The following is a 503,400-nucleotide window of genomic DNA, read 5'->3' as shown; positions in this document are numbered from 1 at the left end:
CTCTAAAATTACTATTTTTCTCTTTGTAATTAATAAGTATCTTGTGAAGAGATACTTAGAGACTTTGCCAATATCCTGTTTCCCATCATGCTTTTGCCCATTAATGTTAGCATCCATCAGTAGTTCTTGCCTGCATTACTGATTACTGTGGTATTTGCTAAGTGGCAATTTTTATTGTTCTCATTACTCCTTCATTTATTAATTGGTATTCTGTAAGGAAAAACAGCTCCTTGTTTGTTTATTTAATATATTAATACATTCAATTGTTTATCTCAGTATGGACTCATGGATATTTATTTTATTCTATGGGTTATAATCTTTTACTTTCGTTACTTATTTTCTTGTTCAAATTGTGCCATATTTTGCCACTGGATGCCCCTTCTAGTTGGCTTCTGTGTCCTCTCAATATTTCCCCATCATTATTTGAGCACCTCCTTACTTTCCAAACACCCCACTTTGTCCATAACCCATTACGCCTTTCTGTTTTTACTTCTTTTCTTATCAAATAAGCTTGGGTTTCATGATCTATCATTAAAATCAAGCTCCAAGGCTTCTGGGAGGGTGGCTGAGTGGGTGAGGTGGAGCAGGCTTTTCCTCCATGAAGGAAACTGGAGAAGAGCCAGAGGACACCCAGGACCATGGTTTCAAGGTGTGAGTGGCCACAGAGGAACTCCTATAGTACTGGTGAGGACATGGATGGAAAGGTGGAGAGACTGTGCCTTGAGGGACAGGGTGAGTTTCTTTGGGAGAAACACCTCCTGAGGCTGGCAGCAGCAAGATGGCCACTGGGCAAGGGAGTGAGCAGCGGCTCTCCAGTCCTTGTGCACCCACCTTAACAATTAACTGGGGAAATAATCCTCCATAGCCTCACAGGTGGGAGCTCCCATGAGGGAATTGGGAGGCAGAGGATGAATATGGACCACATTTACTCTCCCCCCACAGAAGTCCAGGGGTGCAAAGGCAAGAAGTGAGGATAGAAGAGGGTGCCACCCAGAAGAACCAGGAGCCCCTCCCACACCCCCAGAGGCTCACAGATGCATGACAGGTAGAGAGGGTGCATGTTTGAGCTGGAGGCTGCCCTTGAGTGGATTCCCTGCCAAACTGCACAGGGCTCAGTTGCACCCCAGGGCAGGCAGTCCCCAAAGCACGTGGTACACCGATTGGAGCCCCACCTGGTTTGGACCCCACCCAGTGCACAGGAGAAGGTGGGGAAAAGCTGGCTTGAAAGTAAGAGGTGGCTGAAGAGCATCATCTGCTGGTAGGGCATGGAAAATGTACTCCACCAAGCTGCAGCTCTGCCAAATTATATATAAATGCTCAAATAATCCTGCATTCCCCAAAATAATCTTACCAAGATAAAAAAAAAAAGGCCCTGAAGACAACAGAAAATCATAAAGCACCTGAAGAAACAGGAAGATACGGACAAGCCAAAGGAGCAAATTAAAAAGCCAGAAGAGACATAAAATTTGAAGCAATTAATTAAAGAAGTACACAAAAATCTCCAAACAACTTCAACAAAATGGCTAAAGACATAAAGGACATCAGGAAGACTCTAGAATAGCATAAAGAAGAATTTGAAAGAGTAAATTTAAAAAATATATCTTACAGAAATAAAAGGTACTGTTGATCAAATGAAAAATATACTAGAGACACATAACAGCAGATTTGAAGAGGCAGAAGAAAGGATAACCGAACTAAAGGACAAGCCGACTGAATACAAACACAAAGGAATAAGTGGTAAAAAAAAAATGTTAAATGGATCTCAGGTAAATGATGGACAGCATGAAGCACACAAATATAAGCATCATTGGTGTCCCAGAAGATGAAGAGTAAAGGGCTAGGAAGAGTGTTTCAAAACATAGTTGGGGAAAACTTCCCAACCCTTCTAAACAACATAAATATGCAAATCAAAGATGCCCAACGAACTCCAAATACAATAAATCCAAATAAACCCACTCCAAGACATATACTGATCCAATTGTCAAATGCTAAAGGGAAGGAGAAAGTTCTGAAAGCAGCAAGGGAGAAGTGATTCACCACATACAAGGGAAACAACATAAGACTAAGTAGTGACTACTCAGCAGCCACCATGAAGGCGAGGAGGCAGTGGTATGATATATTTAAGTATCTGAAAGAGAAAAAATGCCACCCAAGAATTCTTTACCCAGCAAAGCTCTCCTTCAAAATTGAGGGAGAGTTTAAAATTTTCACAGAAAAATGATGAGAGAATTTGTTAACAAGAGACCTGCCCTGCAAGAAATACTAAGGGACCTCTACTGACTGAGAAAAAAAGAAAGGCAAGAGAGAGGTGGAGAAGGGCACAGAACTGAAGAATATTAGTAAGGCACCTTAAAGGAAAAAAGGCAGGGGAAAAATAGATCTGACAACTAAAAACCAAAGGATAAGATGGCTGTTCAAGAACTTCCTTCAGAGTAATAACTTTGAATGTGACTGGATTAAAATCTCTAATTAAAAGGTACAGACTGGTAGAATGTTTTAAAAAGTATGACCCATTGATATGCTGTTTACAAATGACTCATCTTAGACCCTGCAACACAAAGAGACTGAAATTGAAAGGATGGAAAAACATATTCTACGCAAGCTTCAAAGGAAAGCAGAGGTAGTTATACTAATATCAGACAAAATAGACTTTAAAGGCAAAGATGTCATAAAAGACAAAGAAGGACACTACACGTTAATAAAAGGGACAATTCACCAAGAAGAAATAACAATTATAAGTGATTCTGCACCCAATCAAGGAGGTCCAAAGAACAAGAGACAAATATTGGCTAAACTGAAGGGAGCAACAGACATTTCTATAATAATAGTGGGAGATTTCAATATATCACTCTCTTCTACAGATAGAACAACTAGACTGGGGACCAGTAAGGAAATTCAGAACATAAACAATATGATAAATGGATTGAAAGGATATATATAGATCATTACATCCCAAAGTATCAGGATACACATCTTCTCTAGCACTTATGGAATGTTCTCCAGGATAGATCATATGCTGGGGAACAAAACAAGTCTTAATAAATTTTAAAAGACTGAAATTATTCAAAGTACATTCTCTGATCATAATGGAATGCAACTAGAAATCAACAACCACCAAAGATCCAACTCTTCCACAAATGTATGGAGGTTAAACAACAAACTCCTAAGCAACCAGTGGGTGAAAGCAGAAACTGCAAGAAATATATGTAAATATCTAGAGACAAATGAAAATGAGAACACAACATATCAAAACCTATGGTAAGCAGTGAAGGTAGTGCTGAGAGGGAAATTTATATAGCTTTAAATACATACATCAAAAAGGAATAAAGAGCTAAAATCAAAGACCTAACTGAACAACTGAAGAGGCTAGAGAATAATCAGCAAACTAACCCTAAAGCAAGTAGAAGAAAAGAAATAACAAGGATTAAGGGATAAATCTGAAGAACAAAAAACAATAGAGTGAATAAATAAAACCAGAAGTTCTTAGAGAAGATCAACAAGATTGACAGATACTTAGCCAGACTAACAAAGTAAAAAAGAGAAGACCCAAATAAACAGGATCAGAAATGAAAGTGGGGTAATTACTATGGATCCCAAAGAAATAAAAAAAAAAAAAAAACATTAGAGGATGCTATGAACAACCATATGCCAACATGCTAGACCATTTAGAGGAAATGGACAATTTCCTGGAAATACGTGAACAACGTAGACTGACTCAAGAAGAAATAGAAGACCATAACAAACCTAATCACAAGCAAAGAGGTCAAATCAGTCATCAAAATCTACCTACAAATAAAAGCCCAAGGCCAGATTGACTTCACAGGGGAATTTTAGCAAATGATCCAAAAAGAATTGACACCATTCCTGCTCAAACTCTTTCAAAAAAATTGAAGAAAAAGGAACACTACCTAACTCATTTCATGAAACTAATATCACTATACTACCAAAAACAGATGAAGACACTATAAAAAGAAAACTATAGGCCTATCTCCCTAATGAGTATAGATGCAATAAATTTCAACAAAATACTTGCAAATTGAATCCAAAGGCACATTAAAAGAATTATACACCACGACCATGTAGGGTTTATTCCTGGCATTCAAGGGTGGTTCATCGTAAGAAAATCAATCAGTGTAACACAACACATTGACAAATTGAAAGGGAAGAATCAAATGATCATCTCTATAGATGCTGAAAAAGCATTTGACAAAATTCAGCATCCCTTTTTGATAAAAACACTTCAAAAGGTAGGAATTAAAGGAACCATCCTCATTATGATAAAGGTCATATATGAAAAACTCACAGCCAGCACAGTACTCAATGGTAAGTGACTGAAAACCTTCTCCCTAAGATTGGGAATGAGACAGAGATGCCCACTGTCACCACTATTATTCAACATTTTGCTAAAAGGTTAGCCAGAGCAATTCACCAAGACAAAGAAATAAAAAGCATCCAAATTGGAAAGGAAGAAGTAAAATTATCATTATTTGCAGATGATATGATCTTATATTTGGAAAATCCTGAGAAATCAACAACAAACTATTTGAACTAACAAATTCAGCAGAGTGGTGGGACACAAGATTAATGCACATAATAGTCCTACCCACCTGAAACAACCAAACAATGGACAATATGTAGGAAACAATAGTTTCCAAAACACTGAATCAGGCAAAGAAGGACAGTGGTCCCTGAAAGGAAATAAATCAGATGATCTTAACAATTGCCCCAGCCTTCTTCCTTGAGACAGCTTCCAGGCCCAGTGCAGAGAAGGAAGACCTGGGCAGAGCCCCAAACACTCTCTGGGTTGAGAAGATAGATCCATGGGTCCAAGTTCAGAAAGACCAATACAGCTAAAAATAAGACAAAGTATCTTAAGAGATTGCTACAAGTAGAGAGAACTCCTGATATCTGCAGAGGATCTGTCTTAATTATTCAGCAGAGTACTGATTAGTGTGTACATCTCAGGAAACTATGTGAATCCAGGAAAAGAACCAAAAAATATTAGAAGTGATAGTGTCTGGCATTCATACAAGGTTTGGAATAGTGCCTGTTCCCACCAGCCAGACTGGAAAACTGTGATTCGCAGGGCAGAGTACATGAAAGAGTCTTGCCTCAGTAATGGGAAGAGCACTCTTCCACTTATGTCTAACAAATCTTAAAACTAAGACCCAAAAGAATCCAACTGTTAACATGGAATTTGCCTGTGTCTCAGAAATAGAAGGCATCCAAATTGGATGAGAAAACCTTGAGAATATTTATCTGAATCCAATGAAGTAAAATTTACAATCTCTGGCACCCAATCAAGAATTAACAAGCATAGCTCCCTCGAGTGTTCCCTTCCAAGACGACAAAGAAAATAAGGAATAATGATCATGCCAAAAATCACACTGCACGAGCTGTGCCTGCTGCATGCCCAAGGATAAGGCCATTATGAAGTTTGTCATTCAAAACATAGTAGAGGCCACAGCCATCAAGGATATTTCCAAAGCAAGTGTCTTCAACACCTATGTGCTTCCTAAGTTGTATGTGAAACTCTATTACTGCATGAGTTGTGCTGTTCACTGCAAGGTAGTCAGACAGATCTTGTGAATCCTGAAGGACTGGACACTCACACCCTGATTTAGGCCTGTGGGTGCTGCTCAACAACTTCCACCAAGGCCTGTGTAGGGAGCTGAATTCATAAAGACTGAAGAAAAACCAGTCTGTGGGGGAAAAAAAAGTAAATTAAAATTAGCCTTTAGCTTGAGGGATAAAGAAAAAGAGAGGATACAAATAATGAAAATCAGAAATGAAAAGAGGGGCATTACTTATGGACCCCACTGATATAAAAAGGATTATAAGAGGACAGTAGATAACCTAGATGAAATGGACAAATTCTTAGAAGCAAACAAACTACCTACATCGACTTAAGAAATAGAGAGAGGGAGGGGCAAGATGGCAGCATAGAGAAGTATGGGATTTAGTTAGTCCCCTGAAGCAACTAATAAACAACCAGAAACAACTAGTAAATAATCTGTAACAACCGCTGGGGGACAACCATGACTGTTCACACATCATACACCAACCTGTATTGGGTGGAATCACTGAGATCGCAGGATAAAAACTGTAAGTAAAAACTGCAGAACTGTGCCAGGAGCCCCCTCCCCCCAAGGCAGGCTGAGCTGCAAGACGTCACTTGGGAGAAAGCAACATTCCTGGAGCAAGTGAATATAGCGCAACCTAGCTCCAACTGGGGTTTTAATTAACAAATGTGGACTGCTGAATATAAGCTACAAACAGACAAACCCCTAACAAGCAGCAAAGTACCCTGAGGTCATTCCCAGTGAAGAGGAGGTTGGGCTACCAAAAAACAAAAACAAAAAACAACAACAAAAAAAACAGCGGCTTTTAGAGACAACTGACCTTAGAGATCCAGAAAACACCTGTGCCCAGAAGAAGACTGGGTGCTCTCTCAAACTGATGGGTGAAACTGGGGGGCCATGGACTGGCTCTGAAAAGGGGCTTTCTTTCCCTTTTTCTCTCTCTCAACCTGAGTGGCTCAGTGGATAAAGCCACAGGAATTTTCAGTTCATAGCACTCTGATCAAGATAGGGATGGAGTTAACAGAGTCAGAGAGACAAAGGAGTAATTCAAATACAGAAGATCACTCCCTAGGGGGTGTATCCTCCCTAAGAGGAAGGAGGTGGGGCCCAGCTCTAGTGCCTGCCCTCCCTTCAGAACTCAGACCCCAGGACCTGGGGGAAAACAGTCAAAACAGAAACAACCTAAGCTGAGAATTAAAGGGACCGCATCTCTTTACACCAGTTGGGAGCGACAGGCTGACAGGCACCGCCTGCTGGGCAGATTAGGAAAAGCACAGTGGCTAGAGGCCCCATAGGAAAGTCTGTCAGTCTTCTAAGACACACCCTCAGGGAAACTTGACACTGAATATAGCCCCATTCTAAGACCTGAACCTGTTCTGGTCTGGGAAAATCTGACTGGGGTAACCAAGGAAATCAGATGCCTAGACAACAGAAAACTGTAAATTACACTAGGAAAAATGAAAATATGGCCCAAAGGAACAAACTTACACCTCAATTGAGATACAGTTGAGATATTGTTTCACTTTCAAGAAACAATTAAAGATTTTCAAATAAATATGCTTAATCAATTAAAAAACCAAGTCAACAAGTCCAGGCAACATATGATAAAAGAGATGAAAGATATAAAGAAAATACTGGGCCAACATAAGGTAGAAATCAAAAGTTTGAAAAAACTGGCAGACTCTATGGAAATGAAAGGCACAACACAAGAGATGCAAAACACAATGGAGACATACAAGAGCAGATTTCAAGAAGCAGAAAAAAACATTCAGGAACTGGAGAACAAGAAACCTGAAACCCTACACACAAAAGAACAGATAGGAAAAAGAGTGGAAAAATATGAGCAACGTCTCGGAGAACTGAATGACAACATGAAGTGTGTGAATGTACATGTCATGGTGTCCCAGAAGGAGAAGAAAAGGGAAAAGGGGCAGAAGCAATAATAGAGGAAATAATCAATGAAAATTTCCCATCTCTTATGAAAGACATAAAATTACAGATCCAAGACGCACAGCGTACCCCAAACAGAATAGATCTGAATAGATCTACACCAAGACACTTAATAATCAGATTATCAAACGTCAAAGACAGAGAGAATCTTGAAGGCAGCAAGAGAAAAATGATCCATCACATACAAAGGAAGCTTGATAAGACTATGTGTGGATTTCTCAGTAGAAACCATGGAGGCAAGAAGGAAGTGGTGAGATATATTTAAGATACTGAAAGAGAAAAACCACCAACCAAGAATCCAATATCTGGCAAAACTGTCCTTAAAATATGAGGGAAAGTTTAAAATATTCTGTGACAAACAATGAGAGAGTTTGTCAGGAAATACTGAAGGGAGCACTACAGAGATAGGAAAAGACAGGAGTGAGAGGTTTGGAACACAGTTTTGGGTGATGGTAGCACAGCAATGTAAGTACATTGAACAAAGATGACTGTGAGTATGGTTGAAAGAGGAAGGTTAGAAGCATGTGGGACACCAGAAGGAAAGAGGAAAGAAAGACTGGGACTGTATACCTCAGTGAAACCTGGAGTGCTCAACAATTGTGATAGAATGTACAAATATGTTTTTACATGAGGGAGAACAAATGAATGTCAACCTTGCAAGGTGTTAAAAATGGGATGGTATTGGGGAAAAAAATACAACCAATGCAAACTAGAGACTATAGTTAACAGAAACATTGTATTATGCTTCCTTTAATATAACAAAGGCAAAATACCAAAGCTAAATGCCTGTAAGAGGGGGACATAAGGGAGGGTATGGGACTCTTGGCATTGGTGATGTTGTCTGACTCTTTTATTGTACTTCAATTTAATTCTCTTTCCTTTTGTTGCTTTTTAGCTGTCATTTTTTTAATTTTTATTTTGTCTCTCTACCTTCATTGACTCTTCCTCCTTCTCTGTGGAGGAAATGGAGATGTCCTTACATAGATAGTGGTGATGGTGGTGAATGCATAAATATGTGATTACACAGGGAACCATCAATTGTTTACTTAGGATGGAATATATGGTGTATGAACAGAACTGTCTTAAAAAACCTTGAGGGCACTATATTGAGTGAAATAAGTTAGACACAAAAGGACAAATATTGTATGGTCTCACTGATATGAACTAATTATAATATGTAAACTTATAGGCATGAAATATAGGTTTATAGGATAGGACAAGGCTAAAGAATGGGGAGCAGTTGTTTATTATGAGCAGAACATTTAGGTTGAATTTAAGTGTTTGGAAATGGACAGAGGTGACAGTAGCATGTTATTGTGAGAATAACTAACAGTGCTGAATGGTGTGTGAATGTGGTGGAAAGAGGAAGCTTAGAGTCACGTATGTCACCAGAAGGAAAGTTGGAGGTTAAAATAAAACTGAATCTTGTGGTGGACAATGTCCGTTATTAACTGTCCAAATATTAGAAATCTCTTTCATGAACTAGAACAAATGTATGACACTATAACTAGAAGCTAATAATAGAGGAGTATATAGGAGAAATATATATGTATTACAAACTATGTACTACAGTTAGCAGTATTTTAACATTCTTTCATCAACAGTAACAACTGTACTATACCAATCTATGAGTCAATAATGGAGGGGGGCAGTTAGGGGTATGGGAGGATTTGAGTTTTCTTTTTTGTTTTTATTTCTCTTCTGGAGTAATGAAAATGTTCTAAAAATTGAAAAAAATTTAATTGTAATGATGGATGCACAACTGTGTGATGGTACCACAGGCAATTGATTGTGCACTTTGGATGATTTTATGGTATGAGAACAATCTCAATAATTTGAATTTTTTAAAAATAGAAGAAATAGAAGATGTTAACCAACCTGTTACTAGTAAAGCACTTGAATCAGTAATCAAAACCCTCCCAGCAAAGAAAAGCCCAGGACTAGATAGCTACACAGGGGAATTCTACCAAACATTCCAAGAAGATTTAACTCCAGTTCTGCTCAAACTCTTCCAAAAGGATTGAAGAGGAAAGAACACACCCTAACTTATTCCATGAGGCCAACATCACTCACATACTAAAAACAGATAAAGATACCAGAAGAACAGAAAACTACAGACCAATATCACTTATGAATATAGATGTGACAATCCTCAACAAAATGCTAGCAAACATAATCCAACAGCATATTAAAAGAATTATACACCATGATCAAGTGGGATTTATCCCTGATATGCAAGATTGTTTCAACATTTTGAAAAATCAATTAATATAAACACCATATTAACAGAGTGAAGGAGAAAAACCGCAGATAATTTCAATTGATTCAGAAAAGGCATTTGACAAATACAGCACCCTCTCTCCATAAAAGCACTTTGAACTAGGAACATGATCAAGAGTATATATAAAACACCCACAGCTAACATCCTCTTTAATGTGAAAGATTGAAAACTTTCACTCTGAGATCAGGAACAAGATAAAGATACTCACTGTCACCACTGTACTGGAAGTTATTGCCAGAGCAATTAGGCAAGAAAAAGAAACAAGGGACATCCAAATTGGAATGGAAGAAGTAAAACTTTCTCTATTTGCTGATGATATGGTCTTATATACAGAAAATCCTGAAAACTCCACAAGAAAGCTCCTAGAAGTAATAAATGAATTCAGCAAAGTGGTGGGGTATAAGATCAACACCCCAAAATCAGTAGTGTTTCTATATACAAGTCATGGACAATTGGAAGAAGAAATTAAGAAAAATATTCCATTCACAATAGCAACTAAAAGAATCAAGTATCTAGGAATAAATCTTAATGAAGGATGTGAAGGACTTGTACACAGAAAACTACAAAAATTGCTAAAAGAAATTAAAGACCTAAATAAATCTTCATGGATTGGAAGACTAATATAGTTAAGATGTTAATACTACCCAAAGCAGTTTATAGATTTAATGTCATCCCAATCAAAATTCCAACAACCTTCTTTGCAGAAATGGAAAAGGCAATCATCAAATTTATATGGAAGGGTAAGGGCCCCAAATAGCTAAAGCCATCTTGAAAAAAAACAATAAAGTTGGAGGACTCACAATTCCCTATCTTAAAACTTATTACAAAGCCATAGTAATCAAAACAGCCTGATATTGGCATGAGGACAGACATATAGACCAATGGAATAGAATTGAGAGCTCAGAAATCAACCCTCACATATATGGCCAACTGATTTTGAAAAGGTGGCAAAGAGCACTCAATTGGGAAAGAATAATCTCTTCAACAAATGGTGCTAGGAAAATATGGATCTCCATCTGGAAAAAATAGAAGGACCCCTATTTCACACCATACACAAAAATCAATTCAAAATGGATCAAAGACCTTAATATAAGAGCTGGAACTATCAAACAGAATTGCCTTATGACCTGACAATCCCACTTCTAAATATATACCCCAAGAATTTAAATCAGTGACACCAACAGATATTTGTACATCGATGTCCATAGCAGCATCATTCATAATAGCCAAAAGGTGGAAGCGACTCAGGTGTCCATCAACAGATGAATGAATAAACACAATATGATATGCACACACAATGAATGTTACTCATTTGTAAAAAGGAATGAAGTTCTGATACATACCACAAGATGAATGAACTCTGAAAACATCATGTTGAGTAAAATAAGCCAGACTCAAAAGGACAGAGATTGTATGATTCCTCTTATTTGAAGTAACCAGAATATTTGACTAATTTCCATAAATTCAAAGAGATAGAAAATAGAGCATAGGTTACCGGGGGTGGGGGAGCAAGAGGAACGGGGAGTTAATGCATAGTGGGAGCAGGGCTTCTGTTTGGGCTGATAGGAAAGTTCTGGTAATGGATGGGGTGAGAGTAGCAAAACACTGTGAATATGACTAATGCCCGAGTGTTTGAGAGTGGTTGAGATGGGAAATTTTATGTTGTGTATATGTGAACACAACTTTAAAATAGACTAAAGAGACAATAACAACTAAATACAATACATGATCCTGGACTGCACCTAATAATGGAGAAAATGCACAAAAGGAGATTATTGGCTCAACTGAAAAAAATGGAATATAGAATCTATGCAACATATAAATGTTAAATTTCTTGAAGTTGATAATTGTATTTAATGTGGTTAAATAAATGAATAACCTTGTTCTTAGGAAATATATCTGGAAACAGTAAATGGTAAAGGAGCATGATGTATGCAACCTGTTCTCAAAGGTTTAGAAAAAAGATAACTAGATAGATGTAGAATAATATAAGAAATGTGGCAAAATATTAGAAGTTGGTAAATCTGTATATCTGGGTAGAGGGTGTATTGGAGTTCTTTGTAATTTCTTTTAGACTTTTTTTGATAGAGAAATTGTAGGTTTACAGAAAATCACACAGAAAATTCCTCTATTATTTTTGTACTATATTTGCAACTTTCCTGTAAGTTTGAAACTATTTCAAAATAAAAAGTTAAAAGAAAAATAGGAATCAAAAAGTAGAAAAAAATTAGAAGAAAAAAAAATTGGAATGCTTTAGACCAAGCTCCTGCCATTTTGTGATAGTGCCAATAGGGAAAATAGAAGAATAATTGAAATAGCCCCCTCTTTGGGGTAGTTTGGTCAGTAGTTGTTCTGTTCAGGAGAGAATAAAACTGTCTTCTGTTCCTTGGATGTAAAAACAAGGAGGCGGTTTCCCTGTTTGGAGTGTCATGCTATGTGGGGCTAATGTCTGCAGTATTTAATGTAAAGTCTTTGTCCTGGCTCCCTCAAGCTATTTAATAAAGTTCTCTCCAGTTTTGTTTTTGAATTGACCAGGCTTTCAGCAGTATTATATATCCAGTCTTTCCACCAGATGGAAAACTCTATAATAGTTTTTCTGAGGTGAGGTGTAGACAGCTGTGAGATAGACACAGCAGCCTTTGAAGAGCAAATGTCTGATAGGAAGGCGAACTTGATGAGAATTCAGAAAACTGGACTGTGTTTGGTCTGTGTTGCCCATTTACCTGATGACAGTCATTTAATTGTTCCTTGCCTCAGTCTCTTCATTCTAAGATGTAGGTTTAAAATACTGATTATATGATTCATATGCATTTGCATTTAGCATTTGAAGCACTTTCAAATAAAGGCAATGTTGAAGAATAAAGCAGTCAAATAGATTTAATAGTCCAAGTCCAAACTCATCAAAATAGCACCTTTGACATCTTAGTGAAGCCTATGTTCTCTTCCCTTTTACTTTTATTGTGATGTAGCCTGTTTCTGTTGTTATGTGTGGTTAGTACACTGAACCTAATAGATTTACTTTCTACTTCGAAGAAAAGCTACTCTTTTTTGACATTCAGTACTTTTCAAACATTTTTCCCTTAAAGGCCAGCAGTCATAAAAGCTCACTCACCCTTTTCCTTCATCTCCTTCCCTTCTCCCTTCCCCCTCTCCTCTTGCTTGTTATTCTGGCATGCAATGGCATAAATTTAAAGGTACAGTATTCTAAAAAAATGGCTAGTTGTATAAGCTGTTTTATAGATTTAAACTCTTACAAAAATAGGTCAATACCTCATCTACCTATCATGTAAAGTTTTCATTTAATTATCAAATTCAACCTGTGTTTAAAATAAAGCTCTAATTACATTGTTGTCTTAAATAAATTCTTATACTGATTTTTTTTTTTTTTTTAATTTATAGATACATCCAAAGGTACAACTCAGTCGCTTTGGAAATTGAAAACAATATTCATGCTAAAAACTTTTAGCTGTTTTTTTTTTTCTCTACAGAATTTTAAAGTGAGAGGTATACTGGCCGTTACCTGACGCAGCCAATTTGTAACATCTGTAATACCAGATATTCAAATGGCTTTTACATGAGCATTCACAAGTTGATTTACTAAATTGTTGAGCACCTTTAATTATTAAAGATTCTTTAGGAAGTATCGAATCTGCCTCCTTTTAATTTTCACCATTTGGTCCCAATTCTGTGCTCAGGAACCACATGACTGCTTGTCATGTATTTGAAAATAAATGTCATGTTCGCATTGAGGTTTTTTTTTTTTCTTTTCCAGGATGAACTTTCCCAAGGTAGCATAGTAGAATGGTGAAGAACAAAGACTTTAAAGTCAGAACAGATCTGGATTCATATCCTCAGTCCACCGTTTACTAGTCCATGTGACTTTACAGAAGATTCCCAACTTCTCTAAGCCTCAGTATCTGTAAACTAGGCATAACAAAGCCCTCAAAGGGCCTACTACATAGTAAGCCCTGAAAACATAGTTGATTATATTCAGCTCTTTTTCATTTAGTTGACAGAACTTTCACTGAAATCACTTTCCTCTGGATACATTCAGGTTTATTGTTGCTGCTCTTAATAACTGGCTCCCAGAATTTAACGCAGTTCTTTACGTGTGGTCTACATAGTTCATAGTAAAAATCTCTCTTGTTGTAGACAGTAATCTTCTTTTAATGAAGACTAAACCTGAATTATTTTTTTGCAGCTGGGTCACTTTAGTTTTTTGTCATCTGAAAGCTTCAGGTCTTTTTTCACTTGAATTACAATTAAGCTAGGGCTTTCTTAGATTGTATTTGTTTATTTAGCTTTATATACCTATGTGAAGGATTTTATGCATATTTCTTCATACTTAGTTCTTCATAGGACTTCATGTATATATACATATGAATATAAAATATTCCTTAATTCAATTTGACCTATCATTGCACAATTTTAAATTATGATTCTGTCATCCAGTATATTAGCTTCTCTCCTAAGTATTATTTTCTGCACAAACATAATGATGACTCATACCTTACTTGTTGATAAAAATATTGGACAAAATAAGATCAAATACAAAGTCCTGTGGCATGCTGCTGGAGACTTCCTTTCAGGTGAACAACAACAACAAAAACAATCAGCCTTATTTTTGTACAAATATTCCAACAGCTGTGAATCTGCTTAACTTTTCTATCTGCCAATACTCATTTTTCCATTTCATTTTCAAAGATACTATACGAGGTTTCTGTCCATATTTTTCTGAAATCAGAGTTCCTGTATTTACTCTATGTGGTCAATAATTAGCATAATAATTCTATCAAAAACTGTAAAGAAAGTTACTTTGGCACAATATTTTCACCAAATCCATTCTGTCTTCTAGTGATCACTAATTCATTTTGTTTAGTTTTAATGATTTTTTAATCCTACTTTTTATTGTGGAATATAACATATATACATAGAAGTGATAACTTTCCAAGTACAACTTAACAAGTAGTTAGAGAACAAATTTCAAAGAATGTTATGGATTACACTTCCACAGTTTCAGTTATTTCCTTATTATGGAATATAACATATATGCAAAAAAAGGTAATAACTTTCAAAGTACGATTTAACAAGTAGTTATATAGGAAAATTTCCAAAAATGTTATGAGTTACAGTACCGTAGTTTCAGTTATTTCCATATTGTGAAATATAACATATATACAAAAAGGTGATAACTTTCAACTTACAATTAAACAAGTAGCTATAGAGCAAATTTCAAAGAATGTTAAGTGTTACAGTTCCACCATTTCAGGTCTTTCCTTCTAGCTATTCTAGTACCCTAGCAACTAAGAAAAAGAAAATTATATAGAGTTCAGGATTCATAATCCTTTGTTAAATTCCATCTTGTCTGTTGCGATCCCTTCCTCTAGATTAATCATTTTCCCAATCTTCAGGGATGTCTAGGCAGTGAATACCCTAACTTGTTCATGCTGAAAAGGGGTGTTGACAAGTTTTGATAATTTTTTTTTACCCAAATATCAATTCCTTATTAAAACTTTTAGCTAAATAATGCTGTCTATAACTATTAAAATTGTCCCTTTGTCCATCATAGTTTTTTCAATGCAATTCTATTGAGATATATTCACACACCATACAATCATCCAAAGTGTACTGTCATTTGCTCACAGTATCATATAGTTGTACATTCATCACCACAATTTTTGAACATTTTCATTACTCGAAAAAATAAAACTAAAAATAAGAATAAAAATAAAAATATAAGTACAAAAGAACACCTAAAACATCTCATACTCCTTTTTCCCCCATATTATTCATTTACTTTTGGTCCCCCTTTTTTTCTACTCATCTGTCCATACACTGAATAAAGGGAGTGTGAGCCACAAGGTTTTCACAATCACACATTCACACCATATGAGCTATACAGTTGTATGATCATCTCCAAGAATCAAGGATACTGGATTGCAGTTCAACAGTTTCAGGTATTTCCTTCTAGCTTTTCTAATACACTAAAAACTAAAAAGGGATATGTATATAATGCATAAGAATTACCTCCAAAATGACCTCTCGACTCCAAGTTCTCTCGGCCACTGAAACCTTATTTTGTTTCATTTCTCTTCCCCCATTTGGACAGGAAGGCTTTCTCAATCTCATGATGCTGGGTCCAGGCTCATCCCTGGGAGTCATATTTCATGTTGCCAGGGAGATTTACACCCCTGGGAGTCATGTCCCAAGTAGGGGGTGGGCAGTGAGTTTACCTGCTGAGTGGGCTTAGAGAGAGAGAGGCCACATCTGAGCAACAAAAGAGGTTCTCTGAGGGTGACTCTTAGGCATAAATTTATAAGTAGGTTTAGCCTCTCCTTTGCAGAGACAAGCTTCATAAGGGCAAGTCCCAAGATTGAGAACTTGTTTACTACAGTGGGAGTCCCCAATGCTTGTGAGAATATCAGGAATTCCCCAGGTGGGGAAGTTTAATGTTTCCACATTTTCCCCCAAGCCCTCAAGAGGGCTTTACAAATACTTTTTATTCTCCGCCCACATTACTCTGGGATATATCAGGATTTCGTGCTAACCTGTACAAACCAACCAGATCTCACCCCCTGTTCAAGTTTCCATGTAATTATGATGTTTGAATAAACTGACCATTCAAGTAAACTTACATAGTGTGCTACAGAAAATAAAGATTGTGCACCAAGTAAACATCTCTTCCTTTGGTCTCACAGAGAAGTTGAAGTTTTAAAACACAGTCAATATCATCCTTTTCCCTTTAGTCTGGTTTACCTCAGTTTTACTCAAGTTTGTTTCCTTCATATCTCTAATTGCAGCCTGATCTCTTTTTCAGCTTCTTTAACATTTGCTGTATGGGGTAATGTTGACATTCATAGCTGCTGAACTCTGGCTCTGGGTCTCAGATGTCACATAGATTCCCAAAGTTTCAGGTCCCAATCAGGTTATACACAAACAGCTCAGTCTCTCAGAATTTAGAGACAACCGTTACAACTCATGAATATATGTGACTGCTGTTAGAGCTTACAATCTAGGAATCTTTACCATAAGCCTTCCCCTGATAACCTAGGCTCTCAGATTCAATTCTCAGAGTTTGCACATTATATTTAGTCCATATTAGTGAGGTGTTATAATGTTTGCCTTTTCATTTCTGGCTTATTTCACTCAACCTACTGTCTTCAAGTTCCATTCACCCAGTTGCATACCTCACAACTTCATTTCTTCTTGCCACCACTCAGTAATCCATTGTATGTACACACCACAGTTCACCATTTGGTTTATCAGTCAATGTACCCTTAGGCCACCACCATGCATTGTGAATCGTGAATTCTGCTGCCATAAACACCAGTGTGCAATGTTCACTCATGTCCCTGCTGTCAGTTCTTTCAAGTATATACTCAATAACAGGGTTGAAGTACCATATGGCAACCCCATAGATAACTTCCTGTGGAACCACCACACTGCCCTCCAGCTGGGCTGTGACATTCTACCTCCCTACCAACAGGGAATAGGTACATTCCTCTCTCCACATTTTCTCCAGCACTTGTATCCCTCTGTTTATTTTTTAAACAGTTTTATTCACACAACATACAATCCACCCTAAGTAAACAATCAATGATTCCCAGTACACTCACATAATTATGCATTCACCACCACAATCTATATGAGGACATTTCCATTTCTTCTGCAAAGAAAGAGGAAAAGGAGAAAAAAAATGAAGCATAAAAATACAAAAGAGAGAAGAAAAATAGAAATAAAAAACAATGAAAAGGTCAGACACCACCACCACCACCACCACCAAGAATCCCATATCACTCCCTTATATTCCCCTCTTGTAGACAATTAGCTTTGGTATATTGCCTTTGTTACAATTAGTGGAAGCATCTTACAATGTTACCATTAACTATAGACTCTAGTTTGCATTGATTATATTTTTCCCCTATACCATCCAATTTTCAACACCTTTCAATGTTGACATTCATTTTTCTCCCTCACTTAAAAACATTCTTATATTTGTACATTTAATCACCATCTTGACCACTCTAGGTTTTGCTAAGTTATACAATTCCAGTCTTTATCTTCTATCTTTCCTTCTTGTGCCATACATGCCCTTAGCCTTCCTCTTTCAACCATCCTCACACTCATCTTTGATCAGAGTACTTACAATATTGTGTAACTATCACACACTATTATGCTATCCATTCCACTTCTGGATCTATACAATCAATCCTGTTAAACCTTCTGTACTCCTTCAGTATCAAATGCCTGATCTCTAACCTCTATCTCCTGATAACCTGTATTCTCAACTCTCAAATTTTGCTTATCAATGTTAGTCCATATTAATAAAACCATACAGTACCCTTATTGACAGTCTTCATTTCTACACTCTTCTCCAATCCTTTCTCTCCTGTCTTTTCCCATCTCCTTGTGCTCCCTTTAGTATTTCTTGTAGAGCAGGTATCGTCTTCACAAACTCAGTGTCTGTATGTCTGAAAATACTTTAAACTCTCCCTCATTTTTGAAGAACAGTTTTGCTGGATACAGAATTCTTGGTTGGTAGTTTTTCTCTTTCATAATCCTAAATATATCATACCATTGCCTTCTCACTTCCATGGTTTCTACTAAGAAATCCTCACATAGTCTTATTGAGTTTCCTTTGAATGTGATGATTGCTTTTCTCTTGCTGCTTTCAGAATTCTCTCTTTGTCTTTGGCATTGGACAGTCTGATCAGTAAATGTCTTGGAGTAGGTCTATTCAGATCTACTTTCCTACACATCTTGAATCTGTAATTTTATGTCTTTCATAAGAGTTGGGAAATTTTCAGTGACTATTTCTTCTGTTATTCTTTCTTCCCCTTTTCCCTTCTTTTCTCCTTCTGGGACACCCATAACATGTATATTCATGTGCTTCATGTTGTCATTCAGTTCCCTAAGACCCTGCTCATATTTTTCCATTCTTTTTCCTATCTTTTCCTTTATGTGTAGGCTTTCAGATGTTCTGTCCTCTAGTTCCTGAATCCTTCCTTCTGCCTCCTCAAGTCTGCTGTTGTATGTCTCCATTGTGTTTTTCATCTCTTCTACGGTGACTTTCATTCTCATAAGTTCTGCCAATTGTTTTTTCAAACTTTTGAGTTCTTATGTTTTCCCAATGTCTTCTTCATTATCCTTCATCTCTCTTGCCAATATCTTCCAACTCATTGATTTGATTTTTGAATTGATTTAGCATACTTGTTTGAAGATCTTTAATTAGTTGTTTCAACTCCTGTATCTCATTTGAAGTATAAGTTTGTTCTTTTGCCTGGGCCATATCTTAGTTTTTCCTAGTGTGAGTCATAATTTTTTGTTATCTAGGCATCTGGTTTCATTGATTACCCAAATCAGATTTTCCCAGACCAGATAGGTCCAGGTCTCAGGAGGAGGTTGTATTCAGTACCAGGTTTCCCTGAGGGTGAGACCCAGAAGATTGTCAGCCTTTCCTTTGAGGCCTCTAGACTCTGTGCTTTTCCTATACTGCCCAGCAGGTGGCACTTGTCAGTCTGTAGCTCTCCACCAGCGTAAAGAGGAGTGGTGCATTTAATTCTCAGTGGACCCTGTCCCAGCTAGGGACTGAGGGTATCAGAAGCCAAGCTTAAGCTGTTTCTGTACCCCCCACCCCAGGCCCAGGGGCCTGAGTTCTCTGAGGGAGGGCCACAACATGAGCAGGGCCCCACTCCCTGCCTTTTCTTAGGGAAGATAAGTCCTTTAGGGAATTATCTTCTACACTTGAGTTTTCCCTTTGACTCTCTCTCTTAACTCCACCCTTACCTGGGTCAGTGCTGACAACTGAAAATGCCTGAGGCTTTCCTAATGAGCTACCTAGAATGAGAGAAAAATTAAGGAAAATAGAAGTCCCTTTTTCAGAGCCAGTCCGCAGCCCTCCAGTTCACCAGGCAAGAACTGGACTTGGTATCCAGTTCTGTGTGCCCCTTTTCTTGGGACACAGCCCTTTTCCAGTATTCTGAGCTCAGCCAACTCCAAAAGCCTCTGTTTTTATTTATTTATTTATTTTTCTTTCCATCAGCCCTGCCTTCTCTCTGCCAGAAGAAAGCTCTTCCTTTCCTGCTTGCTCTGGGTTTCTCTGTGCTCATAGCATGTATTCAGTAGTCCAAATTTGTTAATTAAAACCACAATTGGAGCTTGGTTAAGCTACATTCCGTTGCTCCTGGCAGGGACTACTTCTCCCCTTTCCCTCCTCCCAACCCTCCCCCCCCCCCCCCGCACAGTGAAGTTTTGCAACTCAGCCTGCTGTGCTGGTTGGGGAGGGGCACCAGCCCTGCAGTTTGGGGAGCTTTACTTACAGTTCTATGTTGCAATCTCAGCCATTCCACCCATTCCGGATTGGTGTATGATGTGTGTTCACTCATGGATGTACGCCCATCAGTTGTTCCAGACTATTTTCTAGCTATTCCTGGCTATTTACTAGTTGCTCTAGGGGACTAATTAAAGTTCACACCTCCCTATGCTGTCATCTTACCCCACCTCCTTAATAATTTTTTAAACACTGAAACAATTTCAGACTTAGAGAAAATCTGCAAGTATAGTACACCAAAATTTCCTTTTTCCTGGTTGATTTGAGAGTTAAATTGCCAACCTGATACTGCAGAGTACTCTTGTTTATATTTCCTTCAAACAAGGACATTCTCTTTCATAGTCACAGTACAATCATTAAAATCAGGAAATTAACAATTACACTGCTACCATTTAATGCTCAGTCCCCGTTCAATTTTCACAAATTGTCCCAGTAATGTCCTTTACAGCAAAAGAATTCAGTTCAGAATCACATGTTGCATTTGGTTGTCAGGTCTCCTTAATTGCCTTCAGTCAGGAATAGTACCTCAGCTTTCCTTGACTTTGATGACTTTGACACTTTTGAAGATTATGTACCAGTTATTTAGTAAAATGTATCTCAATTTGTGTGTGTCCTCATAATATTCAAATTATGCATCTTTGGCTGGTATACCTCTCATGCATCCTATCAGGTGATGCCTCATATAGATTTGTCCCCTTACTGGTGATGTTCACTTTGATCACTTGATTAAGGTGTATCTGCCTTAAGTGTAAGGTTATTTTTTCCCTTTTGTAAATAATTTTTTTGTGGGGAGGTGCTTTACAACTATATGTATATGCTGTTCTTTATCAAATTTTCAATTTATTTCATTTATACCTTTATGGACTCATGGTTTCCTATTTTATTCAATGGGTAGTAACCCATTATTTTCAGTACATATTTTTTTTGACCAAATTGTCCCTAATTTGGCCAATTGGGAGCCTCTTCAAGCTGACTTTTGTGTCCTTTTGACATGTCCCATCATTCTTTCAGCACTTTTTTGTTTTCTGGCACAGAGAGATACTTTTTCTACTGCAACTCTGTGAATCAGGCATTCTTCAGGGAGTGCTTATTCCTTTTATAAGAGAAGCGTATTTAGATGTGAAGATCCTTGTGCTAGGTATGCGTATTGCTATTGTGATGCTGGTGTTCCTAGGTATTTCAGTGGACAGAGCTGGGAATGCACATGCATACACCCCCTCACAGATACATACATTTCCATCTGTAGTTATATCTATACCTATATAGATACCTATACCTATATTGAAAACCGTGAGTTCAACTGATTCTAGCAACAGCATAAAGTGCATTATAGTTTTCTCTCTCACTATATTTGTCCTCCCTTCTCTGACAGTAAGAAACCTGTCTCCCATTATCCTTAATAGATCAGTTTCCCTGTGCATAATCAATCTCCCATTGCTGCTGCCACCCCCTCCCTTGTTGGAATGCAGTCCTGACCCTGCTCAGGTTCTTTAACACCCAGCCCTGGACTACAGTGCCCACCATGGTGCCCTTATCCCCCTCTTCCCACCCTAGCACAGAACTTACCCTGCTCTGTCCCACCTATTGACTTTAGGATTGAATTGTTCTGGAAGGCGACTTCTTCATTTCAAAGTGTTAAAAAAAAGTCTCTTTTTAGTAAGATATTTCAGAAGTACAAAAGATTAGAGAAAGACATAACAAACATTTGTATATCTATCACTTATGTTAAGGAATAGAACCATACGATAAAATGGAAGCACCCGTGCCCCCTGACTCCCACATATCCTTCCCTAATTCTGTTCCTTTTCCTTCCTCTACAGAGGTAATTACTATCCTGACTTTGTTGTTGTCATTCTCAGGCATGTTTTTATGCTTTACTGTAATATCATTTTGCATGTTTTAAAACTTGATATAAGTGATACAGCATGTGTATTGACACTCAACTTCCTTTTTTTTGCTCGATGTTTTTAACATTTTACTAAGTTGATACATATATTTCTGATTTTCTCACTGTAACAGCTGAATAATAGTCCACTCTATGAATATTACACTATTCTGTATGTTAATATTTAGGATATTTCCCACTTTAGCTATTACAAAACAGTATTGTAATGAATATTCTTGTACATGTTTATTTGTGAACATATAGGGGAGTTTTTAAGGTCTGTACATATAAATATAATTTCTGGGTTTTAGGATGTGTACATCACCAACTTTACTATAAACTGTCAAATTATTTTCCAAAGCAGCTGTGCTAATTTACACCCCCAATGGCAATATATGAGAGTTCCCTTTTCATTACATTCTCAACAACACTTCCTATTGTCAGATTTATTTTTGCCAGTAAAATGGATACATGATATCTTATTATTTAAATTTATGTTTTCCAGATAAACTAATGAAGTTGATCATTTCTTGTGGGTTTCCATTGGAGTGACGTGCCCATTTTAATTATAGGTAGTTTATTTTCTTTCCTATTTACATGCAGCGATTTCTTATATATTCTGGATACTAAATCTTTCTTGGTTATGTGTTTTCCACATTTATTTTTCAGTATATTGCTTGTCTTTTCATCTTATTAAGTCTTTGATGTACAAATGTTTTTCACTATAAGGTAATTAATTATATCAACATTTTCTTTATGATTTATGATTTTTGTTTCTTATTTAAGAAATCCTTTCCTGGATTCTAAAAGCTGTGAGTAATAAAGTCCTTTGTCTCTGACCTAGGAGTCTTGTGTCTTCTGTCCATGTCCACAAAATTGTGGCATGCTAGTTTGCTAGCTTGCAAGTAGAGTAAAATCTCAGACCCTTCACAGTTCTTGATGGTTTTGGTGACAAGGATGAGATAATAACAAAAGCTGGAAGAGAAAGGCTAAGGGCCTTGTAGACTGGTTAATGAAGATTTCAGGGGTGTTCACGGGGATCATTGGGAAGTCCACAGGAACATGTTGACCAAATTTTATGATCAATCAGGCAATAAATGGTTCTCCTTTTTATTGTTGTTAATGAGGTAAGATGGCTGCAGTCCAACTACTGGGAAATAAGTTTGAAGACAGCTACCCAAATGGTGCTCTGGTTGTTGCTAACTCTCCTCTGGGTGGGGAGACTTTTTCATCAATCTGGCAGTCAGCCTCAGGTTCACTCCATTGTGACAACTAGTACTAAGATTTCTCCTGTGTGGGCAGAAAGTCTCCCTGTTTCAGGCAACAGTAACAGAAACATTTAACTACACTGAACATGAAAGGGAAATTCACAACACCTACATGCAGAAACCAGGCAAATTTTTCGAACTGGCTAGTTTGTTTGGGAGATGGGGGGAAGGGATGGGTAATACTCATTAAGAATGGCAACAGCTAGGCTGCCATAGCTAGCTAGGCTGTCCTATGGCTCAGCCTTTCCTTCCTTCACTCTATCATGCTAATTTTAGATCCATCCTGAGAGCACAGTAAAAGGTCTGAGTTTTTTGCAGTGGGTTCAGACTGCTGTAAGTAGTTTTGTCCTTCTTAGAGAGATTTTCCTGAAACTAACTCCTATGGCAAAACATAAATGAGGTGTTTAGTATTAAGGCTTGTATTGCCCCAGATTAGGCTTTCAATGCTGATGTGGTGGCCCCCCTGGAAAATGAGAAACCAACTCAAATCTAGATAAACTCTTGTAATCAGCCCTGTCAACATGAAAACTCCCCCTAGCACCTATGTTGAATTGACCAGATGTCATTTTGATAGTCGGGCAGCGATGTCCAGGACTGAGGTGCATTCCTCAGTGAAGGTCACTTATGAGCCACGCCCAAATCAGCCAAAGGGTACAAGCCCCATGTACCCAGCTGGAAAACATGTAGCTCTTGCTGCCAGTTTCTAAGGCAGAAGTTGTGTCAGTGGTGACTTTGCCACCTGCAATAGGGCTTTGGGTGGACTGAATACATTGGAAATTTGTTTAGTTAAGCTGTGCTCAAGCTGCTGCACTGCTTAAAACAAAGTAAATGTGCCTTGCATTCTGGCCTGCAGTCACTCCTTCTATGCCTCTTGGCCCATCCCCTCTACCCCAGTCTCAGCTGTTTTAAGAAAAAGATGATTGGGGAAGGAGCCAAGGTCTTCCTGCCACCAAAGGGAACCAAAGGCCATATGCACCTGTTAAGTGTGCTGGTGAATTTTGGGGAGAGGAGGGACTCAAACTTTTAGGGCTCTGATGGATACAGATGGCCAAGTCACCATTCTATGCAGTTCCAAGGGAGGAGTTGGCTCCTGGAGTCAGCTAATGGGATTTGGGCAGGATTCACTTGGGGAAGGGAAGCTAACATGATCTTGTGGGTTGGGCCCTATAGGCTAATTCAATGTATTGTCCTTGCTTCTACATTTGAAAGTATAGTAGGAACTGATGTGTTCTATACTTGCGTTTACTCATCCGGTAAGTGGGATTCTCCTGATAAGGAATTGTTGCATGTAGAGACATGTTAGTACCTTTGAGGGTCCACAATTCTAATGACTCCTTTGAGCTACAAATCTATGTGACGATTTTACTGACAGGGGTCTGACAAAAAGAGGCAGCCTCCATCTGGTGGTGCCCCTTAGGATTTTGGACTGTCACCACCCTGATATGGCTATCAGGTACATCCTTTTGAAAAATAGCTATTCGCTTGTATGCCAGTTTGTATAAATTATGCCCCCCAGAAAAAGCCATATTCTTTAATGCAATCTTGTGGGGGCAGATTTATTAATCTTTCTAATTAGGGTGTGACCTTTTGATTGTTTCCGTGGAGATGTGACTCAATCAACTATGGGCTAGACCTTTGATTAAATTATCTCCATGGAGATATGGACCTCGCCCATTCAGGCTGGGTCTTAATTAAATCACTGGAGTCCTGTAAGAGAGAGACATTTTGGAGAAGGCCATTGAAAGTTGATGCTTGGAGATGCAGACAGAAAGATGTTTGGAGATGCTAGGCTAAGAGATGCTAGCCAAGAGTTTCCTCCAGAGAAACTAAGAGAGGACCCCCAGAAGGTTAGATACACAGGAGCTGAAGAGGCTAAGAGACACAAGCCCAGAGACATTTTGGAGAATGCGATTTTGAAACACAACCGGGGAACAGCAGACACCAGCCACATGCCTTCCCAGCTGATCAAGGTGTTCTGTACACCATCCACCATTCTTCAGTGAAGGTATCTTCTTTTCGATGCCTTAGTTTGGACACTTTTATGGCCTTAGCACTGTAACTTTGTAACTAAATAAACCCCCTTTATAAAAGCCAATCCTTTTCTAGTATTTTGCACAATGGCAGCATTAGCAAATGGGAACATCTTGCTACTGGGTTCCTGTTGAAACTGAAAGCAAGGACATGTGACTCTCCAGGTTGATATTCCCATTTTGTGGTGGGTTGAGTTGGACTCACTGACTAAATAGGAAGGGCCCAATAAGCTTCTTTTGTCAAATGGTATATTGTATTCAAGAATGCCACTGTTCTGGCTCCAGTGGCATCTTGGCTTTACATGAAAAAATGGCAGCTATCCCTCTGGGAGTAATTTTATCCCCAATTTCCCTGCCACATCCCCTGGCTTTCCCCTAAATGCCTAGGCCTGATTCACTGAAGGTTTGGCTAGGCTGAAACCTGATGGAGTTCTCTGAGCTGCTGCAGCTATTCAACATTGGTGGTAATTATGTAGAGCCCAAAATGGACATGGTCACTGCACTCAGTGGACAGAATTCAAGGCCAATCTCCTATCTCTCACAAATACTGCTCTTGATGAACAACCTTGTTATATTTTTACTGACTCTTGGGCTGTTGCCAATGGCCTAGCTTTTTGGTCCACGACTTGGAAGATTATAGAATTACAGACTGGCAGACTAAAGAAACCTCTTTGGCGCTCTGAACTGTAAAAACAACTCATGGCAGCTAATCCAACCATTTGGGTCACTCATTATTTGGGATTGAATCACGTACCCCACAAAAGACATGTTCAAAGTCTTAATCCGCGTTCCTATGGGTGTGAACCCATTTGTAAATAGGACCTTTGAAGATGCTATTATTAGTTAAGTTGTGGCCAGACTGAGAGCAAGCCTTAATCCAGTATGGCTGAAGTCTTATAAAGGAAGTTGGACATGGAAATAGAAACCAGAATTCAGCAGAAATCAGAGGAGCAGATACAAGGAGAGAGAGATTGTCATGTGATGGAAGATCATGGGAAAGCTACAGATTCTGGGAGAAAGTAAGTCCTCCCTAAATGTAGATGTTGGAATTCTAGCCTCCAACCTTAAGACAGTAAATTCCTATTGTTTAAGATAACCTGTTTATGGTATTTGTCATAGCAGCCCTGGAAAACTAAGTTACTCATGTGGATGTCTATGAAAAGGGCCCATTCTCTGAGGAGACTGACAAGTCAAGCTGACTGAGCACGCACTGTCCTGACTGCCACCACTGCCGCATCAGTCCATCATTATACTGGGCATACTGACACATCCATCATCACAGACTGGGAACAACATAGAGGAATCTGTTTCTGATGCAAAAATTAATGCCAGATATGGGATTCCTGACAAAAGATGACCCATGTGTCTTACAATGAGGGATGCTACTACATGGGTGTGGCCCTTGCCTGTTCCTGGCATATTGATTACATTAGACTTTTGACAACCACCCCTCAGGGCTAATGGTGGTGCCTGAATGCTGTTGACACTCTTTCAGCTTATGGTTTTACTAGTCTGGTACAATCAGCTGACTCTAGCCACACTATCGTGGCCCGTGAACTTATCTGTGTCATATTTTTAGCTTTCTGGACCATTTTCAGTCTACAGTGGTACACCACTTACTGCAAAATTCACTTAACAATGAACTAATGGTCAAGGTAATGATGGATCTTCCCTGCTCCCTACTATCCACAGGCATCTGGTATTGTTGAGTGTTGGAACAGTCAGCTCAAAAAATCAACTCAAAAAGATTTCTGACTCTATCTCCCTCACCTACCTCACTTACCTCCTAGTAAGGCATTTTGGTCCATGAAATGTGTTTGTTCTCAGGAAGGGATCATCTTCTGGCCACTTTATAGGTAATGATAAGGTCAAAAGGGATACAGGACTTTTAAGCCTACTTTAAAATTTCAGAATCCTACCCTGGATATTCCTGGGCATGATGCTGCCTTCTTTCCCCTAATGGCAATCCCCTGGCCTGGTTGGCATACCCTCTAGGTGGCAGCCTAGCCAAAAGGGGGTCTAGGGGATTCAAACCTAATTCTGGTCCAGCCACTTGGATTCTCTTGTTGGACTGACATGGTCCTAGATCATAAGGGTGATGACTACCTGGTTGAGTACTTTGCTCTCTTGAGTCCTCCTACGGTGGCCCATGTGGGAAAAAATGGAGGACATAAAGGGTCTGTCAGTTTTAGAAAAAAAATGTTCTTACCCCTCTTGCACCTGACCCTTCTGGACAAAAGGTCTGGCTGTGACTAGGGGATAACTGGGGAAAACGTGAATCTATAGCTACTGGAATGGGACACATTGACTTTTTGGTGGTGGACCTAGATAAACCACCCTGGCACCTGGAAAAAGAACAGCGTAGGCTCCAGGAGGCATGGGGGAGGGAGAAACATTTATGATCTTCTGTCTTTCAAAGCCATCCCTGGATCCTTCTTCATGAAGGAAATGGTTAGTGTATCTCTGTCTTGCACTAGCCAACACTTTAAATTTAACTGACTGTTGGGCTCACCATGCCCTGCCAGACAGCTCTGATGACAATTGATTGCCATTCCCCTTAACCTTACTAAGTAGTTTACTGAAAAGAGCAGGAAATGGCCCAGCTCCTGCACCCCCCATGCAAAACATCTGTCGACACCTCTGGATATCTTTCTCACTCCTATTCCTGTAGCCTTAACTGGTCATTTGGTGGGGTAGATGAATGCTACCCAGGTGATGGCATGGACAGACAGGACAGTTTGGACTGACTGTGCTCAGGCAGTCCCTCCATAAAAAAGGACTAGACTCAATCATTCAAACAGAACTGGAAGCTCTATGGCCTACCAACACAGCTCAGAGGCTGCATTGGAGGCACTGTCAACCTGGGCCTCTAGACTAATACAGATCCCATCTGGGGGGCTCCAAAAATTATAAGTACCATTTTCTTTCCAGGTTTACATGTGCACTCCCAGGTCTGTACTTTTTATGTAGGAAGCCAGGCATTAACTTGTCTCCCTCTTGAAAACAGTGATTTGTACCTTAGCAGTGGTTTTAAGACACCTTTAGGTGTTTAAGGCAACACCACCAGTAGATCACATAGGTCTCAGATAACTGCAGAGAATATTCAAAATGAGGTTACTCTTGATTACTGGAAGGTGCTTCTTGGAAGGATAACTGACTTACTATTTGTCTGCATCCTGTGGGCAGTTAGCCCTACAAGGAGAATTACCCAATTACAAGGGGCAGAAAAAAATGTGTCCTGACTTGAGCCAACATGATCAGTGACATCATATTGGCCCTGGAAGTCATTCAAGTAAGCCTCAGCTCACTGCTCAGAATTGGTATACTTGATATAACTGCCCTAGATTTCCTGCTTGCAGGCCATGGCAAAGTTTGTGCAATCAATAATATGTCCTGCTGTGCCTGGATTAATGCTTTGGGCCAAGTGGAAAGGTCACAATGAAACAATACCTAGGAAGTGGCCAAAACAGATACTGATGGCTTATGGGATTTGATCAGCTGATCGGGTCCGAAACCCTAAAGAGCAGGGTTAAGATCCATTCTGGGGGTTCACCTCATCCTGCTACCAGAAGTCCTGTTGATAGAAGCCTTAACTCAGTCTAAGATAGTAGCTCATTTGTGTAATTTATAGATGTTGGCAAACTCTTCATGTAAGGTAACCTTCTAAGATTAGAAAACACATTCCAAATACATCTGTTTTAAATAAATTTATCCACTGAAAAGAAATCATTAGGCTTGGAGCTTTATGCAAAATAAGAGCAAGCCTGAATCAATGTATCAAAATGTTTATCTGCAGTCATATAATTGTAGGAGAACCAGTCTTACTGCTTCTGCAAGGTAGTCAATGCTTGTCCTAGTGACGGTATCAAAGATTATCAGCAGTACTCTGTTTGAAAGAGAGGTCAAAGAATAATAGTCTTAGACTATTTTTAGGCATTTTCGTAAGGCCCAAATAAATTCCACACTCCTGGTGAGAGATGAATGGGGGAAATGCCATAACTGAAATTAAATGCAAGCTTATAATGGAATCCTGGCAATACTATTGACTGGGAAAAACCCACAGTAAGGTTTATCTTAAGTATTGTAATAGGCTCTATTATAATAGACACTATAATAGTGTCAAGGTTGAGAAACCCTGCTGTACAGGAAAGTTAATAGTGGCACTGATGATGGAATAGCTTTGTATTTTGATTGTGGTGATGATAACATGAATCTATACATGGGATAAAACTGCACAGAACTACACACACACACACACACACACAAAAGCAGGTTAAAAAACATGGTGGAAATTGAGTAAGGTTTGTAGTCTAGATTCCATGTCAGTTTCCTGGTTTTGATATTGTTTAATAGCTATTTAAGATGTCACCATTAGGGGAAGCTGGGAGAGGGTACCTGGGACTCTCTACTATTTTTGCAACTTTCTGTGAATCTATAATTATTTCAAAATAAAAAGTAAAAAAAAATAAATATTGAGACTGGTCCAAAATGAGAACCACAGATGTGTTCCTCAGAGAAGCTTGCCGCATCTTATTTCCTTGTCCTTCTTTGCTTCTGTATGTTATGCAGTACCTGGTACACCACTTGTGGTGGCTGTAAATGCATTTGTAACTTCTACCCACCACTACCTGTCACCAAGCCCTAAGGTTCATAAACTTTTTTGAACATTCTACCCTTTTCCCTTTGATTTTTTAAAATTCGGTTTTATTGAGACGTATTCACATACCCTACCATCATCCACAGGGCACATCACAGTACCATCATATAGTGTGCATTCATCACCAAAATCAATTTTTGAACATTTTTATTACTCCAAAAAAATAAAAAAATTAAAAAAGACTAAAAATACAAGAACACCCAAAACATCTCATCCCCCATCCTCAATATTATTTGTTTACTTTTTATTCCCATTTTCTACTCCCATACACTGATAAAGGGAGTGTGAGCCACAAGTTTTTCACAATTACAGAGTCACATTGTGTAAGTTACATAGTTATGCAATCATCTTAAAAAATCAAGGCTACTGGGTTGCAGTTCAACAATTTCAGGTATTTCCTTCTAGCTATTCCAATACACTAAAAATTAAAAAGGGATATCTTTATAACACATAAGGATAACCTCCAGGATGACCTCTTGACTCTATTTGAACTCTCTCAGCCACTGAAACTTTATCTTGTTTCATTTCTTTTCCCCCTTTCGGTCAAGAATTATTTTTCAATCCCATGATAATGGGTCCAGGTTCATCCCAGGGAGTCATGTACCATGTTGCCAGGGAGATTTACACCCTTGGGAGTCATGTCCCATGTAGTGGGGAGGGCAGCAAGTTCACCTGCCAGTTGGCTTAGAGAAAGAGGCCACATCTGAGCAACAAAAGAGTTTCTCTGGGGGCGACTCTTAGGCACAATTATAAGTAGGCTTAGCCTCTCCTTTGCAGGAACAAGCTTCATAAGGCAAGTCCCAAGACTGAGGGCTCAGCCTCCTAAACTGTTAGTACTCAAAGCTTGTGAGAATATCGGTAATTCCCCAGGTGGGGAAGTTTAATATTTCCACATTTTCCACCAGTCCCTCAGAGGGGCTATGCAGATACATTTTTATTCTCAGCCCATACTTTGGGATATATGGAAGTTTCACACTAACGTGTATAAACCAAATAGATTTTACTCCCTATTCAAAGTACCATGTATTTATGGTGTTTAAGTAAACTAACCATAAAAGTTATCTGGTGTGCAACAGAAAATATGGATTTTGAACCAAATAAACATACCTTCCTTTGGTCTCACACAAAATTCAAAGTTTTAAAACACAGTCAATATCGTCCTTTACCCTTTAGTCTGACTTTCCTTAGTCCTAACCAGATCTGCTTCATTCGTATCTCTAATTGAATTCTGAACTCTTTTTCAGCTTTTTTAACAGCTGCTGCATGGGATAATACTGACATTCATAGCTGCCAAACTCTAACTTCCCTTTGATTTTTAAGTAGCATTAGAGACATCTGTGGACTGCTCATAGACTGTGGACCATAGTTTGAGACCACTGCCACTAGGAGAGTTTCTGTTTCTCACCACTATGTATTTCTCATGATGTTGCCCCAGTCAACACACCTAAAAATCTTATCCATTCCTTAAGGCCTGGTTGAAATAATTTCCTTCAAAAAACTTCTCTGATTTCCTGATCTCCGTGCCCACCCCCCCAAGCAAGGAGTGCAAATACATTCAAAGGTATGTATGTATGTGTATGCATGTGTAGGTATGTCTCTAGCTATATGCTACTACACTCTAAGCCTTAGGAGACAAACGAGTATAAAATACGAGCCACTCCTCTAAATGAGTTTCCTCTCTGGTGGAAGACATGACAGTTCAAAATTTCAGTGCAATAGTGAATGCTCTCATGCCAAGATATTAGGCTGGATACTGTGGGGGCATATATGATTAAGACATAATCCTTGTTTTCAAGGAGCTCATCTGAAAAAGGAGATAAACACCCAAGTAAGTACAGTATGAGACAGAATGTGATGACATAAAAAAGGTAATAAAGTTTTATGGGAATTCAAAGGAATTAGAGAATATTTCTGATCCAAAAAAAGGTTATCAGGGAAAAACTGTTAGGGAAAGGAACAATTCAGTTGAGACTTGATGGATAGTGTGATGGTTAGGTTTATGTGTCAACTTGGCCAGGTGATGGTGCCCAGGTATCTGGCCAAACAAGCACTGGCCTAAACCTTACTGCAAGGACATTTGTGGCTGCTTAATAAACCAGGAGACTGGTTTATTACATCCTCAGTCAAGTGATTGCATCTGTGGCTGATTACATCAATGAAGGGCGTGTCTTCCTCAACGAGACAATTCAATCCACTGGATTTAATCCAATAAGTTGAAGACTTTTAAGGGAGAAGAGAGAGAACCTTCACTTCTCTGGCTAGCCAGCGTCTCCTGAGGAGTTCATCGAACACCTTCAGCAGAGTTGCCGGTTCACTGCCTGCCCTATGGAATTTGGACTTGTGCATCCCCACAGTTGCGCGAGACACTTTTATAAAATTTTTATTTACAGTTATCTCTTGTTGGTTCTGTTTCCCTAGAGAACCCCAACTAATACAGACACATAAAACAATGGGACTGAAATGAGGAGGGAACATTTCTAGTTGCAATAAAAATGGCAAGGCTTTGAGGTAGGAAAGCCCAGAATATGCTTGGAGATCTTAGTTGACCAGTTTGGTTGAGGAGAAAATATGAGGAAGGAGCAAGGTCTTCTAGTTACAGAGGGCCTTGAATACCAAGCCACAAAGTTTAGACTTTATTCTAAACTTTGGTGACAGTTCTTGATAACTGTCTTGATAAAGGCTTAGTTCTAGAAAGAGAATATATCACCCCAGTAGAAAATAGCTTTGAGGATGGAGACTTTAGACTGAGACAGAGGAATGTGTAGGAGGTTACTGCCTAGTCTAGACAGAGTTAATGAGGGCCTCACCTAGACTGATAACTGGAGAAACAGTTTAAGAAAATAGAAGCAACGCTGCAAGTGATGAATTGCCAAGTGAACTGTAGGCTTGGGTGTTCGAGAAAAGATTTTAGAGAGGAGGAAGTAACAGAGGATAGGTACAAGGTAGGGGTGTAGAGACTTGAAGGCATGATCAGAGGTTAAAAAATAATTAAAAAATTATAATGTGCAAGTACTTCCAGCAATGATGATAAACATGTTTGGGACAAAGTGTATCTATAGAGAATAAAGGGAGTGAAACTTGTAGACAAGGAGTTAGATTGTGGCAGCCCTTGAATTCCTAGTTAAGGACCTTGGGCTATATTTTCCATTCAGTGGGGAGCTTATGATGGATTTTGAATAGGGTAAACATGATGAATGTGTGTCATCTATACCCCTTATTTGACATAAATACTGCCTTGTGTTGGAATTATGTAAATTTCTGGACACAGGTTAAGTGTATTAAAAGTTTGTCAGAGGAACTCAAATTCTTGTTGAATGACTGAATCATTTTGTCAAAGAATTCTTTTATCATGTGAAAAAAATAATATCAATATACTTGAAGTCTTAATATTTGAATAATGGATTTTTTTTTCACCTGGGACAGTGGTGTGTTGGGGCTGGCTCACACTGGCTTGGGGAGCTGATTGTCAAAACTTCAGGAATTTTGTGAGCCAGCTGAGCTCAAGTTGGTAGCATGACATTGGCCATATTGTAAATATTTACCACAAGGAAATTGGCAAACACTATAAATCAAGGCTTGTTTGTTTTCTGGAAAGTCAGTTGCTAAACATTTAGTACTAGACATTTAGTACCAGCATACTACTGTCTATCTCCCCAATGCCCCTAATCACACTTGAGGGCAGAGACCACATCTTTTTATTTGGGACTTTAATTGTGCTCAATTAATGTTTGTGGAATGAATAAAATATGTTCTTACAATTTTTCTCCATACTGACCATTTAATAAACAAAAACCATTTAGAAGAAAATGCCTTAACTAGACATGGAGACCAGGGGTGGGCAAATTATGCCTGTTTTTGTAAGTAAAGTTTCATTGGAATACAGCCACCCTAATTCATTTATGTATTGCCTTTGGCTGCTTTTGTGCTACAATGGCAGAGTTGAGTATTTAAGCCAGAATCCATATGGTCCTCAATGCCTGAGACATTTACTATTTGGCCCTTTACAGAAAAAGTTTACTATACCTGACTGATACCATGGGCCTCCCAACTCCACTAGTTCCTTGTAGGCTAGGGTTATTTCTCAAAAGGGCCATAGTAGTAAATAACTACATTGTATCTTCACACAGATAAAATAAGTTCATAAAATGTGCACATACATTAGAATTTTTAGAAATGTGACAACAAATATAATTACAAAGCAATTACTTAAGAGCAGGGTTAGAAATATATACAAGGTTATTTACTGGAGTACCAAGAGGGACACCTTATCTGTTAAGTGGTAGGGAGTGAAGTCTTCCTGGAGAATGTGATACAGGATGAGTGGAAGTTAGAAAGGTGAAGACCAGGGGAGTCATTCTAGGTAGAGGAGGCAGCCTAGACAAAGGATACAGGCAAGATACAGCACGGCAAGGGAAACCAGGCAATGAGGAGCTAATAAAATTGGGAAGATACTTTGTTTAAATATACAGAAAGTCCATATGATTGGCTGTCCAATCGTGGAACTTTCTACTTTGAGAAGTAGTGATTAACTCATATTTGGGCATAATCAAGTAGTTATCATGCATCTTCTTTGGCATGTCTTGTGTAATTTCTTCATGTTATTGAACAATGCTGCCAGAAATTTAGAGTACTTTGGATGTTAACATTGCAATTTGTACTTTCAGAACTTCTCTTCCAACCAGATTTCAAATGGGCTCTAGTATAAAAGCTATCGTTATGCAACGGTATTTATTCGCAGAATAAGACTGATGGCTTAGGAAAAGAAATGCAGAATTTGGGTCACAGATTGCTGTCAGGGTTTATGATTGCGCAGTACTGACGATTAAAGCGCATGCATGTAACGAGTGGTATATTCCTTGCAAATCATCTTTAAAGGCAAATGAAGACGTCACTTCAAGTTTAGTGCTTTCAGGAGAAAAAAAAATTTCCTGTTTCTTATCTGTATCTAAATTACATTGAAAATTATTTTTGAACAACTATCATTAAAGTCACCGAGAAGTATGAAATGGAGCAGTAACTTAACTTGCTAAAAAACTATAAAATGAATACCTCAGCTACATTAAACTGTCCCAGTGGGGTGAGTGTTCCTTGGAGATCCTGTTTTCTTTCTCCAAACATTTTCTGGGATAGCGTTCTTGAAGAATTTGGGGGCGCTCGTGTAGCACTGTCAGAGCTGGAGCAGAGGTCACTCTGTCAACTGAAATGGTGTGATCCTCTTACCAAACCTGGTTGACCAAAAGGCCTTGGGCGTGGAACTGTGACTTCGCGGGATTGCGCAGACCCTTACAGGCTTTATTCGGTTTCTCTTTCGTTGTGATGGGGACCTTTTTACTCCCCTGTACAAGGCAATAGGATCAAACATTTTAAGTCTTCCAACTAGACACAAATTAAGCAAATTAAAATAACTACAAAATATCGCCCAGCAGGGAAATCGGAACAGACAGAGAAACGAAGGGGACTCGGCGGGGCAAGAAAGTATAAAGCAAACGGGTGGGAAAGATACCTAGACTACCAGCGCGCAGGCGCACCGCGTCACACAGCGCCACTGGTCGAGTCCCCTTTCTAGTAATTTCGCAACCGTGACATCATTATCGTGCGCCATTACAAAGCAATCCAGAGCCCGCGTGTCTATTTTTTGGTGGAGGTAAACCAAATGAACTGAGCTACCACGTATCATTTTGCTTTTAGTCTTTCACTCCTGAAGCACTTATATTTTGGGCAATGGAATAGGAGAGGAAGAGGTAAGCAGCGGGCACTCGAAGCAGTCACCGCCAGGGATGACTCGGCACGGCCGCCAGCTGCGTTACCCGACATGCCCCGCGCGGCGCTGACGGAGGAAGGAGGAGGGACGTAGGAGGGGAAACGTAGGGGGAGGGGCGGGGAGGAGGAAGCGGCGGCGGCTGCGGATATCGCTGCGAACCAGCGGCGTCTAAACCCTCCGCGGCTGCTGAGCGTCCGGCTGGGGCGTGAGTCGAAGCCCACACCGAGGTCCGCGTCCCCTCGCCGGCTAGGGCGGCCTTACGCCCGCTGCCACTGAAGCGGTGTATCCCGCATTCTCCGCTGTCCGGGGCTGGTCGGCTGTGGCGTCTCCTGGTTCCCCGTTGCTCGCCCGCTCCCTCCCTGCTCGCCTGAGTCACCGCCGCCATGGCCGAGAGTGGTGAAAGCGGCGGCCCTCCGGGCTCGCAGGACAGCACCGCCGCGGCCGAGGACGCCGGGAGCACTCCCTCTGCCATTGCCTCCCCGGAGCCCAAGATCATGAAAGTCACCGTGAAGACCCCGAAGGAGAAGGAAGAATTCGCCGTGCCCGAGAACAGCTCCGTCCAGCAGGTGAGGGCCTCCTGGGGCTCGGGCCGGAGCAGGGGTGGGGGTGGCGGCAGGACCTCCGCCTTCCGCCGGAGGAGATGGTTTTGGAGAGGCCTGCGAGAGGGTCGTCCCCTGAGGTGCCCTCGGCCATTCTTCCGGGCCTCATCCCAATTCAGATCACACCCAAGTCCGTGAGTTTGCACCTTGGGACACCGCAGAGGTTTGTGGCGGGGTTGCGCGGCCTGTTTGTGGGACGCGGCGACGCCGCTTCCCGCGGCGCCTTCGTCCTGCGTCCACCGACCCACACCCTCCTCCCCTCCAGCTCCCCGCCCCCAGCCGCCTCCCCTCTAGCTCCTCACAAAGGAAAGGGACCCGCCGCCTGGTTTCGGGCGGGGTGGAGGCTGGGCGAGGGCGAGTCTTAGCTTTAGTCCTGGCTCTGGTTTTGTTTCATGAATTAAAAACAAACAATCAAACAAACAAAAACGGGCAGGTAAGGCTCTTTTTTGCTGCCTCCCGGGTTAAGGTAGGTTTTGGTTGGGTTAAGAAGCACGTGCACGTTTAGTTCTGTGATTAGGCTGCTGAGATCTTTCCCACCTTCCAACCCTTTTTTTTTTTTTTTTTAATTGCCTATGACGTAGAAATTGCTTCCAGCCGCATCTTAGTAGTACTGGTCTTGAGAAAAAAAGTGAATAGACTTTCATTCTTGATGACTTGCTGTTTTCTTTTTAGGGTATTTATCATCTCTTAGAGGCCGATCTGGAATGGGTTTTATTTGATAGCGGCGTTACTCAGATATTGGCAGTTGAGATTTAATAAAAGAAAACAAAATTGGAGTTAATGGAATCTTTACAGGAATGCAGATTTCCTGCGTTTTAAGAATCGATGAAATTCAACAAATTGTTTTAACTTATTCTCGAATACATCCCAGGGATATTTTTTATAATTATTGAATTTAACTCTATCTGAACGTCAGCAGTTGATGAAAGAAAACAATTAACTCTGGAAATTTGCCTATAAGAAGCTTCTCCGTGGATAGTAAATGATTGGAGTATTGGTTTATTTAGTTCCAAAAGGTGCTGTGTTTTGTGATGCGGAAGAGTTTAGGTAGTAACATCAACTGAGAGAACTTCTACCACCATCGGAATCACCACACTGTTTTTTAAAATCTTCCAATGCTTATATAAAAATTTTCCCCAACATTTTATATTTTCCAGCATACAGAAAAGTTGAAAGAATTGTACATTGAACACCCATATGTCCATCACCTACAATTAACATTTTGCAGCATTTGCTCTTTCACATATCTAAATCATTTTATCAGCTCTTATTTTTTGGATGCTTTTCCATGTAAGTTGCAAATATCAGTACATATCATCCTGCAAAAACATTTCAGTGCTGCACATATAATTAACCTTGAGTTCGGTATTTTTTAAATGTATTTTTTTTAAACTAAATTTGACATGCAGTTAATTGCACAAGGGTGTTAGGAATTTTGAGAGGTGCACACACCTGTGTAACCCAAACTCCTCTCAACGTGTTGAACATTATTGTTGACCAGAAAATTCTCCTGCCCTTTCCTCCTCTTTTCAGTCACTCTCCCCTTCCATTAACCACTGTTTTAAAATTTTTTTTTTTCATCAGTTGTTTTGCTTGTTCTAGAACTTCATACAAATGGGATTGTATAGTATGTACCTTTTGGAGTAAGGTTTTTTTTTTTTTTTTTTTTTGCTCAGTGTAATATTTTTGAGATTCATTTTTGTGTATTAGTAATTTCTATTGCTGTGTAGTTTTGTATTTTATGAATATACTATAATTTATTTATCTGTTTCTCTTTTGAGGGACATCTGGGCTGTTCCCGTTAGTTGCTATCAGCATTCTTGTACAAATTTTTTGTGGCTTTCATTTTTCATGGTGGAATGGCTGGGTCATAAGGCAGGTGTATGTTTAGTTTTATAAAAAACTGCCTTTTTTTTTTTTTTAACATGTGCTTGTACCAATTTAAAATCTCACCAATGATTTATGGGAGTTCCTGTTACACGGCATCCCTGCTAACCTTTGACATTTTCAAGGTTTTAACAAAGGCACACATTGCTGTTTTGCTGTCTGTGCCTTTGTTAAATTTTGAAGCCCTTAGGTCTTCTTTCCAGGATTCCCAGTTAAGGTCTCCATCATCCTGGCTGTTTTCAACATTTCACTGCAGAATATTAGAATGAAAGAGCTACTATTTTGTAAGTAGAAGAATTCTTTTAGGTCAATTTATGATGTTATATAAGTGAGGATATTTTACTTTTGTGATGAAGTTAGAATTGTAAATTCTCTCAAAATTTTTTTAAAGCCTCCTGTAACCAAAGCAAATTTTTCATAGATAAAATTGAAATCTTTCTGAAGTCACTTTTTTGATGGCAGTTAATTTTTTTTTTTTTTGTAATTACTTTCTGTTGAAGCAGAAAACATGGTAAAAATTGAAGTGTCACCACTGTATTTTCATTAAGAACATGAAGACAGGTTGAAATAAGTAAGGGCTCTGTTAAGGGAAGCATATATAAGAAAATGTGCAAGTATAAAAGAGCAGTTTTCAAATGTTCTATTATAAAAATTTACTTGAAGTACAAAAAAAGACCTGCCATTTGTAATTTAAAGTTTTTTTAAAAGCTGTTTTATAATTTAAACTAATTGTCACATTAAAGTCGTCATTTAAAAATACTTAATGACATTAAGATTCCATTACAATGTTCAGTAGAAAATTGGGAAGTATTTGGTCCTAAAAATTATCTAGTCTTGGAGGGGAGGTGGTTAAGCAATAGACTTTCAAAAGGTAATATCCAAGTGTTTTGCTTTCTGTTGGGCAAACCTTGTTTCTACAATTTAGAATCTGTTTCAGTGAAGGTTTATATATAATGTAAATCTTTAATATATAATACTAAGGTAGCATAAAACTCCTGGGTAAATTATAGGACAGAAGTTGTAAGATAGTAATTTATTTCTTATTTTTCTGTCAGTTTTTGTTTGCATACCCAACAGGTAGAGACAGGTTACTTTAATTTTATATAGCACCATGTACAGTTGGTATTTAAAAAGTGTTACTTGTTGGAGATGGATAATGAAGCTTATGCTTGTTTCCATATTAAATGAAAATTTATTTTTCCTGGAGCACTGCATCTGTTGATTAACTTTCAAGTTTCTGCTTAGAGATACCTTTTTAAAAATATAAACTGCACCATGCATGTATAAAGGTGGTTTCATTAATAGGGGTTTTCATAATACAAGTAAATAGATAAATGTAGTGTCACAAAGTCCCTATGTATGAGATTATTTTCTGTTAATCATTATTAGTTATCAGAAGCAGCTTTGAGGACTTCTAAGTATCAGCAAACAAGATGATGTCCAAAGTGGTGTGTGTGTGGATGTATGTGTGATTAAAGTTTGTGCAGAGAATGAAAGGGAGCTTCTATGTAACTTCTAATTAGTAAGTTTTGTGATTTTGTAGCCCTCTAGATTATAGGGTAAAGTTTTGATATACAGTTACCTGAATACATTCTAGCCTTAGAAAACTTCTTGTCACTTGAAACTTTTGAAAAAAAGAGTGCTATATTTAGATATAATATAAATGCTGTGTTAAATCTAACTGAACCTTTCTTTGATAAAGGAAGTTAAAGTGCCTCAGGGTCATCACCACAAACATCATTTAAAATTAAAATTTATTGTGTGGGTCTAGAAAGAACACTGCTTTGGTACCACCAGTAATTGTAGATAGTGGGCACTTAAAATGTGGCTAGACTGAATTGAATTGAGATATACTGTAAGTGTGAAGTACTCATCAGATTTTGAAAACTTGGTATGAATAAAACAATGTAAAATATCTTACTAATAAGTTTTAAATGTATTATATGTTAAAGTGATAATATGTGGACATATCGAGTTAAACATTGTGAAAATTAATTTGACCTATTTCTTTTTACTTTTTTAATATGGCTACTTGAAAGTTTAAAATTAAATATGTCACTATTATATTTCTGTTGGACAGCCCCTTATCTAGAAAGTTGGGTTGGATCAGTTATTGTAAAACAACCTAAGGAAAAAAAAGTGTCTGATATTAGTGTTTTCTTATTTGCTTTATTCTAATATTGGACTGCTGAAAAATTCTTATTTAACGATTCTAATTAACAGGTTGCTTGGCAATTTTTAAAAACAGCTTTATTGTGATATAGCTCACATATACAATTCACCCATTTAAAGTATACAATTCAGTGTTAATTTGTTCACAGAGTTGTGCAACCTTCATCACTGTCAATTTTAGAACATTTTCATCACCCTGAAAAGAAATGTGGTACCCGTTAGCAGTCATCCCCCATTTCTTCCCAAGCATCTTCAGGCTGCTGCAGTTCTAGGCAACTGCTAGTCATTTAATTTGTCTCTCTAGTTTTGCCTTTTCTGGACATTTTTTATGAATGGAATCATAGAATATATGGTCCTTTATGAAGGCTTCTTTCACTTAGCATAATGTTTTCAAGGTTCATCCATGTGGTAACATGTGTTAGTACTTTTTATTGCAGTATTAATATTCCATTGTATGGATATAATACTGCATTTTATTTTTATACTCATCAGTTGATATTTGGGTGGTTTCCACTTTTTGACTATTATGAATAAAGCTGCTGTGAACATGCATGTGCCAGTTTTTGTTTAGACATGTTTTCGTTTCTCTTGGGTTTATACCTAGGAGTGACATTGCTGGGTTGTGTGGTAACTCTGTTTAACTTTTTGAGGAACTGCCAAACTATTTTCCAAAGCAGCTGTACCAGTTTACATTCATATCAGCAGTGTATGAGGATTCCAATACTCCCACATCCTCTCTAACACTTATCATCTGTCTTTTTTATTCTAGCCATCCCAGTGGGTGTGAAGTGGTATTTCCTTGTGATTGCTTGGCTTTTTATCATTTGAGTTTCAAGTTGCAGTTCTCTATGTGCTCTTGGGGTCCCCAATACCCTTTTAGAGAGACCATGAGATCAAAACTATTTTCATAATAATTCTGAGGTGTTATTTGTACTTTTCACCCCCAGTTCTCTGAAAAGTGAACAGTGTACATTTCCAGGGGCTATCACTGATGTATGTGATATTGCAATAGATGGAATGCAGAAATAGAAATGAAAATACAGCTGTCTTGTTATGAGAGTAAAGCAGTTAGCAAAAATGTAAAACAATTGCTACTTTTCTTACTAGGAAAATAGTTTCTTTTTGTAAGAATGTTAATTATATTAACATCTAATTTTTTAAAACTTTTTGCCTTGAAATAATTTCAAACTTAATAGTTGCAAACTAATGAGAAAAAAAAGGACTCCCACCTCCCTGATGCCCAGATGCACCAATTTTAGCATTTTGCATCCTTTGCCATATTTATCTATTTTTTGAACATTGAGAGCAGGTTGCATACATAAAACTTCTGTGCAATTTCATATGAACAAGGGTATTTATTTATGTAATTACCTTAAATACAGTTATCAAATTCAAGAAACTTACAATTTTTGCTTATGCTGCACTAATGTCCTTTTGAGCCATTTATCCTCCATTCTTAGATCCCATCCAGTATCATGTATTACATTTAGTTGTCATTATCTCTTTAGTTTCTCTCTCTTTTTTTTTAATTGTGGAAACATGTATACAACATAAATCTTCACATCCCATCCCCTCCCAAGAATACCATTCAATGGGATTAATCACATTGGCAATGTTACAATACCCTCACCATCATCTGCTACTAGAACTTTCTCTTCACCTCAGTCAGAAACCCTGTGCTCATTTTGCATGAAATCCTATTGTCCCTGCTCCCTTCCCCTGGTAACCTGCACTCTACTTTCTGTCTTTATGAGTATGCATATTCTCTGATATTTTCTTTGTGGTAACCTTGGGCTTAAATTTAACATCCTAAGTCTATAACAATCTAGTTTGCTTTGATACCAACATAAATTCAATAGTAGACACAAACTGTATTCCTGTACTTTTCTTTTCCCCCACCTTTATGTAGTTCTTGTCACAGATTACATGTTTATATATAACCACTGATTTATCATTACATTTTGTATATTTGCCTTTTAGATCCAGTAGGAAGTACAAAGTGGAGCTACAAACCAAAATTACAGTAGTACTGGCATTTATATTTACTCAGTCCAGTATCTTTACAGGAGATCTTTGTTTCTTTGTGTGGCTTCAGTTAGTTGTCTAAGTGTCCTTTCCTTTCAACTTGGAAATTTCTGTTAAGCATTTCTTTTAGGACTGGTCTAGTGATGGCAGAATCCCTCAACTTTTGTTTATCTGGGAATGTCTTAATCTTGCATTTTTGAAAGACGTTTTGCTGGATATAGAATTCTTGGTTGGCAGGTTTTTTTGCTTTCAGCACTTAACTTTATCTTCCCACTACCTTCTTGCGTCTATTTCTCTGTGAGAAATTGGCACTTGATCTTACTGATGGACCCTTGTATATGATATGTTGCTTTTCTATTGTGGCTTTTAGAAATCTCTCTTTGCCATTCAACAGTGTGATCATAACATGATGCGGTATAAGTCTTTTTGGATTTATCCTGTTTGGAGTTCCTTAGACATCTTGGATGGTAGGGTTGCTATTTTTAAATGAATTAACAATTTTAAGGATAACTAAGTTTTAATTTCTAATATCATAAATACCAATGGATATAGCCCACGTAAACAAAAGCTCTTGGAAGTTCTGAGTTTGTAAAAGAGTGAAGATGTCCTGAGAACTGCTGTACTAGAGTCTTTAATAGATTAAGTGTGTAATTACAAGATTGAGCATTGACTCCTAAATGCCATTTCCTCTTGTCTAAAATCTGTAGTAGCTTACTGGTCAATCTTCACTTTTCTGTAATTCTCCCTGCCCTCAACCCCCATTACTTCTCAGAGTAATCTCTGAAAAATATTAGTCAAGCCATATCCCCTGCTACATAAAACTCTTAATGGCTTCCCCCATTGATGTTAGAATAATATTAACATGGGCTAAGAGGTCCTATACGATGATAAGGCTCCTGCTTACCTCTCCATTCCTTGCGGATGCATTGTTTCTTCTTGCTCACTTGGCTCTTGCCACATTGTCTTTTTAATTCCTTGACCTGTTACATTTTTTACAGTTTGTTCTTTCTACCTGGAATGCCTCCCAGTCTGCCCATTCCTACCCATCCTTCAAATCTCAGTGCAAGGGTCAATTTTTTAACGATATTGTTCCTGACTATTCAGAGTAGTTTGGGATACCCTGTTGTATTTTCTCAGAGCTCCCTGTTTTTTTTTTTTTGTCATAACATTCATCACAGTTTTAAATTTATATATTTATATGATTATTTGTTTAATGTTCTCTGCTAGAGGGACTGTGGCTGTTCACTATTGTGTTACCAGAGCCTAGTGCATGGTAATACTTGGTTACAAATGAATCTATGTAAGTTTGCATAATAATATGTATTTAATAGTAACTACTTATCGTTGAGTCTTTACTAGGTGCTATTAGGCTGTAGGTACATAATTTCATGGTTCTTGCCTTACTCTTTCAGTGTCATCTTCAGCTGTTCTCCTTTTTGCTCCCTCTCCAAGCACACATTTGACTGTCTCAGGATGTTCACTCTTACTTTTCTCTGCCTCTTGTTTCTCTACAACAGCCTTTCTTAACCAGTGATTCGGTGTGAAGCACAGAACACAGAAAATGATTTGAATGACTGTTAGCATTTTTTTCTCAAGGATGGTACACAACTAATATAATTTTAGATGTATAGGAAAAGTGAATTTTTTTACATACAGTCAGTGGTGTGCTGGTAAATGTTTATCAACTAGTTCTCCAGGAAGAACAGCCTTGATTTGTAGCATTTTTTTTATTTCCGTGGTGTAAATACTCTCATGATGGCAAATTGAAAGCTACCAACATTAAAATGCCTCACAAAATTCCTGAAAATTTAGCAGTCTGATTTGGTAGGAGCCATTACTTACAATGGCTGTCTTAGGGCAGGGGTCAGGCAAACTAGTAAGCCACCCATTCATTTATGTGTAACGGCTACTTTCAGGATAGATCAGTATGGCACACAGAGCTGAAAATATTTACCATCTATCCCCTGTAAAAGGGCGAAGTTTGCTGACCCTTGTCTTAATGGCATTAGGGCTTGATGTTGCAGAGCTTGTTAGGCTGTTCCTCAAATTCCTCATTGCAAAGTTTTAGCAAGACTTCTGAAACAGTGCTGTCCAATAGAAATATTGTGTAACATTTGTAATTTAAATTTTCTAGTAGTCACACTAAAAAATAAAAAGTGAAAATTTTAATAATATATATTTCATTTAATCCAGTATATACAGAAATATCATTTCAACATGAAATTGATATAAAAACTGAGATACTTGGCATTTCACAACAACTTTATGATGAAAGAACTATTATCCCTTTATAAAAATGAAGAAACTTAGACTTAATTAATGTGATAAAATTCATGCACCTGTGTTAAGTAGTCCAGATGAGATTCAAACCCAAGTGACTTCGGAGCCCAACCTATCCACTTCCCCAAGCTGGCTTAACTTTTCTTGACTGACTTTTTATCCTTTGTGTTTCTTTAAATGTTGGTTCCTCAGAGGATGATTGTGCAATGATTGGACACACCAATCTAAATTAGATCAATTGTTTATGATCTCATGTAATTTGGTGATTCTATGGACTGGCTACTCCATCATACTGTCAGAACTTCCAGAGTAGGGGCTGTTTTGCTTACCTCCTAATCCTGTGGTACCTAGCATTATGCCTAGTATGTATTAAATAGTGTAAATATTTATTGAGTGAATGAAAAATACTATCTAAAAGATTTATTTCCGGTATTTTATACTTACTTGGGAATGTTTAAACAGTGTAACTTACTTCAGAAAAAAAAAGTAATGTTTCTTTCTAGTCTAATTAAATGTCTAATGGCATTATTTCAGTTTTCAGTTTTTTGGAACCAGTAGCAGTGTCCACTATAAAAAAAAGGAAAATCCATTAAATTCAGATTGGGGGGGTTTTTTAGAGACTGAAGTTGATGTCATCTGTAAATGTACTGTTGGAGGCGAAAACTATTGGGATAGCTTCCCTAACAGGTTTAAGATAAACATGAATAAAAAGTATGTATATTGCTTACTTGAAGAAGTACTGGATTTACAGCTTTTGCGGAATATTTCGTTACCAAAAGATCTGAATTCTGGTTTTCCAGGTAAAATTATGCAAGTTTGTCTATAGATATGACGGTAATAGACTGCTTGGTTTACAGGTTAAGCAGCTGTTTTACAGATGTCTAGCCTTGAGTATAATGTTTGTTGTTAAAAAGATTTTTCTTGTTTACCTTTTAAAGCTGTCTCCAGTTTAAGGGTATAACTTTTATTCTTAAACACAAGTGAAAAGAAAAAAATCAACTACATTGTATACATGTAACTCTAAGCTGTTTAGAAAAGTATGAAATAAAAAGGGGGTTTACTCAAACCATGTTAGTGTTTTTTGTGTGATTCTGTCCATATATGTGTTTATCTATATACCAACATGTAATTTTCTCTTCATTCCTATTAATGGAGATGGAAATATTCACTACCCACATTTTTCTTTCTCTTCCTCTTTTTTACTTTCATTATTTTGGCAGTCTTTCCATATTGGCACATATAGAACTAATTCATTCCACTGTGCTGATACTTTATTATTTATTGATTATTTTTGTGTTTTGTTTTTGTTTAATATTTTGAGACAAGGGAAAAAGTGTGCTGGTATGTTAGTTACTAAATGTATTGAAATGTCTGCATTTGGGAAAGAGCATGAATCTTAGAATTGGAGAGACCTAACTTTGGGCAAGATGCTTTACTTTTCTGAGCCTTGATGGCTACATTTTTAGCATGTGGTGTAATACCTGCTTCACCAGTTGTTTTGGAGGATTTTGTGATATTAAATGTATAAAGTACCTAGCTCAGTTTATATATCCTCTATTTGTATTGGTTTCTTCTGTACCTTTCTGTTTGCCAGTGAATTGAGTTTTAAGTTTCAGGAGTAGAAGGAAGCATACAGAATATCCTAGCATGTGAATAGTGAGACATTTAGTTTGTTATTCTATGTCAGGTTTAGATCATAGAGACTCTTTTAAAAAATAGATTTTATACATAGTATACACTAACATTTTGTGTCTGAGTGTTCAGTTTTAGTGTATAAGAAGATGTCTTTCCCATATTCTCAAAGTAGTTGTTTCTTATACTTGACATCTTTTTTAAGGTCTATGTAATATTTTAAAAAGGTTACTCAGACATCAGGTATTTGAATACCTATTGCACATAGATGATTTATCAAGCATGGACATTTTTTTCACATGACATTAGCAATTTTGAATAAAGAACTGATTAAAAAATAGAGGAGATGCTTGAAGAAACTGAGTAAAAACACTGAAATAGCAAATGTTGAATGCAGTATGTTGTTTAGAGAGCTGTTCAGAAAATTCTTGCTGTTTGTATTTGTTTTTGCAGGAAATGAAATTAATGTGTATGTTTTATCTCCAGAGCTTAACTAAGTTTTACTCTTTTGATAGATTGCAGGATTTTTCTACTTTTCTTGAGGGTATTTAATAAAAGGGAGAGTTAGAGACTGTTTATAGGCAAGTTTGAATTGTGGAATACTTGTAAAGGATGACCATGTTCCTTTTAACTAACTTAAGATTAGATTAACTTTTAAAAAGTGTTTGTAATTCAGAGTTTGTTACCAGTATTTGAGTGATGGATGTGTGTGAATACTGTGCCTAAGCACTTTTCACACATTATCTCTTAATTCTCCCATTAGTTGTGGAGGGAAAATATTATATCCATTTCACAACTGAGGAAAACAGCTCAGCGGCAAGGTCACAACAGCTAAGTAAGTGGCAAAACCAACATTTGAAGGTCTGTGTCTCCAAAACATTCTTTCCTAATACAGTTACACCTTTATTCTCCGCATCTCCCATCATTTTTGTTTCTCATTTTCTTCTCCCAAACAACCAAAAACATTGAGTAAGCAAAGTGGACCCTGAAGAGTTGAGATTGGTATCATAAAATGTTGATACTGTATTAGATCTTATGCATTTCATTTCAGGACAGCAAATTCTTTCAGTATTCTATTTTATATCATTTTTAAACTCTTGATTATTTATTTGCCACTTCCTCCACAGTTTAAAGATAGCAAATTCTTAATTTAGTTTTAAGACAAGAACTGACAGTCTGGTAGAAAAGTAGATACAGAACACCTTGAGAGTTTGAAATATTACTAAATTGCCGGATAGCAGTTACTATTCATACCCAGTAACTTAATATTATCAGAAGTAAATTATATTCAGTAGAATGGAAAACAATTTTGGTGCTCACATGGGGTTAAACTTAAGTTAGCTGGAGAATCCACTAATGTGAAATACCTGATGTTTGGATGATGTTGAGTAAAGGATAGGTTCCTGAATATTGTTTTGTACATGCTGGGTTGATTTGAAATAGTCATATTCTTTGAGGTGCATGAGAATATTTGATTCTTGAGGTCAATGAGAAAGTATCTCATAATTCTCAGTTTTCATTTCCTGTAGCCTGTTGATTATTGTAGGTTGTCAGTGGAAGACCAGAATAGGAAGCATACATTTGTAGGAATTGTGGATCCTTAGAGGTCCATTGTGTCTTTTTTTTTTTCATTTTGAGTTGGTGGCGATGTGCACATAAAGGCAAAGATAAGTATTTATACTTACATACTTAAATATCTAGACAGTCTAGAAATAACTAATGGAAATTATGAAAGTCCTTCCTTTATGGTTTTCATTCATTTCTAGATATGAGATGAAAACATTTTGTGTAATTTGTTTCAGTAAATTTTGTGTTTCTGCAGAGAGATAATGTCTGGGCTGCCTTTGTTTAAAGCAGGTTTGAGATTTTCTAAGATTGTTAATTAAAAATTTTTTCTTTGTCAATACTTATGTTATTTTGTTCTTTTATAAAAGAGTAGATGAAAACCAGACACGAAAGTAAGGCTCAAATGTTAGAGAAAAAAACTTCTAGAAATTTTGAAGTCAGTGGAAACAATTTCCCACTTTCCTTCCTTTTTTGTGGCGCAAAATAGAAGTTTAAGGATGTCTGAAATAGATGGAGAATTTTTGGCCCTTTTACAGAAATCATTTAGATAAAAAAAAACGACACTTTTAATTTGATCATTTTTGGATTAAAAAATTTTTTTAAAAGTTTATTTGGAAAATTGCATCTTATCTGTTTGCTGTGGTCCAATTAAAGTTAAGATGTCTTCAATTCTGTTTCAGATAGAGCGACAGTTGAATTTATAGTTATTTAGCTCTTGGTTTTTACTCGTTCGGTCCAAGCTTTGGACACTTAACCCAGAACAGACCAGTATCACATTGGTCTTCCACTTGGGACTTAAAATCCCTTAATTGTTTGACATTGGTTGTTTAGGATTTTAAATTTATTTTTTGTAAGAACTGAATGTTTTATAAGTACTGATGGTCATTATTCAATTCACTTTTTTTAAAAATTCAGTTTTATTGAGATGTATTCATATACCATACAATCATCCGTGGTGTACAATCAGCTTTTCCCAGTACCATCATATAGTTGTGCATTCATCACCCCAATCTATTATTGAACATTTCCCTTACACCGGAAAGAATAAAAATTAAAAATAAAAGTAAAAATGAGCACCCAAATCACCACCACCCCCCATCCTAATCTCTATTTCATTTAGTTTTTGTCCCTGTGCTGGTTTTTATATATTATGTTCCCCAGAAAAAGCCATATTCGTTGATGCAGTCTTGTGTGAGCAGACGTATTACTGTTGATTACATTGGAATTCTTTAATTGAGTGTTTCCATGGAGGTGTTACCCCACCCATTCAGGGTGGGTGTTAATTGGATCACTGGAGCCATGTAAAACAACTGACGGAGCTCAGAGCAACTGAGTGACATTTTGAAGAGCAGCTGCAGCTAAGAGGACAAAATGCCCCAAGAGCAACACTTTGGCGAACACCATTTTGAAACGCAACCTGGGAGCAAGCAGATGCCAGCCACATGCCTTCCCAGCTAACAGAGGCTTTCCAGATGGCATTGGTCTTTCTCCAGTGAAGGTATCCTTTGTTGATGCCTTACCTTGGACACTTTATGGCCTTAAGACTGTAACTTTGTAACCAGATAAACCCTCTTTATAAAAGCCAATCCATTTCTGGTGTTTTGCAAAAAGGCAGCATTAGCAAACCGAAACAGTCCCCATTTTTCTGTTCATCCATCCATACACAGACTGGATAAAGGGATTGTGATCCATAAGGTTTTCCCAATCACACCATCACCCCATGTAAGCTACATAGTTATACAATTGTCTTCAAGAATCAAGGCTACTGGGTTGCAATTTGATAGTTTCCGGTATTTACTTCTAGCTTTTCCAATGTACTAAAACCTAAAAGGGGATATCTGTATAGTGCATAAGAATGCCTACCAGAATGACCTCTCAACTCCGTTTGAAATCTCTCAGCTACTGAAACTTTGTTTCATTTTGCTCCCCCTTTTGGTCAAGAAGATGTTCTCAATCCCATGATGCTGGGTCCAGGCTCATCCCTGGGAGTCATATCCTGTGTTGCCAGGGAGATTTACACCCCGGGGAGTCAGTTCCCACGTAGGGGGGAGGGCAGTGAGTTCACCTGCAGTGTTGGCTTAGAGAGAGAGGCCACGTCTGAGCAACAGAGGGGTACTCTGGGGGAGACTCTTAGGAACAATTATAAGTAGGCTTAGCCTCTCCTTGCAGTTCACTTTTGAACATACAGTACTAGATTTATAGTTGTACCTTATTACCATTTGTAACATAATGTTTTCCTGGGAGAATGTTTTCTGACTTTCAATATGAAGTACCATAAACTCATAACTTGAATTAATTTAGGTGCCATTCAGACCCAAGAGTTCCATGAGTTTGGAAGATCCTGGTATCAATGATGTTAATTGTCAGCAGCTCTGTAGGTCTGTAAAAGAAGATGATTTCTCAAGGTCTGTCAGGACTTTGGTCTGTTGAAGTTATGTTGTGAGGATTGAAGGAGATAATGTGTGCCTGGCGTGAGGTACAGTGTAGCTGCTTGATAAATAATGATTCATGTAAATGATTTTTTATTTGTGTGCCATAGGATCATACTGTTTGGCATCTAGGACATGTCAGAGAATTCTGTAGTCTGTCCAGAAAGCCTTGATTATCCTTGAGCTACTCACATAACTCATGGTTAGACATGAGGACTTTCCAGTCCTTAAATATTACAGAGGCTGAAGTGAATTATTGTTGCTGTCCTATAAGCTTTAGAGATTGCTCCTGTTTTATCTGGTAGGCCTTAACAGGCTCCACCAGGTAAGATGTTCTGGTCAGACCTACTTATAGATGATCATCTCTTGTTCTTGAGTGATTATTTCTGTTGCTGTTTTTCCTACTCAAAACTAGGTCCTCTTCATCCCAATTCAGATGACCTGCCAAGGCAAGGCTATTTTAACTTTCTAGCTAGAGAATCACTTGAAATTGAATACACAGGAAAATTGGCTACCTGTGTTTTAACTTCCTGTTGTTTCTTTTTTTTTTTTTTTTTGGAAAGGTATAAGTAAGAATGTCTTTATTTGAAGATGATATAAAATGCATGCCTAGAAAGTCCTAGAAATCTATAAAACCTTCTATTGGAACAGAAAAGTGAATTGTAAAATGTCACAGGATGTAAAGACAATATACAAAGATCAAATATATTTTTAAACACTAACAATGAACAACTGGGAAAAGAGGAAAGATATGCTACATCATGGAGGATTACTCAATATTTTTTTTTTACTTTTTTTATATATTCATTTTATTGAGATATATTCACATACCATGCAGTCATACAAAACAAATCGTAATTCAATTGTTCACAGTACCATTACATAGTTGTACATTCATCACCAAAATCAATCCCTGACACCTTCATTACCACACACACAAAAATAACAATAATAATTAAAGTGAAAAAGAGCAATTAAAGTAAAAAAGAACACTTGGGTGCCTTTGTCTGTCTGTCTGTCTGTTTCCTTCCCCCATTTTTCTACTCATCCATCCATAAACTAGACAAAGGTGAGTGTGGTCCACATGGCTTTCCCAATCCCATTGTCACCCCTCATAAGCTACATTGGTAAACAATCGTTTTTAAGATTCAGGGGTTCTGGTTTGATAGTTTCAGGTATTTACTGCTAGCTATTCCAGTTCATTAGAACCTAAAAAGGGTTCTTTTCATTTTAGTGAAATTCCTTTTTAGGTCTTTTGATCAGTTTTTTTCTATTGGATTGGGTCTTGTTGATTTGTAGGTGTTTGTTATAAAATCTGGGCTTGGGTTCTTTATCAGTTACTTGTGTTGCAGATATTTCTTCTCTAGCTTATCTTTTTGCTCCGTTAATGATAGGCCAGTTTATCATGCCTTTTTTAAACAATTTTTACTGTGAAATATAACATATATGCAGAAAAGTGATGCATTTCAAAGTACATTTTAACCAGTAGTTATACAGCAAATTACAAAGTATAGTATGGGTTCCAGTTCCACCATTTCAAGTATTTTCTTATAGCTGTTCTAATACACTAGAAACTAAAAAGTATCTATATAATGATTCAATAGTTATAATCATTTGTTAAATCCTATCCTCTCTGTTACAACTCCTCCCTCTCATTTGATCATTTTCTTGATCTTAAGGGATATTTGGGCAATTACCATTCCAATTTCTTCATGTTGAAAAGGGGTGTTGGTCCCAAGGGTGTAAATCCCCCTGGCAACATGGAATATTACTCCCAGGGAGGAATCTAGACCTGGCATCATGGGATGGAGAACCTCTTCTTGACAAAGGGGTATGTGAAATGAAATGAAATAAGTTTCAGTGGCTGAGAGATTTCCAAAGGGAGCCGAGAGGTCACTCTGGTAGGCATTCTTACACACAATATAGACAACCCTTTTTAGGTTCTAATGAGTAGCTAGCAGTACATATCTGAAACTATCAAATTACAGCCCAGGACTCTTGAATCTTGAGGACGATTGTATAACAGTGTAGCTTATGAGGGGTGACAGTGTAATTGGAAAGCCATGTGGCTCACACTTCCCTTTGTCTAGTGTGTGGATTGATGAGTAGAAAAACAGGGGCAAAAAAACAAAAAAACAGGCAAATCTAAACTTATTATATAGATAGGAAGTCATACTTAGGTGGTAAAATTTTAAAAAGTAAGGAAGTGGTTATCATGAAAGTAACTTTCTTGCAATCGTATAAAAATGTAGCTTATAAGGGGTAACAATGTGATTGGGAAAGCCGTATGGACCACACTCCCCTTTGTCCAGTGTATGGACGGAGGGGACAAAAAAAAAAAAAAAAGGCACCCAGTATTCTTTTTTACTTTAATTGTTCTTTTTCACTTTAGTTTTTATTCTTATTTTTTTGTGTGTGGGGTAATGGAAGTGTTCCAAAATTAATTTTGGTGATGAACACATAACTATATAATGGTACTGTGAACAATTGATTGTACACTTTGTATGACTGCAGGGTATGTGAATATATATCAATAAAATTGAATTAAAAGGGGTGTTGACATTATGGGGTAGGGGTATGCAACTGGTTGATGTTCTTGGAGATACTGGTACTTCTGGGTTTCAGGGCTTATCTGGCATAGGAACAGTCTGGAGATTTTAAGTTTTTGCAAAATAAACTTAGTGTGAAATCTTTTTATAGAATCTCAGAGCCCTGGATATTCCTTAGGGTTTTCAGGAATACTGTTGATTGGGGCTTGGCATACCATGGCAATTTGCGATATCTAGCTGAAACTTGCATAAGAGTGATCTCCAAAATAGCCTCTCGACTATATTTGAACTCTGTTAGCCACTGAGCCATTATTTTGCATATTTCTTTTCCTCCTTTTGGTCAAGAAGACATTGTCAGTCGCATGATGCCAGGGCCAGGTTCATCCCTGGGAGTCATGTCCCATGGTGCCAGAGAGACTCAGACCCATGGAAGTCATATCATGCCTTTTAAAAAATTGTTAGAGCTTTTTGTGTCCTGCTTAAGAAATCTTTTCTAGTTGAGCCAGCACCTTACTGATTTCTAGTTATCTTTTTGGAACTGTTTAATAGCATATGGTCAGAATACATACTCAGTAAGATTTTAGCTTTTTGAAATATGTTGACTTTATAGCCCAGCATGTGGTCTAATTTTGTAAGCGTACTTCAAAAGAATGCTTATTCTATTGTTGGGTACGGTATTCTTTATAGTCAATTGGGTCATTTAATTATGTTGTACAAATCTTTTATATCCTTTCTAATTATTTTGTGTTCCTATTTCTGTCAGTTACTGAGAGAAATGTGTTGAAATCTCCTACTGAATTTATGGATTTGACTATTTTTCTTTAATTCTAATTTTTTGATTTATATATTTTGAAGCTATATTATGTACATGTACAGTTAAAGTTTTATCTTCCTATGAATTGAACATTTTATAATGTTGAAATGCCCTGGTCTAGTACTGCTTCCACATTATAATCTGCTATGACTGCTAGAATAACCTCACTTATTTTCTTTGGCTTAGTTAGGTTTTGCATGGACTGTCTTGACCCATTCTTTTCACTTTCAACTTTTCCTTTATATTTTAAGCATGTTTCCTTCAAGCATCATGATGTTGAGTTTTTAAAATTTAGTCTGGCATTCTTTGTCTTTTAACATGGAGTCTGTTATATAATCGTTGATTCATTTATTTAAAATTTTCCATTGTGTATTTGATTTCTGTTTTTTCTGCTGTTTTGCTGCTTTTTCTCTTCTTTTGGTATGAGTATTTTGTATTGTTCCTTTTGCTCCCTTATTAATTAGTACCTGTATGCTGTTTTTACTTTTAGTAGTTATCCTAGAAATTAATTACCACATGCACCTTGACTTACAAAATGTCTAAGTTAGTAAGTACTTTTACTTCTTTCCAAATAATGCAGGGCCTTCAACAATTGAATTCCATCTACCCGCCTCTGGACTTGTATTATTATTGCGGCTAGCTAACTTAGGTTGCTTGCTTTCTTTCTCTCTTTCACCTGTCTACCCCAACTCTCCACCATATAACTATGCTATTATTGTAGACAACTATCTAGCTTTCTTTTTTCCTTCTCTCTTTCTGTCTTTCTATTAAATGGCATGATATTATTATTAATGCTTTGTTAAATACATTTCCATTTATACTTACCCTCATAAATACCCTCTTCATTGTTTTTTATTCCTTTGCCTTGGATCATTTTTTTTAATACCTGAAGAAGCATTTTTAATATTTCCTTTGGTATGTGCCTGCTGTGTTTGTATGTCTAAAAATGTCTGCTTCAGTTTAGTTTGAAGGACATTTTCACTGGACATAAAATTTGAGGTTGCCAGTTATTCCCCCCTCTTTAATTTTTTTCTTAATTTTTTATTATGTCTAATTTCACACATATACAAAGTAGAGATAATTAAGTTAAACCTCATGTATCCTTTACTCAGCTTTGGCAATTAATAAGCCAGTCTTGTTTCAGCTATACTTTTGCTATTGTCTAAAAAACATTTCTTTTTAAATTGGGATGAAAATAAGGATCTTGTTTCTTTTTCCTTATTTTCCAATATGTTTGTCTCTTTTCTTTTTACTGCCTTATTGCATTAGGTAGGGCTTTCAATATTATGTTGAATAGGAATGGTGAGTGCAGATATACTTTGTTTCTGATTTTAGAAGGAAACATTTAGTTGCTAAGTATGATGTTATCTGTAGATTTCTTATAGATGCTCTCTATCAAGTCTAAGAGTTCCCTTTTGTGTTCCTCATTTGCTGAGAGTTTTGTCATGAATTAATAACTGTCCAATGCTTTCATAGAATCTGTTAATAACAATTGGGTGGTTTTTCTTTGTCTATTAAAATGGTGAGTTTTGATAATTTGCATCTTTTGGGTAATTCATCCATTTCATCCAAGTTGTTGCATTTTTATTTGTGTGTGAGTATTCCTTTATTAACCTTTTAATGTCTCCGGGGTCTGTATTCAATCCCCTCTTGTATTCCTGATAGTGGTAATTTATTTCTTCTCTTTGTTTTTTTCTTGGTCAGTTGAGCTAGAGGTTTATAGATTTTATTGATATTTCAAAAGTTTCCTTGTTTTTTTGTTTTCAGTTTTGTTGATTTCTGCTCTCCTTTTTATTAATTCCTTGTTCCGGGTTTAGTTTGCTCTTTTTCCTAGTTTCTTAAGACCTTTCTTGAATAAAAGCCTTCAATGCTATAAATTCCCCCCTAAGCATTCCTTTAAGTGCATCCTGTAAATTTTGATAATATTCTCGTTTTTGTTCATTTCAGAAGGTTTTCTCATATCTCATTGAGTCTTCCTCTTTGACTTATGAATTGTTTAGGAGTATATTGTTTAATTTCTAAATATGTGGGGATTTCCCAGATACATTTCTGTTATTGATCTCTGGATGGTTTTAATTTAAAAAGTCTGTCAGGATTTGTCGTCCCATCCCCTCCCCGCCCCTGCTTTTTTTCCCTTAGCAATTTATTTGTTGAAGACACTTTTTTGCGTGTGTTTTGTTGATTTTAGTGTTTGCATCCTTTTTATGATGCTTAACATGGTCCTTTATCACCTATGTTTTTTGTAGCTCTGTAGTTATACCTGCATCAGGTTCCTGGAGAGGATTAATCTGTAATGCCCAGAAACAGGGTTTCTCAAACTTCAGTGCATCAGAATCATCTAGAAGACTTTTTAAACCATAGATTGCTGGGTCCCATCCCCAGAGTTTCTGATTCATTCCATGTGGGGTGAGTGAGAATTTGCATCTCTAACTCGTTTCCTGTTTATCTGTCCTGCTGTTGTTTATCTGGAGACCACACTTAGAGAAGTACAGCTCTAGAGCAGAGTTTCTCAACCTCTGAACTATTGACATTTTGAGTTGGCTAATTCTTTGTTTTGTGGGCTGTCCCATGCATTGTAGGATATTTAGCAGCATCCCTGGTCTACCCACCAAATACTAGTGGTCTCCTCACCCCCTGCCCTCAGTTGTGATAAGCTGAAATGTCTCGAGACATTGCCAAATATTTCTGGAGGAGAGAAGGGGTTCCCCCATTGAGAACTAGTGCTCTAGGGTGATCTAGTACAGTACAACTCTCATTTCCATATCTAGGTTCTTTTCGGTGAGGCTGGTTAGAGTCTCCTTGAAGACACTATATATTATAGTCTTACTGTTTGGAGGTGAAGTCCCAGCTGCCAGCATTGTTTGATAGAAAAGGTATTTGGTTGAGGGAAGGCCACAGCATCTAGTTTGTCTATGTAGTTTTCCTGATTTTTTGTGGTGTACTTCTGCTCTAATTGTGCTTAGTGGTGTTCTTTTAGTCCAGAGAGCGTGGGAGGATCCAGTCTTTTGTTGCGTTTGGGGAGGGGCAATTGACTGTTTTGAGTACAATGAGGATGTGTCCTCTTCTTAGACTTTAAAATAATCCTCTTTATTTTAGCTCTGAGCAGCCTTCTCCATCCTCCCATCCTCATCTACTTTCTAAGAAAAGGCTCTGGTGGTACCAATATTGAGCCTTCTGGGGATTCTGCAGAGTAAGTTGAGTTAACTTTTTAGCTTTCTGCACTGCCAGCTTAGGGTTCTTTTGTTTTAGATCTACTAAATTCATTGATTATGTATCCATTTGAGTTCCAGCTTTAAAATTTTGTTCCAGTTGATACCATTTCCATTCTTTCTTTTTGAGTTTCTGCCTTAAAAAAAATCCTTTTAAAATCAGGCACAAAGGGACTGATTTTGGATTATTCCACTTACGCGAAATAGCTAAAACATGCAAATTCATAGAGAGAGAAAGTAGAGTTTAGGTTACCATGCGGAGGAGGGAAGAGGGGAGACTGGAGAGTTAATGCATAATAGGTGTACTGTTTATGAATGTGGTGATGGGAAAGTTCTGGTAATTGATGGTGGTGAGGGTAGCACAACATTATGTGACAAATCCCTCTGAACTATATACTTGGGAGTAGTTGAGATGGGATTTTCATGTTGTATATATGTTTCCATGATTTAAAATGTGTGTGTGTGTGTATATATATGTATGTATATATAGAGAGAGTGTGTGTGAGTGTAAACAGATAACAACTAAAGGCAGTACATGATCCTGGACCATATCTATCTAATAACGGAGGAGAAAATGCCAAAATGACATTATTGGGACATATGAAAAAAATGGATTATAGGCTGTTAAGCTTTATCTCAAGGTTAAATTTCTTCACTTGATAACTGTACTTAAGGTAGATGGCTATATAAATGAATATCCTTGTTCTTAGGAAAAGTATTAAGTGTTCAAGATATATGATATATATGTTTTAGAAAACAGACAGATGGGTAGATAGAATGATATAGCAAATGTAGTGTCTTAGTTTCCTGACTGCTAAAACAAATACCATACAGTGGTTTGTCTTAAACAATGGGAATTTATCGGCTCACAGTTTCGAGGCTAGAAGTCCAAAATCAAGGCATCAGCAAGGCAGTGTTTTCTCCCCAAAGACTGTGGTGTTCTGAGGCTGGCTGCCAGTGATCCTTGGACCTTAGCTCTTCTGTCAACATGGACAATGTACATGGCAGTGTTTTCTTTCTCTTCTCTTCTGGGTTTATTTGACTTCAAGCTTCTTGCTCTTCCCATGGATTCCCTTTTCTCTGTTTGTAAGGACTTTGGTCATATTGGATTAGGTCCATTCCGTTTAGGAATATGTTAACTAATAACATCTTCAAAGGCCTTTTACAAAGGCCCTTTTTTATACCCACAGGATCAGGGGTTGGGACCTCAAAATGCTTTTTGTTGGGGACACGATTCAATCCCCAACATGTGGCAAAATGTTAAAAGTTGGTGGATCTGGGTATCTGTGTGTGGAAGTGTATTGGAGTTGTCTGATGGGGTCGGTATTATTTTTGCAGCTGTACTGTAGGTTTGAAATTATTTCAAAATAAACATTTTAAAAAATCCTTTCTGCAAATCATTTTACCAGGGATTTTTATCTAGAATATATAAATAACTTTTTACAACTCAATAATAAAAAGACCACCCATTTTAAAAATAGGCAAATGATCTGAATAGACAGTTCCCCAAAGAAGATATACAAATGACCATTAAGCACATGAAAGTATGTTCAAAATCATTAGTCATCAGGGAGGTACGAATCAAAACCACAGTGAGATGCCACTTCACACCTTTCAGGATAGTTATAATCAGTAAGTCAGATACAACTGTTGATGAAGATGTGGAGTAATTGGAACCCTCATTCATTGCTTATGGAAATATAAAGGATGCCACCACTTTGGAAACCACTCTGGCAGTTCCTTAAAAGGTTAAACATAGTTACCATATGATCTAGCGGTTCCACTCCTAGGACATGAAAACATGTCTGCAAAAATCTTTTACAACACATGTTCATAGCAGTATTGTTCGTAATAGCCAAAAGGTGAAACAACCCAAATATCTATCGACTGATGAATGAATAAGCAAAATATGCATATCCATACAATGGAATATTATTTGGCAATAAAAAGGAATGGATTATATGATTGTATGTTATGTGATAATATAAAAATAGCATTAAAGGAATGGAGAACTAATGCATGCTACAGTATGGATGAACGTTGAAAACATTATGCTGAGTAAAAAAAGTCAGTCACAGAAGACCAAATGTTATGTGATTCCATTTATATGACATCTCCAGAGCAGGGAAATCTGACAACCAGAAAGTGGCTGTTAGAGCTGGGGGAATGAAGAGATTGGGAGGGTGGGGGTGGTTATGATAGCTAAAGAGTATGGGGTTTCTTTTTGAGGTGTTGAAAATGTTCTAAAATTGGTGATGGGTATACATATCTGAGAGTATACTAAAAGCTTTTGAATTGTACCTTTTAAATGGGTGAATTTTATGGTTTGTGAATTATATCTCAAAGCTGTTTGAAAAAAGCCCTTTAATGTGTTAGTGAGGATTTGAAAGGATATCAGGGTAGATGTGTCTTCAATGTGGCATTTTACCTTCAAATCCTAAAATATAAAATACTATTAAATTACTTGTTAGATACTCACACCATTTATTTCAGAATGACACACGAGGGGATCTCAAGGACTCAGGGATTTCTGAGTTTTTTAAGGTTAAGAAACACAAATCTAGATTAACCCATTTGTTTTGCATATGAAAGACTATAGATGATCTGGGTAGATTGGTTTTTGAAGTCATATCTAGGTTTGAATCCTAACTCAGCAGTTCATTAGCTGTAACATAAAAGGGTATGCGAATATATTTAACCTCTCTCTGTTTCTGTATCTGAAATGGGATTAAAAGCCATCTGCCTCACAGAGTTGAGGATTAACAGTAGTAGTAGCTTCCAGTTAGTGACCACCTGTGTGCCTGGAGCACCTGATGCTTGCATTTTATATACAGTCTCCAGTAATCCTTACAAAACCATGTGTTCTGACATTTATTACCTTATTTCTAGTAGATACCAAAAGTAGAATGAGATGTCTAGTAATGGGAGGTTGGTTCAATTATGGTCCATCTCTTTGTGTAACTGAATATTAAGCAAATGTTTTACAAAGTTTTAAAATTACTTAGAAATTGTTCATCTTAGATAAAAGGATTGTATATCATATGTTCACAAATGGAAAGAAAACAAATGGAAATGCAGCAAAATATTTAGGGCAGTATAGTTATTTTTATTAATAATTTTATACCTTTTTACATTTCTCACAATCAGAACAACGTTCATGTGAGTTCATAAAGATAAAAACCTGTTGTTTATGTTGAGTGTTGTAACTTGATTATGGAAAATTGCAATCATATGCAAAAGTATAATGTAATGAACTTTCATGTACCTATCTCAATGATGGACATATGACCATTCTTGTTTTATTTGTATACTCCTTTATACCTCCCCTCCCCTGCCCTTGCTGGATTTTTAGAATCTCAAACATGTCATGTAATGTGTCTCTCTGGTTATTGTGACAACCAAAAATGTCCCCATATATTTCCAAAACAGCCCTTTGGAAAGAGTACCATCAACTATTGAGAACTAATGCTGTAGGGAAAGGGGTAAAAGTGGTTTGAAGAAGTACTGAATTTAGACTTAGGTTGCCCTGAGACCTCTTTAATGTTGGTTTCATGGCCTTACTTAAGATGGCTGATTCTAAGTCAAGTGAACCCTAAGCATAAAGGTGATGTTGATGAAGATACGAGAAATAACTATGCTTCTCTTTATGGTATGATGTTCTTTTCTCCTCTGTTTTTTTCCATGTTATTCTCCTCTCTGTAAAGCCTTTCTTCAGGTTTTCCAGATTACTTCCTAATCTTCCTTCAGTTTTCACTTCTGGAAAGACTTCTCTAAACTTCCCACTGTGCTTCCATTACACTTTGTGGTTTATATCATTGACTCATTCATTGGACTGTTCTCCTTCAGGAGTAGATTTTGCTTTTTATCTTTACATCTCTATAGTAGTGCTTGTTAATAAAGTTGGATGAAAGAAGGTGGGGGAATAGTCAGTATAATAGGCCAAGAATACGAGGTTGGCTGTACATATATTCACCTTGAAAGGAGCCGGGCTGGGGAGGAATAGGTTATTGTAAACTTGGTAAGAGCTAGTTGTGCCTTGACCTATATTTGACAACTTTGGCATAAAATGAATAGAATGATTGTGAAGAAATGAATGTTAGGCCTTAGTCTAACTAAGATCAAGATACTGGACCCAGAAAAGGTACATCTTTAAGTTGTTTGAATTGTAATATTTGTAATAGGGGCCTATTTGAGACACTTCTAGAAGCTAGATTGGATGGTGCTATGAAATTACCTATAATACATATTTATTTTATTTTTATCTTATTTAGTTCAAGGAAGAAATCTCTAAGCGTTTCAAGTCACATACTGATCAACTTGTGTTAATATTTGCTGGAAAAATTTTAAAAGATCAAGATACTTTGAGTCAGCATGGAATTCATGATGGACTTACTGTTCACCTTGTCATCAAAACACAAAACAGGTATGATTTTAGAAGACATACTGCTTTAAATGGTGAATTTGTGCTTATATTCCTCCTTTAATTAAATAAATTTTCTATCATTAATATTTGAATGGATTAAAATTCATTTCTTTGTTGCTGTTAATAACAAAATGTCTTGTAAAACAAATGTGATTAGATAGTGTTAATGCTTACATGTTTGTCAGACAACCAGTTAATATTTTAGAAGGTTCATTAGTATTTAGTCATCGTATCTAAGTTATTTAAATGACAGAAAAAGCAATTAAGGCATTTTAGCTTTGCTTTTTTTATTATAGCAGGAGTTTTGGACAAAGATTAGGAGAAACTCATCTTAGCAAAAATCAGTAACCATAGTTCATTAAATCTAAGGTACCATCAGTTTCTTTTTAACTTTTTGAAATAATTTCAAACTTGCAGTATATTTGCAAAAATAATACCAAATGCCTTAAAGAGAACTCTGGCATACCCCTACACCCTCAGATACTCAGATCCACCAATTTTAACATTTTGCCACCTTCGTGTATCTATATTTTTGAACATTTGAGAGCAGGTTACACTCATCATACTCCTTGAACACATAATACTTCTATGTTCATTTCCTACGAACAAGGATTTTTGCTTATGTAATCACCTTAAGTGCAGTTATCAAGTTCAAGAAACTTAATGGTGATATAAAGCTTACATTCCATATTTCTATTTTTGTTTATGTCCTAATGTCTTTTGAACCTTTTCTCCTCCATTCTTAGATCCCATCCAAGATCATGTATTGCGTTTAATTGTTAGTCTCTTTAGTTTCTTTTTTTATTCATGGAAACATGTATAAGACATAATTCTTCCCATCCCAACCCCTCCCACGCATACTATTGAATAGGATTAATCCACATTGAAAATGTTACAATATGCTCACCATCATATGCTACTAGAACTTTCTTTTGATCCCAATCAGAAACTCTATGCTAATTTTGCATGAACTTCCTATTGTCTCTGCCCCCTACCCCTAGTAACCTGCAGTCTACTTTGTTACTATGAGTTTGCGTATTCTCTGATATTTTCTTTATGTTTATCATGGGCTTAAATTTAACATCCTAAATGTATAATGATCTAGTTTGCTTTGATACCAACTTAAACTCAATAGTAGATACAAACTATGTTCCTGTATCCTTCTTTTCCCCCCGCTTTTAAATAATTCCTGTCACAAATTACATGTTGAAACATTGTAAGTCCAAACCACTGAATTATCATTACATATTATGCAATTGCCTTTTAGATCCTGTAGAAAATAAAAAGTAGAGTTACAAACTGTAAATACAATAGTAGTGGCATTTGTATTTACCCATGCCATTATCTTTTATTTGTGTGGCTTTACTCAGCTGTCTTAAGTGTCCTTTCCTTTCAACTTGCAGAACTTTCTTTAGCATTTCTTTTAGGGCTAGTCTAGTGGTGATAAAGTCCCTCAGCATTTGTTCATCTGGGAATGTCGTAATCCCTCTTGCATTTTTGAAAGACAGTTTTGCCAGACATAGCACTTAAAATATGTCTTGCCACTCCCTTCTTTTCTCCGTGGTTTCTGATGAGAAATTAATTAATCTCATTGAGGCTGCCTTGTATGTGATACATTGGTTACCTCTTTTGCAGCTTTCAGAATTCTCTGTCTTTGGCATTCACCATTTTCATTATTACATAATGTGGTGTTGGTCTCTGTGGGTTTCTCATGTTTGGAGTTTGTTGAGCACCTTGGATGTGTCTATTCAGCCATTGTTTCTTTGAATATTCTTTCTGCTCCTTTCTCTTCCCTCTCCCTCTGGGATTCCCGTAGTGTGGACACTTGCTGGTGTGTCTCAGGTTGTTCAGACGGTTCACTTTTGTTAAGTCTTTCCTCTGTTCCTCAGACTGGATAATTTCAGTTGTATTATTTTCAGAAGTTCACCAGTTCTTTCCTCTGCTTAGCTCCAATATGCTGTTGAACTCCTCTAGGAAATTTTTAATTTCTGTTACTGTTGTCCTAGTTCTTTTTCTTTTTTTTAAATTGAGATTGTTCACATACCATAAAATTATCCAAAAATCCAAGTGTACAATCATTTGCTCCCTTACCATCATACAACTGTGCATCCTTCACCACAATTCATTTTTTTTCAAGTTTTAAAACATTTTAATTACTCCAGAAAAGAAATAAAGGCACGCAAAAAAAGGAAACTCAAATCCTCCCATACCCCTAACCATCCCCCCTCCATCGTTGACTCATAGTATTGGTGTAGTACCTTTGTTACTGCTGATGAAAGAACATTAAAATACTACTAACTGTAGTATATAGTTTGAAATAGATATATTTTTTTCCCTATATGCCCCTCTATTATTAACTTCTAGTTATAGTGTCATACATTTTTTCTGGTTCATGAAAGAGATTTCTAATATTTGTACAGTTAATCACAGACATTGCCCACCACAAGGTTCACTGTTTTATGCATTCCCATCTTTTAACCTCCAGCTTTCCTTCTGGTGACATACATGACTCTAAGCTTCCCCTTTCCACCACATTCAGGCACCATTCAGCACTTAGTTATTCTCACAGCATGCTACCGTCACCTCTGTCCATTTCCAAGCATTTAAGTTACCCTAGTTGTACATTCTACTCATAAAAAGCAACCACTCCCCATTCTTTAGCCTCGTTTTCATGTCTATGAGTTTACACATTATAATTAGTTCATGTCAGTGAGACCATACAATATTTGTCCTTTTGTTTCTGACTTATTTCACTCAATATAGTGCCCTCAGGGGTTCTTCATCAACCCATTTTTTTTTAATTGAGATTGTTCACATACCATACGATTATCCAAAGATCCAAAGTGTATAATCTATTGCCCATGGTACCATCATACAGCTGTGCATCCATCACCACAATTAATTTTTTTTTCCGATTTTCAGAACATTTTCATTACTCCAGAAAACAAATAAAGGCACACCCAAAAAAGGAAATTCAAATCCTCCCATACCCCTAACCACCCCCTTTATTGATTCATAGTATTGGTATAGTACATTTCTTACTGTTGATGAAAGAATGTTAAAATACTACTAACTGTAGTATGTAGTTTGTGATAGGTATTTTTTTTTCCAATATGCCCCTCTATTATTAACTTCTAGTTATAGTTTGTGCCAGTTTGAATGTATTATGTCCCCCAAACGCCATTATCTTTGTTCAGTGTACTTACATTGCTGTGCTACCATCACCCAAAATTGTGTTCCAAACCTCTCACTCCTGTCTTTTCCTGTCTCTATAGTGCTCCCTTTAGTATTTCCTGTAGAGCAGTTACCTTGTTTACAAACTGTCATTGTCTCTTTGTCAGAGAATATTTTAAACTCTCCATCATATTTGAAGGACAGTTTTGCCAGATACTGGATTCTTGGTTGGCATTTTTTCTCTTTCAGTATCTTAGATATATCACCCCACTTCCTTCTTGCCTCCATGGTTTCTTCTGAGAAATCCACACATTGCCTTATCAAGCTTCCTTTGTATGTGATGGGTTGCCTTTCTCTTGCTGCTTTCAGGGTTCTCTCTGTTTTTGATGATTGATAATCTGATTATTACGTGTCTTGGCATAGGCCTATTCATATCTACTCTTTTTGGGGTACGCTGCACTTCTTGGATCTGTAGTTTTATGTCTTTCATAAGAGATGGGAAATTTTCATTGATTATTTTCTCTATTATTGCTTCTGCCCCTTGCCCTTATCTTCTCCTTCTGGGACACCCATGATACATACATTCATGCATTTTATGTTGTCATTCAATTCCCTGAGACGTTGCTCATATTTTCCCATTCTTTTCCCTATCTGTTCTTTTGTGTGTAGGATTTCAGGTGTCTTGTTCTCCAGTTCCTGGGTGTTTTCTTCTGCCTCTTGAGATCTGCTCTTGTATGTCTCCACTGTGTCTTTCATCTCTTGTGTTGTAGTTTTCATTTCCATAGATTCTGCCAGTTGGTTTTTCGAACTTTCAATTTCTACTTTATATTTGCCCAGTATTTTTATTAACCGCTTCATCTCTTTTGCCATATCTTCCCTAAACTTTTTGAATTGATCTAGCATTAATTGTTTCAATTCCTTTATTTCAGTTGAAGTGTAAGTTTGTTCCTTTGACTGGGCCATAACTTCGTTTTTCTTAGTGTAGGTTGTAGTTTCCTGTTGTCTAGGCATCTGGTTTCCTTGGTTACCCTAATCAGGTTTTCCCAGACCAGAATTGGCTCATGTCCCCGAAGGAGGAAATATTCAGCACCAGGCATCCCTGAGGGTGTGTCTTAGAAGATTGACACACCCTGTGATGCCTCAAGTTGCTGTGCATTTCCTAACCTGCCCAGCACGTGGCGCCTGTCAGCCTGTGGCTCCCAACTGATGTAAGGAGGTGTGGCCCCTTTATTTCTCAGCTTAAGTTGTTTCTGGTTTGATTGTTTCCCCCCAGGCCCTGGGGTCTGATTCTTGACTGGAAGGCTGGTAGTAGTCCTGGGCACCACCTCTTTCCTCTTAGGGAAGATACACCCCCCAGGGAGTTTACATTGCATTCAAATAGGTTCCTTGTCTCTCTGACTCTGCTATCTCCTTGTCTGGGTCTGTGTGCTGGGAACTGAAAATGGCTGAGGTTTTCTCCACTGAGCCGCTCAGGTTGAGAGAGAGCAAAAGGACAGAAAGCCCCCTTTCTGGGTCTGTCCACGGCCCCCAGTTTTACCTGTTGGCCAGAGATAGCACCCAGTCCTCTGGTCTCCCCTTTCCGGGAAAGAGAGTCCCCTGCCTCTTCAAGGTCAGTCGTCACTAAAAGCCTCTGTTTGCTTGTTGGGGATTTGCAGCTTGCGTTGAGCAGTCCATGTTTGCCAATTAAAACCCCGGTTGGAGCTGGACTGAGGTATATTCGCTTGTTCAGAGGGTGCTGCTCTATATCACAGCGATGCTTTGCAGTTCGGGCTGCTGTAGGGGAGAGGGCTCTTGGCTTGGATCCGCAGTCTACTCACAGATTCCACTCTGCGATCTCAGGCATTTCTCTCAGTCCAGGTTGCTGCACGATGTGTGGATAGTCACGGTTGTCCCCCAGCAGTTATTCCAGATCATTTACTAGTTGTTCCTGGTTGTTTATTAGTTGCTTCGGGTGGGGGGCTAACGAACTTCCACGCCTCTCTATACCACCATCTTCTTCCTCTCTCTCTCCATCTTCCTCGCTCCCTTGTTTCCTTTTTATAATTTTTATCTTTCTATTGATATTTTCTTTGTCCGTGTTTTCCTTTGGCTCTTGGAGCATATTTAGGACAATTTTTTTTTTTAAAGTCAGTTTTATTGAGATGTATTCACATATCATACAGTCATCCACCATGTACAATCATTTGTTCACAGTACCATTATGTAGTTGTGCATTCATCACCACAATTTTTTTTAATTTTTTGAAGTTAATCAAAAAATTAAAACAAGCAACAAAAGATATACATTTCAAACAAAACAAAGCAAAGGATTAAGAAAAACAGAAAACCTAAAATAACTACTTTGCTTCCAACCTGTTCCTACCATACCCCAAGAAAATTAATAAACCCTATCCAAACAAAGGAATAAGAAAAACACATAATCTGTTGAAGGACAATTTGCTTTTTTCCAAGTTTCTGCTGTTACAAATGATGGTACAGTGAACTTCCTGGGTTGAAAGTGGGTACATTGCAAATTTCAGTAAATTTTGTATACATGCCCTCTACTTCCCCAGAGGGTTCATAACCTTTTCCTCCACCTAATAAAAATGTAAGTCTTTTACACTTTTACCAAACTGATAGACCGAATGTTATTTTTTTTGAAATAAATCCAAAGCTATAGGAGCAGTTGCAAAAACAATACTAAGCCCATACACAGAATTCCATCATACCCTGACCCCCCTCCCCCGATAGCCCAATCCACCAACTTTAACATGCTGTCACATTGCTATTTCTTTCCCTCCCTCCCGCACTCCCTCCCTATCTATCATCCATCATCTATTGCTCTGTCCTCTGAACATATGAGAGCTAGCTGCACACATCCTTGAACATACACTATAATTCACATATACAGTTCCCATGAACAAGAACATTCTTTTATGCAATCCCATTAAGCACAACTAAGAAGTACAAGAGATTCAATAATGATGCAAAGCTTACATTCTGTATTTCCTTTACCTTATGTCTCAACTGTGTCCCTTTGAGCCACCTGTCCTCTATCCTCCAATCCCATCCAAGTTCATCCTTGGCATTCAATCGTCATCTATTTAGACTTTTTTTTTTTTTCCAGTTGTGGAAACATATATACAGCCTTAATCTTCCCATTCCACCCCCTCCCTAGCCTTCCATTAGTGGGATTAATCACAGTTAGAATGTTGTAATGCTCTTTCCCACCATCCATTACTAGAAATTTCCCTTCACCTCAAACAGCAACCCTACACTCATTTCTTAACTCCCCATTGCCCCTTCCCCCATTTCTCTTAACCCAAACTCTACATTTCATCTCTATGTTTATATTCTCTGATAATTTCTTTGTGTTTACTGTGGGGCTTTAAATTAACCTCTTAAATCCATATCAATCTTGTTTTTCTTTGATACTACCTTCACTTCAATAGGACACATAAACTATGTTCCTGTACTCCTCCATTCCCCCACCTTTATATAGTTGTCTAAAATTACATATTTTACATTGAGTTCAAAACCACCGATTTGTCATTAGAGTTTGTGTGTTTTATATCATGTAGGAAGTAAATAGTGGAGTTACAGTTCAAAAATTATTGACTTCTATTTGTATTCCATTGTGGTTGGAGAATGTGCTTTGAGTATATTCAAATTTTTTTTTTTTTTAATTAATTTCTTGAGACTTGTTTTATGTCCCAGCTTACGGTCCCTTCTGGAGAAAGATCCATGATCTCTAGAGAAAAATGAGTGTCCTGGTGCTTTGGGACGTAAGGTACTATATATGTCTGTTAAAATTCTCTGTATCTCTTTCTCCTTTCTTTGTTTCTCTGTTGGTAGGGCTCCCTTTAGAATCTGAAGTAGGGCAGGTCTCTTATTGGCAAAGTCTGTCAGCATTTTTTTGTCTGTGAAAAATTTAAGCTCTCCCTCAAATTTGAAGGAGAGTTTTGCTGGATAAAATATTCTTGGTTGGAAATTTTTTTCTCTCCGAATTTTAAATATGCCATGCCACTGCCTTCTCGCCTCCATGGTGGCCGCAGAATAGTCACAACTTAGTCTTACATTGTTTCCTTTGTATGTGGTGAATTGCTTTTCTCTTGCTGCTTTCAGAACTTGCTCCTTCTCTTCAGTTTTGGAGAGTCTGATCAGAATATGTCTCGGAGTGGGTTTATTTGGATTTATTCTATTTGGAGTTCGCTGGGCATTTATGCTTTGTGTATTTATATTGTGTAGAAGGTTGGGGAAGTTATTCCCAACAATTTCTTTGAATACTCTTTCTAGACCTTTACCCTTCTCTTCCCCTTCCGGGACACCAATGAGTCTTAAGTTTGGACGTTTTATTTCATCTATCATGTCCCTGAGATCCATTTCGATATTTTCGATTTTTTTCTCCATTCTTTCTTTTGTTCTTTCATTTTCTGTTCTGTGGACTTCTACGACACTGAGATATTGTTCAGCTTCCTCTAGTCTTGTATTGTGAATTTCCAGAGTCTTTTTAATTTGGCCAACAGTTTCTTGTATTTCCATAAGATCTTCTATTTTTTTTATTTACTCTTGCAGTGTGTTCTTTACGCTCTCTTCTAGGGTCTTCTTTATGTCGCTTATATCCTGGGCCATGGTCTTCTTGATGTCCTTTAAATCCTTTGCCATGTTTTTGTTCCTTGATTGTAGTTCTTTGATTAATTGTGCGAGGTGCCTTGTCTCTTCTGATAACTTGATTTGTGTGTTTGGAGTTGGATTTTCCATATTGTCTGGTTTTATCATATGCATTGAGATTTTCTGTTGTTTTTGGACTCCTGGCATTTGCTCTGCTCGACAGGGTTCTTTCAAGTTGTAAAAAAAAAAAGATACCAATCTAATTTTTCAGAAACACAGTTTGGTGGTGTATACTTTCTCTAACTAACCAGCAGATGGTGTCCGCGAGTCACCTGTACCCCTCAAGTCATTTCTTCCCAACTCTGTCTCTGTGGTGTATGGGGAAATGATTTTTGTGACATTCAGCTGGTGAACTCAGTTTGGGTTTGCTGTTGGAGTTGACTGCCCTGAATGTGGGGTGTGTGGCCCGGTGGCTAGGGAGGCAGGGCCATTTTAATATTCAAACCTCCCAAGTGTTCCCGGAGATTCAAGGCTGTTGCAAGAGTCTAAGCCTTCATTTCAGTTTTACCCCAGCTTTTCTCTATCTCTGACCCAAAACCACCGGCATTGACTTAGCATCCCTGGGTTTTCTGAGTGGGCCCCCCTTCTCAGCTGTGATCTTCCAGGACCTCTGCTGAGGGAAGGCTGTGCTACATCACTAGTGCAGGTTGTCCCTTAAGGGAAGCCCCGGGCCACTGGGCTGTGCAGGGGCACTCCCATCCTGATGCAAAGATTAGCCTATAATTCTTGCCTGGTGTAAGTTCTGAATGGAAGGCAGGTAGCAGAGCTGGGCCCCACCCCTTTCCTCTTAGAGTAGATAGATGTCCTAGGGGGAGTTCATTATCATTTCAGTGGTCTCTCTCTGCCTGTGCCACACCCTTGTCTGGGTCACAGAGCTGGGAACTGAAAATAGCTGAGGCTTTCTCCACTGAGTCGAAAAGGGGGAAAAGGGGACAGAGCTAGTCCGAGGTGACCCTCCGGCTCTCCAAGGTCAGTCATCACCCAAAGCCTCTGTCTACTTGTTAGGGCTTCATACCTCTTAGTGAGCAGTTCACACTCGCTAATTAAAACCCCAGCTGGAGCTCAGCTGAGCTGTATTTGCTTGCTGGTAGAAAGCTTCTCTCTCGCACCACGAGGCTATGTAACTCGGGCTGTGGTGGGGAGGGGTCTCCCGATTTGGATCCGCAGTTCTTACAGATTTTATGCTGTGATCTCAGGCATTCCTCCCAGTTCAGGTTGTTGTATGATGAGTGGACAGTCACGTCTGTCCCCCTGCAGTTATTCTGGATTATTTACTAGTTGTTTGTGGGTTTTTTTTAGTTGTTCCAGGGGGACTACTTAGCTTCCACTTCTCTCTATGCTGCTATCTTAGATCCACCCTTCCACAATCAAGTTTTGAACATTTTCATCACCACACACAAAAAAGAATAAGAATAAAAGTCAGAGTAAAAAAGAATACCCAAAACATCCCATACCCCTCCATCTCTCCTTATTATTCATTTACTTTTTGTCCTCATTTTTCTATTCATCTGTCCATACACTGTGTAAAGGGAGTGTGAGCCACAGTTTTCATAATCACATGGTCACACAGTGTAAGCTATATAGTTACACAATCGTCTTCAAGAATCAAGGCTACTGGGTTGTAGTTCAACAGTTTCAGGTATTTCCTTCTAGCTATTGCAATACACTAAAAACTAAAAAGCGATATCTATGTAATGCATAAGAATAACCTCCAGAATGACCTCTTTGACTCTATTTGAGATCTCTCAGCCTCTGAAACTTAATTTTGCTTCATTTCTCTTCCCCCTTTTGTTCCAAGAAGCCTTTCTTAATCCCATGATACCAGAGCCAAGATCATCCCCACAAGGCATGTCCCATGTTGCCAGGGAGATTTACAACCCTGGGAGTCATGTTTTAGGACCTTTTTAAAAAAGATTTCTGCCCGGAATGTCCCAGGTCTGATCCTCTTTATTCATAGTTTCTGATGCTTTAAACTTTTCCATTGCCTGGGCTGTCAAAAAACATACAACGAAACACTGTTTCGTTGTATGTTTTGTAATCTTTTGTTGAAACCTGGAGATTTTGATATTTTAACATGTTACCACTGGAATGTAGACTCTGAGGCATCTGTTCCTTAGGCTTGTATCCAGCTAGTGTTATCCATGAATGCCAGAAGCTAACAGAAAGAGAAAGAGAAAAGAAATCACCTTTTCCAGTCTTTGCAGATTGACCTGGGTGAGTGCCCCCTTTTGGGGCTTCTCTCTACAGTTAATTTAGAGAATAGGTCTAGGCCAAAGTGTAGGGGCCTCCCTAATCCTTTCTTTGCATGCATCTTGTCTTATGCATGTATGTGTGGCCCTAGAAATTTCCCTATTTACACAGATATAAATGTCCCTTCTCCCTTAGGAAACAGCTTTCCTCAGCGTGGGCACTGCACTGTATGTCCTACAGCCAGGATTCCCTTGCCGCACTTGATTGCTCTCCCATAGAATTTTGTGGGTGAGTTCTGTGAGTTGCCACATCTAAAGGCAGGGCAAGTTCTGAGGAACAGGGAGTGCCTCAGGCCACTGGTAGACTGAGTGGGCCAGACATACACAATCCCAGTATGTGCACAAGAGTTATTCTGTTCCCTGCAGACCCAGGACCAGGAATCAGCACCAGGAACATGGGCCATCTCTTCACTGACGTGTGGGTGAAGGGCCAGCCAGGGCACCAGGAAATCCTACTAATTTTAAGCAGCCTCTTTCTTGATTTGGTGCTTGTCTGTTACTGTAGTCCTTTAACTGTTTTCTGGGGCTTTGAGAAAGATGTTTCTGCCTGTTCTTGTTATTGTTCAAAATTTTGTTGGAACCCTGAACTTTTTCTTCTGCCATCTTGATGGAGGCACAGCTCCTATCTGGCACCACCGGTTTTTAAAAGGCATCTTATTTTGGGTATCACTATGGAATAATACTGCCAGTTAAACTGCCATGTTTCCTTAACACTAAAAAATTTTGTTTTATACTTAGAGTTCTTTTAGACTTATTTGGATATGGATTTTTATTATATCTTTCTATACAGGTGGAAAGGAAAAGAAAATATAAGTGAATTAAATTGGTTAAATCCTTCCTAAAACAACTTCATAGTCATAGTGATTGTTTTGAATCTTTTTTTGCTTAGTCATTAAAGTCTGTATTTTTCTTATCAAACTCTGTACAATTAAGAGTGTTTGGTGTTGAAGCATTTCTTAAGATTGTTACACTATTTTCTCCAGTATTTTCTTCTACACCATTGACTCCATTCTGCAAGTTTTTATGCTGGTGTTTCCCTAACAGCAAATCTTCGCTTCAGTGACATAAAATTTATTTCCCTTGTTCTTGTGTCTTTGGTTTTCTTTTTACACGACAATGTTCTTTCAGTGCCAATTAATGATTTGAAGACACTTTATGTGGTAATTAAGTTCAACATGTACGGTGCAGCAGTGTACTCAGACTGTCATAAAGCTAAGATCACATGTGTGCAGCCATCTCAAGTGCTTGTCTGTAATTGTAAGACATCCTGATTTCACAGATGTTAAAGTGAAAAAAAAATGTGAATCTTAGGATCAGTGAGAGAAGCAGTGAGTGAGATTCAGAACTCTTAACTGGGAGATAGGATTGTGCTAGTTCGATGTATTGTGTCCCCCAAAATGCCATTGTCTTTGATGCAATCTTGTGTGGGCAGACATATTGGTGTTGATTAGATTTTGGAATCCTTTTGGTCTTTCCATGGAGATGTGAGTCAATCAACTGTGGATGGGACCTTTGGTTGGATACTTTCCATGGAGGTGTTGCCCCACCCATTGGGTCTGAATTAAACTACTGGAGCACTATATAAGCTCAGACAGAGGGAGCAAGCTTGCCATAGCCAAGAGGGACACTTTGAAGAATGCGCAGAAGCTGGGAGAGTAGCTGCAGATGAGAGAGAGTTTGAGGATGGCTGTTGAAAGTAGACTTTTGCTCCAGAGAAGCTAAGAGAGGACAAACGCCCCATGAGCAACTGAGAGTGACATTTTTGAGGAACTGCAGCCTAGAGAGGAATGTCCTGGGAGAAAGCCATTTTGAAACCAGAACTTTGGAGCAGATGCCAGCCACGTGCCTTCCCAGCTAACAGAGGTTTTCTGGACACCATTGGCCATCCTCCAGTGAAGGTAACTAATTGCTGATGTGTTACCTTGGACACTTTTTGGCCTTAAGACTGTAACTGTGTAACCACATAAACCCCCTTTCATAAAAGCCAATCCATCTCTGGTGTTTTGCATTCCAGTAGCATTAGCAAACTATAAGAAAGATGGAAATGTTTTCTAATCTCTATTTTTTATTCAATTATTGTATTGATTTTTAGCTTTCTTTTGCTGAGTTCTCTCTCTCTCTTTTCTTTCTTTTTTTTTTTTTTTTTTTTTAATTTTAACAGTTCCAAAGGTCTTAGTAAAATTGACCCCTACCTCTCAAGAACTAGAAGAGGAGGATAAATAAAAAGTTCATATAGACAGGTGTTTTAGTTTGCTAGGCTGCTGAAAGCAGATACCATAAAATGGGTTGTCTTTAACAATGGTAATTTATTTGCTTACAAGCTTACAGTTTTGAGGCTGTGAGAATGTCCAAATTAAGGCATCACCAAAGCAATGCTTTCTTCCTGAAGAATGAACTGCTGGCGATCCTACTCCTCACACATGGCAAGGCACATGACAGCATCTGCTGGTCTCTCCCTTCTCTTCTAGATTTCATTGATTTCAGCTTCTTGGTTTAGTGGCTGTTCCGGTTTGCTAATGCTGCCTTTTTGCAAAATACCAGAAATGGATTGGCTTTCATAAAAGGGGTTTTATTTGGTCACACAGTTACAGTTTTAAGGCCATAAAGTGTCCAAGGTAACACATCAGCAATTTGGTACCTTCACTGGAGGATGGCCAGTGACATCCGGAAAACCTCTGTTAGCTGGGAAGGCACGTGGCTGGCGTCTGCTCCAAAGTTCTGGTTTCAAAATGCCTTTCTCCCAGGATGTTCCTCTCTAGGCTGCAGCTTCTTTCCAAAATATCACTCTCAGTTATTTTCAGGGCGTTTGTCCTCTCTTAGCTTCTCAGGAGCAAAAGTCTGCTTTCAAAGGCCGTCTCCAAAATGTTCCTGTAAACTACAGCTCCTCTCTCAGCTCCTGTGCGTTCTTCAAAGTGCCCCTCTTAGCTGTAGCAAGCTTGCTCCTTCTGTCTGAGCTTATATAGTGCTCTAGTAAACTAATCAAGGCCCATGCTAAATGGGCAGGGCCACTCCTCCATGGAAATCATCCAATCAGAGTTATCACCTACAGTTGGGTGGGTCACATCTCCATAGAAACATTCAAAGAATTACAATCTAATCAATCCTAATACATCTGCCCACACAAGATTGCATCAAAGATAACGGCATTTTGGTGGACACAATACATTCAAACTGGCACAGTGGCTTTTTCTGTCTGTCTGAATTCCATTCTCTTATATAGGACTCCAGTAATAGGATTAAGATTCTTGAATGAGGTGGGTTCTGCCTTAATGAAGTAGCCTCATCCACAAGATCCTACTCAAAATGGGTTCACACAGTGGATTAACTTTTTTTTTTTTTTTTTAATCATCATTTTATTGAGATATATTCACATACCACGCAGTCATACAAAACAAATTGTACTTTCGATTGTTTACAGTACCATTACATAGTTGTACATTCATCACCTAAATCAATCCCTGACACCTTCATTAGCACACACACAAAAATAACAAGAATAATAATTAGAGTGAAAAAGAGCAATTGAAGTAAAAAAGAACACTAGGTACCTTTGTCTGTTTGTTTGCTTCCCCTACTTTTCTACACATCCATCCATAAACTAGACAAAGTGGAGTTTGGTCCTTATGGCATTCCCAATCCCACTGTCACCCCTCATAAGCTACATTTTTATACAACTGTCTTCGAGATTCATGGGTTCTGGGTTGTAGTTTAATAGTTTCAGGTATCCACCACCAGCTACCCCAATTCTTTAGAACCTAAAAAAGGTTGTCTAAAGTGTGCGTAAGAGTGCCCACCAGAGTGATCTCTCGGCTCGTTTTGGAATCTCTCTGCCACTGAAGCTTATTTCATTTCCTTTCACATCCCCCTTTTGGTCAAGAAGATGTTCTCCATCCCACGATGCCGGGTCTACATTCCTCCCCGGGAGTCATATTCCACGTTGCCAGGGAGATTCACTTCCCTGGGTGTCTGATCCCACGTAGGGGGGAGGGCAGTGATTTCACCTTTCAAGTTGGCTTAGCCAGAGAGAGAGTGCCACATCTGAGCAACAAAGAGGCATTCAGGAGGAGACTCTTAGGCACAAATACAGGGAGGCCTAGCCTCTCCTTTGCAGCAACCGTCTTCCCAAGGGTAAAACTTATGGTAGAGGGCTCAACCCATCAAACCACCAGTCCCCTATGTCTGTGGTCATGTTAGCAACCATGGAGGTGGGGTAGGCGAATACCCCTGCATTCTCCACAGGCTCCTCAAGGGGGCACTACATCTTTTTTTTTTTTTTTTCCTTGTTTGTCTTTTATCTTTTTTTTTTTTTTTTTAACTTTCCCTTCTTTTTTCAAATCAACTGTATGAAAAAAAAAGTTAAAAAGAAAACAAACATACAATAAAAGAACATTTCAAAGAGACCATAGCAAGGGAGTAAGAAAAAGACAACTAACCTAAGATAACTGCTTAACTTCCAACATGTTCCTACTTTACCCCAAGAAAGTTACATAATATAGCAACATTTCAGTGAACTTGTTCCTACTACATCCATCAGAAATTAACAGACCATAGTCATTTCTGGGCATCCCCAGAACGTTAAATAGCTTATCTGTTCTTCTTGGATTATTGTTCCCCCTTCCTTAATTGCTCTCTACTGCTAGCTCCCCTACATTCTACATTATAAACCATTTGTTTTACATTTTTCAAAGTTCACATTAGTGGTAGCATATAATATTTCTCTTTTTGTGCCTGGCTTATTTCGCTCAGCATTATGTCTTCAAGGTTCATCCATGTTGTCATATGTTTCACCAGATCATTCCTTCTTACTGCCGCGTAGTATTCCATCGTGTGTATATACCACATTTTATTTATCCACTCATCTGTTGAAGGACATTTGGGTTGTTTCCATCTCTTGGCAATTGTGAATAATGCTGCTATGAACATTGGCGTGCAGATATCTGTTCGTGTCACTGCTTTCCGATCTTCCGGGTATATACCGAGAAGTGCAATCGCTGGATTGAATGGTAGCTCTATATCTAGTTTTCTAAGGAACTGCCAGACTGACTTCCAGAGTGGCTGAACCATTATACAGTCCCACCAACAATGAATAAGAGTTCCAATTTCTCCACATCCCCTCCAGCATTTGTAGTTTCCTGTTTGTTTAATGGCAGCCATTCTAACCGGTGTTAGATGGTATCTCATTGTGGTCTTAATTTGCATCTCTCTAATAGCTAGTGAAGCTGAACATTTTTTCATGTGTTTCTTGGCCATTTGTATTTCCTCTTCAGAGAACTGTCTTTTCATATCTTTTGCCCATTTTATAATTGGGCTGTCTGTACTATTGTCATTGAGTTGTAGGATTTCTTTGTATATGCAAGATATCAGTCTTTTGTCAGATACATGGTTTCCAAAAATTTTTTCCCATTGAGTTGGCTGCCTCTTTACCTTTTTGAGAAATTCCTTTGAGGTGCAGAAACTTCTAAGCTTGAGGAGTTCCCATTTATCTATTTTCTCTTTTGTTGCTTGTGCTTTGGGTGTAAAGTCTAGGAAGTGGCCGCCTAATACAAGGTCTTGAAGATGTTTTCCTACATTATCTTCTAGGAGTTTTATGGTACTTTCTTTTATATTGAGATCTTTGGTCCATTTTGAGTTAATTTTTGTGTAGGGGGTGAGGTAGGGGTCCTCTTTCATTCTTTTGGATATGGATATCCAACTCTCCCAGCCCCATTTGTTGAAAAGACCATTATGGCTCAGTTTGGTGACTTTGGGGGCCTTATCAAAGATCAGTCGGCCATAGATCTGAGGGTCTATCTCTGAATTCTCAATTCGATTCCATTGATCTATATGTCTATCTTTGTGCCAGTACCATGGTGTTTTGGCAACTGTGGCTTTATAATAAGCTTCAAAGTCCGGGAGTGTAAGTCCTCCCACTTCGTTTTTCTTTTTTAGAGTGTCTTTAGCAATTCGAGGCATCTTCCCTTTCCAAATAAATTTGATAACTAGCTTTTCCAAGTCTGCAAAGTAGGTTGTTGGAATTTTGATTGGGATTGCATTGAATCTGTAGATGAGTTTGGGTAGAATTGACATCTTAATGACATTTAGCCTTCCTATCCATGAACATGGAATATTTTTCCATCTTTTAAGGTCCCCTTCTATTTCTTTTAGTAGAGTTATGTAGTTTTCTTTGTATAGGTCTTTTACATCTTTGGTTAAGTTGATTCCTAGGTACTTGATTTTTTTAGTTGCTATTGAAAATGGTATCTTTTTCTTGAGTGTCTCTTCAGTTTGTTCATTTCTAGCATATAGAAACATTACTGACTTATGTGCATTAATCTTGTATCCCGCTACTTTGCTAAATTTGTTTATTAGCTCTAGTAGGTGTATCGTTGATTTCTCAGGGTTTTCTAGATATAAGATCATATCATCTGCAAACAATGACAGTTTTACTTCTTCTTTTCCAATTTGGATGCCTTTTATTTCTTTGTCTTGCCGGATTGCCCTGGCTAGCACTTCCAGCACAATGTTGAATAACAGTGGTGACAGCGGGCATCCTTGTCTTGTTCCTGATCTTAGAGGGAAGGCTTTCAGTCTCTCACCATTGAGTACTATGCTGGCTGCTGGCTGTGGGTTTTTCATATATGCTCTTTATCATGTTGAGGAAGTTTCCTTCAATTCCTACCTTTTGAAGTGTTTTTATCAAAAAGGGATGTTGGATTTTGTCAAATGCTTTTTCAGCATCTATTGAGATGATCAATTGATTTTTCCCTTTCGAGTTTTTAATGTGTTGTAATACATTGATTGTTTTTCTTATGTTGAACCATCCTTGCATGCCTGGAATGAACCCCACTTGGTCATGGTGTATGATTTTTTTAATGTGTCTTTGGATTCGATTTGCAAGTATTTTGTTGAGGATTTTTGCATCTATATTCATTAGGGAGATTGGCCGGTAGTTTTCCTTTTTTGTAGCATCTTTGCCTGGTTTTGGTATTAGATTGATGTTAGCTTCATAAAATGAGTTAGGTAGTGTTCCATTTTCTTCAATGTTTTGAAAGAGTTTGAGTAAGATTGGTGTCAGTTCTTTCTGGAAAGTTTGGTAGAATTCCCCTGTGAAGCCATCTGGCCCTGGGCATTTATTTGTGGGAAGATTTTTGATGACTGATTGGATCTCTTTGCTTGTGATGGGTTGGTTGAGGTCTTCTATTTCTTCTCTGGTCAGTCTAGGTTGTTCATATGTTTCCAGGAAATTGTCCATTTCTTCTACATTATCCAGTTTGTTGCCATACAGTTGTTCATAATATCCTCTTATAATGTTTTTAATTTCTTCAGGATCTGCAGTTATGTCACCTTTTTCATTCATTATTTTGTTTATATGGGTCTTCTCTCTTTTTGATTTTGTCAGTCTAGCTAGGGGCTTGTCAATCTTGTTGATCTTCTCAAAGAACCAACTTTTGGTGATATTTATCCTTTCTATTGTTTTTTTGTTCTCTATGTCATTTATTTCTGCTTTAATCCTTGTTATTTCTTTTCTTGTACTTGGTTTAGGATTGGTTTGCTGTTCATTTTCTAGCTTCTTCAGTTGATCCATTAGTTCTTTGATTTTGGCTCTTTCTTCCTTTTTAATATATGCGTTTAGTGCTATAAATTTCCCCCTTAGCACTGCTTTTGCTGCATCCCATAGGTTTTGGTATGTTGTGTTCTCATTTTCATTCGTCTCTATATATTTAGCAATTTCTCTTGCTATTTCTTCTTTAACCCACTGATTGTTTAGGAGTGTGTTGTTTAACCTCCAGGTATTTGTGAATTTTCTAAGTCTCTGATGGTTATTGACTTCTAATTGTATTCCATTGTGGTCAGAGAATGTGCTTTGAATAATTTCCATCTTTTTAAATTTATTGAGACTTGTTTTATGTCCCAGCATATGATCTATTCTGGAGAAAGTTCCGTGAGCACTAGAAAAGTATGTGTATCCTGGTGATTTGGGATGTAATGTCCTGTAGATGTCTGTTAAATCTAATTCATTTATCAGATTGTTTAGGTTTTCAATTTCCTTATTGGTCTTCTGTCTGGTTGATCTATCTATAGGAGAGAGTGATGTGTTGAAGTCTCCCACAATTATTGTGGAAACATCAATTGCTTCCTTTAGTTTTGCCAATGTTTCTCTCATGTATTTTGTGGCACCTTGATTGGGTGCATAGACATTTACGATTGTTATTTCTTCTTGCTGAATTGCCCCTTTTATTAGTATGTAGTGGCCTTCTTTGTCTCTCAAAACCTCCCTGCATTTGAAGTCTCTTTTATCTGAGATTAATATTGCTACACCTGCTTTCTTTTGGCTGTAGCTTGCATGAAATATTTTTTTCCATCCTTTCACTTTCAGTTTCTTTGTGTCCCTGTGTCTAAGATGAGTCTGTTGTATGCATCATATTGATGGTTCATTTTTTTTGATCCATTCTGCGAATCTATATCTTTTAATTGGGGAGTTTAATCCATTTACATTCAACGTTAAAACCGTGAAGGCATTTCTTAAATCGGCCATCTTATCCTTTGGATTATGTTTGCCATATTTTTCCCTCTCTCTATTAATAACCTTTATTGTACCCATACCGAATCTCTTTAGTACTGAACCTTTCTCCAAGTCTCTCTGTCCTTTCTTTGTTTCTCTGTCTGTTGGGCTCCCCTTAGTATCTCCAGTAGGGCAGGTCTCTTGTTAGCAAATTCTCTCAGCATTTGTTTGTCTGTGAAAAATTTAAGCTCTCCCTCAAATTTGAAGGAGAGCTTTGCTGGATAAAGTATTCTTGGCTGGAAATTCCTCTCACTCAGAATTTTAAATATATCGTGCCACTGCCTTCTCGCCTCCATGGTGGCTGCTGAGTAGTCACTACTTAGTCTTATGCTGTTTCCTTTGTATGTGGTGAATTGCTTTTCTCTTGCTGCTTTCAGAACTTGCTCCTTCTCTTCTATGTTTGACAGTGTGATCAGTATATGTCTCGGAGTGGGTTTTTTTGGATTTATTCTATTTGGAGTTCGCTGAGCATTTATGATTTGTGTATTTATGTTGTTTAGAATATTTGGGAAGTTTTCCCCAACAATTTCTTTGAATACTCTTCCTAGACCTTTACCCTTTTCTTCCCCTTCTGGGACACCAATGAGTCTTATATTCGGACGTTTCATATTATCTATCATATCCCTGAGGTCCATTTCGAGTTTTTCAATTTTTTCCCCCATTCTTTCTTTTATGCTTTCATTTTCCATTCTGTCATCTTCCAGGTCACTGATTCGTTGTTCAACTTCCTCTAGTCTTGTACTATGAGTGTCCAGAATCTTTTTAATTTGGTCAACAGTTTCTTTAATTTCCATAAGATCATCCATTTTTTTATTTAGTCTTGCAATGTCTTCTTTATGCTCTTCTAGGGTCTTCTTGATTTCCTTCATATCCCGTACTATGGTCTCATTGTTCATCTTTAGTTCTTTGAGTAGCTGCTCTAGGTGTGTCTCTTCTGGTCTTTTGATTTGGGTGCTTGGGCTTGGGTTATCCATATCGTCTGGTTTTTTCATATGCTTTATAATTTTCTGTTGTTTTTGGCCTCGTGGCATTTGCTGAACTTGATAGGGTTCTTTTAGGGTTTGTAGACCAGTTGAAGTCCTTATCTCTAATTTATCAGATCTACAGCTTCGTGGAGTACACTTTCTCTAACTAACCAGCAGGTGGCGTCCACGAGCCACCTGTTCTCCACAAGCCAGTTCTCCCCTGCTTAGCCTTTTTGGTGAGTGGGGGAGTGAGTCTTGTGGGGCCCAATTGGTGTACCAAGCTTGCGTGTGTAGTTGGTGTTGCCTGCCCTGTATGTGGGGCGTGTTTCTGGGCAGTCGGGGAGGGGGGGTGGCCCTAACAATCAAATCTCCCTGGTGATCCTAGAGTTTTAAAGCTGCTGCAATAGTCTAATCCTTCAGTTCAGTCCTGCCACAGTTTGTCTCTGCTACTGACCCACAAGTCTTTGGTATTGGCGTATGGCTCCTGAGACTTGCAAGTGGGCCCCTCTTCCAGGCTGTGCACCCCGGGTCCTCTGTTGAGGGATGACTGTGCTATGTCACAGGTGAGTGCTGTCCCCCCAGGGCAGTTCTGGGCTGCTGGGCTGTGTTGGGAGGCTCCCAGTCTGCTCAAATGATGGCTGAATGGGGCTCTGTTAATTCACACTGCTCCCCCTTCCCAGCTCTGGGACATTCAGCTGAGGTTGCAGGGAAGGCTAATGTCCACGCCCAGTTTTGTGGTGTGTGCCTGTTATTTGAAGCACTTCCGTCACACTGGGTTGTCTGGGGCAGCTATGGGCTATGGGGCTGGCGATGGGCAGGAGTGTTTCCTGTCCACCAGGATGGTGGCTGTGAGTGGACACCCCCCTTTTCTCGGGAAGTTGTGTTGTTTAGTGAATTTTCTCAGCCACTGGATTATTGCCTTTTGTCTCAGAGCTCTCTTAGTTCTGCTCTTGACTTGACGTGCCCAAATTTCAATTCTTTGAAGCTTTCTGTATTGAGCTTCTTAGAGTAATTGTTTTAGAAAAAGCAAAAAGGATTTTAAAAAAAAAAAAAAAATGGCCCTCCTCAGAGATCTAATGGGTTATTGAAATGCTAATAGACAAAGCAACCAGGGCCATTAAGGAAAGGTGCACAGGGCAGAGAGATCAGCCTTGCTTTGGGATTTGTATATGTGCCTCAAGGCCTGATCTCCGCCCTTCCCCTTTCTGTGTTCACCAGAACTCCAAAAATCCTCTGCTTTTATTTTGGAGTTTTTCGTGTTGTTTTTTTTCTATGCCTGTCTCCTCTCTGCTGGGCTGGCTGCTCTCAGAGTCTCTGGTGTCTGGTCTCAGTCTATCTATGGTTGGAGTTTGAATCAGTAGAATGAGTTTCCGATAAAAGCAGCCACTGCAATTCTCCCTTCTCCTTCCCGGAGCTGACAGCCCCTCCTCCCCCGGGACTGAGCCTGGCAGGGAGGGGCGCGGGTCCCCTGGCCGCAAAAACTTACAGATTTCGCTGATCTCAGCAGTTCCACGTTTTCATGAGTGTTGTATGAAGTATGCCCAAAGACAGATTGCTCTGTGGTGTCCAGTCCACGCAGTTCCTGGCTTTTTACCTACTTTCCTGGAGGAGTAACTAAAACATACAGCTCACCAGTCTGCCATCTTGCCCCGCCTCCGGATTAACTTTTAAGAACTTGCTTTTCTGGGGTATGTACAGTTTCAGACCACCACAGCAAGCTTTGTGGGTATAACTGGATCATTGGTTTTCTTTGAGGTGACATAGCTCCTTTTACAGTCAGTATGATTGATAGTAATGAAGTATTTATGTTCATTATAGTAAAGGAGTAGGAGTAATCACATATTGAGATTTTGTAAGGTTTTACTATGTTTCTTTATATGTATACTCCTAATGCTCAGTTATCTCAGGTTATTTACCTACTGGTAATTTGAATTAGTCTGAATTATTTGAATTATTTCTAGGTGTGGGAACTTCAGCAATTCTTTAAAAGTAATTAGCAGTGACTTAATAATTATACTGTGGCTTAATTTTTCCTAGGCCTCAGGATCATTCAGCTCAGCAAACAAATACCACTGGAAGCAACGTTACCACATCATCAGCTCCTGATAGTAACTCCACATCTGGTTCTGCCACTAGTAACCCTTTTGGTTTAGGTAAGTGTCGTCTTCGTGATTTTTGGGGGGGGATGAAAAAACTCTTTCCCACCTCTCAGGGTGGTTTTAGATAAAATGACAAGAATAGCTCTTCCCAGAAGCGCCTGAGTTGATTTCTGAAAATGGTTTGTTAATCACTTGAACCAGAAAATCCCAGAAAATCATGCAAGTCAAGAGGTTTAAATCTTTATGTTCACTTTAAGAACACCTTTGAAACTGCTCAGGCCATCAAGGGTATGCATATTTGAAAAATCGCCAAGTACCTGAAAGATGTCACTTTACAGAAGCAATGTGTGCCATTCCATCCTTACAACGGGGGTGTTTGTAGTTGTGCCCTAACCAAAAAGTGGGGCTGGATGCAGGGTGGATGATCAAAAAGAGTGCTGAATTTTTGTTGCACATGGTTAAAAATGCAGAAAGTAATCCTGAATTTAAGGGTTTAGATGTAGATTCTCTAGTCATTGAGCACATCTAGATCAATAAAGTCCCCAAGATGTGCTGCCATATTTAAACAGTGCTTGTGGTCAGATTAACCCATACATGAGCTCCCCCTGCCACATTGAGACGATCCTTACTGAGAAAGAACAAATTGTTCCTAAACTAGAAGAGGAGACTGCACAGAAGAAAAAGATATCCCAGAAGAAACCAAAGAAACAAAAACTTATGGCTCGGAAATAAATTCATCATAGATTAAATGCAAATTAAAGTTAAAGCAGAATGTTGGTTTTCTTATTATATTTGTTAAATAAAATAAAATGACAAGAATAAAATGTTAACTCACTTAAATTTTTTAAAAAAAGATATACCACAAAACCTATAATTAGTTCTGTAGTTTACTTCTGTAATTGTAGGGATTAAGGAAATAGTTGGAGATACAGATGTGCTGGGTTACCTTACATTTACATGAAATACATCAGTAAGTGACTTTAAAAAAAAAAAATAGATATATTGTACATATTCCTGATCTGACTTTTATAATTGAATCTGAGGAGTAGCTGTTTATCATAAAATAGCCCTCTGAATATAATTTTCTCATTTATAAAAAGAAAAAAGGATCAGACTGCAGTAGTTATTTTGTGACTGTCCTGAACAGATGTAGAACAGCTGGGACTTGGGACCAAGCCCAGTGATTAAGGATCTCCTTCTGCATCAGCCAGAATCACTTTTCCTGTATCAATTTTATATACTGAAGTTCTGTGGAAGATTTTGTTGAGGGTTAAAAAGTACTCTGAAGCTAACAAATCTGAACCAGATAGATAAACGGCTTAATGTTTCTTTCAGTTCTTAAGCTGTATGACTAGTATACTTCCTTGAAATAGCATTTTTTTTATATGTACAATTTTCACATATCAAGAATCACATCTTTTATCCTTTCCAGAAATAATTTTGTAGTAATTTAGTCCTACTGTGCCAAATACATGTTGGAAGTGTTGTAGGGCATGGCATGGATATATATTTGCCATTTTTGTTTGTTTCTTGCTCTTGTCTTGTAAAAAAATCTTAGTCTCAGTGGTCTCCTTTGTTTGATACAGCTGAGTTTTAGATGGCAAAATTATTAACATGAACAATCTAGAGAGATTAGGATTAAGGATTAGATTAGGATATTTAGTGATCAAGACCTTGGAAGGTGTCATAGAGGTAAATCATTTCCCTCCTCTCCCATTTTTTAGGCAAAGAGATTGAAGCATAGAGGCTTTAGTTAATGTGCCTGAAGCTGTACTTCTCCCTGGTAGTTTTTCTGGAATCCAGAAGATACGTTCTCAATTGCCCCATCCCTAATCCCTTTGTTTTAAATCTCATTCCCACTCCTTCTTATGTCAGTGGTTTTTCTCCATCAATTCCACTCACTGTATATGTTCAGCTTCCCTTTTTGCTGACTCTTTTCATTAAGTCTGTCCCTCTTGTAAAGGCTACAGTATCTCATTTCACCATTTGTGTGTGTGGTTTTGTTGTTGTTTTCTTCCTGTCTCATCCATCTTTAGAAAAAGCTATTTCCCTTTCACTAAGGAAGGAGGGAGGGCAACCAAGCTATACTTTCTGCTTTTGCCCACAGCACTTCATTATAAATTCCATTGATAATGACAAGGTCACTATTGAACTCTTTGCTTGGCAAATTTAGTGGACACTTCAGATTTTAAAACAAGCTCTCTTAATGCTTACCAATCTTTTTTTAAAATGTTCTTCCTTTAATACCCATGATATGTTTTTTCCCTGGTTAACTAATTTTCTGACCAGTTTTTTCCTATCACATTTTGGATTTCATTTCTTCCTGTTCCTTATGGTGGTATTGTTCCCCCAGAGGTCAGTCTTGTCTGTCTTCTCTTCTTTATATTCTCCCTGAGGAGGGATATCCTGAATATTACTGTATCTTGGTGACTCAAATCTGCACACCATTCTAAATTCCATGCCTTGTGTTCAAGTCTTAGGTGCCACTAAAGATGTTATCTTTAGTACTTAGCCTGTATATGGCTCCCTAGAAAACAAAAACAGAAAACTAAAAATTGCAAAACTCATTATCTTGCTCCTCAAACCACTACCTCTTACCCACTAACTCTCTTGAACCATAAATTTTTTTCTTTCCTTCCTCATGCAATTATTCCTCATTGCTGCTCCCTTGATGCAGGCCCTCAACATGTTTATCTGTAATGTTTGCTCTGGTTTATTTTCATAGTGCTAATAGAATAAGACTATTCTATTTTAAATCTTTCAAGGTTTTTGTGATTTAGCCTTTGCTACCTCTTCATCCTCATATCTTACCACATCTCAGTTACATTAGTCAGGATAGGATATCCTATGGTAATAGATACCCCCAAATTCTGACTTGTTAAAACAAAGCTTAATTTCTTGCTATAAAGCTTTCTTTGAGATTACATGGTTTTTGTTAGTCAGTAAGGCTCCCATCCTCATGGTTGGTTCCTTACAGTCTCAAGCTAATGGAATTCCACCACGTTATAGCTATACCACTTGGAATATGGCAGAAGAGAAAGCTAAAGGTCTCAAGCTGGACCTTCTGTTACTGTGGCCAGAAGTGACACACATCTTTTCTCACAGTCCTTTGGCTATAACTTGTTGTGTGGCCCTGTCCATCTGCAAAAGGCTGGGAAAATGAAGGCTTCACATGGAATCTTTGGTGAGCGCTGCTATCTGCTGTACCAGTCATACTAAATTTTTTGTGGTTTCAAGAATGCATTAGTACTTACATTGAAGGGGTGCTTTTTGTTCATGATGCTTCTCGTGCCTAGTGTTAAATCCCTTCCCAACCCTCCCATTTCTTCTCTTTGACAACTTATTTATTCTCCAAATGCATTGGGAAATTTCATCATGTCTTCTTGGTAAAGTAGCCCTCCCACTTGGGCACTACACTACCAATATTAGCCCTGTGAATAGCTCTATTGAAGTACTTTTTTACATCTGTGTAGGCTACTACTTTTCTTTTTCCTTGTCTTTTTCCCATTAGATTTCTTGCCATCTTATTCCCAACATGTAGCATAGCCACTGGCATATATAGAAAGTGCTCAGTAAGTGGGGAAAGAATGCATTTGGTTTATTATGTAATTTTAGAAAATAAACATTTTGTGATGAGCACTTAAATCATCCTTTTGTATCTATTAGGCTTCTCTGTGATTTAATTCCTCTAAGGAAAGATGTATTTCCAGTATATGTCTTGGCTCCCTTCTCTTTCCTTGAATGGCAGCATCTCTGTTCTAACCAGAGTTTGTAGGTGAATTCTCCTTTCTAAACTTAAACCAGTCTTGTAGAAAGAGATTATTAGAAATGTAGTCTAGGTGTATGTATCCTCCTTTTATTTACTTTTATTACTTAGACTTAAGTATCAAAGTGAGTAAATTTTTATTCTAATTTCAATTATAGGAATTAAACATGTATTTATGAAAGTAGTGGAAATTTTATCTCTGTTCTACAATGGATTTCCGTAATGGAATATAGATTTAATTAATATTTTTGTATCTTCATACGTTAGCACAGTGATGCTAATAGTACAGTGTTAGACTCATTTGTCTTTTCTCCCCTTTATCCTCTTAGGTGGCCTTGGAGGGCTTGCTGGTCTGAGTAGCTTGGGTTTGAATACATCCAACTTCTCTGAATTACAAAGCCAGATGCAGCGGCAGCTTATGTCCAACCCTGAAATGATGGTTCAGATCATGGAAAATCCCTTTGTTCAGAGCATGTTGTCAAATCCTGACCTGATGAGGCAGTTGATTATGGCCAATCCACAAATGCAGCAGTTGATACAGAGAAATCCAGAAATTAGTCATATGCTGAATAATCCAGATATAATGAGACAAGTACGTGGAAAGGTCTTTCAATTTATTTAGCTGAAAAATCTTACACAATTTCTTATGCTTTAATTTTCTATGATTAAAGAGCATGCCCTTATACATACGGCTGCTGAATTATAGAAATCCTAATCTTTGCTTAGGAAAATGCAGCAAAGTACTAGTTTGGACTATTTTTTGAACTTTCAGTTTTCTGCTGTATTTTAAGATCTTTGCAGTTTATTTTGCAGGTTTAAGAAATAAAGAGTGAATCAGATTCAGGTGAATCTGATTCAAGTGTAAGAAAGTGTTCCCTTCTTGATGTTGTTTGAATGTTAGCTTACTTTTTGAGATGAAATCCAATAGGAATTATTTAGAATAAGCTTCTGATTTAAATATTGAGGATTTTGCTAATTTGTGGGATTAGAAAATTTGTAAAATTAGCTGTGACGGTTAATGACTAAAGTAATTAATGTGTAGTTCCATGCTTCACCCCCCTCCCCCGAAATCTTTTTTGTAGACACTGGAACTTGCCAGGAATCCAGCAATGATGCAGGAAATGATGAGAAACCAGGACCGAGCTTTGAGTAACCTGGAAAGCATCCCAGGGGGATATAATGCTTTACGGCGTATGTACACTGATATTCAAGAACCGATGCTGAGTGCTGCACAAGAGCAGGTGAGACACTGGCCAAGGAGCAGCTCCTCTTTTAACAAATAAATGTGTGTGATTGAGAGGTACTTTTATATGGGGATGTGTTTTTTTCAATTTAAAAAAAAATCTCCATAACAGTTATTTAAAATCTGATTCTTCATGATTTTTCTCTCTTTCTTTACAGTTTGGTGGTAATCCATTTGCTTCCTTAGTGAGCAATACATCTTCAGGTGAAGGTAGTCAACCTTCTCGTACAGAAAATAGAGACCCATTACCCAATCCATGGGCGCCACCAACTTCCCAGAGTTCATCAGCTTCCAGTGGTACCACCAGCACTGTGGGTGGCAGTGGTGGCAGTGCTGCCAGTGGCACTGCTGGGCAGAGTACTACTGTACCAAATTTGGGGCCTGGAGTAGGAGGTATGTTCATAATTGTTTTTTTGTTGTTGTTCTTACGTATATGAATAACGGAAACATTTCTAAGTCGTTAAGTACCTTTTATGAACTATCTTTTCATGTTGCATGTGCTGTTGTTTTTTTTTTTTAAGGAAGCTTTAAATATGTAATGATTAATGTTAATCACTCGTTTGCATTATTGTGGAAAGGATCACTTTAGATTTCCAGAGGCAGTTTTGTGTTTGTACATTCTCTTAAGATGATATGGGAAGAAGGTGGTGTTCTTATCTTAACATCAGGGAAACTGAAGTGTACAGGGGCCAAACACACAGTCACTCAGTTATCACTAGAGCTTTAGTTACACTTTCTGACTCTAGTCTGGTTTTGTATGCTAAATCAGTGGGTTCTCAAACATTAATCCTGAAACCAAGGCCAAGCTAGCTGCCTCAGGTCACCTGTCAAGTTTGCTATAAATCAGATTCCCAGGTCTTAACCTCAGACCTCATGGATCAGAATCTTCCACGTTGGTGTTCAAGATCTGTGTTTAAGTAAAACTTCTGGAGATTCTGATGTGTGAACAGGAGAGGAATTTATTTTTGTCCATTTTTCTTGTGGACTAGACAAAATAAATGGTTGTCCTTTTTTCACCTATTCAGATACTTACATGCTGGTGTTCTATTTGTGAATTAGGTCCAATATCAGTAGCCAGAGTGACTATTTTAGTCCTACTATTTGGCCTATAAATGAGAAGTAATGAAAGCATGGGGGCACTTCCCTAAGATGAGAGGGCCTGGATATGGTTAAAACATGCTTGTGTCTTGGCAGAGGAAGTGGAAAGAAGAGTTGCTAGGTGAGGAATATTCATTCATTGCTGGGAGAAGAAATCAGAATGGGGAGAGTGATTGGACAAAGCAGTATATGTTTCTTCATAACGTACACTAGGTATTGTGAGGTTACTGGGTATAATACAAGTTTTTCAAAAAACTATCCTGTTCTGTATTCTACTTACCGTTTATTTGATTCTTACTAGCAATCTTTTGAGAGATGTTTTATTCCCATTTTAAAGGCCATAGAGTGGGCAGAGAAAGTTTAACTTTAGATTTCCTAACTGGTAGACTATTGCTTTACTGTAGCGTGGTTGTCTACAGTAAAGCTTTTTGATAAACAATCAATTGTGCATCATTTTGCTCAGATTTTTAATTTAATGGTTTCACACTTTAACATTTCATATTCATGTTGTCATCATAGGAAAACAGGAAGCAGCAAAAATAAAACATACTCTGTAGCTGGCCTATCAAATTGTCAGGATGTTTGTACACTTACGATTGTTACTCAACTTTTGAAGTTCAGCACACTCACCTGTATATATGTGTGCACACGTATACATACCAAGATGAAATTCTTGATGCTTCTTTTACCCTGTGAACGCCTACTCTAGATGATGAGGAAATCTTAGAGCAGGGGTTGGCAAACTTTTCCTTTTAGGCTTTGAAGGCCAAGAGGCAAAATCAAGAGTATGACTTACATTATGAGGGAAAATAAATTTCCACAATTTTTAAAGATGAAATTAAAACTATAATAATAATTGACTACAGTATTTTGTCGTACACGTCTATTAAGAGGGGTGGTATTCTTTTGGGGGGATAGCATTTTACTTAACTGGGGTTCACAGTATTCCCTGTTACCAAAATCAATTGCAAATGTAAATTTGTTAAAGCTGATGTATAATGAGAGTTTACTTCATCTTTGAAAATGTCTTTTCACACAGATATTCATGCTGCAAGCTTATGGTTTTAATTGATCATATTCATCATTTGGAAGGCATTTATAGAATTCTATTAGATTCTTTTGCTTTTTACTTTTGGCATGCCATTACATTGTGGATTAATCACTTCAATTGAAGGTTAGGTGGCAACTCTTCAATTGCAGTGTTATGGTTTGCTAATGCTGCTAGAATGCAAAATACCAGAAATGGATTGGCTTTTATAAGGGGTTTATTAGGTTACCAGTTTACAGTTCTGAGTCACAAAAGTGTCCAGACTAAGGCATCAAATAAGAGGGTGCCTTTACTGAAGAACGGTTGATGATGTCCGAACACCTCTGTCAGCTAGGAAGGCACGTGGCTTGCGTCTGCTGGTCCTTGGCTCCTGGTTTGTGTTTCAGCTCCTCTCAGCTCCTGTGTGTCCTTGTTTCTTTCTCCCAGGGCATTTCTCTCTCAGTGTCTGGGATCCTTTCTTAGCTTCTCTGGGGCAAACTCTGGGCTTCATCTCTTAGCTTAGCATCTCCAAACGTCCTTCTGTCCACATCTCCAAACATCTCTAAGCATCTTTGTTGGCTCCTGCTCCTGTCTCTCTTCCTGAGCCTCTTCAAGGACTCCAGTAATCTAATGAAGACACACCTTGAATGGGCAGGGCTACACATCCATGGAAATAATCTAATCAAAAGGTTTCACCTACAGTTGGGTGAATCACAGCTCCATGGAAACAACCTAATAAAGCCCCACCCTAATCAGAAGACTAATAAGTCTGACCCCACAAGATTGCATTAAAGAACATGGCTTTTCTGGGGGACATAATATATCCAAACCAGCACAGCTTTTTACTTTTGGCATGCCGTTACCTTCTGGATTAATCACTTCAGTTGATGGTTAGGTGGCAACTCCTCAATTGCACAGTTACATGAATTTTCAAATATGAATTTCCTTTACACTTGGATTAAGGTCAGAAAAATTGCTACTTGAACTGTAGTTTGACCTCTAAACATGTATCCACTGAAAATTTGGGAATGGGAGATTGTGCTTCTTGTTTTAGGTTTTGACTGCATAGGAAATACATAAAGCAGCTTGACATTGCTTGTGATTCAAACAGTGTTAGCTGCTGTTGAAAAGACTACTGCAGAATAAATTTCAAGTGTAAATGCTGTTTTGCCTTGTATCTTTAGGTTGAATTCATTAAGAAACAAAGTTTCTAGCAAAAGCTAATTTCCAATGATGGTGGATATTGCTCAGAAAAGATGGTTTTTGTTCAGAAAAATTTAAATCTTGGCTCACAAAATTGCAGTAACACTACCTCTGCTTAGCCATTGAAGCCACTGTGTGGTTGAGCAAGTCAGGATATTGAGCTTCTCTTTCTGACAAAAACTCATGGATCTGACAAGAGTGAATCATGTTCACTATTGATACTGCTACTGGATCAGTAACATTAAGATAGAGTCAAATATTTTCCTTAAAGTACCTGCTGATGAATATGACAGTGAACAGCCATAGTCTTTAACTATCTTATATTTTTACCAAGCTTTGTAAATTTATCCATCTAATCCTTTTCCTATTCAACACATATTTTTACCACCATCAGATGTAGTAGATTCTATTTCAGGTTGTACTGAATTACTGTTTTCTGAACTTCTTTGAAAATAGTCTTACCAAATAGTCTTAGCTATCATTGTTCCTCTATAAAAGGACAGTTTCTAGAAGCTGATTTTTCAGTCATTTCAAACTTGGTATTGAGTCCTCAAATAAGCAACTGAGCAGTATCAGTGTCTGTCACCCTATCAAAACCAAGGAAAATCACTCAAAATTATTTGTGTTGTTTTTTAAATTGAGTATTTATGTTGTACCCAGTATCCTTAATGCTTTGGTCTGTTGTTCTACCGTAAAGCTAACAGTCTTAACACAAGTTTATAAGTTTATTTTCTCTGGGCACATTTATTTGACTGCTACAATGAAACCAGATTTAATTAATTGCAACTGATACACAGCTTTCCTTGCTTGGATAACAAATAAGCCACTTGGACTTAACTTTGGTTACAGCCTTAGTTTCATTTTTTTATTTCAAGAAGAAATTCAGCTGTGCTGAGATACTGTTTTAAATTTTCTTGTTTTTCTGACCGTTGCTTTCCTGTGAGTTGGGAATGTTGTGATGAGTTGTTAGTCTGACTGTCAACATATATTCTTTTAGCACAGCTGTAGTGTCATTACATAATAAACACAATCCTTTGCCATCCCACTCTTAAAAATAATCCATACTCTACTGTTTTAAAAGTAATGTTTGTAGTCTTCGTCTCTTTTTTTCTTGTTCTGACATGATTGGCATACGCTGGTGGTAATGAAAAAGAAAATGATATAGCAGAGTGTGCGACATTCAAAATGATGCCGATTCAAAACTGGAGTGTGTGGTACTCTGAGCAGCACTGCTGAGCAGTGAGAGTGCCACATATGGTCTGGTGAAGTTACTCAGCTTTGCTTCTGTAGTGCAGAAACAGCCACTGATAAGACAAATGACAATGAAGTTTGAATTTCATAATTTTCTCATGTCACAAAATATTTTTCATTTGATTTTCTTTTTTCCTCAAACATTTAAAAATGTGAAAACCATTCTTAGTGCTGAGGCTGTATAAAAACAGGTGGTGGGCTGGATTTGTCCCTAGACTGTAGTTTCCCAACCCATATCTTAAAGTTTCTTAGACTCAAAATTGAAACTTAAACCTGAGAAAATAGGAAAACCAATAACACTTATAAAATAACAGCAAAATTGTAATAAACTTATAAATAGCAAATCAGAAAGGTAAGAAGGAAGAGTCAAACATTTTAAGCCTGATAGAACTACACTGGAAAATGAGTTGAGTTTATGTAATGAGTTTGAGAATAATGTTTGAGTTTAAGTGTATCTAGCCAGAAATAGAAAATCTGTGTGTAAGTTGAACAAATTAGTTCTGAAACAAAGTTTACCTGCATACATAGTGGAGTCATCACATACTGAATTCACATAAATTGGGCGGTAGCTCAGCAAAAACAACAAGAAAAACAAGAGAATGAGAGAATAATAGTAGCAAGCACTTCACACATCAACTAATTTAATCACCACAACCATCAGATGACATAGGTGCTATTTTCCCTATTTTACAGATGGGGATACTGAAGTACAAAAAGGTCAAATAACTTGCTCAGGGTTACATAAGTTAGATAAAATTTGACACTGCTATTAGTTGGCATGCTCTACAGTCTCTGAAATGTAAAATGTGCTTGCCATTTCACTATGTGAGTTCTAGTACTCGTAGTGCAAAGGGGATGGAGACCTGCATTTGTTTTTCCCTAGGCAAGAAGGCTTTCTTCCTTGTTGAGTGCTGAAAATGATTCTAAATAAGGGATCTTTTGTAATGCCAGAGGAAAAATTGACTTGGACTTCACACTTTATGGGACTTTGCAGTAGTAAATTAGATCATATCTAATATTTTGCCTTAAATTGGCTTTAGAATGTAGCCCTTCCGAAGGATATGATTTTACTGTGAATGGGACCAGAATGTTTAAAATCATGCTTGTATGTGTTGGGCATGTACTTTGGGAGATCTTGGATTTAAAAATTTTTCTTAATTCAGTTGATAGGTAATGTCTGTCATCTACGGTTGCTAAAATGACTCATAGTATATATTGTATTTTAAATATATTTTAATTGTATTTAATGTATTTTAAAGCTTTAACTTCTGTTTGTATATCTTTTCTTTAATATATTCTTTTTTTTTTTTTTTTAACAAATTTTCAGCCAGTATGTTCAACACCCCAGGAATGCAGAGCTTGTTGCAGCAAATAACTGAAAATCCACAGCTTATGCAGAATATGTTGTCTGCCCCATACATGAGAAGCATGATGCAGTCATTAAGCCAGAACCCCGACCTTGCTGCACAGGTGAGTTTGTAAGTGAATTAAAAAGAACTTTGTTTATGAGAATTGGAATATCCTAATCAATTAATTATAATTGTGGCACATATGTGTTGTATATACTGCCTTACACACAAGAAATGTAGGTAAACTGCATTTACAATTTTTTGGACAGTTTGTTTCTTTTCTGTAAATTATATGTAATTATGAATACAGTTAAAACAGCTTCTTTGCTGCAATTTCACTGCTAGAAAGTACATACCTAGTTTATATTGGATTAGGAGATAAGTATAAAAGTTTTGAATTGTTCTCCTTTTTGAAGATGTATTCTTCAGTAATATGTAAATATTGAAAGCTATTTAGAATAGTGTTAATATATTTGAAATACATTTGCTTATGAGATCACTCAGATTCCGAGATACAGTCATGCTCAAAAAGGGCATTTGTAAGAAGCAGAAACATGGCCTGAAATTGTTTATTGAAGTCAGAGGTGGATTTGTGGGAACAATGTTCTTATTCTTTACGTTGTAGATTTTTTTCCCCAGAAGTTAGTATGATGGTCTTTGTTAATTTATTCATATTCTAGTTTGTTTCTGAAGTGCCCATAACCAAGTACAACCCTGGCTGGCTAAACATTTAAGGAATCACTTGTGGAACTTTACAAATAATACTGGTGCCTGGGCCCTATCCTGAGAGATTTTGATATAATTGCATTAGATCTTTTTTCCCCAAGTTCCCTAGATGTTTCTGATACACAGCCTAGGTTCAGAACCTTTGGGCTTAAAGAACCCACAGAAAATGTGAAATAAGGCTTGATTATCTGCACTTTATATTTACTGTTTATTAAAAGTGGTTTCTATAGTGTTAGGAATTTGATATATTTTCCTTTACAATTTGTTGCCATCTGAAATTTTAAATTCTTAAAATTATTCACCTTTCTTCATTTCATAATATGAAATGGTTTTTATTCTAAACTCTGGTGCCATATTGATAGAAGTATATAGCAGGTGTTTGAAAAAAAATTCTCAGCACTAACTTGCCCTCTAAAAATTTGTGAATTTGGAAATAATTAAAAAGCAGGTTTTAGGAGAATTTTTGTACAGTCTTTTAATTTTGCATATTGTAGGTAGGTTTTATGAAAGATTGTTTTGTTCATATAAAAATTACCAGACTAAGTTATTAGCATTAAATTCCTCAAATCACCTTGATCACAGCCATTTTTGATGGTGAAATAAACTAAAATGCTCACATTTGTTTAGAATAAATACAGAAAAATATGTACATTGAGTGTATGTTTTCAAATGTATATTTGACTAATAATTAGTGTTGAATCTACATTTTGACTTTAAAATTTATCTTTAATAATTATATTTCCAGCCATTTATAATAATAAAACAACTTCTCATTTATAAAGTGATTTGAGCACTTTCACATACTGTTTTTTACTCTAAAGTAAAATATTGAAAGGAAGGCTAGAATGAATGTCTTTTATTACAGTATGCTCTGGCCATCAGCAGATTAAAGTTTGCTGTTTCTATATTTTCATTTTGGTTTTTAGGTATTAAACTTTGAATTTAAATAAGATACTAATTGTAATATAAAGTTATATAAGTTAGGAATATTACCCTAATTGAATGAGATTTGATTTCCTGAGAAAGAATAAGAAAAGATGCTTTCTCTGTATTATAGTTGAAATGACATATAAATCCATTAATATGTTCATAATAAAGAAGTATTTGGAGCCAGTAAAGAAGTAGGTATTGAACTTACCAGTTGCTTTGAAATAAATGTACATGTCCATAAAACATTGTGTGACTTCTTCACGGTTTGGTTATTGTGTTGAAATGAACTAAATGATCCATTTTTCAACAATGAGGAATTTGCTCTACTTCTGACCTTTATATATAATTACACTTAAATAAGGTTGAGTACTTGAGGGCAAGGATCAATTTTTTCCCAGGGTTCAGACAGGTAATTAGACTGCCAGTAAATCGTTGTTCATTGACTTTTCACTCTGTTTGGGGAAAATGATGTGAAGTTTGTCTTTTTTCGAAGTTATGAGAATTTACTAGTTTCTGGTTATGCTGATTGTGTATTGTAATCTTATTTTCAGGTATCCAACATGTTAATATTGACCCTGACTTTTTAATTCTTAAGACCTATTTGAAGGTTAGGAGACATGCACTTTTCTCATCTCTGGTGGTTAGTGAGGTGAAATCCAGATGCTAATCTTGGTGTTCTCAAATGAATTTACATCTTTCAGGTCTTAAAACATTTTAACCCTTTCCCCCAGAGATCTGTTGGTACTAGTCCTGGCTGTTCCTCACCTAGCAGCTCCATTTCTCTGGCAAGTTGGTTGCTGTTTGTGGTGTTATTTTCTGGACCTAAATTAGCTGTTCTGTAGTAGTCAGGTAGATAATAGTGGTTCCACATCTGGGTTTTCTCTGTGCTTGCCACTTGTATGTCGAGGTTTCTAAACAAGCTATGCATAGTTTCATGTATTGATACTTATGTTTATTCTGTTAGAGTAGCAGAAAATGTATCTTCATGAATGCCAGTTATTTCCATTTTTTTTAGGCCAACTATTCACTTTGGCTCAAGGAAAAGCCTAAGAAAATGAAAGCTTTTTTTTTTTTTCAGGATATTGCATGTCACTATCATAATCACCATTCTCATTGAGAGAAAAGACATTTTTACCCCGAGATCCCTTTTGTGAACAGCATCTTCCTTTCTCCATCTTTATTCATGTTCTAGCTTCCTCCTTTTTAAAGGCCAGCTTAGGCACTTGGGGGAAGATAGAATATTAAACAAGGTACCTTACTTATTTCAAATATTTCCAGTTAAAATTGTTTGAACACTTGCCCCATAGATGATGCTGAATAATCCCTTATTTGCTGGAAATCCTCAGCTTCAAGAACAAATGAGACAACAGCTCCCAACTTTCCTCCAACAAGTGAGTAAGAAAAGATGCTAGCTATTTTTGGTAATGATTTGCTTGAAAAAGTTTGATGGTAAACATTTTCCTTGCTCTTCTCTGGCTCATGGCAAAACAGAATAGAATCTCATAATGCTGTCAACTGGCAGAATTCAGTATGATCTTAACTGAGCCCCATTTCACTGCTGACCCTTTTGCTTATATTTCTTAAACATTAATTCTGAGGAAAGAACCATTTTGTTTTTGCATTTGAGGACTTAGGATTTTGAATGCTTTTTTAAAACCATAAACCATTTCCTTTCACTTTACTATCTTTGAAGTGCTTCATTGTGTCACATGTACGCTTTCTGGTTTAACTAATCTTGAGTAACAGGAAAGAGCTACACTATCCTATCTTACAGGTTTGGTTTCTTTGTAATGTTTTAATTTCCACCAAATCTAATATAATGCCTGTTTTCCACAGGGTAGGTCTCATTTCCTCAAATTTAGAATTCGCAAGAATAAAATTGTGAGTGTTGTCATATAAGGAAGGTTTTATTATAAAAATATACTTAAGGTTGCCATGGTACTTTATTACTTAAATCGTGAAAAGATAAAAAATCTTGGTGTTTTTGAAACTGGTAGTTCTAAGACTTACCTATACTACTGTTTCTTGGACTTGTAAACCATTATCCCAGGTTAGTGTCCTTGATCTATTGTAATCATATAAGCCTATCTTGGACAGTTAAGTAGTGAATATTTGGGAGTAGTGAAGCTAAACTGTGGGACACATGTATTACCTTCAGATTTGGAACTATTGTTTTAGAGTGTATCTTATTAGTAAAATTGTTAATGTCAGCAACAGGTACCACTTGGTCAGGAGGATTATGTGGCTTTCAATATATTATGTTAATTGCGCATTTGGAGGTTGTCTGTTAGAAATAATACTTTTTTCTTCTGTTGGAGAAGGAGAACAGTTTTGGTTTCCAGAGTAGATCCTGATTGTTTCTCATGAAAAATGGCTTTCATGGTGGACTTGGGAGGATGTCATCTCATGATTTGTATACTAGGATTGCTGTCAAAAAGGAAGTGTGTTTATTTTGGGAAAGAAATTATGGATTACCAGTGCCCAGGAGTAAGGTTTTTAGATTTTCTCCAGAAACATAGGAAGGATTTAAAATTTACCTCCACTGACTTTTTTCCCCTTGTAACCTTTGGTTTTCTTTCCTCTTAGATGCAGAATCCTGACACACTATCAGCAATGTCAAACCCTAGAGCAATGCAGGCCCTGTTACAGATTCAGCAGGGTTTACAGACATTAGCAACGGAAGCCCCTGGCCTCATCCCAGGGTAGGCTCCTTTGGGGACTATTGTAAAAGTGCATAATGTTTCTTTTATGCACCGAACACTACAAACTTGATATCATTATTTCCTTTTTGTTGTTGAGGTTACTTTTATGCGAGAGTTTTCAAAGTTAAAAGGCTTATTTTAAGAAAGTAGTTAACATTGTGTTACATTGAAATAAAACTGATCTACTACGTGGCCTGCTCTGGCCTCCTCTTGTTTTAAGAGTTTAGGCTTATTACCTATTCATTTTTCCACAGGTTTACTCCTGGCCTAGGTGCATTAGGAAGCACTGGAGGCCCTTCAGGAACCAGTGGGTCTAGCTCTGCACCTAGTGAAAACACAAGTCCTACAGCAGGAACCACTGAACCTGGAAACCAGCAGTTTATTCAACAAATGCTGCAGGCTCTTGCTGGTGTAAATCCTCAGGTAATGATTGTTTTCTGTTCAGGTTTCTAACAGAATGGTAGATATTTAGAAATTAAAAAAAAAAAAAAATGTGACACTCTTGTAATGAAAAGCACAGTCTTAAGGATATTGATCCTAAAACACAGCACTACAAGAATTGTAACTTTGGTCCTATATTAGACATGAAAAGAACCATTGCTGTAGTTGTAGAGAAAACATGTTACAACTTAATGCCTTCTACTTCAGAACATTTTTAGAAATGCATTATTTTTTGGAGTCACTGTTTGAAAATTATTTGAAGTTTGTTTTGTTTTATAAAAGTTTGTCAGGCGATTATATAACTATATAGTTTACGATGTGTAACCGTGTGATTGTGAAAACCTTGTGGCTCCCACTCCCTTTATCCAGTGTATGGGCAGATGAGTAGAAAATGAGGGCAAAAAGTAAATGCATAATAGGAAGGGATGGGGGGTTGGGATGTTTTGGGTGTTCTTTAATTTTTCTTATTTATTTTTTTGTGGTAATGGAAATGTTCAAAAATTAATTGAGGTGATGAATGCACAACTCTAATGGTACTGTGAACAATTGTACTTTGGATGATTTTATGGTATGTCTATCAATAAAATTGAATAAAAAGTTTGTCAAGGAAGAATAGAAACTTAATTATCACAAATACCTCCAGGACATTTTTTCCAGCATTAAACTAGATGAACTGTATTCCTTTATTCTAATCTTTGTATGTTAACTTTGAAAAAATCCTAACTCCTTCACTTGCCCCTACCCCCACCTCCTTTGTAATACACACCTCACAAATAACAGCTTAAAAATAAGAACTCCTAATAATGTTCCCCCATCTGCAAACATTTGTTGGCTTTACTAAGAATGTGCCTTTTATTGATGTATAAAAAAATGATGGCCAGTATAATAGTGAACTTAGTACAAATTCAAACCCATTATAGTGAGTTACCACCAAACCTCTGCATGGCAAAAATGTTTTAAAGATTATATTATCTGCGTTCTGATTTCAAATCTTATTAAATAAAATAAACAGGGCAGGGATCTATCTTATACCTGTTTGTATTCCCAATACCTAGCTTCTGACTGATAGTAGATATTCACTAAATGTTTATGGAATTAATAAGAAAAATAAAAGGATTTGGGTCTTGGACAGAATTAATTGTTCTATATTTTGAGCCATCCCAGGGTCGCCTCCCCATTATCAGGTTGGCCAAGATTGTTTGATAATGTATGTATTTTTGTCTTTCCTAATGTCTGAAGAAAGATTTAATACAGCTGAGTTTTCAGGATTACTGGAGTATAGTCTGTGGGCTGAAAGGAGAACTCTTCTCTGAAGAGTTGAATGGCCAATTCAGGAGTTGAACCCACATTCTAATCCTCCTTGGAGCATTAGGAATTTACAGATGAAGAAACTTGGTTTTATTATCACGTAATTGGTCAATAGCTACACAAAGTAGATCACCTGTTTCTAAACTGTGTGCAAATATACTTTGTTTTCTTGCATTTTCATGAGCCTCTTTTTTGTAGCTAAAATAATGGTTGCAGTTTGTTACACCCCTATACCCCCAACCCCTATTTTGGAGTATAGCAAGCAATGTGATCTTTATGGGTTAATTGTTAGGTATAAACTAGACAATTTAAAATAACAAAGTACTAATGGGCTTTTAAATATGTTGAATACGTTTTAAAAGAGAGGCGGTGTTTTTAAAGTTCATAGACTAACATATATTTTAAAAAGTGATTAAAATTTTAGAAAGTCATTTAAGCGTGACATGGAATGGTTTTCCTTAGAGTTTGGTTATATATATTTTTTCTTTAACAGCTACAGAATCCAGAAGTCAGATTTCAGCAACAACTGGAACAGCTCAGTGCAATGGGATTTTTGAACCGTGAAGCAAATTTACAAGCGCTAATAGCAACAGGAGGTGATATCAATGCGGCTATTGAAAGGTTACTGGGTTCCCAGCCATCATAGCAGCATTTCTGTATCTTGAAAAAATGTAATTTATTTTTGATAACGGCTCTTAAATCTTTAAAATACTGGCTTTATTTCACTTTGACTCTTAGAGTTCTGTGCTGTTATAAACAAACCCGATATGATGCATTTTAAGGTGGAGTGCAGTCAGATGTGTAGGTTTTTCTTTTTTTGGGGGGCGGGGGGGGGGGGGCTTTGTTCTTTGTTTTTTTGTTTTTTTTCCGAACAGTGGGAATCAATGCTCTTTTTCATTTAAGGCTACTGCATGCATCCAACACTTCTGCATTTATTGTAATTTTTTAAAAACAGATACCACCTTTTATAGTTGGGTGAACCGATTTTTGTCCTGCATCTGTCCAATTTATTTGCTTTTTAAACAGCCTATGGTAGTAATTTATGTAGAATAAAAGCATTAAAAAGAAGCAAATCATTTGCGCTCTATACTTCAAGGTACAGTATTGCTTATTGTGACTTTGGCATGTATTTTTGGCAAACAAAATGCTGTAAGATTTATACTACTGACAGTTTTTGCTCTATTTGTATATGGTATAGTATGCACATTTGGAACTGCATTTCTAGAAACTCATTGCAATAGGTTATCTGAGCTAAACACCTGTAACCAAAAAAGGAACTATAAGGAAATACTCTTAAAGCTGTGTATTTCCTAACTGTATAGAATCTTACAGCATCTTTGATAAACATCTCTCTGCAGAAGTGCCAGTTAGGTTTGTTGAAAATACAGTAGAAAAGCAGATTCTGGTGGTCTCTTTAAGGACATTTAATTGTACAGAAAACTTATAATGTAATGTTTCAACATTCACAGATTGACTGTAAATTACCTTCATCTTTGTGCAGAATGAAGGAGCACTATAGTATACCCCAAAGTACATTTGCCTAGGCCTTTTCAGCTTCTCCCATAGGTAGTTTAATAGGCATTACAATTTGTAATTGAAATGTTGCTTTCACTGAAAGTGCTGTGACGTTTCAGTTACTTTTAACCGCTATATAAAAATAGAACTATCTTTTGGGTTTATCCATTTTCTCATGCACACGCAATACATGGATTTAAAATGATTTGTGAGCCACTTGTTTCTGAAGTGTTTTTGTAGTTCTCTTTAAGAAATAGTTTAATACTGTGCTTTTCAGAGCTTCAGAGAAGGGAAATTTGGGGGAGGGGGGGGATATCCATCCTGGATTGGGCCAGCCTAAATAATACTGGCAACCAAGATTTTCTTAGAATTTCTGTGCATATAGTGTAGTAAAGAAGTATCATTCAGGGGTGGAAAACAAAGAGCCGTTTTAACAATGTTGAGAACATTTGGCTGTTCTACAACTTTTTTCTTCCCTCCCCAAAGAAGTTCTGTTTACCTGACTCTCAAACTATTGGGGTGGTACATTCCTTTAGGACCAATTTAAACATAATGTTGGCGTCAGTAATATATTTTGCCGACTCTGGTTCAGTATTCTCTTAGGTCGTTATAGTCTCTCATATACAGTTACAGGAAATTAAAATGTTAAAGTAACGTAAAATGAGTTCAGACCAATAAAATCGAGGGAAATACAAGTTGAATTCCATTACTTCTGTAGATGCTTGCTACGTGTTGCCCATCAGTCCATGCACTGTTCTGACACTTTCCCTGGGAGGAAGACATGTACAAAGGTCACTGTGGAGGCATGACTAGAGTAACTTGTTAAGGATGATATTCATGTATCTTTGCTCTTTCTGCCTTATGCTTTAGTCTGGTTTAAAACTTTTGTACTTTGCAAATGGTGGTATACAGTGTGGGACAGTGTCATAACCAATTTGATGATTTATTAATCACAAAATAACAATAAATCTCTAGCTTTTACACTTGGTTTGTCTTGCCTCTTTTGTAGAAAGAAAAAGATACTTCAATTTATTTTCTCCAACCATGTCTTTTGAAGGCTATTGCTGTTAATTTACCCCAAATTTTATCACGTGTTAGATTAATCTTAAAGTTTTCTTTTAAGTTTCCTCAATTAAACATGCAGCACTCTACTGTATTGAGGGGTGGGGGGTGTTGAAAAGATAGCCAGTGGGGAAGTTAAGGTGACCTGGGTTTGGTTTGCTTTCTGACCGGTTATTTGACTTTGATTTAGGCATTATGATTTCTTGATTGTCACGAAGGCAGTGAGGCTTATGGGCACACTGGACTGGATGATGTCTTAAGTACCTTCAGCTACTAGAGTGTTATGATTTTTTTTAGTTGTTTGTTTCTTTTATGTTTTTCTTAGACCTGAATATCTGTTAAGGGTTTCGAAATCCATAAAATTCTTAAAAGCATTAAAAAGACATACTTAAAATACTGTTAACCTTTCATTTGTTCTCATATATTAAGTTATTTATTACAAACCGAATAAAGAATGAAGTGGTGAAAATAACATTTCAGGATTTTGTTTCCTATGTAAGACATCCTAAACAAAATGTAGCAAATATCGAGCAATCAGATCAGTTACAACTGGCTACTTCGTGTGTTCAGAATCACGAATTTCAGACCTGGTTTACATATAATAATAGTAATAAAATGGGTCTTTTGTTTGAGACATTTTTATGTTACTTCATTAGGCAAAACATGACAAAATACAACAGGATGGATAAAAATTATTTATGTTTGTGACTTTTCCCTATTTCTCTAAAGCTAGGCCATGTTTTGTGGAACACACATATATAACAAAAACATGTGGTTAAGGCAAGGAACTGCTGTATATTTTACTTCCTCTCTGAGGACGTCTATTTAAAGTTGTTTGATCTAGCATTTTCAGTCTTATTAGACCAGCCTTTTTTTACCTGACTGTTCATTTTTCGAGGTAATGCTATATTCAGTGAACACACTTTAGGAATGCATATACTTAGCAAATGTCACTTCTCTTGTATTGCACATGATCTTCTCTCTCTGCCTTGAGTTTCATACATCTTCTTCAGTTTATATAAAGCCTACCCTTCTCTCTGGGCTCAGTTCTGAAGTCTTACTAAACTTTGCTAGTCCGTAGTAATTTACCCCAAAATACCTAGCCTTTAATGTCAGCTGCTTCATTCTGTCCTCCCCATTCACCTTCCAGGTTGCTTTTTTGTTTGTTTTTTAATATAATGTCTTCCACTCTGGAAATAATCATCTTGGCCTTTACTTAATAACATCAAGCATTCCTCCTCAACTTCTTTGTATCTTTTATCTAATCAGCCCTAGGTAGCCATTGCCTCTGAAAGTCGTTTATTGAGCACCTTTTGAATGCTAGGCTCTTTTATAGTTGCTGAAGGTATAGCAGTAAATAAAACAGATTTTGCCTGCATGGGCTTTACATATTAGAATGTTGGGAAACAATAAACAAAATGTATAATCTGTCAGATAGTAATAAGTGCTTTGGAGAACAATTAAGCATGGTGATGCTAGGTCAGGAAGAGGGTGTTCTTATTTAAATGGAGTAGTTAGAAGGCCTCATTGGTAATAAGGTGATATTTGAAGGGAGGCTTGAAGAATATGTTTTGGGGGGGATGGTGGAAGGACAACTGTTTGCAGAACACAAGGGATAGAGGTGGTTGGAGCAAGGTGAGCTTTAGGAGAAAAGCAGTAGGGAATAAGTTTGGAGAGGTTGGGGGTGGGGTTCAAGAGTTTGATGATGGAGGCTTGTTAATACATGAATTTCTGGGCCCTACCTCCAGAGTTTTTTGATGGTGTGAGAATATTCCAGGTGAGAAACATGGATAAGGATGGAATCAAGGAGACGGGGTGATAATCCAGGTGAGGGATGATAGGGGCTTGGGCAGGGTTGGTAGCAGTGGAGGTTGTAAGAAGTAGTCAGATTAGGGGTATGTTTTGAAGGTAGAGCCAGAAAGGTTAGCTGATGGATTAGAGGTGTGAGGTTAAAAGCAAGCGGGGAGTCAAGCAAAGTGAACAAGCAGCAAGTGGAAAGTCAGACAAAGCGAATATATAGAGAGGAGTATAAATCAGAAGTTCAGTTTTGACATATTAAACTGGGTATACTTAACTGAAATATATAAGTGGAGGTGTTGCATAGGCAGTTGGGAAGAGGATCAGGCTATAGACAGGTTTTACAGCTAGCTGCCAGTATGGATGGATGATGTTTCAAGTCAGGAGACTAGATCAGTGGTCCTCAGCTGGGAGTGATCTTGCCCTCCAGGGGTTTTGGCAATGTCTGAAGGCATGTTTGATTGTCACAACTGGGGGTTGCTGTGGTAGAGGCTAGGGATGCTGTAAACATCCTATATTGAACAGGACAGCCCCCCACAACAAAGATTTATCTAGTCCAGAATGTTAATAGTGCCCAGATTGAGGAATCTGGGACTAGATGAATTTTTAGGGAGGGAATGTTGATAGCCACACTTTGAGCCTTGGTATAATCCAGCTTCTAGGTCAGGGAGGTGAGGGGAAACCTGCAAAGGAAACAAAAATCAAGAGAGGTCCTGAAAGCAAGTGAAGAAACCTTTTCAAGGAGAATGTAACAAACTGTTAAATGCTGCTGCTTCAAGTACTCATTTTGGATTGACTATTAACTGTTGGATTTAGTAAAGGGGTAGGGGCCCTCATGACTGCAACTAGGGGTTTTATAGCATGATGAGGGTAAAATTCTGGTTGGAGTAGATAAAGGAACTATTAGGACAAACAGTGATGAAGTAAAGAGAATCAGAGAAATGGGGCAGTAGCTGCAGGGAAGAGGAAATGAAGGTGGTCTGGAGCATGGGGAAGTTTAGGTCTTTAATTTCTTTCAGGGGTGTTTTGTAGTTTTCAGTGTACAAGTCTTTCACTTCCTTGGTTAAATTCTTTCCTAGCTATTTTATTCTTTCAGATGCTATTATAAATGAAAGTGTTTTCTTTCTTTCTTTTTTTTTTTTTAAGTCTTAATTTCAGAGTTTTATTGTATTGCACTAAAGGAACAGCAAGATGGTTGTACAATGTTCTCTCTCATTCAGTTTTGAAAATCTAAGGTACTTGCAAATTCTTAAGAATACTTTTACCACCAGAGTAGAACAGTAAGTATAATAACCAATTTCTTAATAAATAATGTCTTACAAATAAAAACATATTTAAAGTAGCTTTAAATGCATTCTTCACGAGTAATTCAATATATATTTTTATATCATATTCACTTATGCTTAAGAATTAAAGCAAGTATATTAATCTGATGGAAATATGGGAAATCTCTCATTCATGCAGTATACAGGGATAATATTCAAGTCAAAGGGGGAAAAAAAAATCTCACTCTTATTTTTGTAAATGTATCCATATATAATAATCTGTACGATAGACGAGGAAACTCATGGCGTTTCCCACAGGTCAGATATACATTTTCAGTTCATCAAAAGCACCTGATTTCTACAGCTAATTTATAAGTAGGTGGCATCTCAATAAAACCAAAATGAGCCCTACAAGGTCCTATAAACAAAAGCTTCCAGTGGACTAAGGACAATCAGTAATTAATGTAGTCATCAGAGGATTATGGCTGTTCCTTAAGGAGTGCAAGTTCAAACCTGTCAACACCAGAGGTAATCATTTTGTATTACTTTACATGTAATTCCGTTTAAATTCTTTATCTGATATAACATATGAAAACAGTCTTTCCACAAGCAAAAAATGTGGAAACATTTAAAAAATGAGTCATTTTTTAAAGTAACTGATCAGATTCCATAGGCTACTCCTGGAACAAGGTCTTGCTGGATAGAATCCCTTCATTTGGTGGCTTTTTCATGCACTTAACTGGATCAGTTCTTCTGTGTGTTCTAAGAGCTCACCAAAACATAGATCATGCTGTACAGGTAGTAAAAAAATGCTAGGAGATAGAAAGCTAATTTGCACTATCCTTCTTTCTGACAATATGCTAGAAGTTGTAGGGTCATAGAGTCCTGGTCCAGTCATCACTGGTCTACTCATATACCTCCAAATATGATATGCCAAGAGGGGCATATTGAGACCCAGTGTGAGCCATTCTGCTGCAGAAAGAAACACAACACAAAAGGTGAGACAAGATGAGGTACTCTGGAAGTACAAGAGGGTTCAGGGTATTACACTGGTCTATAGGATTCTTGTAATCAGTCTTCAGTTCATCAAATGCTATAATGTGCCAGATGATGAAAAACATAAGCACAGCAGTGAGCAGCAGCGCCAGCACGTAGCAGAAGGCTGCTAACGTGAACGCCATGGCTGGGAAAGAGGACCAGCAAGCAGCGCCGGTGGCAGCGGAGAAAAAGTGAAATTGTTTTCTTAATTTCCATTTCAGATTGTTCATTGCTGATGTATAGAAATGAACCACTGATTTTTGTTTGTTAATCTTGTACCCTGTCAAAGAATTTGTGACCATCGTAATCTCTCATACACCATAATCCCAGAAGAGAAAAAATGTGAGGTGAGCATATCTTTCTTCTCCATTGCTCCACAAGGGAGAAGTTGTGACTTTTGAATATTGAATGTTGTACAATATTCAAAATTATTGAATACTGTAAAAAGAACTGGGTATGCTTCACTGAGCCCCTTTTATTTGGGAAACAGTATTCAAAGGGAAGCATACATTCTAGTTTACTCTTCTGCCATGTGGTAATAAGGTTAGTGAGATAGGCTCAGCTCCTATGGGAAAAGGCCTGTGGTTTTGTTTCTGGTTTTTTGTTGTTGTTGTTTTTGTTTTTTTAATTGTAAAATATACAACATAAAATTTCCCATTTTAGCCATCTTAAAGAATACACTTCAGTGGCATTTAGTACATTCACAGTACTGTGCAACCATCACCACTATCTGGTTCTAAAACTTTTTCATTATCCCAAAAAGAAACCCCATATCCTTTTAAATAGTCACTCTCCATTCCCTCTCCCCTCAGCCCCTGGCAACTGCTAATCTGCTCCTTGTCTGTATGGCTTTGTCTTTTCTGGACATTGGATACAAATGGAATCATACAATATGTAACCTTTTGTGTCTGGTCAGTTTCAGTTAATATGATGTTTTCAAAGTTCATCCATGTAACATGGATAACTATTCATTCCTTTTTATAGCTAAATAATATTCCATTGTATGAATACATCATATTTTGTTTATCCATTCATCTGTTGATAGACATTTGGGATTGTTTCCACCTTTTGGCTATTGTGAATAGAGCTGCTAAAACATATTTGTGTACAAGTTTTTGTTTGAACACTTCTTTTCAGTTCTTTGGAGTCTATACCTAGGAACGGACTTGCTGGGACATATGTTTTTTATATTCTTTGTATATTTAACTTATTAAGGGACTGACAGGTTTTCCACAGTGGCTGCACCAATGTCCATTCCCACCAGCAATGCATAAGGATTCCAATTTCTCCACATTCTTTGCCACCACTTTTTTTTTTTTTTTTAAATACCACACCTAGTGTGAAGTGGTATCTCATTTTGGTTTTGATACTCAAGATCTATGGTTTTGACAGGTAAATTTATTTCACAGAGGACATATTAGGGAGCCCATTTGTCAAGTCATGATTTCCAATTAAGCTTCATCAGCAATAGATACTCAGTTGTCTCACTTCTGGGTCTCAGTACTCAATTAGTTCTGTGGTTCTGAATTTGCAAAGGGAAGACAGGAGTGTTATATTACCTATTCCTACACTCCCATCTCCCCCCCCCCACCCCCAGCTACCACCATTCAAATAAAAAAGAAAGGAGAGAGCACGAACAAGGACGAATAGTGCCCCAAAGAGAAAACCAGATGTTAAAATCTTTCTGGTTGTAGACAGTGCTCTTGGCCAACCTGAGATGTTTGGTTTTCCCAGAATAGTCTGGAAATTCTCTTTTCCTCCTCCGATACTTATTCCCCCTACCCTATCTTCCCCTCCCATCCCCTAAATGCTGGCACTTAATATGACCTCCATCTTACAGGCTCTTGACCAAGGTGTGATTCACAGACACTAAACTTACAGTCATGTACTCTGCGCTGTGACTGCTGATCCCAGTGGCAGTGTTGGAAGTCCTTTGCTGATGGTATCATAGATTAACCAGACAGTAAGTGCAAACCCGACGGAAAGGATATGTGAGTAATGTTAAGGATTTCTATTCTACTAAGAAAGATATGAAAACACTGAATAAATGGTGAGGCAAGTGGATATGAATGTCTTTGTGGATATCCCTCATGGAATTGACAAATGAGGTGAAGGCACTGGAAACGTTAATCTCGAAGTGGTGGTTCTCAGCCCTGGCTTCACTGGAGAGATTAAAAAATAACCCCAACCCCAGAATAAATGGAATTCTTAATATCCAAAGTGAGGCTTGGACATAATTTTTAAAGCTTCCAAAGTGATTCTCATATACTGCCAGGGTTGAGAAACAGTGGTTTAAAGGAAATGGCGATTTATTCGTGATTTAAGCAGTGCTTTTCCTTTGTTGTGTGTATAGAACACCTGAGGTCTTGTTAAAATGCATATTCCGATACAAAAATGAACTCAAAATGGATCCGAGACCAAGAGCTACAACAGTAAAATTGTAAAACTCCTAGAAAAAAACATAGGTAAGTCTTTATGGCCTGGGATTAGGCAATGGTTTCTTAGATATGAAACCAAAAGCATAAGCAACCAAAGGAACAAAAAAAGATAAAACTGGACTTCATCAAACTTAAAAACTTTGTTCTTTAAATAACGTTATTAAGAAAGGGAAGTGACAGTACACAGAAAGGGAGAAAAATTTTTGCAAATGATGTATCTGATAAGGGTCCAGTATCCAAGACACATAAAAGAAATCTTAAAACTCAACAATAAAAGACAACCCAATAAAAGATGGGCAAAGGATCTGAATAGACTTTTCTCCAAAGATGAATAAATGATCAATGAGCACATGAAAAGATGCCAAATATTATTAGTCATCAGGGATTGCAAATCAAAACCACAATGAGAGACCACAGCCCCTAGGATGGCTGTAATCATGACAAGTCTGGTGAGGAAGTGGAGAAATGGGAATCCTCATATATTGCTGATAAGAGTGTAAAATTGTGCAGCTGCTTGGAAATCAGTCCGACAGTTTCTCGAAAGGCTAATTATTGGCCCCAGCAACTTTGATTGGTGTTAAGTCTTCTTGGAAAGTTTGTTAGAATTATTAGTGAAGCCATCTGGTCCTAGGTTTTTCTTTGTTGGGAGGTTTTTGATGACTGATTCAATCTTTTTACTTATAATTGGTCTGTTGAGAGCTTCTGTTTCTCCCTGAGTCAGTGTAGGTAGTTTGTGTCTCTAAGAATTTGTCCATACTTTCTAGATTATCTAATTTTTTTTTTGGCTCTAATCTTTATTTCCTTCCTCCTGCTTACTTTGGGTTTAGTTTTTCTTTTTCTTGTTCCTCCAGGTATGAGAATAGGTCTCTGATTTAAGAGCTCTCTCTTTTTTAATGTAAGCATTTATACCTCCAAATTTCCCTTTCACACTGCCTTTCCTGCATCCCACAAGTTTTGGTTTGTTGTGTGTTTTTGTTTTCATTCACCTGAAGATATTTCCTAATTTCCTTTGTGATTTCTTCTCTGACCCTTTATTTAAGAGTTCTTTCATTTCCACATTATTTGTGTGCTGTTACTTCCTCTGTTATTTATTTTTAGCCTCATTCTGTTGTTGTCAGAGAAGGTACTCTGTATGATTTCAATATTTTGAAATTTATTAAACTTGTTTTGTGACCTAACATATGGTATATCCTGGAGACCATGTGCACTAGAGTAGAATGTGTATTCTGCTATTGTTGGGTGAAACGTGCTCTCTCTATATGTCTGTTGCATCTAACTTGTTCTAGATGATCTATCCATTATCACAAGTGGTGTATTGAAGGGTTCCTACTATAAATGTAGAACCATCTGTTTTTCCCTTCAAATCTATCAATATTTGCTTCTTGTATTTTGGAGTTCCGCTTTTAGTTGCATATATATTTATAATTGTTATATCTTCCTATTAAAATGACCCCTTTATCAGTATATAGTGTCTTTCTTTGTCCCTTAGAAAGTTTTTTTACTTAAAATCTATTTTCTCTGATATTAGTGTAGCTACCCAGGTGTGCTCTTAATTACAATTTGCATGGAGTACTTTTTCCTATCCTTTCACTTTCAACCTTCTTGTGTCTTTGAATTTAAGATGTGTCTCTTGTAAACATTGCATAGCTGGGTCATGCTTTTTTTTTTTTAAATTCAGTTTTATTGAAATATATTCACATACCATACAGTCATCCATGGTGTACAATCAGCTGTTCACAGTACCATCATATAGTCATGCATTCATCACCCCAATCTATTTTTGAACATTTTCCTTACATCAGAAATAATCAGAATAAGAATAAAAAATAAAAGTAAAGAAGAACACCCAAATCATCCCCCCCATCCCACCCTATATTTCCTTCAGTTTTTGTTCCCATTTTTCTATTCATCCATCCATATACTAGATAAAAGGGAGTGCAATCCACAAGGTTTTCAGAAACACACTGTCACCCCTTGTAATCTACATTGTTATACAATTGTCTTCAAGAGTCCAGACTGCCGGATTGGAGTTTGGTAGTTTCAAGTATTTACTTCTAGCTATTCCAATACATTAAAACCTAAGAGGTGTTATCTATATAATGCATAAGAATGTCCACCAGAGTTACTTCTCGACCCCATTTGAAATCTCTCAGCCACTGAAGCTTTATTTTGTTTCATTTTGCATCCCCCTTTTAGTCAAGAAGATGTTTTCAATCCCATGATGCCAGGTCTAGATTCATCCCCGGGAGTCATATCCCACATTGCCAGGGAGATTTACACCCCTAGGAGTCAGGTCCCCCATGGGGGGGAGGGCAGTGAGTTCACCTGCTGAGGTGGCTTAGAGAGAGAGAGAGGGCCACATCTGAGCAACAAAGAGGTACTCGGGGAGACTCTTAGGCACGATTATATGCAAGTCTAGCCTCTCCCTTGCAGTAATGAGCTTCGTAAGGGCAAGTCCCATGATAAGAGGTCTCAGCACATCAAACTGCCAGTCCTCAACGTCTGTGACAACATCAGCATCAGTCCAGGTGAGGAAGTCCCAACTCTTCTGCATATTCCCGCTGGATCATGCTTTTTTATCCATTCTCCAATCTCTACTTTTGATGGGAGAGTTTAATCTGTTTACATTTAAAGTAACTACTGGTAGTGCAGACTTCCTTCTGCCATTTTGCTATTTGGTCTTTGCGTCATACAGTTCCTGTCCCTCAGTTCTTCTGCGAATGCCTACTTTCATATTTATTTGATTTTTTTTTTTTCAAATATTTTCTTTGTGGTGACCATGTGGCTTAAATTTAACATCCTAAGTCTAATCTTGTTTGCTTTCATACCAACTTAACTTCCCTGGTGTACATAAACTATGTTCCTGTAAACCTTCATTCCCCTACCTTTATGTAGTTCTTAATAGAGTCCCAAACCGTTGATTTATCATTGCATTACATTTGCCTTTTAGTTCCTCTAGGAAGTAAGAAGTGGAGTTATGAATCAAAAATATAATACAATAATATTGGCATTTTTAATTACCCATGTGGTTACCTTTACCAGAGATCTCTTATTTCTTTATGCCACTTTGATCAACTATCTAGTGTCCTGTTCTTTCAGTCTGAAGTACTCCCTTTAGGGCAGGTCTAGTGGTGATGAACTCCCTCAGCTTTTGTTTATCTGGAAATGCCTTAATCTCTCTCATTTTAAAAAGACAGTCTTGCCAGGTATAAAATTCTTGGTTGGCATTATTTTCTTTCAGGACTTGAAATACTTCATCTCACTATATTCTTGCCTCCACGGTTCCTGATGGGAAATCAGCACTTAATGTTATTGGGGCTCTCTTGTACATGACACGTTACTTTTGCAACTTTTGGTGAGGTCTCCTTGTTCTTGGCATTTGCGAGTTTGACTACAGTGTGTTTGGGAGTCATTTTCTTCAGGTTTATTCTGTTTGAGGTTCATTGGGCTTCCTGAATATGTATGTTAATGTTTTGTTGTTAAATATAGGAAATTTACTGCCATTATGTCTTTGAATAGTCCTTCTGTTGCCTCTGCTTTCTCCTTCTGAGACTCCCATAATGCATATTAGCTCACTTTATGGTTTCCCACAGGTTTTTTAGGCTCTGTTCTCTTTTCAACATTTTTTCTTTCTTTTTGCTCTTCAGCCTGAATCATTTCAATTGTCTTATCTTCAAGTTCACTAATTCTTTCTTCTGCCAGCTCTCATCTCTTGTTGAAACCCTCTAAGGAATTTTTTATTTCAGCTATTGTGGCCTTCAACTCCGGTATTTCTGTTTGGTTCCTATTTATAATTTATCTTTATTGAGAATCTCATTTTCATTTCTTGTTTTCCTGATATCCGTTAATTCTCCATGTTTTCCTTTAGTTCTTTGAAGCATATTGAAGATAATTTTTTTGTCATTGTCTGGTATGTGCTAAGTCTGAGCTACTTCATTTATGGTTTGTGACATTTTACCTAGTTCTTTTTGTGTGGGCCATTGTTTCCTGTTTCTTTGTCTTGTAATCTTTGATTGCATACGGTACGTTTTAATATTTTAATGTGTTAACTCCAGAATTCAGTCCCTGAGCTGTCTGATTCTTAAGTTTGTATCTACCTAGTGATATGACAGATTTCCTTGAGTGCCAGGAGCTAACAAAAACAAACAACCCCAAACAAAAAACACCTTTCACAGTCCTTGCAGATTGGCTCTTTGTTGGCTGGTGCTTACCTTCATAGTTGAGACCTCTCACCAAGAACATCAGGCAAGGTGAAAGCTTTCTGTCTTTTCTGAGCTTGTGTCTTGTCCTGGTCATGCACTCATGGCCTTATGAAGTCCCCCTTTTACAGGGATGCTAATGTCCTCTCTGCTCCCTTTGAAATAGGCTTTTCCTGCCTCCTGGTTGCTCTTGTATGTCTTGAAGCTAGTAATCCTTTGTTCCAGGCTGCTTCAATTTGATTGTTTCTTAACACTGCTTTTGCTGTCTGCAAGCTGTTCCTGTGTGCAGGGCAAGTTCTGGGAAGGTGAGCCAGAGATGAGTGTCCTGGTTCAGTCCTCCAGGCTCCCACCCCATAGATTGGCACCAATATACAAGCACCTCAGCATATGCATAGGTTTACTCTGCTTCCTCCAGAACAGTGCCAGGGACCCACAATAGCAATACAGGCTGGCTCCATAGCATGCAGGGGAGGGGATGAAGAAAGGGACAGCAAGAGTGCCAGGAACTTCTCCTACTGGTTTTAAGCTGCCTTTTCTTGACTCAATGTTTGTCATGTTACTGCAACCCTCTGATTGTTTTCTGGAGCCCTGAGAAAGATGGTTTACCCCAGCTTTTGCTGGCTGTTCAAACATTCTGTGTGGGGACAGAACCTGGAGCATCCTACACTGCCATCTTTGTTCATTCAACTAAATACATTTATTTTTAAAGAAAATGTTGTTTAAATGGAAGAGGGGACATTTAACCATAAATAGAACAAAACAAAAATACAAACAAAAACAAAGTGACTGAATTCTAGGGAAACTGTCCATTTGCCAGGGCTCTGAGCCTGAGGTCTGTTCTTCCTTCATTAATGACAGAGATCAGCAAGTGCTGGAGAAGGTTGAAGACATAATCGCAGAAAACAGACATTCTCTAGGCCACAGACAGGCAGATTGAAAGAGAAATGTAAAGGGGATGCTTTTCCACCATGAATGTCAGTGTTATTTAATGCTATATCTGAAATCTGAAATCACAAGCCTTGTGTATCATCAGTCACATTGCCACAAATTTTGGGGTGATTGCCAGGGCCTGTTTTCTCCAGCTATGATTCTCTGCAGATTCATAGACATTTTGGGAAGGAACTTATCCTCTTGAAAAAAATGACATTTCTCTCTAAAATAATTGTTCTCTCTCTTTATTCCCCCAGAAATGATCCTTCTTATTATCAAGAAAGGTTTTTTTGATCAAATTCTACCTGTTAAAGTAGCAGTTACTTAATTTTCTGTTTAAATTACACACATGGATTCCCACAACTGCTAATCAGAGAGCTGATCAGCATGTTACCACTTTCAGTTGACAGAAGTTTCAGCCAAAGGCTGCTGGTCAATATATTTGCAGTAGGCTTTTTGAATAACTTGCAATGTTTGATGGTTCTCAACACTACCTTTTTGGACTCCAGCTTAAGAGCCACTGACTGCTCTGAACCACGTCAAGGGAAGAAAGAATATAGGAGGTATTTGGTGTAAAATGATTTGCTGGTGGTGGGTAGATTTTGTGTTTCTGCTCCTGAGTCCAAATTCCAGGGGATGCCAAGGATGGTAGCCAAGTCTCATTTATTTGTACAAATATAGGCATGACCAAGAATGTCCTAAACATTTCCAGCACTGATGATAGCATTTCCTTTGGTTGGTTGGTTGAGTCACAGATGAACATAAACAATTTAAATTTTATGTTTAAAGCGCCCTCTCCTGTTTCCCTGCCTTGGGCTACAACATGCTGTCACAGGTATCATAAATTCCTAAAAATATAGCCGAACAAATACATCTCCACACATTATGGTTTGTTGATATTAAATTCATAAGAATTTAATATTAAATATATTTAATATTTAATATATAATTCTTCATAAGAATTTAATATCAATAAGGAAAAGTGTAAGAAGGTTTGGGATTTAAGCTTAATTCTGTTCTGGACCACTGATACAGTTGTTATTTCCTATTTAGAGTTTCAGTAATGGTAGCAATTATCTCTGAAAGATCTTTCTCCACACTGATTTGGATAAAGTTTTCTGGAACTGATGGAGGCTCCAGAGTATCAAACTGGGACTGCAATAACTCAGGGGGCATAAAATGTCCTTTTCTTCCAAGTAAGCGTCCAGAGATGACCTCAGAAGAGCCACTCAGATGGATCACAAAGAGCTTCACCTCTGGCAGCTTTTCTTCCTTTCTTGACTCATCATATTTCTGAGGTGCACCATCTTTTCCTTGTCTTAAGATGTCTCGGTACATTTTCTTCAGAGCTGAACAGGCTAGAACCACGTGCTGTCCTGAGCTTACATCTCTGAAATGAGTAAAGGAATGAGCGAATGAATGGATGGGGTTTTAAAGAATGAAGGCATTTAAAATGATCCTTGTCAATGCTAGGTCTGAGGACTCTAGTTTTACTTCTCTGCCAGAAGAAGGCATTACAGAATGACAGTAAGCATCAAGCAGTCCTGGGTTTCAGGAAAAAATGTTCCATGGATGAACTGAGCAACCTTGGGCAAGGTACTTAGCTCCCTGAGCATTATCTTATCATCTGCTAAATGGGGCTACTCAGACTACCTGCCTCCTAAAACTCCGGTTAAGGACAAGGTTTTTCAAGGTGTCTGGTACACAGGAAGTGCTCATGTAAGTGCTGGTTCTGTTGTTTCAGCTGTAGGATGTGGCTCAGCCCCTCAGCATGTGGACACAGGCAGCTGCAGATGTGCCCTGTGCCACATGAACACAACATATCTCATTCTGCTCCACAGAGAATGTCACAATTGACTTCCCCTCATTCCTAATCTCTATTGTGGTGCAAAAGTCAGCAGAAGTTACCAGAAAGTACAGAGCTGAAGAAAGCAGGAGGGAAGGGAGCCTCAGTCCCTTTTGTTCAAGTTGAGAAGGGCATGAGAAGTTTCCAGTGATGTGCTAAGAGAAAACCTGAACCAGAAATGGAAGTAGAGCAGCAAAGTGCCAATAAGAGAAAACAAGGGAGGTCAAAGACCACGCAAGAGAGTGAGCCACAGCTTCCACCAGCCACAGTGCACCCTCTGCCCCTGGGCATGAAGGTGGTCCTCGTTGGGCCCAGAAGAGGCTCTTGAGCTAAGAGGTGAAAAGAAAACACTGGATTGTGTATCTTGAGACTCAGAATGCTGAGGGGACTCCCTTTGGTCTTATGGCCAGTTTAGACTGGAGAACCAGAAGATGGAGTATATTATCAGAAACAAACTTTTTATGTACCAGAGCCTTATGGCTCTTCTCGAGTACCGCGAGTGAAAGGTTGTTTATTCTGGATCTGGAGGTCTAATCTGTGTTCTACTGACAATCTTCACTTCTGCTTGCATTCCAGGTCTGTATATTGGCTCTATGACATGTCTTTTTATGTTAGAGACCCAGATGGGCAGATGTTCTCAAACCTAAATCAGTTAAGCCCATGCAAAAATGGGGCTGCCAGCCATGTCAGTGGGGTGTGAAAAAAGCAAACAATTTTTAATCAAAAGTGTATTCTAATTTCATATAGCCCAGATTGTTTCACATTTACAAAACATGACTTCATGTTAGAAAGCAAGATTTTAACCCATTTCCTGTTTTTTTCTCATCCTTTCTCCATGTCCCACTAGGATTCCCAGTGGGGTTAGGCTCACAGTTGGTGGACACGGGCAACGGTGTCCCTGTTTTTCAGAAGCTACAGAGCTGGACAGTGCAGAACTCCAGTGCTGGTGGCCAATTACCTGTTGGCTTACACAGGTGACAAGCCTGGTTGTCACAACTTGAAATAGGAGAAAGAAAAAGTTGTGAATAAGATATGACTAAAATTTATATTAGTGGTGGCATCAACTAACATTTTGTGAACATTTACCAAGTATTAAACACTGCTCTAAGTGCATTGTCTCACTCCTCACAATAACCTGTGAGTAGGAGCTATATCCCCATGGTAGGGGTGGTCTAATCCCCACTAGTGAAGCTGGCCTTGTTCTTTCTCTTTCTCTATGTGAATAAACATGTTTCCATCTGTACTTACGTGAGTCATGCTTTACTGGTGACCATGATACCTACAAACCACGGAGTGAACAGGGACCCTAGCACCGTGTTCCTGGTGGCAAGCGTTGTTATGCTTTTGCCACCCTCCATGCTCTGGAGGCAGTAATAGGTGTCTCTCCTTCTGGCCAATAGTTTGGCATAGCAAGCTGGGTGCCACCAGTTTATCACAGTGAGCAAGGTGCCAGCAGGCCAACAGTCTCCATTTTACAGATGAAGAAATTGAGGCTTGCTGAGGTCAAGTGACTGACCAAGGTTCCCAGCTAGTTAACTGTGGCCCTTTCTAGAAGGTTTGTCTCCAGAGCCCAGCTAAACTATACACTGTCTGTGGCTGAGTGAAATCATTATCGGTTTCTTGATAGACTTCAGTGCATTCTATTTCTGGGGTCCTTTATCATCAGTCATTTGTGATTTCAAGAATATATTTTCTTTCCTATGCTTTCTTTACTCCTTGGCTTATCACACCAAGACCCAGTGCTCTCTTACCTTAGTAAAATGTCATGCAAGTTGCAGAGCCAGGGAATCCTGTCCTGAAATTAAAGCAGAAACAAAGTAACTTTTCTAGATACTGTCTTGTTTATATACACAGGTAATTATATAATGTTCACAAATGTTGATGTCCAGAGAGAAGAGAGATTTACTGGTTCAGGTGTCAGTGGCTCTTTTCATAATAATAAAAATCTCCGTAAAAGACCAGAATGTTTCTTTCCCACCTTAATCTCTCCATTGTAGACATGCTTTCCCTGGTTCTAATGTGTTTACAAATCTCCTTTTACTGTGTTTAGATGCCTCAGATTCTCAAATGCAGTGGTGTATTCATGTAAATTCTTATATGTCAGCTGGCCCCTGGTCCTATTTTTAAACCCCCCCCCCCAAAAAAAAAAAACAAAACACAAAATTCCCCTCAGATAGAAGCATTGTGAGGAATTTATATTTTTACCAAAGAGTTCAAAGGGAATACAGAGGTGGTTTACATAACACATGCTATAGTGTTTCACTAAGAAGTACTCTTGAGACATGTTCTCCCTTCCTGGGGTTGGGGATAGGGTGGAGAGGATAAATCCTGATTCGCCGTAATACATTAAAAAATTTTTTTTATTATGGAAACATTTAAACATATACAAAAGCAGACAAAATAGTACAGAATAGACCTCTGTGTGCCCATAACCCAGCTTCAACAATTTTCCTCTTGCGATTAACATTGTTATCCTCTCTGTGTGCCCCACCTTATATTATTTTGATGCATTTTCCAGAGACATCATGCACCTTTAAAATCCTTGCTTTTCAGCATTTGATTTACTGCCATTTTATTTAGTATTTTTGCATTTCTATAGTTGGGTAAGACTGACCAACATTTCTTCTTTTAAGTTTTGGTATCAAAGTTATACCAGCTTCCAGAAAATGAATAGGGTGGCTTTCTTTCTTTTTTTGTTCTTTGAAACAGTTTGTATACAAAATACTATGTTTGGTAAACTCAACTGAAAAACCATCTGGGCCTGGGCTTTTTTTTTTTCCAGAGAAGGTCTCTGATTACAGATTCAATTTCTTTAATGAACATTGTGTTGTGTTTAGTTTTTCTGTTTTTTCTTGAGTTAGCGTTGGTAACTGCAGCATTTGAGATTTCAGGAAGAGACTTCATGTGTTCATCTCCATGTACTCCCCACACCATACCACACATTAAATTCTGAACTTATTTAAGGATTCGGAAACTTGGAATAAGCCAAGTGGCCACATAGAGCAGGGCAGATTTCAGCCCATGTCAGCCGTTTCCCAAGGCCTTCACAGCCTCTAAACATAGCTCACAGCTACGGTTACATTGCTAGTAAAAGGTTGAGTCATTTTTTTGTTACTTATATCATCGCTTCAAAGGAAATAACACAGTTTGCAGACCTCTAGACCTTCCTGTTTCAGCAAGGTCCTGTCTACATTTGGAGGAAAATACAGCCTATGTCCCTGACCAGTGTGTCTGCCACCAGATATCTGGCATCCAAGCCCATTTCCACACAGTAACCTATATTTTTCTATACTTTTGTCTAATTTTGTCTAAGTCTTCAAATTTACTGGCAGCATGTTTTTCACAGCCCCCCCCCTTTTTTTAAATTCAGTTTTATTGAGATACATTCACACACCATACAGTCATCCATGGTGTACAGTGTTCACAGTATCATCTTACAGTTGTGCATTCATCACCCCAATCTATTTTTGAACATTTTCCATACACCAGAAAGAAACAGAATCAGAATAAAAATTTAAAAAATTAAAAATAAAAAAAAACACCCAAATCACACCCCCACATCCCACCCTATTTTTCATTTGGGTTTTGTCCCCATTTTTCTATCATCCATCCATACACTGGATAAAGGGAGTGTGATCTACAAGGTTTTCACAGTCACACTGTCACCCCTTGTAATCTACATTACTATACGATCATCTTCAAGAGTCAAGGCTACTGGGTTGGAGTTTGATAGACTCAGGTATTTACTTCTAGTTATTCCAATATATTAAAACCTTAAAAGTGTTATCTATATAGTGCATAAGAATGTCCACCTGAGTGACCTCTCGACTCCACTTGAAATCTGTCAGCCACTGAAGCGTTATTTTGTTTCATTTTGCACCCCCCTTTTGGTCACGAAGATGTTCTCAATCCCATGATGCCAGGTGCAGATTCATACCCAGGAGTCATATCCTGCGTTTCCAGGGAGATTTACACCCTTGGGAGTCAGGTCCCACGTAGGGGGGAGGGCAGCGAGATCACCCGCCAAGGTGGCTTAGTTAGAGAGAGCCACATCTGAGCAACAAAGAGGCACTCGGGGAGACTCTTAGGCACAATTATAAGCACGTTTAGCCTTTCCTTGCAGCAACAAGCTTCGCAGCGGCCAGCCCCAAGACAGGGCTCAGCACATCAAGCTGTTGGTCCCCAGTGTTTGTGAGAACATCAGCAACAATCCAGGTGAGGAAGCCCAACACCTCTGCATCCTCCCCCAGCTCTTCAGGGGGGGCCCTGAATATATATTTTTATTCTCAACCCAAATTGCTTTAGGATGTGTTCCTAATCTTAATTGTCCCTTTGTCCCCTCCTTTGATTAGTCTAACCAGAGATTTGCCTATTTTTATTATTTTTCAAACAATTACATTTGTTCATCATCTACATTAATTTTGATTTCTATTATTTTCTAACCTCTTCTTTTTGCTTTTATTTTTCTTCTCCTACTTGAACACTTAGCTCATCTTTTTCATTCTTGTTATTTTCCAAAAATGCATTCAGAGGTTAAAACCTACTGCATACCATAGGTTTTAATTGATAGTACTTTTGTTGTACATTTCTAAGTATTTTGTAATTTTCATTATGATTTTTAACTTAGACTTTACATAAATTTTAAATTTATATCTGATCATTTATTTTAAAATTTTACTTATTTTTATAGTTTCCAACCACATTGGTGATTTGTGAGGTTTTTATTATGTCTAATTCTATTGCATTATGCTAAAAAATGTGATTGGTATGATACTGATCTTTGGATTTGTGGCAACATCATCCTTTGTGGTCTTCTACATGATCAGTTTTTTAGTTATGTTTATTAGGGTCAAGTTTGATAATTTTCTTGTTTAAATCTTGTATATACTTGCTAATTTCTTTTGTCCATTTGATGTATCAGTTTTCAAGGGAAGTGTTTAAATTCCTCACTAGTTTGAGGGCTTGACAGTTCCCCTTTTGGTCTTTGTTCTTGAATTGCCCTTATTCTTGAGTAAGATTTCAGTTAGTAGAAAATTCTCATTTATAGTCCTTCAACAGTTTAAATAATTATTTCACTTTATTTGGCCTCTGTTTTGGCTGAGAAATGCTGTTGGTGTATTTCTCATTCCTTTAGATACATTTTTTTCTCTTTAGGTAGGAAAAAACACTCTTTGATGCTTTGCAGTTTTATTTATTTTGTTCAGAACTCACTGTACATGTTCAGTCGGAGGACTCATGCCTTGGAAAATTATTATCTCTTAGAATATTGCCTTTCCCCCATTTATTCTCTCTTCCTTGAATTCCTTTTAGCTGTGATGTTTATAATTTCATTATACAAATCTCTTAATTTTTCTTGAATATTTTCTAATTCTTTTTCTTTGGCTATCTTCTGCATTCTGTGCAGTTTCCTTCAGTCTGCCTTTGTATTCATCAATCCTCTCTTCAGCTGTGTCTAGTTTATTACTTAAACTACCCATTGACTATACGTGTCATTTCTAATGTTTGATTTGATAATTATATTTTCCTGTTTTTAACTTGCCTTTGATTCTATTTTCTCTAAGTCTTGGAGTGCAGCAGCTTCTTTTGTTTGTGCTTTTGCTGATTCTCCTAAATAGCAGTTCATTTCCTTGTATAGTTTGTAATTTCTGATTGTGGGCTCATTGTCAGCGGAAGATTTTTTTCCTGTGGGAGGTCTCATTGTGGAAACATTTCCATAGGTAGTTTTAACCAATTCCAGACCAGTTGTATGTTAATTTCTCAGCTTGGTGCTCCTCTGCCATACAGTGTGAACTTGGATGCAGGAGGAGTTCCAGTTCTCAAGGATGACTTCTTTCCACCTGTGACCCAGGGGAGACGCACAGCTTCCTTGTTGTTTTTTTTAGTCCAATGGGTAGAAATATTTTCATTTCTCACTTAAAGACTTTATGCAAGACACTCAGGTCCAGCTCCATGCTAAATACTGGCTTACAGCCTCATTTCTCCCTTCTCTGCAAGGGCAACAAAACCTCAGCCCCCAGCTCTCCTGGCATTTATAGGGGCAGGGGAGTTGTCAGGTTTATTCCAGGCATGCCACTTTGTTCTGGCACTTGGGGGGTTCCCATTTTGTTTTTCACTTCGGTAATGCTTTTTTTTTTTTTTTTTTTTTTTTTTATCTATGTTCTGTTATGTTTGTTACAGTTTAATTTTGGGGCTGTATTTTTAATCTTTACCTATATAGAGGAGAGGAATAGATCTTCCATGATAATTCTGTCTGTCACCCTTATCGAAATGTTTCCCAAGTCATTTTATATATATCTTTGGCCATTTTTTTTCTCTTGGTCTTTTCCAGTAGGAGCCTTTTAAGCTTTCTGGTTCTGGGGACCACTCATGTATCTTTCTCCCAGGCTCAGGCTCACCTCATTTCTTATTCAGAGTAATTCAGTCTTTAGTAAGTGAAATGTCATTTTACTGAGACCATCACTTAGTGTTCAGCAAACCAAAGACCTTCCGTAGTTACCAGGACCCACCCTCCTTAAAGGGTGGAGGAGGTTTATAAATAATACATTTTTTCATATCAAACTAATTTTTTTAAAAGCATTTTGTGTTAACGTTGGGTGAGGATACTGAAAGGTTTAATTAATCTTGGAACTCTATGACTACCTCTGTGCACACATTATTCAACCACAGACTACATCGGAATTCAAATGCAACAGCTACAAAATTCACAATAGGAGAGATGAGAAGACAATTTCCACACAGTTTACACAAATTAGATCCTAAACAGCTAGCTAATTCACAAATCATTGTTCAAATTACAATGGCTACTACCATGCATACTTTGTAGCTCAAATATATTCAGTGAGTGAAACATTTGTTTATGCTAGCACTTCTCCCGGTGCAGTCTGTGGAACAAGTGTGGTTATTTGTAAATGAAGCTAACAAAACGATGAGGCTTGCCAGCTCTGGATTTGCAGGACACAAGTGATTATTATTATTATTTTTTTTTTATTAAATTCAGTTTTACTGAAATACATTCACACAGTATACAATCATCCATGATATACAATCCACTGTCCACAGTATGATAACATAGTTATGCGTTCATCACCACAGTCTATCTCTGAACATTTTCCTTACATCAGAAAGAACCAGAACAAGAATAAAAAATAAGTGAAAAAAACACCCAAATCATCCCCCCATCCCACCCCATTTGTCCTTTAGTTTTTATCCCCATTCCTCCACTCATCCATACACTAGATAAAGGGGGTGTGATCCACAAGGTCTTCACAATCACACTGTCACCCCTTGTAATCTACATTATTATATAATTGTCTTCAGGAGTCCAGACTGCTGGGTTGGAGTTTGGTAGTTTCAGGTATTTACTTCTAGCTATTCCAATACATTAAAGCCTAAGAGGTGTTATCTACATAGTGCATAAGAATGTCCACCAGAGTGACCTCTCGACTCCATTTGGAATCTCTCAGCCACTGAAACTGTTTTGTCTCATTTTGCATCCCCCTTTTGGTCAAGAAGATACTCTCAGTCCCACGATGCCGGGTCCACATTCATCCCCGGGAGTCATACTCTGCGTTGCCAGGGAGATTTACAACCCTGGGAGTTGGGTCCCTCGTAGGGGGGAGGGCAGCGAGTTCACCTGTCGAGATGGCTCAGTTAGAGAGAGAGAGGGCCACATCTGAGCAACAAAGAGGTACTCAGGGGGAGACTCTTAGGCACCATTACATACAACTTTAGACTTTCCTTTGTGGTAATGAGCTTCCTAAGGGCAAGTCCCATGCTTGAGGGCTCAGCACATCAAACTGCCAGTCCCAATGTTTGTGACAACATACACTAGGGGATCAGCATCTTAAAGTTTAGAGATAGGCCTTACAATTCAGGGATAGAGTTAACTGCTGTAAGAGCTTACAATCTAGGGACTATTACAATTATTGTGTCCACGTTAGGCTATGTTCTAAGATTCAATTCAGAGTTTACACATTGTAGTTAGTCCATATTAGTGAGGCATCATCCCTCTCACCATGTTTTCTCCAACACTTTTACTCCTATATATATATTTTCCTACAATTTTATAGAGTTATATTCACATACCATACATTTATCCACAGTGTACAATCAGTTGTTCATGGTATCATCATAAAGTTATACATTTATCACCACAATCAGCATTTGAACATACTGATTACTACAAGAAAAATTGTTTTGTTTTGTTTTTTTTAGCAATAAGAAAAAATGATAAAAAGAAAAATAACATGTCATAAAATACAATATACTACTAAGGACAGCAAATAACACCAACAAGTGATTATTAATGAAGTTAGAATTTATGGGAATACTTTGTATGCTCTTGGAAAAAAGTATATATGGTTAATGTTTATTATTGGCAAGGTTTTCTGGGATTTGATGTTCAACGTAGATGTTCTGGAGAGGTTTGAGAGGAGAAAAAAAAGTTGGAGTGGACACATTTGTGCAATTTGAAACTACCTCTGCAATATAATATTTTCAGGGATGGGGAGTGGGAAGGGAAAGAAGGGTGTCAAGGCATAAGCAGCAGGGATGATTAGCTGAGTTTACTGTGCTGGGCAGTAGTTTTTGATGGAAAATTGCCCATGGGAAGAAACTGCTAGTTCAAGCATATCTTTGGATCTCCACTTTCCTTCCTTCATTTACAGTGTTTCTTGTGTGCTAGGGGGACCCAGACACAGTCTTGGGTGCTTTCTGTCCAATGCTTTCAACATGATCACTAAATTTGAGTTACTGCTAAGGTACCATTTGAACCCCTCATCTTTCTAAATTCCCTTCCTTCTTGTATTCCCCTTGTGACTAGCTTTTTGATTACATTCATGGACCAACAGAGATGAGAAGAACAGCATGTATTTATAAGCTGAGGTTTAAAATCACATTTTAAAAAAGCTGTTGGATATATTTTCTGCAATGGCTCCTGTAACAGAAGGTTGCAACAGAATATTCTGGGTGGCCAGGCCTTGAAACCTCACACAAATCAGCAAAAAGGGCCCTGTTTACTACCTCATGATTCAGTGCTATAAAGATATGGCACTCAGGGGCCTGCAGAGAGGAAGCACAGGCCATTCACTTGGTAAAGTGGCATACGAAGCATTGAAGGAACTAATTTATAAATTTAGAGTGTGTTTTACATGTAAATGGGGGCTTCTGGGTTCAAATCACAGAAATAATGTCAACTTCTCTACAGCTAACAATTCAAGGGATATATCTGTTTACAGCAAATGGAAGCCACAGTGAGATATCTTCTAAGGACTTGGAAAAGAAGGAAATGAGATTGTCTTCTAAGGGTTAAACTTAAAGACACTTAATGGGGAGGGAAGGAAATGTACAAAGTCATCTGAAGGATGTCAGGTTAGTAAGACATCCCTACGATACAGCAGAACATTTTTACTTATATAAAGGAAGCAGGCCTTAAGCTTCAGTGGCAGAGAGATTCCAAAAGGAGCCGAGAGGTCACTCTGGTGGGCACTCTTATGCACACTTTAGACAACCCTTTTTAGGTTCTAAAGAATTGGGGTAGCTGGTGGTGGATACCTGAAACTATCAAACTACAACCCAGAACCCATGAATCTCGAAGACAGTTGTATAAAAATGTAGCTTATGAGGGGTGACAATGGGATTGGGAAAGCCCTAAGGACCAAACACCACTTTGTCTAGTTTATGGATGGATGTGTAGAAAAGTAGGGGAAGGAAACAAACAGACAAAGGTACCCAGTGTTCTTTTTTACTTCAATTGCTCTTTTTCACTCTAATTATTATTCTTGTTATTTTTGTGTGTGTGCTAATGAAGGTGTCAGGGATTGATTTAGGTGATGAATGTACAACTATGTAATGGTACTGTAAACAATCGAAACTACAATTTGTTTTGTATGACTGCGTGGTATGTGAATATATCTCAATAAAATGATGATTAAAAAAAAAAAAAAAAAAAAAAAAAAAAAAAAAATAAAGGAAGCAGGCCTGTCCTAGGGAGGCTCAATGGGCATGGAATCCTGGAGCCAGGGGCACTGCGGATTTAAATCATAATACACCGTCCAGAGGAGTCCCGGCCATTGGACTCTGAACATCATGTTCTCATTAGCAAACTGTTTCCTATTATGGGGATAGATGGTCTCGACCATTAGAAACTTAGGTCCTAACACTCCGGTTTCTGGATTGCATGTTCATCAAGAAACCTGATTATATCTTGACTTCTAAAAATGTGTGTATTGGGTTGATGTGTTATGGGCCATGTGACAGTTAGATTTGTCTTTATAAATGAATTAGTTGGCATTGTGGCTCTATACATAAATCTTGTGACTCTGGTTAATGAGATCTCCTGTGAGAGAAGAACCTATGTTCAATGTGTTCACAATATCAGGGGCTTGAGCGTGCATGACAGAACCAGCCCTAGAGTCCTATCTTTTTCACAGTGCACCCCTTGTCATTGTACAAGTCTTTTCTGTAAAGCTTTACTTAAAATCCTGAGACTAGTGCTATGAATTTGCAATCTTCACTTAACAAGAATGCTTGGTTTAGAAGAGCAGGCAGTTGGGAGGTTCAGAGGGCTGAGTGCTAATTCACATATTCACATACCCACTTAGAGTTCAAGGAGCAATTCTCAAGATGAAATAGGATTAGTTCAGAGATAAATACAATACTAAAATTAATTTTTCTTCATAAGTAAATGTTCATAATGGGTTTTGGATGAGCCAAGGAAGGAGAGCCATTTGGGGCTTTTAAGATAGTAGGATCATTGTTTAAATACTAGTACTTTAGATGTTACTTCTTTCTTCCCATTAGCAGAGGAACAAACATGACTTGTTATTTTCCGGATTGCACATTTCCCCCATCCCTTCTCCACAAAGGTGCTTATTTCTTTGGAAACAGGCTTCAATCTCTCTATTATATTATGGCTTAGGAAACAAATATAGTATTTCATTAAGCAGGGTATTGACTATATTAGTCATTATACTTTCTACATGCCTGAAATATTTCATAATAAAAATGAAACAACCAACTAAAAATAACAGAATACATGCTTGGGTAATGAATGTTCTGTCCTTTGTATGAGGAAATAGACCTCTACTTTGAATTCATGCTTTTTTATTGTTACAATAGTGCCTTAATGTATGCTTTCATCAGTAATAAAGCACTTGCTTCATTTAGTCATAATAAAATTCCTCAGAGGCTCAATTATGAAAAGCATGATTAATAAATGGAGATATAAAACTCTTTAAACAAATATAGATGCTTTCAGGCGTTTGCCCTATCAGGATTTATGACAGACCAGTCTCATGACTGTGCATAAGTGAGAACTGGATCCGTCAGTTGCAAAAACAATGAGAGAAGGTTGGAGATAAAAAGAGAAGCACTTTGGACTTTATTCTTGATGCTGTCAAATACGGAGTCATGATTAAATGAGAAGATTGGGATCCTTCCTTGGAAGATCACTTGGGGCCAAAGGAGAAGGGTTTTTCCAAATCAGCTACCTAGACTCCAGGGTAGGTGGGAACCCTTTCACTTGAGGTCCCCTGCAGTGAATGTGCTTATTGATACTGGACCTCTCTCCTGCTCTCACCCTCACTTTCACTCTTTCCCCCTCCATTTAACCAACCCTCATTCACTTCTTGAGAATTACTTGTTTTGTGGCCTTTAACATATAAGATAGAGTATGACCACTGAGGTTAGAGAGCCTCCCCTCACTGTTTGGCTCTGCTCGGGTTACTTACCATCTCCGTGTCTCTCTTTGCTCATCTGTAAAATGGAAATCTTATGTAATTCATTGCACTGCTTTGGGATTGAAATAGATAAGGAGTAGACTCCATTTTAAACATTACTTTTTGGCCAAGTTAATAGTTAAAATAAGCAGTACTTATTTCCTACTTAGAGCTTTAAAAGATCTTTAACTCATGAGTTTTGTAGGCACTGGACTTTAATTCCACAAGCATTGAGTATTGATATGTGTAAACCATCCTGTAGGGCATGGGGAATGTAAATGAGTAGTACGCTCACTGTTCTCAAAGGAATCACAGCTTGATGGAAGAGACAGATGGGTAGATGATCAGCTATATTACCTGCAGGGCAGTGACGAGGGTTATACTTTATACCAAGAAAGACTATGATAACAAAATAGAGGGAGAAATCAATTTTTATCAGGCCTTGGAAGAGTATATTTTGAAAGATGAGTGGTAAAACTTTACTTGATTCATACCCAGCTTTTTTCAGTAATCATGAGGACGGGGGGCGGGAGGGGACTTGTTTGCCAGGGCTACCAGGAGAGGGGTTGGTGCCAGCCCAGTTTTTTGACTCGTACCTTCCCTCTTGGGCTCACTGTGTACCTGGCTCCCCTCAGTTAATGATGTCAAGAATGTAAACCATCTGTTATTCTACTTGCTTTTACTTGTTTCTCTCCCTGCTTTGCTTCTCTCCAAGGTCTGGCTAACTTGCACAGTCTCTCCTAAATCTATTTAGTAACTCAGGTTTCTTCAGTAACCTGAACTACCTTTTCTCCTGTAAGATCACTTCCTCTTCTGAATTCTATCCCCTCTCCCACCATTCATACTGCCCACTTAACAAGTATCACTTGTGAACAAGAGGAAGGATATTTAAATGCCATTTAAAAATCTATCCATTTGGGTTGCTGCACTTTGTTATTTAACTTACCATTTATTTGCACTCACCAAGGAGAAAAATAAAGCACCAGCATAATCACATTTTACACCATACATAAAAATGCTTTATGTTACACACACATGATATTAGTAATATTTGTCAAGTGCTTTGGACAGTTTTCCATGCACATTTTCTGAATTATCACATTTAGTCCTATCAAGAAACCAGTGAGATAGATATTGTTACTATCCCTATTTCACAGGAGGAAAGTGAAGTAGAAAATTAAAAAATTTGCCAAAGGTCACACAAACTTAGTGATGGCGTAACGTTGTCTATGTTATATTTATTATTCTAGTGTAGTATCCATATCAAGATTAATTTATTATTTTATATCTCTCATAATTCCTATCTTCTAAAACTAAATGTTGCAAACTTAATTTTGGTGGTTCAAGGCTTGAATCATTGCAAACTCAAAGCAGGACCCCCCAAACAAAGAGACGTGCCTGCTCAGAGTGCTCTGGAATTAGACCTGATTGATAATGGTTTAGTGACTCAGGTCCTGTAGAGCAGGACAAAGGGAAACGGTGGAAGTACAACTAGGGGGTGAGCCAAGGGCACTGAAAGTGAAGAAACAGTGCTGGTCTTTGGCCAGTTCAATTCCACTCCTGCCCTTTGGACTCATGTAGCACGTGGGCCTGACTGGGCTCCTGCGTCTCCATTGCTCCATGGACTCTGCCCTCGGCCCCGTCCTCACCATCTCATGAGTTACAGCTAGTCACGGAAAGGAATCCACAGTTCTAACTGTTTTGATAGAGACACTCTAGGAAATGGCCTCCTGACACTGCATACAGGAAAGTGCTATTCCCTCATTCATTCACTCATTCATTTGCAAGTATGAATATTTTTAAATACAAATATTTTCCAAGGTTTATTACATGTCAGCTCTGGGGATACAATGGTTAACAGAAAGAGCCACAGTCCCTGCCCCTTTAGAGATAAAGTCCAGATGTAGAGACAAGTATGAATCACATTCTCACACCATCCAATACAAAGCTGCATCTGGGACAAGGGCAATAATGTATGTTGTGCTATGCAAATTTCTCCTAGGAGGATTTACTGAAATAGGTCAGGGAGGGCTTCCTTGAAAATGTGACATGAAACCTGAGATCTGAGGGATAAGCAGGAGCAAACTCAGGAAAGAGGGGGAGGAAGAGCACTCCAGGCAGCAGGAACAGCAGGTGCAAAGGGCCTGTGACCAGAGAGTGCATGGAAAGTACTGAAGGGAGGCCCGGGTGGCTCTATGGAGATGGGGTGGGGAGGACTCCCAGAACCTAAAAAAGTTGCAGAGGGCTGTGGACACCAGACCATGCAAGGCCTTGTAACTCAAGTTTAGGAGATGAGGAGTTGGTCTCGATCCTAAGATCAGTGGGAAGCCGCAGTCATAGGCGGGGGGGGGGATAGGACCAGATTGAGTTTTGAAAAGATCAGTGGGTGGATGCCAGCACATCATGGTGGTGGTAGGCTACTGTCCATCTGGGAAGAGAAGGAGATGGGCTTATCCATGTGTGAGGCAAGGGGAGGGGAGTGCGGGGCTCTGTCCTCCCAGGAATTACATTCTTCAGATTAAAATCTGCCTAAGCAGGGGCAGCTGGTGGCATGACTCCTTATGCTACGTTCAGAAAGTTCAGGGCTGGAGCTGACATATAAGGTTGTCTCATGACTCAACAACTCTGCTACACCAGATGCTATAGAGACTTTGATCTGCATCACCCTCTGGAAGATGTTAGAGGCAGACAGTGACTTACCTGGTCATTCAGCGGTATCCCTTTTCCCATCTTTATTCGATTTTCCTCAGGGTGATAATCATCTGCGTCATAGAATTTCCATCCCAGCTTTAAGAACAAAGTGAAAGACTATGTGGCAGGCAGCATGACCCTCCTGGCAGCTAATGGACTAACTGGGCAGGTGCAGAAATGGGGTTCCTGCAAATACCACCACTCGTCTTCCCTCCCTGAGCCCCCATGCCAACCCCACACACAGGGCAGAAGTTTGAGATGCCATTTCACCACTCCCTGTCATCGGGCTGCTGCAGCAACTTTTCTCATTCATCACTATTTGTAATCACCAAGGAGAAAAATGAAATGGCTCCAATGGGTTTCACAAGCTGTGCAGAGCTATCTATGGCAGACTGGTAAGTTTCACAAACCACTAGAGGTCAGAAGAAATGGGGGTGGGGTGGGGGGAGAGAAGCCACGAGAGAAGAACAGAATGGGGCACAAATTAGGAGGTATTGGAATAGGTTACCTTGGATGCCAGCAGAGCGCCCACTGTTGACCTGTGGAGAGGACACAGATGCTCAGGTTACCATCCCCCTCCTAACTTGTGCGTCACTTCCTTGGATCCAAGGATGACCCAGGACACAGATGGTATTAAAATGCCAGTAACCTTATGATCCTAAAGCGATGATAATCTTGACCCTGGATCTGGAGAGTGGCTTTAGTTGTTCTCCAGGAATTTAAATGAAAAAAAAATCAGTTATGGTCACCCCCCCCCCACCTCATTAAACCACTCGTTTTTTCCCTTCAATTATCTGTCTTTTGGTCCCTGTTCTATTGATTTTTGTTTGTTTGTTTGTTTTTTAAGAAACTACTGAATTAATAGTGCAATGAAATTCTGTTGAAGATATTGGGGGAAGGGGTCTGATGGGGAATGTGATCCCCATGAAGTTCAGGGGGGCTCATAAAAGCATGAAAAAAACATTGGGATTTAAGAGATTCTTAAAGGACAAAGGAGAATGGCTTGGAAATAACCACCACTCATTAAGGTTGGGAGTGAAATGCTCTCTTCGCACAGCACCTGACAATAATGTTCATCGCCTAACAGGCAGCAGGCTCATTGAAAAGGGGGTGGCTCTCAGAACCAGAGAGCTGGTCAGTCTCTAGTCTGTGACAGAATGACTCTGTGCTCCTACGCAAAGTCCTTTAAACCCTGTAAAAAATGGGGACTGAGCTATATGATTTATTCATTCACCTACTCATTTTGTTCAGCCAGTTTTTACTGATTGCCAGGATACAATGGGGAGCAAACCAGACCTGGACTCAGCCCTCTTGAGGCCGGCAAGTCCTTCCTTGCTCTCAATTCCTGAAGTATCTAAACGTCAGCTGTTCAAGTCCTACCTTCAGAATTTTTACTGTGTCCTCATACCATTCCATCATGCCTTCCCTCTTAAGTTTTGCCTACCGCCTCTACAATTATTTACTTGACATTTTTACTTCACTACTTCACTTTTTGAGAAAAATGAGTGTGTTAAAGAGAGGGGACCCCGTTAGGCAACAGTATGCAGCTGCAATTTAATCATATCGTTTTGTTTTCATTGTATACTACTTTTTGGTTACCTTCTACTTAAAGCAGGTGGTAATAGTTTCCAGTACAGGCCAAGTGTGGCCAGACCAGACTGGGCAGAACCTGCTGCTACCCAGACTTTCCTCCAATCCTCCTGGGCCCTCGGGAACCACCCTCCATGATAACGCTGTCCCCTTCTAGTTCAGGCTGATAAATAGTGATTAAAAAAAAAAAAAAAAAAAAAAAAAAATGGACAAGAGACCAAAGGTCTAAGTTCAGTTTCCAAAATGTAATCAGAAAACTCCAGAGCCTCGCAGAAAGGGGCAGCAGCTCTGCCCGGCCTAACAAAAGTCTGTAAGAGCCTGGTAAGTGGTGTGGCTCGGAACCCTCCCAACCTGTTTTGATAAGAAGCCTCGAAACGCAGGCATTTGTCACCGTCCGAGCCACTCCAGGTAGCGAGTGGGGCGGTTGTTCCTCGTGGCGAGACCTTTGATTATGTGCGCCCCAGCAGGCGCCTCTTTACAAAGGGCTTTCCTGACCGTGGGTTGGCTACATCCTCTCTGGTTTAGAAAAGGAGAACCGAGCCTCAGATGTGGGGCAGAAGCCCAGGAGCCGAGGGGGTTAGAGGGATGGGAAGAGGGGAGCAGGTGCCTGGGGCCGGCGGACCAGCGCGGACAAGTGAAGGTGCCCCGGGCCTTAGTTTCCTCATCTGCGAAGGGAAGAGTGTGGGCTCCTCGGGACCCGGAACGGCGGCGGCCTGGTCATCCTTGCGCCCGCACCGCCTCCTCCCGGGAGCCCTAGGCGCGTGCTGCCTCCTCGGCCGGGCCCTGGTCCCCCGGTACCTACTTCCCGGAACCGCTGACGCCCATCACCAGCAGCGCGCCGGGAGCCCCCATGGCCCGCGCCCAGCTTCTCCGCGCGTTTTCCGGGCCCCGCCCGCCCCGGCCCTGCCCGCCCCAGGAGCATAAGGCGGAGCCGCCCCCGGCCCGAGAGGGGAGCGCGCGGCGGCCCTCGCGTCTCCAGCTGGCACAACCACGCAGGCACCGAGCCCCTTCGCTTCCCTCCCTCCTCCCCGCCCTTCTGCTGCTGGAGAAGATTCGCCCTCGCAGACCCGCCTCTTCCTCCTCCACGAATGAAATCGCCTTTATTTATTTATTTATTCGAAAATTTTGCATTGTAAAAGGAATAAGCAGAAAAGCAATTCATACCTTCCCAGACCATACGGCAGTAACTCAATCGGAAGCGCAGAGCTAAGGAGCCTGGGAGGCAGCCTGTGCACATCAAGCTCCTGGGCACAGCGGGGAAAAGAAGGGTGGAGAGTGTTTCTGGAGGGGTAAATGAAAGACAGCCAGCACTTCTGCTCGCAAGGGACAGCCAAACAGCCCGCCTGTGCTTGCTTCCTGGACAGCAGAACGCAGAGGAGCTGAAATCCACTTTCTTTGGTTTGCAGACAGCGCCACCTGCTGGTCCTGGTTCCTAACTTTAGGGCTTTCCTACGGTTGCTAATGGGGACCTCTAGGGGGAAGACGTCTAAACAGGGCTGAACATTCGTCAGGAATACTAGAACTTCCGAACTAGCCGCGGCATCTGGTGCCCTGGAAATCCGAAGAGTCCCTCGGTGAGTCACTGTTTGCTGCCTCACTGTAGCGACCCAAGTCCCGATCACCCCGAGATTCAGGACAACCTGCCGTGTCAGCGGCGCCCAGTGATGGCGGCTGTGGAAAGGCTCCAGTGCGCAGCTGCGGGTTCCACAGACACAGTCTATAGGTTGACAGAATGCTAGTGGATGGCTTACATTGTTTTTGTGATTTAGATTAGTTTGAGTACTTCTGACAGAAACTGGTAATAACAGTGGCTTTAAAAAGGCAGAGGTTTGCATCTTATACAGCAGAATCTGGAATAAGCCTGTGCCGGCTGCTGTGGAAGTTGCGACGGCCATCGAGAGCTGAAGCTCCATCATGCATATAAATATTGCATGTGATAATGCATGTAAAACTAAATGTTTTTGAGTACATGGTAAGTGCTCAATAAACTGTAAGGGACTTTGGTGATTATTACCAACTTCACCCTATGACAGCTTGACACTTGTCTCTAAATGTTCGGGCTCTTCAGCCCTCGGTGCTGGGTTATTTTCTCTTCTTTTTCTGTACCTTCTTCTTAGGGGCTCTCGTCCAATCTCATGTTTTTATGTACATATGGGAATACATATCTTTAATCTCTCCTCCGTGCCTCATCTCCATGCCTCCCCTCCTATCCGGGATGCCTGTTCTCTCTCTGAATTGCTGCAATAGCCTCTGATTACTCCTGCTTCTACTCCTGGTGAATCCCTAACCCAACAATCCACTTTACACCCAGCACCCAGAAGGCTTTTTTACAAAAAGACCAAAACTCTTGCTTTCAAGACCCTTCGGTGGAAATCATTGCACTTAGTAGATACTCTGCAAATAATTGCTAAGTGAGTGACTGACTCACCACTGTAATTGTTAAATGAATGATTCGCCACTGCAGTCACATGACTGCCTGCAGAGAATTCCTTTCTCCCCTTTGAGTTCTGCTCAGAAACTAAGGAAAAGAGGATTCTTGGAGCATAAAGAGGGCCGAGAGGGCACAGTCCATGATATAGTCAGGGAGAACAGCTGTTGGCTTGTGCGGGTACAGGTTAAGCCCAAATTGAATTCAGGGTCTGGTTGTGTCTGCTGAGCTGTTGGGATCGAGAGGCCTCTCTTTTGGCCACCATCGGCATGAGTTAATATAAATTGGAACGCAGAGGCATGCTGTAAATATGTGTCCGGAGACAGTTGAATGAATTCAATTTCTCTGTGTAAAATGCCCCCACAAAGTTTTTCCCATGAGGTATGTGAATAGAAGACAAAGCCAGATTTATTTGTAGCTTCCGGACGCATTTACTGGGTCACTCAGACTTCTGTTTGGGTCCTGTCTGGGGGTTTGCTTTCTAGGTCTGCCCAGTGAGGTTTAGATACATGGAGAGTTTCTCACCCTCTCCTCCGGTTTGCCAGCTTTCTACATGGGGCCTCTTCCACCTGGATAAGGCACTCTCCTGTCTGCCCCTGCCTAAGAAAACATCTCTAGAGATTCAAAGTGACTTGTTGTGACACCTATGTTTGGCTTAGTTCTAGCAGCACCATCCAGGGTGTGAGGCTGTCCTGCAGGGGGCGCCAAATCCCAACATGTTCCTCGTTCCTCCTGGTCCTCATCTACCCCCGTATTTGGAAGACCTGCTGCGGCAGCCCCTCCTCCAGAGCGGGGCTTCCCAGAAGGAGCAAGTTGGTAAAGTCTCTTGAGCCAATCTGGCTCCACCTCCATTGTCCAACGCCTCCCAGAAAAGCTGTAGCGTCTCTCTGACCAGAGTGCGATTACTGGAATCTATGTAACAATGTGCCTCTTCTCCCATATCACACATCAACATACACAAGGGTAAACGTTTCTTTCCAGAGTTGCAAGGCTTTCCCAGGCAGAGTATCACTATACAGTTATCTAAAGATCATTTGCTTCAATCCTGAATATTTTCTACTCGTAAACTTTTAAAAATTAAAATTTCTTTTTATTGAGGTATAAATTAAATCCAGTAAAGTAGACACATGTCAAGGGTACAACTCAGTGAAAATCAGTGTATAGATATATCCCTAAAATCACCACCCAGATCAGGATTCAGAACATTTCTGGAATTCTAGTAGGCTGCCTGTTCCCCTCCCCAAGTTCATACTTCCCCAAGTGTAATCACTATTCTGAACCTTGTCTCCGTAGACTAATTTTGTCTGCTTTGGGGAAATATGTAAATGAGCTCTTTAGCAACTAGCTTCTTTTGATGAACTTTATGGCTGTCAAAATCATCCTTGTGTGTTGCAGCAGTTTCTTTTGCACTGCTCTGTGGTATTATCCATTGAATGTTTAACAATCTACTTAATGGACATTTCAGTTGCTTCTTCAAACATTCTTGTCTATGTCTTGTACACATAATTGCAAAGAAGTCCAATTTATTGGTCGTTTATTTTATGGTTAGTGCTATAACTGTCCTTGTGGAATCAAAATAGTAAAGGGTCTGATTCTTGGCTTTGCAAGACAATAAAATTGATTTTTACCATTCTATCCAGGGTTAATTAGGTCTGGAGAAGTGTTCAGAAGCAAACTCACAATAGTAACAAATGTGAAGGTATTTTGCTATCTATAAATTCCTCTTACAAAGTGTTAGTTTCTTTTAATGTGAGCCTGATGTATAAGTCCCAGAGCTAATGTATGCATTCCTGATTTACACTCTACCTCATCCCATTTCAGGTTCCAAAAAAAACTGAGAAAGCAAATTATTAATCAGAAGATTGCTTGGTAGACATGGTTTCAGAATGAAAAAGAATCAGAAAAAGACTCACAAGAGATTTACAAGAAGCTGTGGCAGAGGATAATGAGCCACTGCCCTTAACTCTGTTGACTCATTCTATTTCCTGTCACTGGGATTTCTGGAGATTGCTGGATCTGCTGTCTGCTGTGTGATGCCTATGCACTTCCATTCTCCACTTTTCTATTGGTTCATTTCTCTTTTTCTAAGTAAGTTGTAAAAGCCACATTGTGTATTTGCTTGTAATATATTTTTTCCGATTTGTCTTTTATTTTTACTTTATTTATGGTATTTTCCTTTTGCCATGGAGAAGTCTAAAATTTTTATCTAGTCTTCATGTTCAATTACAACCATTTGCATATGGTGTAAAAATATGCCCAACAGTATGCCATTGCTTTCATTTTTGAGCAAATGAGGAAAACCATCAATTGTTGGGAAAGAGCCAAACTCCACAATCAAATTGTTTGCCCAAAGGTCCATTATTCTTAAGATATCCTGATACCCTGTTTTCCCACATTAAAACTTGAGAAATTTTGGCCCAATTCACTTGAGACAATTCACTTGAGAACCATTAAGCAGGCCAAACTAATAAAAACCACTTTTATCCTGCATTATTAGTATCATAAGGTAATACTTTTTTTTTTAAAGCAATAGTAATCTTCTTGTCTAAGATAATTCAGAAACAGTATAATGAAACACACACACAAAAATATTTTTTGATGGCAGTTTGAATGGAATCCTCAGTACAAAGGAATCTGAAACAAAAACAAAAACAAATTCCGTAAATCATTCTTTTTTGTAAAAAAGAATTATAGCTTCTCTGCTCTTTTTCACTATATTCCAGATTTTGATGGCACTTCTATTAATACATCTTTCTTGGACACACCACTTAAATTTTTGAAGTGTAGTTTCTTCTAAAAGATGGGAGAATACTTGCCTTATCTGCCTCATTAGCATAGTTGAGATAAAGCTGAAGCATCTGTAAACTGCAAAATGCTTTGGAAGTGCTGGTGGCATATATCAATTGATAACATTTTAGAAGATAATTGTTCAATTTTTAAGTTTATTCCTCTCCTACTATATTAGATATTACTATTTTACTATAGTACCTTAATGGTAACATGTTAATAAGGTAAAAATACTCCGGGATGAAGTAAACAACAAAGTCTTTGAAGTCTATGTACAACTTTTAAAATGTAATGACTATTTAAGATTTAATAGGATGTCTGTGAAAATTGTGATTTAATATTATATTCCAACTTTCTGAAATACAGCAAACAAAATTATTTTATCATACTTTCCTCTGAAATGGCCAAACTATCAAAGGACCCTTTTTGTAAAATGCAATTTTATTGAAATATATTCACATACCAGATAATCATCCAAAGTGTAAAATCAGTGGTTCGCAGTATCATCATATAGTCGTGCATTCATCACCACAATCAATTTTTGAACATTTTCATTACTTCAAAAAAAATTAAAATAAGAATAAAAATAAAAATAAAAAAGAACACCCAAAACATCCCAAACCCCTTACTCTCCCCCATTATTTATTTATTTTTTGCCTTTGTTTTCTTATTCATCTGTCCATACACTGGATGAAGGGAGTGCCTGTCACAAGGTTTTCCCAATCACACAGTCACACCACAAAAGCTATACAGTTATGTAATCGTCCTCAAGAATCAAGGCTACTGGGTTGCAGTTCAACAGTTTCAAGTATTTCCTTCTAGCTATTCTAATACACTAAAAACTGAAAAGGGATATCTATATAGTGCATAAGAATAACCTCCAGAGTGACCTCTTGACTCCATTTGAAATCTCTCAGCCTCTGAAGCTTTATTTTATTTCTCTTCCCCCTTTTGGTTCAAAGGACCCCTTTGATAGATCTTGGGAACTACCCAGGTACATGAATGCTATTTTGAGGAACTCAGCTTCACATTAATAAGATGGGCTCTCTCCCAACCATGTGTATAACCCTGGAAGTCCTCTCGACCAGTGTTTGTAAACTTTTTCCCAGCCTAACAGTCAATCACACAGCAACTTCAATCCTTCAATGAACCCCTGGCTCATCCTCTCTTCTTTAGACAACTTTAGATGCCTTGAATTGGAAATCTATAGTTTTAATGATCATTTTATGGATGGGTAAAATAAGATGAAAGTTGATGGCTTTCCCAAGATCACAGAGCAAGTGTGGTTACTATCTAATTTTAACTCAGTTCTTATTCTCGGGTATGGGGTGATGTGAGATTGGGTAGAGCACACGATGCTTTGCTTTATAAATTCTCAGAAAATTCACTTTATCTTAAACATTCTTCCTTGGCTTTATTTTTTGATTTAGCTCCAGATTTCATCATATGATGTTAAAACTAGACATCTGAACCAAACTTACTCAATTTTAACTTTATACAAAAGTTTAAAAAAAAAAAGGGTAGTATTGTTAACTGTGTAATGGGAACCTCCCATTAAATGGGCCCTTAAGTTGGGTGTGAAAGGAAGAATATTGCAACATGACTCAACAAGAGTGAATGAAACATGAGTCCTCTGATTCAACTGCATGACCTCAAAATGTACTAGAAAAGTGTTGACTCACTAACCTATATTCTTCTCCGCTTAAACTATTAGCCGACTTGAGTTACACAGTAAGTTAAATAACGTGGATCCTTAATATAAAACACTTGATTTAAAAACGATTCCTTCTTTGGTTGTGTGTGGGAGGTACATTGTAATAAGCAGATAAGAACAAGACAGGTAGGTGTTGAGAAAGAAGTAGAAAGAAAAATGAAAAAAATTATATATATCCTGTCTAATAAACACTGTTATGTATTCAAGAAAAACAATTAAATTTTTTTCTGGCAATCCTACTTAGCAAAAAGGAAACCTAGGAAGAATTAGCATCCAAGTGAAAGGATTCCTTATTCAAATTCTAAATATTTATTGCCATTCAAGCCTTGGGGACTGAATTTCTTCTTACCCCTCACTGGTCAGATATAAAAATACTCCTTTCTCTCTCCTGAATGACAAGGCTGGAGACATGACAGATTCCAAATGAAACCAACAGCGTTTTCAAACTTAAAGTCCAGAGATACATTGGGCAAAATTGTGGAAAGATTAGCTTGTCTTTCTTGACTCGATGTCCCTTCACCCTTTCTCTGTCTCAGGGATTACTTCCCTCTTCCATCTCCTTTTATTTATTTATGCTTCACCTAGATCCCAAAAGAGGAGTTGTGGAAGCTTTGAAGGGTATGTATGAGACAAAGTGAAACAGTTGATAAAGCAGACTAATGGAAAGAACAACTAGGAAAATAAGATGAAGCCAGGCATAGGATGCATGTCCAGCGTGCATTTCCAAGACCCTCTTGAGTTGCCGTGACTTCAAGCTCCTTAGCAGCCAGGACAACAGGGGGAATGCAATTATTTACTATAAGGTACAGCCAAACCAGCTTCTCAGAAGAGCACATCCTTTGCTATGCTGTGGCCCAATAGAGGTTTTCCTAATGGGTTTGTGTTGGGTAGACACTGTGAAATGTTGAGGACAACAACGTCCATTCTTTGTCACAAACAATTCAACAGCAATTTTCCTATAGCTTTTCTTTTTTTTAATGCAATTTTATTGAGATATATTCACATACCATACAGTCATCCACAGTGTACAATCAATTATTCACAATATCATCATATAGTTGTGCATTCATCACCACAATTTTTGAACATTTTTCATTACTTCAAAAAAATAAAAACAAAAATAAAAGCAAAAGTAAAAAAGAACACTCAAAATATCCCATACCCCCTGTGATGGTTAGGTTCATGCGTCAATTTGGCCCGGTGATGGTGTCCAGGTGTCTGGTCAAGCAAGCACTGGCCTAACCGTTACTGCAAGGACTTTTGAAAGCTGGTTAATAAACCAGAAGGCTGGTTTATTAAATCATCAGTAATTTGGCTGCAGCTGTGACTGATGACATCAATGAAGGGCGTGTCTTCCACAATGAGAGAATGCAGTCAGCTGGATTTAATCCAATCAGTTGAAGACTTTTAAATGAAACAGATAGAGGACCTTCTTCTGAGTTGGCTAACCAGCCAAGCATTTCCTGAGGAGTTCACTGAAGTTGCCAGTTGGTTCCTGAGGAGTTCATCGAATAGGTTCATCGAAGTTGCTAGTTCGCTGCCTGAGGAGTTCATCGAACATCTTTATTGGAGTTGTCAGTTTGCTGCCTGCCCTATGGAATTTGGGCTCGTGCATACCCACAGTTGCGTGAGACACTTTTATAAAATCTTACATTTATAGATATCTCTTGTTGATACTGTTTCCCTAGAGAGCCCTAACGAGTACACCTCCCTATTATTCATTTATTTTTGTTCTCATTTTTCTACTTGTGTGTCTATATACTGGGTAAAGGGAGTGTAAGTCATAAGGCTTTCACAATCACATGGTCACACCGTATAAGCCATATAGTTACACAATCGTCTTCAAAAATCAAGGCTACTGGGTTGCAGTTCAACAATTTCAGGTATTTCCTTCTATCTATTCTAATACACTAAAAACTAAAAAAGGGATATCTATATAATGCGGAAGAGTAATCTCCAGAATGACCACTTAACTCCATTTGAGCTCTCTCAGCCACTGACACTTTACTTTGTTTCATTTCTCTTCCCCCTTTTGGTCCAGAAGGCTTTCTCAATCCTACAATACCTATGGCTTTTCTTAAATCCCTCAGCAGCAGCCAGTGGCAGGAGGTCCAAGGGTAGCTCACTAAGGACAGTTGTACCAAGGGCTACAACCAACACAGCCGCTGTCCAGCGCCCTTGGTGGTCTGGCTGCTCCAGAGGTCAAGTTGTGTCTAGAGGAACAGACAGACTGTGGGACGTCCATGGACCCAACAGCTTACATCCGGGAGCTGATAAGTTTCCAGTCAGAGTTAGGTCCTGGAGCCAAGGCGGTGAGGCAAGAGTCAAGGAGACTGGTTCAGAGCAGACACAGAGGTGAGTGTAAGCCCAATAGCTTCCCAGGGAAAATAAGAAACAAGAAACCTTGGCAAGCTCCCATAAACGCAGAGCCTGAGGCCTTGGCTTGAGTCTGGGTGGTTGACGTGGGAGTGGGCTCCCCGGCGCAGGCGGGGACAGGGCAGGACCGAGGGCCGTGTAAGAACACATTCACCATGTCGGGCAGCACCGCTGACTGTGGCCAATGGAAGCTTCTCCGAACATCCCTGGGGAGGGAAGGGGGTGCACAGTGTGCGTTGACTGCCAACCCCACTAGTTGAGGGTTGCCCCAGGGTATCAACTCAAGGTTGCATGTGCCAACGAGCTCTGGTGGGGGGGTCCTGGGGGAGCCCCAACCTGCGGCATCAGCAGGGGAAGGCCAGGGCTGCCCTCAGGTGGGTACACTCTGTGAAGTTGGTCAGAGCCGGCCCCGAACCGGGGACCCCAGGAGCGTGGAGGAAGAGGTGAGCGTGGGAAGTGGTGCCCCACGCTCAATTACTCCGTTTGGGCTGGTGCCTTCCACACGGCCTCTCTCTGACTCTCCCCTCTTTCCATCCCAGCTACTGCCTCCCTCTCCTGGGACTCATCTCCCCTTCTCTGTGTTTCCAAAGACAACCTGGAGGGTCTCCCTCACCCCAGTCCCTCCCCATCCCACTTCCAGCCTTAGATCCCTGGCTCTGCTCAAGCAGAGTAACTGACTCCCTGTTACCTAAAGCAGGGTTCTCAAAACTTTTCAGTTCAAGGCACATGGGAAAAACAACATTTTATGGTACTGGAGGGTTACCTGGAGGGATTTTGGGGTGTCTGCATGGGGCTTGTTCATTCCTATTTCTTTATATAATTATAGCAAGAAAATAAATTACTAAATATTAGGGGAGATAATTTGCATAACACTTCCAATAACTCCTCTTCAATTTATTTCATTTGTTGAGATATAACTTAACAGTTGTGTTCAAATCTGAAATGCATAGATGACTGTGAAGAATTTTTACATATACATCCATCTGTGTAATCACCTCCCAGATCCAGATGTAAAACATTCCAGCCCCTCAAGAGGCCCCTTCTGCCCCCCCCTTTCAGTTCCTAACCCCCAAGGGTTAAACACTTATCTGACTTGTATCATCATAGATGAGTTTCGTCTGTTTATGAATGTCATGACTATGACTTCTTTATTCAATATTACATCATACACGTCAGGAACGAACTATATCAGCACTCCATTTTTCATTGCTGCATAGTATTTCATTGATGAACAGAACACGTTTTATTCATCCATTTGGCTGTTGATAGTCATATAAGTTATTTCCAGTTTTTGGCTAATACAAATAAAGCTTCTGTGAATATTATTGAACATGTCTTTTTGGTGGACATAAACTTTCATTTCTTTAGGATATATCCAGGAGAGAAGTGAATTGTTTAGCCTTTACATTATTATTGACTCTTTTTTGTTTGATTGCTGTTTCTGTCAGTTACTGAGAGGTTTGCTAAAATCTCAAACTTTGTGGTTTTCTCTCTCTCCTTTTAGCTCTGTCAGCTTTTACTTTATGTAATTTGAAGCTATGGTATTAAGTGTATACAAATTCAAGATTTAAAAAAGGCTTCCTGTTGTATTGATTCTTTTATCATTATGAAAATTCCATTTTTATCTATTTGCCATGCATAATTTCCATTCTTCCTTTCTACAGGAGCCAGCTTCAACTATCTAGTTTTCCTGATTTCATTGTGCACCCATAAACTCAAATAATCTTACTAGCTAACTTAGTTGTGTTGAATTTCTCTATCAGTTAGTATTATGTTTGCACACATCAGAAAAACCAAAGATAACAGTGGCTTAAATAAGTGGGAATTTTATTTCTCTCACACAAAAAAGAAATCTGGCAGTAGGCAGTTCAGGGCTGAGATGGCAGTTTCATGAAGTCTTTGGGGGCTCAGGCTCCTGTCTCTTTGCTTCCAGCCCCAAGGTCACCTCTTGGTCCAAGAGGGCTGCATGAAGCTCCAGCCATCATGTATGCATTCCAGGTAGCAGAGAGGAAGAAGAGAGAAGAATAGAAGCTCACTTCTGCTTATGCTTCATTGGTCAGAATTTAGACACAAGCAATGGATCCTGGGAAATGTAATCATTATTTATGGGTGGCAACGTGCCTGGCAAAAAAATTGGGATTTTGTGACTATTGAGGAAGACTGAATGCCACGGTAGGCAAACAGCAGCCTCCATCACTGTGTTAGATTTAATATTTCTTACAAGACTGCTACCTTTCCAGCTGTGTTCTTTGGCCTTCCGGCATTTGGTCTTAGTCGGCTTGCCTTGATGTAGTGAAGGAACCACCTCACTCCTCATGGCTGGGGGAGGGCGCCAGCTTGTACACAATGAGGCTCACCCGTGGCTGGGCTGCAGCAGCTTGGCTAGTGCTGTGGACTGTGCAGCTGCCCTCCAGGTTTCCTGAGTCACTCGTATCCCATCCTTACCTGCAGGCAATAGCCAACCGCTGTGAAGGAACCACCTGGCACTCCCCACAAAGTTTTCAACACAATTGTAGGTGGACAGGCAGTGTTTCCAGTCCCCCTGAGAGAATCCAAAAGGGAAAAGCAGACATCCACAGGGTTTTAATGTGGTTCTATTTTAAGAAGCCTCAGACATAAACAAAAGGTGAATTGAAATGCTTTATTCTTGTTTCCAGGCAGCCCCTGTCTGTCAGTGTCTTCCTATGAAGTCTTCTTTCATCTAATCTAATAACAGAACTCTTGATAGAATGGTAAGACTTACTATGTGCCAGGCATCTTATTTGCTCTATTATTAACCTATTGCCCAGGCCAGAAAACTGATGCACAGAGAGGTTGAGTAACTTCCCCAAGGTCACACAGCCACTCAATGGCAGAGTCTAGGCTAGAACCCAGGCATTCTGTCTTCTGGGCCAGTGCCCTTAACGCCTGAGAGAAGCACTGGCCCTCCCTAATGTAACCCCTTGAGGGAAATTAGAAGAGTTACAGAGCAATTTTAAAAGCAAACTGAAACTTGCTTGACATCTCTCAAGAAGAAGTGGCTAATTTTCTAGCCTCCTTTCTAGTCTTCATTATTTCATCCCCATAGGGGTTCAGTTAGGAAAAACCAAGAAGGGGGTGCCTTGGTCATAATGTCAGCTTTTACCTTCCCTGTTAACAAGCTCAGCCACCCCCTTTCACAGGGAACCTTGTTTTTGTTTCTCATATCTTTCATCTCCACTGAGGTGTGAGCTGACAATTACCTCACAGCTGCAACACCCAACGAGCAGAAACCTGACAGCAAGATTTCAGGCAGGGAAAAGGACTGTGGTGGTGGGTGTCCTTCCTCAGAAAGGAAAATCCCTTCTTAAACCATACCATGTCCAACTTTCCCACTCAACTTGCTCTTCTCCTATAGCTACAGTTTCTCTGATTAAAAAAAAAAAGTCTAAGTTTTCATCATTGCATATATTAAACTTAGAAGCTTCAAATCTCCGTGCAAGTTATAGAACAAACAAACAGTGAACAGCTTGAATAAACTCTTTCTCCCCAAGGTTTCAAGGAGGAAGCTCAGTTTCTCCCCTAGAGCAAATAGCTGGCTGCATCCCCAGCTCCTGTCTCCAAGTGGCCTCCTTAGGACATTGCAATGTCCTAAGGCAGAGATTCTCAAACTTCACGTACTGCAGAATCATCTGGAGGACTTGTTAAAACACAGGTCCTGAGGTACCCCAAGTTAGACTTGTTCTTAATCTGCATTCCTGTGGGTGTGAACCCATTGTAAACAGGATCTCTTGAAGATGTTATTTTTAGTTAAAGGTGGGCCATCTGGATTACTGGAGTCCTTTATAGGCAGAAGAAATTCAGACAGAGGGGGAGAGAGCCACGGAGCAGAGCCGGAAGCCAGAATTCAGCTGAACCGGAAGAGAAAGGAGAGGACATCCCCATGTAATGAGAAAGCCGAGGAACCGAAGGACTGCCAGCCAGCCAGAGCACTACCGACCCCGGCAGAAGCAGGACTTCCAGCCAACGTCTTGATTTGGACTTCCGGCCTCTGCAACTGTGAGCCACTAAATTCCTCTTGTTTAAGCTAATCCATTGTGGTATTTGTTAAAGCAGCCTGGAAAACGAAGACAGCTGGTGTGGGGCTGAGAGTGTGCATTTGTAGCAAGTTCCCAGGTGCTGCTGCTGCTACTGGCCTGGGGACAGTATCTGGGCCCACCACTCTGCGGGTAGCTGCCCAGACTGCAGATACTGGGGGCTTCCGGACATGGCCAGGGCCTGGGGCTGCATCTCAAACCCTGTTTTCGAGGCCAGCTGTAACTTCGGTTGTCTCCAGCCACGTGGCATTGCAGGGACGCCTAGGAATACCTCAAGCATTGTATGACCCTGGGAGTTTGACTTTACCTCTGTCCCCTCCTCCAGCAGAGTGGAAGAAGGCAATGGTGTCAGGATCAGAATTATCAAGCCTTTTTCAACAGGTCTTGCTACTTGGCTTAAGTTACAGGGATAGGATGCTCGCTTGGCTGGCATAAAACTTTCCTTCCTCTTGTTTGTTCATTCTTAATGCCATATCCTGGAACAAAAATAGTGTTGGTCTCATATTTTATAGAACAGTGTCAGGTTAGTAATTTACAGGGGTCTTGGAATGGTGTTCCAGCTCACCATCAGCAGCACGTTTGCCATTCTTGCTAAGTTTGGGGGAAAAAAAATTCCACAAAGTAGAATATTCTCATTGTAAAAAAAAAATCTAAGCGGTACAGACTTGTGAAAAGCACAAAATGAGTCTCCCCCTTTCTCCTCTCTGCAGGGCATCCAGTGCTAAAACTTGATCTTGTTTTTCGGCCCTATCTTTGAGCATATATTCAGGGCTAATGTCTAGTTGGTTCCCAACTCCAGGGCTGGGCAAGTTGTAAAATACTGACAGGCTTCAGTACTCCTTAGTAAACAGCCTCTGCCTGGGGCCCCTGAGTGCTCTGCCTTCTAGGTTTCACAGACTGCAGGGCACATGCTTAATTACTTTCTGATTCTTTGTGAACTCAAGAGGAAGGAAATCCGGCAGGGTGCCTGGAAGCCCTCAGCATCCAGAGGCAGCTGGAGAGCAGAATTGGAAATAGATGAGAACCAGGAGGCTCCAAGCAGGGTGTGGCCCAAAGACAGTGGGTCCCAGCCCTTGCCGGTGTGTTGTCCTCTGTTCTGAGGCGATTCCAAGAGGGGATGTCTGATTGACCTAGCTCCGGCCAAATGCCCTCCCTTTTGCTCAGGTTGGGTTAGGAACCCAAGGAAACCTCTCCCCCCACCCCTCCGCCCCAGCCCCCAGCCCCCAGCCAATAGGGGAGAGTCTAGACCCCAAAAGGAAATAGTGTGCTGTTACTTTAAGAAGGCAGACTGGATGTTAGGTAGATAAGCCAAACCACCCTAGCATATGACTATATATTACATTATATATATATTTAAATTTATACCTAAACATTAAAAAAAGTTTGAGATGGCTTACAATAAGGAATATATTTAAACAATAAGGTGGATAACACAGAAAAATCAAGGTCATGAAAATGAAGAATAATAAAACATACTCAGAAAGGGGTTAGTACATTTGATGTCATTGGACATCCCATTTTTCTGTGAACTTCCTGTTAGGAGGGCAGGAGATAAGTGTTTTTGCTATCAAAAAGGATGAATTACACCAACTACTGAAGCAAGTTCTAGAAAAATTTTATAGACATTTTTATTCACACAGGAAACATTCATTATGATAATGGACAGTATCCTCAACAGTTTAATGTATGGAGAAGAGATTTAACTGGAAATGATTCTGATGAAAGCTGAGCACAGAACATTAGCGTGTACTTTATTGAAAGCAATCGTGTAGGGTAGTATATCAAGTTTGCACTCATTCATTCATTTAATAAATATTTATTGCATACGTGCTATGCTCAGGCACTGCTAAATGCGGGGGTTACAAAAGTGAGCCGAGATGACTCAGTCTAGGGCTGGCCTGGCCAATGTGGTAGCTGCTCGCCATATGGAGCTATTTGAGCTCATAAATTTGTCTAATCTGAATTGTAATATGCTATAAGTATAAAATGCAGAAAAGATTTTAAAGAATTTGTACAAAAATTATAGAATATAAAAATTCCATTAATAATTGTTACATGGATTACAAGTTGAAATTATAATTTGGATATACTGAAATAAAAGATTTTATTAAAATTACTTTCACCCGAGGCTACTGGAAAATTTTAAATTACACATTTGGCTCACATTATGTTTTTACGGGACAATCCTGGGGTAGAGGAAGAGGCAATCACCAAATAAAGAAAAAGCACCCATATTAATAAATAATTATAGATTGGGATAAAAGAGGAGATCAAAGAAGATCTCCTTGAGAATGGAGGGGTAGAAGGCAGTCTCATACAGGGAGGGATTGTGGGCAGCTGCTCTGGGATGCTGATGGTTTTGACTAAGGTGGAAGTGGAGGTGGAGAGAAGTGAGTGGATTTAATGTGTATTAGGTGGTGTATTGATAGGACTTGGCAACTGGTTGGATATGGGGAGGGTAATGAATGGGAAGAAAGCAGTTCAGAGTGACTCCCAGGTTTCTGGCTTGAGAAACCATGTAGGTGGGGTGCTATCTGCTGAAGCATGGACCAGTAGAGGAGGATGTTCATGGGGGACAGTCAAGAGCTCCCTTTCCGTGGGGTCCCAACACTTAGAAGTCAGATGGAAGAGGAATCACCATCAAAGGAGACTGATGAGGCATGGCTGGAGAGATAGAAGAAAACCGAGGACTGCCTAGTTCAGGAAAGACAAGGGAAGAGAAGGCTTCAAAAAGGGAGTGGTCAGTGACATCTAATGACATCTAATGCCCCTGAGAGCAAGCAGTGGATTGAAGCATGCCCAATGGATGTGCTAACATACTTTAAATTATACTTTGAGGAGAATGGGAAAAATGTACATTCCATCTGGAAAAAATGTTATAGAAATACGCCCAGTACTATAGGAAAATTGGGGGTGGTGGGTAGCTTTTGCATTTAAAAGTTGCCGATGGTATTGCTGGAAAGAGTTCCCTAATCCTCCCTCTGGTGGCAGGAATGAGTCATGGCTGGTTGAGCAGGGAGATGATATACTGATGTCTTAATATCGAAGTTTTCCAAAACGAAATTTGGCTAGCATGACCATTTTTGGAGAAGAGTAATATGAGCAAATTAGATTTTTACAAAAACAAGTTTGATGCAAAAAAGCAACAAAATTAGGAAAGAATAGTTTCACTAAAGTGAAACTAAAAAAAATAGAAGAGATTATTTGGGATGGAAAATTATTACTCTTAGCTCTCTGGAAATGAGTCCTGCGTTGTGGTCAGTGAGGATTCTAAGTTAAAGTCACCTTTAAAAGACTGAATGTTTGGTGGAATAATTTTAGTTTTTCAAATACATTGCTTCATTATGGGTGAGATGTGTTCCAAGTTCAAAACTTTTGTGGGTAAAGAGGCTACAGGTTTATCTTTCTCAATGGCAATTTCTTTTACATCTTGAGATTGATTTTCTAGATCTGTTTGAGAAATTTCCTCAGCTGCTTCACTAGCTGTACCTGATCTCAAGTTTAGGTCAAGAAAAGGAACTTAAGTTGGAGAACTGACTCCCAGACACCATAAAATGTATGGAATCTCTTCAGATGCTCCAAATTCCGGGGACTTAAAATTAAAATGTAGCATCTTACCATATTTTATTCTACTGTTTAATTCACATTAAATTTATTATCAAGGACATATAATGTGATTAACTTTTGTTACGTTTTTTTGTTTGTTTGTTAAACGGATAACAGATTCCGCACTGGAGAGTTTTGTACCTTTTCCAAGATCTGTAATTAGAACACACTGTCATTATTTGAAAGTTAGTGATTTGGGGGCATTCCTGCTATATAGGGGAATTAACAACTTTCCATACCCTGATTAAAAAAAAAAAAAAAAGACAACTCTTTATTGAAATGTCCAAGCTTAAACAAATGCTAAGTTCATATTAAAACAGACTTAATAGAAAATACACTCTACAATATCATTTTAAGTAAATGAATTTAAGAATTGAAAGTTCTCTTGAATATCTGCTAAGTATCTTTTCACTAAATCTGGAATGATTCCAGTTTAAATCTTTTATGATCTGGGTCTTGTCTTGAGACTTGATTAAATACTTCTTTTTGTTTTTTATAACAGCTTTATTGAGATATAATTCACATACCATACAATTTAATCATTTAAGGTTTGCAATTCAGTGGTTTGAACGTATTGACAGAGTGGCGCAACCATTAACAAAATCAATTTTAGAACATTTTCATCATTTCAAAATGAGACCCCAATGGCAATTAACAGTTACTCCCCAATTTTCCCCAACCATCCTACTGTCCTTTCCACTGCTTCCCCTCCCCTGCCCCACCAGCTCTTGGCAACCACTAGTCTACTTTCTCCATAGGTTTGCCTATTCTGGATATTTCATATAAATGGAATCATATAATATATGTTCCTTTGTGATTGCTTTTTTCATTTAGCATAATATTTCAAGGTTCATCCTTGTTATATCATGTATCAATATTTCATTCATTTTGTGTGTGTGTGTGTGTGTTTGTGTGTGTGTGTGAGAGAGAGAGAGAGACAGAGAGAGAGAGATAATATTCCCTTGCATGGGTATACTACATTTAATTTATCCACTTATAAGTTGATGGGCATTTGGACTGTTCCACATTTTGGCTATTATGAATAATATTGCTATAAATATTTGTGTACAAGATTTGTGTGGATATATGGTTTCAATTCTTTTGGGTATATACCAAGGAGTGGAATTGCTGGATTGTATAATAACTCTATGTTTAAACTTTTGAAGAACTGTCAGACAATTTTCCAAAGTGGCTGCACCATTTTACATCACCACCCGCAGTATAAGAAACTTGCAATTTCTACACATTCATGCCAACACTTGTTATTATCTGCTTTTTTTTTAATTGTAGCCATCCTAGTGGAAATGAAGCAGTATATTATTATGGTTTGGATTTGCATTTCCCAGATGGCTAATGATTTTGAGCATCTTTATATATGTGCTTACTGGCAATTTATGTATCTTCTTTGGAGAAATATCTAATCAGATTCTTTTCCCATTTTCAAATTAGGTTGTCTTTTTGTTATTAAATTGCAAACATTCTTTATATATTTTAGACACTAGTCCCTAACCAATTATATGATTCGCAAATTTTTGTCCTGTTGCGTGGGTTGTCTTTTCACTTTCTTGATAGATTCCTTTGTAACACACAAGTATTTAATTTTGATGAAGTCCAATTTCTCTATTCTGTTCTTTTGTTGCTTGTACTTTGGGTGTCATATCTAAGAAACCATTGCCTAGGAGCTCTGGACAGCAGTGTGGTGGTTCATCAGGAAGCTGAGTATAGAGTTGCCATAAGATCCAGCAATCCTGTTACTAGGTGTATATTTGGAAGAACTGAAAGCAGGGACACAAATAGACATTTGCACACCAATGTTTATGGCAGCAATATTCACAATTGCCAATGGCTGGAGGCATCTCAAGAGTCCATCGACTGATGAGTGGAGAGGTGGACTGTTGTGTATACATACGATGGAATATTGTGCAGCTGCAGGAAGGGATGAAGTCGTGACGCATGCAATGACGTGAATGAACCTTGAGGACATTATACTGAGTGAAATAAGCCAGAAATGAAAGGACAAATACTGTATGGCCTCACTAATATGAACTAACTATAATGAGCAGACTCTGGGAGTTAAATTTGAGAGCATACATTATCAGAAAATAGAAAGAGGGCAGAGATTGGGCAATTGATGCTTAAGGAGTGTAGAATGTTTAATAAGGTTAATAAGGTAAAGGTTCGGAGGCAGGTAGCACAATACTGTGAGATGGTAACACAATATTCTAAGTGTAATTAACAATGGTGAGTGTGAGTAGGGCTGTAAGAGGAAGATTAGGGTCGTGTATGTCACCAGAAGTAAAACTAGAGGATAAAAACTGGAACCATATAACTTAGTGAATCCTAGAGTGGATGATGGCGGTGGTTAATTGTACAAATAAAAGAAAGTTTTTACGTGAACTAGAACAAATGTATGTCACTAATACAAGGTGTTAATAATGGGCTGGTATATGGGGAAATTACAATTAATGCAAACTAAGATCTATAGTTAACAGTAACATTGTGATATTCTTTCATTAATTGTAACAAAGGCTCTATACCAAAACTAAATATCAATAATAGAGGGATACAAGGGAGAGGTATGGGATTTTTTTTCTCCCTTTTCAGAAGAAATGGTAATGTTCTCAAACAGATTGTGGTGGTGAATGCATAACTATGTGATTATACCAGGTGCCATTGATTGCATACTTAGGATGGATTGTATGGTGTGTGAATAAAACTGTTAAAAAAAAGTAACGAAATAACACCGAGCTTTAAACTAATAAACACCTCATCTTGAGATCTGCCTTATCAGAATTAACAATAAAAATAAAAGAAACCATTGCCTAAACCAAGGTCATGAAGATATACACCTATGTTTTCTTCTAAGAGTTTTATAATTTTATGGGTCTTTGATCCATTTTGAGTTATTTTTTGTAGATGGTGTTCTAGTTTGCTAATGCTGCAGAATGCAAAACACCAGAGATAGATTGGCTTTTATAAAAAGGGGGTTTATTTCACTACACAGTTACAGTCTTAAGGCCATAAAGTGTCCAAGGTAACACATCAATAATCAGGTACCTTCACTGGAGGATGGCAGATGCCGTCCGGAAAACCTCTGTTAGCTGGGAAGGCACATGGCTGGCATCTGCTCCAAAGTTCTGGTTTCAAAACGGCTTTCTCCCAGGACGTTCCTCTCTAGCAAGCTTGCTCCTCTTCAAAACGTCACTCACAGCTGCACTGTGTTTTCTCTCCTTGAGCCAGTTCATTTATATGGCTCCACTGATCAAAACCCACCCTGAATGGGCAGGGACATGCCTCCATGGGAGTATCCCACCAGAGTCACCACCCACAGCTGGGTGGGGCACATTCCAAGCAAATCTAATCAGCACCAAAAGTCTGTCCCACAAGACTACATCAAAGATAATGGCGTTTGGGGGACAAAATGCATTCAAACCGGCACAGATGGTGTGAGGTAAGGGTTCAACTTCATTTACTGTGTGTGGATATCCAGTTGTCCCAGAACCAATTTTGAAAAGATTATCCTTCCCCCAATGAATTGTCTTGGTATCCTTATCAAAAATCAGTTGATCATAAATGTGAAGGTTTCTGTCTGGACTCTGAACATATTCTATTTATCTGTATTTCTATCCTTATGCCAATACTATGCTGTCTTGATTACTGTAGCTTTGTAGTAAGTTTTGAAAACAGGAAGTGTGATTCCTCTAACTTTCTTCTTATTTTTATTTTTTTCAAGTTTTTTTTGTTGTTCTGGGTCCCTTACAATTCCATATGAATTTTAGGATCGTCTTTTCAATTTCTAAAAAAAAAAAAATCAGCTGGGATTTTAATGGGGATTGCATTGCATCTGAAGACCAACTTGAGGAATATTTCCATATTAGCAACATTATTCCATCCATGAACATGGGATAGAATGTCTTTCCATTTATTTAGATCTTTAATTTCTTTCAACTACGTTTTGTAGTTTTCAGAGTTTGCACTTACTTTGTTAAATTTATTCCTAAGCATTTTCTTCTCTTTATGCCATTATGGAATTGTTTCCTTAATTTCATTTTTAGATTTTCATTGTGAATGTATAAAAATACAATTAATTTTTGTGTGTTGATCTCCTATCTGGAAACCTTGCTGGACTCATTCGTTATTTCTAATAGCTTTTTTTTTAGTGGACTCATTATGATTTTCTATATATAAGATCATGGCATATGCAAAATGAGATAGTTTTACTTTTTCCTTTCCAATCTGGATATGTTTTCTTTTTCTTATTTAATTACTCTGGCTATAACCTCCTATTCAATGTTGAATAAAAGTAGTGAGAATGGACATCCTTGTCTTGTTCCTGATTTTAAAGAGAGGGCTTTTACCATTGAGTATGATGTTAGTTGTGGGTAGATATCTTTTATCAGGTTGAGGGAATTCCCATTTATTCCTAGTTGATGGGTGATTTTTATCTGAAATGGTGTTAGATTTTTTCAAATGCTCTTTCTGCACCTATTGAGATGATCAGGCAGTTTGTCTTTTATTCTATTAATATGATCTATTACATTAATTAATTTTTGTATCATAAACAAAACTTGAATTTCTCCATTTGGATACCAACAGGCAGTTCAAATTTAATTTCACTCAAATTGAGCCCCTGCTCTCTCCCCCACAATCCTGATCTTCCCACCATTCCCATATGCCATGACTGGCCTTGCCACCCTTCAGGATGCTCGGGTCCAAACTTCTGGAGTCGTCTTTGAGTATTTTCTTTTCCTCTTACTCACATCCCATCCGTCAGAAAAGCTTCTCAGTTCTACTTTCAACATATATCCAGAATCCAATCACTTCTCACCACCCAGGTCCAAATCATCATCGTTTCTTGTGGAGAATCCAGAAACAGAACTCTAATTGGTCTCCCTGGGTCTGCCCTTGATTCTGTCTGTTGTCAACATATTTACAGGTGATCCTGTCAGTTTGTAAGTCAGGTCACCTCTCTGCTCAAATCCCTTTATTGACCTTCCAACTTTGTCAGCAAAAGTCAAAATCCTTTCAATTTCCTGTGCACACCTAGATGATCTCCCCTCCCTGCAGTTCTTCTGACTTGGGATCCCACTACTCACCTGTGCTCTCTCTCCAGTCCGACTACCTGCTCCTTATTGCTGTTTCTTAAACAATCCAGACTTACAGCTGCCTCAGGATCTTTGCCCTTGCTGTACTTTCTGCCAGGAATGCTAAGTTGGTGGTAATTTGTTATATAACAATAGAAAACCAGTGCGGGTTGAATCATATGAAATTGCCAATAATCTACCACAGATGAACTCCAAAATGACAGTTTCATGTGGTTCTAGCTAATTCATTGATTGCAATAGCCATCCCTACTCCCCAAACGCCTATTTTCTTTCCCTGCTTTTTTTCCCCCATAGAATGCATCCTCATCTAATCTTCTAACTTATTTATTTTGATTACAGGCTGTTTCCTCCCTGCTACATGGTCAACAGACATATTTGTTTTTTTCACTGCTGTATTCTCAGTGTCTAGAAGGACCTGGCAGGTAGTACATGTTTAGTAAATGTCAAATGTCATATGAGTGAATGGAGGCAAGTGGAGGACACAGGAATTAGCAGGAACCACTTTGTTGGGCAAAACTGGTACCTCAAGCTATTAAAAATCTGGTGGGAACTTGAAGAAAACCAAGAGCTCTTTACCCACCCTAAAATTTCAGAGTTTCTATAAACCAGAATTCTAGAGAATTTTAGCTTCTCTGCTGAAGTGGTTTTGGTTCAACCCACAACTGAAAAAAAAAAAAAAAAAAAAGAAAAGAAAAAACTTTCATGGGAAGTTCTCAAGTGATTTCACTTCCAGATGACCAGGTCAGAAAATCTGGCAGCAAAATTAAGAAAGCTGAGTATGGAAACAGGAGCAATCAAATGCTGACTTTCCTCACTTCCTCAACTTAAGGCCAAGAGCAGGACAAAGGAAGGAAATACTGCAGGCTTCTGACAACAGACTGGGCACAATAGCTTGCCACTGCTCTCAGCCAAACTCCCGGGACAGATGGACATCTGTGGATGGGTTGAGCTCTTTAGATCAGATTACAGAAGAACATATTTATCAAAAAGGAGATCCATCTCCAAGAAGAGAGATCTCCTCCAATGTTACTGAAGTTTCCAAGTCCACCTAAGATAAACATGCTTCATTAAAAAGACGGGGGCATCTTTTAAGTCTTTAAAAGTAGCATTAAACTCTGCAGGCAAACTCACGGCCCTCCCCACTACATGGGACATGACTTCCAGGTGTGTAAATCTCCCTGACAATAGACTCTTAGGGATGAACCTTAGAGGAATTGAGAAAGCCTTCTTGACCAAAAAGGGGAAAGAGAAATGAAACAGTTTCAGGGGCTGAGAGATCTCAAATGGAGTCAAGAGGATATTATGGAGGTTATTCTTATGCATTATATAGATATCCCTTTTTCATTTTTAGTGTTTTGGAATAGCTAGAAGGAAATACCTTAAACTGTTGAACTGCAACCCAGTACGCTTGATTCTTTTTTTTTTTTATCTTCATTTTATTGAGATATATTCACATACCACGCAGTCATACATAACAAATCGTACATTTGATTGTTCACAGTACCATTACATAGTTGTACATTCATCACCTAAATCAATCCCTGACACCTTCATTAGGACACACACAAAAATAACAAGAATAATAAATAAAGTGAAAAAGAGCAATTGAAGTAAAAAAGAACACTGGGTACCTTTGTCTGTTTGTCTGTTTCCTTCCCCTATTTTTCTACTCATCCATCCATAAACTAGACAAAGCGGAGTGTGGTCTTTATGGCTTTCCCAATCCCATTGTCACCCCTCATAAGCTACATTTTTATACAATTGTCTTCGAGATTCATGGGTTCTGGGTTGTAGTTTGATAGTTTCAGGTATCCACCACCAGCTACCCCAATGCTTTAGAACCTAAAAAGGGTTGTCTAAAGTGTGCGTAAGAGTGCCCACCAGAGTGACCTCTTGGCTCCTTTTGGAATCTCTCTGCCACTGAAGCTTATTTCATTTCCTTTCACATCCCCCTTTTGGTCAAGAAGATGTTCTCCGTCCCACGATGCCGGGTCTACATTCCTCCTCGGGAGTCATATTCCACGTTGCCAGGGAGATTCACTCCTCTGGGTGTCTGATCCCATGTAGGGGGGAGGGCAGTGATTTCACCTTTCAAGTTGGTTTAGCTAGAGAGAGAGAGGGCCACATCTGAGCAACAAAGAGGCATTCGGGAGGAGGCTCTTAGGCACAATTATAGGGAGGCCTAGCCTCTCCTTTACAGCAACTGTCTTCCCAAGGGTAAAACCTATGGTAGAGGGCTCAACTCACCAAACCACCAGTCCCCTATGTCTGTGGTCATGTTAGCAACCATCGAGGTGGGGTAGGCCAATACTCCTGCATTCTCCACAGGCTACTCAAGGGGGCTCTACATATTTTTTTCCTCATTTTTTTTTTTTTAACTTTTTTTTCCTTTTTAAATCAACTGTATGAAAAAAAAAATTAAAAAACAACAACATACAATAAAAGAACATTTCAAAGAGACCATAACAAGGGAGTAAGAAAAAGACAACTAACCTAAGATAACTGCTTTACTTCCAACCTGTTTCTAATTTACCCCAAGAAAGTTACCTAATACAGCAACATTTCTGTGAAGTTGTTCCTACTATATCCACCAGAAATTAACAGACCATAGTCATTCCTGGGCATCCCCAGAACGTTAAATAGCTTATCTGTTCTTCTTGGATTATTGTTCCCCCTTTCTTAATTGCTCTCTATTGCTAGTTCCCCTACATTCTACATTATAAACCATTTGTTTTACATTTTTTAAAGTTCACATTAGTGGTAGCATGTAATATTTCTCTTTTTGTGCCTGGCTTATTTCGCTCAGCATTATGTCTTCAAGGTTCATCCATGTTGTCATATGTTTCACGAGATCGTTCCTTCTTACTGCCGCGTAGTGTTCCATCGTGTGTATATACCACATTTTATTTATCCACTCATCTGTTGAAGGACATTTGGGTTGTTTCCATCTCTTGGCAATTGTGAATAATGCTGCTATGAACATTGGCGTGCAGATATCTGTTCGTGTCACTGCTTTCCGATCTTCCGGGTATATACCGAGAAGTGCAATCGCTGGATCGAATGGTAACTCTATATCTAGTTTTCTAAGGAACTGCCAGACTGACTTCCAGAGTGGCTGAACCATTATACAGTCCCACCAACAATGAATAAGAGTTCCAATTTCTCCACATCCCCTCCAGCATTTGTAGTTTCCTGTTTGTTTAATGGCAGCCATTCTAATTGGTGTGAGATGGTATCTCATTGTGGTCTTAATTTGCATCTCTCTAATAGCTAGTGAAGCTGAACATTTTTTTCATGTGTTTCTTGGCCATTTGTATTTCCTCTTCAGAGAACTGTCTTTTCATATCTTTTGCCCATTTTATAATTGGGCTGTCTGTACTATTGTCATTGAATTCTAGGATTTCTTTATATATGCACGATATCAGTCTTTTGTCAGATACATGGTTTCCAAAAATTTTTCCCATTGAGTTGGCTGCCTCTTTACCTTTTTGAGAAATTCCTTTGAGGTGCAGAAACTTCTAAGCTTGAGGAGTTCCCATTTATCTATTTTCTCTTTTGTTGCTTGTGCTTTGGGTGTAAAGTCTAGGAAGTGGCCGCCTAATACAAGGTCTTGAAGATGTTTTCCTACATTATCTTCTAGGAGTTTTATGGTACTTTCTTTTATATTGAGATCTTTCATCCATTTTGAGTTAATTTTTGTGTAGGGGGTGAGGTAAGGGTCCTCTTTCATTCTTTTGGATATGGATATCCAACTCTCCCAGCCTCATTTGTTGAAAAGACCATTATGACTCAGTTCAGTGACTTTGGGGGCCTTATCAAAGATCAGTCAGCCATGGATCTGAGGGTCTATCTCTGAATTCTCAATTCGATTCCATTGATCTATATGTCTATCTTTGTGCCAGTACCATGCTGTTCTGACAACTGTAGCTTTATAATAAGCTTCAAAGTCAGGGAGTGTAAATCCTCCCGCTTCATTTTTCTTTTTTAGAGTGTCTTTAGCAATTCGAGGCATCCTCCCTTTCCAAATAAATTTGATAACTAGCTTTTCCAAGTCTGCAAAGTAGGTTGTTGGAATTTTGATTGGGATTGCATTGAATCTGTAGATGAGTTTGGGTAGAATTGACATCTTAATTACATTTAGCCTTCCTATCCATAAACATGGAATATTTTTCCATCTTTTAAGGTCCCCTTCTATTTCTTTTGGTAGAGTTATGTAGTTTTCTTTGTATATGTCTTTTACATCTTTGGTTAAGTTGATTCCTAGGTACTTGATTTTTTTAGTTGCTATTGAAAATGGTATCTTTTTCTTGAGTGTCTCTTCAGTTTGTTCATTTCTAGCATATGGAAACATTACTGACTTATGTGCATTAATGTTGTATCCCGCTACTTTGCTAAATTTGTTTATTAGCTTTAGTAGCTGTATCGTCGATTTCTCAGGGTTTTCCAGATATAAGATCATATCATCTGCAAACAATGACAGTTTTACTTCTTCTTTTCCAATTTGGATGCCTTTTATTTCTTTGTCTTGCCAGATTGCCCTGGCTAGCACTTCCAGCACAATGTTGAATAACAGTGGTGACAGCGGGCATCCTTGTCTTGTTCCTGATCTTAGAGGGAAGCCTTTCAGTCTCTCACCATTGAGTACTGTGTTGGCTGTGGGTTTTTCATATATGCTGTTTATCATATTGAGGAAGTTTCCTTCAATTCCTACCTTTTGAAGTGTTTTTATCAAAAACGAATGTTGGATTTTGTCAAATGCTTTTTCAGCATCTATTGAGATGATCATTTGATTTTTCCCTTTCGAATTTTTAATGTGTTGTAATACATTGATTTTCTTATGTTGAACCATCCTTGCATGCCTGGAATAAACCCCACTTGGTCATGGTGTATGATTTTTTCATGTGTCTTTGGATTTGATTTGCAAGTATTTTGTTGAGGATTTTTGCATCTATATTCATTAGGGAGATTGGCTGGTAGTTTTCCTTTTTTGTAGCATCTTTGCCTAGTTTTGGTAATAGATTGATGTTAGCTTCAAAAAATGAGTTAGGTAGTGTTCCATTTTCTTCAGTGCTTTGAAAGAGTTTGAGTAAGACTGGTGTCAGTTCTTTCTGGAAAGTTTGGTAGAATTCCCCTGTGAAGCCATTTGGCCCTGGGCATTTATTTGTGGGAAGCTTTTTGATGACTGATTGGGTCTCTTTGCTTGTGATGGGTTGATTGAGGTCTTCTATTTCTTCTCTGGTCAGTCTAGGTTGTTCATATGTTTCCAGGAAATTGTCCATTTCCTCTACATTATCCAGTTTGTTGTCATACAGTTGTTCATAGTATCCTCTTATAATTTTTTTAATTTCTTCAGGATCTGCAGTTATGTCACCTTTTTCATTCATTATTTTGTTTATATGGGTCTTCTCTCTTTTTGATTTTGTCAGTCTAGCTAGGGGCTTGTCAATCTTGTTGATCTTCTCAAAGAACGAACTTTTGGTGATATTTATCCTCTCTATTGTTTTTTTGTTCTCTATGTCATTTATTTTGGCTTTAATCCTTGTTATTTCTTTTCTTCTACTTGGTTTAGGATTGGTTTGCTGTTCATTTTCTAGCTTCTTCAGTTGATCCATTAGTTCTTTGATTTTGGCTCTTTCTTCCTTTTTAATATATGCGTTTAGTGCTATAAATTTCCCCCTCAGCACTGCTTTTGCTGCATCCCATAGGTTTTGGTATGTTGTGTTCTCATTTTCATTCGTCTCTATATATTTAGCAATTTCTCTTGCTATTTCTTCTTTAACCCACTGATTGTTTAGAAGTGTGTTGTTTAACCTCCAGGTATTTGTGAATTTTCTAAGTCTCTGATGGTTATTGACTTCTAATTGTATTCCATTGTGGTCAGAGAATGTGCTTTGAATAATTTCAATCTTTTTAAATTTATTGAGGCTTGTTTTATGTCCCAGCATATGATCTATTCTGGAGAAAGTTCCATGAGCACTAGAGAAGTATGTGTATCCTGGTGATTTGGGATGTAATGTTCTGTATATGTCTGTTAAATCTAATTCATTTATCAGATTGTTTAGGTTTTCAATTTCCTTATTGGTCTTCTGTCTGGTTGATCTATCTATAGGAGAGAGTGATGTGTTGAAGTCTCCCACAATTATTGTGGAAACATCAATTGCTTCCTTTAGTTTTGCCAGTTTCTCTCATGTATTTTGTGGCACCTTGATTGAGTGCATAGACATTTATGATTGTTATTTCTTCTTGTTGAATTGCCCCTTTTATTAGTATGTAGTGGCCTTCTTTGTCTCTCAAAACATCCCTGCATTTAAAGTCTATTTTATCTGAGATTAATATTGCTACACCTGCTTTCTTTTGGCTGTAGCTTGCATGAAATATTTTTTTCCATCCTTTCACTTTCAATTTCTTTGTGTCCCTGTGTCTAAGATGAGTCTCTTGTATGCAACATATTGATGGTTCATTTTTTTTGATCCATTCTGCGAATCTATATCTTTTAATTGGGGAGTTTAATCCATTTACATTCAACGTTATAACCATGAAGGCATTTCTTGAATCAGCCATCTTATCCTTTGGTTTGTGTTTGTCATATATATATTTTCCCCTCTCTCTATTAATATCCTTTATTGTACCCATACCGAATCTCTTTAGTACTGAACCTTTCTCCAAGTCTCTCTGTTCTTCCTTTGTTTCTCTGTCTGTAGGGCTCCCTTTAGTATCTCCAGTAGGGCAGGTCTCTTGTTAGCAAATTCTCTCAGCATTTGTTTGTCTGTGAAAAATTTAAGCTCTCCCTCAAATTTGAAGGAGAGCTTTGCTGGATAAAGTATTGTTGGTTGGAAATTTTTCTCACTCAGAATTTTAAATATATCGTGCCACTGCCTTCTCGCCTCCATGGTGGCTGCTGAGTAGTCACTACTTAGGCTTATGCTGTTTCCTTTGCATGTGGTGAACTGCTTTTCTCCTGCTGCTTTCAGAACTTGCTCCTTCTCTTCCGTGTTTGACAGTGTGATCAGAATATGTCTCGGAGTGGGTTTATTTGGATTTATTCTATTTGGAGTTCGCTGAGCATTTATGATTTGTGTATTTATGTTGTTTAGAAGATTTGGGAAGTTTTCCCCAACAATTTCTTTGAATACTCTTCCTAGACCTTTACCCTTTTGTTCCCCTTCTGGAACATCAATTAGTCTTACATTCAGACATTTTATATTATCTATCATATCCCTGAGGTCCGTTTAGATTTTTTCAATTTTTCCCCCATTCTTTCTTTTATGCTTTCATTTTCCATTCTGTCATCTTCCAGGTCACTGATTCATTGTTCACCTTCCTCTAGTCTTGTACTATGAGTGTCCAGAATCTTTTTAATTTGGTCAACAGTTTCTTTAATTTCCATAAGATCATCTATTTTTTTATTTAGTCTTGCAGTGTCTTCTTTATGCTCTTCTTGGGTTTTCTTGATATCCTTTGTATCCCGTACTATGGTCTCATTGTTCATCTTTAGTTCTTTGAGTAGGTGCTCTAGGTGCTGTGTCTCTTCTGATCTTTTGATTTGGGTGCTTGGGCCTTGGATTATCCATATCGTCTGGTTTTTTCATATGCTTTATAATTTTCTGTTGTTTTTGGCCTCTTGGCATTTGCTGAACTTGATAGGGTTCTTTTAGGATTTGTAGACCAATTGAAGTCCTTATCTCTAATTTATCAGATCTACAGCCTCGTGGAGTACTCTTTCTCTAACTAACCAGCAGGTGGCGTCCACGAGCCACCTGTTCTCCACAAGCCAGTTCTCCCCTGCTTTGCCTTTGTGGTGAGTTGGGGAGTGAGTCTTGTGGGGTCCAGTTGGTGTACCAAGCTTGCGTGTGTAGTTGGTGTTTCCCTGCCTTGTATATGGGGCGTGTCTTCTGGGCAGTCATGGAGGCGCGTGGCTTTAACAATCAAATCTCCCTGGTGATCCTGGAGTTTTAAAGCTGCTGCAATAGTCGAATCCTTCAGTTCAGTCCTGCCACAGTTTGTCTCTGCCACTGACCCACAAGTCCTTGGTATTGGTGTATGGCTCCTGAGACTTGCAAGTGGGCCCCTCTTCCAGGCTGTGCACCCCGGGTCCTCTGTTGAGGGATGACTGTGCTATGTCACAGGTGAGTGCTGTCCCCCCAGGGCAGTTCTGGGATGCTGGGCTGTGTAGGGAGTTTCCCAGTCTGCTGAAATGATGGCTGAATGGGGCTTTGTTAATTCATACTGCTCCACCTTCCCAACTCTGGGACAGTCAGCTAAGGTTGCAGGGGAGGCTAATGTCCATGCCCAGTTTTGTGGTGTGTGCCTGTTATTTGAAGCACTTCCTTCACACTGGGTTGTCTGGGGCAGCTCTGGGCTATGGGGCTGGTGATGGGCAGGAGTGTTTCCTGTCCACCAGGATGATGGCTGTAGGCGGACACCCCCCTTTTCTTGGGAAGTTGTGGTGTTTAGTGAATTTTCTCAGCCACTGGATTATTGCCTTTTGTCTCAGGGCTCTCTTAGTTCTGCTCTTGTCTTGACCTGCCCAAATTGCAAGTCTTTGAAGCTTTCTGTATTGGGCTTCTTAGAGTAATTGTTTTAGAAGAAGAAAAAAGGATTAAAAAAAAAGGGCCCTCCTCAGAGATCTAATGGTTTATTGAAATGCTAAGAGACAAAGCAATTAGGGCCATTAAGGAAAGGTGCACAGGGCAGAGAGATCAGCTTTTCTTCGGGATTTGCATATCAGCCTCAGGGCCTGAGCTCTGCAGTTCCCCTTTCTATGTTCACCAGAACTCCAAAAATCCTCCCCTTTTATTTTGGAGTTTTTCATGTTGTTTTTTTCTATGCCTGTCTCCTCTCTGCTGGGCTGGCTGCTCTCAGATTCTCTGGTGTCTGGTCTCAGTCTATCTCTGGTTGGAGTTTGGATCAGTGGAATGAGTTTCCGATAAGGGCTGCCACTGCAGTTCTCCCTTCTCCTTCCTGGCGCCGACGGCCCATCCTCCCACGGGACCGAGCCTGGCAGGGAGGGGCGCGGGTCCCCTGGCCACAAAAACTTACAGACTTCGCTGATCTCAGCAGTTCCACGTTTTCATGAGTGTTGTATGAAGTATGCCCAAAGTCAGATTGCTCTGTGGTGTCCAGTCCACGCAGTTCCTGGCTTTCTACCTACTTTCCTGGAGGAGTAACTAAAACATACAGCTCACCAGTCCACCATCTTGCCCCGCCTCCAGTATCCTTGATTCTTGAAGACAACTGTATAACTATATAGCTTACACTGTGTGACTGTATGATTGTGAAATCCTTGTGGCTCACACTCCCTTTATCCAGTGTATGGACAGATGAGTAGAGAAATGGAGACAAAAAGTAAATGAATAATAGGGAGGGATGGGGGGATGCGATGTTTTGGGTGTTCTTCTTTACTTTAATTCTTATTCTTACTTTTTTTGTGTGGTATTGAAAATGTTCAAAAATTAATTGTGATGAATGCACAACTCTAGAATGGCACTGTGAACAACTGAATGTACACTTTGGATGACTGTATGGTATGTGGATATATGTCAATAAAATTGAATAATAAAAAAATGGCATTAAATATCTATATGTTTATTTAGCACAGGCCAGTACTTGAGCACAGGAATGTCCTTGTTCTATCTTCAGAGAGTCTCTGGAACATTCAGGCTAGAATTGAATATCTATCCTGTCTGTATCCTACCCTATCTTAGCCTATTATATTTGCCAAAAAAAAAAAAAAAAAAAAGTTTATCTGGGTAACCTGAAAAACAAAACAAAACAAAAACAAACCAAAACTGATTCTATAATCATAAATCATATTATTTACATTTTTTCAGTATTTATCCATATTTACAAGTGTTTAACAAATAATTATAGTACAGGTACTATTTTGATTTTTTCACTTAATAGGATTTGAAGTATAGTTTGGCTTATTTCTACACTACACATTCCCCATAAGGGTAATATTGCAAAATTCCATGGAATTAATACATGGCCATTTCCCTTTTTTATAAATATATAAAATAATGCTTTAACACCTCAAGTGGCCTCTTCTCTCATAGTACACAGGGCTGGCTCTCACTGTTAATAGAACAACTGATGGCATATTTGATGCGAAATGAGACTACTCCCCAATTTCTTTCCCCAAAATTCCCCATTAGCCTGCCATATTGCTTAAAATCCTCCCCATTAACAACATTCATGGTAAAGGCTTAAACTTCAGTTACGTGCATGTCATTTCTATTTGGAGTGACAATACCTAAGCCATTGTCACCTATCATTTCCCTATTACCAGTGACTGCACTAGATTGACCCACCATTTACCAGCCAGATGCTGCAGGATTGTGATGGGGACAGTCAAGTTTCGACACCGGGCCTTGGGCAGTATCTCTGCAGGGGCAAAGGTGTCTGAGGCTGGAGAGCCCTGGGCGACAGGGGCCTCCTGAGAACCCAAGATGCTTGGCCAACGAGGCTCCTAGAGGGACAAGAGGAGTCCTGATCTGTGGGTGGGCAGGTCCCACGCATGAAATCAGCTTCTTTGCACTTTACTTCGGAATAAACAACGTCCTCTAGCTCTCCCTCTACCTCACAGTCCTATTCTGAAACTATAGCATATGCTTTCAGTAAACTGCAGTGACATCTAAATCAATAGAAAATCTCTAACCTTAAGCTCTTTCACACCGGCTCAAAGGGCCTGGTACCCCCCATGAGAACTTGAAAGAACAAGACTGGGCTGCCTATGTGATCTGCTGGATGGACTCTGCCCCTTACTCCCATTTTTAAAAATAGCATCAGCGGTCTCTGGAATACTTCAGCAGCATAATAGAGTAAGGAAGGTGACTGGAACAATCATGTAGCAGATAAAATCTCATTATTTTTATTATTCCCGGGAAATGGGCTCTCTGGAGTAACTAGTCCAAACAGTGTTTACATGGAAAATAATTAAATTAAGCATCAGGGGCTGTCAACAACCTGACTGCCAGCCAGCTCCAGCTGGGCAGCCCAAAAGCCTCACATGGAGCGAGTTTCCAGTGTCTGTTGCTTCTGCCTTTTGAGGTGATTGGTTGCAAACTTTGGCTTGTTCAGAGCCACCAAGTTGACTAGGCGGTTCTACCTTATGGTCTCTTCATGTTGAAAAGCAAACCATTGGCTCTGCCTGTTTCCTGGGCTACACCATGTTCAGACTTTGTTTTTGTTTTTCCTTTGGCAACCTAAGCAGATGTTCTTTAAGAAATATGTGTATTTTGTTCCAGCAGTCAGAGACATCTGGTGACTTAAATGATGTCTCTTGAGCTTAGGGAATGGGTGTATTTCTCTATAAATGATCCAATATCTGTGCTTCAAAATGGACCATTTCCACTGTGAAATGAAATCGGGGTGATAATTTAGGCAGTAAGAGAAGATAGTTGGAGGTCTATATAGCAGTGAGGGATGATTTTTGAAATCGGATGTTGTGCTGGTCTGGATATATTATGTCCCCCAAAACACCATGTTCTTTGATGCAATCTTGTGGGGGCAGATTATTTAGTCTTGATTAGGTTGGAACCTTGGATTAGGTTGTTTCCATGGAGATGTGACCCACCCAACTGTAGGTGATAACTCTGATTGGACTATTTTCATGGAGGTGTGTACCTGCCCATTCAGCATGGGTCTTAATTAAATCACTGGAGCCCTATAAGAGCTCAGACAGAAGGAGCTCAGTGCTGTAGCCAAGAGAGACACTTTGAAGAATGCACAGGAGCCGAGAGTGGCACTGGAACACAACCTGGGGTCAGCAGATGCCAGCCACGTGCTTTCCCAGCTAACAGAGATTTTCTGGATGCCATTGGCCTTCCTTCAATGAAGGTATACTTGTGTTAATGCCTTCATTTGGACATTTTCATGGCCTTCAGACTGTAACTTTGTAACCAAATAAACCCCTTTATAAAAGCCAATCCATTTCTGGTATTTTGCATAATGGCAGCATTAGCAAACTGGAACAGATGGATTGCTAATATTGTCAGTAAGTCAGTTGTTAAATCTTTTATTCTGGTCTCCACTTTTGCTGCGGCCACTGTACCTATTGGATGCTTAAGGACCGACTGAGACAGAGACTCAGCCTCTGAGTCTACTGGAGGAGGGGTGGGACTGATCCATGGACATTCCTTTCCTAACAGCAATAGTCTTTAAATATCCTAACAATGGATTTCATGTTGGTAAAGACTAAGGAAGGGCACACACTGATGAAGTTCTGTCACAGACGGGTACATTGAATTGGCACTGGAAGCCAGGACTACCATCATGAGATGAATTTTAAATAAACCATGTCAGAATTTATACAAGCAAATATGTTATTGTTTGAAGTAGTCACCTTCTAAAGGTATAATCTTATTCCAGTAGAATAATGTAGGTGAAGGTGCTCTGAAAACTCTTGAGCACTTTGTAGCAGGAAAATGTATTGAGATATTGACTAGCTTCCCCTCCCCAGGTAGTTCATTATTTTTTCCTTCTTTAGCAGCAGGTGGAGAAAAGAAGGTTTCTTCCTGACTTTGTGTTTCACAAGCCTATGGAAATAAATGAAGACCAGTTACATGAGAACATGCAAAGGCTGTTTACTCAGAGCTTGCTGTAGCAAGGGAGTCAGCCACCATCACTTGTGTTTGTTGGAGACTCAAATGCAGGCAGCGAGGTGGGAAAACATGATAGTGAAAGAAAGGGAAGCCTTCAGAGGTACCTTGATTGGAGACTGTGGCATGGGAAGCTGGACACCCTAAATAGAAGCAGGGCACCTGATATGATTGGTTAGGGGAACATATTTGGCTTCCTCTGGTTGGTCTTAAGTTGGAAGTGCTGGCAAATTTCAGGAAGCCTAGTCAAAGCTTGTTGATTTTATTGATCTTTTCATAGAAACAATTTTTGGTTTTGTTAGCTCTCTCAATTGTTTCTCTATTCTGTATTTTTCTAATCTTTACAATTTCCTTCTTTCTGCTAACTTTAGGTTTAGTTTGCTTTCCTTTTCCAGCTGCTCAAGATAGGAAGTTTGATTATTGATTTGAAATCTTTCTTCTTTTTTAACGTTGGCATCCACAGCTATGAATTTCCCTCTGAGCACTGTCTTTGCTGCATCTCATAGTTTTGGTATGTTTTTTTGTTTGTTGGTTTGTTTCCATTCATCTCTAAAAATAATTTCCCAATTTCCCTTTAGATTTCTTTTTTTATCCTTGGGTTGTTTAAGACTGTATTATTTAATTGCCATGTATTTGTGAATTTTCCTGTTTTCCTTCTGTTATTGATTTCTAGCTTCAGTCCATTGTAGTCAGAGAATATGCTTTGTATGATTTCAATCTTTTAAAATTTGAGACTTACTTTATGACCTAACGTATGGTCTGCCCTGGAGAATGATCCATGTGTACTTGAGAAGAATGTGTTTTCTCTCTTGTTGTTTACATAACTTCTTTTAAATATCAAGCTTTTTACTCAAAATGGCTGTTTTCAAATCCTGTGGCAATTTCTGGTGATAATGGTAATAGATTTTAAATAATAAATTGCTCCATATAAAATTTCCAATATTAATCTTTTTTTTTTTTTTTTTCCATTTGGCTCTTTTATTTGGAAATAATCTCAAATTACAGAAAGTTGGACTTGGAGTAGGAAAAAAGAGAACATTTTGTGTAATGACTTCTAATACTTTACTGTGTATTTCCAATGAACAGGATATTCTTCTACATAACTACAACCATCAAAATCTGAAAATTAACATCAATACAATACTACATTCCAATCCTCAGTCCCTGTTCAAATTTCACCTATTGTCCCAAAAACATCCTTTGAGACAAAAAGATCCTATTCAGTATCATGTGTTACACTTAGCTATCATATCTCTTTGGTATCCTGAACAGTTTCTCTGTTTTCCTTTGACTTTCATGGCCTTTTGAAGATGACAGGCCAGTTATTTTGTAAAATGTCACTCAATTTTGATTTATGTGATGTTTGCTCAATATTAGATTCAGTTTATGTATCTGTGACATATCACCGAAGTGATGCTGTGTTCTCATTGAATCCTGTCAGGTAGCATGATTTTGGTTCTCCACATAACAGATTTTGTTTACTTTGTTGACTTGATTAAGGTGATGTCTGCTAGGTTTTTCCACCCTGAAGTACTCTTTTTGCCTTTATAATTAAGAAATATTTGGGGGAGTTACTTGGAAATTATATAAAGTTCCTTTTCTCATCAACCCTTTCATTTATTCATTTATCAATTTGTATCAGTATGGATCAATGGATTATTTTATTTGATGACATAATTTATCCCTATAATTATTTGTCTTCTGCTTAAATGTTCCTAGATTTGGCCTGTGACAGCCCTTTCATTCTATCTTCTCTGTCCTTTTGACATTCCCTTATCTTTCTTTGAATAGTTCTTTTCTTTTGTGGAATGACAAGATGTTTCAGGCTCAATTTGTACTTTCTAAGCCCCAATCCTGGAATGAGCCACCTGCCCTTTTTAAAGAATGGTATTTAGAATCCAAGATCTGGGTGCTGAGTGTGCTCATTGCTTTTGGGTTGTCTTCTTCCCATGTCTTCTCAGTAGACAAGTATTAGGCTATTTTTGACCTATAAGAATGGCAATTTAATATGGCTCAATCTAATATAATCATTTTAAAATATAAAGTTGAAGCTTTTCTTTCAGCACATACAAAGTTCAACATACTAATCTTAAAAATTCTCTAATAATATTGTCTAAGCATCACATGTGAGCCATTTTATCTTCACTTTTTCAAAGTTGATGTTTTGTTTTAGAGCCATAATATTTTTTAATATTTATATATATGTTTTACACATTTTTAAATTTAAAAAATTTCAATTTTCATTTTACAGGCACACTAAAATAAACAAGCTATTTTATTTAAGCTAAGAATGTCCTTCAACAAATCTGCCAGGTGAGAGTCACTCACAAAAATGCTCATTTTCTTGACAAATCTCGTCCTTTGCACGTCAACACATTCGGTATGAAAAAACTGAGCAGTGCTCTGATCCTGTTTCACAAAAAGCTGAAACCAAAAGGACACTTGGGGTTTGTATTTTATTATAGTTATCATTTGGTTTCATCATTCAATGTGCAGTTCAGTGCTATAGGCAAACATTTTTGTATGAGAACTTCTCTCAGAATAAAACTTGGATTACTTGAATCTCAGGGGTTCAGATCAAATTCATGGGGTATAGGGCCTTTACCTCTTCTTGACAGTGTAGCCAGATCATGAATATACAAACTCTTGCATTGTTATCATATTTTATTTTTTTTACAAAGTCGTCATTTGTTATGTAGAGTAATTCAGCCACAGTAGTTTGATTTGGCTGTTTGTGGAACTAATGTTCCTCCAAGCGTTTCTCATTGGGTCTTCTAATTAGTGCTGACAGAATGGCTCATATTTGCAGTTTATCAATCAGTCGATCACCTTGTCAATTAGTGTGGTCTCTTGTTATATGAAATGTCCTTGTGTCTGCTAACAGTGTCACTTGGCAGGGGTCTCTTTCCTGTGTTCTTTGTCTTCAGTGGTCCCAGCTAGGCAGCTGATCATTTCCATGCAGACAGATAAAATGAGCGATTCTGCATTTGTGTGAGGCATTTGGCTTTAGTTATTTATTTCATGATTTTGTAACTAGTATTCTGATATTATTGTTACCAATCTCATAAGAGAACTTTATTTCCTATTTTGTGTGTGCAGATGCTTACAAACGATTATATCCTTTTCTGTTTAATACACAGGTTTTGGGCTGACGTGGCTGTGTAATTTGCATGGGACCATTACTTCATTTGATAACTGCTAATGTGACATCTAAGCTGAGGAACAGAACAATTATCAGGGCAGGTGAGTCCAAATTGGAGATAATCCTTAAAAATTGCCTAATTAGTGACTCATACTCTCTCTCTCTCTCTTTTTTTACTGCTTATGAATCTGGTAACTGTCAAATAATAAATAAATAAATGCTTATTTATATTTATGTGAAAAATAAATATTTAAATACAAAGTACTGAATGAAACTGGAGGCCTTTATGACTTCTGAAAGCGTTTGGCTAATATATTCTAAGGTCCTCTTCATTCTTACAAATGTTTTTAAACAAATTTTGATTTTACATAAAGAATTCAAAGAAATAAAGTGTGCAGTAAAAATATCAAAGCTTTATTTATTACTTACTTCAGTAACTAAAATTTGGAAAAAAGTGCACGAAATGTAAATATTACTACCCTCTTCTATTAGAAAATATTAAAAAAAAGAAATCAACCTCCTTAAGTTGTAAAGGCCTGAAACCACCTTTATGAATCAATATAATTAAATTATGTTTCTTATTCTTTATTTTTAGAAATACAAAGAAATCCACCAAGAATCTGAATTTGATAATTTAAAAAGCAAATAAAAATGAAAATCAAGGGATAATAATTCAGAGAATTACAGAAAAGTAATCATTTAATTGCAAATAAAATCAACAACAAAAAACAAGTGTATCTTTTATGTTAGTAAAAAGCATTGTGAATAAGAGCAAATTAATTAAGGGACACAATATTTTATATTCATCTGCAAGACTAATTCATCTGAAGAATTTCATTGATAATAATGAAATTGCAGATGAGGTAACCATCAGACTAACTGGGGCATTTAATAGGCAAGTTAGGGTACAGGCAGTTCCTACGTGGTGTTATCACTGCAGAATGCTCACGGGCAGGCAAGTACAATGTATGGAGTTGTATGCTCCCCAAATAACAATCACTGAATCCAGGAAGTTCATAGAGAGGGTCATATAAGTAGTGTTCAAAATATTTCCAATTATCAATTTTTAATGACTGTTAAAATGCTCACATTTTAAAACATCAATATACAATGTTTACAAGAGTCAGTCTTTCGTGGCCACCTGTTATCCATTTGTGGCTCACCAAAGTACTGTGACCCATGGGTTGGGAAGTTGTTTGATAAGAAATAGCAGCTATTACCCCTGAGCAGGATGCACCAGAATTTGTCCCACTGCTACTTCTTTATTAAGAACTGGACCTTGCAACTGCTGCTATGGCCAATGTCCTCATTCTTCAGGTGGATCAACCCACTTTCCTTTCATTTAAATGTCTTTGGTTGTCTGTGGCCTAAGGTCTGGGAATTTTTATAGGGGGGTTTAGGTCAGGCTTTTGTTCACCAGAACTAGAGTTTTTGTTTATCCTGCAGATCAAATAGGACCTTACCTGGATTCTCATCTATCAGCTACCACCAGCATCACTTCAGGTCAGATCATTTGATGTCCACTTTGGCCCTACCACTGATGACTGTAATCATGCCTTCTTTGACACTGAAGGTTAATTACCACTATTTGCTCTCTGACAACCCAGGCTCCCATCATCCCCATTTAAATCAAGGGGGCGGGGAGCCTTCAAATGCAATGTCTTTCCCATCATCACTGGCCACAGAGAACAGCTACATAGTGCTTTTCAAAGATGGTGGTACTTCCTTTCCCAATGGCCTTCTGAAAACCTCAGTGGGGGTCCCCTGAGGGGACGTGGTTAGAAGAGAGATGAGCTGGTTAGGCATAAGAAATCTATTTGAATATTTCCTTCTCTTCTTGATTCTTTGGAGTCTTTCCTGTACACATTTCAGGGGATTTCCTCCTTCTAATCTTCTCTTAGCTGAGTCCAGCAGTCAGTCAATCAATTTAGAAAATGAATTGAAATGAGAGCCACTGGAAAGTGCATTCATACTGACAAATTCAAGTTCTTTCCCTTCCCCCACATATACTCTTCAGATTTGGACAATCTGAATTAGTAAAATTGTGTAATTCTTTCTCTTTCTGGGGTTGATTTTGTAATTGGCCTCCTGGGATGTGCTGGGATCTGATTCAAGCATAAGAGTGGAGCTAATCAGAGGTCATGGGAAAGGGCTGGGGAGGGGGATTGACTTCCCTTTCCCAGGTAACTGCCTCAGGTGAGGTCAGAAAAGGGTCTTCAGATCAAGCAAGAACAGTCTCATTATGTTATGAAAGAGGGCTTGTTTCCACTGCCAAGAGGGGTTTGGGGGTTTAACTAGGAATCATCCAAATTCTCCTTTATAGACCCACTCCAATTCCTAGATTCCCACTCTTTCCTGATAATAACTACCCTTCTCACGTGACATCTGGTGAGGCTGATTAGTCAACTGACTTTGTAAGGTGACAACTTTTAGACCAAATGCCGTTTGGTTTTCAGTTATTTTAGCCTTGTGATTCAATTGACGTAAAATTCGTTGAGCCCCGTCATAGAAATAATACAGTTTTTTTTAAACCCATTGAGTTGAGAATTTAGGACTCTGAACTCTGGGGAAGACAGAGACAGAAGCTCCCCACCCTGCAAGCCTCCAGAGGCAGGCAAGAAATACCAGGGTCCCCAGTACCCAGGGATGGGCACAGTTCCTTGGCCCTGTAAACTCCCAGATTCCTGGGCAATGGGAAGCACAAACAGGGCTTCTAAAGGAGTAGGGGCTGGATAGGGACCTCTTGTTGGGGTTTAAGATATTGCTATCAAAGATCATATTGAGATGCTGCGAAACGTAAATGGGAAATTCCTTAAGCAAGGCTCGAAATTTCTTAGAGAAGCGGATTGCCTCCCTGTTAATAACCAGAGATGGATACTGTTAGCCGTATTTCTAGTCTAGCTGTGCGAAGGGCTCATGCTACTCTTAGGGTCTCAACCTTCGCCTAACACGCCTCCCCCGGCGAAGGGATTCCCTGCCCTGCCCCGCGGTCCCTGGGGCGAGCAGAGAAGGGCGCTGTCGGGCGCGTGGGGGAGCGGGAGCAGCGACTAGCGCTACCAGGAGTCAGGGCGCTCTCGGCCGCCGGCTGCCGGGGAGGGAGGAGGCGGAGAGGCCGGAGGGAGGCGGCTGGGCCCAGCCTGACGCAGCGGCAGCGGCGACGGCGGAGCAGGCCACCACCCGGGCGCCCGAGCCACCCTCACCAGCCATTCCTCCGCCTCCTGCTCCCCGGACTCCGCGCGCGGGGGAGTGTGTGCTTGGAGTGCCAGCCTGGGGTCACGAGCCCTGGGCATCCCTCCGCGAGCGAGCCGGGGTGGAGGGAGGCGCACGAGCGCGCGCGAGGGCCGGGGGCGGGGAAAGCAGCGGGCGAGGCGGAGGCGGAGGCGAGGGAGGGGGAGGGAAGGACCCGCCTGTCGCACCCGGGCCGCCCGGCATGTGTGGCCGCAGGCGCCCGACGCCGCCGCTGTCCCCCGGCTGAGCCGCGCCCGGGACCGTGCGTGCGCCAGTGTGCGCGCGAGTGTGTGTGTGTCCGCGCGGGTGAGCGCAGCGCCGGCCCAGAGCCTCTCTTGCTCGCTTCTCCGGGCCGCGGTGCATGTTCGCCTCCTGTCACTGTGTGCCGAGAGGCAGGAGGACCATGAAAATGATCCACTTTCGGAGCTCCAGCATCAAATCACTCAGCCAGGAGATGAAATGCACCATACGGCTGCTGGACGACTCGGAGATCTCCTGCCACATCCAGGTGCGGGTGGCGCGGGGCGAGGGCGCGGGGCACGCGCGGGGCAGGTGAGGGGCCTCTGCGGGTGGGCGTACGCGGGCAGGAGCGAGGGATCAACTCGGAGGTCTGTGCTAGAAAGCCAGATTTTGCTTCCTTCACGCTCTGAGGCTGGGAGCCCTAGCCTTGGATGGGGGCACGGCCCGGGCAGGCGGGCAGGCTCCAGCGCTCGTTGTTCGCGCCCGGGTTGGTTCCCCTGGCATGCACACTGCGCTCACGTCTTGCTGCGTCCAGGCTAGGGGCGCAGGGCAGCTGCCTCCGGGGGCGCCCTGATCCCTCTGACCCCTACCCGGACAGGAAATGGGAGCTCCGAGAGCCGAGAGGGACACCTGCATGTCGCCCACACTCCTTTCGCCCTTCCTCCACGTGGAGAAAGCGTGTACCAGCCCGGGTTCACTCATTTCTCTCTCCCTCGTCCTGGCTCCAGAGGTGCCCACAGCCCGGGGACCCCGTTTCATCTCCTTGCCGCCCCCCTCCGCCAGTGGCCTTTACTTCTCACGGGGCGGCGGCGAAGTTTCCAGGGAGTGAGAGAGGCCAGGCAGCCTTGGGTTGTCTTGAGGGATGGGGCGCGCGCTACGCCGGACTGTAGTTACCTCTAAAGGAATCCTGTAAAGTCTTGAGTGTTTCAGAAGAAAAAAGGGCTTGTGAGGCCGGCAGAGAGGGAACCCTGCAGGACCTGGGTCCCCGAAAAAAGCGTCCTTTGGATTCTTAGTGGACATTAGTTCTCGCACAAGTAGGGAGAGAGGGCGGCATCTTGGCGGGGCAGCCCCATCCTCGGCTAGTAAGTGCCTTTGGGCTTGCAGGAGATGTAGCAAGAGCTGCAACGGCGTGTGTGTGTGTGTGTGTGTGTGTGTGTGTGTGTGTGTGTCCGTCCGTCCGTTCGCGCGTGCGTCCTTGTGCGTGTGTATGTAGACAGGTGTGCGCCCCTCTCCCACGACCCCAGATATGCCCGGCTAGGTGAGCACAGTCTGGAAAGGTAGCTTCTGACTTAAAGCTGTTTGATTATCTCTGGGATTTCTTCTCGTCTACCTGAATCTTGAGGCTCCAGGACTGAGCTGTTTTGTTTTGTTTTAAATACAGGGCACACCGGTGGGAGGTGAAGGGGGCAGCGTCTCCCAGTGGCAGGAATCCGCTCCTGAGCTGTGATCTCCACAAATGAATGAAAGGGCTTTCCTGGGTTTTCTTACTAGTGGGAGTTTGTGAAATGGGGATAGTCCCACTAATTTGTAAGCTGACAGCTGGGTGAGTTTGAAGGCAGGAACGTGGTGCCCCATGATCTCCCAAGAGAGTAGGCTCCCACTCAGTTTTCTGGAGGATCTTGAATTTCATTTTGAGCTAAGCATCACTGCCAAACTTAATAATAAAAGGATTAGCAGGATAGGCAGTTTTTCTGCTGCCTCAAGGGTTGCACAGAAAGGTTTGGCATGTACTGTCTTGTGAAACAGAGAGAGCCCTTTGTGCACTTAAAGTTATAAAGTGAATGTCCAGGTCATTTAACTCATAGTGAATATGGAGATGATGGTGGGGCCAGAGGCACCAGAGTGAGCCTTCTGAGTTCTCCTTTGCTCTCTGCCTGCCCCGACTCACTTGGAATGGACACTGTTGGGTTTTTTCCGCCCATCAGGAGTAAGTCTTCCTTAGCATAGATACACTTTCCCAAAAGGACAGGTATTTATTGTCTGGCGTTCTAGGAAACAATACACATAGCCAGTCTGATCAATAACAGTTTGGAAAGTTAGCATTTGTATGCCCCAACCGATGCCAAAGAAGTTAAAATGCTGTATCCAGCATTTTAAGGAAGATAAGTGAGATAAATTAAATGACTTTACTTTGATAATTATGGACCTCATCTCTCCCCAAAGTATTCCAAACCCAGGAACTGAAATTTCACTTCTGGGATATCAGGTCACACACACACAAAATTCCATTTGTTTTGAGTGAGAACAAAAAGGATTAAAAAAATTTTTTTGGAGTTACCAGTACATGCCTTGAGAGAATCCATCTGCCTTTTCTTCCTTCCTTTCTTGATTTATTTCCTTCTTCCCATAGAATCACAAAGTTAAAGGACACAGGGACTGTCCCACTCATCTTCCCTCCTTAACCTGCACTCATCTGTCTGCAATAGGAGCCAGAGTCCCGGTGCCTGCTTGATGCTGGAGGCTATGTAGGAGCAGCAGCAGCTCTCCAACATGTGTTAGTTTCCCTGATCACCAGGAGCGCTGCCAGTAGTTCTCAAACTAAGTGGGGAGACTGGAGCAGCCACACATCATCAGACTGGGTTCCTTGGTGAGTGTGCATCCCAGATTGAAAGAAAAGTGAACTGTGAAAACAGGTTCCTCTGGCAAGGTTCTGGTGGGTGGCCACAGGTGATGGATGCAGGGGATGTTAGAAAACTTCAGGGTTGTTGTTTGGGACCTTGGAATTAGGTGCAGCTGCTATTTGTTGAGCATCTCCCGTGTGCTGGCCCTTTATCCCCGTTACAGTTTATCTCTACCACGCAAGAGTGAGGTAGGGATTATTCCCATCCTACCTATCCACCTCTTACATGACTTGCACAAGCTCAGCCACAAGCTTAGGTGACTTGCCCAAGGCCATATCTCTATGAAGGGGTGGAGCAGCTGGATCTCCAATCCAGGATCGTCTGGATGCCCTTGATATATTACCCCATAATTATGATACCTGAACTTTCAGTGGAATGACAGACACTGGAGGAGATAAATCCAGGGTAAGGGGTTTAACCAGTGACTGAAGTTCATTTGGGATTCATGATCTTGGGTCTCATGATCTGAACAATCCAAAGTGACCCTCCCTGCCAGTTTGCAAACTTAATACATCCAACGTCTGGTGGCAAGGCTGGCATCCCAGAGCTGATGGGAATATCACAATTGGAAAATCACTGGAGCCATCTCTCTCCCCTATCCCAGCAAACTTGGTGTTTGCTTTGAAGGAAACTCTACTCTTAAATGGTCTGTTAGATTCTGTACACCGTGTTCCTGTATTTCAGACTGTAGTACCCCCCAATTATGCCTGTGCATCAAAAGGTAAAGTCTGAACTAAACCAGAAGCCAGGTGGAATTGCGTGGTTGTGCCTTGATTTATAGAGTCTGATGGTGAAGGGGCCTGTGTTTTCTTATATGTCAGTGTGGCTTCCATGAGGAGGGACAGAGTATTTCTCTTGGCACTCCTCCTCCCTCACCCCAGATGTTTGCATCTACCACCGTATTGATTATTTGAAATAGCTTTTACAAAATAATGGCCTTGAAATATTCCTTTTCCAAAATATATAGTTTTGATGGTGTTTTGGCAAAAAAAACTTTCAAACAAATAACCTAGTGGCCCAATCTTGGCAACCTGTTAGCTAGTTTCAGTGGGAGATGCCAGAAGTCACTGGCTCTGGCTCTTTTTGCGGGGTCTAGGGCACTGACTCGGCAACTGCATTGTATCATTTGCATGTGAATGTTTAGTCATTTGATGGTGTGAGTGTGAGCCCACAAATGTGTGCTGTTTACCTAAAGGAGAGTATGACCTGGAGGGCAAATGGCAGTAGGGTAGGCGAGGCATTCCAAATAGACAGGGAGTAAGAGGAGAGTAAGTGGTTGTTTTAGTTTGCTAAAGCCACCGAAATGCAGTATACCAGAAATGGAGTATACCAGAAATGGACTGGCTTTTAACAATGGGGATTTATTAGCTTACAAGCTTACAGTTCTGCAGCTGTGAAAATGTCCAAATCAAGGCATCATCAGATGATACCTGAACTCCTCTGTGTGATGGCAAGGCAGATGACAGTGTCTGCTAGACAGCATGTCATGTGCCTTGCCATCACACAGAGGAGTCCAGGTATCATCTTCAAAGTTTTGTTGCTTCCAGCTTTTGGCTTCAGTGGCTTCCTCTCTGTTTTGGTGTCTTTCTCTCTGTGTTTCCATGTCTTATTCTTTTAGCTTCTGTCTCTGAATTTCATCCTCTTATAAGGACTCCAGTAAGAGGATTAAGACCCACCTGGGGCATGCCTCAACTGAAATAACCGCATCGAAAGTTCCCACCCCTAATAGCGTTACATCCACAGGAATAGATTAGTTTTAAGAGCATGATATTCTGGGGTCCATAAAGCTTCCAAACTATCACAGTGGTTGAGAGCTTATGTTCTCAAGCTCTGCTTACTTGGGTCTGAACTCCGGTTCTGCCAGCAACTACTAGCCTGGTGACTTTGGGCTTCAGTTTCCTCATCTGTAAAGTGGGGGTAATAATGGCACAGATCTCATGGGCTTATTGGGAGGATTAAATGAGGACTAGATGTCAAGTGCTTAGCTCATAGAGAAATTGAAAAAATATTGGCTATCTTCATATTATGCGTAGGTATTTTGAGATAACCTAAGGAGAGGAAAGGCTTTGATTTAGAATCCAGTGACTTTAATCCCAAACTCCATCACTTTCTAATTGTGTGAGCCCTTACATAAGTTACTGAGCTTCTGGTTCTTTATGAACAAGTAGCTATGAAGTAGGTCCAATAATTCCTCAATTTCCAACCTCCATTGGGTTGTTAAGATTACATATGTAAAAGTATTTTGTAAATGTTAAACTGATCAGTCAAATGTAGCATACAATTTTAATTGATTTAGTTAGGAAAGAAAGGGATGGGGTAGTTTCCATGCTCCCTGAACTTCTTATCTGTCGTAAGGGGAACTGAATGATCACATACAAACATACCTATGAGCGAAACATCAGGCCCCATCCCTGTCCTGCTGGTGAAATTCAAGCGACGTCCAGCTGACAGCCCTTCCTTTTCTGCTAGTAAGGACAATCTAGTACTTTATCATACTCATCGAGAATGCCATTCAGAGTCCGTTGAAAATCAGACAGAAAAGGAATAGAAGGGGGAGGGATTTGTTAAATGCTCTGGCCCAGTTCTGACATGTTTGGCCTTAGATTACATGGGCCAGTACTTTATATTAAGAATATCCTGAGAAAAATAAAAGTAATGTTATCTTGATGGTTTGCTAAGATCTTATCTCTTGATGTCCTCAAAGCAAAGGCAAAGAGTATTGACTGCAGAGAGAATGCAATACTGTTAGCTCCAAACCATTTGGACAGCTTATCAGCTAAGATGCTTTTAACTGCATTGTAACAAATTCTGATTCAGACTGGCTTTAACATTTAGGAAACTTACTGGTTTATGTATCCAGAAGTCCCAAATTAAGGGCTTAATTCAGGGCCTGTAGTCCTGTTTCTCTGGGAAACAGAGAAATAGTCTTTGTGATGGCTTCATCCTCAGATTGGCACTGAGATGGTTGTAACGGGCTAATTCTCACATTTTCACAGGGCAACATTCAGAGGAAGTGGGAGGCCACTTCCAGCTCAGCATTCCAAGCAGAAGTCTTGCAGTCATTCTAATTGGACCACCTAGGTCACATGCCCAACCTTGAACCAATGACTGTGGAGGAGGGGAGGGAAGAGAATGTAGTCAGGGTGGGTTCAACTTCCTTTGTGTCATGTGATCTGTCTCAGGTGGAATGGGGTGAATTCCTAATAATCAGGGCTCTCTCCAGAAAGTGAAGGGGGAAATGGCTGCTCGGACGATGTCCCCCAGTTATCACTCTAGGTGATTTGTCCGGGTCAGTGGCTCTCAAAGTGTGGTTTTGGGATCCCTGAAGCGCTTGTAGAGGGTCTATAAGGTACTTACTATTTTCAGATAATAATAAGATGCTTGCCTTTTTTCAGTAACAGTTTTATTGAGATAGAATTCACGCATCATACAATTCACCCACTTTAAGTGTACAATTTTAGTATATTCCAGAGTTGTGTAAACCATCATCACAATCAATTTTAGAATATTTTCATCATCCCAAAAGAAGCCCTTCAGTCATTCCCCTCCCACCATTTCTCCCAAACCCTCCAGCCCTAGGCAACCACTAATCTACTTCCTGTCTCTATAGATTTGTCTATTCTGGACATTTGCTATAAATGGAATCATACAATATGTGGTCTTTTGTGATTTACTTCTTTCACTTAGGATAATGTTTTCAAAGTCCATCCATGTTGTAGCATGTATCAGTACTTCCTTCCCTTTTTATTGCCAAATAATATTCCATTGCATGGATGTACTGCATTTTCTTTATCCATTCATCAGTTGATCAACTTTTGGGTTGTTTACACTTTTTGGCTATCATGAATAATGTTGCTATGAACATTTGTTTACAAGGTTTTTTGTGAACATATGTTTTCTGTTCTCTTAGTTATATGCCTAGGAGGGATAAACTGGGTCATGTGGAAACTCTGTGTTTAACCTTTTAAGGAACTGCCAGGCAGTTTTCCAAAGTGGCTGCACATTTACATTACCACCAGCAGTGTATCAGGGTTTACATTTCTTCATATTCTCACCAACACTTGTTATTATCTGTCTTTTTGATTATAGCCTTGCTAGTGGGTGTGAAAAGATATCACATTGTGGCTTTCATTTGCATTTTCCTGTTGGCTGATGATGTCAAGCATTGTTTTCATGTGCTTACTGGCCATTTGTATATCGTTTCTGAAGAAAATGATTTTTGGAGAAAATTTTGGAGAAATCTATTCAGAACTTTTGCCCATTTTTAAACTTGAGTTATTTATCTTTTATTATTGATTTGTAAAAGTTCTTCATAAATTCTGGGAGCCCTTTATACAATATATGATTTGCAAGTATTTTCTCCTATTCTGTGGGTTGTTTTTTCACTTTCTTGATAGTGTCCTTTGTAACACAGAAATTTTAAATTTTGATGAAGCCCAATCTATTTCTTTTGTTGCTTGTGCTTTTTACATTATATTTAAGAAACCGTTGCCAAATCAAGATCATGAAGATCTATAACTATGTTTTCTTCTGAGAGTTGTAAAGTTTTTAGCTCTTACATTTAGATCTTTGCCCCATTTTTATTGATATACAATTCTTGTAAAATTTACCATTTTTAAGTGTACAATTCAGTGGTTTTAGTATATTCACAAAGCTGTGCCTTTATCACCACTATCACCACCATTTTCATCACCCCCAAAAGAAAGTTGTATCTGTTAGTTGTTACTCCCTATCTTTGGTCCATTTTGAGTTAATTTTTATATATGGTGTGAGGTAGGGTTCCAACTATATTCTTTTACTTGTGGATATCCAGTTGTTCCAGCACCATTTGTTGAAAAGATTATTCTCATCGGATTGCCTTGTCACCTTTGTGAAAATGTTTGCCTTTTTCACCCTCATTCTTTCATAAATGTACAATGGAGTTTTCCAGAGGCTTCATATGTGATATCACAAGACATTGAATGAAGAGGCAGATGTGAGAATCTAGCTGTCTTCTATTGAACCAGCTATTAAAGATACTTGCAAAAAATGTAAAACAATGTTACTTTTCTTGCTAAATTAATTTTTTTGTTTTGGAAAATATAGTTATTTTTCATAAAAGTATGCTATTTATGTTAACATACAGCGTGTTTGTTTTTGTTATTTTAAAACAAATCAGTAATTGAACATTCTAAAAATTTCTCAGTACATATTGATAGATGTAGCCCATATAAACAAAATCTCTGTGGAGTCCTCAATAATTTTTTAAAGTATTTCGGGGTTTTGAGACCAACAAACTTGAGACCTACGGTCATGGTAGGAAGCATTTCCTAATAACTCCTTGCTCTCCAGCCGAATCTTGCCTTTTTTCAAACATCATAATTAGATAAAGATTTATCTTATTTTGCAACCCCTCTTTTGATTATGGTGAAAATGTGCAATAACCATGCATAAAATGTTTAAAATGTGAACCCTTCGTCTCAGGTCCATTGGTCACCTGAATTCTTAAGGTGTTACTTCTTGTTCTGAGTGGGCATTTTGGGAAAACTTAAAAACATTGTAGGAATGGAAATATCAGAATTGATCACATGAATTTAATATGAAATGCACACACGTGAGTGACACTGGGTAGATAACACAGCTCTCTCAAGTGCCTCCTCCCATGAAGTAGCAGAGAGCCAGATTGGAGTCTAGAGAGGGAAAACATTAGGGTGATGATCAGGGACCATTGGGATAGGCTTTGCAGCTGAGGTTTTGAACTTGATTCGAGCTAAAACGAGCCCTCATTCAGCTTAGGGAGGGATGCATGAGTGCTTCTCAGTCTCTAATGTTTATGTAAATCTGCGCTCCTGTTAAAATGCAGGTTCTGGTTCACGAGGCCTTGGAGAAGGGCCTGAGACTTGGCATTTCTAGTAAGTTTCCAGATGCAGCTGCTGCTTGTCTGTGGACCACAGTTGGCACAGAAAGTCATTAGTGGAATGCATCTGTGCCATAATAATAAAATTCTTAATTTCCTTGAGTGTGGGGCTGTTCTTTTTTGGCCCTTCTTTCTCTCTGCAGTGCTTCACCTGGAGTATTTCCCTCAGTAAATGTTAATGAATGTTTGAGTGAGTGAATAAATGAATAAATAAATCCATCCAGGTATGTCTATCACAAGTAGACTGAATGTCTGATTAGACCCTGATGCTGGGGATGGAATGATCTTTCTTGACTTTCTGCCTTAACCAAATGAGGAAATTGTTTTTCCTATGATGGCAAATCTGAGGAAGTGTTCAGTGTCCGTGAGAGCACATGAGGGCTCAGGGTTAGCAAGGGCCTTCTCATCCCTCTGGGCCACCCTCCCCACTGTTGCTTTCCTGTATTCTGGACTCTTGGTGCATCACACAGATGAACTCTGGCAACATCTCGGCACAAACATGTCATTATGTATAAACCACAGTTGGCTGTAAACTCCAAGAGGCATGGGGGGCTCAGCTGTTCTCACTTGCAGAAGCTACCCCAAGGGACAGGGACTCTGGAGGATGACGCAAAATGCCTTCTAGGTGTGACATAAGCTCCAGAGCTGTTTGGTTTGGTGGCCTGCCCTGAGGCTGCAGGAAGTGAATGAGAGAACCACTTTAGGAAAAAATGAAACGCATTATAAAACTGAAGAGCATTTGTATAGATCACACAACTGTGTTTTTCAGAACTGAATTAGTAAACTTTTTTGAAGGCACATCAATAGTATTCAACAAGTATTTGTTAAATATATTCTGTGTGCCAAACACAGAGCTAGGAACTAGAGATACAAAAGAAAATAAAATCAGCCACCAAGAAGCTGATGAAGACAGATAAGTAAGATAGTGATGTGAAGGCAAAATGATAAAGTCTGTGTAGCTGGATAACCAAAGGAGGCTCTGTATCAGACTGGGGGCATCAATAAATATCTCTGGTATAAGTGACACTTGACAAAGAGTTGTAGGACAAGTGGAGGTCAACTTGCTGAAGAAGGGGCAAGGGGCATTCCAAGCCATGGATCAGCAGGTGTAAAACCCTGGGCATGAAAGAGCAGGACTTGACATGGGGGTTCAGTAAGGGAGAATCTAGGATGGTTCCCAGATGGTTGGTTGGGTGACAGGAATATTGATGATTTCGCTCACCAGGAGAGACAGGACTGGCCACGTAATTTATGGGGCCCAATGCAGAATGAAAACGGGGGACCACTTGTTTAAAAATTATTAAGAATTTCGAGATGGTGAGAGCAGACCATTCAGCCCAGCATGGGGCCCTTCTAAGCAGGAGTCCATGTGGAAATGCACATCCATGAATCTGGCCCCAAGGAAATAGAATAAAGGAGAAGCAGGTCGGGGGAGGGGATGATCGGTTCTGTCTTAGGCATGCTGACTTTGAGGTGCATCTGAATGGAGAATGAATACCCAGTAGACAGTTGGAGGTAAGGAATGAAAGTCATCAGAGAGGTCTGGCATGGGGATGCAGATGAGGGTGGGGGGCATTAATGTTCATGCAAGTAGTGGTAGAAACCAGGTGATTGGAATGAAACCATCATGATCGCTCTTACTTTGTTGTCTGTTTTTCTGCTTGGGACACCCATGGTAGATCGAACCAATGAATTGTGAGCCCTGAAATTCTTTCTAAGGGCACTTGATCGTTTATCCTTTGTTGGGCAGCTCTGAGTTGAGCAAGAGATGGTCTCCATTTTCTTTTGCAAATAGGGCATCCAAGTCAAGGTTATCAGTGGAAAAGCATTTTCCTGCCCTTCATCTTCATGTCCTAGCTTGGATTAGCAAATGGAAAAAGACTCCCCTCAGCTTTAAAATTTTGGGCTACAAAGCACAGGATTTTCAGTCTAGGTCAGTTATCCTAGAATATGAGCATTAAATAGATAATACATTGGTTTATCATATAACTGTGGTACAAAATGAAAGTAACCATGTTATATGAGGAACAGTTTTGCAAATTATGCTGCAATAATTTGTCCTTTCCTTATTTATGTCTCACTATCCCCTATGGTAAATTTTGTTTTCTACTTAGTTTCCAAGGGGTTATTGTGAATATTAATTAAAATGAATTCATGTTCGGAAAATCCCTTAGAGAAATAGTCTAATATTAGTAACTTAATGGCCTGGATCTTAAAACACAAAATAGAGTTCTGTCTGAATATATTTCTTTATTATGCTCAGGTTTGAAATATGATTATTCTGTGGCAAGGGAAAGCAATTAGCTTGTTAACCAATCCAGCTTTGGTTTATTATCTTTCATCTCAGAAGCCTTAAAGCTCTAGGCCTTGGTGATAAATGTTGGGCTGAAAAGGATTGACTGACCCAGTCTTCACATGCAAAATGTGAACATTCAAACACAATTGCTTTACTAATGGGTATGCCCACTGTTTTGAAAATAATGCTAGTTCTTGTAATCTATATCTATATGTTAGATGGTGTTGGCTGTTTACTGAGTTCTTTATTTAGTAGCAACCTTTCGCTTCACTTATATTCCTCTTAATATCATTGAGTAGCATAATAATAAATGTATATTAGCTAGTTGATTAAATTGAGATCCAAAGATGTTACATGATTTGCCTGAATTCTCATCTCTTCAGCAAAATTAGGATGGGGTAGGTGTGGTATTTTGAGTTTTAGGTTTGTTCCTAGTCCAGTAATTACTATTATTTTGTTTCTGAATTTTCCTTAGTAGTCTAAATGGTGTAATCCTTTTCCACTGACAGCTTTTTTAATGGCATAAGAGGAAAAGCACTGACCACATTTCCGAGTTAAAGAAGAGTGATGTCTTAGAGCTGTCATCCAAGGACACAGTGTTAGTTCTTCCCTATCTACTTCCTTCTGAATGTATAGCCACATGAAAATTGTAATCAAGCCATGAATTTCTGAATATTTTGCCATCTAACATAACTAGATAATTGAAAGATATCTCCCTTTTCCTTTTACTTGTTTGTCATGGGTGGATATTGCTTGTAGTTGGAAATTTCAAATTGTCGGCCAAGAAATTGCAAAGCAAAGAAGCATGGGTGATGTCAGTGGAATTCTCTGTCTCCTAAGGTGATTTACCTTGTAGTGTTGAGATTGACTCTGGGAGCTGAAATTTTCGCACTCCTAGACCATAGTATTTTGAGGAGCTCTAGAAAAATATAAAAACAAAATGTTTTTTTGATTAGGCACTAGCTACATCCATGTTAAAATCTCTGTTTTGAAGCCTTCAGCATACGAGTGATAAAATCTCTTGAGTCAGGGACAGAAAAACACTTCAGGCTCTTTCCTACTACCTGGACTCTTGTCAAGTATAACTTCACCTCCTGTGTTCCCAAACCTTGAGGGACATGCCTTTCTCCTGAGGGGTGTCATGGCACTGGGGAGCCACCTCGAATAACGTCTTCTGTTTCTCAGTTTAGAGGCGGAGTTTCTCCACCAGGTGTGGATGGAACCTTGTTGGTTCAGTGCTGATTAAAAGGAAAAAAAGGAGGAAAAGTTGTACAGTAATTCAAGGACAGCCGTGAAGTCTGAGTCTGCAGTGCCAGCAGCAGTGTAGTAATTTGAGAATAGCAAATTAGAAGAACAAAGCAGATTTTAATCATATGCGACAGAGAAGAAGGTGGTTTAGGTTTATCTCCAAATTGTACCTCCATTAGAGAAAGGGAAGCTTTTAATGCTATTATCCAATATGCATTGTTAAGGATCCCTTGCTTCCTTCCCCCTAACCTTTCTGAAGTACGCTCACTGGGTGGGGAATGCTAACTCTTTTCTCCCTCAATGTATGGAGCAGTTGCCAAATACAAAACACTTTCTGGGTGTTATTGGAAATGAAGTGAGGGAAGAGGCAGAGAAAGAGAGAGGGAGGGAGGAAGAGGGAGAGGAGATACATACTGAGAGCAAGGTCTTTACCCTCAGGTGATTTCAGTCTTTCTTGAAGACTTAAGAAAGTGTAGAAAGTGTCTCCTCCCACCTTTCCATTCATCCATCCATCCATCCATCCATCCACCTACCCACTCTTTTACCCATCTACTTACCACCTATAAATATATCCATCCACCCAAATACCTATCCATCTACCTCTCCTATCTATCCACCCATCCATCCACCCATCCACCCATTTGCCCACCCTTCCATCTTTCCATCTGTCTGTTCATCTGTCCACCCATACATTCATCCAGCAAACATTTATTGAGCAACTCTGGGACTGTTCTGGGTACCAAGGATACAAAGATAAATAAGAATATGGTGTCTGCCAGTCTGGTAGAGGAGAGAGACACATAACCACATTCAAGTGGTACTGCTATGATAGAAAAATACCAAGGTGTTGTTGCAACACACAGAGGGGCTGGTAGTAGAGCCAAAGAGTGGCTTTGGGGAAGGCCTAACCTCCCTTTAATCTCTAGCCACTTTCCTCCAAAGTTGTTACTTCTGAAAATGATATTCTTTGAAATGGATCATTGATATTTTCTTAATCACATGTAAAGTGTGAATAATAGCATCTTTAAGAACTTTGTTAATTTTACTGCAAATATCTCAACAAGAACTGTACGTTGCTACAAAATGTGGTTTCAAGAAAGTCATCTAACAACCCTCCCCCTCCACATCCCCACCCTACCATTCCTACCAGATTTTCACTCTTAAGGTCTGGAGCAGCCACTGGGAGCTCTGACTTCACCTTGGAAGGGCCAGGGAAGTCTTTCTGAAGTAGGCAGTGTCTGAGATGGGTTTTAAAGAATCAGAAGGCATCGCCTGGCCAATAAATTGAGGGTGTGTGTGAGGGAGAGGTGCAGTGCAGGAAAGGAGGGCATTCTTGCAGAAGGTAGAGAATCAGCCAAGGCATGTTGTTTGTGAGGGACTAAAAGAAATGCATTATAATTTTATGTATCAACAGAGAGGATATATAAAAATATCAAGCTGTGGGGAGTTAGTTGGAAATTACCTGCTCAGCCTGTGAAGACAATAGAGTGGACATTTGGTGTCTAGACAACAATTTTGGCTACCATTTATTAAGGAGTAATTAAGACAACTCCATTGAGGTTTGATTTGTATGGGCCAGAATGACCTGGAGAACTGTTCTGTAGGGCTAGCTAACACGTCTGCAGCTAGAGGTAAGATGTGTTGGGTTTGTTGTTCTAGGTTCTGAATGCCTTAGTGCTTTTTGATAAGTACCACCCTGAGGGACATTGGAGTTTGCAATTTCTTTGTTAAGGTTTTAAACTTTTGTGTGCCACTGATGAAGCAAGCCTTTCTTCATTAAAGATCAGGAAACTGGGGGAACTTTCCAAGGTAACAGCCTGCCCCCCAATCTGTTAGAGTCGTCCTGAGCTCAGCCCAAGAGGGCCTGATGTAAGTAGTTGTGCAGCCTCCAGAAATAAGTGTTGAATAAGGGTTGAAAGAGGGATTGAAAAAGGTCTAAGTACTTTAGACAGGGCTGTCCAACAGAACTTTTGCCATGATGGAAATGTTCTGTATCTGTGCTGTTCAAGTTGGCAATTCTAGTCTCATGTGGCTCTTGAGCACTTGAAATGTAACTAGTGTGATTGGGGATCTGAATTTTCAAAGCTATTTAATTTTAATTAATTTAAACTTGAATACCTACATATGCTACTGGCCACGTTATTGGACAGTTCAGCATTAGCCTCTTCACAGTGATTAACTCTGGAAGGAGAGTGGAATGCGTTGCTCCACTTCCTCCTTTGCTCTGTGTACTTTGGTCCTAGTTGAGCCTTTGGTAGGCATATATTACTTTTGTAAATTGAAATTTCAAGGTTTTTAGAAATACATACATGCCATTATTCTCAGAGAGGCTGTAGAGAGTTGGAAAGGATTTTAGATTTTTAGTCTTATACCTGCATTTCTTCTCAGGAAGCACCTGAAGTCCAGAAAAGGGGAGGGACTCAGCCCAGTGAGTTACAGAGGAGACTGCATTCCGGGCCTCAGGATTCCTCTTTTCATGTTTTTTTCACTTCCTGACAAGACGTTGTTTACATATGCTATGTTTTCTCTTTGTACCTAGAAATAAGTGACAAATAAAGATTTAGAAAAAGGATCTAACACCTAGAACTCCTAATTGTTGACAAAAAAGGTAGCACCTCTCAAACCAGCAATTTTTGTAACCATTTATTTTAGAGATAACATCTTTTCTCTTTAATAATTACCCTTAATTCCCATGGCAAAAAATCAAATGGTACAAAAGATTATCCAATGACAGACAAATCATACTTCCATACCCAACCCCCAGACATACTCCTCAGTCATCGCAGGTTATTTTTTCGGTGTATCCTCCCAGAATTTTTTCCTTCTAAAAATTTTGGAGCATGTTTTATGTCTGTGTTTCTCCAAGTTCCTCCATCCTTCTGGTGGGTTCGCATTTGTGCTGGGTGGTTGCTTGTCACATCCTGGTTCTTTAGGAGGCATCTTTAGTGCCTTTTCCACAGTGTCACTCTATTTCCCCTCCTTGGTAGCGTGACTGGAATAAATGAAGAGGCTCCTGTGCTTTCTCCCTTTCTCTGTTCACCTTCTTGTTTTGCAGACTTAGGATGTCTTCAAAGGGGACCTTTTCTCCCAGGGGCCCTGCTTAAAATTCTGCTCTCTCAGTGATGTGTGAAGAACAGTCAGGGATGCTGAAAGATATCTGGTGTGCGAGATTCCTTCCAAGGAATAGTGACTTGCTGAGATCCCACAGGGCTCCAGAGACTGAAGGGTGAGCAGAAAGGAGGCCTGGCACCTGCAGGAGAAGAATAAAAGGGAAGGTCAGGGATACTCAGGAAGGATGTGAGCGAGACACGCAATGGACAGTATTTGGGACACAGGTGATTACAGTAGTCCCTGAGTTTCACCCTTGTTCTCAGGAGGACTTGGGAAAGTCTCATATTTCCAACTAATCATGTGATCAGCCAGTAAACACATTTTACACTTATTATACCAACACAATTTTCATGCCCCATCCTGCATACTGTCTGATTTGTCCCTCTAAGGGGCACTCCCAGTCACCCTCCATCACATTACCCTGTGATACATTTTTTTAAAATCATTTTAAAAAAATGTTTTACGTCATAAGAATTAAAAGTGCTTGTCCAGCCATCTGTTTTGGGACATCAGTCTTTCTGTCTCTTGCGCAGATCACTCAAGTTAATGGGGAAAAAGAGTAGGGGGCCCATGTCTGAGGTTATAAATAGTAGAAAATGAAAGAGCTTCCATCTCCAGTGGGGCTGGGGGGTTGAGGAGAACATGGGAGGGCAAGGTGGGTGGGCGTGGCCCACTGGACACTGCCCCTGCTTCCTTTGAGGCATCTCCCAATTCAAGGGGCTTGGCAGGGACTCCGCAGCTCCCCTGGGGAAGAGGAGGATGGAGGGGGTGCTGGGGGTGGTCTGAGCTTCTGGGGGAAGAGACAGGGTCACGCTTCCTTCCACTCATGGAAGTCTCAGGTCCTGGCAAGGATGATCTTCAGTTCCCTGGGGTTGGCAGGGGAGCTGCTGAGAGGGCTGAGGTTGAACTTGGGGGTGTTTGTTGTAGGGATATGGTGAGAGTGTGGAAAGGGAGAGCGCAGGCTCCCTGCTCTGGGCCCTGAGCTTTGGGGGTCCCCATGGCTCTGAGGTGGGTGCAGCAGCATCAGCTGGGTGGGTGGGTGGGGGCTGCTGTGAGTCCGGTTTGGACATGGGCCTGGGTGAAGCCATGGACAGTGCTGGTGGGCAAGGATGGGATACTGTGCACTGATGGCTGTTTAGTACCTTCATTCATTGCCGTGGCTGTCTGTTGTCTGTCTTCCCCACTAGACTGGAAGCTTCATGAGGGCAGGGATCCTGCAGCATCCCAGTGTCTAGAACCGTGCCTGGGATGCTGTAGGGACTCAGTAAAAATGTTGGTAACTGAAAGCGTAAATAAGTGAACAACACCCTTCACCAAATCATAACAACAATACCATCAGTGATAACTGCCATTTATTGAGCTCTTTACTATGTGCCAGTGCTTGTCACTTCTCATCTCCTTTGACTCTCAAAAGCAGCCCTAGGAAAGGGAGTTAATATCCCTAGGTTACGGGTAAGGAAGATGAGCCACAGCGACCGCAGGTGTCCCACCCCAAGGCACACAGTCAGCAAGCGTTGGGTTGAATTTTTTTTTAAAGCCGTTTTATTCACATACCATACAATCCATCCAAAGTGTACAATCAGTGGTTTTCAGTACAATCACAGAGTTGTGCATTCATCACCACAATTTTGGAACATTTTCATTACTCCAAAAAGAAAAACCCCATACCCCTCAGCAGTCACCTCTCAATCCCTCTTTCCTTCTCTAGCCCTGATCTATTTCTGTCTCTATAAATTTATTTATATTTACATTTTATATGAAAGGAATCATACTATGTAATACTTTGTGTCTGGTTTCTTTCACATAGCATGTTTTTTTCCTTTTAATTATTATTGTTTTTGTATTACAGAAGTTGTAGGCTTACAGAAAAGTCCTGTAAGAAATACAGTGTTCCAAAAAAAAAAAACCGCAGTGTTCCCATGTCCCCCCTCATTGCCCCCTTATTGACATGATGCATTACAAAGTGTCACACTTTGTTATACAATTGGTGAAAGAATATTAAAATACTACTGTTAACTCTTGTCTATAGTTTGCATTAGGTGTATTATTCCCCACATACCACTCTATTATTAACACCTTATAATAGTGACATGCATTTGTTCTAGTTTGTGGAAGAACATTCTTTTTGGTGGGTTGAAATTTGAACCCAGGTCTGTCCAAGACCTTGTTTTTAATTTTTTTTTATTGTTAAATAAAGGTAGCTTCCGTTTATTGAGTCTGGTGTAGTTCTAAGCCTTTTTTTTTTTTTTTTTTTTTTATCATCATTTTATTGAGATATATTCACATACCACGCAGTCATACAAAACAAATTGTACTTTCGATTGTTTACAGTACCATTACATAGTTGTACATTCATCACCTAAATCAATCCCTGACACCTTCATTAGCACACACACAAAAATAACAAGAATAATAATTAGAGTGAAAAAGAGCAATTGAAGTAAAAAAGAACACTGGGTACCTTTGTCTGTTTGTTTCCTTCCCCTACTTTTCTACACATCCATCCATAAACTAGACAAAGTGGAGTTTGGTCCTTATGGCATTCCCAATCCCACTGTCACCCCTCATAAGCTACATTTTTATACAACTGTCTTCGAGATTCATGGGTTCTGGGTTGTAGTTTAATAGTTTCAGGTATCCACCACCAGCTACCCCAATTCTTTAGAACCTAAAAAAGGTTGTCTAAAGTGTGCGTAAGAGTGCCCACCAGAGTGATCTCTCGGCTCGTTTTGGAATCTCTCTGCCACTGAAGCTTATTTCATTTCCTTTCACATCCCCGTTTTGGTCAAGAAGATGTTCTCCATCCCACGATGCCGGGTCTACATTCCTCCCCGGGAGTCATATTCCACGTTGCCAGGGAGATTCACTTCCCTGGGTGTCTGATCCCACGTAGGGGGGAGGGCAGTGATTTCACCTTTCAAGTTGGCTTAGCCAGAGAGAGAGGGCCACATCTGAGCAACAAAGAGGCATTCAGGAGGAGACTCTTAGGCACAAATACAGGGAGGCCTAGCCTCTCCTTTGCAGCAACCGTCTTCCCAAGGGTAAAACTTATGGTAGAGGGCTCAACCCATCAAACCACCAGTCCCCTATGTCTGTGGTCATGTTAGCAACCATGGAGGTGGGGTAGGCGAGTACCCCTGCATTCTCCACAGGCTCCTCAAAGGGCACTACATCTTTTTTTTTTTTTCCTTGTTTGTCTTTTTTCTTTTTTTTCTTTTTTTTTTTTTTTAACTTTCCCTTCTTTTTTAAATCAACTGTATGAAAAAAAAAGTTAAAAAGAAAACAAACATACAATAAAAGAACATTTCAAAGAGACCATAACAAGGGAGTAAGAAAAAGACAACTAACCTAAGATAACTGCTTAACTTCCAACACGTTCCTACTTTACCCCAAGAAAGTTACATAATATAGCAACATTTCAGTGAACTTGTTCCTACTACATCCATCAGAAATTAACAGACCATAGTCATTTCTGGGCATCTCCAGAACGTTAAATAGCTTATCTGTTCTTCTTGGATTATTGTTCCCCCTTCCTTAATTGCTCTCTACTGCTAGTTCCCCTACATTCTACATTATAAACCATTTGTTTTACATTTTTCAAAGTTCACATTAGTGGTAGCATATAATATTCCTCTTTTTGTGCCTGGCTTATTTCGCTCAGCATTATGTCTTCAAGGTTCATCCATGTTGTCATATGTTTCACCAGATCGTTCCTTCTTACTGCCGCGTAGTATTCCATCGTGTGTATATACCACATTTTATTTATCCACTCATCTGTTGAAGGACATTTGGGTTGTTTCCATCTCTTGGCAATTGTGAATAATGCTGCTATGAACATTGGCGTGCAGATATCTGTTCGTGTCACTGCTTTCCGATCTTCCGGGTATATACCGAGAAGTGCAATCGCTGGATCGAATGGTAGCTCTATATCTAGTTTTCTAAGGAACTGCCAGACTGACTTCCAGAGTGGCTGAACCATTATACAGTCCCACCAACAATGAATAAGAGTTCCAGTTTCTCCACATCCCCTCCAGCATTTGTAGTTTCCTGTTTGTTTAATGGCAGCCATTCTAACCGGTGTTAGATGGTATCTCATTGTGGTCTTAATTTGCATCTCTCTAATAGCTAGTGAAGCTGAACATTTTTCATGTGTTTCTTGGCCATTTGTATTTCCTCTTCAGAGAACTGTCTTTTCATATCTTTTGCCCATTTTATAATTGGGCTGTCTGTACTATTGTCATTGAGTTGTAGGATTTCTTTGTATATGCAAGATATCAGTCTTTTGTCAGATACATGGTTTCCAAAAATTTTTCCCATTGAGTTGGCTGCCTCTTTACCTTTTTGAGAAATTCCTTTGAGGTGCAGAAACTTCTAAGCTTGAGGAGTTCCCATTTATCTATTTTCTCTTTTGTTGCTTGTGCTTTGGGTGTAAAGTCTAGGAAGTGGCCTCCTAATACAAGGTCTTGAAGATGTTTTCCTACATTATCTTCTAGGAGTTTAATGGTACTTTCTTTTATATTGAGATCTTTGGTCCATTTTGAGTTAATTTTTGTGTAGGGGATGAGGTAGGGGTCCTCTTTCATTCTTTTGGATATGGATATCCAACTCTCCCAGCCCCATTTGTTGAAAAGACCATTATGGCTCAGTTCGGTGACTTTGGGGGCCTTATCAAAGATCAGTCGGCCATAGATCTGAGGGTCTATCTCTGAATTCTCAATTCGATTCCATTGATCTATATGTCTATCTTTGTGCCAGTACCATGCTGTTTTGGCAACTGTGGCTTTATAATAAGCTTCAAAGTCAGGGAGTGTAAGTCCTCCCACTTCGTTTTTCTTTTTTAGAGTGTCTTTAGCAATTCGAGGCATCTTCCCTTTCCAAATAAATTTGATAACTAGCTTTTCCAAGTCTGCAAAGTAGGTTGTTGGAATTTTGATTGGGATTGCATTGAATCTGTAGATGAGTTTGGGTAGAATTGACATCTTAATGACATTTAGTCTTCCTATCCATGAACATGGAATATTTTTCCATCTTTTAAGGTCCCCTTCTATTTCTTTTAGTAGAGTTATGCAGTTTTCTTTGTATAGGTCTTTTACATCTTTGGTTAAGTTTATTCCTAGGTACTTGATTTTTTTAGTTGCTATTGAAAATGGTATCTTTTTCTTGAGTGTCTCTTCAGTTTGTTCATTTCTAGCATATAGAAACATTACTGACTTATGTGCATTAATCTTGTATCCCGCTACTTTGCTAAATTTGTTTATTAGCTCTAGTAGGTGTATCGTCGATTTCTCAGGGTTTTCTAGATATAAGATCATATCATCTGCAAACAATGACAGTTTTACTTCTTCTTTTCCAATTTGGATGCCTTTTATTTCTTTGTCTTGCCGGATTGCCCTGGCTAGCACTTCCAGCACAATGTTGAATAACAGTGGTGACAGCGGGCATCCTTGTCTTGTTCCTGATCTTAGAGGGAAGGCTTTCAGTCTCTCACCATTGAGTACTATGCTGGCTGTAGGTTTTTCATATATGCTCTTTATCATGTTGAGGAAGTTTCCTTCAATTCCTACCTTTTGAAGTGTTTTTATCAAAAAGGGATGTTGGATTTTGTCAAATGCTTTTTCAGCATCTATTGAGATGATCAATTGATTTTTCCCTTTCGAGTTTTTAATGTGTTGTAATACATTGATTGTTTTTCTTATGTTGAACCATCCTTGCATGCCTGGAATGAACCCCACTTGGTCATGGTGTATGATTTTTTTAATGTGTCTTTGGATTCGATTTGCAAGTATTTTGTTGAGGATTTTTGCATCTATATTCATTAGGGAGATTGGCCGGTAGTTTTCCTTTTTTGTAGCATCTTTGCCTGGTTTTGGTATTAGATTGATGTTAGCTTCATAAAATGAGTTAGGTAGTGTTCCATTTTTTTCAATGTTTTGAAAGAGTTTGAGTAAGATTGGTGTCAGTTCTTTCTGGAAAGTTTGGTAGAATTCCCCTGTGAAGCCATCTGGCCCTGGGCATTTATTTGTGGGAAGATTTTTGATGACTGATTGGATCTCTTTGCTTGTGATGGGTTGGTTGAGGTCTTCTATTTCTTCTCTGGTCAGTCTAGGTTGTTCATATGTTTCCAGGAAATTGTCCATTTCTTCTACATTGTCCAGTTTGTTGCCATACAGTTGTTCATAATATCCTCTTATAATTTTTTAATTTCTTCAGGATCTGCAGTTATGTCACCTTTTTCATTCATTATTTTGTTTATATGGGTCTTCTCTCTTTTTGATTTTGTCAGTCTAGCTAGGGGCTTGTCAATCTTGTTGATCTTCTCAAAGAACCAACTTTTGGTGATATTTATCCTCTCTATTGTTTTTTTGTTCTCTATGTCATTTATTTCTGCTTTAATCCTTGTTATTTCTTTTCTTGTACTTGGTTTAGGATTGGTTTGCTGTTCATTTTCTAGCTTCTTCAGTTGATCCATTAGTTCTTTGATTTTGGCTCTTTCTTCCTTTTTAATATATGCGTTTAGTGCTATAAATTTCCCCCTTAGCACTGCTTTTGCTGCATCCCATAGGTTTTGGTATGTTGTGTTCTCATTTTCATTCGTCTCTATATATTTAGCAATTTCTCTTGCTATTTCTTCTTTAACCCACTGATTGTTTAGGAGTGTGTTGTTTAACCTCCAGGTATTTGTGAATTTTCTAAGTCTCTGATGGTTATTGACTTCTAATTGTATTCCATTGTGGTCAGAGAATGTGCTTTGAATAATTTCAATCTTTTTAAATTTATTGAGGCTTGTTTTATGTCCCAGCATATGATCTATTCTGGAGAAAGTTCCGTGAGCACTAGAAAAGTATGTGTATCCTGGTGATTTGGGATGTAATGTCCTGTAGATGTCTGTTAAATCTAATTCATTTATCAGATTGTTTAGGTTTTCAATTTCCTTATTGGTCTTCTGTCTGGTTGATCTATCTATAGGAGAGAGTGATGTGTTGAAGTCTCCCACAATTATTGTGGAAACATCAATTGCTTCCTTTAGTTTTGCCAGTGTTTCTCTCATGTATTTTGTGGCACCTTGATTGGGTGCATAGACATTTACGATTGTTATTTCTTCTTGCTGAATTGCCCCTTTTATTAGTATGTAGTGGCCTTCTTTGTCTCTCAAAACCTCCCTGCATTTGAAGTCTATTTTATCTGAGATTAATATTGCTACACCTGCTTTCTTTTGGCTGTAGCTTGCATGAAATATTTTTTTCCATCCTTTCACTTTCAGTTTCTTTGTGTCCCTGTGTCTAAGATGAGTCTCTTGTATGCAACATATTGATGGTTCATTTTTTTTGATCCATTCTGCGAATCTATATCTTTTAATTGGGGAGTTTAATCCATTTACATTCAACGTTAAAACCGTGAAGGCATTTCTTGAATCGGCCATCTTATCCTTTGGATTATGTTTGCCATATTTTTCCCTCTCTCTATTAATATCCTTTATTGTACCCATACCGAATCTCTTTAGTACTGAACCTTTCTCCAAGTCTCTCTGTCCTGTCTTTGTTTCTCTGTCTGTAGGGCTCCCTTTAGTATCTCCAGTAGGGCAGGTCTCTTGTTAGCAAATTCTCTCAGCATTTGTTTGTCTGTGAAAAATTTAAGCTCTCCCTCAAATTTGAAGGAGAGCTTTGCTGGATAAAGTATTCTTGGCTGGAAATTCCTCTCACTCAGAATTTTAAATATATCGTGCCACTGCCTTCTTGCCTCCATGGTGGCTGCTGAGTAGTCACTACTTAGTCTTATGCTGTTTCCTTTGTATGTGGTGAATTCCTTTTCTCTTGCTGCTTTCAGAACTTGCTCCTTCTCTTCTATGTTTGACAGTGTGATCAGTATATGTCTCGGAGTGGGTTTTTTTGGATTTATTCTATTTGGAGTTCGCTGAGCATTTATGATTTGTGTATTTATGTTGTTTAGAAGATTTGGGAAGTTTTCCCCAACAATTTCTTTGAATACTCTTCCTAGACCTTTACCCTTTTCTTCCCCTTCTGGGACACCAATGAGTCTTATATTCGGACGTTTCATATTATCTATCATATCCCTGAGGTCCATTTCGAGTTTTTCAATTTTTTTCCCCATTCTTTCTTTTATGCTTTCATTTTCCATTCTGTCATCTTCCAGGTCACTGATTCGTTGTTCAACTTCCTCTAGTCTTGTACTATGAGTGTCCAGAATCTTTTTAATTTGGTCAACAGTTTCTTTAATTTCCATAAGATCATCCATTTTTTTATTTAGTCTTGCAATGTCTTCTTTATGCTCTTCTAGGGTCTTCTTGATTTCCTTCATATCCCGTACTATGGTCTCATTGTTCATCTTTAGTTCTTTGAGTAGCTGCTCCAGGTGCTGTGTCTCTTCTGGTCTTTTGATTTGGGTGCTTGGGCTTGGGTTATCCATATCGTCTGTTTTTTTCATATGCTTTATAATTTTCTGTTGTTTTTGGCCTCGTGGCATTTGCTGGACTTGATAGGGTTCTTTTAGGGTTTGTAGACCTATTGAAGTCCTTATCTCTAATTTATCAGATCTACAGCTTCGTGGAGTACACTTTCTCTAACTAACCAGCAGGTGGCGTCCACGAGCCACCTGTTCTCCACAAGCCAGATCTCCCCTGCTTAGCCTTTTTGGTGAGTGGGGGAGTGAGTCTTGTGGGGCCCAATTGGTGTACCAAGCTTGCGTGTGTAGTTGGTGTTGCCTGCCCTGTATGTGGGGCGTGTTTCTGGGCAGTCGGGGAGGGAGGGTGGCCCTAACAATCAAATCTCCCTGATGATCCTAGAGTTTTAAAGCTGCTGCAATAGTCTAATCCTTCAGTTCAGTCCTGCCACAGTTTGTCTCTGCCACTGACCCACAAGTCTTTGGTATTGGCGTATGGCTCCTGAGACTTGCAATTGGGCCCCTCTTCCAGGCTGTGCACCCCAGGTCCTCTGTTGAGGGATGACTGTGCTATGTCACAGGTGAGTGCCGTCCCCCCAGGGCAGTTCTGGGCTGCTGGGCTGTGTAGGGAGGCTCCCAGTCTGCTCAAATGATGGCTGAATGGGGCTTTGTTAATTCACACTGCTCCACCTTCCCAGCTCTGGGACATTCAGCTGAGGTTGCAGGGAAGGCTAATGTCCACGCCCAGTTTTGTGGTGTGTGCCTGTTATTTGGAGCACTTCCGTCACACTGGGTTGTCTGGGGCAGCTCTGGGCTATGGGGCTGGCGATGGGCAGGAGTGTTTCCTGTCCACCAGGATGGTGGCTGTGAGCAGACACCCCCCTTTTCCTGGGAAGTTGTGTTGTTTAGTGAATTTTCTCAGCCACTGGATTATTGCCTTTTGTCTCAGAGCTCTCTTAGTTCTGCTCTTGACTTGATGTGCCCAAATTGCAATTCTTTGAAGCTTTCTGTATTGAGCTTCTTAGAGTAATTGTTTTAGAAAAAGCAAAAAGGATTTAAAAAAAAAAAAACAAAAAAAAAAAACGGCCCTCCTCAGAGATCTAATGGGTTATTGAAATGCTAATAGACAAAGCAACCAGGGCCATTAAGGAAAGGTGCACAGGGCAGAGAGATCAGCTTTGCTTCGGGATTTGCATATGCGCCTCAAGGCCTGAGCTCCGCCTTTCCCCTTTCTGTGTTCACCAGAACTCCAAAAATCCTCTGCTTTTATTTTGGAGTTTTTCGTGTTGTTTTTTTTCTATGCCTGTCTCCTCTCTGCTGGGCTGGCTGCTCTCAGAGTCTGTGGTGTCTGGTCTCAGTCTATCTATCGTTGGAGTTTGAATCAGTAGAATGAGTTTTCAATAAGAGCAGCCACTGCAGTTCTCCCTTCTCCTTCCCGGAGCTGACAGCCCCTCCTCCCCCGGGACTGAGCCTGGCAGGGAGGGGCGCGGGTCCCCTGGCCGCAAAAACTTACAGATTTCGCTGATCTCAGCAGTTCCACGTTTTCATGAGTGTTGTATGAAGTATGCCCAAAGACAGATTGCTCTGTGGTGTCCAGTCCACGCAGTTCCTGGCTTTTTACCTACTTTCCTGGATGAGTAACTAAAACTTACAGCTCACCAGTCTGCCATCTTGCCCCAGTTCTAAGCCTTTTTAAAATTAACTTTATGAAAAAAATAAAAAAAAAAACATTTCAAGATAAAATAAAACAAAGAAACAGGAAAAACAAATATCCTGAAATAGCTTCATTGCTTCCACTATGCTCCTTGGAAGACCTTGACATTTAATGGACTCAGCTGTAATCCCTAGAGAGGTCAACCCCTGGGGCAGTGACTTCAGAAAGGAGCTCAGCAGAAGAAACAGTGTCTGCCTTCCAGGTGAGGGTTGGGGGTTGGTGGCAGACATGGCACCTGCCCTTTAGGAGTTTAGATGGCGCCTCCCACCCAGCTCTGTCAGGCAGCGGGTTTATCCCTGACTCGAATTTGTGGTAGATATTTTGAGCAGTTGTGAATTATTGAAGTGCTGAGGCAGAAACGCTTCCTCGCCTTGCATCCTAACTGAAAATGGTGCATGAAACTAAAGGCAAGAGGTTCAGCAGCTATTTGTTTATTTAGTCTGTTAACGGATGGGGTAGAAGACGCACACCCCTTCAGCAAGCAACTACTTGTTTTCCCTCTATGTTACTCTTTCCCAGGTCTCCAAATGGCACCTCAGTGCTCGCCAGCATTTTAATTGTTATTATCTCATATTTTGCAAAATACCCAAGAGCCCTTTTCACCATTCTGAGTGCCCAGGGAGTGCTTGGTTTCATCCATTTTTCTGCCAGGAGAGCGCCAGCCGAGAGAAATAAGAGGCACACTGTGTGCTCTCACCTCTCCCCATTCTCTCCCTCTGGTCCATCTTCCTGTCTCACAGCTGTGCCTCCTCCTTGGCTGTTAGGCAATTTGGGGATCGATTGTGAATTTACACAGCACATTATATTTTGTAAAATACCTCAGATGCCGTTTTCTGGGCCATTTCCTAAGTAAGTCACTAAGCAGGGAAGGAGGAGAACCTGGCAGGACCCAGGCCCTACACCTGGTCTTAATCCAGTGAGTGAGCCCCAGCCAGGGCGGGAACTTTTAAGAGGGACCAAGTGCATCTTTGTAGTGAGGGGCGATGCTGTTCAGTCTCTGAGAGGGCTCCTCCTGCATTTTTAAAAAATTAAATTGTTTTATTGAGATATAGTCACACACCATACAGTCATCCATGGTGTATAATCAACTGTTCAAAGTACCATCATATCATCCCCCTCTCCCATCCTATTTTTCATTTAGTTTTTGTCCCCGTTTTTCTACTCATCCATCCATATGCTGGATAAAGGGAGTGCAATCCACAAAGTTTTCACAATCACGCTGTCACCCCTTGTAAGCTACATTGTTATACAATCGTGTTCAAGAGTCAAGGCTACTAGATTGGAGTTTGGTAGTTTCAGGTATTTACTTCTAGCTATTCCAATACATTAAAACCTAAAAAGTGTTATCTATATAGTGGATAAGAATGTCCACCAGAGCGACCTCTTGACTCCATTTGAAATCTCTCAGCCACTGAAACTTTATTTCTTTTCATTTCGCATCCCCCTTTTGGTCAAGGTGTTCTCAATCCCAAGATGCCGGGTCCAAATTTATCCCCTGGAGTCACATCCTGCATTGCCAGGGAGATTTACACCCCTGGGTGTCAGATCCCACGTAGGGGGGTGGGCAGTGATTTCACCTGCCAAAGTTCCTTAGCTAGAGAGAGAGGGCCACATCTGAGCAACAAAGAGGCACTCGGGGGAGACTCTGAGGCACAATTATAAGCAGGTTTAGCCTCTCCTTTCTCTTGCATTTTTAAAAAACAGATTTATTGGGCTATAATTAATATATCATACAATTCACCCATTCAAAGTGTACAGTTCAATGGCTTTTAGTATATTCACAGAATTGTGCATCCATCACAATAGTCAATTTTAGAACATTTCCATCAGCCCAAAAAGAAACTCCATACTCCTTGGCCATCTCCTCCCAATTCCTCCATCATCCCCAGCCCAAGGCAGCCACTAATCTGCTTCCTGTCTTTATAGAATTCCCTATTCTGGAATTTTCATATAAATGGAATCATACAGTATGTGGCCTTTTGTGTCTAGCTTCTTTGAGTTAGCCTAATGCTTTTGAGATTCATCCATGTTGTAGCATTTATCAGAACTTCATTCCTTTTTATGCCATATAATCTTCCACTGTATGGGTGTACCACATTTTGTTTATCCATTCATCAGCTGATGGACATCTGGGTGGTTTCCTCCTTTTGGCAATTCTGAATAATGCTCCTATGAACATTCATGTACAAGTTGTTGTGTGCACATTTGCTTTCACTTACCTAGGAATGGAACTGCTGGCCCTATGGTAGCTCTATGTTTGACTTTTTGAGGAACTTCCAGACTGTTTGCCAAAGCATCTGCACCATTTTACATTCCTACAGCAGTGTGCGAGCAGGGTCCTCACCAGTAACACTATTACCTGGTTTTTGACTGTAGCCGTCCTAGTGGCCGTAGAGTTGTATCTCACTGTGGTTCAGATTTGCATTTGCCTGACGGTTCCCTCCCTCGTTGTGACTGTCACTTTTCTCCTCTGGGGTTGACAGTTGAACAAGTGAGGAGATCACGGCTTGTTGGAAGCCCTCTTCTCCTCAGGCAGTCTCACATTTGTGGGGTACCTGGCATGCTTGAGCGTTTTCAATCTGTCAGGCTGCCGGAACCATGACGAAACCACTGCCAAGACTTCACTCCTTAGCTACGTTCAGGGTGGGCCTTCTGCTTTACTCTTGCTATTTTGAATTATCACATGAGCCACAAGGAAAAGATAAAAAAGTTTTATAGCAACTTCCTTTAATTTTTTAAAAAACTTTTTATTTTAAAAATACTTTCAAACTTAGAGGACAGTTGCCAAAACAATACATACATACAGAGAACTCCAGCATACTCCCTAGATACCCAGAACTTTTAACATTTTATGACATTTGCCATATCATTCTCTCTCTCCGTCCATTGATCCATCCGTCCATCTGCCTGTCTTGTCTACTTATCTGTTTTCTAAACATTTGAGAGTAGGTTGTAGACATAATGCTCCTTGAACACTTAAGACTTCCAGTACATTTCCTAAGAATGAGGATATTCACTTATGTAACCACCTTAAGTACAATTATCAAGTTCAAGAACTTTAACATTGATACAAAGCAAAGCAACTTATTTTAAAAGCCAGTTACAGATGTTTTTCTTTCACATTCACAACCTGAATTATAATTTCTAAGGTCACACACGTTTTTATAAAGACACTATTTGTCAAGCCTCCGGCACAGAGGATGTGCATTTTTTTCCCAGCATTTTTGTATGCTAAAGAATGAATAGATAAGCAGAGCCAAATCCTTGGAACTGTTTTTGTAATTAAACTTCTTATTTTGAGATAATTGCAGATTCACATGCAGTTATAAAAAATAATACTGAGAGATCCCATCCTAGGAACTGTTTTGCTTTGGGAGAAACTAAGGGACTGGAAAATAACTCTGGATACGTGCCGTGAATCCAAACTATTTCTGCTTCCATCAGTTCCTTGCTTTTCCCAGGGTAAGAACCATGTGTCCAGTCAAATGAGCTGGTCCTGGGGGATGGTTGTTTATTGACAGCAGCTATTCAGCTTTGTGATTTATTTCAGCTTAAAGTGGACAAACCTACTGACGACTACCAATTCCCTTCCTTCCCACCCCCGTTCTTAAGGGTCAGTTGCTGGTACTGAATCTTTTTGGCTATGGCTGCTGCTGCAAATCTGTTGAACTTTTGTAAGAAATTAAGCCTGCCAAAGATCTCGTTTAACTTGAACATATTCACACAGAGAAAAAAATCCTCTAAATGAGGCAAACAATGGCAGTGAGCTAAAGATTGTAATATTGGTTGGCATAGAACCTGGCATGTAGTTTGAGCTTGGTGCACACGTTGATTCCACAAATATTTACAGAGTATCTAGTATGTGTTAGGCACTATTGGAAGTGCTAGGGATGCAATTTGAGAACAAAACACACAGAAATCTCTGTCCTCTTGGAGCTTGCATTCTCCTGGGGGGGAACAAAAAATATATATATATTTTTAAAATAAGTAAAATTTGGAGTCTGTCAATTGTTGTTAAATGATTTGGATAAAAAGTGGGGGGCATGGGTGGGGAGGGGGAGTGGAGGAAAGTGTTTGCAGGGGTGGGATAGCTTGCAGTTTTCGATGGGTGACCAGGGAAGACCTTCCTGGGATGGTAGAGTGTGGGTCAGCAAACTTTTTCTGTAAAGGGCTTGTGAAAGGCTTTGCTAGCCAACTACTCAGCAGCAAAAGCAGATACTGACATTGTTTAAAGGAATGAGCATGGTCGCTTACCCATATCATTTTATTTACAGAAACAGGCAGTGGGCTGCTTGGCCACAGGCTGCAGTTTGTTGATCTCTGCCTTAGAATAAAGATGTGAAGGAGGTGATAAACCAAGCCCTTGGCTACCTGGAGGAGAAGCAGATAGAGCAGAAGTTACAGCCAGCGCAAAGGCCCTGAGGCAGGAGCGTGGCTGGCTTGAGCGAGGAGCAGCAGGAGTTGAGCGAACAAGTGCAAGAGTGGTAGGAGATGAGGTCAGAGAGATGGGGGCCAGATGCTATGAGGGTTTTAGGCTTAGGTAAATGCAATCCGTGTGTGTTGGTTTGGATGTATTATGACCCCCAAAACTCCATGTTCTTCAATGCAATCTTGTGTGGGCAGACGTATTAATGTTGATTAGATTGGAGTTGTTTGAGTGTTTCCATGGAGATGTGACTCAGTCAACTGTGAGTGAAACTTTTGATTGGATAATTTCCATGGAGGTGTTACCCCGCCATTTTAGTGTGGGTGTTAATTGGGGTCATATAAAGGAGTTCATAGACAGAAGGAGCACAGAGCAACTGAGAGTGACATTTTGAAGAGGAGCTGCAGCCTAGAGAGGAACATCCTGGGAGAAAGCCATTTTGAAACCAGAACTCCAGAGCAGACACCAGCCACGTGCCTTCCTACCTAACAGAGGTTTCCCGGGCGCCATTGGCCATCCTCCAGTGAAGGTACTTGATTGTCGATGCACTACCTTGGACACTTTGTGGCCTTAAGACTGTAACTGTGTAACCAAATAAGCCCTTCTTTATAAAAGCCAATCCATTTCTGGTGTTTTGCATTCTGGCAGCATTAGCAAACCAGAACAACGTGTTTGCCAAGAATATGCAAAAGAAAATCCACGAACTGCTTTGTTAGCAATTCAAGTATGGCACGCAGACAGAAAAGTATATACATTTATGAGTGTACAGCTAAATTCATTTTCATAACGTTAACACTCTTGTGTAACCAGTACCCCGAACCAGAAACAAAACATGAGTAGCATCCAGGAGCCCCCCTTGTGCCCCCTCCCAGTCACTATCTTCAAGGATAACCACTCTCTTGGCTTCTAACACCATAGGGTAGGTTTACCTGTTTTTCAGCTTTATATAATTGTATATAAAAGGCATCATACATTAATTTACTCTTATGTCTTCTTGCATCTGGCTTCTCGTGCCAGATTTGTGAGATTTATCCTTGTTGCTTGTAATTTTAATTCTTTAATTATCATTGGTGTATGGGAGTCGATTCTATGAGTATTCCGTCATTTATTTATTTTTTTCTACTGTTGATAGACATTTTAAAGTTGTGTCCAGTTAGGCTTTTGCAAACTGCTTTGTTGAGTTTGACTTTAAACAAACAAAAATAAGAAACTGTTAAATACAGAGCCAGTGGAAAATTTAGGGGCTTTTGGGATTTTTGGAGAATGGCCCCAAATGTTTGAGAACAAAATAGAGACAGACCATTCACAGAATTGCCCAAGGGTTCTCGAGTCTTCCTGTGGCACCCCAAGGGTTCAGAGCTGTCCAGTGCTGAAGCTGCCCCCAGGCCTGTCTGTGCAATGGACGTTCATTGCTAGTTGGTGTGGTTCCCTCAAGTTGTCTTTGTGGGACTCCGTCTTCCCCTTTGACATTCCTCTGGAAATGTGTTTGTCTGTCTACTCCAGAATGTGGCTCCTAGGTTGAGGGGTCTCTGGGGCTCTCCCAGCCTCTCATAGCCATGATGTGTGGGATCATGGAGAACCTGCATGCTCTAAATCTGTAAACCCATGATGTGGGAAAACTAAACTTTTTTAGCTACAACATCTAGGAAGGAAGATGTAAATTGTAGGAAGAAACATCTAGGCGGCTCGAGGTAGAATGTGCCTAAAGAAGGGAAGACTGTACTTGGGGATGTTCTTTATGAAGTGCTAAAGCAGCACCATGAGCAGATAGTTTTTTTTTTTGGTGATTCTAAAGTGACCTTTTTGAAAAATAGGTTCATGTGCTGAAAAGGCAGAGCAGGTGCACTTTGCAGCTGTCGAGCCAGGAGGTGGAAATCTGACCACTTTATTAAGAGAACAGTGGGGTAGCTCACCTTTCTCCTGGCTCTCGCAGATCACCTGTCCTATTGCACCTCTGCTCAGCCAGCACAGGCCCCTTCAACCATCTGTAAGTCATCCTCTTAGTAAGCAAAATGGCCCCAAATGATCTGGTGGCTTCAGCACTTGGCTTATCTTAAATTCCTCCTGAGCCACTAACTGGGGCTTAGCAACCTTTGGTGTCCTTTGTGAGCACCTTCTGATTTGACTGGAAAGGAATGTTCCTCCTTGTGGACTCAGTCTAAATTGAGGAGCCCAAAGAACACAAACAAGCAGGTAAATTGAGAAAATTAGTAGACCGTAAAAAGCAAGAGAGAAGGCAGCCTTCCAAGTTAGCAATCCTTAAGCTTTCTCATCGGTTTATAGATTTAAGTTGAATTTTAACAGGCATTTCCAATAGAATGGATATTTCCAGACTATTTCGTTCTTTCCATGTAAATCATTGTTAAATACCCCTATCATGGTACATTGTTTTAGGAGGGGTGCTCTCGTTTTCAAGTGTGGAAGAAATTCCCTTGGCAGGAATAGACATCTAATATAACCCAGAACAGATGCATGGAAATTGTTTGCTTTAAGAATGAGTAATGCAAGTTTATTTGAACTTCTTGTAGCAACTCTGATATCCCACTCTTTCAGGGCCTCCCAAACCCAGGATCAATTTTTGTTCGGCTTGTGCTGACCCAAACCGACCAACCAATATCTCCCAGAAGATTTTTCTGCCATTCATTCATTCATTAACTCATTCATTCATTCACCTACTCATTCATTCATTCACTCATTTGCTCATTCATTCATTCATCAGATATTTACTGTGGAAGATACTATGGGAGCATCTTGGGATACAGTAGTGAACAAAACAATGTAAGCTCTCCTATAGTGAGAAGATATTGACAATAAGAAAGTACTCATACAAACTAAAATTATGTCAGGTGGTGATGAATTTTATGTAGAGAAATAAAGTTGGGGAAAGGAAATTAGAGAGTGAGGTAGAGTGGGGGAAGATGTCTTATTCTTTATAGGTTAGTCTGGGAAGGTCTCACTGATATTTGAGCAGAGGCCTGAAGGAAGTGAGGGAGAGAACCACATGCACATCTGGGAGAACATTCAGGAAAGAGAGCAGGAACAAAGATCCTGAGGCAGAAGGGTACCTGCTGCATTTGAGGAACATCAGAGAGTGGAGTTAGCAAGGGGGAGAGGGCTAGGAGTGATGCCCAGAGAGGAGGTTATGGGGCAACTCAGGGAAGGACCTTGGAAGCCATCAGAAGGTTAGACAGAGGATGGCATGGTTAGACCTGTGTTAAGTGATCGGTCAGTTGCTGCGTTGGGATAGGCAGGCTTAGGGGGCTGCAGCCAAAGCCAGGAGACCAGTTGGGAGGCTGTTGCACTAGTCCAGGTGAGAGGTGGGCCCTTGTGGGGTATGGATTTTTAGAACACCCGTGGCTGCCAGAACACCCAGTGGTTCAGAATGTGGTGCTCTTCTTTGTGTCACTTTCATACCAAGGAAATAAAGACTGGGCTGGCCTGGGAGAGGGAGCCGGTAAGGGCTCCTTGGGTCCAGCCCGTCCTTCTCCTGACGGGCCATCACCATGGCGGACTGGAGTGCACGAACTCTGAGGGAGCCATGTAGCGTCTGGGTGTTGGCAACTACAGGAGAAGGCTGAGGGTTTCCTCCTTCACCCCCATTGCCACCAGCTGTAGGGCAGCCCCCTTCCCCAGGAAGCAGGAGAGTTTCCTTTAGCAATGATAACCCAGGGCCTCAACAGGTGATAGATTATACCCCATTGCCCTTCTTGCCTGAATGAAGTTGGGACTTTACTACTGGAGATTTCAATTAAATCAACTGGGCTGCTGCTTTTCTCAGACTTCTCTGGTTCTAGACTCACCTGGTTCACTCATCTGGTGAAGAGCTGCAATTTGAGTATCAGCCATTCCAACTCTTAATGTCCAGTTTACAGTGGCCGTATTCACCATTTGGATTCTGTGTTTGTCTCCTACTGCTGTGTAATTACCACACACTTTGTAGCTTAAAAAAAAACACCCATTTCTTAGCTCTTAGCTCATAGGTCAGAAGCCTGGGCAGGTTTGCCGGTTTGGATGTATTATGTCCCCCAAAATGCCATGTTCTTTGATGCAATCTTGTGGGGCAGATCTATTAGTGTTGATTCGATTGGAATCCTTTGATTAAGTGTTTCCGTGGAGGTGTGACTCAATCAACTGTGAGTGAACGTTTGATTGGATAATTGTCATGGAGGTGTTACCCCACCCATTCAGGATGGGTGTTAATTGGATCACTGGAGTCCTATAAAAGAGTTCACAGACAGAAGGGCCTTGGAGCAACCTGTGAGTGACATTTTGGAGAGCAACTGAGAATGACATCTTGAAGAGGAGCTGCAGCTAAGAGAGGACAAAATGCCCCAAGGGCAATATTTTGGAGAATGCCATTTTGAAATGCAAGCTGACGCCAGCCACGTGCCTTTTGAGCTAACCGAGGTTTTCCAGATGCCAATGGCCATCCTTCAGTGAAGGTACCCTATTGTTGAGGCCTTACCTTGGACACTTTATGGCCTTAACACTGTAACTGTATTAACCAAATAAACCCCTTTTATAAAAGCCATTAGCAAACCAGAGCAGCAGGCATGCCTAGAGCATCACAAGACTGAGATCAAGGTGTTGTCAGGCTGGGATTTTACCCAGAAGCTCAGGGAAAGGATCTGCTTCTAAGCTCATTCAAGTTGTTGGCAGAATCCAGTTCTTTGTGGTTGTCAGCCAGGAGCCGCTCACAGCTGCTAGAGGTCATCCACGCTCCTCTCCTCATGGCCACCTCCATCTTTAAGCCAACAGGGGTGCACTGAATCCTCCTCATGCCTTGAATTCTCTGACGTCTCCTGCCACCAGCTGGAGAAAATGTTCTGCTTTCAAGGCTCATGCAATTACATTTGTATCTGCCAGGATAGTTCAGGATCATCTCTCTCTTTCAAGGTCAACTCTGCCATATAACATTTCATCATGGACGTATATTTCATCATATTCATAGATTCTGGGGGGTAGGGTGGGGCATCTTTAACACCATTTTAGAAATTCTGCCTCCCACAGATTCCTTAGCTGCCAATATCAGGAGTATTGGCAGACTTATCTTTGCCCTTTTGCTTGGTCTACTTGGGTAATGACTTTAGTGTGCTCTGCCTTCTAGGCCCTGACTTCCTCCGTTGTTGGAGAGGCAGTTGGCATTTTTAAGCCATTCAGTGTCCCAGAACCTAGCACAGTGATCAGAAATCAATCAGTGCTTAATGTTTCTCTCTGACTCTGAATGGCAGGGAACCAGGGAATTGTGGCCTATTATATCATTATATGAACATTAAAATTTCTCATTAAAGCTAAAATTATGAGGACTGAGATGTTCAAGGCATTTCTTTGGGTTTTATTTGAAGTCTCTTCAATCACAAAATTGGAAATAACCCCCAGTGTCCCTGTGCCTCTGCTGGTACACATCATAGCACGCTTCCTTGTAACACACAGGATGCGTCTCCCATACCCTTCTCCTGGAACACAAACCACGACTGAGAACTCATTGTCTTACAACAAACACAGTCAAGTCCACTTTTGGGCAAGCGTATTTATTAAAATAATTATTCTTTCTATTGGGCCCTCTTAGAGATTAAATTGCATTCCCCATAAAGACAAGTCTCAACTCCCAGACCTATGAATGTGAATCTGTTTGTTAATAGGATCTCTGAAAATGTCATTAGTTAAAATTAGGCCAAACTGGATTACAGTGGCTCCTAATCCAATATGACCAGTGTCCTTATTAGGACAGGAAATTTGGACACAGAGAGACAGAGAGCCCGTGAGAGACGGCCGTGTGATGGAGCAGAGATTGAGTGGTTGAGGAGTATTGTGGACTGCCAGCCACTCACCAGAAGCCAAGGAAGAGGCATGAGTGGGTTTTCCCCTTTTAGAGGACACATGGCCCTACTGGCTCCTTGACCTCAAATTTTAGCCTCAGAACCGTGAGAAAATAAATGCCTGTTGTTTAAGCCAACTGGTCTGCAGTGCTTTGTTACAACTGCCCTGGGAAACTTAGGTCCATACTGGTTAAGTTCTGACCTCCACCCAGTGTAACTATTTATGGCCTAGAGCCACACCAAATGCCCATCCCCTCTTATTACATATGGTTATTCAGATATTCAGAGGCAGATACCAAGTTCCAGAACGTCTCTTCTCCAACTTGGCTCCAGCTTTGTTGGGCATCCTGGTATGTTACCTTCACTTCTGGTCTTGGGAGCACACTTTAGAATGTAGCCTCCATGGAAGGAAGGGATTCTCTCTTATATTCAACACTGCATCCCTAGCTTCTAGCCCAAGGCATGGTACATAGTCATGCTCAGTCAATATTTACTGACTGGGAGGCCATCTCCCCTTGGAAGTGAAGCTTAGGTGTTTGCATGTTCTGCTAGATGGACATTTTCCAGTCTTGTGAGCTATCCCAGGACCCTACATAGAATAATTAATTTGTTCTGTCTTAAATCCTTTCCTGAGCAAGTCACATAAATGAATAAATAAAACAAGTTAATGATTCAGGCCTTTGAGAGAAGTTGCTTCCGTAAGTAACAAATTTAGGTGCTTGATTTAAATTGCACCTCATTTAGAGTTGCAGTGGGAAGGAGGAGGTAAATTCATTACAGAGAAAAAGGATAATATTAAACTTAAAATTGGGTTCCCCTCTCCTCTCTACTCAAGCGCATGGAATTATTTAATCAGATGCATCTCTCAATGCAGGCATTTGCTGTAGGAAGGTAAACAAGCCCCAGTAACAATAAGAAGAAATTCCTCCCAAGAGCAAACAGATGTGGCTGCCTTGCTGCTTGTTACATAGCAATCACCTTATTGTGTAGAGGCGGCAAATATGGGTTTGCATGGTAAGTCTTTGCTGCAATTTCCTAACATTATTGCTCGGTTTAAAATGGATGGTTTTGTATAATGTAATTATTGACACATCTATATCGTTTTTCTTCAGGAAAAATGTAGGTAATTATATCTGTAAGAAATTGCAATTTATATTCACTGGCTTGGTAGCTCAGCTCTATAACCTGAATGCATTATAATGCTCCCATGAAAGAACATTCCATATTTATAAAAATTTCAGGATATAGTTCCACTCTCTGAAAAATTAATTGCAGTACCTTATATGTATAATAAGGGGTCTCCATTCATCTTCACAGCATTCATCTTTTCTCCTTGTCTCCCATCTGACAGATATTTACTGATTCTTGTGATGTGTAGAGAAGAGTAGTTTCAGAGGAAACTCTAGTTGCATGGTATAAGATGTATAGAAAAACAGTTGCAGAAAAATAATTCTTTACTGTCTTTTGTTCTTCCATTTTTTTAGATCTTGTTCAATTTCTTTTAGCAGTTTCTTATAGTTTTCTATGTAAAGGTCTTTTGTGTCCTTGGTTAAGTTTATTCCTAAATACTTGATTCTTTTGGTTGCTATTGTAAATGGGATTTTTTTCTTGATTTCCTCCTCTTGTTGCACATTACTTGTGTATAGGAACATCTTTATTGTCTTTTAAGCAAGTTTGTAAGAACATCAGAATAAGCTGGAGTGGTGTGTTTTTAACAACTTTGATCTGGACATAATATATCCAGCACATTGTGCAAATGTATTTTTAAAATAGAGCTGTTGCTCTAGGTAAAGCATTTCAGTTATATAATTCTTTATTTGTTATCTCTAATAATTAAGTGCCATGATTATAAAGCATTAACTTTAAATTATAAAGTGCTAGAGAGAAGTTAATCCCTAGTCTCCACCCTTCTTCTATCCTCCACACTCATATTTTGCTGTCTTGAGATATTTGCTTTGTGTTAGAGTCCAAGAATGTAATAATTCTGGAACCTTCTTAGCCAACTGCATTGATTAATTGATTGAGTCTGTTTTAGCTTGCTAAAACTGCCAGAATGCAATATACCAGAAATGGGGTGGCTTTTACAATGGGGATTTATTAACTTACAAGCTTACAAGTTTAGGCCATGAAAATGTCCAACTCAAGCATCAAGAGGCCTTTTTCCCTGAAGACTGGTTACTGCTGAGTCTGTAGCTAGCAAGGCACATGCTGATGTCTGCTGGTCCTTCTCTCCCAGGTTTCATTTCTTTCAGCTTCTGGCTTCAGTGACTTTCCCTCTCAGCTTCTTGGGCTTTTTTTCTGTGTTTTATCCTTTTAAAAAGGACTCCAGTAAGAGGATTAAGACTGACCTTGAATGAGGTGGGTCATGTCTCAATTGAAATAACCGAATCAAAATATCCCACCTACTATAGGTCTGTACCCACAGAAATGGATTAAAAGAACATGACCTCTTCTGGGGTATGTACAGCTTCAAACCATCACACAGGCATTCAGCAAACTGCATTGGGACTCCCCTGTAGTTAGAGCATAGTGCTAGAGATAAAGATAGAGCTTTGTAAGAGATACAGGATTCTTGCTTTGAGGATGGAAGTGTGGACTCCTGGATCCACAGTGTCATCACCTGAGAACTTGTTAGAAATGCAGATTCTCAGGTCCCATCCTAGACCTCCTGAATTTACAACTCTGGGGGTAGAGCCCAGCAATCTGTTTTAACAAGTCTTCCAGTTGATTCTGATACATGTTCATCCACAGTTTTTCAGAACGTCTACCACCAACAGGAGAAAGAAACACAAATATAAGAAGCATGGAACAAACAACGAATGATAAGACTCTAAACTGGAGCAGATGCTAATTAACACATTTATTCTGCTTGGGTGTAGTATTCTAGGTTAAAAATTCCCCCTGCCCCCGGCTGCTACAGTATTTTAAGACATTGTTCCATTGTCTTCAAGCTTCCAGTGTTGTTGTTGGTAAGTCCAGTGTCATTCTGTTGTTTGATTTTTTGATGCAATGTATATTTTTTCTTTTTGAAAGCTTAAATGAATTTCTTTTTACTTAGTTCTGAAATTTCTTGACAACATACCATGGCATGGGTCTTTAAAAAAATTGATGAGCCTGTATGATCTAGTTTCAGTCTTGAAGTTCATTTCCTTGCTGGGAACTTGGTGGCTCCAATTTTGAGACATTGTGGAGTACTGCAGGGTGTATTGGCTCACCTTTCATTGATATCACTCTTGGAAAGCATATCGGTAGTTCTTTTCCTTTTTCTTGAAAAGTTAGCCACCATTTCTCAATCCACTTTTTAATCTACTATCTACCAAAAGTATGCTGAAACTCACATTTGCTGTGGTCTCCTTTACCTCTCCATTGGTTCTTTTGTATGTAGAACTTTATAATCCTTTATGGTCATTTAGTGAGGTTTTAAGAAGGAAGGAAGCCTCTTCAGTTCCTTCTTTTTTGGTTCTTCTCTGGAAATATCCTTGAACTACCTACTGCTGTGTAGGGGCTTAGACTTTCCCATATGTCTGAATTCATAGTCCATCATTCTGGTTAGGCTTGTTTAAGGAATCAGCTCAAGAGCTGATATGAAGCTGTGTCCTCTTGTCTTGACTTGGGACTGAAAGGTCACACCCCAAATTGACACTGAGTGTGCATATGTTCGTGTTGGAGTAGGAAATGGATGTTCAGGATGACTTTTAAACAAGGTAACCCATGCACTTGAGCATCATAAATGAACTGCACAGATTGGCAGGGGTGGAAAACTACAACATATTGATGCTTTCTATTTATGGATCCTGCATGTTTCAGAAAATAATTTTCTTCATCATTTTACCCCTAATTTATCTATTTTCAGTCAAGAGTCAGAAATGGTGAAAGTTCTTTGAGGCCCCGTCATCAGCTCTCCTGTTCAAACTGATTTTTGCAGGTTTTTTTTTCTCTCCTATAGCATATCCTTCACAGTTCCTCAGTTTTAAAAAACTGGCCCTGTTGGAGTTGTCATCTTATTATCAGTGTGGTGAGTTTGCAGCTGATTTGCCCTCAGGGGAAAAGCATCTTGCTGTGTGGCATATTCTGATGTCACTTTGGACAGTTCCTCACATGGAATTTGTGTTTACAGAGATAGTCCCATGGAATTTTCTCAGCTGACTTTGCTTTGGTGCCCTTTGGGGTCAGTGTCAGTAAGAGTTATGATCATCAACTTCACCACTTCCTTCTGTTTCAGGAAGATTTTTGCATCTTGCTGTAGAAACCAAAGACCCAGTAAAGTCTCAGAATATTGCCATGTTAGTGGTAACACACTCACTGTGCACATTGCACCCCATCTCAGGAGTCTCTTTGAGAAGTTAATATGGCAGGTCTTTTGGAAAAATTTTTCTTATTGCTCAAATATCGCCCCCAAGTTTTGCTTTCTTTGGTTTTATCCCTTTAATAATAACTATCATAGTAATTGGGAGAAGGGGCTAGGAGTCTTCTCTTGGAGCTATTTTTTTACAAAGCAAGTGTACTGTTTTTGCTTCAGTTTATATATATATTGATAAATTTACTTTGAGGGTGGGTATTGTCAGGATATTCTAGGCCAGTGCTGACCAATAAAACTTTCTTTGATGATGGAAATACTCTGAACTGTCCAATACAGCAGCCACTAACCATGTGGATCTGCTGAGCACTTGAAATGTGGCTAGTGTGACTGAGGAACAGTGTTTTAAATATAATTTAATTTAAATTAATTTAAATTGAAATTTAAATAGTCCCATGTGGCTAGTGGCTGAGCAATGTAGGGGAGCACATCCCCTATTTATTGAGTGTTTTCTTTTTTCTTTGGCAGAATGTCTGAGATTTTCTGGAAGTTGGAAAGAACCTAAACCCAAATAATTTTTGTCCTATTATCTTTTGTCATGGAATTTGAGATGATTACTTAGACTATTTCTTGACTGGATTTTCTGCATCAAGTTTGGCCCTATATGGTTCTCAGAAAGTTTGTAAATAATACACAGGAAGTTCAAGGACATGACATTTCACTCTTTCCATGGGTGGGCCATATTGCCCAGGACAAACAACTGATGATTCTTGAGAACCATGGGAGAGTAGAGTCAATAGATCTAGGTCCACTGTCGGCTGTGAGCTGGGCAGAGTCATTGAATGAATTCCCTCTGCTTTGGAGAATTCTGATTTACGAACCAGAGAAGTCAGGTGACTGCCAAGTGTATTAGTTAGGGTTGGCTAGGTTATGCTGTGGTAACAAATTCACCCTGCAACCTCAGGCCTTAACATCACAAAGCTTCATTTCTTGCTCCTTCAAAGTCTGATGCTTGATAGAAAGATAGATGGATAGATAGAACAATATAGCAAATGTGGCCAAATGTTAAAATTGGTAGAGCTGGGTATTTGGGGGGTGGGGTGGTGATGGGGATATTGGAGTTCTCTGTATGGGTTTTGCATTATTTTTGTAACTGCCCTGTATATTTGAAATTCTTTCAAAATAAAAAGAGTAAGAAAAAAAGATCAGATGTAAGTGGATGTCTGTTTAGGGGCACTCTCCTCCATGTGGTCATTCAGTGATCCTGGCTGCTTCCATCTTGTGCCTTCACCATCTCAACCCGAAGCCACCGAAGCCACCAAGATCTCAGCAGGAGAGAGGCAGAGAGAGCTGTGGATTTTCCCACCGCCTCGTAAATGTTTAGATCCAGAAATGACACAGTCTTTTCTGCTCACACTCTGCTGGCCAGAATTTGACCCATAACCTTGAGCACCTGCAAGGAAGCTGGAAAATGTGGAGGGCCCATGAATATTTGGTGAATAGTAAATATCTTTTTCATACCAAATCCTTAGTGCTGAAAGACATTCAAATAATTTAGAATGGTTTTGGAATTTTGAACTATTACCATTAAGTCACTTAAATTCCATTTGAGATGTTGTATAAAATGTTTTGTTTCTAGGCTTTAGTCCCACTTTGGGATTTATTCAGATACCCTATTTCTCAGTAGATGTGACTTCCATTTCATTTTAACATTTGCTTTACAATGCTAATTTACCTTGTCATCCTTTGGGCACAGGTGCTCATAAATAGAAAAGTTATGGTAATAATTTCATTATCCGGCTGAACAATTTTTAGTTCACATCTTTTGGGATGTTATGTGAAATACAAATGGAAAGAGTATTTATACATTATTCCCCAAAGCTTGCCCTGAGCTTGGGCAGTATCTTCACATTTTGTAAGCACACCGTGATTGGTTTTATTTTTAGTTTTGTAAAACTGTATGTACTACAGACCCTGCAGAGATGTGTGCTTCATTCACTCACAACCTTAAAGTGGAACACATGAAGAAAACTCCCGATTTTCCCCCTAAGTATCTTCTTTCCTCAACCAATCATTTTTCTGCCATCATATGAAACTTACGTAGAAATACCTAATGTTGTTATATCCTGTTCTGGTTTGCTAATGCTGCCATCATGCAAAATACCAGAAATAGATTGACTTTTATAAAGGGGGTTTATTTGGTTACAAAGTTACAGTCTTAAGGCCATAAAGTGTCCAAGGTAAAGCATGAACAATGGGGTACCTTCACTGGAGGATGGCTGATAACATCTGGAAAACCTCTGTTAGCTGGGAAGGCACGTGGCTGACGTCCTCTTCCTTTGCTCCCAGGTTGTGTTTCAAAATGGTGTTCTCCAAAATGTCTCTTTTAGCTGAAGCTCCTCTCTAAAATGTCACTCTCAGTTGCTCTGAGGTCCCTCTATTTGTGAGCTCTTTTTATAGGACTCCAATGAACTAATCAAGACCCACCCTGCATGGGCGGGGCCACATTTCCATGGAAACATTCAATCAAGAGGTCACACCCTAATCAAAGGTGTCACTCAGAGTTGGGTGGGTCACATCTCCATGGAAACACTCAATCAGAAGGTTCCAACCTAATCAACACTAACCTAATCAACAAGATTGCATTAAAGAACAGGGCTTTTTCTGGGGGACATAATATATCCAAACTGACACATATCCCAAATTTCTTTAATCACAGAAATCACCAGACATTTGTCAAAAATGTCAATTCCTTGTTTTCAGTAGATCTGAGATGGGGTCTAGGAATGTGTATTTTAACAGTGTTCTTAACACTGGAGTAGTTTGGGAGTCTCTGCTTTGTCTTATTTTAAGGGAACCTAATTGGTTTAGCAGGTTTGGAGTAGGATTCTTGTTCTGCTAAGTTAAGGGTAATGGCAAATTGTAGCCAATGTCCTTAGCAAAGAACAGTTGACCAGTGTGGTTACATTTCATCACTTTCTGAAACTTCATTCATTTCTCTACCATTTTCACAAGTTTTGCAAATTGTCTCTCACTCATTTGTACAGCAATTTACTTAATATTTTTCTTTCAAGTACATGAGCCAGTTTATTTAAATTGAAAATTTTCTGCTGTGAAATCCTAGTTTTTCCATTAAAAAAAGTTTGTGTACCATTTTTATTTCAGGGATTCATTGTGGAGCATGTACCATATTAGGGGAACACAGTTTAAAATAACTCATTGTGCCAGTGTAGGAAGGTCTCAGATTTATAAATACCAGTTTTTGAATTTGTTGATTGAAAAATGCCACGTAAGGGTGAGATAAGCAAGCATATTTGCCAAAATCCAAACCTTTACATTTCATTTCTAGCTGTCAGTGTCCTTAATCAAAGTAGAACTTTTTTGTTCCACACGTAAATACTCAGACCTGATAATCAGTGACCATCGCAACTGTCACTTGTGCATTTATTCATTGTCTGACCCTGTCTTTAGCTGACAGTGTAAAAAATACTGTCTTCAAATAGCCTGTCTTTTTAGTAGATACCTTTGTTACGTCCATTCACCATGATTTTTGTTTCAGAAAAGATGCTCATTGACTGAATCACTCAGTGGCTACATGCACATAAGTTCACACATGAGACATTTTCAATGTTTGTGGAAGGTTCTCTGAGGTAAATTTAAACATGTGCTTTGTTGATAATTTTGGCAATTTGAAATAATATCTAGTAATCCCAGCTTCCCTGACAGCTACATTCTTTCTCTTTTCTTTGCATTCACAGTTCAGACTAAAACGTTTTCTTGACCCTACTTGCCCCTCAGTTACTACCCATTGTAACAAAATCCCCTGATTGAAACTTTCTCTTCTTCTATTCTTTCTTAACCCACTCCAGTCAGACTTTTGTCCCCACTATTCCTCCAAATTGCTTTTATCAAAGGCACCACTGGCTTCCACTTTATTAAACTGAATGGTCAGTTCTCGGGTCTTATCTTGCTTGACTTAGGGGCAGTCACTTCCTCTTGGAGAGGCGTCCTGGTCCTGGCTGGGTTCCAGGAATCTGTCAGCCTCTTGTTTCCTCCTACTTCCCCCGGCTACCCCTTCCCAGTCCCCTTGGCTAACTCAGATAAACACGGAGAAATAAAGACAAAGATTGATGTCAAGCACCATAATTTAGATAAGAAAGCAGTTGTAAACAATAGGGAATGGTTAAATAAATCTCGTGATGTCCATGTAATGGAATACTGTGCAACTGGTAACAGTTGTTTTCATGGAATAATCTATGACATTGGAATTGTTTATAATCTTTTAACCAAAACAAAAGTAGGATATACAACTGTATTTATGGAATGATCCAATTTAAAAAAGTCACATACAGGCACATATATCACATATATGTATAGGAAAAAAAAAGACATTTATAAATATGTCACCATTTTAAACAGATGTTAATGACTTTTAAAAATTTCCAAAAGGAACATGTATTATGATTATAAAGAAAATAATTTTTATAAAAGGAAATGAGAAAAGAAGAAAGGAAAACTTGCAGAAATCTGAGAAAGATCTGCTCACATGGGGTGGATTTCCGGGGAAGAATGTGGCTGTGGCTGGGAGCCAGTTAGGGAAACATCTCAGATTTTCCTGAATCACAACTTTACGATGTTGCTTTCTAATTTTAAATTGGCATGTGTTCCAAGGACATCATGCACATTCTCATTCTAATGTTAAAAGAAAAGTGCGTACTGGAAAAACTTAAGATTTGCTGAATATCCACTGTTTTAGAATATTTTGCTTCACTTCATTAAGTAATTGAAAAGTACTGTACCACACCCCCACACACTCTGTCTAGAATTGAGAATGATTAAATATATTTATCTTGTTCATGCTTCCACTTGCACATTAATGTCAATAACTGTAATAATATTGAGATCATGTATAAGCATGTGCAAATCAGATGAGAGAGAATTTTTAAAAATATCAGTATTTCAATAAGGATACTCCCCAAATGCATAGAAATAAGAATCATTCTGTACTAATTACTAAATGGTTGGTATACAAAGAAATAAGTGGTGTAATTCTTGCTACCATGTAGCTGTAATTTTAGTTGTGGAATGTATCAGGAAGGAAATCAGCTCTAAATAACAGATGATTTATCTTCCAGTGCTTTAGACAAATTTGCACTTTATTTTCTCACATAATGAAGAATCTAGAGACAGATGGATGAGGCTTGTCCAGCAACTCAATCATGGCAGCATCGCTGTTTCTCTGAAATTTGCTTGGCCCCTCTCATGGTCACAACGTGGCTGCCGCAGAACTGGCATCTCATCAGTATTCAAGGCAGGAAGAAGGGGCTTGGAGGCGTCTGTCTCTTTTATTAGTAAAGTGCAACTTTCTGAGAACTGCTGCAGCAGAGCTTCCTCTCTGTTTCATTGTCAGCAATATTGTCACATGAATTCTTCTACAAGGGAGACCAGGAAAGTGGCTATTTAGTCATACAGGAGTATACGTGAGTTAACTAATGATGGCAGAAAGCAAGTGCAGCACAAAGGAGACCTTGACCAGTGCCCGGGGCAGGTGGAGGTGGGAAGGCTGGGCTGCGGGGCTTCCTGAAGACTCCGGCAGGAGGAGGGTCTTGAGCTGGGCATAAGCAGAGCGATAGGATTGGGTTAAATCTACATTTTCCAGTTTGTTTCTTGAGATGTTCATAGGTGTTCTGTGAATAAATAAGTTTGAGAACTGCATTGTATATCCTTGTCTTGTAAATTCACAGGTCACATTAGCATATTGAAGACTCTGAAAAGTCCTTAAGTTAAACAAAAACAACAAAAACTATATTTAACTCAGAATTGCCCAAACATATTTGGCCATGGAAACTTCTTGGTACATCTCAGCTATGAGTATCCCAGTATTTCATAGAACACATTTTGGGAAACAATAGTTATATGGAAAATAGAGATTGGCAGGACTGAGAAGGATTCTATAAACCATGTATTTCTGTGCATATGTTCAGTGGGTTTACCCTGTTTTCCTGGACTTAGGGCTAGGGCCCAAAGCTGAGCATTAAATATGTTAAACTCCTCACTGCCTGAGCTTGAGGAGGGGTTAGCAACTGGGGCCAGGCAGCTCTTACTGAAAAGTACCCGTTCAGCAAAGTGGCCCTGCTACCAACTCGTCACAGTGTCGTCTCCTCACTCCAGCTCCTGGGACTGTAAGACGATGACTGAAAGAAGGGGAGAGGTTGGCAGCATTTTGGGGAGGGCAGCGTTCATGGAGAGAGAGGCAATGGATGCTTCTCCTCTCCAAAGTCAAGGGATCCCAAAAACACAAAGTCTAGAAGGATCCCATAAACTTGGGGGCATCTGCAAGAAGGGAGACTGGTGTTCCATTTTCCTGTAGGCTGTCTCTTGACCTCAGAACCTGCCTTCCCACTTCTGTGCTCCCTGAACAGAGAAGGGAATCGGAGAGAATGAAGGGGGTTTGAGAGCTGAGAAGACAAGCTTGACAAATTTTCCATTAATCACCTGGGTGAGTGGTAAGCTATTGGAGCTTGAGCTGAGCTTCTGGTACCCCACTAACAGGCTGCCCATGAGATGAGGGGACCCCAGTGAATTGTGGCTGATGGGAGCTGAGGAGGTTGGTGGAAGAAGTGGACACACGGCTGGGCCTCTTACATCTTGCAACTGAGTCAGTCTAGCCAAGGGTTTGTCAATTTTATTGATCTAAAAGAACAAACTCTCAGTTTTGTTAATTCTGCCTATTGTTTTTTTACTTTCAATTTCATTTGCTTCTACTCTACTCTTTGTTATTTCTTTCCTTCTGCTTGCTTTGGGATTAGTTTGTTGTTCTTTTTCTAGTTCCTCCAGATGTTCAGTTATGTCTGATTTTAGCTTTTTCTTTTTTTCTAATGTAAGCATTGATGGCTATAAATTTCCCTCTCGGCACTGCCTTCACTGCATCCCATAGGTTTTGATATATTATTATATTCTCATTTTCATTCATCTCAAGATATTTACTGATTTCCCTTGCAATATCTTCTTTGACCCACTGATTGTGTAAGAGTGTGTTGTTTAACTTCCATATATTTTGAATTTTCCAGTTCTTTGCCTGTTGTTGATTTCCAGCTGCATTTCATTATGATCAGAGAAAGTGCTTGGTATGATTTCAATCTTGTAAAATTCATTGACACTTGTTTTGTGACCCAATGTATGGTCTATCCTGGAGAATGATCCTTGTGCATTTGAAAAGAATGTATATATATCCTGATATTTTGGGGTGCAATGTTCTTTATATGTCTGTTAGGTCTAGTTCATTTATCACATTACTTAAGGTCTGTGTTTTCTTACTGATCCTCCGTCTAGATGTTCCATCTTTTGATGAGAGTGGTATATTGAAGTCTCCAACTATTATTGTAGAGACGTTTATTTCTTCCTTCAGTTTTGCCAGTGTTTGCCTCATGTATTTTGGGGCACCATGGTTATGTGCGTAAATATTTTTGATTGTTGTATCTTCTTGGTGGATTGCCCCTTCTATTAATATATAGTATCATTCGTTGTCTCATAACAGTTTTGCATTTAAAGTCTATTTTGTCTGATATTAGTATAGGTGCTGCAGCTCTTATTTGGTTACTATTTGTACGGAAAAATCTTTCTCCACCCTTTCACTTTCAACCTATTTGTGTCTTTGAGTGCAAGTTGAGTCTTTTGTACATGGCATATAGTTGGATCATGCTTTTTTATCCAATCTGCCAGTCTGTGTCTTTTGATTGGGAATTTAATCCTTTAACATTCACTGTTATTATTGTAAAGACTGTACTTGAGCCATTTTATTCTTTGGTTCTTAAATGTTGTAACTTTTATTTTTAAAATCTCTCTTTTTACCCTTTTAACTACCCTTACTGATAATCTTCATTTTTGTACTCTTCTCCAGACCTCTCTCTTCTTTCTTTTTCTTTCAGTCTGCAGAGCTCCCTTTAGTATTTCTTGTACGGCAGGTTTCTTGTTAATGAACTCTATCAGTTTCTATTTATCTGCGAATATTTAAACTCTCCCTCATTTTGAAGGACAGTTTTGCTGGATAAAGAATTTTTGGCTGGCAGTTTTTCTTTTTCAGTATTTTAAATATATCATACTGCTGCCTTCTCGCCTCCCTGGTTTCTGGTGAGAAATTGGAACTTAGTCTTGTGGATATCCCTTGTATGTGATGAATCACTTTTCTTTTGCTGCTTTCAGAATTCTCTTTTTATCTTTGGCATTTGACATTCTGATTAGTATGTCTTGTAGTAGGTCTATTAGGATTCCGTTAGGAGTGCATTGTACTTCTTGTACATGTATGTTTTTATCTTTCATAAGAGTTGAGGAAATTTTCATCCATTATTTCCTCAGATATTCTTTCTGCCCCTTTTCCCTTCTCTTCTCCTTATAGGACACCCATGGCATATATGTTTATGCACTTCATACTGTCATTAAAATCCCTGAGACACTGCTCAATTTTTTTCCATTCTTTTCACTATCTGTTCTTCTGTCTATAAAATTTTGATTGTCCTGTCTTCTAGTTTGCTGATTCTTTCTTCTACCTGTTCATATGTGCTATTGTGTACCTCTAGTGTATTTTAAATCTCTTCTATTGTGCTTTTCATCCTCATAATTTCTGTTATGTTTCTTTTTATACTTCCAAATTCTTCTTTATGCTCACACATTGTCTTCTTAATATCCTTTATCCCTTTAGTCATATTTTCCTTCATCTCCTTGAATTGATTTAGGAGATTTGTTTGAACATCTTTGATTAGTTCCAAATTCTGTGTGCCCTCTGAAGTTTCATTTTTCCCCCTTGGCTGGGCCATAACTTCCCATTTCTTGGTATGGCTTGTAATTTTTTGCCGATGTCTGCATTTGCAGAACAGCAAATGTAGCCCGTCAGCTAACTATCCCCTGGAACCCTGAGGAAAAGCTGCATCTTTAAATCGCCACTGGCTTCACCCCTGTCCTGAGTGGGGTTAAACAGTGGCTGCCAATGCCTTTGTCCGCGGCAGGTTGAAACACTAGATCTGAGCTGGGACCCAGCAATCCAAATTCACTAATCAAAAGCCATGATCAGTGCTCTGCCTTGCCCACCTCTGTTCTTGCGGGACAGGATTTTTATGTCCCTTCCTATACCCAGCGAGCTAGCCAGGGACTGGACCCCAAGATGGCCCGCCATGAGGCAGGGGGATGAGTGCTGACAGCTGCCATGTGGAGAGAGCAACTCACTGTTCTTTACCGTAGCTTATCAGCCTCTTCCCCCTACTTTCCCCTGGATACTGTCCAGTGCTCTTCTGGCCTCCCAAGCCCCAGAACATTGTTTCCGATAGTTTCTGCCCATTTTATAGCTGTTTTGGTGGAAGGAGTGAGTCCTGCAGTGCCCTATTGCACCATCTTTCCTGGAAGTGCCCTCATGGTGTGGTTTTAACCCTTTTGCTTCACTGTCTTGATGCATTAGTTTTAGGATCTAGGAAGAAGAGGCTTTAGTCAAGTCCTCTTCTGTGTATGGCCTTAATTAATTTTGAGCTCAGTTGTCTTGGAGTGACCCAGAAGAATGACAGAAACTCTGACTTTCTCTTAGTGTATGTGGAACTTTCCTCTTTGGGGGCCCAAGATGTGATGCACATACATTTTTATATTAAAAAATTGAATTATGTATTTCACAAATACATGCAAGAATAGATAATAGTGACACCCATGAACCTCCATCCAGCTCGAGAGTGGGACATTGATGGATACCACTGGTGCCTGCCATGGAAGCCTATCCCGTCTCTTTCCTTCCTTTCTTTCCCTCTCCAGAGGTACTTGCTCTCCTAAATTTGGCGTTGCATATGCATGTTCGTTCTCTTTGAGCAGGATAACTTTTCCAGGCAACCTTATCCCCTTAAATAGACGAGAGCTCAAAATACCACTTCCTGACTGAGCGTAATGTAATCCCCTTCCTCCTGGGGGTCAGGTCAGGAGGGCTCCAAGGTGGTTTTCCTGGCTGACCTTCCTTTTTTCCACAAGGATTTGTGTGGAAGGACAAAGGTCGGCTAAAGGTTTTGGAATTGCTGGTGCAGCAGAATCTTCCAGACAGGTGATTCCCGACGGCTTGCTACAAGCTCCAAGCGCTGACTGATGCCTTATGCTGCGTGTGGCTTCGCTCTCCAGATGGACAGAGGGACGCCTGGCTGGCAGCACCTGCGGTCTCCAGAGGATTCATTACTCATGCCGAGCCCAGGTGTTTGCCGGGAAGAGGCTCTTCAGTGGGTTCTGTCCCCCCAGGCCCCTGACAGAGAATATGAAGAGGCCACAGAGTGAGGAAACCCAGCACACACCATTTTTATGTTGTCTTGAATCACATTTATGGCCTTTCCTTGATCAGGGTCCAATTTGTTATTGCAACCCTCCCCTCTTACCACTAGTGAAACAGCAAACTAGTTACTAAATTTCACCATTTGCCTTTTATCTCAGGTTCCTGTACAGAAATGTTGTCATCATTGTAACAAAGGGGAAGAAGATTGGGTGTGATAGTATTTCCCGAAGTGTCTAGGTTTTATTCTAAAAAAGAGATTTCATGGGAAGTTCAGGGATTAACTAAACTAAACTGCGTTTTTGTTTTTTAACAGCAGGACCTCACAGGGTTACTTATATGCTAATATTTATTGTGATTCTCCAGTTTACTAAGTGATTTTAAAAAATGAAGCATCTCATGACACAGTGGGCTCCAGACATACTTTGGGATCTGCTGGAATATAATATTTGAATTTTCATGCACTTTCACTTTGCCTTCTAAATGAGTGATACTAGTAACAAGGAATAGTGTATGAGAGAGAGAGAGAAGGAAGGAGGGAGGGAGGGAGGGAGAGACAGAGGGAAGGAGGAGAAGGAGAAAGCCTAAAAAAGTGGATCTTTCACAAATTGTTTAATCGGTCCGCATGTAATAAAAATTTATTAAAAGCATTTTTTTTGAAAAAGGATTTTGTTTTTTTCTAGTATCCTCGTCTTCTACATTCCCTGAACCTTTTGTGTGCCAGATGGAGGAAAACTTAATCCCATTCTAGAATGTAGGACTGCAAAGGAAGTTATAAAAATACCTGTTTGCTTTTCCATTGCAGTCTTTCCCAGGAGTGTTCTCCTCCAAGTGGTATCTGTCGCTAATGGCCAAGGGCTTTGGACAGATTTACAGTTTAGTTTCTGCTTCTGGGATGAACAGACAGCAGGGAAGTTCCTGTAATGACTGTGGGCAAAAGAACAATTAGTAGATAACAAACAAGGGGATTCATAGAAAATAAAAAGAGGTTGGGTGTTAATGTTTTTTGTTTTTTGAGCTGGGGAAATTGAAGAGAAGGAGGGCAGGAAAGACAAATCATATTTGTTACAATAGTGGCTGCCCCCTTGTCTTTGAAATCTCAGTGCCCTGGCTGCCTGCTGTGTGATCTGACCTGGGCAGGCTGCAGGTAAGCCAGAAGCCTCCTCGTTTCTCTGTATTTATCCTGCTTGATTGTTACATTTATTGAGATTTCTGTTAGCAAAATATCTACCCTGAAGATGACTGCAGGTAATGGCAGCTATTAAAAATCGTTTTCTACAGCAATTCAAGGTTGAGTTGGAAAAGAATAGTTTTAAAAGGGGCCCATTCAGTATGATTGTATATAGTCAAAGGATGTCTGAGACGAATGGCATCTCCGATCAGGGTGGGCAGCCAGGCCATCCAGGGGCTTTGCTGAGTTTCATGATGAGCTTATGTTCGTTGATTATTCTAAAGGTCCTTCCCTCAAGTGACCCCAAATTATGATGCCAGAGCCCCATCTTGCCAGCAGTTGGCCCGCTTTTCTTTCCTTCCACCTCTGCTTATCTACTGTGGGATCATGTGGGTTTCTGCCGTGGGTCACAGCAGAGCTGCTGGAGTGTGGTCGAGATGGCAGGAGATCTAAGCAGAATTCCCTCCTCTTCCTCCTGGCAGGGTGAAAACACACATCCATCCGTGGGGCTGAACTCCAGCTAAGGGGGAAGTGGGAGACATTCTGATGATTGACAATATAGTTTCTTCTCCCCATTTTCCTTGTAGTGTTTTCTTTATTATACAACATGCACCATGTTACTCCCCATCATCGTGCTCTCTCACTGAGTAATCAAACATTTAATGGGGATGGTTCCCACGGTCTAGTACTAGGTTTGGGGAGTGGGAAGGAGAGTGAACAATGAATGAGACAAAGGGACTGTTCTTAAGAAATGACACCATTGAGTAGGGAGACCTATATGTTAGCCAATAATTAGAATATTGTGTGCTAACCTTAAGGAGTTTAGAATGGACTGAGATTAGCCAGAGAGGCCTTCATGGAGACAGTGAATTTTGAGTGTGGAATGAAGTGAGAAAATTTGATTCAAATATCAAGAAAGCCCAGCCAAAGTATTGCGTCTTATTATTTTTTTTTTTTTTTCCTTTTTTAAAACAGGGTCCTTTTTCCTAAATTGTAGACATACTATTTAATGGCTTCATGGAGCATTTATCTTCATTTATAATCACATATCTCCTAATCCATAGTTTTAAGCTGTTCATTGTTTCCTTTCCCTGTTCATCAATTTCTAGTTGGGTTTCAGTGCCGCTGACGATTAAATTTGCATGTAAAGATGGTGAAGTCAATGGAGCTGTGTGAGATTAGCATGTTAGCTCAGGAGTAAATGCAGAGTGAAGTTTCAAAGGGGCTTCAAACAAAATACTTTTATTTTTGCCTTTCCTTTGTGTGCATTGTTAAGTTCACTCTGCCACTGAGTTGAAAGGGAGCCTATCCTTGAGATATTTGTGCTTCCCTTGATACCAATTATTTAGTTGTATGTAAATTATATAGCTGTAATAGAACTGTAGAAAATCCTCCCTGGTTAAGTGCATTTCTTTTAAAAAAAGAGGCTAAAGCAGTATATATTTCGGTACAGCCAGATGTGATAGTCGTGATGCAAATAGGAAAAATTGTAAGAGTTAATAGCTCAGGGTCTTTTTCTATTCTAGTTATAACCAAATGTTGATGAAATTTCAGTTACCTTGTTTTTCTTGATTGGAGCCTGGAAGTAAATTTATTTTGAATTAGTCTTACATTGCTGTATTCAGCAGTTAACCCATGGTAAGGGTCTGGGTGAAGACATTTTGGTGAAATTTTATCATTTTTGGGGTGCTGGCTCCTTGAGTCTTCTCTATCCCTGAACTCCAACACTATTCATCTCCCAAAGCCCCAGTAAATTATAGTCAGCCCTGGGAAATTTCTTCAGTCTCCCTTATGGTATCTAATCATTCCTTCCTCTGTACTAGTTCACATTAAAAAAAAGATCACTCCAACCCCATTTTAATTACAGAATTTGGCGGTTTATAGAAAAATCATGCAGAAAGTATAGAATTCCCATTTACCCCCCTTCACAGACACACTTTTCCCTATTAACACTTTGCATTAGTGTGGTACTTTTGTTACAGTGGATAAAACAATATTATTATAACTCTATTACTAACTATAGTCCATAGGTTACATTAGGATTCACTATTTCTGTTGTACAGTTCTAAGAAATTTTAAAATTTTTATTCTAGTAACAGATATACACACCTATATACACCTAAAATTTCCCATTTTAATCACTTTCAGATATACAACTCAGGGTGAATTACATTCACAATGTTGTGCTAGCATCACCACCATCCATGACCAAAACTTTTCCATTACTCCAAACAGAAACTCTGCACCAATTAAACATTAACTCCCCATTCGCTACCCCCCACCCCCCAGCCTCTGGTAATGTATATTCTAGTTTCTAACTATGAATTTACATATTCTAATTATTTCATATCAGTGAGATCATACAATGTTTGTCCTTTTGTGTCTGGCTTATTTTGCTCAGCATGATGTCTTCAAGTCTCATCTATGTTGTAGCACGTATTGGACTAATTCACATTTTTACTGTAGCACTTTTTGCAGGGTAATGTTTGGTTAAATCTCTTCTCCCACTAGCCAGACCAAGGGCTCTCCTGGTACATCTGCATTACTGGTGACTGACTCACAGCTGGCATGGAATAGGGGCTCAGTGAATATTTGCTGCTTTGAATCTCTGTGTTGAGAACTCATGAACTTTTGTGGAGTGTGAAGTTCACTGACCCCAGCAGTGCCCTGGAGATCTGAATTACATTCCATCTCTGTCTTCAGAATATAGATTTAGGAGATTTCTGAGATGAGAAAAAGGTGGTTCATATTCAAATTCAGTTTCCTCCAAGTGGAGAGAAACCTAAGTGGGGAGACAGATTTCAGCTCTCTTGTTCTACTGAGGCTTTTCTTGGGGCGGAGTGCAAGAAGAGGAAGATGATGAAGTCTTAGTTTCTAGGGATAAGAGGACAACTAGACGTGCCTTTACAAAATTCTCTTTGGAAGGGGCTTTTTCAGTGGTCATTTGTAATCCATTGCTAAATGGCATTTGACCCACACAGAACATCTTACCCCTGGCATAGATTTTATTTACTTCCTGATGATGATAACTTGTGTGGTCTCATTAATATTCGGTTCCTTGCTCTGCTGAAAACAAATAGCATGTTGAGTAAGACGAATGGTGGGGGTGAGATGGGAGATAATCTTATTTGCTGTGCAAGCAATGAATGATACAAGGATCCCTGCTAACCAAACACTTAGACAAAACATGTTTACAGCAGCAGGAGTAGTAGTTCAATAGTAGTCACAGTCAGGCTACAGCTTAATGTTGGTTCAAGATGTCATTTTTAATGCATGGGTTCACTTCAGTTTTTCGTAGTTTTAAACTCAGGCATACTGTTTGACATTGCTATCAAAGGACTTTGGGGTGTGTGTGTGTGTGGGTGTGGGTATGTGTGTGAATTGAAAAATTAACTAGTGATCCTTTATGAAAAGGCACAGAAAAAACACGTTTCCATGGCTTAGACTTAGAGGCAAGTGTCAGCGGAAGCAGATGTGCTCACCTGGAAGAATACATCAGCTGATGAGACGGGTGGGGGAAGGATTTGGTCACCTGAATGGCAGGCAGCCTGAAGTGCCATTTTGGGAATGTACATCCATCTCCTTTTTCTGCTGTCTGCTGGCCACCTACTGTAGCTTCCAGGGAATTCTGGATGCCCGAGTGGACTCCAGTCCTTTGACTATTTTAAAGTGGAGAGTTTGGAAGAGATGCTTGGTGAGCTCTCAGTATCACGAGTAGGCAAGGTAGGTTCGGATAGCTCCATTGGTTTCACCTTTCAAACGTGTGCCTCTGTGTGAAATTGAGTGAGTGTAGTCATAGGGTACTATATCCTATTGGTCAACATAGCTACTATATGCTTGTGCAAGGAGGTGTTAATTCTTTCCTGTGGGATTACGCATTTATAGATCAACATCCAGAGTCTAGTAAAAGAACTCTTTTTTTTTATTTCTTAAAATGTTTTGCAGGTGTTTAAAAAATCTGCTTTGAGAAGAGAATTTTGAGCTCATTTGGTTAAAATAACCTAAGTTTTGCAGATAAGTAGTCTTTGGAAGTGTGTGTATGCATGTGTGTGACTCACACAAAACGGTGGCCTGCATGAGAACTGGAATACAGATCTTCAAATGTCTAGCCTAATATCCTTTCTGCCACTTCACTTCACTTCTTTATTTGCCCTTCCATAGTTGACCTAAGTCACATCTGGGAAGTAGTGGGAACCCCCCAAGCAGACTCTTAATGATTCAAGATAGTATCTCCCATCTGTCCTGAAATGGCAGATCAGTGCACAACACTGACAAACCAAGAGCTTGATGGGAAAGCAAGCTTTAGATGTGAGAGGTGAAGTATTTCTTTATTCTGAATTTAATGACCTGAAGCATTTAAATACCTCTAAATTATTTTTTCTCAGTTTTAATGAAATTGCTTAATGTAATTAAGCACTATGCAGCAGTAAAGAACGATACACTGTTTACAGATCTCCCGTCTCCTAAGATCAAAAAGGAACTGGAAAATTAGTCAGGTGCTTGTTAAATTATTTACGAGTTACCCTGCAGTCTAGTGAGATGGATGTTAGTGTTGAAGCCAAACTAGCTGATTTTCCACAGCAGATTAGTGAATCGCATTTTAACATGAGAAACATAAAATAAAATAACATGTAATTTTACATATCAGGGAGTAAATAGAATAACTCACAATTGTGTCTATGCACAATCTTCCTCAGACCTTCTAGTGTAGAATTCCAATTTGAGTTCATCTTTCTGGTGCCATATCTAAGAGGATTTATTAGTGAAAGGCCCAGGCAGAAGTAGTCATTGATATTTTTTTCTGGCTGAAGGCCTCGAGACAGAACGTGTGGAAGCTGAATCATTGATGTGTTTATTTAATGTCTGCGGCAGTGGACTTTATTTTTCTGGTTTTCTTAGTTTTTCAGACTAAGTGTCTCTAGATGAATATGTCTGCAAGATACAGTGTGTTGCTATATTCTTTCTGTTTTGTTTTTTTTTTAACAATTGTTTTGATTTTACTAGGGTGCAAATGACATTTCCTAAGCTGACATCACTTCCCTCTCAGTAGTCTACTTATTGATATTGCAAACCCCTTTTAAAACCAGCAGCATATTTTTAAAGTATGAATGCCTACGTTGGACTCACAGTCTGTTTTCCCCTGTCCTTTGCCACAGGACAAATAATTGATTGGGGGGGATTTTATGACTTAGAAAAATTCCAATACACATGTTGTAGTCTGGAGTAGTGCTCTGGTTTGCTAAAGCCATTGGAATGCAAAATACCAGAATGGATTGGCTTTTATAAAGGGGATTTATTAGCTTACAAATTTTACAGTTCTAAGGCCATAAAAGTGTCCAAATTAAGGTATCAACAAGAGGATACCTTCACTGAAGGAAGGCTGATGTTGTCTGGAACACCTCTGTTAGCTGGGAAGGCACGTGGCTGGCATCTGCTGGTCCTTTGTTCCTGGGTTGCATTGCTTTCAGGTTCTGATTCCAGTGGCCTTGTCTTTAAGCATCGGTGGGTTCTCACTTAGCTTCTCAGGGGCAGACTTTGGGCTTCATCTCTTAGCTTAGTAACTCCAAATGTCTGGTTTCAATGGCTGCCTCCAAAATGTCTCCAGGCGTTTTCTCTCTAAGCATCTCTCTTAGCTTTTCTTGAGGACAAATGCTGGATTACATACCTTAGCTTCTCTTCAAACTGTCTTTCTCAGCTTCTCCAAATGTCTGTATCTCCAAGCATCTTGACCTGTGTTGGCTCCTGAGCTCTCTTAAGGACTCCCGTAAGCTAGTCAAGATCTACCTTCAATGGGCAGGGCCACACCTCCATGGAAATAAGCTAATCAAAAGGTCTCACCCACAGTTGAGTGGGTTACATCTCCATGGAAACAACCTAATCAAAAGATCCCACCCACAATAGGTCTGTACCTACAGGAATGGATTAAAAGAATATGGCTTTTTCTGGGGTACATAATAGATTCAAACCAGCACAAGTGGCGAGTAATATTATTTAGAAAAGTGCCCGTGTGTGCCCCTGACTTCCGTAAGCTCTCCTCCCATAGCTAGTGTGTAAACAGAAAATGGATACATGATGTAAGTGAACTCTTTAAAAAGACTGATAAAGGATTGTGACCAAAAGTTTTACACTGATTCTTTTTAATTGACTTCATTTTTTAGAGCAGTTTTAGGTTTACAGGGAACTTGTACAGGAATTACATAGGGTTACTCATTCCTCCTACACCTTGCCCACACGGTTTTTCTCTTATCATCCTCTTGCATTAATGTGGCACATTTGTTACATTGATGAACCAATATTAATGCATAATCATTAAATAAAATTCATAGTATATGTTCCGGTTTGCTAATGCTACCATTTTGCAAGACACCGGAAATGGATTGGCTTTTATAAAGGGGGTTTATTTGGTTTATTTGGTTAGAAAGTTATAGTTTTAAGGCCATAGTGTCCAAGCTAAGGCATCAGCAATAGGGTACCTTCACTGGAGAAAGGCCACTGGCATCCGGAAAATCTCTGTTAGCTGGGGAGGCACGTGGCTGGCGTCCACTTGCTCCCAGGTTGCGTTTCAAAATGGCGTTCTCCAAAATGTTGCTCTTGGGGCATTTTGTCCTCTCTTAGCTGCAGCTCCTTTTCAAAATGTCACTCTCAGTTTCTCTGCATCTGGGCCTGTGTGGCTCTTTTTAAAGTACTCCAGTGATCCAGTAAAGACCCACCCTGAATGGGTGGGGCAACACCTCCATAGAAATTATCCAATGAAAGGTCTTGCCCACAGTTGATTGAGTCACATCTCCATGGAAACACTCAATCAAAAGGTTCCTGCCCCCACAAGATTGCTTCAAAGGTAATGGTGTTTTCGGGGACATAATACATCCAAACTGACACATTGTATATTAGAGTTCACTCTTTGTGTTGTACAGTCTATGAATTTTGACAACTGTTGTAATGTCAGGTAGCCATGGTTACAGTATCATATAGAATAGTTTCAGTGCCCTAAAAATGCCCATGCTCCATCTATTCACCCCTCCCCCCATCTATGACCACTGTGGATCTTTCTACTGTCTCTATAGTTTTGCCTTTTCCAGAATGTCATATGGTTCTAATCATACAGTATGTAGCCTTGTCAGATGAGCTTCCTTCACTTAGCAATATGCACTTAAGTTTCCTCTATGTCCTTCTCTGGCTTGATAGCTCATTTCTTTTTATTATTAAATAATGTTCCATTGTATGGCTGTATCACAGATTCAAGGACACCTTGGTTGTTTCCAAATTTTGGCAATTATGAATAAAGCAGCTGTAGTATAAACATTTGTGTGCATGTTTTTGCATGGACATGTGTTTTCATCTCATTTGGATAAACCCCTAGGAGCATGATTGCTGGGTCTTATGGTAAGGTTGTGTTTCTTTGTGAAAAACTGCTAAACTGTCTTCTAGAGTGGCTGTACCATTTTGCATTTCTATGTAGTGACTTTTAAGAAGGACTTTATGCATATTCTCTTAAGGAATTAAGCACTTATCCTTAAGCTCTGGAATTTCCATCAGAAATTTTCTCTTCCAATGGGAAGGGTGGAGTAAATTCTGTCTAGTGAGTCTGAAGGCCTACTGTGTGCTCTTGGAATCAAATGCTTCCTGAAATCCATTTCCCAGGATGCAGAGGGGTGAGTGCAGGCTCAGTGAGTGCTTGGATTCTTTACATCCAACACATTTTTAACTCACATTGCCCCTCTTTACAGTGTGCTACCATTTGCATTTGTTACACACAAGATTTTAGTTGCAGGCATTGGACTCCACAATGTCTTGTTTCAACACTGTTCCAGTTTGCTAATGCTGCCGGGATGCAAAACACCAAAAATGGATTGGCATTTATAAAGGGGGTTTATTTGGTTACACAGTTACAGTCTTAAGGCCATAAAGTGTCCAAGGTAATGGCATCAACAATCAGGTACCTTCACTGGAGGATGGCCAATGGCATCTGGAAAACTTGTGTTAGCTGGGAAGGCACGTGGCTGGCATCTGCTCCAAGTTCTGGTTTCAAAATGGCTTTCTCCCAGGACATTCCTCTCTAGGCCACAGCTCCTCTTCAGAATGTCACGCTTAGTTGATCTTGGGGTGTTTGTCCTCTCTTAGCTTCTCCGGAGCAAGAATCTGCTTTCAACGGCTGTCTTCAAACTGTCTCTCATCTGCAGCTCCTCTCTCAGCTTCTCTGTTCATTCTTCAAAGTGTCCCTCTTGGCTGTGTCAAGCTCGCTCCTTCTGTCTGAGCTTTTATAGGGCTCCAGTGAACTAATCAAGGCCCACGCTGAATGGGCGGGGCCAAGCCTCCATGGAAATTATCTAATCCGAGTTATCACCTACAGTTGGGTGGGTCACATTTCCATGGAAATACTCAAAGAATTATAATCTAATCAACCCTAATATGTCTGCCCACACAAGTTTGCATCAATGATAATGGCATTTTGGGGGACATAATACATTCAAACTGGCACAGATATGAAAAGGATTTATTAAGTGGTGTAGATAGCTCACAGGGTTATTGGCAGGGATGGAGACACAGATTCCCAGGAATGACTGCACGGCCACACTGCAGAACCTGACCACTGAAGGTGCCGCTGCTTCTACCACAATCAGGAGCTGCCTGCTTGTCCAGAACCGTACCTTCTCTGGCATGGTCTAGACTTTTTAAAATACGTCTCACGTGGCTCTTGGGGAGCGTGTGGACTCAGTGCTCGTGCTCTGATACTTTGACATTCTTCTGGCCTTGGGTGTTCTAAAACTTCTCGCCGCACAAGTCAGATTGGTGCAGTAGTCTCCTTACTGGCCTCCCTGCCTTTGTTCCTGTCCTCCTAGGGCTTATTCTCAACACAGCGACTTGTTGTTGAGTGGTGCTTCTTCCTGCCTGTGCAGTTGTGCATGTACCTTTCTACCTAACTGGAATACCTCTGTTCTAGTTTGCTAATGCTGCTGGAATGCAAAACACCAGAAATGGATTGGCTTTTATAAAAGGGGTTTATTTGGTTACACAGTTAGAGTCTTAAGGCCATAAAGTGTCCAAGGTAACACATCAGCAATCGAGTACCTTCACTGGAGGATGGCCAATGGTGTCTGGAAAACCTCTGTTAGCTGTGAAGGCACGTGGCTGGCGTCTGCTCCAAAGTTCTGGTTTCAAAAGGGCTTTCTCACAGGACATTCCTCTCTAGGCTGCAGTTCCTCAAAAATATCACTCTTAGTTGCACTTGGTGTATTTGTCCTCTCTCAGCTTCTCCAGAGCAAGAGTCTGCTTTCAACAGCCGTCATCAAAGTGTCTCTAATCTGCAGCTCCTGTACTTTCTTCAAGGTGTCCCTCTTGACTGTAGCTCCTCTTCAAAATGTCGCTCACAGCTGCACTGAGTTCCTTCTGTCCGTCAGCGCATTTATATGGCTCCAGTGATCAAGGTCCACCCTGAATGGGTGGGGCCATGCCTCCATTGGAAATATCTCATCAGAGTTATCACCTACAGTTGGGTGGGGTGCATTTCCATGCAAACAACCTAATCCAGACGTTCCAACTTAATCCCCACTAATATGTCTGCCCCACAAGACTGCATCAAAGAATACGGCTTTTTCTGGGGGCCATAATACATTCAAACCAGCACAACCTCTATCTCTTCCCTTCTGATCGAATAACCACCATCCTTCCTTTGACATGCAGCTCAAGACGTCTTACCCCTCCAAAAGTCCACCCTCAACCGCTTCTGGCTTCAGGGTCTTTCCCAGTCCCTAATGTCCTATAGTATTTATTGTATATACCAGTCCTTTTCTGGTTGTAATTTTAAAAATATGTACACCTCATCTTCCTAACTAGCTTCTAACCACAGATTTTATACCTGTTTTCATCCCCTAAACCTAGTAGAACGTACTGTAAATGATCGATCCATCTATCTGCCTGTCTGTCTATCTGACTATTTATCTACCTATCTATGTTGTCTGTGATAAAGAAATACAATCGCTGAAAGCATGCAGTTTGCCTTTTCTTGGGTTGTCCTACCAGTTGTCTCTCGCATTCTTAATGGATGCCTGACCTACAGCCTGATTATAGCACCAGTCAGTGTCTTTAAAAGCCAGTTATTATGTTGTGAGTTACACAGTTGTAAAAGGCTTCACGGTTTTTGTTGAAATCGTCTGATAGGGAATCCAGCAAATAAATATTCTTTGAAGTTTTCAAACAGATGGGATGCTACTTCCAAAAACGTACTCAGTGGGAACTCCCTGCAAATGAGCGCCTTCCTCGTGGCGCACGAGTCTCCTCGGTGGTGGCTGGGGCCCAGTTGCAGTCACGCAGTCGGCGGAGGCCATCCACCACGATTGTCTGGCAAAGTGCAAGTGATCTGCTGTCTGCAATTCTGTGTTCTTTGTTTTATGTCAGATTTGCTGGGCTTCCTTTGATTGTTCTTGTGAACTTGCTTTTTATTTATTTTTAATTGAGCAGCGTTTCCCGTGTGAGTTCTGTAGGCAGGATGTTGGCTCTCAAGATGCTATCTGAAAAAAGGGTTCTGTGACCAAAACCTTGTAGGAAACATTGTATTCTCCTCTTGGTGATCACAGCGCACATTAGCATATTAAGAGCTTAGAGAAAACCCTGCCTGGAAGAAGAAACTGTTTTAGTTTTATTTAGCCTTTAGAGTTCCCTTTCCTTATTTAACTGGGACCCCTCTTTTTCAAATTACTTTGGAACCTCTCATAGAATTATTCTTAAATTGAATACCCTGGGAATTTGGGGGAAACTAAAGTTATATAGATTAAATTTGGGTTTAAAGAAACTATGGTACTCACCATTGGAAAAAATCTAGTATTGAACACCTTTCTAACGTGATTAGTCCCCCTTCCATATTTTTAATGTAAATTTGTATGACCGTATATTGGTTTTCCTTTAATGGTGTTATTGCAGTATTTGGTTTTTCTGTGTGTGGATAGCCTGCTAAGATCTTATCTATGATTATCTTCAAATGCTGGTAGCAAAATTTCTCTTAGGAAGAGAACCATTGTTTAGCAGTATACTTAGAAAAGCCATTTTTCCTCCTTTGAATTAATCATAATTCCTAGTTCATGACAGATTCTCATCATTGGAACATGCAAGGCCTTCCTTTTATTTATTTATCAGTTTGTTTATAATAATTTCAGAAGCATCCATAAACCTGCTATCCAACATGAATGCCAGGACCTTAGCAATGAGCGGCATCTAACTATATGTTCCCTCCCAATTCCATCTTCTGCGAGGGGTACCCTCTTCTTAGATTTGGAGTTCATTATCCTTCTCTCCCCTCCCCTCCCCTCCCCTCCCTTCCCTTCATTCCATTTTATTTTATCTGTATGTTTTCCTATCAAGTTTTTTTTTTTTAATTTAGTTGTTTTGCAGTTTATAAGATGGTTATATCCTGCTCTGCTTCATCTTTTGGAACTTAAATTTTTTTTTTACCTTATATTATATTGCTATGGTTTAGTCATATTGTTGTATGCTGTTTTAATTCATTTTTTTTGTCTGTTGAATAATATTCTATTGCATGAGTAGACCAATTTATTCATCTATTTTCCTATAGATGGGCATTTTGATTGTTTTCAGGTTTTCACTTTTGCGAAAAAGGGTGTTGTGAGCATTTTTGTACATGTCTTCTGTTGTACTTCAGTAATTTCTCATGATATATATCTAAGAGTGGAATTGGAGTGACTGTTCTGCTTTCACAGATATTATCACACTGTTTCCCCAAGCAGTTGCACTAATGTACATGCCTACTAGTGGAGAGTAAAATATCCCACGGTTTCACATTCCTCCAGCACTTAGCATTGCCACTGGAATCATTTAAAATGATATTGCTTTGGATCTTGACTTGCATTTCCCATATTTCTACAGATTTTGATTAGTTTTCCTTTGAATACTGGCCCTATTTGTTTCCTCTTCTGTGCAGTGTCTGTTCAGGTCTGCTGCCCACTTTTGTATTATTTGTGATTTTCTTGCTGATTTGTAAGAGTTCTTTATATAATTTTGATATTCATTTTTGGGCAGTTGTTCACATTGTGAATATCTCTATGGCTGGTAACATCTTCTAACTTACATAAAGATATCTTTTAATGAACAAAGCTTTGTAATTTTATTATAGTCAAATTTGTCCATCTCAACATTTTTTTGTGTGTGTTTTGCTTAATAAACCTTTTATTGCACCAAGGGCAGCAGACAAGAACAAACTACTTACATAAAAAAATTACCCACAAATAGGGTAAGAATTTTAAAATTGTAAAAATGTTTAAATTCCTAGTAGAAAATATAAGGCGGTCTGCCCTGGGAACCTCGGGACGCCCAGAGTATGAAGTGCCCCAGGCCTGGGGGCCATCGAGAAGGTTTCATGGAGCCAGCCTTGAACTACAGCTCACCAAACAGATGCGGCAGGCTGGGGAGGACGGAGTTCTTTAAGCCTTTCCAAGGCACTTGGCAGCTCCTTGAGTGAAGGTGAATGGGTCTGAGGCTCAGCCTTTCCTTCTGTTAGCATGATGAGTCATAAATATGCTCTTTTGAAGCTCTTGTGGAAATGATGGATTTTCAGAACAGAATGGTGCACAGCTCTTTACTGTTCACATTTTGCATAATAACCGACATCCTGAAGCCCACATGGGAGCCGCAGAAACGGGTTGAGAACCACGTTAACACTGTGGGTAGGTAGTTCGCTGTAAGCCATTGCTGCAAAGAGAGTGGACTGCATAGTGTTAATTTTTGTTATGATGCACGAGAAATTGACAGTTCTAAATTGAAATGCAAGTCTTTTGACACAGGAGCTTTCATTCTTCAGCATATAGTTTTGGGTATGAGCCAGAGGAGAAAGAAGGGAAATTGGTCCTGGGAAATGAGTAGGGCTGTTGGTTCAGGTAAAGAAAATTGGTCCAAACATTGGAGCAAGGCAAACATTTGGTATTTTAGAAATAAACTCTCAGGGGGTGAGAGTCTGATAGCTTTTCCCAATAGGAGAGCTCAAGCCCTAGTGGGAACAAGCAATATGTGAATTCTATCGAGGAAAGATCCAAAGAAGGTGCAAGATGCAGGATGTCTAAATTGCGTGGAGGAAGTGTGAGAAACTGGGGGCCCTGGTGGGTCACATCAAGGATGCCTGAGAGCAGAGACGGGAAGCCCAAGGAAGGGGTCTGAAGATTCAGGGCCAAGAAACTTATGATTGGGGAATAAGCAGGACCTGGAAGTACTAAGGCAGGGCAGAATACTTTTGACTCAATCAAATAGAGCTGGTGTGTGAGACATCAACTTTTTCTTCATCAGCAGTAGAACCTGGTCATGGGGAGGACTCCATGATTGGCTAGAAGAAGTGCAGTCATCGAGGAACTTGGCAGTGTATAGAACTGGGATCAAAATATGATCCAGGTTTGAGATCAGCTAAATAGCTGGTTTAATTTTGAGCTGATCACCCACTGCTCTAGTGCTCAGCATAACCCCTCACTGGAGAGAGGACTGGTCATAGTTTGGGTTATACCTGTTCAACAGACTCCAGATGCTGGAAGGGGGACGGGATTTTCTAGGCCGGTGGTTCTCAATCTTGGCTGCATGTTAGAGTCACCTGGGAAGCTTGCTTTGGCCTTGCTCCAGACTAATTAAAGCTTGCCTTGGCCATGCTCCAGGCTAATTAAATCAGAATCTCTGGGGGGTGGGACCCAGGCATCAGTAGTTTCTAAAATTCCCCAGGTGACTCTGATGTGCAGCCAAAGTAGAGAACCTCTCATCAAGGGGCAGGCAGCTAGCCAGCCATTATGCAATCCTAGTTCTCTTTAAAAAAAAAAAGTAGTTCTCAAATAATTTTGGTTGAAATCAGGCTGCTGAGTTAAAATTATTTCCCTGTCTCCTACTCATTCTCATTCTTGGGTTAGTTATCAAAAGTGCCTATACCAGGCCAGTGCTTTTCAAACCTTTATGTGCATACAAATCACCTGTGGGCCTTGCTGAATGGCTTATTGTGTTCAGTAGGTCTCGGATGGAGCCTGAGGATTTGCAGTTCTACTCACCTCACAGGTGAAATGATGCTGCCTGACCACACATTGAGTAGCAGGATTCTAGGCTTATAATTGTTTTATTCATTGTTTCATTTGCTGTTTAATGAAGGGTGTTTACAATCCACCGGATACTTTGCTAACGAGGCACCAGAATATGGTTGTGAACAAGGAGTCAGCCCCTGCCCTCAAGGATCATGAAATCTAGGAGAAAAGGCAAGAAACTCTACATCTCACAAATAATTACTTAGTACAATTATAAGTGCCACAGAGAGAAAAGCCCAGGCTGCTATGAAATCCCATCAGAATGAGCCTGGATCCAGTTAGTGGGATTGTAATTCATGAAGGAAAACAGGCTGCTAGAGACCCGTGTTTTGTACTGATGCTCGCTCTGGCTGTGGGAACCTGCTGACATCTTCCTGTGACTTCCAGAAGCACTGGCTGTATTTAGTATATTGACCCGTACATTTTCCCATCATGGCCGCAGATACTCCCTTGTCTTTCCTTCTCTTTCCTATCTCACCCTCCATTTCTCTTCTGAACTCCAGGTTCAGGTTTCTAACCACTGATGAACATCCAGCTGGAAGACATGTTAGCACCTAAAACCAACTCATTCTGGAACAAACTCTTTACCTTCTTCACCTAACCAGCATTTCTTCGATATTTCTCACAGTGTTACCACCGTTTTTTAAGTCCACCAAATAAAATGTAACATTTTCTTATAACTGACATGAACTTCACTATTTTGGGCTCAAGGGTGCAGTGCATTCTTGTCATAGGAACTGAAATGGGTGTATAAGTATATGTTATGTACACTTAATTTGTGAATGACCTAAGTTGAATAAATAGCTTAGTGTAGACAATCAATGAATGCTGATTAAATAAGTGAGGCTTGTGGTGGACGAAAACGAACTAATATCCAGTAAGTTCTATGTGTTTTTGCTAGAAGTTTTAGGTTCTTTAACTCATTCATTCCTCCCAGTAGCTTTCTAGGAAGGTATTGTTGCCTTTCATAGATGAGGAAAGGGAGTCTTGTAGAATGCCCAGCTTGTAAAGGAAGGCATCATTTGAACCCAGTTTTCTCCAACTTGAGAGACAGACCATCATGTTCTTTTACTAGGCTATATATATATATATACAGTTCATACATTGTAACATGCTTTCTAAATTGTTATTATTATGAATATAATTTAAAAATAATAGTTCCTTCAGATATCCTTTATAAATATTTTCCCTCACATTTGTAAAATACACTGGTAAAGTGTGTCTTATGAAATCAGGCTTAGTTACTTTAAGACAATTGTGTCTAGCCTTCAGCATGTGCTCAATAAATATTAGTTCCTTTCTATAGATTCAAATATTCTCTATGTTGGCATTCTTTGTATTTTTCCATTTTTTTCCTTTACATGCTCCTCCACTCTGGACATTTTCTACTGAACCATTTTCCAAATCACTAATTCTCTCTTCAACTGACCATATTCTGCTGTAAATTCATATATAGCATTCTTAATTTCTTCTGTACATTGCATTTTTAATTCTAGAATTTTCATCTGATATGTGTGTGTGTGTATGTGTATATATTCTATTTGGTGAAATTTTCCATATTGCCATTTATTTTCTTAACATAAACATGTGAATTACAACTAGATTAAGTCTGTGCCTAATAATCGTAATATCTGGATCACCCGTGAGTCTGTTTCTATTGTCTGGTTTCTTTTCCTCTTGGTCTTTTCTCTTGATATGCCTGGTCATTTTTTATTGAATGATGGACATTGTAAATGGAAAATTATGGAGTCTCTTAATGATATAGTCTTCATTAAGACTTTTTCTTTAGCTTCTACCAGGAATTAGAGCATTAGAGTAGAAGCAGATAATCTTAATTCAGTCTTCCTTTTCCAGAAGGGGTAGCCCCTCAGGGGTCCCAAGGGAAGCCTCGAGTGTATTCCAGGGCTCTTTTCCTTGGTGGGCTCTGAATTCCAATTATCTTCTTATCAGTGATGATAGCTCTGCTTAGATTATCTGCCCTTTAGAAGCCGTTTCATGCTCTGCTTCTCTCCTTTCTGCCTGTGAAATTTACAGATCAGCAAATGTCTAAGTGGTGGTGGAAAGAGTTGGGCCACTTTCGTGCTTCTTTACTCTGGGAACTTGACTTCTCAGATTTTGGTTGTCCTGGTAACTCTTCGATAACTTCAAAGAGATTTTTTAAATTTTTTTATTTTACCCAGCTTTTCTATATATGCATGTCCATCATTACTGAAGAATAATGTCTGTATTCTTTTTTTCCAAGTTTTTAAATTTAAGTAAATAGGGCTGGTTTTTGATTCATCGGATTAACCCAGAAACAGGGGCTGTTCAGATGTGCAGGTGAGATCTCTGCTTGTGTTGCAGCCTAGACTAGCCTGCTACCTGCTCGTTCCGCAAGAGCCTCTGGCCTTTCCCTTGCCTTGACTTTCTGTTTTGAATTCTGAGGAGGTAACCTGAAAGTGACTGAACTGAATGTTATGCACTTTATCAGATGTACGGTGGTAGCTTTATTTAGCAGGAACAAGGGTGACTCAGGAAGACTCAAAAAGGAAGGGAAGAGGATGGCAGACTGGTGAGCTGTATGTTTTAGTTACTCCTCCAGGAAAGTAGGTAAAAAGCCAGGAACTGCGTGGACTGGACACCACAGAGCAATCTGTCTTTGGGCATACTTCATACAACACTCATGAAAATGTGGAACTGCTGAGATCAGCGAAATCTGTAAGTTTTTGCGGCCAGGGGACCCGCGCCCCTCCCTGCCAGGCTCAGTCCCGGGGGAGGAGGGGCTGTCAGCTCCAGGAAGGAGAAGGGAGAATTGCAGTGGCTGCTCTCATCGGAAACTCATTCTACTGATTCAAACTCCAACCATAGATAGACTGAGGCCAGACACCAGAGACTCTGAGAGCAGCCAGCCCAGCAGAGAGGAGACGGGCATAGAAGGAAAACAACACGAGAAGCTCCAAAGTAAAAGCAGAGGATTTTTGGAGTTCTGGTGAACACAGAAAGGGGAAGGGCGGAGATCAGGCCTTGAGGCGCATATGCAAATCCCGAAGCAAGGCTGATCTCTCTGCCCAGGGCACCTTTCCTTAATGGCCCTGGTTGCTTTGTCTATTAGCATTTCAATAACCCATTAGATCTCTGAGGAGGGCCGTTTTGTTTTTTTTTTTTTTGTTTTTTTTAAATCCTTTTTGCTTTTTCTAAAACAATTACTCTAAGAAGCTCAATACAGAAAGCTTCAAAGAATTGAAATTTGGGCACGTCAAGTCAAGAGCAGAAATAAGAGAGCTCTGAGACAAAAGGCAATAATCCAGTGGCTGAGAAAATTCACTAAACAACACAACTTCCCAAGAAAAGGGGGGTGTCCGCTCACAGCCACCATCCTGGTGGACAGGAAACACTCCTGCCCATCGCCAGCCCCATAGCCCAGAGCTGCCCCAGACAACCCAGTGTGACGGAAGTGCTTCAAATAACAGGCACACACCACAAAACTGGGCGTGGACATTAGCCTTCCCTGCAACCTCAGCTGAATGTCCCAGAGCTGGGAAGGGGGAGCAGTGTGAATTAACAGAGCCCCATTCAGCCATCATTTGAGCAGACTGGGAGCCTCCCAACACAGCCCAGCAGCCCAGAACTGCCCTGGGGGGACGGCACTCACCTGTGACATAGCACAGTCATCCCTCAACAGAGGACCCGGGGTGCACAGCCTGGAAGAGGGGCCCACTTGCAAGTCTCAGGAGCCATACGCCAATACCAAAGACTTGTGGGTCAGTGGCAGAGACAAACTGTGGCAGGACTGAACTGAAGGATTAGACTATTGCAGTAGCTTTAAAACTCTAGGATCATCAGGGAGATTTGATTGTTAGGGCCACCCCCCCTCCCCGACTGCCCAGAAACACGCCCCACATACAGGGCAGGCAACACCAACTACACACGCAAGCTTGGGACACCAATTGGGCCCCACAAGACTCACTCCCCCACTCACCAAAAAGGCTAAGCAGGGGAGATCTGGCTTGTGGAGAACAGGTGGCTCGTGGACGCCACCTGCTGGTTAGTTAGAGAAAGTGTACTCCACGAAGCTGTAGATCTGATAAATTAGAGATAAGGACTTCAACTGGTCTACAAACCCTAAAAGAACCCTATCAAGGACAGCAAATGCCACGAGGCCAAAAACAACAGAAAATTATAAAGCATATGAAAAAACCAGACGATATGGATAACCCAAGCCCAAGCACCCAAATCAAAAGACCAGAAGAGACACACCTAGAGCAGCTACTCAAAGAACTAAAGATGAACAATGAGACCCTAGTACGGGATATGAAGGAAATCAAGAAGACCCTAGAAGAGCATAAAGAAGACATTGCAAGACTAAATAAAAAAATGGATGATCTTATGGAAATTAAAGAAACTGTTGACCAAATTAAAAAGATTCTGGACACTCATAGTACAAGACTAGAGGAAGTTGAACAACGAATCAGTGACCTGGAAGATGACAGAATGGAAAATGAAACCATCAATATGTTGCATACAAGAGACTCATCTTAGACACAGGGACACAAAGAAATTGAAAGTGAAAGGATGGAAAAAAATATTTCATGCAAGCTACAGCCAAAAGAAAGCAGGTGTAGCAATATTAATCTCAGATAAAATAGACTTCAAATGCAGGGATGTTTTGAGAGACAAAGAAGGCCACTACATACTAATAAAAGGGGCAATTCAGCAAGAAGAAATAACAATCGTAAATGTCTATGCACCCAATCAAGGTGCCACAAAATACATGAGAGAAACATTGGCAAAACTAAAGGAAGCAATTGATGTTTCCACAATAATTGTGGGAGACTTCAACACATCACTCTCTCCTATAGATAGATCAACCAGACAGAAGACCAATAAGGAAATTGAAAACCTAAACAATCTGATAAATGAATTAGATTTAACAGACATCTACAGGACATTACATCCCAAATCACCAGGATACACATACTTTTCTAGTGCTCACGGAACTTTCTCCAGAATAGATCATATGCTGGGACATAAAACAAGCCTCAATAAATTTAAAAAGATTGAAATTATTCAAAGCACATTCTCTGACCACAATGGAATACAATTAGAAGTCAATAACCATCAGAGACTTAGAAAATTCACAAATACCTGGAGGTTAAACAACACACTCCTAAACAATCAGTGGGTTAAAGAAGAAATAGCAAGAGAAATTGCTAAATATATAGAGACGAATGAAATGAGAACACAACATACCAAAACCTATGGGATGCAGCAAAAGCAGTGCTAAGGGGGAAATTTATAGCACTAAACGCATATATTAAAAAGGAAGAAAGAGCCAAAATCAAAGAACTAATGGATCAACTGAAGAAGCTAGAAAATGAACAGCAAACCAATCCTAAACCAAGTAGAAGAAAAGAAATAACAAGGATTAAAGCAGAAATAAATGACATAGAGAACAAAAAAACAATAGAAAGGATAAATATCACCAAAAGTTGGTTCTTTGAGAAGATCAACAAGATTGACAAGCCCCTAGCTAGACTGACAAAATCAAAAAGAGAGAAGACCCATATAAACAAAATAATGAATGAAAAAGGTGACATAACTGCAGATCCTGAAGAAATTAAAAAAATTATAAGAGGATATTATGAACAACTGTATGGCAACAAACTGGATAATGTAGAAGAAATGGACAATTTCCTGGAAACATATGAACAACCTAGACTGACCAGAGAAGAAATAGAAGACCTCAACCAACCCATCACAAGCAAAGAGATCCAATCAGTCATCAAAAATCTTCCCACAAATAAATGCCCAGGGCCAGATGGCTTCACAGGGGAATTCTACCAAACTTTCCAGAAAGAACTGACACCAATCTTACTCAAACTCTTTCAAAACATTGAAAAAAATGGAACACTACCTAACTCATTTTATGAAGCTAACATCAATCTAATACCAAAACCAGGCAAAGATGCTACAAAAAAGGAAAACTACCGGCCAATCTCCCTAATGAATATAGATGCAAAAATCCTCAACAAAATACTTGCAAATCGAATCCAAAGACACATTAAAAAAATCATACACCATGACCAAGTGGGGTTCATTCCAGGCATGCAAGGATGGTTCAACATCAGAAAAACAATCAATGTATTACAACACATTAAAAACTCGAAAGGGAAAAATCAATTGATCATCTCAATAGATGCTGAAAAAGCATTTGACAAAATCCAACATCCCTTTTTGATCAAAACACTTCAAAAGGTAGGAATTGAAGGAAACTTCCTCAACATGATAAAGAGCATATATGAAAAACCCACAGCCAGCATAGTACTCAATGGTGAGAGACTGAAAGCCTTCCCTCTAAGATCAGGAACAAGACAAGGATGCCCGCTGTCACCACTGTTATTCAACATTGTGCTGGAAGTGCTAGCCAGGGCAATCCGGCAAGACAAAGAAATAAAAGGCATCCAAATTGGAAAAGAAGAAGTAAAACTGTCATTGTTTGCAGATGATATGATCTTATATCTAGAAAACCCTGAGAAATCAACGATACACCTACTAGAGCTAATAAACAAATTTAGCAAAGTAGCGGGATACAAGATTAATGCACATAAGTCAGTAATGTTTCTATATGCTAGAAATGAACAAACTGAAGAGACACTCAAGAAAAAGATACCATTTTCAATAGCAACTAAAAAAATCAAGTACCTAGGAATCAACTTAACCAAAGATGTAAAAGACCTATACAAAGAAAACTACATAACTCTACTAAAAGAAATAGAAGGGGACCTTAAAAGATGGAAAAATATTCCATGTTCATGGATAGGAAGGCTAAATGTCATTAAGATGTCAATTCTACCCAAACTCATCTACAGATTCAATGCAATCCCAATCAAAATTCCAACAACCTACTTTGCAGACTTGGAAAAGCTAGTTATCAAATTTATTTGGAAAGGGAAGATGCCTCGAATTGCTAAAGACACTCTAAAAAAGAAAAACGAAGTGGGAGGACTTACACTCCCTGACTTTGAAGCTTATTATAAAGCCACAGTTGCCAAGACAGCATGGTACTGGCACAAAGATAGACATATAGATCAATGGAATCGAATTGAGAATTCAGAGATAGACCCTCAGATCTATGGCCGACTGATCTTTGATAAGGCCCCCAAAGTCACCGAACTGAGCCATAATGGTCTTTTCAACAAATGGGGCTGGGAGAGTTGGATATCCATATCCAAAAGAATGAAAGAGGACCCCTACCTCACCCCCTACACAAAAATTAACTCAAAATGGACCAAAGATCTCAATATAAAAGAAAGTACCATAAAACTCCTAGAAGATAATGTAGGAAAACATCTTCAAGACCTTGTATTAGGAGGCCACTTCCTAGACTTTACACCCAAAGCACAAGCAACAAAAGAGAAAATAGATAAATGGGAACTCCTCAAGCTTAGAAGTTTCTGCACCTCAAAGGAATTTCTCAAAAAGGTAAAGAGGCAGCCAACTCAATGGGAAAAAATTTTTGGAAACCATGTATCTGACAAAAGACTGATATCTTGCATATACAAAGAAATCCTACAACTCAATGACAGTAGTACAGACAGCCCAATTATAAAATGGGCAAAAGATATGAAAAGACAGTTCTCTGAAGAGGAAATACAAATGACCAAGAAACACATGAAAAAATGTTCAGCTTCACTAGCTATTAGAGAGATGCAAATTAAGACCACAATGAGATACCATCTAACACCGGTTAGAATGGCTGCCATTAAACAAACAGGAAACTACAAATGCTGGAGGGGATGTGGAGAAATTGGAACTCTTATTCATTGTTGGTGGGACTGTATAATGGTTCAGCCACTCTGGAAGTCAGTCTGGCAGTTCCTTAGAAAACTAGATATAGAGCTACCATTCGATCCAGCGATTGCACTCCTCGGTATATACCCGGAAGATCGGAAAGCAGTGACACGAACAGATATCTGCACGCCAATGTTCATAGCAGCATTATTCACAATTGCCAAGAGATGGAAACAACCCAAATGTCCTTCAACAGATGAGTGGATAAATAAAATGTGGTATATACACACGATGGAATACTACGCGGCAGTAAGAAGGAACGATCTGGTGAAACATATGACAACATGGATGAACCTTGAAGACATAATGCTGAGCGAAATAAGCCAGGCACAAAAAGAGAAATATTATATGCTACCACTAATGTGAACTTTGAAAAATGTAAAACAAATGGTTTATAATGTAGAATGTAGGGGAACTAGCAGTAGAGAGCAATTAAGGAAGGGGGAACAATAATCCAGGAAGAACAGATAAGCTATTTAACGTTCTGGGGATGCCCAGAAATGACTATGGTCTGTTAATTTCTGATGGTTGTAGTAGGAACAAGTTCACTGAAATGTTGCTATATCATGTAACTTTCTTGGGGTAAAGTAGGAACATGTTGGAAGTTAAGCAGTTATCTTAGGTTAGTTGTCTTTTTCTTACTCCCTTGCTATGGTCTCTTTGAAATGCTCTTTTATTGTATGTTTGTTTTCTTTTTAACTTTTTTTTTCATACAGGTGATTTGAAAAAAGAAGGGAAAGTTAAAAAAAAAAAAAAAAGAAAAAAGACAAACAAGGGGAAAAAAAAAAAAAAAAGATGTAGTGCCCCCTTGAGGAGCCTGTGGAGAATGCAGGGGTATTCGCCTACCCCACCTCCATGGTTGCTAACATGACCACAGACATAGGGGACTGGTGGTTTGATGGGTTGAGCCCTCTACCATAAGTTTTACCCTTGGGAAGACGGTTGCTGCAAAGGAGAGGCTAGGCCTCCCTGTATTTGTGCCTAAGAGTCTCCTCCTGAATGCCTCTTTGTTGCTCAGATGTGGCCCTCTCTCTCTGGCTAAGCCAACTTGAAAGGTGAAATCACTGCCCTCCCCCCTACGTGGGATCAGACACCCAGGGAAGTGAATCTCCCTGGCAACGTGGAATATGACTCCCAGGGAGGAATGTAGACCTGGCACCGTGGGACGGAGAACATCTTCTTGACCAAAAGGGGGATGTGAAAGGAAATGAAATAAGCTTCAGTGGCAGAGAGATTCCAAAAGGAGCCGAGAGGTCACTCTGGTGGGCACTCTTATGCACACTTTAGACAACCCTTTTTAGGTTCTAAAGAATTGGGGTAGCTGGTGGTGGATACCTGAAACTATCAAACTACAACCCAGAACCCATGAATCTCGAAGACAGTTGTATAAAAATGTAGCTTATGAGGGGTGACAATGGGATTGGGAAAGCCATAAGGACCAAACACCACTTTGTCTAGTTTATGGATGGATGTGTAGAAAAGTAGGGGAAGGAAACAAACAGACAAAGGTACCCAGTGTTCTTTTTTACTTCAATTGCTCTTTTTCACTCTAAGTATTATTCTTGTTATTTTTGTGTGTGTGCTAATGAAGGTGTCAGGGATTGATTTAGGTGATGAATGTACAACTATGTAATGGTACTGTAAACAATCGAAAGTACAATTTGTTTTGTATGACTGCGTGGTATGTGAATATATCTCAATAAAATGATGATTTAAAAAAAAAAAATAAAGTAAAAAAAAAAAAGGAAGGGAAGACCACGGTAATTTCTAGCGAATTTGTCACGCTAATATTTTTACTGTACTTGTACTTTCAGGAGTTTGCAATTTTGAAGGTATGTCATCTTTTGAAGTGTTTGTGCTGTTTCTCTGAATTTGGGTCTATGTATAGATCAGGTATGTGCATATAAACACGCACATAGCACACAGCCTCTTTTTTGTATCTCCTGTTCCCGGAGAGGCATTGAATGCAAAAACATAAGTTTTCCTCTATTTAAGCATCTAGGGAAGGAAGAAAATTGAGGCCAAGAGGTTGTTAACCTTGGTGGGAGTTTATGGTGGTCACATTTCATCACCTTACTGTCTTATCTGATACAGCGACATCTGCCCAGTTTATTTATTTTTCTGCTTCCTTCTTTCTGCCAGCATGAGTGTGGAATCTGAAGGAGGCCAAGCTGCATTTCTTGTGATGATTTTGAGGGAGGAGCCCCAGGTCTTTGGTGACCAGAAGTCGGCATGAAAGCTTTCCTTCAGTGGTGTGAATTTTAGCAGTCCAGCTCACTCACCAGCCTGTTCACTCCCACTCCCCCCTTCCCATTATTATTGTTAGTGTAATTACGAAGAAAGTGCATGATATACTTTCTTTTCCTAAGAAACTTGGAGTTTAGTTGGGGGAAAGTCAAAGACATCTAAAAAATTAGATAGCAATAGAAAAAAAATTAAATAGCAACACAAGTTAATAAAAGATGAGTGTACAGGCACGAAATTCGATGGAGGGAGGACTGGATTGGAGGTGGAAAGATGCTGTGGGCTTGAGTGTTTGGAGTTCCTGTGGATTAGATCTGGGAAGGAGTGGGGTGGACATCCTTGGCAGGGAGAATACAGGGCCCAAAGGCTTGGGGTTGGGAAGGAGCACGGTGGGCACAGGGCCCTAGAGGGTGTCAGTCTAAGGACATAGTGAAAGGGTGTGGGTAGGGAGGCTGAAGATACGTGGTGGAAGGCCTCAAATGCTGATTTGCTGGGTTGATTTGGATATGCCATAAGCAAAGGGGAGATACTGAATGGGGAAGTGCTTTGATGATTGTTTTAGGAAGGTTAGCTTTGCAGGGTGCAAGATTTGTTGGAAGGGTGGATAGTATAGACCGGAGGTTAGGAGACTCTCCTTGTGGTCCAGTGGGTGAGATGATGGCCACGACCTGGTTCTTGACCTGAAAAAGGAAATGAGGCAGTGACTGAAGAGTGCTTTTGCAGGAACAAATGATGACTGATGGGATATGGGTAGAGGCTATCGGCATTTTATGCAAATTTGAAATAGATGCATTTGAAGTAATGCAACATAAAAATAATAACAAAGATTATTTCCAGTGAAGAATTTTGAAATAATCTCAAAGTCTTCTCATCTCAAACAAATAGTCAGCTCCCTCATTGTACAGATTTCCACACTTCACAATAAGGATCCGTTCACACAAAGGTGAAGTGAATTTCCAGCGAGGAGAACCTGTTTTTTCTGTTGACATGCATTATAAATTTAGAGCGATGCTTTCATGAAGCACACACACACACTCACACACAACACCTAATGGATCTTGTGTTGGGCTTTTAATGAGGAAGAGCTGGTGATGGGACTGGTTTCCTGCAGATTGACGCTAGTGGCTTTATGTGGGCTAGTCATTTCTGGCCCCAGAATGTCTCCTCCTCTGTCTCCATGGCAATGGAAAAACGCCACTTAGGAAATGTCATATTGCATAAGGTGACGGGGTGAGCCACTCTCTCGCATGTATTGTTGACCTTTGTTCCCGATGAGCATTTCTTGAATGTGGGCCTGGGAACACTCTTCTGGAGGGATGTTAACATACATATCACAGAAAGGAGTTCCTTGCAGAATTAAGTTTGCGAAATGCTACATATTTTATTCCCCCATGCTGAGGTTTCTCTGAGGCTCACAGAGCACATTAACATATTAAAGGCTCTCAGAAGTTGTTCAAGTAAAGAAACTGGTTTAACATGAACCCAGCTTTTCCTGTACTTGTTTGACCACACAACACTATTTTTACATTACTCTTCTTAATATTTGGGTGTCAAGCTCTGAGGAAATCCACATTGAGAAATTTAGCCCTTGGTGGCTCTCTGGTAGCAGTACAGTCCCTTAAATGAATGAACAAAGGAAAGTTTATTAGGCCCCTGATCTGAGAAATCACTATGGAAGATTATCTGCATGTATTTTTGCTTTAAACCTTAAAACAACTCTCTGAAGTAGCTGTAAGGAAACCGAGTCTCAGATGGGTTTGGAAAGTTATGCAGGAAATGGCAGAGCCAGAATTGGAACATAGATTAACCCCAAGTCCAATGTAGGACCATCTTGTTGAGAGGTTTTGGGTTCTGTCAATAAAGCAGCAGCTGTTTCACCACCCCTGTTTCAGGCTTCACTTCATACAACGATACAGATATATCTGGTAGTAAAATTAAAATCCCAGATATTTTCAGAAAAAAAATCTATTTCATTGTGGTCAGAAAAGTTTTGGATATGTTGAATCTGTGATGATTTTGTTTTCAGCCCTTCCAAGGGGAGAGAATGCTTCATACGAATGTCCTCCTGCTGCTTTCCTTCTCTACCTTGGCTTTGCGTGGGTCTCTCTTGGATCTGTTCACTCAACCTGTACCCTCCATGCTTTCTGTTTCCTAGAGCTGGTACCCCGCCCATCCTCTCTGAACCTCCTCTCATGTCCTCAGACCCACCCTCCTGGCGCACGCAGGTTCAGAATGAAGCTAAAGAGGACCCCAGCTGTCTCCGCAATATCGCATCGATAAGGCTTTAATGAGAAAATGGAACAGGATATGCAGATCATTACCTGTTTTGCCAGTTGCTTCATGGGTTGCAGGACTCTCTGAAGGGTCTAGGAATTTCTGAATTGCCCAGAATGCTTCAGTTTCTTTCTTCTGCTTCAAATTTCCAACACTTATTCCTGTTGGCCAGTGAAGCCGAGGCCAGAGTAATTCTCTGCCCTGTCGAGTCTGTTCTGTGTGCGCCACTTTGTGGGAGAACCTGTTAGTCCATCCTTTCTTCTCAGTTTCCTGTCACTCGTCGAGGCAAAGGATGGTATCCTCTTTGGTAGGACATAAAGGGTCAGACATGAGCGGCTTTCCTGTAGTTTTTAGGCGGGACCATTAAGTTGCTCTCTACTGATGTTTGCTGTGGTGTTCTGTTAGTAACGATTAAGTAGTTTTAAAGACGTAGAAACGAAACAGATGGAGGAAAATGCTCCAGCTTGTTTAAGACTAATATCTTTCAGTCACTTTTAGTGAAAGTGAGGGAAAAGGAGAATTGATCTAAGATGAAATTCACCAGCTGTCTCCAAGCTGCTTTTGAGTAATTCTGTCCTCATTCATTTATTACTCATCTGCGATGTGAGGCACAATGCGAGATCCTGGACACAGGAAATCATCATACCAGATCCCACCAGATCAACCTGTGTGTTTTGTTCATGAATCCAGACCCCTGTCCACTGGGGACCCTCCTGGGTTGGAGGGCTCCAAAAGTTAGCAGAACCACCCCCCTCCACCTAACCCTGGGCAGGAGCAAACTGGGTGAGATGGGTTGTCACAAAGCAAGGGGATCTCTGAGGCTGAAAATCCACTCTCTGACAGCAGCACAGCCCCTTAAATGAGCGGACAGACAAGTGAACGTTTATTAGGCCCCTGCTCTGTGCAATCACTGTGCAAGGCAACATATATATATTCTTATCTGAGTCAGATTTAAGGAAACTGAGCCTCAAATGGATTAGGAAGTTGTCTCAAGTTATACAGGAATTGGCAGGGTCAGAATTGGAACCCAGGTCAACCTCAAGTCCTATGTGGAATCCCATTGCTCCCACTCTAATGAGAAGCTGGGGTGCAGTCACTACTATAGAGTCTAGAAACTTCCCTGGGCTTTGGTGGAGGGAGAACTAGAACTAGAAATCAAGCTTGGGAGCAGCTGGAACCAGGGACTGGGGAGTTATATCTCCCCTAAGTATCTCAGGCTGCCTCTGACCCCTAGGGGGTAGAACCTCTTTTTTTTTTTTTTTTTTTTTTTTAATCATTTAAATTTGTTGCGTCAGTTTCCTGGAAAATTGGAAGTGTTTATGAACCCAAAGATCCTTTCAGGTTCCAAAACCCTAGACTAGCTACATTTAAAAAAGGGCAGATGCCTAGGTCCTATTCCCAAAAGGCCTGGCCTAGGAATCTTATAAATCTCATAAAACCCCAGGCATTTGTTTGCACATCCAAGTTTGAGAACCAGTGGACCAGCAAGAACTGATTCTGTCCTTCTAACTCACCATTACTCCTGCATGGGCACCCTCCTCCTCCGACACCCTCTCCCTATCTTAGTTTTCTGAGATATCCAGCTGGTGAAGAGTGCCAGCCCTCAAGAGTTTTAATTATGTAGGACCTTGGAGTCTTTACCTTCCAATAGCTTTGAATTCAGTCCTCTCTTTTCTGATTTAATGCTGAGGTTTTTTTTTATTTTAATTTTTTTTTATTTAAGTCCATACTTTCAGTGAGGTAGTTTTTGCATTTTTATCCTTATCATTGGCTTTGAAAAGGTGCTTTGGTTTTACGTTTCCTCCCCCCAAGTGAGTGATAGCCTCATGAATAAGATATGGCTCCTTTCTCTCAGCAGGCACTTCCCAGTTGCACTTGTCTTCTCTAGTTTGCCTTTGATAGTGTGGCCTGTGGAAATTCAAACTCTCCACGTCAGGTGTCAAATCCTTAAATCCCTTGACCTATAGATATATCGTCTAATTATGTCCCAGGACACACTTTGACTTTCTTAGAATCGGCTTTACCTGGGGGAGGTTTTGAGTCAGTCTCGACTGGAATGATTTTTGGTAGAATTGAGTTCTTTTAGAGCAACCTGAATAGTAGTTAACCCTTAACAGCGAACCCTGCTTAGCAGCTGTGGAAGTGAGATGCCATCCCCCACTTAGTTGTAGGCAAACGGGGGTTTAACTGTTGCCTGTCTCTGCCCCTGGCTTAGGTGACTTTTATTCACTTGATGTTGGACTGTCTCCAAGCTGCATAATTGCTCATCCCTGCTGACACCCCTGTTCAGCCTCCTTTGAATGCTTTGCTATGTAGTTGGACATTTATATAACATGTTGGAGTGGCATGCCTGGGTTAGCTTTAGCAGTGGCCATCTCTGAGCCCTGGGCATTTCCAGGGCTGATGGAGCTGGAATGTTTGGATATGCTTATTTGGTCAACATGGCTTCAGGGTGGAGCCAGGATCGTTATCTGGCTGCTTGGCTGCTGTTGTGGGTCCCCAAGAGGAGCGTCAGATCCTGTGTTGCCAGGGGTGCCTTTTCCTCCGTTTGTCCCTTAGCTGGGGCAAAGGTCAGGAGACTCTGGTGAGCAGTTTCTATGTTTATCCTTTTGGTTTAAATTTCCCAGTTGTTGGGGAGGCTGGGAGCAATTTGTCAAACCTCAGATTTTCTCAGGAATCAGGGACAGAAGGAATTCATGGAGCCCTGAAGGAGCTGGGAACTAAATCCAGCAGGACTTGACTTGTCTGGGCCCTGAGCCTAAATAACTCCTGATGGTTAAGAAAGAGAAGAAACGACCCTTTTCAGAACCTGAAGTTTGGACCTACTGATTCACCTCTCTGTGTGGTTCTGTCCTTCTGGAATTCCCTGGTTTGGTTCCTTCTCTTCATATAGCAGGGATTCATTTCATGAAATCTGAGAATGTAGTGCCAGGTGGTTATTATGGTTTTTGTGGGTGTTATTCCTGAAAGGCCAAATAAATAGAAATGATTTAAGTCAAATCTCCTATCTTATAGAGATCCAATTTGCTAAATTTGCTAAGAGGTACTGGTTGCTGACCTTGAATCTGTCTTTCAGTTTCTTCTAGAAATAATTTCAAACGATTACAAACCCTTCAATTTCTTATAGAAACTACTGCAAAACTGTATTCAATCAAATGGGCTTAGCTCTATACTGTGCCATTGTAGCCTGGTGTTTAACAAGGTGTCTTACTGAGAATGAACTCAAAGGTAGAGTTTTTTGGCTGATTTTTTTAAATGCAATTTTATTGAGATATATTCACATACCACACAATCATCCAAAGTGTACAGTTGTTCACAGTATCATCATATAATTGTGCATTCATCGGCACAATCAATTTTTGAACATTTTCATTACTCTAAAAAATAAGAATAAGAATAAAAATAAAAATAAAAGTAAAAAAAAACACCCAAAACATCTCATACCCCTCCCTCTCCCCATTACTCATTTACTATTTGTCCCCCTTTTTTCTACTCGTCTGTCCATACACTGGATAAAGGGAGTGTGAGCTACAAGGTTTTCGCAATCACACAGTTGCACCATTTAAGCTATATAGTTTTACGATCATCTTCAAGAATCAAGGCTACTGGATTGCAGTTCAACAGTTTCAGGTATTTCCTTTTAGTTATTCCAATAGGCTAAAAACTGCAAAGGAATATCTATTTAATGCTTAAGAGTAACCTCCAGAATGACTTCTAAACTCCATTTGAATTCTCTCAGCCACTTAAACTTTATTTTGTTTAATTTCACTTCCCCCTTTCAGTTAGTAAGGCTTTCTCAGTCCCACGATGCCAGGTCCAGGCTCATCTCTGGGAGTCATGTCCCATGTAGGGGGGAGGGCAGTGAATTTACCTGCAGATTTGGCTTAGAGAGAGCGGCCACATCTGAGCAATGAAAGAGGTTCTCTGGGGTGACTCTTACGCACAATTATAAGTAGGCTTAGCTTCTCCTTTTTGGCTGATGTTTTTATTCCCACTGATATTTTCAGATTTACTTCTAATGGCAGCTGGAGCCAAGTCCCATGCATGACCCACACCCTTCTGACACTGTCTGACAGGGAAATAGTACAACTTTCTTCTGAATATCTAGTGGATCCTGGAATGATTAAAACTGTCTCATGTTTACTAATCCTTCGGAAAACCATCAAACTATTTGCTATGACAGAAGTCAGAAAACAGGATTGTGGTGGCAGAGAGGTCTCTACGAGAAAACAAAGCAAAATTCAAACGGAGGAAAGTGTGGGATGGAGCCCCAGACCGCACAGAAACAGAAGACAAGGTGGCGGTTCTCTGGAGTGCTGGCCATTCACAGCACGGCAGACCCATCCTGTCTTGGCAAGGCAAAAGGAGGTCTTCCCGAACAGCTTTCAAAACTTTGTATCAGTCAGTTAAAATGTTATCAATTCCAGCACACTTTTATTTAACAGGATGCATGTCATGGACTGCTCTGCAATGTTCTGTGCTAATTTTAGGGAAACAATTCAGAAGGAGGTGTGAAATCCAAGAGAGTCTCTTCTGCAGAGCTTCTGACAGGCATCTTGGAGGAACTGTTTAGTTCCGCTTAATGGTCTTTTAAGAAACCAAACCGGAGCTACCTGTTTTATTATCTTTTTTCCTTCAGAGTAAAATTTCCCAAATCCCTGTGGTAATCATGGTTCCAAAGACAGTTTGTTTCCTGACCAAGCACAGACAACAGGAACTCAACCAGTGGGCTTCCTATGGAGGTCCAGCTTGAGATGGAATTGTTTAAAATTGATGGGCAATTTATTTTGGTTTGGGTAACACTTGCCATTTTTGCCACAATTTGTGACAGAAATCTTTCTACCCCTAAGGCTTTATTTTCCGATCTCCTCCCTGCAAATAGTTTGATGGATTCCCTAAGAATCGATTAACAGATTTGAGATCCTTTGGATTAAAAACTTGCCAGATAGTAAGATGCATGATTTATCATTTCTCTATGAGACCCAAGCCTGGGTACCAGTTACTAGTTGGCAGTGAGGGAGAAGTAAGTAGAGATTTCCCTATCCACAACTGGAGTGTCATTTTCCCAGCTCCTCCTGTTCATCTCAGAAGCACCAGCATCTTTTCAAGTGGTCAAGAAATTTCCATTTTAAACATGCTCCCAAACATTCACCATCTCTGCCTTTCTCTGAACAACTGGGTGTTTTGTAGTTAACCTCCCATATATGCCTGTACACACGCACACCTGCACACGTACAATGATGTTGGAATTATCCTCAGTTGCTCACAGGGAATCACAGTCGAAGTTGAATGTGACTGGGGTCTGTTTTGAAATGATATGCCTCCAAGATACTGTTTGTAGCTCACATTATTTACCAGTATCAGCTGGTACCCATTTCATTCGCCATCTTTTCATGAACTGGGGAGACTGGAAAGGTTGGCTCTCAGAGAGTGGCCTGGTGGGATACAGCATGTGTTTAGGTCACCACTGAGCACATGGTGTTTAAACCTGCTATTTTCCCCAATGAACATACTGAGATCCCTTTCTCAGAAATGTGTAGCAAACAAATGCTCAGCCTAAACCCGGTACTTTTGGCCCAGCAGGATTGCAGAACTCAGCTTCACAGCCATTCTCTTTGGAGCAAAAATTTGAAATAAAATGACTTTTCTACCTTGATCGGCAGTCTTTGTTGCCAGAAGAAAAGCATTATTTCTTTTTGAGGTATTTGCCCCAAACCAAAACACAAATTCTTGAAGAAATAAAAGGCAGAAAAACCAAGCCCCTCTATTGGTAATGATCATTTCAGAGACAGTAGCCCTGCTTTCCCCAGAGACCCCTCAGAAATTACAGAGAAGGCCGCTAACAACTGGAGATGAAACACAAGATCTCGACAGCCCTTCTTGTCTCCTTTTCCTTTGCCCCTTGGACCTGGTGATCACCGTCCTCGTGTTGCCCGGGATAGGAGAGCCTGGGAGTTGCAGGAGTCAAAGCAGTTGGGTGAATATAAAGTGAGATGAGGGACTTCCAAGTGGGAGCTGTTTGCTCTAGAAAGTCCCAAAACGCTCTAAGCAGATGGGCCATTTCAGGCTTTTCATGATTTATCTAAAGAGCCTAATTGGAGATTTTGTTGTTGGTTGGTTTAAAGCCCATGATTAAGACTTTTTCAAATTAAAAAAAAAAAAAGATTAAAAAAATGAATTGAATGTGGCTCCAATTGATTACAAGAAAAATAGGCAATAGTTTCCCAGTACTTTCTTCCCTACCCTCCACTGACTTTAAAGCTACGAGATACAATTTCAGTTCGGCCGAGAGTAGCTGACAGTGTGCGGGTTGTGTGCAAGTCCCATTGTCAGGTGCACATAATCTCTTTATGTAACTTTTATTTCTGTGTCTTAGTGCAAATTTCTCCTTTCCAAGGAGTTCAGTCACATAAAGAGATATAAAATAAATGGAACACTAGAAAAATGAAAAGCAATAGAAAACCAAGCAAAGAGGCCTGGCAATTTTGTAGATTTTGGAGAAGGATTTTTTATGGCGTCTGAGCCAGAGTAGAAGGAAGCAAGGGAAGACAGGAGTTTTGGAAAGAGCACTGGAACAGGAGTCAGGATGCTTGAAGGTCATGGGCTTGCAGTGTTTTCCCAGGCACGTTCGTGACAGTTTCCTCATCTGTAAAATGGAATTAATCTCTATCTTGCTTTATCAACCTCTCAAAGTTGTTGGTGAGATTGAATGAATGATGTATGTAAAATGAAGAATGAAGTGTCAGTTCAGCTTAATAGGGTCCCCAGGAATCACTGCTTCTGTCTCTAAGGAACCTCATTAATCTTTGATCAGTTTTAATTGTCTGAGTGAGAGAGGCCTTCTCAAAGGGAATGAAGTCTCCAGGCCTCAGGAACTGGGGTCCCCGTTAGAAAGAGCTGTAGGTCTTTAAAATCCTCTCTGACACTGATCAGTCTCTTGCGAGTTCTGGTCAAGCCCTAGCGTGTTTGGGTAACTTTCTGAGCCAACTTTGTTAGTGTCTTCTCTCCCAAGGAAATGCTGACTGTTAAGATCCAGACCTCTTGGGAAAGTGAGAAGATTCCATCTCAGAATGAAGATGGGTGATGATGGGCGATTTATAAGGTCTTCTATCCTCTACCATCGAATGTGGCAGAGTGAGAGCCAGAACTGATCAGGAGATCGCTGCTTCCTGAACTTAGGATTCTGACCGAGGATTTGGGCTTCTATCTGTAGGCATTGACCTGGCCAGTTTAGAAAACAGAGGAGTCCTGCATGACCAAGATGCCGCAGCTTCTGATCAGAACATGCCATTCCTTGCCAGCCAGATAGAGAAGCTGTTGAATAATTCATGACAATTGCCTTCAGCAGTAATGATGGGAATCATCCGACCCTAAGTTCAAAGACGTGGCTTCTGCTGGCAAGTGTCACGATGGAGAAGTTTCGATGTTCTTTGTTGTCAGTAAATAACGATCGGCCTCATAGTAGAAGCTTACCCGGATATGATGAAGGTCAGAGAGGATGCTCATGAATCCTGGACCAAAGGAAGGAGGGCAGCAGGGCTGGGAGAAATAGGAGGAGTGGGCTGAATAAGGTAGCACGGGACCTGGTGACCAGGCAGACGACCCGTCCCCCCACCCCTTGCCCTACTTAGCAGAGGGCAAAAATTCAGGTGGCCCCTAGACCATCAAATGGTCAGGACCCTGTTTCTTTACGATGTGGGTGGCAGGTAGTTCTGCCAGATGTGAGTTGTTGTGTAAATAATGCCATGCTGATTCTGAAAGGGTGTAAGCTGGGAGTGGGGGGTAGGGTGGGGTGGTGGGGAGCATTTTCTTTCTAGGCTGGAATGAATTTCTTTGGTAAAAGCAAAATAACGAGCAGGTTATTTTATTGTATTTTTTTATTGAGGCAGTGAGAAGCTACCCTACCATTTATTATTAGCAATAAAGAATCCTGAATATTTCAGTGTGAAAGCTGCTAACTTCTTCTTGAGCAGACTAGAGAAATATCCCTAACAAGAGGCTTACTGATGAGCTTCTGAGTCTATGATGGTCTTCTAAATTGCTTTCATTTTCTTTGCTGTCTGAGAATCTCCCGAAAAATGTGCCATTTTTCATCCTTCTTACAAAATCTAATAGGTATGGAATATTTACATGGCCCTGCCAGCCCCGGAAACATGACCATATGTTTGGACTGTGTAATACTGACAGACTATTATTATTTGGGGGATAGTACTTGTTAATAAAGTCAATTTTATAGCCATAAATGCTCAAGTAGTTCCCCTCCCCCACACTGAGTTCTATATTAGCAAAAAAACCACGATCTCCTTTTCTGAACCGCAATTGGGCCAGTATACTTTATTGATATACTAATGAGCATGTTGTCTCCCTTGCTACCTGCTTTCCTCTCTGATCTAACCAGGGAGCCAGCCAGAGCTGCTGGGAGATTGCAGATCTTCCTTTCTGCTGTAAACAGTGAAGATCTAGGAAGAGAGGTCTCCAAAGGTTCCTGAAACGTAGAGGAGAGGGGTTGGGCCTTTGAGATCCAGAAGAAAGTGAGAGGAGGGAGATTCTTGGAGCCTGGAAAGTGGTTACCATGGGAACAGTGTTATAGGGAAGTAGGGGTGCCATGGAGGAGATGGCATTATTATGATCCCATTGAGAATGGCCTAGAAACATGGGCTCCCAGCCTCACCAAAGAATCCTTGTGTCCCAAGCATTGGGTCCACAGGGCCTGAGATGCTTCCTGGGCCAATGGACATCTCATCCATAACCGTTGAGGACCAGTGAAGTGACTGGTAAGGCCACAGGGGCCTCCTCCATGCTTAGATGCTACAGAGACTCCAGGACTGTGGCACAAGCCTGGCCAGAGTAGGGGACATGCATATGCACCGGTAATAACTGATCATGAATTTCCTTCTAGCCTGGTGGTAAATCAGAGCCAGAGTTATATGACAGAAGTAGAGAAATGTTATTTCTTGCACACCTGAGTTCATCTGCTAAATAGTCATGGGCAGGTTTATGGTTCACCTAATCTAACTTCTTCATTTTGCAAATGAAGACACTGAAACTGAATTGTGTGACTCTGTGAGGTCCTGCTGCCTCTTTAGGTCTTTTATCTGTCATCTGTAAAATGAAGGGAGTTGGTTGATAGAGTCCCAAAATAATTGGCTGAGAAATTACTGAAAAACTTGGGATTCTGGCTAACAAAATCTATGACGTACCATTTTAAACAACTTGAAAGTTCCTGAATGGATACCACAGGGCCTTTGCATATGCTATTTCCTTTCCTTGGAACTCCCACCCCCAACCCTTGTTTATCCTTTAGGTCTCAGCCAAATGTCATCTTCTCTGAAAGCCTTCCCCTGAGACTCCTTGTCCCCCAAGACTGGGTTCTATGTCTCTCCTTTGGGCCCCTGTGGCAGCCTAGGTTACCCTGGATGTTCACTTCCTATTGCTGCTGTTAACAGGTTACCACAAATGGAGAGACTTAAAATAAATTCATTGTCTTTCAGTGTCCTGGAGCTCAGGAGTCTGAACTGGGTTTCAGGGCTAAAAATCAAGGTGTCAGCAGGTCTGTACTCCTTCTGGAGGCTCGGGGGACAACCTGTTTCCTTGCCTTTTCCAGATCTAGTGGCTGCCTGCATTCCTTGGCCCCTCCTTCTTCGAAGTCGGCAGCAGAGCACCTTCAGATCTCTCTCTGACTCTGAACTCCTGCGTCTCCCCCTGTCACTTATAAAGACCCAGGCTGGGTCCACCTGGATAATCCAGGATACTCTCCCCATCACAGGGTCTGATGATAAGCAACTGTAATTCCACCTGCAGTCTTAATTAATCCCCTTTTGCCGTGTAACCCAATATACTCAGGGGGTTGGGGGATTAGGATGTGGACCGCTTTGGGGGGCACTGTTCTTGCTATCACATCCCATCAGCACTCTTGTCACCCTGTTCTGTAATTGCCACTGTCTCCTCCTCCTCTAGATTCCTAGAGCACAGGGTCTGCATTTGTTTTCTGCTGCCTCCTCAGCAATTTGTGCAGACGTTTCCAACGGGAAGCTTGAAGACAATGGTGTGGTCTGCGCAGTGTTAGAATAATTTAAATTAGTTGCTGGCATTTAAAAATGGGGAGACTATGCATTATAGCCACACGCAGTGAAAATTGGCAGTACTGGACCCAGTACACAATTGGTTGGACCTGAATCTATGAGGACCCTTGGAGAGGAGACCATGGCTTCCACTTGGCCTCATCACCCACTTACATCCCTGCCTTATACCCACCCGGGGTATGAGGCATTTTCCACCAGGCTGTTGACCTGCACTGGGAACTCAGTGAATTTATGTGTTGAATGAATGAATAGTTCATTGTGTGACTTAACGCCTCAGTGATGGGATGTGTTAAATTGGGAGGGGGCAGGAGACCAGGCTGGGGAGGGGGATTAGCTCTAGGATTGGCAGGGAAATCTGGCCAAGTGGATCAAAATGCAGTGACAGCTGACCTGCCGTTAGCTGGGGTCTTTGAAAGCAGAGGCTGAGCGAAGGATTTATGTGCAGATGACTTATTTGGAGGGTTATTCCAGGGGGTCAGAGTGAGGGAGTGGGGAGATTGAGACAGGGAAAGGGCACTACTAAAGTTAAGGAGGCATCGAGGTCATTGCTGTGGGCGGTGGGAGCTCATTTCTGCTGGGCTCTTCCAAGGAGCCTCCAGAGCTGTCAGCCCCGAGACAGGAGGCAGGAGAATTGACCATGAGCGTTAATGTCCTGCACCTGGGGGCTGTGCAGGTACACGGGCTTCAGCAGTGCTCAGAGGTCTCAGTGGTCCTGCAGGAGCCCCTGGGCAGAAAGGGAGGATGCTGTCAGCACGAGGTGAGCTGCAGTCTGCACAGGGCCATCCACCCAGTGTTGGTGAAATTAGGGGTGAGGCTAAGAGCATGTGAGTGGGGCCCCCAGATGCATCTGGTCGTGGACACCTGGAAGTGCCCCAGGCTGGGGTCAAAGTTCAGGATGCCCAGGGTTAGGAAATAGGGAGTGAACAGCTAGCAGGCTGAGCTCGTGGGTGGGATGTCAAAGGTCTGGGCTTAGTGCTACTTTCTGGAGTGTGTGTGTATAGTGTTGGTTAATGGCCATGGAGACTCTCAAACTTCCAATCAACGGAATATGTAGGTTCTCCCCAAGCCTCAATTTCAGTTCTACCTCTTCCTATCTTATGCATCATGCTCCACGACCTTTTTACTATTTCTACTTCCCTAAATAAGATAAACTGCCAAGAGTTTTAACTTTTCTCTCTGTTCACTGTTGGATGGGAGCCAGCTCATGAACAACAAAATAACTTGATGGCAGGAGGCAGATGTATAGCTGAGTATAACAAAATGTCTAGAATAATAAACATTTATAAAGTGAATGAATAATTAATTCATAAATGGAAACTAGTGCTTGGCCAACTGACTATATTCCTTCCTATTTTTAGGTCTCTTCAGCTTTGTTTTTTAGATTTTTTTCCCCACCAAGTCTCTTGTTTTGTTTAGCATCTATTTTTATGTAGCCCATGGACTTGCCATATTTGATAAAGATGGCCATTGTGATTAGATAACTTTTTGTAATTCTGCTCACTTTCCCATTTTGCTGGCTTTTAAGCTCATTAAATCTGGTCTTCTTGTTTTCTTAACTCCCTTGCGTTTCCTTTCCCTGGATAGCTGCCAGAAATCCTCGGGACAAATCATCCGTATCCAGGCTCTGTAACAGATGACTTGAAAGTCCTTTTAGTGGTGTCTGTCTCCAACTTTTTGGCAGGTGTGTGTGTAGTCATGAAATAACCAGTACCTTTGCAAGGGTCTTGAGCTGAGTGGGTTCCATGTCTCGTTGATTTTAATCTTCATTGAGCTTACAAATTTCAGGAAGTATTTGCTCCTCCCTCTCAGTCATGGTGTGTGATAGAACAGATACCCCCATTATTTAGCTCCTTAGACAGATCCTGGGGTTACAGAACCCTTACTTAATGCTTAATGCACATTGAAATCTCTGGTCTTTGACTTCAGTTGTTACTGACCACACTCAAGCTGTAGTCATGCATCCATCAAATGCATGCCATTGCTTGCAGAAGGCTAGAGTGAAGGTGAGTGAAGGTCTCTGTACACAGTCACTCTGGGAAAAGCCAGTCATCGCCCTTTGATCTGTAGTATCAGTAATATCTTTCAGCAAGGAGGGATGTTAAAGAAAAACCCACTTAATCCTTCATTTTGACAGATGAATAGCCAGAGGTCACAGGAGTCCAAGGACTTGACTGGTTCCCTCAATAAGCCGGTAGCTCAGCCCTGGATCAGACCCAGCTGCCCTAACTCCAAGTCCACCTATGATCTGAAGGACGGGACAATCAATGGGTCAGAGGATGTGTGTGCATTGGGAAGACCCACTTCCTTTTACCCTCAACTTGTCTTTCCTCTTTCTTCTACACCCAGTTAAATCCAGGAAAGCCATAAAGCATAAAAGCAACCCCCCAATATGGCACTGATATTTCTGAGTAGTTGAACTTTAGACAGCTGCTGGATGATTCTCTATTTATGAGACGGAACCCATACAGAGTTTTTATAAGGCTTGTATGCGTGTCAAATTCCCAATTAGTTTGCTGAAGAGGTTGGGCAATATTCTAATTATATGCCTGTCTTTATTGCCCGTATGAACCTAATAAACTCCTTTATAGAGTAGTGCCATGCCTTGAATTTTATACAGCACCTTCCTTTTAACAAACTCAGAGTGTTTCATTCATTCATTAGGCTTCTTATGTCCCTGGGCTTGTGTTATTTTAAGTTGTATTTATTCCTTTTAAATTCAGGACTTGTTAAGCATTTAAAACACATATGTAAATTAAAACCTCAATGAGATATGATTTTTCACTTAGACAAACACATAGTACTCTAAATTGGCAAGGGCGCAGGGAAAAAGATGCTCGTATTCATGTCTGATGAGGGTTAAATTGTATAATCTCTGTGGAGGGCACTTTTGTAACATCCATCAAAATATAGTATACGTATAAACTATACCCACTCTTTGACTCAGCAGTTCCACTTCTAGGAATTTGTGTTGGGGAAATTGCTGGAACATTGTGAAATTTCATATATACAGGAGTATTCACAGCAGCACTGTTTGTTTCAAAGGATTCGATTCTATTTCTAAACGTAGGCTAAATCAGACATGGTGTATCCATTACACGGATTCAAAAGAATGAGGCAACTCCATATGTATCTATATATAAAGAGCTCCAAGATATATTGTTACGTGGAAACAGCAAGATGCTACCATCTGAATATACACGTCATTGCTTGTTTATGTGTGGAATATTTCTGGACATACACATAAGAAATCATATTGGCCACCTATGGAGAGTGTTACTGGGTGACTTGGAATGACGGCAGGGAGAGGCTTGCTTTTTACTGTAAAACCTTTTTGTATATTTTGTACCATTCTAATTTAAAGTTTACTTTAGGAAAAGAATGTGCCACAATGGACCCTTCTTTTGGGGGGGGGGCGGGGGGGAAGGGGCTAAGCCAGTTTTGATAGCCTACGTAAAAAGGATTTAATATTTATAAAGCTTTTAAAACAATTCCTGGCACATAGAAAGAAATAAACAAATATACCTTTTCTTATTGTAAACTCTGCCTGTTGTGCATATGCACACATATAATCATATGTAATATTTAAATTTGTGTTCATCTCTATGTGACTTGGGTGGTGAATAAAAAGAAAAATTTAATTTTTGTGATCTGCAAACATGGTAAATTGTTGCGGTTTCTAGTATAGTCAAAGATAGTTGCTTATCTTGACTTGGCGTGAGTTTTTAAAAACACCTGTTTAAAACATTTATTTACATACAATTTTAAGACATGTCAAAGCACCTATTGCTTAGGGATATATGAATAGGTAGTAAAAGTATAAAGAAATGCACAGAAATAATAAACATTAATTCAGTGAAGTCAATGGTTAGAGGCATATAAAGGATGGAATTCAGGAGGGATGTACATAACTGTTCATTGTACTTTTCTTTATACCTTCTTGTATATTTCAAACATTGCATAATAATTGAAAAAGTTCATATTTGTCACTAACTTATTGCCAGGGCACCACAGAGTTTTGTAAAATCATAAAAAGATGCAGAAATGGTATGGTCCCTGACACCTTTGTTTTCCTTGCTCTGTTTTGTATCTCACCAGTGCCTAGAAGTGAGCCTAGCAGAGGGCTTGATTAATTGTTAAGTGAGTAAACAGGCATAGAAGCCCTGCAAGTGACCGAAACAATGGTTGGTGTAGCCTGTGATCTGGTGCGCCATGTTTTGGAACAGGACCCTGGAAAAGAAGGGGCTGTAACTGATGATGTCTTCAAGCTTTCAGATGAGCAGGGGAAAAAAAGAACCTTGAGAATTTTCTCGAAAACTGTGAATAGAGATAAAATATAGAGAGGTGGTGAGGTCACCTTCAGTGGCTCTCTTTACAAACACTGTGTATGTGGTTAATATGGCTAATGTGGGTGTGACTCTTGCGTGCCCATTAGCAGTCATGTATCTCTGCCCAGCCCAGGAGCCAGGTTGTATGGGAGTGGTCGAAATGACTGGCATTTTCTTCTGCCCACGTACAGTGGTGGAATGACCTTTGTTTCTTAAGGCAGCAGCCAACCTTTTGATCCCCTCGTTTTTGTTTAGTGTTTAGAGATAGGGTGAAAGGAGTGTGGGAAAATAATAAACGGTGTTCTCCCATAACAACTACAAAAGATGTATTGCTATATGGAGACAATAAATAATATGCTATTGTTGCGAGTTACCCTACCATCTATAGCGTGCTGGAGCAGTGCTGTCCATAAAAATATATGAGTCATATGCAATTTTTAGTTTTACATTTACATTTAAATTTTATTTAAATCAAGTAGCCACATTAAGAAAAGAAACAGATGAAAGCAATTTTAACAATATATCTTATTTAATCCAATATAAAATACTTTTATTTCAACACACAAGCAATGTTTAAAAGTTATTAGTGAGATTTTACATTCTTTTTCTTCATACTAAGTCTTCGAAATCCTGTATGTATTTTACATGTCCCTTTGGATGCTACATGTCCATCAGAAATACTTGGTCTGTATTTAAATTTTATGAAGTGTAGAGTTGGAAAAGTAGATTCACATACCTAAATTGTTCAATACATGCTTAAACAATTTTCCAATTACTGAACTGAATATCAGGTTTTAAATTTAAATTAATTAATTAACTTAAAGTTAAATATTTAGTTCCTCAGTCTTAGTAGCCACCTTTCAAGTGCTCAATAGCCCCAGCTATTAAATGCAGAAATTAGAACTTATTCAGAAATTTCTACCTTAGACTTTTCCCCCTGATTCCAAGAATCTGTTTGTCAGTATGTTTTTGAGGGTATGTAAACATTTTAGACATATTCTTACTCTGAAGTAGCTTATAAACTAATAAAACAGACATTTTGGGTTAAATTAGTGACTGCTGCAGCTGTTTTGATGAAACTAATTCCAAGAACTCAGATTTAAGATCTGAGATCAAAGTTGAATAAAATTCTGAATGATCATTCTTTCACAAATATACTTAAACTTAGGTCTGAGGATCCAGGTAGCTCTTATCCTAAGAAGTGATATCTAGCTTTCCAGCTTCTTGAGAAAAAATAAATAAATTTGGAAAGAAAAGAAAGGGTCCCCCCGGAAATAATCAAATTGAACTTCAAAAAATACGGAAAACATTAATTCATGATTTAAATGAGTCTCAGGAATTAGTTAGCAAGGGGATGGGTAATTTAGCTACTGAACATACGCTACTAGAATTTGAAATTGGGCAAACCATTTTAGAGCATAGATTTCATTCCAGATTTTTGACACTTGCCTTGTCACGGATAAGGTCTGGATAAAGAAGCTCTAGCATATCAACGAGCGTGCTAACTACAAGAGGACTGCTGGAGGAAAGCTACAGCTATTTGTTCCCCTGCAGAATGACTGCTGGAAACTTCTAAGACCCCAGAGAAGAGGGGTGAGGTTTGCTAATTCTCCAGGCCCCCTGTGTCTTCCTGTTGATACCTTAAGAGGAGTCAAGCCCTGGAATTTGGAGTTTCCACAGAAGATGGAATTAGTCCTTCCCTGTAACTCACATGCTACCAAGAATTCACCGGGATCCCTGAAGTAGTTATTAATAATTCCCAGACGCCCTAACAGATGGTTTTATCTGTCAAAGTGCAGTAGAGGTGGGGAAGACACCAGTGATTCTGAGTTGAGGGCTATTTGGTGGGATTTTGAGGTGGACACATTTTCAGGATGGAATGGCTATCTATTCACATCTCATCCCTGTCAGCACCCACTTCACTTTCTTGCTTGGTTATACCTTTATTTTTATTTTTATTTTTTTTTGGTTATACCTTTAACTTGATGTCACAGAATGTTCTAGAAGGAGCTGGCCATTGGGTGTTCCCGTGGAAAGCTGATGTTAGCATCCTGTCCGACACTCCCTCCAGGCTATGTGGTGACCCTGCCTAGTGTTTCACAATCACCCATATAGGTTGTCTCCTCCCCTCCCTTCCATTAAAATAGATACGGAATGGGAGTAATTAGTATAAACATGTGTGTGATGTGTATATTTCTGTGTGTATTGGTGTGCATTGGGGCAGTTGAACACCTCCTGCCTTTTGAAAGAAGTTACAAAATTTACTTTTTCTGATCAATAACATGCATATTTTGTGTGTGTGTGTGTGTGTGTGTGTGTGTGTGTGTGTGCAGGCATGTCTGCCTGCCTGGGAGTGGGGCAGGCATTTCAGGCTTTGCCGTGTAATTTACTTGCTTAAGCTTTAAAAAAAATTGTCAGTTGGGTTGCAGCATGCTTGGTTATTTTTCTTTATGGGTGCTTCTGTGAGTGTCTTTACATTTCAGCTCAGGCTTTTTACAGGGGCATTCACTGTGATGAATAAACATATTATGGCTATGTTTTTCTTCAATTGAGGCACAAAATGCATTCAGTAAAGTGCATTGTGGGCACTAACTTAAGTGCGTAGCCCGGATCAAGATGTAGAGTATTTCCATATTCTAGATGTTACAGGGCCTTGATTAGGAATCGCTGACTTCCTAGTTTTGGCATAACACCACTGCCTTTTCTTATCTCCTGTTCTGGTTTGCTAATGCTGCTGTTATGCAAAATACCAGAAATGGATTGGCTTTTATAAAGGGAGTTTATTTGGTTACAAAGTTACAGTCTTATGGACATACGAATGTCCAAACAAAGGCATCAACAGTAGCTACGGTCCTTCACTGAAGAACACCAGTGGTGTCTGGAAAGCCTGTTAGCTGGGAAGGCATGTGGCTGGTGTCTGCTTGCTTCCAGGTTGCGTTTCAAAATAGTGTTCTCCGAAATGTCAGTGTCACCTTCCAATGGCTGTCTTCGAAATGTGTCTCTCAGCTCTAGTATCTCCAAGCTCCTTCTGTCTTGAGCTCTTATAGTGCTCAGGTAAACTAATCAAGACCCAGGCTAAATGGGCAGGGCCAAACTTCCATGGAAACATTCATTCAAGAGGTCACACCGTAATCAAAAGTGTCACTCACAGTTCAGTGGGTCACATCTCCATGGAAACAATCTAATCCCAGTATCCCAGGAGATGGGATTAAAAGATCCTGGCTTTTTCTTGGAGGACAGTATTTCCAAACTGGCACATTCCCCGAACCCAGTTCCCAATACCTGAATCTTCTTCTAAAGCATCCGAGATCAAGGGTAACCCTTGGTTATAATTTCTAAACAGCAAAACAGAGTCTAGGGCTGAGATATATCTGAACCTCCTTTGACCTCAGACGGAAGCTGAGGTTGGCAAACTGTGGGACGCTGTGGAGGTCAGAAGGGTGCAACTGGCCACGGACTTTTGCCTGCAGAGACCCAATGTGGGGACCAGAGGGCTGGGTTCTGCACCCAGCTCTGCCCAGATAGGGACCCTCACTGTGCTTGGGCTTGCTTTCTGAATTCCTTTCCTACCATTTGATGGCTTTGTGATTCCAGTGGGAATATGGGCCTTCCTGTTACTGCACTCATCCCCATGACCCCAGGGTTCAACCAGGAAACTTCCACCATCCAGCAACCAGCTCAGATGACTCTCTTCTAAAAGACATTCTCTAGCTATTGGCCGGCCTCATTCTGTCTTTCTGCAACCCATGGCCAGGGCTCTCAGCAGGCTGGAGAGACGCTTACAGAGCCGAGCCATTCCTTGCTCTGTGCTAGGTTTTCAAAACTGAAAAATGTGGATAGTAATAGTACTCCAAGGGGCTGTTGGTTGGGCATACCGGCCTCCTGCCTGCTGGGGCGGTCCATCTGATTTGGCAGTGCCCCCTTGCCTTCCCTGTTGCTGAAATATCTTGAATATCAACCCTGGCACCTGACAGCATCCATTGAGACCCCTCATACATCCCCTCAATAAATGCTGTTTTCCTCTCGGATCTCCCAATGCCACAACAGCTCAGCAAGCCTTGCCCTGGCGATCATGGTTATGCTTCATGTGGATAAGAACCCATGGCCCGTTCTGCAGGATTGAAGTGAGCAGAGCAAGGCCACAAGCACCAGGAGATCCAGGAATCCATAACGAAGGCTGCATTTGCTGTCTGCGTGGGCTCTGGTTTTGTTTCCTCCAGATGCACAGAGCTGCAAGAAATTCGAAGAGGAAACTGTTAATCACTGCTCACCCCGCTGCTGCCAAGAGAATTGGGATTTCTTGGAGACTAGGTGCTTTCGAGGTTTGGATAGCTTAAGTCATCTTAGTCAAAGCAGAGGGAAAGCTTGAAAATCTCTGGAAATTTCATGCATTTTTTTTTTCCCTCTGTGGTTTTAGGGAGGGGATTGGAAAGTGGCTCATATACCTTAATTTACTTGGGTAATTGTTTCTATTCTGAGCTACAGTTTAGCTCTAGAAACTGAGCTGCTGCAGACTTGCTACTTGTAATTGCCACCCTAAGAGGTTGTTGATGCACCTCCTTCCTCCCTCCCCACCTTACCATGGCTACCAGTTGCCTGGTGCCACCCAAAGACTTAGAGCTACCTGCTTGGTTTGGCTTTGCTGCCAAGAACAGTAACCATCCTCAGTGGTAGGGGTGGTCCTTGTAGAATCCCAGCTGCCTATGATAGGTTGGAAGTAGGCTTTATAGGCTGTTGCTTGTCACTTTTTATATATCTTCCTGTGACTTGCTTTGATTTTTTTTTTTTTTTTAATTCGAGAAGTTGTGGGTTTCTAAACAATGCATAAAATACAGAATTCCCATATACCACCTTATTCTTAACACCTTGCATTGGTGTGGTACATTTGTTATGATTGATGAAAGCAGATTTTTCTAATTAAATGTGTAAATTGGGCCAACTGCAATACAATAAGGAATGGTGGGGACTGTGGCAGAAGTGAGTATGCCCACCTCTGATGAAGTTGTTTATTTTTAGGTATATGATATATTGTCTCTTAGAGAAGCTGTATATACTATAGGATCCCTCTGCTGGGGATCTTGTGGAAGTAACACTGAAATCAGACTCTCATATACACTGAAGAGCCATCCTTTGGGTGTTCAAATTTATATCAATTGTAAAAAAGGAACAACCTACACCTGCAGGGGGCATTTGTTTGGGCACAATATGCAACTTCCAGTAGAATGTTAAGGGAAAAAGGATCATTTATTGAGCACCTACTAAGTGGCAGAAAATGCACTGGCATTTTAATAAATATCATCTCATTTATCTGTGAAACAGATCTCTGACCCCCATTTTTTAGATGAAGAAATTGGGCATGGTGAGAACAAGTCACTTGTTTGGGTGGCATTAGGATTTGTCACCTGATACCCGTTATCTAGTTCAGAAATTCCTGCCCAGCCCCACAGTATTGCCGATTTAGGGACCTCTGCCTGCCCTGGTCTCCTCTGTTGTCCATTGGGTGGCCTCTGCCAAGGGTAACATGTGCCCTCCTTTGGGACTCTGCCTGCTGTGGTCGACCCTTTGACATCTGCCAGTACTGCCTGTGGATCCGCTGCTCCCATGGACAACCTCCACGGAGCCCTCACACAGCCTCGTCCTGCCTGGCCCGGTCTGAAGATCCAGATGCCCACCTGGCCTTCTCCATCTGGATCCCTGGCTGGCTGCATTAGGGTTTTCTAGGCCTGCACTTGGCCAGAAGGACCAAGCCCTGATTTCAGGGCTTTGGAGACCCACCCTACAGGGCTGGCAGAGGGAGGGCTGGCTGCAGCCCTGAGCCTGTTTCTGGGGCTCCTCAAACAGGGTGAGTCAGAATCCCTGATCTCCCTTCTGGGAGGGTGGCTTGGAAGTTTGGCAGTGTGTGTCGGGGGAGGAAGGTGCAATTTGCTGTTTAGGGTTGTATTTTCCTCCCATTTCACATATACTCAAGTATAAATAAGTCAGAACATTTGGAATTCAGTAAATTTAGCATCCCATCCTCAGGCGCCCCAGATATGCTCTCATATAACAGGGTAAATGAAGAACAATTGGCTTAAAGTACAAGACAATGACTTCCATCTGTAGCAGATTTCTTGGGTGTGGAAGTGGGGTTGCAGCAGACAGAGGCTTTCGCTTTTAGGTATGGGCTATGCTTTCTCTCAGGGGTTTGTATTTAGGGTTCTCTAAAGGCAGAGTATACAGAGTAAAAGATACTGACTGGTCTCTTGTGCAGGAACAGAAATCAGACTCTGACAATCCTGGGAATCCATGTTGAGTTCAAGGCTGAGTGTTGCTTGGTGAGTTCTGGCTGGTCTGTTTGGCAGGCACATGTGGTTATGGCTTGGGTTGGCCTGACAGAGTGATTTCTGGTTGGAGGGACTTGTGTGCTTATCTACCCTCTGCCAGGGAATAGCTGTGTGTCCTTATACAAGTTATGGACCTCTCTGAGCCACAGTTCTCATATTTATTTATATGGCAACAGGAGTACTGGAAGCCTCGAGGGTTGTTTTGAAGATTGAATGAGGTGATGTCTGTGAAGAGTTCCTGAGATAACTGAATTGATGCCCAGGGTTTTTACTTTAAGTATCAAGCCCTTCACCACAGATTGTTTTGCTTGGATTTGGGTGTCTCTACCAAATTGTACCAAATACATGAAATTAGTCTTAGACTCTTCTACTCTCTCACTATGTCAGATAGTCTTGTACAAACTTGCTTGTCCCAAAAAGCAGTTCCCCAGTATGCAAATATTCCTGATCTCCAAACATTCCTTGAATTTTTCATCAAACTCTGTTGTTCTTTCTCTTACATTTTCTATTTTCCTAAACCCATACCTGATACATATGACAACATGGATGAACCCTGGGTGAAAAAAGCCAGACACAAAAGGTCAAATATTGTATGATTCCACTTATTTGAAATAAGTAGAATATGGAAATTCATAGAGACAGAAATTAAATTACATGTTACCAGTGACAGGGGTGGGGAGGGAAATGGATTGTCAATGCATAATGAGTAGAGAGTTTCTGTTTGGGGTGATTAAGAGGTTTTGGTAATGGATGGTGGTGATGGCAGCACAACTTAGTAAAAATTAATCCCACTGAATTGTACATTTGAACGTGGTTAAAATGGGAATGTTTATGTTGTAAGTATGGTACCAAGTTAAAAATAAATTAAAAAATATATATGATTAGAAAGGACCACAATAAACTTTGCAAGGATAAATAATGGGACATCCTTCCCAGGTATATTTGTTTATATCTCCCAAGAATAGAAGTTATGCTAAATGAATGGCTTTTGAAACATCATGCATCTGAGACTAGATTGTGGTGGGGAAAGGAGGGGCCCCTTCTGATGCCCTTCAGATCATATCCTCTGGTTGGTACATGTCCGACATGGCTGGGCCAGCTAGCATTGTTTGTTAATTTATATTTAACATATTTCATATAGGATTTCAGTTGGCTAACAGGTGGTATTAGAATAAAATACTAAAATATTCAGAAATAATACAAAGTAAGAATAAGGGTAAAGGCAAACTAAATGAAATGCCAAAACCGTGGGGAAAAACTGAATGCAAGTTTCCATGCAGGCTGTGTGCTCTCATGCAAGTTGCTACAGATGGGCTGTGTGTTTGGCTGCGAGCTTCCTGGAAGGCAACTTGAAAAAGAAAATGTAATCAGTTATGCTAGAGATGAGAGAAAAAATTCATTGTTTCCCTACAGAAGGCAACATTTTTTCCCAACCTGGGGCTGCACGGACAATAGGAGATGGAGTCAGTAGCATCCTAAACCATGTTGTACAGCAAAAGCCGAAGCAGGCTTGTAGCAGGTGCTTCTTGTTGGTTCTTGGTGAAAGCGGACGACAGAGGACTTCTAGGACTTGATCTGGAAGTGGCAGCCTGGTAGGGACCACTCTGAATCAATGTGGTCCAAATACACAGCTTTCTAGGGCTGTGTTTGCTTTGGTTGGGACAGGGAGAACTGCCCTCACTTATGCAGAACCCAAGGACACGTGGTTTTTAAAGCAAACTCCAAAGACAGCACGAAATACTTTCTATCATGCCAGCAGAGATTTGAAGATGAGGAGCCTTATCTTATTCCTGACTTGAATTTCCCAGGGTAATGCAGGCAACCCTGGGCTGTCCTGGAGAATCATGGCACTGCATTAGTGACAAGGAAGCTGGGTTTTATGTGCTAAAGTGGTAATTTTGGGCAAGGGCAAGGAGGGGAGGTCCTTGGCTTGTCTGGAGGAGTTGGAAGAAGGTGGCTGTCTGCTGTGGCCCCAGCCTGAGGTCCAGCCTCTCCTGCCTGGAGTAAATGCTTGTGGTCTCAGGCCAACCATGGCCACAGCAAATGTTGAAGGAACATCAAACTAATCAGCTCTAAGTACTGACTAGATGGTTTTTCTGGACGTCAGTTGTAGCATCTGAACATTTTAGTGGCTGAAGTATCCTAGTTTATTTTGGAAACAATGAATGCAAATGTTAAAAAATCAAAAAGAGCCCAGTGATCTCCTTCCACTTCTCTAAAAAAAAAGTTTTTTCCTGCTTGTCAAAGAAATACACTCTTGTTCTGGTTTGCTAATGCTGCTGTTATGCAAAATACCAGAAATGGATTGGCTTTTATAAAGGGGATTTATTAGGTTGCAAATTTACAGTTCTAAGTCCAAAGAAGTGTCCAAACTAAGGCATCAATGAAAGGATACCTTCATTGAAGAACAGCCAATGACGTTTGGAACACATCTGTCAGCTGGGAAGGCATGTGATTGGCATCTGTTGGTCCTTTGCTCCCATGTTGTATTTCAAAATGGCTTTCTCCAAAATGTCTCTGGGTTTCTGTCTTCACTCCTCTCTCTCAGCTCCTGTGCATCCTTGCTTCTTTCTCCTGGGCATTTCTCTCTAAGCATCTGGGGGTCCTCTCTTAGCTTTTCCGGGGCAAACTCTGGATTACATATCTTAACTTCACTCCAAAATGTCTCTCTCAGATTCTCTGAGCTCCTTTTCTCTGTGAGCTGTCTTAAAGGACTCTGGTGAACTAATCACTAGATGGGTGGGTCACATTTCCATGGAAACAATCTAATCAAAAGAGTCTACCCTAATCAAAAAAGTAATAAGTTTGCCCCCACAAGATTACATTAAAGAACATGGCTTTTGTGGGGGACATAATAGATTCAAACCAACAGAACTCTCATTAGATACAATACACACACAAAAAACAACAATAAATAAACTAAAGAAGATAATAAAAATCATTCATAAGTCCACCGCCAGAGATAATCACTTAACATTTCCTTCTACTTTTTTCTGTATTTATATCTATATATACACACATCTGAAGCCACATATGTGTGTGTGTATTTATGTTAATATGCATCTTTCTAGATTAATGGGAAGAGAGCATGAACATCAGGATATGTCCCAGAAAGACTAATGAAGTTTCCAGGTTCAGAAGGAATATTCCAGATGCACTCTTGGGGAAAAGGTGGAAAGACATAGAGGAGCTGGAGGATAAAATCAGATGGACAGAAGAGGGGATTATGGGAGAAAGGAAACCAACACTGGTTGAGTGCCAAGTTTGTGTCAGGTGTGTGCCCTGGTTTTTCCTTACAAGCTGTGATTTCTGTTACCCTCAGAGGTAGGCTTATGGAGTCAAGGTTGTAAGGAATAAGAGCTCAGGGTTAGGAGTCAGACAGACTCAAATTTACATCTTGGTTTTACCTCCTACTAGTTTTGAGCCTCACTTTCTTTTATAAGTCCATGTAAATACCTGGTTATTGTAAGGATTCAAAGATGCAACATATGTGAAGCACTTATGCCTGGCATATAGCAGGGCCTCACTGAGATTGTTAGTACAATTTTAAATATGAGTAAAATGAGTCTCAGAGAGGGTCCTGTGCCTGAGATCACACTGCTAGTGAGTGGTAAAGTCAGGATTTGAATTCAGGTCTCTCAGGCTTTGAAGCTCATTTTCTTTATATTGCACTAGGTCAGTGGCTAAGAAAAAATGATTAGGTTTTTCAATAGTTCAACATGTTTTATTTCTTGTATAACAGATGTCCTTCAGGAGTGGATGCCAGTGCTTTGGAGTTCATCCTGGTCCTTTCTGGCAACTCAAGGATAGTGAAGTGTTCTGCTCTCTGTTTGGATGTAAAACTGGGGACAACATATGCCTCCCCTTCTGTGGTGACATCTGCAGCTGGTGGCATCTGCAGATGAACCATTGAGGAAGGGTTAATATGTATGTTTGTTTTTGCTGAGAAAGGGTTAATGTGTGTGCTTGTTATTGCCCAGGAAAATGGCAATGAATTTCATGCTTAGGGTGCTGACTGCTATTTAGCAATGGGGCTTTTTTTCCCACTAGATTAGGAAACAGATGTTTTCTGGTCCATTAAGGAATTTTAAAGGCAGAAATACTTAAGAGTTATTTTCCAGGGTTGTTGACCTCGATTCTTGGATTATGGCCGCTCTGGCTGGGATCTAGTGCTCCAGAGTTTTTAATCTGCAGAGACCTTTTTGTATATTTATCCTACTTTGCTCCATGTGACCTTTTAAATCCTTAATTCACAGAGACATAGTTTAGATTCATGAACTGTGATTATTTGTGGTTGTTTTTTTGTTTTTTTCTCCTTTTAAGTCTAAATAACTAATATATCTGGGTCCTTGCCTGAGGAGCTGCCTTGGGCTCAGTCTTGACTCAGTTCAGTGGAATCTTCGACTTCTCCAGCATTCCCGCCTTCTTTTCAAAGGTGGAATTGTGAAATAATAAAATAGAATCCACATTAGCTAGAATTCATTGAGTATTTGTTTTATCAGTTAGGATGGGCTAGGTCATGCTGCAGTAACAAAAACACCCCCATCTCAGTGGCTTCACACATTTCTTGTCTTGCTCATACTGTCATGTCCCATGTGGCTCACTGGGGGTTTCTGCTCCTTGTGGTCACATTGACCCAGGGTGACAGAGACTTCATCTCACATGCTTCCGTGACCACTGTAAATGCAGGAAAGCCACCTGATAAAGCCCTCACTGGATCTTAAAGCTTCATTGGCCAAAACAAGCCATTTGAGGCAGAAGGTAGAATTCTACCAGACTGGAGGGAAAAGAGAACCAGAGCACATGGCGGCAGCCCTGGAGACTGCCACACCTTCTGTGTACCAGACTCTGTGTTCTGTTTCTTATATACCATCAGTAATCTTCACCCTGATCCTGCAAGGTACACATTTTAATTCCCATTTTATAGATGAGAAAACAGGCTCAGACAGATAAGGTGAGTTGCCCATGGGCACACAGAATTAGGATCAAAATCCAGTCTCTCTGACACTGACATGTATGCACTTCCCTCCGTGTCCTACTCCTTTTGACAGCTTAGGCTTTCACCGTCTTCCCCAACTGGACATTTCCCATGTATAGTAATGTTGCCTGTTAATCCTACTCCTGTGATCAGTTTTTATAGACACTGTGATTGTTGAACATTGCCCTGGGAGGCTGGAAGTGACAGTTGCTGGTGGCCCCACAAGAGTGACCCAACTGGGAACTGGTACATTGCATCATGTCTCTAGGGAATTGGGGAATCCAGAGGTGATCAGAAAAGAAAGAGGGGGGCCCTTCAGGGGAATCATAAAGTGGAAAAATATTCTCTTGATCATTGGGATCTAGGAACCATCATATGACTGTTATTCTGAGAGCTGACACACTGATCAAGTTTACATTTCTAAGGGGCGGGGCTTTGTGTTCTATTTACCTAAATGAAAATTTGATCAAATAATTTTCTTGGGCATGACTTGGATTGTGGGATTAGAGTACAAGTGAAGTGCTGTCCTTACTTTGGAAATGACCCAGGCCTAAGGGCAATGGCAATAAAGCTGTCTGGGGCTGGTCTCATCTGCTGATGGAGACAAGAAAATTCTCTTGGGCTGCTGGTCTGTGCCAGCAAACTTACTGGTGCCCAAGACTGCTTCTGCTGTTTTTTAAAATGGCTATTGCCAGGGAAATTGTGTGAGTTTCGGGAACTTGAGATGGATCTTGAAAAGCAAATTCCTGCTGTAAAAAAATTCTGAATTATAATGAAATAAATTTGAAATAGTAGATGAGTGTCTCCTAGCTGGTCTCCCTCCTAGCTTCTCCTTATTTTAGACACACTACTGCTAGTGTTACCTCTGTTAACATATTGATAACTTACTGGCACTTGCCCGCTGAACAACTTCTGATGGCTTTTCATTGCCTACGGGATAAAGTTCAAACATCTTAACAAGGCACATGATGCTCTTTGTGATCTTGTCTTCACCAACTAATTATATTTTCAAAATATGTATGCAGTGACGTTGTTCAAGAAGTTTCTGCACAGCAAAGGACCCATTTTCAACTACCTGCCAAATAGAGAGTGAGAATTCCTGCTAAGAGGGTGTTCCTGTTTGCTAATGCTGCTATTATGCAAAATGCCAGAAATGGATTGGCTTTTATAAAGGGGGTTTATTTGGTTACAAAGTTACAGTTTTAAGGCCACAAAAGTGTCCAAGCTAAGGCATCAACAATGGGTTACCTTCACAGAAGAGTTGTCATTGGCATCTAGAACACCTCTGTTGTCCTGGAAGGCATGTGGCTCGTGTCTTCTTCCTTTGCTCCCAGGTTGTTTTTCAAAGTGGCTTTCTCCCAGGATGTTTCTCTCTAGGCATCTGGGGGTATTCTCTTAGTTTCTCCCAGGCAAAAGTCTACTTTCAGTGGCCGTCTTCAAAATGTCTCTCTTGGCTGCAGCAGAACTGAGCTCCTTCTGTCTGAGCTTTTATAGGGCTCCCGTAAACTAATCAAACCCACCCTAAATAGTCTGGGTCAGACCTCCATGGAAATAAACTAATCAAAGGTATTACCCACAGGTGGGTGGGTCACATCTCCATGGAAACCACCCAGTTTAAAGGTTCCAACCTAATCAACACTAATACCTCTGCCCCCACAAGATTACATCAAAGAACATGGTATTTTGGGGGACATAATACATCCAGACTGGCACAGAGGGGTTTCATCTTTCCTTCCCACCCAGCAATGTGTTGATCTTGCAGAGAAAAGTTAACTACCAGAAAGATGGTGGACATGGAGTGTTCATACTAGAGAGCAGGGTGCTGCCACATTATATGAACATTCTCTGCTGTCACCAACAAGGACTGAGCGCTCTTTCAGGTTCATGATAAGCTTGAAGTAGGCACCTTAGAGTAGAACAGACCTGAAGAATAAATGATTCCTATGGTTAGCAAGAGAAGAGGATTTGGACACAGGCATTATAAGGACGTATCCTTTGTTACTGGTTGTGGGTTGTTACCACTTCCTTAATGAAGAGGAATGTGAAACTAATATCAGATTAGTTTTAGTTTCATATGACTGCCATAACGAAATACCACAAATTAGGTGGCTTTAAAAACAGAAATTTATTGTCTCACAGTTTTGGAGGCCAGAAGTCCAAAATCAAGGTGTTGCAGGGCCGTGCTCTCTCTGAAACTTATAGGGGAGACTCCGTCTTTGCTTCTTCCTGGCTTCTGGTGGTTTGCCAGTGACCCTTGGCTTTCCTTGGGTTGCAGCTGCAGTACTTTATTGTCTACCTCCTGCCTCCATTGTCACATGGCCTTCTTCTCTCATCTGTCTCAAATACACATTTCTCCCTTCTTGTAAGGACACTAGCCATATTTGGTTAGTGCCCACACTCATCTAGTTTGATCTCATCTTCACTAAACTAATTCCATCTACCATGACCCTATTTCCAAATAAGGTCACATTCTCAGGTGTTGGGGGTTAAGGCTTCAACATATCTTTTTGGGATACACAGTTCAACCCATAACACCAACATATTATAGAATCTCTGTGGACACTGTCCATCGTGAACATTAAATAGTTTGTGGCTCTCATGGTCTAAATCATATTTTACTGTATTCACTGAGTCTTAAGTCAAAGTTAAATTATTATTTATAGTCTCCCAGGCTGGGTGCGGCCCCCATTGGGTGATGAGCTTCAAGATGCTGGGGCTCAGAATGACCAGGTGCTGGTGAGCAGTGTCCCGTCTCAGATGCCTTTAAAGAAGACATTCATCCATCTAAGTGCTAATCAGGGCTGACCCTGCTTAGCTTCTGAGATTGAGCAAGCCAGAATAAAAAATTTTAAAAACCACAAACTGTGCAATACAGAGTGATTCCTAATGTAAACTTTGGGCTAGAGTTGATAGTGTAATTATAATGATACTGTTTCATCTGTTGCAACAGAGGTACCACAGTGTGCTGGTTTGGATGTATTATGTCCCCCCAAAACACCATGTTCTTTAATGAAATCTTGTGGGGGCAGACGTGTTAGTGTTGATTAGGTTGGAATCTTTGGATTAGGTTGTTTCCATGGAGATGTGACCCACCCAGCTGTGGGTAATACCTTTGATTAGATTATTTCCTTGGAGGTGTGGCCCCTCCCATTTGGTGCGGGTCTTGATTAGTTAACTGAAGCCCTGTAAAAGCTTAAATGGAAGGAGCTTGGTGCTGCAGCTGAGAGACACATTTTGAAGATGGCCGTTGAAAGCTGACGCCAACATTTTGGAGAACGCCAGTTTGAAACGCAACCTGGGAGCAAGCAGACACCAGCTGTGTGCCTGCCCAGCTAACAGGTTTTTTGGACACCAATGGCCTTTCTCCAATGGAGGTACTCTATTGTTGATGCCATAGCTTGGACACTTTTATGGCCTTAAGACTGTAACTTTGTCATCAGGTAAACCCCCTTTATAAAAACCAATCCATTTCTGGTATTTTGCATAATGGCATCATTGACAAACCAGAACACGCAGTAATGCAAAGTGTTGGTAGTAGGGAAAACTCTGTGTGTGTGTGTGTGTGTGTGTGTGTGTTGGTATGTGGAGACTATGTATGATTTTTCTGTAAACCAACAACTGCTCTAATTAAAAAAAATTTTTAAAAAAGGATGTTCACCTGTGTCTGGAGGTGCAGCTCACACACAGGGGTTAGGTTTTCCGGTGTGTCTGGCCTAATTCAGGTGATGTGCCGTAGGTCACGCCTGATCATGCAAGTTCACGTTTATTTGGAGGAAACACTCTCTTCTGAGATACATAGACTGGATGGGGAGTCTACTTCTGCGACTCTCCCTATGTAGCTACAATCCATACCCATTTAGGACACCACCTGCAAGTAACAATCAGGATCTTCCCTAACTAGTAGGTATTATTTTAGCAGTTTTAAAAATAGAATTCATAGGGTTTATTCCTTTGGGAAGATGTTATATGCACTCAGTCACTCCATGCACTGTGGCTTGTTTTGGAAAAGACATTTTCTATTTTGGGGAAACTCCAAAAAGGTGTTTCCTTGTGTGTGACCTTTTCTTGGTGTGCTTAATAGTAATTTAGCAGAAATTTTTAGCCTTGCCCCGTCACTTCCAGCCCCACAGGGCTTCTGCCTATTGGAGAGGAACAGCCTGTGTGTGGGAGGTGAGGCTGAGTGGAGGCTCGGGGATAGGAGGCTGCTGGGGATCAAATCACATCCCCTGCAGGCTCAAGTCCTAACACCCAGTCCTGGGGGTGTGAAGAGGTTGTTGTTGGTTAGGATGTGGGCTCATTTGTGATTAGGATCTTCGAAGGTCCTATTTAGATGAGGCCACATTGAATCAGGGTTGGGCCTTAATCCATATGCCTGAGGTTTCTGGAAACAGAGGGAATTCAGACGTAGTCAGAGAAAGCCACAAGAGAAGACCAAGGAGACAGGTCAGCATGTGAAGGAGGCGGGGGTGCAGCTGAGGAAGCAAAGGATTGCCAGGAAGCCATCCCCAGAACTTTACAGAATCTGGGAGGAAGTGAGCCCTGCCGATACCTTGGTGTTGGACTTCCAGACTCAAAACCGTGAGGCAGTAAATTCCTGTTGTGAGCTCAGTGCCTTGTGTGGCGTTTGTCATAGCAGCCCCGGCAAATCAAGACGGAGGTCGATTCTGCAAAACTGACTCTGTGTCCTGCACATGCCCTCATGCCCTTACTCACTCTCCCTTCCCTGTCTCCTTTTATTTACATTCCCTTTTGTACTCTGGAGAACACCCCTGCTTCATTCATTTAGCCTTGCACTGTCACTTCCGATGACATACGTGTTCTTCTAAAATGAAAGGTCTGATACAAACTTCATGTCCTGGAGCAAAAAACGAAATAAGGTACTAGACTTAAAAAGACTTAAAAAGTATGTCCTTCCTCCTTTTTCTTTGCATTTTCCTCTTACTTTCATGGAAAACTCAGATCTGTGTATTGTTTAAATGCTGAGTCTTTGCCAGGTTGAGGACTGTGGGGTCTGTGGAAGAAGCTCTTTGGTGTTGGTTTGAGGAGAAACCGCTGTAATATTGGTTGGTGGTGATGGACCATTGACAACCGTCTGAGCCAAATGGAAACTTCCCAGACTTCAAAATGTTTTGGAAATAATTTTCAATGCTCAGACTTCAGTGAGTAAGAACCAGAGCAGACATTTGTTACCAGAACATGGAGACGGGTGGACCAAATGGCAAAGAAAGTCTCAATGCATAATTTTCAATAAATTAAAAATATATAACTCTTGTACAAATATACAGTGATCACATGTCAAAGATTCAACTTACTGAAGGAGCTAGCAGGATGGCAAAGCTGATTCAAAGGAGAATATGGTGACTTAAATATGTATAGTAAATGAAACAATACCAGAATAAGATTTTCTGGGACACACTTGAAATATATAATGTTATTTTTCCGGTTTGCTAATGCTGCCATTATGCAAAATACCAGAAATGGATTGGGTTTTATAAAGGGAGTTTATTTGGTTACAAATTTACAGTCTGAAGGCCATTAAAATGTCCAAGTTAAGGCATCAACACTGAAGGAAGGCCAATGACTCCCTGAAAACCTCTGTTAGCTGGGAAGGCACTTGGCTGGTGTCTGCTGATCCCGGGTTGTGTTCCAGCTTCTCTCTCAGCTCCTGTACATTCTTCAAAATGTTTTGTTCTCTCTTAGCTTCTCCAAAGCATCAGCAAAAGTCTGCTTTCAACAGCTGTCTCCAAAATGTGTCTCTCAGCTGCTCTGAGGTCCTTCTTGTGATCTCTTTTATAGGACTCCTGTGATTAAATCAAGACTCCTGTGATTAAATCAAGACCCACCCTGAATGGGTGGGGCCCACACCTCCATGGAAATAATTCAATCAAATGTTTCACTCACAGTTGATTGAGTCACATCTCCATGGAAACACTCATCAAAGGATTCCAACCTAATCAACACTAATATGTCTGCCCCCACAAGGTTGCATTAAAGAACTTGGCTTTTGGTGGGACATAATATATCCAAGCTAGCACAGTTATATTAGGCAATAAACACAAACTTTGTGATTATTTATTCTATGGGACAGAAATCATTTGTGGATTATCAATATTCTACCTTTACATTAACATCTAAGTTTACAATCTGAATCCTCAAATGTAGTAAACGTGAAGTCAAGTCACGTTATCATCCCTAACACATCAGGTGCCCCTTATGTGGCTTTGTTGGAGAAGACTCTGGTGTGACCTTGAAAGGATGCCTAGTCACCTTTTTGCTTTATGTCCAAATTTTTGATAATTTTTCTTGACAATACATGTTGGAACCATTGCAGAAAAGGTTCCTGTGGCTGATGCCTGAGCAGTCTTCTGATTTCTTGGCTGATATTTATTCTAAATGGTCAGCTGTTTCAGGAGCACTGAAAGCTTGAACACACTGTCTCAAGTTTGCTCTTTCTTTCCAGGTGTGGTTATGTTGTGGTTGTTTTCAGGGATGAGAGTTGTTTAGTAAATCTGGATCGATACTCTTTTCCTGTCAGGCTCTTGTATTGTTCCTCCTTGATCTAGTTTGGAAAACTTGTCATGGAGCAGAAATTTGTATCTTTAAACAGCATGATTATTTAAAAGAGCATGTAATTTAGAAAGTAACTGGTATATTTATCTAGCTCCAGAACAGCTTTAAACTAATCTTGCAAAGTAACTGCTTTCAATGTAGGAAATGATTATTTTATCTTTAGGTTTATAAGCAACGTTTAAAAAAATTTTCCAAATTGAAAAATTTCAAATTATCTTTTTATTGCATCCCAAAGAAAGTTTTTTTTGCTAATGTGTTGATTTTTTTGCATACGCATACGCACACACACACATATACCCAAAAATCTTATTAATTTAGACTTTACAAAAGAAAAGAGTGTTTAATTCAAGCACACTACATTCTGATTTAGTAAAGGGCTAAATATAGTGAAGCCCTTTGAATCCTTTGTAATGCCTGCTGTGCAGACTGTTTTATATGTCAATTTCTTTATTTAATTATGTTCTAGGAGCTATGATTTGATCCCCACTGTGACAGAACAACAAACTGTGTTAATGGATTTCAACGGTCATTTCTTTCTTTTGGAACTGTCTAACCTCAAGGCAGATGCTGCAAAGTCAGGGTCCAACGTCAGCCCCTCAGGAGCGGGACTGCGGGATTGGGGCCAGGGCAGCTGGAGTCAGAAAGAAGCTGGGACCAGGGGCAGGATTGGATTCTTGCAAGGCTGCCAGGGAGGTCCTGCCTCTGATTCCAGAACATGAACACATCCAGGAGGCTCTCTTCCTAATTACTAGTTGATGGGGATTTAAGTTTTGTTTTGGAACAAGATCTAAGATATTAGGGTTTTATAGGGTGGCACAGCCTGGTCCAGTTTCCCCAAATTATGGCTTGAGGACCATAGTAGGGCCACTTGGGGGGGGGGTGTTAAAAAAATGTAGATTCCCTGTTTCCAACTTAGATTTACTGAATCAGAATCTGGGGGCGGGCTGAGGAATGTCCGTTTTAAACAAGCCCTCCAGGTGCAGAATCACTGTTAGGGATGTTCTGTTCTTCCTGCCATCCCCTCCACCCATAGACCCCACGTCCCAATAAAAACAAAACAAAACATTCATTGCAGTCATCTTGACTTGTTAAGACAAACCTATCTGGTTAAAAGAATTCATACAACAGAGACAGGTTTTTTGGGGGTATTTGTTGTTTAGGACAGAGATTGGGTTATCCTAGAGGACTGACCCGTGAGGCCTGGTGTTCAGTGGGGGCATTTTGCTGTGTAGTCCTGATCATTTCCCACTGGCTCCCTGGTTTGCAGTGGCTTTACATCCCAATTTTGAGAGGCGCAAGCTTTCTCTTAATGACATTTGATTTCATTAGAACCTTCCTTTTCTAAACCAGGTTGGACAAGAGAATTTCCTGGGTTGCTCTGCATATTTGGGTGCAGAAGGTCCCTGGGGCATACTACATGTTGACTAGAAGGAAATAAAATGGAAGTTCTTGCATGTAGCAATGATACTTTGATTTTGACATGGGTGACGGCAGGACTGGAGAAGCCCTAAACAGGAACACAAAATAAGGGATTCAGATGTTAGCATCTTACATGAATCATAACTTCCTTTTCAAAGGAAAGGCCATAAATTACTGATCATGTTAAAAACACAAGTTTTTCCCTTACTCTATTTTGGAAACTGTAAAAAGTTTAGGTGGTAAGTTTAAGAAATTGGGAGAACACTGTTCATAAATATGGCCTGTGTCTTCTGTGGTAGTAGCTAGTTTGCTTTTAAAAGCTTGTTAAATGACTTAATGATACAGCAACCCCACCATTAACTCCAGGGGCGGTTGAGTTGACTGTTTACTGGGCCCTGTAAGTGCGTTATGTGCATCATCTCATTTAATGATGGACATTTGCCCCAACTCACATCTGGGGACACCGAGGCTCAGAGAGGCAGTGCCGTGTCCTGGGTGACGCAGACAAGAGGAGGCAGAGTCAGGATGTGTTCTGAGGTCCCTAACACCGCGGCCAAACTCTTCCTTCTGACCTGTCCAGCCCAGGGTACAGCATCTCAGGCATGACCTCAGACCCCCACCTGAGGCTCGGATGGCCGAGACCCCGCAGGTCATGGCACAGGGAACCCAGCCAGGTGTAGCTTTTGTTTTGGGGTTTGGGGAGACTTGGTACATGCTAAAGCCTGTGGCCTGGAGGAGAGAAGCTTACAAATAAGTGTTTATGAAGTGTTAGGAAGTTTATAAAGCCGCCTGGCTCCCTGCAGAAGGCTTCAGCCTAGGAGATCCCTGCTGCTCCACAGAGGAGGTATAAAGGGGGATTTGTAGAGCAAGATGGTGGCTTTCCATGCATGCCCTGCCTGTAAGGAAGACAAGGCATAGTTCCAGGGGAAGAACCTTCTCCCTTCTCCCCTTATCCTACAGCCTACCAACTGCTCGCTTCCACCGTTATTGCTGAGTGTGCAGAATTTATAATGTGGCTAACAGCCAATTCCACCCGTGTTATTTATTAATGTGGTGCACCAAGCAAGTTCTAATTGGCCTTCTTACACCCCTCACCCCAGTATTTATTATAAATAAACATTTTAAGAATGAAGATGATTCCTTTTATATTGAATTCTTATTCATTTTCTACTGAGCTTGCAACAAGGTATTTCAGCAGGCTTTGCATGAGTGATCTTTGTTTTGAAATTTTAGCCTGTTAGGGCTGACAGCCTGGAAAGTCCCAGAGGGCTTGGGGCAGTGGGTGGCATTTTGTATGATGTGGTGGGCAGTTGGGGAGCATGGGCCAGCCACGCTTGGGGAGGGAGCCCCACAAAGTGCACAGGGTCACATTCCTCCCAGGCCGTGCAGCAGGTGTGGGGCTGCTTGCCATCTGGCAGTGCTCTCTGGCATTCCCCAGGGGGCAGATCCCTGGATTCCTCAGTGCTAGGGAAGCACAGTGACCTGAGCTGACACAGCTCTTGGCTTCATGGCATGGCCAGAGCTGTGGAAGCAGCAGTTTGTGGAGGAGGTTGCATGTAAAATGCAGCCAGCTCATTGTATAAAATTGTCGTGTAATTTAACCATCATCCTGGGAAGGTCTAAGCATTCAGAGGGTGGGAGTGTGGGGAAGACTCTTGAAATGCAGAATTTTGATTCTGACCCTGACAGGTTTGTGGCACTGTCCCCTCCATCTGTCAAATGTGAGCAGGGAATGGGGTGAAGCATTCAGTTAGCAAATGGGCTGTCTGGTGACTTGTGAAGTACTTTCTGTACCTACAGCTGCCAGGGGTTGCCTCAGAAGAGTCCCAGGATTCCTCTGCATATGGCACAGCCCATCATTTTTTTTTTTTTTTAATTGAAATTGTTCACGTTCCATACAATTATCCAAAGATCCAAAGTGTACAATCAATTGCCCACGGTACCATCATACAGCTCTGCCTCCATCACCACAATTACTTTATTTTTTTGAATTTTAAAACATTTTCATTACTCCAGAAAAGAAATAAAGACAAAAAAAAAAGAAAAGGAAACTCAAATCCTCCCATACCCCTAACCAACCCCACTCCATTATTGATTCATAGTATTGGTTTAGTACATTTGTTACTGTTGATGAAAGAATGTTAAAATACTACTAACTGTAGTATATGGTTTGCAATAGGTGTACTTTTCTCCCTATATGCCTCTCTATTAACTTCTAGTTATAGTGTCATACATTTGTTCTAGTTCATGGAAGAGATTTCTAATATTTGTAGTTAATCACAGAGAAGGGAAATGCCTTTCATTTCCGTAGATTCTGCCAGTTGTTTTTCTAATATTTGTAGGTAATCACAGACATTGCCTGGATTCACTGTTTTATACATTCCCATCTTTTCACCTCCAGCTTTCCTTCTGGTGACATACATGACTCTGAGCTTCCCCTTTCCACCACATTCACACACTATTCAGCACTGTTAGTTATTTTCACATCATGTTACCATCACCTCTGTCCATTTCCAAACACTTAAGTTCAACCTAGTTGAACATTCTGCTCATAATAAGCAACCGCTCCCCATTCTTTAGCCTCGTTCTATATCCTGGTAACTTATATTTGATGTCTATGAGTTTGCATATTATAATTAGTTTGTATCAGTGAGAACCTGCAATATTTATCCTTATACATCTGACTCAATATTGTGTCCTCAAGGTTTCTTCATCAACCCATTTTTTTAAGACAGTTTTGTTCACGTCCCATGCATTCCATCCTAAGTAAACAATCTATGGTTCCCTGTATATATTTATATATACATGTATAAATATGTATATATTTATGTATTCACAACCCTCACCTTATCCACATAAGGATATCTCCTTTCTTACACAAAGAAGGAGGAAGAGTCAAAGCAGTTACAGAGACAAAAGAAAAAGTAAAAAGAAAGAGAGAGAGAAAAAAACATGACAGCTAGAAAGCAACAAAAGGAAAGATAGCATTAAACTAAAGTAGAATAATGAGTCAGACGACATCACCAATGCCAAGAGTCCCATACCCCTGCCTTATGTCCCCCTGTTATATGCATTTAGCATTGGTATATTGCCTTTGTTGTATTAAAGGAAGCATAATACAATGTTTCTGTTAATTATAGTCTCTAGTTTGCATTGATTGTATTTTCCCTCCAGTCCCACCCTATTTTTAACACCTTGCAAGGTTGACATTGATTTGTTCTCCCTCCTGTAAAAACATATTTGTACCTTTTGTCACATTGTTGAGCACTGTAGGTTTCACTGAGTTACACAGTCCCAGTCTTTATCTTTCCTCTTTCCTTCTGGTGTCCCACATGCTCCTAACCTTCCTGTTTCAACCATACTCACAGTCATCTTTGTTCAGTGTACTTACATTTCTGTGCTACCATCACCCAAGATTGTGTTCCAAACCTCTCTCCTGTCTTTTCCTTTCTGTTTGCAGTGCTTCCTTTATTATTTCCTGTAGAGCAGGTATCTTGTTCACAAACTCTTTCATTGTCTGTCAGAGAATATTTTAAACTCTCCCTCATGTTTGAAGGAGTTTTGCTGGATATAGTATTCTAGGTTGGGGGTTTTTCTCTTTCAGTATCTTAAATATATCACCCCACTTCCTTCTTGCCTCCATGGTTTCTACTGAGAAAGCTGCACATAGTCTTATCAAGCTTCCTTTGTATGTGATGGATCGCTTTTCTCTCGCTGCTTTCAGGATTCTCTCTTTGTCTTTGACATTTGATAATCTGATTATTAAGTGTCTTGGCATAGGCCTATTCAGATCTATTCTGTTTGGGGTATGCTGTGCTTCTTGGATCTGTAATTTTATATCTTTCATAAGAGATGGGAAATTTTCATTGATTATTTCCTCCATTATTGCTTCTGCCCCTTTACCCTTCTTTTCTCCTTCTGGGACAGCCGTGACATGTACATTCATTTGTTTTGTGTTGTCATTCAGTTCCCTGAGACATTGCTCATATTTTTCCATTCTTTTCCCTATCTGTTCTTTTGTGTGTAGGATTTCAGCTGTCTTGTTCTCTAGTTCCTGAGTGTTTTCTTCTGCCTCTTGAGATCTGCTCTTGTATGTCTCCACTGTGTCTTTCATCTCTTGTGTTGTACCTTTCATTTCCATAGATTCTGCCAGTTGGTTTTTCGAACTTTCAATTTCTACCTTATATTCGCCCAGTATTTTCATTAACCGCTTCATCTCTTTTACCATATCTTCCCTGAACTTTTTGAATTGATTTAGCATTAGTTGTTTCAATCCCTGTATCTCAGTTGAAGTAGAAGTTTGTTGTTTTGACTGTGCCATAACTTTGTTTTTCTGAGCGTAGATTGTAGTTTTCTGTTGTCTAGGCATTTGGTTTCCTTGGTATTCTAGTTTGCTAATGCTGCCAGAATGCAAAACACCAGAGATGGATTGGCTTTTATAAAGGGGGTTTATTTGTTTACACAGTTACAGTCTTAAGGCCATAAAGTGTCCAAGGTAATGCATCGATAGAGTACCATCACTGAAGGATGGCCAATGGCATTTGGAAAACCTCTGTTAGCTGGGAAGGCATGTGGCTGGCATCTGCCCCCAGTTCTGGTTTCAAAATGGCTTTCTCCCAGGATGTTTCTCTCTAGGCTGCAGCTCCTCTTCGAAATGTCACTCTCAGTTGCTCTTGGGGCATTTTTCCTCTCTTAGCTTCTCTGGAGCAAGAGTCTGCTTTCAGTGGCCATCTTCAAACTGTCTCTCATCTGCAGCTCCTCTCTGAGTTCCTGTGCTTCCTTCAAAGTGTCCCTCTTGGCTGTAGCAACTTGCTCCTTCTGTCTGAGCTCTTATAAGTCTCCAGTGAACTAATCAAGGCCCATGCTGAATGGGTGGGGCTACGCTTCCATGGAAGTGATCTAATCAGAGTTATCACCTACAGTTGGGTGGGTCACATCTCCATGGAAACACTCAATCAAAGAATTACAATCTAATCAACACTAATAGGTCTGCCCATACAAGATTACATCAAAGATAATGGCATTTTGGGGGACATAATACATTCAGACTGGCACACTTGGTTACTCCAATCAGGTATTCCCCAACCAGAACGGGCTTAGACATCAGAAGGGGGAAATATTCAGTATTAGGTCTCCCTGAGGGTGTCTTAGAAGATTGACACACCCTGTGAGACCTCAAGCCACTGTGCTTTTCCTAACTTGCCCAGCAGGTGGTGCCTGTCAGCCAGTAGCTCCTGACAGGTTGTGCCAGTTTGAATGCATTATGTCCCCCAAAATGCCATTATCTTTGATTTAATCTTGTGTAGGCAGACATATTAGTGTTGATTAGATTGTAATTCTTTGTGTTTCTATGGAGATGCGACCCACCGAACTGTGAGTGATGACTCTGATTGGATAGTTTCCATGGAGGTATGGCCCTGCCCATTCAGCATGGGCCTTGATTAGTTTACTAGAGCACTATATAAACTCAGACAGAAGAAGCGAGTTTGCTACAGCCAAGAAGGACACTTTGAAGAACACACAGGAGTGTTCACCTGCCAGCCAAAGATTACACCCAGTCCTCTGGGCTTCCCCTCCCGGCACAGAGAACTCCTCTGGTTCTTTAAGGTCAGTTGTCACTAAAAGCCTCTGTCTGCTTGTTGGGGATTTGTAGCTTGTATTGAGCAGTCCACATTTGTTAATCAGAACCCCAGTTGGAGCTGGTCTGAGGTATATTTGGTTATTCAGAGAGTGCTACTCTCTATCACAGTGAGGCTTTGCAGTTTGGACTGTGGAGGGAGGGGGCTCCTGGTTTGAGTCCACAGTCTTTACTTACAGATTTTATGCTGCGATCTCAGGCATTCCTCCCAATCCAGGTTGGTGTATGATGTGTGGACAGTCATGGTTGTCCCACAGCAGTTATTCCAGATTATTTACTAGTTGTTCCTGGTCATTTATTAGTTTTTCCAGGGGGAGTGACTAACTTCCACTCCTCTCTATGCCACCATCTCCACAGCCCCATGTTTAGCTAAGGGTCCTCTCTGTACAGAATGCTGTGCTAGCAGCTGGCAAGCAAACACATTTATGGCCTGGTGATCTTTTGATAAGAGCTAATTCCTGAAAGGTAAATGGAAACTTCCAACTAGACCTCAGGCCAGGTTGTGAGTGAGCGTATAGAAAATAACACCAAACAGCAGGCACAAAACTGGGAAACCAAAATAATGAGGGAGCTGTAAGATTGCTGAGGTTAAAATGGGCATTAGAGTCAACAAATCAGAGAACAGGGAATGCCAGGGCAAGTGAGACTTTTGACACATTTATAGGTTCAGTATAAGCTGTTACTCCCGGGAACTAAAATAGCAGAGATGTCAAAAGGTTTAATCTTAGTGTTTTTCTTTTTTTTTCTTTTTTTTAAATCACCAAAACTAAACCACAAAGTTGTTCATCATTATAACCTGCAAAATACAGACCAAGAATTTAAAATAAAATATCAAAATAGAATAGGGAGTAAAAGGCTTGAAATAAATTAAGGTAAATTCAAATTTTGGAATTTAATTTTAAATATGTTCTAAAGGTTTTAAAAAAATCAATAGTGTCTTGGAGAGCAGGACAAGTCACCTTAACTCGTATTCCTGGAAATGTACTGGAATAAATTATTCACAAGAGAATTATGAACATTTGGAAGCACATGTGGTGCTAGTTTCATTTTGCAAAAACAAAATAAATTACACCAATGTCATCCTCATTCGTGTCTGGAAATCTTGTAAGAAGAGGGAAATAGTACATGAAGTGGCAGATGTTCTGAAACATTCATGCTACTGGCCAGTCCTAACAAGCAAGAAATGTGCAAACTATAACAAACACGTTCCTGAAATAGGGTCACCAAGGGCCAATGGACTCTTCCAAAAAGGAAAGGGATGTTTGGTGTGAACTTGGGGACATGCTGTATGTGTCAAACAGCCCCACTTCCATTTTACATAAATGACAATAAGGCCTCAATTTTGCCTCAGTGTTTAAAGTAGGGATCAGAGCATCACATCCCTAGTGGGGTCAGATATGTGACCTTCATTAACCAAGGGGTACAGACGTGATGTGGCCAAAGAGCCGAGTGGGTGTCTTGGTTGAAGGAGCAGCCGTTCATTATTCTCCTCTCCACCTCTCCACCATGGGCTTGCCAACCCAGTGTTACCAATCAGGTGAGTTTTCAAGGAAGGCCAACTCTTCAGATTTCAGGTGAAACTGTCTAATTTTTAAATATTAGCGTTTCAATTTCAAAGATATAGCTGTTGGGCCACCAGTGTGCTAGCTCTGGCTTTAAATCTTAGAGTAAAGGAGATCACAGGGAATGTTGGCTGGCTCCTTGGTGTGAAATGAAAGACATTTTAAAATCTCAAGCAGGTTTGTAGAAATAGAATGGGCTTTTCTTTTATAATGGTCATGATTGTGTAATTTTTAATAACTTGAGGAAAAGATATGCGAAGGGACTTATGGGCCTCTCAGCTTACTGATTTACTCTTTTATGCTCTGAGCACTAGTCAGAGTTGGGTGTTTGTGGTCTGTGTTTGTCTAAACACATAGGACATATTTATATATATATGTATCCACATATACGTAGATGGACAATTCCTTGACTTGACTCCTGGTATAGATTACGCAGTTTCTATCAAGTTGAGCTGACCCTTGGTTTCATCTGGCAGCTACAGGGGACTGCAGAAGGATGGGGGTGTGGGGGCTGGCAGGAATAAGCCTGTACCTTAGAAGGACCATTCTGCATTGGTGTGTGGGATGAGACAGAGGAGTGGGGGATGAGTTAGGTAGGAGACTCTTGAAGTTGCCTCTACTAGAGATGTTGAGGCCAAGAGAAGGGATGAAGTAACAGGGAAGAGCCTCATTAAAGCATTATGAAGGATATGCAGTGGAGTTAAACAGGATTTAGTAAGTGATTAGTGAAGGGGTAGCAAAGTCTCAAGTCTAAGAAACTGGCCAATGGTGGTGAGAAGCAATTTGGTGAGGAGTGGGTTTCCATGTGATCAGACATGACGAGTTGGGCTTGCAACCTGTTCACTTTCAGGTGAGAGGTCGTATCTGGATGTAGAGCGTGAGAGTTACCCACTTCTCTGCCTAGTGACACACTCTGCATGGACGTCATAGATGAAACCCTGGGACCAAATGAGATCGCTGAGCAAATGACAAATGGAGATAAAAGACAAAGATCCAGGTCTAGGAAAAAGAATAAGGAGCTAAATGGAATCCAAGAGAGAGAAAATTTTCAAGAAGAAAGCTGAGTATAAATGAGCTCCCACTCTACCTGGGATCCTGCACTTCTTCTCACTGATGCTGCATGAATGCCTATGAGTGTCCCAATCTTAGAGATGTGCAGACAGGCTCAGAGAGGGTCATCCAGCATGAAGCTGGAAAGCAAGTGGGATCGCGGGACAGAGTGGCTCTTTCAGGAAGGTGGGTGGCGAAGGGAGCGGGAGACAGAGCTCGGTGCATGAGGGCTTATTGGGATGAGGATCTGAGGATGTCATGGGAGCCTATTTGTACGTTGAGGAGAAGAATCAAGGGCGGAGGGAGATGTAGAAGATGAATGCTGGAAATGGGATAATTGATGGGGGTGAGCTGCAAAACAGGGGCCATGAGATGGGGTCAAGAGGCAGCCCCAGAGAAACAGGAACCTGAACATAAGCTCTCAGCGGGCAAGGTACCTGAGCCCCAGTAAATGGTGAAACATCGAAGTAGGAGAGCTGCAGATTTGAAAGGAGTGACCAATTCTGGGAGCTGTTTTTCCTTTTCATCTGAACATTTTCTGTGGATCATTCATGTTAATGCTCATGAATATAATATAAATTCAGCCCAGATTAAGTAGAGATGATCTTAATTAGCTTCCCTCCCTCCCCCAAAGGAGACCATGCCATAATTAGCCATGGCCATACATGAGTTGTTTTCTTTGAGTTTCAGTGGAGACTAGGGCAGCATTAGGAGGGATTAATCTGTGATTGTGCTTGCAACATTAACAAGATAATGTTTTAACATACACTGTTGTGATTGAGATTTTTTCCCTGGGAAAAAATTTCCTGGTGATATGGTAGGAGGAACTGAAGCCCTGGAGTTAGTAGGTAGCATTTCCCAGTGGTGTCATCTGAGGCTAAAAGCATCACTCATCTTTGTTTTCTCCAACTGTAAGGTAATAATTATACCCTACAAAGTTTTAATGTTAATTAGAGATATGTGAAAAAAAAACTTAGCACATGCCTAAATAAATAGAAGCTATAGAAATTATTCATATTATTGATATTATCCATATTATTATGGATCACTATTTTATTTATAAAATATATCAAACATAAGAGTATTTTATATAAATATATATATACAGAACACATCTATATAACACTTATTTTTCATTCTCGATGCATTTTTCACTTGTTTCCAATTTATTCTATTATAAACTGTGCTACTACAAACATTTTCATACATATCTCTGGATACGCACATGCTAGACTTTCTTTAGGCTTTCTGCCTGGCAGTAGAAGTCCTCTCTGTGTCCGTCTTCACCTCTGCCACATCATGCCAAGTTGTTTTCTAAAGCAGTGTACTCTTCTACTGTCTCACCAGCAGTGTATGAGAGTTTCCAGTTTCTCTGAATCCCACTAACCCTTGGACTTGTCGAACTCTGAAATGTTTGCCAATCTGGTGGGTATGAAATGGCATCTGTGTTTTAATTAGCATTCCCCTGATTACTGATCAGCTGAGCATCTTTTCACATGCTCGCTGGCCTTTTGAGCTTTCTCTTCTGTGAAATGCTTATTAATGGTTTTTGCCCATTTTGATTTTGACTCATCTTTTTAAATGGTATAAAGGCACAGAGCCAGGTTTATTTAGATATATATTTGCACAGTTCAAGGGTCAATGAATGCTAACAGTTTTATCTGGCAGGAAAACTGAATTTAGTGCCTGTACATAATTGGTGCATGTACTTCACAGGTGCCAAATGATACATAGTGAATGGATCAAATATGGGGAGCAAAATAAGTCTACCATTAAAGTTGTACAGTTAGCACATCAAATATGATACACTTTTTAAACCAGGTATCTAGTAGAGCCTATTTTTCATGTTTTTGGGGAACATGAAAAATATTTCACCTGTTTCATCTGTTCTGCCCTCTATGAGATGCGTGACCTGGACAAACTCCCTAAATGGCTCATTCAGTGAAGTCAGCACCTTCTGATCCCCTGCGTTCTTGTAAGGAGGAGGGAGGGAAACTAAGATGTAGCTAAGATCTGCCCAGAGCGAGAGGAGCCAGATGTTCTCCACACCCAAGCCTAGAGAGCCTCAGGCCACGTCTAGGAGATTCTGATTTCACAGGTTGTCGCTGGGACCCGCGACTCTGAATTTTGAACAAATGCCCCAGATGATTCCAATTCCTAGGCAGGTTTCAGAAACCCTGCCTCGTCCCCGTGCCTGGACTCAGATCCAGTGGGAAAGATACTTTGAGTGCTTTCTTTTTCACTACTCCGGCCTGGAAAGCGATATAATTAAGGGATAAAGAAGTGACTCTAGAAAGAAGTCTTCTTGGTTTCCCAAAACCTGCTAGGCTGTCTTCTCCAAATGCCCTGCTGGGGCCAGACGACCACTGGCTTCCTCCAACCTGGCTAACCCCAGGCCCTCTGAGCTTTTTTGTCTCCCCATTGCCATATGCGTAGCTCAGATTCCTTCTGTGGTCACCTAATCTGCCCATTCTTCAGTCCCTGCCTTACCACTGCCAAGGCAGTCATTCTAAATGCAATCTGATCCCATTGCTCTCCTGTTTAACATCTTTCAGCAGCTTCCCATGGTTTTAGGAAAAGATGGCACTCTGTCCTGGGCTTCACCAGGCCCTACTTGGTTTGCGTGCACCCCTCCTATGAAGCTTTTTCTTTTACCACTTCTTCACCGTTATTCTGTGCTTCAGGTATGTTGATCTCTGCAGTTTGGAAATGTCTTCTTCACACCAGTTATTTTGCTTCTGCTGTTTAGCCTGTGTCTTAAATTTCCCCTCCCACATATCTCCCCTTGGCTAACTCCTACTTACTCTCTGTGACAGTATTTCTCAGACTTTACTGTGCACACGAATAGCCTGGGGAGCTTGTTAAACACAGATTCTGACTCTGTGGTCTGGGGTGGGGCCTTAGATTCTGCATTTCTAGCCAGCTCCCAGGTGCCTCCAGGGTGTTGCTAAGTCTGGGACTACACTGAGTTGCCAGGCTGTAAGACTCAGTTTAGGCGTCACCTGCCTGGGGCTTTCTGACTCTGGCTCCTCTCTTCTGGAGTTGTAAGCGCCCCTCCTCAGTCCTCTTAGCACCCCAGGGACCTGGGCCACACTTGTAACCCTGTATTCCTTGTCTATGTCTAAGTTTCCTGTAGGCAGGAACCGTGCCTTGTTTACACTTGCCGTGCATCACAGGGTGCCAGGCATGTAGGAGATACTCAGCAAGTATTTGCCAAACAAACAAATGATTCCAACCATCCAGGCTGATATTTGTCTGGCTGCAGTTTTGCTGTTTGTGGCTGTTTCCCTATTAGGGCCAATGACGTGCGCGTTTCCAGATGGTGCCCTCTGGCCGGGAGGTTTGGCTCGGCTTTCCCTACGCAGCAGACCTTGCCAGGGTGGAGTGAGCGAGTGGATGGTTAGCTTTGGCACTGGGAGAATTCAGCTTTTTGTGGCTTGTTTAGGTCAAGATTACTGGGTTTAAAATTAGCCCTGGATTCAGTATTTTCTTTGGATGGGTTGCTCATACTTACAAACTCGTGTGTACACATCTCTTAACGGAGTTAAGTCTCTGAGGTTTAATCTCTTCCTTATCGAGCCCACTCTGCATACAGGTGGTTTTTCTAACAGGTAAATGTGGATTATGCCACTGTTTTGGTGGCTCCTCCAGCTTTTGGGGGAAAGTCCAAATCTCCTCACCTTCCCCCATGGCTTACAAATAGGATGCCCGATGGCCAGGTTTGCCAGACAGTTGACACTTACTCTTGCTGTCCCTGGGTTCTCCCCTTCATTCTCAAAAGAGCCCCAGGTACCAGGGGTGTAAATCTCCCTGACAACGCAGGATGTGACTCCCGGGGATGAATCTGGACCCGGCATCGTGGGATTGAGAACATCGTCTTGACCAAAAGGGGGATGCGAAATGAAACAAAATAAAGCTTCATTGGCTGAGAGATTTCAAATGAAGTTGAGAGGTCACTCTGGTGGACATTCTTATGCACTATATAGATAACACTTTTTAGGTTTTAATGCATTGGAATAGCTAGAAGTAAATACCTGAAACTACCAAACTCCAACCCAGTAACCTTGACTCTTGAAGACAATTATATGGCAATGTAGATTACAAGGGTGACAGTGTAGTTGTGAAAACCTTGTGGATCACACTCCCTTTATCCAGTGTATGGATGGATGAGTAGAAAAATGGGGACAAAAACAAAATGAAAAATAGGGTGGGATGGGGGGGATGATTTGGGTGTTCTTTTTTACTTTTATTTTTTTATTATTTTCACTTTTTTCTGGTATAAGGAAAATGTTCAAAAAATAGATTGGGGTGATGAATGCACAACTATATGATTGTACTGTGAACAGTTGATTGTACACTTTGGCTAATTATATGGTATGTGAATATATCTCAATAAAACTGAATTTTTTAAAAAAAGAGCCCCAGGTAGGACACTGAGTGACAGGATGGCCATCCTCCCAGCCCTTCAACCTCGCTTTTCAACAGAGTTGCTTGGTTGTAAGGATATGCTCCTGGGGTTATCAGGTTACAGATGCCCAGCTCTGGCTGCTGGTTCTCACCAAGGGGACCTTGTTACCAGCTCACTCTTGCATTTACCCTGGACAGTTATTCTGTAAACAAGAGTATATGTCCACATTAACCTGTAATTACCATAAATCCTATAAATACCAGCAAAATTACATAATGAACACATTGGCTTATGTTTTTGCCCTCAGCATTTTTAGCAGAAATCTTCTATTGATTGGATTAATCCTTTAATGGACTGATAGATGAGACATCGGATTTTTTTTAAATTCAGCTTTATTGAGATATATTCACATATCATACAGTCATCCATGGTGTACAATCAGCTGTTCACAATACCATCATATAGTTGTGGATTCATCACCCCAATCTATTTTTGAGCATTTTCCTTACACCAGAATGAATAAAAATAAGAATAAAAAATAAAAGAAAAAAAGAACACCCAAATCATTCCCCCTCCCCCATCCCACCCTAGTTTTCATTTAGTTTTTGTCCCCATTTTTCTATTCATCCCTCCATCCACTGGATAAAGGGAGTGTGATTTTGGAGGGGTGAAGAGGTTGTCAGTCCATTGGAGCTATTTTGATTATCGAGTTTAATCTACCTCCTCTCATCTATTCATAAACTTATTTTTCAGTGCTGGTTTGGAGTGATAGCCTAGGATAAGGGAAAGAGTATTAGTTGCAAAGCCAGATAGACTTGGGTGAACCCTAGGCAGTTTGATATTTCCTCAGAGAGTTAATATTCACATCAGTAAAAATGAAAATAGTAAGACATATTTTGCGTGTGTAGTTATGACAATTAACTGTGGAAATGTGGGGCTATGTACATCATAGGTGAGACTCTCCCCTTGTTTTCAAAGACTAAACTGAGTTATTTCTGGTTGGAAACCATGGCAGTGCTACAGATATATGGTTTTCTTTTTTTTTTTTTTTTACGGCATTATGTTTTTCTGTTGTGACGCAGTGTTCTATTGAGCACTATGCTTATTTTAAAGCTGGAGAGCTTCTTTCTTCCTCTTCATTATTCTAAATGTATTTTACAAATGCTGCCACATTGAATTCCTGCACACGACTGTTTCTTTTTGTGATATCACTGTTTCCTGGTTGTAAAAGGACTGCACTTACCTTCTGGAAAATCAGGTACTTAAGTTATGTTGGGCCAGACTCCCTGTTCAGGAAACCTCCATTGCCGATTGTGGAAATATAAGCAAAGGTAGAGATTTAGTGGTCTGCCCACTTGTGCTGCGAATCCTGGAATTTTTGAAAACGAGAGCATGCAAAGGTAGAGAACTAGGGAAAGGAACAGGGTTTAATAAGTTCTATATTATCTAACTGCAATTTGAACATACAACGTGCTCTTTGTGTTAGAGCAAGAGAAATATTTACCGTTCCACTCCAGGCCAGCATTTAACAGGGTGGCTGTGAGTGGGCTTTGGCCCCTTGCTTCTTAGCGTGGCACACGGATCAGCGCCATCAAATGGCATCACTGGGAGCCTGTTGGAAATGCAGCCTCAGGCCCCTCCCAGGCATACTCCACCAGAAGCTTCATTTTAACAAGATCTCCAGGTGAGTCGAATGCACCAGTGCTGTCTGATAGAAGTTTCTGTGCTGATGCAGATGTTCTGTATCTGCACCATCTAATGCAGTAGACACCAGTCGTATGTGGCTATTGAGAAATTGAAATTGGGCTAGTGCAACGAATGGATGGAAGTTTAAATTTTATTTAATTTGAAATTTAAATTTAAATAGCCACATGTGGTTCATGGTTACCAAATTGGACTCTACCAGGTTCTGATGACAGGGTTTCTCCGGAGGGTAATTCTGGTTGCTCATCAACTGCCAGAAGGTAGTCAGCTCTCCTGGTGTGGGCCAGATGTCCCACACTCATGCTGGGTCCTTTTCCATGATGGTGGCTCTGTGCACAGCTACTAGGATGAATCAAAGAGCCTCAGCATTCCTGAGCCTTTTGCTTTCCTCTCAGGAGACTCTGGACGGTTAGCTGGTCAACTTCAAAATTGGAAAGGGAGGAAAAACACTTGACAAGCAAACAGTTGCATTAAGCAAACACAAAATGATCCTTTTCTAATTGCATTGTGTCTGTTCAAAAATCCCTGAAGATCAGAGGATTATCTTTCCCTATGTTGCTTCATCTACAATGGATCTGTCTTGCAAAACATAAACCGATGCCTTTTTATTTGGCCTTATTGTTCCTTTAATATTACTCTCCTTCCCCAAGGAAATCAAGTTGAAAATATTCTAGTCCCTATCCCTTGAAGAGGCCTTGAGGATCTTTCTCTTTGACACCTTGATATGCGTTCCTTCTCTGTCGTCTTGGCCTAAACAACGCTCAGTTGGGGGCATCTGTTATATAAACATCACCTATGTTATTGTGATGATTCAAGCAGGTTCTGTAACTTTAGACCCCTTTTGCTTCTCAGGCTTCTCTATGCTGATCATCTGTAACAATTGTTCCAAACTCAAATTCTTTTTTTTTTTTATTATCATATTTGGCAACACAAAACACTTCCCAGCTGTTAACTAGTGATACACAGCTAAGTGGTGATGCAAACATCTGTTCAGGCTGGAGGAGCGCTCATATTTTACCAAATGGAATTTTGTGGCCATCTGTGCCCCTTTCCCACATGTGACTCTGGAGTTCTGTTTAGGTGGATCCAACAGTCATTTGGAGAATGGAAATGAAGCTTGGTGTGATGCAAAATAGCTTTTATTTTAAAGTGCAATTATTTGTTGACAAATGTTATACCTTAGAAATCAGGTATAGGGGAGCTTGTCGTCTCCTTATATTCATTTTTTTTCCATATTTTTTATTGTAGAATATAACATATATACAAAAAAATTACAGCTTTCCAAATGCAATTTAACAAGTAGTAAGAGAGCAAATTTCAAAGAATATTATAGGTTACAATTCTGCAGTTTCAGTTATTTCCTTATAAAATATATATACAAAAAGGTAATATCTTTCAGAGTATGATTTAACATGTAGATATATAGGAAATTTCCAAATTTATTATGTTATAGTACCATAGTTTCAGTTATTTCCTTATTGTGAAATATATCAAATATACAAAAAGGTATGGCTTTCAAATTACAATTTAACAAGTAGCTATAGAACAAATTTCAAAGGAAGTCATGGGTTACAGTTCCAACATTTCAGTTCTTTCCTTCTATCTATTCTAATACCCTAGCAACTAAGAAAAACAAATTATATAAAGATTCAGTATTCATACTGAATGTGAATTTAATGAATCTATATAGTCATTAAATTCTGTCTTGTCTGTTGCTACCCCTTCCCCTAGTTTAATCATTTTCCTGATCTTCAAGGATGTCTAGGCAGTGACCACCCCAACCTGTTCATGTTGAAAGTGAGTGTCAACTTTATGAGCAAAGGGTACATATCTAGTTGATGTTCTTGAAGAGGCTATTGCCTCTGGGTTTGGGGACTTAGCTGGCACCAGAGCTCCTTTTATTCAGTTTTGTTGTTGAATATTGCCTGACTCCTTCCATTAGGAGGTGTCTCTAAGTGTAGGAAGGGGCAGGGATAATCATCTCATTGTATGGAGTTGTTGAGTGCCTTCCACAGGGCTTCCCTGGGAATTGGTGGAAGACCCAGTTTAGGAACTTGGTTTTCTTGACCTGTGCATCAATAGATGGGCTTCGGGGGGTCCATGAACCCTGAAAAATGTAGCAAAGTTTTGTGTGGCGCTGCAGTGTTGGGGCAGAGAGACCATAGCATTCACTAGAAGCTGAAAGGGGTATGTGCCCTGCATAATGCTGTCTGTCCTTTTGAATTCTCCTTTCCTTAGTAGCTAGTTTGACCACTCTCCAATGCCTCAGATTTAGGCTAAGTCATGTAGAACATTTGCCAGGCAATTATTATATGCAGAAAAGTTAGCCTCAGTGGAGAATGTAGATCTAACAGAATATAGTTACAAACCATTCTGCTGTTGAGGACTGCTGGCTCCAAGGAGGAGAAAGTTTAGCCTCCTCAGGGGAAACCCATCACTGCAATAAGGAAAAATAACTTTCAGGTGCCATCATATTGATCAGGGGATGGTGGGGCCATCGTCTTATTTGAAGTCTAGCTCATTGCATGGTTTATTCAGGCTTTGGAGTCTGATGACCTGTGCTTGGAGCCCTGCTCTACTGCCTGGCTGTATGACTTTGAGCAAATGATTGATCTTTTCTGCATCCCAGATTCCTCATATGAAAAATATAGTGACAGTAATACCTGCCTTGCAGGGCTATAAGGAGGATTCAGTGTAAAAATGTGTAGAGTGACAGGTACACTGTAGAGCTTCTACCACCGACAACTATTTTCATTATTCCCTGCTGATCCTTTCAGGGCTGGTTAAGACCCGTGTCTTTCTAGATCAAAAGGCATATTTTTGGTTTACTGTTGAGCCTCTGTGGGATCGGGATCCCTAAGAAAGCCTACCATCAGGCTGCGCTGATTTGGGAATGACCGTGGAACAGGGACATTTAACGTGGATAATACAAGAGGATACATATAACTGTTTTTGCTTATAAAGTCTGCTTTCTTAAAATGTAAATATGCCAATACTCACATCTGTGACGCCAACTGGTCCACTTTTTGCTGTTCAGCCTTTTGGGGGAGTTCACTAAGATTTGGTGGATTATTGTTTTCTTCAGCAACTTTTCCATTCTGTCACCATCCATGACGTCCATGAGGCATTCCCATCGGCTTACTGGAATTCCATTTGCTGCAGTAGGGGATTACAGAACACATGATCTTACAGGAAGCTTGGTACAGGCTAGACATATCATTTTGGGAATAGAGCCATTAAAAAACTGTTTTTGGCAGACATTGATCTGCATTAAAAGAAGAAATGTGGAAAGGATATAAATATCTACCTTAGGCCACTGATCAATCTTTGCTTGAAACGGGGTTTCTAGTCCATGTTCTACCTTAGGTGGTTTTGTGTTATAGTTCAACTCCCTTTCCCTCATCTCTAAAATAGAAGCACCTCCAAGAGCTGGTGTAAAAGGTGAACATTTGTTTTAAAAGGATAATAATAATTAAAAAACCAAATTCAGGTGAGAGGGTGAGGGTGGCTGATGTTGATGCTTCTTAGAATAAGGTGAATGTAGAATCTGAGCCATGCATGTCTCCTGATCTTTCCTGTCCCGTTACCCACCATATCCATAGAGCACACATCTCTCTCTCTCTCTCTCTCTCTCTCTCTCTCTCTCTCTGTCTCTCACACACACATACACACACACACAGCAACCCACCCTAAGCATGAAACCTTGACGGCATCTCTCCCATGTAACATGTTTATGAGAAGCCTGATACAACTGCTCATAGCAAATATTTTCTTTCAAGGCTTCTTCTTTCCCAAATTAAAAAAACGTTAAAACAAAAACAAACGCAGCTTTAGACTCTTTTTAAAAGCAACTCATGTTTCAAAAGTCAAGTTCTCTAGGAATGGAAAACTCAAAATTCAGAATAAAAATTATCCCTGGCTTATGCATCTTGCCCATCCATCAGAAATCTAACTATACCCCAAATATATGTAATCAATGAATCCCATTGAAAGTATGTATATTTTTAGTCAATATATATTTTTATGTGCTGTTAGTCAATGTTAAGTGAATTTCCTTGATAGAGCAGCACTGCCAAAGAAACAGTTTTGACAGGAAGTATTTCATTCTCATCTGAGAAGTTTTTTATTTCCTAATCTCCCCCCTCACTCCCATAGGCTCACTCTTTCCTCTCTCTGTGTGAGCTCTGGGAGACTCACTCTTCTGAATGATTGAATTTGGTGGCTTTTCTTGAGCTCCTGGTTTCGTCTCTGTCTTGGGTTCCCCCTGCAGCTCACCCCACTCCCCCATTGCTTGGCCTCGCCATCTCGTCCTTCCCTGTCCTTTCTGGAGGCATGAACTTGTACTTCTGTCGTTATCCACCATCTCACTATACCAGCGGTTTTCAAAGGATGGTCCTGGACTAGCAGCCTCAGCATCACCAGGTATAATAGGCAGAATAACGGCCTCCCAAAGATGTCCAGATCCTAATCCCCAGAACTGGTGACTGTGTTATATCACATGGCAATGGGGAATCAAGGTAGCAGATGGAATTGAGGTTGCTGATCAGTTGACATCAAGATAGGGAAATAATTCTGGATTATCTGAGTGTGTTCAATGTAATCACAAGGGTCCTTAAATGCAGAAGAGAAAGGCAGAAGAAGAATTAGTGACAGAGTGATACAGGGGGACAAAGACGTTACCTGCCATTGCTGGTTTTGAAGATGGAGGAAGAGGCCATGAGCCAAGGAATGTGGACAGCCTCTAGGAGCTGGAAAAGGCAAGGAAACAGATTCTCCCCTAGAGGCCTGGAAAGGAATGCAGCACTGCCAATGTATTGATTTTATCCCAGTGAGATCCATTTTGGATTTCTGACCTCTAGAACTGTAAGATAATATATTTGTGTTGTTTTAAGCCACTAAATTTGTGATGATTTGTCATAGCAGCAATAGGAAGTGAATAGTTAGAGATGCAAATTTTAGAACTCCCACCCCAGATTTACTAAATCAAAACTCTTGAGTGTGGGGCCCAGCAATCTGTATTTTATCAAGCCCGCCAGGCAATTCTTAGGCACCCTAAAGTTTGAGAACCACTACTCTACACTCTTGAGCTTCTTTTTCTAGCCAGACCTCTCTGCCTGCCCACTCTCAACCCTGATTTAACTCAGTCACCATCTGCTTCCCAAGTTCAGGCTGCGGGAGGCAACACACCATGTGAGTCAGTGCCCTCCACAGCCGAGGTTGCCAATCTGCTTATCAATCCTTTTCTATGCCTGCCTCTTCTGCCCATCTGCTTTTGACCTTGATATATCCCTCAGCCCTTTCCACTGTCTGATCATTTGTAAGGCTGTGCCTGGAGGTAATCACTTCAGAGAGAAATAGTTATTCAGGTGTGGAGCCTCTGAACTGCTTGACTTCCACCTACCAAAATTCAAGCTCTCCCTCTTTTCCACCTAATTCAGTGGAAGAGGTTTCTCTCCTCCTGTCCAAGGTTGGACCCTCTCCCTGTGATCTTGTAACACGCTGTCTAATGTCCCATTGCTCAGGGTTCTTTAACCACTAGCCTCTCCATCTTGGTGGGATTTTATCCCTCATCCTTGTGTGTCCTTGTATTTCTATCTTAAATATCCTTCACCACACCAATCATTCCTCCTTCTCCAGTTATTGTGCTATGGCTCACTCCTTCCTTTTCCTGTCAGGCTTTTGAAAAGCCCAGTCTTCACTTAACTGTCTGCTCTTCATTTCTCAGTTGACTTCAGCCTAGCTTCTGCCCACCAGAGATCCTCAATCCCCAAATCTAATGCATGCTCAGTCTCATCTTACTTTTCCTCTCTGCAGCGTGGACACCAAAGACTCTTCTTAGAACTTCCATCATGGTTTCCATCTTGGACACCATCTTGGTTTTCTGATTGACTTGGTCTTCTTCCTCTGTACTCCCCTTAATTGTAAGTATTCCTCAGTGAATCCTACAGCACACTCTTTAAAAAGAAGAAAGAAGTTATACACTTTCTTTGCCGCATCTTATTCATTTCCATGGCTTTAGTCATGGAATTTATGAAGCAAGATGGCAGACTCTGCTCCAGCAACTTTTCAGAGATGGAGAGGTTTTAGGGACACCCTTTCGTCTCCACTTATCACAGGTGGACGTCTTTGATACAGGTGGCTGAGTTAGAGAGGGAAGGAGATGTAAGGCCAGGTGCTGCCAAAGGAGACGTCAAAGTAGGGACGTCATATCCAGGTACTGGTTTAATTATTTAGCATAGATTTAACCTACTAGGTGCCAGGTGCTGTGCTAGGTTCTGAGGATGCACACTGAACAAGACAGACACATCTGCTCACATGAACCTTCACAGTTTTGGAGGAGACAATAGAGATGTAAATTAACATGCAAACAAGATTTGCACCCACAAAGCAAAGAGATTTAGAACAGGGAGCAACTGAATAAGCAGTGTCCTGGATCACCTTACAGACTGAGGCTTGTGAAATGGAAGAAGAGATGTGTGCTTCTGGCTGATGCTTTTAAATCCTTTTAAAAAAATCAATGTAGACAATGTCTTGTATCTCGCACTAATGGAAATTGTAGTTGAGAACTGAGTAAGGACAATGATGAAGAGAAGAGGGTGGGGTCATGGAAGAGGGCCAGGGCAGTCGGGGAAGTGTGCTGGGATGGAGGGAAAACCAGAGCAGACGCTGGAGGGCCGTTTGCAGGCTGTTGAAACTAAGAAGTACCTGTTGAAGATGAGATTCAGTTTGCATTTTCTGTGGGCTAATAACCTTCCCAAAGTGCCCTCCAAGAGGTTGTAGCATTTACTCCTGAGGATGTCTAATTCATTGTTGGACAGGAATCAGGTCTGTGCCTGATCAATAGAGAATAAATTAGGGCATTATCTCAGTTGAATCGATAATAACGAACTGCCCTAAAAAGCTAATATAATGTCTCCAAAGAATCCCTTTTCCCTGTCCCAGGAGCATTTGCTGGTTGTGGTATTTGCTCATTATTTATTCCCCACAGCTTACAACATAGTGCCAGATGGTTCCATTTGCCCTTCTAGGTCCACTCTCCCTCCTATTCTGCTCTGCTCTCTGCCCAGAAGGCTGACCCGAAGGCTGACATTGATAAGGGCTGCCTTGTCTACTCTTCCAGATGGTCATGACAAAATCACATCACCAGCATTGAGAAGAATGCTTGGTTTCTGTTTATCTTAAAAGTAGTGGGAAAAGCGTCCACTTTATGTAAAAGCTATGTTAATTAAAAAGAACAACTATCATGCACTAACAGTGGGAGTGTAAACTGGTACAACCACTTTAGAAACCCTCTGTTACTGTCTACAATAGGTGGACATACACATTCTATGTGACTTAGCATTTCCATTCTTGGTGCACACCCAGTAGAAACACTTACATATGTTCATCAAAGATATGTACAAGTATGTTCATAGCAGCTTTGTTTGTAATAACCCCAAACTATAAACCACCCAAATGTCCATCAACAGTAGAATGGATAGATGGGTTTCATTAGAAATACCATAGAGCAATAAAGAGAATGAATGATGGGTATACACATACCACAACATGTATGAATATCAGAAATTATGTTGAGCTAAAGAAGCTAGACACAAAGAGCTCAGTGTTGTGGGATTCTATTTGTTTAAAGTTCAAAAACAGGCAAAACTATTTGACGATGAATAGAGTAGTGGATACCTTTTGGGGAGGTAATGATGAGGGGAAATGAAGGAGGATTTGAAGAGTTATTAATGTTTTAATGCTTGATCTGGGTGGTGGTTACATAGATTTGTTCACTTTGTAGAAACTCATTGCATAGTACATTTATAGTTTGTATACTTTACTGAATATATATGTTATTTCATAAAAATATTTACTTTTATAAAAGGACAGCTAGAACAGTCCTGCCTTGTGTATTGAGATGTATGCTGATTCCATAAATTTGAAGATTTTGAAGAATTATGAATTAGATATATAATGCATAATATATATATAATTAATGGTTAACTTGGCCCATGTGGGGTTTTTGACTATAGACTTAAAGTTTGACATGCATTTATGAATGAAATGAAAAATCACAGATTTAAAAAATGTCTATTCCCCTTTGATTGGATGAAATAATTGTATAACAGTGAGCTGTGGTGAAATAGTTAAATCTGTTTACTTCTCTTCTAAGATATTAAGAGACTCAGGTTTGTAGTTCCAACATCCTCCACTGCCACTCACCCAGACAGAAAGGAAACCTGGTTTTACAAAGAGATAGCCAGCAGCATAATAAATGGGGGTCCAATGAATGGGGTGAAATGCCAGTAGGAGAGACACAAATTTCATGCAGCAAGAATGGGGCAGCTGATCTCATTCTCAAACCAATTACTTGCAAATGCGAGCATTCCATCCCATGTGTCCCGTGTTTGGTATTGTGTGCCTCTAAAGCACTCACTGCCGTGGCCATCTCTGCTCAGCATCCACCTCTAGTGGGGCAGAAGGTACATTTAACTCCATTTCTGCCTACCCACAACCCTTGAACTCCTCTGTGTGCTGCTGACCTGGACAGATTATTTGGGGGCGATGGAGTGGAGTACATACTTGCTTGCGGCCTTCTCTGAGCTGCCTAGGGAGGCCTTCAGGACAATGGCTTGGGCATTATATTGGTTTTGGCTGAGTCAATGCCCTGGTCCTTATCTTCTCTTTCCCATCAGGGTTGGAAAAACCGTCTCCGAATTGAACTCTGTGTTCCTCTCTCCGCCCTCTTGTCTGTACTTTGAATGGTTGACCTTTCAGTTCATGGGCTGCTGTGTGGGCTATCTCTGAGGGTGCCCATGGCAGGAGCATAACTCAGCTCTGGTAATTATTGATGAAAAGAGATAACCAGAGGTCTCCGCTTTGAGAGGCAGAAAGGCCCTTTTTGCTAAAGGGTCAAGTTGGAAGTAATAAAATTGAGGGCCAGACACCAAGTGTCATGACAAAAACTGTCAGTCCTCAAACCCAGCCTTTTAGAGATATTGCAATTCTATTTTCCATATATCAACATAATTTTGACACTAAGCCTCCATTCTACTGTGGTTGGAAACACTTTGTCTTTCCCAAACTTCTCCCCACTTGGGGGCTGAGACAAGGTTATGGGGTCTCAGTGAGTGTCAGGATGGTGAGGAAGACTGGAAGACAAGAGAGAGAGGGAGAGAGAGAGAGGGAGAGAGGGAGGGAGGGAGAGAGAGAGGGGAGGTGGGAGGTGTGGGGTGGAGGGACGGAGAGGGGAGCAGGGAGAGTTGGTACTTGATGGCTGGTGGCAGAAGAAGCACAGAAGGGCTCTTCCTGTGTTCTAGGAAGTCTAAATATGCATAAAGTTCCTAAGCAATGCTGTTGATCTATGTTCGGATTCCTAACCCAGGCTGCCTTGCCTAAGTGTTGTGTCACAGAGAGGGTTTCTCCCCTCCCCGTCAACTTCTCATTGTGTACATGTGTGTATGTGTGTGTGTGGTGGGGTAGGGGGAATGAGGTGGGGGAATGTGCTAGAACTGCTGAAAAAGATAAGAAACTGGCTGTGAAATGAAACATGAGTTACTGTTTGTTTTACTCTGTGGCTGAGTAAAATTGGCAAAACTTTCATCAGGACAGATAGTAAGAATCAGTTGTGCAGCCCAGCCCTATCCCCCAACAAACTTGTCAAGCTAGGTAGGTGTCAGCTTGGAGGAGAAGGATGGAGACTTTCACCACCATCTCTCCCTATCTCATAATTGCCTCTTCCTCCCATCCATGCAACTAATCGGGCTTAGATGCAGGTGACTCGATGTGAGCCCCAGGACAAACCTGGAGCAGCCCTCTGCTAAGGAGGCAGGCTGCAAATTCCGTAACTGCCTGAGCTCAAGTGTGCGACAGACCTTCTCGACCATCCGGTCCAGCCCAGTGTTGTACACCTGGGTACGCAGAGGCCCAGAAATGTAACCTGGTAACCTGCTCAGGGCCATCCATCGGTTAGCAGAGGTAGGAACTCTAAGCCACTTTGGAACTTCAAGAACAGAAATATTTTCATGACACCCAGCCTCTCATCCCTTGCTTGTCTTTCTTTCTAGATATGAAGGAGGTGGTACTTCCAGATAATATGATCACCAGAATTCTGGTTTGTGAGTTCTTGGGATACTTCTAGTCCAGTGGTCCGTGGGAGTTCTGGTCTGTATTTTAACCTTCAGAGAGTAAACCAGTGCTGTGCATGACTTAAAATACAACATACATTATTTTTATACTGAAAACCAGCCTAATTATTGTTGCTTGTAGAAAAGCTAGAAAATGCAAATGGCACAAAGATAAAACTAGCCTAACTCTTGTCTCCCACCAAAATCATCATCAACATTTAGCTTTTAGCCTTCAAGTCTTTTTTCTTTGTGCCTAGCTGAGTATGTATATGTGTGTGTATAAGTATGCACACATACAAATAGAAGAATTTTACCAAAAAAGTTTATTCTGTTTTATAATATATATATTTTTAAATTTCCATTTTATGCCATATCTTGCATATTTTTGCATGCCTTCTTAAGATTGAGTCACTGGAGGGCGTTCTCACTTTTATGCTAGTTTGAGTGTTTCTGTGCATTCTTATACATTTATACAGTGCCATCAGACTGCATCTGTGCATTGCTAAACAATGTTCTTCAGGTATAGAATTTGTGGACTGGATCTGATATTTTCCTTCAGATATTTTGCTGTCTGCTGCAAAGGATAAGAAAAAGCAGAAGAGGCTTTAAGAAGAAAGCTGGTTGGTAATAGCTGATAATGGCTATAAAACGTCACATCAATCATTCTCTGTATTTTTACTTTTAAGAAAACAAAACACCCTTTGGCTTGGGTTGCAGCGTAATTGGAGAGAAGTAAAGATAACCAGGACGTTTTTCCTCGTTGGTGACTAATCGCTTGAAGAAAGGAGGGGTGTGATGGTTGGAGGACCCAGCCTACGTTGTTCAGTCTTTAAATATTTGGGACAAATATTCTCTTATGTGTGCCTGCAGGGATCCCCCCCAGCAGATGCATTGTTTCAGGAGTCCCAGGGGCTGTGTGGGCTGCAGGCTGCTAATCCCGACTACTGAGAGGCTCTGTACACAGGATTCTCTGGAATGAGATGACTGAAGTGAGCCATCAGGCCTTTGGAAAGTGGAATCGTGGGCCAGGCTGGGGTGGTCTTTTGCCAGAATAAGGAGTAAAATTTGAGAGCAAAAACAAATGTAGCTTGGAAAAATTAGGAATGGAGGGGGTGGAAAGCATACATTTCTAGAAGGTCATCCACCCAAATAAGGCTGGTGATAGGGTTGTTGGAAAGAGTAGATGACATAATCTCTGTGCAGCACTCAGAACAGGCCTCCTTTATAGTGAGACTCGGTAATGCGAGGCTGTTATTCCTAATCAGGATTGTCACACTGGATTGTAATTTCCTGTGAGGTGGCCATGTCTAGCCATATGAAAGCCAAAGTCCTGGAAGACATGATGGGGGTTAACCGTGTTACCGTGTTGAATCTCCTGATTCCCCTCCCAGTCGATTCTATTCCCAGTTTTCTCAACTTTCTCAAAATGCTTCTTGGGCAAGCTGCACCAAATATGACAGAGATATGCTTTGGGCCTTTGCAGAGTCTCCTTGCAAACCACGTCACCTGTGTAATTTTAAGCACACAGAGGTGTTCAAGCTCTTATCTGCTTTAGCCTCCTCTGCTTCTCCCTCCTCTTCTCCTTCCTGGAAGGGAACGATTGTTTCTTGCTGCAAAAGAGGCCATCAGCCTATGTACTAATAAGGGAGAGGTGGGGATGGGGAGATAAAAGATAAAATTATGCCTCTTAGGCTTGGCCTCTGGGAGGGAATTTTGGAGTTTTGGCAAGTAAGAGTCCCTCCAGCACCTGGAGAGGCTAACGGCTTCTGAGAAATGTTATTGTGGGTTAAACCTTGAGTTACTTTTAGTGTTCTTTGAAAACCAGTACCAAAGAATGGAATTTCTTTTCAAGTACTTGTGCTATTGCCCTGCTCCTCTTTCCATGTGCCTCCAGACAGATACTGAGCCACGTGGACTCCCATGGGTATTTTAGGAGTACGTTTATGAAGTCTCCTTCTCTTCAATTCATCCCTCTGTCCTTGGGTAGTTTTCCTTTTTTATCAGCTACATTGAGCAGATTTTTCTTTCCCTAGCTGAGCTAATTGTGTAAGTTATTTTGAATTTCTCTGTAGACCATGCAACAACTCTTGCTGGCTGCTTTGAGGGCAGCCCCGTCAAATTATCCTCAGAGCCCAAGGCTCTTGTCAGATAGACAGGACTTTGAAGGGATTCTATGCTTAATTGGACCCCAGGTCTTTTTGTTTTGTTCAGTTTTTTGACTGCTGAGCTGACTGTATGCAATTTCAGGAGGAAAATTCTGTCTTCCTTGTTAAGCTCCTGCATGTGTTAAGAATACATAAGCAGAAAACACTTCTTTGCTCTCTTTCTGTGTGAATGGCAACTCCTAAGAGCCTCTTGGTATATTTTTCTTGGAGCCCTATATTCTAAAATCATTTAAAAACATATGACCAGCAGGTGATTCCAGCTGTACAGTGGACCCCAAACTCATTGAATTTCTTAAAATGCAAATAATGGCTTAGGGTCATAATGGACAGGCTCAAAGTAAATAAATGAGAATTCTAACATGAGTGGCAATGCAACAACAGTTTTAGGTGAGTATTTTATTTTTTATTTTTTATTTTTTTTAGGTGAGTATTTTAAAAATATTTTTGTCGTGGACAATTCTGGCGTGCTAGGTTAATTAAACCAAGTGTTGGCTCAAGTCCTGGTATGATAGGTATTAGGATTGTTTACAAGCAGGTTTCTTCTCCTTGAGGGTTTGAGGCGCAATGTCACTTCCCTACCCTCTTTGAAGTTAGACAAGACAGGTAACTTTTTTTTTGGCCAACGAGCAGAAATGATGTATGTCACTTCCAGGCAGAAGCTTTAAAAGCCATTGTGGGATTCACCACATTCATTTCCTACTGATGTGGTGATCCTTAAAGCAGCTGTCAAGAGGTAGCTTAATGGTTCTGAATCTTTACACAATGATGAGCGGAGCCCTCCATAATGAGCAGATATTGTAAGTGAGGAAGCAACCTTTAAGGTGTTAATGCACTGACATTTTGGGATTCTTTCTTACTGCATCTTAACCTAGACTATCCTGACAGATACATCTTGGCTCCAACTCTTGATTTTAAATCTCAGTTTCAATGCTAATTTGTCTTATTTCATTTTAACCCCTTTGGGCCTCAGTTTCCCCATTTCTAAAATGAGGGGTTTAGATCAGATTCTCTCTACAGTTCTTTCCAACTCCAGTATTCTGTGATTTCTTTTAATATGGGAGTTAGTACTGCTCTCTAACATTAATAATTCCAGTCTTTTCTCGTTGGCTGCTGGGAGGCCTGAGTTGAAACCTGGATCCTGCCCTTTGTTTGTTGTGTAACTTCTGGCAAGTTACTCAACCTCCCTAAATTTCATCATCCTGTCCTAGAAAATGGAAAAGCAATTAGCTCCTGGGACTTACGTGGATTCACTCAGATGAGTAGTTGCGGTAATGTAGATGTGTTGTTGAGGTTCATGTGTCAACTTGGCCAGGTGATGGTACCCAGGTGTCTGGTTAAGCAAGCACTGGCCTAACCATTACTGCAAGGACATTTGTGGCTGGTTAATAAACCAGAAGGCTGGGTTATTAAATCATCAGTCAATTGGCTGCAGCTGTGACAGATGACATCAACGAAGGACATGTCTTCCACAATGAGAGAATGCAGTCAGCTGGATGTAATCCAATCAGTTGAAGACTTTTAAGCAAGACAGATAGGGTACCTTCACTTCTTTGGCTGACCAGCAAAGTGTTTCATGAGGAGTTCATTGATGTTGCCAGTTTGTTGCCTGAGGAGTTCATCGAACATCTTCATTGGAGTTGCCAGTCTGCTGCCTGCCATATGGATCTGGACTCGTGCACACCTACAGTTGCGTGAGACACTTTTATTAATCTTATATTTATAGATATCTCTTGTTGGTTCTGTTTCCCTAGAGAACCCTAACTAATACAGTAGATAAAAGGCATACACAGCATAGAGTGGCAGGCACTGAAGAAGTTCTAGGCAGATACTTGAGAAGCGGAGGTGAGTTAGCATCTCACCTGCAGCTCTGCAAGGCTGGGAGGCCAGAGGTCGGAACTTTCTATGTAAAAATGCTTTCTAGAGAAATGTTGCAAATCATAGATTAGACTAGACATTAAATTAGATCAGAAAAAAAGGCAGACATTAAATGAAGGTGTATTCAAATTTGGGAAGCAAAGATTAGTCTTGACAGCTTGCCTCTGAAAGCACTTTAACCTAAAATCTTGTCTCAGCTACTGGAGGGAGGAGATCACTTAAAAATGTATTTTCCCCTTCAGAACTTTAAGTAATAAAGAAAAATATGTTTATGTTCACTTTTGATAGTCACACGTTTATTTCTTAATTTTTTCCTTTTGAAAAAAATTGTAACTTCTATATTTATGTCATCAAGATGCTCTGCTGGCTTATTTATTTCTGTTTTTTTTTTTAATGTAATTTTGTTGAAATATATTCATATACCATACAGTCATCCAAAGTGTATAATAATTGTTCACAGTATCATCATATAGTTGTGCATTCAACACCACAATTTTTGAACATTTTCATTACTCCAAAAAATAAAAATGAAAATAAGAATAAAAATAAAAGTAAAAGGGAACACTCAAAACATCCCATACTTATTTCTGTTTTAACCACTTAAAAATTTAGATGTAATTACCAAGGCAAGCAGACCTGGGCTTGAATATTGACTCTGCCACTTTGCAGCTGTGTTGACCTTGGGCAGGTTAACAGGCCTCTCTGAGCCTTGGCTTCCTCAGCATGAGATAAAAAGCACATTGGTGAAATTGTGAAAAGGCTTAGACTTGGAAAACTTTTAAATTATTGAGAGGCTAGTGCCCTGAGGAATTGGGAAATGGAAATAAACCCAGAAACAACAACCAGAAGAAAAAGTCAAGGAAGGAAAAACTTTCTGAGCCATGGCAGAAATTGCTAAGAAGAAATCAAATGTGATTCCCCAAGGCATTGGGATGATCTATGTGCCAGTTGGAAGAGAAATGACCCCAGGCTTGGGCAAAGACGCACAAGGCTTCTTTTAGAATGAAAGTCAAGAAACACAGGGGATGTATCAGAAGGTGGAAAAACCCAGAAGAAACAGAGAAGGCAAACAGTACAGACACCAAGCCACTCTGCCTTCCTATTCACCTATGACACACCCTCAGATGATGCCATTTAGGACTCAGGTAATGGAGCAGCCAACTCGTGGCTGTTTCATCCTCTCATGAATTCACTACTTCTTAGCCTTTCTTCCTTAGGGCCCTTTGCCTTCCCCAGCTTTGACATTACCAAGTCTCTCTGTGATCATGGTAGTGTGTTTCTGCTTCTCAGACTGTGTAGGGGCTGTGCATGCTTTAGATCTGCAGTTGGTTTTTGATGGTCTACCAGAAGGCCAGGCTGGGTTAGGTGGCCAGTTGCATCTAGACTTTGTCTTGTACCGGGGTCTCACTTTCAGGCAACTATTATTTTTTCTTTTATGAATGGCAGTCTTTGGCAGTTGTTTTTGTTATTTTCTGTTTTTTTTAGGTCACTGCTAGAATCATCACCCTGTCTTTCCCTCCCCCAACTTAATATTTTTTATAACCAAAAATGCCTTTAATTAATCCAGTCTATATTTTCAATGATCCTATTAATGTGGTAATATAATATAGTAATATATAGTAGTAGAGTAATACTGAGTTTTACTGTGCAATAGATGTGTATTCAGCATTAGGTACTTCAGCTTCCCCAAATCTCAGAAACAACAAATACATCATTGCTCTATCTTAAAGGTAAAACTTTCAGTTATCTAGAAATTTCTCTTATCTGAAATATTATATCTCCTGACAATATGAGGTTTACCTTCCAAGCATCTGAAAGTATTTGAATAACCCAAATCAAAGCAACTTTTAATTTCTGCCTGAGAACCACAGATTCAACCACAAAAAGTCCCTCTGTTTTTCCTTCTTGTTTTTCTTTACATTTTCTTTACATTTTCTCACCTATTTCTTTCCTTGCTGGCTTGGCATGGTACAATTTTCTGAATATATGTCACAGCCAAATGTCAACTACAAGTTACTGTCTGCAATGGGAAGGAATAATTAACAAAGCAATGTATCACTTGCTGTTTAAAATCCCATTATAAAGGCTAATTTCCCTCTAAAGAGATTCTCTGTTTTGGTTAAAGCTATGGTGCCTACCAGCACCAAAAGGTGTGAATTTACACAAATATGCTTGAGATTTTTTAGCAGAGATACAAACAGAGAAAGCTTTTGATGTTGTTCAATCATACTCTTTCTTAAATTAGCAAATGCTTGTTCTTCACAATAGAACTTAGACGACTGATTTCCCATTGCTGTTCTTTGTTCATCTGCCTACTAAATTAAACAGATTGAGTCCCTCAATTCACAAAAGAAATGCAACCGTCTCTTCTTAGGAGGCATACTCCCAGCTGCAAACCTGACATTTGTTTTCTGTTCAGAGTCTTGCAATTGGCTAGAAGCTCCCCAGAAGTTTCTAGGCATCCAGATGGGAAATGGATTCTTCTTCCCAAGGCAAAAGACTCATCAGAGACTGACAATTCTACCCTTCCCTAGATATGCATCCATGCCAGGGGAGGCTGCGCCTTTCCTCAGAAGAGGCTCCTGCCAGCAGGGGTGCGGAGCCACGGGGCCCTTTGAACACTAGCTCACACCTTTCTCAACCAGAAAATGAGGTCTCAGCAGCTCCCACTTCTGTTTGTCAGAAGGAGCTCCTGGGGGCTCAGTGCCAGCCCCAGACTAAACCAGTCCTGGCTGTGTGCTTCTGACTTGTCTGGACATTGCCTGCCCTCCTCATCCCTCCCTCCACCCATCTCTTAGTTCTGTGCTGGACTTTTCTTCCTCCAGAGGGTCCTAGGATTTCAGTGGCTGGACAGCCTTAGAGGGCAGCTCAAGGCTGTGTCCACTGGGGCCTTTTCCTGGCTGGGAAGTTGTTCCAGAGGACTTCCAAGGAAAACAGTTTCAAGGAACTCTTTTGGAGGCCTCTAGATTGCTTCAGAGTAGGAGTTTGGGGGCGGGGAGGGGTGTCAGGGAAACACGGGAAGTGGAAGAAGGGGGCTGGGTGTGACAACAGCAGTGGTGGAAAGGTGGGCTGCAGAACCATGCCCCTGGAAAGGGGCAGCCAATACCAAACTCTAGAGCACTTTCGTGGGAGTGTCGCCCACAGCTTCCAGACCCTCCAACTTTTCCAGAGAAGCCACCTCCATAGATTATGTTTAAGCTCCCCATTTAAAACACAAAATGACCATGCTGGCCAAATGCAATATGCCTGTAAATGGACCATGGACTCGGCTCTTTGGCTCACTGGTTGGCAACCTCCAAGATTGTGTTTAATGCCTGCGCTATTGTCTTCTGGGCCTTGGGGCACTGACTCTTCAGAATGTAAGTTTTGGCTGCAAGGAGCAGAGAAACCAACATGTTCTTGCTGAATGAGGCAAGGAAATGTGTTGGCATCCCTGGAAGTTCACACTTGGGATGGGCTTCAAGATTGACGATCTGGAGGCACAGGCTCCATTTCTCTGTGAATATTTTGGCTCTGCCCTGGGTTGGCTTCATCCTCAGGCTGGGTTGAAGATGGCTGCAGCAGTCCCAGGCCTCTTGGTTCTGTATTATGACTTCCAGAGGGAAGAGGAGGTCTTTTGCTGGAGCTCTTTCAGAAGAGTGGATAGGAACCATTCCAGAAACACCAGTAAATTGCTCCACAGGTCTCATTGACCTAAACTGGTCATGTTCCTTTGAGTCAGTGAAATAAAAGGGGGGTGGGGCTACCCTTATATCAACCAAGAATAGGACCTGAAGATAGGGTGGGTCAAAGTTCACTGAGGCTCATGGACTTTGCCTCTGTGTGTGTGTGTGTGTGTGTGTGTGTGTGTGTGTGTGTGTACATGTGCATACCTGAGCAAAATCTGGGTTGTCTGAGGAAAGACAAAGGGATGTATGGATACTGGGCTGTCAACCAGTGGCATCTACTATAATGTGCTTTTGTATTTTTAAAAACCACCCCTCCCCAGTCATAGTGGTGTGGTCGGATAACCCAGGGCTCCTACCTGCCAATGTCCAAATTCTAGTAACTTAAGGACTTGATATTGCCCCCAAATCCTTGTATTCTTGCTTTCCTCTATCTCCACAAAGAGAATGGGGGCTCACAGGCAAACTGACTTCCTAGAACATATTGGATCTGAACTTGACAGACCTATAAACAAACTTTACATTCCTGAGTTCATTTTCCTAATCTACAAATTGAGGAGAATGTTAGCTACCTCAATGGGTTGTTGGGAGAGTAAATGCAAAGTGTGTAACGCAGTTCTTGGCCTACAGTAAGTGTTCAATAAATGGTAATTATCATTATTATGTTCATACCTTTATTTATGGAGGTAGCATTCAAACTTTAAATCTTGGTTTATAGCAACACATTAGCTTTTTTTAAGTTGGTACTGTTTTTCCCACTTAACCGACATCTAAAAGGTAGCAACATTTCTTGTCATTGGAGACAAACAATTGCTGACTTAGGCAGTTGATTTTTCTTGCTCTTTTTCTTTAAACACAAATTTACTGTTGTCTTAACTTTGTCACTGAACCAGGGAGTTGAAGTAAATGCATCATCAGCAATTGGCTGCCAGAGGAACCAGTCAAGAGAATGGAGGTCTTTCTCTCTGCTCATTTTCTTCCTCACAGAGGCAAATTCTGGGAGATGGATACTCTTCTTTTCAACTTCCTTGCATCTAAAAGGATCTGTGAAATTGTTGATAAAAGATTATTCTTAATATTATTAATAATGACGCCTTACATTGGTACATACAGAACTTCACAGTTTGCAAAAGGCTTTCACAGTTTATGAAACACAGGGCTTTAAGATCTGTGGGATTATACATTGTATTTCTCTTGCTCTTTGTTTATCTCTAATCCTTATCCCAATGCTTGGTGCATAATATGTGTTTAATAAATATATGAATGAACCTCAAAATAACTCCTTGGTGGGTAGATATGGAAGTTATTATCATTAGTCCCCTTTAAAGAAGAAGAAACTAAGTATCTGCACCAGTTCATGACTTATTTAAGGCTGACTAGTTGGTAAGTGGTGGAGACAGGTGGCTCATTCTGTTTTCTAATATATATTTTGGGATTAGGGGGAGAGGTGGAAAATTCAGAAAAGTGGGCATTCTAGTTTGCAAATGCTGCCAGAGTGCAAATACCAGAGATGGACTGGCTTTTATAAAGGGGTTTTATTTGGTTACAAAGTTACAGTCTTAAGGCCATAAAGTGTCCAAGGTAAGGCATCAACAAAGGGTACCTTCACTGGAGCAAGGCCATTGGCATCCAGAAAACCTCTGTTAGCTGGGAAGGCACATGGCTGGTGTCCACTTGCTCCCAGGTTGCATTTCAAAATGATATTCTCCAAAGTGTTGCTCTTGGGGCATTTTGTCCTCTCTTGGTTTCTGCTCTTCTTCAAAATGTCACTCTCAATTGCTCTTGGGGCATTTTTTCCTCTCTTGGCTTCTCCAGAGCAAAAGTCTGCTCTCTACAGCTGTCTTCAAACTGTCTCTCATCTGCAGCTCCTCTCTTAGCTCTTGTGCATTCTTCAAAGTGTCCCTCTTGGCTGTGGCAAGCTCACTCCTTCTGTCTGAGCTTATATAGTGCTCCAGTGAACTAATCAAGGCCCATGTTGAATGGGTGGGGCCACGCCTCCATGGAAATTAACTAATCAGAGTTATCACCTACAGTTGGGTGGGTCGCATCTCCATAGAAACACTCAATCAAAAATTACAATCTAATCAACACTAATACATCTGCCCACACAAGATTGCATCATAGATAATGGCGTTTTGGGGGACATAATACATTCAAACCGGCACAGTGGGCTAGTTTGTTATTTTAAAAAAATAGGATCTTTTGATCTTAAGGAAGAGAATCAAAGCCCACCTATGAGGGAAAGACAAGATATCCATTCATCTATGTATATTGGGATTTGCTCCTGACCCCAGTCCACTCAGCAGCCTCCAGAGAGCAGAAGGAGCCACAGAAATCAGGAGAAAAAAAATCATGATATTATTCACAACAGTAATATAGCTTTTGTTCCCTGAGCAACTACTATGTGTCAAATGAGATCTCTCACCTTGTGTTTGATGCACACAGTACTCCCTGAAGAAGGTACAATTCAGTTCATAAATGAGGCAATGAAGATCCAGAGCAACTCAGTGTTCCTTTCATTTTATCAACATGAATCCCAAAGTACTGCCTTGTGATCAGAATTTTTTAGAAAAGCTAATTGGTTAGTTGGCAGCAGTTCCAGGGTGAGCCAGGGCTCCCCACACCTGGAACTTCAGCCACAAATATGCCAGAAACCAACAGACCATGGACCTCACCTTGACTGGCGCTGGTTTAGATATTTATACGCAACACATCAATGGTTTTGAACCTACTAGGAAATTGCAATTCTACTCATGTTATTTTACTACACGAATCGTAAAAGATATGAATTTTCAGTGCACCACACATTGTGAGGATCAATACTGGGACACTAATTTAAATGTGTGTAATTAAAAGATTCTTCCGTCAACCCTGGCAGTGCTTTTCTGAGACTCAGTAACCTCATTTAGAAATGGCATCAAAAGTCTTTACTTAAGGTACTTTCTTGGGGCACAGACCGTAAAAACCTACTGACCCCATGTAAGGTCTTGCTCAGGCATTTGTATCTTATCTTTTTCCCATGTATAGAACTCTGTTGTGATTAATAAAACACAGTTTATTTAAAAGCTTGAATTTATTTTGTTTGATTTCTTCCCCCACTCAGTGGGTACTGAAAGTACAACTATTTGTGGGAGAATCAACAAAATTTCAACATTAAAAAGGAGTCCTTAAACTTGAAATATTTGATAACTCCTTGTCCACATGGACCTTGAAGGGTGTAAGTTGGCTAAATCCACGGTGTTTGAGGAATTATCGATACAAGGATCCTACTGCCTTGCCCAAGGCTCTCTGTGCGTGTTCTTCAGTCCAGATGGTTTGTGGGAAACTCTTCCCTTTGTTCCCAGACCCCAGGTTTTCTATGAGAGAAAAGCAATTACTCATTTATTCATTCATGAACACCCAGTGTGCCAGGCACTGGGATAGGCTGCAGCAGAGGAGGGGGGTGGAAGGTTCTGGTAAATTCACCAGAGTTCTAGGAGTAAGGGGAGGACAGAACCTGTTCATGTTCAGATGCCCTCCCCTGAAGTGAGGGGTCTGTCCTCATGCGCAGACCCCTGAGTGAACTTTTCTAACACTTGCTACTGGGCTCGTGTGGCCTTGCTTTTTGGGGTCAGAATTGGGCTTAGTCCACATAAATGGTACTGATAGGAAATTAACATGGCCCAAGAACATCACCCAAATTTCCAGTCAGGGGTGGAGCAGAGTGGAATGTGGGGGCCATAAGCTGTCTTCCTTGGCCTGAAGCAGTGAGACATGGAATATCTTGGGATGCAGAGGCCGGCTGGGCAGTCTGCACAGGAGAGGGACAGAGCTGCCAGAGTGACAGCCTTTAACAAAGGCAGTGAATGGCAGATGTGTACTTGAGGTTGAAAAGGACTCTGATTTTTCCATCTGAGTTGAGGGCTAGACACTTCTCAAGGAAAAATGGGCCTTTTCTCTAGTGACCTGTGGAATCTGGTGAGAAATTTTGCACTTTCCAATGTTGGTAAAATTCCCCTGGACCGGTACTTCTCAAACTTTAATGTGCATATGAATTACCTGAGAAGGGATCTTGCTAAAATGCAGATTTGGTTCAGTGGGTCTGGGGAGGTGCCTGAGATATCGTGTTTCTAACAAGCTCCCTCTCAGGGGTTGCTGGGGCTGCTGGGATGTTGCTCCTCGATACTGCTGGTCTGAGGGGCATACTTGGAGTAGCAAAGACCTGTGACCTGTCCTACTTTTTAGAAGGCACGCTTGCATACTCCAGAAACCACTTGGTCTGCAGTGTCATTTTCTTCTAAGGGTTTTAGATAGATTCCTTAGACTTAAGGAGATGTTGCCAGAGAGTACATGTTGGTTGTTGTGTTTAATCATTTAAAAATCTTTGTTATGCTTTTGATAAAAACTTCAATGCAAAATGATAGCAGTAGCTGTCCTGTGCAATCAACATCTGCTCAATCCCACATCATTCTAACGTTTTGCCTTGACCCCCATACCTCGTGTACATTGTACATAGTAGTGGTAGTTTGCCATAGTAAATCTAACGCAGAGAGCTTTGCAGTCCAACCATAATATGAGGAACTCATGTGTTAAATTTGGTGATTTGATCATGCAGCAGCCTTTTAAAGATGAGTGGATTATAAAGAAAATCTGTAAAAGGAACTAAATCCATTGATTTTATTCTGAGCTGTGGGTTCTGCTGTCATCAGGAGTAGCTTGTCATTTGAACCTCCTGCTTAAAAACAATTACAGGATTTAAAAACAAATTCCATTTTGATAGTTTGTCCCTTTTGAGCTCGATCAGGTGGTTTCTTTTAGAAAGGAAGTAAAGACTCAAAGTTCATTCACTGTTAAACTTGGAAGTGATTTCTGGAAAATTGGAACTTCATATCACAACATGTGCTTACAAATGCAGTCCTTGTTCAATGCAATGCATCTCAGGCCAGCAAGCGACTTTCCTTTCAGCTTCCTGAGCTGACAGCAGTGGTTTTTAATGAAAAAGTAATCAAATGGGCCTTCCAAAATTATTTTTAATGGATGGGAAGAGAGGGTCACTTAATGCATCCAATTTCTTCATTTATTTTATAGGTCACATTTCATCCCTAAAATATTCCATGGGTCTGTCAGCAACTTTGATTGAATCAGTTATTAATCTTATCAAATATCCTGATGAGGGCTTGGAAGTGTCTTCGTGATTAAAGAGGGTTTTGTAGTAATGGTATTTATCTTAATCAGATTTGGTTTATACATTGCTCACTCAGAACTTTAGAAGCAGAAGTAATCAAACCATCTGACAAATATTCTGGTCTAACCATCTCATTTTACTGATGGGCAAACAGTCAGGGAGTTTGCCCGAGATCACATAGGCCTGTCTTTGAATCCCAGTCCTGGGATCTTCCAGTCTTCCCCAGATTCCCTCCTGCGTGGATTCTCCTACAATGTTTTTCTGCATTAACTTGTGGATGTGATTTGGTGGCTTTGAAATCTGAGGAAGCAGATTTTCCACCATTCCTAATGGGGGTTTGGGGTGTTTAGATACCATTCATTGCCTTGCCACACCAACTAGACTTTGCCTCCTGTTAGAGTAGCCACGGATGGCAACGTGTAGTGTTAGGAGCCCAGATTCTAGAGTCAGACGGCCTGGCTCAAATCCTGTCTTCATCTTTATAAGTTGTGTGATTTTGGGAAAGTTACTTAACCTACGTGTGTTTCAAATTCCTCACATATAAAATGGGAACCTTCCCCATAGGATGACTGTGAGTTCTGAATGAGTTAATACCTACAAAACGATTAGAACAAGCAACCTGGCACATTATACATGTTGTATGAGTGTTTGCTTTTATTTTTAGGGCATTGTTTTGCAAACTGTGGGTTTTGACCAGTTAATGAGTTGTGAGATTGGTGTTCTGAGTTATGAATAGCATTTTGAAAAACCAAATGGCAGGCATGTAATAGAAGAAAGTGGAACATATCCGAGTGCATTGCATCTATATATTACTGTTTTATGTTTCTTTGGTTCCTTTTCTGGTATTCCTTTGGCTTTTCGTGTGTGTACGTTAGTATGTGTGTGAGTGTGTGTGTGTGATGGAGCACAATGTATAATGTGCTTCTCACTGTTGAAAGAGTTTGGAAGCTGCTGCTCCAGGGACTGGAGTGAGCAAATCCGTTTTTCTAAGCACTGACCCATCGGGGCAAATGAGGCATGTTTTAGTCATGAATGCATAAGGTGAGCTCTGGCTGAGACCTAAATATGCTTCCTTTGCAGAGGGAAACCAAAGGGCAGTTTCTCATTGACCACATCTGCAACTACTATAGCTTGCTGGAGAAGGACTACTTTGGCATTCGCTACGTGGACCCAGAGAAGCAGCGGGTAAGATTTGACCTCTGTTTTGGGGGTAGAGGTACTGGCTGTGGGGCACCCTCTGAGTTCCTCTCAGAGCCCCCACCATGCATTCACGTTTGCATTGATTGCTGAACTTCCCTTCTCTATTTGAAACCAACTGGCCCAGTGGGTGTGTGAGTGGACTGGGTGGGGAGGAGAAGGGAGAATTTATCATTGGGCCTTTTCCAGAAAGCCACTCCCAACTGGTTGGAAGACAGAGAATGTTCCTGCACCTTTTGATCCCAGTGTTTGCCAAAGCTACTCAAACAGTGCTCATATAAAATCTCATTATGGGAGAAAATTGCCCTTCTCTCCCATATTAAAAAAGCTTGATAGGTGAAGGGTCAAGTCACTTTGGAAGCTGCTGACTAAATTTGATGGCCTCCATTGGAATCCTATTCCTGGACTCACCTACCCTTTCTGCTGTCCGTTCTCATGTAAGAGTGAGCTGGAGTGTCCTGCCGTTTGAGCTGGTAGACCAGCCCTAGTGTGTTCACACATATGGTGCTTTGACAATGATGTCCATCTGTCCCTCACATCCAGAAGGCCCCTGGGACTCTCCATTCCTATTCCTGCAACCCTGGGTACCAACTTTGAGTACCAGCTCTGGGCCAGGGAGCCCTGGATCTTTTTTGGTCTCTGCTTCTCACCCGGTCGCGCTGTCAAGTAGGGCATTGTATGAAGGCGTCTGCTGAGGTGACCAAGGACAGGAGGGCAGCTCCTTTCTGCCTTCTTTAATCTGCTCTCATCCTCGCTAGCGTCCCTGGTCCTCTTGCTGCTCCCTGTCCTCTCCCCATAACCTATCTGGTTCTTCATTTAGTATTTGTTGTCTCCATGCCATGAGGAGTTGCACACACTGGGGATTTTTGTAAAGGAGAACGGTGTTTAAGGAATAGACCGGATTTTCTTTTTTTTTTTAATTCAATTTTATTGTGATATATTCACATACCATACGGTCATCCGAAGTGTACAATCAGTTGTTCACAATACCATCATATAGTTGTGCACTCATCACCCCAATCTATTTTTTGAACATTTTCCTTGTACCAGAAAAAGTAAAAATAAGAATAAAAAATAAAAGTAAAAAAGAACACCAAAATCATCCCCTCCTCCCACCCTATTTTTCATTTAGTTTTTGTCCCCATTTTTCTACTCATCCATCCATACACTGGATAAAGGGAGTGTGATCCACAGGGTTTTCACAATCACACTGTCACCCCTTGTAAGCTACATTGTTATACAATCGTCTTTAAGAGTCAAGGCTACTGGGTTGCAGTTTGATAGTTTCAGGTGTTTACTTTTAGCTATTCCAACACACTAGAACCTAAAAAAGTGTTCTCTATATAGTGCATAAGAATGTCCACGAGAGTGACCTCTCGACTCCATTTGAAATCTCTCTGCCACCGAAACTTTGTTTTGTTTCATTTTGCTTTCCCCTTTTGGTCAAGAAGATGTTCTCAATCCCATGATGTCAGGTCCAGATTCTTCCCCGGGAGTCATATCCCATGTTGCCAGGGAGATATACACCCCTGGGAGTCAGGTCCCATGTAGGGAGGATGAATTTTCTTTTGAAACAAAGAGAATCTTACTTAGCTCTTGGAGTTCTATATAGGACCCAAGCTCCTATAAGGGGTAAAATGAAGTGTCTTAGAGGAGGGAGCATTTTTTTTTTTTCTAGTAGCATTTGAAGAAACTCTTTAAGCCTTTCCCTCAGTGAGAGGAAGGCAGCAGGGCAGTGGTGAGGATTTAGGCTGACGTGATGACAGGGAGGGGATTGGTTTGATATTTACTGCTGTGCAACAGTGGTTTGTTACACCTTGCCCTGCATCCAAATCACCTTAGGTTCTTGCTAAAAATGCTTGGTGTGGCCCTCTTCCAGGCCTCCTAACTCAGAATCCCCAAGGCTAGAGCCCATGAACATGTATTTTTAAGACATTTCTTTTCTAATTTTGATGCAGCCCTTCCAGCTTTGGTCTTGAGACTGGTTTGGGGGATCATGGCTTAAAGACATTCATAGACATAACTTCTTAGGTCCTATGAAGATATTGTCTGAAGAGAGAGAATGGCTCAGAGAGGTTTTTGCTGCCCAAGTTCCCACAATTAATAAGTGATGGAGTGAGCTCTGGAGTTCAGGATCATGGTTCAGAGTCACCATGGGCCAAACAGAGCCTGTGCTACATTAGTCACCTACCCACCCCTGAGCACATGTTATTTATGTGCAAAAGTCTACTCTGAAGTCCGAACAGCCAACCTGCAGAAATAATACCACCTATCATTAGTTGAACATCTACCAAGTTTCACTTGATTTCTGGTCTTCATAAAATCCCTGCAGGGAAAGAGGGAACTAGGGGAGGAGAGGGTCAGTGACTTATTAAGGCCACATGGCTGGGAATTGTTTGAGGTGAGACTTGAACCCACACTCTTTCCACAGTACCTTTCTGTCTCCCCAGTGAAAACTGAAACATAGTCGATATGAGGGGTCTGCAAAATTTTTCTGCAAAGGAGAAAATTTCATATTTAAGATATGAAATATTTTCAGCTTTGCAGAGCATATAGTCTGTAACAATTACTCAACTCTTTTGTTCTGGTTGAAGGCAGCTGTAGACAATATGTAAATTAGCAGGTGCAATGTTTTACCGTAAAACTTTGTTTACAAAAAATAGGTCATGGGTCAGATTTGGCCTATGAATCCCGGCCAAGACAATAGTTGGAAACTGTTCTGTTTAAATGCATAAGCCTTTTTCATTCGTCTTAATCCTCACATTGGGGAGATATTGGAGGAAATGTTAAGAGAGGTTTTTAGAATTGGAATCAGGGGTATCTGTATGAAACTGATGTTTTATTATCTGCCTACAGATAGATAGACAGAGAAATAGGTATAGATGTGTGTGCATGCATGGGTTAGTATGCATGGCATATTTCCATTTTCTGTCCACTGAGAGGGCCTAGGAGCAGTGATACTGTAGTAGCAATGAGTATATCTGGTACCCAGCTTTGGTGTCTAAATACCTTCCTCCAATAAAAGGAAAAAGGGGTCTTTGCAGAAATAGTTGATTCTAGGGCCAGGATAGGGAAATCATAAGGTAAGCCTGGAGCATCTTGTGGTCACAGAAAGTAAGGAAATGCCCCCAAATCAGAAGGATGGGGACACTAGAAAAGATGCAGTGCCAACCTGAAAGAGCCATCAATGGCCAGAGCCGTAACAACTGGAGCAACAAAAATAAATGACGGTAGTATTGGATTATAATCCATAGAATAATATAACTACTCATGAGTCCATACTGATATACAAAAATAATTTAATAAATAAATAAAAGGGGGAGGAGCAGCAGCTCTTCCTTCAGAATTCTAATTAGTAAATGTAGAGGGATAACGGAAATAGAAAACTACCCTTAAAACACGACAGTAATGATTGTTGCAGGCAATTGGACTTAGCATCCATCAGTGAATGCTAAAATCAGTGGGCAGAAGTTTGAGGAGAAATAGTATATTTGCATTGTCTCAAAGTATTCCTTCTCCTATGATAGTTCTTAATTACAGAGGTGTCTCAGTTTGCCAGGGCTGCTATGACAAATATCACAAACTGGTTGACTTAATAAGGGGAATTTATTGTCTCACAGTTTTGGAGGCTTGAAGTCCAGCATCAGGGTCTTGACAGGCCGGGCTTTCTCCCAGGGTCTGTAGTGTTCTGGTGCTGGCTTGCCACCACCCTTGGGGTTCCTCCAACACATGGCAATCTGCCTCATTCTGTGGTCTCCTACTTCTGGCTTCTGCTAACTGTGTCTGAATTTCCTCTGCTTGTACGGACTCCAGCCATATGGATTAAGGCCCATGCTGATTCAATTTGGCCTCATCTAAATAGTACCTACAAAGATCCTGTTCGCAATTGGGTCCACACCTTAACTAATACTAACATCCTCAAAGGTCCTATTTACAAACAGTTTGCACCCATGGAAACACGGATTAACACTTGTGGAGTACATGATTCAATCCCAAACAAAAGGAAAACATATCTTTACAGTGGAGAAACCTGGAAGACACCACTTTAATCAAGAGGTCAAGGTTAACATCACCGGTGAAAAGGCATCAGCATTATGTATACCCCCTGATATGGTGCAATGGGAAGGGCATATTGCCTCTTGCCGGAAATGTGTAACCTCAGAAAAATCTTGAGAAAATTTCAGACAAACCTAAAGTGTGGGACAGTCTACAAAATAACTTACCAGTACCCTTCAAAAGTGTGAAGGTCAGGGAAGACGAGAAAAGAACAAGGAACTTTCTCAGATTGGAGAGACATGTCAACTAAATGCAATGTGGGCTCCCAGACTGGATTCTGGAATAGAAAAAAGGACATTAGTAGGAAAACTGGTGAAATCCAAATAAAGCCTGTAGTTTAGTTAATAGTATTATGCTGATATTGGTTTCTTAATTATGGTAATTGCACTATGGTTATACAAGATGTTAACATTACGGGAAGCTGGGTGATAGGTGTACTGTATTATTTTTGCAACTTTTCTATAGGGCTAAAGTTTTATTTTTAAAAAGTTGAAAGAAAAGTCTTTAGTTGAATGTATTTCCCTGTTTTATAAATTCGACTTGGTTTAGCTTAATTTTTCATGTCCAGAGTTGAGAGGTAGTTTACAGGAAAAAGTGGAGGTCACCCAGAGAATAAAACCATCTCATCTGATTGAATACTGTAATTTTTTTTCTTCTGCATCATGAAGATGTTACAGCCTTTTAATTTTGAGGATACATTGTGGGTTAAGCTTCCATAGGGGCTGCAAAGTAGTTGCTGCACAAAAACTGCCCAGACTTTAGACTGAGAAAGGTATGAATTAAAAAAACCACTTCTGCTTATTAGTCACCTGTATGATCTTGGTCAAGTTATTTGGCCTCTTTGACTCTCTTTCCTGATTGCTAAAATAGATGAAAATACTTACCTGTAGATAAGGCATGTAAATACTTAGCACATGGAATATATTGAATACATAGTATGTGTTATTTTTTTAATTTATTATTATGATGATTATCATGCATTTTCTAGGTGAGGGAGTTACCTGAGGAAATATAGCTTCTAAAACCTATAAATGTTTATAAGAACTTCTTTTAAAGGCAGGTTGACCACTATTGTGATCTTTGGGGTGAGAAGGTAGAAAGTGAGCCATGGAAGATTTGAAAAATAGGCTCAATGGCACAAATGGTATGCGATTTTAAGACAGAGTTTAATTGACCAACATTTGTTCTTTTTTACCAGCTCTTGTACTTTCCCTCAATGGAAAATAAAACTGATGAATTACTTGGATAGAAAGCAAGGGAGAAAATTAAGTTAGTTATAGAAGCTAAAGTAGAATTTACCTCTGCTGTGGGGGCTGGTGGTTTGCCTACAGCCCTCCACAACTTGATTTGCGGCAAACCATTGTGGAATATTAAATATTTAGCACTATTACATTTGGAACACCATATGTCTGACAAGATGTTTCATGCCCAATATGCTCAGAAAGTGGTGAGGAATGAGTCAGTAAATGGTGACTGTTTTTTGCTATTTTAATGGCATTGGTCCAAAATTTCCATTATTTTTTTATTTGACATAGAGAGGGACAAATTGAATATTGGTCAATTAAAAATCCCCTTGAGTTTCCACACATCCATCCTCTGAGGAACTCATATAACCTTAATTGCCTCCCTAAGGTAGAGAAAAGGTGAGTGGTATCCTCTTCATTTTTCTAATAAAGAAAAGCCAAGACTATAAGTTCAGAGTCTTATAAGAAATAATGTCCAGTATTTTTTCTTAAATCCAGCATATTTGTTTTTTTAATTCATTTTAGTGAGATATATTCACATACCATGCAGTCATACAAAACAAAGCGTACATTCAGTTGTTTACAGTACCATTATATAGTTGTGTATTCATCACCAAAATTAATTTTTGGCATTTTCATGACCACACACACAAAAATAATAAGAATGAAAATTAAAGTGAAAAAGAACAATTAAAGTAAAAAAGAACACTAGGTGCCTTTTTTTTTTTTTCTTTTTTTTCCCCCATTTTTCTACTTATCCATCCACAAACTGGACAAAGGGGAGTATGGTCCATATGGCTTTCCCAATCCCATTGTCACCCATCATAAGCTACATTTTTATACAATCGTTTACAAGATTCATGGGTTCTGGGTTGTAGTTTGATAGTTTCAGGTATTTATTGCTAGCTCTTCCAATTCATTAGAACCTAAAAAGGGTTGTCTGAAGTGTGCGTAAGAGTGCCCACCAGAGTGTCCTCTCGGCTCCTTTTGGAATCTCTCTGCCACTGAAGCTTATTTCATTTCCTTTCACATCCCCCTTTTGGTCAAGAAGATGTTCTCCATCCCACGATGCCAGGTCTACATTCCTCCCTGGGAGTCGTATTCCACGTTGCCAGGGAGATTTACACTCCTGGGTGTCAGATACCATGTAGGGGGGAGGGCAGTGATTTCACCTTTCAAGTTGGCTTAGCTAGAGAGAGAGGGCCACATCTGAGCAACAAAGAGGCATTCGGGAGGAGGCTCTTAGGCACAACCATAGGGAGGCCTAGCCTCTCCTTTGCAGCAACCGTCTTCCCAAGGGTAAAACCTATGGTAGAGGGCTCAGCCCATCAAACCACCAGTCCCCTACAGCATATTTGTTTTGCCACTTCTTCCCAGGTATTTGGGCAACTTCCCTTTGGAAAGATGAATTTTTAAAACAGTTAGATGGATTTCGTTAGTTTCTTTGGTTATGATTTGAGATGCCCATGTCCCCTATCCTGGATTTTCCATTGGTTGTCCAGTTCCTTCTTTCCCCACCCAGCTTGGGAAGTCACCACCAGTGTCTTAGAACTGAGAAAATCCCTACCCCAGCCCATCCAGAGGAGGAAACTATACCAGGACTTGGTTCTAGATGGTTGGTTTACGCTCTGGAGGGAGGTTGAACCCAGTGCTTTGCGTTCTAACTTCCCTAGTTCCAAGCATCTGTTTAACCCATTTACATCAGTATCGCCAACTTTTCTTACTTAAGAATTGTTCTGACTCCCATACACAGAGACAGTGAAAGCACTTTGGAAATCCATACCTCTGGGGTAGCCTGTAGATAGCCTCGTGATAAGACATTGTGTCTGTGGCCACCAGAAAACAGAGGGATTAATATCATTTCTGATAGGAGGCTGAGCCGGAAAATCCTGTCCACAAGGGCCCACAGAACCCAGATGTCTCCCAAAATATAATCATTGCCCTGAGGCTTTAAGGTAGGTAGTCATAAAGAATCAGTGATGCTATCAGTAAGTTTTATTAAAAATGGGGAAAGACCTTTTCTGTGTTAGAGCAATTTGCTTTCTCTAGAGTTACCTCTGGGGAGGACCTGGGATAGAATAAAAACAGGCCCTGTGATTTGAGGTTTCTCTCTGGGATGGCTCTAGGGGTGGTGGCAGGAAGCCGAGTAGCGTTATATCTGACCAGCTGCTCTTGACATTGAAATGCTACTTCCTGCTCCTGGGGAAAATTGCTCACAGATGCTTACAACTAGGAACGAGACTTGTACCTAAGATTTAGGGCAGCCCTGTGCAGAAGAGAAGCATTGACCTGCTGCCACAGTTCACTGCTCGTGAATTTGTCTGCTTAATGATTCCTGCTTTATGTATCAGGAGGTTTTAAAATTCAGGACTGCTTGGGGGTGTGTGTCCATGTGTGGTGTGTACATGTGTGGGATGTACAAGTGGCTTGGCTTCATGGGAAAGGTTTTTGGATGCATGGATATCGAGGAAGGCAGCGCTATAATAACAGCTTAAAAAGTGGATTTATTGCCCAGTGGTTCAATCATGGTCTGAGGTATTAACACTGACATATTTGAGGAAGTTGTCAGGTTCCTTCAGCAGGAAGCAGAACTTGGAGTTTAACTAAAAAGATGGTCTCATAATTAACTCTGTCTACACCCGATGTCTTCTCCTAGGAAGGGAGAGGGATGCCTGATAAAAGAAAGGTTGCAATCTGGAAGTTACTTAGTAAACTGGGATTTCATCATTCCAGGGAGAAACAAACACATGAATTAGTTATCTTGTTTGGGCCAACAGGCAAACCTAAGAATAAGTGGGGCTGGGGAAATGACCCATATCCAAGACAGGACGCTCTTACTCTCTCGGTGGAGAGCCTGGGCTGGGTTCACATGGGGACAGGAATTAATTAGGGAGCTATGGTTTAAGGGCGATCGTTAGAGAGAGACACCCTTTCTGGAGGCTTCCACAGGCCAGAACATCAGAGCTGACTGAAGACCAGCAGGTTTGGAACTTACAGAAGAACTTTAAAGACAACTTTTTTGTTGAGCTGGGAGGAAGACTAGAATGTAACTATAGTGTGTAACTGAAGTAGACTTTTATTTCTTTCTCATTCATATTCCAGCAGATTTCTTTTAAGGTTCAATTGTAATTGTGTGTTATGTGTATGGATGGCAGTCATGAGGAGTGAGTGTTCTAATTATCTGTTGCTTTGTAGCAAACCTCCCTGAAGCTTAGACACTTAAAACAACAACTGTTTTATTATATCTCAGGAACTTGGGCAGGGCTTAGCTGGGTGATTCTTCTGCACCACGTGGAGTTCCTGGGATGGCTCAGTGTATCTAGCTGGTGGCTGCGCTGGTCTGAAGGCTGCAAGACATCATCACTGAAATGCCTGATGCCTCGGTGGGACTGGAGGGAATGCAGGGCTGGAAGTCTGCTCTCCCTCTGCACATAGTTTCAGGGTCTTCCCTGATGGCCTCTCTAGCAGGGTATTTGGACTTCAGGGGTCCATGTCACAGTGGAGTCATATACTAAAAGAGTTTACAGGCAGCAGAGCAGGTTTTGAGGGAGAGGTGGTAAGTTTTGGACATGGTGAGTATGGGATGCCTGTGAGATGTCGAGGTGGAGATGTTTAGTGTACTGTTGAAAATAAGAGTCTGAATCCAAGTAAAGAGGGTTTAGGTCAGAGATGGAGGTTTGGAGGCAATGAGACCTTTACTACTAAAAAGCCCTGGAAATAGAGTACAGAATGAAAGAAGAATTTGAAAGCTAAGGAGCATCCAGAAGGAGAAATCCACAGAGGAGACTGACAAGGAACAGAGGAGAAAGGAAAGAATGACAGAGAACCATTCTGGAAGCAAGGGAAGATGTAGATTTGATAAGAGGGAATGGGCTGCAGTTTTAAACATCAAGGAGGGAAGATTGGGGGACATTATTGATCAGGAGCTAAGACCTTTGACACTAGGAATATGGTGTCAAATCTTGTCCCAACTCCTTACTGGTTGTTCAACTTCACAGCTTCCTTAACCCCTCTGTACCTCAATTTCTTCATCTGTGAAATAGGAATACTGAAAGTAGCCATGCCTTAGGGTTGCTGTTTAAATGAGTTAATCCACATGATCGTATAGGTAACAGATCTTTTTTAGTATTGCATGCTTTAAAAACTTTTGCAAAGGTCCCTGGGTCTGGCAACTAGGAGATTTTTGACCTTAGAATGGTTTAATGACAGTATTGTTATAAATTTCTATGGCGTGAAAGCAAATGCTACACAATGATAAATCCCATTGTAAGAAGCTTGAAGGGATCCCATAATTTCCCTTATAATTGCTATTTAGTACCTTAGTGTGCTTTAAAATAATCAATCATAAATATTTGTATGACCTATTCTATTTTCTGGCGACAACTGTTTTTTGCTTTAAGTATACATGAAGGATTTCTAGAGTGTAGAGCAGGGGCTGGCATGCAGGGGTCTGGGCAGCCTGCCACCTCTTTTTGTAAATCAAGTTTTATGGGAACACAGCCCCTCCTCTCTATTTGCATATTGTCTGTGGCTGCTTTCCTGCTCCAGTGGCAGAGCTGAGTTGTGACTGAGCCTAAAATATTCACTCCCTGGTTCTTTACAGATAGAACTTACCAACCCTTGGTTAGAGAATATTGAAATCCCAGGGAAGGGGATGGATGTTACTGAATGGATGCTTATGCCTTTTTAGACTTTCTGCCCCCTCTTCTAATTCATACAGTGTTTCTTGTCCTGATTCATACTTCTATTTTTCCCATCCCTGAAACCTTAAAACGCAAAGCAGTTATGGCTAAAGGAGATACACACACACGCGCGCGCACACACACACACCCCCCCACATTGAAGCAGTGCAGATTTTTACATAGACCTGCTTCCAAATAGACCATAACTTTTGAGCGCACTTGATCTGCAGACTGTTGGTGTTGCGGTTGTGTTGTAGATTTTGTTGAAACTCGAGTGGAAACCATTGTTTCTGGTAGCTAAGTGACCATGGTCTAGCGTAACTTTGCTTTCCAGAACACGGTTAAGGTCGCATTCACCCAGATGGCATTCTCCCCCCTCCCCACAAAAAGGCCCAAAGTTCTGAAAATAGTATACATTGGCCATATAAGGCAGGGTCTGAGCAACCCTGGGGCTTTGTCCAGTTAGGATGTGAGAATCAGGCCATGTTTTCAGGTCTGTGACGAAAAGTGGTCAGGTTTTGGATTCAGTTACTATTGAGAGGAGAAATGATCTCCTTCAATGAGGTGCTTGCATTCTTTTTAAAAGCCCCATTGGTTATTTAACCCATTTTTCTGGGTTACGAATGTCTGTGGTTCAGGGCACCAGGAAAAAAATGAAAAAAATGACAGGGAGTTGAGTAATTTATTCTGTAATCAGGGGCTGAATCAATTTCAATGGAAGCCAAACATTTGAAGATAACTAAGTGTTGTATTGTTTACTTTGGGAAGCATTTTTTTTTTCTTTTTTGTCTCAGCAGCTACCAAATTAAAAATCAATTTACTTAGTCACAAATCACCACTCTACACACCCACATTTTTTCCCCCAATACAAGCCAAAATTAGAATGTGGGGAAGAAATGCACCATTTCTATGATGGAGAAGAGAAAAACGATCTTGTTTGACTCATTAAGGTTGGGCCTAGCAAAGTTAAGAAAGAAATGTTTGCTGGACATGTCCTCATCCTTCGGGTTCATAGTGTGTTGAATGATAGAATGCAAGAATTCTTGGAGGTCCTCTAATTTGCCCTCCCCCCCACCCCCTCCAAGTATATGAATAAGCAAATCAGAGCCTAGAGGGTTTAGGAGGCTCTCCGCTTTTCACTCACTTTGTATGACTTCTTCCTACTCATTCTCTTTTCCTTCAAGCTGCTCTCAATCAAAATAAATTTGCTCTAAGGGAGAGCTTGAAGTGTGGTCAGGCTAGATTGCACAACACTGAAAATCCTCTAAAACTGGGATCTCTCATTGGGGTTTTGCCGGCTACCAGGGTCCAAGCTTTGGGCAAAAGGAATAACCTCCAAGGGAAGAACTGTAAGCATCATGGAGGGCAGGTTTTGGTGGAGAATAGGGAGGCTGTCTTAGGTCCATTTCTTTGAAGCAGACCCTGAAATTAAAACTGCAACATAAGCAATTGATTAGGAAGTGTTCCCAGGAAATGGCTTGTAATGCACTGGGGGATTGAGACAGGGAAAAGAGTTAGGCCAAGCAAGTGTGTGGTATCAGGCAGAGTTTCACAGAGATTAACGTGGAATCAGTCCCATGGCAGTGGTGGTGGTGGTGGTGGGGGCTCTGGAATCAGTGTGGGTCATGCCTCAGAGTTTTCCCAGTGGAAGGGTGAGGGAGCAGAGATATTTATATTCCCATCCACATCTGTCAATCATTAGTCAAGAGATGCCCTGGCAGAAGGGGTGGTATGGGGGGAGGGGAGGGCTAAGTTTTTTAAGAATCAGTGACTGAGTCTTTGCTTCCTTGGCATTTTGAATTTTTTTCTCAGCAAAAGTGGAGGAAATGAAAGTTTCTGCTATGATAAACCAGCCACAAATTCACATATTTTGTTGGCAGTCTTACCTTTCTGCCTCTCTTAGGGAACATCAGTTTCCAGTAAGAAAACAGGCTTCAAAAAAAAATCAAAATAACTTATACTACGTGTAGCAATTGAAAAGAAAATAACAATGCAATAAATATTCTAAGCTTTGTATCTAATTACCAAGCACACCATATTATGGCTATTATTTTTTCACACAGGTGTGATCTGTTTTTACATCCAGGAATAGCAAGAGTTGTTGGCATGGCCAGACTCATCTTCATTGGCCCATTTGTTTCTTCTGTAACAACTCTAAAAGAAACAATGGGAAAAAAAAAAGAAGTTAAAAAGAAGGAGGAGATAGAAGAAGAGGAGGAAGTGAGAGGGGAAGGGCTAACAGCTGATACTACATCTATCCAGATAAATAATCTCTTCATGGAGAGCAGAAGGGAAAGTGCAGTGGGACTTGGGGCAGGAAGAGATTGACCGAGATGGGCTCACATTGCACCAAATGGAGTCGGTCTTGGTGAGTGTAAGACGATGGTGGCAGCTGGTGTTTACTGAGCTTTCTGTATGCACCAAGCTTTGTCCTATGGGCTTCTTAATGAATTAACGCATTTGAACCTCTTGATGATGAAATTGAGGACCTTGCTCGAGGTCACAAGCTAGTGTCAGGTGAGGCTTCAAATCCAGGCAGGGTGGCTCCTGGATGGGATACGGAGTTAAGTCTGGCACTCCATTGGATTTCTTATCTGCCTGTAATGTGTAAAATTCTTCCTCTTGGGTCTAAATTACATGTAATCAACATGCATTCTCTGAATGGAGCTTGACTTTGTTTCTTTTAGTTAACTTGATTTTTAACTGTTTATGTAATGCACAAATATATGTAAAAAAAAAAGTTAAAGTTAAAATATCGCAGATAAAACTGAAATTTCTTTGCCCACTCCCTGATATCAGTTTAGTGTGTACAGATTTAAAATTTTTTTTAGATGCTTATATGTGTTCTTTAAAAATATATGGTAGTGTTTTGAGCTTTAATTATCATTTTTTTAAAGAAAACATATTAATTATATCATAGCATAATTCAAGGTTCTAAAACTTTCTGGGTTTATGGCTCCTTTATTATCTTAATTTTTTCATGATGCCCCTAGGCTAAAAGAAATACCTTATTCCATATAATAATAGTTAGATCCTAACAACTTAATAAGTATTTATTTCCTAACTTAGTAGCCATTTAAAAACCAATACACATAAATTGCAAGAAAATATTATTTTAATTTCATTCTTAGGTAAGCATAGTCTCTTGCTAATGGGATATGAGTGCCTGTTGGACAGCACACATTTCTCAAACCTGGGAATCAGCTCGGACTGCACCACACTCATTAGTGTGGTACTTGTTTTTCAGCACAGCAACCACTGGAAATCAAGCTTCACAAATATGACACTGAAAGGAAGATAGCACAATCTCATGTTGGAACTGTGAACTACTTTGAGCTTGAGCTTTGCACAGGAGCTGACAGATGCCTTTCCCCAGCCCTTCAGAGCACAACTTGGAAACTAACTGCAGCCAGAGATACACATTTTGCTGTTCGCTTTTTTTTAATCCCACGATGTGTCTTAGTGATTTAATCATGTCACACATGAAGTGCTATCTCATTTAAAACACTGTTGCCCAATCATCTAAAATGTGAAGAGACCACAGTTCATTTAACCATTTTCCTGATGATGGCCACTGAAGTTTTTTGCAGTTTGCCAAACTTGCTGAAATGTGATATACCAGAAATGGATTGGCTTTTACAATGGGGATTTATTAGTTCACAAATTTACAGTTGTAAGGCCATGAAAATGTCCCAGTTAAGGTATCAATAGGATGATACCTTCACTGAAGAAAGGCTGATGGCATCTGAGGTTCCCTGTCATAGAGGAAGGCACATGCCTGGAATCTGCTGGTCCTCTCCAAGGTTTAGCTTCTGGTTTTAATGGCTTTCTCCAAAATGTCTCTGGGCTTCTGTCTTAGCTTCTCTCTTAGCTTCTCCTGGGGGCAAACTCTGGATTACATATCTTAGCTTCTCTGACCTTTCTTTCCATGAGCTCCCTTAAAGGATTCCAGTAAAGGATTAAGACCCACCTTGAATGGGCAGGGTCACATCTCCATGGAAACAACATAATAAAAAGGTCCCACCCACAATAGGTCTGTCCCCACAAGATTGGATTGAAAGAACATGGCTTTTCTGGGGTACAAATGGATTCAAACCAACACAATGTTATTTCTGATATTTTGTAGTTTATATAATATTGTGAGGAAAATCCTTATGATGTGCCTCCTTGTTTGTATGGTGAATTAGAGAATAAAGGAATTGCTGGGCCATAGGCCAGTCAGGTTTTTAAAATTTTGATAAATACTAACAAATTGAGAATGATCCTCTTTGAAGAATCGATTTCCTATAATTCCTTGGAGCGGCTGGCTTATTTTTCTTAGACAACTATTCTTTCCACATGGTCCTATCTTGACTGTCCCACCAGGAAAGAATAGTTGTCCAGGAAAAGGATGTAGTGATATCACTGTAGATGTAGGTAACCAAGATACGCAGTGCCTGCAGGGCAGCGATAGGTTGTGGGTACACAGAGAGGAGGAGGGTGGGAGGCCCTGATCAGAAACTGCAAGGTGTATTTCATAGGACAACAAGGAGGCCAGTTCATCTGGAGAGAGTAATTTATTTAGGACACAGATGGCAAATCCCTTGCAGGCATGCTTCAGTGTTCTCTACCTCTGCATGGCAAACATAGCCATTCCATCACGGCACTCATTTTTGAAGAGCCTTCTTGCAGCCTTGGACCCCTCGTCAGCCCTTTGGGTGATCACCATTAGTTAACTGGTGTGGCTTACAAAATGAAACTTACTTGTCATCTCTGGAGTCAGAGAGAAGTTGGAGAGGCAGGGGGGATTAGTCAGAGAAGGGCTAAGGAGTTCAAAGCATGCCAAGCAAGGAGAATTCAGATTTTATTTGCATTTCAGATTTTATATTTAATGTTTCAGATTTTATTGGCAAAATGACCAGTGATCCTTCTCCATGAAACAATAGCAATGGGTATATCTTTGGCTGCCGTTATTTGTTTTCTATCCCTCACTCTAAATTAGGCTTTTTACTTAACTCTAGAAAAGGGATTTAATTGGCAGGGGACCCTTTATTATTCTCCTCCATGGATTCCAGATATTGAAAGCTGGTTCTGCCAATGAACAATGACAGCACCTAATGAGCGTTTAGTATTTGACACATGCCAAGCACTGTTTAAATGTCTTACATTTATTAACTTCTAAATTCCTCATGACAGCCTCATAAGGGAGATAATATTACTGTTCCCATTTTATAATTGTGGAGACTGAGGCACAGGGAGGTTAAATCTTGTACAAGTTTTTATAGCTAGTAAGTGGTATAAGCGATTAATCTTCCATGGTTCAGTTATAACTGCATAAAGGCCCATCACAACTTCTGGTTAGAAGGAGATAACCAGGGTTGCCAAAATGAGTTGATGTAATTTTGTCCAGAAGCAAAGAAACTTGCTATTTAATGTTGTCTATGCAGCGCGATCGGGAGTCGGTGCACGGTTTTGTTGGACTTTGCATAATGCTGAAAAGAATTACAGCATCCCCATTATTGTCTGTGAAGATGGCAGAGATCTGACACCCTGGATTGGAAACTACTGGTCTGGTCCCCTCAATTTTGTAGTTGCTAGGAAAATAGGGATTGTCTGTGAAGAGAATGTGCGTTTTAGCGTGAACTGCTTAGTTGGGAAGCCACAAGGTGGAAGGGTCTGGAATCAGCTGCTCACTGGCCTCACCGTTGTAGCTGGGAACCTTAGACAAGTAGTTTAACATCTAAGCCCCAGGCTCCTCATCTGTAGATGGGGTTGTAGAGAGGACCAAATAAGATAATGCTCAGAAACTCTTAGAATAGCATTTCACCCATAGTGATCTCTCAGCAAATGCTGGCACTTATTAAACTATATGATTATGCATGTATATCAAACAGTAGGGGTAATACAGAACCTCAGAGCTTACTGGATGACCCAAATGAGATAAAACTTCAAGGTGTAAGAGCTCAAGTGATGGAACATGTCCTCCTCTCCTTTCCTTTCCAGGACAAATCAAGCAGGATGGTGCCCCATAAGTGAGGTCTCCCAACCTCACGTCTGATACCCAGTAGCACCCTCTTATTGTCTTTGTGGAGTTCAGGTGTATAAAGTGGTTCTTCCTGCTGTTGTGTTCCCTCAGTGGCCAGTGGGTCATGGTTCCTAATATCAAAAGCTTCCCAGCTCTATTTACACGTGGTGCGGAGAGGGTTGGCTCCGCGGACCAGAATGGTGTCTGCAACAAATTCCTGCCAGTAACATGACTTTGAGCTAACCAGGCCTTTTGGCTTCTTTGTTTTGTGATGAAGCTGATTTTTCTTCTTGATGACCTCAGGCCTCTGAAAATAAGATGTCTAGGATCATCTGTTCTCCCCACCACGAAGGAAGAATTACCTCTGTGTGCAGAGAGGCTAGGGCTGGCTTGGCCCATCAGTGATCCAAAAGGAGGCTGGCCTGGAAGGGGACCTGGGAGCTGATGCTGTTTTTGAACTGTGTCTCTCTGAGCTCATGGATGTCAAATGCTAAAAATCTTTAGCCATCTGTGGCTTGCCTAGAGCAATGGAGCTCAAAGAATCACCTCGGACTCAGCTGGAGTTACTAGAATATGCCATTTAATTGCATATTATCTGTCTTATCCTTCTCTCCTAGTGACTGTGTGACTCAACTATTACTCAGAGAGTATGAACGCTCTGTAAATTATACGCTTGCCTGTGTTATTATTATTGCCCAATTGCCCATGCTGATCTCCTTGAGTGTGGAACACTGAGGAATAGCTATCAGAAGCAAGGCTGTACTGTGGGAAAACAATATCTTTTAAAAATACCTTTTGGTTATTCAGTATGCATTGCATGGTCCAGCAATTTGACCCACAGTCTCTGCTTTTTTTTTTCTCCCCAGCACTGGCTTGAACCTAACAAGGCCATCTCCAAGCAAATGAAATGTAAGTGTCTATCTGGGGCTTCACGTTTGCTGTGAAATAAATGTCCAAGGATGGATTCTGTTTCTTGAAGGAATTTCTTCTGCCAGGGGGAAAGTGGATGGAGTGGGAAATGTCTAGGTGGTGAGGGCTTGGCTCTCTGTGTGAGGACTCTGAGATACTCCTCACTTTGTCTCTGGCCTTGAGCTTCCCTGTGGTCACTCTGGCTCCTTGCCCGCTCTGTCTCTCCCCATCCCCACCGTCTGCCCTCATATTTCAGCGGGAACGGGGGCATTGGAATTGGATGGTTAAATGTCCAGTAGACATAACCACCAGTGCCTGATTCCTTTTGATTGTGGAGGTTGCTAGGAAATGATTCAGTGTAGATGAGGGAGTCTAGAGAGGGTATGGTTGGGAGAAAAGCAGGGGTGTTTGGGAAACTCAAATCTGACTGGTAACTTCACTGAATATGGTATTATTCTTTTCCACCCGTCAAGCCAACTAAAAATGAAGTTTAAAAAAATATATTTGGGGTATTTTTTTTCCTGGGTAATTGCTTTAAAGCTCTGGTGGTCTGAACTGCTTTTGTACTAATGAGCTCCAAGCAGTCGGCTTGGGTAATGACATTTCCCCAGGACCCCTGGTCACCACCTGGTCCTTTGGGAGGTGAGTGTTGACCGGTGGTCCTGGGGGGCATGACTTTTTGACCTGGTGACCCATGCCTAGTCAGCCTGCTCTCATTTATGGTTTGGAGGGGAGCTTCTGAAAGGCACCTCAGAAATTCTTTGCCTGTCCTGAACTGTAGGCAGTAAATCAGTTTCTCTTCACAGATCAGGTTAGCACATATTATGTCACTTGTCATCACTCAAGGAATCCTTTTCTTTCTCATATCTCAAGAAATTATTCTGGGCCGGATTTTCCAGTGGGAGAAGGAAGAAACTGAACATGGATGGGTTCTCCCTCCCTCCCCAATTATCACCCCATTATCACCCTGGCTGGTCAGTACAGGAAGGACAGAGAGGTTGTTCCAGGACAAGCTGACACCATGGCAGCTGTGGGCCTTGAGTGGTACAGAAAGAGGACAGGGGGTTGCATTGGGGTGAATACAGCGGCAGCAGTGGGCTCGGGAAGTCTAAAGAGGTCACGTGTTGGAGTGAGGCTGGAATGAAGTTGGAGCACCCAAGGGGAAGTAGTAGGACAGAGGTCTCGGGAGGCTCCATATAGCATGATGTGCTGGGTAAGGAGGATGAACTAACATGCCTCAGAAAGAATAGCTCGTGCCTAAGTTTTCTCTTTTAATTGCTAAATTTTGATAGTTTTGTTTAACTATTTAAAAAGACTTTCTGGTACTTTTATACTAATTGATTCCTTGACTTTGGTTCTTAAATGATATGAAATATTTTCCTTTTTCCCTCAGGTCAGGCACATTTTTGAAATAATGAATAGATCTTTTTTTTTTTTTTTTAATTAAATTCAGTTTTATTGAAATACATTCACACACCATACAATCATCCATGATATACAATCCACTGTCCACAGTATGATAACATAGTTATGCGTTCATCACCACAATCTATCTCTGAACATTTTCCTTACATCAGAAAGAACCAGAACAAGAATAAAAAATAAAAGTGAAAAAAAACACCCAAATCATCCCCCCATCCCACCCCATTTGTCCTTTAGTTTTTATCCCCATTCCTCCACTCATCCATACACTAGCTAAAGGGGGTGTGATCCACAAGGTCTTCACAATCACACTGTCACCCCTTGTAATCTACATTATTATATAATTGTCTTCAGGAGTCCAGACTGCTGGGTTGGAGTTTGGTAGTTTCAGGTATTTACTTCTAGCTATTCCAATACATTAAAGCCTAAGAGGTGTTATCTATATAGTGCATAAGAAGGTCCACCAGAGTGACCTCTCGACTCCATTTGGAATCTCTCAGCCACTGAAACTATTTCGTCTCATTTTGCATCCCCCTTTTGGTCAAGAAGATACTCTCAGTCCCGCGATGCCGGGTCCACATTCATCCCTGGAAGTCATACTCTGCGTTGCCAGGGAGATTTACACCCCTGGGAGTTGGGTCCCATGTAGGGGGAATGAATAGATCTTTAATATAAGGTATATTTCAACATTTAATAGAAGAAAACTTTAAAATTTGTGAAGAATTCACTGCTTGAGCTTTGACTCTGCAGTAAGCAAAGCTGAGCAACCAGCTGAAAATTTATAATGTTTTGTAAAAGTGGTTTCCAGACTGACATTTGACTACAGGCCAATTTTAATCTAAGGCCCAATGAACTCTGAATCTAAAAAAAAAAAGAATTGCCTAGAATTCAATTTATAAAGCAGACAGGGTGACTCACTGATTCTAGGAACTGGTGAGGGTCTTGCCCATCGCCTGGTCCCCTGTTGTCTAGTTAAGGACATTACTGCACAAAAAGATTACATGATTTTCTTAAGATCACAAACCCAGTGTTGTTGTTGATGATGATGTCTTTTAATATCAGGAATGTCTGTGTTCTCATACATATATCCTGGAAATACTAACTTCACTGTAATTTTAAGAACTAGGGCTTGTATTAATCCCAAGAAATTGAGTCCAACCCCTGGGATTCATCCATGAATTTATCAAAAGGACCTGATTACAGAACCCCAGTGAGCTTCCTCCTCCAATGTGCCTTTCGTACTCCATCTGCCCTTTGTGAGCAGTGATGACATAATTCCTTGGAGAACCTGCTTCTCCCACAGCACATGGCAGATATTCAGGTCCTTTGCTCTAACCCCGTAAAGATCTGTTAGTGTTCCTAGGATTGGTTGAAGGTCAGCTATCCTGATTAACAAATTCTGTATGAACATTTTATTATTGCTTACTAGTTTTTAAAAAATAGATTTATAATATTTGCATTTCAGAAAGGTTTAAAATGAAGACCCACACTATTTTCATTCTCCTCCCCCTTTCACCTCCAAGCCCACCCCAAAGAGGAAACTATTGTTAATCATACTTTATGTATCTTTCCAGGATACTTTCTATTTTTTCTTAGTAATTAATTATAGTGATCTTTAAATACCAAAAATTGATGATTGACCACATTTTTAAAATGGCATTCTGTTAGTTAATTTATACATGTATATAATTTATTTATTAATGGACATCAAGGCTGTTCCTAGTATTTTGCCATTATAAATTGTGCTGCAACAAATATGCTTGCATGTACATTCTTGCATCTTGTGCAGGTATGTCTGTACTAGAAGTTCCTAGAAGTAGAATGTTGGGTCAAAAAGTATCTACATTTTACATTTCCTTTGTGATAAATATCTATCCAAAGAACCTGTGGCAATTTATTCCCACTAACAGCATGTGAGAGTGCCTGTTTCCCTAAAACTGTATTGAATATAGGTATACTCAAACTTATTTTTAGGGTGAATTCAATTTTATGAAGGAAGAGAAATATTTGTTCAATTAAAAACTAATAATTGCACAGTTACTTAATTGGATACAAATTTTAAAATTGGAAAGCCTCTTAAACATTCTCCTCTTCTGTTGAACTTAAGAGAGTCACTTTAAACTTTAATTTTAATTAACATACAGTAAAATTGACTTATTGTGGTGTTCAGTTCTATAAACTTTAACACATATAGATTCATGTACTCACTATGACAGTCAGAATACTGGACCATTCCATCAACCCAGAACCTCTCTCGTGTTGCTCTTTTGTAGTCACACCTCCTCTACCCTAATCACTAGCAAGTATTGATCTGTTCTCTGTCAGTACAGTTTTGCCTTTTGAGAATGTCATATAAATGGAATTATACACTAGGTAATCTTTTGTAACTGACTTCTTGCACTCAGCGTAATGACTCTGAGATTCCTCCAAGTTGATATATTCACATACCACGCAGTCATACAAAACAAATCGTACTTTCGATTGTTTACAGTACCATTACATAGTTGTACATTCATCATCTAAATCAATCCCTGACACCTTCATTAGCACACACACAAAAATAACAAGAATAATAATTAGAGTGAAAAAGAGCAATTGAAGTAAAAAAGAACACTGGGTACCTTTGTCTGTTTGTTTCCTTCCCCTATTTTTCTACTCATCCATCCATAAACTAGACAAAGTGGAATGTGGTCCTTATGACTCTCCCAATCCCATTGTCACCCCTCATAAGCTACATTTTTATACAACTGTCTTCGAGATTCATGGGTTCTGGGTTGTAGTTTGATAGTTTCAGGTATCCACCACCAGCTACCCCAATTCTTTAGAACCTAAAAAGGGTTGTCTAAAGTGCGCATAAGAGTGCCCACCAGAGTGACCTCTCGGCTCCTTATGGAATCTCTCTGCCACTGAAGCTTATTTCATTTCCTTTCACATCCCCCTTTTGGTCAAGAAGATGTTCTTCGTCCCACGATGCCAGGTCTACATTCTTCCCCGGGAGTCATATTCCACGTTGCCAGGGAGATTCACTCCCCTGGGTGTCTGATCCCACGTAGGGGGGAGGGCAGTGATTTCACCTTTCAAGTTGGCTTAGCTAGAGAGAGAGGGCCACATCTGAGCAACAAAGAGGCATTCGGGAGGAGGCTCTTAGGCACAACCATAGGGAGGCCTAGACTCTACTTTGCAGCAACCGTCTTCCCAAGGGTAAAACCTGTGGTAGAGGGCTCAACCCATCAAACCGCCAGTCCCCTATGTCTGTGGTCATGTTAGCAACCATGGAGGTGGGGTAGGCGAATACCCCTGCATTCTCCACAGGCTCCTCAAGGGGGCACTACATCTTTTTTTTTCATTCTTTTTCTTTTTTCTTTTTTTTTTTTAACTTTCCATTCCTTTTTAAATCAACTGTATGAAAAAAAAGTTAAAAAGAAAACAGACATACAATAAAAGAACATTTCAAAGAGACCATAACAAGAGAGTAAGAAAAAGACAACTAACCTAAGATAACTGCTTAACTTCCAACATGTTCCGACTTTACCCCAAGAAAGTTACCTAATATAGCAACATTTCTGTGAACTTGCTCCTACTATATCCATCAGAAATTAACAGACCATAGTCATTCCTGGGCATCCCCAGAACGTTAAATAGCTTATCTGTTCTTCTTGGATTATTGTTCCCCCTTCCTTAATTGCTCTCTATTGCTAGTTCCCCCTACATTCTACATTATAAACCATTTGTTTTACATTTTTCAGAGTTCACATTAGTGGTAGCATATAATATTTCTCTTTTTGTGCCTGGCTTATTTTGCTCAGCATTATGTCTTCAAGGTTCATCCATGTTGTCATATGTTTCACGAGATCGTTCCTTCTTACTGCCGCGTAGTATTCCATTGTGTGTATATACCACATTTTATTTATCTACTCATCTGTTGAAGGACATTTGGGTTGTTTCCATCTCTTGGCAATTGTGAATAATGCTGCTATGAACACTGGCGTGCAGATATCTGTTCGTGTCACTGCTTTCCGATCTTCCGGGTATATACCGAGAAGTGCAATCGCTGGATCGAATGGTAACTCTATATCTAGTTTTCTAAGGAACTGCCAGACTGACTTCCAGAGTGGCTGAACCATTATACAGTCCCACCAACAATGAATAAGAGTTCCAATTTCTCCACATCCCCTCCAGCATTTGTAGTTTCCTGTTTGTTTAATGGCAGCCATTCTAACCGGTGTTAGATGGTATCTCATTGTGGTCTTAATTTGCATCTCTCTAATAGCTAGTGAAGCTGAACATTTTTTCATGTGTTTCTTGGCCATTTGTATTTCCTCTTCAGAGAACTGTCTTTTCATATCTTTTGCCCATTTTATAATTGGGCCGACTGTACTATTGTCATTGAGTTGTAGGATTTCTTTGTATATGCAAGATATCAGTCTTTTGTCAGATACATGGTTTCCAAACATTTTTTCCCATTGAGTTGGCTGCCTCTTTACCTTTTTGAGAAATCCCTTTGAGGTGCAGAAACTTCTAAGCTTGAGGAGTTCCCATTTATCTATTTTCTCTTTTGTTGCTTATGCTTTGGGTGTAAAGTCTAGGAAGTGGCCGCCTAATACAAGGTCTTGAAGATGTTTTCCTACATTATCTTCTAGGAGTTTTATGGTACTTTCTTTTATATTGAGATCTTTGGTCCATTTTGAGTTAATTTTTGTGTAGGGGGTGAGGTAGGGGTCCTCTTTCATTCTTTTGGATATGGATATCCAACTCTCCCAGCCCCATTTGTTGAAAAGACCATTATGACTCATTTCAGTGACTTTGGGGGCCTTATCAAAGATCAGTCGGCCATAGATCTGAGGGTCTATCTCCGAATTCTCAATTCGATTCCATTGATCTATATGTCTATCTTTGTGCCAGTACCATGCTGTTTTGGCAACTGTGGCTTTATAATAAGCTTCAAAGTCAGGGAGTGTAAGTCCTCCCACTTCGTTTTTCTTTTTTAGAGTGTCTTTAGCAATTCGAGGCATCTTCCCTTTCCAAATAAATTTGATAACTAGCTTTTCCAAGTCTGCAAAGTAGGTTGTTGGAATTTTGATTGGGATTGCATTGAATCTGTAGATGAGTTTGGGTAGAATTGACATCTTAATGACATTTAGTCTTCCTATCCATGAACATGGAATATTTTTCCATCTTTTAAGGTCCCCTTCTATTTCCTTTAGTAGAGTTATGTAGTTTTCTTTGTATAGGTCTTTTACATCTTTGGTTAAGTTGATTCCTAGGTACTTGATTTTTTTAGTTGCTATTGAAAATGGTATCTTTTTCTTGAGTGTCTCTTCAGTTTGTTCATTTCTAGTATATAGAAACATTACTGACTTATGTGCATTAACCTTGTATCCCGCTACTTTGCTAAATTTGTTTATTAGCTCTAGGAGCTGGATCGTCGATTTCTCAGGGTTTTCTAGATATAAGATCATATCATCTGCAAACAATGATAGTTTTACTTCTTCTTTTCCAATTTGGATGCCTTTTATTTCTTTGTCTTGCCAGATTGCCCTGGCTAGCACTTCCAGCACAATGTTGAATAACAGTGGTGACAGCAGGCATCCTTGTCTTGTTCCTGATCTTAGAGGGAAGGCTTTCAGTCTCTCACCATTGAGTACTATGCTGGCTGTGGGTTTTTCATATATGCTCTTTATCATATTGAGGAAGTTTCCTTCAATTCCTACCTTTTGAAGTGTTTTTATCAAAAAGGGATGTTGGATTTTGTCAAATGCTTTTTCAGCATCTATTGAGATGATCAATTGATTTTTCCCTTTTGACTTGTTAATGTGTTGTAATACATTGATTGATTTTCTTAAGTTGAACCATCCTTGCATGCCTGGAATAAACCCCACTTGGTCATGGTGTATGATTTTTTTAATGTGTCTTTGGATTCGATTTGCAAGTATTTTGTTGAGGATTTTTGCATCTATATTCATTAGGGAGATTGGCCGGTAGTTTTCCTTTTTGGTAGCATCTTTGCCTGGTTTTGGTATTAGATTGATGTTAGCTTCATAAAATGAGTTAGGTAGTGTTCCATTTTCTTCAATGTTTTGAAAGAGTTTGAGTAAGATTGGTGTCAGTTCTTTCTGGAAAGTTTGGTAGAATTCCGCTGTGAAGCCATCTGGCCGTGGGCATTTATTTGTGGGAAGATTTTTGATGACTGATTGGATCTCTTTGCTTGTGATGGGTTGGTTGAGGTCTTCTATTTCTTCTCTGGTCAGTCTAGGTTGTTCATATGTTTCCAGGAAATTGTCCATTTCCTCTACATTATCCAGTTTGTTGCCATACAGTTGTTCATAGTATCCTCTTACAATTTTTTTAATTTCTTCAGGATCTGCAGTTATGTCACCTTTTTCATTCATTATTTTGTTTATATGGGTCTTCTCTCTTTTTGATTTTGTCAGTCTAGCTAGGGGCTTGTCAATCTTGTTGATCTTCTCAAAGAACCAACTTTTGGTGATATTTATCCTCTCTATTGTTTTTTTGTTCTCTATGTCGTTTATTTCTGCTTTAATCCTTGTTATTTCTTTTCTTCTACTTGGTTTAGGATTGGTTTGCTGTTCATTTTCTAGCTTCTTCAGTTGATCCATTAGTTCTTTGATTTTGGCTCTTTCTTCCTTTTTAATATATGCGTTTAGTGCTATAAATTTCCCCCTTAGCACTGCTTTTGCTGCATCCCATAGGTTTTGGTATGTTGTGTTCTCATTTTCATTCGTCTCTATATATTTAGCAATTTCTCTTGCTATTTCTTCTTTAACCCACTGATTGTTTAGGAGTGTGTTGTTTAACCTCCAGGTATTTGTGAATTTTCTAAGTCTCTGATGGTTATTGACTTCTAATTGTATTCCATTGTGGTCAGAGAATGTGCTTTGAATAATTTCAATCTTTTTAAATTTATTGAGGCTTGTTTTATGTCCCAGCATATGATCTATTCTGGAGAAAGTTCCATGAGCACTAGAAAAGTATGTGTATCCTGGTGATTTGGGATGTAATGTCCTGTATATGTCTGTTAAATCTAATTCATTTATCAGATTGTTTAGGTTGTCAATTTCCTTATTGGTCTTCTGTCTGGTTGATCTATCTATAGGAGAGAGTGATGTGTTGAAGTCTCCCACAATTATTGTGGAAACATCAATTGCTTCCTTTAGTTTTGCCAGTGTTTCTCTCATGTATTTTGTGGCACCTTGATTGGGTGCATAGACATTTACGATTGTTATTTCTTCTTGCTGAATTGCCCCTTTTATTAGTATGTAGTGGCCTTCTTTGTCTCTCAAAACATCCCTGCATTTGAAGTCTATTTTATCTGAGATTAATATTGCTACACCTGCTTTCTTTTGGCTGTAGCTTGCATGAAATATTTTTTTCCATCCTTTCACTTTCAGTTTCTTTGTGTCCCTGTGTCTAAGATGAGTCTCTTGTATGCAACATATTGATGGTTCATTTTTTTTGATCCATTCTGCGAATCTATATCTTTTAATTGGGGAGTTTAATCCATTTACATTCAACGTTATAACCGTGAAGGCATTTCTTGAATCAGCCATCTTATCCTTTGGTTTATGTTTGTCATATTTTTCCCCTCTGTCTATTAATATCCTTTATTGTACCCATACCGAATCTCTTTAGTACTGAACCTTTCTCCAAGTCTCTCTGTCCTTTCTTTGTTTCTCTGTCTGTAGGGCTCCCTTTAGTATCTCCAGTAGGGCAGATCTCTTGTTAGCAAATTCTCTCAGCATTTGTTTGTCTGTGAAAAATTTAAGCTCTCCCTCAAATTTGAAGGAGAGCTTTGCTGGATAAAGTATTCTTGGCTGGAAATTTTTCTCACTCAGAATTTTAAATATATCGTGCCACTGCCTTCTCGCCTCCATGGTGGCTGCTGAGTAGTCACTACTTAGTCTTATGCTGTTTCCTTTGTATGTGGTGAATTGCTTTTCTCTTGCTGCTTTCAGAACTTGCTCCTTCTCTTCTGTGTTTGACAGTGTGATCAGTATATGTCTCGGAGTGGGTTTATTTGGATTTATTCTATTTGGGGTTCGCTGAGATTTTATGATTTGTGTATTTATGTTGTTTAGAAGATTTGGGAAGTTTTCCCCAACAATTTCTTTGAATACTCTTCCTAGACCTTTACCCTTTTCTTCCCCTTCTGGGACACCAATGAGTCTTATATTTGGACGTTTCATATTATCTATCATATCCCTGAGGTCCATTTCGATTTTTTCAATTTTTTTCCCCATTCTTTCTTTTATGCTTTCATTTTCCATTCTGTCGTCTTCGAGGTCACTGATTCGTTGTTCAACTTCCTCTAGTCTTGTACTATGAGTGTCCAGAATCTTTTTAATTTGGTCAACAGTTTCTTTAATTTCCATAAGATCATCCATTTTTTTATTTAGTCTTGCAATGTCTTCTTTATGCTCTTCTAGGGTCTTCTTGATTTCCTTTGTCTCCCATACTATGGTCTCATTGTTCATCTTTAGTTCTTTGAGTAGCTGCTCTAGGTGCTGTGTCTCTTCCGGTCTTTTGATTTGGGTGCTTGGGCTTGGGTTATCCATATCGTCTGGTTTTTTCATATGCTTTATAATTTTCTGTTGTTTTTGGCCTCGTGGCATTTGCTGAACTTGATAGGGTTCTTTTAGGATGTGTAGACCAATTGAAGTCCTTATCTCTAATTTATCAGATCTACAGCTTCGTGGAGTACACTTTCTCTAACTAACCAGCAGGTGGCGTCCACGAGCCACCTGTTCTCCACAAGCCAGTTCTCCCCTGCTTAGCCTTTGTGGTGAGTGGGGGAGTGAGTCTTGTGGGGTCCAATTGGTGTACCAAGCTTGCGTGTGTAGTTGGTGTTGCCTGCCCTGTATATGGGGCGTGTTTCTGGGCAGTCAGGGAGGGGGGGGTGGGTCTAACAATCAAATCTCCCTGGTGATCCTAGAGTTTTAAAGCTGCTGCAATAGTCTAATCCTTCAGTTCAGTACTGCCACAGTTTGTCTCTGCCACTGATCCACAAGTCCTTGGTATTGGCGTATGGCTCCTGAGACTTGCAAGTGGGCCCCTCTTCCAGGCCGTGCACCCCGGGTCCTGTGTTGAGGGATGACTGTGCTATGTCACAGGTGAGTGCCGTCCCCCCAGGGCAGTTCTGGGCTGCTGGGCTGTGTAGGGAGGCTCCCAGTCTGCTGAAATGATGGCTGAATGGGGCTTTGTTAATTCACACTGCTCTACCTTCCCAACTCTGGGACAATCAGCTGAGGTTGAAGGGAAGGCTAATGTCCACGCCCAGTTTTGTGGTGTGTGCCTGTTATTTGAAGCACTTCCATCACACTGGGTTGTCTGGGGCAGTTCTGGGCTATGGGGCTGGCGATGGGCAGGAGTGTTTCCTGTCCACCAGGATGATGGCTGTGAGCGGACACCCCCCTTTTCTTGGGAAGTTGTGGTGTTTAGTGAATTTTCTCAGCTGCTGGATTATTGCGTTTTGTCTCAGAGCTCTCCTAGTTCTGCTCTTGACTTGACCTGCCCAAACTGCAAGTCTTTGAAGCTTTCTGTATTGGGCTTCTTAGAGTAATTGTTTTAGAAAAAGAAAAAAGGATTAAAAAAAAAAAAAAAAAAAAAAAAGGGCCCTCCTCAGAGATCTAATGGGTTATTGAAATGCTAAGAGACAAAGCAACCAGGGCCATTAAGGAAAGGTCCACAGGGCAGAGAGATCAGCTTTTCTTCGGGATTTGCATATGCGCCTCAGGGTCTGAGCTCAGGCCTGGGCTCTGCCCTTCCCCTTTCTATGTTCACCAGAACTCCAAAAATCCTCCGCTTTTATTTTGGAGTTTTTCGTGTTGTTTTTTTTTCTATGCCTGTCTCCTCTCTGCTGGGCTGGCTGCTCTCAGATTCTCTGGTGTCTGGTCTCAGTCTATCTATGGTTGGAGTTTGGATCAGCAGAATGAGTTTCCGATAACGGCTGCCACTGCAGTTCTCCCTTCTCCTTCCCGGAGCTGACAGCCCCTCCTCCCACGGGACTGAGCCTGTCAGGGAGGGGCGCGGGTCCCCTGGCCGCAAAAACTTACAGATTTCGCTGATCTCAGCAGTTCCACGTTTTCATGAGTGTTGTATGAAGTATGCCCAAAGTCAGATTGCTCTATGGTGTCCAGTCCACGCAGTTCCTGGCTTTCTACCTACTTTCCTGGAGGAGTAACTAAAACATACAGCTCACCAGTCTGCCATCTTGCCCCGCCTCCCGCTGTACTTTCAATACACAATACTGAAAATCAATAAAAATAAATTCTGGTCTTTACAAGATTGAGAGAATTGATGAACCTCTAGAAAGACGGATGAAGAAAACAGAAGACACAAATTACCATTATCAGGAACAAAAGAGGGGATATCACTACAGACCCCACAGAACAACTCGACACACATATGTATTTGATGGCTTAGATAAATGGACCAATTTCTTAAAACCCACGAATTACCCAAACTCACTCGCCCAACATGAAATTCATAGCTGGAATAGTCATATAACTATTAAAGAAATTGAATTTGTGGTTATAAAGCCTTCCAGAAGATAAATCTCCAGCCTCACCCCTCACTCCCCCTACTGCTACTGCCCCTGCCAGAACCCCCTTTCCTGCTTCTCCGGCCTGAACTGGGAGCTTCTCCGGGAGCTGCCTCGCTCCTCACTGATATCCACTTCCATGTGTCTTCCGAGTTCTGACCAGGAGATACCAGAGTGGAGAAAGGCGGTGAACTCACAGCCAGTTCACTGGTCCTTTGAATTCTCCTCTTCTTTCCCAATCTGCCTGCTTCTGTTTACTTAGCAGGTTCCTTAAATAGCTACCCCATATATTCTGTTCAGGTTTTGTAGTCACATTCAGTAAGAGAGACAGAGTGGAGTGTGATGAGTCCATCTTACCCAAAACTGGAACCTTAAAATTAAAGGTTTTCTTTGTCTACTGCCTAAAGTTGGCTATATCATTTGGGCAAATTTAGAGGGAATGTCTTTCTTATTTCCCTTTTCCATTGTATGTCCATTGGTACAAATGTGAACTGAGCTGTTTGATCCTTTTTTAAGAGTACTCAGATAGCAGGTTGCCTATAAACAAAGAAAGCATTAAATTAAGTGGCATCATATTTCATATGTGAGCAGAAAGATAGATTATTCAAGGCATGATTTTTCAATAGTGCATTTCCACTTGAGGAAAAAAGCTAAATTCATACCCCACACCATATAGGGATTAATTCCAGATGAATTAAAAACTCAATGTATATAACAATTCATGGAGGTTTTGGGTAAAAAATTAGAAACTTAGTTTTGTAATTCCGGCAGGATGTCTTAAGGTGAATGTAAAACCCAGAAGCAACAAAGCAAAACGCTGACAAATTTTTGCAAAAATTGAACTTTTTGTGAACTTCACATTAGTAGATTCTCAATAAACATTTGGTGAAGGAATGACTATAAAACAAACTATAAAGACATCAAGTAGAAGCAAAATAATGAGAAGAACATTTGCAAGATATGTAATACTGTGGTAATCTGCAGAATATATGAAGTATGATGCTACAACCCAAAAGATAAACAACTCAATAGAAGAATGTGCAAAAGAAACAGAAGGAGTAAAAACCAATGACCAATAAACACATAAAAAGATGCTCAACATCATTAGTAATGAGGGAAATGAATATTAAAATAAGATATTCTTGTTTATTGTACTGAGAAAATTAAAAATATTGATAATATCCAGGGGTTGATGATGAGGATAAGGTAAACATTTTTGGTGGGAGTGTATGAACTGGTAATGCTCTTTGGGAGGGAAATTTAACTGTCTTTCAAGATTAAAAATGCCTATGCCTGTTGATCCAACAAGTACATTTCTTTGAATCTATTTAAAGCAAAATTTGTTCGAGCCCTGTATTAATTATGCATGGATGTCCATTGCAGCATTGCTAATAACAATGAAAATTGGAAGCAATGGAAATTATGTGGAACACGTGGAGGCATTAAAAAGAATGAGGTAGATAAATATTATTGTCACGAAAAGATTTATTAGATGTATTGAGTTGAAAAAGCAAATAAGAATACCATGCATAGAATGATCCATTTATATGAAAATAAAAAGATGTTTTTTATATGAATATGTAAGTGCATAGAGAAAGTACTGGAAAGATATACACTAAGCTGTGGTTTCCTCCAGGGAAGAGAGTGGGATAGAGGGAAATGAGGCCTTCACATTTATAAAATATACAGTTATATTTTACTCAGACTTTTTACAATGAGAATATATGCAAATATCATTTGATAATAAAAAGAGGAAATAAACAAAAGGGGGCGAAGCTTTGTGCAACAATCAAGACGGAATGAGAAAAAGAAAGAAACCAAAATGTATTTTGCATTAAGCATATATTGTAAAAATAGAGACCTAGATGAGAGAAAGCACACTTTTATTCGTCTAAACAAGCTCTCCTCTTAATCCTGGCTGGTGCCTGTCTGAGGCCTGATTAGCCCAGCAGGGTGGCAAAGAACTTATTCTTGCTCTATTTACTAGGCACTGCGCTGCTGCCAAGCACCCTGAAGGGGCAGGGTGTTTGGAAATGGCTTCTGCATGCAAATCAGGGTGGGGAGGTCTCCTCCCAACCTCGGCTTAATACTTGGCTCAGACTTAATAGCAATATTGAGTTAGGTGTGGGCTGGTGTCTCTACTGCTCCTTCCCAGAAGTTGCGATGGAGCTGGAAGCCTGAGATGACCATGCAGTTTCTGACTGATGGTGATATCCTGATGGTACTTCATGTTCATTGTGGGGCCCCTCAGCTTTCCAGTGTCCCCCTCAGGGCTAATCTAACCAGTAGCTCCTTTACTGCTGGATGACTTCATCGATAGGGAACAGAGCTTGTTCTGCAGGGGACAGAGTATCAGTAACGTAGATTTTGCTCTCTTGTAAGGAACAGAATAAGAAAAGCCATATGTCCCATTGGCATTCATGAGGCCACTTTATCTGCTTGACTCCGAACCCCATTTGTCCTTCCAGTTGCTTCCCTCGTTGAACAGCCCCCTCTTACACCTCCCACAGCCCTCAGTACTTGTGTTTACTTTTTGGGTGACCACCATGCCTTTGTTTTGTGGCTCCATTTTCCCCCCCTTTATGGATGTATTCTTTTTTGCTGAACTTGATTATATGCTTCTTGAAAGGAAAGCATCACACATTTTACTTTTCTAACCCCTCCAGTGTCAAAACCACAAACTGAACAAAACTCATGACATAAATCAAATAATACTCAGTCCCCAGTTGGTATGTTTTAGCTTCAGTTGTTTTTGCTCTTTCCAGTTTTCATCTTCTGAATGTTCCTTTTTGGGAAGAGCAGTTGGGATTTTTGTTTAATCCCCAGAGGTTCTCAGAAATCTTCCATCTTTGGAACTAATACCGATTTCTGTTGTTCTAGTGATAGCTCAGGTTTGTCCAGGTACCTCCTTTTCTCTCAGGTTCAAGTGTTACATCAAAAATTTCCCTGGCTGGGCTTTCTCAGAAAGTCAATGCAATTTGGGCCTGTAAGTGGTTTCCATGTTGTGCTCTTTATTTACCAATATGGGAAAAAATAATGGCAACAATATTAATGACAAAAATAAGTTAATTTCATCATGTGCAATTCTAAACAATATGCACATTGACAAGCCACACAATTCTAAATTTTAACCTGATCCTTATGGTGTAGTTGGTGGCAATGGTGATGTTATTTTTATTGAATACAATGGTAGATACTTGAGCTTCATGGAAGTACCCAGCTCTCCTCTTTCTTGGAAAGAGAAGGAAGAATTACAGAGATAGTAGAGAAAGTGTAAAGAAAAAGAACTTCTCTTGAAGGAATCCCTTATATAACTGGGGTGATACTTCCCAGGGCTTTCTTATTCCTGTAGGAGAGCCCATGCTGTTTCATAATGGGCCACGTGATTCAAAACTTTACGTGTGTTGACAACATAACTGTCTGGAAGATAGCCATGATGGCCCAAGAGGCTCCATGCATGGTATATGAGCACTGGAAGTAATTCAGATGCGAATCAGGTAGGTAGGAAAGCCTTATTCACATCTGTTTCTCTTTGGTTTGAAATCCTTTACAATACCTTATTTTTTGGATGTAATTTTATGGTGAAAAATCTGATCAGGACAAAGTTATATAAGTAATTGCATTTGGCCATTATTATTACTAACTGATTTACATCTACCAGCAGGATTTCTGCAGGTGCCTGAATCTCTTGATGCAGGCTCATGTACCTTGCTAACTAATTTTTGCTAAAATTCTCAGGTCACTACACCCCAGGCTCAGCAAGCAAAGCTACTCTTTAGATGCCCAGACTGCCAAATATATGATATATACCTATTTCATTGCCTGTTGAAAGAGATCTGTCTTTCCTTTCCACTCCTTCTTGAGAAATGACAGTCTCCCCTCTTACTTCTTGAACCAAGACAAGTCATATCCAGTTGACAGGCTCCACCACAACCACATTGGTTTCTCCTTTGCACGTTAGACTAATGATAGCTTCTCTGGGCTGAGTACCTCTGTCTCAGGAAGTCTGCTAAGTGCTTTAGAGTTACTGACTCATATAATCCTCACCATGCCCTCTATATTGGGGTCAGCAAACTACGGCTTATGGGCTGTACCTGGCCCACGGTCTGTTTTGGTATGACCCATGGGCCAAGAATATGTTTCACATTTTTAAATGGTTGGAAAAAAAAAGAAAAATAAAAGATGAATAATATTTTGTGACATAAAAATTATATGAAATTAAAATCTCAGTGTTTTATGGGAACACAACCACGCACCCTTCTTTACATATTGCATGTGGTTGCATTTGTATTACAGCAGCTTGGTGGAGTAGCTGAGACAAGATCATGTGACCGGCAAAGCTGAAAACATTGACTCTCTGGCCCTTCACAGAGAAAGTTTGCTGATCTCCTAATCTATATGGCTGGTTCCATTATTATTGCCGTTTTATAGAAGAGGAAGTGGAGGCTGAGAGTTTAAGTGTGGCCACAGCAATTTGTCCAAATGTTTAACTTGAGACTCAAAATGTTGGCCACCGAAGTCCCTGTTAAAACTTCTGAACAAACATAGACAGAGAATCCAGGGAACAAGTATTTGTAAGGAACTGCTCAGCATCCCAATATCCCCAAAGAGAGTTCTTACGGTGTGGCTTCATTCTGTGTGTGTGACAAAAGCATACGAGAGAACAATAGGAGGAGAATGGGTTAGACACAATTAAAAAAAAAAAAAAAAATCTCTGCACTGGAAGTAGAGGGTATACAGGGCTAGTAGTGACATGGTGGCTCCTGGTTATTTCAATAAAAGAGTGATGGTGGAACTAGCACCGCTATAGTTGATGATGATACTAACAGTTGTTGATTGATGATGATCATTTCAAATTAGAAACAAGCAGTCGTTTGTGTAGTCTAAGTTTCCTGTGGCTGGCTCATTTAAAATATCTCAAGGGTTATGGTTTCTTAAATGAGTATAACTCTGCCTTCTTTGTGCTCAAGTGTCATTTTGCACTTAAAAATATTTTGCAGAAATATTTTGTGCTCCTGTTTGTTTCATTATAGAATGCAGCATGGATGAATAATTAGTGTCACTATGCATACCGTAAGTGCATACTGTATACACAGCAGGGATTGGGGATGTGCTCCTCAGTTCTCTTTCTATAAAGCCACCCCAGAAAGACATAGGAGGGAGAAAGTTCATTTGGTCAAGAAGAAAAAGGCGTCAGTTGTACTGAAAAGGCTGGAAGCCGCTAAAACCTGTGTCTTCGGAAAGCAAGCCTCAGGATTTGCAGGTGTTGGAAGTCCTGTCTGCAACCCCAAACCTTTTGCAGTATTTCTCCACTGTCTGAACATCTGGTAAATTGATCACTTTTTTTCCTCCAGTCGAGTCTCAGAGGAGGGTGGCATGAGAGAAACATATACCAGGTATAGGAATAACCCTACAATCTGCCAGAGCCATGGGCTGTGTTCTTGGACTGCTGTTTTTAAGGGACTTGGGGGGAGTTTTTCACAGCCATGAGCCAGAATGTCTATGAGAAAAATCGTGAGTTTATATACATATTCCTGAAGTATATTTTATTTTCCTGTAGTTCTTTCTGATGCTTGGAGAGTGACTTCTTTTGTTGTAGGAAAAGCTAACTAATGCCTCTCTCTCAAAAAATCCTATTTTTTCCCAAAAATAATCTGAGAAAAGTTGTTGGTTAAAAGTAGAAAGTATTGTTTTGATTTTTGTTCTTTTTTATTTCACCCAAGAGCCTGCTCGACTAATGCTTTCCTATCCCCAGACTAATTTCTGGGCAAGGTCTCAAAGTGGAGGTGAGAAAGTCTGTTTCTGCTTTATAAATGGCTGTGACTCTCCCTGTGTTCTCAGTATTAACAAATTACCAAAATGGTAACTACCCCAGGGGTCTGCTGACATCAAAAAGGGCCACCTGAACCGCCACGTGGAATTGCTTGGCCTCCCCAACCTTGCCTGGCAGGCAATAGACAGCTGCAAGCAAGCAGTCCTGCTGTTGTCAGTGCAATTATGAGCTCCTGGTATTTTAAAAGTGGATTTGTGCAGCTTTTTTCTCTGCTACTCAGTAGTCTTCTCTGTTTTTAGCACATATATGACTGAGTAAATGTATTTCAGTTGTTGAGTTATTAAGTTCCCTTCAGTCTTCTCCACTACTCCCTTCTGTCTTCTCCTCCCCCTTTCCTTCTATTCTTCTGGTAGGATTGTTTATCCCAAAAAACCAAAATGTGCATGTAGAGAATGCCCACGGTGTATGTGCTAAGACCTCATGGTATCCATTAAAACGCTTATGTGAGGTAGGCTTGGTGGCTGATACTGTCCCCTCTTGCAGAGCAAGGAGCAGAGAAGTTAGATGGCTTGCACAAGGTCACTGTTGGAAGTCCCCTCAAAACCCTGGTGAGTTTGGAGTTCCTGCCACCCCATGTGTCCTCGTCACGGATGCCGAAGCCTCAACATCAGCAGTAGAGATGGCTCACACAGTCTCCTCATGTAGGGTAATTCGATGCCCTGTCTAGTAAAGCCACACGGTGGCCATTCATGATGACATAGTTGGGGTAGAGCCCCAGTCCACTGTTGGGAAGCCCATGTGTTATTACCTCCATGCCAGGTGCTTCTTGCTCTGTAAATAGCTCCTTCATCAACTACTGATTCTGTGCCACACATTTGGCACAGGTAAGAGTCATCCTTTACTCTATTCCCCTTTCCCTGTGGCTTCAGAAGAAGGAAACATTGAAGCTGGAATAGGCAACAACATTTAGCAGGTTGGAATACATAGACATCTTTATAAGGAGATTTCCAACCTTAGCTTTACCCCAAAGCAGTAAATGCCAGCTTCCAGGTCAGACCTGGGAAGGCTCTTTTCTCAGCGTTAAACAGCTGGTGTGGGTGCACGCCAGCATCCCAGTCTGGGAATTCTGACCCCAAGCCCACTGTCACCACATTTGGGATTAAGGATCATGTTGGTTTTCCCCATCTTCTTGTTCAGTGACTTAACATTTTATATGGTTGTATTTCTCCCCTTATTTGGTTTTCTAGAAGGTAATAAAGAGAATGACACTTACCTTTGTGGATTTATTTGGGGTTGGGGTGAGAAGAGGGAATAGAGATGGGTGTGGTCTTCTCTCACCCTTTAAGTCTTTTCTGCTTTATTCTTCTCCATAATATTTATGACCTTCTAATAGTCGAGCTATTTCACTTATTATTTTTATCCTGATTATTCCACTAGAATATGTGCTCCATGAGGGCTGGATTTTTGTCTTTTCACAGCTGCTATTAGTTGTTCAACATCTACAATAGTACCTGGCACTGAGTAGGGGCTTGGTAAATATTTGTTGATCGGATGGATTAATTCTCCCTCTGGAAGTAGCTATTCTGACCAACTCCAGCATCCCCAAATTTGTTCTAGATGTTGATGGACAGGACTAGAATTTATAATATAGGACTAATATATTTTATAAAAATATAATACAAAAATATAAAATAAGATATATTTTATATATTTATATAAAAATATAAATCCTAGGAATTGCCATAGTGACAGAGATCATGAACCTTCTAGACCAGCATGTTGACTCCCAAGCGATGAATGTGAATGTGATGGTAGAACTTGGCTATTCTCCTTGACATCTGCCTCAGAGTTTAGGGTTCATTGTTCATTTGTGCATTCATTCATTCATTCATTCATTCAACTAGACAGGCAGAGAATCAATCTTTCATAAGTATTAGCTCTGGGGATAAAATGCTAACCAAGGTATGTAGGTGTATACCCTCATGAATCTTGTCATCCATAACTAGATCAACATTAAAAAAAAAATATATTTCTCTCTTCAGCCTGTTTCAACCCTGTGAAGAAGCATTCCTTAGCTTGACTACTTGGTTTTTAATCTAATTTTGTATCCAGACCTTGGGAGTGAATTCTTCAAGGGGAAGCTCTCTGCAGCAGCAGCCCCTCTGGGCTGGGTGAGGAGGTTGAGCTTCTTGTCAGAGCAGCTACTCATGGTTCATTTTGCCAAAACCCTGTGCTCCCTTTAATTTTACAGGGAAACTCTCTTCTTTTTCTTTTATTTGTGAAATGGGGTGAAAGATGATGGATCTGTGTTCCGGTTTGCTAATGCTACCAGAATGCAAAACACCAGAGATGGATTGGCTTTTATAAAAGGGGGTTTATTTGGTTACACAGTTACACTCTTAAGGCCATAAAGTGTCCAAGGTAACACATCAGCAATCGGGTACCTTCACTGGAGGATGGCCAATGGTGTCCGGAAAACCTCTGTTAGCTGGGAAGGCACATGGCTGGCGTCTGCTCCAGAGTTCTGGTTTCAAAATGGCTTTCTCCCAGGACACTCCTCTTTAGGCTGCAGTTCCTCAAAAATGTCACTCTCAGTTGCTCTTGGGGTGTTTGTTCTCTCTTAGCTTCTCCGGAACAAGAGTCTGCTTTCAACAGCCGTCTTCAGATTGTCTCTCATCTGCAGCTACTCTCTCAGCTTCTGTGCATTCTTCAGAGTGTCCCTCTTGGCTGTAGCTCCTCTTCAAAACATCACTCGCAGCTGCAGCTGCACTGAGTTCCTTCTGTTTGTCTGCCCATTTATATGGCTCCACTGATCAAGGCCCACCCTGAATGGGTGGGGCCACACCTCATTGGAAATTATCTCATCAGAGTTATCACCCACAGTTGGGTGATGGGTCTGCCCACACAAGATTACATCAAAGATAATGATATTTGGGGGATATAATACATCCAAACTGGCACAATCTGTATGAGAGAAAGACACACTAAGGAGCTTATTAAAGGGTAGATGGTGGTAGAGGAAAATGGATAGAAAATTTCCAACTTGAAAAAGGCCTCTTTCTGTGTTTCCACTTCCTGTTCTCATCCCTTCTCTGATAATCGGTCTAGTAGTGAGTGTCTCACTAGTACTTTTTTATGCATTTTATTGAGATATATTCACATGCCGTATAAGCCATCCAACATATACAATCAATGTGCATTAGTACTTTTTATCAATTTCTTGCATGACCACATCCCAGAAAATGGAGGAGATATCAGGAACTTTGTGACTTTTTCTACATGGCTTAGCAACAGCATTTATGAAAAGAGTTAAGAGTTTTGGTCTATTGTCAACTTAGAGCCGATCAAACATTGAGATGAAGCTGTTGAGGGGAAGCAATAATTATATCCAGAATGATACCAGAGATGTTCCTTCTGCCTATACTCATGTGGCCGCTGCTCCTAGGCCCCACTGTGAGGAAACCCAGAGCAGACAAGAATGTCAGAGTGGAGGGGCCAGGAGGTGAGGATGTTCAACCCAGTTTCATTTGAGGAGCAGTTGAAAGGATTGGGGATGTTTATTTTAGAGAAGATTCAGAAGACCATGAGTGTGATCTTTGAATGATGGAAGGGCTCTCTGTGTGGGAGAAGCATTAGACCTTTCTGGAGCCTCAGGTCTTGGTAGGAGGATGATTGGTTGAAGGACTTCCTCAGGTCAGAGATATTCAAAGATGGCTGCTTATAGTCAGAGATATTCAAAGATGGCCACCTAGGGAATTGCCTCTAAAACTCACTGCCTGATTCCTCAGGAAAAAATCAAGTCTTGATTTGTACTTGATGCACTGAGATATTTATTGAAGCCAGCCTAGGACATGGTAAGTAGAAATGCTGACAAAGTAGAAGAGAAAATGGCACCTCTAATGTAGGACCATCTTGTGTAATACTCCTTTCCGCATGCAGTAATCTGTCTTTATTCTGCTCCTTTAAAATATTTTCCAATGTCTATTGACCCAACAACTCAAATTTTAGTAGTTTGTGTTGTAGAAATAAAAAATACAAGTAATTAGTGATCCCTATGAACAAGGATGTGTGTATATTATGGAACTGTTTGAATTGCAAAAATGTGGAAATAACCTGAATGGCGGTCAGAGAGGAATAGTTGAGTAAATTCTGGTGTATCTAGGAGCTTAGAAGAGGACCCGAGCTCCAGAAATGAAAGCAGCCTGGCTGACACCTTAATTAGAGCCTTGTGAGACACTGAGCAGATGACCCTGCTATACCAGGTGCAGATTCCTGACCCACAGAAATAGCGAGATGATACATGTGTGTTGGTTTAAGCCACTAAAAAAAAATTCTGGTATATCCATTATATGAACTAGTATGCAGTTATTATAAGAATGAGTTAAATCTGTATTACTATCCTAGAGGGATGGCCAGGATATACAATTAAGTGAGAAAAGCAAGAGAAACGTATATAATATGATCTGTATTTTGTGAGAATAAATTATTTTTTAAAAAAGTCACTCCACGTAGGTAATCATGTTTGCATATATTTGTGTGAGGAATGCAGAAAGCGTGGAAGAATAGAGATGAAGTTGTTAACAGAGGTTGGAGAATTTGGGAGTGAGGTGGGGTGAGGACCTGAAGCACAGAAGGATCAGGAATAGAGACAAAGTGAAGGCAAGTGAAGGGGATGACATCTGTCTGTCCATCCATCCATCCATCCATCCACCCTCCTAGCTGTCTTCACTGGTTGTGTTTGAATGTGTGTTGATTTTGAAGACATTAATGAGACAGAGAGGGTCGGGGGAGGGAAGAAAGGGAGAAAGAGAAGAGAAAATCTCTTGTCTTTTTTCATGCCATTCCCGTATTTTGCTTTCTTGTTCTCTCATAAGAACTATCTCAACCTTTCTAAAGACAACCAGGTGTTTTATAATGAAAGACACCCCAGGGATTTTATAATAAAAACATCAGTATTAATCCTTCAAAAATCTGGGAGTGTGTACAGATACAAATATTTTGAATTAAAATTGGATTTCTAGACTTTATGAATGACGAATAGCTTGAGAATCGTTTGTATTTTTCTACATTGTTTCATTGCTGTATAGGAGGTGCCCATTATCTCTTTGTGTTCCAGAAATGTGTCCATTTTCTTAAATCTAGGGAACACTCAGTCAGGCTAGGAGCAACCAACTCAATTGAGAAATATGCTCCTGGTGGGCAAGTAAGGGTGTTGAATGGGAAAAAGTTCAGATTTCTCATCTGCGTGTGTGTGTGTGTTTAATTGTTTTTTCTCTGCTAAGATGGCTGGCAAGATGCTGCTATGTTTTCCTGTGATTTGGATGCTTTCTATCAGCAGATTTGTTTTCCATATCAAATTATTCTCATTATACATTCATATTTGATGCTGTTAGATCTTTCTACATGAAGAATTAGTCTATTCAGAGTAGCCCAGACATTGTAAATTTGGCTGGCAATTTAACCCCTGCTTATCATGAAGCAGAAGCTTGGACAGAATAGGATGCTGATCCCAAGTAGCTATACTGATATAAAGATTAAAAAAATGACTGGGTATGTCAGATCCAGAGAAGTAATCATACTAACAGCCATATTTCCTTGAGTTTAAGATGCTTAGTTTATATGTTAACTGAAATATTAATGCATTTTGCTACACTGGAGTGCATTTATTAGAGTAATATTGCAAGTCAGTAGTGGTCTTATAATTGTTGGTGTCTTGGAATGAAGGAAATCCTGTAGAGTCCTATTAGCTGGTCATTGAGTTCTGCATGCTTGATGCAATTAGAACATTCGAGAATCATGAACCTCAACCCAAATTTCAGTCTGTGTAGTGCTGTCTTGATTCAGATGAACCAGGAAGGTATAAAAGTATTAATTTCCACACAGGCAACTCAGTGCCTCATAGGTAGATACTTTCAAAGTCTGCAAAGAAGGATGAGTACTTTTTTTTGGCTGACTTGGTTTTTAAAATCTTGATTCTAATTCAAAGGCATTTTGGGAAAACCAGGTATGTGCAGTGATATTTTTTCCACCTCACAGGCTAAAAACCTGAGTGGTGCTTGTGGGCAATTTGGGGTGGGAATAATAGGAAGAGAAAATATTATTTGGACCTGTAGGACCTTGGCCTTGGGAGAAATGAAGGATTGAAAGGGAGCTGTGATGAGGAAAAATGCTACCCGAGTAGGTTGTCTGTATTCTGCATCTGCTTGAGTGTCCTGTCAAGCATTCTCTCTGAGTTTTGTTGTCACTGTTGCATTGTTTTCTGGGACATAATTTCTGCTTCTTACAGAAAAATCACCCTTTCCCCTGCCCCTTGCCCCCACCCCAAGCTAATCAGTTAAGGCTTCATGGCTGACTCCTATGTGTGTTTGAGTTCATGGTCTTTTGCTGCTTTTCTCATGCTTTTTCTTTATAATGTTTCAGCTCATCCACCATACACCATGTGCTTTAGAGTGAAATTCTACCCACATGAACCCTTGAAGATTAAAGAAGAGCTCACAAGGTATTTTTCGTTTGTTTGTATGTGTAATGTGCACCCTTAACCAGCCAGGGTCTCCAAGACTTACAGGTGAGACCTGCCTCCTGCCTGGAGGGGAGGACTCAGTCAAGCAGGTGCTGAACTCAGCATTTCAGCTTGGAATGTTTCCCTAATACTTAATTGTCTTGGAATTTTTCAAACAGTTGTCACTGGGAGTGTAATTAACTGCACAAAAAGCAGTGGTTATGAAGGGGAGGTGCGCTCTGAAAACATCTGACAGCAGAGTTCTAAAAATAAATAGAAGATGGCTGTCTTTAGGATATGGGCAAATTCCCAGCTAGTACAGCCCGTAGGGCCTATCTTTTGCATCTAAGCTTCTCCGGAGGGGAAAAGATCACTTGATAGAGTGGACTGCTTAGGTCATCCTGCATTTTGCTTATGAAATGACTACCCTGTGGGGCAGGCTACCCTCTATTTGTAGGCTCTTAGCCCAACTCTCCTTCCCAAATTTTCCAGTCTTCTGGCCTCCTCTTTTCTCATCTCCTTCTGCTGGGTCCACATCCAGTCCAACTTCTGGGGTCTTTGCTTCCTTGAACAACCTTGGCAAAGGTTGCTAAGCAAGATCCTGGGTGGACCAATTTGTTGGGGAGTGGAGAGCTGTTGTGTGGCTTAGTTCTTGATGCAGCTTTGATTTGATGGTCACAAAAATCTCTCAAAAGAATCTGCATAGGTGCAAATGCAGCAGAAAAGCAAATGCAATTTACTGTGATGATTATTTGCAGGGGGAAGGTCTGGGTTCTTGGAATTTTTGCTTTCTTGTTGTTCACGGGTCTCTGGTACAGTTTGACCATAGTGGTACAGAGGTGACTGTGGCGGTGAGCAGATGGTTCTGTTCTCTATTATTAACTTACCCACATCCATTTAGTGAGGTTTGTGCTGGAGGGTGTGTGGGAGAGTGTGAAAAGGAGGGTTACATAGATAATGGACGTTATAAGTGGTGGTTAGTGTTTTGCAAATGGCCTGCAAATTTTTTTTTAGGTAAAATTCACATAACTATAAAATTCACCGTTTCAGCCATTTTAAAGTATAGAATTCATTTCCTTTAAGTGTATCCACAATGTTGTGCAACCATCACCACTGTCTAGTTCTATATTTTCATCACCCCAAAAGGAAATCCATGCACATTAAGCAGTCATTCCCTATTTGCCCTTTCCCCAGCCCCTGCAACCACTAATCTACTTTCTGTCTCTATTTTGGACATTTCATATAAATGTAATGCAATCATACAATATGTGGCCTGGCTTAATTTTTGTTTGAATAATTTATTCATTTATTTGATCTGTTCCTGTTGTCTGCATAGCCCAGGGCCTGGATGAGCTACAAAAAAAAAAGTTTTTTTTAATTAAAAAATATAAAAGGGGGGGGGGGGGATTTGTCCTGCAGTCTGGATGCTGACTGTGCAATTAGGAAGATAAAATAAAATACTAATGCCAGGTATTATTTGATCAGATGCCATGTTTCACTTTTGTCATTTGTTTTCTTTTTTTGATTTTCTCTGAAGGATAAAAAATTGAATCCTTTTTTGTTGTTGTTGAGAAAAGTACCGTTTGGAAGTAAAAGAATGCAAACTTTTAGTTAATAACCCTAGTTAGGCCCCTCTTAATTAAGTCTGTTAGCATTTCACTGCCCCTGACTGAATCGCCAAGGTATGAATAGTGGAATATTGTGAACAGTCTGCTGTTTCCAAAGGAAAATGAGACAGTCTCCTGCTCTTGCATAGGTGTAAATGTTTTTATTTTTATTCTTTTTTAATTCAACAGAGTCCTTAGAAGGCAAAACTAATTTCAAAATTGTGGAATGCCCCCAGATACTTGAAAACCCTTAATTTGAAAGCATTTAGTTTTTCTTGTTTGATTACATTGTTATTTTACTGAAGATGAATCTAAAAATTGAGAAGAATTTAAAATACAGGAAGTTAAGATACTTATGACCCTGCTTAAGAATTTAAAAACTTTGAGGAAAAGACAGGTTTAAAAGAGCAAAACAACAAAAATTCACAAAAACTGGATATTTGAAATTGGTTTTCGTCCTTCCTTTCTCTTTCCATTTAAGCCGTCATCTTACAATCATTTAGATTTCTGGAGCTTTTGTAAATGTTTTATACAATTGAATGTAATCAGAGGAAGGCTGGTTTTTATTTTTGCAGTAAGAACCATCTTTATATTCATGCTAGGTGGAGAAGCAATATCATTAATGATGGTAGAAAAATTTATGCCCTAGAGCCTCTTGTGTTTCTGTTGCTTAATCCTCACATGCAGGAGTGATACGAAAGGAAGATGTATTATTATGGTTTTATTTTTTTGGTGGTGGCAGCTATTGTATTAAAAAAAAAACAAGTACCCTGAACCTGAAGCCATTTATAAGGCTCAGTGGATCCACAATAACCCATGATTATCTCTGGAAATCATTGATACAAGCAAGGAACAAAGCTGGGATGTTATGAAAGCTGATTTTCTTTTCCCAGGAAGCGTTCATCGAACTTGATTTCTGAATTATGGGATTAGAAACCAAACCTCTTATTCATAAGTAAATAGTTATATGAAACTATTTTTCACTATTAAACTCATCAAAAAGGGGAGACTAATGCTTTCGTGTTCAGTGCATACATCCCAGCAAGTAGAAACCTTGTGACATTTGGCTTGGTAGTTTACAGTCCTTATGAAAGGAAAGATTTGATCATTTCAAGTTTTTGTGTGACCTTGTCATTGTGGATTGTCTAGGGCTGTGGTCCTCTAAGTGTGGTCCCCAGATCAGCAGTATCAACTTTATCTTAGAACTTGTTATAAATGTAAATTCTTGGTCCCTGCCCCAGATTTACTGAATCAGAAACTCCAGGGTTGGGGTCCCACAATCTGTATTTTTTTTAAGACTTCCAGATGATTCTAAAGCATGCTAAAATTAGAGAACTGCTACTCTAAGGCAATTTGGATTTTCAAAAGTATTGGCTTCTTTGGGCAGATATGGTAGCCAGCAATAGTTAAAGGTAGGGGAAGGCTATGGGTTTGCTTCCCCGTCACTTCACTGATGGGGGCAGTGTTGCAATGAAAGCAAGTCTCAGACCAGTTTCTGCCACATACATAAGTTTATTAGCAGTGGACTCAAAGCAGTTACACAGCCTATTCTGAGGTGAGTGCAATGAAGCAGCAGGATCCGGTGCACACCCAGGCGATTCGGTCCACAGAATCCTCCCTCAGAGACCAAACACGGGAGCTGACCCAACTGTGGCTGAAAGGGCACAGGCTGCTCGGAAGACCAGACTTCTGCCTAGTTCAGGCGAGAGTGACGGTGCCTGTGCGTTGTTCTCAAACATTCCACATACTGTGAACGTCACTTGTGTCACCAATGGAAAAATCGCTTCTCACTTCTCTTGTGCCCGTGAACACAACCTCCAACATTTCTGGGAATTCCATCCCTTATGGGAGCCAAGAGTGTGGGCTTCTGTTTAGGGTACAGCAAATATTGAATAACTGCCTCTAGTGGATGGATTGGAACCAGCCTGCATGCACACAAAAGCCACATTGCTTGAACTGAACTACTTTTTTCTGGTACAATTTTTTTTATTGAGATGTAATTCAGATACTGTAAAAGTCACTCTTTTAAAGTGTACACTTCAGTGGTTGTTAGTATGTTCACAGAGATCTTCCCTGCTCACCACCGTCTAATTCCAGAACATTTTCATCATTCCAAAAAGAAACTCCATACCCGATAGTGGCGATGGTAGCACATTATTGTGAGTGTAATTAACGGCACTGAATTATGTATGTGAATGTGTTTGAAGGGGGAAGTTTAGGGCTGTGTGTATTACAAGAAGGAAAGTTAGAAGATAAAACATGGGGCTGTATGACACAGTAAACCCTGTTGTGGACAACAAACTGGGGTTAATAGTACAAGCATAAGAATGTTCTTTCATGAATTATAATGAATGTATGACACTATTATAAGGTGTTAATTATAGGGTGGTCTATGGGAAAAAATACAACTTACATAAACTATGGACTATAGTTAACAGTAATATTTTAATATTCTTTCATCAGTTGTAACAAAGGTATCACACCCATGCTAAGTGTCAACAATAGGGGGGTATATGAGAATGTTGTATTTTTTACAAGACTTTCCTGCAAACCAACAACTTCTTTAATTATAAGAAAATGCTAATGCTAAAAAAAGAAACCTCATACTCATTAGCAGTCACTCCCCATTCCCTCTTGTCCCCAGCTCAAGGCTACCACTAATCCACTTTCTGTCCCTATGGATTTACCTATTCTGCATATTTCATATAAATGGAGTCAGTATGTGCCTTTTGTGTCTGGCTTCTTTCACTTAGCATAATGTTTTTGAGGTTCATCCACATTGTAGTTGATCCTGTATCAGTACATTATTTTTTTATTGCCAAATAATATTCCATCATATGGATACACCACATTTTATGTATCCATTCATCAGCTGATGGATATTTGGGTTGTTACCACTCTTTAGCTATTATGAATAAAACTGCTGTGAACATTTGGATATTTGGATTGTTACCACTTTTTAGCTATTATGAATAAAACTGCTGTGAACATTTGTGTACAAGCTTTTGTGTGGACACAGTTCTGATTTAACTGGGTCTGGGGGAGGCCCACTCATGGTATTCTTGTAAAGCTCCCGCAGGTCAGGGTTGAGAGCCGCTGGTTCAGAACCTTATTACTCAGAGTGTGGTCCTTGGACCTGCAGCACCAGCAGCCCCTGGGAGCTTATTAGAAACAGGGGCTCTCATGCCCCAAACCAGACTTCCTGAATTAGAATCCACATTTTAACACGATCTCTGGGTGTTCCATGTGCCCCCTGAAGTCTGAGAGGAACCAGTTTAGGAACTAGTCTGGGCTCTGATCTACCAAGCGTAATAGCGTCCTCTGACAAAATGCACACAGAACTCCATTTATTTATTTATCAGGGACTGCGTTTCTCCCTGCCTGAAATTCCACATGAAATGTAGGGCAGAGAGGGTGTCACCTGGGTCCCCTGGGATGCCCAGGGCCTGGCACAGTGCACAACCCAGGTGAGAGAGAAAGACGTGTTGAATCAAACCTCGGTGAGCCCCTGGCTCCCTCCGGGCTCACAGTGAGCTTTCAGGGAGTTCCCCAGAAATGGGGACCGCTTGCCCTGCGGGACAGCAGCACCTCCATGACCTCAGAAAGTTAATCACCCTCTGATTCTCCATTTCTTTGCCTCTAAAATGGGGCGTCCCTGTGTTGCTCGTCACAAGGTTGAGTGACAATCTAATGTATTTGAGCAACGGAAATGGCGACTGGGACCAATTGTGAGGTGCCAAGAACATGGAAAGAAAAATCTCAGCTTCATCTCTGAGAGCTACACTATAAAATAAACCCAGAAAGACTAGTGCACATATCTGCAAAATTACTTTAGTTGGAAATGATAGATCCCAGTCCTGAAGACTTGAACAAAAGAACTAACATGGCTAAGAAAGAAATTTGAAGAGGGCTTGACCAGTGTGGAGGACCAGGGAGGAGAGTGTCAAAGATGAGCCTGAACTGGACATTGCAAACTGGTGGGCCCTTGGCCGATTGAGCCCACATGGACTTGGTGTTTGGGGCCACAGTGCTTTTAAAAAGTAGGATACATTGCAACATTTAAAGTTCAAGGGATTTCACTTTTAAATCCAATGTCCCTTATTTTCTGGATAAGCTGGACATGCTTGGCCTATTCTGTCACCTGTTGGCACTGGGCTGTAGCCACATAGTAGCTGACCCCTTTAGAAGGAGTGGCTGCTTTCCATTCTTTTCCCCCACCCCTGCCCCTTACACCAGCTCATTTCACTCATCGACGAGCTTGCCTGGCCTCTGGAGGCATTTGAGTTTGCCATCCCTTGCACAGAGGGAGAAGACACCAAGCAGATGACACTCTAGTTGTGAATAAGTTGGTTTTTTGGCCTCATAACCACGTCTCTCTGAGACGGGTTAATATGAGCCTGCCTGCCCCATGAGAAATGGTATGGGCTTTTCTTGGTATATTGATTCAACCCATTTTCTGGCTCTTCCGTTTCAAACAGACTTTTTAAAGAACTTGGGCAGCAAGTATCTGGGATGCTAGTGGTGGTGATGGCAGCTGTGGTTGTCATTGCATGGGATGACCTACTCAGGTGGCATTTCCCAGCCCTCATCTCATGCCTCTGTGGTAAGTCTGAGCCCATCCAGCCTTGGAAGCACCTGAGATCTGCTCAGTCACAGATGCCCCCGATTTTCTGAATTCAGAAGGCCCCTCTCAGTTTTCCTCTGCTTGCTCTACCAGGGGCTTGGCCTGTCTGAGCCACTCCTCGGAGCTGGGCAGGGCCCTGGTGACACAGGTGACTAAAGCATGAACAATCCCCTACTGCTGCCATACTTCAGCCAAAACTTAGGGCGACTATTTCTCCTTTTGTATTGCAGGTATCTTTTGTATCTGCAAATTAAACGAGATATTTTCCATGGTCGACTGCTGTGCTCCTTTTCAGATGCTGCCTACCTGGGTGCTTGCATCGTTCAAGGTAAGTACAGCCACGGCTCACCCATGCCATGTTCGGCTGGGCTGCAGGAAGGCGTCTGCAGAGCATTGGAGAGCCAGAGCCCTCCCTCCTCCCCTACATGTGCGCACCCTGCCCGTATCTGTGGTAGCTCAGTAAAAGAGCCCCCTGTCATGCTCCTTCCTAAACCAGGGGCGCCTGGTGGAGGGCTGGGCTGCGCTGTTCATGGGGGGCTCTGCCAAAACAAAGGGCCCTGCAAGGACCGTGGAACTCAGAATGTCTCTTTCAAAGGGGCTGGATGATGTGGATTTACAGGAAGCTCTCAAGCAGTGTGGCGTAGTCTCTGATTTGGCCTCAGATTGCCAGGTGGGGGCCCAGTGGGCTATTGAAGGGGGTGGGAAACTGTGAGCAGGAAGATAGGGTCAAACAGGGAGGTCATCCTTGGGAATATTTTCTATATATATTCATATGTATGTGTGCGTAAATATATATATATATATCTTAGGTTGCCAGGGCTGCTATTACAAACAACAGATGACTGGCTTAAAAAGGAACTTATTGACTCAGCTTTGGAGGTTAGAAGTTCAAAATCAAGGCATCAGCAGGATCGTGCTTTTTCTGAAGTCTGTAGCATTCTGGTGGTGACTTACTGGTGATCCATTACTTAATTTCTGTCCCTGTCACACGGCCATCTGTCTCCTACCCCGTGTTCAATTTTCCTCACTTATAAGGACCCCAGTGATACTGGATTAAGACCCACCCTGTTTCATTTTGACCTTTGGCCTCCCCTTAACTAGTAACATCCTCAGAGATTTTATTCACAAATGGGTTCCTGTCCACAGGACAGGGGTTAGGACTTGAGCATGTTTCTATGGTGGGACATGATTCAGTCCATAGTGATATGTACACACTGTCTCTAGTTCCTCAGCTTTTTTAGCCATGTGACATGGTAAGGAGAACACCGCATTCACAGTCTCGTGTACCTCAGTTTGAATCATCCTTCCTTCATTTCCTAGTTGTGTTACCACAGGCAGGTTACTTAAGCTCTTTAAGCTTCCTTTTCTCCATCCATGACATGGGGATGGTGATAACTCCTTTGTTAGCTGTGCAAGGATTGTATGGGCTAAGGGGCACCCAGCCAAGGGCAGTTAATTTTAGGGTTAACCTTAGGGGGTGGAGAGACCAGCAAGTGCGTTGGACCCAGGGTTGCCCTCTGGATGTTTTCCACCTTTAAGGACCCCAGTGTGAGTGATGGGGCCTCCAGGGCTGAGGTGGCATGTCGTCATGGTGAGCAGCACCCAGGTGAAGACTGGCTCAAGCAATCTTGTTCTACTGGGGCCAGTGGAGAGGCAGCTTTTGGAGGCCCCCAAGTGATGCAGGCATTTGTAGCATGAATGTTAATGATGTGCTTATGAGTTAGGAGGCAGGGGAAAGGGAAGGAGATGGGGAGGGAGAGGGGAAGGGGGAGATGACCCAGTAGACATGTTGATCTTAAGACTGGAATAATGAAGGAGTTTACAGTGGGGTCATAAGTGGTCATAGGCGACAGTCATCTGGCTGTCATGATCCCAAGTAATAAGACTTCATTCAGTGACAGAGAAACCCATCCTCCTCGGGGGATTTCACTGTTACCTGCCCCTGTCCATTGGGATCCTCTGTGCTGTTCTTTGGAGCCTTCTCCCAGGTGGTGGTCTCTGAGAATTCTGAAGTGGGGGTGTGTGTTCTCTTTTTTACCTCTTTCCTGGAAGCATCCTAGTTCTTGGTATCAGATTTATCAGAAGTGTCACCCTTGGGGATATCCAAATTTAAAGTATTCAGAACTACAGGGATAGTGTGATGGTAAATAGGGGAGTGTCTTCCATCTGCCCCGACATGGGGTGTGTGCTCCTGCATCACAGGGATGTTAAAACCCCATGGTTCCCTTCCCTCACCATGAAGGTTGACAAGTCCTAGCAGTGTCCACTGTCTGAGTAAGGGAACGGGGACTCAGTACGAGTTCAAGCAACCAATTGGCATCTGAGGATCTCAGAATGCATTTAGGCATTGTGAATTATTGTCAGTTCTCTAAGGACAAACTCAGTGTGGCTCTCTAATGGAAAGTTCTCCATCCTGTTTTATGTTTGAAATAAAGCCACAAAGACTCTATTCAGAAGAGAAGGCCCTGTCTCACCCTTCACTGCTATTATCCCTTACCACACAGACTGTATTATGTGCTGTGGAGAAAGTAGAATTGGAAATGGACTGGCGGACCTCGAAAGGACTTTTCATCTCTAAAATGCAGTAATGTCTGTGGTTTATTTGTGGTGACTCCAGTAAAAGCCTCATACTCCAGAGATTATTTAGAATTGCAGATGACAATCTACTTTGTCAGAGCCACTTATTCTTACAGAGAGAAACAGGGAATATGGAATAAAGGATTAGAAAATGTGAGGCAATGTGACTTTTCACTGGCTTCGTGTTTGCTAAAGCTGTTTTAAGGAGCATTTTTTAAGCGTCAGTATATTATGATTATATAAAATACTGTCAGTCACCCAGAGTTTTGCTGCCTGTACATACTGAATAATTTGAGTATAGTAAATATATGACCTGCATTTTCCTTCAAAACTACAAACACATGAAATCCTAAGGCTGTCTATGTATCCTGTCTTGGGTAAAAAATCTCTTTCCTGTTCCTTTTACGAAACAAATGTTTTGGCTCCTTCTAAACGGTCAGAATTCGGTTCAAATGTCATTTCCTCTGAGAAGTCTCCCTGGACTTCTGTACCTAATGCAACCCCCCTGCTGTACCTCATTCTTATCACAGTCCCCGGTTTTGCTGTTTTCAGTACTATATCTGAAATTATTTTGTTGTGCTTTTGAATTTGCTTTGCATTTTCCCCTATGTAGAAACTAAGCTCATGGGAGTAGGATTTTCATTGCCTTTTTTCACTGTTGTATCCCTGTGTGGAGCACACAGTGACTTCTCCAATAAATATGTTAAATCAGGGCACTTGCCTAAATTGCACCAATGTAGGCTTTTTCTATCTATTCTAAGGAAAGAGTGGTTTGGTCGCCTGCTGGGAAGGTATTCACCACCTCATTCATTTATTAGCCAGTGTATTCTCCAAACATTCATTGAGCAGCTGCTATGTGAAATATAAATACCTGTGGGAGAAAGGTAAACAGGCAAGTGTGTGATGTGTTAATGGCTAAATAGAAGGGAACATGGGGTGTTAGAAGAGCCCTTGGAGGGGTTCCCAAGCCAATAAGGGTGGGTTGGGGAAGGATCCCGAAGTTGGCACTGGAACTGTAACACCGTGTTGCATCCTCTCTAAACCAGGGGAAATGCCATTGCCTAGATTCCCCTTTATGTTACATCACCAGACCCCACCCCACTCTTGTGCTTCAAACTCTCCAGATTTTTCTGACAGTTGAATTCCCTTAGAAAAGTGCTAGGTTCTGTTTCAAACCATAAGCCACCCATTGTGTAATGCCATTTGTCACAGTTTTTCCCCCAGGTCTTGTGTAGAAGGGAGAATCACAGGCTGCACTCCCAACTCCTCTTGGTATGAAAAACAAGTTTTGAATGGTTAGAAATCCGTATTCATTAAAAAAAACTGTCTTCTGCCTAAGCTGAAGTCAGAGTTAAAGACAAACTTTCATGGTCAAGAGAGCAGGGCACATGATGGGGAAGGCATTGACAATGGGTTGTCCCCATGACAATTTTTTCTCTGACTTTTCTGGTATTTGCCAAGCTACTTATTAGCAGCTTTTGGTAGTGCAAGTCCTTTGCATCTCACAGGATCTCCTGGAAAGAGAAATGTCCCCCACAAACAAGCCCTTCCCTTACCAACTACTCTGCAAACTGACATTTGCATTGAAGATGACCCAGTTTCATATCAGTGGGTTCATTACCTCTAAAAAATGGGAGCATTAGGTTATGTCATCTCCTAAATTTTTATATCCAAAATCAGCTCACAGGTACATGTGTGTGTGCATGTTTGCATGTATGTGTGTGTTTCTTTTGGAACTTAGGTACAGAGGGTAGAATTAATTGTCAGTTCGTGGCCCACTTGCGTCATTGGTCTCTTGAGGCCCAACTATTGATTGATTGATTAAGTTCCCTTTTCTCCATTATTTTCTACTTCCATTCCCAAAGGCAACAGCTGGGTTGATACATATCTTTGACTTTGTACTTGTCTTCATAAAATGATTAGTATTGTTTTGTGGGTGGATGTACTTTGAAATTTCATAAATTATATGGCGCTATGGAACCCACTTTATTCCTTCCTTTTTATGCTAAGAACACTGTTTTTAAGATCTATCCACGTTGTTGGGTATACATCCATTTTGTTGCTTTTAGGTGCTACAGAGTATCCTGTAGTGGGCATCTCCTATGTTTTCCTTATCCATCCCATCAACAGTGAACATCCAAAATGCCTTCAACTCCCAGCTGAGCATATCCTTTAATGGACCCAGAGGTTTTCTAGAATAGATACCAGAAGGAGGATTGCCCAATTATAATATTTGATTAAATACTCTCCCCTTGCTCTCTAGAAGAGCTACACCCCACTAGAATCCCTCTAGCCGTGCACAAATATTTTCATTTCCTCACCTCATTGCAGTCTCAAAGTATTATCCAACTTTCTAAATTTTTGCTGACTTACAGATGTAAAAAGGCATCATGTTGTTTTAGTTTGTGTGCCGCTGATTACTAATGACTTTGAGCATCTCGTCATATACTAGCTCTTTGATTTCCCTCTTCTGCCTATTGTTTTTGACCATTTTCATATCCTTTAACCATTTTTCTTTTGGTTTACTTGCCCATTTTCTTATTGATTTATGGGAGATTCTTCTTCATAATAGACCTTAGCCCTTTGCAGCTTTAGATGTTGCAAACATTTTCTCCCAACTAGTCATCCCACTCCGTTGCTTTGTCTATGATATCCTTTAATGAACCAAAACCTTTTAATTTTCATATGATCAAATTAATCAATTTTAACCCCATGGTTGATGTTTTCTTGTATCTTATTTTGAAAGTCCTTCCTCATGTGGTGTACATTATAGGTTCTTCTAAGAACTTCGTGATTTGAACACTATTAAGAAGCTACCAATAGCTTTCCTTTCCTCTGAGTATTGCCCTTTTGCAGTCATTCGATAATTCAACAAGGAAGGGACAGTTGATACAAATTACAGAGCTGGATGTGATTTTGCAGATGTGTTCAAGACATACTGGTTTCGATGTACGTTAAAGTCATGTTGGTGATGATGTTCTTCTAATCCAGTTTTCCAACCACCTTTAGTCTACTCCCCTCTGCCATATTCCCCATTTCTACTTGAGACGCTTGCTCCTTCTGGCTCATTTCCTTAGAAAGTTTGTAGAATCAGAAAGTGTTTCTACTGCCAGAACATCACATTAGCTGCCCCAGACTGTGGTCCGGGGACCTCAGGGTGCTCAGAGATGTGCAAGCACTTCTTTCTTTTTGCCCCACGAGACTTTCTGGAGGTGCTTTCTATTAAAATCCAGCAGCATCCTTAATCTGGTGTTCACATCCATACTTAGATACACTCTTTCTTATTTGAAGAACAACCCATTTATTAAGGGCAATCCCCTTGGGCTCCTTTGTGTTGTGATTTTTCAATGAATGAGTCTACATCTACACAAAGCTCAGAGCAGCTCCAGCCAGGGAATTCTTAGAGAATATTAGCCTTGAAAGGAATGTTGAGGAACATCCAGTAGTTTCCATCTAGAGGAGACACCACCTCTTATCCAGAGGAGCATTTGGAAGTATTGGGGAAGGGGAGTTGTTTTGTTTTTTGTTTTTTGTTTTTTTTTGTCATGATGACGGAGTGTACTATCAGCATTTAGTGCTTGAGGGGTAGGGATGCCCAATGTCCTATGGTGCTTTGGAAAGTCTGACACAGTAAAGAACTATTCAGCCCCCCAAATGCCAATAAATCCCTTTATTATACAGATGAGGGAAATGCAACCCAGAGTGCCTCAGACAAGTGCCCAAGCACACACGTCTAGCCCTGAACTAGAAAAGAAGCTTCTAGACACTCAGGCCATGTCTCTCCATAGACACGAGTCTACTTTGTTGTTTGTGATCTTATTCCAAGCTCTTCTTCTGCGGGGTGGGAGACATGTTACGTGCAGCCCGCTCTTACTGTTTTAAATCTTTCTCTTTCTCTCTACCTTTTCCTGGTTACAGCTGAGCTCGGTGATTACGATCCTGATGAACATCCTGAGAATTATATCAGCGAGTTTGAGATTTTCCCCAAGCAGTCACAGAAACTGGAGAGAAAAATAATGGAAATTCATAAAAATGAACTCAGGTAGTATGAGTCGACATCTGTGAAAATGATAAAATGAGAAAACATTCTTACTGCAGGGAATGTGGGAGTCATGTTATGAAAAAAGAATGTTTGTAATGTATGGGTAGACTGTTTCAGATGGCAGAGCAATATTTCTGGGCACTGTCAAGGAAAAGGGATGCTGATACCACGGTGTCCTCCCTAAAGAATTATCTCAGTAGTGGGGATTTCCCTGGGTGGCTGTTTATGTACCATCGGCAGTTATTGGAGCAATATATTTTCTTTTGCGTAAGAGTTTCCGAGAGCCCTAAGTTTTTAAAAGTGAAATCTATGGTAAACAACTATTCCCTTTTATTTTGAATTTTATATTGCCTCTTCCTCTCTTGTGGCCATTGCTTGAAGCACTGACTCTAAAGAGAACTCATTAACGACATTTCCTTTGCTGCGCTGTTTTCAAGATGAAAGATTTAGTGCTGCTCCCCCTCCTTGTCTCAGTGCTGCAAGATGACTGCTACCTGCAGAGGAGAAGTGGGAGAGTGGCAAAATCACATACAATTATTTTCCGTGTAGCAGACATCTTCCAAACCCATACACATACTGATTTATCAACTCAGGAGGTAGGTTCTATGGTTATCCCCATTTTACAGATGAGGGAACTGAGGCACAGAGAGGTTAAGTAACTCACCCAAGGTCACACAGTGAGTGGCAGAGCCAGGATTTGAATTCTGGCAGGCTGGTTCCAGAGTTTGTGCTTTTAAATACTATATGATGCGGCCACTCTACTAGGCTACCAGGAAGGAAATGAATCATGCATAGGAATAAGCACTGATTTAGAATCCAGATAATTTAGGTATTCTTGTCTGTAGTAACTAGGATTAGATTCTGGGCAAATCACAGAAAAGTTGTTTTTAATAACCACAGCAAGCCTGGGTGGTATTACAGCAAGTATTGATGAAGAATTGAGAGCTGAGATGCTTCCATCTTCTGGGCCTCTAGTAATTATAAATGAGTGTCACTGGATTGTGAATTCTGGAACAAAGAACAGTCCCCCAGTGGGGGTGGGATGGGGTGTATGTGTGTGCCTGATCTCCCTGTGTTATGCATGCACGCCCCCTGCTGGGGAGCCTGAGAAGAGCGCCCAGGTGGGAACTGAAGGTGCAGCGTATTATAGCTTGGAGATGATCTTTCTTCTTAGAGCTAAAGATGATTAGACCTCAAAAAATTTTACCAATTGTAGAAAGAAAAATACTGTATATATAGGTAATTTTAGAGTATTATCTCTTAATGAAGAGCTTTGTTGAAAATGTATGAAATTCTGACTACTCTTTTTACATTTTGGGAAACAAGCATGCTAGAGCTATGTTCCAATATTCCAGATGAGGGGTTTGTGGCACACCAGCATCCTTGTGCGCACAGCATGAGACACTTTGGAAGGAGTCGCATCCACTGTGTGGACTGGTAGGCGATGAGAGCTAACGTATCATCTGTGACCAGGATTTGCAGGGCCTCAAATGCTCAGAACATATGATAGTAAACATTTATTGAGCACTTACTGTGCCAGTGCTGTATTTGCATCATCCCAAACTAGATGAGGTAGGCACCATGATTGTTCTCAGTCTGTAGAGGAGGAACATGCAACCTGGAGTGGTTGTAGGACTTGCTGGGTTTGTCAGTAGCAGAGTCAGGGCATGAACCTGGTTAGCCTGGCGCTAACACTCATACTCTTATCCACCATGCTGAGCAGTCGAAGGGAATCAGGTAGTCAGATTTCTGTTTCATACAGATCACCATGGCACTGGTGCCACAGGGGGAGGCTCGGGTAAGGAGGGCCAGCTAGTGAGCTCTGTCATCCAGACAGGAGATGACAAAGACTAGACAAAGAACAGTAGTAGAGGAAATTGAAAGAAGAGATTCTTGAGAGATATTGCAGCAAGCTTTGGTGACCCACTGAATTTCTGTATGAGAAAATGGGTGAATCAAAGAAGATTCCAGATTGTTTCTTTTAATTAGAAAGGTTTGCATTGGGTCTTTTGTCAGCACCTAGAATTATTGATGTCCCTTAAAGTTGTCATCATGTCCCCAGGGGATATAGAGGGCAACAGTCAGCCACAGTGTGCAAATCTCAGAAATAAATTTCATGATTTGATCAAAGCTCCTGTTCTGTGGTGTATGTAGGGCTACACATTTGTAACATCTAGGAAGCCCTTGTGAAGAAGTCAGCATTTAGTGTCTGAAGGATGGAACAGCTAGAGACCATGTGGCATTGCGAGGGCAGTGTTATGGGTTGAATTATGTCCCCAAAAAGATATGTTAGATTGCTATCCTCCAGTACCTCATAATGGGACCTTATTGGAAATAGGGTCATCGCAGATGGAGGAGGTCCCACGGGACTGGGGTGGGCCCTTTATCCAATATGTCCCTATAAGAGGGGGAAAGATGGCCAAGTGACAATGGAGGCAAAAATTGAAGGGCTGTGGCTGCAAGCTAAGAAAACCAAGGATGGCTAGCAAACCACCAGAAGGTAAGAGGCAAGGAAGGATTCTTTCCAGTAGCCTTCAGAGAGAGGTTGGCCCTTGACACCTTCATTTCAGACTTCTAGCCTCTAGAACTGTGAGAATAGATTCCTGTGGTTTGAAGCCACGATGTTTGTGGTCATTAGTTCCAACAGCTCTAGGAAACTAATACTGACAGCTTTGGGGGAACATTCTCCTGTACATTTTTGCTCATCCTCCCCAAGTAGTTGCATATTTCCCTGTGCATCAGGGCACTAGAGAGAGATTTCAGATAGGGAGGGGAAGACAAGAAGAGTAGATGAAGCTGACAGTGTGCAGGGAAAGGAGCTTTCTAGAGTTGGATGGGAAACTAGCCATAGAGACTGAGGCTGCTCTGGGTGCACAGAACCCTTCTCATGGGGCGTGAAAGTGCTGGCCTTCTTGTGTGGGGAATGGCCTTTGGTTGGATTGCTCTGCAAGCATGGTTGTGCCAGGAAGGGATCATGCACAGAGGAGACCATGCAAAGCTGCACCAGGGTGTGACTGTCTCACTCTCCAAAGTTATCAGGGCGCCCAGGACCCTCCCAAGCAGTTAAGGAGTGATGTGTGACTATTGAACTGTGGCTACAGATGCCTCCTGAGAGGATTCCAGCTGGCCTTTGCTGGGGTTTCAGGGGCTCAATAATTGGCCTCCTTCTTCTTACTTGCATTATGAACCAGTTGAGAAAAATGAAAAAAGCCAAAAACAAAAGAGATGGCCGTAGAGACAGTCAAATAGCAGACATGATGATGATGATGATGGTGGTGGTGGTGGTAGTGGTTATTTACAAGGGGATAAACATTTTTTTTATATGCAGGGGTTCACAGCCTTCTCCCAGCCCTTTTACCTGATCAGAATTATTGTTCTCTTGTTCCCTCTGAAGAAGGGACTAAAACTGTGATTCTTGGGAGAAAATAAATCAGGGAGAAAGAAGAGCTTCCCTCTCCAGGAGATTCCACACTGCCTAAAAGTGGAACCAAGATGGTTTGATGGGCAGACATGGATAAGAGAATTCTTTACGGGGAGGAAAATGAGAAAGAGACTCCATGGAGCTTTACAGTGCTTGAAAATAGCAAGACAAAGACTTTAGTAGGCGTTTCCATGGACTAAATGCTTAGACTTCTTTAGATGTTTAAGAGATTTGTGAGTGAAGCCTGAAATCCATGCTTGGGTCAACTTTTCTTCCTTAAATCTGCTGTACTGGAGGGTAAGTTTTTGCAAACCTTACATATTGTAGTTACTGATCATCTCCATCTAAGTCAAGGTAGGCTAGACTTTGCTGAGGAAACAAACAACCCCAAAAGCTCAGTGGTTTAAAATAAGACTTTTTTTTTTGCTCTGTTTTAAGTCCACAAGAGGTCAGCTGTGGGGCTCTGTTCATTGTTGTCACTGAGGGCAACCATGACCTTGAATTTGCTGATTGTTGAGCAAAAGGGAAAATAGAGCTCTGGAAGGTGTGCTTCAGCTTGGAGGTGATACATGTCACTTCCACTGATAACTCACTGGCCAGAACTAGTCACATGGTCCTACCCAGGCACAAGGAAGTACAGTCCCATCCAGTGTCCAGAACGGGGTCCAAACTGAAAACATATGGTAAGCATCTCTAAATGGCCTTCTCAATCTCACTTACTAATAGATTTTTATTTAGAAAGATCTTATAGAGACTTCTTTGGGTCTCTTAATATCCTGTGAATTAGAGGGTGTGGAGATGTGCCATTCACATTATTGAACAGACATCAGTATTAAACCCACTGAGGCTGAACAGTGCTTCTAAATTAGAGATAAATATTTCTAGACTATATGGTCTCTGTTGCAGCTACTCAACTCTGCCTTAGTAGGGCAAATGCAGACATAGGCAATAAACAAATGAATGGGTGTGGTTATGTTTCAGTAAAACTTTCCTATCCCTTGTACATTGCTGGTGAAATCATTGCCCTCCCATCTTCATGGGATCTGACACCCTGGGGTGTAAATACCCCTGGCGATGTGGAATATGACTCCTGGGGAGGAATATGGACCTGGCATCGTGGGATGGAGAACGTCTTCTTGACCAAAAGGAGGATGTGAAATGAAATGAAATAAGTTTCAATGGCAGAGAGATTCCAAAAGGAGCCGAGAGGTCACTCTGGTGGGCACTCTTACGCACAATATAGATAATCCTTTTTGGCTCTAATGAATTGGAATAGCTAGCAGTAAATACCTGAAACTATCAAACTACAACCCAGAACCTTTGAATCTTGAAGACGATTGTATAAAAATGTAGCTTATGAGGGGTGACAATGGGATTGGGAAAGTCATGTGGACCACACTCCCCTTTGTCCAGTGTATGTATGGATGAGTAGGAAAACGGGGGCAAAAAAAACACCCAGTGTTCTTTTTTTACTTTAATTGTTCTTTTTCACTTTAATTTTTATTCTTATTACTTTTGTGTGTGTGGTAATGAAAATGTTCAAAAATTAATTTTGGTGGTGGACGCACAACTATATGGTGGTACCGTGAACAATTGATTGTGTGCTTTATATGACTGCATGCTGTACGAATATATCTCAATAAAATTGAATTATTAAAAAAAAAAAAAAAAAACAGAAAACAAAAAACATCATGTTGAGCAAAATAAGCCAGACATAAAAGAACAAATTTTGTGTGATTCCACTTACATGAGATACTTAGAATATGCAATTTCACAGAGAGAAAAAATAGATCAGAGGTTACTTAGGGAGTTGGGGGAGGGGAGTTATTCTTAATGGCTACAGAATTTCTCTTTGGGATGATGAAAAAGTTTTGGTAATGGATAGCACAACATTGTAAAAGTAATTAGTGCCACTGACTTGTACATTTAAAAATGGCTAAAATGGAAAATTTTATGTTGCATATGTGTTACCATGATAAAGAGTAAATAAGTAAAAAGAAAACTTTATTGACAAAATGGATGGCAGGCTGGATTCGGCTCGCAGGCTGTAGTTGGCTTGCTCCTTTTCTAAACACCTGGCACAACGGTCTGGAAACAATTTCTTCTTCACTTTCCTGCTTCTATAGATGATTCTAAGACAATGTGATCCATATTTATTTTCAAAACTATATGTAAGCAAAAGAATCTTCTTTGACTACAGATTTCATTTGAGTTTGGTTTGCAGAGCTGACGTCCTACCTAGCACTGGGGCTGCTGTAGAGCCCCCTAGTGGCTGGAGGAAGCTAATGCCACATCCTTGGGGGCTTGACAATTCTCCATATTCTTTTTGGTTCTCTTGGTTTCTGTGTTCCACAGCTTTTATCATGGCCATCTGGGTTAAGAGGAAATACCCATTCCATTGGTCCCAAGGTTGTTCAGAGAGTGGTGAAAATCGGCAATAATATTGGTTTCACTGTCAGGAAGCCTGATAGGCTTCTCTGCAGGTATTTCTTTGAGTTTCTACTCAGTCTTATTATCTTCTCATCACCAGTTCATCAGATTTGTCATTAGAGGCGAAGACATTTGGAATTGCTTTAGTCACAGGTCATCAGCTTTTGAATATTCAAAAGCTCAATTGGCAGTGAAGTGCTTTCTGATGAAGCATATTCCTTATCCTCAAAGAGCAGAAAAAATGACTCAGCCACCAGAGTAATGATCTAATGCAGTGAGGTTTGTGCTGGAGGCAGTAATGGCACTGAGTGTATTTTAAACCAAGCTATTATCTCTTTCTTTCTATTTCTCAAAACTCACATTCACTGCAAATTGTGTGCCATGGCTTCCTGAAGAGGATATTTAGTTTAAAAAATGTCTAGCTTTCTAGAAATAAGTGCCCTGCTCTGTGCTTCTGATGAATTGATCCCAAGGGCTCTTTTAGGACATGTTTCTGTGCATTTTTGAGAAGTGTTTATTGTATAAAAGGAAGAGGAGACACTTCGGATTATTTTACGACCTCAATCTTTCTTAAGATATGCTTTTCCTCTGTCATCTCTCCTTTTCCCTCCCTGTATCCTTTCCCTTCCCAAGTGCCTCATTCCAAAACCCTAGAGTCTTTCTCCCTCATAGGTTATCAAATCTATTTCCATTTCTGCTGTTATTTGCTATAACATCCTTCTTACGAATGGTGAGATGGAATGATTTGTCATCAAATTGCTCCTCCTATAAAAACTAAATCCTTGAATTATGTGGCCCAGATGCAGGTGCATTTCTAGGGAGGGTAAGGCCAGGGGTAAATGGTGTGTGTGCCCAAGCCATCAACATTTTTATACAAGTGAAAACTAGCTAAAGTGACTTGAAGTGGGGAATGAGCAATGGCATGGAGGTGTAACATGGCTGTGAAGAAAGAGAGAGGAGGAAGTGATTCTAACTTAAGCATAAAATCAAAAGTTCTTTGAACTTTTCACTGAGACTTTAACAGTGTATTCATCCATCTATCTATCCACCCACCCAGCCACCCATAATTCATCTGTACATTCATGCATCTATCCATTCATCTACTCATGCAACAAATGTTTACTGAAGAGCAGCTCTGGGTTGGGAGCTGTAGTAGTGTTGGATGGCTTAGTTTAGTGATCTTGAACCACTTCACCATGAAGCTGTAATTCCCTTCATCATTCACACTCCCCTATGACCTCATGTCTTGAAAGATTTTATCTAAAAAGCAATATTTGTGATGCAACAATTGATTTGCTTCTCAATTTTTACTACTCAGTGACCACTACAACTTCCATTCATAGTCTTTGACTATCAAAGGTCACCAACCAAAAGCAAAGAAACTTGACCCTCCGTTGCTACCCTTGAGGGACCCTTGGGGTCCAACACAGTGGTTATAAAGAGATAGCCCTTGCACTACACTCTGCTCCAGATGTGCATTCTTTGGCGCAAATAATAGTTTTAAAAAAATGGAATCCTGCGGTCGCAGTTGATTTATCTGGGGGGGGGGCGGCCGGTTGCTGAACCCTCGGCTCTCGGCGTTGCTCGGAGGGTACCGGCGGCGGGGGCTCTTTCCCGGAGGCGAGGGCGAGGCGGGGGACTGGGCCCGGTCCCCGGCGGAGGCGTGCAAGGTGTGGAGGGCGGCGAGAAGGAACAGGCAGGACACGGTTCTTTGAGGGTGAAGAAGCCAAGAGAGATTATTAGGGGTGAGCACAGGTTATATAGGCTGGCATAGAGGGCGGGGGTTGTTACAAGTCAATGCTGAGGGGATAAAGGCTAGGATTGGTTCTGAGAGGGTGCGGAGGTTAGGATTGGTTCTAAGAGAGCACGGAGGTTGTTTGAAAAGGGGCGGGAGTTGCTCTGGCAATGGTGTCTGGCAACAATGTATGCACACTGGTGGTGATGGGAGTTGCACTTGCAACGGGGAGTGTCCGGGCAAGATAAGGGGGTGGGGAAAAGGCGGTTCCCTCCGGCAAGCCTCCCCTAACAGTGGTATTTTGGGTGAGGAAATGGGGCCTGCCTCCGGCCTCACTTTCCCAGGCCCGGGGGGCTGTGAAGGGCGCTGTTCACCCGTACCCACTACCCTCCCCAGGGGTGGCCGATCCCCTGGCCCAGGCCCGCCAAGTCGAAGCACGTAATCAGTGTCCCGCATTTCCCCCTTTTTTTCTAATTAAAGGAAGAAGCTTACCGGAGAGGTCCGCTAAAGGGTGAGGGAAGGGGAAGGTTGGGGAGGGGAAAAAGGGTTGACGGTGGCTCAGCAAGGCTGGAGCTCAGCGTTGGTGTGGCGCCCGGGCGCTCGACAAGGGCCTTGCTGCTAGCGGGATGGGCGAAGGTGGGAGGTTTAACTGGAGCTCGAGGTTGGTACGAGGTTCAGGCGATTGAGAAGGGCCTCGCGGTCGGCGGGTTGACCGGTGGCGGTGAGGTTGCGGAGGGTTGGTTGTCATCTTGGAGTAGGGAGCGTCAGAGGTGGCGAGTCGCTGGTACTGGATTTGCACGAACGAGGAAAAAATAGCATCTGTTTGTTTCCTTACAAGTTGGACAATTCTGCGGATAATGCAGGGTCCTAAAGTGAGAGCTAGAATGATCATTAGTAGGGGGCCGAGGAGAGGGAGGAGGTAAGGGAGGAGGGGGGTAAAGATGTGGGACCAATAGCTGGTGGCTTCACGGTCTCTCCTACGTTGTTCTAGTTCTTCTCGGACCTTTTTTAGGCTGTCCTCGGCGAGACCTGTGGAATTGGCATATACACAGCACTCTTCTCCTAGGGCGGCGCAGAGGCCTCCTTCTTTGAGGAGGAGAAGGTCGAGACCTCGGCGGTTTTGGAGCACTACCTCAGAGAGGGAGTTAACAGAATTTTTAAGATGGGAAATAGCGTTTTGTAGGTGACGAATGTCCTCGTCAACAGCCGCCCGGAGGTGAGTTAGGGCGGAACCTTGACTGGCTAACGCAGCGATTCCGGTGCCAGCGCCTGCAAGACCTAGGAGGGAGGCAATTGTGAGGGCGGTGATGGGCTCTCGCTTTTGCAGAAGGGCGGGATCTGCAGTTCTTTCTAGGCGGAGGAAGAAGTCTTCCTCACTGTGGTATAAGACCCTAGGGATAAGGACAATTAGGAGGCAAGTTTCATTAGTTGTATTGAGGGTTTGCACATTAAGGCAGGGGGTAAGTCCTGTAGAGGAGCACAGCCATTGGGAGGAGTTGTGGGGAATAAGAAACTTGGCAGAGCTGCTGGGAGAGGAGTAGTTGGCACAAGCTGTGAGGCTGGGAGAGTTACTTGAGCGAGGACGGATGCACTTTCCTGTAAAGGAGACTGAATGAAAAGTTAGAGGGACGGCAGAGGTATTCCAATTGCATTCCGAAGGGCTGTTCTCTGTGTTTTCTGAAAAGGAGAGGTTGGAGGCAATTGGTTCATACAGGGGGGAAGAAGTGGAGAGGCAAAGCCAACAAGAGGAGGGAAGATTGGGGTTGGAGGAATTCACTGAGGTGAAGGCCGCTTGGATAAGGTCGAGGAGGGGAGAGGAGTAACGAGAGGGGGGCAGAAAAGGTTGGGGTGGTGGGGTTGGCGATGCGTTGTTTGCAGCTGAGGTGCCGCTGGTTGGAGCTGAGGTGCGGCTGGAGGGCTGTGGAAAAAGGGGGTTCACTCGGACTGGGGTCCAGGCCCAGGTGTACTGTTGTCATCTGGTGCACTAGGTTGCGGAGACGACGGCATTCTCGTCTCGTTAGACGCGTGGTCGCTGGTGGCAGGCCAGATTGCCCTTCCTGGGATCCAGATTGGTTGTGCTGCATCATCTGGGAAAACACAAGCAAACCCACGCCCCTGGGCGAGGAGTGGGGAGGGACCCTTCCAGGCATTATTCTCTGGGTCCTTCCAGTAAACCATCGGGGCCTGGGTGGGCCTATACGAGGGCTCCCAATGTTTATGTAGGGGCGAAAGCCCTTCTTTATTGAATGTGAGTAGATTAAGGTGAATAAGGGCTGCTATGATAAGGTCCCCTGGAGTTGCCTGGGGGAGCATTGCCCTTTCTTTTTCAATTTGTGTTTTTAAGCGGCGATGGACTGCTTCCACAATGGCTTGCCCCTGTGGATTATAGGGGATGCCGAAATGATGGGTGATGTTATATAACTGAAGAAAGGCCGCAAAGGAGGCACTGCGATAGGCAGGCCCATTGTCCGTTTTTAGGTCCCAGGGGACTCCCATGAAGAGAATTCCCTGTCTCAGGGCCTTGATACAGTGTTTGGCCGTTTCCCCGGCAAGGGGGACTGCATAACACATGGCCGAGAAGGTGTCAATTATTACATGCACATATTTGAGGCGTCCAAAGGACGGAACGTGAGTTACGTCCATTTGCCATCTAGAATTGGGTTTTAGGCCTCGTGGGTTGACTCCCTGAGGTTGCAGGGGGCCAAGCGGCGCAAAGGGCGCACAAGTTGCACAATTGCGGACAAGATGTTTACAGGTATCTAGGGGGAGGCCACATAGATGATGTAACGACGTAGCCGAAAAGTGAAACCTGGAATGCAATAACTTGGCCTGGTTAACAGCGTCCCCCGGAGGGGCTGCCGTGTGGGTTAGCATAGCTTGGGTATTCTGAGCTGAGACCGCTTGGTCTACTATACTATTGCCATTAGCCAGGGGCCCCGGAAGGCCTGAGTGACTACGAATGTGGCTAATGATCCAAGGATCCTGTCGATGCTCCAGGATGCTTCTGAGGTTAGAAAGTGCTTTATCAATGGCCGAGTCTCCCGGGAAAAAGGTGGAAAACGCGAGGACTCGGCAGACCTGATACGTGTAGAGGCTATCTGTGAAAAGGTTTACTGGGTGGTTGCAGTGGGCTTTTATCGCATATGATACCGCCAGAATTTCCCCCACTTGGACTGAATGAAGGTTAACATAACTGAATAAACGGGGTTCCGGGTGGTCTTGGGAATAAGAGAGGAAGGCGAAACGGGTTTTGGAGGCGTCAGCAAAGACGGTGGTGGCACCCGGGATGGGTGCAGAGGAGGGGAAAGGATGGAAGGGGCTGCGGAAGGGAAGTTTGGCGAGTCCCTGTAACAGCCGATGGCTAGGATAGTGGCAGCTGAATTCTCCATGAAATCCTTCCAAGAGGATTTGCATGTCCGGGTTATCACGTATAAGCAGGCGGGTTTGGCCTGCGTCCAGGGGCCAAACAATTTCTTCCGGCGGCTCTCCGAATACATGAACAGCCAGGGTGACTAGATCTGAAGCTAGACTGATCCAGAGCCGCACTGCGGGGCAAATTTTCCTAAGCCGGCTTTTAGCAGGGTGCACTCAAAGTAGAGGGCCTGGCACGGGAGTGGAGGTAGGGGCAGCGCTGTCCTAAGGGTTGCCTTGAGGTGTAGAAGGCAGCCAGGGGTTGTTAGTCGGCAGGGTGGGAGGAGTAGCGGCAACTGCCGGTAGCGGCTCCGAGGGGGAGCTTGTCAAAGGGGGAGGCGGAAGTGGGAGGCCCCAAGCGTCGCAAGATGGCGGTGTGGTGGGCGTGGCTAAGACACAAGATGGCGGACTAGCTCCGCCCTGTGAAAGGGCGGGGTCTAAGGCATAAGATGGCGGACTAGCTCCACCCTGTGAAAGGGCGGGGCCTAAGGCATAAGATGGCGGACTAACTCCGCCCTGTGAAAGGGCGGGGCCTAAGGCATAAGATGGCGGACTAGCTCCGCCCTGTGAAAGGGCGGGGCCTAAGGCATAAGATGGCGGACTAGCTCCGCCCTGTGAAAGGGCGGGGTAAAGCGCATGCGGTTTCCGGCCCGGCTTAGGGCTGACGTCATCACTAGAGCACTTCCTCCCCTCAGTAGAAGAAGAAGGAGGAAGTTCGCCATTTTGGAGCAGTCTGGGGGGGCGGGTGCAAAGAGGCACACGGCGCCAAACAAAGAAACAAAGACACAAAGGACTACAGCAAAGTAATGGAGGGGAAGAGGGAGAGTGTCTGGAGGAAGAGTGTCAGGAGGAATGAGGGACATAGGAAGAGAGGACGAAAGGTAGTCGGGGGCAAAGCCGGGTTAATACGGGAAAGGAGGAGTGGCCCGGGCGCGGAGCGGCGAGGGAGAGGCGGCTCCGGACGTGGAGCGGCGAGGGAGAGGCGGCTCCGCGGGGCGGCGAGGGAGAGGCGGCCCTTACCTTGCAGGCGAGGAGAAGGGGAGCTGGAGAGGCGTCCGGGCGAGCGGGTGGCGTCACTGGACCGCTGCGTGGAGAGGACGTCCAATTGCAGGTGCCCCACGTTGGGCGCCAGTTGCGGTCGCAGTTGATTTATCTGGGGGGGGGGCGGCCGGTTGCTGAACCCTCGGCTCTCGGCGTTGCTCGGCGGGTACCGGCGGCGGGGGCTCTTTCCCGGAGGCGAGGGCGAGGCGGGGGACTGGGCCCGGTCCCCGGCGGAGGCGTGCAAGGTGTGGAGGGCGGCGAGAAGGAACAGGCAGGACACGGTTCTTTGAGGGTGAAGAAGCCAAGAGAGATTATTAGGGGTGAGCACAGGTTATATAGGCTGGCATAGAGGGCGGGGGTTGTTACAAGTCAATGCTGAGGGGATAAAGGCTAGGATTGGTTCTGAGAGGGTGCGGAGGTTAGGATTGGTTCTAAGAGAGCACGGAGGTTGTTTGAAAAGGGGCGGGAGTTGCTCTGGCAATGGTGTCTGGCAACAATGTATGCACACTGGTGGTGATGGGAGTTGCACTTGCAACGGGGAGTGTCCGGGCAAGATAAGGGGGTGGGGAAAAGGCGGTTCCCTCCGGCAAGCCTCCCCTAACAGTGGTATTTTGGGTGAGGAAATGGGGCCTGCCTCCGGCCTCACTTTCCCAGGCCCGGGGGGCTGTGAAGGGCGCTGTTCACCCGTACCCACTACCCTCCCCAGGGGTGGCCGATCCCCTGGCCCAGGCCCGCCAAGTCGAAGCACGTAATCAGTGTCCCGCAGAATCCATTCCCTTATATACCTGTACTTTCAACCAGGAGATTTGGTGACACTGGGCTCTGACCCCTATGTGGCAACACCCAGTTGGAGCTAAAGCAACAGAACCCCTTTCAAGAAGCACTTGCTCTCTGAATCGCCACCATCCCTGCTCAGTCATTTCACCATCTGCCTTCATTAGTTCTGAGTTTGAGACTACTCTGTTTCACAGATAAAGAAGCAGAGCCTGAAAAATTAACTTACCCAAGGCTACACAACTATGAAGTGACTGAACTTGACCTGAACCCTGAGTTTTCTTGTGCGGTGCACCAGTATCTTTCCAAGCCGCTGCTATCCTAAAAGTCTTGTCCCTGCCTGGCCCCAGGATATCACCACTATCTTCCTCATAGCATGGCAGTTGCCCAGATTTTCAGTGTTTATGTAATGCTCTGCATAGAGATGGTCTCAGCTGGTCTCCCAAGGGTTTGGTAGAGACAATATCCCTCTGTAAGTAAAGCATTAGAAAGGACAGACTAGGGACTCTCACAGTTAGGTTATAGAAAGGCCTGAGTCACCCCCAGACACCAAGAACAATCTGGATAAACTACAAAAATCACATTCTTTAACCCATCTGAGAGTTGAGGATGCAAAGAAACCTAAATATACTAAAATCCTGAATGTCTTCCCTAGAAGAGTAGAGACCTGCAGTTGCTTTCACCCATGATGGAATGGTGGAGGACTAGACCATAGGTGAGGCAAGGAGAAGTAGTTAAACCCTTAACAAGCTTGCAGAGACCATAAGGGGGCTGGATCAACTGATTGGAATCCCAAAGACCACAGAGTGAGTTGCCCTTTCCCATCACCATTTTGTCCCAGGCCTTTCTGGAGTAAAGAGGGGATGTATGTGAGGTTAGGCAGGGCAGGAAACTTTCAGCCAGGGCAGGGCAGCCCTTGCTGGCATTAGGGGTCAGGACAACTGGGAGGAGAAAGATCTCAAGTGTAGAGAGCCAGGATGGAACAGAAAAGCAAAGGAGAATCCCTGAAGCCCCAAAAGTTGCTGGCCAGTTTCATGGATACTTGTATACCAAATCCAGCTGGAGGGCAAGTCCTGATAGCACTCTCAAAACACTTGGCATGAAGCTAGTGGTGAATAGAACCTAACTAATGTGGCAGCAAATCCTAATCCAACTAAGTGGCAAAGTTGCAAGAAAACCAAGTCTATGTTCAAACAAATATTTGCACATGAATGTTCATAGCAGTGCTATCCACAATAGCTCCCAAGTGGAAACAACCTAAATGTCCATCAGTGCATGAGTGGATAAACAAATTGTGATATATGTGTACAATGGCACTTGATTCAACCATAAAAAAGGAATGGAAGTACTGAAGCATGCCACAACATGGATGAACGTCGAAAATATGCTAAGTGAAAGAAGTTAGACACAAAAGGCCACAAATTGGATGATTCCGTTTATATGAAATGCCCAGAAGAGGAGAATCCATAGGACAGATATCAGATTACTGGTTGTCAGGGGCTGGGAAGAAGAGAGAATGGGTGGTGATTGCTTATTAGATACAGGGTTTTCTTTTGGAGGTGATGAAAACATTTCAGAACTAGATGGAAGTGATGGTTGCACAACATTGTGAATGTACTGTCACGCAATTATTCACTTTAAAATGGTTAATTTTGCTTTATGAATTTTGCCTCAATAAAATACAAAGACAAAAAAAATCTGAATACAACTCAAATTGAGAGCTGTACATCTTAGCAGTAGAGGACCATTAGATTGGTGTTCTATGTCCCAATAAGTTTAATTGTAGAACACATGAGCTTCCCTGGGTTATGCAGCGCCAAACCCACTCCCTTCCTGCCAACTGTCCTCCAAGCAGCCCAGGTCATCACTGTCAAGACTCACACCTTACCCCACAGTTAATGTTCACTAATCATTTGCATTCATTCTTGGGTTTCTGTCCATTTGTGTATGTACACTATGCAGTGGTATGCTAAAGGAGGATTGATAAGAGATTGTTCCTCTTTGGCTAAAGCTCTTCAAGACATAAAGATACATATGTCAAGAGATACATAGCTAAATACATAGTTACTTGACCTTACCCCATTTATTTGAAAAGTACATCTTTGGAGAATTGTCAGCCCTTATAAAAGTATTGAACTAATCACTGGTCTTTACCCCTAAATGTCTCATTAGAGACACTGTTAATCTTAGCAGAACATTTCCTGATGCAAGATTTAAAGGATAGAAAAATCACTATTTCCTACTACCAAACAGAGTTTTTTTGCCAGAAACAAACAAATTGTCCAGTGGGTGATTTAAGAGGAAAATAAGAAAACATTTCTATTTAACTGATCTTAGTGTCTTCCTGAAAAACTGAACATTAAATGGTTTCTTTCTTGGCAAGTCAGGGGCCCAGGGGCTTCTACTGCTTTCAGAGTTTCCACCTCTTATTGGTTCTGAACCCTTTCCCTTCTCTCTTTGAACATTTGCAGTTTGCCTTTTTCTGTGCATGTCTTTTTAGATTATGCCTAGCCATGGAGGTCTGCAGTCAAATCCAAAGCAAAAGATATCAACTTGAGGATTTTTATTTTAAAGATGGGTTTTGCTTTGCTTTAAATATCTTAACATGCTTGCTTGCATTTCCCCACAGCATGGTATTTCTGATTTGTCACAGTCAGGGCTAGCAAGGGAGCAAATGGTATTCTGAGGGCAAGAAGACAATAAGCATACTGTGTGCCAAGCATAGTCAAAGTGCTTGATGTCAATTAACTTCTTAATCTGTACAACAAATCTTGGAGGGATCGACTACTATTCATTTTGCAGAATCAAAGAGAAATGGTTTCAGATGTTTCCTATTCCTGTTTTTTTGTACCTAGATCAGGGGTCAGCAAACTTCTTCTGTAAAGGGCTGGAGAGTTAAGAGTTTTGGTTTTGCACGCTGTATGTTCTCTGTTGCAACTGCTCAACTCTGCTGTTGTGTGAAAACAGCCACAGCCATGCATAAATGCATGTTGTTTTCCTTTTGATTGTTTTCAACCATTTAAAAATGTTTTTATTTTGATTTTCTTTTGTTTTTCTTTTGATTGTTTTTCTTTTGATTGTTTTCAACCATTTAAAAATGTAACAACCTGTCTTAGCTCAAGAACCATTCAAAACCAGGTGGGGGTCCAGATTTGTCCCACAGGCTGTTGTTTATGGATCCCTGACCTAGATAAAAATTGAGACATTTCTGCTTTCTTGATTAGAGAGCAGTCTAAATGTAAGTCATGTGGCATGAATTTCCCTATCCTTAACAAGATACAATGTTTACAGTTTTAAAAAGATGTTCTATCAGAACTGATAGAAACCAGGTCATTTGAAATGCTTTGAACGTGTCCTCCAGGAGAGCCGGCATGTGGCTCTTGGCCATAGCATCTTGGTAGCGGTTGATGCACATGCTGAAAACCACATGTGGGACTGGACAGAATTGGATTTGCCTGTGTAACATTGAGCAAGTTACTTTTTCTCTTTGAGTGTCAGAATCCTCCTCCATAAAATGAGGGTAAGAATTCTTGCTTTATGAATATTAAAATGATACAGATGTATATAGCTTGCCACAGTATGGTTTAGTGCAAGATAGCTCTGCTTTTGTATCTATTATATTCCTGACAGATACTGTTTATTAGCTCAAGAGAGCTTTAGGTTGCATATTTCCAATAATTCTTTTATTAAAAAGGCAAGAATTGTTTCCTTTTTAATCATTGCAAAATATACATAAAAAGAGAATATGAAAGCATGTGTAGATGCAGACTTTAAAGAATAACTGAACCAAACACTCCTGATGTCTTAAGCCTGCTTATGAACAAGATCATCATCAAGATCTCTGAAGTCTTCTGTGTGGTCCTTCTGTGAGAAACAAGCACTATTCCTAAAAAGGATTAAATGCTTACCTGATTGTGGAGAAGAAAAGAATTTATTCACGATCTTGCAAGAAGGAGCGCCCAACCAAAATGTGGGGGTTGGCACGCAGAACAATAGACCCAGCAGTATTTATTTCCTACACCTAATTGCAGGTCCCTCCCCTGTTTCTCCATTGGCTGGATACTTCAGAAGTTACATTCTATTTGACAATCCTAACTAGCCGGGGCAAATTTGAAACATGCAGCCTCCCCAAATTGGAAACATTTGAAAAAAAAGTCTCTTGTGCAAACTTGGAGCATTTGAAATGAGTCTCCATCCCTCTTTCTTTGTTCTTGAGCTGCAGAGCCAGTCTGAGCTAGTTTGGTAACAACTTATGAAGCTGTTTAAGGAAACTCTACCCCCCCACCCCAGTCTCCACCTTGCAAGGACAGTGGGCAGATAAACAGGAGTACCGGCCACCAATTATAGCTTGGCTTCTTGACCCTCTGCCATTCCCCTGAGCTGCCCCCACCCTGTGTGGAAGCTAAATTTAATCTAATTCTCACACTCCCAGATCACCTCCCTTCCTCCTTCCATAGATAACCCCTGTCCTGAATTTCGGGTTATTCATTCTTCTGTTTTGCTTTTATTATTTTACTTCATACAGATCACTAAACAGTACATTGCTTTGTTTTTGCTTATTTTTTACTTTCTTATGAATTAAATCTTATTCTAATCTTGAAATAATTCTCCTAGGGCACATGTACCAGTATCCCAAATCTAGCTACAAATCTAGATGTGGAATTTCCTGAGCCGTAGGGTAGGCGCAACTTTTTTATAGGAAACAGCTAGTTGTTTGCTGAAAGGGTTGCTCCAGTTTACATTCCCACCAAGGATATATGAGGGTTCCCAGGGCTCACATCCTTTCTACTTCCTTTTTCTTTTTTTTCTTAAACTTTTAAAAGTTGAAGTATAACACATTTAGAAAAGCGCACAAAATGCAAAAGTAAAGCTCAATGAACTGTCACAAAGCAGGCATGTGTATAACCACGTCCCAGTCAACTAGAGAATTGATAACACCCCAGAAGCTTTCTTAATAAACGCCTCTCACCAATCTTTACCTTTTCCCCATCCACAAAAATAATCACATCTCTGACTTCTGCACTTTAGTTTTGCTCATTTTGAAAGCCATATACATAGAATCCACAAAGTGTTCATTTCTGCCTGGCTTCTTTTGCTCATTGCTTTTTTGTGTAGGTCATCCATGTTCTTCAGTTCATTTATTTCTATGGCAGTATAGTATTCCACTGTATGAATGTATAACAATTGATTTATCCCTTCTGCTGTTGAAGGACATGCGAATTGTTTCTTTTTTAGCTCTTACGAATAGCACTGCTGTGAAAATTCTGCATCTCTTGATGCAGTGTGCACTCATTTCTGTTGCATGTATAACAAGTAGTGGAATTGCTCCATTATAAACATGTTCAACTTTAGCACATAATGCCAAAGAGTTTTCCAGATTATTTCTACCAAATTGTTCTACCTACAGTACATAAGTGTTGCTTTTGCTATACATCCTCACTAGAACTTGTTATTGTCACTTTTTATTATTTTTTGTTTTTTATTAGAGAAGTTGTAGGTTTACAAAAACATCATGCATAAAATACAGAGTTCCCACGTACCACCTTTTTATTAATACTGTGCATTAGTGTTCTACATTTGTTACAATTCATGAAAGAACATTTTAATAATAGTACTGTTAACTATAGTCCATTGTTTACAATTGGGCTTACAGTTTGTTTTTAAATTTTGATTCTAGTAACATACATGCAACCTAAAATTTCCCCTATTAAGCACATTCACATATATAATTCAGTGCTGTAATTACACGCACAATGTTGTGCTATAATCATGACCATTCATTACCAAAATGTGTATATGGTTTCTTATTGAGGTTTTATTTTGCGTTTTCCTGATCATAAAGAAGTTAAGCACTTTTCTGTGTGGCTATTTCCTCTTTGGACATCCTATTTTGGAAAGTGCCTGTTCATGTTTTTTGTGCATTTTTCTTCTGTGCTATCTGGGTTTCTGTTGTTATTTTTGTTTGTTTGCTTACTGATTTATAGAAGTTCTTTTTATATTCTATACATGAGCTCTTTTTATTTGATTATGTTGCAGAGTCTTCCTATACCATGCCTTGTCTCTTCATATTCCTGAGGGTGAAATGAAGTTCTCTGAGTTTAATAAAGTTGTGCAACACGGGAAGCCCTGCTGCTTATGGGAACTGAGTATTTGCAATTAGAAATAAAGTCAAAGCCATCAGCTTTAGGAAGGACAGGGGAGTGATCAGAAAGAGACCTCTCAGGCAAGCAGAATTTACTTCCTTTCCAACATGAACTTTCAAATTATAAACTCTTCACAATTCCCTCATTTCCAGATGAAATAGAAAAGAACAGTGCACTTTAAAGCCAACCTGTAATTTTAAAATAGAAACAGTGTGTGGCTTATAGAACGGCACTTGCAGTTTAAGTAGTAACAAGAATGGCAGAGGACACCTGTCAGTGCAGGGAGGGTGGGCAGGTGTGTGAGAAACAAGCGTTATTCCTAAAAAGGAATAAATGCTCACCTGATTGTGGAGAAGAAACGAATTTATTCACAATCTTGCAAGAACGGGCACCCAACCAAAATGTGGGACATGGGGGGGTTGGTGCGCGGAACAATAGACCCAGCAGTATTTGTTCTCTACACCTAACGGCAGGTCCCTCCCCTGTTTCTCCAGTGGCTGGATGCTCCAGAGGTTACATTCTATTTGACAAGCCTAACTAGCCTGTGCAAATTGGAAACATTTGAAATAAGTTTCCTGTGTGAATTTGCAACATTTGGAAGGGTTGGAACAGATCTCCACCCCTGACTATAGTGGTTATGCCCAGGCCTCTTTAGAGACAGTCTGGGCTAGTTTGGTAACAAGTTATGAGGCTACTTTGGGAACCTCTACCCTGAGTCTCCGCCTTGCAAGGATAGTAGATAGTGGGCAGATAAACAGGGGGACTCACTGTGGATAGTGGGTGGATAAACAGGGGGACTGACTGTGGATTACAGTTTGTCTTTTTAACCTTCTGCCAATTCCTTGACTGCCCCACCCTGCAAGGCACACCTAACCTGTGTGAAAGCTGGGACCCCCTGTGAAGTGGGAGAATCACCCAGGAGCACGGTGCAGCACATGACTGGGGCAGGGCCTGGGCTGTTTGACCTGGGTCCTGCCTCCCTGTCCTCAGTCTTGATCATTAGGCTGAAGTTCTGCATGAAGGGTCCCTCAAGCACACATGTTTCTAGAGCTGCTTCTGGTAAAATGCTGGACAGCACAGTTTTGACTGCTGTGTGCCTGATTCAGGGGGATGAAGTGAGTGTATTTTTATGTGCATGTGTGTGTGCATGTGTGTGTGTATGCACAAGACAGAGAGACAGGCAGACTAATATTTGGATTCCAGAATTATCTTTATGTATTGGTGAAAGGGGAGCTATTACTTCAAAAACTTGTGAAAGAGATATGGAGAGAGAAATACCTGTACATATTGAGAAAACTTTCTAATAATCCCTTCCCCTATCCCCATCAATATCATTGGTGACTTTTTTGGATCTATTGTTACTTCATTAAAAAGCAAATAATTTATAATGACTATGTCTTTTTTTTTTTTTCCCCTTTTCTGGCTTTTGTTTTTTTTTTTTTTTATATTCATTTTATTGAGATATATTCACATACCATGCAGTCATACAAAACAAAGCATACATTCGATTGTTCACAATACCATTACACAGTTGTACATTCATCACCAAAATCAATCCCCGACACCCTCATTACCACACACACAAAAATAACCAGAATAATAATTAAAGTGAAAAAGAACAACTAAAGTAAAAAAGAACACTAGGCACCCTTGTCTGTCTGTTTCTTTCTTTCTTTCCTTCCCCCACCTTTCCACTCATCCATCCACAAACTAGACAAAGGGGCCCCCAAAATCCCTGTGTCCCCCCTCATAAGCCACATTTTTATACAATTGTCTTCAAGATTCATGGGTTCTGGGTTGTAGTTTGATAGTTTCAGGTATCTACCACCAGCTACCCCAATTCATTAGAACCTAAAAAGGGTTCTCTATATTGTGCGTAAGAGTGCCCACCAGAGTGACCTCTCGTCTCCTTTTGGAATCTCTCTGCCACTGAAGCTTATTTCATTTCCTTTCACATCTCCCTTTTGGTCAAGAAGATGTTCTCCGTCCCACGACGCCAGGTCTACATTCCTCCCCGGGAGTCATATTCCACGTTGCCAGGGAGATTCACTCCCCTGGGTGTCTGATCCCACGTAGGGGGGAGGGCAGTGATTTCACCTTTCAAGTTGGCTTAGCCAGAGAGAGAGGGCCACATCTGAGCAACAAAGAGGCATTCAGGAGGAGACTCTTAGGCACAAATATAGGGAGGCCTAGCCTCTCCTTTGCAGCAACCGTCTTCCCAAGGGTAAAACTTATGGTAGAGGGCTCAACCCATCAAACCACCAGTCCCCTATGTCTGTGGTCATGTTAGCAACCATGGAGGTGGGGTAGGCGAACACCCCTGCACTCTCCACAGGCTCCTCAAGGGGGCACCACATCATTTTTTTTTCCTTGTTTTTCTTTCTTTCTTTTTTTTTTTTTTAACTTTCCCTTCTTTTTTAAATCAACTGTATGAAAAAAAAAAAGTTAAAAAGAAAACAAACATACAATAAAAGAACATTTCAAAGAGACCATAACAAGGGAGTAAGAAAAAGACAACTAACCTAAGATAACTGCTTAACTTCCAACATGTTCCTACTTTACCCCAAGAAAGTTACATAATATAGCAACCTTTCTGTGAACTTGTTCCTACTATATCCATCAGAAATTAACAGACCATAGTCATTTCTGGGAATCCCCAGAACGTTAAAAACCTTATCTGAAGCCACAGTTGCCAAAACAGCATGGTACTGGCACAAAGATAGACATATAGATCAATGGAATCGAATTGAGAATTCAGAGATAGACCCTCAGATCTATGGCCGACTGATCTTTGATAAGGCCCCCAAAGTCACTGAACTGAGCCATAATGGTCTTTTCAACAAATGGGGCTGGGAGAGTTGGATATCCATATCCAAAAGAATGAAAGAGGACCCCTACCTCACCCCGTACACAAAAATTAACTCAAAATGGACCAAAGATCTCAATATAAAAGAAAGTACCATAAAACTCCTAGAAGATAATGTAGGAATGGTCTTTTCAACAAATGGGGCTGGGAGAGTTGGATATCCATATCCAAAAGAATGAAAGAGGACCCCTACCTCACCCCGTACACAAAAATTAACTCAAAATGGACCAAAGATCTCAATATAAAAGAAAGTACCATAAAACTCCTAGAAGATAATGTAGGAAAACATCTTCAAGACCTTGTATTAGGCGGCCACTTCCTAGACTTTACACCCAAAGCACAAGCAACAAAAGAGAAAATAGATAAATGGGAACTCCTCAAGCTTAGAAGTTTCTGCACCTCAAAGGAATTTCTCAAAAAGGTAAAGAGGCAGCCAACTCAATGGGAAAAAATTTTTGGAAACCATGTATCTGACAAAAGACTGATATCTTGCATATACAAAGAAATCCTACAACTCAATGACAGTAGTACAGACAGCCCAATTATAAAATGGGCAAAAGATATGAAAAGACAGTTCTCTGAAGAGGAAATACAAATGGCCAAGAAACACATGAAAAAATGTTCAGCTTCACTAGCTATTAGAGAGATGCAAATTAAGACCACAATGAGATACCATCTAACACCGGTTAGAATGGCTGCCATTAAACAAACAGGAAACTACAAATGCTGGAGGGGAGGTGGAGAAATTGGAACTCTTATTCATTGTTGGTGGGACTGTATAATGGTTCAGCCACTCTGGAAGTCAGTCTGGCAGTTCCTTAGAAAACTAGATATAGAGCTACCATTCGATCCAGCGATTGCACTTCTCGGTATATACCCGGAAGATCGGAAAGCAGTGACACGAACAGATATCTGCACGCCAATGTTCATAGCAGCATTATTCACAATTGCCAAGAGATGGAAACAACCCAAATGTCCTTCAACAGATGAGTGGATAAATAAAATGTGGTATATACACACGATGGAATACTACGCGGCAGTAAGAAGGAACGATCTCGTGAAACATATGACAACATGGATGAACCTTGAAGACATAATGCTGAGCGAAATAAGCCAGGCACAAAAAGAGAAATATTATATGCTACCACTAATGTGAACTTTGAAAAATGTAAAACAAATGGTTTTTAATGTAGAATGTAGGGGAACTAGCAGTAGAGAGCAATTAAGGAAGGAGGAACAATAATCCAAGAAGAACAGATAAGCTAACGTTCTGGGGATGCCCAGAAATGACTATGGTCTGTTAATTTCTGATGAGTATAGTAGGAACAAGTTCACAGAAATGTTGCTATATTATGTAACTTTCTTGGGGTAAAGTAGGAACATGTTGGAAGTTAAGCAGTTATCTTAGGTTAGTTGTCTTTTTCTTACCCCCTTGTTATGGTCTCTTTGAAATGTTCTTTTATTGTATGTTTGTTCTCTTTTTAACTTTTTTTTCCATACAGTTGATTTAAAAAAGAAGGGAAAGTTAAAAAAAAAAAAAAAAAAAAAGGAAAACAAGGAAAAAAAAAAAAAGATGTAGTGCCCCCTTGAGGAGCCTGTGGAGAATGCAGGGGTATTCGCCTACCCCACCTCCATGGTTGCTAACATGACCACAGACATACGGGACTGGTGGTTTGATGGGTTGAGCCCTCTACCATAAGTTTTACCCTTGGGAAGACGGTTGCTGCAAAGGAGAGGCTAGGCCTCTCTATATTTGTGCCTAAGAGTCTCCTCCTGAATGCCTCTTTGTTGCTCAGATGTGGCCCTCTCTCTCTGGCTAAGCCAACTTGAAAGGTGAAATCACTGCCCTCCCCACTACGTGGGATCAGACACCCAGGGGAGTGATTCTCCCTGGCAACGTGGAATATGACTCCCGGGGAGGAATGTAGACCCGGCATCGTGGGACGGAGAACATCTTCTTGACCAAAAGGGGGATGTGAAAGGAAATGAAATAAGCTTCAGTGGCAGAGAGATTCCTAAACGAGCCGAGAGATCACTCTGGTGGGCACTCTTACGCACACTTTAGACAACCCTTTTTAGGTTCTAAAGAATTGGGGTAGCTGGTGGTGGATACCTGAAACTATCAAACTACAACCCAGAACCCATGAATCTCGAAGACAGTTGTATAAAAATGTAGCTTATGAGGGGTGACAATGGGATTGGGAAAGCCATAAGGACCAACCTCCACTTTGTCTAGTTTATGGATGGATGTGTAGAAAAATAGGGGAAGGAAACAAACAGACAAAGGTACCCAGTGTTCTTTTTTACTTCATTTGCTCTTTTTCACTCTAATTATTATTCTTGTTATTTTTGTGTGTGTGCTAATGAAGGTGTCAGGGATTGATTTAGGTGATGAATGTACAACTATGTAATGGTACTGTAAACAATCGAAAGTACAATTTGTTTTGTATGACTGCGTGGTATGTGAATATATCTCAATAAAATGATGATTAAAAAAATAATAATAATAATAAAAAAAAAAAGATTATCTGTTCTTCTTGGATTATTGTTCCCCGTTCCTTAATCACTCTCTACTGCTAGTTCCCCTACATTCTATATTATAAACCATTTGTTTTACATTTTTGAAAGTTCACATTAGTGGTAGCATATAATATTTCTCTTTTTGTGCCTGGCTTATTTCACTCAGCATTATGTCTTCAAGGTTCATCCATGTTGTCATATGTTTCACGAGATCGTTCCTTCTTACTGCCACGTAGTATTCCATCGTGTGTATATACCACATTTTATTTATCCGCTCATCTGTTGAAGGACATTTGGGTTGTTTCCATCTCTTGGCAATTGTGAATAATGCTGCTATGAACATTGGCGTGCAGATATCTGTTCGTGTCACTGCTTTCCGATCTTCCGGGTATATACTGAGAAGTGCAATCACCGGATCGAATGGTAGCTCTATATCTAGTTTTCTAAGGAACTGCCAGACTGACTTCCAGAGTGGCTGAACCATTATACAGTCCCACCAACAGTGAATAAGAGTTCCAATTTCTCCACATCCCCTCCAGCATTTGTAGTTTCCTGTTTGTTTAATGGCAGCCATTCTAACCGGTGTTAGATGGTATCTCATTGTGGTTTTAATTTGCATCTCTCTAATAGCTAGTGAAGCTGAACATTTTTTCATGTGTTTCTTGGCCATTTGTATTTCCTCTTCAGAGAACTGTCTTTTCATATCTTTTGCCCTTTTTATAATTGGGCTGTCTGTACTACTGTCACTGAGTTGTAGGATTTCTTTGTATATGCAAGATATCAGTCTTTTGTCAGATACATGGTTTCCAAAAATTTTTTCCCATTGAGTTGGCTGCCTCTTTACCTTTTTGAGAAATTCCTTTGAGGTGCAGAAACTTCTAAGCTTGAGGAGTTCCCATTTATCTATTTTCTCTTTTGTTGCTTGTGCTTTGGGTGTAAAGTCTAGGAAGTGGCCGCCTAATACAAGGTCTTGAAGATGTTTTCCTACATTATCTTCTAGGAGTTTTATGGTACTTTTTTTTATATTGAGATCTTTGGTCCATTTTGAGTTAATTTTTGTGTACGGGGTGAGGTAGGGGTCCTCTTTCATTCTTTTGGATATGGATATCCAACTCTCCCAGCCCCATTTGTTGAAAAGACCATTATGGCTCAGTTCAGTGACTTTGGGGGCCTTATCAAAGATCAGTCGGCCATAGATCTGAGGGTCTATCTCTGAATTCTCAATTCGATTCCATTGATCTATATGTCTATCTTTGTGCCAGTACCATGCTGTTTTGGCAACTGTGGCTTTATAATAAGCTTCAAAGTCAGGGAGTGTAAGTCCTCCCACTTGGTTTTTCTTTTTTAGAGTGTCTTTAGCAATTCGAGGCATCTTCCCTTTCCAAATAAATTTGATAACTAGCTTTTCCAAGTCTGCAAAGTAGGTTGTTGGAATTTTGATTGGGATTGCATTGAATCTGTAGATGAGTTTGGGTAGAATTGACATCTTAATGACATTTAGCCTTCCTATCCATGAACATGGAATATTTTTCCATCTTTTAAGGTCCCCTTCTATTTCTTTTAGTAGAGTTATGTAGTTTTCTTTGTATAGGTCTTTTACATCTTTGGTTAAGTTTATTCCTAGGTACTTGATTTTTTTAGTTGCTATTGAAAATGGTATCTTTTTCTTGAGTGTCTCTTCAGTTTGTTCATTTCTAGCATATAGAAACATTACTGACTTATGTGCATTAACCTTGTATCCCGCTACTTTGCTAAATTTGTTTATTAGCTCTAGTAGCTGTATCGTTGATTTCTCAGGGTTTTCTAGATATAAGATCATATCATCTGCAAACAATGACAGTTTTACTTCTTCTTTCCAATTTGGATGCCTTTTATTTCTTTGTCTTGCCGGATTGCCCTGGCTAGCACTTCCAGCACAATGTTGAATAACAGTGGTGACAGCGGGCATCCTTGTCTTGTTCCTGATCTTAGAGGGAAGGCTTTCAGTCTCTCACCATTGAGTACTGTGCTGGCTGTGGGTTTTTCATATATGCTCTTTATCATGTTGAGGAAGTTTCCTTCAGTTCCTACCTTTTGAAGTGTTTTTATCAAAAAGGGATGTTGGATTTTGTCGAATGCTTTTTCAGCATCTATTGAGTTGATCATTTGATTTTTCCCTTTTGATTTGTTAATGTGTTGTAATACATTGATTGATTTTCTTATGTTGAACCATCCTTGCATGCCTGGAATGAACCCCACTTGGTCATGGTGTATGATTTTTTTAATGTGTCTTTGGATTCAGTTTGCAAGTATTTTGTTGAGGATTTTTGCATCTGTATTCATTAGGGAGATTGGCCGGTAGTTTTCCTTTTTTGTAGCATTTTTGCCTGGTTTTGGTATTAAATTGATGTTAGCTTCATAAAATGAGTTAGGTAGTGTTCCATTTTCTTCCATGTTTTGAAAGAGTTGAAGTAAGATTGGTGTCAGTTCTTTTTGGAAAGTTTGGTAGATTTCCCCTGTGAAGACATCTGGCCCTGGGCATTTATTTGTGGGAAGCTTTTTGATGACTGATTGGATCTCTTTGCTTGTGATGGGTTGGTTGAGGTCTTCTGTTTCTTCTCTGGTCAGTCTAGGTTGTTCATATGTTTCCAGGAAATTGTCCATTTCCTCTACATTATCCAGTTTGTTGCCATACAATTGTTCATAGTATCCTCTTATAATTTTTTTAATCTCCTCAGGATCTATGACTATGTCTTGAAATCAATTCAAACCTTGTTTCAAATGTTCTGCTTTGCCTCAGGGACAAAGACTATTTCAGAAATGAGTTTATTTTCCAAGAGCACGTGTTTGAGTTAACTTCTCGGGAATGTTCTCTAAAGGATGCACTGAAAAATTATTTCTTCTTTTTTTTTAAAGGTCAATAGGCCTGTTTTAACACTAAAGTACACAGCCATTATTCCAGATGCTCCCTCATCACTGGCTCATGTTTTCCTGAAAACTTTGCCAGTTTATGGAAAGGATATGGTGGCATACTGGATCAAGGAAACATATGTGGGTTTATCCTTCCTTCCTTCCTTCCTTCCTTCCTTCCTTCCTTCCTTCCTTCCTTTCTTCCTTCCTTCCCTCCCTCCCCAAGGCCCAATGGATAGTAGAAAAAGTTTTAGAAAGAGGTACTAAAAAGGATGCTACCTCTGGGTCAGAGGTCCCAGGGTCTCCGTGCACAGGTAGGAGTGGTGTGGGAAGTGTCAGGTTGCAGATACACCAAGGGGCCTTTAGAGCAACCCTCCCAGTGAATGGGGATGGCAGAATGAGTTATGGACCTCAGAAAAAATCACATTTTTAATAGTAATCTCATTCCTGTGGGTGCAAGCCTATTGCAAATGATGCCCTTTGACAATGTTCCTTTTAGTTATGATATGGCCAGCCGAATCAGGAAGGGTCTTGACCTTATTACCGGAGGATTTGTAGAAGAGAAATTCCATGGGTTGGAGCTGGAAGCTGCAAGTCAGCAGAACTGGAAGAGTAAGGAGAGGACATCGCTGTGTGGTGGGAAAGCCAAGGAACCCAAGGCTTGCCAGCCAGCCAGAATGCTGCCAACCTTGGGAGGAAAGAAGCCCTCTAGCCTCTAAAACCCTGAGACAATAAATTCCTGTTGTTTAAGCCAGAACTAGTTTGTGCTATTTGTCATAGCAGCTGAGAAGCTAAGACATGGGCAGTGGCACATGTTGCAGCTGGGCAGCGCAGGCCCTTCTTCCTGTTTCCCTTGTGCTAAGTGACGGCAGCAGCAGTGTTTGCTCCCAGAGAGGAGCATGAAGTGTGGGTGCTTGGGCTGGAGGAACCCTGGGTGTGGGCAATAGCCAGAGGAACTAGAGCCTTCAGCCCAGAAATCAAGCTACTGACATGTACCCTTCCTGCATGGCACAGCCCACCCTCCCCTCCAACCTCCAGAAGCTGCTGCATTAAACAGATACATCAAATACAAAGAAAAGTGCACAACCAAGAATCATCAAAAACCTAAGAAAACATCAACTCAAAGAAAGAGAGACTCTGACTCAGCAAACAAAAGGACCTTCACCACAGAAGCAGTGTTAATGGAGCAAAGAGGATTGAACTTGAAAAGAGACGTAGTGGACATCTTCAGAGGGATAAGAGGAATTCATGTCCATAAAATAAGAATAGGCTGCTGTTTCAGACAGCCAAAGAGATATGTTGGAAATGAAATATTTAATTGATATTTAAAAAAATAAGTGAGATGAAAAGCAGAACGTGCACGCAGCTGAAGAATAAATTAACACACTGGAAGTTTGAATTAAGAAATAGTTCAGAATGTAATATTGAAAACAGATCCAAAGTTTTGAAACCAACATTTAAAAGACATGGAGGCTAGACCTGGGAATTTCAAAAAAATCCATTAATAGGGTGTCTCAAAGGAGGGAATTGAGGGGATGGCTGGGGGTGGTGAAAGAGATGGGAAAGGGAAGAAAAAATCAAAGAAATGATCAAAGAAAGATAGGAGTTGTTGGATTGAAAGGGCCCACAGAGTACTTGTGCCGGGTTGGATGTATTATGTCCCCCAAAATGCCATTTTCTTTGATGCAGTATTTTGGGGGCAGAGGTATTAGTGTTGATTAGGTTGGAGTCTTTGGATTAGGTTGTTTCCATGGAGATGTGACCCACCCAACTGGGGGCGATACCTTTGATTGGGTTCTTTCTATGGAGGTGTGGCCCCGCCCATTCAGCATGGGTTTTGATTAGTTAACTGGAGCCCTATGAAATCTCAGACAGAAGAAGCTCACTGCTGTAGCTTAGAGAGACATTTTGAAGACAACTTGTGAAAGCTGACACTGATATTTTGGAGAACGCCATTTTGAAACTCAACCTGGGAGCTAGCAGACACCAGCCACGTGCCTTCCTAGCTAACAGAGATTTTCCAGACGCCATTGGCCATCCTCCAGTGAAGGTACCCTATTGCTGATGCCTTACCTTAGACACCTTACAAGCCTTAAGACTGTAACTGTGTAACCAAATAAACCCCCTTTATAAAAGCCAATCCATTTCTGGTGTTTTGCATGATGGCAGCATTAGCAAACCGGAACAGTACTGGTCAGGATGCATAAATAAGAAGGCTCCCTGGACATATCAGAGTGAAATTTCAGGACATTAAGGGTAAATTTAGAGCAGTTCCTGAAAGGCTTTAGGGTGAACATAGATGGTATACTTTACTGTGATTTATAGGCGTGCGGACTCTAGCTGGCTTCAGGAGCAATCCATCTATGGGGAGGAACTGGGGCAGAGATAGATTTATATTGTAATACAATATTACATTTTGAAAATAAAAGTGAATTCCTGTTGATTTTCGTGGCAAACTCTTCTTGGTGGTCAGGGGAGATACAGGTGTTGTATAATTATCCTTGGGGATTGGTTCAGATTTCCTAAGATACATGTAGGATACTAATGTTAAGTCAAAGTGGGGTCTTTGAAATGTTGGGCAATCCTGGTTTAGAACCTAGCCCTGAAAAGGCTTCGCATGGCCATCTATATTTGTAGCCTTTTTTGTTTTTCCTCTCCCAAAAGAGAGACCATTTCACCACCTTGAAGGACAGGTGACTTGAGATTTCCTTTAAAAATCCAGGGCTCTACGTTGGAATGGTTGACAGCTCTTACCGATGGCCCCATTTAGGCTTGATGATGGGGGGATGTTCTGCCCTGAGCAGGTAGGAATGCCTGGATAATGTTCTAAAATAAGCAGGAGAGAACAGATGCTGAGTATCAGTTCATATTAAAATTGAATTTGCAAGGGTCTACTTATTGGTAACTTGATAACCTTGATTAACTGCGTGGTCATTGGAGTACTGAGTTATGGTTGGGTTTATTATGGAACCATTTGCTGGGGAGCATGAGCTCAGACTCTTTGGTAAAGGGCTCCTCTTGGTGAGAAGTAGTGATCTTTATTTGGTTTAGAATATTGTACTTTATTGAATGAAGAGACTCCATGTTTCTAGTGTTTTCCTTCTGAACCCCCTAAACTTTTCTTGTGTGATTTTAGAGGCCAGAGCCCACCGGTTGCTGAATTTAATTTACTCCTGAAAGCTCACGTGTTGGAAACGTATGGGGTGGATCCCCACCCATGTAAGGTAACTGCCCCTCACAGCAGATCACCAGAAAATGATTGTTTTGCTCAAAAGAGAATTAGTGTGCAGCCTGGTAGGCCCCTCTAGCATATTTCCACAGCCTGACCCACAGCCCCTGATTGGCAGGACAACGATGGGCTGTGGTAGCATGTTTTGGCAGTTCATTCCCCCCATTGGAGTCTTCTAATTGTTTGCTAATTGCTATGTAGAAGCCACATTTTCCTAAATTAATGGACATGGGTTCATTCATCAAGTGGATGGTTTCATCCCTGGGAAGTCACAGGATCCAAACAGATTTACTTTCAAGGCCATTGCTATCAGGAAGGCAGTCTAAAAAAAATGGGAGAGTGGAAGAAAAAAAGATTTAAAATATTTTGGCATCAGAGTTATTTTTCTTTTATTCCTTTGCTCATTATTTAACAGTTGATATTCCTCAAGTGTGAAACACAGACCATCTGCATCACATTCACCTGCTCCAACCCCCAGGCCCGCATCTACTGACTCAGAATCGCTGGGGTTGCAGTTGGGGAATCTGCCTTTTTAACAAGTGCCTGAGGTGAAGCATATGTTTTCCAGAAAGATTTTATGCAAACAGTTTTCTCCTTTCCATATCCTAAACCGACCAAGTGTCAATCAGACACTGACCCTAATTCTGAACTAAGCATTTCTATCGGCAAGACTCTTAAAAAGAAGTTTTGGCTTATACTGTACTATTTCTTTACCCAGATGGGACCAGCTAATAGTATTTGGGAAACTGCTGGTTCTATAATTCTCAACTTAGACTGCTTATGAATTACCTGGGGAGATTCATAAAATCCCAATGCCCAGGGCATACCTCACACAAATTATAGCAGACTCTTTGGGGGTGGGGACCAGGCATCGCTATTTTTTAAAGCTTCCCAGTTGATTCCAACTTGCAGCCAAGACAGAAAACTGGTGCTGCTTGTCCATATGGGCACTTTCTTCCACTTTTTCTGCCCACACAATTATTTTGGAATATTTGCCAGCTGCCCATTCCTAGTAATAGTATAAATCAGATAATTCCATTTGGTGAATTTGATTTTATCCACAAATGTGACCCTCTCCAGTTATTTTATTTATTATTTAGAGACCGATCTTATTAATTAATTATTTATTTTTTGGTTCCTTTTCCTTCATTTAACTTATCTGTGAGATGCTGAGTTGTCTTGTTTTATGCTGGAAGCAAAGTAGGCTTTTCTGGACATATCTTTATTCGGAAATTGCCAGAAATCTTGTGTGAGGTTAAATCAAGTTAGATTAGGCACTCAGGGTCTGGTTCCATTGCATTAGAGAGCTATTGGCAACTAAGAAGAGTTTGCCCACACTGCATGGCAGATCTGAGAACTCAGCACCAAAAAGACACTCAGAAGTTGACAGAGTAGTTTGGGATTAATCTGTATTTTCCCAAGAGCCTCCTGGACAGGTGGAAGGTCCATTACTCAAAAACCACGTATTCTCAGACTTCCACCCAGATTTTGAAAGTTCTGCCCTTAGATCTCAGAAACTTAGTTTATTGCTAAAATCATTGGAATTCACCTGAAACTAACCCAGCATGAGGATGAATAAGCATACCATTTATCAACCCCCCCCCCAATCCAAATAGGTCTTTATTTGTACTTTTTCAGGATTCAACAGGTACAACAACATTTTTAGGATTCACCGCTGCAGGCTTTGTGGTATTCCAGGGAAATAAGAGAATCCATTTGATAAAATGGTGAGTACTTCTTTGAAAAACTAGCTTACTGTTTTTCTTAATCTTGCTTTGCTTCCTTTTGGCTTGTTTTGGAAATGTCACATAGAATGCCTCGTATCCATTTCTTTGCCTCAGAACTTCATCATAAAGGGATTTATCATCTATGAGTGAAACCCAATCTAGATTGCCCTTTTTGTTGTGGAGAAGTGGATTTGTCAAGCTGAGGAGTCAACTCAGGAGATCTGGAATGTGTCCTGGGCTCAGAGCTCTGCTTCGAGAGAGAAGGTCTCTAGGGTTTCCTCCTGGTAGCTTCTGCTGCTCTGACCAAAAGGGATGCCTGCTGTGTGGGGGAAGGCGCAAGTTTCCTCATCTCCTCAGAACCCACTCTTTGTCCCTCACTCACTTCGCTCTTCTCTTCTGTGGAATCCTTGGCAGCTCAGATTTTGGTGTCCTGTGTTTCAGGGATGATACTTTTGTCTAAAAGTAACAGGAATGTCTACTCACAATGTCTTATAAATAAGAGGAGTGACTATCTCACCTCGCAGAAGTTCCAGAAGTAGGGCTGTCCCAGGGACAGTTGGCTTCACTGCCTGACAGCACCATTTTCTTCTCTGCCATCCCAGTGCCTTGGCTTCTGCCCCCAGGCCTGTGGTCAGAAGATGGTGATGTAGCGCTGGCCATCACATCTTCACACAGCAATACCCAGGGCCTGCAGGAGAGCAGCCCCCTCCATTGTCTTCTTTATAAAACAAGGATGACTTTTTCCAAAGCTCTGTAGGAATTTCCTACATATCTAATTGGCCAGGATTGGGCCACATGCCCCTTCTTAAACCATTCCCTGCTGAGAAGAATGGTAGTCACTGGGTCGATGGAATCAAGATTCATCCTTCTGGGGCTGGAAAGGGGATAATCTGCATGAACATGTAACCTGAGGAAGCAGGAAGTCTAGGTTGTGTCAGTAAATAAAGAAGAGGGGGATGGATTGGGGTAGGTGAGCAGCAGTGTCCTTTATGTACAGTCAAAGGGCAAAATGGTTTTGGTGAAACATGAGAAAAGCTGAATACCACCTATAGGTTGGAATTTTGAAAAAGCGTAGTCTTGTTCATACCTACAGATTGACTCAGTGCCCTCTCTGAACAGTCCCTGAGCATTTGTCCTTGTGTATCTCATGGGTGGTGGGCTCACTCCTGTAGCTTGAGCCCTTGCGTCTGAAGTTCTTCCTCAATAGGACAATGACTGCCCTCAGCCCTGTGTGGGGAACACTGTCTTGTACCTACAGGAACCTCAGTTTCATGGTTCTGTTATCTTCAGATTTCTTCCAGCACCTCTTTATCAAGTCCCTCCTCCCCCAGGCACTATCCTTTAAGCACACGCTTTTTAGCAACTGCCTTTCATTCAAACCTTCTCTGCTAGATTTGCAGTCTTCAGCTAAGCTACACTCCACTCCTAGACCTGCCTCTACCTTTCTAAGATCCCTGATCTCTCTAAATAGATTCCTTGTCCTCCCTACTTACCCCTTACTCAATGCATACTTTTGAGCCCTCTCTGTGCCTATTTGTTCTATTCTTCCACAATTAGCATTCTCAAATTCTTATTTGCCTTTAATAAATCATTGGACTTCTTTGGGTTTCAGTTCACTTGTCCATAAAATGGGGATCAGTAATATCTGGCTGCCTTATATGGAAGGAAGTAGATGGAGGAGAAAGAAATGAAATAATGTGTGTGAGCGGGCTTTGCGAGCTGCTGTGATTTGTAAACTATAAAGTGGTGGTGTTACCCAGTTTTCTCTGTGTTTTCAGCACCTTGCAGAGAAGATCCAGTGTTAACCTTCAGCCCATTTCAGAACAGGTTCCCTAAAAGGTTCCTACTGATGTTGGAGAGCATGGATAATTTGGAGATTTCCCCCATCCTACTCCAGGGCTACAAAAATCTTCAGAGTCCTGAAGGGGCTAGATTCTCAGGATTCTGAATTGCTTGAGCCATGGAGTAGTTAGGATAGAACATGACAAGTCTCAAGGGCAGAATAATTGCCAGTCTCTCCCCTCTATGGGCCTCAGTTTCTTCCTGGGAACACTGAAGAGTTGAGACGGACAATCTCTGGACCATTTGCTTCTGAGTTCTACCACTTGTCTACATCTTATTAGTGGTTCCAGTTTGGTGATGATGTTGACTCCATCCCTCCCAGCCTCTGCTTAGGCATGTGTGTTTATAACAACCATGTACATGATAGTAAAACAAATTTCCACACTACTCCTACTTGGGTTTTCTTTTTAAAACTTCCATTGAGCTTTGTTCCTTGCACCAACCATCTCCCTAAGTTAAAACAGCTTAATGTGATCTCACTATTCTTTTTCTTCCAGGAAAGCACATGGGGGAACACATCACTGACCTTGGAATTAGACCAAAGGAACAAAAATAGAATTCTTTCTCCCCTATTTACATACATCTTCCCATCAAGGAGGTGACCTGGGGTCTACATTTCAGTTAGGTTTTAATCAAGCAGCTCCTTAAGATGAAGCCTAAAGTCACTCTTTTGCCCACAATTTGTCATTCTTCTCATTGTTCTCACAATTTTGTGTATCTAAATATATAATAAATGATTTCTTTTTATAAACGATTTTTTTTTTTTCTAAACAGGGAGGGTAAGAATGAAAATTTTGCAATGTGGTGTGTGTGCTTCTTGGAGATGGATTTGAAATGAGAGAGCCAGATACTGTGAATCCATATCATTTTATTACCCAAAATGAAAATAACCACATTCTTCCTACCTCGTCAGTGGGCTGGCCAATTAATGTTGTTTTGATCATTAATGTTCATGAAATCCCTAGAGCTTCTCAGAAGAAAGGTGCAGCCTGAACGTAAAAAATGCAAAAAGTAATTCTGAGCTGCCTCTGGATTCTCTCTTGGGGAGAAAATTGCTGTATAATTCATTTGGGGCTCTTTGCTGCTCATTAGGCCTTCACTGATGATAAGATAATATCTTGTTTCATTGCAGTCTGCTTGGCATTTGTGAGTCAGCCCGATTCCTAAGGGAAAGCCAGGTACCTTGGTTAACTGCCATTTGTTTTTCTTCTCACCCAAAGAGATTTTCTTTCTTAGGCCGGATGTCTGCAAATTGAAGTTTGAAGGGAAGACATTTTATGTGATTGGCACCCAGAAGGAGGTCAGATGCTTCTTTTCTAACTACCTGTTGTGTGCACAGATGAGGGTGTGTGCATAGGAGATTCAAGAATAAAATATGCCCTTAGTATTGTAGGCCAAAAAGCTGTGACATTGAAATTTGTGGTAATAATTGAAGCTATATGCTGAAAACGTTTTAGAGGTAAATAAATATAATTTACCCAGATACAGGTTTATGAAACAAGTCACGAATACTTACAAAGCTAGATACTAATGAGTTTGGTTAGAGTGTTATAAACAGAGTGTATAAGTCCCAAGAGACTCTAAGGTAGCCAGATATAGGTTAGATTCACCAGGGAAGGCTTTTGGAAGGAGGCCGTTAATGAGACTAGGTGTGTAAGTTTGCAGATTTTCTTGACCCCAGTTTCCAGCCCACTATTTGTTCAAAGAAGGCAAATAAGTTTTAGGTGAATCCAACTCTGATAAATGGGTAGTCAATGCCTGGAGTGTTGAGAAGGATTGTGAGGCTGATTTTTATCAGAAACAGGGCCTAGGTAGATTAGTGATGTCTGCGAAGGGTGAGGGAGGGGGGTACCATTTGCACCATGTGTAAGTTGAAATTTGTTTGGTCAGAGGTAGGTTATACATAGGTAAATACCTGCAGGAAACACATGAAAACATAAACTGTACTTAATATGCCCTTTCTTGTTTTGTTCTTTTTTTATTAGAAAAAAGCCATGTTGGCATTTCATACTTCAACACCAGCTGCCTGCAAACATCTTTGGAAGTGTGGGGTGGAGAACCAGGCCTTTTATAAGTAAGTAGCTTTTACTCATTTATTTCATAAGGTTTTAAAAGCAATCACAGAGCCCTTTTTGTTTTGTAAATGGCTGCATATTCATTTTTTTTAATTTAGTCCTTTTAATTACATTTAAGTGAATTATAAATTTTATCCTTGTTCAGGGATACTGCCAATCCCTGTTGCCCAAGCAAGTCCTGAGCTCTGCGTTGGATGTGTCTCGTAGAATGGCTGTGATTCATTCCTTCCTTCCTTCCTTCCTTCCTTCCTTCCTTCCTTCCTTCCTCCCTCCTTCCCTCCCTCCCTCCTTTCTTGCCTGCCTGCCTGTATTTCTATGTCCATTTCCATGTCACAGGATCTACCTTTTGTTGGGTGCCCCCAGAAGCAGACCCTGAGACAAAGAGTTCAGTGCATGTATTTTATTTGGGATGTAATCACTTGATATACCACTAGGGGAATGAGGAAGTGAGATCCAGAAGCAAGCCACAATCAGGCTCAACCCTGTGGAGAACTCTGGGAGACTTTAGAACATGCCTCAAATTTCTCCCAGCAGATGGGCAGAGAGGCTGGGCTGTCTGTCTACCAATTCCACATTCAGTTTGGTTGAGGGCTAATGTAGATGGCAGAGTTAATACTTTTTGGCCCTCCTGGTTTACCCTGAGTGTGATTCGAATGTGCTTCTGGAGATGAGAGGCAAAGGTTTATGGATGGGTCACCATCAGAGTCTAGGATCATAGAAAGTCGAAGCAGAACAGAGTCTTAGAAACCATCCATAAAGCTCTCCAGTTTCAAAAGAGGTCAATTTAGGATCTTTCCATTCAGTTCCAACTTCTCTTCTTTGAGACCCACTTGCTGATTGGAAAAGCAGTGGTGATGGATGCACTCAAGAACCTGGCCCTGCCCAACCCAGGGTGTCAGCATCGTCCACCCCTGGAGCTCACCCAGGTGGCCTTTGTTCATTCTCCTTCCACACTGAGGATCTGTCTGAACCAATTTAGGCGCTCCTCCCCGAAAATGCTGAGTCTATGAAACTCCTGGGCTTTGGCTGATGAGAACCTTCAGGAGAATGATGGCTTGGACACTGATTTTTCAAACTCTTTTTCAGCCTCAAACAGAAGTATAGGCAAAAACCCATATGTAAAAGAGATACAGTAGAGAAGCTGTGGTTGTAGGTAGGTAGGAACCACAGTTGGAGACCTTTTACCCATTGCTTGCTGGGGTGACCAGTTGTCTCAGTTTGCCCAAGGCTTTCCAGGTTGAACACTGAGAGTCTAATGTCCCAGAAAACTCCTTAAGCTTGTGCAGACTCTATCAAGAACATATTTTGAAAACACCTGGACAAGATGAGCCATAAAATACTGTGATGCTCAGAATGACAGGAAGAGGTGATGCCTTATCTGATAGACTTTCCCACAACCATCACTTTCCCAAGAGTGTCTGTAAGAATCTTTACTCCATCAAATAACCCCCTATGGTTTTGGGGGACTAGTAAAAATTGATACATGTGGGGCTCTGAAAAATCAGCATGTCCAGACCTCTGCATATATTTGAAAGCTGAGGGAGGGAAAAATATAGGGTTTGGTGTTCTCAATCTTTAGCTGGAGCCGGAAAGTGTTTTTTTTTTTTTTTAAATTATTAAAAAATTAAGATATAATTCACATATGGTAGAATTTACCCTTTTAAAATATATGCTTCACTGCTGTTTAGTATATTCAAAAAATTTTGCAGCCATCTCCACTATCTGATTCAGAACATTTTCATCACCCACAAAGGAGATCCCATTCCCATTATTAGTCACTCCACATCTCCCCACGGAAACTCAAGCTGGCCCCTGGCAGCCAATAGTCAACTTTCTGTGTCTATGGATTTGCCTGTTCTGGACATTTCATAGAGATGGAATCATACAATATGTGTCCTTTTGTGACTGTCTTCTTTCTCTTAGCATAGTGCTTTCAAGGTTTATTCATGTGGCACCATGTAACAGCACTACATTCCTTTTTAGGGCTGAATAATATGCCATTGTATGGATATATACCATACATCCATCAGTTGATGAACATTGGGTTGTTTCTGCCTTTTGACTATTATGTACATTGTTCCTATGAACATTTGTGTACAAGATTTTGTGTGGGCAATTCTTTTGAGCATATACCTAGGAGTGGGATTGCAGGTTCATAGGGTAACTATATTTAAATTTTTAGGAACTTCAAACTGTTTTTGGAGCCTAAGCTTTTGGAACTCCTCTGCTTCTCCTTTAGTGAAATTATCTGATCCCTGTTGAAGACTAACTTAGACATATTTAGTTAGTTAATCTGAGTGATTATTTTCTCACAGATGAGGGCATTGGTAGATGGCATTGGTAGATGGAGTCATGAAACAAAGCAAAAAGCAAGACCTATCACAACATAATTTTATTGTAAATTTTTATGTATGTATCTGTCTCCCCAACTAGATCTGATCTCTCTGAGGGCAAGAACTAGTTTCTGTTTATCTTTGTGTTCCTTAAAGTTCTAGCACAGAACAGACATTCAAAAAATAGCTACTGAGTCAAATTCATAAGGTATGTTTCCAGTCTTCAGGATATTTTTATGTCATTATGGAGACCAAAAGGGAGGTGAAAATAAATAAATGCTAGAGGGGACCCCAGAGGAGGGGGTGATCTTGCTGCTGAGGGAACTAGGAGGTAGAAGGCCTTTTCAGGTAGAGGAAGGCCATCGTGGCCTGAGTAAGAGACGAGATAGGGAAGTGGAAACACTTCGGGAGGAGGAGCAGGCCATACTGGGGTGGAGGATCAGCAGGGTAGAGAGGGGAGAGACGAGGCTGGACACAGACCTTGGGGCTCAGAAGCCCACAGCCAGGGTGAGTGGGCAGCCCTGGGAGAGAGGTCTTGTAGGCTGATGTTGATGGATGGGGCTGGCACTACTAAAGAACACCAACACCATCTCACTGAGTCTTGTTTGGAGGGAATCTAATTCAGTCTTGAAGATCCTTAAGTGAAATGACATGGCCCCTACCAAAGAATAACTTACAAACATTAGTTAGCTGTCTTGCACATGCTGTTTTATCGCAAGTGAGGAAGTCAGTTGGTAGAAGGAGTCAAGGACCAAGGCAAAACCAAGACTGAAGAGAGGGAAGAGAGGCAGAAAATAACACAATCTGGGGAATCTGTTTTGCACATTTTGGCTAAACTGATGAGCTGGCAGCTAGCAAAGAGGTCAGCTTAATCATTGGATCATTGACTAGGCCAACTAGGTATATCAAAGAAAACACTTTCTGTTGCTTACGGATGCTCCTGGAGACCTAGTTGTGAGCACAAGTGACAGGTGGTATAGGGTCAACCCAAGTCTTCACTCAGCACCACCATCTCAGTGAGCCCAGGGCTACCGCTTACAATTTTCATCACTAAGATGTTCCAGAATCTTTTGTTCCTCCATTATCCCACAAACATCCCTGTTCCTTACGTAGAAGGAAAGATTTAGCTTGTCTGACCCAGCTGTGAGCTCATGGTCAAAGTCTGAGGGGCTCCCCGGCCTCAGCCTTCTCATCGATAGAATGGAGGCTCTGGAATGCAAACACAGAGCTTCCCGGATCACTGTGGCATAGTGGAAAGAGTGTGGGCTTTGGAAGTAGATGGACGTGGGTTTGAATCTCGACTCTGTCACTTGCTAGCCATATGGCCTAGAACAAAGCACTTAAACTCTTTGAGCTTCTGTTGTATTTTTCATCCATGAACTAGGCGAGTGATATGTGCCTTTTAGGGTTTATTTCTGTCAGGCATATGAACCATGGATAAATGAATGGTAGCTGCTGGTGCTACTTATTACTACACCTCTATTAGTGATGAAAGTTTTCTGAACGTCGGCTGGATGCAAAGCTCAGCAACCCCTTTGATTCCAGAGGACTCTGATCTTGTTAACTTAAGGGGCGTGTGCCCATTTCCTCCACTGCTCCCACCCCTTTCCCGTGAGGTCCTGGCTCTGCCTCCAGCTCTGTCAGCCTGGCACTGCATTTTCCTGGTTTTGGCTGGCATGGCAAGGCCCCGATCTTGTTTCCTGGCTTGGAGGTGGTTTGTTCCCTCCTCTTTTTCACTTCACCTGCCATGGGAACAGGGAGGACTCTGAATTCCCCTGTGTGCTTTTAAGGGATGACTGTGTGCTGGCTGACTCCTAGTCTGGGCTACCCATCTGGGTTGAAACGCTGGTTCTGAGATCTGCTGCCTGGGAAAGGAGCACAGACACAGGAACTCTGATAGTCCCTCCCGCTTCAGAACCTCAGGGGATCCCTGAGACAGACTTAGACAGTCACCACGTCGGAGCTCCCTTTACGCCATGTGTTTCCAGGTGCTGCCACCCCCACAGGGTGAGTTTTCCCCATTTCTGGGCAACTCCCTGAAAGCTCACTGAACACCTGGAGGGAGCCAGGGGCTCACCGAGGTTTGAGTCAACACGTCTTTCTCTCTCACCTGGGTTGTGCACCGTGCCAGGCCCTGGGCATCCCAGGGGACCCAGGTGACACCCTCTCTGCCCTACATTTCATGTGGAATTTCAGGCAGGGAGAAAGGCAGTCCCTGATAAATAAATAAACGGAGTTCTGTGTGCATTTTGTCAGAGGACGCTATTACGCTTGGTAGATCAGAGCCCAGACTAGCTCCTAAACTGGTTCCTCTCAGACTTCAGAGGGCACATGGAACCCCTGGAGATCATGTTGAAATGTGGATTCTAATTCAGGAAGTCTGGGTTGGGGCATGAGAGCCCCTGTTTCTAATAAGCTCCCAGGGGCTGCTGGTGCTGCAGGTCCAAGGACCACACTCTGAGTAATAAGGTTCTGAACCAGCGGCTCTCAACCCTCACCTGCGGGAGCTTTACAAGAATACCATGAGTGGGCCTCTCCCAGACCCAGTTAAATCAGAACTGTGTCCACACAGAAGCTTGTACACAAATGTTCACAGCAGTTTTATTCATAATAGCTAAAGAGTGGTAACAACCCAAATATCCATCAACTGATGAATGGATACATAAAATGTGGTGTATCCATATGATGGAATATTTTTGGCTACAAAAAGAGTGAATTTTTGATAGAAGTCAGACACAAATGCCACATATTGTATGACTCCATTTATATGAAATGTCCAGAATAGGCAAAGCCATAGAGACAGAAAGTAAATTAGCAGTTGCCAGGGACTGGGGGAAGGAGGGAATGCTAGGTGACTGCTTTATAGGTATGGGGTTTCTCTTTGGGATGATAAAAATGTTTTGGAATCAGAGAGTCCTGACCGATGTACAACTTTGTGAACATACTAAAAGCCACTTATGGTAAGTGAATTGAACTATAACTCAATAAAACTGTTATTTAAAAAATCCATATTTCAGATGAAAATTCTAGGTATCGGTAATAATAAGGATTTCCCCAGTGAAGCTAATGCACAGCCTGGGGTAGAGAACATTGCTCTAATCCGGTGATTCTCTAAGTGTGGGCCCTGGAACAGCATCGGCACCACCTGGGAACTTGTTAGAATGCAGATTCTTGACCCCCACCTCAGACTTCACTGAATCAGAAATGTGTGTTTAAAAAAACCTCCAGACGATTCTGAAGCTCACTAAAGTCTGAGAACCTGTCTGTCTAAAGCATCATCATTATGCACAGACATCAGCAGTCCCAGGTTTGTAGCCTGGTTCCTCCAGCTTCTATCATGTGACCACGGTTTTAAGTGACTTAAGCCCCCTATGCCTCAGTTTCTTTGCCTAAAAGTGTGGATTGCTTCCTCCTGGGTGTGGGTGTGGTGAGGATCAAGTGGATTCATGTACTTAAAGTGGTTGCGACAGTGCACGGCTCGTAGTCAGGGCTCAGTAATGGCAGCTGTTATTGTTACACTTGCTCTAGAAGCTGTGAACCATGATTTCAATGAGAAATTGTATTATTAATTCTAGTGGTGGTCTCTTGGGTACTGTCCAGTGTCCCCCCAGCACCTTGCCTGATCCCCATCCCCAGCCTCCATAGTAACAGGTACCTGTGTAGAAGCTGGAGGCTGGGGCGTGCGGAGATGTGCTACTGCACCATCTTGCAATACTGACATGCAGTGGACACTTTGCATGTTCCATGCACTGCTCCGAGGGCTCTCATACGTTACCTTGTGAACACACAGCTCCAATGCCAGGACTGTCGTGAGAATGGGGCTCTGGGCACAGTGGCAGCTCTGTGTGTGTTTGCAGGGAGAGAGGGGGTATATAGAGGACATGGAGATCATCAGCAGCAGAAGGTGACAATTGAACAGGTCACTGTTTGCATACACAGATGTTCCCAAGTCAGGTGTGTGTCAATTTGGAACTGTCTGGATTTCTCTATGAGGTCAGATGTTTGAGAAGAGTCAAAGCTTCTGTGTTGGGATTTTGATGGAGAGTTGGAGGTAGAAGTGGGTAGAAGGCAGGCAGGGAGGGATGAAGAGAAAAGGCAGGAGGAGAGAGAATTGCTATGTTAACTAGGGTGTGAATTCATCACTTCCCATGGGAAGACGACTTTTCCTCTGGGTGTGTTGATGTGAGACCCTGGTAAACAGCATGCCGGGGGCATTTCTGCTGGAAGTAGAGCATCAAGTTCTTTTATTTGCTTTCAGAGTGTTTAACACCATTCCCTGGAATCGCTGTGATTTAGAGGATTTGCTTTGGTAACTTGGTAGTGAAAAGGAAATGAATTGGTTTGAGAATGATGTTGGGGAGGAAAGAAGGAGGAATGAAAGCAGGTAAGAAGGAAGGGAGGGAGGGAGAATGTTATATAATGAGCAGGTACCAGACCAGGTGTTTTCAAATCATTTAATCTCACTTAACCTTCCTCAGAACCCTATGAATTAGGTATTTCTACACCCTCCCCCTTTTAAAAATACATGGAGAAAAAGAGGCTTGGAAAAGCTAGGTCACATGACCAAGTTCATCCAGCCAGAAGCACCTCTTGGGTGATCCAAGGAGAATTTGGGGAGACAGACGTTCTCAAATGCAAGTGGATGATGGGCTCTTCAGAATCATATAGGGGTGCTTAATAAAAATGCAAATTCCTGGGCCCCTCACCAGACCTACTGAATTTGAACCTCTAGTGATCAAGCCTGAGAACAGGTGTTTTTAGCATCTCCTCCAGGTGCTGCAGCTGCATGGCCAGGTGTGGGAACTCCTGGCTTCTGGTACTTTAACTCAGCCACCTTTCTCTTCCTCCTGTCCACTTCCCTCCCTCCTACACTCTTTTTTGCAATTCCCAGAGGGTTTAGCTTCATCAAACCCTCGAAATAAACTCCTCTGTTAAAATTCCATTAACTATCTCTGAAACATTCTCAGAGTCCACCTGGACGCTTGGGAGGGGCAGGGAACTGGCAGCAGTGCTCCGGGAAGAGCCTCTCTGAGCAAATCAGGTGACATAAATAATCCTCAGGCGCTGTCAGCTGCCAGCTCTTATCGTAAACAGTCAGCTCTTCACTCTCCCCGTAGAATGTGTGTTCTGACCTGTTTTTCTTGAGGTACTTGGGGGTTTTCTATGGATACAGTACAGCTCAGAGGCCTCCCACCAAGAGGCAGGTCTGTGTCTAAGGAGAAGGAAGAGGTCTCCTAAAGGCCTGGAAGGGAGGGAGATGAGTCTGAACCAGTGGAAAAAGAGCTGCCCATCTCCCCCTGGTAAGAATCCCCGTGACCCGGTGGAGGCCGACTGTGTAACTGCTGGGCTTGTGCCACATCCCTTTTAGGATCAGGTAGCTCTTGAGTTTCAAAATCCCCTATTAAGGCTCTCCTTCATTTCCTTTTTAACCGATGGTGTTTCCCCATGATCTTTGGGAACCTAGAGCCAAAAGAAAATAAATAACAGCAAAGCAGAAACTTCTTTGCAGGGTTTCACCTCTGTTGTCTCAGAAACAACCACCACCATGCAGATGGGGAAGGAAGCTGGCTGTCCTTTTCCCAGTTTCAGTAGATAATGGGACGAGCCCCACAGCTCTCTAGTGCTCGGGGGCAGACGGGCATAGAGCAGGCGTGTCTGCACAGAAGGAGGCTCAGTGTGGTTTGCCGGCGATTTTGATCCTCTTGACTGGGTGTGGTCTGCAAAGAAGCTCAGGCCTACAGCCTGGCTTTCCTGTCCCAGGTGCTGGGACCCCAGGCTGTGGACCTTAGATGCTCCCAGCTTCCTGGGAACTCTAGCGCCATCCTCTCTGGGCCCCTGCTTTGAAGTAATGGTGCTCCCCGGGCCTGCTTTCCAACCCTGCCCTTCCAGCTGTGCTTACCATTTGTAGTTAGTGCCTTTCTCCTCATTTATGCTGTTTACAGAGGTGATGGGGCATGGTTCTTTGCAATGAGTGCTGCAATGGCTTTCCATTGTTTGTTGGCAGAGACCACCATTCTTATCAAGGGCAACTTACGGCCAGCTTCTGCAAAATTTGACTCTAGCTATCTCTCCACGTTCGCCTTATTCCACTCTGTTTTTCTTTCTTCATTTAAAAAAATCCTCTTTTCTCCCTCCCCACTCCCTTCCCCCATATACTCACAGGGTAACAACAACAATAGCCTGGGGGAAATGCACTTCTGGTGTTATTTTTAATTCCTTGAATGCTCTGTTATGCCAAAGGACCAGCTGGGTCTCCGCCAGGAACACCCACCACTGCCCTCCCTGTAATCACCTTCCCACCCCGGACCCCTTCCTCAGGGCACCTTCCCTGTTCTCCTGCACTAGATCAGCAGCCTCCCCTCCCCACCAAGCTCTCATTGCATCTTTTCTTTCATAGCAGCACCAGGGCTGGTAATTTACATTCCTTTGCATGGTGTTAGATGAATCTCCATCCCCCCTAGACCTCACACTCTGTGAATGCAGAGATCATGCATGTTCCTGTGTTTAGCTGGGGGCACAGAACATGGTAGCAAATGCTCAGTAATTGCAGCCTGGATGGATGATGGCTTCTTGAGGCTGGCGATCACTGCCCGTGCGGAAATACTAGCTGGGGCCCTGGCTGTGTGCATGTCTTGGCTCAGAATTTTGTATAGCCGGTTATGTGGTGTTTTTTTTTGTCTTTTTTTCCCCTTTAAAGATTTCGTGGCTATCATTTAAAATGATCTTGGAGTCTGGAAGATCTGCTCTTTCTAACTTGTTGGCTTTAGCTGCATAAGACTTTGAACATGGCTGGCATGGAGGCAGCCTCGGCTGTAACACTAATTTAGTGCCCTGTGGGCAGCCTCCTGTGGCTTGTGTTCTGGATTGTTTTTCCGAGTGTTGTTGTTTTGCTCTGATTTACGGGTATGCCTTCGTGGTGCTGAATCAGTGGTTGGCTGGCTTCTCGTTCCTCATGCATCTTAGTCATCCACCAGTGCTGGCTCTTTCAAAAGGGCACCAGGTCATGGTGACTGAAGCAGAGAACACACAGAGGCCGGCGACCCGTTTCCATGGCGACATGGCCCCTTGCTCGCTCCCCTGGGCACTGTGTCTTTGTGACACAGTGACCTATATTGCTGGGAAGCTGTTTTCTGCAGCAGTGTTACAAGCAAGAAAGTGCTCTCAGCACTGATGAACTAGATGCCCTGTCAAAAATGCCATGAAATAGCTTTCAAATAGAAATTGTGAAGGAATACCTTCTAATCAATACCCTGGCTTTTTCTGCAGACCACCTCCCAGTAAAGTGATATGAAATCCAACGTGTGGGACATGATTCTTAAAAATATGGCAGGACATAGCATAAGAAATGTCAGATTGCAACACAGATAGCAAAAGTAACCATTTTTTTAAATGAAACTTTTCTTTCAGTTTTTTGTGTGTGCCGAGTCACAATATAAGATGTATTTCCTTCTTGCAGTTAAAATGATCGGATGACCACAGCTGTGTAATATGTCCTACTTGTACTTTTCAATGTCATTACCACCTCTATCTTGCTTTTTTCTTAAAGGTATGCAAAATCCAGTCAAATCAAGACCATGTCAAGCAGCAAGATATTTTTTAAAGGAAGTAGATTTCGATATAGGTGGGTACTATTGCTTCCATTCTGAGGGTGGGGTTGGGGTAGGGACAGTCAATTACGTTTGAATATTTTGCTTTTGAGTAGTGCATTTTGGCTTGTGCCACTGTTTTAGTCTTTTTCTTTTCACCCCACTTACCTTTTCTGCTCATGGGGCTCCTTAGACTCCACAGTAACCTCCCCACATGGAACACTAGAAACAGTGGCTTCCTAGAGCTGGGTTAAACCACTGTGAAGTATAAAAAAAAATTGACATGTTCATACACTCTGCCCCCTCTGCTCTTTGAGTTTGTGCACAGATGTTGTGTTTCTACCTTTTGCAGTGGTAAAGTTGCCAAAGAGGTGGTGGAGGCAAGCTCCAAAATCCAGAGGGAGCCCCCTGAGGTGCACAGGTGAGTGGGTGGGCCCGAGGGCTCGGGTAGTTTCTGGGGTGGGCAGAGGAGTTGAAAGCCTGGCTTTTCCAAATCCTCTGTAACCTTCCTGCATGTAGTGACATCCGGCACGTAAATAATATTGGGGTGTCTTAGTTTTCCTGACTGCTGTCACAAATCCCACACCATGGATTGGCTTGAACAACAGGGATTTACTGATGCATGGTTTCAGAGTCTAGAGACCCCTGGGGTTCGTAGTGTTCTGGCAGGCTGGCTGCCAACAATCCTTGGGGTTCCTTTGCTTGCATATCTGCCTCCTGTCACACGGCGATGTCCTCTCCTTTACGGCCTCTGTGACTCTTGGGATCTGGTCACAAAGGCCTCTAGGAATCTGGATTAAGAGCCACCCTCATCCAGTTAATTAAAAATAGCTTCGTCAAGAGGTCCTGTTTACAGTGGGTTCACACCCACAGGAATGGGATTGAGATTAAGGGTGTGTGTTTGCTGGGGTACATAACTCAACCTACCATGTGGGTATACGAAACAGAAAAGGAAGGAATGGCACTTGCTGCCCAGCCCTACATCGTCTTTTGGCTCTGGTCCAGGCACAGTACTCTCATTGTCCCAGAATTCTCCTTGAGATGGATTTGGCTGACCCCTGGCCTGGGAGCTGCTGGATTCCCAACGTATTTGCTTGTTCTGTGGAGAGTCATAGGCTTGGTTTGGCCTCAGAGCATCATGTGGACAAGCAGGGTGCGTGTGAGGCCATGCCGTCTCCCAGCCTGTCTTCTCGGAATTCTTTTCCATTCCTGCCGGTTCCAATTGGCTCGGCTCCCTCCTGGCTACTTCACTTGAGAGGGAGTGCACCTCTGAATGACCCACTTACTCCCAAGGGCCACTCAGAGGAATGAGGAACTTAATCATTATTGGTTCAAGGGTACACATCTTAATTAAGGTGACAATATTTGGTAATGCTTAGGATTAAATATTCTCTTGTCTGTGTTGGACTTTACGTCACACAGTGAACACAAGTCATTATACATCCTTAACCTCAAACATGCTAAGTACCTAAAGCTGAGCAAACTTACCATGATTCTCCCCCTTTTTAAGTCAAGATAACCATAAATGATCCTCTTTAGGAAGTTCCCCCACACTGGTTAGCACCTGCCCTTTCTTACCCATCTTTGGAACTTAGAGAAGTCAACTTTATGCCTAGATTTGTCAAGAATCCTCAATGTCCAGGGTGACCTGGTGAACTGGGGGCCTCTTCCCCTGGTTACTTGGGGTTGTTGGGCAGGAAGAAGTACTGCTCAGCCAGCCTGGTGGGCCTCCAGGCCATACCTCACCCCGACCCAAGGGAGCACAGCTGCTGCAGGCCGGAAATCCCGCACAGATGTGTACAGAGAGAATAATTCAAATTCATTCCTGCTTCTGCATGACCTGATAGGAAGCCATCATGTGTGAGTCTGCAAAAGCAGTCTCTTCTGAGAAGCAGGAGAAAACTGTGAGGGAGGGAAGCTGGAGACCCTTAGCTAGGGGCACCTGTTGCAATACTTGTGAGTCTTACAGTCTAAGAATCAATGAGAATAGTCTATATAGACCTCCTTCTCCCCTGCCTCAAATTCTGCAGGAAGAAATGATAAAACATTATATTTGAACTTTCCAGAGCCTTTGAGTTGGAAATGACCTCAGAGTTTGCCTAATTCAATGATTCTATTTTTATAGACAAGGAAACTGGAGTCTTGGAAAAGCTGAGTGATTTATCCAAGGTCATAAATCTTGGGTGGCAGAGCCAAGACTGGAACTCGGCTGTCCTGCTTCTGAGGGCTGAGCTCTGTTCTTTGAGGCACCTGAAACCCTGGAATCCTTTGGCATTCTCTAAGAAGCTGGGAGGCAGAGCTGTACCCATGTGCTTCAGCTTCGATTTTATTCTTCCAGCTTGAAGCTTGAGTGTTTGATCTTTAAAAAACAAAAATACTACTACTCAATGCTGGGGGAGTTCTCTTGATGGTACAAACACAAAGCAGGAGACTGATTTTAACAATATTCTTTTAGGGAGACATATTCCAAAAAAAATAAGAGTTTCCCAGAGTCCCATAGTTACTATCTCTTGGGTGGTTAATGATATCAGAAAGGAATTTCAAAAAATACTTCTTTTTTCAATTGAGGTTTGCATTTATAAATTTATGGGAACTCAGGCTTCCTAGATCAGGGTTTCTCAAACGTTAACTTGCACAGAGATCCTGTTAAAATCAGATTCTGGCTCATGAGGTTTGGGGTGAGACTAGAGATTCTGTGTTTCTAAGGAGCTCACAGACAATGGCCGTATCAGTGGACACTTGGACCACACTTTGAAGAGCCAAGCTCAAGATAATTGGTGGTAGAAAAGAGAAAAGAGGGGCAGCAGTGAAAAGCTGCAGAAGGATGGGAAGTAGACACATTCTAAGGTAGCAATCAATGTATGGTTACCTTTTTTATGGACTCCTCTAAAAGCCCACAAGATATTACAGTCAACAATAATAGGAACTCAATAAATATTTGTTGAATGAATGCATGAAACAGAAGTATGGGAAGGCAGCAGCACCTCTGCAATTTTCTTAGCTTGGAGATCTGTCCAAGGTTCTGCCCCGGGTCCCGACCTCTCCCAAAAGGCAGCATTATAGTCATGGCCACGGCAACTGGCAACTTCATGCTAGCAACTTCTTGTTACTTCCCACTAGCCAGTTGCATGGTAGGAAATTATATCTCTTGAACAATTATTTTATTTTCAAATTGTTTTGCCTTCTTTGCTGTGACTTGTCAAAAGTGAGTGTATTAGTGAGTTGTCTTCCTCTGGGGTTGTTCTAGTTTGCTAATGCTGCCAGGATGCAAAACACCAGAGATGGATTGGCCTTTATAAAGGGGGTTTATTTGGTCACAAAGTTACAATATTAAGACCATAAAGCGTCCAAGATACCACATCAGCAATCGAGTACCTTCACTGGAGGATGGCCAATGTTGTCCGGAAAACCTCTGTTAGCTGGGAAGGCACATGGCTGGTGTCTGCTTGCTCCTAGGTTGTGTTTCAAAATGGCTTTCTCCCAGGACGTCCCTCTCTAGGCTGCAGTTCCTCAAAAATGTCACTCTTAGTTGTGCTTGTGGTGTTTGTCCTCTCTTAGCTTCTCTGAAGCAAGGGTCTGCTTCCAACGGCTGTCTTCAAACTGTCTCTCATCTGTAGCTTAGCTTCTGTGCATTCTTCAGTGTCCCTCTTGGCTGTAGCAAGCTCTCTCCTTCTGTCTGAGCTTATATAGGGCTCCAGTGAACTAATTCAGACCCACCCTGAATGGATGGGGTCACACCTCCATGGAAATTATCCAGAGTCATTGCCCACAGTTGGGTATGTCGCATCTCTATGGAAACACTCAAAGAATTACAGTCTAATTAATACTGATACGTCTGCCTACACAAGATTACATCAAAGCTAATGGCATTTTGGGGGACATAATACATTCAAACCAGCACAGGGTTGTTCAGAGATGTCCACTAATCTGGAATGGTGAAGATAAGGCCAAGATGAAATGACCTCAGCTAACTTTCCACACAGTTGGGATTCTACTCTTCAGAGCATGGCAAGTTTGTAGACTCCCACTTAAGCTGTGATGTATGTGTATATAGAGAGAGACAGACTGAGAAAAACGTTTTGGATATTTTTATTTATTTTTTTCAACAAGAGGGATGGAAGCTAACTCTGATGTTAGCCCACTGATCTTTGTTGAGGACAAGATCCTCAAGCAAAGCCTCACCCAGTTGGCTACTGTATGAGATTCACCCACCCATCCCAGAGGCCCCGTGAGGCAGAGGGGATATAGCTCAATGAACCCAGGACTGGTTGCACAAGATGCCTGGGCATAGCAGCCACCACTGAGGGACACCTAGAGGCAGCACTTTTTACTGGAATTGAGCACCTGTCTGGGAGTGATGAAGGAGATTCTAGTGTTGGCTGTGTTGCTCTTTAGCTGTGTGGCCTTGGATACGTCACGTAACTTCTCAGATTCTCAGTTCACTCATCTATAAAATGAGATTCATAAAATTGCTTGGCCTGACTTCTAGGTTTTGTTATGGGGATTAAAATAAAGTCCTTTGAAAATTATAAATTGCTATACAGATGTGAGAAGGTGATATTATTGTTCTCTCTCATCCAAAAATGGAAAGCTAAAATCTGATATGTCCATTATTATTTTAATAAGCCCTTATGATGGAGTTTTTGGAGGTTTGGTAACAGGCCAGGACCACTTCCTTTTCCCTCAAGAAGCAGTGAAGGAATACCATGAACCTCTTTTATGCTTCCATTTTTTAAAGCCAGTATTAGAATGTATTCACAGTTCCCCAAGGAAAGCTTTCTACCTCAGTAGAGGTCTTAGCAACTGTCTCATTTGGAACCTGCTCTCTGCCCAGAGAGCTCACATGAATGGGCTGCAAAGTGAGTCAGCTGATGGATGGGTCCTGAGGGTGGAGAAACCTGGTGTGTTTCGCAGCCTGTCCCGAGGAGACCCAGCCATGGAAGCAGTTACATTGGGAACTCAGGTGAAAGGGCAGGTGTCTGCAACACCCATTACAAAACTGCCTGATACGGTGGGACCACATACAGCCACCCATAGCAGGACTTCCGGGGTCGTGACCAGAGTCCTCCCGGGTATGGCAGGATGAAGTCATAAAGAAAGGCAGTGCCGTGTGTGGAAAAAGGCATCGAGGTGGGAACCAGGTGACCTGGGTTGAGTCCTGGATCTGCCTGTCTAAGCATCTCTAGTGAAGTTATATCGCCTCACTGAGTCTCAGCTCCCCATATGTAAATATAATATTTTTCTTGCCTGTCTCACAGTTCCATTGAGAAAATCAAATGAGGTAAAGTGTATATACCAAAGCACTTTGTAAACTAAAAAAGGGCCTTTCCAATTCTGGTATTATATTAATCATTAAAGTAACCTGCACGGTCAGCTTCTGATTTTTTTTTTTTTTTTTTTTTTTTTTTTTTTTGGCTTTTATAAAAGGGGGTTTATTTGGTTACATAGCTACAGTCTTAAGGCCATAAAGTGTCCAAGGTAATGCATCAACAATCGGGTACCTTCACTGGAGCATGGTCATTGGCATCCGGTAAACCTCTGTTAGCTGGGAAGGCACGTGGCTGGTGTCCGCTCCAAAGTTCTGGTTTCAAAATGGTTTTCTCCCAGTATGTTCCTCTCTAGGCTTCAGCTTCTCTCCAAAATGTCACTTTCAGTTGCTCTTGGGGAGTTTGTCCTCTCCAGCTTCTGATTTGAATAAATAATTGAGGAAACTTGGATTAGTTAGTACCTTTAAAAAGATTGTGAGGAGAGAATTAGGTTTAAAAAAAAAGTCTAAAGTTTGTTGGAAAAGGTGGGAGATGTGAATTTTGATTCTAAGTTTGCTTAATCTTTCCCACAAGTCTTCATAGTGGCTGACACCAAAGCTTGGAGCCCTGGATTCTTTGTGCCCCAGGGAAACCCCTAGTTGTAGGCACCTTTGGATTTATCTCTGAGATTTGTATTTATCAGAGACATAATGTTCATCTCTGAATCACAGAAAGACTCTCCAAGTCTTTGAATCAAGAATCAGTCAAGATTTTACATCCTGGGGTTGAGACCTATGTTTGGGGTTATCTGGTCTACCCTAGATGTTTTCCCACTCCCTCACCCCCATGATGGCGTGACACTGACCATTGGCCTCTGCTACAACACAGCAGCAGCATGTGAGAGGAGGGGACAGGTCAATATCCTCCTGACCATCTAATGCCAAGGCAGGCTCACACCTGTGAGGTGACCTCTGGTTGTCTGGACATTGTGTCGTGGGGCAGTGAGTGGGGCAATAGGATGCTTGATATCTCTAGCTGAAGAGTGTTGGGCTGAAGAGTGCTGTTGGACAGCAAAAGACCTTCCATAAAGGCTCACTAAAGGCTCATCCTTGTAGCATAAGCAATGATTTCTGAGGGATAGGAACAGCTTCCAGCTCACCTGGCTAGATGGCCAGAGATGGGGTAGATTGACTCAGGTTGGGTAGATTGACTGTTGCAGTTTGTGCGAGAATGGATAGTTTGGCTTTTTAGAGGTCAGAATGTCACATGGTCCATGCAACCATGGCTGTACATTGGGCTCTGCAAAGCTAGAGTCACATTGTGAACAGCCACTGGACCAGAGGAAACCTGTGGATGCTCCAGAAATAAAAACCCCTCACAATAAAAAAGCAACCGCTCATGGTACCTTTTAATCTCCTCCTTGTTCCTTTTTCCTTCCTTCTCTCTGCAAGGAATCCCCGTCCCCACTTCTTTCCCTGACACACTCCACCACGCTCTCCAGGACTCCCATGGGAGGGCTTCCCTGACCACCCCTCCCCTCACTCAAGGCAAGGTCAGGTGTCCCTCCCTAGTGCTCCCAAGGGACAGTCTGCTGCAGTGCATGCCTTGACCATCAGTCTTCCCCCATGAGATGAGGGCTTTTCCAACTGATTGCAGTGTATTAGTGGGTCATGAATTAAAAATAGTGGTCAAGACCAGCACTTTAAGCAAAATGAAACAATTAGAAGAAAAAGAAAGCACAGGGAATCTCACGTAGCAAGGGTTACTGTTGATGCATAAAACATTTGTTTCAGTTGTGTGTCTTCATGTGCATGTATGTGCATGTGTGTGTGTGTGTGTGTACTTGGTCATGAAATATAATGTATTTCTTAATGTGTGTCTCAAATGAAAAAGTTTGAAAGTCAGGGTTCAAGAAAGTGAGCTCCTTAAGGCAAGGACCCCGGGTCCCCAGAACCTGCTAGACTGTCTGGTACATATCAGGTGCAAAATGAATGGTTGTGGAATGAAATAATGGAGAAAAGGACTACATGGTTAAGTAGTCCTCATACTTCCTTCCCAGCTGGTGCTAACTGTGTGGGGTGAGGGGCTTTCTAATTCATGGGTGCTAATGGCATCCTGCTCTTCTGCCCCCATGCCCAACAGAAATGTCTGTGCTATATGGCAGTCCTGTCAACTGGCCAGGGGGACACCCTGTGCCAGCCCAACATGGCAGTTTGTGTCAAGCCAGAACTGCATTGGGTTTACTTCCATCTCAGAGCTGAATGCCCCTTAACAAGGTGCCAATTGGGTACTATAAAGCACCCACAAAGGTGTTTCCTACCTAGCCAGGGTGGGGCCTGATTAGTGCACCAATAATTACAGAAAGACAGAGGGGACAGATGTGGAGAGTCGTGAAATAAGGGGGGGAGAGAGAGAGAGAGAGAGAGGGAGAGAGAGTTGTAAGGTACAATCCAGAAAGGCTTCAATGGGAAGGACGCCTTTCACATGGTCTTTGAAGGATGAGTTGGTTTTGACAGGAAACATGGGTAGAGGAATAGTGCTCAAAATCACCCTGCAGGCACCCTGCTTCCCCATCTGTCAGGGAGAACAGCTGTTCTCCCACAGCAGGCAGTGCAGATGGCGGCCAGCCAATAGTCTTCATAAGACACCTGCACAGCTTCCTTGCCGTCCACTGCCCATCACAGCCACTGACACACATATGTGCTCTCTTCCAAAGGAAAGAAAACTGAGCTGGGTTCCTGGCTGCTTGGTGAGAAGGGCATGAATTTGAGTTGGAATATTAAACTTTGATATTAAACATTGAATGTCTTGCAACACAAAGGTAGCTTGAAACTAGAATATCTGTGCCATCTGTCTGGTGGGGTTTTTGTTGTTGTTGTTTATTTAAATTAGTTTGAGCCATGCCCTTCATTCACATTTCTGCATATCTAGTTCATCGATACCTGCCTCCCAAGACTTTTTTTAACCATTCCTTTCTTCAGTACTCGTGGTGTCACCTAGCACACCAAAGTCTGATGACATACGGGGAAATACACTTTCTTTCACCTTATTGCATTCTTTGAACATATGGACATTTTGCCAGGACCTTAAGAATAAAATGTGCAGTGTGCCTTGAGTGTTAAGTTGTCTTTACCACTGGCCTAGTCCACTGTGTGTGTCTAAGGCAGTTTCCAGCTTGGGTGAGATGGAGCGGTCAGCATTTGCAATGGATCTTGGAAACCAACACCATCTGGCTTGTGTCTGTTTGCAGAACCAACATTACTCAGAGCCGCAGTTCCCACTCCTTGAACAAACAGCTCATCATTAACATGGAGCCCCTGCAGCCCCTGCTGCCTTCCCCCTGTGAGCAGGAAGAGGAGCTTCCTCTGGATGAGGGTGAGTCAGTCATTTATTCCAGAGGCCGGCTTTGCAGGCTGGAGAAACAAGTGCCACCAATCTTGGGTACTTTGGGTGGTGGGTTAGAGTGGGCGCTGGAGTGAGTTATAAATTGTGTTTTTAGTAAATAAACTGTTTGCAGCTGGAGAGCCCTATTGTATTAGGAGCACCATCAGTTTTTCCTGGAGAGAGTTTAGTGGTACAAAGTACTCTTGAAATTACATAATAAAGCAATGATAGTGTTAGACTTGCACTGTCCAATAGGATAACCACTAGCCATGCTTGGGTATCTAAAATTACATTTAAATTAATACAATTTAATAAAATTTAAAATTCCCTTCCTCAGTCTCACTAGCCAGATTTCCAAGGTTCAATAGCCACAAATGGCTAATGGCTACCATATTGGATAATATAGATCAGAGCATTTCCATCGTGGCAGAAAGTTCTATTGGATGGCAATGCTTTAGCTTATAATCACAGCTAAATTGGCAGTTGTAAAAAAATTCTTCATAAGTACATCTACACTGGTCATTTCCTTTCTGCCTCAGTTATTCCCCAGCCTCTTGTCCCCTTTTCCAAAGGTTCTTTGTTTGACAGTTCAGACATAAGCTAAAATGCATAAGGTCCACTTCAACCCAAAAGTTGTTCCTTTTCTTTAAAAAAAAAAAAAAAAACATAATGTATGTGTTTCTAGGCTTGCTTGTTTGCTTTTGAGGGTTTTACTTACTTCAGGGAAGATTCTCACCACACTGCTTGCTTCCAACACCTAGTGAGGCAAATATTAATACACAGTCTCTGAATTTCAAAGCAAATTAACTTCAAAGCAAATTAAAAATTAAAACATGCACACAAAATAAACTAATTGAAACCCTGGACACAAATGTAACATCCATTTTCTTAATTCTATATGAGTTTGGTTCATCATTTAAAATCTGGATTCTGGACAGTTTCAAAAGGGCCGGTCACCCTGCCCCCAAAAGATCACCCTCATCTGCAGTTTCAAGTCAAGAAGTCCTTCATGAGGAGAAAACTTTTCAGTCCATAATAAGAATATGGCTTATGGCCCAGAATGCAAATACCTTTGAAAGAATCAGCAGCAGCTGATTCACATTAAAGTGAAAAATGTGAAGAATTTTTGAAAAGCTTTTCTGGGAAGGAATCTTTGATGGTTAGGAGGGGAACTTGGCAACTGGATACCAAAACTACCATGAGATGAAGGGAAAGGGACAAAATATGGAGGATGGGCTCTCAGAAGATACCTTTTACCCCCAGGTGGGCTGCAAGATAATGAAAATGAGAAAGTTCTTATATAATGGCCTTTACCATCTGACTTAATAACCAAGATAACTGTAAGCTCCATGCTAAATTGTCTTACGCCTGGGGTCACTTTGGGTCCATGATATGTATCTACATTTTTCAGCCTGTTATCTGTTTTTGTATGTTTTGCAAGTGAAAGAAAAGCAGCTTTCATTTTTGGTTTTCAATGACTTTCTGAGCTTCATCTCCCATACCTGGAATATTTATTTGGGTGAAAACCACTTTTTTTTTTTTTTTCTGGAGGTCATGATTATCCCAGGATTGAATGAAGAAGGATGTGGCTAATGGAGAAGAGGAGAGGAGAAAGGCTAGGTCAAGCCTGAAATTGTTACTGTGTCTGGTCTGTAAAGATGGCAGCCTAGGCAAGACAACTATATTGTAATTAATGTCAGTAAAAATAAGATTTCTCCTAATGTATTATAGGAATCCATAAACCACCATTTCAATTTTCCCAGTTATTTTGAAGATGCATCTTAAATTCATTCAACAGCTGTAAAGTCAAATCAATAGATCTCTTCCTTAAAAAGTCCAAAATAGCTCTATAAAGGTCTAATAAAATTATTTTCCCTGGGAAATCCATCTCCTTATAGGACAGCTTTGTGGGTTAGAGGCTCAGGCAAATCACAACATCCTCCAGTATATGGGATCAATTTAAAAAGAAGAGTAGTAGAAAGACAATATTGTTAAGAGTCCAGAAAATAGAATGAACCTCCCAATCTAGAGAAAGAATCATCTTAGATAGCAGGAAATTCAAGATTATGATTCCCACAGTGGATATAACTTTGTGCGCTTGGTACTGTTATAACTCAGTTAATATTTTAGAGTTGAATACTGCTCTATGTCTCTTGTTTTTGAGTGTCAGGAGGATTTGGAGTTTCCATAGGAATAAATGCTCATTTTATAGACTTATATTTCTCTGATATATAATGAAAAGAGAGGTAGTGAATATAGCTCTAAACAAAGATGATGGTTCTGCCTTTATGGGTGGCCCCTGTGTCTGAGCTTTTCTGCAATACAGTATGATGAATTTTGTTTTATCCTTATTTTTATACTGTATTACTTTTATATTGTTTACTTTTTATGTCTGTGCAAGAGCCAGATTCAAAGAGGCTAAGCATAATTCATTCCTTAATACAACAAATATAATGTGTACAGCTTATAGACCATATTACAGTGTGCATTTTGCTGTAGCTTATAAAGATGAAGACACTCTCTTCTTGGGATGCTCACTGCGTGTTGGGGAGATGGCAGTGGGATCACAGAGGTGATCAGTAAGTTCTGCCTCTAACGATGGAATCGTGTATTCAATTTTTTTGCGTCTTGTTCCTTTAGTCGTATTGCAGTGTTTTTCATAAAATTGGTGGGCAAAAAAATGAATAGACAAGACTGACAGGCAGAGGGAATTGCACGTGGTCTCTCCAGGCTGTTCAGCTGCATCTGTTGTGTGGGTGATGGAGGGGGGATGGGTTGGGGGAATAGGGACGGAAAGAGCAAGATCATGACAGGTTCTGATATGACTTGCTGGAGAGTTTAGGCTTATCCTGAGGCCATCTGGGAGGCAGTTGAAGGATTTCAAGCATGGAAGTGATCCCACTGGAATTGTATTTTAGAATGTTCTGGTGGTCATGTGTAGAGGACAGATTAAAGGCAGGTATTGCCAAAGCAGAATTTCTCAACTTCACTATTGATATTTTGGACAGGATGATTTTTTATGGTGGGCTTCCTGTGCATTGTAGGATGTTTACCAGCATTCCTGGCCTCTACCCACTAGATGCCAGTAGTGCCTCCCCAGTTGTGACAATCAAAACTGTCTCCAGACATTGCCAAATGTACCTGGGGGGCACAATTGTCCCTGGTTGAGAATCCCCGGGCTGGTGGGCCAGAGACCACACAGGAACCACTGCACTGGCTCTGAGAATACATAAACAAGGCTGAACTAAGGCAGGGAGCGTGGAACTAGGGAGAAGGTGGTAGATTTGAGACGTGCTAAGAGCAGAGCTGTCAAATCACAGTCACCAACTACAAGGCAGGTAAGTAGCCTGTGCGTGCCCAATGTCCAGATCCTTCCCTGGCTCAGAGACTTTTGAGTGTGAAAAAGCTTCTCCCTCTTTACTTTAAAAAGGGGACTATTGAGACACGGGGAAGGTCTAGTGACATAGCAGCATCATGCTGGGAGTTGACGGCAGATCCCATCTCACTTGGATATTGGAGCCATTGGGAAGGGTAGGTGCTGTGCATTGCTTTGCAGAGCTTCAAACACGGAGTAGGGGGAGCTTAGACATCCTGCTCACCTCTGATGCCCCATTCCTCATCCCTGCTTGATGGCTCAGCTGCTTGTTTGCAGGAGTTTCAAATCATACTCTTTGGAACTGGATCCATGATCAGATCAAGGTCCGCAGCCCAGCTACCGCTAAAAGAGTTGTTGCCTGAATAGGAAATTTTTTAAAAATAAGGTTGGAAGAAGAAAGAAGGTCTGAGTCCCATCTCTTGGGAGCTCTGAGTCTGTGAGTTCGTAGGAAGATCACACGGCACCTCGTCTCAGATGAACGCCAAGGAGACGGCACCTCAGCTGCCACTGTGACTCTGCAGTCACGACCATCCATTTTTTGGACGAGCTCTTTTCATTCTTCCCAGAACTCTGAGTTTCTCAAAGACAGCTGGGCAGGGAATTTTTGCCCAGAGCAGCCCAGTGGAGTTCTGGGAGACCGTGTGACCCCGTTCACCCATGTGACAGCTGGAGGATTAGCTCCAAGTTGGCTGTGTCTGGGTGGAGAAAAAAACAAAATCAGTTCCTAGGCACCACTAGGCAATGGGAAAGTTTTCCTGTCACCCCAGAGTTGCCTGGACACAGGATCTGAGCAGATTAATGCTGTGGAAAACTTCAGATAAGCATGGCAAACCATTTGAAAAGTGCCGCTTAGAGTATAGGAGAATTTGGGGAGAAGAAAACATTGAGAATGGGAGTTGTTTTGGGTGAAATGACATTTTAAGGAGTCATTAATCTGAATAAATTTATATACAGAAAGGAGCAGTGTCTCCATAGTGTAGCTACCAAAATGATTGTGTGTTTTATTAGTGGAATGTATTTTGCATTATGGAAAAATGCTGGATTATGGTAGAGAAGGGAAGTGAAATTGATCACAAGAGCCTTGATAGTTGGCAATTACTGGCACACAATGAAGATAATTCTTGTCTGCCTTAGCAATGGTGCAGGCTGGCATAATTAGTAGAAAGGCATGCTTTTATCCCCTGGGTAAACAAAGCTAAATAAAAGTTGAAAATGTTTGACACCCTCCTACTGGCAAAACAAAAGCACAGTGGAGACCCCAGAATTTCTATAAGGGAGGGTCTTGGGGTGGCCATGTAGTTGAACAGAGGGGTGGCTTGAAGCTGAATTTGAATATAATTGAGAAAATGTCTGAAGAATAGCTAGAGATTAAGGAGGGTGGTAAAACTAACTCCCCAAGCCACCCTGTAAATACACGTGTGTGTGTGTGTGTGCACACACATATGACTGTCGAGCTGAGTGTTTAAAGAGTGTTTAGCCCCTAACCATAGACTACTTACGGTGGTTTCATTGAAATTCTAGAAAGTCTGTATATGAACATACGAAGGCATTTTGAGCATTTAAAAAGAACAGTGCCCTCATCCGTCAGGCATGCCACTCTCTTGCTCTCCACCCTCTCCAGCTCACATAGCAGGTGACCCATGGGGCCAACTGCATTTTCCTTGTGCAGGTCCTTCAACATCATACCAGACAGAGCCTTTTGTCCACTATGCAGTTGTTCCAGTTCCATTACTGGTGAAGGCTCTGACAGCCTCGGCTTGTGTGGTTACACTGATTTTCAATTGTTTTCCCATTCACCACGAGTCTGGTTTCCTCTCTACTTATCTGATATGAAAATTCTTTCCCCTCTTTTCTCTTTCCCTTTATGGGGTTTCATGGCCAAGCCTCAAACCAAATTTGCTCTTCTCCTTAGGACTTCAGTGTCTCTCCTCCCAGCTGTTTTTCCCTTGTGCCAAGCCACTTCTTCCATTTGGCTCAAGTACGGTAGGACGCATGCTTTAGGAATGATGCTATGGTCTTTTCAGAATTTTGCTGTGGTAATATATACATGTAAAACTTAAAATTTGCCATTTTTAAGTGTACAATTCGGTGGCCTTAATCAAATTTACGGTGTTGTGTTACATGAATTACATTTACATTGCCACTCTCCATTATCAACATGTTTTCATCACCCCAAATAGAAACTCTGCACCTAGTAAGCAATTCCCCACTTTCCACAGCCCCTGGTAACCTCTATAGATCCTGTCTCTGAATTTACTTACTCTAGATATTTCATATAAATGGAATCATACAGTACTTGTCCTTTTGTGCCTGGCTTATTTCGCTTAGCATGTTTTCAAGTTTCTTTCATGTATCAAAATTTCATTTATTTTTATGGCTGAATAATATTACATCATATATAATACATTATTTCATTCATGTGTTATTGGACACTGAGGTTGTTTCCACCTTTTGGCAATTGTGAATAATGCTGCTATGAACATTTGTGTGCAAGTATTTGTTTGATTCCCTGCTTTCAGTTCTTTTGGGTATATACTTAGATGTGGAATTACTGGGTCATACGGAAATCATGTGTTTCAGCTTTTGAGGAACTGCCAAACTGTTTTCCACTGTGGCTGCACCATTTTATATTCCCACTGTAAAGTATAAGGGTTCTGCTCTGGGATTTTTAAAATTTCCATTATGTTATGCTTCATACAACAGTAGGACTGGTTTATCAGTCCTGTGGAACCATTTTGCCCCTTGTGGTTACTGCTACCTGGTGACAGCAGACAATCAAAACCAATTCTAATTGCACTTATCCCTATCACAGGGTGTTCCAGTTGGCTAGAGCTGCCATTATGCAAAATACCAGAAATGGATTGGCTTTTATAAAGGGGATTTATTACGTTACAAATTTACAGTTCTAAGGCCATGAAAATGTCCAAACTAAGGCATCAACAAGAGAATACCTTCACTGAAGAAAGGCCACTGGTGTCCGGAACCCCTCTGTCAGCTGGGAGGGCACGTGGCTGGCATCTGCTGGTCCTTTGTTCCCGGGTTCTGGTTTCAAAATGGCTTTCTCCAAAATGTCTCTGGGCTCTATCTCTCTTAGCTTCTTTCTCTCAGCTCCTGTGCATCCTTGCTTGTTCTCCAAGGGTGTTTCTCTCTAAGCTTCTGGGGCTCCTCTCGTAGCTTCTCTGGGGCAAACACTGAGCTTAATCTATTAGCATCTTCAAATGTTTCTGTCTGAATCTCCAAGAGTCTCCCAAGTGTCTGGGTCTGTGTGGGCTCTCAACTCTTTTAAGGACTCCAGTGATCTAACTAAGATGCAGCCTGGATAGGTAGTGTCACATTTTCATGGAAAAACTTAATCAAAAGGTCCTACCCCACAAGATTCGGTTAAACAATCATGCCTCTTCTTGGGTCCATAACAGCTTCAAACTGGCACACAGCGTTTTTATTTTATGATTACAGAATCTTCTAGAAATTTTGGAAAATACGATAAAGCATAAATAAGCAGAAAAAAAATCACCTCCCCACATTATCTCACCTCCCGGAGGCAATCAATGTTAATATGTTAGCACTTTCCTTCCTTAGCATTTTAACACCATTGTGATCATCCTGTGTGTACAATTTTTAAAAAATTCCTGCTCACTTAATGTTGAAATCATTAGTGCATGAAAACTTGTAAGTTGAACTGCAGGTTAAACAATGAATTGGGAACATATTTAACACAAATGCAGACAAGTGAGTTAATATCTTGAATTAGAAGGAACTCATTCAAAGCTCTGTATTAAGCATCATTTTAGCATTGCTTAAATGTTGAGGGTATCCTCAGTTTTCTCATTTAATGGCACCCACAGCCTCCCACCGTGGAAGGCATACACACAATAGCAGCCAAGTCTGCTTCTGCAGTAGCTAGGAGGCCTCCACGGAGGAGAGGGCAGCTTCTAGTTTTGTTTATAACTGCAGTATTGGATTGGCAAAGTCAAAATTCAGAATTCATCATCACTCCTATTGAATTCTGGAAGAAAGCCCCACAGTTTGGAATCAGCAGCACTTCTGGATTGGAAAATGCCAAGAGCAGCTCAGGGGATGTGATAAGGGCTTGCATGAGCTCTGCAAATCCATGTTTCACAGGCTCCTCAAAAGCTTTTCTCCTTTCCTTTTTTGTGCTTTTCTTTAAAATTTGTGTTATCTTCAGAACTTTGATTTCTGGAATCTGATGACACTAAAGCACTCACAAGAAGTTTGTATTACACAAAAGAGACGGTTGAAATTTTCAGTCTTTACTGTGCTATAAGGAAGCTAAATGCCTTGTTGCTGATGCAATTTAAATGCATTTTATCTTGCAGAGATTTGTATTTCACATCATAAGATTCCAACAATGTGCATCATTTCAGTTCTTTAGTTGGCTAATTCCCCATAAATTGTTCCTGTTATTAAATATAGTGTTCCTCAGTGTAAACATGGAAGATGTTCCGGGGGCTGTAATATTTCTGCAGTAATGCCTTGGACAAAGTGGGGAAATATAAATTCTTGTCTCAGCTCTTCTGCCCGGCAGCTAGGTGTTGTGTCCATAGACAAGGCTCTCCACCTCTCCAAGCCTCATTTTTCTCATCTGTAAAGTAAGAAGATTGGACATGGGCAACTCTGAAATGCTTTCTAGGTCTAATCTCTTTGGTGGTTTTACTTAATATCAGAGTCATATGTCCAGGTCTTTGGCTTGAAGTCTTCTACAGTGAGAGTGGGAACTTGGGGACAGGGAAAGTTTTTCATAGCCTTTCAGGGTTAATAGAAATGTTGATGTAAAACCACAGGAGATGGCAAACTACAGCCCATGGGCCAAATCTGCCCACTGCCTGTTTGGTTTTTCTTCCCCTCAAGCTAAGAACGATTTTTCCATTTACAAATGAATACATTTTAAATGATTGTGTAAGTACCTACGTAACATCTTGCCTCTTGGTCCATAAAGTCTAAATTGTACTATCTATCTGCTCCTTTATAGAAAAAGTTCACCGATCCCTGACCTAGCACAGCCCTTGGGGTTCTTTTATAAATGAGAATGCCCAGAGAGGTGAGCAGCTTGCTCAAAGTCACATGGCTGGGTCCTTGCTAAGACGGGGGATCAAGTCCTGGTTCTCAGATTCCTAACCCGAGGAGCTGAGACCAGGATTTATATTTCCCCACTTTGCATTATTGCATTATTGCAGAAATATTATAGCCACCTGAGCCTTTTCCATGTTTACACTAAGGAACACTATATTTAATAGCAGGAATGATTTATGGGGAATTAACCAACTACAGAACTGAAATGATGCACACTGTTGGAATCTCATGATGTGAAATACAAATCTCTGCAAGATAAAATGCATTTAAATTGCATCAGCAACAAGGTATTTAGCTTCCTTATAATAAGCACAGTCATCTGAGATGACGTCAACCACATCTAAAATGACTCGGTGCCTTTCTGCTGAAACCAAACCAGTAACAAAGGAACTACATTAATTTTTCAATTATATCACGTGAATTCTCAAAAGAGCCAGTTAATTTTATATAAATACAGGGAATTTCTGTGATTTGATGAGACGTGGTTCTGTGTATTCGGGGCAGGTGCTTGGGCCTTTGGCATCCAGTCCTAGGCTGCTGGGACCAAGTGGACACCCGTGGACGTCCACCAGGTTGGCAAGTGGCACCCCCACCCACACTCCCAGACCCCGAAAATACCTGGCGAGAAGCTTTGGACAGAGCCAGCCTCACCACACGGGATTCTCAGCAGAGCCAGGCTGCAGCAGGAACAGACATCCCATGGGAAGGCTGGCTCCCTCTGGGAATCAACGTTCTGATTTTTAACATTTAATTCATTAAATAAAGGAATGGTTCATTTCGGGCTGAGTTCTAATTACTCATTTGCTCAGAGTCTGAGTTAAGGATCTTTATCTTATTAGAGGGAGCAGTTCAGTGGCAGAACTTCCCAAATCATTGTTCCTGGTCGGGGGTTGGCATTTTGGACCTGGGTATTAATAATTAATTGCTTTAAAGGATGTCCTGGGACTGGATTCGGCTGGGGTGGAAAATACGCCAATCACGTGTCACATGAAGCAATCCAGTCACGGTCCTTAAGGGTTGGAATTTGAGCCAGAAGACAGCTTTTGTGAGGCCAGCTGTGACAGAACATGGACTGCAAAGGGAAAGAAATGTGCCTCCCACCACTTCCCTAAGGAACCGCAGAGAGGATAAGTTGAAAATATTACTAAACCCGTTGTCACTAGAAAGCAAAGCTACGGTTTCTGAGTTTTACATGCATTTCACAGTCAGCCTGGGGTTTGCTTTTCTAGCATTTCTGTGAGTGGGTTGGTAGTAATTGTGTTTTGGGTGATATCCAGGCTTGCACTGGGGCAGGATTTCACAGAATGTCTCTTCTCTTAAGACCCAGGACCAGTTATGTGGGAGACAGTGTAGGGCAGTGTGTGGTGGGACCACTCTTTTGGGTAGGTCTGTAATGATAGCTCCATGGCCGTGTGGGGAGTGATCAGAAAAGAGGCTCTGGGCATTCAGTATAGATGGGTTATCAGGATGCCCACTGGGGTGCATGCACAATACCAAGTGCAGAGGGGTTGCAGCGTCCTGGTGGTTTGGTTGATGGTGAATTGGAGGCCCTAGAGCACGGCTTCCAGAGCCTGGTGCATGTGCTGTGGGTGTGTAAAATGATTCATTGGGGTGGCAGAAGAAACTATTAAGACAGCTGTTTCTCTTTTCCTTTCATTACCTCCCTTTAAAATTTCTGTTCAGTAGGTTTTATGATGTACGTCGTATATGAAGACAGTTGTTCATGTATCTGATCTATAAATAAATATACATTTATTATTAAGTATGTGAACACCTTTTTTCCCCTTCAGAAGGTTTGGCTACAACTGCTCTAGATCTTACAAATGAGTCTACAAAAAAAAGCCAGGGGCATGTTCTTGAAACTATGAAATCCCTGTTCATGCCAAAGCTCCAGATTCCTGAAATAGATGTGAGATGTGTCTGCTCCAGTTACACTGGTGACATGCCGTTTTACATGCTCTTGGTCTTTCACGCTCGTAAACCAGGGCACGTCACCCAGCACAGTCCAGGCCTTGGCCAAGTTATCCCATAGGTGCTGGGTCACTCTCTTTAAATGTCCTGTGATGGCCCCTGAAAAACCAATTTACACGGGTGTTGAATTCTGCTTTCTAAAGGGGGTGGAAAGAGTGTTGGATAGAGAGTGAGAGGACCTGGGCCCGCCCTTCCTTCCTTCCTTCCTTCCTACCTACTTACCCTTCCTTCCTTCCTTCCTTCTTACCTATCTACAAACATTTACTTATTTTCTGGTGTATGCTGGACACAAGCAACACCTGGATCTTATTTCCTCTTCTGTAAAACAAGGTGAAGTGATTTTTAAGGTTCTTTCCCACCCTGACTATTCTTTAACATTTGTAATTCTTTCCCCAAATTACTACTGTTCTTAAATATGTGCTGTTGGATTATTCGTCTGTAGCTTGGAAAGCAAAATGTACAGATGTTTTACATGGGTTAATGAAGCATGTAAAACAATGATATATAAAAAGGGGGTTAACTTTTTTCCTTTCTTTTTGTGAGGTCCAAACTTCAGTATAAAATTGAAAATTAATAGCAGCTCACTTAAAAAGGAATATAAAATGCAAGTTTCTCACTCGAAAGAGACCTTACTTCCTTTAACGTCTCCTCTCAGAATGGAAGCCCCATGGGAACTTCTATTCTTTTGACCCCAAATCTCTCCTTCAATATTAGGAATGCAAGAATGGGCAGATGCTTTGGCAAAAAGAAAAATAAATAAGGTTTTCAGGATGATGCACTTAATAATCTGAACAGAGATTGGAAATCTTGCCATTAAAGAAAGGAGTGTCTCGTTTCAGAAATTAGAACATCCCTGGTGGTTTATGGTCTTGTCAGTCCCTGCTTGGCTTCCTGGCTCCACAGAACCCTGGCCACAGCCAAACAATTTGGCTGCTAAATATAGATTTGGCCACCCCACACCTTCCCCAACTCACAGACCAGTCTTACCTTTAGGTGGGAGGGAACTAAGAAGCACAAGTCAGTCCTTTGGATTGTGTTCTTAGTCTTGCACTGTCTTTAGCTTTGTCCCATCTACCTCTGGACTTACACCAGCCTTGTCATTAAATATTCTTCCATAATTTTATTTTTAATGGGCATAAATTGTACACAAAAATGCAAAAATATATCTCACTTCCCACTTCTTAGGAAATTATATGTAAGAATGTCTCTCCTTATAGCTTTGCAAAAACTGGGTATGACAATTTTTTTAAATCTTTTATAAATTGAAAGGAAACACTTAGAATGGTTGGACATTTTTCTAGCATTTAATGGCCGTTTGTTTTCCTCTTTGCAAGAGAGAAATCCCAGTGGCTTGTATGTTGGGCAGAAGGAGTGGGCCCTGCTACCTTTAGCTTCTTAATTACATTACAGCAATGCAAGGAGTTCACAATTCCAGAAGAATCTGGCTTTTTCCACAGGGTGACACAGATACCCTGTTTCTTAATTTAATACCATATGCAAAATTGTTGGGAAATATGGAAAAAAAAAAGTGAGAACTCCATCTACTTATGCAGTCCAATTTAATTTATTTTACTCAAAGAAGAATGATTTATCTCTAATGATGGCTTGTGCCTAGAGGGAGGAAAATAATAAAGCAGAAGTGATGGGAAAACAAATTCATTCTGTATAGGGAAAAAAGAAATTGATTCTTGCTTGAGAATATTACATAATAGCTGAAAGAGACTGTTCTAACTGGGGCCTACTGTAAAGACAGTGTTATAACAGTTTCTTCTTCTGGGATAACCTTTGGAAACTGCCCTGACATATGACAAAATTCCACTATCAATAGGTTGCCTATCTTTTTTTTTTTTTAATTGAGATTGTTCACATTTTATACAATTATCCAAAGATCCAAAGTGTACAATCAATTGCCCATGGTACCATCATACAGCTGTGCATCCTTCACCAAAATTAATTTTTTTTGAATTTTTAGAACATTTTCATTGCTCCAGAAAAGAAATAAAGGCAAAGAAAAAAAAAAGGAAACTCAAATTCTCCCATGCCCCTAACCAACCCCCCTCCATTATTGACTCATAGTATTGGTTTAGTACATTTGTTACTGTTGATGAAAGAAAGTTAAAATACTACTAACTGTAGTATATAGTTTGCAATAGGTATACTTTTCTACCTATATGCCCGTCTATCATTAACTTCTAGTTATAGTATCATACATTTGTTCTACTTCATGAAAGAGATTTCTAATATTTGTACAGTTAGTCACGGACATTGCCCACCACAAGATTCACTGTTTTATACATTCCCATCTTTTAACCTCCAGCTCTCCTTCTGGTGACATACGTGACTCTGAGCTTCCCTTTTCCACCACATTCACACACCATTCAGCACTGTCAGTTATTCTCACAAAGTGCTACCATCACCTTTGTCCATTTTCAAACACTTAAGTTCAACCTAGTTGAACATTCTGCTCGTAAAAAGCAACTGCTCCCCTTTCTTTAGCCTCATTCTATATCCTGGTAACTTATATTTCATGTCTATGAGTTTGCATATTATAATTAGTTCTTATCAGTGAGACCGTGCAATATTTCTCCTTATGTGTCTGACTTATTTCACTCAATATAGTGTCCTCAAGCTTTCTTCATCAACCCGTTTTTTTAAAGATGGTTTTGTTCACACCCCATATATGCCATCCTAGGTAAACAATTGGTGGTTCCCTGTATAGTCACATATTTAGGTATTCACCACCCTCACCAATATCTATATAAGGACATCTCCATTTCTTCCACAAAGAAGGAGGAAGAGTCAAAGAAGGTAGAGAGACAAAAGAAAAAAAGAAAGAGGAAAAAAAAAACAAAAACCACGCCGGCTAGGAAGCAACAAAAGGAAAGATAGCATTAAACTAAAGTAGAATAAAGAGTCAGGCAGCATCACCAATGCCAAGAGTCCCATACCCCTCCCTTATGTCCCCTTCTTATATGCACTTAGCTTTGGTATATTGCCTTTGTTACATTAAAGGAAACATAGTACAATGTTTCTGTTAATTATAGTCTCTAGTTTGTATTGATTGTATTTTTCCCCCAATACCACCCTATTTTTAACACCTTGCAAGGTTGACATTCATTTGTTCTCCCTCATGTAAAAACGTATTTGTACATTTTATCACAATTGTTGAGCACCCTAGTTTTCACTGAGTTATACAGTCCCAGTCTTTATCTTTCCTTTTTCCTTCTGGTGTCCCCCATGCTCCTAACCTTCCTCTTTCAGCCATACTCACAGTCATCTTTGTTCATGTACTTACATTGCTGTGCTACCATCACACATGATTGTATTCCACCCCTCTCATTCCTGTCATTTCCTTTCTGTCTGTAGTGCTCCTTTTAGTGTTGCCTGTAATGCAGGTATCTTGTTCACAAGCTCTGTCATTGTCTGTTTGTCAGAAAATATTTTAAACTCTCCCTCATATTTGAAGGACAGTTTTGCCAGATATAGGATCCTTGGTTGGTGGTTTTCTCTTTCAGTATCTTAAATATATCACCCCACTTTCTTCTTGCCTCCATGGTTTCTATTGAGAAATTCGCACATAGTCTTATCAAGCTTCCTTTGTATGTGATGGATCGCTTTTCTCTTGCTGCTTTCAGGATTCTCTTTGTCTTTGACATTTGATAATCTGATTATTAACTGTCTTGGTGAAGGCCTGTTCAGATCTATTCTGTTCAAGGTACACTGCACTTCTTGGATCTGTAATTTTATGTCTTTCATAAGAGATGGGAAATTTTGGTTGATTATTTCCTCTATGATTGCTTCTGCCTCTTTTCCCTTCTCTTCTCCTTCTGGGACACCCATGACACATACATTCATGTATTTCGTGTTGTCATTCAATTCCCTGAGACATTGCTCATATTTTTCCATTCTTTTCCCTGTGTGTTCTTTTGTGTTTAGGATGTCAGGTGCCTTGTTCTCCAGTTCCTGATTGTTCTCTTCTGCCTCTTGAGATCTGCTCTTGTATGTCTCCACTGTGTCTTTCATCTCTTGTGTTGTCCCTTTCATTTCCGTAGATTCTGCCAGCTGTTTTTTTGAACTTTCAATTTCTACCTTATATTTGCCCAGTGTTTTCATTATGCCCTTTCATCTCTTTTGCCATATCTTCCCTAAACTTTTTTAATTGATTCAGCATTAGTTGTTTAAATTCCTGTATCTCAGTTGAAGTGTAAGTTTGTTCCTTTGACTGGGCCATAACTTTGTTTTTCTTAGTGTAGGCTGTAGTTTTCTGTTGTCTAGGCATCTGGTTTCCTTGGTTACCCCAATCAGGTTCCCAATCAGGTTTTCCCAGACCAGATCAGGCTCAGATCTCAGAAGGGGGCAATATTCAGTATCAGGTCTCCCTGATGGTGTGTCTTAGAAGATTGACACACCCTGTGAGGCCTCAAGCCGCTGTGCTTTTCCTAACCTGCCCAGCAGGTGGTGCCTGTCAGCCTGTAGCTCCTGACTGGTGTGAGGAGGTGTAGCCCCCTTAGTCCTTAGTTTCTGTTTTGGCTGTTTTTCCCCAGGCTCTAGGGTCTGATTCTGAATGGGAGGCCAGGAATAGAGCTGGGCACCATCCCCTTCCTCTTAGGGAAGATACACCACCCAGGGAGTTTTCGGTTGCATTTAAATAGACTCTTTGTCTTTCTGACTCTGCTGTCTCAACCCTTGTCTGGGTCAGAGAGCTGCAAACTGAAAATAGCTGTGGCTTTCTCCACTGAGCCACCCAGGTTGAGAGAGAGAAAAAGAGACAGAAAGCTCCCCTTCAGGGCCAGTCCATGGTCCACCAGCTTCACCCACCAGCCAGAGATAGAACCCGGTCCTCTGGGCTCCCCCTCCTGGCACAGAGAAGTCTTCCGGCTCTTTAAGGTCAATTGTCACTAAAAGCCTCTGTCTGCTTTTTGAGGATTTGTAGCTTGTATTGAGCAGTCCACATTTGTTAATCAAAGCCCCTTTGGAACTGGACTGAGGTATATTCACTTGTTCAGAGAGTGCTGCTCTCTAACACGGCAAGGTTTTGCAGTTCGGGCTGCCATGGGGGAGGGGCTCTTGGCACGGGTCTGCAGTCTTTACTTACAGATTTTATGCTGTGATCTCAGGCATTCCTCCCATCCAGGTTGGTGTATGATGTGTGGACAGTTATGTTGTCCCCCAGCAGTTATTCCAAATTATTTACTAGTTGTTCCTGGTTGTTTATTAGTTGTTCCAGGGGGACTAACTTCTATGCCGCCATCTTCTTCTGTCAATCGATTGCCTATCTTTTTTGAAGTAATGGAATATCAAGTTCAAAGTGGATAATGGAAAAACACTTTGTTTATGTTGAAGGAAGAATCTGAATTATGAGTTGACTTGGTCAGCAAGGTGGTTTAAATTCCATTCCAAGGGAATTCTTTGTCAATGTTTGTGAATAATACATTATAATGGTGAAATTCCTCCTTCCTGCCCCAGCCTTGTGGGGGATTTTGAGCAGGTTTCATCAATCTCACCTTGGACAATTATGGATGCTTTCCCTCCATGTTATTCCTTCCCCTGTAGAGGGGCTAACTATAGGTATTCAGGTCTTACCCTTTATTCTTGGGGTCTTTAGAGTGCCTTGGGCCATTGAGTAAGGGTGTTACTTATTGTGGAAACATCAGAGAGGTGATGGGCATTTATTTTGCTTCACAGTCAGGGAGTTGTGTATTAGTTTGCCAGGGCTGCTATGACAAATAACACACAATGAGTTGGCTTAAACAACAGCAATTTATTATCTTATGGTTTTGAGGCTAAGAGAAGTTCAAAATCTAAGCATCAGCAAGGCAATGCTTTCTCCCCAAAGTCTGAAACATTCTGGTGCTGCCTGCCGGTGATCCTTGGGGTTCTTTGTCTTGTATCCCTGCTTCACATCACTTCGTGATTTCCTCTCCTCTTTCTTCTGGGTTCTGTTGAATTCTGGTTTCTGGCTCCACCCCTTGGCTTTCTCTCTCCCTGTCTGAATTTCTTCTGTTTATGAAGGACTCCAGGACTTATGTCTGTCTAGGGCCCACCTTAATTTAGTTGGACACACCTTAATTTAAAATAACATCATCAAGAGATCCTACTTACAATGGTTTCACACCCACAGGAATGCTTATCTCACCCTCTCCTCTACTTGTAGCACCCTCTCCTCTACTTGTAGCTCCTTCACCTCTCCCTTTTTCTCATCATATGGATTTTTTTTTATCCAATTTGTACATGGAGATCTTTCAGTTCTTAACTTGGAGTAACAGCTTGTGAAATTAATGGCCAAGTATTTGTGGTCATTTTTTACTTTTAGATGAAACAATTTGCTATCTGAGCTAGGATTGTGAAAAGGTCTTCAAGAATTTTGTGAGCCTTAGTAGAGAAAGAAGCCAATAGATTACTATTTCAAAATATTATCTTCGCATGAAAGGACATAAAGCTTGTTCTTTAGTGGTGTTTGGAGTGAGACAAGGCAGGGAAGTGGAGAGACCACTGAACTTGGAATACGGAAATCAGGATTCTACACACAGTGTTTTCACTGACGAGGTGATCCTGACTTCCTCTCCATTTCACTTCTATCCACCCCTGTATGGAGTGTGTAGTCCTATACACTTTCAGAAGCTTATTGGTCACCACCACCTGGATGCCACACAGCATCTCACACTTCACACATCAAACGTAATGTGTTTACAACTAGACTCATATTCCATTCCTTCCCCAACCCCTAATGCCAAACCTGCTCATGCTCCCACATCCCAGCTTGGCTAGTGACAGCACCATCTATGCATTTGTCTCAGCCGGTTACCTGGAATCCATCCTTGCCTTGTTACTCTTCTTCAGACCTCACATTTACTCAGTCACCAGAGTCATCAGTTCCATCTCAGAAGCAACTCTTTCATCTGTCCCCAGCTCTTCAGCCTGCTGCTACTGCTTCATTTCATGCCCCCTCTTTTCTGCCTCAGAACATTAAAGCATCTTCCTTATTGATTTCCCTGTAACCCAACCTCTAAGCTCCCACTAGTGTGATCACCATTACTCAAAGAAGTTTCTTAACTCTGGAGGAGAGTCCAACCCGCAGGGTGTTCTTGGCACTTCACAATCTCGCACTAGCTCACCTTCCTTCCTTTCACCTTTCCACAACCCTCTCCTGGTTCTCCAGTCACAGCTCCCCCTTCAGAACTGCATGTTCATGATGATTCCTTTCCACATGCTGGTTCCTTTGCTTGGACTGCCCCTTTTCCTTCCTCTTCCTCCACCAGCTATATCCATACTGGCTTCTCAAATCCATGTTGATTTCCTCTATGACACATTCCCTGGCCCTTGAGGCAGCAGAAATAGCTCTCTTCTTTCATTCGTTCACTGTGGTGGTTAAAACACCTCTTTCCAACCACCAGTTTACATGTCTTGTCTTACTGGGTACCCCTGCTCAGCCACTAGTGAAGTGAACATATTTGTGGGTTTAAAAACTCACTGTTTTTAGGATCTTGATGTTCTGAGATGACTGTGTAAGAGGGCAACAGGAGACAGAAGAATAGCTGCTGTAGAAGTTCAGACAGAAGTAGGTGAGGAAGAATTTAGGAGGTGGGATTGACAGGTCAAGTGATTGACAAGATAAAAGTGAGGGAGAGCGAGCTGTCACAGATGCTGAGTATGGGGGGAGGGCATGGTTTCTCTGGTCAGGGTGCACCTCTGTTTAAATAGAAAGTGGCTTTAAATCTTGAGGTCTCCGTTTTCTCATCCATAACATTTAGATATGATAACCCTGGTTAATAGAGTTGTCATGAATATTAATTGACACTTAGAAATATTAGATAAACTAATGTTTAATATTTAAAAAGGCCAAGGCACTCTCAAAAATAAGCAATTTCTGAGATAATGCACATGAAATGCTTAGAACAACACTTGGTGCATATTAAGCATTCAGTGAGAGCAATCTCTTCTTACTGTAAAGCTAAAATAATGAAAACTCTGATTCAGGTGCCAGAATAGCCCCTGGGATAGAAAGAAACTGCATGCAAGCATCTGGTATTTGATAAAAGTATCTTTGTATAATTGGACCCTTCTGTCTCCTCTTTTGGATCTAGGGTAATATATAACCTTCTGAGAGTCCTCCCCTGACAGACAGACCCATCTAATGCAGCACGCCCTAGACCCCACCCCTGCCAGGCTATCCATTATCATAACACTGTTTTAGTTCCTTCATCAGCATTACAGTATTATCTTGTTTATTCATTAGTTTACTTGTTTCGTATCTGTGTCTCCCTCCAGGATGAAATCTCTTGCAGGGTTGGGACCTTAACTGTTTTGTACTTGGCTGTCATCCCAGCCCCTGAGCCAGTGCTCAACCTGTGAAGGCACTCAGGGAGTGTTTATGAGGTGAATTGATGGCAGACTTGCTATCTGGTTTGTAAATTCACTCACCAGGACCCAGGCTAGTCTGTCCTCATGAAGCATCTTCTGAGGCAGTTGTTTGTGGACACTGTTTCAGAGAAGGAAGCAGACGAAAAGTATGGGGAAACTGAGGCTTGTTCGTATCTTGGTAAAGCCTCCTCAAAATGTCAGACTCTAAAGAAGAAACCCAGTTTTACAATTTTTAGTTCAGGATATCATACTGAAATCTATAGGGGCACCCTGGTAGTTTAGGCTGCAAAGTTAAAATTTCGTACAGAACTTAACTCTTGGCTTCAACTTGTAAACATTTGAAATACACTTGTTCCCCATCTGAACTTAAAGCTTCCACAGGTCTGTTGGAAATAGGATAAAAGTCCACAGCAACTTTCTCTGGGCTGTTGGATTATGAAGAACTGTTAGGATTTCCTTTGTGCATTTCCTAACTTTCGGCATTTCTCAACTTTCCTACACTGTGCAGATTTTTTTTTTTTAATTAAAAAAACTAAAATTTATTTTAAAAAATAATGATGCTGAAAGTTTGGGGCAAAAGTTAGGAAGTGGGAGACAGCAGTGTCTGATGAGGCTCTTCTCTGACACACACTGTCTCATTTGTTCTGCCTATTTAGAAATAATTACAAGCAGCCCTCATGGGCAGAGAACGGGCCCTGCTAGACTCTGCATCTCTCTCTCTCTCTCTCTCTCTCTCCCTCTCTCTCTCTCTGGCATGACTTGCTCACTCTGTCTCTTTAAGAACACCACACTGATTAGTGTATGGGGTGGTCCAGAATACAAATGGATGAATATTTATGCAAAATACTCAGCAGCAATTGAGTCTCTGCAGTCTGTCCTTCTCTTTCCCAACAATGGTGTGAAGAGATCCCAGCTGTGCTATTTGAATTGTATTCTGTCTGCAACTATAATTCTCCAGAGGACTCTGACTGGCTTCTCTCCCACCACCACATGGTAATTCCTGGCCCCATAGAAAAGTGCTCTCAACATATGGGCAGGAAACACTCAGTGAACATTTAATCTGATAAGGGAAATAAGAATAGTATCTGATATGCCAAACTATCATGCCTTTTCAGGTTTTTGTTTTCATGTAATTTATCATAATTTGATCCTCGTTAACATTTCCTTGAAATTGATGGGGCAGATCTTGTTTTACTTTTTGAATGGGGAAATTGAATTGTACAGATGATATATTACCTGGCTGTATGGTCCTGTCACTTAGTGGCATTGCCAACAGCATCTGTTTTTCCTTACTATGTCCATCTTATCATAAATATATTATTAAAATATTTTATATCATTACTATAGTTTATTATAATATGAATATTAGAAAAGTCTTTTGATAGCCCCAAGGAATCTTAAAATGGATATGCAGAGACTAAATGTATTATAAAGAATATTTAACATATGTAATAATTTTTAATTATCTTTTCAATTGAGAATAGCAGTAGTATGAATAATTGAAAATTTCAGTGTATCTCCATAACCATTTTAACTAGTGGCCAAATCCATAGGTCTTTGAAAACTGTTACCCAAACAGCTAATAAGGTACATGACATTGACAATAGTATAACAGAATAGCCAGATTTATTAAGCACCTACTGCATATCAGACATCCAGCCATGTAGGCACCAGTATCACAATTTTACAGATAGAAAATGGCTTTTCGATAAGTTTCTGTTAACTTTCCCAAGCTTTATGCAACTCATTAAGTTAAACTCTTAACAACTAGCAATACTGCTTACCTTCCATTTGGGGAAACGAAGATGATTGACAGAAGGAAGAGAATCCAGACTGCTTAAAATCTTTGCTATCTTTCTCTTGTGTAGTCAACAGAGAGAAAGGAATGAACACATAATAAAAAAAAATCACTGATATTTATTGAATAATTGCTGAGCCAGGCACTGATCTGAGCATGCCACATGTATCAACTCTTAATCCTCATAACAACCTTGGGAGGCATGGACTGTCTTCATTCTGCCTGTTTTGCAGATGTGGAAACTGAGGCCCAGAGAGGCTAAAGAACTTTCTCGTGAGCATAGCGCTAATCAACTAGACAGCCAACTGTAGAACCTATGGAGCTTGGCTGCAGAGCCTGGGTTTTAAACCTTGCTCCCTGCAACCACTTAATAAGCTCTGGTTCATCAGTGAGGACCCAGCACTACATTAGATACTTCATGTGCGTTATCTCAGTTAATTGTCACCACAACCATAAGAGGAATTATTATCTCCATTTTACAGTTTAGGCACCAGGGCCCCAAGTTGTCCATAATTCCGGTCTTGAGCAAAATAAAGGCTCACTGGTTGCCTTGCTCCAGATTCTGCATCAGGAAGTTTGTCACAGAATTAGAAATGGAATTCGGGCCCTGCACACCTCTTGTTATTGAACTAGGTTCCTTCTGCCTGACTTTTCAGTGTTTCTTTTATCTCGTGATAGAAAATCAATTCCCCTCTTCACACATCCTCTGCTTTCTTTAGCGTCTTGTCACAGCCCAGTTGTGCATTCCAGATTCTTCAAACAAATCAATGGCTCTAAAGAGGAAAAGTATTCAAGGGCATCCAAATCTTGAGCTGTTGATACTGTTCTTTGAGCAGAGCGCCCCCAAACAAGAACAGCACTTCCTGTGACTATTGTGCAGAATCTTTGGGCTGATTCCACATCCATGCCTGCCTTTCATTTGTCCTCTTGAAAGGTAGTTACACCTTTAGGCAGAAAAGTGCAAGGCAGAGAGAAACATCTGGAATGATATGAAATGCTGGTCCTGCCAGGTTTTCTTTTTCTAAATAAAATCAGAAAATTCACGAAAAGAAGGAGGGAAAGAGAATCTACTTAGGGCCTCTGAAAAGTAGCAGAGAGAGCAAGAACAAAGTTCAAGAGAAGGAAAAACTAAAAATGTACGAAACACTAAATATCATGACTGGCTGTAGTTATACAAAATGATAAAAGGAAGAAAGGAGACATTTTCAAACTATGGTGAGATTTTAAGCTTGAGAATTAATGGAGAGTAACTGTCCGGGTGGAAAAGAATAGAAATAAAGTATGGTGGTTGTTTTATTTTTAGTTTTTAGTTTTTTGATTTGGGTTTTTTACTTGCTTTCTGTTTTGTGTTGGGATAGTTTGTTTGTTTAGAGTGAGCTCTAAAGTCATATGTTGTTTTAACATTATTATAAGTGTTAAGATATATCTGTATTCCCTCCAAAATTCCCTCCATATTCCTGTGTCTGAACCCTGACCTACTGCCATGCGAATGAACCCTCATTGGTGGTTGAAATCCTTCATCTCTGTCCCTGCAAAGCAAGCAATGCATCTAGAACTGTGATTTTCAGATTTGTTCATTGGCATCCTAAAGATTTTCAGTAGTTTTTCCAAAACCACCTTGGTGACTAATGAGGGAAGGCCTAGAATGTACCGTTCCAGAACCCACCTCTGTTTCAGTGTATCTGTTTTATATATTGAGATTCTGCTGTATATCATGAGGGGACTTGCAAAGGGTTGAAAATTTTGTGAATGTTAGGGGATACTTTCCTTTCAAGGTTCAGATTTGAAAACTGACTCAGCCTTGTGAGAGTAGGACCTGCTGTGGCTGGGCTGATAATCTTGTGTTACATGACTGAAGTCATGTTGCTTATATAAGCATTTTTTTTTTCATTTAGCAGTACATTGCAAGAATTTTCCCACATCGTTAAACTCCTCATAAATATAAATTATTCCATCGTATGTATTTAACCATTCTTTCCCTAGAAATTTAGATAATTTTTTGCTATAATAAATGATACTCTGATGACCATCTTTGTCAAAAATTTTTTGCCAACATTACTAGTTGTTTCCTCAGGATAAATTCCTAAAAGTGGAATTTATGGATTAAAGAATACCACATCTGTAAAACTCTTAATATATTTTGTGAAACTTCTTTCCAGAAACACTAAATCAATTTATACTCCCACACTGGAGTATAACAGTGTAGAATTTCAGCCAACTGCTGCTAAATGTAACCCTCTGTTTCAGCAGGAAAAGAAAATAATATTTCATTAGAAAATCATCTTTTGGGTCACAGTTGCTATTTACAGCAGAAAATTGCATGTGTGCTTGATGAAATTGTGTGAGGGGATTTTTTTCCTTCTGAAAATGAGGATGAGAAAAAAATGTACCAACCAAGAAATATAAATGAAACATAGTATTGGGACACAGTTGTTAAAAGCCAGTTGAAATTTTTTCAAAAATAGTATGTCATAAAAATAAGGAAAACAGCTTACTCCCTGAGCACTTATCCTGGAGTGCAAGCACATTTTCTGCCCAGTTGTACAAGCGTAGAACTTTCAACATGCTAGGAGGACTTAGAAGTCTGCATTTGGATCCTGCATCTAAGACACATTTGCAGGGGACCCAACAGCTGTCATTCTGGAGGATTGCTTGTTTAATCAACTGATGTTAATTGGATGCTTCGGTCCAAATCACAGCTTTGCTGCCTCCTAACTATGATGTCGGTTAGGCCAATTAATCTCTCCAATATATAAATTGTAGAAAATATCTCTGTCCCCAGCTGTACTGTGCAATGAGGCAGCTGCATGTGGCTACTGAGCACTTAAAATGTGGCTGGTGAGAAACAAAATGTGCTGTAAGTGTACAGCACACACCAATTCCCAAGACTTAGTACAAAAACAGAAAGTAAAATATTTTATTAATAATTTTATATTGTTTGCAAGTTGAAATGATATGTTGATGTCTTGGCTTCACTGAAACATTATCAAATTACTTTTAATATATTTTTTTTTACTTAAATTTTTTTTTTTTGTCCTTTCTAATGGGGCTGGCAATATATTTTTATTGGACAGTGTTGCTCTAGAACATAATAAAGTCTCCATAAATATTTTTTAGAAGCTGTTAAGGTGGGGTGTTTCTCCATTGTGGGGTGACCCAGTTGTTTTATCTGATGGGGCCCTTGGTACTTAGGTCACTGCAAGGCATTTGGGCTGGATCCTCTGCTCTGGATGGTTTAGAAAAGGCTGGGCAGGGACGATGATTACGATTTCATTGTATACTAGAGGAGTGTGTGAAGTGTTTAAAAATAGTATTGCCCTCCCTCTACCCTGCCCCGTCCTGATCCCTCATGAGTTATTTCTGTTGGCCACATTAGGAGCCTGACATTTGATTCAGTCGATGGGACCTGCCCCGGTCCTTTAAAACAGAATGGACAGTTAGCAAAAGGTCAAAGCCACTATGACTCGTGGTAGCTGCCCTGGGCCGTGACGGGCAGGGGAGACCCAGGGAAATTGGAATAGTCAGCATGGCAAAATGCTTGGTCAAGATCCAGACCCGAAGAAGCCTTCACTTGCACATGGTCAACCACTGCGGCAGTAATGTGTTTGTCCGTCTGCTGAGACATGGCTCCAAGATCACAGCTAGAAACACCGGTACGTGCCAGCCCTTTGCTGCGTGTGGGCTCCCAGCTTCCTGCTCCGGGAGAGGTGCCAGGGGAGAATGTAGCGTCAGAATGTTTTTGATAAGGATGGGAAAGAGAGGGAGGGAGGGAGAAAAGCAGAGAGACAGACAGAAAGGAGAGTGAGCAAGTGGGTAGGAAGAGCCACTGGGAGGGCCTGAAAAAAGGGTCCCCGCTCCCTTGTTAAACAAAAGAGGTGTGGACCATTTCATAAAGGCTCATTGTGCTCTGCTGGGTTAGGAAGGAGGCAGTGGTGATATGTTCACTCTGATTGCTCAGTGATGACAGAAGATTGTGGAGAAAGCAGATCAGGTGACCAAAACGTGCTTCTCCTCTGTTCTCTTCCATTGTTTAAAGGGTAAAATTCAGATGTGCTTGCCTGGGTGAGGCAAAGCTCCCCTTTATTTCAAAGTGAAGCTTTGCTAAAATATCAGGTAAAGAATTGGGAGCAAACTGACGTTCCACCAATATTCTTTTCATTCAAAATATCCTATTTTATGTGTTGTTTTATGCTTCCTTGGGAGAAATTGAAATAGGAATTTTTAAAAATCAGAGCTTACATTGGGAAAGAAGCTACTATTGTATGTGTTGTATACGTTTAAGTGGTTTTCACCAGTTGATTAGGATAAAACAAATCCTGGAAAATATCTGGAATTGGCCATTTCTCATGCACATGTGTGGAAGTGTTCTAGTGAATTGACATGAAATTATTTGTATTCATGTAATGACATAAGTAATAGCTGATGTGTCTTGTAAAAGATTTAAAATGAAAACATATAGAATGTTTTCCTTGACCCTAATACTTAAAATAGTCACTCTATATGCATATTGACAGATAGGATGTAGGATACTTTTTACATGAATGGAATTCCTCTCTATTATAATTCATTTTTTCACTTCATCATATGACTTCAAGATCTTTCCTTGGCTATACATATTGATCTACATCCCTTTTTAAAAATGGCGGAATAATATTATGTAGTATGGAGAGAGCATAATTTAATCAAGTTGTTGGAAATTTATATTTCCTAATTTTTGGCTGTAACAGTGCTGCAAAGAATGTATGTACATAGGCATTTCTCTGATGAAGTCTTGAAAGTATAATTCTTAGGTTGAAGGATATGCCAATTTTGATGGAAATGGGCAAATTATCCCCCAAAATACCAACATTCACTAACATGGTGATAATGTCACCTTTCCCACATAGTGATAATGTCATCTTTCCCGCATAATCACCAATCCTGAATATGACCAATTTCTTAAATTTTTGCAAAAAGATTGAATGAAAAATGAGATTTCATTGTTTTTATTTGCATGTCTCCTTTTACCAGTGAGGTTGAGCATCTTTATGTTTCTTCTTCTGGGAATTGCCTGTTTGTTTACTTTGCAAATTTTTGCTGTGTCCTTGTTCTTGCTTTACCGATTTGTAGTTCTTTAACCATCTGCATATTTAGCCTTTGCCTTTTTAATATATTGTTTTTTTCCTCCTAATTTGTTCTTGGCTTTCAACCTTTTTTATGTTGACTTTGTGACACAGACACTTTTCATATGTAAAGACAACTTCTACATGTGCAGACTATGTAATTTTTGTACACTTTAAGCGTTAGTTCTTTTTTATGTCATTTTCCTTACTTCAAGATTATGAAAGTGTTTAGTTTTGTTTCCTAATTCATAATTAATGATTTAGCTTGAACAGTATTTAATTGCTGATATTAAACTGCTTTTGACTTATAAAAATGGCAGTTTCATGTGATCCAGTCTTACATTTGTTTTTGTTTAAACTTTTAACTTCTTTAGGATTCTTTCATGTATGTGACATGAAATAGGGATCTACCTCTCTTTTTTCTAATTGATTAGTAATTTTTCTCAGAATTGTTTATCATAAACAAATTTCCATTGTATTCAAGGGTGTGTTTCTGAATTGTGTGTTTTTGTATTTCATTACCATACTTTCTCCTGTAGTTTTAATATAGTAGGTCAAGTTCCCCCTCATTGCTCTTCTTTTAACTTCCAAAGTCTCTTGATTATTGTACTTTTTCCATTTGCCATTTTTGAAAACACATTGAGGTTTGCATTGGAATTACATTGAATTTTGGATTAATTAGAGGAGAACTGACTCTCCAAATTATTGGGTCCCTTATTCACTAACAGTGTGTGTTCCTTCATTTATTCATATTTTTTATGTAACCCTGCTATGTTTTAACATTGTCTTATGCAAGTTTTGCATATTTCTTGTTATTACTATTCCCAGATATTATGTGATTATTTTAATTTATGCATTTAGCTATTTTGAATTATTATTTATTTTTTATTTTGTCTTTGCTGGTATGTAGTAAGCCATCTGCTTTTATTTGTTGATCTTGCATTTGAATACCTTACTGAACTCTTATTAATCCCCCTAATTTCATATTTGAATCTCTTCCCTTTTCTATGTAGATGGTCCTATCGTCTGAAAATAGTGAGAGTTTCATGCCTTCCTTTCCAGTCTTTACACTTCTTATTTTCTGTTTTTATCATTTTACAGTATCTTGGGCCACCAGAATAATACTGAAGCAGAGTGGAGATAGTGGTTTTTTTTGTTTTTTGTTTTTTGTTTTTTTTTTTTTTGGTCATGTTCCTGGCTTTGGTGGGAATTCTTCTAATGTTTGCTCTTACATATGTTTGCCACTACCCGTGGGGATTTCAGTAGTTCTTCCATAGACATCTTAAGTCCCTGACTTTAAGGAGATAAGAGTGTGGTGGAAAAACCCATAACAAGTCCCCATTTCAGAGCACAGTATGCTGACTGGTTGTAATGAGAGAGAGAAATCCACGAGATGGTGGGATAGCTGCATGAGTTAGGATGCCACCAGCAAGCAGCAAGTAACAGAGAATCTTCACTAACAGTGGTTCAGATCATAAGGTCATTTATTATCTAAGACAACAGGGAGGCTCGAGTCAGGGAGGACCCCAAGGATGAGAACCCAGGTTCACTTTATGTCTTACACTGCTCTTCTCAGTTGGCCAGGATTACCCTCAGGCCAGTTCCTGCAGATATCAGAGGATGGCTCCCGGAGTTCCTGTTGACTCCTTCAGATGCATCAATGTCCAGAGTAGGCATCTGAGTCTTTCCAGGATGCTCTCCTTAGAAGTATGGAAACTTTATCAGAAATCTCTCCACCAGAGCTCCCAAACACATACGCTCATCCCTTTAGTTTTTAATTTCAAAATTGGCTCATATTCCCATTTCCAACATAAATGCCACCAAGAGACTGAAAATTACCATGCCTGGCTTAGACTAATCATTTGGGAGGAGAAATGGATGATTAGGAGACCATTTCTGTCATTAGCCAGTTGAGAAGTAGTAGGAATGGAGGAATGGAGAGACCAGAAAGCTTCAAAAGTGAGTAAGGTGGCAGAGTTTGTAGGAGTTGGTGATAGATTAGATGTGGGCAGTGAGTGAGAAGAAGTCAGGCCACCCCTCAGGTTGTGCTTTGGGAGATTAGGTAGAAGGTGGTGCCATTTACCATATAATAAGTGGTAGAGAATGAGAGACTTGTGTGGGAGATAATGTGTTTGGCTTCAGACATGTTGAGTTTGATGTGCTTATACACAGTTGCATGATAAGTCTGTAGGGTTTTGAGTCACGATGGATAAGGAATTCAATAATATGTATTATAATGTACTTCCCAAATACCTTTGGGAAATATCGGGTTAAATAAAACAAAACTGATCTCTTATCTTCAGAAATCCTCATACATTTTAATATGCTAATAATAAGATTATCAAGTATTTACCTTGTACCAGGCACTTTACATGTGTACTCATGTATTATTCTCCACACAAAATCCTTATGTGGTTTGTCCTGGAATTTTCCCCTTTTTACAGATGAGGAAATTGGAAGACAGAGATTGCATAACTTGTCCAAAGTCGCATGACAATTAGTACAAAGTCAGGATTCAAACCCAGGGAGATGACTTCAGCGCCTGTACTCCTAACCTTGGTGATAAGATCCAAAAGGGCGTTAGAGTGTACAGAGTTTCCCACCTTCTCTGACCATTGTTCCTTTTGAAGGAACAGTGGCAGCACCTTAAGGGATACTAGTGACCTGCAGAATTTTGCTGAGCAATGCTGAAGTAATATATTGGATCCAGGTGTATGGTGGGACTCCAAGAGAGGGGTACAGAGTCAGAAGAACAGAGAGGTGAGGAGACTGTGGAGAAGTCAGAGGTAGCTAGAATCATTGGATGAAAACCACAACAGTGCGGAGTTGCAGAGATCAAATGGGCAGTTGGAGAAGATAGAAAAATTACCCATTGGCTTTGGCAATATGGTGGTCATTGGAAACCTTGTTTAGAGCATATTCAGTGGACTGGTAGGGGCAGCAGATCACTGAGATTTAAGGACAAGGACTGTGTGATTCATTATCATGAATTCTAGATATTGAAGTCACCAAGATGGTGGTAAGACTATGGGTGTCAAAATGGTCAGTGAGAGTATAGGCACTACCAGGATTGGTAGACGATGGCCACAAGAGAGAGTTTAGTCAACAAGGATGAAGGTCCAAGGATGGGGTGAGGAAAGCAAGAAGAATGACAACCTATTCTTCTAGCCCAGGGTTTTGGAAGAAGACTACATAAGAAGCAGTGTCCAGGTTTCAGATGGGGTGCACCGCTGGGAAGAACATTAGGATTTGGTGTTGTGTATGTATGTGTTTCCACTTGTGTATACTTTCCTGAGTCACTGCGATGACTCTTCATAGGTTTTAAATAGAATGAAGGAGCAACCTCCCAGGCATGTTAAGAGGCATCAGGTGCATTTCTAGTATGAAGATATTTTGCAATGTCCATGCCTGAAAGTGAAAGCCCTCATCTGTAGAAGTAAATTTCATTCCTAGGGACATGACTTTCACTTGCAGGATTAAACCTTATCTCCAGCAAAGGGAAGATAAAGGACTTGTGGGCCAGGTGAAAGGCATACCATCTTAAGTGAAATTTTGGAAGTCTGTGTGCTGTTTAATATGGATGGAAAACATCTTAGGGACTGATAGCACATGCAGAACATAGTAAATTTTAAAGTTTACTTCATTTTATTTTGGACCTAGACCATTAATCTCGACAGCAGCAAGTGATTTGTTTTTGCTACATTCCTGAAAAATTCAAAATGTGTTAAAGTCATACCAAAAAGTGCTTTAGGTTTGAATGTAAAACAGAGGTAAATTCTAGGTTTAGATCATTATAAATAGGTTTTTCATCTATATGGACATCTGACAGGACATGCCAAAGCTTTGTGTAATGTAAAATAATTCTATAATCCTTCATTTTGTCTGACCATCCTAAACAGTTCCGGATGTCTGTTATCCCTGGTGCCCATGCACTGTATGACACTAGCACCTCCAGTTATTGTGACTTTCCAAAGAGCCTCTATGATTGATAGAGAGACAGATAGATGGATTGATAGAAAGACAGATGGATAGATAGAACTATATGACAAATGTGGCAAAATGTTAAAAGTTGATGAAGCTGGATATCTGGGTGGGGGTATTTTGGAATTCTCTTTATGGGGGTTGTATTATTTTTGCAAATGTCCTGTAAGTTTGAACATATTTCAAAATAAAAAGTTCAGGAATGCAAAAAAGCCACTATGATTTTCTAAAGTAGCCCCCTCCCTACTGGGTGTTGGTGGTCCTTCTTGCGTTGCACCACTGCTCTGGAGGTGTAGTGGGTAATCCAACAGTTAGATGTCAGCACAGAGTGGCTCAGGGACCCAGAGGGAACCAGAAATGTGCTTTTCCCTGATCCTATTTGCCAAAGCCTCCCAGCCTGGAGAAGGGCCTGATGCTCTCCAAACAAGTGCCAGGTGGCCACGGCAGGGGGGCCCAAAAAGCACAGCCGAAGGAGTGTCTCCTGCAAAGTGGGGTAATTTTGCTTCAGCCAGATGACAGCAATGGCAATGACAGTCTCCAAGCAGGAAAGACATTACCAAGCGGGTTTAAAGGTACCCTAAGGAACCCAAACTCCAAAGCGTTTGCAAAGCAGGCTAGTGTAAATAAATGCAGACCACATAGGATCCCCTGCATTCTGATATTACCGTATTGTGCAAAAAGTACTTTCTTACTTTTCACAATAGTGTTTTCTTTTCTATACAATTTTGATCCCTTTCTGCAGCCTTGTGAAACAGTTAGGGGATTACTGTTACCCTCACTTTAAGTTGTTTTTTTGGTGACACCCAGTGTCACATTGCTTCTTTCATAAAGATCTTTGCACACAGGCAATCTAGATGAGGGTCGTTAAGGAGTCCCATCAGCCGTTTTATACATACGCAAGCTGCTGGAAGCCTCAGGGTGGGGTTTGGATTTTGCCATAAATGTGCACAGTTAACAGAAAAGCTGGTCTCCGAATGTAAATGTGGGCAGTGCTTATTCCATCTTTTACCTGCCACTAAGTTTGCTGTACAGTACAAAAAGTCTATATTTTACCTTCAGCAATAAGATGAAGAACAATTTTAGCATCTGGCAGCAGCTTGCCGAGCAGGGTTGGGTTGTGGTGCCTGGAGTAACTTCAGGGGGTGCCACCGTGTTGTGATCAGCGTGAGTGCTGACTGGAATGGGCAGTGCACCGTGTGCTTGGCTGTGCATAGCAGGCAATTTGCATCCCATCATCAACGGCCAGTCTCTTCCATCAGCACCTTTTTTTAAAATTTTAAATTCAGTTTTATTGAGATATATTCACATACCATACAGTCATCCATGGTGTACAATCAACTGTTCACAGTACTATATTATAGTTGTGCATTTATCACCCCAATCTATTTTTGAACATTCTCCTTATACCAGAAAGAATCAGAATCAGAATAAAAACTAAAAATAAAAAAGAACACCCAAATCACCCCTCCATCCCACCCTATTTTTCATTTAGGTTTTGTCCCCATTTTTCTACTCATCCTTCTGTGCACAGGATAAAGGAAGTGTGATCCACAAGGTTTTCACAATCACACTGTCACCCCTCATAAGCTACATTGTTATACAGTTGTCTTCAACAGTCAAGTCTACGGGGTTGGAGTTTGATAGTTTCAGGTATTTACTTCTAGCTATTCCAGTATATTAAAACCTAAAATTGTTATCTATATAGTGCATAAGAATGTCCACCAGAGTGACCTCTCGACTCCATTTGGAATCTCTCAGCCACTGAAGCTTTATTTCGTTTCATTTCACATTCCCCTTTTGGTCATGAAGATGCCCTCGATCCCACGACAGCATCTTTTTTAAAGAAATTATTGTTGTAAAATACATGTAACATAAAATTCACCATTTTAACCGTTTGTAAAGATACAATTCAGTGGCATTAATTACATTCATGATGTTATACAACCATAATCCTAGAACATTTCCACCATTCCCCAAAGAAACCCTCTACCCATTAGCAGTCAGTCCACATTCTCCCTGCCCCAAGCCTCTGGCAACCACTAATTGACTTTCTGTTTCTGTTTACTGGACATTTTATGTAAATGGAACCATACAGTAAATGGTGTTAATTACATTCGTTATGTTGTGCTTCCATATCCACTATCCATTACCAACACTTCTCCATTATCCCGAACAGAAATTCTGTACCAGTTAAGCAACCAGCCCATCCCCGTTCACATTACTTGCTTGCCTGGCTTGTGGAGACACTGGCCGTGGTGATTCCTGTATTAGATGCTATGATAATGTCTTCCCCAGAAGCCACCGGCTTCACCCTTTGCTAGTGCTCTATTTCTCCCCCTTGTATCCTGGACTGATTTTCATTCTGGCAGCTCAGATTTGGGGGCACTTTAATTTGCTTACCAAAGACACATTTTAAATTATAAAGAATTCCTAGAGCAAATTGCAAATTCTAAAGTGTAAATTTCTTGTGAGTCTATACCTTGCTTTTAAAGCTGTCAAATTTACAGAGTTTGACCACGATCCATCTGAGAAGCAGGAGAGGTTTTTCCTCATTGCCCCTCTGTCCTCCAGACCAGAGTTCGGGTACTGTTGGAAGCATGCTGTTGACAGGTTATAGGCATGCTCAGATGTTGTTCTCCTCAACCTTCAGGGGACTGAATGGAGGGGGCCAGCTCCTCTCCCCTCCACAATGTGCTGTATAGATACAACTGATCCCACTATCCATGGATTCCATGTTTGCAAAATTGCCTACTTGCTAAAATTTATTTGTAACCTCCAAATCAGTACTTGCAGTGCTTTACAGTCATTTGTGGAGATAGACAGGGAGGCAAAAGATTTGAGTCACCTGATATGCATGTTCCCAGCTGAGGTGGAACAAGGTGAGGCTCTGCCTTTTTGATTCAACTCTTGTATTGTGAACACGGGTCCTTTTTTTGGTATGTTTGTACCACACTTTGCTCTTTTATGCTTTTAGTTGGTGATTTTGCTGTTTCAGATGGCCTCTAGTGTAGTGCTGCAGTGCTGTCCAGTGTTCCTAAGCGTGAGATGGCTGTAATAGGCCTTATAGAGAAAAGACCTGTTAGACAAGCTTCATCCAAACATGAGTTGTTGGCCGAGAGTCCAATGCTAATGAATCAACAATATATGTTAAATATAGTGTCTTTAAACAGAAATGCATTAAACAGTGTTATGTATTGATCAACTGATAAAAGTGTTGTGACCAGATGCTGTCAAGAGTCTAACTCCTTGGAGAAATGTTCAGTATTTGCTAATTCATAGTGTTTGTGGTGACTTCATAGAACTAGCTACTGTAAATAATGGGAATCAACTGTGTTGTCATTTTCCAGGGTGCCGTGATATAAAAGAGTTGGGACCCTCTGTGGTAGACCAATGGTTTCTGAAGTGGGGTTCATGTACTTCATTAGGTAGGAAAGAAAATATTGGAACTTCTTTGTTTTCTATTTTTTTATTTGTTTTGCTCTTTATTTTCACCTCATCCTTTCTATTTTTAAAAAAGATTTTGTTGTATGGTTTATACCACACATAAACTCTGAATATAGTAATTATGTATATAGTACGCTCAAAATTTTTGCCGATAGGGACATGAGATCAAAAGTGTTCGGCAATCTCTGATGTAGTACAGAATGTTCCAGAAAACATATCAACACGCTCTGTGGGAAAAAAGAAGTTCCCTGATTTAGAAAAGTATAAGCAGCCTGGGAAGTGCTTCTCTCTAGAGATTCACAGTGTTCATTCGCATACTAATGGCACTGGGAAGTCCAGCAGTAAAGAAACCTGTTTAGCTTAGTTTAATAGGGTGCTTTCCACATCTATTTGAGTATACAGCCTATTTTGTTTAGTTTTGTTTTGTTTTGAGAATAGTTGTTAGTATTGGATGGCACAGGAGTATTGGGTACCAGTCATTTGGGGAACCCTGTCTGGGGCCCTTAGTCATCCCCCTTTCCCTGGTCCAGGGCATGTTCTGGTTCTCAATGGCACCCTCTATTTCAAGTTATTTGCAAGCTTCACACACCAAGAATGGACCCCTACCACTGCCCCATTCTGGCCTGGCCTTGTAATTTAGGCCCACTAATCTGATGAACTAATTCATTCAATATCCAACATATTTTCCTGGTGTACCTCTCATGTGCCGGGGGCAGGGGACACAGTGTGTGTGTGTCACGTCTACCAGGGAGGCTGACATGCCAGCTGGTGCCACACATAGTAGTCACAACAGAGGTGAGGGCAGTGGGGACGGTGGAAATTCAGAATGTGGCGGGTTTCAATGTAATGGAGGCCTTCAGTGCCCTGACACCAAGGAATGACTGCCAGAGTATTGCCCCCAGGAGAAGTACATTTGATCAGGCTTTTGGGGATTCCTCAAATCCTACTTCACTGGATGCCCTTTCCTTTCTCCTGTTAAATCCTTCTCTGTGGTCCCTTGGTGTTTTCATCAGTAGTTCAGCTTACTATCTGTTTAACACATGGTGACCCATTCATGGAAAGAGCAAAAATTCTAAGTGATGCTGTGTCCATATGTAGTGTGGAAAAATAGTTTTCCACTGTGAAATTGATTTAATTATGTTGTATAGCACTATTAAGATGACTACTTCTTTTTAAATCCATGCTTACTGAGGTATAATTTACATGTGGTAAAGTTCGTGCTTTTTTATGGCTCTGTAAATTTTGGTAAACAAATACGATTGTGTAACCATCACCACAGTCAAGATATAGGACATTTCTATTACCTCCAAAAGTTCCTTAGACCTTGCAGACCATTGTCATCCTCTCTGTTCTCCTCCTTTTGACATTCTGCTTTTCTGCAGTATGTATTGCTAAAACACTCTGGTCCCTGAGGCGCTCATTCATCCTCCAAGGCCATGATGAAATTCACTCATTCTTTCTTTCATTCGCTCCATGAATATTTATTGAGCACCTGTTAAGTGCCAAACAGTGTTGTAGGCGTTAGGGATACAATAGTGAACAAGGCAACAGAAATAACTGTCCTCATGAAGCTTGCATTGTAGGGATGGGGGGAAGGGAGATGTATAATAAATGAAAGAAAACAAATAAAATATATAATTTATAAGATGGTAATAAGTGCTCAGAAGAAAAATAAATGAGGGAATGTGATAGAGAATGTTGGGGGAGGGCATTGCGATTTTAAATTGGAAGGCTAGGGAAAGCCTTGCTGGGAAGGTGACCTTGGATTAAAGAGAGAGAGAGAGAGAGCCATGCACAAGTCTGAGGGAAGAGCCTTTGCGGCAGAAGGAACAGAAAGTGCAAAGGCCCTGTGGTGGGAGCCTGACTGGTATGTTTGGGGGAGGTCTGTGCTTGAGTGGAGTGAGCAAAGTACAGAATAGTAGTAAGAGATCAAGGTCAGAGCGGTTAGGAGGAGGGAGGAAGGCACCTTGAGAAGGTCCCTCACATCCCTGCAAGGACTTAGAGAATTTGAGCAGGTGAGTGGCATAATCTGCCTTATGTTTTCAAAGGGTCACTCCAGCTGCTCTGTGGACAGCAGCAGGGACCAAAAACAGGGAGACCCAATAACACACTGTTGCAATAATCTAGGCGAGAAATGATGGTTGGCTCAGACTAGGCTGGTAGCCATGGTGGTAAGAAGTCGTTTGATTCTGGATACATTTTGAAGGTGGAGACAGAGAAGTTGCTGACAGGTTTGCTGTGGAGTGTGAATACAGATGAGTCAAGGATTTCAGCAACTGGAAGAACAGTTGCTGTCAACAAATACCACTGTCTGGAGACTCAAGATTTCTCTTACTCTCCTGTAATAAAGGAGGGATACGGGAAGCAGAAGATAGGGAGAGAATGGGCTGCATATTAGGAAAAGAAGAGTTTAGGGGGAAAAGCCGTATCTACAAGAGTGTTGTTAGGCAATAAGAAAGACTGGAATTGCTGTGAGACCACAGGGACAAAGAAAAGAGCAAAAAGGAAATGGGAGTGGTGTCCTAGAGAAGTGATTCCACTTATATATGGCGTTCTCACTGCCTTTTCTAGAGAGGAGAGTACAATGACTCTCCTTCTGGGGATATGGAAAATCTAGATATGTAAAGTTCTTAAGCACCCCAAAATGTCATAATTCTCTTCACCCTTTTCTATATTGTGTTTTCTCCCTTTGGGTTTCATTTGTTATTATACAATAGGGGAGAATGTACGGCTTGCATTCTTTATGTTATTTTTCATCTAGGCTGCTCAGTGATATCAGACTAGAGGTATCAGGAAATGTCTGTTGGTTTTTGAAAAATACAACCACTAATTCACCCCCATACATCTTGAGGAGAGAGAAATTCTGAAGTGTGTTCATTAAAAGCTGGTTTACAGTTACCAAATACTCCTTGCTGCCAATTTGTTGGTGTATTGTGGATCCAACTGCAAAGCAAACTAAGTTTTGCCAATAGGCAAATGATTTATTGTATTAACTAAACAGAAAAATTTGCAGCCAGTAAAAATCATACTAAAAAGGGGAGTTTATTTCAACTTAGGAAATGTTTAAGGTAAAATGTTCAATGGAAGGAGCCAGGTGGAAGTTTGTGTATACAATATGATCACAACTATATAAACCCAATAACCACAAAGTTGTGCCTACACTGAAGACTAGAAAGCAGTTGTCAAAATAATAAACTGACTATTATTGGATGGCAGTTTGTACTATAATAAATTAACTATAATGCCTTTTGGGTGATAGTGTGACACCACTCATAATTAAAACATAACAGTGATTTATTGCAGTCTTATTCTTGGAAACATAATCAACTTTGAAGGCTTGCAGAGTATGACTGCACACCTACTGTAAATATACTGTAAATTTTGCCAACCAGTTGAGAAGGGTTGGCTATTTTGCATTTAGCATGTTAACCTTCAAACTTATGATACGGGATCTGTTACCAAAAGGACTTTGCAAAGAGTCAGAATTCTGCAAAACAATTTCACAAATTCCCTACATTCCATTCTTTTTATGGTTGTTACTTCCACCTACAAATTTTGGTGGAAAAAGAAAACCTGAACTTTAAAATTAAGAAAAGAAATGTCTCTTTACAGGTGTCCCATTGCCTAAAGAGGATGACATTTCTGCCCCCTTGATCTCCAGCTCACCAGTGAAGGAAGCCCAGGAGTTCGAAGATCCCCCAAGTGAAGAGGAAGATAAAATAAAAGAAGAGCCCTTAACCATCTCTGAACTGGCGTACAACCCAAGCGCCAGCCTGCTTCCCACCCCGGTTGACGACGATGAGATCGACATGCTCTTTGACTGTCCATCTAGGCTTGAGTTAGACAGAGGAGAAATGGATTCGTTTGAGGATCTGGAAGCAGATGAGAACGCCTTTTTGATCGCAGAGGAAGAGGAGCTGAAGGAGGCTCGCCGAGCTTTGTCGTGGAGCTATGACATGCTGACTGGCCATTTCCGGGTGAACCCACTGGTCAAGAGTTTCTCCAGGCTCCTTGTGGTGGGCCTGGGACTGCTGCTCTTTGTTTTCCCCCTGCTCCTCCTCCTTCTGGAGTCAGGTATCGATCTCTCCTTCTTATGCGAAATTCGCCAGACACCAGAGTTTGAGCAGTTTCACTATGAATATTACTGTCCTCTCAAGGAGTGGGTAGCCGGGAAAGTAAACCTCATTCTCTACATGCTGGGCTGCTCGTAATGTCAGTATCTCCTGCGACTAAGGGCTATATTCAATACTAGTGATTTTTTTTTTCCAGTAAATGCCTGGTTCTCAAAATGGTCATGGGCCATGGACAGGTATTCCTTATTCATAACTGATTATTCCAACCCTTAGGTTAGCTTTCCATAATTCACTGCACTTAAATAAGTTTAAATCAAATACAATTATTTTAGTTATGGGTCAGGAAGATGGCCTTTAAATAACCAAAAATACATTTATTTTTTATTATAGTGTAGACCAATGGTTTATCTGTTATATCATAACATATAACATACTGGGCTGGATTGGATTTTCCTTCCTTTTAATAGTTGGAACCATCACAAGCTATGAGGTCCAGATTTGGAATTTTGGTAAAAACCCAAGGGAGAGTTTTTGAATATAATCCTTAGTGGAAACAATGTCCTCTAACCAATGCCTATACAACTAAATTTACGCTGGGTTTTTGTTTTTGTTTTTTTTAAAAATATTTTTATGTGTTCAAAATATTTTGGTAAATTTTTAACAAAAAAGAAGCCTCCTGGAGTTATTTAAGTGTAAAGATTGTAAGACTAATGCAAAAATGGCATGTTGGGAATTTTTTACTGTTTTGGCACTGTTTGTTTTAAAAAAATGTTTTCAGCAGAACAACCCCATAGTTTGTTATACCTGCAAATGAGATAGAAAACAGATAAAAAGACACTGCAGTAAGTAAGCTCCTAAAACATGACGGAAATGGAGGATGTAGAAACTGAGAGTGTCCAGTGGATACAGGTGGTTCATTTTGTAAAGTATTTGGGCAGGATGACTTGTCGCTTTAATTTGCATTCCGTCCATATATTTTGGCTGAGGAAGCAGAAAGCTTTTAAAGGAAAGTGAAACTTAAAAGGAAAATGGTAAAATATGTGCCAGTTGATTGCATATTATTGTACATTAATCCAAGAGTGGAAGCAAATTGGAATTGAACAAATGGAAAGTAGCAAAAAAATTTTCTAGTAAGGATAGTAGGGAAATGAAGAGACAGAGAGAGACAGAATGGCTTTTTTGGTAAAAGTTGATAATCTTCCTATGTTGTGGTCTTTTACCAGTTTTTTTAAGATCTTGACTCATTCCTAATTGGTATTTCCATTGAAAAGGTGGAGAGGAATCATCGAATGATAGACCATTTCAGTTTGGGTGAAAGAGTGAAAGACTCCCTAACCACAGTGGAGAGGACAAATGCTCTGGTACCTTCTTTCATGCCATTAAATCTGTGGAAGAAGGGTGTGATACTGTCCCATGCACAGTTCTTACCAGCGAGAAAGAAAAGAGTATGTAGCTTAGGGAATGGAGCACAGGGATTTTCCCAAAATTTGAAAATGTTCTATTGCCTTTCTTTACAGAGAGGTTGGGTTACCTGTAATCTCTCCCTCACTCTAATGACACTCCAATCTATCATCAGTATTATTTCCAAATGGGGCATTCCAATCCTACTTGTCCAGTGGAGTGCTGAATGCTTTATTAGAGATTTAATTTTGAAAATAAGCTTTGAACGTCAGCCCATGAAGCCTTCAGTTGAGCAAACTAATACAAATTTGCTGTTAAGTTTGCAGAGTGTTATTTCTCATATACTTTCAGTGATTTATTTTGCACTATTGAATAAAGAATGTCTAAGACCTGACATTTGATACCAATATAAAAATACATTTTCTGTGGTTGGAACCTGCAACAATTTGTTTATTTTTGAAAGTTTGCAAATGGCCAGCTTTGAAACTGAAGGTTCTATTTTTCCCTTCTTTTAAAATAAGGCTTCTAAGTCATACTTTCTTACATAAGGGTACTTCAGCATAGTCTACACAACAGTAGCCCCGTTTAATATACTTTGTATTATTTTCTTTGACGTTCTAACCATGACAAATCATCTAGCCTTCACACTTTAAAAATGATATTAAGTAATGTTTTATTAATTTTGGAAGTAATATATTGCCTATTGTAAAATTTTTGGAAAATATCAACAGGATAAATATCACATGTAATTCAACCATGCAGATTTATATTAAGGCATAATAAATATATTATTTTAACATTTCCAGTGAACATCTCTTTTCTCATAGGCAGAAACTTCATAGTTGAATAGAAATGTTTTGAAATGAAGGAGTCGAACAGAGTAGGGTCTACTGAATTTAAGCCACCTAAAGTGAAAGTAGGATTCTGAAATGACGTTTGGTCAGAATAGAGTCAGAGCCTTTTAGAAACATGCATTTAAATTTCCTTAGAAGAAGTCACCAGTTGCCTGAATCAAATGAAGAAAAGACTGTTTCCAAAGATGGACAGTATATAATACAGTGAGACTGAGAGATCAAAGCAAGTGTGTGAGTGTATGTATATTCCCTACTATTGCTATATGTGTGTTTATATATGAATCTATGTATATGTGTGCATTTGTGTGCACATAACTGATACGTCTTTCACAAACATAGTGCTGTTTATTTTGTCCTAATAGAGGAATTTGTGACATGCTATTTCTCCTTTTTCTCTCTCAGTTATCCTGGTGTGTGAAACCTGCAGCCTCAAAGGTTTAAATTTTCCATGAAAACCACTGTATGTACATTTGTGGTTATATATACACACATATATGGCAAATACATATGCACACACAGTCTTGTCTTTAGTGCTAATGCAAATTGGATCATGAAAAAAAGTAGGTAAAGTATCGTGTGTTTCTGTTTGTACTTGGAAAATATTGTAAAATGTTATGTATTTGGAATATATTTTGTGGTCTGTCTAATATTTATAAATAGAACTCTGGGAAAGATTCAAAATGAGTTGATTTCATTGAAATACTAAAGATATGGGGCCATGTTACCTGTGATTGGAGCCTTATCTTTGTATAGTGAAATTTGCATTTCTGTGTCAACATCCAGATTGTTTTATATGTTAATATGGTGGCAGGAATCCCTAATAAAAGTACTCTGGGGAAAAACGTTTCTGCAATCATTTAGTTTCATTTAAAGCAAAGTTGCATAAATAGCCTGGGGGAAAGGTACAGAAAGTTGCCCACTAGGAACGTGTGAAATCAGGTCACCCTTTAAAGGCACTAGTGTGCAACAAATCGCAGGTAGTGGATGAGATTAACCCTCAACAGAAGCCAAAAAGCAGTATAAGCACTGGAAATGCACTCAAACATAACATGTCTAATGACTGGCATGAAGATAACCAGAGAGAAAAATATAGAAAAAATAGAAGGAAGATGTTCTGCAGGACAGGGAGGAAGAAGGATTTCAGAGCACTAGAAATTTGTATGTTATTGCGACTGCTCAGAGAAGGGTGCCTTCCTGTGCCAGAGAGAGATACACCAGACTCTTCACCCTGGGGCACTTGCCGTTAAATTTCTGCATCTCTCTGATTATGGGCCCTGAAAGAGTCTCCCTGCTCCCACCCAGCGGGTCTACCAAGTCCTCAGCGTAGGTTTGGCACAACCAAAGCAAACACCTGACCGTTAAATCCAAAGGCATTGCTTTATTGCTTTGAAAGAAACCAAAGGAGTACTTGTTCCAACTGGAATATCGATTAAGTGCCAAGCAGAGTTGGACCCTGGCTGCGGTGGGCTCTTAAGTCGGTCAGGTTCTTACTCAGCAGTTCACAGAGATCTGGTCTCCAGAGTACAGGAGAGAAAAGGAATTCAAGGGTTAATGCTCAGGGCAATGAGGAGATTCTTGGGTCCAGGGTTCTGGCTTGAGGCAGTGCCATTGTTTGGGTGGGTGTCTATAGACCCAAGAAGGCTCTCACACGAAATTGCCCTTGGCCATTTATTCATTGAGCAGCTCAGGTTCTTGACCCAACCTTGCCTCGTGGGAGAAACCCTACTCCTTTATTCCTAAAGTCTTTGCTCAACCTAGTAGAGAAGGATCTCCTACCAATATTCCTAGGCTGGAGGGAAACGACTGGGGAGAGACTTCCACCTCTGGGGCTGACTTTGGGGATGGCTGTGAGTGAAGGGGCTTGAGACTCTTTGGGCCATCTTTCTCTACTGGGCAGAGATGATATGCTAAAAGTCCCTGCTTACTTGTCCTCCTGCTTCTTCTCTCCCTCTCTCTCTCTTTCTCTCTCTTGGACCTGCTTTTGGGCTTCCAGTCTCCATGCAGTAAACAGACCCAGCAGGACCTGCCCTGGTGGGCCCAGACAGATCTCGGCTCTCCATGTTCCAGCCTCTGTCTGTGACTGGGTGGGTAAGTTTGGTGAACCCCACTGAGGGGGCTTAGCTCTCATCACTTCAGAGAGGAAGAAAGAAACGTCACTTAGACCTCAGATCCCTGCTGTGTTCTCCAATTCATTAATAAAGCTGATTTTAATGCTCTTCTGGTCCATTGTCTGTTATCTCTTGGAAACGGGTGGGGGTGGGGCAGGATGCTGGTGAATATTTAGGATTTCTGTAACCTCCAATATTGCAACCAAGGAAGGAGTGATATAGGTTGCTCCTGGCTGAACCTCAGGCATCAGGGAATGTCTGCCACTGACATCAACTGCGAGGGAACTTGGGAATTCACATTAGTAAAGAACAGAGGGTTGGCTGGAAGACCATAACCCTATTCTTTAGCTTTTACTGATGCTTACCCCAAATATTTCTTTGGAAAGAGAACCAAGGCCATTTGAAGATAACTCTTAGTTGGAAAAAGGATATACTTTCTGTGGGTACCAAGTATTGAAACATGCCTTGCAAGTTACAGCAGCTCCTCCAGCTAACTCTGGTGACCCTGATTCTTGCTTACCCATAAGAATTATGATTATGATTATAATCATTGGCTTTCCAGAGATACTACCTTTCAGAGGAGAGACTGTACTAACAAACCAGCATCAGTTTCCATTCTGTTTGACAGTTGCATTCTTCAAACCCAGTGTCCTGGTTTAATCATCAGTCTCTTGTGATTTTCTTGTCATGAATTCACTTCTTCTTATGCTCAATCAACATGAGTTTCCCAACAACCCTGAGCTTTTGGTTCTGCAAAGTGGCAAACCAGACCCTGAACATTGTTGTCTTCCAATAGGTCCTCTCCCTCATTTCTCTATAATGACAAGGTGAAATAGTGGATTGTTACTCTCCTACTTGCCATCAAGAATCAGATTAAAGTTAATCAAAATGAATTACCATGTGTTTTGGTAGGAGACTATAAAATTACAAAGTAAATTATTTTAAATGAGCCTTCTGGCATTGAATATTTAATGTTATACACTCAATTTGCTTACCACTAGTAATGTTCAATTTATTGTTTAATGTGAGACAGATAGAAGTGTAGAATAAGTTGAGTGCTGCTTTTCCTCCATATTCCTGAATTTGACATTTCCAGTCTTCATAGATAGAACATGGATGATCAGCTTAAGAGTGAGTTTTGATGCCTAGGAGCAATCGATTCACACAAAGTATACTCAAGATTTAGTGGTGCAGAAAGCCAGATTGATCATTTATAATGAGAAGCATCAGTCTGCTTGGCCCTTGTTTGGATGTTGGCTGCTCTATGCATGCTCTTCCCAGAACATATGCTGTCACAGAAACCAAACTCTATCAGTGAGTACAAGGAGTCCCACCTAGAAAATAGCATCCCAGGGCAGTTGCCCCAAATGGCATCTCCCCCAGCCTTGCCTGTTTTGGTAGGGCTAGAGATACATTGCTCACATTGTACTCCAGTTCTCCCATTTTTGCAAACTTCTTATGGCAGAGGCTGCCAGCGATCACCAAAACCATTTCCTCTTTGTCCTGTGTACAGAATAGACTGTTTCCCAGCCTTCTGTGTAGTTAGTTATAGCCAAATAATTTAAGTGGGGAGTGATTTATGTTGTTTCCAAGCCCTGTCCTAGTTGTGATCCTCCATCTAATTGGATGTCAACCTCAAAGCTACCAGTTGAGGCTGTCAGAACTGTCAGCAACTTGGATACTTGAATGCCTATATGGAGCAGAGCACCACATACTCCACTCCAAAGTGAACCATCTTGGACTGTTATTTGAGCAACAAAGCCTTACCTGGGCAATTTCCAAGTCACTGTCAATGCTCCTCCCACTGTTCCAGTTGGCTAACTCTCCCAGGGCAGAGGAGAACAGTAGGTATAGGAGTTTAATTGGAGAGCCACTGCACAGAGGAGAGGAGCTGGCCCACTATGCTTGAGAGTGTCAGACTTGAGCCAGGGCCTACTTTGTGTGCTAATATATTTTGTTCACTCTTGCTTTTAGGGGGTCAATTGGAATTGCATGCAAATAGAACCCAAGGTAGCCCACCTCAGTGGGCTGGAATCTTACAGCAAACACTCAAATTCCTTCCAGGATTCTCCCTCACCATATAAAGAACTGATTTAGAAGCAAACTAATGGACTCACCTATTTGAGTAGAAATCTGATGGTTTGTTATAAGAATAACCAAAACTAACTTTTGCTGAGTGCTTACCATAGGCCAGGGTGTATGCTATATTCTTTCAAGTGTTATCTCATTGAACCCCCATGGTAATTCTGTAATGTGGATATTAATATTTCCAGTTAAAAGAGTAAAGAAATGGAGGTTTATAGAGAGAATACATTGCTCAACGACACAGTTAGCCAAAGTTAAATTCAGTGCATTCTTTGTTATTCTCTATGCTCTGCAACATCATTCTGCATTCTGAAAGGGCAGAGTGTGGTGTGGAGCCCTGGGTGACACAAGCATAGGATTTGGAAAGAATGTACTTTTCTGACTTCCCCAAAGAAAAAAGCTGTTACAGATATCACAGATGGAAGGGAACTACTAACATGAATACCTTTATATAATATTGTGAAATACAAGTCATGGTGCTACAAATTTTGCAAAGTATAAAAATTTTTGAAAGTGGAAAAATTAAAACCTGGTGTAACCACCTCCAAAGAGTCCTTGATTCTCCAGTGACCATTCCTGACATATCTGGCATGCATTTGATGGCTGGCATAGATGTTGTGTATTTTACTGAGGATTAGGTTGCCAGGCAATCACTACCTTCCAAAAAGCATGGAAGAATCAAAGGTGGGAATGCAGGAGTGATGGCTGGACAGCCTTGGACACCACGAGGCAAGGGCGCGATTTTGTAGAAAGATGCTGACTCACTTCCACATTTCAATCTGGGTCTTCTGCTTGGGCCATTTTCTTAACCTCTATGAGCTGTTGATTCTTTGGTTACACGTAAGCATTAATGTTTTCACCTAAAAGACTGTCAAGAATAAATGAATCTTTTTTAGAATGTAAGGTGTATGTGGTCAGGATTTTTATTTGTTTTGTTCATTGCTCTATCACCAGCACCTAGAGGGTATTTGGCACATAGTAGGTATTTTAGTTTCCTGGCTGCTAAAACAAATACTATGCAATGGGTTGGTTTACACAACGGGAATTTATTGGCTTGTGGTTTTGAGGCTAGGAAAAGTCTAAAATAGTGGCATCAGCGAGGTGATGCTTTCTCCCACAAGATCTTGGCTTTTGGGGGCTGGCAGCCAGTGATCCCGGGTCCTTGGCATTTCCATTACATGGCAATGCACATGGCAGCAGTTTCTCCTTTCTCTTCTGGGTTCCATTGACTTCCAGCTTCTGGCTTTGCTCTCCATCTCACTTTCACTCTGCTTATAAAGGGCTCCAGCAATCTGGATTAAAGCCCAACCTTACTCCGTTGGGCCTCACTTTAACTGAGTAGCATCCTGAAGAGTTCTTATTTACAATGGGTGCACACCCACAGGGTTGGAAAATGAACAGGCCCTTTGCAGGGGATTGATTCAATCCGCCACACTACGGGAGCAAGAAATATTTGCTGAATGAATGAATAAAACTAATCATGTATATAAAACACATACCAAAGAGTGTGGCACATGATACATGCTCAGTAAATTATTTTTCTTAACATAGTATAGCTTAGCAGGTAAAGTAATGGTGAGGGTTACCAGAAGAAAAAGATACTGAATAATTTCAGACTTTGGAAGAAATCTTGGAGATGTATTTTTCAGGTCAGGCTTGGCAGCACAGAAAGGTGACATTATTCTTCCAAGGTCAAAAGCTGGTCAGTGGCAGAATTGGGAGCAAATCCCAGAATCCTGAGTCTAAGCCAAGCACTCTTTCCACTCAACCACAGTGCCTTTCATTTAAAAGGACCCACGGGAACAATATTTCCCAACATAATGTATAAGTATTTTGACTGCTGGCAAGAGCAACACTCAATGAATCAGAAGTCAGATGGAGGGAAGGTCAGGAGGCTTGGGGCATGCTTGACATATAAAATAAGCTATAAAGACCTCCTCCTAATGAGGGGTGAGCAACAGTGAGAGTAGAGAGGAGTTTCTCAACCTCAGCATAAATGACATTTTGGGCCAGATAATTCTTTGTTGTGGGGAGCTGTCCTGTTGTATTGTGAGATGTTTAGTGGCATCTCTGGCCTCTACCCATTAAATGCCGCTAACACCTCCTCCAGTCATGGCAACCCAAAATGCCTTCAGACATTGCTGAATGGTCCATGAAGGGCAACATCACCCCTGGTTGAGAACCACTGGATTAAGGGCTGGTTTTGTGGTTGTGTGACCTGTGCAATTATACAGGGCCTATTCTCAGAAGCTTTCATTTAATATTCTGCTGTCACCATCTAATTTTCTTAATAATTGTATCTTTGAACATGTATTTTGTAAGTAACGTCCGATGGGACAATGGAACGTGCTCCAGCAGGCCTGGCCCAGATTTGTGGCAACGATGGGAAAGAGGAGGAGATCCACACGGGGCCAGGCCTGGAACCCCTGGTGGGAGGCCAACTTGTCCGTCAGTCCCCAGAGCCGGTCCCTGTGGCATCTGCACAAATGCTAAGAACACAAGGGTGGAAACTGCCACCACTTAGGCAATTAACTTTTGTCGGTAAATTATTACAAAATATAAGTGTACACCTGCACAATGCAATAAGGCATATCAGATTTCTTCAAAGAGTTTAGAGTCTCTGGTTTTGAGAACCACTGCAATATTGCAGAGCAAATATCCACAAGCTTGGAAATATAAAGTAAATTTGAACATCCTCACTTTCCCCGGAAAAGGACACTATTTCCATAAGAAACTTTGGATAGACCAATTATTCATTCCAATGTTATTGCAGTCTATTAAATAACCTTAACTGTTCCAGTAAGTTACATTAGCAGAAAGATCCTTTTCAAAATTTAAAATTTAAAATGGTAAAGCATTTATTTGTGATCTTGCATTTAAGAATAACTGACAATGCTTTCATTTCTATCGGTTGACAATAAAGTTGCTGAAAGAATAAATTTTGATGACCTAATAAATGCATTTGCAGGAAAGCAAGCCAGAAGAAAATCTTATGACTAATCAAGATAGCACATTAATAAAATATCATTATTTATTCTATTACATAAAGTCATGACACCAAAATACTATTTTTTGCAATTTGTAACATTATGTTGTTATATATAATTATTACTTCCATTACATTTTATAAGTAATAAAGTATTTTTAAAGGAAAAAGCTTTAAATTTTAGTATCTCTAAATGTACATTTTCCCCTGATTATAAACACGAGGCTCCACATTTTTATTTTGCACTTAGCCCTGAAAATTATGTAGCTGACCCTGACTGGATTAGAGGAAGAGAGGATGGGAAGTCTGGAAGTGAATCCTTTGATTATCAGAGCAGAAGATTCAAGTGTGAAACCTAAATGTCTACAGCTAATATTACTTTCTTTGAAGAATTTAAAAGCATCTAAATGATGATGAAGGTCTATCTTATAGGAAAGATTTCCTTTCTTAATGAAGCTAAGGAATGAAGGAACTATTTTCTCTTTTTAACTAATATTTTGATTGTCTCAAACTTTGATGATGACATTGGGCTAAACAAGATGCCTCTAACTGAAAGAGCAATGTGTGAATATTTAAATTCAGCATATAGAATTTGGTAAAGATTTTTGTATATAATTCTGTGAAATTGGGACAGTGAATGATCCTAACAACAGGGTGATAATTCCTTTTGTGGGTCAGTCCATTTTAAATTCTTTGCTTTCAATAAAATTAAAGGAGTATCTAATTGAATCATTAGGTGATAGATCGTTAAAATTGTATTTGATGGAGAAGCATTCCTGGAATGGTGGAGTAAAGGCCTTCGAAAATCTGCAATTCCATAAAAGCACTGAGAACAATGGCAAAAATTGTGCAAAGCAACTTTTACAAAACTCCAGAAGTTAATCAAAGTATTGAAAATATCCCAGAAAAATTTATTCAAGAAAAATACTTGAATCTCTATAAGATTAGTGAGCTTTGTGGTGTTTTAATTTGCCCTAATCCCATTCTCCTCCCCTGTCTGCAATAGACTTGAAAATTAACAACCTCCCAATTATGGTAGTTGTGAAAAACAATAGCCTGGCAGCCACTAACTCCATACCCAGAGAATTATCACTACTTTACCTGTGTGGAAGTTCCTTGAAAAGTTCCATTCTCAGGCTTGTCTTTATTTGGCCATATTCAGAACTCCCTCTGTGCAAAAATCCCTATCTGGGTGTTTTTGTCAAAAACAATTACTGGCAATTGTTTAACCTTGCACATGCATCAGATAGGGCCAACAAGAAGCTGAATAAAAATTTCAAAGAAAACTGGGGAATGAGATGTCTATAGGGGATTTTGGAAAGCTCTGACATATTCCTGCCAATCTAGAAGGCCATGCAAATGTTCAGGGCTGTTCTCAAGTCAAGGAAATATTTGAGAAGGCCATAGTCCCTCTCCACCAGCTGACCCTGAGGCTTAACACAAGCAGGAAATGAATGCTAAGGCAGAGTTGTAAATTGCCTTCCAGATAATTGAAAGCCATACCAGAATATGCACACAGACCTCCCTGGAAAAGACTGGGAGAACTATTGGTTCTAGTCTTTGTAGTAAAGAATTCAACCTTACCCAAAGAGTAACCTAGCCTTTGCACTCTGCTTCTAGAAGGTAATCTCTAAGCCCTTGGAATTCCATGCCTGACTGGTGTGTCTTGGTTTGCCTGGGGTTCTTGGGTCATTCTGGATAGTCTAACAATGTGCGTTAGCATGGGGTTGGACACATGGGATAATCTTAGGGTGGGGATGGCTACGTCAGAGAGTAACAATGTGATTTAGGGTGGGGACCTTGGGCAAAGCCAGATGGTTACAATGGAACTTACAGTGGGGTCCTAGAGTCATGTGATGTCAGTTGACCTGAAGACTGAGGTCAACCACATGGGCAATCAATCAATCAATCAATCATGCCTATGTGATAGAGCCCCAATAAAAACTCTGGACACTGAGGCATGGGTATGCTTCCCTGATTGGCAATGCCCCATGCATTCTGTCACACATCAATGCTAGAAATGTAAAGCTGTCCTGACCCAATGGACAAAGAACAATGGATACTCTGGGTTTGGAACTTTTCCTGAAGTTTTCCTATGTGCTTCTTCCTTTGTCAGATTTTAATCTGTATATCCTTTCCTTCCCTGTAATAAAATTTAGCCATGAGTATAACAGCTTTCCGTGAGTTCTGTTAGTCTTTCTAGAAAATCATTGAAACTGAGAGTGGTTTTGGGAATCTCTGAACTTACAGTTGGTGTCAGAAGTGAGGGCAGTATTGTGAACTGTGGTGCCCCCTGACTTTGCAGGTGGCCAAACTCATCACATAGGCATTTAAAGAAATGTCTGGCCAATTGTTAATAACTGAGCAGAGGCGTCACTGGTCATAACACAACAAAGGATATAAACTTTAAAGAATTAATCCAGGAAAGCCATTGAACAGAGAAAATAACAACAACAAATAGCAACAAATTTCCACATTATATTATGTCCTGTATTTTGGACTTGATGAAAATTTAAAAACTTGTGTGTATCATTGGACACTGCCAAGAAAATGAAAAGACAACCCACTGAAGGGGAGAAAATATTTGCATATAATATAATTGATGAGTCTTTATTCATAATATATAAAGAAGTTACAACTCAAAAATAAAAAGACAACCCAATTAAAAATGGGAAGATAGGCATTTCTCAAAAAAAAATTACACAAATGGCTATTAAGCACATGAAAAATGCTCAACATAGTCATTAGGGAAATGAAAATCAAAACTATAAGATACCACTTCACAACCACTAGAATGGCTGTAATCATAAAGATGGCCAATAACAAGAGTTGGTGAGTACGGTAGGTTGATTTATGTAGCCCAGAAAAAAAACATAATCTTAATCCTCATTCCTGTAGGTGTGAACCCATTGTAAATATGACCTTTTGAAGATGCTACTTTTAGTTAAGGTGTGGCCCAACAGTCAAGATTACTGCAGGCCTTTATAAACAGAAGAAATTCAGATATAGGCAGAGAAAAGGAGGAGCCAAAAGCTGAAAATCAGAAGTCAATGGAACCAGGAAGAGAAAGGAGAGGACATTGTCATGTGGTGCGAGGCAAGGACACAAGCCAAGGAAACCCAAGGCTCACCAGCATCCAGCACCAGAATGTCATAGATCCTAGAGAGAAAGCATCTCCTTGCTGATGACTTGATTTTGGACTTCTCATAGCCTCAAAACTGAGTCAATAAATTACTGTTGTTTAAGCCAACCCATTGTGTGGTATTTGTCATAGCAGCCTGGCAAACTAAGATAGTAAGAATGTGGAGAAATTGAGCCTCATACATTGCTAGTGAGAATGTAAAATGCTGCTATGGAAAACAGTTTGGTAGTTCCTCAACAAGATAAATATAGGGCTACTACATGAGCAGCAGTTCTACTCCTGGGTGTGTATCCAAGAGAACCCAAAACATATGTTCACACAAATACTTGTACGTGAGTGTTCATAGTAGCTTTTTTCGTAACAGCACAAAAATGGAAACAACCCAAATGTCCATCTACTGAGGAATTGGATAAACAGAATGTGGTGCATTCATTCCATTAAAAGGAATGAAGTACTGATACATGTTACATCATGGACAAAACTTGAGAATATTATGCTGTGAAAGGCATCAAACACAAAGGGGAATATATTGTGTGGTATGATTTATACAAAATGTTCAAAATAGCAAATCTATAGCAGTGGAAAGTAGATTAGTGCATTCCAGGGACTGTGAGCAGGGCAGGGTGAGGAGGGGAGAATAGAGAATAGAGGGTATGAGATTTCTTTTTTGGATGTTGAACACGTTCTGGCATTATATAGTGGTGATGGTTGTACAATTCTGTGACTAGAATAAAAAACCACAGCGTTCTATACTTCAAATGAGTGAATAAAATTAAAGTATGTGAATTAAATCTCAATGAAGATGAAGCTGTTATAAAAATTATATTGGATGATAATTCACTATATAATTTTTGGAGCACATTTTATGAGAAGGCTATGTGTTGAGTGGCTTTTCTCTAACCAATATAATAAGTATTTCCATATATTTGTCAGGAAGTTTCCTCAGCACCTAATTCTATCAAATGAAAAATAAGTTGATACTGAACACTTTCGTTTTAGCAATAAGTAATATATATCCATGGATAAAGAATAAAAAACAAACCCATTTGTACATTAGAAATGTATTTCTAATAAAATTTTCTTATATTTAATAGTTACCTAAACTAAAAGTAACTTAAAATCTTTTAATATTTACTTAAAATATTAAACACAATATAAAATATTGCCTTTTTTACAAAAAATAATTTTGTCCATTCTTACTACTGTTGTTGTTGTTTAATGATTTTGTAATAATAACACCATCCAGGGTGTAAAGATGGTGCCTGGAAGACGTCTTGATAGAAGCATCTGATATACCAGAGCTGGAAGTCAGTGTGATGTGTGGTTAAGAGCTTGGACCCTGGAGCCAGATGGCCTGGCCGCTAATCTCAGCTTTGCTGTCCCTAGGTATGACTTTGCGCAGGTCATTTAATCTCGCCACGTCTTGATTTCTTCATCTTTCCAGTGACAATCACTACAGCACTTATCTCCCAGTTGTTGTGAGCCTTATTATGAGTCAGTATTTGCAAAGCCCTTAGAAAAGTCCTGGACACGTACACAGCAACTGCTGCAGAAGTGCTAGCAGTTAGGCTGTTTAGTCCTGCACTCCAGGGCATTCTAGTTCCAAAGTAATCATTTCACTTGTTTAGGACATCCTGTTCTCCAGCAAAATAGCATCTCTGAGGTAATGAGTAACAAAATTGCATTGGAAAGTTTCAGAAGGAGGTATGAGACATAGAATTTGCTTTCGAAAGCAAATAGATCTATTCTTCTTCTATATTTATTTAGAAACAAAGCATGTCTTTGCCTGTAAAGTGGACAGACTTCCAAAATAGTTTCAATTCTCCTCTACCTTAAAGTGTTAACAATGTGTCCACAGTCATGTGTTCAAATACGCCTGGTATTTTTGCAATTTTTGCATGGTGTATTTTAAGGAATATTTTGGTGGAAACTATCATAGATTATGAGTTACTATGGGCTATTTATGTGTAAAATGGAGAAAAATTAAAATTACTTTCAGGAAGGAAACTATTTGTAAGGAAGAAATGCTTGGATAAGGTCCAAGGGGTGGTGGGGTGTGGGTGGATATTGCAAATGGTGTAGCCAAGTTACAAATTCAAGTGTCAACTGCCTCCCAAGGAAGGGGACATCCTGTTACTGAAGTGCTCTTTGTTTCCTGTAGGTCATAAAGCATCAAAGATTAAGTTTGGGGTTGGAAGTGGGTCAGATCTAAACTACATGCATGACATCGGGTAGGATAAATGGAGTTGGAAGTGGGATAGGAAAACTTAGGGAAGGTAGAGAGGGATATCAGAGGGTTTGGGTGCTATACCCATATGAAGTATAAAGAAAAGAGAAAAGGAAAAAAAAAGAAAAAAGAAAAAAAAAAAAAAGGAAACTCTAAGTGACAAAATGTCCATACAGAAAATTTAGAGAAGAGACACAACAGAAATTTAAAGGATCCTCACCCTGCAGGGGCATGTAATACTATCCCCATCTTTGCCTCCCCTGCAGAATCCTCAGTAAAACTCACTTTGCTCACTAATGCATGTGTGTGTGTGGGTGGGTGGGGGGTATGTTGTGTGCATCCTTTGGAAAGGTGAAGAAAGATGCTGAATTCTTTATTCACATGGTCAAGGGTGGGTGTTGGCTGTGGGGCAATGTTCAAACAGCTCTCGGGTGCAAGGATGAGGGAGGTAATGTCTTTTTATGTCCTATACTATTTCATAAGTGAGTATTGTTTTGACAATCTGGTTCACATTATTAATTTGCTCAGTAAAGTTTTCCCCTCCCCTATATGTTACACAAATGTTTGATTCAGGGAAACCTTTGTCCATATTCTGGGAGGTGGAGCCCAGATCAATGAGGGTTCGTTACACTGCCTAATAGGAATGAAATACAATGATTTCGGTTCACAGTACCTCGGGTGATTACACTTTCTCTCTGTGCAATTCACATTTATCTTTTAAAATGCCAGCAGGTTCATCCTGTTAATAATAAAATTTTATAGTAGCATGTTTGCTGCTCCGTGGAGATAGTGGACCTCTAATGCAAGGATGAGATCATTAACAATCTGGAAAGGAATCTTGTAAGTTTCTCCACAGCTGCAAAGGTTTACACCAAGCAGAATGACTGGCTATAGTTTTGCTATTGCATTTTCCACTTCCACATACTAAAGAATTACATTAAAGTAAGAGTAGTGCCACGTGCTGTCTTGGGCCATAATTAACATAGTTGATTATATTAAGGGCCCTATGTTAGGTAGAAAGGGCTGAAGGCATTCTCAAAGTGATCACAGAGTTTACAGCTGTTTATAGAAATGTTTTTGAGACACACTGTTTCCTTTGTTAATAGCTGCATACCAGCCAATTCTCTAGTTGTTGCTGTTTTTAACTTATAACTACTTATTTACTTATAACTGGAATGTCCCCATACGTTGTGACACTTTTTCATAGTGACATTTTGGTTAGATTACACTAAAGTACTTGGGAGGAATAACTGTGACCTTCTCAGCTTTCTTTTTCTAGCATCTAGCATTGCACCTTGAATGTAATGTGAACTTCATAAATCTTTGTTGATTTGCATTGACCAACATATTCTTAATTCCAGAAATTACTTAACTGGTACATATTGAGGTCTCTAAGCAGATTCTTATTACTTTTCTCTCAGCATTCTAAAGTTGATGCAGAAAATTTGCAAGTACCCTGGAATATGATAGAATCTGTAGATTGACAGGAAATATTGGAGCTCCGAGGCAGCAATGCTTTCCTTATTTCCCTCTCCTCTTATTCTGTAGGGAATTTTATTGCTGGGATCCATCTAAGAGCAAGCGTGGTCTTGCATCCTATTTGGGGGATAGCCAAGGCATGTTTAAAGCCACTTCTAAGCCTTAGATTCCTCTTGATAGCTCCAATTATTACAATTTTACTATGCATCAGGCATACTTTACATAGACTTTGTCATTTATATTTTATAACAAGTCATGGGATAGATATTATCCCCATTTTAGAAATGAGAGAACTGAGGTTTGGAGAAATTCAGAAAATGCCCAAGGCTCCAGAGCTGTGATAGCAGGGTCAGAAATTAAAGTCAGGTCTGTTTGTGAATTGGTTTCCTATTGCTGCTCTAGCAAATCACCATAAAATTAGTGGCTTTAAACAATACCTATTTATTATATTATAGTTTTGGAAATCAGAGGTCCAAAATCCATCTCACTGGACTAAAACCAAGTCTGTAGGTCTGCATTCCTTCTGGAAGCTCTAGGAGAGAATCCATTTTCTTGCTTTTCCAGCTTCAAGAGGCTGTCTGCTTTCCTTGGATTGTGGCCACCTTCTCTATATTCAAAGCCATTAGCAGAGCATCTTCCAATTTCTCTCTAACCCTGGCCTCTTTTTCTGTCTCCTTCTTCCATTTTCAAGGACCCTGAGATTATATTGGGCACACCTGGGTAATCCATGATCATCTCCTTATTTTAAGGTCAACTGATTAGCAACCTTAATTCCACTGCAGCCTCAATTTCCCCTTGCCATATAGGGTAACATATTCACAGTTTCTGGGGATTAGGATGTGGACGTCTTAGAGTACGCATTATTCTGCCTCTCACAGTTTGACTTAATAGAAGCCTATTCTTTTATCCAATTCACTATGCTGCTTTTCAAGATTTGAGGGAAACTTTTTCAAATCTCTTGATTTCTTTCTCTGTACAAGTCTCTCATTTCTGGTATTCTGTCCTGTGTTATTTACCCTTTAATAAACACATTCTATATAGAAGCTGATTCAGAGAACTCTTGGCTAAGAAACTTTGGCCTTTGACAATAGACTCGGCCACACATGTTAAGAGTAAGTTTGTAACAGTTCAAAATCATTGGATCTGGCTTTGGTAAGAAATATTTCTATGCATATTAGAAATAAACTGTGATGGCATAGTGATTGTAAAGAAGAAACATAACTTCAGTTGCTTTAATTTTGCCATTCTCTGGGACCTGGTTGTTTTTGAAATTTAAAACATTGTGAACTACGTGGTATAATATTTTTGTTTCATAAGTGATGACTTTGTTTCATTCATGAACTATTTTTTGAATATAAATAACATTTTAAAATTGAAATTTGCTCTTTTAAATTGTTAATTGCTTGTTTTAAAACAAAAGAATCAATAAGAAAATAAAATCTCGCATTAGTGGTGCAGTTTAGTTATTGCCTAAATTTGTCTTTTGCATACATTTCAGTTTTATTAAAATCCACTTAACTGTTAATGGACTATCATTTACATAAATATTATTATATCAGACTGTAACCAAAGGATCAACTGTCCCGGCCCGCGGAACGATCAACGGAGGCTCTGATACCTGTGAGGGAGGAATGGTATGGGACAAGAGACACGAAGAATGACAGCAAGACAAGTATCCTGATCAAGCTGCAAAGCTTTATTGAAAAGGCAGGGTATATATGCCCTGGAGGGAGAGGGGGTGGCTAATAGGGACAGGTGGCGGTCTGGGATTGGTGGTAGCTGTTGCTGGGGGTCTGGGATTGGTGGTAGCTGTTGCTGGGGTGGATGGTAGATGGGCGGCTACTTGTTTAGGTGCGAACTCTTGGCGCGAACTACTACTTCCGTAAAGAAGGCTGACGCTATTCAAGGTTATTCTTAGCTCTAGCGGCCATGTTGTGCTTCCAGCATCGCTGAAGGTGCAAGCGTCCCCAACAATCAACGTTCAAGCCTTTCAATAGATACAAAAGCATACAAATAGTTGGGTTTTTTCTTTTGTTTTAATTATTTTTTAAACTTACAGGATCTTACACATACACACATATTTTAATAAGAGAAAATTCTGTTTGTGTTTCTTTTTCTGAACATTATTATTTGAGTGATTTCATGATCATTATTAAAAATAATTTTGTTGTATGGAAGAGGAAAGTGCAAAAAAAGATCTTTGCTGGTCTCACATGCACTAAGGGCTTCACAGGCCTCAGTCCTGATATTGCTTCCTTTTGGGAGAAGATTTGGAGGCCTGGATTAGGGTCAAAGAAATGATTTAGTGACTGACAGAATTTGCATAAAGTCAGAGGGAGGAGTCAAGTTCCCAATTTGAGTGGGTGAGAGCATGCAATGTCTTTAGCCAGGCTCAGCAATGAAAGAAGCAGGGGTTTTGGTTTTTTGTTTGTTTTCTTTTTGTTTTTGGGTTTATTTTGTTTGTTTGCTTGTTTGTTTTTTGTTTTTTGAGGAAAGATAGTGAGTTAGCCCTGGATAAAACGAACCTGGAGTACCTGCACAACATTTAGGCCGCTCCCAGCTCCAGGTGATTCTTGATTATACTCATCTGGGATTATAGCCATTGACATACCTGGAATCAGCCACAGAGAAAATGTTCTATGAAATAAAGAGGACAGACATTTAAGGACACCAGAGGAGAAAGAAAATTTTAAGCTAACTTTTTCTGAGTTTCCTTTATCTTTGTCACACTCTGCATAAACAAAGCAATAGCCATTTGTGTATGCAACATAGAAAATTGAGATGGCAGGACAGAGAGAATTCTTCACACTAAGCTTCAGTTTCCAGAAAGTATGATGACTTTTGTTAGCAGCTCAAGAAACTCTTCCCTTTCATGTTGTAGATTTATCATCAAAGAAAGGCTGACTCCCTAAAGAGAATGAATCAAAAGTGAAAGAAAAACAAATCATGTAAAAGCCTGGGTTTTAAAGTTTTGCTACTATGTGTATTACTCCAGGGCTCATGTGGAAAGCACCATTTTAGCACAACAAAGGTGTTTTCTGGAGCTCAGGATGCTGGAAGTTCAACGGGCCTGGGGTTCCTGCTGCAAGGCTCCTTCTCTTACAGACAGATGCATCTGGAATGTCTTTCAGCCTGTAAAACTGGCTCGAGTTAGACAGACTCAAAACACAAAGGTCCTGAAAGAGCTGACAGGCAGTCATTGTCACTGTGTGAAACTGAGTAAAAAGTACAACCCAAACATAAGGATCAAAGATTAGAAGCTGCACAAGGCTTACACACTCAAGTGTTGAAAGAAAAGAGCCTGGGGCCTGCTACTTTCATGTGTAGTTCCAAGGATTAACAAGCAGATATTTTCTGACACCTCTTAGACTTGAATAACTCTTTAATAACAGATGGCATCCAGTCTTCAAAAAAGTTTATTTCAAAAGTTATTTATAAGTCAGTTGTTTGAGCCTGAAAGGGTTTTCATTCTCAGGACCGGCCCTCCAAATCTATTTGCCGCTGTAGGCATCCATTCATTCTGCAATCATTTAATGAACATTTACTATGTGCCCAGTAGGATGCAGGAGATAGAGCAATGAGGAAGCAGACAGAAATTCAGCCCTCATGAAGCTTAAATTTTAGTGGGAGGAGGCAGATGATAAATAAATAAGTACAGCCTGCTGTCTATTAGATGGTGATAAGTACAAAAGAGGAAAAACAAATAGGGAGAGAGGAAAGGGAAGTGCTAGGAGATATGGTTAGGAAGCCCTCACTGAAAGGTGAAATTCAAGTAAGAACTGAAGAAGTTAACTGTGCAGACATGTGGATGATTGTTGTCTGGAACTGAGGGGACAGCAAGTGCAAATGTACTGAGGTGACAGCATGGTTGGCATGCTCGAGGAACATTCCGGTGTGGCTGGAATGGAGTGAGCAGGTAGGAAAGTGGTAGGTAGTGAGGTCAGAGAAGACATCGGGAGATTCTTCTGTTGGGTCTTGTATGCCTTTAAACTTCTTGTGTTTCCCATAAAGACATGTTCAAGTCTTAATCTGCATTCTTATGAATAGTATCCTTGAATATGTTTAAGGTGAGTCAGGGTGTGGACTCATTTGTGAATAGGATCTTTGAAGATCCCAGGCGTGGTCAAATCGAATGAGGGCAGGCCTTAACCCATAAGACTGGAGGTCTTATTAAGAGACGAAATCCGGAGGCAGTCAGTAGAAACCAGAAACCAGAAGCTGTAGAATCCAGACATCCGAAGAAGCCACAGAGGAGAGAATAAAGCAGATCCATGGGACAGAGGAATCATCAGAATGAAATCGACACTGGGAGAAAGCATGGCCTTGCCGACATCTGGATTGAGACTTCTGGCCTTCAAATCAATGAGTCAATACCTTCCTGTTGTCAAGCCACCCCATTGTGTGGTATTTGTCACAGCACCACTGGCAAAATAAGATATTTGGTAGTCTTCCAGTCATGTCAAATCGAGACAGCCTTGCAAGTGGAGTCTTCTAGGGAACTACCAGAGAGATTGAACAGTGGAAGTTCTGAGAAAGAGTTTTTGATGGAGCTCTTACCCAGTTCCAGCCCCTCCTGTAGCTGACAGGCTGCTGGTTTTCACTGTGATTTCAGGTTGTTTGTTTGCAAGGTAAGGGCAGAGCTAGTGAGAGGAGGATGGGAGTAGGGCAAGTTATAATGCCACAAAGCTTCTGTTCTTATTGAAATTCAGCTATATTTTTTTCTGGAATAAATAAATGCTCCCTAGAATGCCACAAATCTTTGCTTAATTTCCAGAGTTCTGAAAAATGTGATCCTTACAATTTTCACCAGCTTTCTTGTTGCTTTGATGGAGAAGAGAATTTTCAGAAGTCCTTACTCCACCATTTTTTGCTGATTCCCCGACTTTTTAAAAGTTTCTCTTTGGTTTCTCTATGACGACTAGACGGCAAGAATGGAAGCACGGAGATGAATTAGAAGTTTACTACAATAACTTGGGTGAGAGATGATGGCGGTGGCTTGGATCAGAATGGGAACAGTCCAGGTGCTGAGAAATGATTGGATCCTAGACTTATGTGAAGATAACTTTCAGGATGATGAATTGGATATGGCGTGTGAGAGGCAGAGAGTCTGGGCAAGGAATCAAAGCAACTAGAATGATGGATTGCCATTTGCCTACCTAGGGAAGACTTGAGAGGAGCACTATTTCCCTGAAGTTGTTGGTGAACACTGATAATTATAAAACTTGACAACTGGGCCCAAGATAACATTTGCTGGAAGCAACATTCTGAGTTACAGCTTAGAAGACCAAGATCTCATCTGTCTCAGTAGAGGTGGAACCAAGCATTCCCTTAGCTCAATCTGTATGAATCTGCCCTCCCAGGGGCCAGAGCCAGCCTGGACGGGGTGAGGGCTGGTGTACAGAAAACAAGGGTTGGATCCTCAAGAAGCTGATGAGGTAGAGTCATCAAACGGAGGTGCGAACGGACAAGAATAACGAGTTAGGCCTGGGCTGAAGTCTTTGAGGGGGAATAAAAAGCCAAATCAAACAAACAAAAAACACATCAAACAAACAAAAAACTTACACACACAAAACCAGAAATACAAGGGCTGGAGCCAGATTGTGAGGGAGAGAGAAACAGAATCAGAAAACGGGGTTGAATGGGTGCACTGGGGGAGTGGTATGGAGGGTTCTGGGTGATTGCTTCTCTCATGGTTTTCCGTCTCTGATATTTGGGATGCAGGCATGTTTCCCCAATAGTATAGAGTCGGGGAACGCACAAGCTACCCTATGCCTTTTTCTGCCATTGCATTGATCACAGGGTAGTGTCTCTGCTATTTTTCCTTGTCTTCCTTCTTGAGGGGAGACACTGTGCTTTATTTTCTATATCCCCTGATAGAATTCCTGGCATAGCGGGGCTAACAGATATTTGTCAAATGAATGAATGAATGGTGGTTTTCCCATGTCGAGGAGTGGGGTCTGACGAGACTGTGTAAAGTAGGCAGGAATGCAGGAGGCTTGGGTGAGGGTTGGGGAGAAGGTGAGGGAAATACCCTTTTTCTGAGGTTTCCCCCTAGAGTGTGTTCACCCCTTGTTTTCCTACGGTGGCCTCAAGTCCCCATCAGCCTTCTTTTCCAGCCCTAGCACTGGTTATTTCTACGGATGTTCCTTCATCCTTGGTTCAGAGGGACGCAGGACAACCAGAGCCTCAAAGCTTTACTGCTCCCTACTCTTTCCAAAAAAAAAACAAACAAACACCAAATGTGTGGATTTTCTGCAAGTTCTACTTTTGAGAACCAACAGAAATAAAGGTTTTTCCTTTTCCTTCTCTTTCTTTTTTTTCCCATTTAGATTCTATCTAAGCTATAGATACTAAAGGAAAGTCTTTGTATCTATGCAAAACAGAAATGTAAAATAACTCATTTAAATTTCCAAGAAAGTCAACACTCAGCATCTCTTGGGTTGGGTCTGGGATAGGCACATGGGTTGAAGAGCAGAATGGAGCCAGGGAAGGGGCAGGAAGGAGATGGGTGGGTTGGGGAAGCTATAATAGATAGGCCTTCCAGTCTCTGAATGAGGGGCAGGAGGGTGGGGGTGTGTGTGCACGGTGTGAGGGGAGGGCTACAGAACAGCCCTTGGGCCCTCCATTTTTCAGACCCAACATCTGGGCCACCTCTGCAGACCTTAAGTTGCTTCTGGCCTGAGAGCTGAGAAGGAGAGAAAAGGTGGCATAAGGTTAGCACCATCTGAAGAAGGGGAGGAAGGTCCAAACTGGGAGCAACTGGAGTAGGGACATTCCAATGGCTGTTTTTCCAGGGGCCACCATGCTGCTGAGCATGTGGCCAGGATTATTCCTGAAAGGCTGATCCTGGGTCCCAGAGATTCAATCAGCTGTGGGGCCTAGGTCCCCTGCCTCGAATGAGGAACAGAAAGGAAAGCATACTTGAGAAGTGACCTTGAGTGGAAGGAACTATAGAGAAGGCTTTGGGAAGGGGGACTTGCCAACAGAGGGAATTTAGGGGCATCAAGAATATATAGCCAAAGTTATCTTCCACATCTTGTGCGTTTGATTTGAGTTGGAGAAGTGATAGAGAAAATCACAGAAAGTGTAGCTGATGCTGCCTTCAAGAGTTTCTCCCCATAGGTAATTCAGGAGGGTTTAACTAGCCCTGAAACTGCCTTCCTCCTCCTTATGCTAATTTCCCAGGGCTGCAGTGAGTCTTACCGATACAATATGTTCCTTGCCTCCCTGTTTACTATCTTTTTTTTTTAAAAAGGCCAGACATTTCTATCACTTGTTCTCTAAAATTCACTTCTTTGAGGTCCTTCATTACAAAAGAGATTCTGATTCTTTCCAGTTAAAGTGATTGATGACGAACAGAATCCAAACTCATGGCAGTAAACTGGAAAAAGAAAGTTACCAAGAGTAAAAGAGAAATTACCCATAATCCTAGTGGCCAGCAACAACCACTTTGGATTTTTATTTTTGCAGAGGTGGAATAATGCTAAATCCTTCAATGTGGGGCTCAGGGACTGAGTTGAGGGTCTCTCAGTGTGATATGCTTGATGGTTTCTCACAATAAAAATACACCCTCCTGCCTTGTCCTTCACTTTCTCCCTTGACCATATGCCTACCCCTGACCTTCCCCATGGCCATTCTGGGCTCTCATTTTGGGAAGGTCCTACTTTCCCTGGCTGCATTGCTTCTCTCCCTTCTCCCCTTTGATGCCTCCCAGTTGGCTGCAAGTATCCAATTCTTCTGATATGCAGCCTGGGAATCTCATCCCTGACCAGCTGTTGGCCATCCCAGAGGACCCTTGGCATGGTTCAGTGATTTGGCCCAACAGCATTAAAAGTCAGTCCTCTTTAGAACTGCATTGATTTTTGGCTTCTCTAAATAGAGTGGCTATTAGATCTCTGGCCTCCACCCCACAGGTCCTCCCAGAGTGTTAAATTTCCAAAAGTTTGGCCTGCGGTCTTCAGATCAAATTTAAATTGGGTGCAAACTGCTTCCTTTGCTGGAGTCCACACAGGCTGCTCCTGCTCCTCCCCCAACAGATCTCTAACCTTGGCTAAATTCTTTCACAGACATGCTAATTCTAGCTTAAAGGAAAGAACCTGTGTTCTTCCAGGGGAGAATTCCATAAATAGCACCATCATCTGCTCCAAGGACAAGAGGATAGCATGCATTCTATCCTCCGCTAGGACACTCCTTTCTAATAAGCAGGACTGGGCTTCCTTTGATCTCTGCCTTTTTGCTTGACTAAAGTTTTCCTTTATTTGCAAGTGACCTTCCAGCATATTGAACTTCCCAATTATTCCTGACTGTATATCTTTTGAAGGAATAGCTCATATATTACCATCAAAAGCCCACCTTGCGGGCTTTCTTCTGCTCACTTTTTGAGGGCTGGCTACTCCTACTTCCATGTTTTCATCAACTACTTAGGTGACCATGAGAATGAAATTGGTTCTTCTCCCCCAGTGCTGCTGGTTCTCCTGGTACTGGGCCTGGGTTCTGCTGTGTACTAAGAAGATCTGGTTCCAAATGTCAGCCCTACCACTTCCCAGCAATGCAAGCTTCAGTGTGGTATTTGAGTAACTCATGAGTGTCAGTTTCTTTGTCTATAAAATTAGAATAACCAATATCTGTCTTGGGGGTGCTCGTGAGGAACTAAAGAATGTAAAGCACCTGAAACATAAACGTTTCACCAAATTAATTCTTTACCCTCTGTTTCCAGTGACTATTCCCATCCCTCTTCCCAAAAAAGGCAGCCCCAAATCTATTTTGCCGTCACCACGCTGAAAACCACAAGTGTTTCACAGCCCCATATTGATCCCACATTACACCAACTTCTTTGGGGAGATAGTTGTTATTCCAGTTTAGTGTTTTCCAATGCATCTTCTGCAGAATAGTTGCTCTGCAAGTCACTCTTAGAGAAGAGTTTCTATGGGAAATAAATGGGAGTAACGCTGCATATTATATATTTAAATTGAAGAGTCACAGTGCACATTAGCTAATTACAGCTTCTGAAAAAAGTCCTTCAATCAAAAAATGCATTTAATTTGACTCATTTGACTGTGGGACCTTTTCTTATGTAAATCAATTTTTACTACCCTAAGGGATATACTGCCATCTGCCCATTTGGCTCAGATCAATCCAGCACCCCCCTCACCATCTCCCTTTTACCAATAATTTATGATTCGAAGGTTGAACTAGCAGAAGTACATTCCAGGCTAATATAGAAAAAGCTGCTCTAATTTTATTATATGCCACACGTACAGCAACACAGAAATCGGATCTACAAACAGAATATCATAACAAGCCATGATAAATTCATAAATTACTAGAGATCCATAGATTATGCCACTCCATTGAACTGAGCCTGCCCCAATCCCGTGAAGGAAGCTGAGCAAATATTCCAGGCCTCATTTTTAAAAGTCAGGGAGAACTATACTATGGGGATCCCAATTAAAGCCCAAGCCGTCTCCCATCTCACTACCAGGCTGCCCCAGCTCCTGCGTGGGCAGGTGAGACTTAAGTCCCTTACCATCCAGGCTTTCAAGTCCAGTCAGGGCTGGGGTGGTCTGTTTCAACTCCTGAGGCCCCACCCAATTCCACTGAAACCTGCCCAATAATTTGCCCAAGAAAGAATAAGGATAAAAGGGCTCAGTAATCAGCGGTCTAATGCATAAGAACATCACTGCTTTACAAGCTTCGGTTTTTTGTTCTTCTGAATTCAAAGTGTAAACCAGGAATTGCAGCCAAGAGCGTCTTACTTCTAAAGCTCTAGGCTTTACCATTGCCCCATTCCTCCTAAGGCGATCTCTCTCTCTAATCCAAGCTCCACCTTCCAGACGTGCTTCTATTAGGGAAGCTCCAGCCCGAGTTAACTGGTGTAAGACCCCATGGGCCACTGCTTTGCGGAATGAATGGGAACGAAGGATGAGGCTGCCCCCCAGTGGGAAATCTGCAAAAAACAGCCACGCTTCCAGTTATTTCAAGGAACTGAAGGCTGGGGGCTTCACATTTCCAGAGCCAAGAACCCCTCTGAGAGCCTAGGGGAAGGAAACTGTTGATCGCGGATGGGGTGTGGGTGTGGGTAGATTCCTTTACTACTGCGGAGTTGGAGTGGGGAGACGGTGAGAAAAAGAATAGGCAAAGCCAGTGTCTCCCAACTGCCCGACTCTATAAAGCCCCTGGTTAAACCTCGATTCTCCTGTCCTCTCTGGGGAGATTATGATTGAGCAGGCCAGGAGTGGATCCTGGGGGCTGTCAGGTGCTTCTGGTCACCTGGCAAATGGAGGCTCCCGCGGCGTCTCCGGGGCAGCCACCTCCCGCCAAGGCTCCGCCCCCGCCGCGGTTTCCATGGCGACCGGGGCCGCGCCGCTTTCCGTCAGTGGTTCCACCTTCACCCCACCCGGAAGAGGAGATTCCCCTCCGGGACAGTCAGGCTAAGAAGTAATTATCATTATTGTTGTTGTTGTTATTATTTTGCTTATTGATTTAAGTGTTTCTGACCATTTCTTATTAAAATTAAGCTTTAATGGTTTCTTTGGTGGGTGATGAGGGAAATATATGTGACAGGTCTTTCTAGGACTTTTTTTTTTTTAACATTTTACCTTCAGATTCAAATGTTTGGGACAGCCTGACCCTCAGGCTGAAAGAATCCACGAGAAGCAATTTACCTTGGCGCGGGCCTGCTGTGGAGCAGAGGACACTAAGGTGTGTGGCTCTTGCATCGGTGCACAGGAACACGTCCCACGCAGGTGGTTCCTGGACCATGGGCTTCCCGTCCACTTCTTCGCTGTCCAGCCTGCCTCTCTCTCCCAGGGCTGCTGCCTCGGGCAACCCAGATGGGGCAGGCAGGATCTTCTAGGCCAGGTGGGAACGCACAGGCTAGTGCTTTCAAAATGCTCTCAGAAGCATCCGGGGTGAGCTTGGCTCTCAGAAGTCTCCATAGCTATTCAAACCAACTTCCCTTAGAGACGTGCTGGTTGTTCTGGTTGTCAACACTGAGACTGGGCCTTACCCCAAAAGGCACTTAAGGTAGCTTGGTCAGCATGTTTCAGCTTGTCAGGGCTACCCCAGGGGGTTGTCAGCTTTTATTTGGTGAATGGATCCTGAAAGCTACAACTCCTGGATGACCTCTGATTCAGGGGTGCTTCCTTGGGGCAGTCTGGCTGTTCAGGCTGCCTGGTGGCTGAATAGGAAGTCTGAATATCCCAGGAAGCTGGTTGATGTGGTGTGTGACTGCAGAGAAAAGGGGAGCTTGAAGGAGAGGTGCTGAATTTACTTTTCACAGAAACCCAACTGGAAAATTAATATTATCTCTATTTTACAGAATAGGAAACAGAGTACAGAGAATTTCAGAAACTTGCCCAGTGGTGGAGTCCAGAATCAAACCCTCTGGAGTATGGCTTCCAAGCTCACACTCAGGACTATGAATCTAGCTTAATTTTCTTTTTTTCCTAAAGGAGGTTTCATTCAACCCCTCCTTCCCCCCCATTAGTTCAGCCAAATTCATCTGAGCCATTTCATTGCTGTGAGCTATTTCATTGCTGCCTCCTTCCCAACTATATGTCTGTAGTACCAGGGAGACAGACTCCCACATCGTCTGCATCTGTATTAAGTTCTGTATCTGGCACATGGTAAGATTCCAGAAAAGTTGGGTGAGATAAGAAAGTAGTGTTAAGTCCCACTTTTTTTTTTTTTTTTTTTTTCTTTTTATGAATGAGGAAACTGAGGTTAAGCTGCTTGCCTGAAGACACACTGATAGCAAGCAGTGGAGTTGGGATTTCAATCCAGGATTGTTTGCCCAACTCTCAAGTCCACACACTATTTTCACTCACCACACCGCCTGTGAGTGCATCTAGAATGAAGGAGTAATGGCCAAGGGGAAGGCAGTTTTTTTTTTGAAGTGAAAAATTAAAAGTGAAAATTTGATTGTAGGTGTGCTATTTTTCAGTCAGTCAAGAAGAGAAGGTTGAGGTTCTACCACGAAGTGTTGAAGGTCAGGTATGAAGAGGGAATAGAAGTCATGAAGATAATAATGAAGTACCAAGGCTGTAAAGAGTTACACATTTAGAGGAGACTGTTCTTTCACCTGAGCCTTGGCTTAGGGAATCCTGAAGTTTCTACATTCAATTACAGGCTGAGATAATTAGGGTTTTTTTTGTTTTTTGTTTGTTTTTTGTTTTTTGTTTTTTAATCTAGCAGCTATATCCATCATGGGCTTGTTTGAGATGGAATTGTAGGGTTTCTTTCTTTCCTTCCTTCTTTCTTTCTTTCTTTCTTTCTTTCCTTTTTTTTAAAAAACTAAGACAGTATAATGTAAGCACTGTAAATATAACAGTGGAGTCTGTTGGATTTGGAGAAGGGTTTCCTCTTGAACATGTGGTGGATTTTTTTAGACTTGTGTTTCCTGATTTATTTTCCTAGAAGAAGATTCTGTTTTGTTTTCTGATCACTTACCAGACTGCATGTGGTTTGGCTTTTATGTTTCCAGGTACCTCTTGACATTCTGTTTTCTGTTCTCCCATTCAGTTGACATTTTCCTTTTTTTTCCTTCCTGCTCTCCCACTCAATGTCACTAGTTTTTGTGCTAACCATGCCTTGCCTCTGCCATGATTTCTGCTCTGCCTGCCTTTAAGGATGATGTTCAGTTAAGCAATCTTATTGGCTGCTGTGGAGAAAACCTGCAGCTTGTTTATTCTTTTTCAGTGGATTACAAGGAACTGCTATTGAAATAATGAAGCACTGACGTCCTGGAAGAAACCTTGGCATGCAATAACGAATAAGATAAAGGCTTATTTAAGCAAAGATCTGTTTGTCTATACCGATACACTGACACTGCCAGTTCTGCACAATCCTCTCTAATAATTGCAAACCATAATTTTAAAAACTTTTTTTTTCTGTTTAGCTTCATATGCTTTCTTTTTCATGGGCAGGCCAGTCTATTTGTGTTCAAATTAATCACCTGTCAATTTGGGATCTAAAAACACAACTTGAGTTATGCAGGGCTAATAAATAACTAAAAGTGAGAAACAGTATATCCAAGAGTTGAAAGCATGAACTCTGGAGCCAGTTGGCTTGGATTGGAATTCTGACTCTTCCACCTATGAACTTTGTGACCCTGGGCAAGTTACTTAACTTCTCTTTGCCCCTGTTTTTAAAGCATTAAGTGGTATGTGTTAGCAATTGTTATTATTACATGGTTGCTGTTCTAGTTTGCTAATGCTGCAGAATGCAAAACACCAGAGATGGATTGGCTTTTATAAAAAGGGGGTTTATTTGGCATCACAGTTACAGTCTTAAGGCCATAAAGTGTCCAAGGTAACACATCAGTAATTGGGTACCTTCACTGGAGGATGGCCAATGGCGTCTGGAAAACCTCTGTTAGCTGGGAAGGCACGTGGCTGGCGTCTGCTCCAAAGTTCTGGTTTCAAAAATGGCTTTCTCCCAGGACGTTCCTCCCTAGCGAGCTTGCTCCTCTTCAAAACTTCACTCACAGCTGCACTGAGTTCCTTCTCTTTGAGCCAGCTCATTTATATGGCTCCACTGATCAAGGCCCACCCTGAATGAGTGGGGCCACGCCTCCATGGAAATATCCCATCAGTTATCCTCTACAGTTGGGTGGGGTGCATCTCGATGCAAACAACCTAATTCAAACGTTCCAACTTAATCCCCACTATTATGTCTGCCCCACAAGATTGCATCAAAGAATATGGCTTTTTTCTGGGGGACATAATACATTCAAACTGGCACAGTTGCCCATAGATTCCACTGGACCATGATTTTTTATATAGTCCAAGGGTTTGTGTTTTTCTATTTAAGTTACTGCTTTCTCTTTTTCTGACAGTGAACTTCCTGACAGTGGGTGTGCCTTCATGGTGTCATTGTTTAGTTAGAAAGCTGTGGAAGGAGCACTGGGCTTGGAGTCAGAAGCCACAGAGCCATCATAATTTGGTCACTTAGTGCCTGTGGACATGGCTGTGGTCCTACTCTTTGGACCTGAGTGTATGTCTCTAACGGTTGACAGGCACGATTGATCTAGATAAGAGCCAAGTCATCCTTCCCTAACCGTGACCCTCATGATAGCCTAATCTGCGTCGTGACAAAAAAATAAGGTCAACTCAAGGCAATGTGTAGTGTAATTAGAAATAGGTAGCATATGAGATGAAGAATGCCCTTTAGGATAATTTCCACAGTACCAGTGTATCAGTCCTTGATGAGAGCTGCCAAGGCTCTCAGGGCCAGCCTAGAATGAAATGCTTTTGGCTTTGAAAGTGAATAGTGAGAAATCAGGAACTGAGGGAGAGAGAGTCTGCCCATGCTTCAGTTTTGCTGGAGCGTGAAAACCAGGCTCTTTGGGAGTTTTCACTGTTGCCGAGAACAACCAATTCAACATCCCAGTGGGCAAACTTCATGTTGATTGACCAGTTATTTTTGGAGCACCTTCTACACGAATAAAAATGTTCTTGGTGCTCTAGATGTATAAAAAATCATTTCATGCCATATGTATCCTAAGAGAACTTGGACCCTAAGTAGAGTGACTAGATGTGGCTGCCTTAAAAGCTAGATAACATCCCTGAAGTCAAGGAAAGATTGGAGAACTCTTCCAGATCGAAGGACTGAAGAGACATGACAACTAAATGCAAAGTATGAATTGGAACTGAAGCCAGAACTGGAACTGAATCTAGAAAGAATTGCAGCATAGGAATTGGAACTGAATCTAGAAAAAAGGACATTATTGGGAGAATTGGTGAAGCTTGAATCAGGTTCAAGGATTAAATGGTTGTAATGACTCATTGTTAATTTTCTGCTTTTGCTGGTTGAATTTATTATAAGTTATGAAGGAGAATGTCCTTCTTTGTAGGAAATTGTACACTATAGTATTCAGGGGTGATGGAGTTCAGGTCAGCAATGTACTCTCAGGAAGCCAAAGTTCTTTGGCTTAGGGTGACCAACCCTATGGGTTTGCCTGGGACAGTCCCAGTTTTAGCCTTGGCAGTCCTGTGTCCAGGAAACCCCTCAGTCCCAGGCAGATGGGGAATGTTGGTCACCCTATTTGAACCATCCCTGCCACTTTTCTGTAAGTTTGAGTTGTTATGAAATATAATTTTTAAGGTTAGATAATTTAAACAATAATAATTCAAGTGGTCAATATAAGCATCATTAGAGAAGCAGCACATGATTTATTTGCAACCAGTGGTACAATCAGTAAGGACAGTAGTTGGCAGAAGAGGTGATCACAGTGACCTGGAGTGGTGAGAGGTAGGTGATGATACAAAATGAGGGATCCGGAATGCTACCAGCCTAACTCCTCACCTGCTGGACCTCCGTCCACTGTAACATGGAGACCTCGGTCCTGGGCATGGGCCCACCATTCTCGATCAGGATGACCTTGACCCATTAATCATTCAAACCTGTTTCCTCATCTGCAAAATAAGAATGTTGTACAGTAGATTGCATGTTTTTCTCAGCAGTAGGACCCTTTCCTTAAAGGATGTCTCACCATCTGATATGTAGTTGGACTGCTCTATTGAAGTATATGAGCGGTTTCCAGCTCTGCTCTCCCCTCTGTCTCCCCCAGGGCCCCCTCTGCTGTGGTCTCTGAACCCCCTTGCAACCCTGGAGCTCTGTGGAGCAGTTTGAAAGCCACGGGCCTAGAAAATATTTCTTTTTTTGTGTTTATAATCTCTCCCATTTCCCTCAAAAATGTCACAATACAAATATCTGGTACTTCAGGGACAGATGTGGTGTCTCCAGAAATTATTTGTCAACATGCATAAATACATGTTTAAGGGAAAGTGCCCATAAAGTGTTATTTAGTCTCAGCATTATTTAGTAGAGCATTATAATTTAGCATCATTTATTAATCCTAGGAATGCATTAATTTCTGAGATTGATTTCCTGTTGAGTCCAATGCAGCCTGAGGCACTACACCAGCATTGGGGAAGGGGGAGAATAGAGACTAAGTCTAGGTCAATGGAACATGACCTTTTTGAAACCCCTGATGATTAGAGCCAGAGAAACCTCAAAGGAAGTCATGCTGCATAGGGCCTTATGAAGTTGTACACTGTAGGTTATGCAGAAAATCTTCAGAAGGGCTCATATAAAATTATGAGTACTTGGTGTGTTTAGATTTCTTGTAGGAAAAAAAAAAAACACAACAAACTAATGGGGCCAAGTTCAGTGTATTGACCAATGTGGGGCCAAACTAGAATCAGCCAGCACGTTCCACTGAACAGCCATGCATCTTGTGTCTGTCGGCTCATCTGCCTGCAACTCTAGATTCTAAGCTTTTAAGCTTCGTGCACTCCCATACTGAACACATAGTAGGTCCTCAGTAAATGTCAACGGCATCGAGAACCTCGGACCAGGACATAGAGTGGCTACTGAATGCTTTGAAGTAATCCTTTTGAATTGGGGAACAGTTTGATGAGGCCAAATGAACACGTAAAGAAATCAGGTGAAGTCTGGGACAGACATTCGAGCCCCAAGTCAGAGTCAGGTCAAGTCTGGGGAGAGCAGTGTGAGAAGTTTTGACATATTTGTTCACACAGTCCTCAGTAATAAAAAGATAGCAATTGTTTTCTAACATCAAAAGAACCACTTCAGCATTTCCTGGTTCTCACGGAGCTCTGGCAGAGAGAGCAATCCTGAGCCCAGAGTGGGGAGGATAACTATTGAGCACCTTGAGAAGGTCCAGAGGACAAACTTCACTATTTGTGATTCACGGTGGAGTCAGAGAAAGAGCCTTGGCTTTGGAACCAGAAGACCTGACTTCTGGCCTTGGCTTGGCATCCAGCAGTTCTGTGTCTGAATGAATCCCTGATGTTTTCCAAACTTCACCACATCTGAAACCCTCTTAGATCACCATCAAGATTGTAGGAGACGTCATGTGAAAAGTTATTACTATCAGTCACGTATGCATTCCTTACTTTATGCGTCTAGGAATTTGAAGGGGTGGACCATGTAGGACAGAGAAACTGAAGAACTCTATGCACAGAGACATATTTTTTTAATATATTGGTAATTTTCAAATTACTAGAGGTGCTTTAGGAGAGACTTAGGTGAATTAGGGGAAGGGGGGAGGGAGGAGGAGAAGTTCAGTCTTATAGACCTGGCTTACATTACGGATAAAGGGTCCTGGTGCTTTAATTTGTTGTTTTTAACCACAGGTGTACCAGGGGTCTAGTTTTGATGAGCCACAATTAGTTGACAGTTGACCCTGAGGTCACTTTTTGGCTTTGCTGCTAAATCTGGAGCCTTCATCTCCATCTTCATTGTTCTGTTTCTTGTGGTCCTGACCCAGATTTTGGCAGAGTAGATAGGAAGGATGAGTTTGTTAGAGGTGGGTGCACTGGATGGTTCTCAATATTCTTTTCTTGCCTTGTCCTTTTCTTCCTTCCTTCCTTCCATTTTAGGCTTTCCTTTTTAAAAAATTCCTATGCCATTTATAAAAATCAAAGTAACTTATACACTTGGTAAAAAAAATTAAACAGTAGTAAAATCTTGAAATAAACTGGACTACCCTTACTTAAAAGTCATCTTATATTTTATATTCATTTAATTGGTATATTTCCTTCTGAAAGACAAAACTAAAATTTCTTTTTCAGTGACTGAGACCTTAGCTTGGCTGAATGTGATAAAATACTAATGCGGAGTTTCTCTTCATTTCCCTTGATACAGCAGTTGCCTTGCTCTTATAATTGCAAAACTGTCCTCAGGTACTTAGCAAAACGTTAATGGGGTTGTAGGATATTAGTGGGTGTGGTAGGGCCACACTGTGGATAAAAGAATAATCCATGAGTATTTTTGTAAATGTCCTGTCTTTTAATTTGCAGATGGATCCCTTACCCCCCACACTGACTGGACATTCTCCACGGAATGAGGCAGACACACATCAAACCCGTGATCTAAAGCACCTACGAGCCAAGCGTGTGGCTTACTAT

General features: G+C 40.7%; 4 protein-coding genes and 2 pseudogenes across 7 annotated transcripts in view; 4 read left to right on the top strand and 2 right to left on the bottom strand.

The window, feature by feature from the left end:
* Positions 1-35,851: 35,851 nt before the first annotated feature.
* UBQLN1 (ubiquilin 1) lies at positions 35,852-102,547 on the top strand. 2 transcript variants are annotated; one of them, XM_037797027.1, is made up of 11 exons: positions 36,128-36,310; positions 61,178-61,329; positions 82,946-83,061; positions 87,103-87,365; positions 87,856-88,014; positions 88,175-88,409; positions 93,923-94,065; positions 96,908-96,991; positions 98,187-98,302; positions 98,557-98,725; positions 100,545-102,547. In XM_037797027.1, the coding sequence occupies exons 1-11, from the start codon at positions 36,128-36,130 to the stop codon at positions 100,695-100,697; spliced, it is 1,773 nt and encodes a 590-aa protein (XP_037652955.1). In that variant the 3' UTR covers positions 100,698-102,547. The 2 variants fall into 2 exon arrangements, with proteins under 2 accessions (XP_037652956.1, XP_037652955.1); XM_037797028.1 differs by lacking the exon at positions 96,908-96,991 and having other exon boundaries at positions 35,852-36,310.
* On the top strand, positions 83,184-84,105 carry LOC119504662 (annotated as a pseudogene).
* A 3,905-nt stretch (positions 102,548-106,452) lies between the features above and the next one.
* Positions 106,453-106,871, bottom strand: LOC119505508 (annotated as a pseudogene).
* Positions 106,872-112,979: 6,108 nt separating this feature from the next.
* Positions 112,980-133,103, bottom strand: IDNK (IDNK gluconokinase). Its single transcript, XM_037797905.1, has 5 exons — positions 132,942-133,103; positions 131,058-131,088; positions 130,559-130,645; positions 117,893-117,936; positions 112,980-115,685 (listed from the first exon to the last, which is right to left on the bottom strand). Exons 1-5 carry the CDS (start codon positions 132,989-132,991, stop codon positions 115,334-115,336), a joined length of 564 nt encoding a protein of 187 aa, XP_037653833.1. The 5' UTR covers positions 132,992-133,103; the 3' UTR covers positions 112,980-115,333.
* Positions 133,104-173,356: 40,253 nt separating this feature from the next.
* On the top strand, positions 173,357-472,268 carry FRMD3 (FERM domain containing 3). 3 transcript variants are annotated; one of them, XM_037797263.1, is made up of 14 exons: positions 173,357-173,687; positions 323,220-323,324; positions 340,189-340,231; positions 364,405-364,483; positions 370,945-371,042; positions 377,210-377,333; positions 407,700-407,787; positions 409,431-409,519; positions 412,598-412,661; positions 413,347-413,435; positions 423,316-423,390; positions 423,708-423,776; positions 431,852-431,976; positions 468,722-472,268. In XM_037797263.1, exons 1-14 carry the CDS (start codon positions 173,541-173,543, stop codon positions 469,318-469,320), a joined length of 1,794 nt encoding a protein of 597 aa, XP_037653191.1. In that variant the 5' UTR covers positions 173,357-173,540; the 3' UTR covers positions 469,321-472,268. The 3 variants fall into 3 exon arrangements, with proteins under 3 accessions (XP_037653191.1, XP_037653192.1, XP_037653193.1); XM_037797264.1 differs by lacking the exons at positions 173,357-173,687; positions 364,405-364,483 and having other exon boundaries at positions 323,249-323,324; XM_037797265.1 differs by lacking the exons at positions 173,357-173,687; positions 323,220-323,324; positions 340,189-340,231; ... (8 more) ...; positions 423,708-423,776; positions 431,852-431,976 and adding an exon at positions 455,800-456,235.
* A 23,607-nt stretch (positions 472,269-495,875) lies between these two features.
* Positions 495,876-503,400, top strand: part of LOC119504752 — an 11,577-nt gene continuing 4,052 nt past the window's right edge. The window contains exons 1-3 of the mRNA XM_037797262.1: positions 495,876-495,901; positions 496,069-496,165; positions 503,293-503,400. The exon at positions 503,293-503,400 is cut by the window's right edge and continues 2,086 nt beyond it. Of these exons, the coding sequence (XP_037653190.1) occupies positions 503,293-503,400 (108 nt within the window). The 5' untranslated portion in view covers positions 495,876-495,901; positions 496,069-496,165. The remainder of the gene's footprint in view (positions 495,902-496,068; positions 496,166-503,292) is intronic.

The sequence above is a fragment of the Choloepus didactylus genome, chromosome 10 (assembly GCF_015220235.1).
Source record: "Choloepus didactylus isolate mChoDid1 chromosome 10, mChoDid1.pri, whole genome shotgun sequence".
Taxonomy (NCBI): Eukaryota; Metazoa; Chordata; class Mammalia; order Pilosa; family Megalonychidae; genus Choloepus; species Choloepus didactylus.
This window is presented reverse-complemented; position numbering and strand designations above follow the sequence as displayed.

Coding starts and splice junctions, on each gene's coding strand:
- UBQLN1 (XM_037797027.1), top strand. CDS start 36,128: ATGGCCGAGAGTGGTGAAAGCGGCGGCCCTCCGGGCTCGCAGGACAGC. Junction 83,062..87,102: donor TAGTAACCCTTTTGGTTTAG/GTAAGTGTCGTC, acceptor TTATCCTCTTAG/GTGGCCTTGGAGGGCTTGCT. Junction 98,303..98,556: donor GCCCCTGGCCTCATCCCAGG/GTAGGCTCCTTT, acceptor ATTTTTCCACAG/GTTTACTCCTGGCCTAGGTG.
- IDNK (XM_037797905.1), bottom strand. CDS start 132,991: ATGGGGGCTCCCGGCGCGCTGCTGGTGATGGGCGTCAGCGGTTCCGGG. Junction 117,937..130,558: donor GGATACCGCTGAATGACCAG/GTAAGTCACTGT, acceptor CTTTAATTTCAG/GACAGGATTCCCTGGCTCTG. Junction 115,686..117,892: donor TTGCATGACATTTTACTAAG/GTAAGAGAGCAC, acceptor TACTCATTTCAG/AGATGTAAGCTCAGGACAGC.
- FRMD3 (XM_037797263.1), top strand. CDS start 173,541: ATGTTCGCCTCCTGTCACTGTGTGCCGAGAGGCAGGAGGACCATGAAA. Junction 364,484..370,944: donor ATTAAAGAAGAGCTCACAAG/GTATTTTTCGTT, acceptor TTTGTATTGCAG/GTATCTTTTGTATCTGCAAA. Junction 371,043..377,209: donor GGGTGCTTGCATCGTTCAAG/GTAAGTACAGCC, acceptor TCCTGGTTACAG/CTGAGCTCGGTGATTACGAT.